The sequence below is a fragment of the Acipenser ruthenus genome, chromosome 9, assembly GCF_902713425.1.
Source record: "Acipenser ruthenus chromosome 9, fAciRut3.2 maternal haplotype, whole genome shotgun sequence".
Taxonomy (NCBI): Eukaryota; Metazoa; Chordata; class Actinopteri; order Acipenseriformes; family Acipenseridae; genus Acipenser; species Acipenser ruthenus.
Genome location: NC_081197.1, coordinates 30368770 through 30885100, shown reverse-complemented (window position 1 = coordinate 30885100; position 516331 = coordinate 30368770). Strand labels below are relative to the sequence as shown.

The following is a 516331-nucleotide window of genomic DNA, read 5'->3' as shown; positions in this document are numbered from 1 at the left end:
AGAAACATTAATAATTTGTGGCCCTGATTTGCAAATATGAATGGTTTTGGAATAAAGGAAAATTGGTGCTTTAACATGGTAAAATGCATATAGATATTGTGTTTTGTGAAGCAGCACATAGACAGCAAGTTTAAACCTACCCGCACTTCTTTTTCCTGTGGGCTGAGGATGGTTGTTAGGAGGCGCCATGTTGGTAAGGGCGTCTGGGCCGACTGTACCTCAGCCTTATAGGTAACAGAAAAGGGAGTGGACCATAGAGTATGTGGAACAGTGGGTTTATAAAAGGAAAGCTATACAAGTCATTTTATTGTTTGGTTTGTATGATTAATGTATTTAATATATTTATATTGTAGTATTTAAAATTAACTATTTATATATTTATGAAATGATAGTTGTTTTGTAGCCACATGGGTTATTTAAATTATATCTATATGTATTGTTGTGTTCTAGGGGAGGAGCTACCTGTTACAGAGTTCTAAAAGGAAGATGGAATGATCATTTAAGAGGTTGGGGGTTAGAGGTTTGCTGAGGGCACTGTATATTGGTGATATTATATGGAAAGAAATCGGTTACCTGATTTGAATGAAGTTCACTGTAAATAGTTGTTTTATTTGTTTGCACCGAAGTTCTGCTGTTTAAAAATAAACTAAAAACCCTTTTGCTACTACATTACTGTCTGCTGCCTGCTTCCTGCACATCCAGACCACACCGGACACTTTACACGTAAATAAAGAAAATAAATATTCAGTCTTAAAAAATCCATCATGCAAGGACAGCAACCTTGTCTATGGTAGAGTTTGCATAAAATGTAATCAAATAAAATATGTAGGAGAGACAGGTATATCATTATATAAAAGAATACAGACCCACCTATCAAATATAAGAAATAAAAAAAATAAATGAACCAGTAGTTTTATTCCCAGCACATCTCCACTCTGGCACGCACCTGCCGATTCTTTCTGAGCAACATCCGAAGAATCCGACCCTTCCTCACCAACTACGCTACCCAGCTCCTGGTCCAGGCCCTGGTACTCTCCCGCCTAGACTACTGCAACTCCCTCCTGGCTGGCCTCCCTGCGTCCGCCACCCGTCCGCTCCAGCTCATCCAGAACTCTGCTGCCCGCCTGGTGTTCTCTCTGCCTCGCTTCGCCCACGCTACTCCACTACTCCGCTCACTCCACTGGCTCCCGATCACCGCTCGCATCCAGTTCAAGACTCTTGTACTAGCCTACAGATGCCTTGACCAGACTGCACCCAGCTACCTCCAGACCCTCATCTCTCCCTACACCCCCACTCGACCTCTCTGCTCCGCCTGCACTAGAAGACTGGCTCTACCTCCACTACGCTCCCCTGCCTCCCGAGCCCGCTCCTTCTCCACCCTTGCTCCGCAGTGGTGGAATGACCTTCCTACAGATGTCAGGACTGCCCAGTCCCTGACCACATTCCGGCGCCTCCTTAAGACTCACCTCTTGAGACAGCACCTGTAGAACTCCTCTGTTGTATCCTGGGACACTATCACCCTTCATGTAAATGTGCTTCATTTTGCTCTTATCTGCCCCCTATTTTACTGCATTTAATCCTGTACTTCAGAATATTGTAATCTGCCAAGTGTTTAACCTGTAGTATTTTGTACTTAATCATATCCTGATGTAACTATCACTATTTAATCATATCCTGATGTAACTATCACTATTATCTGCTGTATTATTGAATTGTGGTTTGTCACACTTGAACAAAAATTATTGTATTTCTTGCTCTTATTGTATTACTTGTATTGTAATACTTGAATGTATTTGTATTTGCTTGCGATTGTAAGTCGCCCTGGATAAGGGCGTCTGCTAAGAAATAAATAATAATAATAATAATAATAATAATAATAATAATAAATAAATAAATGTGTGGTTACCATGGCATCAAAAGCATATAAATACATCCAATGTTTGTTTTCAAACACACTTTCCCTTGACAAAGGCATGTTAAACATACCGAAACGTTGGAAAATTGGCTCTTTGAACAAAAACGTATGCATATTATTTTTTATTTATTTATTTTTTAAAATAAGACATCACTCTGGTTAAAGTAATACTGTATGTAGAGTTTGGTTTCCTTGAAACAAAGAAGAGATGCTATATATTGGTTCTTATTTTTAATGCATTTATTATCATGAATGTCTTTTTACATTTTTACTACAAAGTAATGCATTGTTTTTTATTTTGTATTATTCTTAATGAATTTGTGTGAAGCTCGTTGAATTGTGGAAGTTGTAGTGTCGCATGAGTGTTCTGTAACAAAAGCTGCATGTCTGTGTTGTCATTGTTTCATCAGATACTGAATCAATGCCCATGTCTTTTTTTCGGATAAGTGTTTTTCTGAAAACATGTTGTCAACCATCAAATTAAATATAATGTAGCAGTGCCTTCATAAAACAATGCATTACATGTATCCCTTCTGTTCTGAATAAGCATCAAGTCTGACAGGATATCTGTCATAAAAATTCAATTTTACAGCTAAACATGTATTTATTGCATCTGTCTAGCTAAGCTACATCTGCTAGGACAGTACAGTTTAATACAATTACTGCCCTGTGAAGAATAACTAATTTACACTACAGTACATAACGTGTCTTATATTTTTATTTATAGTATCAAAAACATTAGTTTCAACAAACAGATTTAGTCAAATCCTTATAAAATATCCTCATATCCAGAGGTAGTTCCACTTAAAAGGACAAATTTATGAAAGCCATATTTAATTCTGGTCCTTGGGACATAAAGATTTACTGCTCCATTGTAAAGCGTAGGGGAAATTATAATGCGCCTTGTGATAGCATTTGTGAAAAGCAATCATCACCTTTGATAACTAAGTGACACCATCATCACTTGTTATAAAGCAGCAATAATGCGTGTAGGTTTTACAGTAAAGATTCAGGGGGAGAATGGAGAACAACGTGAACATCATCAAAATATGGCAAAATTATACTTGTTTACAACAAAAAACGATCTAAAGCCTAGAAAACTTTGAACGCGAATACCCCAAGCCTACTACTGTATTTAAAGATCATTTTAAATAGTCTTTGAAAAATTGTTTGATGTTTAATTGAAGTTTGTCCACAGTCAATCCAAATATTTAAATGATTAAACTTTTTAAATTGGATCATTAGTATAAGGAGATAATAATATACACCCTGCTATCTCCTTTTCACTTGCTTTTCAGTGTTTATTCGCTATTTGTCTATTATCACGTTAACACTCAAACAGAAAAGCTTGTGGTTGTGTTTAGACCACAAGCATGCTTTCGTACTTCAAATGATGTTTAATCTGATTGCGACACTTCAAAAATGTGGTAATTCAGTCTAAAATGATTTCAGTTTCATCTCATGGCAGATCTATATATATATATATATATATATATATATATATATATATATATATCCTCTATACTTGAGAAATCACAGGGTCTACTCAATTAATATAAACAATGGCATATCTACATACCATTACGTCTGTATATATAATCCCTTGGACATTTTGAAATCCACAATATCAAAAGAAGTGAAGGTTTTGTTGCTAGTTTGCAAATTAACAGTAAAAATGTAACCTGTTGAAATGTTTGTCTACCACTAATGTAATGTTTCCAACTGCACCATGAAACCAGTCTCATCTTGTTACGATAAGAAACTGGGACTGTCACTGATCTACAGTTTACAATCCAGTCTGCAACTGGATGTTTAACAAAGGTCAAAGATGGCACTCTATGCACATCTCATTTGTATAATTAGTATTTGTAAATACATGTACCATACTTATCTCTAGTATTTTCCGGAAAGTTGGTTTATTTAAAAGGTTTAAAACAAGCCTAGCACCCTCATAATTGCATCCTCAGACCAATTGGGTCACATACTGTGTGTCCCAGTTCAACTCGTGCTGATATTGATGGAAACAAACAGGATTGATTTCAAATCACTTTCAACTCAATCCCAGTGGCAGATGGAAACAATGGCTTAAAAATCTGGCAATTCTTAAAAAAACTAGAAATTTCTATTTTCTTGTTACAGTGAAGGTAATACATACATTACATTAAAGATTTCCTTTATTGTGATAATGATACAGTGAGAGCTAAAAAAACATGTATGACTTATGATTCATTGGTTGAAAAGACCTACCACAGAGGGTAGAAAATGCAGTTTCACAGGCGCTTGCAAGGGCTGAGGGGCTTTTATTAGGGAGTGTTAGGAGACGGGACAGATACGATAGGACAGACCATCACTCTCGGAGGACCAGAGAAGCGTTCTCAGTCAGTCACAGGATACGGAAGAGTCCCCTCCGCTCGGCATTGGGGACGGAAAGGCTCTTGAGTATGGTTGGAGAACCTGGAAAAGAAAAAGGGTAGTCAGGTGCCTGTCACCAGGAGTTGCCCTCATGGTAGAGGTGAAGCTCGGCTTCTAAGGCACAGAGTACAGAGAGATACTTGGTGGGAAAAGGGAAATGTTTAGAAGGCCGGAGCGAGGTGAGGAACCGAGCCCAGGCAGAGTAAGAGTAGGATTAGGATAGAGCCAGCAGGCGAGGCAAAGCGAATGAGCTGCGAAAGAACAGTTGTGGCCGGGGGTCCCCTCTGACTCCGCGGGAGAACTTGAGATGCATTGGCAGAGGGCGTTGAGTCCAGCCCTGAGGCCGGGGGAGTGAGCCTCACTTCCCCCCCAAAGATAGGACTCCCGGCTCCCCACAAAACCGCACTGTGACTAGAAAAGGGGCCGCATGCTAGCACACATATATACACAAGCTAGGAAAAGGAAGACAACAGATGGGAGGATTAGTAAGGACAGGCTATAGATAGGAGGCCATCCGCACTGTGGAGAGGAACCCCCCCCTTAATGGAAGGAAACCTCTGGTGGACCTGGCGGATGAGCTGCTGTGATGTCAGAAGGGGAGGATCGAACGTAGGACTCCACTGCAGACGAGGTCCAGCGCCCCAGAGTCTTAATTAGATGCTGGTTGACTCCTGCGCGTGCTGCTGAAGTGGCGGCTCTGATCCAGAAGGAGTGGGGAGTGTAGAACCGGGCAGGGAGGCTGGCTCTGGAGATTAGAGTAGTGAGGTGTGAAGAAAACCAGTGTCTGGTGACAACGGTCCTGGAGGAGTCAGTGAAGAGCAGGTCTGCTAGGAGAGAAGGATTCTTGGCAGTGAGATATCTTAGGGGCAGATGGCAGAATTGGTTTTTGAGATCTGAACGCACTGACCTTGACGAAGTTGGTCGGTTTTAGATGTCCTGATGACAAGGACGAAGTTGTTGTCGGGGACTAGGGGCAAGTCATTGCGACGCAGGCTGATGGCTGGGAAGCTTATCTGCTGAAGGAACCGTAAACTTGGAGCATCACAGGATTCCGAGTAAGGTAGTCAGGCACATGGCCTCCATGGAGAGGTCGTCAGATGGAGTGAAGCAGCTGTTGAACTGAGGCACTTGAAGAGGAGTGGGGCCGGCCATGAAATCCTTGTTGATCTCGGCCTGGATGAGAGAAGAGACGGCTTGAGTGTCTGAGATGGCGGAACATAGGTTTTCGCAGACGAGGGACGAGGATGGAAGGCTGGCCAGGCCGGTGGAGAAGCCGCCTTGAAGGCCGTTTATTAGGTAGTCGACAAACTGCTGATCAGGGTGGAGATGGATAGCTTCGATGAAGGCTGGGATCTTTATTGGCGTGAAGACTGAAAGGGCTGTTAAATGTAATTTCTTCCATTGGATAGGGCAGATGATCTGGGAGTGAGCATTGCCGCAGAAAGAGCAGACGTGGAGGTAGCGGCAAGGCGCGGAAGAGCAGGTGGCCAGGTTGAAGTTATTGCAGATTTGCTTAGATCCGATGAACTTGATGGCGCGACCATATCTGTCTTTAGAGAAGGAGGAAGATGGAGGCACTGACGAATGTATTGGGGCCGTTTGTGTTGAAAGCCTACCGCTGAAGTGGGGAGACGTTCCAGGAGACTGCGTGGTGCGGGAGCTGCTGGCAGAGGCAGTTTTGGGGGAGTTCGGTGGCGTGCCCAGTGGAGGCGCAGACCCTGCAAGCGTTAGCCCGGAGACCACCGAAGACCCGGTTGAAAAGGTCGTTGTCAGGGGTAGCCCAATTGACTATGATGTTGTCAGTTGCGAGGACTGCTGCAGCCTTAGCAGAGAAGCTCTTGTGGTACTCGAAGAACATCATACCGCCATATCGCACAGACAAGTTGACAACGTATGCTAGGTAGAAATCCAGTTCCTCGCGTCAATGAGGTTAAGCAGTGCAAAGGACATAGAGGAAGATGGGGAAGGCCAGGACAAACTCTCCCAAGGTGAGGTTCTTGAGCAAGCGGGGGTCACTGGACTTCAGTGTGACAGACACATCTCTGCAATGAACTACTCGATAGTCTATTAACTCCGCCGTGGCAATAAGAATAGAGATAAGATTTACGTCCTTACCCTCAATGATTTTCTGGCGCAGAGCAGGAGAGATAGTGTAGCACCAGGTGGCGTGAGCTAGGTGAAGACCTGAGACCGATGCTGAAGCCAGACTGAAAACGGGAGAAGGGTCAGGATCGGTGGCGGTGGTAGTGGTGGCGCTTGCAGGTGGAAGAGGGGTGGAAGAGCGGACTTCAAAGATGTCGAGGCGGGAGATGATGGCCGATATAGAATCGGCAAAAGGCTGCATGAACTCCTTGATCTCAAAGATACCCTGGTGCAGCGACTGGAAGCTTGTGGCACTGACGGTGGCTGGAGGCTGAGGAGGAGACCTAGGAACTGTGGGATGGAAGAATTGCCTGCTGGGGCTGGTTGGATGCTGGGTGACTGTGGCGGTAGCAGGCAGCAAATCGGAGGCTGGAGAGCCGTTGGCCATGCTCCTGCTGGGGGGGAGGTATGCTGCACCAGAGATGAACAGACACCAGTGGAAGTGGAAAGCGCGGCTGGAAGCAGCTCAGGGGAGCTGGGAGGTGCAGAAGCTGGAGCAACGCTGGACTGGTGGCCTCCAGTCGCGACGTGTCGGCATTTCAGTGGCGAGAAGACGGGCTCTGCTGTGGCTGAGCTATAGTAGAGCAGGAAGAGAGCTTTGCGGATGGAAGAATCTGAATGCCCGAGTCGAAGAGGGCTTTGAGGAGCCGGACGAGAGGCCAATCCTTATAGAACAGGCGTGATGGTGGCAGCTGCAGGCGCGGACATTTTGGGCTCTGGCACTGCACGAAAATAATGGTTTACAAATTTTGTACATTTGTAAACCATTTGTAAACCTTAGGTTTGCAGGGGTTTACAATGTCACGGTAAACCATTTTGTAAACTTTATGTTTACATTTAGTTTACACATGCCTATGTGAGTAAACGTTATGTACACCATACATGTAAATGACACACAACAAACCTTAGGTTTACAAAAGGTTTGCAGGTGTATAGGAAACCACTTGTAAAATGTAGGTTTGCATAATATTTACAAGAAACTTATGTAGAATAGTAGAGTAAACCTGATTTGTACCTAGTATACACTGCAACTGCATGAAACATAAGGTTTACTAAGTTTAGCAAAATTGTAAACCATTTTAAACCTTAGGTTAAAAATAAGGTCTATTAACCCTTTGCGGTCCATTTATTAAACGCGCATCATGCACGCCTGGTCTAATTAATTTTCACACGCGCAGTTAATTTTAGACGCGCTGTTTAAAAGTATTTTTTTCACAGTCAAACAGGTTTAAATGGCTCTGCATATCAACAAAGCACTCACTAGGCATCTCCAGCCCCGCCCCACCCTTTCGTTCGCTATCGCTTTCAAATATGCTAAGAAATAAATAATAATAATAGTCGTACATACCCATCGATCATCTCCTGATCACTCGTTTTATCACCAAACTCCTCAATAATGCGATCCAAGTCATTATTTTATTACTATAACATCTCAAAAAAGCTCTGCAAATGTCTGTGTTCTCTGTGCGCTGATTCACAGGCAGCCAGCTTGTTTACTTACGACCGCCCCGTTATCTGATACCAGGGCCATGTATGACTATTCATGAGATACGTCTTTTATTTTATTTTTGTCTCGTTTTTTGCGTTTCTATAATGATGTCGGACAGGGTCCGACAATGGACCTGATAGGAATAATTGCAATGTCGGACCAGGTCCGACAATGGACCGCAAAGGGTTAAATGGTTTACTCACAATCTTTCTGGTATAAAATAGTATTGAAGGGATAATGCAGTGGCCATACAGTTTATATTGTTTTCTGATTTCCCCAATCTTTTTAATTGAGTTTTGTAAGGATGCTTTAGGAGAAAGCTTCATTGTATTTTTTTTTTTTAATTGTCAGAGCTCTCCTGGGTTTTTCATTGCCCCACATTCTCTGAAAACAAATATATACAACTGGTTACATTGTGAAATCTTATTATCATTACAATTTTTGTGGTTTGGCTTTACTATTTACATATTTAATTTACAGCAATTCATTGTGACAATTTTTTATCACTATACCATAAAAAAGTGTTAATCGACATTACATGCATTTGCCCATGGTATGTTCAGCAAAATCAACTAGTCATGGAAGGCATGACCAGTCCATCATGCTGAACGCTCTATGGGCAAATGCATGCAATGTTCTACGGCCTGGGCTCACTCCTCATCTCTTGTCCCTCGTTTACGATATCATCTGCCCATAAGCATCAGGATAATGTCATGTTTCACCACCTTCCAGTGTCTCCTCAATACCTACCTTGGATAGTTAACTTCTCTTCCATTACCTTAACTCATTTTACTTGGCTCTTTACTTTGTTTAGCTGATGGTAAATAGAATTGAATATATACTGTATATTTATATGTTAAAAAGTAATGTTTATTTATAATATAAATATCAAATTAGGGTAGCAAACAACATCAACTTAATTCTGATAAGTCTCTTTCTCAACTCCAGTTATAGATAAGAAATACATATTTTATTATAATTAATGATTAAAAAAATTATGATACACAGAAAAAAAGGAACATGAACAAATCTCTTGCATAGTGTGACAGACCGCTCAAAGGCGAGCGCCAACACATGCTCCTGATTCACAGAAAAATAATGAATCTCTTGCATAGTGTGACAGACCACTCAAAGACGTGTGTCAACACATGCTCCTGATTCACAGAAAAGGAACGAATCTCTTGCATAGTGTGACAGACCGCTCAAAGATGTGCATCGACACATGCTCCTGATTGACAGAAAAGAAAACAAAATGTGTATAGAAGGTGAGTCACAAATGTGGTTGGTAGACTGACCAGAGATACTTACAATATTTGCTAAAAATTGATAACATAACCATAAAATGTTTATAAAGTCTCAAACTTGTAGTGCGAGGAAAACAGTAATCTAATAAATTAGTCTTTTGTAATTAGTGCAGTATATACATACAAATTAATAATGCATGACACAATGCTAAGCTTTTTCAGCTTAACAGTTACATCACTTTTTTCCATTATCCAGTGTTTCACCTGGTTTGTAAGCATTAAACTTATTTTACTACAATTTTTCATTAATATTCAGTGAAATGATCTCTCATAACAGTAATATAGGATATTCAACTAGTTACTGACATGTTAATCTTCTCTTTTTTACCCACGAACCCTGTTGAACAAAAAGAAAAAAGATATTTAAATGCCCAAGAGTAAAAAAATAAAACACAACCAGTGCCATACTCAATCTAAGATCCATCTGATAAACACAGGTATATTTTACAAGTACATACCAAATACCTGATCTGTTTATGTAATACTTGAGTTATGTAACACAGGGATGAAAATAACATTCCTAATGCATAGCAGTGTGGTCCATTTTAGGTTTTACTAACTTCAGGCCCTTGTATAAGCTGTATTGAAGAAGCTGAAAAAAAAAAACGTTCAGAAAACCTGAAATGGCTCCAACAGCTATGCAATGGGAGTCTTATATTCATCCCTGCATGTATATTTCTCTTAAAGGTTTTGATTGGATTGCCAATACTGCTTCCACCAATCGGTGTTGCATACACTGCTCCTAACAGAGCAATCCCGCCCTCTGCCTGCATGGCGTAGAGGAAAGGTGAATGTTCTTAATGTGATTCAAGCCAGTCAGTGCTCGCTGGATTGTGAAAGTGTATGGAAACATTAAAAGCAGACCTGACATTTCCATCAATGGATTAAAAAAAATCTGGAATTTATGATGCTGTCAGAAATGCACAGGCAGCGTAAACTGCCCATGTTACTGTTGTAGGACTGTTCTTTTTTATGTTAAGCATGTTTGTGTTATTTATTATTTTGTTTACAATGGGTTAAACCAAATACATTTATTTTTCATTTTTAAAAGTAACAACCAGACTTGTTAGTGGTCTGTAACAAAATGGGGGAAATTTGCTTTGGGTTCATATTGTCTATACAGTAGCCTATGTATGAGGCTACGTACTACCAGCAATTTATTTACTTGTGTTGCAAAGTAAATACATCGGAGCTAACTTGCCAGTGCGCTAGTAACCAGTAAGCATTTTTGGTTTGTGTGTTTCAGCTTTAATGACAATGTTTTCACACGTGGCAATGTTGTGATCATCCCCACTGTGTTGCTGTGTTAGTGAATATAGCTAACTAAGAGTTATACAATGTGTATTGTTAAAGTAGTTTACTGCAGTTAAGGGCTATATAAGAATGATAGTACATACTGTAAAGTTTTTTTTAGAAGGCCTTCTTTGTTGTTGTTCAAGTTGCTGCAGTGATGGTAGGTGCAATGACAGAGTTACAGTAAATATGTTACTGGTACTGTTTTATCAGACAGATTTAATGAGTAAAACATGTTTGAAGTGTTTTTTTGTGTTTATAAACAAGAGTGGAAAACCTGCAAAAGTGTTTTTTTTTTTTTAGCTTTAATGAAAAACAGCAAATTCAAAAAAAAAAACCTCAATATCCCCCAATGTAGCAAATCCGCCAAATCTGATACCAGCCAAAACTAACCGTTATACGGTATATATATATATATATATATATATATATATATATATATATATATATATATGAAAGAGAGTTCTCAGTTACTTAATCAAACCCTTAATTGAACTAACCATGTGCTTAATTAGACCTTTTTAATTGTTCTCAGCTGCGAACAACTTCCCGATTTCAAGTTCCTGTATAGTTAACTTGAAATCTCCAACTGTTTAAAGCTGAAAACAATTAAATAGGTCTAATTAAGCTAATGAATAGTTCAATTAAGGGTTTGATTAAGTAATTGAGAACTCAGTTGGAATAAAAACCAGCAGACACAGGGGTCCCCCAGGACCAGGATTGGGAAACCCTCAGCTAAATTAATTGCGTATTTCATTATTGTTTAGTTTGTTTCTTTCCATGCTACCTGCCTTTAATTAAGCTATAATTAGCAATTTTAAACCATGGCTGTTTCTTAATTGAATTATATTTTCTGGCGATGAAGAAATTAGCTCAAAACTATTTTTCTAGCTATACAACCCTTACAGGAAATTGATCACTTTACTGTGTAAAGGATGTAGTCACTACACTACACAGCGTTGGTTTCATAAAAACATTCTGTCTGGAGACACGCCTCTTGTTAAATCTTGCAAATAACACTGCAGAATTAGGAAAGAAACAATTGAGAGGACTTTCACATGACATTGCTGGTCTGTTAATAAACTGTTTCATATTTGTTATTGTTATTGTTATTGTAAATGCCAGCAATAAGCTAAACAGTGTTAGTGAAAGACTGTAAATATGATTCTCGCAACTGTGCTGGACATTTGGTTTTCTGAACTGTTGTTATATTATTCTTAGGTTTTCCTGCTTATTTTAATGCCAGCAATGAGCCAAGTGATGTCTATAAACATTATGACAACTTTGAAGTGTCTTCAGGTGCTTTAGTTACTATTACAGCAACAGTCTGATTGAAAAAAAAAAATGAATTGTGGTAATATTTATTAATTTACTTACAGGCACACTTTACCAGGCTCACAACCTGGTCACCCTAATTTTATAAGTACTATTGAATAACAGTTAACATAATGCATATTTAAACATTACTTACAAATACTAACAAAAAACCCATAATAGTATTTATATCAGCTGATCCTAATAATCAGCGTAGCAGCATTCCAGACAGATAGTCCTGAGACGTGGGCATTGATCATAGAGAATAATCCACTGCTGAAGCGACAAAGCAATACATTCCCATTGATGTGAAAATCATACTTGCCAAACCACTCAGAACTGTGTTTTTTGTGTGTTGTTCTACAGCAAACTGACTCCTAGGATACCTTCTGATGAGAAATCTGCCCCTGAAGTTTCTAACAGTTTGACACAATTTTGTCTTCCTTTGAAGGTAATTGTGACTATTAATTTAGAATTTTAATGAAAGTACACTTTAATAGTTGTGCAGGTATGGATCTGACTTTTTTTTTTTTTTACAGTGAAGATGACTTCAACACCACTGGAACCATCAACGCTCAGTGTGGATACAGCCAGTGGCTCGGATGCTTATGGGTAGGTATTGAGAGATTTGTGGTTGCATAGTTGTATAGTGCAGCATGTAGTTTATTCCTGATTAAACTGGTTTTAGTCAAAATACACAATTTAATTATATTTTGTTCCCTCTACCATATTTGTTTCATGGTGTGTTTTTCTAATTATGATATACTTTCAATGAGTGATACTGCTTCCTTTTCTGTACTTATATAAGGATTATAGTGTCCCAGAATACTTTTAACACCTCAACAATTATGGACTAGGGGGTAAATATTGCATTGCTCTTTCTTTCTCTCTCCGACCTCAGCCATTGACCGCAGAAGACAACCTGGTCATCAATGTCTTTAGCATGTTTTAGTATGGTTTTGTTTTAGTGTAGACATCGGCATATTTTTCAGTTTCAGATCAGCAAGTTTACTCCCCTTTCATACTGGCACACTTTACCATGGTCACAACCTGGTTACATGCCAGTGGGCTCAGCCATTTTACGCTGCTTTTAGAAGAAACAGATAGGGTGACAGCAGCAAGTACACTATTATTGTGAACGGGTTAATTTGTGCCTGGCTTGCAAGGATTCTGCTCCATTGTCATGGCAAATGCCATTCCCCCTACCATGCCTTATAAAAGTAAATGAACACTATTGTAAATGTTATTTAATACACAAATCATTACTAAGATGTGTACTCAATTGATTGTGTTTCATTTTTATTTTTTTTAAGAAATGCCATACAAGGGATCTCTCGCGTCTTGTTGTCAGAGGAGGTCTTCGAGTTCTTCCTATGGAAGTGACGAGCACTGCAGAGTCTCGGGAGCTGTGTGTGTGTGTGTGTATGTGTGTAAGCTATTTAATTCTTACATGTTTTTGACTTCCATTTTGTGAAAAGAAATATATGTGGAAAAAATACAGTGGCTCATTGAGGACATGGGGGGGAAGGCCTATGTTATTTCAATGCTTCTGTTTTCCTTTTATTTTCTCAAGATCCTGAGATAAATTATCTTGTGATCTCGACATTACACTGCTTTTTTTTCAATGTCCTCAATGAACCACTATAAAAAAAAAATAAAAAAAAACTGGAAAACAAAATATGTTATATGCTCTTCTGTTGTCTATTGCATCCATTGCTTCCTTAATGAAATCAAACATTTTTTAGACAGGATTCTTTTCTAAAATTGTTCAATCTCCCTTGATATTGTTATGATACAGATCAGCATCAATCTAGCTCTTATTCCATAAGCTTACATGTTAACTACTGTTAATTAAATGTTTTCTGTTGTTAATGGGTCTGCCAACTGCATTTTTTTTTTTACCAAATATACTTTCTGTCTTTTTAAACCATTTGTAAAAATAAACTTGAGGTTTGTATATTTTTTACAATATGTTTACACAATTAGTAAACTGTATTTTTTGTGCAGTGCAGGCTGCAGGGTCCTGCTGGTGAGGAGATGCTGGGGTGGCCTGGCGGGAGGTCGAGGCGGTCCGAGGGACCGATGGAAAGGACCGCCTGGGTTGCAGATCCTCAAACTCGTCTGAGGATAACGGCAGAAGCAGATCCATGCCTCCTCTTTTTTTATTTTTATTTTTTAAAAGGTTTAAACAAAGGATTTGTAAAACGAAAGGTTCAAACAAACTGATTTATTTTTTAAACAAAGGGTTTTTAAATAAAGAATTTCAAAATGAAAGATTAAATAAAGGATTTTTTTAAAAAGATTAAAGCTCGAAGGCCAGTTGAGGATACTGTAGAAACAAATGCAAGACAAAGGCAGGAAGTCGTGCTCGTGCATATATAGAGTAGGGAATGATTGACAGATGGCACAGTGAATAGGGGAGCCCCGTCCCACCCCGCTCTGATCCGGAGCATGCAAGGTGCAAGACTATTGGAGAGATGGCAAAAGAGAGCGAGAGCGTCGATCCGGAACTATTTTTTACTGGTTTCCGTGGCGGCGCGCAGGTAGAGCTGGAAGTAAACAGAGAGAGAGATGGAGAGCCCTCTCCAGCGCCCCCAAACTACGGCTAAAGGCTAACATTTGTTTAATTGACTTTCATTCAAGTATTTAACCAGTAACTACTATTGACTAACGAAAGTTAATTGAGTACTATCTAGTGGACCTATCGTTTATTTGGTCTAAGAAACAGAAAATGAAATCCATTTTACAAAAATGACACCTTAGCAAAAGAAACCAACACTATTCAAACATTTTAGAGCAGTTTAATTGCTCAGATGCAGTTTGGACACATGTGAAGGGACAGACACAGTGAAGAGACAGGTAGGATTTTTGCACGAGGCGCAGGAGACGTTTGTCTGTGCTTTATGGAGGCTAGGAGGAGGTGAGAGGGTGTCAGGCAATGCATGATGCAGAACATTAAGTTCATGTACATGATGAGATGCACCCTCTGCTGTCCAAGTGAGTGAAAATGAAGATAGTGGGTTCCTTTATACTGTTATTGTAACAAATATGTTAATCAAGACAACATGCCTTTCAAGTATCAGTATACTATTTCAATCACAGCTGAACTTAAGACAAGTAAAATGCAAATATAAAGGGCCTTTTTTCTTTGAAAAGAGATGCTTGTTACCCTCAAAGATCTAAGAACAGCGGATATTGTTCCCTACACATTATGTCCTGTGGCAGAATAAACTACCGGTAAACCTGTTTAGCCTAGAGTGGAAATAGATTCCACTTATCTGGATTTATCTGGTACAGCATTAGGCTTTGTTTCTACTTTTCTACTTCTTCAATAGCGTGTGCATCCCTCCAAGACTTATTTCTTAGATTTTTAAAAAAACACTTTAACTCTTTACAGAGTTAACATCATATTTTACACACTGAATATTATATGAAGACCTACAGACCACTCTTTGTAAGGTTTCCAGCAGTATTGCAATTTCATATACTAAATGAGTTCAATCTGTTAAAGGCTCTGGCAGAACTAAATGTTGGAACAAGCAGATCCAAGTGGAATTTAAGCACCACACAGATTTCACAATATTACCCTCAACTGGTATTCCAGAATGCTTCTTTATCTCTTATATTTTAATATGTGAGAGTTTTCTTGCGATTTGTTACATGCATCATGTTCCATTATTCATGTATTTGCCTTGAAAAGATAAAGTATGTTATTTAATAAAGCAGCTGACTGCTGAATCCTAATCATATGATTTCCATGTAAAGTATCAACTTATTATCTCACTACAATAAGAGGGGGTTAAGCAAGGAAATGACATATCTTCGAAATGAAATAAATAAGGAAAAACTAATTAAGAAACAAAATCAAGTAGACAATACATCTGGGCTTGTGTTATTGTACTAGTGGCATCCGCATTGTACTGATGAAGGCACTACCTGATGAGTTGATTAGTTTTACCAGAAAATATATCTCTCTGTTAATGGAGGATTAAAGTCTTCATTCAGATTTCTTTTCACTGCACTTTTTATACAGTTATGAGAATCATGTGACAGACTGTACAGTCAAATTTACATAGGCTTTAGACAGACAAGACTTCGGATTGTAGTTTCATTTCAAAAGGGATTTGTTTGGGACCCCACAATGATGCCAATACAGAATGCCGGTATGTAGAGGGGCAGGATTAGACATGTTTTACTGTGTATTTAATTTCTGTCTCTTTAAATAAGTAAAACACAATAAAAAGTACAGAATATATGTATTTTCTAAACACGTTTGTGCCACTTACACTTGTACAGTCTATAGTTGTGTTTGGTGTACTTTGGCAAGATATGACGCCCATTTTATATTTCATTTATATGTTGTGTTATTGTTTTTTAATCATGAATCTTCAAGTACGCTGTATAAGAGCAACTCTGCACCATTACCTAATGCAGGTTCTACAACGTGTCAATGAATGTGTTTTTGTACCACGTTAAAATGACACACCCCCTACAAGGTGGCATGTTAGAGAAGCCGCAGAATCCTCTTTGTGCTTGTGACAACTGCGAGTGGTGTGGTGAACAAAGTGAAGGTCCAAACACTATTATACTCCCAAAACGTCAGTGTTTTATTAAAAGAAACAGAAAAGTGCCGCCCCTCTACCAACGATGGTATCGGGGGGAACACGGCTGGCTTGCAGGCCACAAACAAAAACAGCAGGTAATCCCCAGTCCCACGCACGAAAGTGTGCTTTCCAGTCAGCGGGGTGGTGAGTGCTGGTGTCGTGAGGTGAGGGTAGTGCTCTGTTTATGTGGGCTGGTTTCGTGGCTGCAGCCCCTGGCTCTTCACTCCTCCTCTACAAAACACAAAAACAAACAGCACGTAACAAAACAAACAAACACTCCGGCCAGAGGTTACGTTCTCAGCGCAAGGGGCCGTTGCTGCATCCCCTTTGTACTACCGCAGCTGATCGCATTTGAGTCGTTTCGTGTACTGACAGCTACGTGCCCCCACCAAGATGGCCGACTTCCCGTTACCACCCACCCATCAAGTCGGCCCGTCTATGGGGAAGCGTACCACCAACCTTACACAGCGTCCTTTCCGATCGGGAGAGAGATTTACAATATTGATTCTTTCTCTCTTTATCATAGTGCTGCACCTTGAATTTTTGTTTTAATACAAACATTTTTATCACCTTAACTTAGCTAAGGCAGCACACAGAATTTAGACTGAATCTGCCCCCTGGACTCTACTTTGACATACATGTATTTGGCAAATCAAGGAAGATTAGATTATATATATATATATATATATATATATATATATATATATATATATATATATATATATATATATATATATATGAGGTCATCATCATCAACATCATCAACATTCTGGAATTTTGTTTAAAAGACTACTTGTTTGTTTTTTATCAACTTCTTAAAGCACTGTTTTTTTGTATTCAGCCGATGAAGGACTTGTAGTCCGAAACGTCCTGATAATTGGTACACAGCAGTTTTTCTTTTTCTCAAACTTTACATATATTTTTACTGCTACTTAAGAACTATGACTTCTATACGAAAAATAACATTCCAAGAACTAACAAGATTTACCAGTTTTTTTAACCCAAGAATATCTCCAACTTATATCAAACTTGCAAGATCAACATGGAGCAAGACAAGATTTACCAACCTGTGGCAGGATGGCTTGCAGTGGTGAGGTGTGGTGACATCACAGACCAGGAAGTAACTGAACCAAAACAATGGATGGGCGGGTGAAGCTGAATGCTACGGCACTCAGCTGGATTTATTAACCAAATAAACAAAACAAAAGATTTAAACAAACAACAAAACACAAAACAAAAAGGCGCGATGGCCAAACAAATAGAAACAAGTATATTTTTAAATATAGCAATTGTTTGTTTATATTCTCCTTGCTCTCTCTCCGCTCTCCCGTACTCTCTACACTCAACAACCAACCCCGCAGCACGGACAGCTGCAGGTTCTTATACTCTGGCCGAGGGGTTAACTAGCTGTTAATTATCTTATTACCCCTCGGCCACAGTCTGTACGCGTTTGGTAAGGATGCGTGACTGTCAGCTAGTTAAATAATCAGTAGCTGATCAGCCATGCATCCCCACAGGTTTCAAATTATAAAAACAATAACAAAAGACGCAGCGTTTTTGACTGCGCCGCAAACAAAAATACAAATAATAATAAATAGGGGCAGGACACTCCGCCACACAACCATATTAATTTCATTAAGAACTATTTGAAAGTAAACCTCATTCCTAAAGGCTTCAGAATGAATTTCCTTCCAAGCGACAACCATAGAGGATATTACAGGCAAGTGCAATCTACTTTATTTAAATGTAGTAAAAGTATCATGAGGCATTGTGGCAATGTGCCCTCTCCCTGTGTGCATTTCTGTGTTATTTGTTGCGTGTGGTGTGTTAATGTTGGTGTATTGTAGTTGGCTGCACGGGATATAAATGGGTGCGTGCAGCACGAGTTATTTAAAATGTATAATTGTATTTAAGTGCACGGGATTGCACTTCACTTCACGTGCATTTAAAGTATTTAATATGCGAGCACAAGGTTGCACATAATTAATTCACGTGCTGGGATTCAAGTGAATAATTAATTAGTAATTGAATCCCGGCACAACAGTATATATAGATGCACGTTTTACTCACTCGGGGTTGTGTGTTCGGTGAGTGGAGAACGGGTGTGGAGAGGAGGTAAAATAAACGAGAATAAAAAGAATAATAATAATAATAACTGTTTAGACTCACTGTGTTTGTGTGTCTGTCCGTCCACTGTTTGTTTAGTGTTAATCTGTTTTGTTTGTCTATTTACTTTGGCCAACGCACCGTTTTGTTTGTTCAGTCTGTGTTTTCTGTTTTGTACAACCTTTTTATTTACAATAAACCGGCGCAAGCAAGCGCCTTCATCATTTCACCGTCCTGTGTGTGTTTCCTTTCCTGGGTCTGACGTAATCACTCAGCCAGCCGTGTGACAGGCATACTATCAAAAATGCACAAAATAAAATACAAAAACTTGACCTGATATGATAAATTCCAAGGCATGCTTAAAAGATATGTTAAATAATAATGCTTTATACTACCAAGCTTGTCGCCTTATTCACAATTTAAATGCAGATATATATGATTTCATGAAAATAAATAAAGTAAAAAAATTGATTAAACTCAAGGAAGACTATAAGACATTAAAGACTACCATTAATTATCAAAATATAATACAGCAAAGACCACATACAACTGTTGTTACAATCCCAGAAAATTTGGCACTTACTACTGCTGAACACTCCGTTTTATCCAAAGGTCTCACATTTGTACCTATAAAGAAATCCACTGACACATTTGCAGTCCTCAATGACACACAGCATTTCTTTCGCCGCATGCGTTTACATGCCCATTTTCATGCAGACACAGATACAAATGAATTAGGTCTTCACAATCCTCCAACACAGCTTCTGATTCCTTAGATATTTTCCATCAATACAAACAAAAGCACTCTACTTGGACACCAGCCTCCGGAGTATTTCAAGCCTTAAATTTTTTTATTGATAAATGTGAATGAGAAATAAGTAATTAATTTTTAACAACACACTAATCGTTTAAACTTGACAACAGATGAACATCACGCCTTACAGAATATACAGAAACATAATGACATCATAATAAAACCTGCTGACAAAGGAGGAGCTGTAGTAGTTTGGAAAAAGGATCTATATATAGAAGAAGCATCTAAATAACTTTCTGACACTAACTTCTACACAAATGTCCCAAATGATCTTACCCAACTGTTACAAACTACAGTCACATCTACTATCCATTCTGCCATCCAGAATAACTTATTACCAAAATCTGCGTCTAATCTTATTGTTGAAAACCCTCGCTGTAGCCGTTTTTATTTACTTCCTAAAATTCATAAGCCTACCAACCCAAGCCATCCTATTCTATCAGCATGTTCCTGCCCCTCTGAAATAATTTCCAAGTTTCTTGATGATGTCTTCAGACCCATTGTGGAATCTCTACCTTCATACATTAAAGACTCTAACCATGTTTTGCAAATAATGGATAATTTTTCTTTAAATGGTAACAGTGAAAATATAACTCTCTTCTCAATGCATGTCAAAAGCCTCTACACAGTTATCCCCAACAGTGACGGTTTACAAGCACTAAAATACTTCCTTTATAAACGGACAGTAAAAGAACCTGCAACCGATATTCTTTTGCAACTAGCCCAACTCGTCCTTTCTTTGAATTGCTTCTACTTTAATGGAGACTTTTATAAACAAGTTAGAGGTGTCAGTATGGGAACAAAAATTGGGCCCTCATGTCTTTTTATGGGATGGATTGAAAATAAAGTTTTTCAAAAGTACAAGGGACATACACCAATTTTATATCTTAGATACATTATACTGGAAGTTTTTAACCTCCCTTGAACCTAAGTATGGTAGGGGGTTGTTCTTCCAGGTTCTTTATCCCAGCCTGCGTGTTGACTCAATGAGGAGACCGTGAAGTTCTTATTCAAAACAGCTTTAATAAGTTTGCAAACTGGAGCGTTCAACAGAGTGACACAGATTCTGTTAGCAATCGCAGAATCGCACATCGAGCTAAGTTTTTATGCAGCTTATATAGTTTTCTGGATCATCATACAAAGAAGGAAATTAAACAGTGTAACCATATAAGGATTGGTTATAGAACTTAAAGGAAGTGGAGACCATATAGGGTCACAGTCAGGTTATAGAACAAGAAATGATCTCCATTTCGGAGAATCATAAACAGTCATAAGACAAGTTCATGCTAGACATGACAGCTAAAATTAGTTTAGACTGGTTGCTCCTTGTTACCTGCAAAGTTTGTTTACTTTAGATCCTCATTGGTTCGTCCGAATAGGAGATTAATAGTAAGTCTCTGATTGGCTGTCGGTGGGGGATGGTCCTAATCCCCCCCCCCCCCCCCGAGTTCCAAGGAACAGTCAGTTCAGTATACTGCAAATCATACTTTTTTATACTTAATAAACATAAAGATATTATTTCTTATAGCTCGTGTTCTATTCGTCCTATTGACTCGGGACAGGTCTCTACTTAAACTTAACGTTACAACCTATATTGTTATCTTAAAACCTATTTGTTTGCTATTGAGCAAACTAAGCAATTGCAATGTTATAAAAATTCCGTTACAACATTGACGACATATTTGGCATCTCAGATAACACTAATGAAGATTTAATGGATTTCATACATTTTATTGACCAGTCATCCAGCTCTAAAGTACACATGGAACATTTCTAAACAAATTTATTTCCTAGACATTACCATCACAGTTTCTAATTGTACCATCAATACTACAATTTTCTACAAAGAAACAGACTCTCATTCATATCTAAGATACGACTCCTCACATCCCAAAGCTTGTCGCAACTCCATTCCATACTCCCAATTACTAAGACTGAGACGCATTTGCAGTGATGATTGTGATTTTTTTTAATAAAACAAATGACATGTGTGCATTTTTCAGAAACTGTGGTTTTCCAGACACTATACTTAGAGAAGCTCAGTAAACAATAAACAGAAAGGATGCCTTGTACAAAACCAAAACACAGAATACCAACAATCGTATTCCCCTTGTTTACTTATCATCCTATGACCAAAAAAGTACAACACATCATACAAAGAAATTTTAGCATTCTTCAAGATGATCCTTCCATAGCTCCTATTTTCAATAACCCTCTTCTAAAGTCATACAGAAGAGACAAAAATCTTAGAGAGCATCTGGTCCACAGTAACATTAGACCCAATCTGGACAGTCTTAAGAGTATGTTTCCATGCAATAGGTCACGCTGTGCTACTTGTAAATACATTCACAGCAACACGGTAGTTAAGGGAGCAAAATCCTCATTTACTATCCATGATACTTTTACTTGCATTAGTAAAGGAATAGTATATTGCATTGGCTGCATCAAATGTAACAAGCTATATATTGGTGAAACAAAACGACGCTTGGCTGATCGCTTCGTGGAACATCTGAGAAGTATACGAATTAACACCTCTACCTTTCCTGTCGCCAGTCATTTTAACAGAAATGACCACACTATAGCAGACATCACAATTTGTGGGATGGTTCAATGCTATGGAACTAATGCTGTCAGGAAACAAAAGGAATGTGAACTAATTTTCAAACTAGGCACTTTGGAGCCATTTGGAATGAACATTCTATTCTGAGGTCATCATCATCATCATCATCATCATCATCAACATTCTGGAATTTTGTTTAAGAGACTACTTGTTTTTTTTTTATCAACTTCTTAAAGCACTGTTTTTTGTTTTTTTGTATTCAGGTTGTAGTCCGAAACGTCCTGATAATTGATTTGTAAACAATTATTCTACCTTTTTATGTACCTGAAATATCCTTTTCTCTTTTTTCTTATTGATCATTTTGGTACACAGCAGTTTTCCTTTTTCTCAAACGATATCAATTTCCAGGCTGTGTAACAGGAATAACAATGTGCTTTTTGCCTGTTTTCATTTTTGGTGTTTTTTGAATATTGATAAGAAACACATATAAAACTGCCGTGCTACATATTTTCAACATGGGCCTGTGGTAAACCTCCTTGAATATGTAAATATCATTTGTTGCTGGGGAAGGATTGCATTGCCATGCAGTATGTCTCTATAGTTATTTTAAAAATATAATATAAAGCTCTTAGTAACAACATACCCTTTAAAAATATGTCTTCCCGCTGAAATTGCAGATCCTTCTTCACCAGAAAATGTGTTTCAGTGATTCATTTTCAGACTAACTGTAATTGCTGTGTGACTTTCACAGTTTACATCATCAGTACCTGGGAGGTTTTTTAACTTTATTAGATCAGCAATCCCTATATATTGGCTAATGAAATCCATAAATAAGTGGATAAGGGAGTCTCATACTATCAGGTTTCCCATTGGGAGGGTATGTTCTATATTCCAAAGACGATATTTAAATGAGATCTGTCACAACAAAGGGGCTAATATGGAAACTTGATCAAGTTTCATCATGGGTCAGTTCTTAGCTATGTCTTCTTTTTTTAGAATCTGTGAATTTAAAATAGCTTGAGAAAATGTAATGCAATAAGACACAACACATTTAATTGTTTCCCCATGTCCTATAACATGTTTTTAAAAAGACCCCCTATTTAATTACTATATGCAGTAAGTTAATACCAAGATTTAAGGGTCCAGGTTACATAAAAGGACAATTCAATAACAGGTCAAGAGCAAAATTCAAGCGTATCACGACATCACCGCGAATATAAGACCGCGCAGACATCACCGCGATGGACATTACAGCGCAGACCATTATAGCGACTGCACATAACAGCGCTATGACATCACCGTGACGGACATAACAGCGCTACGACATCACTGCGCCGAACTACAATTCAATTCCCAGAAGACTCTGCGAAGTTCACAAACATGTCACTTACCAGGAACTCCCCCCGCCCCCTCAACATGCAGGTTTTAATATGACTTAGAAGTGTCAGTGAGACTCGTATTGCACAATTGTAAAACAGTTGCATACCAGGTTTGAGGAAGATCGCTTGCATATCGAAACGTTGATCTTGGGTATAATAATAAAATACAAACACTTTGGCGCATAATATATAAGTGTGCGGGTACTATGTTTATTTAACTTTAAAATCTTTCTACCATGCACCTTGAAAGACTTTGGATGTGCGTATGTTTTCTCTTTGTTTACTAGCAGCCCCCCATCCCATTTCTCAGAGCGCCATTTCTCAAGGAAGAAATAAATAGTGGTTGTTGTTACCGCTATTTTGGCCCCAAAAGTGCTTTTGTTGTGTTTCTTTTGTCTGCCGCCGCCACAATATGTAGAAACGTTCGTTTGCCCGTTTGGCAGTGCACCAAAAAAAGGTAATCCTGTATGTAAACTGCTAGGAGAACAGATTTATACTGTGTGTGTGTGTGTGTGTGTGTGTATACAGTGGTCGTCCAAAGTTTACAAACCCTAATTTATGGAAGTGTAACACATTACAATTAATGTTGAATACATGTATATAGTACATTCCTATAAACACCCCTATTTATTTATGGTAAATATATGTAGATGGTACATTCCTAAAATCCCCCTATTCTTGTTTTCTAATATAAAAAAAAGTTCCAAAACAAAAAACTGTCAGTTCAGCTTGTTACAGTTACGTACTGCTTTGGTTGTGTTGTGCTCTTGTAGCCCTGAATAAATATATTTTCAAAGAAACAAGAAATCACCATTTAATATGTGCAAAAGAAGCATACATTGGGATACCTTTGACAAACAACTGGATATCGGCCAATTGCAATATACGCTGAGACCTTGAGGGTGGAAGACTCACTCAAATAAAGATATGAAAACACAATTAAATACGACTACTACGACTAATAATAATACATGCCAAGCAAGGGGAATTATATGACTACAACATTTTAATTTCAAACAACAAAAGCGAACTCGCTCTGGATAAAAGCGATACGACTGGGCAGAGAAGCAAGGACAACATAAGTTAAACTCTTTATTTAAAAAAACAAATCTGTACAAAATATACATTTAAAAAAAAAAAATCTAAACATGTCATGTCCGTGTATCGGTCCCCAATACTAGGACTATATAAAGAAGGCTAGGAAAATTTTGTCACAAGTGGGCGAAGTTAGTAAACAGTGGAGCATTTCTGGAGCCCGTAGAGCACTTCAGTGCACTCGCAATGTTTTTAACGTATTCGCGCTTGCCCTGGCAAAATGTTTCTTGAAATAATCAAGCATTAATTTGCATAAATAACAGTCAGTCACTTTATATTAACGATATTTTGTATTGTTATTAAAAAAATACCGGTATATCCTGGTGCTGCAACACCTAATTGCCGCAATGTATTCAGTACTGCGTGGGCTCCACAAATGGCACCTGTAATTGAGTACCGAATTGCATCACAGGATTGACTGTCCTATCCTACTTTATATAGTCCTAGCCCAATCCAGGATGTCCTGTGGAGGAGTAATCATATACAAATATATATCTCAAAACAAAACAAAAAAAAATCGACATGCAGCCCAACTACATAAAAAATGCTTGTGGAAACACGTTTTTATTGCATGGAGGTTTTACTTAACGTATTTACCAACCGGGTTATGATGGCGCTCTATGGGAACAGTGAAAAAAAAAAACTATAGTCTTCTGCAAACAGAAAATCTGTGTTGAACCGCGCTCTGACTGCGTCGTGTCCGAGTTCCTGGTAAGTGACGCTTTTGTGAATTTCGCAGTCTTATGGGAATTGTAGTTCGGCATGGTGATGTTGTAGTGTTGTTATGTGCCGTCGCTGTAATGGTCAGTGATGTAATGTCCTTCGCGGTGATGTCGGTGCAGTTTTGGACTCGCTGTTATGTCATATAACCAAATTCTAGGTCATTATAAATATTTTGCCCTTTAAACATGGGAATGCAAAAAAGCGTTTTGACTCGAAACACAGCATTACTTTGATTACTCATGGCCAGGCTGTTCCAAATGAACGGTTGTGACAGAAATACAATGAATCTTGGTTGTAAATCTCCCTCCCGACCTGTGAGGGTGCTAAGCAGCAAGGACAGAGTTCTTTGGATGGGCTGGTCTGACAGTTCTTTCCCCGGGTCAGGAAGTCGGTCAGTCTGGAAGAAGGCGAGACTCCGTTGCAAGAACATATTGACCCGGAAGGGAAACAATGTAGCAGCCGCAGATTATAAAGGCAGCTGCATTCGTTTACCAAGGGGTCATGTGTGACAGCATATAAGGGGGACGGAGAATCGGAATCTGTTCCTTCGCAGTGGTTTGTAGTGAGTAAAAGCCAGAAGGACGGTACACAGTGTATTTAAACTAAAATTGTGAGTGTTGTGTTTTGGTTTGTTTGTAATTGTCTCGTCTTGTATGTTACCAGACAGTTAACACAGTTCCGGAACTGTCGCCAGGGGCCAGCACAAAACCGGACAACACAGCACCTTTGTCACAAATATAAACCTGTATCACCCACCACAAGCACTACTGCACGCACCCAGGACTGGTGACCATGTAGGTATTATTGTGGGACGGATATTGTTTATTATTTGGGACTGTCTGTTCTTGTTATATACACCGGGCTGTACACATTGGTGTGTACTGCCAGGGGAACTATTGTTTGGTCGCCAGACCTAGAAATAAAATAAAAACATTTCTAAAAACTGGATTACAATTATCTCTGTCTGCTTCTTTCACACACTGCATCACCCCTGCTCCTGTCTACAATAAACCACTTTGCCACAACGGTGTATGCTGATGTTATTTCTTCTGCCGCACACACATGTCGATGTAAAACATGTCACAGTGTATACACATGCAATAATAAAGGAAATTAGCTTATAAATCTTGGGTGAAAAGTATATTTAAAAAGACACTTAAATGTTACAACAAACTGTTTGATAAAGGGCCAGTCTAAATCAAAGTTATCACTTAGCAGGATCGGATTTCAGTCAACTTCGAACTTATCGAAAGCTATTGCGTATTAAGCAAATAGTGAAAAAAAAAAAAAAAACACTAAACATGCTGATCCTAAGAAATAAATATTAAAAAAAACAAAACAAACAAAAAAAAAACAGTACAGTATCAACAGTATCAAATATTAGTATATGTATTATTCCTATTATTATCATAATATATGTTGTGTTTGTTGCACCCTTAAACGAAACATGCACAAAACTTCTTTAGCCTACTTTTTTCTTTTTTTTCTTTGTCACATTTCGAGTTAAATGTTTAATAAAAGCAATATTATTTGTTGCTAAAATTCAATATTCGATACTTGCTTAAATTTAACATTTAATGAATTGTCATTCATTATTTAATTTTTGTTACTTTCACCTCTCATATTTCTGGACCAGCAGTAGCATTGTATTCAATAGAATTGTAATCCAAAGCGAGCAAAACAATCTAGTTTAACAAAAAAGGGAATACATTTTCTGATAGTCCCTTACTTCTTTTTTGTTTTAAGCTTTTGGTTAGCTAAAAAAGGGAAAAAGGGACGGAAATAACCCCGCTATGAACTTAAACCCTTCTTGCCAGCTGCAGACATACACATTTGAATTTCCTTCAGCTTTGCACACATTTACCATAACCTGCCTTTTTTTATCTAAAATTCCAACTACTTAAAGAGAAATGTTCTAAAATGTAAAAAGGCACACAGTGCACATTTGAGACAGGACAGGTTTTTAAATGTGCCCCTTTGTTTGCCTTGCAGCTACTTTATGTACCAATCCTACTTTTTCTCAGAATTGTACATTCAGCCCCTCCACAATGGTAGTTTTCTAGTTGTAATATATATATATATATATATATATATATATATATATATATGTTCTTGGGTGGTAACCTTAATATGTGAAAGATATATAATAACAATAGGTTGTTCAAATGAAACCATAGGATAATAAATATGACACCAATTACATTTTCAGTCATGGCTGCTCTTAATCTCTCTTCACACCGGATGCGTGAAGAGCAAAAAATTGTACATTATATTAATATCAATGGGAATAGTCACACCAGTTGTCATGTGATGCAAGCAAGGTGAGTGAGCAAATTTAGAAGTGGATTGGTTTTTTTTACTTTTTGTCTCACTTGCCCCAGTCACTTTGATACTGCCCAGTCAGGAACCAGGAGTGTGTGTCTTTCATTCAATAATAGTTGTTATGTTTGAAGGAAATCCACATCTGGTTTAAAGAGGGCTTTAGGGATTAAATCACTGAATTCCAGTACATAAAATATATTCCCATTACCAAGCAAGGGTGTTTACCTAATATAGTTCACACACTGTAAATATGCTATAGAAATAAGCAAAGGCCCATTCGTTGAGTACGATTAATTTGAAAGTCTATGTGAATCATTGAACTGACCTGCAACCACGTTTTTGGTTTATGAACAACCAAACAAAGTTAAATTACAAGTGAACTGAATTATTTTGCACTGGAGTGTAATGTGAATTAGAAACTAAGCTGTTGTTATTATTATTATTATTATTATTATTATTATTTGAAGAAACAATATGTAAAAAGATCCACCAAAAACCATTATTCCAGTGGAGGAACTACTAGCAGCCATTTTTTAATCCACATGGACATCTTGCTGCCATGTGTACTCTCCCTCTACATATATTGTAGTGGCTCCAAGCTTTCATTTCTGTTTGACTTTTTATATTTATATTATGTTTATATTATCAGCATTCTGAACTAGAAATGGCTCGTTTCCGTATCTCCCTTTAGCACATCACAAGGTTAAAGTTGTTTTATAACAAGGTTAGTTTTTATCTTTCAGAGATAAAGAACAGAATTTTACTAAACATACTTCACTGCTAACTGCATGGGTGGCAGAGATTACCCTCCAGGAACTGTGTCTCACAGCACAGATTGCAGTGAAGGAGAGTCAGAGTATGGTAGAGGGATTGGGGATTATGTGTGATGCAACAAAAATAAACACACTATAGCAGAGGTGTCCAATTTATGGCTTGTGGGCCATTTCTGGCCTGCCATTGTACCTGTACTTTCAATTTAGCTGTGAATCAAAAGCACAATGTGTATTTGTATGTACTATCAGTACACACTAATCAAAAGAATTATCTGTTAAAGGGTTATAATTCCTATGTAATGTATACTCACTATATATACTCATGAAGACGTGTCACATGGGTTCCCCAATGAATTTAGATGACAGTATTTAAAGAACATACAAAGCACTGGGATAAGAAAGCATTGGTCTTTTAATGACATAATATTTATCATGTCACTGTTCTTTAGTCAGAAATGCAAGAATGCTGAGAGGCGGTAATTGCGCTTGTTTTCGAATTAAATAATTATTGAAACACCGTTTTCTCAGAAATTTTAAATTGTGCCTCAGCAAGTGATTGGAACGCTACTGAGAGAATGTTAAACAGAACCAGATTTTTGGAAAATAAAATACTTGTGCTCACTGCTTAACATTGGCTGCCTGTCACCCACAGGAAGGCCTCACATGGTCAAGCTCTTGATTACCTCTCCACTTTCCAACTTTGATCTGCTTCGATTCCCTGTGACTAAGCATTACACTCAGGGCAAGGGAGCTTTTAGTACTGGAAATCTCTGACTTCTGCTATTAGGGAGTAAAACAAGTTACTTGGTTTTAAATTAAAACTGAAAACTTACCTGTTTAGTCTAGTCTTTTCCTTAGCAGCATGTAAATCTCCTTGAATGGCCAAGGTTGTTATGGGGATATATAAATATAGCTGGCAAAGTCAATACAAAGGGTTGTTAAAGGGGTTAGTGCTAATACAATATAGGGGCTGTACAGTAGATATAAACTAATTCCATAAACCAGGGCTATTTGTACTGTAGAAGATACAGCAGTGAAGATATTTGTATTTTCATTCAAAATTATATCTGGTATACTTTTACATATCTGTTATACTTGCTTTTATTTGATAATTTCATCCTGGGAGTGAAATTCTTTACATGAAATATTTTCTGTCAATAAATAAACTGAGGGCTTTCTTTAATGTTGTACCAGTGCATGCCAGGTAACATGTATGTGTTTCATCAGCAAACAACATAGATTGGCACCCAACAAATCAATCTGAGAAAGTAAATACAGGCTTTTGATTGTAATTTCAAGAAGTCTGACACGTAAAATGTAAACAGGCAACAAATCAGATAGCTCACATTACCAATTGCATACCACGGCAATACAAGATGTTGATATCAAAGCAAACTCTACATTGGACAACAAACAAAGAAGAGAGACTTGTTAACAATGTCAGGCAACAAGGCAGACCTACTGTGTGAGGGACTTTCAATTTAATTAAAAAATAAACATCAGGGAATAATAGAACATCTATGAGTTTACAGCCATAAAATACCATGGCTCATTGCAGTCTCAAGTAAATTGAAGAAGTCAGAGCATTGAACTTAGCAGGGTGTTTCCAAAAAGCTGCTTGATAGACAGGTGGATTGCAGCTTGAACTGTTCCATAATCAATTATAGAAGTATAGCATGTATTGCATGTGTTTGGATACACAGTGACTAGTGAAATGACCACATGCCACTTCTGGATAAAATATTGAGAAAAAACGGATTAGTAAAGATATACCAGGAACAGAGAACAATTTAAGTGTACCACTTTTTTTTAATTCAATATGTTGATATGTGTGTATTTTTATAGTTGTGTGGTAGGACACCATATTTACTAGAACGATGGGACAGAATATATCTGATTTAAATATCAACCAGAAAAATAATTCTCTAATACAAACCAATGAATATATAAATATCACACATACAATTCATCCCACAATTAAACTTACCCATTTGGTCCAAATATGAGTCACTCTCTCCTATGGTTGTAAAGATAGTCCAGTAGGCCTCCTACTAGGTATAGATATCAGCTACAATATTATAAACTGCAGGGACAAAGGCTGAGGGGTTATTTCTGAGGGGAAATAGGTATTGCTCTTGACAGCCCACTTCTACACAGGACAAGATAATGGGAGGAATGAATATGAACCTGTCCTAGGGGAATACAAGAACTAGCCTTCTTAGTAAATTGATTAGTCCACAAACACAATCTAGAAGAACTAAACATCGTTATGCTGTATTACAGTATCCATATGTTGGGAACAAAATAGCTGGTTTATAAGAAAAGGGAAACATCAATAAACTAATTCTGTATTTTGTAGTGCAATGGGCTATCTATGTCAAGGAGGTATACATGATAAGAGTAATGAGGAATGAGGGCCCCTAATGTGAAGCCACTCAATCAGGGGAACCATCCAATGGTGATTCACAGCTAGCCCTTGATAAGTCAAATCCATCTTGAAAGGACATCCCAGAATTAGTCCAATTACCAAGAGAATTCATTTTTCTATTTGGGTTAGCCGAGGATCCAATTATTCTTGGGCATTTTGTGTCTTCTGAGACCTCAAAAAATTAACTACATTTTGATTAGATAAGGGAATTGAATAATTATATTTGGCACAATACTGTAATCAAAATAATTAAAAACTGTTGCATAAACTATTAGATTTTAAATTGTACTGACCTCACTTAGAATATAAATTTGCTTATGTTATATCAATGTGAATAATCCTTATATTTAAAGTGAAACTGCCTTATAATTGATATATTTTAAGTTAAAATACATATCTGTTGAAATGTTGACGTGTTTCCAAAGATTCATTAATTCATTAAATAAAAATAAAAAAACATACATTGAAGCGCCGGGGGTGTATAACAATAAAGGTCAAGACCGCATCCCTATTACATTGACCTGAATTCAATTGAAGTTTATAGCACTGGTGGCAACAGCACCACACACAAAACAACCACAAGACACCCTGGATTTAAATAAGAACCCATTCTCTCAGTTGTTTCCTACCTGTTTCCTGTTTTATTATTTATTGTAAACCATCAGAAATTGAGACACACCAATGAGAAATTCCTGTTGCAGGGTCAGGAACATCACAGGCCAATGCAAGCGGCAAAGAGGAAACTCTGTAGGCTGAGGAACACAGAGGGTATAGTACATGTTTTTACTTTATCTCCCCCAGTAGTCTGTCTATGAACTTGAATGCCCTTCCTTTCTGCCTGGTTTCTATCAAACCATACTATTCTTTCATGCTTCTGTTTACTGACCTAAAGGTGTACTGTATTATACTATCATAAAGCAAAGTAAACTTTTCCCTTTCAAGATGAAGTGTGCTATGTGCTTTGCTTTTTTCTCTCAATGACAACCATTCAAGAACATAGTCCCAACTGTGTAGTACATATTTGTTGAAAATGTGCTTTTACTCTGTATTCAGACTGTGCTGCCTCTATTGACAACCCCTGATATAAACCATCTGTCACATATTTCCACACACAGACACATGAAACCTTTGGAGAAGATTCAAAAAAATAAAGTGATGTCATAAATCATAATAAATAGATTATATCATTGATTGGGTCTGGAAAGATGTGTTAGGAATTATTCAGGGATTTATCTATAAATGATCCTTCAGGTACCTTTTAGACAATATACTGAAGTGAAATGGAAATCACTGATAATTTGGGGGTCACTGGATTCAAATATTGGTACCACCCAAGCACTCTTCCAGGAAAGGGAGCAATACTGTACCCCTGAGCAAAGGGAAAACAATTCTATAAACAGAACAGTAGGGTAATAACAGCAGTCTTGCATGCATATGAGCAGAGCTGTTACTTGGTGCATTTGCTAACCTAGTACTTACATGTCATTGTACCTTTTTTGATGTGCATGCAATTTTAAATAAATGGGTAAAGAGCTAATAGTTCCAAATTAGATTGAGACTGGCAGTCAAAGAAAGAAGCTGATTCATAGAACGCATTACCAATTCCAGACGAAGCTATCGAATGACAGAATCTCATTTGAGTTTTAACTAAAAAGAGAAGATTTGTGATAATGTAACTTTACTGCTGAACAAAACCTTTTTGGCTGAGTATTGCTGCTAGCTAATTTGATCATAGCAGAGACTGCGGCAGGTAGAGATGTTTGCTCCACTGACTATTTTGTTCTGTTCATTTCACATTTAATTTACTTAACTTGATTAGAATCTATCCAGTTTACCCTCTGATGATACTTCCACATACGCTCAAAAAAAAGTTAAAAACAAACCCCACACTAATTAAGATTGCAAAAAAAATGATATGTTGGATGCATCCAAACTCTATAGAAGTGGCAAGCTCTATAATTTTATTGCTGTATCACTGTTCTTTTTGCTACAACTGATGCCCAGTTGGGTAATGTATTGCTTTTTAAGTGGACCTTTGGCTCAGTTTACTAACACTGTATGACACTGTGCAGCATGTGGGAGTACAGCAATCAGAGCTTTGCTGGTTTGAGTCAAAAAGCAGTTCATTGCACATTAATAACTTAAAAGATAAAATGAAACAATGGGTTCAGAAATGTAATTCAGGAACGTATATTTAAGATTATACTTGTGCACGATGTATGAAATGAGCTGTTATATCTAATGTGCCAATTAATAAAGCCTCAATATTTACAGCTGCTTCAGTTTTTTTATATGATAAACAGCATATGCAATTATTTAGAATAGTTCAGAGCAATATTGCTGTCAAGTTTTATTTATTTTGACTTGACAGCAAGTGACTCCATGACTATCATTAGAATCCCCATAGATATACAAACACAACTCTATAGGTACTATGTAATGTATATTATTATTTTATTATTCATTTCTTAGCAGACACCCTTATCCAGGGCGACTTACAATTGTTACAAGATACCACATTATTTTTACATACAATTACCCATTTATACAGTTGGGTTTTTACTGGAGCAATCTAGGTAAAGTACCTTGCTCAAGGGTACAGCAGCAGTGTCCTCCACCTGGGAATGATCCCACAACCCTCCGGTCAAGAGTCCAGAGCCCTAACCACTACTCCACACTGCTGCCCTATATCTAATTAGCACCACAATAGTTTGACTCCGCAATTATGTTGCTTTGTTTTTCAAAAAGCCTGGTGTTTATTCAAATGTATATAACACTCAAGGTTGTTTCTGCCTTTGGAGCACAAAGCTGTTTATTTAAAGTAATACACATTAGAACCACAAAACCATGAGTACATATCCCTCAGACATGTAGTTATACTGGTAAACGTGCCCTGGATGAAACTTGCATCACAATTGATTTAGACAAAACGTATGTGCCGTAGTTCAGTTGAAACACACTATAAAGTATGTATACGTATGTAATGTATTTAGTGTTGTCATAACACTACAGTGTTGTATAATGCTCCATGGGCTCCATTGCAGTGTGTGGTACAGAGGACAAAAAAAGGTAATCAAAACATTTTTTTATGGCCAACAAAGAAAAAAATATGTATTTGCAGGTTGCCATGGCAACTCACTCAATGCCCCCCCAATGGAATTATATCTAAAATTCCTTAAAAAATGCCTGCAAATCCCCTTTTTATAGGCTCGGCATTCCAGACCCTCCCACTTATTTCTGAAGCCACCCCCCCTTTTATATATCAACCTAATCAAAAGCCAGTAAAAAACAACAAAAACTAAACAGTGGTTGAATATAGTGAAGGACTGGCACAACACCAGCTATCAGCAGCATAGAACCACCCCCCGGTGGAAAGCCATGCACATTACAGTATGTTTACACCACCACATTTTACTGTAAAATTATAGTTTAATTGCCAGATCATAAACAGGATTACTGAATCTGATTGCTTTGGATTATTATTATTTCTTTTTTCCGACGTCCATGCGAAAACCCTCTTAGGGGTCCAACTAAAGAGACAACAGTGATATTCATGGAGACTGTCAATGCATTTTCCCACAGTGCCATCACAGGTAGAGTTAAATTCAGTATAATAAAATGGTACTGGTAAGGGCAATTTACAAAAAAAAAAAAAGAGGGAAGAAAAATGTGTTTAGAACAGTTCACTTGCGCACCAAAAACTGTATCACACCTCATTACTTCAGTAAGAAATCACAATATAAAATACAATATTACATTAACATGATGGAAATAAGGTTGCAGTTTTTTAAAGGGGAAACTATATAATGTATGTACACAATGAATACCAGTTTTTTCTTTTATTTTTAAAGAGCCAGCATCACGCCTTATGTATTAGACTTTGCTGTTGTTATCCCGTGCTCCCGGTTCACCAGAAATTATTCCAGAATTATTAAATTATTGAAATGAAATTATAAAAAGCTTTGTGTAACTGCTGATCTCTTCCAAATCATATTGGCTGTGTTTACATGTTGGCTGCAATCCTGAAATTAGAATTAGCAGCAAGGTGAACCTAAGAAATTCGGAGGATTTGCCAATTTATTTTCACCCGAGAGACCATGGTGGAGTTAAAGTTCCCTCTTTGGATAACATCTGCCAGACACCACCTGAAGCAGCGAGCCAAACAACCTGCTGCACGGCACTGTCTGCTTCTGTGTTTGCTATCGCATATGTTCACATCAGTGCAGCTGCCATTATATTTCCATCACATTTGCAATTTTTTTTACCAGTTGAAAGGATGTTTTTCACCATCTGCATGTCACACTTACATTTTTGCATACCTGGATGCATACCTGGATGAAACTCGGTATGTACATCTGTCCATCTGTATGCTACACTTACATGTGTACATGTATCTTGAGAACACAAGAAGTTCTTCTACATATTATGAATCAGTAACTTTAAGATACTTTCCCATGCTACTAACACCTCACTGCTTACCTGAGGACATCTGGGTCTCTAAATCTAATAAGACCAACATGCTGTAAACCTCCAAACCCCCTGAAAACTACTGGAATGCAACATGATGTGACTCATTTTCACATTTGATTCATTTTTTATTTTTTTTAAAATGACTAGCACGTTTTTCATAGGAACTAAAATAAATTATTTGACAAATGTTTTGACTACAGTATGTAATGTACCTTCACTCATAAGTCCACATTTTGTTGGCTCCACTGAATGGCCTTATTAGCCAGATTTCACTTTATTTTGAAGCAGCTAGTATTCTGATTGAACAGTGACCAGACAGACCGGGATTCTACTTGCATACTTGGTTAATCACATCCTAAGTTAAAACAGCTGCATGGGTTAATTAATAAAAACAGAAATACATGTTCTCTTCCAGTCTGTAACATAACACAATATACAGTAAGTGATTTCATAAGCACAAGTCACTAGTGTCACATCTGATGCATTGCGCTGAGCCCATTATGCTCCATCATTCATACTCTCAGTAATTTACCGGTTTATATTAAAAGGTTGAGGTAATTTCAATGTTTAGAATGAAGTTCAGATAAAAGTTCAGAAGATGTATAAATAATTCATTTTTTGGATAATAATATAGTACCTGTAACCTTGTTCCATCCATCAAACACAGCCTGGATGTTTAGCAGAAAATATTCACATAGAAATTCCAAACTATCAGTTCAACAAAGAGGATCAGTGACCCATAATCCAGTTTGATTGAAATAAAAGCACTCAACACACTGTTAGGGAACAAAAAAAATAGAAAATTGGCAATGTCACAGGATTACACAAGTGGAAGGGCTGTCAGGCGGCAATGTAGAGAGACTCAGAGACAGACAGCAGGTGAAAGCGCTATGGCGTGTATTTATTAAACAAAACAAACACAACAAAATAAATAGTTTTAACAAAAACAGATCTCACATACACTTTAACAGAATCAGCGATCTACACTCTCCAGAATCCTAACACCAACAAAACCAGTGCTCTCAGTGCTCCCTTATATATACACCTGTGCAGCAATTTACACCCTCTTAATCAATTAAACCCTCCACCACATTCTCACATGTTTTTAAAGTGCCAGTGAATTAACCCTTTAATTACCCACCACCACTACAAAACACACATACACACACTATAAACATAGGGCAGTACCCTCATTCTGCCACATTCCTCCCCCCTTATGTGCGTAGCACATAAGGGCCCTCAACGGGCCACCTCCCCCCCCCCCCCCATTCCACAAGATTTGGGAGGGAGGGTGGGAGGAAATGTTGGGGACCAGCCAACCCCTGTCAAACACCAGACGGGCAGGGCCAGTCCTCCCCACTTGTGCACCCTGCCGTCTGGAGCCCGCTGGCCCCAACACTCCCCAGCACTCCTTCACCTCCATGGGGCTTTTGTAAGGGGGCGCCCGTTTAACCCCCGTGACTACCCCTGGACTTCTGTAAGGGGGTGCCAGTTTAACCCCCAGCCTACCCCATAAACCCAGTGTCCTTATTGTCCCTTTTCGGGTCCCTCCTGGATACCCGTCAGGTGGCCCAGGCAGCTTGACCGCCCCTAGCGACACAGGCACTAGCTTGGGTCCCTCCGCTGGCGCTGGAACTACTGGCGCTGGAACTACTGGCGCTGGCGCTGGACCCTCCGGAACCACTGGCGCTGGACTCTCCGGAACCACTGGTGCTGACGCTGGACCCTCCGGAATCACTGGCGCTGACGCTGGACCCTCCGGAACCACTGGCGCTGACGCTGGACCCTCCGGAACCATTGGCGCTGGCGCTGACGCTGGACCCTCCGGAACCACTGGCACTGACGCTGGACCCTCCGGAACCACTGGCGCTGGAGCTGGACCCTCCGGAACCACTGGCGCTGGCGCTGGACCCTCCGGAACCACTGGCACTGGACTCTCCGGAACCACTGGCCCTGACACTGGACCCTCCGGAACCACTGGCACTGGTGCTGATGCTGGACCCTCCTGAACCACTGGCACTGGACTCTCCGGAACCACTGGCACTGGACTCTCCGGAACCACTGGCGCTGACACTGGACCCTCCGGAACCACTGGCACTGGACTCTCCGGAACCACTGGTGCTGACACTGGACCCTCCGGAACCACTGGCGCTGACGCTGGAGCCTCCGGAACCACTGGCGCTGGCGCTGGACCCTCCGGAACCACTGCCGCTGGACTCTCCGGAACCACTGGCGCTGACGCTGGACCCTCCGGAACCACTGGCGCTGGAGCTGGACCCTCCGGAACCACTGGCGCTGACGCTGGACCCTCCGGAACCACTGGCGCGGGACCCTCAGGAACCGCTGGCGCTGGCGTTGACGCTGGACCCTCCGGAACCACTGGCGCTGGACTCTCCGGAACCACTGGCGCTGACGCTGGACCCTCCGGAACCACTGGCGCTGGAGCTGGACCCTCCGGAACCACTGGCGCTGACGCTGGACCCTCCGGAACCACTGGCGCTGACGCTGGACCATCCGGAACCGCTGGCGCTGGACCCTCTGGAACCATTGGCGCTGAAGCCATCGGAACAACTGGCGCTGGAGTCTCCGGCACGGCAGGCAACTGCACGGGACCCTCCGGCGTGGCAGGCAATGGCATGGGACCCTCCGGCATGGCAGGCAAGAGCACAGGGACCTCAGGTGGAGCAGCAGACAGGAGCACAGGAACCTCAGGTGGCGCAGCAGATAGGAGCATAGGAACCTCAGGTGGAGCAGCAGACAGGAGCATAGAAACCTCAGGTGGAGCAGCAGACAACACAGCAACCTCAGGTGGAGCAGCAGACAGCACATCAACCTCAGGTGGAGCAGCAGACAGGAGCACAGGAACCTCAGGTTGTGCAGCCAGCGACACTGGTGATGTTGGCCATTTCTCCTGGGACAGCACTTTCTCTCCGCCGTGCCCTCCTCAGCAACATGAACAATGGTTGCTGGGGAATCCCAACATCACACCCCTGCTCCCCCAAAAAAATTTCGGGGGGGGGTGTGTGGCTTCAGCTCCTCCCATATCTTCTCTTCCAGCAACGGTCCCTGGTTTTGCAACAACTCCACCCCCTCTGGCTCTTGGGCTGGCAACGGCTCCACCCCCTCTATCTCTCGGGATGGCAACGGCTCTGCCCCCTCTGGCTCTCAGGATGGCAATGGCTCTGCCCCTTCTGACTAATTTGCTGGTAATAGCTCTGCCTCTTCTGGCTTATGTGCTGGCAATGGCTCCGCCTCTTCTGGCTTACATGCTGGCAACGGCTCGGCCTCTTCTGGCTCATGTGTAGGCAACGGCACAGCCCCCTCTGACTCTCGAAACTGGCAGCGGGGCGTTGGGTGGTCGCCCTCCCCACAATCTAGGCACCACCACTTCTGTTTCTGTTTCTGCTCCACCTCCTCTGGCTCTCGAACTGAACGGCGGCAGCTCTTGTCTTGCTTGTTGGGTGTCTTGCTCTGATGTGCCTGGGCAGCCACTACCTCCTCCCAGCATGGGAAAATGAAGGGCCACCCAGACCCCAGCTCACCAGCCGCATGACACCACTCCTCCCCCTCAGATTCTTCCTCTTCCTTGTGGGGGCATCGCGTGCTGCAGTGCCCGTACTCCCCGCAGGAAAAGCACCCTCCTGGGTCCCCCACGGCCTCAAAGAAATTTTCCAAGGCGTTATCCCAGAAGGTCTGAGCTGCGATGGGGTCCAGCCATATTGTGCTAGCTGTTGCCGTTGCTCTCTTTCGCCGTTGTCGTTGTCTTTTTCCCATTTATTTATTTATTTATTTACACCTACTCTGCTCCGAGTCTCCAGGAGGCACTTTAATCACACCGCTGCCACCACAATGTCACAGGATGACATGAGCGGAAGGGCTGTCAGGTGGCAATGTAAGGAGACTCGGGAGACAGACGGCAGGTGAAAACGCTACGGCGTGTATTTATTAAACAAAACAAACACAACAAAGTACCCTCATTCTGCCACAGGCAACTACCCATAATTGAATGAAAGCTATTCCGATTTTCGCTTAAGACTGGCACATTTACATTATTACCTGTCCTGTACCATACATGGAATATATACCATATTTATACATTATAATGTATAATGTTTGAGAGTTTGTTTCAGAGTTCACATCATTCCTTTGTTGAATGTCCATGTTTATTTTTTTTTTATATATAGTGCGCTTCTATTGGGAGCGGAAAAAAATGGCCTTGGTTTGTTTCTAAAAGCTATGTCATAAAGAAACTCTTATGACATAGGAAGGCATATATTATATTAGAATTATATTTTTGCACATATCCATGCATGAACATGAAGAATACAAGGATATATTCATTGCAACAATATACTGTGACTTACTGTTGCATGATATATATATAAACCAAGGGGAACAGTAAGGAATGGAAGGTATCTGAGGGCGGACGTTTTGAATGGAGGTTACCCTCACACAAAATGGCCGACAACTTCACCCGAAATGGCCGAACGACACACAAACGCCAATGGTGAAATCTGCCCAGAAACAGGACCCAGAATGAGGCTCAGGGGTGGGTTGGGAACACCTGCAGAGGGTGTGGCCAGCCCACATAAATAGGACTGGTTTGACAGAGAAAGAGAGAGAAGTAGGGAGAGACACCTGTGTGGTGTCTGTGAGCAAGAGAACAAAGAATTCTAAACCATTTGACAACCTGTGTCTGACTTGGACTAGATTATCTGCTTTACCTGAGAACCTGTGTTGTTGTATTGTTATTCGACGATCCCTCTGCCTGAACCTTGGAAGACAATAAAAGTGCAGGTACAGTCCTGTTTAACCCTGAACTGCTGTTTAGTGTGGTTGGTGTGGTATCTCAAGCCGATTTGTGTACAAGTTTGACTTGCGGACCTCACTTTGTCACAATATATATATATATATATATATATATATATATATATATATATATATATATATATATATATATATATATACATATACAGTACTGTGCAAAAGTTTAAGGCAGGTGTGAAAAAATGCTGTAAAGTAAGAATGCTTTCAAAAATAGACATGTTAATAGTTTATATTTATCAATTAACTAAATGCAAAGTGAGTGAACAGAAAAAAAATCTAAATCAAATGCATATTTGGTGTGACCACCCTTTGCCTTCAAAACAGCATCAATTCTTCTAGGTACACTTGCACAAAGTCAGGGATTTTGTAGGCATATAGTCAGGTGTATGATTAAACAATTATACCAAACAGGTGCTAATGATCATCAATTCAATATGTAGGTTGAAACACAATCATTAACTGAAACAGAAACAGCTGTGTAGGAGGAATAAAACTGGGTGAGGAACAGCCAAACTCAGCTAACAAGGTGAGGTTGCTGAAGACAGTTTACTGTCAAAAGTCATACACCATGGCAAGACTGAGCACAGCAACAAGACACAAGGTAGTTATACTGCATCAGCAAGGTCTCTCCCACGCAGAAATTTCAAGGTAGACAGGGGGTTCCAGATGTGCTGTCCAAGCTCTTTTGAAGAAGCACAAAGAAACGGGCAACGTTGAGGACCGTAGACACAGTGGTCAGCCAAGGAAACTTATTGCAGCAGATGAAAGACACATCATGCTTACTTCCCTTCGCAATCTGAAGATGTCCAGCAGTGCCAGCAGCTCAGAATTGGCAGAAAACAGTGGGACCCTGGTACACCCATCTACTGTCCGGAGAAGTCTGGTCGGAAGTGGCCTTCATGGAAGACTTGCGGCCAAAAAGCCATACCTCCGACGTGGAAACAAGGCCAAGCGACTCAACTATGCACGAAAACACAGGAACTGGGGTGCAGAAAAATGGCATCAGGTGCTCTGGACTGATGAGTCAAAATTTGAAATATTTGGCTGTAGCAGAAGGCAGTTTGTTCGCCGAAGGGCTGGAAGCGGTACACGAATGAGTGTCTGCAGGCAACAGTGAAGCATGGTGGAGGTTCCTTGCAAGTCTGTGGCTGCATTTCTGCAAATGGAGTTGGGGATTTGGTCAGAATTAATGGTCTCCTCAATGCTGAGAAGTACAGGCAGATACTTATCCATCATGCAATACCATCAGGGAGGCATCTGATTGGCCCCAAATTTATTCTGCAGCATGACAACGACCCCAAACATACAGCGAAAGTCATTAAGAACCATCTTCAGCGTAAAGAAGAACAAGGAGTCCTGGAAGTGATGGTATGGCCCCCACAGAGCCCTGATCTCAACATCATCGAGTCTGTCTGGGATTACATGAAGAGAGAGAAGCAACTGAGGCTGCCTAAATCCACAGAAGAACTGTGGTTAGTTCTCCAAGATGTTTGGGCCAACCTACCTGCCGAGTTTCTTCAAAAAACTGTGTGCAAGTGTACCTAGAAGAATTGATGCTGTTTTGAATGCAAAGGGTGGTCACACCAAATATTGATTTGATGTAGATTTTTCTTCTGTTCACTCACTTTGCATTTTGTTAATTGATAAATATAAACTATTAACATGTCTATTTTTGAAAGCATTCTTACTTTACAGCATTTTTTCACACCTGCCTAAAACTTTTGCACAGTACTGTATATATATATATATATATATATATATATATATATATATATATATATATATATATATATATATATACACACACACACAAATTACACTGTTGCTAAGCATATTCGTGGCTTCAACTAGACAAACAATTCTTCAAATTCAGCTGTTCAATATAAAACATATAGTTAAACATATTTTCTTTTCCATACATTATACTTGTTAAATAAACAGAATACTCCATGAACGCTCACAGACTGCTATGGTTATTTCACTCATGAGGATAGCCGTAAACAACCCACTCAACCACTTCAGGGTCATGTGGATTATTTGTCTATCCTCATTCGTGGAATAATTGATGAGGATATCCGAAAAAGCCACTTTCTTAAAATGTAAATGAAATAAATTACATATAAACATTTTTAAATATAAATACTGTATTATTTCCTGAAAACAAACACTTCTTTCCTTGTTTGTAAATCTGGCACTAAATTTCACGTTCTGTATACCATAATGAGCAAAAAAAATACAGCCTATATACCAGATAAAGCAAGTAGATGGCATGACACAGTCATGGGCAAGTGGAAACTGCTCATAAAATGTATGCTATTACATTGTTTTTATTATCTAGCAAATTATATATTAGGATTGCTTCATGAAGTAATAAATTAAGCAAAAGGTCTAACTAATTAAGGGGCAGTATATCTTTATTACAGCTTCAGTAGTGGTTGACAGGGTGAGAAACAGTGCTTAGTTCTAGTTATCAAGTCTAATAATAATTTAAAATAGTATATTTTCACAAATATTTTAATTGCATTCTGTAACAAAAGCATAAAACATGTCTTAAAATGTTAAACTGAGTGAAACCCAGAATAATTAAAACCGCTAAGCATGTTCTGTTATAGCAGACTTTTGTATTTTTCTGTTAATTTTCAAGTATCCTAAAGGAAAAGTGGTGTCTGAATTTTCTGCATACGGTACCCCATGTCTTAAGGCTGGTATGCACAAGTGCATTAGGCATGGGAGCGCCAGAACCACAGCCACAGAGCCACTGTTCAAAACATGTGAATGCAGGGGACCTTCACAGGAAGTGCTGTTAGTTATAGCTCAAAAACATTTACTACAGAACTATAGAACTCACAGCTGAATTGTGGGCAATTTGAGCCTCTTTGCTCCACAGGAATTATAGCAGGTGGACTTAAAATGGAATGATCAGATTTCTGACTTGGCAGACCTCAAACTACACCAAAGACTCTGGGTCAACATATTGTATGGGATTACAACAATCATTTCATTGATAAAAACAAAACATATTGTACATTTAACAAAAGTTATTTATTTATCGATTAAGTAATTATTATTGTATACATTTATATCCAGTGTCCTGGGAGGAAGATTAGACAAAAGTATACTTTTTTTCCCCTCATAGCATTAGAACAAATAACACATATTCATATTTACCCATTTTTTGATAATTTCATGTAACAAAGTTTTTAGACATCTTAAATAAGACAATGTAATGCATACTAATTAAAGTTAGTACTTTACATTTTTGGAAGTGTGAGCGTCTTTTAATTGTACATATGTTTTGTTCTATTCTAATATACTCTTGTATTATTTTGTGAAAATAAATAATTTGTTTTTACTAGCAGAACAAAAATAAAATCTCTGCCTCTATATTTCGAGATCGTAAGTACAAATGCAATAGATCTTTTGAGCACAAATGCGACAGGTCCTCAATCAGTTTTCACCTGTTTCTATATTCCAGTTGAATCGTAATTTGGAGTCTTGTTTCAAAACGACAGGTAGACAAAAGCTACCCCCATTCTACATGCACTATATCTAAAAATACAAGAGCAGATGGGAAACATGTATTTAGAATGGTCATGGAAATCACTTGTTAGGAACCATAAATACAGTATTGTGTTAAATAGGTTAATAAAGGCTAATTTAATATTTAAATAAAGAATTATCAGTTGGAACACATAAAACACATTTATGAACAATAAGCCTAATTATTAAATGGGGATTGTGGGTTATGTTAAGAGACAAAGCAGACAAGAAAATCAATAAAGACATCTGACCCAACCTCAACAAAAAGAAAGCATTAGAGCAGAGCTTGCTTATAGACACTGCTAGAAGAAGGACGTTTTATTGAGAAGCGGAAATTGAAAATAAAATGAGTGCTGCATGCAAAAATAAATAAATAAAAGGGAACTCACTCAGCAGCTTGAACTGTAAAAACACCTGTGTCTTAAATATACAGTGTGAATTAGGGCAGCCATGTTTATCAGAATTCAATTGGGGAAAACAGAGCAGGCAATAGCAGAGGTAAAGTAAGTAGGTGTCAGTGGAATATGACAGGTACAGGTAAACTTTAAATAGAATGCTACTTTTATTATATGATCTGCTTTAGACATCGTACTTGTCTCATATGAAAACATAATGATATACAGAAATGATTCCCAGGACTGGAATATATTGAGTCACAAGTGGTTTGGTTAAATACATATTAAGCAAGAAATAACAAAGCTGTACATACTATATCAACACATTGAATTATTCAGACTATTACAGTATATGCAACATGGAAACTTTGGTCAACTGGTTATTTATACATATATTACAGTATGTGATATAATGTGTATAACATGACAAAACATGATTCAGTGTATATAGTGGGCTTAAGACATTTTAGAAACAAACAAAAAAATCTTTATTGCAACATTTGCATGTGTCTAAGTTATTTTATGCATTTTATAATTAGGGTTTCAATGTTTTCAGCAATTCTTATTTCGATGTTCAGCAAATTCTTCAAAAACAACAATTCGTTTCATATTTAATTTGAAAGTAAATTTAGAATACAGTGTTGACAGCAACCCTGTACCATCATAAATTCTATTTTCATCAGGTCTGTATTGTCAGAACTACAGTTCCTCCTCCAGGAGCACCACTGTACCTTCTGCTATTCAGTTATGAGGTCCTTTCCATGAAACTGTGATTTTAAACTTGATGTCCCTGCTAAATTTAAATAGAAGTACAAGTGTCGGACTTTGTTGAATTCATAGAACACGGAAACACATCAAACGACACTGTGTTACATTAACATACAAAGTGCAATGTTCAGCTTAAATCTGGAGCAGTGCATTTCTTGTTCATTTTAGAATAAACTCCATAATATCTATGGTTTGATTATTAACACTGAGTTGCTATATGTATTCAATATAATATATGCACTGTAACTTGTTCTTTTTTGGTTTAATATTATTGTATAAACAGACATGAAAAGTGGCATGGTCAAGGCCATATAATGCAATCTTTTTTATTTACATTTTTAACAGACTTCTGTTTCAGTTTTCATACTGTAAAATAATCAGATATCTCAGTATGTCTTTAGTGAGTCTTTAACTAGAAAAAATAGCTGGACATTTCAAATATGGTGTGTTAAGTGCATTCATCAAATAAGTGCATACGTTATATAAGGGAAGCTTTAGGTCCTAACAGAAATACTGAGGATATTTTAAGACGTACAAAAATAAGTATATTTTAGATTCAGACTAGAAGTAGTCTTGGGAGAGGTAACAGTTAGACACATTTCCTTTCACACCACAGTTGCCAGTAGTGTGAGGAGAAACCCTGCTTCCAAGATGTGAAAACGGCAGTACAAGAACCTGGGAAAAAATAAATCCTTGTATAAAAAACTATCCAAGCAAACCAAAAAATAATAAAAGCTAGCAAGCCCCTCAGACGACGTCAAAGAAAAAAAAAGGAGTAAATATATATCATCTATTCTGGCTCAGTACAACTAACGCACAAATTATGGAATGATGTTAAACCTTTCTAACTTCAACAGACATTAGTCACCAGGGTCATGGAATTGAATATGAAGTCTTAAATTAGCTAGCCATTTGAACAAATGCAATCCAGCATCCTCGCAGTTCTGTCTGGAGCCACAGCACAACGCAACAATCATTAGCAAACATCGTACCATAGTGATACATCATCACCTGCAATGTGACATTCTCCAGAGACACTCTGGTCTAAAGATGGTACGTTCCCATTCCTGTAATAGTGGTGTTAATGTACTGTCTATTGCATAGATCATTCTCACGCAAGCACACAAACCCACAGTACACATTCGACAAACAATAACATTTTAGAAATGAAGATAAATCCATTTTTAAATCTAACAGGCAAATAAGGGGAATACACCATTTGAAAAAATACTATGATTTCTTAATGTCAATAACTTTTAATTAGGCAATACTTACAAATGAGTTTCAATAAAGGACATATACAGGGTTAGTAAAGATTAATGCATAGTACAAGTGTTTGGTGTCAGCACCTTTCTGGAAATGTATTTCAGTGTATGGTATCTAGAGATGTACTGTAATTGAAAACTGAGAACTGCAGTTAGGAAGCTACAGTAGTGGACTTGAAACGCTATTTCAATGAGCTGCATAGTGTACCATGTTTGTGTTAAATGAACACTGTTCAGGTCAGTGCTTTATTGCTCTTTGTGTTATTTTTGTTTGAGTTTGTCTCATGGAGAGAGAAACTGACAAGCATGGCAAGGGGAGTGAGTCCTGGGGATTAAGCTATAAATCTCTGCATTATGGGTAAGTTATCTCATTTGATTCTTGAAATTTAGTTTTAAATTAGGTAAAACTGCACATTATGGACAGGGCTTCTGATTTTCGGTTTTAACCGATAAAACTTGATTAAACACCCCCAATACAAAAAAAATGAAATCGGTGGGTAGCCAATAAACACCGAAAAACACCGGAAAAACTGTGGAAATGGTTAATCAATTCACGTTGACTTTACCCTTTTCCCACTAAAAAATAACACCTACTACAAAAATAATAATAAATACATTTCCCAGTGCTGCTGGGCAATGTCCCGCCTTCCTGACTTGCATCTATCATTGATTCGTTCTGAATACTTTAAACCCGCCCCAACCATTGAGTGACAGCACATTCCTACATTTCTATTGGCGACTCTGCTTGCATGATTTAAAACGAGATTACAATCAGGATAGAGGCTTGTTTCAAGCTGTATTACAGTTAAGAAGATGCAAAAAATGCCTCCAGACAAAAACCCCAGAAGAATGTGCACATGACCGTAGGGATTTCGTTGTGGAAGACAGCAATGGAAAGAAGGTACAACTTAAGTGTGCAAGTACTGTCGAGTTACTACTATACATATTTTGACAGAAAAAAAAATGCTCAAGCATTTTGGAAAGTAACTGAAAACACTAATTTCATACAGTCTATCAAAAAACAAAAGCCCTGAAAAAAAACGATTTACATAAAACTCGAAAATAGCTAAAAAATAAGCACCAAAAAATACAATTAATAAAACCCGAAAAACAGAAGCCCTAATTATGGATAATCCCATTTTAATGTTGCATAATTAAAACCTGCTGTAATAACACCACTTTAATTAAGTTCAGAAGGATGTGGCAAAACATAATAATCCATGATATATTGACTAATTTAATAAAATAAATAAGCTAGGCTTATTAGTTCTATTACCAGAACAGTTCCAAAAAATAAATTATAGTTGAATTCAGTTGGGAAATGCATACTGTTCCTTCAAAACATTCTTCTCTGCACCACAAATCCCTGCTTTCTTAAAGATTTAATTAATTCCAATCATTCCGGAATACCAACTATTTGGTCAATTACACCGGCTTTGTTTTGATGGAAATTAATTTCTAATAACAATTGGCTTATTAGTTTCTAATGTGTATATGCAATGTGTATATTTATAAATTATATTTAAAGAATCCATTAAAGGACTGGGTTTATACTGTATGGTATAAAATATAAATTTTTAAATTAGATGGTCCAGATAGCATATTTTATATCAGTGAAATTATAAAAAACAAAACAAAACATATATATATATATATATATATATATATATATATATATATATATATATATATATATATATATATATATATGTAGCCTGTTCCTTTTTCAATACATTAGTATTTATTAGTTAAATAGTTAATAATGTATTTATTAAAATAGCTTGATGTTATAGTAGAATTAACCTTGCATCAGAAATCAATCTGTTTAGTTGATTAAATGTGCAGTGAGTAGTTCAAGGGCTGTATTGACATGTAATAGTCTCCAGACCAGTTCAAATGTGGATTATAATGTCAAAATGGAAGAAACACAGTGTGCTCACAGTGCTTTGCTGGTTTGGACAACCAGGATTTTTTTTTGTGGCCATCAATTAAGTTAAGTCGAAAAAAATATAACATATTTGTAAACAGTGGCCATGGAGTCACATGTAAAGTGTTGCACAGATACAATGCACTAAAAGGCCTCAGCTTAGACATACTATAAAATAGTATTTAAACAAGATGTTGTTTATGGAAAGCAGGGGTGAGTGCCTTGGAAAGAGAGGACTGAATAACTGAAGCCCTGGGAAGAGATGGCTGAATGACTGAAGCCCTGGGAAGAGATGGCTGAATGACTGAAGCCCTGGGAAGAGATGGCTGAATGACTGAAGCCCTGGGAAGAGATGGCTGAATGACTGAAGCCCTGGGAAGAGATGGCTGAATGTCTGAAGCCCTGGGAAGAGATGGCTGAATGACTGAAGCCCTGGGAAGAGATGGCTGAATGACTGAAGCCCTGGGATGAGATGGCTGAATGACTGAAGCCCTGGGAAGAGATGGCTGAATGACTGAAGCCCTGGGAAGAGATGGCTGAATGACTGAAGCCCTGGGAAGAGAAGGCTGAATGACTGAAGCCCTGGGAAGAGATAGCTGAATGACTGAAGCCCTGGGAAGAGATGGCTGAATGACTGAAGCCCTGGGAAGAGATGGCTGAATGACTGATGTCATGTAAATGAATGTGCTGGTACGAAACTCAAGTTCAGTGATGGTATCGTGGCTGTTGTATTGGAAAGCTAAGGATTTCAAAAAATAAAATAATTAGTAATTAGTAATTTTAAAAAAATGTAATAAAATAAAAACTAAAATCGTTAGCAAAGCTAGGTATGTCGATGCTGCAACCCGTCACTGTTATCGTACCCATGTTACCTACAAGAGGTAAAAATTCCTAGCTTCTTGTTATTTCTCTTTAACATCACTTAAAAACCACTTGCAGGTTAGATAATGAAACCACTGTGCATGGAGGTGATCTTAACAATGAATTGAAATACAGGAGACAAAAAAAGAAGAGAGCTTTACCTGCTTCAGATACCCTAGGAAAACCTGACACCTTGTTTCAGTAGATCCAAACCAAGGTCCTGGAAGCTTTGCAAAAGCTTTGTTCACAAGGCTTAAATTTGAGCAAAATATACATAGATCCCAAATTATTTACTCACAAGTTACGTAAGACTGAACACATAGCATTGTTTGGTTTAGTGTTAAGAGGCTATGAAATCCGTTAGCTGGAAAGACATAATGTATGTTAAAGCATATGAATAGCACTTATTTAGAAGCTCATTAAATAAAAGAAACTAACTGGAATGAAACGATCGGTTCTAAAATATCAGCAGCATCGTTCACTATTACAAATGTGTTCATTTTTAGTGTGATCAAAGAGCAACATGCTGCTCAAACAGCTTTCTTTCAAGGTAAAGAAAATTGAATCTAAGGCATTCTATAAATGAATAATAAAGTCATGCTGTTACTTTTGAAAATGCCCATATGATACTTGATAGGACAAACACACTGGATAACATTTGTATCTCTGCACCACTAGCTGAAACATGCCAGGTTTTGTTTTCTGCTTACAGAAAGGCATTTACATTATATGAGTGATATTACCATACACTGAGAAGCAGTGTTGCCACATTAATCAAATTCAAGGTCACAAGGTTAGTCTTCACTGTAATTTCAGTGCCAGATGTGTCCAAAGTCTCCCCATCTTCAGTCTGTTGAGTTCGCTTTATATCGACATTCATCTTGTCTGGAATCCCTGCAGAGGCAAATAAGAACAGTGAAATAAGTGATTCCCCATTTCTGGCAGCAACAGAGCAAAGAGGCATTCAAATATGCAGAACACATGGATCACATCTTGGCTTCCCATTCTCACTGGACATGGAACAAGCAACAGGAAATATTTAATAGCATTGTTTAAAACTTGGGGGAAAAGTTTCAAGTTTTATAAAATGTTAAACAGGATTAATTGAAGGATGAAAAGCCCCTTCCCACGATATATTTTCCCAAGCAAGTTTGTTTTGCATTTGTAGTCTTGCTTTCTTCCCAACAGCTAACTAGACACTTGGGTGGGTGGTTGCAGTAGTGCATGCATTGTGCTAAACATGCTGTACTGAATTTAAAACATTGTGAACTGTAAGTGCATTCTGGCAACTCTTCCCTCCCTTTTCGTTATATCTATTTTTATATTTTTCCTCATTTTTCATTTTAGCTTTGTTTTGTAATAAGTTCATCTTTTTTGTAATATTTTCAAATCATAATACTTCCAATATGCCTGTAATGTTTCTGCACTTAATGCATTACAATGTTGTGTTACAGCTTGTGCATAAAAAGAGCAATTGCACAAGTGGAAGGAGATACATTGTATGAATTTCAGTATTCTGTGGTTGAGACTTAACATTGACATTTTAAGCCATTCTAAATGAATCTTTATGTGGACACTTTCCAGCACATGCATCAATCTTGTCGTACCCTCTGCTTGCCTACTTTATGTCAGTGTTATGTCACCAGCTAAACATACAATGCTTTTTAGTTAGGAAACATTACACAGTTTAACTTTAACTGTCAAAGCTGTTGACAAGCTTGTATGCATTTCCTGTATAGACTCCACTGAGTCTAAACCTAAAAGAAGCCATTGGAAATAAGTAACAGGCAATGTTTAATATTCGCCAGAGACATGTATGAGATGCATGTATGGATCAGCCAAATATTGCAGGCACTGCTGCTGCTTATTATGAAATTCCAAGCAAAACTGCAAAACAAATATATTTAATTTAAAGCTAAAACGTGCCAGTCTTACCAAATGTGCAAATGATGTTGTTAATTAGTTGACTGACTACTGACTTGAATTTAAGGATTGGGGTTCATAATGGCAATTTGACCTTTAAGAGAGCAGACATCATTAGATAGTAATGTACATATTATATTCATAAAGAGATAATTTAATGGCTGCTATTCATTGTATTTAGCATTTGGTAAAATCTATCAGACAGGTAATGGAGCGAGTATGGACTTTCCTGTTGGGAGCTTGCCTGTACAATATTTTGCCCATTAGAAGGTGCAATAACTGAGGCTGCTGTTAAGAATCCTTGATATCTGAAACACTGATACAGTAAACTTACAGTTGAATTTATCACTAAAATAACCAATCCCCAAGACAACAAGGTGTTCAGTTTCACCTGTATGAATGAATGTAATGCACTGTGAAATGTATATAAATGCATGCTCCACCAACCAAGAAAGTAGACATTGTGGATGTATGGCAAGATATTGCATTTTAAGATATCTTGAAATATTTAGAGATAGCTGTAAAATGTTTTGAGATATCTTAAATTAAATTTCTGATATCTTTAAATGATTTAAAGATATCTCAAAATGTATTTTAGATATTCTGTTTTAAGCTCCATTTAGAGATATCTGTAAATCATTTTCAGGTATATCTAAATATATTTTAGATATCTTAAAATTATTTAGAGATAACTCTAAATATATTTGAGATTTCGCTAAATGATAATTTGGCTTGCCATATTGCAGGAGTTATCTCACTACAGTTCATTACAAATGATGATGAGGAACATCATCATGCACAATCTTTTTCTTCTTCGTGTTATTTGCTATGCCACAATTTGTCTTGCTTTACAGCTTCAAATAGGATATGGTTATTCAATTATATCTAAACATTGACAAAGCAATTACATTAAGCAAGAAAAGGACAGACTATTAGCAAGAAGTCAATACATATAAAAATAGATCAAAACACTTGTAAATCGAATAAGTCATTTGGAGTTCTGCCAAGAAAACTTGGCATGCTGATAGATTTATTCACCTAGATTTACATTTTTAAGTACTGATATTTTTAAAATGCTGTACATTTTTATATAATTGTTTTTGGTAGTGTAAAATGAGACAGATCTCAAATGTGTAGGTCACATTTCATTATTAAGCATTATTATCTTCCAAAAATGGTCAGATGTTGAATATGCAATGCAAACAGTTGTAAACTTTTATTATTTATTTCTTAGCAGACGCCCTTATCCAGGGCGACTTACAATTGTTACAAGATATCACATTATTTTTTACATACAATTACCCATTTATACAGTTGGGTTTTTACTGGAGCAATCTAGGTAAAGTACCTTGCTCAAAGGTACAGCAGCAGTGTTCTCCACCTGGGATTGAACCCACAACCCCCCTGTCAAGAGACCAAAGCCCTAACCACTACTCCACACTTTTCTTGAACAAGGACCACAATCAAACCTGAATACAGTCGTCTGAAAAAAGTAATGAGACCACACTATAACTGTCACTGTAGTTCACAAATTAAAGTGAAGGGCAATGTTATATTCTCCTTTGGGATTCCACAACACTGAAAATATGAAGCTTGTGTGTCTGTCATAGTTTATGAGCAATTGCTCCAATAAATGGGCAGTTCATTCAGGGGGTGGATAAAGATTTTTTTCTCTTGAAAAATGACCTTTAAAATAAAATGGAGGAGAAAAAAACATCCGTAAGGTACTTTCCCTTTTATATTTGTGAATTGAGCACTCTGTTTTCACAGCACTGTCCTCAGCAGTCAGTTGAGTGAATAGTAATGGTCTGCACCTATGAATCTACTAGAGAATGCTGATTGCTTTTCAACGTGTACTTCTTCCAAGTAATACATTATGCACAGACAGGGTGGCACCACTTAAAGTAAACCTTGTTTGGAGCGTTTAATTTAGCCTCATCACTTCAGAAGTTAGCACGATTAGTCACCACAGAAGAAACTGAACATATCAAGATATTTTGAAAAGTAGTAATTTATCTTGGCTAATTGTTAGATTTAAGGAATGTTGAGTAAAAAAAAAAAAAAAAAGCGCCTAGATCGGAAGTGACAGTTAGGACTTTAGTATTATGCATTCCACTAATTTAATTAAACAAAAGTCATACACAGATATATATGTTGAAGCCACTTACTGAGTGCCATAACATCACAACAGTTTAATATGTGACAGGTGTCTTACATTGTATAGAAATTTAGTGTCATTATCTCTTGCGTATAGTATGAGCGCCACAGATGTATGTAATATACAATAAGGCTGCTTACTTTAGGGTTTTACTGAACCACCTCCAGTGTTTGCAAGGCTTCGTAAAAAGAAAATTTAGACCTGGTTTGTTGTGTGATGAATTACTCATAAATTTACAATTAGAGGGCAAACTTTGTTTTGAACACAATAAAATACACTAAGACTCAAGTTTGATCCTCAGCCTGACTACAGTTGCAACACCACATTCATTGTATTCTATTTTTTGGAGAAGAATTCCAAAGTGTAGGAATCACTAACTGCAAAATAAATATCACTACTATAGTAATCATGAAACAATTACCCTGGCCTATTAGCGGTAAATATCTACTGTAAATACATGTTTTTACAAGTTCAGCACAGAGAGAAAGCTCTAATATAAAAATAATTAAACTTGTTCAGCCCACATAAAAATATATATAAAAACACATTTATACAAATTCAGTGCAGAAAAAAAGTAATGTACTGCTATACAATTGGATCAATTTAAAAAAAAACCCCAAAAAACCATTAAATAAAACCATTAAGCTGGGGGGAACACAAAGCCACTGTGGCTTGGAACTTGGCTTCAGGTCACTGCATGTCACATCAGGGGAGACCTGGGATTTAATACAGCAAAGTTGCCTCAAACTAGGTCTCCCGGACTCCTGAAGCCAGGTTTCAAGTCACTGTTCCTGATAAAAGTGGCTATGTGTTCGGATAAACATGGAAAAAGTTAATTTTGTGTTGAAATGTCACCTGCAATTTACTGTATTTTATGTATGTATTTATTTTTGCTTTTGAAACCGGAACATGTAACTTTTATAGCTCTGAATTTAGGGTAACATACCTGGGTCATAAATTATTATTATTATTTATTTCTTAGCAGACGCCCTTATCCAGGGCGACTTACAATTGTTACAAGATATCACATTATACAGATATCACATTATTTTACATACAATTACCCATTTTTACAGTTGGGTTTTTACTGGAGCAATCTAGGTAAAGTACCTTGCTCAAGGGTACAACAGCATTGTCCCCCACTGGGGATTGAACCCACAACCCTCCGGTCAAGAGTCCAGAGCCCTAACCACTACTCCACACTGCTGCCAAATCAACAAAGGGATAAGGACACTCTGAAATAGGAAAGAAGATAGCAATGTAGACTTTTAGTTGTGACTGAATGAGAAATTAAAGTACAAAATTAATATGATTGCTGGGTATTAGGTGGACAATGAAGTTGATTTGAAATCAATGGGAGTTCAGTCTTAAACGTAGTGATCTGATTAAGCATTCAAAATCCTAAAAGGTATAGACAATGTCGACCCAGGGGACTTTTTTGACCTGAAAAAAGAAACAAGGACCAGGGGTCACAAATGGAGATTAGATAAAGGGGCATTCAGAACACAAAATAGGAGGCACTTTTTTACACAGAGAATTGTGAGGGTCTGGAACCAACTCCCCAGTAATGTTGTTGAAGCTGACACCCTGGGATCATTCAAGAAGCTGCTTGATGAGATTCTGGGATCAATAAGCTACTAACAACCAAACAAGCAAGATGGGCTGAATGGCCTCCTCTCATTTGTAAACTTTCTTATGTTCTTATGTTCTTATGAGCCTCTGGGAAACAATGCTTGATAGAACTTCAATACAATTCAGCAGCAACATTTCAAAGACAGGCAAACGAAAAAGTCAACAAATAAATAACAAGATATACTGTATAAGTCTATGCAGGCACTGTTACTTTGGTCTCATTTCTAAAGCTCCTGGTCAAAACTAACTAGTACTGGAAAGGATAAAGGAAATCAATGGAAACAATTGTATATGGTCATTATTTATTAATATAAAATGGCAATATGTGCAAAACTGCATCTATATATAACAGTATGCAAATAGAGCAGGAACACTGGGCATGATCTGCTTCTTAACTTCACTGGCTCTGCTGCGGACAACAAGACAAATGCTAATACAATTGTAACATAAATTCTAAACTGCCATTTGTAACAAACAGTTATAAAGTGTAATTTACTGATCCTGATGTGTGTCAATTATTTTGTGACACTGATTTTCCTTTAGACAGGACTAAAGACCTATTTTTTTTTTCAATTGTTGGAAAGGACTTTATGCAAGTATTTTATATAAATATTTATATTTAACAATCCAGTAACAGACGTCAATGGCTAAAAGGTCCACTTCAAGAATTGCTGTTCACATTCTGACAAACCACAACAATGTGTAGAGCAATAAAAAGATTTTTAGGTAGCTTGCTGATACTTTGAAAATTTTGTTTTTCTTTGGAAACCCATAATATGTTTTAAATATGTGAATATTTTTTTTTTTTTAGTCGCTTAATGGTGACATTTAAAATCACCAGTTATGGCGCATGATGGATTGAATCACAGTCAGTGTCAGTGAAGTCCAGTGAAGGGAATTAAAAATGACAGCACTCTTTCTATAGCTGTGTTGTGATGCTGCACATGTGCTATAGGGCCTATGATTGATGAATTCAAGGTTTGGATTCCCCTGATGTAAGTGACTTCCAGTAAGTAAAGAGCACATAGAGAAAGTGCACATGTAAAAGTACCAAAAATTAAAAAAATAAACTGGCATAGTACCATTACAGTACAAGCCATTAAAGGTATGGAGACAGTAGGTCTCTGGATAAAAGCTAACGCAATCATACTGTATGTTGTCCTGAAAGTGAGCACTTAAAGGATAGAAAGCTCAGCAGATGAAAGGATCTAATGCAATACAGTAATACAAGCCACAGTAATTTCAAAATGTGATATGTACTTCCCTTAGCTATCTCCTATTTCCTCATTAAAAAATAACTAGAAAATGGGATGATCTTAATGAGAACAGACATTATAATCATTTTTGTTTTTAAATTCTAGTATTAATTACCCTCTATTATGACAGCCACTTTCATACTGGCACACTTGATCTAGCCAATATCTTTCTCTTCCCCACTGTTAATTGTTCATTGATCTCCTGTTTGTCTTGGTTTTTCTTATTTTATATCAGTATAACACATTTTGGTTTGGGTTTATAATTAAGGCCTTACACTATCTTAGGATCTGTGTAATTTCCAAATATGTTCTCCAATTTAACTGATCTTCAGAATAAAGAAGTTATTAGCATGTTAACTATTGCCTAATTAGGCAATGCAAAAATAAAAGGACTTGATAAACAGAGGGGGTAACATTAGGTAACGTAGAATAACTGCTATAGTAGTTGGGCTCTGTGAATCCTAAGGATAGTGTGCAATGTAGGCACTATGTGGGGATTAAAAATGTCAATATTTGAGTAATCTGGTTTGATGTTTTATATATTAATTATTGCGAAGTACAAATACTGCCTATGTTGAGTCTAATCTGGCATTTGTTTGCTGTATGACTAAATTACAGACGAGCACAAGTAAACATGTCTAATTTATAACTAGAATTTTGTATATTTTAATTCGGATATTGCCATTTGAATACAAAGCACCCTTCACTCGGCAGCAAGGATACACAGTACTTCAAGCGCCCGAGAGAACAAAACCTAAAGCAAAATCAATGTATGATGTCTGCAGGTCTCAGATAAGACGCAGGAGGCGAGTTACCTGGTGGCTGAGCTTGTAGAGAAATTGAAGAAGCTGCATACCATTGCCGAGACCCTAATTCTGACGGCATGCAAAAGTATTGTGAGAGTAATGTTGTGAGCTGATGCCACCAAAGAAATCGACAAAGTTCCTCTTTCTGATAATACAATCAAACGGCGTATTGACGACATGTCAATTGATATTGAACAGGTGCTTCAAGAGAAATAAGAAAGAAGTGTAAAGTTTGCCCTGCAGATTGATGATTCCAGATATTACGGGACACTGCCAGCTCATAGCCAATGTTAGGTATGTTGATGGGGATTCCATTAAGGAGAATTTCTTCTTCTGCAAAGAATTGCCCAGTCACACGACCGGAGAGGAAATCTTTAGTGTCACAAATGCTTATCTGGAGGAAAACAATCTTTACTGGACCAAGTGCCACAGCATCTGCACTGACGGAGCAGCTTCTATGACGGGAAAAGTCAAAGGATTTGTGAGTAAGGTGAAAGAACAGAATCCTGACATCCAGGTCAGCCACTGTATCCTGCACCGTGAAGCCTGTCGCCAAAACAATCCCGCCTGAGTTAACTGCAGAGCACAGGATGGATCGCACACTGAAACTGAAGTTTGCAGAGATGCCTCTGGACACATTTTGGTTGCTTGCGGGATAAGAGTATTTCAGACCACGCTATTGAAATAATATTACAGTTTCCCACAACCTACTTGTGCGAGTTGGCCTTCTCAACACTGGCTTACGTGAAAAATAACAGGAGGGCGCGCCTGTCAGTGGAGCAACCTGCGAGTTGCCCTATCATCAGTTCCTCCCCGGATCAAGGTGTCACACTAACATTGCCGGTAAGATGCTGATCACAGTATTACTTTCATTTGCGTTTTGCTCTGGCCCATATACTCTTAATTTCAAGTAGTATTCAAGTAGTATTGTTCCAATGATTAAGAAGAAACATAACTTTTTTTTTTATTATTGTGTTACGAATATGAACTTTCACATTGAGAAATGCAGACATTTTTTTTAAATCTCAAAACAACTGAAAACAATTAACCCGGGACACACTTATAAACTGTGTACATTAAAAGACTTTCATTGTAAACTGCTTAAACTAACGAGAAATTGTATTAGATGGTGGCTTGAATTGTTTGTAGGGGGTTTTAGATATAAAAGGCTTTTGTGAGAGGGCAATTCAGTTGGATAAAATAGGAAGTGTGCCTCAAAAAAATGTTATCGTATAAAGGTGTGCCGTGACATACAAAAGGTTGGGAACCACTGCTCTAAGACATTAACCCCTTGGATAAAATACCTGCTTAAGCTTTCAATGCTGAAAAACAATGCAGAGATATTTACAAAAAAAGACAACCTGCCAAATACAGGACACCTTAATATGATCTGAATAAAGATCTATAACAAATTATATATACCACCGAGCAATAGTCTCCATCTGTCATGTGATTGGTTCACATCAATGTCAGTCCCGTCCCGTTTCAAAGGAATGCCCTTCTCCCCTGCACTCCTCACAACAAGAGAAAATGGCTGAATGGGAAAAAATGCTCAATAGCGATTCTGTGACTAAACAGAAAATGAATTATAAAGCATACTAGAAAAGAAAAAAAAAAAAAAACTTTGATAACTATACAGTATGAACTCCAAAAAACATTTTCTGTTATTTATTTCTGTTATTTATTTATGTATTTATTTACTTATGCTGTATTTAAACAAAATACTGTCAAGCCATAAATATTTGGCAAATCACACCCCTAAAACTTATTTTGCTCCAGAAATCTTGACGACCTGTTGCACTGGTAGTAGTATATTTCTTCATTATATGTACAGCAATAAGATAGTCGTGCCAAAAATGCTCATGTTTTTTTCATACGTGAAAAATGCATAATAAAAGGATTACAAATATTTATGGCTTTACAGTATATAAAGTCATATTAACCTTCCCTCACTTATTATTTTGACTGACTTATATTAAATATGTACTGCAGACTCAGCTCATAGTGGAAAATTCCCTTGGGAAGACTAACTTTCCACTATGGACCTCCTCCCCAGTCCATATTTATTATATATATATATATATATATATATATATAGTACACACACAATGTACAATAAGCAGTAATACCAGCTGAATGTTAACGGAGGAAATACGGCAACATCTGAAAAATGAGATCATTGTTTTGTCTCCATTTTCATTTAATTATGGTAACCAGAAAGACCGTAATTAGCAACGCAAACAAAGCCATTTTATACTACAATAGCTAAAGAAATGGATTTAAACACATGATTATGGTTATGATTAGCAGTGTGAGGAATAAATTATTATAAAGGAATGATTGACAAAAACAAAATGGTTTATCAATGTGGATGTACTGTATTTATCATATGAGTTTATAAAACAACATCATTTCCCCATGTTAAACTTTCTTTCTGTAAGTCATAATATCTCTTTATATCTCAAGTCTGGATACAATAGCAAAAGGAAAACCACATTTGAGCAACAGATAGAACCATAATGACTGGAGATATCTTAAAAAGACAGATGTGCTTGCATGGGGGTGAAAGTGTGGGTATGCTCAGTGTTTTAAGAATGAAAATGATGACTTGGTGAAAGTAGTCAATCACAACTGTACAGTTCAGTGCAGTGGTTAGTAAAGATGTGACCCTTTTGATGAATGTCTTCTTAACATACATAGGGGGAGCATATTTCTTCAGGTAAGTGTGACTCTTGCTGTCTGTTATAGAGGTCATTAATGAATATTCATGCCCGCAGAACTCATGAATCACTCCTAAAGTGTTCATTTGGCTCCAACAGTGACATGAATGTCCTTATAGGTGTTGAAAGACACATCTGTTTATGTGAACATTACAACTATGTTTTTGTTTTGGTTCACATGTGTTCATTTAGTGAAATGGTTTTTGAAGTACAAATTGTAGGTGTCAATTTAGTTGCCTAGATACTTTAGTAAATTACCAAGAACTATTAAGAAATTAAGTCACCGATTGCCTTTTCTGTATAGTTGACAGTATGCTCACAGTATGTTATTGTAAACATTTCCAAACAAGTTAACAGCACTGCACAAATGTACAGCACATTCCACGTGAAACACTGTAGTGCATATTTATGAAGATATAACCTTAATACCTCAATAGCCTAGGCCACCCGCCGCTATGTTGGTTATATATACAAACATATTAGTTAATATTCATTTTTAAAATACAGGATGACACCTCCACTATATGATTAATATTTAAATATAAAAATAGGGTTTTAGTCCTTCACAAATTTCACTTATCTTATAAAATGATTTTCCCCATTCCGTTATTCAATATTTTCAAATATATCAAAAGAACCATGAACAAAATAGAAAAGAAATATGAAAAATATACTTTTCAGCTTCAGTATAAAGTGAACCCTCATTATAAGGCTCTCGGTTATAAAGTGCCTCGGATATAATGCTCCTACAGCATGTGCCCCAATTCCCTATACTAGTGATTCCCTATACTAGTACCGGTGTTGTTCAAACTGTAAACAACTTCTCAGTCTAACTTCTGATTCTGTCTCTCCCTTTTGATATGGTATCTGAATGAAAGAAAAGCTGCACTTGCACTTTATAACACAACATCTTATTCAGCATTCACTTTAAAACTAAATAAATATTAGGCCTATTACGTGGTTATTTTTCCTAATGTATTTATTTTTTTGCTGCGAGAGGAGCTGCAGCTTTCTCCGGGAGGCGAGATGCTTCAGCCCCGCTCCGGCAGCCGAACCTGGGGCGAGCCCATTCTCTCTGTTACCTTTTTTATTTATTTATTTATTTTTTGTAAAAAATATAGCGTTGATTACATGGTGCTTTATGCACGGTTAATTCATGGAAAGTTACATTTTTGCTTCTTAAATGGAACCCCATTACAAGCGAAGGCTCAGTGGTTAGTTCATGGTGAGATGAAAGTCCGGATCCATGAGAACGAGTTCATGCTTGTTTTGCTTTAAATACAGCACCCAAAGAGGAGTTTACTTCAGTAATCCAATCACTTCTGGGTAAAACAGGAAGTTAATCCCTAACCGAAATCAGTCCTTTCATTGGTTTACAGAATTTGAATGACACTTCCTTTTACACAAGCAATGTGTGTCATTAACACAGGTGACGACCACTCCTCCATGGAGAGAGAGATTCATTTTGTTCTAACTTTAGTTATATTGATCATAGTAGGATAAACATTTCAGTTTCATTGAAACTAAATACCGTTACAAGCACGTCAAACACATTATACAATAAATAAAGTAAAATCAGCAAGATTAAAATGATTCTAAAACCAATTTAAATCAGTTGTTACTCGTCAAACTAAGTTTGATTCTCATAGTTTTAGTAAATCTAAAATCCTGACATTGTTAAACAAGTCAACATTATACCCTCTTAAAGGTTTGTTTTTCAATTCACTTTTAGAATAAGGAAATTAAGAATGTATATTATCTTAAACGTTCCATGTTTCATGGTAACAATTCATTTAATGGGGGAAAGTCATGGCACCCGGTATCCACCAGGTGTCGAACTTCTTAACCCTTTGTAGGAAGAAAATTGTATATTGTCTTTCAGACAGACATTCTTAATTATCAGATAAGAATCAACTGTATTTGTTTAGACCAGACTGGCAGGTGAGCACAGCAGGTAATCTAAACTATTCACCAATTTAAATATTTACCCTTTGTTACTAATATCTAGTCTTTCTAAAGTAGATCTAGAGAATGTTATGGGGGGAAGGAAGGGGGAAGACACACTTAATTAACATCACAGTATATGTCACATAGTTTGATTCAGGCTCCCTGATTCAATTAATTCTCAGAGACCTGCTTAAGAGATCATTAATCTTCAAGCAAGTCAAATAAAATGCTTCTTTGTAAAATAATACTGTTTCATAATGTCTGAGCACTTACGTGGAGCTTTTTGAGCACAGCAGCACAGTTTGACTTTATTATACTATCATTTCCCATAGCCTTTATTAGACAACTGCTCATCAGCATTCTAGTTATACCCATGCATAATACAACTGGCTTCAAGGGACACATAAACATACCACTTTTATTAGTGTATCATAATATATGATGTAGACTAAATGATAATGATGTCTGTCTGAATTAAGAAAACATTGAATACTAAATAATGAACTGCTATGTATATCCAAGAGATTCAGAAAACTACATGTAACTGTGGACTAATATTTTAAAATCCATTACCGAGGGATGTGCCAAATTACATTAATTAAATAATAAAACAATATACTGTAGGTCTCACTCTAGTGCACAACAAAGACATTATTGCAGACTAATTTAGTCAACCAAAATAAGCACACACAGAAATATGTGAATTATATTAAATATACAAATCTATAACTTGCACCAAACCAAAAAGTTAATCAAAACATACACCACATATTTACACATTTAACTGCACCTACATTTCATTTAAAGATTCTTCGAAAATACTGGAATCTAACTTCAAATGTAAAATGTACAAAAAAGGCAGGTACTATTGAATTTCTATTAACATGACAGATACACAAACTTGGCATTCTATGCCTCCTCTACATAATGGCTGTCATGCAAAGAAGACCTCCATATTGTGTGGCCTATCATGGGAGAAATTCTGTTTTGAGCCAAATGTGTTGAATATGTTTGCCAGCTCACACAGTAGCTTTGCATAACAGAAGAGGGGAAACCCTGTACTCTTTACTATTATTATTATTATTATTATTTATTTCTTAGCCGATGCCCATATCCAGGGTGACTTACAATTGTTACAAGATATAACATTATTTTTTACATACAATTACATTATTTTTTATACATTATTTTTACATACAATTACCCATTTATACAGTTGGGTTTTTACTGGAGCAATCTAGGTAAAATACCTTGCTCAAGGGTACAGCAGCAGTGTCCCCCACCTGGGATTGAACCCACAACCCTCCGGTCAAGAGTCCAGAGCCCTAACCACTACTCCACACTGCTGCACATTTTTTAATGGAAAAAAGGTAAAGTCAACGTGAATTGATTAACCATTTCTAGTTTTTCCGGTGTTTATTGGCTATCCAGCTAGTTCATTTTTTTTGTATCGGGTGTTTTATCGGGTATCAGAAGCCCTAATTATAATTAGTTAATCAATTCACGGTGACTTTACCCTTTTTCCATTAAAAAATAAAACGTACTACAAAAAATAATAAATACATTTCCCAGTGCTGCTGGGCAATGTCCCGCCTTCCTGACTTGCATCTATCATTGATTCATTCTGAATACTTTAAACCCGCCCCAACTACTGATTGAAAGCATATTCCTACATTTCTATGAGAGACTCCGCTTGCGAGATTTAAAATGAGATTACAATCAGAATGGAGGCTTGTTAGCGGGATTTAAAGCTATATTACAGTTAAGATACAGAGGATTTAAAACAGAATTGTGGCGAAATGTACAAAAATGCCTACACACAAAAACCCCAGAAGAATGTGCCCGTGACCATTGGGATTTCGTTGTAGAAGACAGCAAAGGAAAGAAGGTACAACTTAAGTGTGCAAGTACTGTCGAGTTACTACTATACATATTTTGGCAGAAAAAGGATGCTCAAGCATTTTGGAAAGTAACCAAAAACACTAATTTCATACAGTATATAAAAAATGAAAGCCCCCAAAAAACTGGTTTACCTAAAAATAAGCACCGATGTGTATGTACCAAACATTAATTTGGAGGCTTTAGGACCTTGGTAATAGTCACATACTCTGCATCACAGCAAAGGAAACAATTGCTTAATGGAATAATTAATGGATAAATGCTGATCAGATGCAACTGATCAAGTTGGGGAATAAAAAGGTCACATCTTTGTGTGTTGGGGGTGTGGGTTGAAGTGGAGAAAGACGAGAAAACTGAACAGTGGAAAAGTGTGTTTGGCAAAGAAGGATTTTCTGATAACGAAACAAAGGTACAGGTTTTGACAATGAAAGTGCTGGATGCTGATTTGGATTAGCTTGTATTAGTTTATTTGAGTTGGTTTAACACTGGGGAACAGGCTTACCCTGCCCTGCATTAGATGAGAGTACAACTAACCTGTTTAGTTAGTGCCCAAAGAAGGGCTAGGTTTTGTTTTGTTTTGTGTTTTGTTTGTTTCTGCACTCAGTTTGTTAATAAACTTACGCCACAGCCTTTAAAGAGCACTTCCAGTGTACCATGTGTAATTAAAGGGACAGACATCTGAAGAACAACAAAGACTCCAGCTGAAAAGGTCTATACATATATATATATATATAAACAGTTTGTTAAACTCAATCTCATCTTGTTCCAAAAGCATGCTTGCTGGCAGTCCGTCTGACACTGCGAGGAATCATCAAGAGCCCTTATAGCTCCATGTCTACCTTGCACGTATGTTGCCTGCTGTTCGTGGATTCTTCCCGTACAGTCATATTGAGACATTGGTTCTCTTCCCACCTGGCCTGTCTGATCTCCATGGCAGGCCTCCCGCCCCAGTTCTACACCCCTCACTCCTTTAGGATCCGGGCAGCAACATTGGCAGCCAAGGCTAGAATCAACCAGCATCTCATTAAGAGTCTGGGGTGCTGGTCTTCTTTAGCAGTTGACTTGTACACTCACTCTTCCATTTCTGACATTTCCACAGCCCAACAAAGTATCGCTAGCTTGCCCGGAGTGGGGGCTATTTCTTTGCTGTGACGAACCCCCTCGTGGTTTCCTCCTACGAGGGTTTTTTTCCTCTCCACTGAGCAAGAGATATAGGTATAGTTATACATACACATAATCCATACATCTATCTAACCTCCTTTTACTGTTGTCTCGTGTGTTTTTCCTATACGTTGGCATGTGGTCTTTTTTCTTGTTTGTCGCATGGTTTTGGGGAACTTCTATGGAGCCGGGACTCCTTCTTACTGCCCCGACCTCGGTTCAGGCTACACCACCTCTGCCTTCGGATAAGGGGGGTTCTCATCGTGCGAGTCAGTGGGGACCCCTGGCCACACCTATCCTTTTGCAGCTCATGCACTATTACCTCAAAATCAGAGGCTCAGTTCTCTCTCTTCCTATTTCCGCTCTGGTCTTAGCCTGCTATGTGTTTAGTGCTCAGTGTCCTAACTAACCTTCTACTTTTTTTTTCAGATTCCCTGAGGGAGGCTCTCTGCTCCCACTGCGAGTGGCTCTTCAATAGCCAGGGAAACTACTTTTCTGTCCTTTCATTTTCAGTTTTGCATCCGTGACCTATTCCATCCCTGAAGGATTCAGGTTTGCATCCGCTCCCCGACCTATCCTCAGGGATGCTGTGCACGGTCTTGGAGGCCAAGCCTCTCCTCATCAAGCAAGACAACCCTTTTATATGTTTTCTCTAGAGGTCTCCCCTCTGCCAACCCAATCTAAGATCTAACAAGCTATTATTATAGCCTGGGCTCCGGTCCCTTGAATTGTCGGGTGGGCAAGTTCCTTGAACTCATTGTAACCGGCCATAGCAAAAGACAACCGAATTGTATGTTTTATCCTAAAATAGAATACTGAAGATCAAGAAGATGATTTGTTTATGTATTTTCTTTTCTTACAAACAGACAATTCTGAGTCACCTCTGTATCCACTGTTCACTAACACTACTTTTTTGATAAGAACATGAAACAATAAGTGCGTCTTGACAGTAACGTTTATGATGTCACAGAACCCCTTGCTGAAATACAGCCCAAAGTAGACCAAAGCACACTAAAAAGCTCTGCCATTTGTACTGCAAAGGTAAATGTATGAGTGGATAACCCCCCCACACCACCAAAAAAAATTGTACAGCACAATTAAACAAATCTTTTCTGTTGAGGGTGTCTCATTTATCCTTATATTCAAACAGAAGCAGCAGCTGGATCAATACAGGTTAATTAAAACCAACTGCATCATTTGAATCACGCAAGATATGCATTTTTATCCATTTCAAACAGAGGACGGTGTAAGTCACGTCAGCTGCAGATGTTCTGTTCTCAGTGAAAAGTCACACTGTGACTTGGGTGAGCACAGCATGAATGCTAACAACTGGTCTGTTATAAAACCCAATCAATTAATCTATAACTGGTCGTCAGGTCACAGACAACAGCGGAAAAGAAAGCTCCCAGATTGGAATATAAGTATTGAATTCACAATGGGACTGTCTACAACCCTGTGTCATTTGACTGCTTTAATTTCAAACATATTGATAAGCCCCAGGATTAATGACCCAGGAGTGAACAGGAAGATCAGTAAATAACATTAAGGGGATGTGAGTAGTCAAAGCAGTGCTTTAATCCACCTCAGCAGTCCTGCACTGGAATCCAGCGTGGGTCAGAAGTATAATAATAAGATGCATGGTACAGAGCTTCAAATGTCAAAGAAATCAAAGGGGAAACTACTTAAAATCCAGAGGTATTGGGGAGAAAAACAAAAATGTAATGTCACAAAACATTAATATATATGTGCGTGTGTGTAACATACATTCCCTTCTGCCACACCATTACTTGGCTCTACCCAATAATGTGATGCTTTATTTTAAGTACAAGATGCATTGTGGTTTTATGAAATGAAGTCAGCCTCTGAAATTATTGGTCAGCTTCTCTTGAAGACTGCAACACTTGAGTAAGATCATTTCCTACACAAAAAAAAAAAACACTCTGAAGTTCCTCCCTTGATGTCAAGTTCTAGTGCAGCGTTTGGCTGTTCCGTGAATCCTCCCTCAGATGTGGCGAATCAGTCAGCTTTCAATTCCCAAATTCCATTTTATCGCGAAGATTTTACTATAAATGGGAATGTTCAATGTAATGTTTATAGCAAATAGAAAAGTACAAAATATATGTATTCAGGGACTATTTCTTTTTTAGTGGAAGTATACATGATACATTTCTAATTTTTTCCTTAAAAAAGCTAGTTTGTGTAATTATTTTCAAAAAGAAATGTAGCCATTTTATAAGTGAAATAACTCACTCAAAATGAAGTAACATCTCCAAGTCCCCTTCTTATTGACTTAAAACTGCACACACAAGAAAACCACTCTGTGCGCATCAGGTAATTTGACTGTGACTTTGCAAATGTTATTCTTATGAGTGATGTGTTTATGGTAATGCTCTCGAACAACATCTTGCTCTTTAATACCAGGAAACGATTTGCTGTACAAATGATGGAAAAGGTCATGCTGGTTCTGTGCCTACAAGTTTTGAAAATTAATGAATGCCTCTAATTTGAAAACCCTAAAGCCCTAATTTTAGTGTTTCAGTTTCATTTAGGTGATAAGTAAAATCTCCTGGGTATGTGAACATATTTCAGCTGATTTGTTCAAGTTTTGAAAATGTAAAGTACTTAACTTTACCAATTATGTTAACGCCTGTGTAATTGCATAGCTGTACCTGACATTTTGCCTCCGAAATATAGGAATTATTGAAATAGAATTTCTTTCTTTATAACATTGCTCTTCCTTGATACAATCTGAGCATCTACAATAAATAGAGTATATACTATATGGTCAAATGCACCTAATCATTCACACAGAAACAGATCAAACATTAAATTAGAAGATTTTATTAATCAAATTAGCTGAACATGTTTAAATACTTGCCTACTTCTTTTGCAAAGCACCCTCTTTATTTTTATGAAACAAGTATTCATGTTGTTCAAAAAACGTAACAGAACTAGAAAGTTTATTGTGCAACAGAAACAGAAAACTACAACATGATTATTCTCATCCCTGCAGGTCAAAACAGACCATCAGGTAACATAATGTGATGCTGGCAGAGTGATAAGGACTATTTATACCACAATACCACATAATTTGCTACCCTATTTTCTTTCTTGATATAGCAGGTCATTGTAACTATTTATTAAAATACTGCACACAGCAAAGAAATATTCTATATTTTAAACCAAATGTCTTTTTAAATATATATATATATATATAAAAATCTGCTAGTAACTTGCATGAAGACTTGGGGATTAGCATATTTCCATGTTCACATTGCATATGTTTTAGTGAAAGCAAAATGTAAGGTTTGCATTTAATCATTTACATATCAATAAAACACAGTGAGCAGAAGTCTGAAACTTCTTTCTTTACTATCTAGATAGTTCCTGTCTATGAAGGCTGTACCGTGTGGTAAATGATTGCGACGGAGTTATTCGACCACAGTCAAAGGCGAGGCTCTAACGAAAGTCAAGGTCAACTACCACACAGCAGAGACTTCATCAAAAGGTCCCTGTCTCATTTTGTTGTTGTTGAAAGATCCTAAGCTACAGTAGAGGTGATAGGCAGTGATTGGCTTATTCTTCAGTTGCGGGTACAGGATTGGTTGCTTTCGTCAGTGTAAAGTATTGATTGGCTGGTTTTGGTGGATCATAAAATAAATTTGGACCAATTGTGTCTTTGTTTAGTATTTGCTATCCAATAAATGTGAACTGAGCTTTCATTAAGGTAAGTCAAAATGAAAAAGCCGGCACTTGTGCGGATTGATTTTTTATTTGATTCACAGGAGATGCGGTGACATGGCAGTAGGCATCTACAATCCGATTGGCTGATGCTATTGAATTGTTTTATAATATCATATTAAAGCACGGAAGAGTAGGGCCTCATTTAATGCAACACAAATTGTTTTGACAATTTCGAAATAATGTGGTTTATAATAGCGTTTAAAATCCATGCCAGATATTGTGGCTTTGTGCCAAGCCACCCCTGCAGGTCAATATAGCTGCTAGTTAAGAACCTCCACAATGGTCATTAACTGTTAAAGAAATCTTGAGTGTTATTTTTAATACTTGTATGTTCTCTCTTTTTTAGAAGGGTAATTTGCCATTACCCTTCTTTGATTGGTAACATCTCTGAAACAGACTTTTAAACAATATATACATCTTTCATTCAGCATTATGGATGTACAATGTACAGAAAGAAATCCCTGTTTTGCTACATCTATGGAATACTCTCCTGGGCAGCTGGGGGTTGTTCATCAAGAGAACAGGATAATGAAGAACCAGTCAGCAAAGCTGATTTCTCAATTATCCTGTTACCAAAAGTGGAACAGAAAAAAAAAAAATCATACAAGGACACCCTTAGCAATAGCCCATTTCTAATTACATTTTTCCAGTTTTTGATTTGAAAAGGTAGTGGATAAAACTGTTATAATAGCCTAATTTAACACATGTTCTACCACAATAGTAAAACAGAAATATCATCAAACAATTTAATGTATACTCGGATGGCAGATTAGGTTAACAACCATAGGTTCCACAGAACTGAAAACTGCCAGTTATATCTGAAATTAGTGTTTATGCAAATCTTTACTTGGGGATATAAATATAATAATTGCTTTTCCACACTTTCCCTGTGTTTTTGTGCCCTTGTCTTAACCTTATGTATTCCACTGGGTCACAAAGAAACCTTTCCTTCTACAAACTTTAAATTGAGTTCCCTAATCTACTGAATGCATTGCTTTGTAGAAGAAAGGCATGACACCTGTGGTGTGTGGGGCTGTGATATCTCTAATAGGTCACTGGTTGCTGGGGAAACCCAGAGGAAAACAACAAGTGTTGGTTGACATGTGAATGAGATTGGTTTCATTTCTTGGACTCTGTTCACCCATCTGAAACAAACCAGGGATGTGTGAATTACTCAGAAGAGATACAAATGTGTCATGTTTATATGAGTGATATACAGTATTACAGTGGGAAGTGCTATATTTTAAAGCAATCTGTCAGTGCTTCAAAGTACACTTCTGAACTGTACATGAAAACAAAGCATCCAAAGGAGTGACATATTCCTGAAGTCAATGATAACAATATATGCAGTATATGTAGGGTGACCATAAGACCACATTGAATGGGACAGTATGTTCATTCATTTACTCCTACTCTATCTCAATATCTCAAAAGATCTAAGACCCCATCACCAGCAGGTCTGATTTGAAACACTTGATTTGAGGGTTAGTCTGGACGGTCAGATTGGTCTGGAATCAGTCTCAGATGGGGTTTTAGCCTATGTTGACATACACATAGTGTGTATGCTGAAAACTATTATAAGAAGGGCGAAATGTCTGGAGAAATTATAACACTGCAATGAAGGCTCGAAAAAGATCAAGCAGAACAATCTAGACGGCTTCACCAACTCACTAATGTACCTGAAGATGAACATACAATATATATATATATACTGTATATCACCTCCACAGTGAAGCACGTGCTGTGTAACTGTGCTTCCGAAATGAAAATCATTTTATGATGCAACAAAGCTGGAAACTATATTTATTGTTTGAAAAAAGCAGTAATGTAGGCATAGCTCTGTTGTGAATATAGGTTGTTAAAAATCACTCTGTTTTTTGGCTTGTTCAGCAACCATTCGGCAAAGTAAAATTGATTAAAGAAAAAACAACAACAAAAACAAAAATGATTAACTTCTCATGTCAAACTCTTCATTGCCAGGTTGATTTTGAATAAAAGTTTAGTTTGCGATTCTAAGATTTAGTGCACTTTGAAACAATTCATGTCAGATTGAAAGCTTCAATTCAGGATTTTTGCTTTTGTACTGCGTTTTAATTCTTTATCGTATAGGATAAAGCAAATGCAGAATACTGCATACATGAGACGAACAGGTAGATGTAATTCTTCTTTTATTCAAAATCTCATTTCATTAACTTATTCCAAGAGTTTATCGTTCATTTTGATTGTCCTTTCGCTATAGCAAACCCCTCAATATAACGAACAAAACGAAAAAGCTCATTATAGCGAGGGTGTACTGTATATACATGTAGAACACATTCTTACTATTATTATTAATCATTTTTTTAAGGGCTTTTACAAGACATGTATTTTGCTACTATATCATGTATTATGCACTTTTCAGTGTATTTAATGTATTATGCTTTTTTTTTTACTGTATAGCATTATTATGCATTTCTCTGTATTTAAAGTATTATGGATTTTCTTGTTGTTACTGCATCTTGTAAAGCGCTTTTTGATGGTGGGCCACTATGAAAGGTGCTATATAAAATAAAGATTGACTGATCGATAGTCGAGAGGTACAGTAAGTACCTGTCTTATGTTGATGTCAGTATTATTAACTCATCAGCCAGCAGGAGGGGATCCATTACATTCTCCCTGTGCTTAATCAAAGCTTGCACTTGAGTGTAAACTCAATCAAATCAAAGTTTATTTATATAGCACTCGTCATACAGGACAAAATAGTCAATTTTATAAAAACAAAACAAACAAACAAACAAACATGTCAGATGAAAAAAGTTTAAAGAAATATAAAATGTAAACACCAGTAACTGCATTTAATATATATATATATATATATATATATATATATATATATATATATATATATATATATATATATATATATATATAGTAAGACAGCAGGGAGGGGGTTAAATCCTCCCTGCAGAAAAACATGTGCGTAGGCACCTTGTGGGATTGTTTTTGTTAATTGTTTTATTGTTAATTATCACCTGCACCTGGCTATGATTGTAAATTAGAGCCAGGTGCAGGGTTTATAAGGAGAGCAGTCAGTCTGCTCCTGGTGTGTGGAAGCCCGACTGTGCTGGTGTGGGTACAGCCATAAAAGAAAGGAAAAAGGTAGAGCGAAGCCTTTTTTGTGTGTGCTGTTTTGTTTGTTCTTTGTTACAGGTAAACAGCTTAGCTGTCCTGTCTTTAGTTTAGGTTCCTGATTTGTGTTTTAGTTATTGCTCAAAGAAGAGCTAGGTGTTTGGTTTGTTTATTTTGCTTTTGTGTTTTCATTAAAAATAGCGCAACCGTGCTTTGAAAATCCATTTCTGTGCCTGGGTCAGTGTTTTTAAGGGGGCAACGAACTGCGATGAGGGGTGATTCTTTTACTATATATATATATTGTGATGAGGTGTGGGGCACTGTGGTCGAGGGCCGGTATTTTGGGCCTCGGATTTTGCGCAGTCTGTACCCTTTTTAAGGAAATGTAGTCCTGTTGGTCTGGCGCAACAGGACTTCAATTCCCAGGAGGCCATGGGACTGATGGGCAGCCATTTTAGATGGCCCAATTATAATAGGTGATTGGGTAATTGATTCAACAGCTGCCTTCAATTTAACAATTGGGAACCTTTTAAAAAGGGCAGGGTCAACCTGTTGAAAAAGGGAGAGAAGGAGAGTTGAAGGATGAGCTGTGAGCTGTTTTGAAAAGGGGAACAAGAACCAAATCTTTTGTGAAAAGGGGGACTTAAAAGTCCTGGTGTTTTGGGGCCGGTAAGCAGCTTAGCTGCCCGGACTGTTAGATAGGGATACTTGCTGTTGAGTTAGAAATCCATAAAGGAGTTAGGCTTTTGTTTGTTTTGGATATTTTGTTTTATTAAGCACTGTAAATAATAAACGCACAGGTGCCGACCTGTTTGAACCACATTCCTGGAAGTTTGACTTTCTTTAATGCTAGAGGACAGTGTAAAAGGTCCGGAGGAAGTGACAACCATAACACACATTTCCAGAGTTGTCACGCATTGGTGGAGAATGCGGGCAACACCTTAACTTGTCTGTGCATAAAAGAAAAACTTTCGGAATATGGAGGAGTGCCTCAAGGCCCTGCTGCAAGGCACGGCAGCGCTGCAACAAATGGCTGCAGCACAACAAGATGCAAACCGATTACTTCGGGAGGAGCAGCAACGTACTGCACTTCAGACCCAACAGGAACTACAAATGCTGACCCAGAAGCTGGATGAGATGACCAGGGAGGCGCCGCGTCCCTCTGCATCTATCAGGGCCAGTCATTATATACAGAAAATGACTAACACTGATGATGTGGAGGCATTTTTAAGGGCTTTTGAGCGGACGGCAGAGAGGGAACGATGGCCGGCAGGACAGTGGGCTGGATTGCTGGCCCCATTTCTGAGTGGGGAGTCTCAGAAGGCGTATTACGACCTAGACCAAGCCCAAGCTAATGACTACAGTAAACTCAAGGCAGAGATACTGGCTCGGTTAGGAGTTACCACTGCTGTCCGAGCTCAACGGTTCCATGACTGGGCATATCAACCAGAGAAACCTACAAGGTCACAGATGTTTGATCTAATACATTTGGCAAAAAAATGGCTACAACCCGAGGTCCGCACTGCTGCAGAAATCGTCGAAAGGATCGTGATGGATCACTTCCTGAGAGGTCTACCACCACCTTTGCGAAGGTGGGTTGGACAAGGGGACCCCTCAACTGCTGAGCAGCTGGTTGCACTTGTAGAGCGATACACTGCAACGGGCGAACTACTCCGAACCACCGGACCAGAGCGACCCCAGAACCCGAAGGCCCGGAGTGTCAACAAGTCCGGTAAGACTGTTCTTGGGTCAGGGGGAGCCGAAGAGCAGCCCAGGGCTGTGAAGGGACTTGGGGACTATGGGGAAATGAACCAGGGGAACTGGTATAAATATGATAAACCCGACCGGGTTAAACCGTGGTTTGTTGGAAAACATGTGAAATGTTTTAGATGCCAGGAAATAGGGCATATAGCCAGTAATTGTCCATTAGCGGATGAGCCCATGCAATGTAATATGGGGAAAAGGGAGCGGAAGTATTCTTTGTTGACTTGCACAGATGTTACTGTTTTAATGGGGGTACAGTATGGTACTAAATATCTCTGTCAGATAACTGTGGAAGGAAACACGGCCAGGGCTCTACTTGATTCGGGAAGCATGGTAACATTGGTGGCCGAACATTTGGTAGACCACACTAAATTGGATCAGTCCCGTAAACTCAGCATTACGTGTGTGCATGGTGATACCCGCCCATATCCGACTGCTGTAGTCCACATACAAACCAACGCCGGGTCGGTAGATTATCGAGTGGGCGTGGTACCAACTTTACCCTATCACGTAATACTGGGGCGGGATTTCCCCAACTTTTTGGAGTTATGGGACAAAAAGGGTGAATTGGAACCGCCCAATGTAAATGACGTGGCCGAGTTGGAGCTACAGAGAGGTGAGCTAGGGGAGTTGTTTCCTTTTGATGTGTTTGAGAAAACCCAGCTAGTGAAGGTTTTAGTAGGAGAAGAACATGGTCAAGAGGTCCCAGGTACCTCCCATGATAATGACACTGACAGTGTCGCTGAAATAGTCTTACCAGAGGTTAACTCAGAGAATTTTGCTACTGCCCAGTTAAGGGACCCCACTTTGAACAGTGCAAGGAAAGGTGTAAGCATAATAAACGGAACTCCTGTTAACCCGGAGATTCCCTTGACCTACCCTCATTTTATACAAAAAAATGATTTGTTATATCGTGTAGAAAAAACCGGGCAAGATATAACAGAACAGTTACTGGTGCCGCTTTCATATAAACGTACAGTACTGGATCTTGCCCATGGTCATGTTCTTGGAGGTCATTTGGGTATCAAGAAAACAAAGGACAGAATTCTGAGAAGGTTTTATTGGATAGGCGTACACGCCGATATAGAACGACACTGCACGTCTTGCCCTGAATGTCAACAGACAGCCCCGTTTAAAGCTTTCCGAAGTCCTTTAGTGCCACTGCCAATAATTGAGGTGCCGTTTGAGCGAATAGCAATGGATTTCATAGGACCCCTGGGGAAATCCGCTAGGGGCCACCAACACATTTTAGTCATTTTAGACTATGCCACTCGGTATCCCGAAGCAATACCTCTTCGCAACACTAGTGCTAAGACGGTTGCTAAAGAGCTCATGCTCATGTTTAGCCGTGTCGGTATCCCGAAGGAAATACTGACTGACCAGGGGACCCCATTCATGTCCAAGGTCACGAGTGAGTTGTGCAAGTTGTTAAAAATTAAACACTTAAAAACTTCTGTTTACCATCCCCAGAGTGACGGTCTTGTGGAGAGGTTCAACAAGACTTTAAAATCTATGCTACGTAAAGTAATAGATAAAGACGGGAAAAACTGGGATTTTTTGTTACCCTACTTAATGTTCGCTGTCCGAGAGGTACCGCAAGCTTCGACCGGGTTTTCTCCCTTTGAGCTTTTATATGGGAGACATCCCAGAGGTCTCTTGGATATTGCCAAGGAGACATGGGAACGTGAGCCTACCCCCTTACGTAGTGTAATAGAGCATGTGTCGCAAATGCAGGATCGCATTGCCACAGTGATGCCCATTGTACGTGACCATATGCGTCAAGCACAGGAGGCCCAGAGAAGTGCGTACAATCGCACCGCTCAAGTACGGGTTTTTCAACCAGGGGACAAGGTCTTAGTTTTGGTGCCCACTGTAGAAAGCAAGTTTTTGGCCACCTGGAGGGGTCCGTATGAAGTTATTGAGCGTGTCGGTGAAGTCAATTATAAAGTACGGCAGCCAGGCAGAAGGAAGCCGGAACAGATATATCACGTAAACCTTTTAAAGGCGTGGAAAGACAGAGAGGTACTGGTTGCAGTTAATGATAACTTACCTCCCAAACCTAAGAACCCTGAACCCACGGTAAGGATTGCAGAAGGTTTGTCTAGTTCTCAGAAGCAGGAAGTTAGGGCCCTAGTTCTGAGAAATAGTGATATATTTTCAACTAAGCCGGGCAAAACAGATGTTATTCAACATGATATTGTAACAGAGCCCGGGAAAAGGGTAACCCTAAAACCCTACCGTGTCCCAGAAGCCCGTAGGAAGGCCATAGGGGAGGAAGTAAAAAAAAATGCTAGATTTGAGGGTAATTGAAGAATCGGACAGTGAGTGGGCCAGTCCCATTGTGTTGGTGCCAAAACCAGATGGGTCGCTCAGGTTTTGCAATGATTATCGGGCTCTAAATAAGGTTTCAAAGTTTGATGCTTACCCTATGCCCAGGGTTGATGAGTTATTAGACCGGTTAGGAAATGCACGGTATCTCACCACTTTAGATTTAACTAAAGGCTACTGGCAAGTACCACTTACTGAACAGGCCAAAGCCAAAACGGCATTCTCCACTCCTGAGGGCCTATTCCAGTATAATGTACTACCCTTCGGTCTTCATGGGGCTCCCGCAACGTTCCAGCGTTTAATGGATAAGATTTTAAAACCTCATAGGGAGTATGCCGCCGCCTATATAGATGATGTGGTAGTGCATAGTACTAGTTGGGACACACATTTAGAGAAGGTTCAGGCTGTTTTAAACTCCATAAGAGTGGCTGGGCTAACTGCGAATCCAACCAAATGTGTCATTGGTCTGGAGGAGGCAAAGTATTTGGGGTACACAATTGGACGTGGGGTCATAAAACCCCAAATAGACAAGCTGGAGGCCATTAGGAATTGGCCCAGACCTGTCAATAAAAAACAGGTGAGGGCCTTCCTCGGTTTGGCTGGGTATTACAGGCGATTCATCGCAGGGTTTGCCACAATTGCTGCTCCCCTTACAGATCTGACCAAAGCAAAAGGGCCATTAATGGTAAAGTGGAGTGCGGAGGCTGAATCCGCATTCCAAATTCTTAAAAATGCTCTGTGTGCACAGCCCGTGTTAATCACACCTGATTTTAACAAACGGTTTATTGTGCAAACTGATGCCTCTGAGGTTGGGCTAGGGGCAGTATTATCACAAGAGGTGGAAGGCGAAGAACACCCTGTTATGTTCTTGAGCAGGAAACTTAATCCACAGGAACGAAACTATGCAGTGGTAGAAAAAGAATGCCTAGCCATTAAGTGGGCACTGGAAACGTTAAGATACTATCTCTTAGGGAGGCAGTTTACATTGATTACTGACCATGCCCCTCTTACTTGGATGCACCAAAGCAAGGAAAAGAATGCAAGGGTCACAAGGTGGTTCTTGAGTTTACAGACATTCAACTTTGTAATTGAGCATAGAGCTGGGGCAAAACAGGGGAATGCAGACGGGTTATCCAGAGTTCATTGTTTGTTGTCCGGTGTCGCTCAACCCCTCGAGTCTGAGCTGGGGAGGGGGATGTGTGATGAGGTGTGGGGCACTGTGGTCGAGGGCCGGTATTTTGGGCCTCGGATTTTGCGCAGTCTGTACCCTTTTTAAGGAAATGTAGTCCTGTTGGTCTGGCGCAACAGGACTTCAATTCCCAGGAGGCCATGGGACTGATGGGCAGCCATTTTAGATGGCCCAATTATAATAGGTGATTGGGTAATTGATTCAACAGCTGCCTTCAATTTAACAATTGGGAACCTTTTAAAAAGGGCAGGGTCAACCTGTTGAAAAAGGGAGAGAAGGAGAGTTGAAGGATGAGCTGTGAGCTGTTTTGAAAAGGGGAACAAGAACCAAATCTTTTGTGAAAAGGGGGACTTAAAAGTCCTGGTGTTTTGGGGCCGGTAAGCAGCTTAGCTGCCCGGACTGTTAGATAGGGATACTTGCTGTTGAGTTAGAAATCCATAAAGGAGTTAGGCTTTTGTTTGTTTTGGATATTTTGTTTTATTAAGCACTGTAAATAATAAACGCACAGGTGCCGACCTGTTTGAACCACATTCCTGGAAGTTTGACTTTCTTTAATGCTAGAGGACAGTGTAAAAGGTCCGGAGGAAGTGACAACCATAACACACATTTCCAGAGTTGTCACAATATATATATATATATATATAATGCAGAAAAAATACAAACAGATACAACAATAACTAAAACGGATATATACATATTATAAAAATGCCAGCTCAAACAAATATGTTTTGAGTCTGTATTCTCAGCTTCCCTCACATGTGTTGATGGCTCATTCCAAAGTTTGGAGGCTCTATAACAAAAAGCCTTTCTTCCCCATTTAACATACTTTATTTTAGGGATTACTAGCAATCCCATATTCAGGGATCTAAGGTTACAATTGGGGATATATGAAAATAACGCACTATTTACATGTAGCTTAGTACCTCTCCATTTACATTCTAATTTTCAACCACCCCGTTTAAGTTTTCGAGTGGCATCATTAAACCATGGCGAGTATTTTTTTAGCAAAACATTTCGAACCTTAGCTGGAGCAATAGCATCAAGGGTACTAGATAGAAAGCTATTATAATTATCAACAAGCTCATCCATAGTTTCAGAGTGCCTCTGGAAACTTTAAAGTAGCTGATGGGTTATGTTCCTGAGTGTATCACTTTATTTATAAGTACTGGCACATTAACCTCAAAAATAACAGCAAAATGGTTTGAAATAGTAAGATCAGTAATTATAAAGTCCATAACGTTTAGGCCATGAGAAATTACGAAATCTAACATGTGTCCATGATTATGAGTAGGACCTGTAATATGCTGGACATAGTCTAAAGAATCAAATAAATTAAAAAAAATGTGTTGAGTACTTGTCTGATTCGATATCTACATGAATGTTAAAATCACCCAACAGAAGAATTCTATCATAGTTGGAAGATAGGAAAGATAGAAAATCACCATATTCAGATAAAAATGAAGCATGTGGCTTTGGTGCACGATATACAATACCAATGTACACAGGTACTTCATTATGTAAAATTAATGATAATAGCTCAAACGATGAATAATTGTCCATAGTTCCTTGTTTAATATTAAGATCAGAATTATAAATTGTAGCAAGTCCACCTCCTCTCCCACTGGTACAAGCCTTCTGGATAAAGGTGTAGTCTGGAGGGGAAGCCTCAATCAATGAGACATTATCATCTACCCCAAGCCAGGCTTCGGTGAGAGAAAACATATTAAGCTTTTGATCTACAATAAAATCAAGAATTGAAGGTGCTTTATTGGACAGTGATATAAGATTAATAATGCCAAATGAAGATTATTAGACTGATGTAGTTTTATTTGTGTGCATCCAGTTATGCTCAGGGAGTTTCAACGTCAAGCTTGTAACCACAACTGCTCACCCTGCCCCATGATCCAGAATCTCACAGGCCAGAATGCATGCTCTAGCCATCATGCAAAGAACAAAGATATTTAATCATATGTTTCAGTTCGGTTCAAAGACAAATGTTTTACCATTCGACAAGAGCAAGCTCTGCAGTTGAGAGGTAAATACATGTCTTATGCTGATATTAATATTATTAACTCATCAGCCTCCAGGAGGAGACTATTACAATAACTAAAAACCTTGGCTGAAAAAGCTGTTTCTAAATTACAAGATGTTATTTAGAGCAAACTATTTCCCAGCACAATCAATGTTCAGTGCATGCCACGCTGTCTGGAAAGCTTATGAGACAATACCTAAACCATATTAATAGATTGAAATCTTTCAAAAGAGAAACACTCCCTTATACTGTAACTATTTACTGAATGCTTTTTTTTGTAACAAGGTCACGCATTAACTGTTGACAGGTATGGTAACATAGTGCTGTAATATGCAAGTTGACTATGAGATATTAAATATCAAATTCTCTAGGCAGCAAGTTTCTGATTATTATTCATTTATTTAGCAGATGTCTTTATCCAAGGCAACTTACAGAGACTACGGTGTGTGAACAATGCATCAGCTGCAGAGTCACTTGCAACGTCTCACCCAAAAGACGGAGCACAAGAACTACCACTGACACTGATGTAACTACCACTAACACTTATCTGCTCCGATATTGAATCGTATTTTGTCATATACTTCTACTTACTAGAACTGAAGTTATTGTATTTTATCTTGCTCTTAATTGTATTAATACTTGTACTGTGATTCTTGAAATGTTTTTTTTTGTTCACGACTGTAAGTCGCCCTGGGTAAGGGCATCTGCTAAGAACTAAATAATAATAATAACAAGAAGGATATTCACTTATCGCCAACAGTGTTCTTAATATTGCAGCATGCTCATTTACTGTATTAGAAATATAATAAAAGTGGCATTAGCACTGAGTTTTCTTTTAAGAAAACTGAGTATGCCAGAGGCATAATCTAAGGGGACTGTGATACCAGACTGAATGGTTTATAAACATGTTTTACTGTGCATTTTATTATGACATCTCACGGTTTCAAACATTGGGTAATCAGTGAAATGGATCCTTTTCATTTTCAAGCCCACCTAAGAAGGGGTTGGAATTTCCTGAAGCATGAAGATGTTGCTCTAAAGGATCTGCTCTGAAGGGCTTTTCTTCACTTTGGGTTGATTAACTTTGAAATCTTTTAACTGACTGCAAAACATTGTTCTCTACTCCAGGGAAATGTGCCCTGTACAGTGGACGAGAATGGGCTATGAGGACTCTTGGAAAAAAATCATTAAGGGGACTTCAGTCAAGCCTTCCCTCGAGATGGGACCGATGTACCTCCATGTGGTCTTTGTGGATGTTTTGGACTTCTGATTCTGCGGGGGTGGCTCACAGAAACTTTATGTTGGCTTGAAGGTTAAAAGACTCCCCACACTTGTCACATCAAACATAAACAGATAAAACTTCAGCTGGGGCCAACTGTTTAGTATCACCTAGAATTTTAGGACTGAGACATAATTAATTAAAAAAATGATATGAACATAATTTAGATATTTTATTTAACATCACGTAATCAAAGAAACTACAAAATTATATAGCAAAAGTCTACCGGAGGCCATAAAAGTAGTACAGTATTTCATGTTAGATTTCGAAATGTCACATTTTTTAATTTGTCAGTTTTTCGTTAAATATGGAAAACTACAAAGCGGTATGTAATTAAATATGTTAATGTAACATTACTCAGCAGGTTTCATTTGACTTTATGAAGCAAAATATGTTGATTCTATAGGGTGATGCAAAACCTTTGGCCATAGCTGTAGTATTGCCTTTATTAGATGCAAGTAGGGCAATTAGTCAAACAAGTGTGATAACCGAATATTTAATTTACAGAAATGTTTGAAGTGTCTAGTATAACTTGAATTAATTTATGTTGATTTGATTTAAAAAAGTCATAATTTATATAAAATGTAATCAACCTGCCCTATTACTGTAAACAGTCATAATAATTCAATTCTGAATCACCATAACATATGTCAAATAAAGACGTTTTATAAATAGGTACATAGCACCTTATTGATCTTGTTCATCTACAGGACACTACTAGATATTTGCTAATTATAAAGCACAGCTAGTTTTAGCCAATCAGATTTCACATTCAATCCATTTAGAATCTGGAATCTCTCAAAGTAACAGGTGGTTACTTTAAGAATGTGACTGTCACCAACCCCCTCACCCCCCTATACTGCCACACACACACAATCTTTTTCAGGGCTCTTAACTGTCACTGCGGTCAAGTATGTACAGTACTGAAGCAGGCAAAGAAACGCCAGTAAATCTGTTAGATTCCTTCCTTTGGGTTGCACCTGCCCTTTACTCTGGTGGGGAAATTAATGTTATTCAACCCTACATTACATTTAATGGCTATCCAAGAACCAGATTAATCATAGTAAATGTGCACTCCAAATCAAAATAAAAACCAGCAGTCTGAGTGTGGGTGAGTCCTGTTCCTTGGAAGTAAAGTAATCCAAGTGCTTAAACAGATGAATAGACTCAGATAAGCAATTAATCAGCACTGGGACAACTACCAGAATCTATGTAAAATATTTTTTCTTTAAACTTTGGAAGTCATGTTTTACTAACGAAAAGTTATTGCTTAGAAAAATAAGTATTACATTTATCCAAAAGTAACATAAAATGTATAATTAGTTCAGCAAGGCTGCCAAATGGCATCAAAGTAAAACAGAAAGAAAATGGCGACCAAACTGGGATCCAAAAATCAAAAATGCAAAAGCAGGTCGACTTGATCTAGATTATAATGTATGCACATTTAAATGAGGGATTCCCAAGCTATAAGTATAGTACTGTACGTTAGCAATGCAATACATGCAGGCACCTTCTCATATAGCCTTCTCACCAGGGATAAGAAAGCTTGCTCCTCAGTTCACAACTACAAATTTAAAAGTATATGCAAATGAAAACTGGTCTCAAATATAAAATCTACAAATAAAGATGTTTCATTTTAGTGGACTCAGCCACAAATCAGAAGTTCTTTAAACACAGACCAATATTGTTTTCTGAATTAATGATGGTGAAATGTTTTTTTTTTATTTGATGAAAGCTTACAATGACATATAATATTACAAACTAAGATGATTATTACAATTACTTTGATAAACCAATGTGAGTTTGCACTTGACAATCCCATTAGTAGCACAGTAATGGCCCGCAGTACATTTTCAAAAGGCTCTACATTAAATGGATACAACTGTATAAGATGTATTTCTCTTTTCAGCATTTCAACTTTATCATAATTCTTAAACTAAACCATTTAACAGGCAGAACAAATGACTGAAGCTGAACTTCAATTTCAAACCAAAGGTCATAAGACCCATTGGTTTGAATATGCCTCATAAAACATTTGAATTTATCAAGGCTTACCCAGTATTTCCTTAAGAAAATAAATAATGATACATCACCAAACACATTTTTTCTGTCAAATGACCAAACACATTATAAATGAAGCTGTATTCCATACATAAATGTTATCTCCAGAGAAATCGTCCTTAATATGAGGTCATTTCCTCAAGGTGGGGACTGTCATTTCAACATTAAGTAGATGTCGTACGTATCAAAAACAGTTGTGCTTCATTTATTTGAGTGCTAACCCCAAGTGAAATGCTTCGGTATGGCACTAGATTTCGTACCATCTGTATTGGTTATTTCTGGGACTATATCCCAGTACATTACCCTATTTTGTGATGTCCCTTGGCTTTAACGTTAAAAGCACCTTCATTAAAACAGTGAATACACGGCTATGTAAACTGTATTGCTGTCTGTAAATCATACGAATGAAAGCAAAAGCATTCAAAAGAAACCAATAACAACATTAATGTTATGTTCATAGGGAGACATTGTGTTACCATTTCTATCTGTTTTTATTGATCTATATATCTACCTATCTTTGTACACAGCACATTTCCATATTATTTTCTTTGGTGCATGCTTGTAATTTCACCAATACCTTTTTTTAGCTTATTATTTTATTACTGTATATTTAATTGTTTCACTGCTAGTAGGCTGTAATGACTGACAGCTAGGTTCATTATCCCCAGCACTTACTGTACCAATGTCACACTTATATTTTTGCATATCCTGTACCTTTAATGGCACTTAATTATTAGTATTTATTTATTTGACAGATGTCTTTATCCAAGGTGAGTTACAGGTGTTATAGGGCAGTGTAGGGTTACAATGCAAGCTTAATAGCATTATAACTGTAATGATACCACCCACACACACAACACCTCCGCCCCCTCCCTCCTTTATTTTTTTCTGCACGAGTGGTTTGGGTCTTTGTAAATAGATGAGGAAAAATCTATTTACCTAGTAACTGGTTGTCCATTTTGATTTGTTTGGCTTTTCTAGCTCAAATATTTAATTTCTCCTTAAATAAATCTTCAGTTCAGATTGGTTATTTCCTTTTCGTCCAATTGGCAATCCATCTGTTTATTTGGTCTAATTGGATAATGTTATGGTTGTTGATCTAAGTCTTTTATTATATATTACTGTGCTTTCATGAATTGGTTACTAACATTATATTGAATCCCAGCCCTACAACTGATTTTGTTTGGGTGGCAATACACTACTGTGCACTAGACAGCACTGGTGCTTACTAATATAAAGACATTTGAAGTGATCTTGTTTATATTACATATGTCTATGACATGGATCTACAACTTGGGATCTGCTTCTTAATAAAGCAGTGTAACAAAGTGCAGGGAAAAGTATTGGATGGAGTATATATTCAACCACAATTTATACACAATAGCTGTGTGTTGTAAAGGAAAGTGTAGTTCAGCTGTCAAAGAATCCTAAACTACATTTCCCATGGTAACATACGTGTCAAAACAGGTACTTACCTGGGGTTAATTAGAAACACCTGCGATCAATTAAGGCAGGTATTTAAGCAGGGCTGAAACAACAGGCTGGATTTTTGACAAGGTTCAGTCCTGACCACAGACCCTGTGTGTTGCATCCAACTCTAAGTTATTGTCTCTACTCTTTATTAAGAGATATACCAAGTGTTTTGATCCGTAAAACGGCTTAGCCGTCCGATACCACAGTTTACTTTGGTGTTTAGTTTAGTTCTCCAGTGTGGAGATAGGCCTTTGTTTAGTTTTTTTTGTTTGAAAAACAGTGTTGTATATTTGTCATTTACAACATACTTCAAAACAAAGAAGAAAATAAATATACGAGTACCAGATTCCTGTTGTTGTGCGTCTCACTTGTTTACACTAGAAGACCGTGGAAAAGAACCGACAACTGTGACTAAAAGCACCCCACTTTGTCACAGCAGATTAAAAATTATTTTAAATAATTGCAAAAAGAACCACTTTGAAATATAAATATTACAAAATATATATATATATATACAATTATTTTTTTTTTCTTAAGAACGACCATGCCCCAAAGGCAAGAGAAGGTGACATTTCAAAATAACAGAACTGTTAATTAAAACAAAGCATCTGCTTCTGGGATCTAGTGCCATGTTTTGTGAAGGAACGCATGCTGTATTTCTGTTCTTTTATTTAATCTCCATGCGGTACATGTTTTCACAAGCAGGACAGGGGAGTCTAAAACCCAGCGAGTTTTCACGAGCAGAACAGGGGAGTCTGAAATCCGAGTGACCTTGTCATACTGTACTTTGGTTTTAAGATGACAGGGTGTTTATCCAATGTTTTCCTATTTTAAAATTGTATTATTCAATGTTCCTTATATTTCACTTAATAAATGAATGGCCTATTTAATCAAATACTAAATAAGGTGTGTTCTCTATTAATCTGTTTTGTTGTTTCTGCTTATATCATTATTTATCAGGCTTCTCTTTTGTCCCCTCTGAAACTCTGACTTTGTATAGAGATAGTTTACTTACTCACAGCTGCCTCAGTGGCAGAAGGGGCAGATACATTTTTAAACATATTCTTAGCTTTATGCAGCTTAGGAGGAAAGCTATACAGGAATCAATGAAAAGAAAGAGAGTACCACACACAGTGAGAACAGATCGACTCTTTGGCTCATCTAGCCTATCTTATACCCTGTTTCCACTACCCTAAAAAAGGGTGTTTCCAGTGCTAGTCACATCAGCCCTGGTCAGCTGCGGGTACGTTTCCTGGCCTGGTTTACTATATCGTACCCGATGTGGCCAGACCTGCCACAAAGGAACTACGTCATCACGTAGCAGGGAGGCATGTGCTGGATAAGAAACTGACAGGGGAACAGAGCTACACATTTCAAGCTTTTTTCACTACTACAATGGCTGTCGGGAAGAATCTCTCCAAAAAAGATAATTGTGGCTGCATGTCGGAGAGCGAAGAAATGAAAATTCTTTTAACAATCTGGGCTGATTGAAATCCAGAAACAGTTAATGGACGCTGTGCAGAATATACCAAGAAAATAGCCAAAGTCCTTGGCGAACATGGAGAAGGCTGTCTAAAATTGCATGTAGTGCGAAAATAAAAACAGTGACGAGCACTCTTTCAATTGTAGCATCCATTGCTCAAACAGTTTCTAGGGGTTCTTTAAATCACAGCACAATACTATCCCATAATTCCCAAGTGACCTTTTGACGCAGGACAAGAACCACCGAGGTTGGTCACGCATAGAAACACGCTTTTTTCTTTGGCCAAGGCTGACCAGGGTCAGCCGCGGCCATTCCTGACCTGCAGTGGAAATTAGGCTTTACAGATATAGTTTCTGTGGCTGACAATCCCTGCATTTAACACTAGAACCGCCATGGCAGTCATTTTGACGGTTTGAGGTTTTCAAATTTAAATGACTCTGCGTGTCTGAAAGTTATGCGGTTGTCTGTTCATGACTTTTTAAATACCCTGATACTGTTTGAAAGGCAGGATCACGAAAATAAGGAAGTTATACTCCCGCCCACCTAGAACCGCTAAAGCAGTCATATTGACTGCCTTTTACAATACATGTTTTTATTTTGAATATAAACAAGCCTGTTGTTATCGCTACTGGACCTGCCAGGCATCAATTCCTTCGTTTTGTACAAGGAATGCACCAGGGAAAATATTAGTAAGAGAGATTTCATCTTGAAGCTAGCCACAGCGCTTCGGCAGAAACATTTCAATCAGATAACTGCAAAGCTGCAGACTGCAGCAGCTCAAACTGGATTCAGTTCTGTACCGAGTGACACACGCAAGAGAAACCATATGTTACTTTCGTTTTAAATTAAAAATAATTTATTTTTACAGTTCTGTATGTACATATACCTGTTTACACAGTAGTTTCTTTTGAAATGTTTATTTTATTAAAGTTATTCTTTTTTTGAAGTAGTGCTTTATATGTGGTAAGTTAGAAAAAAAAAACTTATTTTTAATTGTTCATTTAAATACAGCGTTTCGGCTGTACAGATGTTTGATATGATGTGCTTGAATAAGACTTTTGAGTTGTATCTGATAGTTTGTCTTTCATTTTAATATTGAGGTTCTTTAAAATGTTATAATGACTGCCTGCGGCAGTTCTAGTGTTAATTTATCCCAGACATTTTATAAAATACAACAAATGATGTCAACCAAAATACACTGTAAATAAAAGCTAGTCTTCCAGACAGCAGCATTAATTGTTGCTTTGAAAAAAATCAGAAAAATGTACTGGTAGTGTTTGAAAGACTAATCTAATGGATATGTCACATCAAATCGAATGGTCTGTAAACATGAAGTAAAATGAAAATGTGAAAAAGTTCTTTAAAAGACACATGACCTCAATAAGGCAGCCATATTAGACCAGAGGTCAATGGCATAATCACCAGCACATTTAACTTGCAGGGTTTATATGAAGTCACTACCTCAAATAGTTTCTAAGGTACAAGGCTGTGACACTGTGGCAGCAGCAGATTTGGTTAAAAAAAAAAAAAAAAAAAGAAGAATACATGTACCAGATATGAAGCCAGTTTTAGGTATTTAAACCAAAATGTCACATGACCCCAGTCATCGTAGGTCACAGGTCAAAGTAAAGTGTGCCATTGCATTTTGCTCAAGTAGTGTCCATAAGACTAAAAACATGAAGTTGCCAGCTGAAGTGGTTTGTGAGATGTCAGCAGTAGTGGTTGAGGGTTTTAAAAGTTCCCCTCATGGGGATTCTTATACATAAATAATGATTTTAAATGATTTTCTTAACTTTAACAAAAAAGTACACTTTTACTGAGAAGCACTTATATATAATCAATATGTTTTCTTGTGTCTAAGTATATAAAACTGATTATATTTAACAGCATGGTTTGAAAGTACACAAGGGTCTGATTCAATATTTTACCTGCAATTCTATTACAGTGAGTCTCAACAGCAAAAGTAAACAATCACTAAAGATAAAAGGCCTTGGAAAAAATAAATCTTCAGTGACCGTCAAATGGAAGAATTCTGATTTTACTGAACAAGTGCTTCTCTAAATCCAGTTACTGTTAACCTACAATCATTAAGGCTCTTGAAAAGAAGTGCAATAAAAGGTGCTAACATTTTGCCAGCCAATATACTATAGATTATTTAACCCTTAAAGTATGTAAAAATAACAGAATATTTATAGTAATCCAACATTTTTCTATGTAACAGACACACACATTATGGTAATTGTGTACTGTATTGGATTTGTTAAGTTTTTTTTTTTTTTTCCTCAGAAGATACCAGTGAACTACAGATCGCTCCTTTCAGATATTTCAATGCTGCACTTCAGTTGGTCAAATTGTTTATAAGTACTCAAACTCGCAGAAGACTCACACTTCGGTTCCCCTTCTCAGTAACCAATCACTCTCACGTTTCTTTGTTAGTTCCTGTGTCCTTGGAGTAGACTAAAGAGGGGAAGTACAGTATTGGAATATCTGGAAGGACTCATCTTTCTGTTAGAATATCTGGAAGCAGTCATCTCAAGATTAATTCAGGTATAGCTTTGAACACAATACCCTTCAAAAACCAATACACATTTTACATACTGTAAGTGTTTCACTGGGAAAAAGGAGAAACCTAATTTATATATAGTGTAAACCTATATTATATATAGTGTAATTATTTTATTAGCTCTGTGTAAATGAAATGCTTGGGCTGGTTTGAGTATTTTCCCTGCAGTTAAAACAAGTTGTTACTTTATAACAACTTCTACTGTATATTCTCTATTATAGAACAGAGGGACATTTTTCTTATATTGATTTTGCTTACTCTTCCAAAGACATCAGCTACTCCATTATTATATGATACTGAATACAAAAAGCAGATCACGGATGAGATTTACAAGTGTTAAAAACATCCCTCATAAAAGTTTACTGTGGTATACCAAAAATATAGATAGGCACGGTTAAGAACAGAGGTGACGTCATGGCATGGCAGTTGTTTAGTATTTGCATGCAGATACAGTGAACTCAACTGCATATTGAACATGCACATTTACAATTTATGCTGGTTTTGTTCAAGTTACTTCTGGTTCCAGACGTACAGCTGGGGTTGCATGTACAGAGCAAAATTCAAATTCAAATTCTATGCAGAGGTTTAAGCAAGACCCTAGTTTCATTACAACACAGTCATGCTTTTTTTGGCAGTTGGTATTTTAACGGAAAGAAATGACTGATCTGGAGAGGCAAGGAAAGGATAAACAAATTCATTTTTATTGCATTGCAGCAATGTTATGAGACTGGGGGGATACCGATACTTTGATCTTTCTGTGACTGCCCTTATAAATGTTTACCGTAGTAAAAGCATAGCAAAGCGTTAATACAGCATAGTGAAAGCATGGTAAAGAATAGGAAAGCATTATAAAGAACAGTGAGGTATGGTAAAGCATATTAATAAACATGGTAAACCAGGGAAATTATGGTAAATGCACGTTATTACCATGGGAAAAACATGGAAAAAGTGCAAACATACCTGTACTTTTATTATTTTTATTATTTAAAATCAATTTGAACATTTTGCACTACACTTAACCTCCCGTTATCAATTTGTGTCCTTTAGAGGATCAAAATCGGCTAATTCTCTTATGGTTTCTGGGGTTCCACAGGGCTCTGTTCTTGGTCCTTTACTTTTTAATTTGTATAAGCTACCGCTGGGTAATGTGATCAGACAAAATGGTTTTAATTTCCACTCTTATGCCGACTACACCCAGATTTATTTCAAAATGAGTTCTGATGATAAAATAGGGGATTGGATGTCAAAAATGTATTGCAGCTAAATGCAAATAAAACATATATTTTTTTTAATTGGCTCTAAAACAGCATTAAATAAAATCCCACATTCATTGACCCTTGGCAGCCCCCCATCAGCTCTTCGAGATGTGAAAGTCTTGGAGTCTTATTTGATTCTATTCTTAGTTTTCAGCATCACGTTTCAGCTGTAGTGAAGTCTGCTTATTATCATTTGCGGATAATAAGCAGACTGCTCAAGTCTGTTTGTATCTTGCAGAATCTGATATAGAAATTTTAATTCATGCGTTTGTTTCATCCCGTCTGGACTGTTGTAACGCCCTATTGTCTGGTCTACCTTGTAAACTAATCAATCGCTTACAGCAGGTTCAGCATACATCTGCACGAATTCTGACAGGTACAAAAAGATCTTAACATATTTAACCTGTTCTTGCACACTTGCATTGGCTTCCGGTGAAGTACAGAGTTATTTTTAAAATGTTGTTAATGACATTTAAGGTTGTCTCTGGAAATGGCCCTGCTTACATTAATGATAGGCTTTTGCCTTATGTCCCTGGACGCCAGTTGAGATCTACTGATGCTGTGCACCTGGTGACTACAATGATAAAGCACAGTTCTTGTGGTGGAAGAGCTTTTAGTCATTATGCACCTGTATTATGGAACAATCCCATTTAAATCCGTAGAACTGACTCAATAAATGCATTTAAATCAAAGCTTAGAAGACATCTTTATGCAGAGGCCTTTTGTAGATTGGGATGGCCTATTTTAGAGTTTTTTTTTTCTCATTTTGTTTTTGGATGTTTTTGATATTTTATTGTATATTATACTGTATTATTGTATAGTGTGTTTATTTGTAATGTAAAGCGCTTTGGGATGCCTTGGCATGAAAGGCGCTATACAAAATAAATTTGATTGATTGATTGACTACACACACAGTAGTGCTTATCATTTGTATCAAGTGGTATAAACATGTGATATTGATAAACATAATAATGAATGTAAAATGTATAATGCTAAATTCTAATGACTTTAAATATTCTACGCTTAAGCAATCTCCCTCTGAATGAGGCGACTACAAGATAATGCAGAAGGTCAGGTACAGTAGCTGTCCACTTGTCAATGTGAAGTTAAAAAAAAAATGTCTTGACAGTTTCCTGTTACAAGGACTTACACCAACCTCCTACTTTTACAAGTAAACTAGAAAATCCAGTTCAGACCTCTCATAGCTGCTGAACTTGAACTACAAACTAAAATAAAACATGTATGTTACAGAAAAATATTGTAAACAACACTGTAATGTAATGGCATGGTACCGGTATGGTACAACCGAGCTATCCAGATGGGTGGATTTACAACGGTTCACCCCAGTGGACTTCAAATATCTTCTTTGTCTCGGCTTTGATCTGCAGATTAACACTGTATCGTGCTGCATACTGTTAGTCCTTGCCCATGCTGCTGGTTCTACTCATATCATCTGGCTCCCTTCATAGGCCACTGCCCTCTCAGTAGCTTGGCTCCTGGGTGCTTTTCCAGACTCTTGTGTCTCAGGCATTGAATAGGACTTGCTCTCTGTCATAGTGGTGATGTATACAAGTTGGAATATGTACTATATTTGTTTAGTATGATATAATTAGGTATACTTCATTATTATTATTATTATTATTATTATTATTATTATTAGTAGTAGTAGTCGTAGTAGTAGTATTAGTATTAGTAGTCGTCATAGTAGTAGTGAAGCTAAATACCAGTCATTTCAATGACACAAAGACATGCCAGAGCTGATATCTACACAGTATGGCACTGAGGAATCACCACTCCAATGAATGTACTTCAGAAAAGCAATTGATCACCATAAGCAACCAAAATGTGAAAAACACATTGCATGAGTCTTGTTTGAGGTCAAGGTACAGCTCCTCAATACACAGCTACAGCTTCTCAATTGACCCCAAACCACAGAAAGACCCTTGATTACTGCCTTGATCACCAGAACTGGCAGCTCTATCATTGGGCACCTGTTTTGTTCACTCTTATCAGGGCCTTTGATAAGAGGTCTTGTCATTGTACCTCATATTTTGATGTACCCCAATGACAAGAGGTATCTTCATAAATATACTGTGCAACATAAAGTTACTAACACAATGCAACCAAAATGTGTGGTCTCTTTAAAAAAATACCCTGTGGGGCTTTGTTTTGGATTAATGGAAGAAGGTCTAAAATACAGATACCCAAAAAAACTTCCCAGCTATATACAATGTATACAAAAACCTATTAGAATGTTATATAGGCTGGACAGGTTCCTCAGCAGACAGCAGGAGGCATCATGAGTAGTGGTTCAGCAGCATGTTCAGCACTGCAGCTTTCCCTGCACTAAGCTATTACTGTCAGCAGCCATACACAAGGATGCCAGGATGATACAGGCTTTGAAGCAACTTAAAAGGATTCAGTCAAGAGCCTGAATATATATGCAAGATCACAAGAGTAGCTCAAGTCTATCTACTGAGCTGAAACCAGTGCCAGCCAGCACAATAGTTGCTACTGAACGAAAACTGAACCAAATCAAAATGAAGCTGCTGAACAATGAGTCAGCTAGTACTCACTATTCGTAGTTGCTGCTTATGCAAATATAAAGGAGCTTCTACAGTTATTAGTTCTACAGTTCTACAGTAATGTATAGATATCAACCTCAATATGAGCCAGTTACCTGTAACCAGACACTTGACACATAAAAGAATACTTAAAAGCAAATAATTACTATTCACAGAATCAATTATCAGTATTTGCCATATTAAAAGTAACACATTTTCATTATTGCCCAGTACAAAGCTAAGTTTTCTTTAAAAAAAGCTTTTCCATACACAATATGGACTAACTGCAGCAGCACCGGCATAGCAATTAATGTTGGATACACTTGCATATCATCAAAAAGAAAAGCATCCCTCTGACTGCTTGAATATTCTTTCTACAAAATGTTTCCTTTTTTCTTTGCTTACAAGCTCCAGAATAATCACATTGCGTTTGAAGCTGGCCCTCTAAAGCATGACCAACAACCTACTTGAAATACATTTGAAGTGACTTGGTAGTCACCACCCACATATCCTGCTGTAAAAAGCCTGCAGTAGGTTCTCGTTTTTACTGTCTTATTAAAGAATTTCAGACGACTACCATGGGGGCCAATATGAGGCTGCATGGTTTTGATGCACTTCAGATCAGAAACCTATGAAGGCATCTGTCCAGCTGTGATCAGCAATTTAGAACAAGAATGATTGGCAGTCAATTAACACATCTTGTAAAAAGAAAGAGAGAGCATTTAACAAATTGAAATATGTGATGTAATGTGATATTAATGTATAAAGCTGACTTAGCAATTTGTGAGCTCATTTGCTGTACAAATTATTCAATATGAATTATATTGAAATGGGCTAATTCTCCCTGCTTTATACAGAAGTAGACTGAAAAAGGAGGTATAAGTAACTGCTAAATTGAACCCATTAGAAGCTGTAAATTGTTAGCCTGACTAAAGTTTACATTAAATATGTCAAAATAGTTCTCAAGTAGCACTCTAAATTAGCTCCAAGCAAAATATACTCCTTGTGAAAATAAAGATTAGGGTGAAATGGTCAATCAAAATGCAGTCAATAGTAAATCGCACATCACCATCTCTGCTTAAGCTTTCATGCCATGTCCCATAGGCAAATATAAATTAAAAAAAAATATTGAAGGAGCACGAAGAATCATTTAAAAAATCAGGTTCTTTATTATTTAAAATCCATGATGTCAAATCTGAGACCCATAGAGACCTCAGAAAAATATATCAACGTTTTGCGTTTAACCTTTATCAAGACAATTAAAGTGATTCAAAACATAATTGCATTTTATACTATAAATGGTAATTGGGACACTCCCCAATTGACCATTAAATATAAGTAAGTCAAGTTTTCTTTTATAAATGCAAAATAATTCAAATCAATACAAAAAAATACCCAAAAATGTATTCAATTAAAAAAACACTTCATTCACAGAAGTCAAGATATTTCATTTTCAAATTAATCAATAGATCTGCACAATTAAACAATTATCAATTTAATTATATTGTATACATTTTCTTTTGTACAGAATTTTTATTTTAAGTGAAAATTCAAAACAACAGTATTGTAAGACAGGGATAGAAAAAACATCATCATATTTCAAATAACTATAAAAAAGGCTTAAAATCTTATTCATCATTTAAGCCTTTTGGTTTCAAAGTCTCCAAAGTGTAAATCCAATATGTCTCTCTTTTTAGTATTTTTTTTTTATCCAGATTACCTCCCCTTACCTTCTCTATTCCCATAAATTGTAATGCGGAGACGGGATGGGCAGATTTGGCAACATGTAAAGCTACAGGATCATCTGGATCTTTCCTTCTGATGGAACTCTTATGTTCTGACATTCTCGTGCGGAGTTGCAGAGTTGTTTTTCCAACATACATTAAACCGCACAGGCATTTCAGAATATAGATTACATGGGTGGTACTACAATTGATAAATTGACAAATGGGGTATTTCTTTCCTGTGTATGGGAGATGAAAATAATCTTTCCCTTATGGAAAAAACATATATTTTTAATATATGGTAGAAAAGTATGATCCTTATATTTTTCATATATAGAAATTGGCCCCCTTTATATAGATTTAAATATATTTTAGTCTGTAATCCATATATTTATTTTATATGTTGAAAATATATGGGGCACCGTATATTTTCATTAGTCTGTAATCCATATAAAATAAATATGGATTACAGACTAAAATATATTTTAAATATATCCCATATATTTAAATATATAAAAAGGGGTCAATTTCTATATATGAAAAGTATAAGGATCATACTTTTCTGCCATATATTAAAAATATATGTTTGTTCCATAAGGGATTTTATGCGTATTATTACATTGAGCACACCTTCCACATCTATAGTTACCAACTGGGGGAGAGGGCAGTGTAAAAGACAACACCAATTCCTTTTCTACAGTATGCATACTATGTACTACGTTATCCTTAATGTTTTGCCCTCGTCTAAAGGAGACAATGTTTTTTTTTGAAAAAAATCTTAGAGTTTTGAGTATCATTACAAACTATGACCATTTCTTCAAAATTATGTTTTTGATTTCCATAGGTCCCGCTGCAAATTTAGTTGAAAAGATTAAGGGAGATTCTGATTTGTTCTTACATTTTTGTTGTAATAAGTCATCCCTATTTGTAGAATCTGCCCGATTCCATGCTCTTTGGACTACCTGTCGTGTATAACCCCTTGCCATAAAATTACAGGAAATCTAAATCAATAGTTTCATAAATACTGCATCCTTATGGTTTTTGACATTACATGACAGTTATAGAGGTTTCTCTCAAAGTGGGTTACCAAAGAAAATATAAAATTACCAAAGAAATACTACAGTCTAAGAACATTGAAAACACCAGGAAACCTCGCATTCCTTCAATGTGGCACAGTGTGTAATCTGTTAATACTGTACATATGTGTTTAAGTCTTAAGCTCATTTGCTATTATAAGAATTGTCATAATATGTGTAGCGTTTTTTTTAAATTGGTATTCTTACACAGGTATATCAGAGAATATTGATGTATTTCTATTAATATTTGCAATGTAAATGTGGGTTTAAAATAGCCATTTACTGGGTTTTTACTGAAATATACTTTGTTTGTCCTAGAAATGTCCTAGTTTCTGCAAATGTTTTCCCCATCAATCACTGCTTTCCTTGCCTTCCTTATCGTCTGAAATTGTGAAAGGTGCAGGGTTGAATAAGACGTATTCTGTCAATAATGTATAGGCTGCAGTGGCCACATCAGGAACATTGAAAACGCACCTCTTAGGGGTTAAAAGGGGATTTACATCATTATGAACAATCAAGAAGATTGAAGCCCCTGCATGCCAATCTTATTTCAAATCCATGATGCATGAAATGCAACAATTGCTCCAGGAAATTAAATCAAACGGTAAAAAAAACAATCCCAGATGAACTATGAGGGATTGTAGTTGTTTCAATAATGGCAGGTAATATATTAAATCACACTGTCAGATTGTTATTGAGGGAATGGGAGGGAAGCTTTGTTTTGTGTTTTTAAGGGGATTTATTTCATTTTAATTAATACCTAACTTAAAACACGTTTAAGAGAAGTACCCAGATTGTTCTGGTATCTACACACCCCTTATAAAATAAAATTAAGAACCTGAATCTCAGTATCATACAAAAATCCAAACAAATGTGTCTTGTACACCTAAATAATAAAATAATGTGCCCTGTTTATAAAGGATTAACTTTCAACCATTGGCTACTATTAGACAACACTAATAAGGCTATTTCCAGACGACTGTGTAAATCACCAGCATATAAAGTAACAATAACGGCCATCTGAAGCCATCGTTGCAAGTACATGCCATTTCAGAAGTAAGTAGCTTAAACGGTGTGCACAGAAGTTTTCAAACATAAAGGTACACTATGTGCTGTATTTAAGGTACTGTATCTCATCAGTGTAAGTATCTCCTATTCTTTACTTAGCCTGCCATAAACTTCAAACACCCCTTTTCAGCGTATAAAAAGTGCAATAGAATATACAGTACTACTAGAGGAAGTACTAAGCTTTCATTATGTAGTTAACTGTACATTAAAAGAAGAACAACATTGCCACAAGGTTACCTTTTTCTCAAACTAAATAATTCAAGGTCGGTGGAGAATACAGTGCAGTACTGTATAAGAAAATATCTGAAGCACCAGTGCTTTAATTAAGAATACTTCAAAAGGAAAATCAATAGGGCATTTTCATGAATAAGTTTGTTTAAATAAAAAAATAACCATTTAGATGATTCTGTATGCTATACATTGAGAACATTTTTGTTTCATGTACCCTTAGTTCTACATGTATTTTATTGAATTTTGCAGCTCTATGCCTTGCATTTTGTAGCAGACGTCTGTGAATATAGTTTTGGACCCTGATAAGAAAATTGTGCAGTGGAATGTGTTGCTGCAGTAATTTTATTATTAATGTCTGCAGAGAATATCTGTTGCCAAAGGAGATCAAATATCAAAGGTTTAGATAAAACGGCCCGAGCGATCCTTTTCAAGTTAAACAATAAAGGGCTGGGAACAGGCACATTTCTAAAAACAAAAATCAAGTTAAAAACACCTTTGGTGATAGCTGGCAAATATATATATATAACATATTTTTAAAACAATGACCTGTATTTGAGGTCTTGCACACCGGTTGTGGGGGAATGGTTACAGCATGCATGGTGGTTCTTCTTTGTATTAATTATGGTTTTCAAGGATATGTGTTGAATGAATTTCAGGCAATTCTGTATACAGTATCTTTGTCTCTTTTTTTTTTTTTTTTAATTGGATATATCCAACCATTCCTCTCACTAAAACCATGTGGATACTGCTTAGCATGCATTGTACTGGAAACTATTTATTTTTGTATAGCTTGCCAAAAGAAGGATTTGTTAGATTTGATGACATGCCTGACCAAAAATATTTTCTTTTGTTGCAGAAATACCAAAAACTCCCAAGTCCATCAGCTGAAATATTATTCCAAGCTGTCTGCTTATATTGCCTTTTGTCAGTTCCTTTGTTTTATACATTATATATTTATGTATAAAAGCATTCACTTTAGTGTTTCTGACATAATTAAGCATGCTTATTCAAACATTTCCATACTTAATTAATGCATGTGACATATCCTCCTCTAATGCTGTTCACAGTGTTCCATCACGTATGAGCTATTACTTGTTACTTAGGTAGTACTACAGAACTCTGGGATAAAAAACCGAGGGCTCCAGGCTGGATCTGTTATGAGATTTATTGTTTTCTCACAGAACACAATGTGAAATTGGATCCCTTGCAGTAGGTTTTCATTGTACCAAATTCAATGTTTCGTCATACTAAAAACTCTTGCCAAGAACAATCAGGTAATTATTAGATATTACAGTATGATGCCTAAAACTTCAGATCATGTACATACTGTTAGCACATTGTGGGTCAACATGCAGAAGCAAAATGGACAGTACTTGGGTAGCTTGGTATTTTTTTTTTTAATATAATATAGAAGCCAGGAAAAGTTCAAAAGTACAGAATAGACTGAAAATTAGAGTACAAGTATAACTGCTTATACTGTATAAGATGTTTTTTTAACAAAGTCAGTTGCAAGAACAGAACAAATGCCTTGAACATATCTATAAGCTTCGTGAATTCTTCCAATGCACAAATCATAGCAAATCTGTTATAACAGGGTCAGAAAACCATGGCTAATTTCAGCAAGCTGAGAAAAACAGCCCAGTTCCGTACTATCTCATTCACATCCTGAATTGTTCATCAATTATTAGATTGACAGAGGAAATTACATTCTCAATCTGAATAGTTTTATACTTATTATTTCATGTATGATTTGGGGAGGAATTAAGGATTCAAATTGTGTGAGTCGTCCTGGATTTTGGCAAGTAATTGAGTGCAGACTTGTAGAGTTGTTCTTGAATAACAATTCTGTAATGATTACTTTTTTGGGTGAATGACCTGCAATGACATAGAAAACATTTTTCCATGCAGGAGAGGCAGTAGTTATGCTTAGATGGTTTCTACAGAACTGTTGATGACACTGGCATGCAAAGCAAACTCAAGATTGATGGGGAAAGTGGGTCTGTTGCGAGGGAAAATAATAAAATTAAATGCTTTTTTTCATTTTTAATTGTCAAATACAAAATGTAGCTCCACCACTGCACATAATTAGACTATACCCACTCCTGTGTGACTGCCCACAATAGTAGCAATAAACCGAAAATGGCTGAATTAATAACACCTCACTAGGCATTTTATTAATTACCATTCCTCGCTTCTTTCCAGATGGTCCTTTTCTGTCATTTTAGCTGTTTCTTGGTGGAAAAGATTAACAAAGATTTCTTTATTTTTCTAACTAATGTTACATTTGGAATGTAAGTTATGAGACAACATCTATACTGTGACTTTAATTGATCTATTGCCCAAACAACATTTTAGAAATGCATTAAATGTGGAATTTAGCAACATCTTGCAGAGCACCTCTTGACACTCAAACTATGGCAAAAATGTTCCCAGTAGCTGGCACCCAACTTTACCAGAGACTGTTGCCAGTATAATCTGAAAGAGTGAACGAGTATGGAAAGAGGAAGGGGTCCAGATCTGTCAAGCAGGATCAGGAAACAAACAGTGTTTATTCTGCAAATTGTTTGCATAACTTAACCTTTTTAGAATATTGACTGGGAACTTGCTGTAAATTATTCTGGGGGCTCTGTGAGCACATACAGTATGTATGCATACAGATTTGTAGCCAATAATATCAGCCGTCTCCCTGCTGAACTTAGGCACCCGTAGATGGGCTAAATGGCCTCCTATCGTTCGTACATTTTCTTAGTTCTTTTGTTCTAACACTCAGCTCATCAGCAGGCTCTTAGCAGCTCTTGTTCACAGCACACATGGCAGACTTATTTTAATGTATCTGCTTCCTTGTGCTGTGAAAGTTCTCAGCAGGCAGTATCCAAGAAATGTAATAGAAACTTTTGAAACGCAGCTTCACTTGTAATACTCAAAAGCTGTGCTTTGTGTGAATAAAAAAAAAAAAAAAAAAAAATTGGGAGTTGTGCGGGTAAGTATATATTTAACAAGTCAACTGAATTTCAATTCTGCTTCTCTAAAGAAGTGACTTGTGAAAAAAATATCCAATTAAAATGACTGACTTTATTCTATTTGTGTTTGCCAACCGAAAACTTGACCACAGTCAGCATGAATATGCATATTTTCATGCAAAAAATATCTTGTTATCTTGGGTTTATGATTGCCTTAGTTTATTGCTTACCTTTGAAATGTCATGTTATTATGTTATGTCAGCCTCTACACATACAGTAGAAGCCTCTACATTTATTCTGATCTGTACTATTGAGCAGGAAAGGCACCACAGTTGAAAGCTCACAGCATTACTACATTCTAAAGTAAGAAATAATGAAAGGGCAAACTTTATTGTGAACAACATAAAAGGGGAATGTCTTCAGTTAAATTATATCTAAGAAATTAAGTCTACTTCGCTATAAATGCCTTTGCATATGCATAGTTTCCTACAATCATTTCACTTGCATCTCTGCATTTTTTATTTGATGTTTTCATAGATGAGAATGTTAAGCTCATTTCCCATACATCACTGTTTATTTTTCATGCAGTAGTACTATATATTTTTCAGGATTCCCCTGAGTCAGTAGGCAACTGCTACAACCCATTCATTATATGCAAGTAAACATGTTGTAGCTTGTAGGTGAAATGTGACCAGAATACAGTATATTTCTATGCTGTATACCTGCCCAGCCTAATCTCACTAAAGGAGTACTACCTATATAAAGAACCTTTATGTAAGGCCTACACTACCCTCATGTTTTCCAGTCATTACTTTAAATCAGCTGAAATCAAACATCAGCTGCGATGTACTGATTCTGCACAACAACACCATTACCCTTGTAGTGAGGGCATGACTTCTGAATATTTCCTCTCACTAAACTTTCTTTCATGAGCGAAATGGCAGTGTGACATCTCACATCAATCTGTTATGGTATAATTATAAATATGCTTTATTATTGGTAATCAAGGTAATAATGTCACATTAGTTATTTACATAAGTGTTACCTGAGTATAGCTCACTGGAACTAGAAACACTGCAGACAGTTACAAGTACAGCAAATTACAAATACAAAAAACAAAACATAAAATTCCCAGAATAGGGAATTGAGAGCATTTTTACAATTTATTTTTATTACCACCTTGAACTCCCTCTTTGTTACCTGGTCAGAGATGAGCTACAGGGATTGCTTCAATGACAGCCGCATGGATGGATATATTATAATCTAAGTAAAGTCATTTATTAAACTGCGGTCAATACAAATTCTGAAGACGGGTATGCTGCCAGGATCAATGCTAGGCTAACCTGAGAAGCGGATGGAGTAGAATAGAGAAACGCATCAGATCGATAGCTATTAATTTAGAAGCAACACATTTCCTCAAATGAGACACTTTATGTTGTGATATAAAATCATTGCAATTCTCAATTAAGTGACAGATCACATAACTGGAGGTGAACAAGGGAACAGCTCTCAGTCACTAATGGAAGGGTGGCTGTTAACCGGGCTTTAAGTCAATAACTATAAACTGTGAAGAGAAATGTCACACCCAGTCATTCTGCATTGGGATACCACAGCACTTGTGGGAGAGACTGTTCATTAAAATCCCTTGTATATTTAAGTAATTAAATGATATGAGTAATATGATATGAGTGAGGCAATACAATCCCCAACCCTAGTCTTGCTGTAAATCATTTTTTGTTGCATATTTTTTTTTTTTATCATATTATTCATCACGTATCTTGTATAAACATATCTCTTTAAATCGTTTGGATCATTTAGAAGATTTTACATAAATCAATAAAACCACCAGAATCTATGATTATCCTACCGCCTTCCTACAATAGTCAATCCTTAAGGTTTGTTCTTTCAGTTTTGACAGCGGATATGAGATACTGAAAAACAATGCGCTTACATTTTTTCTTCAATGTTGCATGGCCATTACAAAATATATCCCAGGATTCATTCTTTACCCTGAATCAGTTCAGGTTTTATTACAGTCTGGAAAAGTTTAAGATTGGTTGTAAATGTCAAAGTAGCCAAGCATATTTATGGATAAGGCTTAAACAGTAATAGGTAATAGCTGTGAAAAAAGTAGAAGCAGTAGAATTATTATTATTATTATTATTTATTTCTTAGCAGACGCCCTTATCCAGGGCGACTTACAATCGCAAGCAAATACAAATACATTCAAGTGTTACAATATAAGTCATACAATAAGAACAAGAAATACAATAATTCTCAAGTGTGACAAACCACAATTCAATAATACAGCAGATAATAGTGAAAGTTACATCAGGATATGATTAATTGCATTTTTAATAGTTTTGTTAACCTTTGTTTCAGTACTTAGTAGGAAACCCCATGCATCAATATAGCAAGAGAATACTTCACTTACAGTACCAATGCTTTTAAATGAAGATTACAAATCCATTAGCAGGAACATTGTGTAAAGAGAATGGCACTGCTAGCAGAATGTATTGTAAACATGGGACTTGATAGGTGGAAACATTAGTAGTGTTGTAAAGTTGGGAGAAATATAAATAAAGCATTTATTGCTAATGGTTTCTGAAATAAGGGTGGAGGTTGAAAACAAATGTGGTCATGCAATGATAATTCAGTCAAGGGGGACTGGGAGAATTATATGAAGCATCTGAGTACCACAATAGAAAGCAAAAGCTCTTCACAAAGCTTTTATTTTCATTAAATAGTTCCATTGTTGATTTCTTTGCCTTGAGCAGCTACACAGATATCAACATTTAATTCATAGCATATATTATTTAAAGCAGTCATGAGTTAAAGCATTTTGGAATAGGGCCAAATACCTCAAAGCACAGCTGACTCTATTATTGATATGACCAGATATTAATTTATTATTTATTATTGTCAAATAAATGTACTGTACCTGCAAAAAAAGCATTTTTTTACTGAACTTGACAGAGAGAATCATAACATGCAGCATGTATAATACAGCAGTCATATGAGGAAAAGTCATTTGACACATTTTTCTTTAATATAACATGTATGAAGTCTGAATCTCAGAAGAAGTTATGGCTTCATCAAACATGGCTGTTTTAACTTCAGACTTTGACATCTAACAATGAATTAGCTGCAAACACTTGTTTTTAATCATTTAACCCACAAAAATGTGTATACAGTATAGTCCTGCAACCAGGTCAATATTCATAGCTTAGGCCTAATTGTAAATAATGCAACACAATTCAATCAGTTGCACATCTACGACTAGCACTGCAATCAGGGTGGTGTCTCGTCCATAGGTTTAATGATGCCCTTGTTGCTCATCTTCTTCTTGAAGCCTGGTATTTGGCAGTCAAGGATAGGGTGTAATTTTCAATTCATGACCTTCCAACTGCTGCAGTGTAATAGGATTATTCCAAAAGAATCTTATGGAGATGTGCACTAACAATAGTATCTGCATATATGCTTGATTTGACCTTTCAGTCTGTTATATCACTATGACATACATACGTTTTTGTCATGAGAGACCTTGAGTGCGGTAGTTTACTAAAAGTATTTTAAACAGCAGTAAACTGTAATGTTACACTCAGGGGTCCTTATTTTTGCCTGAAAAACAGAACCACTCCTTAGCTACTGTACATATTCATTCTGGTCACTAACCACATAAAAGGAAATGGTAAAAAACAACCACCAAAACAAGTAAAGAAAGGGGACAGTAGGAATGTGTATAATTATAGTTTACAGAAAATAAACATTACTGCAAAAACAAATCAGATTCCTTCCATTAAGTCCAGTAACGGCTGGAGTGACCACCTGTCTTAAACTCAAACAGATATTTCAGCTGTGCTTTGTTGTTAACTAGGTGGGGTTCTACAGCAAGATCAATGTTAAACTAATGTAGTTAGCAAAACTAACTATTTTTTAATCACAAATGCACATACAGCACTTCTTTTTTTCATAACAGTTGAACATGTGGTCACTCAGATAGAATTCCTGCTTTATTAATTATATTTCACAGTATTTCTGTTCTTTGAATTGATAGCAGCTTAGGAAATTGAAGCAAAGAAAATCCTTGGAAAGTAAACCCTCCCAATATACTATGATTTCTATTTTTTTTTTTTAATCTTTGAGACACATACACCCTTGTTGAATGACTTCAAATCAGGCCACATAATGGTTTTGTATTGCTTCATTTTTCATTCAAACAAGTGATTAATTGCTTTGTGTTTTCTGAATTTAGAATGTTAACTGCACTAAAGCCTGAAAGTCTCATGTTCCCTATCTCATTAGCAATATCCACCAGAACAAAAAGTCCCTCCAGTAATTGACTGCTGGCCAAGTGTACACTTTTTTTTTAATAAAATTAATAAATGGCATTAATAGATGATATTTAAAGTAATGTTTAATTAGAACAGTTCAGTGATAATGACCCTAATTCATAAAAAGCAGAAACATATTCTTGACTTATTAAGGCTGCATCATTAAATTCTGGGAGAGATTAATTATTTTTGTAAGACAAATGTTGCAACATAATTAGTCATTCAGTTTTGAAAGAATGCATCCACATTTACGTGATGTTCTGTAAAACGCAATTGAGAAATTGTAATTGGGGTCTTTGACTCAAGAACCACATGCTGAACTATACACCCTTGTTCAGCTTAAGCATGGTTGTGCGTCTGTAAATCATTATACATCGTTGATTTTGCCATGTTCATTAAAGGGTTACTGTACTGTGGTACACTTTACTAATCCATTATTCTCAGTGTGTAGATACAATAGGATGTTACATAATATCAATACAGGCAGCAAAATGACATAACCTTCTGAAAGAAGTGTTAAGATTTAGGCAACGAACGCACTGTTAACAGCAAATACATCCCTTCTACCAGTGCCATTAAAATGACCATCTATACATCAATTTCAATTAGCAGAAGCCATTCTGGTATACAAAAGAAAAGTACAACAATGTTTTTTTGATTTTTTTGTTATACCCTTTAATAGGTTCAGCTGAATGTAATGCAGCAGATTATAACACAATGGTTTGTTCTTCCTGTTATAGAGGTTTTGGCAAAACATTTTATGTAAAATACAATGTCAACTAGCTTCTAAACATGAGGTAGCGTTTACAGTATGTTGCTTGTCATGTTAGTAACTGCCTTAAGCTCTTTTGTAATGAGTTATGAAGTTTGGATCTTGCTCCTACTTTAAGAATTGAAAATTAGAAGAAGATGTAAGTAACACAATTGAGTTCAATGCATACAGCATGTTAAAGGGGCAGTGCCCCATACGAGCGCAAAAATAGTTGGTTTAGATGGTTAATGCTACAGTATATGAACTTAAAGGTGACTGTTACCTGAATTCTGTTCCATTTAAAAGTTTTTTTGTCTTTATATATTCACACCTAACTTATGTTTGAAAAAGAAACTGTACTATAATCAATATGCAATATGCTGCCCTTCATCCTAAACTCCAATACCGAATCAGTATTGTTGCATAGTATTACTTGCAATTGACTGACTGACATGTCATTGGATCCAAATGTAAATTCACCTTTCACTCAGTTGTGCAATCACACCAGACAGACGGTTGGGTTCAGAGCAGAAGGAATAGTCTAATGAATTTTAGTTTTTTGTCACAACAATGCATATCAATGGAGAATGGTCTTGGATCACTGCATTGAAGAAAAAATGAAGAATAAGGAATGAACCACTGTATTGACACAGCACCATTAATTTAAAACTAACTTGGTATGCAATCTAAACCTCATTGCTAGAATATAAATGAGAGGCTTCCAAGGCATATGTAACATACAGTAGGCTAGACAAAGTTTCTTATAGAGGTAAGAGCCAGCGCCATCTAGTGAACAGCTCCTTTGGATTCCATTTACAGTATATTACAGGCATACAGTATGTCAGTGACAGATATCTAGAACTGAAGAGCAGCTCCCTAACCAGGTGAATGCATCTTATCACAGATATCATAAAGTTAAAAAATAAAAAATAAAAGTACAACAACAATCACTCAGAATCATTGCAAACTTGATAAAAAAGAAAACAAGAGAGCCAGTGTTCTTAACAACGTTTCCATCTTGTTTCAACAAGCCCCAAAATGGGAGCAAAGTTATGGAAGTTCTTTCCATTTCATGAAGGGTTCCCCTTCCTTCCTAAATACATCCATTCAGCACTTCTTTCGAGGGGTCATTGGTCATTGCCCATGCTCATTTAACCCAGTGCCCCAGTCAGCACAGGCTACACATTGTTCTAGCCTCTGTGGTGTGTTGTAAATTAAGGCCATAACATTTCACTTGTGTCCCAAAGTCTCCTAGAGGAGAAAACTGTGCTTAAAACTGCTGCACTGCTCTGTCACTGCATACAAGTTTTGAATTAATCCTTTAAAAGTCTAAAAAATGTATAACGTTAAATATATATTGACACCATCATTCTAGTAAACAATTATATGTAATATGCATATTTTCAAAAGTGGCTGCATTCTCCTCATCCCAGCCTTTACTTGTATCTCCATCTCGATAAGCAAGATGTACCAGTCCTGTCAATGCAGCAGCATGTAACAGCACATCTACACCAACATCTGTCGAACTCCTAGTTATCTTGTCATTTTGTCATTTACACTCTTCTCACATATAGCTGCCTTAATTGTCAGTATAAACTTAACACATGCTCCAGCTCTAGATGGAAATATTACCTTAAGAACTTGTTTAGCTTGGGTCTCTGGAATGTTTTTTTTTTTTTTTTTTTTTTTACAGATTATTTCACACATAATTTGGCTTTCAGTTTTAGCAAATTCCATACTCTGGAAAAAAGTTCATAATGTTCTTTTACTGTAATGTAGTTCCATGGGAAAAACAGACATCTGCTATTGTTAAAGGGTTTATGTTTCTTAAACTGTATGCTATACATAACAGGTTATTCAATGGTCCACTAAGGTTTTCCAGCCCCTGTGTAAAAAAAAATCTATTAAAAAAGAATGCTTCCCAAGAGTCAGTAATTGTTACTATTTGGCAGGTAGGAATTTGGCCGGCAATGTAGTTCTTCATGTCAGAGCCATTAAAGGGCGATTGTCAGTTTTATGGTCAGTGAATGTAATGCAAGATGTTTGTCTTACACCCAAGAAAAGCTCTTGAGGTAGATAAAATTGTTTTGTTTAGCATTGTTGAGCAGTGAGCCCTTGAGCCTTAGGTTTTCAGGCTATTAAACAATGTTGGTCTTTAACCCTTCTTATTCTTGAGTCTCAGGAAAACATATTCCTGTATTGGTTAAGCAGGCCTTGTTGAGAGAATTATTGAATGAAACCACACTGCTAATATGGATTTCATCTGAAGAACGCATTGGGAGGACAGCATGTCTATTATATATCTAATGTCACAGAGTATTAAGAGAGCTGCTTATGTATTTAAGAGGATGGACCATTGAGATCCCACATTATTACTACCATATAATACACTGATGCCTCATGAGAAGCATCTGAAGTGCAGTGACATTTGTTGTGTAATTTAAATGATTTCATGTACTTTTGTGTTTGTAATATCAAACCTCAGACCAAGACTGATCTTAATACTGCATTCACAGATCTTTACTGACGTATTCAGACATGATTATTATTAATTAGTCATTTAGCAGACGCTTTTATCCAAAGCGACTTACAGAGACTAGGGGGTGAACAATGCACCACAACTGCTGCAGCAGAGTCACTTACAATAGGACCTTGGTTTTACATCTCTTTCGAAGGATGTGCATGAAATCATTTCAATTACCCAAGTAATGTCACTGCCCTCGATGCTTCTCATGAGGCATCAGTGTATTATATAGGACAGACTGACCCTTTCACACATAATGGTATCATCATATCTCTATGGAAGGTCGGCATTTCGGTTGTACATACTGTATGAACTTACTTCTCACTTGAAGTTCCCCTTTTTTCCATTTAAGTAACATGATAATAGAATAGCCAGATACAAATCTAAATACATACCTACTCAAGATCAAATTCAGATTCAAAACCGTGCTTCAAATTACTTTAAATAATATAGGAATAGTATCACCACCTTTACGTCTACGTTTCCTCTTGTTTAAATGTAATCCACAATCTGTGTATAATCTTGTTAATCTTGCACTGTATGTCATAAGCACCATCTTCCTCCATCCATTACTATAAAGGAGCGGTTCCAACCCCCACTCATGACTGGCATTTTTTCAAGAAGAATTATAAACAGAATTTCATGTTTTAGCCTCAGCTGTGTTATTTAATTTTAACAGAATGTTTCATGTTTTTATGAACTACTTGATTGATATTGTCTATGCAATATGCAGCATCATTTCCTTTTTGGTTTTGCCAATTCCACATGGGCAGTTAAAATCATTAACTTCCATGTACAAAAACAACCTTGGTATCCCAATAGATTGCAATAAAGCACAATGTAATAGAAACAAACCATTTTACATTACATAAATCTATCCTGTTTAATGGGCCTAAAATAGTCAAAGAAAATAAAGGTCTATTATCTTAACTTAAGCAATTGCAATAAAAAAAAATACTTTGGGCTTTGAAAAAAATCATACTACACCTTTAAGTGCCTAAAAAAATGTATTAATGAAAAATGATCTAAGATTGAAATCCTTTAAGAATAGGATCACAAGGCTATCTGCTACCAATTACATTTTCCAGTACTTGACCAAGTGCTTAAACAGTAACCTGAGAAAGATGGTTAATGAGGAAGTGATGTATGTGTATGAACTCCATTGGGGACTGAAATAAGATGGTAAAACCTTCATCTGTAACCTTTAACAGCCGTTATGAGACAATGATATTATTCTAGCACATAACAAACACATTTACTGAATTATGTTGACAACTTGGCCATTTCATAGCCAGCTGATCCATATTATCTGTGTTTGTTATCTATGTTAAAGTGCACTTACCTAATATGCATTACATTCACTTTGTAGATCTCATATTTATCTAAATGAAAGATACACACATTATGTTAGATGTGTATTTCAGGGTTTTTCACAGCTATTTGATTAAAAAAATGATATAAAGAAAAGGATAAGAAGCTGACACTGAAAATCAAGGAGAAGCTGTTTTCTCAGTCCCACAGAGAAGCGACACCCTGGGCACTTTTATTACAGAAACACATATTGCACGGCTGATGTTCCCGACAGCCAGCTCTGCTGTAATATCTCTCAGACCTGCTCACCTGGCCCCTGTACTTACTGTATGATTTCCTAACTTCCATCCCCTTTGACCAACATCACGGTCCAGCCATCAGTGGCGCTGGGTTCTAAACCCATCTGACGTTTGCTCCACATTAGATACCCAAAGTACCCTATAGCATAAAGCAATCCACAGGTCCCCTGCCTCAATTATGGTTCCAACCAACACCCCCTGCTTGCCGTTGGAACCAGCGTGACTAATCCACAATCAGTTACTCACTGTATTAACTGTTTGGCAGTCAGTTTACGATTATTGCAATGAAGTGTGGACAGTACACTATAATTGTAAAAAACATTAAAACAAAAACTGGTTTGCTGGGAAAAAAGTGCTTACCGACAACTCATCAACTCATTCTTCATGTCTACACCCTCATATCAACACCTTGAATATAAAGGAATCTAGTTAACTAGATATTATTATTTTGCATTAATGCATGCTTGGACAAATTCACAAGAAAACTAGTGGCCAGCTGGCTTTAAACCATTCAGGCAGCTTCAAAGTTCAAACAGCACTAAATAAGGGCATTTCTGCAATTACCTGAACTAAATGGGAAATATACGCATTTGCCGCATCATTAAAAGGTTAAAAATATCCCATATGAGCTGTGTCTTATGCAATCTCATGAAACACTGAATTAACAAACACAGCTATGCCATGGATGTAGACGCTACTTACACCATTAATGTGCCATTATGTGTAATATTACTGACTAAAATGTATTACTACTGTACACTATGTGCTTAGTAAAGGCCTATATGCTGTGCATTTTATATTTTCTTATACTCTTATAATTATTTTCCTTCTACATGCCATGTACTTTACACCAAATGATCTGCCTTTGACTAGTGTAGCTATACAAAAAAAAAAAAAAAAAAACAATACTGTTGTTTTTGTGGAGGCACAGTATTTCTATTATCCGGCATCTTTATCATAATTTACACCCACTTCCTCCCACACCTCCAAAGATGGAGTGGTCAAAGTCATTTCACGGTAGGAGTGAATGAAGAAATCTGTATCTCAGCTGAACACAGTTCTGCACAGAGGCATTTTCTTCATTCTGAGGGCTTTACAATTCCAAACCACCCTGACCACAAACATAAAATTGCCTCGGAAATCATGTGCCTTCTCCAAAGCCACGGCAGCACAGAAGACAGCATACAGGCCTACCCAGGAAATCAGTTATCAGAAGAGGCTGTTTATGTGGGTTGTATACACACCACCTGATTAGGACAACACAAGCAATATCTTGATTTACTAAATGCTCCCCATAGCAGAAATGTAGCCTATACTAAGTAAAAGAATTGTATTCAACTAGCATGTAGTCTACATTCCGTTGGAAAAAATGGGTATTTAAATCTTTCTAAAGTTGGAAAGGGTTAAGCTTCAATTGGGTGTATTTTCAAATCTAGATCACACTCTTATGTGATCTGACAGCTTTAAAAGGTCACATATGGAAGGAACTAAGATAGTTATTTTCCCAGGGGAGCAAAGGTAAGCTTCACATAACCATCCAGAAACAGCTACCTTTCAATAGTTTGGGTCCAGTGGCAGGGTGACATTTTTAAAGAAATTAAATGATATTGAAAGTGTCTTCACAGTAAGGCATTTAAAATGTACCTTGTGTTATTCCATTCCTTGTTTCTCTCTATACCTGACCCATAGCCTACAGCAATTACGTATGTTAGTTTATTTTCTGTGTTTCCAATCCCTGGCACCCACAGAAGCAAACTGTGATGAAAGTGGAATGGCTTGTAGGTTGAAGTAAAATTAATATTTGAAAAAGTGGTTAATGAAATGGTTTTCAATGTGAAGTGGTTAATTATTTCAATTAATTTGGAATAAACTGCTGTGATTTGGTACCCATGTGATCATTTCAGATGAAATAGAAACACTAGCAAGTCCTAATCTAATGTGAATTTCACCAACAGCATTGCATCGACTTCAACAGTGTTGAAAAACTACTGTCAGCAGCTGGCATGATACGAGCGGCTGTGGTACTGATCAGACACATTGTGGTAGATAGCTCCAGTATGGATGCCACTGGGCTGATTAAAAAAATGGGTTTTTGTTCTTGTGCTCATCATGAAGTATTATTAAAATGAGGCTTCCTGCGGCATACAAACTGGAACTCATTGGAAGTCCAATACAATCGTTTCTGGGAAGCAAAAAAACAGCCATTATCACTTTCTACTTCACACCAAAAATAAAACTGGAGAGTATAGAGACCGATAGAGTTTAAACAAAAAGTTAAACAAAACACACAGAGGCAAACTTGGCCCTCATATAGTTCTTAGTGCAATAAAGAAAACATCTTGCTCCAATTGTCTTGACTCTGTTGTACGGTGTGACAGAAATACGAGTATAAGAAAATTTGATAGTCCATATTAATATTTGGGATGTATGGTACTTTCAATGGAGAGATTTCCATTACACGAGAGTAGATGTTAAAACTTCATGCTGATGTGAACTCGGCTCTCGCCAAGATAAGCACCAACTAAGACGTAGCTTTACAGTAAACTAATGTGATCCATCTGTGTCTCCATCCATTTGCGCTTCCTTCCACATGATGATGTAGATATCCTTCTGTCTGATGTTGATGGATGAAGTGTAATGCTGGCTCCAGGGATCAGCCTATTGCCTCCCTAGCGCATCAGCACACACAACGGCTGCGATGCTGGCTCCGGGGATCAACCACAGTGCGGTCTCCCCAGCGCATCAGCATGACAATGTCTGGATTGAGCTAAGTAGGGTACATCTCTGGGGTCTTCAAGTGGGCACCTTCCATCCTTGGTGTTTCGTCGATTAGCCCACGACACCTCAAGAGGGCTCGACGGTGATTCTGGCATCCCAGCATCACCCCCCTCCGTCCCCTGCTCAAATCAGCCCAGCATACTTACTCGTACATCAGCGTTTCTTTCTTTCTATTGTGCTTGAGAATCTTTCCGTCTCAACCACAGCCAGTTGTTGCTCCTCTCTGCTGCTTCAGATAAGTTCTTCACTGTGCGACGCAACTCTTGGCCACTGAATCCGACGTCTCTGAGAAACCGGGTTGTAGAGTGTACCACAAATCCTCGACAACCCACCTCCACTGGGTAAACCCGGACTCTCCATCCTCGCTGTTCCGCTTCAGTGGCTAGTTGAGCATACCGCAGTTTCTTCCTCTCATACACCTACAGCATCCTCCCATGGCACTGTTAACTCTACCAGGTGAACAAGGCGTGCTGATCCAGACCACAAGACAATATCTGGTCGAAGGTTAGTGGTGGCAATCTCAGGTCTAAAAATAAGCCGTTGACCAACATCTGCCAGCATTTTCCAGTCTCTAGCAGCTTCCAGTTGTCCTCGGCGAGGATTGGTTTTAACACCTTTTCTTGGTGGTTGCTCTCCTGGGTGGAGGAATGTTGTCTTTTGTGTGTAATGTTTTGATGGAACAGGTGGCAACTTATTGGTCATTTTACGCATGTCTTCCAATGCTAAGGCCAAACATCGCAGCACCTGGTCATGGCTGCAAGTAAACCGTCCTTGGCTAAGAGCAACCTTACATCCTGTCAAAATGTGCCTTAATGTTGCAGGTGATGAACACAAAGGACATGAGGGATCCTCTCCTACCCAGAGGTTTAGGTTCTGTGGTGATGGGAGAACATCATATGTTGACCTGATGAGGAAACTGATCCTGCTCTGTTCCACTGACCATAGGTCTTGACAGCCAATCTTGTGTTGTTCTGCACTCTCCCATCTCATCCATTCTCCCTGCTTGGCCTGGGAAATGACCTTTATGCACTTCATCCTCTCCTCCTGCTTTAGCACCTCGTTGACTACCAGCTTCCTCCGTTGAGCTGGGGCTGCCTTGTGCCATGTAGGAGGAGCTGAACTGAGACCAAGACCCCCTCTTCCATGCTGAACTTGCCCCATGATATCACCAATTTGAAGGGCAGCCTTTGCATCCACCACAGCTTTCTTTGCCGCCCACTTTCTTCCAGTTTTCAACACAGGTGCTGCCTCCCTTACGCATTTGTCGCTTGACTCTACTAATGTCATTTCCAGTCTGACCTTGGCGCACTTAAACTCCTCAGTTAAAACGGAGACTGGTAGCTGCAGTATTCCTTTACCATAAAGTCCCACTCTGCTGAGGCAGCGTGGAACTCCCAACCATTTCCTGATGTATGAACTGATTAAAGCTTCCAGCTTCTCTACTGTTGTCAAAGAATACTCGTACACAGTCAGTGGCCACAGCAACCTCGGCAGTAGACCAAACTGAAAGCACAAGAGTTTTAGTTTGCCTGGTAAAGCGCTGCTGTCTATGCTCTTCAACCCTTGCACTGCTTGTTATCTAACTTCTCCCACACAAACTGTGTCCTTTAGATCCCCGTCGTACCATCTCCCAAGACTCTTCACTGGCTTCTCAGACACTGTTGGTATTGCCTCACCATTAATGAAGAACGTTTTATCTACTACTTTACCTTTAATTATAGAGATACTCCTTGATTTACTGGGCTTGAATTGCATTCATGCCCATTCAATGTTATTGGTTAATTTGCCCAATAACCGATTAGTGCAGGCTACTGTTGTAGTCATGGTAGTCATGTCATCCATGTATGCTCGAATTGGTGGTAGTCGCATTCCAGAAGCCAAGCGTTCTCCTCCCATTACCCATTTTGATGCCCTAATGATTACTACCATTGCCATGGTAAAAGCCAGTGGAGAAATGGTGCATCCTGCCATTATTCCAACTTCTAGGCATTGCCATGTAGTGCTGAATTCTGAAGTTGAAAAACTAAATTGCAAATCTCCAAAATAGGCTTTCACTAAATTTGTTATTGTCATCGGTACACTGAAAAAATCAAATGCTGCCCAAAGAAGTTCATGTGGCACTGAACCATATTAGAGATATTGAGCACAGACTTTAGTTTGGCTATAGAGACAGCAAATATGACCATTTATGGAAAGGGTCTCTGTTCTGCTCTGCTTGATTGCATGGGGGGGATGGGAGAATCTCAGAGAATCTACAGATGCAAAGGAATGTGGGTGAGGCTTGGGGACTGGCCACGTATACAGGTTTAGGTAGGGAGTGTTCTATGTTATTAAAAAGTGATTGCAGCCATTGTCTGTTGCACAGATTCCATCCGCTGTGGCACAGAGAATTTGTCTCTGCTTTCTTCAAATAGTTCTATTCTTGTATTACACCAATAAACATATTTTTGGCTTCACTAATATTGTTTTTCAGGTTTCATCAATTTTTCCCTACATGAGTTTTGGTTGTAAATCTCCCTCCTGAACCGTGAGGGCGCTTAGCAGCGAAAGGAGAAGTCTTTGGACGGGCTGGCCGGACAGTTCTTTCCCGGGCCGGGAAGTCGGTCAGTCTGGAAGAAGGCGAGACTCTGTTGCAGGAACGTATTGACCCGGAAGATAAACAACGTAGCAGCTGCAGATAGTAGAGCTGCACTCGTTTACCAAGGGGTCATGCGTGATAGCATAAAGGGGATGGAGAATCGCAAATCTTTTCCTTCGCTTGGTTCAGAAAACAAGGAACTGGAAGGACCGGGAGAAACCCCTTTAAAAACTAAAAAGAGTTTGTGAGTATTTTGTTTGTTTTGTCTTTTGTTTTTGTGAATTCACAAACCGCTAACACGTCTTCGGAGCTGTCGCCTTGGGCCAGCACTACCCTGAACAACACTACACCACAGTCACTGTTTAATTGTTGTTACCCACCACGAGCACTACTGCTCGCACCTGGACTGGTGACCGTGTTTTGTATTATTGTGGGGCGGATAACATGTCTTTATTATTTGGACTGTAATCCATTTATTATTGTTTCCTCCGTGCTTTACACATTGGTGTGTATTGCCGGAGGTTTAATTGTTTGGTCGCCAGCCCGGGAGTTATAAATAAAAGACCCCTTTCCAAACGGATTACAGTTTCCTGGCTTGTGACTATTTCTGCACTGCATCACCTCTACACTTGTTTTCAATCAGCAGCCACTTTGTCACATACGGCAAAAGTGTTAGAGATGGCTTTCTAGCTATTCTGTTTTTATCTTTTTGAATGTCTTAAAATAAACACTTTTTTTTTTGCAGTTTACGTTTACATTCTACTTTACAAAGGACTATTTTGTTCCCTTCTGCATGAAACTAGAACTACTTTCAGATGTTAGTTTTTTTATGTTGTCCTCTGTACCTTTTGCTACAATAATTTGATGATACTGAACTTTGTAATATAATTCCCTAGCATACAGTACCGTAAAAAAGTATTTGCCCCATGTCTGATTTTCAGCATTTTTGCACATTTTTAGGATTCCAAGCCGTAGGCTGGGGAAGCCTTTTGTTTTTGTTAGGATTATTAGGCTTCCAAGACGTAGGCTGGGGAAGCCTATTGTTTTTGTTAGGATTATTAGGCTTCCAGACGTAGGCTGGGGAAGCCTATTGTTTTTGTTAGGATTATTATTATTATTTTTTTTTCTGCCAAAATATGCTCAAAAACTCGGAAATTCGGTACACTGGTAGATGCCTATGGATGATAGTCGGTGATATTCAGCAAATTTGTGCAAGTCACATGGTACGGCAGCCATATTGGATTTTGCAGAATTTGTTAAAACGCCTATGTATCGGAAACCGCTTACTGCAGTTCTGAAAATTGCTATACATGTTGAGGGACAGTCCATGATTAACTGTTGTTAATATGAAGCTGATTGGTTATGTGGTTTGGCAACCACATTGATTAATGACATAAAATTACCATAAAAATATAAAATCATCAAAATTCAAACATCTTCTTCTCTGAAACCACTTATCCGATTGAAACAAAAATTGGAATAAAACATCTCAGTATGGTCATCTGTTACGCTTGTTCAAGGGAAGTTGCTACTGTGAAAATCATGGCGTCCACTCTGCATGACATCATCAACATACGCATCTGGCTATAAAACTGCGTATAACTTCTTATCGGCTACACCAAAACGCACAAAATTTGACATGGATGTTGAGGACTGTGTGATGTTGTGTCGTGGTCAATATGGTGGCCTTTGGTCACGTAGTGTGGCAGCCATCTTGGATTTAATGAAAAGTTTGGATAATAATCAAAAGTCGTCTTCTCATGAACGGTAAATAGTACAGCTGTGAAACATTTTGTACATAGTGCGCTCATGTTCACAATTGATTCTACTTAAGGAAAAATGGATCGGTCACATGGTGTGGCAGCTATGTTGGATTTTGCGTGAAATGCTTAAACAACAACTCCTCACGAGCCCTTTGGCCGATTGACGTGAATCTGCGTTATACGTTATCTTTGTACTGTCCTCTAAAAAAACTAGTCAGGAAAAAGTTCCTACATCAACAAACATGACCGCAATGAGCCAATCAATATGGGTGACATGTCACTTTTGCCCAAATTTACCCTGAAATGATACATTCACACCACTAGGGGCAGCTGTTGTCATAGAAACGTGAGTACAGTCTGGTGCGAGAACAGTTTTACTAACTCGTAACTTAAAACACAGTAATTACAGTGGAAAGGATTATATTAATTTAGACGTACACAGTACATTATACAAAGATACATACTGTAAACTAAGAAAACATTATTTTAAGAACTGTTGCAGCTGCATAAACGCGAAAACAAAAACCTATTGGCAATATTCAAAGTCTCGAGACAAAAGTTATACACGGTTTGTAATACTTATGAACAAATTTGTTTTATTAAAGCTACCATGAGTATAATTTGGTGAGAATGTTAATATATGGCAGATGTCAATTACGTTCTACCATTTACTTTAATTATATTAACCTGTATTTATAGGGCTGTGTTTAGAGATAAATCAGGTCAGATTCAGTTGCAATTCAACAGTACCCACTGAAAAAAAACCAAAAAAAAAACAACAACTGCGTAATGTTGTTTGCTTACGTATAATAACCTCGTGGATATGCTGGCTTCACACAACTAGTTATTGGGTTCCTGTTGCAAAGAAGATGGGAGGTTGTGAGTACTGTATAACCATTCCTTTTCGTGGAGGAGATACTAGAACGCTGCTTTTTTTTATAGCTGGATGTACCGCGTTGTTTTGGTTAAATTTATTTTTTAGCCCTGGATGTAGGATGAAGCAGCATTTTCCAGCCTCTACACTCCCTAGCCACGTACAGGCCTGACACATTGTTACTGAACTCAAGTAACGCAAGTACTTTAGTTACGTACAAATACACATGTTAGATATATACCAGTATATAAATCTATAACAAGTACTGTTTTGTTTATTTCAGGTGCCGTTTGACTTACAGCTGTACTATAACAATGTATATTTAACTTGTATTATTTTTGCCTTTGAAATATTTATATTGGGGAAATTAACCCTTTTGCAAGTGTAACAAAAAGGGCAAACAATAACAATTATTTTTCAGTTGTCAGCATAAGTTTCCTTTTCTATTGTATTGCATAAACTAGTTTAATTTTGTTTATTTTACTTTAGACTTTGGGAGCATGTTATATAATTTGTTTATATTTGCAAGTCATAAAGTGTATGGTATTTAATTTGAGCAGTGCACTTTAAAGTGGTGGGAGTTCCCTATCTAGTGAAATACTCACTATTTATATAAAGTGCTTACGTTTTATTATTTAATGTAGGATGTGTGTTGATATGAACTGGTTTTGATTTGTTGTGGAGTGAATATAATTGCAAGTTTTGTAGTTTGTAATTTATGAGATGTGACTTTCGTTGTTTTACAAAAACTGGTGTGTTTATATGAGCATTATAGGTAATGCAAATAGTGGAATGTGTAATGCATAAATAGGTTTATATAGTATGGTTAAGAAGTTCTGGTCTGAATAATTGAAGAATACACAGACTGATAGTTAAGTGCTGTATTTATAGTAGTTAGATGTCTCTTAGTGTAGATGTGATGTGTTGCTACAGTACAAAACATGGCTGCTGTGGGCCAATGACATTTCAGCATTGATCATCTAACCAGTGATTCCCATATTTTTGCCAAAATTGACAGTCAGCTGTGTCCAAAATGATATGTGATGATAACATTTCATCTATAACAACCAATGCGCTTAAATTTCACGCTAACTGCTTGGAAGCCGTAAAGTTGCTTGCAACTCTAGTTCACATTGTATTTGGTCAGATTTTTTTGTGAGTTGTAGTAGTATATAGAGGGAGTCAGAGAAAAAATGACACCAAAGTTTGGTGCTTCTTTCATTTGTTTGGTGTGCAAGGTAATCAAACATGTAATCTAAAGGTGTGAAAAAGTTATTGCCCCCCCCTAGTTAACTCAACCCAATTAAAGGGATAATTAGGGTCAGCTGTTTGAGTACTTTGGTTAACAACCAGGCCTGATTTGGGACAGCCCTGCCCAAAATAATCTGACTAACTTTGGCCCTTACCGTCAGAGTGAAGTTGTCAGCACACAGGTTCTAGAGGCACATCATGCCACGAACAAAAGAAATTCCTGAAGACCTCCAGAAAAAAGTTGTTGATGCCTATCAGTCTGGAAAGGGTTACAAAGCCATTTCTTAGCCTCTGGGGCTCCACCGAACCACAGTCAGAGCCGTATTGTCCAAATAGAGAAAGTTTGGGACAGTAGTGAATCTTCCCAGGAGTGGCCGTCCTGCCAAAATCTCTCCAAGAGCAAGGCGTAAAATCGTCCAGGAAGTCATAAAGAACCCTAGAACAACATCCAGGGATCTGCAGGCCTCTCTCGCCTCGGCTAAGGTCAGTGTTCATGACTCCACCATCAGAAAGACACTGAGCAAAAATAAAATGGGATTCATGGCAGAGTAACAAGGCGGAAACCATTGCTCACTAAGAAGAACATGAATGTTAGTCTCAAGTTTGCCAAAAAGCACCTGGATGATCAAGAGTTCTGGAACAATGTTCTATGGACAGATGAGTCAAAAGTGGAACTTTTTGGCCGACATGGGCCCCGTTATATCTGGCGAAAACCAAACACTGCATTCCACAGTAAGAACCTCATACCAATGGTCAAGCATCTTGGTAGTAGTAGCATGGTTTGGGGATGCTTTGCTGCATCAGGACCTGGACGCCTTGCCATCATTGAAGGAACCATGAATTCTGCTCTGTATCAGAGAATTCTACATGAGAATGTCAGGCCATCCGTCCGTGAGCTGAAGCTGAAGAGCAGCTGGGTCATGCAGCAAAACAATGATCCGAAACACACAAGCAAGCCTACATCAGAATGGTTGAAGAACAAGAAATTTAAAGTTTTGGAATGGCCTAGTCAAAGTCCTTACCTAAACCCCATTGAGATGTTGTGGCAGGACCTGAAACAGGCAGTTCATGCTCGAAAACTCACAAATCTGAGTTGAAGCAGTTCTGCATGGAGCGGGCAAAAATTCCTCCACGGCGCTGGGAGAGACTAATCAATAACTAAAGGAAGCGTTTGGTTGCAGTTATTGCTGCTAAAGGTGGCATAACCAGTTATTGAGTCTAATGGGGCGATTACTTTTTCACATGGGGGCATTGGGTGTTGCATAACTTTCTTTAATAAATAAATGAAATATGTATTACATTTTTGTGTTATTTGTTCACTCAGGGTCCCTTTTATCTAATATTAGGTTTTGGTTGAAGATCTGATAATATTCCGTGTCAAAAATATGCAAAAATGCAGAAAATCAGACAGGGGGCAAATACTTTTTCACGGCACTGTAGGTAAACTGTGTTATCTATAGAAAATTATCAAAAATGATATACAAACTGAAACAAGAATTTGGACAGCTCTATAGTATTAGCAGCACAGTTTCTTTTTTTTTTTTTAAATTTAGTCGTTGCCAATTTTTTACCCCGGTTTTCTCCCCAATTTAGTATGCCCAATTATTATCTGTATCCTTGGCTCACCGCTCGCAACCCCCCCGCCGACTCGGGAAACGGCGGCTGGAACACGCGTCCTCCGAAACGTGCTCCTGCCAAGCCGTCATTTTTCGCACTGCAGATCCACAGCAATGCCACCAGACCTATAGTGCCGGAGAACAACACAGATCTGGCGGCTCCACTGCAGAACCACAGGCACCCTATCGGCCACAGGGGTCGCTGATGCGCGGTGAGCCGTGGATTCCCCTGCCGACCTAAGCCCTCCCTACTCGGGCAGCGCTCAGCCAATTGTGCGCCGCCCCCTAGGAACTCCCGGTCACGGTCTGCTGTGATATAGCCTGGATCCGAACCTGCGATCTCCAGGCTATAGGGCACATCCTGCGCGGAGCGCCTTTACTGGATGCGCCACTCGGGAGCCCCCAGGAGCACAGTATCTACACAGCAGCTCCTATGCTGGTTATCTTTTGCAAATTAAAGATGTATACGCACTTGTTGAACCAGTTAATGCACTGTACTTAAAATGAATCAGAGAAAAAACTCAACTTTAATGAACACAATGCTTGCATCTCAACTGACCTATACAAAAATAATAATAAAAAAAAAACATAATAAGCTTTGGAAACTATTACAATGCTGCCAATACATACACCACTGCAATAACACACTGCAAAATCATCAGTTATTTTTTTTTTTTTAAATGATAAAAAGCATAAAAAAACATGCCTAGTCCTTCCTTAATTACATTAACATGATGCCCGGTAGAACGTTACACTGAAGTTTGCTGTAAACCAATGTCTGATAGTCCATGTCATGAAACTACATGCTATATGCAAAAGCAGGGGGTAGTAAGTTTAATATAAGGAAGAACAAAGTTTTGACATGCATTGCGTCTTTCCTGCCAGGGAGTCAGAGTAGGTAACCTTGAAAACAATCTTCACACAGGCTGCCCCTATCCACTCTGACGGATGTCACCCCCATGGATCCATTTCTCCTTTTCTTTTTCCAGTCAAGCTGACAGCAATTCTTAGTTCATTTTCCAAAACACCTGTTATTAACCTCTACACAGCTCAAAGAGCTCCTGTGAGCTAAAGTCAGGCGACACTTGTAAGCAGCACATGTCAGTTTGAAATAGAAAATGTCATCGTTACAGAGAGCATTGGTTATAATGTAATAGCTTGGGATTTAGCTTTTCCAGCTATTAAAACTGAGATATAATTAAAAGGATAAGCAACTAGCTTCCATCAGTTGAAATTGTATTGTCATGAGTAGACATACTGTGCTAGTGTGCCAGTAATTTCTAAATGCCTGTATGACAAGACGGCTTGATGGGTGACATGAGAACAGGAAATACACAGGCTCAGTACTGCGGGGTGAGTCGCCAATGCACTGGTATTTGTTTAAACAATAATAATACAAAAATTCAAATAAAAATAGGGGCGGGGCGTACCCCGTCACAGCCTATCACATTAGAACATTTTCCAGAATGTGATACTTTTAACACTAGAGCCGCCACGGTTATAATGCCTAGAACTGCCGCGGTTATGCTCATACCTAGAACTGCCGCGGTTATATTCATACCTAGAACCGCTGCAGTTATGCTCATACCTAGAACCGCTGCAGTTATGCTCATACCTAGAACCGCTGCGGTTATGCTCATACCTAGAACCGCCGCCAGAGGTCATTATACAATTACATTTTAAACAACATTAATTGGCAAACAGACCACAACACGGTCTCGTATGAAGTGTTTTTTAAAACCCCAAAAGTAATGACTAAAGCTAAGGTTTACAATTTTATTAAAGCAAACTATGAAGGTATGAAACAGAGACTAAAAGAAGTAGATTGGAGTAAAATAGAGAAAACATCCACAGAAAAAGGATGGCTGTTTTTTAAAAAATGTAGTACTAGAGGCACAAAACAATTACATCCCAAAAGTAGACAAATCTAAATCTAAAACAAAATGGCCAAAATGGTTTAAAAGATCAATTAAAAAAAATATTCAGCGAGAAAAGACACTTTTACAGAGCGTTTAATAGGGACCAAAAACATAGTACACAGAAAGAGTACTTGGAACTGCAAACACAAGTCAAAAAGGAAGTTAGAAAGGCCAAGAGAGAGATAGAAATTAACATTGCTAAGGGGGCTAAAACCAATTCCAAAATGTTTTTCCAATATTATAACAGCAAGAGAACATTCAAAAGAGGAGGTTAAGTGTCTAAGAGATACAAATGGCAAAATCATAGACGAAGAAAAAAAATAGCAAATATATTAAATGATTACTTTTCACAGATTTTTACAAAGGAGGACACGGACAACATGCCCCACATGTCGACCTGTTCCTATCCAGTTTTAAATAACTTTAGCATAACAGAGGCAGAAATGTTAAAGGGACTTGGAGCTCTTAAAATAAACAAATCCCCTGGGCCGGATGAGATCCTCCCAATAGTTCTCAAAGAAATGAAGGAAGTTATATACAAACCCCTAACCAAGATAATGCAACAGTCTCTTGACACAGGGGTTGTACCGACAAACTGGAAAATTGCAAATGTAATACCAATCCACAAAAAAGGAGACAAAACCGAACTAGGTAACTACAGACCAATAAGCCTGACTTCTATTATATGTAAACTTATGGAAACTATAATAAGATCCAAAATGGAAAATTACCTATATGGTAACAATATCCTGGGAGACAGTCAGCATGGTTTTAGGAAAGGGAGATCGTGTTTGACTAACCTGCTTGATTTTTTTGAGGATGCAACATCGACAATGGATAATTGCAAAGCATACGACGTGGTTTATTTAGATTTCCAGAACGCTTTTGACAAAGTCCCGCATAAAAGATTAATTCTCAAACTGAACGCAGTAGGGATTCAAGGAAATGCATGCACATGGATTAGGGAGTGGTTAACATGTAGAAAACAGAAAGTACTGATTAGAGGAGAAACCTCAAAATGGAGCGATGTAACTAGTGGTGTACCACAGGGATCAGTATTAGGTCCTCTGCTATTCCTAATCTACATTAATAATTTAGATTCTGGTATAGTAAGCAAACTTGTTAAATTTGCAGACGACACAAAAATAGGAGGAGTAGCAAACACTTGCAGCAGCAAAGGTCATTCAAAATGATCTAGACAGCATTTAGAACTGGGCAGACACATGGCAAATGACATTTAATAGAGAAAAGTGTAAGGTACTGCATGCAGGCAATAAAAATGTGCATTATAAATATCACATGGGAGATAATGAAATTGAAGAAGGAATCTATGAAAAAGACCTAGGAGTTTATGTTGACTCAGAAATGTCTTCATCTAGACAATGTGGGGAAGCTATAAAAAAGGCTAACAAGATGCTCGGATATATTGTGAGAAGTGTTGAATTTAAATCAAGGGAAGTAATGTTAAAACTTTACAATGCATTAGTAGGACCTCACCTAGAATATTGTGTTCAGTTCTGGTCACCTCGTTACAAAAAGGATATTGCTGCTTTAGAAAGAGTGCAAAGAAGAGCAACCAGAATTATCCTGGTTATAAAAGGCGTGTTATATGCAGACAGGCTAAAAGAATTGAATCTATTCAGTCTTGAGCAAAGAAGACTACGCGGTGATCTGATTCAAACATTCAAAATCCTAAAAGGTATAGACAATGTCAACCCAGTGGACTTTTTTGACCTGAAAAAAGAAACAAGGACCAGGGGTCACAAATGGAGATTAGATAAAGGGACATTCAGAACAGAAAACAGGGGGCACTTTTTTACACAGAGAATTGTGAGGGTCTGGAACCAACTCCCCAGTAATGTTGTTGAAGCTGACAACCTGGGATCCTTCAAGAAGCTGCTTGATGAGATTCTGGGATCAATAAGCTACTAACAACCAAACGAGCAAGATGGGCTGAACAACCTCCACTCGTTTGTAAACTTTCTTATGTTCTTAATATTAAAATGAAAGACAAACTATGGGATACAACTCAAAAGTTTTATTCAAGCACATCTGTGGCAAAGTGGGTAAGTGTGTGCAGGTGAACATAATACAGCAGTGCAGAAGAAACAGACAGACAACAATATCCAGGTGCAATGGTGTTTGTTGATTGTAATATGTCCAGAGCCTGACAGCAAACAACAGTAAACAATAATGAATTAAAGTGATACAGCGGCGTGTATCACTTTATTTGTAATCCCCAGGTTTGACCCGTAACCAAAAGTCCCGTCCTTTGTACACCCACATGTAACACAAAACACATACACAGGTACTTTAGCGAGTGAATTAGTGCTCGTGGTGCAAATACAGTTCTCCGTGAAACAATAAAAGACAATGTAACACAATACAAACAAACACAACACTCATGTTTTTCACAGGTTCTCCTTTTAGGTTGTCTCCAACCATTTACAAAGGAACAGATCACTTTACTACGTCCCCTTTTATACCCTCACTCACGCTCCTCCAATCCGCGGATGCCACGCCGTTTCCCATCTGGGTCATTCAGTTTGTGTACCGTAGCTCCGCCCCCTTTCTAGATGGCTGACTTACATCTAACCCTGGGAATAAACTGCCATGCCATTTAGTCCAGGGTACTATGTTCCCTTTACACAGCACCCTTGCAGGTCAGGAGGAAGATCTAACACCAAGAATCATTCGATCTCTGTCACAACATCATATCAAACATCTGCACAGCAGAAACACTGTATTTAAATGAACAAATAAACATAAAAGGGTTTATTTTCTAACTTACCACATATAAAGCACTACTTTAAAAAATAAAAAAAATAAAATAAAATAAACATTTCAAAAGAAACTAGTGTGTAAACAGGTGTACACAGGTATATGTGCATACAGAACTGTAAAAACCTTTTTTTTAAGTAACATAAAAAAATAAACTAACTCAATTGCCATTATGTGACATCAATGCGCTTTCAGGGAAACTGACTTCAAAGTAGCACCCTAAGCAGCACAATCCACAAAGATGTAACGCTTCTAAACTTTTCCTGTGCATTTACCACATACTTCTCTTTCACACTGGGCACAGATATCAGAATTTTTTTTGTTGCATTTAGCTCACCTGACATTGTTTTCTCTTGCGTATGTCATTGGGTGCAGCAACTAAATCCAGGTTGAGCTGCATTTGCCTGCTGCTTTGCAGTTTTCTGATGGAAATGTTTCTTGTGAAGCGCTGTGGCTAGCTTCAAGATTAAATCTTTCCTACTGATATTTTCCCCGGTGCATTTCTTGTATAAAACAAAATAATTGATGTCTGCCAGGTCCAGTAGAGACAACAACAGGTTTGTATATAAAACCAAATAGAATATTGTACGTTATATTCAAAATAAAAACATGTAGTGTAAAAGTCAAAATGACTGCTTTGGCGGTCCTAGGTGGGCAGGATTATAACTTCCTTATTTTCGCGATCCTGCCATTCAAAAGGCGTCAGGGTATTTAATACATGTATTTAGGAAAAGTCATAAACGGATATAACTGCATAACTTTCAGACACGCAGAGTAAATTTAAATTTGAAAACCTCAAACCATCAAAATGAGTGCCATGGAGGTTCTAGTGTTTTAATCTTGACATTTTCTATTGATTGATTAATCATCCGATCGATTAATCAGTTAATCACATGTTTGCTAGTGATATAACATTGTATTGAAAAGACAATTACAGTACAAAATATTAACATAATGTTATTGAAGCCTTCTGATCAATGAACGAAAACCACTCCTACTTGTGGTCTTTTTTCTTTTTTGCAATCTTCTTCACTGAGATATTGTGAAATATTTGGTATACCTTCCAGTATGTACCTTCCACCATTTTTCAAGATTTATTTTTCGCTCACCCTCTTTGATACTGGACTGAGGTAGACAAAATTCATCAGTCAATCATTTTGGTGTGATTAATCTATTGTATTATTACTTGTCCAGGGCGACTGTAAGTCGCCCTGGATAAGGGCATCTGCTAAGAAATAAATAATAATAATAATAATAATAATAATAATAATAATAATAATAATAATAATAATAAATTAAAACCACAAGTAAAATATTCAGAGCTTTTTTTTTTTTTAATGGAATCCAGATAATGCATTTTAAAAAAAATACATGCTTCAAAACCTGAAGCATCAGAACAAGAAGCAGAAGACATGTTGCTTTCTTTCTCCTTCTACATCTAGCCAATTAGGCTCATGCTGTGTAGTCAGGAAATGAAACACTTCAATTCAAAGCTGTGTGCAAGAACAGACCAGTTTAAACTGAACATTTCTTAAGAAGACATTGCATGCTTCTAATATTGTATAAAATAATTATTACAGTTTCTGTTTCACACTCAATCCTTCATACAGGTGCTTAAAATGAAAAACATAAAATGGCTTATCCTGTCTCCCAGTACATGTATAACACATGAGCACAGGTCCCAGATAAATTAAGAACCAATGTTAGTTCCACCTCCCTGCCGTGTAGAGCAGTACAATGTATACATAGGGCAGCAGTGTGGAGTAATGGTTAGAGCTCTGGACTCTTGACCGGAGGGTTGTGGGTTCAATCCCCAGTGGGGGACACTGCTGTTGTACCCTTGAGCAAGGTACTTTACCTAGATTGCTCCAGTAAAAACCCAACTGTATAAATGGGTAATTGTATGTAAAAATAATGTGATATCTGTAGAATGTGATATGTTGTAACAATTGTAAGTCGCCCTGGATAAGGGCGTCTGCTAAGAAATAAATAATAATAATAATAATGTGGGTAGAGAGAAAGCTATATAGACGACTGGGGCCGGCAGGGCAAAATGAGCGTAAAGGCTTAAGACAGTTTGTCAAGGGTTTTGATTTATTTCCACTTGCGTAAGTATATGTACCGTAGGTTGGTTAATATAGGTAGTTGTAAGGATTGAATATGGTCCTTAGCATTTAATTGAATAAATGAATTACAAAAAACCTTTTCCAGCATCTACTGATCATCCACTCAGTTACACTATAGCAATGCAGATAGCTAGACTTTTTTATGTGAGAACCTCATCGACTCAATCCATTAAGGATGTCAAAACACCAGTATGTTTTCATTTAAATCTGTTTATATTTGACTATTTACCTAGCACATAATACCTTCAACACCTTTAACACAGACATGTTAACTAAACAAAACAATGGCTTGGCTTACATGCAATTCAGAAACTTCAGATTCTCTCTCCATTGTCGTGAGAATATGATGAAGCACGAACATACCACGCATATTCCTAACTTTGAAGAGAGCATGTTGTTTTTTTCATGTGATGCCATTTATATAACATTTCAAATTACTGCCATTTGCAGGTGACTCCTAAAATAAAAAAACAGAGCTCTTTGCAAAATATCATGCAAGACTTTTGGAATACCTGGACAGAATTTTATCCTTTACAGTTTTGTCATTTTCAGGTTTGTTGTTCGGATAGCTGATTGCTTTAAAATAGATTTTTCAGTCCTTCAACAATAAACTAAGATGCAATGCATGTTACACTAGTCTGAAGCAGCACATATCATGTGTACCAAAAACATTTGTACCCACACATAAATTAATCAAATTAGCTTAGCAGAATGGGGCTCCCGAGTGGCGCATCCAGTAAAAGCACTTGCGTAGAGTGCAGGATGCGCCCTATAGTCTCGACGTCGCGAGTTCGAGTCCAGGCTATTCTTTTGCTGACCGAGGATGGGAGCTCCCAGGGGGCGGCGCTCAATTGGCCGAGCGTCGCCCGGGGGGAGGGAGGGTTAGGTCGGCCGGGGTGTCCTCAGCTCACCGCGCACCAGCGACCCCTGTAGTCTGGCAGGGCGCCTGCGGGCTTGCCTGTAAGCTGCCCGAGAGCTGCGTTGTCCTCCAACGCTGTAGCTCTTGGGTGGCTGCATGGTGAGTCCGCAGTGTAAAAAAAAGCGGTCGGCTGACGGCACACGCTTCGGAGGACAGCGTGTGTTCATCTTCGCCCTCCTGAGTCAGCGCAGGGGTTGTAGCGGTGAGCTGAGCACAATAATTGGCCATTCCAAATTGGGAGAATATAATAAAAATAATTGGCAACGACTAAATTTATAAAAAAAAATTAGCTTAGCAGGAATTCTTGCAAGTAATCTATATTGCTGTGGGCTACCAACCTCAGCACCAGACTAGACAAGCGACCAAGTATAGTTGAAATGAAGGAAAATCTCCTAAACCTAATCCATCAGGCAAGATTTGTTTTAAAAGACAAGCAATAACTGTTGGTTCCACAAATTTCTTCAGAGAGAAATGCAGGGCTTAATGTAAGCTTGCTGAAAGACTTACAAAATGAAGCTACTGAAAATGCCCAGGATGGCTTAAACATTTACTGAGGAATTTGTTGAACTTGTGCAACAGTATACCCAATAACAAAAAATATAACAATATTCAACCTTGCACGGGCCCTGCAGAATTTGGATTCAGGTATTATTAATACCATTACTATTATTATTATAAAAACATTGTGGAGCAGAAAATGTGAGCAAGCAGGGTAGTATACTGTAGATTTATTTGCAGTATTTCAAAAAAGTCCTCTGCTAAACATTTTGAGTGCATGTTTTTTATATTATTATGTTCTGGATTTTAGCACCTTTCATAGACTACCATAAGGATCAGGTCTTGGGTCCATATAGGAGAGACGAAGGAAGAGAACCCCCCCCCCCCCCCCCCCCCCCACTTCCTGCATGGGGCCCAACTCGGTGGGGGGGGGACTCGGCCTGCCTCAGAGGGGGCAAGAAAGGTGCTCGGACCTAGAAAAGAAACTAGGGATAGTGATAGCAGGTTGTGGCCTCCATGAGGCTACCGCATAAACTGCGAAAGTATAGATGTGGCCAGGGGTCCCCTCTGACCGGCGAGGAACCGCCATGGACGACAGTGACGTGGGCAGGAGGCCGACCCGGTTGGTCGGGGGAGTGAGACTCACTTCCCCCCAGAGGGATCCCTGTGCGGACGGTGCAGTACTAGAAAAGGAGTGGAGGAGGAAGGAGGAGGAGGACAAAAAACAAACACAAGCCAAAGAAAGGAAGTAGTGCTGGGTTAATATAGAAAAAAGGGGGAGATTGACGGGCGGAGCTGCCAAACGGAACTCCCGGCGCTGCCCTGGCCACGCCCCTTGACTGACATGGCGAGCACTGCACAAGGCTATTTAGAGATGACTAGAAGTGTACATTGTTTTGCACATCTTGTAATACGATCGATCACTATTTAGCTTCAGAATCACATATTAAATGAAAGGCTACTACAGAGGCTGCTAAACAGAACGCAAAACAAATAACATCTTTCAGAAAACAAACTTGAATGTCAGTGCAGATCTAATACAACCACCTTGCTTCAAACAACCTGCTGCTTACCTTTTAAATGCAGTTAGAATTTTAGACCCAAATAGGCACATTTTCTTTCTTTTGACTCATAAAATAAATTCCTGGGCGGGACAAACAACATGACAATGAAAGTGTTGCATATATGGCCTTTATTAAAGAATGCCAGATGCCCTTGGGTAACCGAGTTTTGGGACTGTTTCTAATCGATTTCCAGATCTGTATAACTTGGCAAAGCGTTGCCTTACACTTCCAACCAATTCAGTGGATGCAGAACGTGCAGTCTCAATGAATGGGCAACACAGAGACAGAGAATGTGGTAGCAACTGCTGGGGGATGTTGCATGTTTGCCTTTAACAAATGACAACACTCCACTTTAGTGAGGAAGCAAGTACCATTATTTTTAGGCTTTTATAGTGCTCTGAAATATTATCTACTTGGGTTTATTTAATGTTTAAACAGGTCTGCGAAATGTCTGTGAAATCCTAATTTTATTCCGTAACCTACCCAGAAAAGATTTAAGTAGTTATCATGAAAACTGGTCCACTAACATGAGTCCCCTGAATAAAAAGAGTATTGGTTTACAAGTACGAGTACTGGGTTCTCTACACACCCCTACTATCTATACCATATAGTTAAGAACATTATCTATTGAAAAAAGGCAAATCCTTTTCTCCTGGATATGCTTTCTGCAAAAGAGATCTTGAAAGGATTTATAGCTTTCAGTAATTGTTCCAGGATCTAATCCATTTCAGATTTAGCAGATTACACGTCCAAGCACATTCGATGCGTTGGAGAAATGAAGTGTTACTTTCTAAGCATGCTAAACAGAGCCACTGGCCATGGCAACACATCAGTCTAGTTATTAGCTTCTCCTTTGGACAACAGCAATAACTGTAAATGGGAAGCACATTACTTAGGCTTCACACTTTCATGTGTAAAACTCGGGAAAGACTTAGCTCTGTATGTGCCATAATATTCTTTATGAAGTGTTTCAATATGTACCCAAACACCACCTGTAGCAATTCTGCCTTAGTTTGAAAGAATGAAGAGAATGGACTTCATGTGCAAAAAACCTCAAGCATTCCAAAGGTACTTTTCCAAGCATAGCAATACATTTTGCTAAAGTAAACACCTTTCACAGCTGCAGCAAAAAAAAAAAAAAAACCTTTTCTTTCATATGCCTATATATACAGCTCTGGAAAAAATTAACAGACCACTGCAAAATTATCAGTTTCTCTGGTTTTACTATTTATAGGTATGTGTTTGGGTAAAATGAACATTTTTGTTTTATTCTATAAACTACTGACAACATTTCTCCCAAATTCCAAATAAAAATATTGTCATTTAGAGCATTTATTTGCAGAAAATGACAACTGGTCAAAATAACAAAAAGATGCAGTGTTGTCAGACCTCGAATAATGCAAAGAAAATAAGTTCATATTCATTTTTAAACAACACAATACTAATGTTTTAACTTAGGAAGAGTTCAGAAATCAATATTTGGTGGAATAACCCTGATTTTCAAGCACAGCTTTCATGCGTCTTGGCATGCTCTCCACCAGTCTTTCACATTGATGTTGGGTGACTTTATGCCACTCCTGGCGCAAAAATTCAAGCAGCTCGGCTTTGTTTGATGCCTTGTGACCATCCATCTTCCTCTTGATCACATTCCAGAGGTTTTCAATGGGGTTCAGGTCTGGAGATTGGGCTGGCCATGACAGGGTCTTGATCTGGTGGTCCTCCATCCACACCTTGATTGACCTGGCTGTGTGGCATAGAGCATTGTCCTGCTGGAAAAACCAATCCTCAGAGTTGGGGAACATTGTCAGAGCAGAAGGAAGCAAGTTTTCTTCCAGGACAACCTTGTACTTGGCTTGATTCATGCCAAAGCTGCCCAATTCCATCTGCCCAATTTTATATATATATATAAAATATGTACTTTATATGTGATTCAGTAAGAAATGACATGCAGTCTGTGGAAGAAAAAACTGATGATGTCATCTCATACAGTATAAAAGGGCCGACATTTCAGATACTATCATTATAGACCCACATTTCAATAACATTTTAATAACATACCCTTGGATTTATAAGAGCTTGTTTAAAGTGGACTCTAACTGGCCCAACCCAAAATCAATTTTTGTTCAAATTCTTTGAAATGACATTACTGTTCGTCAGAAAGGTTTCTGATATATACATACATATGTTGCCAACATGTTATCCAAACATGGGGTTCCTTACAGAAATAACTCAAATTTGCTGAACTTTCTGTAACTCCTGCCTTATGATTGCATTGGCACATAAACCTTTAAAGCGACAAGAAACAAACCCAAAAGAAACACCTTCCTTACACAGTAGAAACACAGACAGTGCAATGTCTATTTCAGATTCCGAAACAGCAGACTGCACTTAATGAACAAAGTAATTAAATGGAACCAAAAACACCCAGAATCATTTTTAAATATCAGAACATGCTATCAATTGTATGTTACTTACTTTGTAAACAGCAAAGTTAAATACAGATTGCAAGCCAAAATAAGAACAAGCCCATAATCAATCATTTGAAATGTATGACCCATAACAATGTACATCATCAGTAGTTATCGTGACAGGTGGTCCACTAAAATGCTTCTATGCCGTAACCACACACCTCCTAATCTTCTGGATACTGTGAATGGAGTTTGAGGCAAACAAAAGAAGAAAAATACAACAACTATTATATACAGTATAATATAAAAAAATATCTATGACATATATTTCAGTTTACAGATTGTTTTTTTTTTTTTTTCCTGAAAAGTCCCAGGTATATCAAATTCAGGTTTGATTGTCACCCATGTTCTTTGTTTCTAAACACACATATAAATTATACATACATTTCTTTGATGTTTTATTTGTTTACAATGGTTTTTGGAACAGCTGTTTGGTAGTCAGAATGCATTAGACTATGGAATACTTGTGCTTGCTTTGAAATTAGTGCAGGATATATGAAAATCAGACATCTGCCAAATACCAACAGGCTGCAAAAACAATGACAATGTCAAAGTATGCTGAAAATCCTCATTCAAATGTAAAACAAGTCTACAGAAGTTATGTAAGATAAGGAGAGCAGATAACAATAAATGCAAATATGCATTTCTTACATCACAGCCAAGCCATGCAGTGAGAAGACTCCAGAGAGACTCTAGTGCTATTTATCTCAGGAGGAGAACCTCCTATTCATATCAATAATAATGAACACAGAAAGCAAGTGCAATTTTTGTGGTCACTACCCCTATGTTGGTCACTTAAATCCTAGTCGTAGTGTTAAGAGTACTGTCCAACAGTCATTACCTGCTGGATGACTGACAACGGCGACAGTTAGCTGTCCCAAGTCTTTACAGGTAATGACCGCTGAGAAGGATAACACTCATTCTTTTTTACTTTATATTTTGATGTGGATTGCATTAGGCTGTGTGAAATTGAAGTTAGTAAGTCCTTTTAGCTATTATGGATGGGCATGTGTAATCGATTATTCAAATAAAGTTACTAATCGCATAATCTATCTTGTATTGCTACAAATATAAATGGTCTGAACAGACCCATTAACCACGCTAGACCTGTCGCTGCAGCCCATCATGTTATTAAGAGTGCAGCATGATATTAAAACTATATTTAATTTTTCAGGTGAATTCATACAAAAGACTACAAAATATATGTCGGCGGTCATGGTATAATTATTTATACTTAACCACTGTTATTTTGTTACGTATTACTTGAATTGTGGCATTATGAAAGCAATATTTTTAGCCAGTGGCATGTTGATGTAGAGTATAATAGTGTAATTGTTTAATCATTTAGTAAATTATGTGTATTTGATTATTAAAATATACAGAAATGCCCATCCCTATTAGCTATAAACACTATAGGCTAGTGGGATAATGGCTGTAACAAATAATCACAAACCATGTCTGTAAAATGACCCCAAAACATCCTAAAGTTTAACATTTCAAAGAGAATGATTTGTAAAGAGCTTCTCATCTAAAAGATCATAAACTAGCTGACAATACTCCAGTGAAAGACCATTGAAATTAGTAGACCATTATGATATTAGAATAATGTACAGTTCAGTTTAAACATATAGAAGCTGCTATCTAGACACAAATGCCAGGGTTCCTCCCAGACCCCAATATCTATAATGGATTGTAAGGCTTTGATTAAAATGTTATCATATTGCTAAGATTTATTTGCCTAGGCAGGATAAGGGGTCCCTGATGCTTCTGGTGCTCAAACAACACGCATTAAATATACTTGACTGCTGTTATAGGAAAAAGATACCCCATACTGGGCAGCAGCTTAACATGTGCACTGGATAGCCAACTGAAGATAAGTCACATGCTCTTAGGAAGTGAGGTTTAAGGGTCCTCAGGGAGCAAAACTGCAATGGCATTTATGATGAGTCAAATCCACACTGACATTCTGTCTATAAATGACCTGAAATAATCTCAGTTATATTGGCTTTTGATTTATTCAAGCTAGCATGGCTGAATTTCAAACTAACACAAAATCTAAAAACATAAAAACAAAATTACCATCAACCTATCTGTGTTTGTATTATACCATTACAATCAATATGAAAAGTACTAGACAACAGAAAGCACAGGATATGATAAAGTGCCTGTAGCAGGGCAGGGCCCTGTCTGTAAATAATAATATTGTGTGGTGATTGGGTGGTGGTTGGCAGGGATGGGGTTAATTTCCTATCCCTGCCAAAGTACATGTGAGAATGTGGCTGGAGCTAACTGAATCATTGATAATTAGGCTCCAGCCACATGGTATAAAAAAGGGTAAATTCTTTTGTTTGGTGGAGGTGTGTGAGTGAGTGAGTGAGTGAGTGAGTGAGTGAGTGAGTGAGTGAGTGAGTGAGTGAGTGAGTGAGTGAGTGAGTGAGTGAGTGAGTGAGTGAGTGAGTGAGTGAGTGAGTGAGTGAGTGAGTGAGTGAGTGAGTGAGTGAGTGAGTGAGTGAGTGAGTCCTGTGTATATTTTTGAAAAAGAAGTGTAGTGAAGGATAATGCCCAGCCTACCTCTTTGTATTTTGTTTAAACTTTTTGTTTTGGCCCTTGCGCCAGTTATTTTATTATTTGTTTTACTGTGAAAGTTCTGTTTTGTTTAACTGTTTTATTTTTGCTCTGTGAGCAGTGTTGTGTTTGACATTTTGATTTCCTTTTGTTTATTAAACTGTGCAGAAGCGCATTAACTACAGTTTCCTTGCCTCTGAGTCTCTTTTGCCTGCCAATTACATCTGGGCCCACGACGCTACCCTGTCACAGTGCCTTTTTCAGAATAGGTTGTCAATTGGAAACAAGGCACTGTTAAACTGAAGCAGAGGCATTTTCAGAGCAATTACATTTTTTACTTGAAAATATTTAAGCAAACTAGTAATTCCCAATCAAGGTAAAAGCTATTTTAAAAGTTGCATAAAAAAAGGAACTCCCATTGCGCATGTACATAAGCTATACTGCATATAAGAACACAAACTACTGTCCTTTCGCCACAAGTTGCTTTTTTTCTTTCCAGTTCCAGTGTGCTTTTCTGCATGTGTTCAGGTTGAAATGTTTACAAGTCAACCAATTTAACCTGATCACATTCCGCACATGGGTCAGGCCTCCCACTGGAACAGCACATTTTCACATGCATGGTTAGCCTGCCCAGTTGTGTTTTTTTTTTGTTGTTTTTTTTTTTTTTTTAATGTTTGCAATGTTTTACTAGGCATACTTATTCATGATGCATCACATATACAGTAGATGTAGTGCAAATCTATGCTGCTGTTTTTTGTTTGCTTCTTTGTTATTTAATTAATGTAAAACTGCATCGCAAAGAGAAAATGTGTTTTTATTTAATGGAGGTTAATAACAACTAGCACGTCAATGCCTTTAGGAATAAAAACGACATGCTGTTCTACTAACTAAAAGGGTTAAACCATTAATTAATCAAAGTTCTGATGGTGACAGATTCCTGCTTGCAGCTCCTCTTTTAGCTTTCAAAGACCAAGGCTTAACTTTGATATTATAATTAATACTCCTTAAACTAGGGACATCAAGTACTCTGATTCTAATCTCTGTATCATTGCTCAGGGGGATATAATGACGGCAGTACTATTCTTATTCATGCTGGTTTGTGTTGAAAAACTATACCGGTTTGCTTGCTTAAATGTACAAATCATATATTATTCCTTTCTGCTAAACATTTTTGACAGGAACAACATTGATATTTGTGAAATATCAAGACCATTAGTCCTAATCATATAGGTAATTTCTTTCTGGCAGTGTTTGCAATAAAAAAAAATGTAAAAAAAATAAATAAATAAAACCATGCACTAGGATTTTGTTATGTTAAAATATACTTAGATTGCTATGGTAAAACTACACTAAGGGCATTAGCTGAAACATTTGTCTGCAGGACTACATAAACTATACTTGCAAAGCATCTACTCCAGTTTCTAATGAAAGTCTGTGTTTTAAAAGAGAAGTCAAGAAAATCAAAACTAAAACCAAACAGTTATATAATACATGTTGTTTGTTTCTCTTTTTGTAACATTAAAATGGATTGTGTTTCTTTCAACAATTGGATAAAAGTACAGAGGTTGCAACCAGTTCAGTTTTCTTAATAAACTGGTATTTTTTTAAGTAAAATAATATCCCCAAATTCTACAGACAATTTAAAATCTTAGGTCTTAGTTTTTGGGGTTTTTTTCTAAATCAATTTTGTTTTCATAAAAGCTATGGAATCAGAAAGATACAAATGCACCAACTAACTGAACTTTTCAGTTTTCTTATGAGTTTCCTGGGATCCTGAATTCATATTTATTGTGAACTTCTTAGAACTGAAAAGTTATCCTGGGTAATGGTATAATGAGTTAATGCAGATGGGCATACTTCTAGATTTTACTGACCTATCATAATGTTTCCATGCCATGACCTGCAGAACAGTTTTAATGATGATTGTTATGATTAATTCACATCATTTTGTGAATGTGAATGTGTTACTAAGGCTTTCATTGTCTGAGCATCTAATATGGGACTATTAGTTAAAAAAGCATGGGCATGATCCTTTTATCAGGGTGGCATTTGATTGCAGCATGTAGACATGGGGCTGAATATTTACAAATTGTTTGACTCTCAATAAGTCATTTGTGGACTATAACCCCACCGGGCACCAGTACAACTCCTTGCACTTAAATCATAGTTGGAGATTCATTACCAGGGACTGAAATTGGAGACATATGCTACATTTATTTTTCCAAACAGATTAGTCTGCACTTCAACCTGTCAGTGTGTGTGTGTGTGTGAAACATTAATTGTACCCTTTGCAATACAGTTGGAAAGCATTGACTGCCAGTTTACACATCTCAATTGATCCGTCTGTAGCAATGCCATTAGGAGGGTAATCTCTGGCACAGAATTTAGTTAGCAGGTCTGTTCTTAATCAGCTTACTATTTCTTTTTTAGCATGTTCCTTGCCTGTTCTGAAATCATTTCCTTACTTTGCAACACAGTAGCAGTTATATAATTGTTATATAATCAGACAATATCTGTAAGAACATAAGAACATAAGAAAATTTACAAACGAGAGGAGGCCATTCGGCCCATCTTGCTCGTTTGGTTGTTAGTAGCTTATTGATCCCAGAATCTCATCAAGCAGCTTCTTGAAGGATCCCAGGGTGTCGGCTTCAACAACATTACTGGGGAGTTGCTTTCAGACCCTCACAATTCTCTGTGTAAAAAAGTGCCTCCTATTTTCTGTTCTGAATGCCCCTTTATCTAATCTCCATTTGTGACCCATGGTCCTTGTTTCTTTTTTCAGGTTGAAAAAGTCCCCTGGGTCGACATTGTCAATACCTTTTAGAATTTTGAATGCTTGAATCAGATCACCGCATAGTCTTCTTTGTTCAAGACTGAATATATTCAATTATTTTAGCCTGTCTGCATACAACATGCCTTGTAAACCCATGATCATTCTGGTTGCTCTTCTTTGCACTCTTTCTAAAGCAGCAATATCCTTTTTGTAACGAGGTGACCAGAACTGAACACAATATTCTAGGTGAGGTTTTACTAATCCATTGTAAAGTTTTAACATTACTTCCCTTGATTTAAATTCAACACTTTTCACAATATATCCAAGCATCTTGTTGGCCTTTTTTATAGCTTCCCCACATTGTCTAGATGAAGACATTTCTGAGTCAACATAAACTCCTAGGTCTTTTTCATAGATTCCTTCTTCAATTTCAGTATCTCCCATATGATATTTATAATGCACATTTTTATTGCCTGCGTGCAGTACCTTACTTTTCTCTATTAAATGTCATTTGCCATGTGTCTGCCCAGTTCTGAATGCTGTCTAGATCATTTTGAATGACCTTTGCTGCTGCAACAGTGTTTGCTACTCCTCCTATTTTTGTGTCGTCTGCAAATTTAACAAATTTGCTTACTATACCAGAATCTAAACCATTAATGTAGATTAGGAAGAGCAGAGGACCTAATACTGATCCCTGTGGTACACCACTGGTTACCTCGCTCCATTTTGAGGTTTCTCCTCTAATCAGTACTTTCTGTTTTCTACATGTTAATCACTCCCTAATCCATGTGCATGCATTTCCTTGAATCCCTACTGCATTCAGTTTGAGAATTAATCTTTTATGCAGGACTCTGTGAAAAGCTTTCTGGAAATCTAAATAAACCATGTTGTATGCTTTGCAATTATCCATTGTTTGATGTTGGATCCTCAAAAAAATCAAGCAGATTAGTTAGACCTGCTCTCCCTTTCCTAAAACCATGCTGACTGTCTCCCAGGATACTGTTACCATATAGGTAATTTTCCATTTTGGATCTTATTATAGTTTCCATAAGGTTACATATAATAGAAGCTGGCTTATTGGTCTGTAGTTACCTGGTCTCCCTTTTTGTACCTCCACCCTAATAGTATACAGTCAGTTATTACTGGGTCACACAGGCAGGAAAACAAATTACCATGTCGAAAAGTGTCCCAGCCAAAATACAACTCTATGCCTAGTTTAGGGTTACCAATAATGCTATGCTGCTTCATTACAGCTCTTGTGAGAAAGCTCACCTTCAGCACTCATTACTGTGCTCATCGGAGGTGAATTATCGGGATTCATATCACTGTATCTCATCTGAGACTGTCAGTTAATTAATGAAGACATTTCTAAAAAGGGCTTAATCTATTTCCTCCCATTGTATGTCTTTGCAGGAAATCAATTTGTGTCCTTTTAGCTGTCAATAATGTCTGACACATGCCTTTAATCAAACTGCCTATGAGACACCGTTATTGCTCCAGGGTGCAGTGCCTAAATTGCTCTGAGAAGAAGAGTCTTGCTGCCTGTTCTGTGTGTGTGGGTTTTTTCTAACACCAGTTTAAAATGGTGCTAGTTTAATATGGGGACATACTGAAACCTGTTCCCTTCTATGGCAATGTGGCAGACTGATAATATTCCACCACTGTGGCAGCAGATTTAATGAAAATGAATAGCTTTATCCCTCTTTTTATATCCAAGATCACTGCAAAAAAAGCCCCCTTGCCCTCTTGTAAAAGTTTATGTCATTGTTCACTAATAATTCTGCACTTTTTGAGGATCAATGTCCGACACAGTGGTCATTACCTTCTCTATAACTGACTGTGCCTGGTGTTTGGTGTCCTGGAGGTCAGTTATTTACAGGTAATTACTGCTGTTAAGGATATAATGCCATTATAAAACCAAAAAATGCATGAATACATTAGTATTTGTTTTTAAGGTAGATTTTGGACTGGACAGCTTAAGCTGCTTAAAATGTATGTTACCATTCAAAGTGAGTCACAAGATTCTAAAGGGGGCATAATGACTGCTCTGCTTAAAACCGGATTGGCAGTCCAGGAAATGTATAATATTGTAGCGTGCACGGCGGAAGGCAGCAGCAGGGCTGGTAGGTGACGTAATCACACACAAAGACATAAGCCCGATATACGCTCCATGCAAACGAACCGGCTCTTTTGTACTGCGGTATCAACGCTTTTCTTTAGTGCGAGAGGGCCCGGGTTCGTGCTGCCCCCCGCCTATGTGTGGATTGCCTCGCCCTGTGTGATGCGCCTGCCTGCGTTAATCTATTTCACTACAGTATGTATAATATGTATAATGTTGCGTATGAGACACTGCTACTAAAACATGTTTATATGTAAGTACTTTATCGTAATGCAATCAAAATGTATTTATTTATTTATTTATTTATTTAACAGATTTTTCAGCTGTTTTAAATACAATTCCATATTTAAATATCTTGCCAAACTAGATAAAGTACACCCTCACTATAATGCCCTTCATTATAACAAACATTCAGCTACAACGAACCTGGCCCCTGGACCCCAAATAAAAAATAAAGATAATATAAAGACATACTGTCAACGTCCCGGTCTGTACGCATGGGATGTCACTTCCGCAGTGAAGTAAACTTTTGTCTTAATAAAAAGCATGTGCTGTGTAACTGCCTTCGAAACGAAAAACATTTTATGTTGCATCTAAGCTGGAAACAAAACTGATCGTTTGAAAAAAGGAGTAATGCAGGCATAGCTCTGTCGTGAATATAGGTTGTCAAAAAGCACTCTGTTTTTTGGCTTGTTCAGCAACCATGCGGTAAAGCAAAATTGATTAAAGAAAAAAAAAAGAAAAAACTTGAGGATCTGATTAACTTTTCATGTCAAACTTTTTATGTGCAAACCACATTAAAACAGATTCAGTTGTTGCTGTTTATTTGGAAAAGTTTATTGTTTTTGTTGTATAGACCAAGAATGTCACCCGGGTTTACAGCATCTGGGGCTCGATTCTGATGAAACGAGTGCAATCGCAGAGCAGTGGTTAAAGTCAAACGCGTCTGCCCCGTAGGGCGTGGCTTCTGCAAAAGAGCGATTGATTAAAATAAAAACCCAGCCAAAAGCAAATCAATGCTGAGTAGGTTGGGGAATCTGCTATCTAATCAGGGCCAGGCAACAATCCCTTTAAGACAGAATGCGCTTGCATCACCACAAGGCTCCATTTTGAATGTATAAGTGGTGATCATGTCGAGCGGCAGTAGCAAAGAGCAAGAAAAATCAGCGCAAGTCAGAACAGCAATTGGTAGGTCACTTTCCAAGAGAATACATAAACCATGCTTCACGACACAGGAGATTGCTATATTAACAGAAGAGGTAGAGGCACATATGGCAGTCATTTATTATTTATAATAATTATACAAGGTACATTATTTCATGGCATTGACATTACTACATGTAAAGTGTAAAATACTTACTACCCTCCCTAATATTCTAGCGGGACATGAAGCTCCGCATCACATTCCCTCTGAGCTTGTAATGTACTAGAGTTTCAATATAACCAGGGCTTTAATTCTCATTGGATATTTTGTCATTCTTTACTGCAGTTTAAAACAACTAATGTATTTCTCCTCTATGACAACACAGAAAGGAGTGCCCTTTCAGGTGTAAAAAGAAGAGACAAGATTGTGTGTGCTTTTTTTTTTCTTCTTTGTGTGAAAGTTCACAGTGAGCCGCCTTCTTTGAAATGTTGTCTTTGGGTTATATTTTTTAGATATGCTTCAGATATAATTATTTCATTAAGTCAAGTAGCTGTCTTAGAAAGATCCACTAACTACGACAAGCATGTAGTATACCCACTCAAGTCTACTAATATTTCAATCTGACCTAACCTGACTGCACAGGAGGGTGCATGCTTATAAAGCCTTTTAGGTTCCAACCATGGAACAGCTACTGAGCTATATTTTGAAACAGCTGGAATATAAAGCAAAACCATTATCAGCAAAGACAACATTGAAAGACTGTAATGGATAGAACTGGTCATCTTGATCTTATGAGGATGCATTACACAACCTTTACACCGCTCTTCAAGGCATACCTATCCTTCACATATTTTTAGTTCCAAAAATAGTATTCTATTAGTATGATTTTTTTTTGTTGTAATTAATATTTGTGAGCTTACCTCAAGCACACTTAATTCTTAATTATTTATTGTCATAAAGATGCGTTCACCATCTGTAACCATCTCACAGGTTTGAAGGTTGCAGCCTACTGTTCCTCTCTCTCGCTGTCTCTGTAAATCTTTCACTCTTATTGTAAATGACTTTCAAACCTCTCTAGTATCAATCTCCTTCCAAATGAATCTGCACGCAGGACAACAGGGAGGTGAGGGTGGTCTTGATTTCAGGCTTTATAAAGTACCACTGTTTGTCTATTAAAAAATTCAAGCCTCCACAAGATTTCACTGACCCAGAGGTGTTTGTTCAGGTTGTTATTGGTACACCTGGGTTGATAATAACAGTAATGACATGTCTGCTTACAATTAGGTATTTCTAATCACCCAGCTGTTGGCTGTGAAATCTTTAAAACAATGTGATGAAGGACATGTGACCTGATAGTGTGTAGGCAGATCCTATGGGCTCAAATGACCATCAGTACCTAAGTCATTAAGCCAACCTACCTGTATGTATGCAGGGATCTAGAAATGTTTTGGGGCATCACATTCTGTGTATTTGACTTATACTAGGTGTGACAGGGCTAGGAGCCCTGCACATGAAAAGGGGGCAGGGCAAAGCTCTGCAGTAAAATGTATTTGTTTTGTATTATTTAAAAATGTATTGTTTGTTTATTTTAGAACAGGGTACCCCTCCACCCCTGTGTTTTAGTGTGTTATTTTGTATCTGTTTTGTTTATTACAATTTATGTATTTTTAAATAATGACAGCGTAGCTGTGTTATTATTTGTGTTGGTAGTTAGTTTAAATATATATATATATATATATATATATATGACGGCGAAAGCCGTGTGTTTTTGTATTGTTTTGCAGCATGGATGGGAAGCCCCATCCACATTAAAAACCTTGTGCAGAAGGTGACCATCTCCCTAGTTAATTAATTGTTGCATATAAGCCTGCAGCTCTCTGCACTCTGGGTGGGTGTTCGGAGAAGTGAACAGGAGTGAGAGAGGCGAGGAGAGTTTAAAAGTAGAACTAAAAATAAGTAGGATCAGTGAAGGCTACTGCCCAGCCTCATCATATTGTTTAGTGTTTGTGATTTGTTTTGGTTACATCTTTTGTTTCGCTCTGTGAGCAGTGTGTTTTGTGTTTTAAATATTGATTTTATTTTAGTTTAAATAAACGGTGCACGCCGCGTCTTTTGCCCTACAGTACTGCATTTGTTTTTGTTCCTGCATCTGGCCTGACGTCACCATCTCGGCTACCCTGTCACACTAGGAATAATAACAAAGCCAGTATCTCCCTGGCCTTGCATACATGTCATTCTTGACCCAAGCTCCGAGATGGGTCAACATATTTTAATCATACTCATTAGAAAGTTTATTCATCAGGTTGTTTTTTGGTAGCCTCTATTTTTGAATAGTTTCAAATAAAACACCAGTCTCATTAAACCCTGCTGTTAACTAGTTTTCTCCCTTGTTTCTCGGGCACCATATTAAATACGGAATTTCAGACTCACACTTGGAGATCTTGGTCTCTTTCTTTACTTCTCCACTTCCTGATCCAGCACAGCCATCTTCATCATCACAGTCTCCACTGACCTGGTCTAGAAGATCCCCACTGCCAGTCTCTATCATGTCCAAACTGCCATACTTTGGAATCGATTTCCCCTGTAACAACTGAGACAGGATACTCCTTAGTGGGACATCATAAAAGTTATCGAATGTACATTTATATATCTTTTATAAAATAATATTTATATACAGTGCCTTGCAAAAGTATTCGGCCCCCTTGAACTTTGCGACCTTTTGCCACATTTCAGGCTTCAAACATAAAGATATGAAACTGTAATTGTTTGTGAAGAATCAACAACAAGTGGGACACAATCATGAAGTGGAACGAAATTTATTGGATATTTCAAACTTTTTTAACAAATAAAAAACTGAAAAATTGGGCGTGCAAAATTATTCAGCCCCCTTAAGTTAATACTTTGTAGCGCCACCTTTTGCTGCGATTACAGCTGTAAGTCGCTTGGGGTATGTCTCTATCAGTTTTGCACATCGAGAGACTGAAATTTTTGCCCATTCCTCCTTGCAAAACAGCTCGAGCTCAGTGAGGTTGGATGGAGAGCATTTGTGAACAGCAGTTTTCAGTTCTTTCCACAGATTCTCGATTGGATTCAGGTCTGGACTTTGACTTGGCCATTCTAACACCTGGATGTGTTCATTTGTGAACCATTCCATTGTAGATTTTGCTTTATGTTTTGGATCATTGTCTTGTTGGAAGACAAATCTCCGTCCCAGTCTCAGGTCTTTTGCAGACTCCATCAGGTTTTCTTCCAGAATGGTCCTGTATTTGGCTCCATCCATCTTCCCATCAATTTTAACCATCTTCCCTGTCCCTGCTGAAGAAAAGCAGGCCCAAACCATGATGCTGCCACCACCATGTTTGACAGTGGGGATGGTGTGTTCAGGGTGATGAGCTGTGTTGCTTTTACGGCAAACATAACGTTTTGCATTGTTGCCAAAAAGTTCGATTTTGGTTTCATCTGACCAGAGCACCTTCTTCCACATGTTTGGTGTGTCTCCCAGGTGGCTTGTGGCAAACTGTAAACAACACTTTTTATGGATATCTTTAAGAAATGGCTTTCTTCTTGCCACTCTTCCATAAAGGCCAGATTTGTGCAGTATACGACTGATTGTTGTCCTATGGACAGAGTCTCCCACCTCAGCTGTAGATCTCTGCAGTTCATCCAGAGTGATCATGGGCCTCTTGGCTGCATCTCTGATCAGTCTTCTCCTTGTATGAGCTGAAAGTTTAGAGGGACGGCCAGGTCTTGGTAGATTTGCAGTGGTCTGATACTCCTTCCATTTCAATATTATCGCTTGCACAGTGCTCCTTGGGATGTTTAAAGCTTGGGAAATCTTTTTGTATCCAAATCCGGCTTTAAACTTCTCCACAACAGTATCTCGGACCTGCCTGGTGTGTTCCTTGTTCTTCATGATGCTCTCTGCACTTTAAACGGACCTCTGAGACTATCACAGTGCAGGTGCATTTATACGGAGACTTGATTACACACAGGTGGATTCTATTTATCATCATTAGTCATTTAGGTCAACATTGGATCATTCAGAGATCCTCACTGAACTTCTGGAGAGAGTTTGCTGCACTGAAAGTAAAGGGGCTGAATAATTTTGCACGCCCAATTTTTCAGTTTTTTATTTGTTAAAAAAGTTTGAAATATCCAATAAATTTCATTTCACTTCATGATTGTGTCCCACTTGTTGTTGATTCTTCACAAAAAATTACAGTTTCATATCTTTATGTTTGAAGCCTGAAATGTGGCAAAAGGTCGCAAAGTTCAAGGGGGCCGAATACTTTCGCAAGGCACTGTAATTAAAAAAAATAAAAATAATTGGACATTTGCTGCAGGAGTTCTATAAAACAGCCTATTCAAATGATATAAACAGCTCCATTATGTTGGTTTAAAGGCATTACTGCTGTTAATGTTGCAGTGATAATGTTACACCATCTATTATTTTCCCCTCTTAGCTGGGATTTACATCCCAAGTTGCTATTCAAATGATCTAACTGTAATATTACTCTGCATGAGAGCGGCATTTCATGAACCACAAAAAAAGGTTAAACACGCTGTCAGCATTATAACATGCTGCACATATGGAAACCATGTAAGAAATCTCAATAACACCACAATATTTGTATTAGACAAGATATCATACAGAAAACTGTAGCTATACAGTAGCGTAATGTTTCATTTCGGTGTTATTTGTTTTCATTTCTTTGCAGCTTTTTTTGTGATGCAACAAAATACATACAGTCTCAATTGCACAAATGAAAACTAAATTGTATAATAGTGCGACCACCCTACTGTCGAGCCCCTTTGATGGCTCCTGTGTTTCAACCTCCTGCTGAAGCTTCCTGGTGAGAAACCAGTTCACTAATGTGTGGAACAAGCTGGGAGGTGAGCCACATCGACCGGGACTGCCCCGCTATGGGATGTGACCTCATTCGACCAGGTAAGGCTGTTCCATTCCATCAGTCACTCTAGCAGTTGGGTTTTGTTATTCTTGTGTCAGTGGATGATACACAAGCCCAGGCTCTCTTAGAATCAGGGTGTACTCAGTCCCTGATGCAAGAGAGCTTAATCTCACCGGGGCAAAAACATATAACGGGACAGGTGCATATAAAATGTATTCATGGGCATGTGCACACTTATCCCAAAACGTTTGTGAATTTGAAAATTGGACAGCAGGTGGCGCAAGTGCAATTGGGTTTGTGTCCTCGATTGCCAGTGCCTGTAGTTCTGGGACGGGACTGCGAGCAGTTTAAAGATTGGTTGGCTGCTGTGACGGCCGCAGGGCAGCAGTGCAGCAGTGTGGAGTAGTGGTTAGGGCTCGGGACTCTTGACCGGAGGGTCGTGGGTTCAATCCCTGGTGGGGGACACTGCTGCTGTACCCTTGAGCAAGGTATTTTACCTAGCTTGCTCCAGTAATGTGATGGCTGTATAATGTGAAATAATGTATAATGTGATATCTTGTAACAATTGTAAGTCGCCCTGGATAAGGGCGTCTGCTAAGAAATAAATAATAATAATAATAATAATAATAATAATAATAATAATAATAATAATATTGGCTAAGACAGAGGAAGTAATTGGCGAGATCTTTCCCTTTCGTGACCCGAACTGCTAATGCCATAGATTTAGACCCCGCAAAACTAAACGTGAACGCCGGGCCGCTAGGAATGAGGGCTGGCAATGGAGGTAGTCTGCGAAGTTTCAGGTGGGGGCGATTGGTGAAGAGCCTGGGGGGGAGGCCGCGGAGCCAGCGCAGGGGTCTGGCTCGGCTGCCTCCGCTCAGGACCGAGCTGGAAACCATGGGAGCTGATTTTTTAGCTCGTTCCCATGACTTCCGACTTGAGCAAGGGTGTGATGATGTGCTGGGCAGTCTTTTTGACCAAGCAGCTGTGGTTAATGGTCGGGTGGTCGAGCCAGACGCGCTGCCACGTACCCTCACTTTGAAATTAATCGAGACCTGTTGTACCGTGTTGAAAAATTACCCCAGACAGAGGAAGTGCGTCACCAGTTGCTCATTCCTCAGCCCTTTAAGGAGGATTTGTTACAGCTTGCTCACGCTATTCCCCTGTCTGGTCATTTGTGAAGGGACAAGACCAAAGCGATGTTTGTGACATGGTTCTATTTGCTGGGGCTGGATGGTAACATCAGGCGTTTTCGTGAATGCTGTGGGGAATGTCAGAAAGCTAGCCCTAGCGCCGTCCCACGAGCTCCACTGGTGCCATTGCCCCTAGAGGAAGCTCCGTTTGAGTGTATTGAAGTAGATGCAGTGGGACCGCTAGAAAAGAGTGCGGCAGGATACACACACCTACTGGTCATTTTGGATTATGCTACGCGTTATCCAGAGGCCATTCCCCTCCGATCTGCGTCTGCTAAGTCTGTTGCCAACAAGCTTGTGAAGGTTTTCTCCCGGGTGGGGATCCCCAAAGAAATACTGACCGACCAAGGCACCAACTTTATGTCCCGGCTCAAAAACATGTTGCGCAGATTCATTGCGCAGAAGTACCACAGGCTTCTACGAGCTTTTCACCATTCGAGCTGTTGTATGGGCGGAGACCCCGGGGTGTGCTTGACCTGGTCAGAGAGATGTGGGAGGAGCAGCAGGTCAATTTGACTAATACTGTCCGGTATGTGTTGGAACTGCACAAACATCTTGAGTCTGTGGGAAAATGGGCGCATGTCAATTTGCTGCACGCTCAGCACAGACAGGAGACCCAATATAACAGGGGGGCCCGGATGCGCACGTTTCAGCCGGGGGATAAGGTGCTTCTATTGTTACCCAGCTCTGAGTCCAAACTTCTGGCGAAGTGGCATGGACCATTTGAGGTTACACGCCAGGTTGGGAAAGTGGATTATGAGATATGCCAGCCGGAGCGACAGAGAGAAAAGCACATTTATCATGTAAATCTCTTGAAGCCCTGGTTGCAACAGGAGGCTTTGTTAGTGGCACAAGCAGATTATGTCACAGACCTGGGACCTGATCTTTCTGTGTTGGGGGGTAAAAAGGGTTCGGTACAGATTGCAGATAATCTGACACCAACACAGAAATGTCAGGCTTGGGCGTTGGTGGCAGATCCCAGGGCAGACTCGAGTAGCCCACCATCACATTGAGATTGAGCCGGGGGTGCCAGTTCGCCAGAGGTCGTACCGCATACCTGAGCACAAAAGGCAGGTAATAAAGGTGGAGATTGATGAGATGCTTGACTGGGTGTAATAGAGGAGTTCCAAAGTGACTGGAACAGTCCGATTTGTTTTAGTGGATAAGCCAGATGGGTCAACTTGATTTTGCATTGACTTCAGGCATTTTGTGGCCCCATCAGCAGTACGCTGCTGCTTAGATGACGTGGTTATCCACAGTGAGGACTGGCCGGGTCATCTGTGTAAGGTAGTAGCAGTGCTGCAATCCTTGAGGGAGGCTGGGCTCACTGCTAACCCAAAGAAATGTGCCACTGGAAAGAGTGAGTCTGAGTATTTGGGGTATCGAGTAGGGAGCGGCCAGATCAGACCGCTGATTGCTAAGGTGAAAGCCTTGGCTGACTGGCCGGTCCCTACGACCAAAAACCAGGTGCGCTCTTTCTTGGGACTAGCGGGCTATTATAGGAAGTTCATCCCGAGCTTTGACACGCTTGCTGCTCCCTTGAGAGACCTCACCCGGAAGGCTGCCCCAAATACGGTTCAGTGGATGGAGCCGTGCCAGACAGCCTTTCTCACTTTGAAGCAAAGGCTGCGTAGCAAGCCAGTGCTATGCAGTCCTGATTTCAGTAGGAGGTTTACCCTGCAGAAGGATGCGTCAGAGACAGGTCTCGGGGCAGTGTTGTCTCGGGAGGTGTGGGGAAGCGAGCACCCGGTCCTGTATATCAGCAGGAAGCTCCTTCTCCGCGAGAAAAACTATAGTACCATCGAGGAGTCTCTCGCAGTAAAATGGGCGTTCGAGTCACTCCAGTACTATCTCCTGGGGCGACACTTCACAGTGGTTACAGATCATGCCCCCTTAGCATGGCTTCACCGAATGAAGGATAACAATGCCAGAATCACGCGGTGGTATTTGGCCCTGCAGCCCTATGTCTTCAGGGTTGTCCACCGAGCAGGAAAGCTGCATCAAAACGCAGATTTTTTTCTCTCAGAAAGGCGTAGGGGTGTAGGATTTTCAAATGGACCGGTGGTGCCATTCTGAGGGGGAGGATATGTAACGGGGGGAGATCTGTACTGACTATCTGGCACATACGTGGTACTGCAGGTAGAGGGCAGCAATCTCGTAAGATCCGCCTGTCAGTCATGGCGATGACACAGAGAGGGTGTGTTGGCTTTCCCTCTCTGAGTGGCTGAGAGGAGGGCCTTGGGAGATTGCTCGGCCCATAAGAACTGCGCTTGGTTGTGCATTCAGGTGGCTGTGTTTGGAAATATACAGTGATGCTGGCAGAAGACGCCAGTATAAAACAAGGACCAGACAAGCCCGGTTGAGGGAGACAGACTGCCTTAAAATAATTTACAAAGTAAAATAAATAATTACGTACTTGAGGGGACGTGTGTAGGTATACAGGGAACTGGCCACCCCAGTGTTTAGAAATAGCTGAGCATATGTCGGAGGCCCGTACTGACCGGCTTAGCGGCAGTGGGGACACTGCGTAAGCAGAACCTTTATTTCGTAGTTTTATTACTGTGTTTTATTTTTCCTTTTCATTTTGCCTTTTGTTTTCATTATTATTTTGAGCACCTGTGCGCGAGTGTTACTATTGTTACCAGTATTGGTATTCCTGTGGTCCTGTGTACCGTTGTCGGTACCCAGGTCATAGACAACAGCGTCCTCTGCGGGCTAAAAGGCAAAATAGCCAAAATAATAAAACTGGGCACCAGTGTGGTGTTTCAAAATAAAACTTCTGTCTCCTGTGTGTGTCAGTGAATTGCCCACCACCCTTCCACACAGTCCCTTCCAGTTTTGGCTCCCTAACCTGTGGGAGTGCCAGAGGCAATCCGATGCTCCCTCTGGAATCCCCAGCAAAGACCGGCAACTTTGCACAGCCAAGAGGCGAACCAGTGCTCCCCTGACTGTATAACTCACTTTGGACACCATGTGACCATGCTTTTACCAGGTGGGCCACCCAGGGACCACTTTATCATTTATTAGCATGAATGTAAATTTCCTCTTTACAGTATAACTAGGGCTTCTGATTTTCAGTTTTAACTGATAAAACCTGACATTGGTGGACAGCCAATAAACACCGGAAAACACTGGAAATACTGTGGAAGTGGTTAATCAATTCACGTTGACTTTACCCTTTTTCCTTAAAAAATAAAACCTACTACCAAAATAATAATAAACCGCGCCAGTGCTGCTCGGCAATGTCCCGCCTTCCTGACTTGCATCTATCATTGATTCATTCTGAATACTTTAAACCTGCCCCAACTACTGAGTGACAGCATATTGCTACATTTCTATTGGAGACTCTGCTTGTGAGATTTAAAACGAGATTACAATCAGGATGGAGGCTTGTTAGCGGGATTTAAAGCTGTATTACAGTTAAGATACGGAGGAATTAAAATAGAATTGTGGCAAAATGTACAAATATGCCTACACACAAAAACCCCAGAAGAATGTGCCCGTGACCATGGGGATTTCGTTGTGGAAGACAGCAAAGGAAAGAAGGTAGAACTTAAGTGTGCAAGTACTGTCGAGTTACTATACATATTTTGACACACACACACAAAAACAACGCTTAAGCATTTTGGAAAGTAACCAAAAAACACTAATTTCATACAGTATATAAAAAACGAAAGCCCCCCAAAAAAACGATTTACTTAAAACTTGAAAATAGCTAAAAATAAGCACCAAAAAACACAATTAATAAAACCTGAAAAACAGAAGCCCTAAGAATAACTGTGAACAACTATAATATAATGATTTCCATTACACAAGAGTAGATGTTAAAACTTCATGCTGATTTGAACTCTCGCCAAGATAAGCACCAACTAAGACGTAGCTTTACAGTAAACTAATGTGATCCATCTGCGTCTCCATCCATTTGCGCTTCCTTCCACATGATGATGTAGATATCCTTCTGCCTGGTGTTGATGGCTGAAGTGTAATGCTGGCTCCAGGGATCAGCTTATTTGCCTCCCTGGCGCATCAGCACACACAATGGCTGCGATGCTGGCTCCGGGGATCAACCACAGTGCGGCCTCCCCAGCGCATCAGCGGACTCTCCATCTTCACTGTTCCGCTTCAGAGGCTAGTTGAGCATACCGCAGTTTCTTCCTCTCATACGCCTCATCTACAGCATCCTCCCATGGCACTGTCAACTCTACCAGGTGAACAAGGCGTGCTGATCAAGACCACAAGACAATATCTGGTCGAAGGTTAGTGGTGGCAATCTCAGGTGGAAAAATAAGCCATTGACCAATAGTACACAGAAATAAACACTAGCTGACAAAAAACGGATTTTCCAGTTTCACTAAATCATTAATTGGTATTGAACGATGCACTGTTTTATAATCTACTTTCATTTCAATTCTTAATCTGTGATAACATATCCTTTAGTTCATATGCAGTGAAACAGAAGAAACATAAAGTCAAGCAGAGCTTCTGTCTGTTTAAATAGGTGGTCAGCCCTGCCTACAATAGAGGCACAGAGCTCCCTCATTGGAGGCTACTCATGTAGCAATCCACTGGATATTGTATATACAGTATTGACAGTGCTTTAACTGATGTGCCCCTGTGTGACAGAGAGCAAATGAATCTGAATCAACAATCTCCCTCTTGACCTATGAGAGCACTGTACAACAGGAACTGTGTGCCTTGTACTGAATGGTTGGGCAGTTCATTCCGGGGGCAGTCGGAAGCCGACCATTCAGAAAGGGTGTGGTGTCATGGTACCAAGAGTCATCGCCCTAGTACGATGAGCGAAGTTTCAGTCATGAATTGGAGGAGACGTGATTGAACTAGCTATCGGAGGGGGCGGGGCTTAGGGTACTTTAGGGGGGGTGACGTCGTAATCGGTTTCTTTGTTGTGGTTAATGAGAGGAAACAAGGACTGTGGAAAAGTGAGTGGAGTGTTTTGTTTATTTGTAACCTGTGGGTATTTGTCTTTGTCAGACGGCTAATACGAAGATGGGAGCTGCAGCACGGAGCCAGCGCTAAGCCCGGACACACACTTGTAAATACACCACTATGGCTGAAAGCACCGCACCTGCACTAAGAGCACACAGAATCTGGAGACGTGTTTGTGTCTGTGTTAAGTGTCTGTGTTTTGTCTTATTATTTTGGGACTGCAAACCCTTTTGTTATATGGTGGCAATACCCATTGTTGGGTAGAGCCAGCCTTATTATCAAATGGTCTCAAACAAAGGAGGAGACTGAATTAAAGAACTGTTTGAACTGTTTGTAACTTTGTGTCTGTCGTTGTCTGGAGCACCTGCATCACCCCTACACCTATACACTGCAACGCACATGTTCAGATCCTGCCACACCTGGGAGTTTGTAGTGCCATGTACTGCTGCTCTACTTGCTTTGTGCTAGTGCAACAATCACTGTAATCACAGCAGTACAATGAGTAGGTGATTATGTTCAATGTATTCTCAGTAGGAAGGTTTGTTTACAAAGGCTCCATGCATTTGTAACTACTAAAGATTTGTCGGAAAGATTTCACATGGCAATGATGCAGGTTGACTCAGGTCAGATATGGTCCATTCAGCAACTAATATAATAATATTTCATTTGATTTTTTTACACTTATCTATAGGGGACTAAAGCTGGCCTTCTGAATGTCCTTATATCTTAGTGCTGGGATGAACATGGGATTTTCGTGTTCGGATATTCACTCATAATTTAAATATTCGTTTGGATATTCGTTCGTTTTCAAAAAGTAATAAAAGCCATCATATTGCTCAGAACGCAGGCAGAGACAGCATAGCAGTGGGGGCAGGGGCGCGTGCCTTTGATTTACAGCAAGACGCTACACTATGTAACACGTTAAAGTAGAAAAATATCCCAGGAGTAAAGAATATGTTGTGTAGGCCTTACTTTACCCCAGTGAATTAACTACAAAACAAAGGATGCCAAATAGCAGTTCAAGTTAAACGTTGTTTTGTTTATTCCTGAAATAAAAAGTACATAAAGTTGACACCGATGATTTATTTGATTTATTTTTTACTTTTTTCATTCCTTGCCTTTGACGTTTCTTCACAGTAAACAATGGCCATAGACATTTTTTAATAAAGTAATAACATGAGGTTTACTTGTGCCTTTTTGTAGTTGAACAAGGAAACGAAAACAGAAATTTAACTTTTATCGTTTCAAATAAAAAAAAAAAACGTGGAAATGTCGTTGTAAAATGAAGAGGAAAAAAAACTCACTGTTGCGGTTCTTGTTTATTACATTCCACATAACAAAAATATATAACATGTACAATCTATATAAAAATCACTATACAACATTTCCAGCAAGTTGGGCACTGTTTAAGCGAGGCATGACGTGCTTGCCTTTTTTCTGTCCCATGAGATTCTGACTCACTCTAAAGCAGTACAATGCTTTTTTGACTGAGACGGCTTTCCCTAGAGATCACTATGCGTGCAAGTGCATAATCTGACTTGTTTACTTTTTGCTGTTTAAAACTTTTAAATAGAGGCTCGAGCTGCTGTGTTGATCCTGTGTTTTTATATATATATATATTAATCTCTCATATCACACAGAGCTCTTTTTCATTTGCCATTTTTTAAACGGTCGTGTAATTTCTGGTGAGTCCGTAAATAAGTGCAAAGGTATTTTTCTCATTTCTAGCGAATACGAACATCTAGGCTAATTTTTGTATCCAAATACATGTCAAAAAATATTCGTTTGAATATTCAGATATTTGTCCCAGCACTAATATATCTACCAGCTGGTCATTTAAAAAGTCAGTGGGCAATAACATACCAGGTAGCCATTCAGCTTTTCAAGAGAAAACCGCTGCTGAATGGCCAATGGCAGCATGTTGGGCATTGGCCATTCAAATGGATAATTAGCTATTTCTAATTGAAAAGCTGGCCCAGCCAACATTCAGCCTTCACATGATATATATAGAGAAGCACTTATTAAACTAAGTTGGAACATAAAACAGCTCATGAATCTCCTTGACAGATGAATGTCAGTGCTGGACAACCTACAATCAAACTAGCAAGCAACTAAATAGGTATTGTTTGTGGCTCTGCAGTTTAAAATAGCACCATTTCCAATATTAATTGAAAATATTTCAAGTCAAGTCATACCATGATGAAGAACATTAGGCTGCATGCCCACATGCAAGTAAAAGCAGTTTAACTTTGTATTTAATTTAAATGTGTAGTACAGCAGTATTATATATAATAATGAAAACGTATGTCTCGTTCCCCCAAATAGTATTTAAAATAATTGCTCTCTGTTACACAAAAAACATTTTGCAAGCAAATGTTTTCATTAGTAATATTTCTATGACTTCATAACAGAAAATCCAGCTCGGCTTTTTTTTGTTTTCTTAACCCAGTGTCTCATCAATAAGTAAGACATGGAAAACACGTATGCAATCTGTGATTGCTAGTATAGCACGGAATAGTCTAAAAAGAAGATGCAAGTTAGTATTGTACGCTGTTGGTAACTATGTTCAGCATCTCTACTGAGTTCAGTTATCCAGAGAGCTGATCTCATTTATAGCAACAGTTGGGTATCTTTCAAGCAAGAATGGCAGGCAATCACACTGGTCTGGGTAAATGTGAGCTCCGACCATGTATGACCAATGACAGTGCAATAATCTATGGTGACACTAAACATTCCCACTTCTTGAAAATTGAACTGTTACTGTGATTTAATTCCAGACCTATCAAAGCATGATCATACTGTATTTTGACCTTGGTATTAAACAAAATCACTCTATTGTCCAGACAATGTACAGAAAAAAACTAAATCTATAACAAGGACATTCGTAATCCATGTCTTTTTACTGGAGTGTTTGGTTTGGTTTAAAAAAAAAAAAAAAGAAAACAATATTCAATCTCAAAAACAAAACCTTCCGAAAGAGAACTTTCACCTTACAGCTGTGTTTGGAAAACACAATTAAAAAGGAATGTTTCTCTAAATTCTACATGTTACAAAAACCACACTGAACTTGCAATAAAAAAGTGCAAGGAACTTGTATCTGTTACACTACAAATAAAAAAAAAAACCCCAGATGAGATCGGTTTTATCTTGTATACAGTACAGTTAAGAAAATCAGTTAAAATGAGTGATTTATAAGTAATTAAACAATTCAGAGGTCTTTCCCATTTACATGTTATGTCAGAATGAATTCAGTGTGATGGCCTGTTATCTATCTCCACATTAGCAGGTTAAAAGTTGCTGTCACTTTGTGAATGTTTGATTTATTGTATGCTTACATGTATTGTCTGATAAAGATGCACAACACAAGATAGATCTGTGGGTAGCTGGTTTTCATACCGGTACTAACTAGGCATGTGAACTTAAAAGGAGGTTGTTTTGCTCTGCCAGACTCGATGAAATTAGACAATGTTGTTATTCTGTTCAGTAGTGAATCAGTTGGTTGTCCCTTGAAAGGAATGGAAAACTTTTAAAAGTTGTGCTCTTGCCTTATAAGAAGAATGGTGGGTACCTGCAGCTATGCCAGCGTGTGTTTAAAAGGCAAACCGATGCTGTAATGCTGTAGTGTTCTTGGGGGATAACCCCTACAGATCTACGTGACTAATTAAGTATTATTAAGTCATGATAATTAGCATTAAAATCTCTGATTTATAATGGCTACAAGATATTACTGTAACACTGGTCCTTATATTTCTGGGGGAGTTTGCTGGAATTGCATAATTAGGAAGGGGTGCTTTTTAAATTAATCCCCCTGGTTTGCTGTGTTTTTGTGGATTGTTTTATTTAACTTTGGTCTGGTCAAAAACAAAAACATATTATTATATTATATTTAGTATATTTCTCACATTATGCACTGATTAGGATCCTTGTTCAAAATGTAAACCCTTTTTCAACCGCAGTGTTATGCTGTCTGTCAGTCCACTGTCATATATCTGTCTAAAGATTTTAAAAAAAATAATAATAATAATAATTGTTCCAAATGTGGCTGAAATACCATGCAAGCACAGTGAAAATATATGTGAGCAAAAGAAAGTTCGCTGTTACTTGAAAAAGTTGTGGAAAGGCTATGAAAACTGTCAGTGGTGGGAAATAGTGCCGATACATTTATCCCAGGAGGCCTAATCACAAATCAGGAGTAAAGCGGAGAAATCACAAATGAAAAACAAATCTCATTGTCTGCTTTAAGGTTAGGCTTCAGCCAATCCTCTCACTATAGTTAATATATATCTACAGTCATATTTATATTTAAAAAACGCACTCAAAGCATAGGCAAACAGCCAAAAATACTGAACACCCGAGCAGTAAACACCAGTCTTAAAACACTGTTTAGTATTTACCATCTGAACCATGAAGTTTATCCTGGCAGACCAGTTGCTGGGCAAGCAGTAATGTCTGCCAAGAGTACATGAAAAGGAGGGTGTTACCAGTTCTGTTAACACCGTCATAATGAACATGGAGGAGGCAAAAATGAAAGTTATTGCCAACTACTTTAAGCTACAAAGAGTTTAAATAGACTCTCCAGAGTCAATCAAGTTTAACTTTAAATCATATGCAGGCATTGGAAACAAATATCTGGACAGAGTGTAAAAGCTTCACTGCTAGGTGATTTGTGGTTCAGAACTGTACATTTACTGGGATTTAGGAACTGCCATGTGGTGATTTCTTCATTCTTCTTCTTCTTATTATTCAGCTTGGGGTGTTTGTTGGCTCATTGTATCCCTGTGGGTTGCTGTGTTTTATTGGTGTCCATTATAAACAGAGAATGAGCGTAGAGTAGATGTGACTGGGCTTCTAACATCAGTATCAATAGGAGAGTGTTAAAAGGGAAGGGAGCTTAGAATTGAATTTATACTAGAGTGAGGTGTTGGGTGAGACAGTCAAGTGAGAAACATCTAGGCGTGGTGTTGGACTAATAATGTAGCTCTGCCTCAGTTATCCTGCCATGCAGCTTACGAGGAAGGTGTAGGGAATTAGCCTTGTTTTCTGGTTGTTGACTATCAACAGTATTTAACATGTCCTATATAAAACCTGTTTTAGCAGCATTTTCAAGTTCCTGTATGTATACATCTCAGATCTCTCTTAAAAAAAAAAAAAGATGAATGAATGATTAGGGAAGATTGTATTTAAAATCAACAGTTACATTTGATGGCAATATTTTTTAAAGCATTAACATCCTGATGCATTGCAGTTCTGAAATCACTTATTTGTTTACCACACTTGAATGACATTTAATTTCACCAAGCTCTCCACCTTGTACTTCAACTGAGCTCAATAATTTTAGCAAGCTTACTGTTTTCAAAATGTCAAGGGGCCAAAAGCTACTTGGAGATTTGCAGTACATTAACCTTTTTGTCATCTCTTTGAAATCCATCTGGAATCAAAACCCCAAACAACACACCATTTGGAGTAGACCATGTAGGTGATATTAGGATCATGACAAGCATTAGACAGACAGCTGCCAAATATTTAAATATGACTGTGACAGTAAGTAATTACTTCAAACATGTTTGACGGCAATATGGTGTAACATGGTTATCGTAAAGTCATCTGAATTGTCCCATGTTTACTGATGTTAGAGCAGATCACGTCACATAAGCAAATCCATAAATATGTCACTTTCATACTATTTAATCGGATGCTAGTTGTACATTTATAGTTTATTTACTTCATTTAAATTATTACTGATCCTCCTTTTATTGTGCCAATAATTGTTTAGGTTTAGCTAAAGAGAATATATGTACAAGAAAAAAGTTAAGCTACTAAAACATAATGTAAAACTAAGTTCCATTTACCAGTAAGTGTTTATGAAGATGTTTTGAGTGTTTAAAGTAATGCAATGAATAGTAGATGAAAACCCAAATCGGCATGTGATATTTTCTATGCAGTTCAGAAAAAAATATAATTATCTTACCAATGGAGACAAGTCTATGTAGACTACATTTAATAAGTACATTTATGTGGGCTGAAATCAGGTTTTAGTAATAGATTATAAACTCATCTCATCATAATTTAAAGACTGAAGGATATATACAATTAAATTGTGGTACTGAGATATTTGAAACTAAGAAAAATTTAAGTCAGGACTATTTTAATATTTTAAACATATTTTAAACAGGTGCTTCCTCACCATCAACATAAAGTGAAAAAAAGGGCCTATGTTGAAACTTCATGTACATTTAGATCTGTCACTGCGCAGATAAAGCAGGTGCTTCATTTTTTTATGTCTAACAAGGTAATTGTCTTGGTATACAGTAAGGATAGGGTGCTTAATACTGAACCAGTTAATATTATGTTTAAATTACGTGTATTCTACATAAAATTTAAAGAAATTGAATTTTCCAATATACAATATCACACTTTCCTGCATGTCATTACTACGTAATGTCATTTATATATGAATACATACAATCTAGTAGGGAAGACACCAAATGTACTGTCCTTAACCACTTCTCTCACAACACCTGCTTATTGTATTGTGACATTAGAAATGAAGTGAAACAAGTGCTGCGTTATTCAAAATGTAAAAATCCTTCACATAAATGTTAAACTTCATTAGATTATACATGGTTTTAGTATTAATTAAAACTGAAAGGTCTTTTCATTAAATCTTACAGGCTCCATCTAACTATAGATTAAGATGCACTACCTGTGAACATTTGCAGTTGCCTGCTTTTATGCTCTGTTTACACTGTTAAATTGCCCAACAAACATTTATAATGCTGCACAGATGAAAACAAAAAACAAGTGCCTTGAAAACAAGTGCCTTTACCAGATGCGTCACTCGGGACCCCCTAAAACATGTATTTTTTTATACAAGATGTTCACACTGCCTGCGATGTGACGGGCGACACTGAAGCGATGCGAAAAAAATAGGATTGGTGTCCAAGTTTGCTATTTTGTCGTGTGACAGCTAGGGAACTGACCAATGAGGAACAGCTTCCCTTGCGCGCCTTGAAGGCTTCAGTAAACAATGGTGAAGAAAACATTTTCTTGCAGTATCAAAATACCCGAAGCTGTACAATAAAGGGCACACAAATTATAAAGACAGAGGGAGAACATCTGGGGGTCAATTTCCAGGGAACTGGATATAGCTGGTGTGTATGATTTGTTTACCTTGACTGAAGCATTCTGAAAAGCTATTATGTATTGTGATAGAGAGGAAAAGGATCAATGTTGTAAATCTCCCTCCCAATGAGAAAGGGCGCCGTGTGGTATGCTGCCTCCTAGATGGACCGTCTTGATGGTAGGTGGAAACCAGAAGGTGACCATATTAAGAGGGGCACGTAGTTGCAGGTGCCCAGAATGACTCCATTGCAAGCAGCTGCGAGACGGCCCTCTATTGGAGAAACCATGGCAACGGGTTGTTTGCAGGGGGGAGTGTCTGGGTACAAAGGGGAAGCAGCTACGTGAGTACGGAGCCTTGCGCTGAAAAGTACACTGACGGCCGGAGCTGCATTTTGTTGTTTTGTATTACGTGTCTGTTTGTTGTTACAGAGAAGTGAGAGCAAGGGGCTGCAGCCACAGAGCCAGTCCACACCACACTGAGCACTTCCCTCACCACACAACATCAGCACGCACCACGGACCTGACACTGTTGTTTTTGTTTTGAGTTTGAACACTCGCCGTGTACCCCCTGATACCATCGCTGGTAGAGGGGTGGCTCTTTTTGTTTGTTTATTAAAACATGGATGTTTCTGGGAATAATTCACTGTGTGGACTGTCTTTGTATACACTACACCACTCGCACCTATCACATGTATACATTTCTATTAGCTGTATAACAGGACTAACAATAAAAATGTCTGTGTGTTTTTTTTTTTTCTAAGGATGCTTTACATTACGTTGATCTGTGTGTGATTAAATACATAACCCTTACAGTAAAACAAACAAATAAATATGGTTCAATTACTATATATCATAAATAAACCATAGATATGTGTGTGTGTATGTTCACTATTTACTAGTAACTTACAAGTTATTATTTGTAATATTATATTGAAAAACCCAAACCAAATTTGAATACATTTTAACCAATTGTGCTGGTTGTTTTGTTGTTTTGACAGAGATTAAACATAGTTTGAACGATAATATTCAAGGTCTGTTATCAGAGATTAGGGACCTTATATTGAACAATCAGGTTAAAGAAAATCTTATTATTAATTACAATGATCTAAAACTGATATTTCGGCCTAAATAGTTCTAAGCAAGACAGCAAGTGGTTGTTTGTTTGTACAATGTTGAGATTTTATCAAACAAATACCTCTACATAGTTCTTCGAACAAGGAAACTGTATTGCACTGTGTTTCACCACAAACAGCAGCAGAACATCAACGATGTGATTTAAAGTACACATCAGTTTAGACAGATCATATGTTGTAAACGGATTTGTTATTGAGGCCATAACAGAAAAACAAACTTTTATTTTTTTCTGCAAACTGGCAGTAGCAGTTGAATGACACATTGTTTCATAACATAACAGGTGTGAGGTTAACAATGATGTATGGGGGATTCATGGCACGGCCAGCTGTACTCATTTGTGGTTTAATTGTTGCCTGAGAAAGGACCTACATTTTCTGGAATTACCACTTGTTAATTAATGCTTACGCACATTGCTACCAATTATTATTTTATTGTTTTTATGCAGCTAAATTGATATTGATTGAAGTTTGATACTAAGAACATTTATTTAATTATTTAAATCAATCCTGTTGTTATTGTGTAAGTAAATTAGTCCCTACCAGTATGGAGTAGGTTATCCATAATGTTAAGTCTTGCATATGGGAAAACCTGTCCTTGAACACCTATTAACACCCACTGAAACTATCCTGCAACAGGATTGAATAAGGGGCAGTATTGTTAAACAAAAGTGTGTTCTACATATTGCAGATGTTTCTATTCTGTGGTCCAATTTCAAGAAACAGAGACTTTTTTTTCTAATAATGACCCTAATATGCAGAAATAGGGATGTGACATAACTGTTGTACTCTGCTTTATACTGACCATTTCGACTTGTGTGTGTGTATGTGTGTATATATTATATATATATATATATATATATATATATATATATATATATACACACACACACACACACACACACACACACATATATATATATATATATATATATATATATATATATATATATATATATATATATATATATACACACAGTATATATATAACCACACAGAAACAGCTTTTACCCTTTTTTCCATTGAGCAGCACAGTTCACTGCCACATTCAGCCTGCCACATTCAAAAGTGATTTATTACATTTCCTGCAAAACCTATTCGCTTTAATCCAGTAAATGCAATATGACTTTGCCAAATTGGTGATCATTATACAGCTTACAGGTGCATTATGTTGTTCTAGATTTTGTATAACTGTGATTTATTTACTTTTGTCATGAAATATCACACCCCACAAGCCATGAAAACCACAATTTTCTATTGGCCCACATTATATTAGTGTTATAATTCCAGAAATAGGGCAAGCTGGTATGAAACAGCACTCAAAAAAACAACTTGTCCTGCTGTGTCAAGAGATACCACTTCAGTGGAAAAGTAAATTGGAATACAATGTAAAAACATGGCCATCTGACACATTTTTAAGAATCAATTTTTACGTGCTGCCACTGCCAGAGGTCTCAACCCACTAGGTCATGTGTGTTACTTGCCCTAACCTTGCCCAAAGCTTGAAAAGCAATTCAGAGCCAAATCAATCTAATAATGGTTGCATTTGCGCGGTGATCCCAGAACCATGATTAAAGTTCACTTGTCAGTTGATGACCAGTTCTTTAAATAACAGATGTTGTGACCTCACCATCACGCTATGTGACCCCCTCCAATTCATTTCATGGGCACCAAAACATGTCTGTGTGCTTGTGCATCAATGTCTTTGTTCTGAATAGAGCTGTATAGACCAAGTACATGCATCAAGAAAAGGACTATGATGATCAACATAGGACTATGATGATCTAGCAATGTACAACATGGGAACATGTTTCATAGTTTGACAGCACCCTGTTAACTGTGTTTGATCTGGCTTTAGCCATTGTATGTTTTGTAAATCATAGACTATTGAGTTTAGGTCTCCTCTTCAGGTTTTCATAGATGTTTTAGTCTATACTTTTTCCTTGTCAAGACATGCACAGCTCTCCCAGCACAGATTACAAATTCCATTATTCTAGATGCCATCACCAGAATCATGTTTATAAAAGGTCCATGTTCAATGCCTTTCATAGAGTTTTTTCTGCCTTCTCAGTAAAAAGTGCCTGGCAGTTTTTTATGCTTTGCCTGATGGGACTTTGTCCGGTCAACAGCTGCCAGAAAGTTTTGCAAAGACAGAATATAGGCACACAGATCAAAAGGAAGATCTTTGTCGGCAGGGTTTTGCTATAGCAGGGCTGCAGCCAATAAAGGGGCAACAGCACAGAAAATGATAGCCCTGACCAGACATACAGTACAAAAGGCAACCCTTAATTGGGAGGTCTATACAAGAAATTGCATCATGAAGCAGTGTCTCTTGCTGAACAGCGGCGTGTTCACCAGATCATTCAGCACAAGTGGTATGCATTCAGTTTTAATAACCACTGAATAAAGCAGGCCTTTCTATTTATCTACAGAGTACTGAGAAGCCATAAACTGTTCATCAAAATAGGATGATGTCAACAACCTAAGTCACATTAACAGCTAACCTAAACTTTGAGAGGAGGTTGGTGCCTAGTAACAAGTACTGTAATAACATTAAAAAATAATAATAATCTAAAATTTAAAAATGTGCTGCATTTCTTTCTGAAGCCCCACAAATTACAGAGATAGAAAATTATTGTAGTAATGTAAGAGGTGAAAACCTCCAAAAGCAAATACAAACATAGTGATTAAGGGTGTGTGACAGAAATAGAATTCTCTTTGGTGGTAAATCTCCCTCCCAACCTGTGAGGGCGCTAAGTAACGGGAACAGAGTACCCTGGACTGTTTGGCCGGACAATTCATTCCCAGGGTTAAAAGGAAGTCGGTCATCTGAAAAGGGGGCAGAGCTTCGGTGCACTAACTCATCGACGCGGAAGGGAAACAATGTGGCAGCCGCGCATTGGAGGAGCGGTTGCAATCATTTACCAAGGGGCCATGAGTGATGGCACAAGAAGGGGACGAAGCGACGTAGTCTGTTCCTTCATTAATGGTTAAGGAAATGACCGAAAGGACCTGTGTTGTATTGTGTGTGAGTGTTCTGTTTGTTTTGTCTTGTCACTAACTGTTGATTGTTATTTAGTAGACGACTAAACACGTCTGGAGCTGTCTGCCAGAGGCCAGCACAAACCCGGACTTCACTTCACTTGTTGCCACGATAAATTGTATTTGCACAAAGAGCACTACAGTACACACCCAGGACTGGTGACCGTGTTTGTGTATTGTGTTATTGAAAACTGACTGTTTATTATTTGGAAGTGCAATTTACAGTTGCCAGACCAGGATTATAAATAAAACCACTTGCACTTGGAATACCGTTGTCTGCTTTTCATTTAATCACTGCATCACTCCTGCACCTGTACACTGCAAGCCACTTTGCCTCAGGGTGACAATAGGATTTTGAATGATGACAAATGGCAGTTTCTGCTAGAAGCAACAGGCTTAGGTGAACATTTTCTTAGAAAGTTACAAAAATTATGCTTTTAGAGCAATTGTGCTTTCAAGTAAGAACCGTTTTCAAATCAAGCAAAAAACCTGAAGTATGCCACATGAAATATAAATACTTCCACTTAACACCATGTTTGTTTGTTGCTCTTTTTTCTCATCAGTATTTTTTTTCTTAAAATATTAGCAGCATTTGACCATGCCATCAGTTTAATTGAAGTTTAAATCGATCTTGGCCTTAGCCCCAGGCCTGTGCGTGTGTCAGCTTTTGCCCTTTCAAACGGCATTTGGTATTGTGTGGATCCAGCCACATTGAGCTTCACCTCATCCTATTCAACAGGAAAGTTGAAACAATTGATTATGATGATCTAGCTGTGTACACTGAGTTCACAGAATGGTGACTGGGTAAAACTCCTAGCCACTATTAACTAAGCTAGGTTTGATTGACTGACTGGGTCTTTGTTAATTCATGTTATCAAACAAAGTAGACTGTTTTTTTTTTATGACACTAGATTTGGGGAATTGAAGAGAAATGAGAACTTAAAGTGGAGTGCAGGCTAGTTTATTTGTATACATTTTCTTTTAAACCACCAGCCAAAAACTGTATTTAAGATGTCATGCAAAAGCTATTGAGGCTGTCAGCATGAAGTTAACAAGCTGCTTTTCAACACTGCTTCACATGATCATGTTGCCAGTTACTGTATATGTCGGTTAACAGATTCCATCCACCACAGCTTGTACAAAGGTTACTGAGGCTCTAACGCTTGGAGCCGCCTGACAACTTCAAACAAAAGAAAGCAGACCTCAGAATAATCATGCTCTCATTTATTCAAGAGAGATGTTCCATAGCAGATTTACATCAGATTGTTGAAATCAATAAATCTGACAAAAACATAATGTCATCTGTCCTTAAAGCATATGCATGCTGTGATTGCATATTCCTGGGGATAGGGATAGAGTGGAAGGGTTTGTACATCTTATACAGTATACAGAGAATCTCTTCTGCAACACTGGTGAAAATTGGTTATTGAGAATATCAGAATCATGGGATTTATGGTGGAATCTGACTAACTTTGGAAATAAACAATAGATGAAGTGAGTTATTATCTGGTACATTTATGTGTTAAGCTTTCTTAAATGACACACCTGTTCAAGGAATCCCTTAAGATCGCTATTATCAAAAAGTAGAAAATATTATGAAGTGTTTGTACAACCCATGTTTCAGATAACTATCTTTAAAGAGGCACGCGCTCCTAGTTTCTCTTGGGAAATTAATCAATCTAAATGTATTTCAGTTCTGACACAGCACACTTTGAGCAGGTCTTTTTTTTTAGCGTACAGTACTATTGCAAATGTCAGAATGATCAATAACCCTATTAAGAGATGTAAAGAAAACCACATTGATAGTAATCCTTCTCGTGTTCAAAATTTAACATTTGAAAAATAAAATGATAGTAAGCGTGCATATATCAAGGATTGAGGATTTGACAAAGAAAATAAATAAATAAATAAATAAATAAATAAATAAATACATAAATACATAGTAAATATGGACTGGAGAGGAGGGCTATAGTAGAAAATGATTGACCCGAGGGAAGACTATTGTTACCGACAGGGGGATATAATGCCCAAAGCTGCAGGGACATTTAATTTTCCACTATGGCTGAGTCTGCAGTACATATTTAATACATGAATCAGTCAAGAAAATTAGCGAGGCACGGTTGGATATTAAATACGACTTTACATATTTTGTTTAAATATAGCTGATACAGCATAAGTAAATACATAAATAAATAACAGAAATAAATAACAGAAACTGTTTTTGAAGTTCATACCGTATAGTTAGCCAACTGCTGCATAATCCAGTTTATATCCCGCCCGTCACATTTGTTCACATTGTCAAGATAAATTTGTTTGAATTTCAGAAAGTCAGAAAAGTGACAGTGACATTGTAATCACCATTTTAATGTTTGGAGCATCTTTCTTTTGTATGTTTTGTAATTCATTATCTGTTAACTCACAGAATTGGTATTCAGCCATTTTTTCTTGTGAAGAGTGCAGGGGAAAAAGGCGTTCCTTTGAAAAGGGGCGGGACTGACAATGATGTGAACCAATCACATGACAGACAGAGACTATGGTGGTGTAAGGATGTTAGGGCAATTTTTCTCCTATGATGAGTTTTTAACCAATCACAGGCCAGGCTTTCCAATCGCTGTATATACAGGTGCACTCCACTTACAACAGACTCCAAGGGACAATGGAAATCAGTACTTTATAAACAAAGTATGTTGTAAACACAATTTGAAATGCTGTATGTAACTGCAAACATAAGTACCTTAAATATTTACTCTCTGTAGAATATTTAAAAAAATATATTTGTTGTCCCTGTCAAATAAATACATAAATACCAGTAAATATCAACAATACAACAAAGCTTAACTGCCAAAGAACGGGAGGAGTTTTTTTTTTTTGTTTTTTTTTTTTACAAAACACTCCCCTGTGGGCCATACAGTGTAATAAGTAGTACCGTTTTACAAATTTATATTTTTGCTAAATGTAATTAAAATTGTATATGTTATACATTTCAACTGTACAACGACTGACAACAAAAACATAGAAGAATAAAAGTGAACAGCAATTGTTTTCCTGCCTGACGTCACAAACGCATAAGAAGAAAATGAAGAAGGGTATTACGATTATAGCAGAAAAACTAAATGAGAGTGTGTACCTACCTCAAGTGTTGGAAGTACTGATATGTGGTCAAACAATTTAACTTTGCATGGTATCTCCTCCCTCGTACTGTTGCTTTGATAACTGTAGGCCATGTATGATAGAAACTATAACTATTCAAGTGTCACATGACATTGGAATACCTACATTTGCCAATAAAAAAGAAAAGGCTTATAATATTTACTGTAGTCAGACTGTATTATTCCACCATTTATATATTGGTACATACTAAGTAGAGATTACATTGAGATTGTACTCTGTTTACATTGTGTTGTGATTAACCACTAAAACAGGGGGTTTTAGAGGTTATTAATGACATAATTAGTGGACTAATACCGGAATAGAGGTTAATGTGTTCAATTACTGTAAGTAATTAAGGGTATGGTTGTGACAAATATCTAGGGTAGAATGACCCTCACTGTGCACCACTGCGCTAAAGCATGTATTGAAGAAAAGCAGCACCTAACGTGCTCACTGAAATGGGCTGTGGGTGTCCAAGGGAGTCAGAGATTCAGAGAATAATCATAAGAAATGGGGGATGGTCATGTGAGGCGTGGATTATGTATGCACTGCACAAACTTCAGATAACAATTCTGCTCGAAGTTAACCGGTGTGTTCTAAGAGGGTGGTAGAGCCAACCTTCCGTCTGCACACTGTTATTAATCTCAGCCTTCTTTAATTATTTGCAACTGCTCTGGGCTTGACCCATGTTTCTACTGATATGAAATACATGTCACTTTCAGAATTGCAAAGAACAGGAAAAAAAAAACAAAAAAAACTTGCTTTTGATGAGAAAGGTGTCAAACTACTGTAGCCTTTGCTAGGGACAGTGCTTAACCTAATAACAGGATTTCAGTTGGAAGTATAACTGCAACCATGGCTGCTGAGGTAAAGCTAAGTCACTGCTTAAATACAATAATGCATTGCACATTCCATTTTAAAAACTTTACATTGAATATTTATTTTCGAAATATATATATATAGAATATATCTAAAAATATATATGTGGTTGTGGCAAAGTGCCCCGCCCCTGTGTGCATTTGTGTGTTCTATGTGTATGTATGCGTGCGTGTGTTAATGTTGGTGTATAGTCATTGGTACACGGGATATAAACGGGTCTGTGTTTCACGTGTATTTAATAAATTGTATATTTGTATTTAGGCACGGGATTGCACATCACGCACGTGCATTTAAAATATAATATGTGAACACGGGGTTTCACGTAATGAATTCACGTGCTGGGATTCAAGTGAGTAATTAATTAGTAATTGAATCCCAGCACAACAGTATATATAGATGCACGTTTCTGTCACTCGTGGTTGGGTGTTCGGAAGAGGAGAACGGGTGAGAGAGAGAGGAGAGTTAAAATAAGTAAATCAGTAAAAACGTAAATATAATAGTTGTTTGTACTCACCGTGTTTGTTTGTCTCCGTGCACCGTTTGTTAAGTGTTTAGTCCGTTTTGTTTATATGTTTCTATTGGCTACCAGTGCCGTGTCCTGTTTTGTGTACTGTTTAAAACCTTTTATTTGTTATTAAACGCTGAGTGCAGCCATTGCACTCAGCTCATCACCATCACCGTCTCTGTGTATTCCTTTTCTGGTCTGACGCCACCCACTCTGGCCGTCTTTGTGACACGTGGTGTCTTCGTGGGATAGCCGCGCCTCCAAGCGTCAGACCAGGAGGGGTCTGGATTACAAAAAAAAAAAAAAAAAAGTAAGAGCAAGAAGAGGGATGGGGAGAAAGAGCTGCAGGAAGCAGCAGAAGCAGCGGTCACCCCAACCAGCAGTAGCCACCCCACTGCCACCGGGTTCCCCACCGTCCCGAGAAATATGGGACTGGTTGGTGCACCCCGAGGGGAAAATGGAAGGCTGGAGAGACGGCTGCCGGGACCTGGAGGACCTCCTCGGGGGTCTCGAGGACCAAGGCTGGTGCATGGCCTGTGGGGTCCAAGGACACACGGTGGCGATCTGCCCCTTCCAAGGTGAGGAGGAGGAGGAACAGCAGCCCGGGTGTTACTGCTGTGCTGAGCCTGGGCATTCCCGCACCAACTGCCCCTGGTACCCCCTCGGACAGCTACCCCAACGATGCCCCATCTGCGGAGGTGAGCACTTCGTGGCCCACTGCCCTGTCCATCAGGAGAGGGAGGAGCAGGGGTCGCCTCAGTCTCCACCACCAGCAGGGGGAGGTAGACTGCTGCTCCCACCGCCCCAACCACAAGTGCAACAGCGACCAGAGGAGCCAGAGAACCTGTTCCCCTGGTGCACCTGGTGCGGAGAGGTGGATCACCGCTGGAGGGACTGCTCCGAGGTTCCACCGAGCTGGTGCGGGCGGTGTGAGGAAGGGGGACATGACTGGTCAGGATGCCCCTATGCCAGCTCGCCGGTGCCCAAGCGGGAGGAGCCTGAGCGTCCACAGCCCAAGCGGGAGGAGCCTGAGCGTCCACAGCCCAAGCGGGAGGAGCCTGAGCGTCCTACGCCTGAGTGGGAGGAGCCCGAACATCCTACGCCTGAGTGGGAGGAGCCCGAACGTCCTACGCCTGAGTGGGAGGAGCCCGAACGTCCTACGCCTGAGTGGGAGGAGCCCGAACGTCCTACGCCTGAGTGGGAGGAGCCCGAACGTCCTACGCCTGAGTGGGGGGAGCCCGAACGTCCACAGCCCAAGAGGGGGGAGTCGGTGCGTCCACAGCACAAAAGGGAGGAGTCGGTGCGTCCACAGCCCAAAAGGGAGGAGTCGGTGCGTCCACAGCCCAAAAGGGAGGAGTCGGTGCGTCCACAGCCCAAAGGGAGGCAAGTCGGGGCTTCCACAGCTCTGGGACCCAAGCCACCAGCAGAGGGAAAATGCCTGCTGGTTCAGCCCCAAGAGCCGGAAGGGGAGGAGTTACAGGCCCAACCCCCTGGAAAATTTTGGGGGGGGAGAGGGGCAGGAGGCTGGTGTCCCCCAGCAGCCTCTATTCATGCTGCTGAAGGCAGCACGGCGCGCACCAGCCCAGCCGCCACAGCGGAGGGAGCCAGCGCCGCCAGGAGCAGAGGAGCTGCCTCTGCCTCCGCCACCTCCACCGACAGGAACAGAGCAGCAGGAGCTGCCTCTGTCTCCGCCATCTCCACCGGAAGGAGCAGAGGAGCAGGAGCTGCCTCTGCCTCCGCCACCTCCACCGCTTCCTCCACTAGGAGCAGAGGAGCAGGAGCTGCCTCTGCCTCCACCGCCACCAGGAGCAGAGGAGCTGGAGCTGCCTCTGCCTCCGCCACCTCCACCGCTTCCTCCACTAGGAGCAGAGGAGCAGGAGCTGCCTCTGCCTCCACCACCACCAGGAGCAGAGGAGCTGGAGCTGCCTCTGCCTCCACCACCGCCAGGAGCAGAGGAGCTGGAGCTGCCTCTGCCTCCGCCACCGCCAGGAGCAGAGGAGCTGGAGCTGCCTCTGCCTCCGCCACCGCCAGGAGCAGAGGAGCTGGAGCTGCCTCTGCCTCCGCCAGGAGCAGAGGAGCTGGAGCTGCCTCTGCCTCCACCACCGCCAGGAGCAGAGGAGCTGGAGCTACCTCTGCCTCCACCACCGCCAGGAGCAGAGGAGCAGGAGCTGCCTCTGCCACCGCCCGGAGCAGAGGAGCAGGAGCTGCCTCTGCTGCCCGTACCTCCGCAGGGAGTACGGTGGCCGGAGCCCCAGAAAGGGGAGCTGCCGGCCACGAAGAAGGGGGAGGAGGTCTGGAGACCACTTTCCCCAGCAGCAGTTTCGCTGCAGGAGTTCTTGTGGCCGGAGCCCCACAGGAGGGAGCTGCCGGCTACGAAGAAGGGGGAGGTCGGGGGACCACCCGCCCCCGCAGCTTTTTCGCTGCAGGACGGGACCAGCATGTTGTCAGCCGTGCCACTACCGGCAGGGGAGCTGACAGCATGGCCAGCCATGGGCCTACTGAAGCCTCCCTTCCCAGCCCGAGACTTTGTCCTGGACTGCTGGATTTTTAAGGGGGGAGGTGGCCGTTGAGGCCATGTGTGCTGCGCACAAGGGGGGGTATATGTGGCAAAGTGCCCCGCCCCTGTGTGCATTTGTGTGTTCTATGTGTATGTATGCGTGCGTGTGTTAATGTTGGTGTATAGTCATTGGTACACGGGATATAAACGGGTCTGTGTTTCACGTGTATTTAATAAATTGTATATTTGTATTTAGGCACGGGATTGCACATCACGCACGTGCATTTAAAATATAATATGTGAACACGGGGTTTCACGTAATGAATTCACGTGCTGGGATTCAAGTGAGTAATTAATTAGTAATTGAATCCCAGCACAACAGTATATATAGATGCACGTTTCTGTCACTCGTGGTTGGGTGTTCGGAAGAGGAGAACGGGTGAGAGAGAGAGGAGAGTTAAAATAAGTAAATCAGTAAAAACGTAAATATAATAGTTGTTTGTACTCACCGTGTTTGTTTGTCTCCGTGCACCGTTTGTTAAGTGTTTAGTCCGTTTTGTTTATATGTTTCTTTTGGCTACCAGTGCCGTGTCCTGTTTTGTGCTGTTTACAACCCTTTTATTTGTTAAATAAACGCTGAGTGCAGCCATTGCACTCAGCTCATCATCACCACCGTCTCTGTCTGTGTATTCCTTTTCTGGTCTGACGCCACCCACTCTGGCCGTCTTTGTGACAGTGGTACAGAAAACTGTGTATAAACAGGAATATGAATCTGAAGCAGGATATATAAAGTCATTGTGTAGTCATTATAAAGTCACTGTTTAAAAAAAAAAAAAAATGAAATTCATATTTTCAAAATCAAGCGAACAACTGTGGCATGACTTGATTCCAGTAAAAGAAGATAAAACTAATCAAGGAATATTTAAAGATAAATTCAATAGAAGTGTCTGAAGGGAATTAAACTTTCAACCGACATTTTATTAACATACAACCAGAAATTTAAAAGACATATATTGTGGCATATGCAACTAATGATTCTTTTACCCAACGGAACACTTTTTTGTTATTTACCCTACAATTCTATAACGATTACAATTGTTAAAGATTTGATACAATGCTGAATACAAATTAAACTTAATTTTATTTTATTTTGTTGATAAAATGAAAGATCCCCCATGAAACCTTACTGGTGCCTTTCGATTTTTCCTGAGAAGTTCACATAGTGCTGAAAATATGAAATTGCCATAAGGGAAGTTAACTAATGAACATTCAGAAAAAGCACTTGTTGAAAAAGGTTAGAAACTGGTAAAATAATTTATTTGCTTTAACTCATCTTCTATGCATCTTTAGTTGGTGGTAAGATTGATCGAATATGGCCAGATAAAAGCAGCTGGAGCTGGAGCAGCAATGTGGAGCTGCATTGGAACCTGCAGCAGGGGCTGCTTTTGTCAGCCTGGAGCTGGAGCAGGGGGTCCCCATCAGCTCTGGAACCAGCCTTGAGCTGGAGCTGAGCTACCACAGCCACTCTGGAGCCGGAGTTAGCAAAGTCGGAACGGCCAACCCTACTAAACTAATACCTGGTTTACTGGTATTGTTTTGTTGAATTCCCTTACAATTTAAAGTAGCTTACCTGTACGCGAGAACAAAAAATACTACACATTCATGATTCCTGAGGTGTCCTGCATTCTCATGTTTATTAACCCCCAGACAACTTCCTGTTCATAGCAAGTTTTCTTCTTCTTGTTATATTTCCTCAGGGTTTTTTAATAATTTTACATCCCCTGACTGGATTTCCCTATTTATTGCCATCCTTACCAACTTATTAAGGTAACATTATCATCATCCTGTTTCCATCTACTATATAACTGTATGAAAATGACCCTGAATAGTATGGTCGAATCTGGATCCAAATAGATCTGTGCAATAGTCAGTGCAATAACACTGCACATATGTTTGTTTAACAGCTTGACAGCACACTATTATTCAACCAGCATAAAATACATTTTAGGAGTTGTGCTTAAACATATGTTTACAGCTGAGAAGATGTACTGATGCATGCCCATTATAACATTTGATAAATCACCAGACGTCAGCTATAGGACTAATTGAGATTCTCCATTTAAAAAAAAGGATATAAATATTTTGGGAGAATTATATATTTTAAATCATTTTACTGTTGCGTTGTTTTTTTAGTGTCTGGATGTGTTTTATAACTGATTATATGACAACTGGAGACACTCTGCCATTCCCATGCACTGACATTAACACAACCGCAAAATGGCAGACATATTAAGTCATAGGCCAATGTCATGGTCAACAACACATTTAGAATACAGGGATTATCTAAGCCTTTAACTATGAAGTCTCTAATCAAATGGTTTCTGAGATATGAGGCTGTGACACTGGCAGTGACAGCTGTGCACCAAATATGAAGTGAATATCGCAAACTGTCCGGTCTTTATCATCTGGAACCAAAAAGTCCAGTCACAAAGTAGCAGCAGTGTTATTTCCAAAATAATACCAGATCCTCCGTGGGGAGGCAACATAAATAAATACATAAATGTCACAAAGGCTCAAATTTACAGCACAGCTTTCTGAAAGACTGAAGTCACACTCAGAGAAGAAAGGCAATGAGGCTTTTGTATTATTGCAATTAAAGCCAGATGTTCAATAACACAAAAATATTACATGTGTATTAAATACAGTACGAACAACTACATAAATACAAAAATGGCATATAGATTAGTTTAGGTCATCATGACCATGCAGAACTTGGTAATTTTTTTTTATGACGTTGTGGCAAAGTGGTAAGTGAATACAGGTGAGTGCAGTGCAGAGCGGATACAAAACAGACAATGACTTCCAGGTGCAAGGGTGTTTATTGATAAATTAACAATGTCCAGAGCCTTATGGCAAACACCTGTAAATAATAATGATGGAGTGATACAGCGGCATGTATCACTCGGTATTTGTAATTCCCCGGGTTTGACCCGTAACCAAAAGTCCAGTTTTACACACCAACACTAAACACAAACCACAAACACAGCTCTTAGTGATAGTGAATATGTGCAAGTGGTGTAATACAGTTCTCCGTGAAATGCAGGGGTGAAAGTGATGTCCGGGTTTATGCTGGCTTTCGCTACAGCTCCGGATCGTGCAACTGGTAGTCTATTAAAAAACAGACGACAGTTAACAAAACACTAACAAACACAAGACAAAACTCACGGTTCACAAAACAGCACACAGACTCCTTGTAGGTTTTCAAGACTAACCATTTACTAAGGAACAGATCACATCAGCTATGACCCCTATTTATATCCTCGCACATGACCCCTAGGTTAACGAGCGCATCTGCTCCTCCAATCCTCAGATGCCACACCGTTTACCGTCTGGGTCATTGAGTTTGGATACCGTAGCTGCGCCCCTTTCCTAAATGACCTAAACCTCCACCTACCCTACGGAATAAATTGTCATGCCATTTAGTTAAGGGTACTCTGTTCCCATTACACAGTGCCCTCACAGGTCGAGAGGGAGATCTAACACCAAGCACCATTCGATCTCTGTCACAGACGTAAAAAAAAAAAGTTTTGTTTTCGGCGCTCTTCAAATTTGAAAGATCACCAAGCAAACACAAAAAACATAAGTGGTTTTTTGACAAAACTTTGCTCTTAATCATATTGGAATTAAAATGGATTAAACATACAGTACTAGGGTGAATTATTGATAAAGTGCCTCTAAAACCTGTCAGCAGTGGTTACAACGGTAAACAAGAGACACAAATGTAGGCTGTAATGCTTTCAGCTGTAGAAATGGGACTTCACAACTGGGCTATTTAAGAGATGATGATTTTGTTTTGCAGGATAGGACAGATCTAAAAGAATTTAGACCCCAGTGATTTGAGACTATGATTTATTTATTCAGTGGCAATTCCTTTATGTTTAAACCAAATGTCGTTTTTACTCTTGTTTTGCAAGGTTTGAGATAAGTGATTCACTTGTTGTGGTATAATTCTCTTAACATTACTGTAGTCTAAAATGCTTGACATCTTTAAAGTAGCCAGTGTTTTAATCCAGTATATAACTGATCTTGTATATATATTTGTCATCAAATTTTGCATGTCTAGAGAAAATACCTGCATGTCACATGAATATAATTCACGGGACGGAAGCCAGGGCTGCGTAAGGGTTAGGTAGAGGCTTGGCCTCGGGTGCATTGAGGTTGAGGCGTGGCTTCAGGGATAAAAGTTCTTAGGAACGTGTAAGGGAGAGATGCTGAAGAGGAGAGAAAAGGACAGGCCCGGACCCACCCGGGAGAGCCTTCTTGAAGGGTTTGAGACCAGACGTTTTTGTCTACCGGGCCCCTGAAATGACAGAAACTCTGACTCTCGAGAGCTATTAATAGGCGTTGCCCTGCAGCTGAGTACTCGAGAGCTGTTAACAGGCGTTGCCCCACAGCTGGACTTCCCTCAGAGGATGTAACGGTCTCAGAACCTTGGAAAAAAACAGAAAAGAGTCTGAAAACATAGAAGACTGTTAGTTGTGGGACTCGAGCACTAAGTTAAGAAGGCCACATCCCAGGAAGATAGAGAAGAGCCTTGTTGTCTTGAGGCAAGATATAGCACATGAACTGTGAAAGAATAGTTTGGCCGGTGGTCCCCTCTGACCATTCGAAGAACTTGCGTTTTACTGACTCCAGGCCGGGGAAGTGAGACTCAATATTCCCTCCGAGGGGACCGACACAGAGGCACATGGCATATGAAGAACATAGGAGGAGGAGGAAAAAGCTAACGCAAGAGAGAGATCATAGGCTGTGAGGGGTTTAAATAGGGAGCCTAGATTGTTTGATAGGAGGATTGGAGAAGGTGGGGCCCTGGTTACCGTCCCCCGAATTACACCCAAGGGTTAACATAATATATATTTTTCTGTCAATACCAATAGGTTTCTATTGCCATCATTAAAGGGTAATTCACACCAAGGGGATTTCAATTTTAGTATATGGCAATGGTTTCCATGCTGGTTGATTTTATCTAAAAAAAGAAGAGATATGTAAAAAGAAAGCCAGGTTAACACGACCCAATTGGAGTTAACTTTGCTTCCATAAGTTTAAAAAATGTATTTATTTTCTAAAGATATACAAGAGAAAGAGAGTTGCTACACTATGGATATAACAGTTGAATATCCGATTCAAATACTCCAGTTATAAAAGCTCTTCCAGAGCATGTGTTCTATTGAGTTTTCAACTTCTGTTCATGTTTAAAATATGTATGGGTTTGTTTGCCCTGTAGTGCCGATGGTCATTAAGTACATAAAACAATGTTACCATGTTACAAAAGCATGCAGCCATGAAACCATGCACAATCTGAAACGTAACACTTTATAGTTTGTGAGAAGTGACACATGTTTTAAAGCCTAGCATTTTCATTAGAAAATTGACATTTATGGCTGTTTCAAAGTTGTAGGAAGTTGTAGAATTTAAAACAGGAAGTTGTAGAGGAATAAAACAGAATACTGGTATGTTGCAGAGTTAAACATAGGGGGCTTTGAGAGCAGTTTAAAACGACATAGGCTGTTTGGGTTCATGGGATTAGTTGAACACTGCCAGATGAGAAAACTCTGCTGCATTTTTAAATAAATATATGATTTGTTAAAAAAAATAGGACACTTTATATTCCCACTGTTAAATGCTTTCTTGCATGCATTTCCCCAGTTTTCCGTATTCCCAGTTTTATTAGTCTGTAACTTGAACATGTCAGAAGGAAACAGCCCTCAACAGAGAACACCTGTTTACTGCTATTGCTTTTTATTGCAGTAGAGAGGTTAGAGTCAGTCTTCTGAGCCATGATAAGGTTTTACTTCAACATTGACTTCCACACATTCAACAAACAAGACCATTTTTTATTAGCTAATCCTCATTTAATAATTTCAGATCCTTGTTTTTTCTATATTACATGTTAACGAGATTAGCAGGAATTTTTTCTTAGAATTTAAAAACAACAGCTGTACATTCTGCTTACCCTATCTTGTGGAGATGTGCTATGGAACTCTGTAAATTAACTGTGAACTATGAAAGCTGCATACTTTATTGCAAGGCAAAAATTCCATATGTCCTTTTTCCAAACTAACTTTGCATGTATTAATGAAATATGATTTACTCATTACGACTATTTGGAATGTATATTTTTTTCTTGACAAAACCCTAGATATAATGTTTAGACTTTTATTAGGAGACAGGTTCCTTTATTGTAATACCCCTTCACTAACCAAAAAGGGGGAAAATACAAACTGGAACTTTGTAAATACCCTAGCTGTACTGGAAACCCAACTTCTCTATTATATATCATATGTCTGTGTTGTACTGATACAAAAATAGAATTCCTTCATTTTATTTTTAAAAAGGCACATTTTTTTAAAGCAACGCAACACAGAGTTATATAATTATTATAACTACTAAAATAACACAGCATATAATTTGTCATCCCAGGTATAATGTATCCAGTTAACCAGGTGCCCATAGCATATATTTGATCCAATACCATATTCCTTAAACACTCTGCGAATTTAACAATAAAAAAGTGTAGAATGAAGCAAAAATAGAAAAAAGAGATCAAGATAAAGGGGATACAAAGGAGAAAAAAAACAGAACCATCTGAACAGTGACCTCAAGAAAGATACCCAGAAAAATGTTAAGCAGGGATATTTAATATTAGTATTGCTTCAGGTTCTATGCATGTACACAGCATACACGCTCTATCTCAATTAAGAAATGGCAGTGTCCATCAATTCTGTTTTAAAATGTAGATACATTAGCTCCTTTAAAAATGCATGAGAATGTGCCCTAGAAGCAAGTTTCCCAGAAACTATGTTTTTTTTTCAGGCCTATTAGAAAAGTGATATACTTAAACTTACAAAGGACAAGTTATTATTACTATTTGGGGTTGTTTGCTTCTAGTTTTGCAGAAACCACATCTTTCAGAACAGAAAAAAATACCACTGCAAGTGTACTGTATGATTATTCATTTTTTATTCTGCAATAATAGTAGGTAATGTGTTTTTTATTTTCACCTTTCCCTTTACCAGAAGCACTAGTTGCATCAGCATTGGACTTTCTAGGAAAAGATGTTTGCTGCCAGCCATAACCGTGACATACATCTTAATCATCAAGCTTCAAGAGACAAGATGACCACGGCTAAGAACTTGGGAGAACATCTGCTTCAGTGGTTTGCAAGTCCATTAGGAAACCATTTGTTGTACCTTACCTGTAATTTTGCTTTATTTTATTATAGACACTGTTGTTAAACAATGACTCTGTTGAAATGGACAACACAGCACAGTACACTGCAGTACAGCACAGTATCCAATACCCACTGAATTCTAAACAGCAATCATCGCCTATAAGCTACAGTACAGAGCACAAAATCTTAAGACTCTCTACAGCATCCATAAAATTACATTCCTGTGTTTCACAGTAAGCCAAGGACCTGTCATACGTTCATTCCGTTTATAACATCTGCTGCACTGCTATTCTTGCTATTGGCAGTTTAAAAGAGAAATAAAGCAAAAACTGGCTTCTGTACTGTATCTTTTCTGACTTTATTTTAAGCATGTAAAAGACTACACAATAGAAATGAATGCTCTACTCAAACTATTTAATCAGCATTTCAAAAGGCTCTGTATAATGAAAAAAAAAAAAAAAAACTAAAATATATTCATCCTGATCTTAAGGACTGGACAGTCACTAAATATTAGCTCCATAAATCCTATAATTAGATAAAGTACTGTTTAAGAGAGAGAGAGAGAGAGAGAGAGAGAGAGAGAGAGAGAGAGAGAGAGAGAGAGAGAGAGTGAGAGTTAGAGAGTCCATGCCTGTTTGATCCTCTTCCCGTAACAAATCCTTACTTTCACAGTGAACACAGTGACCTCTGCTGGGAGTAGTAATGATCTGGTAACTAAACCCCCTGAAAAAGTGCTTGCTAATTCCCATTCCTCATCAGCAGCTAGCAGTGAGATTAAGGGCATTCATTTCCTAGATGCTCTTGAAGGACAAATATCCACCACTTAAGAAAGTGACAAAAACATGTGCCTTGTGTGATTGTTGTTTGGAACGGCGCCACACATTAAGTTCAGGCCACAGACAAGCTTGTGGATCTGATGTTTGAACCCACTGCCTTTAATTCACTGCCCTGAAGGCAAACAGTAAAAGTGCATTGAGCCAGTTGAAAAGTTTAATCTTGGTTTAAGGTTAGCATCCTGGATTTACTAGCAGTGTGTTTTTTTTTTTTTCCCCAGAACTCACAGCCCTAACCATGTTGAAGCCTGATCCTGAAAAATGTATTTATTTACAAATAAATGTGTTTGGACACAGTATATATTTTAGCAATATTTGTTATTATAAATGTTTATAAAAAAAAATGTTTTTAAAAAAAAAACACCTGCTTGTCTTTTAGTGGCAATAAGGTCCAGAACTGCGTAAAAACAGCGTAAAAGAATACAGGATCCAAAAAGCCACCTTCCTAGCATTTCCATGCCTCTCACAGACAGCACCTGCTGCTGAATCTAAATCAACCCAGGAGCTAGCTCAAGGCCTATTCCTTTCCACAATAAACAGTGTTTACCACAAAACCAGAGACAAGGAAGCAGGCCCGGTCACAATGACACTCGTCAAAGTATTGATGTGTGAGATTCAATTGTGCTTCCTAACCCTGTATATGCTATATATTTTTTTTCTTAAAGCTCAGAATTTACAAACATAGATTTAAAAAGCTATGCTATTAACATAAAAACAGAAATATGTATGCATATGACAACAATCCAGGATTCTTATTTTCATTTTACTGGTGCAATAACCGGATAAAATTAATTAGAGCCCTACATTAGCGTGAGTAAAATTATAAACAACTCCGGTGTAATTCACTATAATATCAGGCATGTTTACATGCCTGATATTATAGTGAATTACACCTCTCATCTGACATTTGAGGTCATGTATTTGTATACCAAACACTGCAATAAATATACTCAGTATATTCAGCAAGCAACAGCATTATTTTTAGTTGAAAGGGAGACAGTGCTTTACACTACTGATGCAGGTAGCTTATAAAAACGGTTCAATATAACGTGTTTAATATCATTTGTGGTGGAACTACTTCTGTAACTGTACCAATGATTCCCTTTGTTAACCCCTAGCACCATGTAAACAACAAATCACAATGTACTGCAGCAACGGTCAAAAGAGAACAAAAATGATAGCACATTAAAAAAAAAAAGTTCTACATTGGTTTCCTCTTGATTTCCGTTTTTTTAATTTCTAGGTTTCTGACAAAGAATAGCAATATACACAGCATCATGTGAATGTTTTTTCTGGAAATGGAACATCTACATGCAATTTAAGCCAATTTACAGTAAGACACACCTGCAGTACTGTTATACAAGTGGACATTTTACATTTACAGACAGTCTGTAAATGCTGCACTCTAGTGGCCATTTTGTGTTCGTATATTTTGGGTGCAATGCTGATTCATTTTTATTCAATGTGCGAGAGAAAATAAATAAATTAAGTTGTTGATATACAATTGACATAACTCAAAGGTACTAAACTGTTACTCTGTTAGAAGCTGACTGCAAGCGAACAGTGTCATTCGGTGAAGTAGCAAGGCGGGCACAAGAAAACTATTACAACTGTGCCTGACAACAACTCAGACGTGCCCCGGGCACAAGATCTCTGTAGCATTGAAATCATATGTTTATTTAATAACTTGGATTTTCAATTTAATCCAGTTCCTGACATCTAAAACCACTGCTGTGATTGGCAAATCTATTGTCCTTCGAAGGATAACATTGTCTGTGACTGAAACTCCTGCGGAAAAAACTCATTTGGTGAACTCTGACCTCAGCGTGGCATTTGCAGCTGAGCTGACGGCTGGGAATCTAAGAAGAAGAGTAAGAAGAATTGCAGGGTAGATATTGCTAAAAGAGTTTGAATTTGCTACGTCACATTTTGCCTCATGTGGCAATGAATGTCAAGTCCTGCAAATTGACAATGTTTTACACAAAACAAAAAAAAAGTAATTTGTGTAAGTTAGCAGAAATCAGTAAGCAACACAAAACGATTATAATGTAGGATTCTAACCAATGAATTCAATCTGTCAACTGGCATTTGTTTTGGGAGAGCTGTGACATCTGGCGGAGAGGTCTCTGAGCCCTGACAAAGTATAAGAGAAGAGGTGCTGTGTAAAAGCCAGAGATCAAGGTTATGTTAGGAAACTATACTGTCTTAAAAGTGTACACTGATATAAGAACCGCACACTCAGTTAAGGTAAGGCAGGGAGTTTTGCCCTTCTATGTGAAAGTGATGCTGTACATCATTTAAAACAAGAACAGCACAGTTCATTAAGGGAAGCCATAGGGTACTGAACATTTGTTCTCCTGGTCAGTTGCCATGAAAATAAAAAATAAATAAAACATTTGACAGTGTTTGTTTTGCCAGTTTTACAATCTCCACAGACCATAACAGTGAGCAACTGGATCAAAAATGTTTTTTGAGAGCTTTCCCAACAGCAAGCAAACAGTATCTCAGTCCTGACATGAAAACTCAGGGCACTCAAACACTGCCAATTTTGCAAAGCTGTTTTTAATGGAATGGAGGCTACGGTAAGACCTCCAAACTACTGTAATTTCACTTATGACTTAAAAGCCATATTAAAACCTAAGTCTCCAGAGGTGAAATGCATGAGAGGGTGGTAATGTATCCTGCTGAAGCAGTAGTGAGGTGAAATGCATGAGAGGGTGGTAATGTATCCTGCTGAAGCAGTAGTGAGGTGAAATGCATGAGAGGGTGGTAATGTATCCTGCTGAAGCAGTAGTGAGGTGAAATGCATGAGAGGGTGGTAATGTATCCTGCTGAAGCAGTAGTGAGGTGAAATGCATGAGAGGGTGGTAATGTATCCTGCTGAAGCAGTAGTGAGGTGAAATGCATGAGAGGGTGGTAATGTATCCTGCTGAAGCAGTAGTCCCAGCCTGTAAGACGTTAAGCTTTGGCCCAGCCAAGAAATCTCTGAACCATATAGGCCATCACTGCAAAGATTCAATGAACAAGTCCAAAGTGGCTGTTAGGATGCATGGATTACCCTCTAAGCAGCAACATAACAGTTATTTTGTTTTCTTCAGTATTCTAATTAATAAGAAAAAAAAAAAAAGAATAGAATCGGTCAGTAAAATATTTTTTCAGCAAACTGCCAAAATAACAAAGTTCCCAGTGGAATCTCCCACATCTAGTTTAAATGCATTTAATAAAAAACACATTAAAATTGCAAAAAAGCAGCAGGTGGAAATTATACTGGGTTATACAATTAATCTTTAAAAAATACTTTTATTGAATTTGAAAGACACGCTTGCAAAGCAAGATAATAGATTTTGTATTGATTCAGTTAGCTTGTGCACGGAACGTAAATAATTGAACAGCAGGTGTTGCTATGGGATTTTTGTTAGAATATGTATTTCCATTTTTGTTTCATTGTTCCATTGTTAAAGTAGAAACAGGCTTGTTATTGACAATTTTTTAAGCTTTGATAGTCACAAAATTCACTAACGCAGTATTAACTGATGGAGACTTACTAAAATGACCCTGCTTAATTGGCATGGTAACCAATAGTATGTCACATTTTCATTTTAGACCTGCCATATTTCCAATCTACCCCCCAAGCACTTAACACTTCGTATGGCTCAGTGATAGAAACAAAAGTAAACATGTTCTTACTTTGCAGCCTATGAAACGGGTGGGTTTGTAAAAGTGTGTGTTGTACTGCTTGATGGGAGGAATTCTGAATACTAATACATACAATGTAGACGGACATGAAACAAACAATCAAAAACTATAAATTAAACTGACTCATGTCCTCATATTTAACCAAAAATGTGACATAGAAAAAAAATGGCAAGTGTAAAAAATGATTAGTAAGTATTCAGCTATACGTTGAGATGGAAATCATATCATAAGGATGCCAAATGATATATTGTGTTGTTCTGGTTCACTATCCATGTCAGCAAGTAAAAGCTGGCAGAGTAGCATATTGTTTTTTGGACATTTATATTACTAAAAATAGAAAAAAAAACTAAATACAACAGGAAGGAAGAACTTCAAAACATTTAAAAGTAGACCGCACTGACAGCCGCTAACTACACTGACAGCGTGATCGTGTTTTCTTCAGTGAAAATATTTTTGTTTGAATACAAAAAACAGTAATCCAACAGACAGTTATTATAGGTTTTTGACAGCATATATAACAATAATAATAATAATAATAATAATAATAATAATAATAATACATTTCACAAAGCATGTGAAATTTTTGACTAATTAAATTTAGTATTCAGTATAAATAAAATCCTATTAATTTACAAGCTGCCTCAAGCACTGAACACAGCTTATTTTCCTGCACTGATAATAGTTATGTTTATTCAATATAGACCTAAACTTAATTAAATGCATATTAGCAATGATAAACCACCACCTGGCTCCCTGTAACAACCAAAAATGATTACATTATAGGGCAGAAAATGTTATTACATTATTGGTTAAGTTATTACATTATCCGGTGAATATTACATTATAGGCAAAAAATTATTACATTGTAGACTCTACAATGTAGAGTATTATTACATTATTGGTTAGTTATTACATTAATGGCTGTTACACTCCAGGTTTCCCAGGATGCTTAGAACACATCAATGTGATCTGGCAACAAATTCAATCAGCTAAAAAGGAGAGGAAGGAGCTCCATGTGACATTCCTGGATTTGGCTAATGCATATGGTTCAGTGCCACATGAACTTCTTTGGGCAGCACTTGATTTTTTCAGTGTACTGATGACATTAACAAATTTAGTGAAAGCCTACTTTGGAGATTTCAATTTCGATTTTCAACTTCAGAATTCAGCACTACATGACAATGCCTAGAAGTTGGAATAATGACAGAATGCACCATTTCTTCACTGGCTTTTACCATGGCAATGGAAGTAATTATTAGGGCATCAAAATGGGTAGTGGGAGGAGAGCGCTTGGCTTCTGGAATGCAACTACCACCAATTCGAGCATACATGGATGACATGACAAACATGACTACAACAGTAGCCTGTACTTATCGATTATTGGGCAAATTAACCAATAACATTGAATGGCACGAATGCAATTCAAGCCAACTAAATCAAGGAGCACCTCTATAATTAAAGGTAAAGTAGTAGATAAAAGGTTCTACATTAATGGTGAGGCAATACCAACAGTGTCTGAGAAGCCAGTGAAAAGTCTTGGGAGATGGTACGATTATTATTTGTTTATTTAGCAGACGCCTTTATCCAAGGCGACGTACAGAGACTAGGGTGTGTGAACTATGCATCAGCTGCAGAGTCACTTACAACTACGTCTCACCCGAAAGACGGAGCACAAGGAGATTAAGTGACTTGCTCAGGGTCACACAATGAGTCAGTGCCTGAGGTGGGATTTGAACCAGGGACCTCCTGGTTACAAGCCCGTTTCTTTAACCACCGGACCACACAGCCTCTCATGTGGGAGAAGTTAGACAACAAGTAGTAGAAGGGTTGAAGAGCGTAGACAGCAGCGCTTTACCGGACTAACTAAAACTCTGGTGCTTTCAGTTTGGTCTACTGCCGAGGCTTCTGTGGCCACTGACTGTGTATGAGGTTTCTTTGACAACAGTAGAGAAGCTGGAAGCTTTAATCAGTTCATACATCAGGAAATGGTTGGGAGTTCCACGCTGCCTCAGCAGAGTGGGACTTTATAGTAAAGGAATACTGCAGCTACCAGTCTCCGTTTTAACCGAGGAGTTTGAGTGCGCCAAGGTCCAACTGGAAATTACATTAGTAGAGTCACGCAACAAATGCGTAAGGGAGGCAGCACCTGTGTTGAAAACTGGAAGTGGGCAGCAAAGAAAGCCGTGGAAGATGCAAAGGCTGCCCTTCGAATCGGTGACATCATGAGGCAAGTTCAGCATGGAAGAGGGGGTCTTGGTCTCAGTTCAGTTCCTCCTACATGGCACAAGGCAGCCCCAGCTCAATGGAGGAAGCTGGTAGTCAACGAGGTGCAAAAGCAGGAGGAGAGGATGAGGTGCGTAAAGGTCGTTTCCCAGGCCAAGCAGGAAGAATGGAAGAGATGGGAGAGTGTGGAACAACGCAAGATTGGCTGGCAAGACCTATGATCAATGGAAGAGAGCAGGATCAGTTTCCTCATCAGGTCAACATATGATGTTCTCCCATCACCACAGAACCTAAACCTCTGGGTAGGAGAGGATCCCTCATGTCCTTTGTGTTCATCACCTGCAACATTAAGGTACATTTTGACAGGATGTAAGGTGGCTCTTAGCCAAGAACGGTTTACTTGGCGCCATGACCAGGTGCTGCGATGTTTGGCCTTAGCATTGGAAGACAAGTGTAACATGACCAATAAGTTGCCACCTGTTCCATCAAAACACTACACACAAAAGACAACATTCCTCAGCCCAGGAGAGCAACCGCCAAGAAAAGGTGTTAAAACCAAGCCTCGCCCAGAACAACTGGAAGCTGCTACAGACTGGAAAATGCTGGCAGATTTTAGTTATTTTTAGACCTGAGATTGCCACCACTAACCTTCGACCAGATATTGTCTTGTGGTCAGGATCAGTCTTTTTCACCTGGTAGAGTTAACAGTGCCATGGGAGGATGCTGTGGATGAGGCGTATGAGAGGAAGAAACTTTGGTTTGCTCAACTAGCCGCTGAAGCGGAACAGCGAGGATGGAGAGTCCGGGTTTACCGAGTGGGAGGTGGGTTGTCGAGGATTTGTGGCACACTCTACAACCCGGTTTCTCAGAGAAGTCGGATTCAGTGGCCAAGAGTTGCATCGCACAGTGAACTTATCTGAAGCAGCAGAGAGGAGCAGCAACTGGCTGTGGTTGAGACAGAAAGATTCTGTTTGGGGATCTCAAGCACAATAAAAAGAAAGAAACTCTGATGTACAGGTAAGTAATCTGGGTTGAGGTGAGTGGGGGATGGAGGGGGGTGATGCTGGGATGCCAGAATCACCATCGAGTCGTCTTGAGGTGTCGTGGGCTAGGCGACGAAACACAGGGGATGGAAGGTGCCCACTTGAAGACCCAGAGATGTACCCTACTTAGCTCAATCCAGATGGTTGTCATGCTGATGCACTGGGGAGACCGCACTGTGGTTGATCCCCGGAGCCAGCATTGCAGCCGTTGTGTGTGCTGATGCGCTGGGGAGGCAAAATAAGCTGATCCCTGGAGCCAGCATTACACTTCAGCCATCAACACCAGGCAGAAGGATATCTACATCATGAGATGGAAGGAAACACAAATGGATGGAGACGCAGATGGATCACATTAGTTTACTGTAAAGCTACGTCTTAGCTGGTGTTTATCTTGGCGAGAGCCGAGTTCAAATCAGCATGAAGTTTTAACATCTACTCTCATGTAATGGAAATCACAGTTGAAGTGGAGACCACTTTGAGCAAATATGCAAATCAGCAAGAAGTATTTACTTATTATAATTTATTTACCAATTATTTTAGGGATTATTGTGATGGGAGGGGGGGGGGGGCTTGTGTATAGTACATAGTAAAGTAGGAGGCGATAAATCAGAGAAACCCACAAATATGTAAGGCATGCTATTTAATATTTGAGTGTTATTGTGATGGGGGTGGGGGGGGTGCTTGTGTAAAAGATGTGTGTGTGGGGGGCCTTGTGTACAAGGCTGCTAGCAACATCTTTACAGCGATTTTTAATGCTGAATTTACAATATGTCTTTTCAACATTTATAAATTATATCTGAAAGCACAATTTTGAAAACTTGTAACAATGTGTTTGTTGATATTTATATATTTAGCTAAATCTGGACTTTTTGTGGTTAAATCTAGGAAAAAATATGCGATTTACATTAAATCCGGAAAACCCTGTTAAAATATAGTGTCAGCAGGGGGAAGCGCAAGACAATGTATTCTAAGTAACAGGGACGGCATATAAAATGTTTGCACACCACTGCTCAAGCTCTCTAAACATGCAATGCCCGTTTAAACAAATTGCAGATCGCACCAACCTCCGGTGCAAATTCTGACGGAAGATTTGTCGACACTGTGGTTAGAACATGCTGTTCCCACTGTACACAAAAAGTGTTTACTATTCATGAAGCAAAGTGTCAATAATTTGTTGTAGAAACTGAAAATGGAGTAAATACTAATCTAACTTCAGCATTTAGTGAATAACAAAGTTTAAAGTAATTTACCAATTATGGTCACGGTCATGCTTTTATTCCACAATCAATAATATCAATTTATCTTCTATAGACTCACTCAGTTTTTCTCAAATAAATCACAAACCAGACAGGAACAAACTGTTTATGTCTATAACCTATTGTACCTGTCTGAATGGTTTAAAATTGTATGGTTTTTTAGTTTTTTTTTTTAAACTAGAAGAGGACTAATAAGTTTACAGACTCTTTGCAAGTGCTCATTAAAAACAACTTAAACCAAATCTCGCATATCCAATACTACACCAGTATAGTCTAAGAACTGTTCATGCTGCAATTAAGTACCTGGGCTTCAGATATTAAAATGTGAGCTGGGCCAGCACTGGGAAAGTACAGTATATAATCTTAGTTCTTGTGTGTATTCTTTTTATTCTTTATCAGACAGGGGCTGCTTACATCTCTCCACGTTTCTGTATCCAAACCTAAACTAGAATATGGGTCCAGAAGAAAGCAGACAGCTCACAGTGACAAACTGACATTTAACTCAGAATGCTGCTCGCAAGAGATCCAATACCTTTAAAGTGCATTGATTTCTACTAATGAAATTAAATAACCATCGATTCTGCTTCAAAAAAGACCATAAAACTGGTTTTCAGTAAAAAAAAACAAACGAGGCACAATGCATTATTAAAAAACTTAACATTGATTTTTCCCCTCTAAAACATCAAGCTTTACGTTTTAATCTGCATCATTTAACTCCTGTATTGCCTCCTAATTTATAACCCCCTTTTCCCCCACTTTTACACCGGATTTAATCCGTAATGTACCTTATTTACGTACAGAAAACCATCAAGATTAAACTGTTTCTTACCTGATTGACGTGCTTCAATTTATCAATGATCTGATTTATCATTGGGTCTGTTCCTTTCACTTTTACCTCTGGGTTTCCAGATTGAGCTTTAATTCCATTTCCAACCACTCGAAGAGTATAACTGAAAAATAAATTAGATGTAACTGAAAATGGGTTACTTTTTGTATTCCAGTAACTTTAGATTCTGAAATGATGGCCAATAAAATAAACACTACTGGACATGGTTATACCTCCAATACAAATGAGCTTCCATTTTAATGTTGATGGTACCACCCTACTTCAATCACAATAATTTAAAAAATCTAGTGAATATGTAGTTATAAAAGCAATAATAGGTAGTCTTTGAAACCATAGGGCCATGGTCACATCCATATAAAATGCACTTTATTGCCAGGAACTATTAATGCATGTTTAATAGATTTGCAAATAAAGGACTAGATAAGTTGATTACAACATTTATCATGAAAGCTAAACTGTTCTAAAGTTGATTTAATGTGCATATTGTTAGTACTACCTTGTAATGAAGTAATCTGTCTCTTTTTGTACTTGCACTGTCTGGGTAAAAATTACACAAAGACACGTCAAATAGCCAACAGGGATGTAGAAAGGAGAAACACCAGTGGGTCTCACTGCTAATTTTCTTAGTCTGAGTCCAGAATGATGAATTTGATGTTGGAGCAATAATAGACCCACCATCTGTGCTAATCTTTCCAGGAAACTGGTGTAATGCATCATGTTAGTTTCTAAGGAAGCCTGTTTTCTGCAGAACAATTTGTTTTCATGAAAGTAAAAATGCTAAATCACAAAACTGATAAGTGTAAATTATCCAGAAGCATTAGATTCACAAGGTCAATCCTGTTTAAACTATAAATATTCCAAAATGCGCTATAGAGAACTTTGAAAAATATAGCACAGACAGCTAATATCTGGAAATTAATATTTATAAAATATCATCGACAGTACACCCACAATTCTCTTGGTCTGATGAATTCAGAACAAGACTTTGATCGAACATAATTTTCAATCTACAGGACTTTCTGTGCTCAGCACAGGATAAAATGATTATACCTTCAAGATCTAAGATCTAAGATCTAAGGGAGTTTTGACTGACCCATCTGGGTTCAAGTCATAGATATTATTGCATTGGAGAATTGTTTTAAATGAACTCTGAACAATACTACTACGTGAAGTTACATGTACTGAAACAAGTGGCAACACAATACAACATTATGGCTCAGTATTTTTGATTATGCTTTTAGTTAAATTGGAATATAAATATGTTTTAAGACTGAAAAAAAAAAAATAATGAAGCATGTGTTGCAGGTCATTACTGCCATGCAAGAGGACCAATGCTGACATTTCAGTATGGATCTACATCTCATAAATGTCATCAGAATCCTCCTAGGAAATCATTCAGTTTCTTGTGGAATAAACAGAATTTTTAAAATGGACAAACATCAAGAATGCAAAAAAGTTGATTATTAGTTTTGCTTACATACATAGGGTTTCCATGCGGGTCAGTTTACACGTGAAATGGCAATGCGTGCACGTTTGGGAGAATTACTCGGGTAAATCAGGTTTGTGGCCGAAAAAAAACTGCCAAAGAGAGTGATAGGGTAAATCTCATTTAAACACACAAGAAAACCATGCCCAGTTTTGCACGGAAACCCGCATTTCATGTGTAAATGTTAATGAGCGTGTTTATTCTTAACTATAAATATTGCAAGGGATCAGGTCAGTTGTTACTGTGGATTCCAAGACGGCAGAAAATAGTGGCTGATGGGTGATTTTATGGTTAGCAGTGGAGTAGTGCACCTTAATGCTAATGCAGGGTGGCCTTTTTCCATTATTGTTTTTTACTGTGTCTGGTCTGTCCTGTTGTATATATATTGTGGGTTTACAGTTCTGTATAAAACCAATTACCATGAACTGTGTTATGCATTTGTTATAGTATTAAAGCAGCTGTTTGAGAATACTCTTGCTGTAAAAACTATGCTAAAGTTAAACACGAAGAGCAAGTGAGCTGCTTAACTGAATTCATTCCTGTCTTTTTTTGATCCCAGCTATGTCCAAAGACAACGCGCGTCTGCCCTCCACGTTAATAAATATAGTTTGTGAACTGGATGTCATGAGCCAGCTCGATCGCCCAAAACAGCGCAACAACATCCAAGTTGTTGATGCTCTCTCAGAACTGACCAAATAAAATTGCAAATGAATGTATTGATTGTGTTTTATTTGTTTGCATCATTAGTATTTAACACAGCAGTAAATCCAACACAACTTAAAAGAAAGGAGAGCATCTCTGACAGTACAAGCCTCCTCAGATCGCTGCTGTCCAATTGAACTGGCAGCTGAGGTTACCTTCACAGTTGCCAAGTCTGCTTATAATCAATTTTTAGAGTCACGGGTTGTAATTTGCATAACCACTCATACTCTAACATGGGTTGCACTTGTTTTGGGCTTGTTGTGAAAGGCAGTGCTGCTTTTTTTTCTCGTGAGACTGTAACCTTCCCCGTCTGTCTCACTGGTAGCCACTGATTCCTGAACACCTAATTTTGTTGTTGCCAAGAGTTTGTACAGGCAGCAGGCAGTGGCAATTTTGGGAACAAATTAATGCACTTCAGTCTGTTAGTTTTAGTTATTGCTCAAGAAAGAGCTAGGTGTTTGTTTTGTTTATTTTGTTTTTGTTTTGTGTTTATTAAAAGTAGCGCGTCTGCGCTTAAAAAAATCAATTTCTGTGTCCTGGGTCGGTTGGGTCGGGGAAACGAACCGCGAGTGGTGCAAGTTTTGTTACATATGGTGGCAGCGAGTGTGGGCGCCCCTAAAGACCCAGAAATTTAAAATGGACACCGATTTAAAAGCGTTGATCGAGCAGATCAACAGGAACACCGCTGCTCAGAAGGAGCAGAGCAGGAGATGGAGACAGGAGAGGGGGCTACCGGATCCAGAGCCAACCGAGCTGGAGCTGCTGCTCCAAAAGTGGGAGCAGGCAAGAGAGGCACCGCTGGCTGCAGCCCCAGAGGGGGTGGAGCTGCCGTCCCGAGAGCCAGAGGGGGTGGAGCTGCCGTCCCGAGAGCCAGAGGGGGTGGAGCTGCTGTCCCGAGAGCAGAGGGGGTGGAGCTGCCGTCCCGAGAGCCAGAGGGGGTGGAGCTGCCGTCCCGAGAGCCAGAGGGGGTGGAGCTGCCGTCCCGAGAGCCAGAGGGGGTGGAGCTGCCGTCCCGAGAGACAGAGGGGGTGGAGCTGCCGTCCCGAGAGACAGAGGGGGTGGAGCTGCCGTCCCGAGAGACAGAGGGGGTGGAGCTGCCGTCCCGAGAGCCAGAGGGGGTGGAGCTGCCATCCCGAGAGCCAGAGGGGGTAGAGCTGCCATCCCGAGAGCCAGAGGAGGAGGTACTGCTTCTTGAGCAGGACAAGGAGCTGTTCCTGTCACCGGAGCCACCGGCTGAAGTCAAGGGGGAGAAGGTGAGCAACTCCCCTCCAACAGAGCCTCAGCAACAGGCTGGGGGAGGCACTCCGGCGCTGTCAAGTGTGGTCCCGTGCTCCAGCTACATGGACACCAGTCTGGAATGCCTCTACCTCCCTCCACTCGACCTTGTGCCCAGGTCGCAGGTCGGCCAAGCACAGTCGCTTACCTGGTCCCACACTCCACTTTCCCTTGCAACCCAGACGTCGCTGAGCAGGAGGAAAACGTCACTGCGCAAAAGGCAGATGTCACTGGCGCTCCCCCTGCTGGTTGCTCCGTTCCCCCTACGTACTGCTCCACTCCCCCTGAGATCCAAGACGTTGCTGCGCCGGTCCACAGCCGCACGCCTCTGCCTGCCAGTCCTTGCTCCCAGTCACCGGCCTGCGCTACAGTCGCCCAGGGCAAGTCGTCCGGGTCCCTTCTTGCTGGTGTGTGGTCCCTTCCTGAGTGCGCCGGAGGAAGGACCGACCCACACTCAAGCCCACCCGTGGAAGAGGGCGAAGATTAAAAAGATGGGACTTGAGGGTGGGTGGTCTTTTAAGGGTGGAGGGAAGTGGCCGTCGAATGGCCGGTGTCTTGTAAAGACAAGGGGGAAGATGTGTGAGAGTGTAGTCCTGGGGGAAAAAAAGGACTACATCTCCCAGAAGGTCACAGGCTGAAAAGCCTTCATTCGTTTAATTTCATTTTCTTAATTGTGTAATTAGTAATGATCTCCTGCACTTGGCTATCACTGTAAATTAGAGCTAGGTGCAGGGTATTTAACCCTTTGCGGTCCTATGTCGGACCTGGTCCGACATTGCAATTATTCCTATCAGGTCCAATGTCGGACCCAAAAACGGGTTTTTAGTCGTTTTTTCTCCAGAAAAAGCCAAGAAAACCATTCAATGGCCGAGTGGGAGCGACAGGAGCTGAGACAAGCCGAAAAAAAAAAGGGCGTATCTCATGAATAGTCATACTTGCCCCTGGCATCTGATAATGGAGGCCATAAGGAAACAAGCTGGCTGTGACTGCATCAGCGCTCAGAGAATATCACAGACATTTGCAGAGCTTTTTTCAAATGTTATAGTAATAAAATAATGACTTGGATCACATTATTGAGGTGTTTGGTGATAAAACGAGTGATCAGGAGATGATTGATCGGTATGTACGACTATTATTATTATTATTTATTTCTTAGCATATGTGAAAGCTATAGCGAACGAAAGGGTGGGGCGGGGCTGGAGCTGCCTAGTGAGTGCTTTGTTGATATGCAGGGCCTTTTAAACCCGTTTGACTGTGGAAAAAAAATACTTTTAAACAGCGCGTCTAAAATTAACTGCGCGTGTGAAAATAAATTGGACCTGACGTGCCTGACGCGCACTTAATAAATTGACTGCAAAGGGTTAAAGAAGTCTGTTTGAGGCTGCTGCGGTGTGGAGAGCCCGTTTGTTTGTGTGCACAAGCGTAGCAAAAGAAAAGGTAGTGTAAACCTGTGTGGTTTTGTTTGAATGTTTTGTTTTGTGTTACAGGTAAACAGCTTAGTTGTCCTGTTTTATAGGTAGGTTCCAGTGTTGTGTTTTAGTTATTGCTCAAGAAAGAGCTAGGTGTCTGTTTTGTTTATTTTGTTTTTGCTTTGTGTTTATTAAAAATAGCATGTCTGTGCTTAAAAAATTCAATTTCTGTGTCCTGGGTCAGTTTTTAAAGGGGCAACAAACCGCGAGTGGTGCAATACCTGTGTTGGTCAGATTCATTTTATATCTCCAAGTTCATTTTTAATTAATGAGTTGTCAGATAAATGAGTTGAAACTAACGACCCACCTGATATTTGAAAAACAATTTGGTCAAGAGCAGTAAAACACATTATTAACCAAGCAGGCACAGGTTATTTTGCGTTATACAGCAGCTTAGATTCACTCGTGTACCAGTTCTCTGTGCATGGAAACCACATTTTCACGAAATGTCACTAGTAATCTTCAAAAACAGCACAAGTACTTTACATAAGCTAATTTACATATCAACCCCCACCTTTCCCATTCATTTGCATGACGTCGGGTGAAAAGCCCGGTTTACTCGAGTAAAATAAACTGAGAGAACGGAAACCCGAAAAAGCATTTTACATGAGACATTTTTCTTGTGTAAATGTCTCGAGTTAAAAAAAAAACTTGCATGGAAATCCCATGATTGTCACATTACGTGGCCTGGATACAGTTGTGTTCACAATCATATGAGAAATTGGCTTCTACTGCTTAATACTGAACACTTCAGTATAATTGCTCTAAAGGAATGCAATAAAAGGACAGGAACTCTAACAGCATCCTAAGCAGGTATGACTGAGGATGCTTGAACTTAATTTCATGATATTCAAATTCCACCTTTTTAAAAACGCCAGCATCACATCCATATAAGTTATAACAATACCTGTAAGATGTTTTGTACTTTGCTGTGCTATTTCTAAATTTCCGGATCACTTGAAATAACTTTCACTACTGTTTTGGCATTAAGAAGTTCTTCAGGGAAGCTAGGTGGTATGTTTGCATTTTTGGCTGCAGTCCGGGAATTATAATTTTCATTCTTTCTGGTCAACTGGTAGCAGATGCACAATGATAAAAGTTGCTTTGACTAGCCCATGTGTAGACTAAACATTTTATTTATAATGTTTAAAACATTTCAGGACCATGTGTCTAGAAAATGCATCTTTTAATAAATAATTTGTAAATGTTTATAACAAACATGATTTTATAACATGACAGTAAATAAAATATTTCAATTATGTTTATTAAGTTTTGTTTTTAAAATTATGTCTCAATCCTAAAATTCTAGGTGATGGCTGTAGACAATGACAGTTTTTGATGGGATGTAAGTATAAAATATATATTTCATATATATATTTCAAAGAAAGTTTCTAAATGTTTAAGGGGCATGCTTTAAATGTAGATATGTTGTATTTGGATCTAGTATGAATCATGTGCTATTCTCTCAGCAATTATGTCAGATAATAAATGTAACAAAATGATCTGGTACATCATTCCAGAAAAAAGGAGGTGTTTACTTCCATACCCCCAAAACAAAGAATCGTTACTGCATTTTAAGGCATGCTTTAGTTCTAAGAGCTAATCGCTCATTTGAACCTGGTATTCCAGCTCCCTAATTATCCCATTCTTATTGTTTAGTTAATTGTTAATTAGACTGAAGATGTTTTTGATGTGTGTTTTTACTTTTCAGTGATTTAAATGTTATAAATATATATATATATATATATATATATATATATATATATATATATATTTTTTTTTTTTATTAATCAATGCATTTAAATAATCCAATCTCAAATAAAAAATACTATAATATTAAAATAGATCTGCTAAACCTTTATAAGCTTTATTTTCTTGCTACTCTCTAATCTGTGGTGTATTGATCTAAACATGGCATTTTTATAAACCACTAAAAAAAAATCTAAATAGAAGCCTCAAAACCAAAACTGAAAGACCTGTATTACCTCCTAACTGTAAATGTTCAGCTGGGTATATTGTAAAAGACAAATGCATTTTCTACATTTAAAGGAATCCTTAGTGTTTTCGTACTGTACTGTTGCACGTACATTTTGACAACACACTTCTTATAGTTAAGTGACAGAAAAACATGCATCTTTGCACAGTTTAAAGTGTGTTTTCTGCACTGTATTTATTTAGAATGTTTCTCACCAGCAGAACAAGGGCAAGCTATCCTGTATCCAGTGATTGCCAATTCCTCCTTTTCATCAGTGCATTGCTGGCAAATTATCTCATTTAGTCTCTTTGAATAACATGTAAGCATTATGGCTAAGGCTATGAAGCTGGGATCAGTATTAATTGTCTAATTTTTTCGTATAGGACTGCACCAAAAAGGTATGTCAGTACCATGGATGCCGCCTCCATTCAAATCCCTCATGACTATTATTTCATGGCAACAACACTTGTAACCAGGGCTGGTTTTAGGTATCCTGGGCCCCGGATATCAGACCAGAAAGGACCCTCCACCGCAGTGACATAAATACAATGCAGGTTTCCTTCTCTCTAAAGAGTATTTGGTGACACTTTATATTAAGGTGCTGCTTATTAATGTTTTATAAATGTATAATAATATGCATAATAACTATATTTTAGAGTGTTAATAAAGCATTTAGATGGTTTATAACCATGCAATAGCCATAGATGGAATTACGTTTAAACATTCCAAAGTACAATAGGTGGCTAAAAACTGACCCCTTTATAAAAACGTAATTCTGTTTATGGCTATTGCATGGTTAAACATCCCAAAGTACAATAGGTGGCTAAAAACTGCCCCCCTTTATAAAACTGTAATTCCGTCTAGGGCTATTGCATGGTTATACACCATCTATGATGTTTTATTAACACCTTATAACATAGTTATTAAGCATCTATTATACATTTATAAAACATCAATAAGCTGCACCTTAATATAAAGTGCTACCAAGTATTTTTATTTGAACGGATGCTTGCAGTGCAAAAACATCAAACAATACTATATACAGCAATAGGCCTTCATCATGTTAATAATTAAAGTGCAGTATCCAGTTGGATTATAAGCTGTGTGAACATGAGGCATGAAACCCCCCTCCCAGTGTGACAAATGAATTTCACACTTGTAGAAGAACTTGTAAAATTATTCACAACTCCTCCTCCAAAGTTGAGGAAAAAACATTTTCTCAAGGCAGAATTGAGGTGGAAAAAATCCCCACAACTGCTCTTGTGAAACTCATCTCTTCCGAACATATAGCCCATTGTACCAATATTGTACTGATTTGCTCTATGGCTGAATTCAACAATACTGGGCATGCTGTTATCCAGGTTTACAGTACGCTACCGGTATATAGTATGCCTACGTGTAATGTATTAATACTGTACAAGCTTTAACATGATTGTAATTTCCAGGCATTTTATTAAATATTACCGTTCATGTTGAAGCTGCACAGTACACTATCTTCACTGTGTTACTGTACTGAATATGATATATGTATAAAATACAACTTGTTAAATGTAGTGAATTCTAAATGCATGAAGCAAATTATCTGATTGCACAGTGCTGTTAGCGGGATTGTGGGATTTAAGGTGTTTGCAGGTGGGAACAGGACAAAAATCCAAGAAAAAATGTGGGAGCAGGTGGGAGAGGGAGTGAGTTTTGCGAGGCAGGACAGGAGCGGGATTTTAAAAATATTCCCGCGCAGGGCTCTGCTAGACACATATATTCGGCTGTTATGTTTGCATTTCATCAGTGGCTTCCTCCTCAGTAGAGTGCTTTGCTTTCTGTAATTATTTCTCTTCATGCTGTTTTTCCATCACTCATCGTGTACTACAAAATGAAACTGCATGATATTAATTATAATAAACAAGCACATCACTAACCATGGACAGCTAGACAAACAAATGTATGTAGCCAAGGGAAAACAAAAGAAAGCATTTGATAATATAAAACTGCCAGAACTAATTAGACTCCAACACATACGGATGGGTTACTAAATATTTTGCTTTAAAAAGACCAAAGGCTATTGAAGTAATGCTAATTCATTAGACAGCTATTTAGTGTACAATGCCTCAGGGACAGGCATCTGACATTGCATATTCTTTCCATTGCAGTAACTCATTGGCAAACAAAAGCAGTCCAAAGAGAGAGCGAGATTTCCTTATAATTTTACTACAGATATTTGACACAATGCTGACACATCCATTATGCCACTCTGGGACTCCTGTAAGAACTAAAATGCAAACAAATTGTGTGTCCTTCTGGTACATCCTCTAAATCAATTCTGTATGATCTGATGCATTGTAATTTATGGAAAATTAGCAGCAAATGACAGCTAAGCTATGTGTGCAGCATTGGAATCAGGAAATAAACTTGCAAGCCATGAGCAAGAAGGCCACTGCACACAAAGGTCAAATGAAGGAATTGACCTAATCTGCTGTGTTATGCCAAGTACAACCTGCAATATCAGCATATGTACGGACAGAAGCAACCTTTCTCTGCCTGCTATCGGCTTTAAAAAGCCCAAAGGGATAGAACATTAACAGAAAGGGCTAAGCTCTTATTGGCCACTTTTACAAAAGGAAAAAAACAGTAATGTCAAAGCAATAGGAGTTACCTGTGTAGAGCCCATAATTTAACTTCAAACTCAGTTTGAAGTTAAATTAATCTTATTTGGGAAAATTAGTGGATTAGTTCATTATTAGTTTTTGTTATTATTTTTTATAATAGTATGTATGTTTACACACAAAGGACATGACATTCCAACGTTTGCCGCTAATTTTGATGAAAAAACTTTGGAGCAAATGGGAGCAAACTGCCTTTGCCCTGTAATGAGATTTTGGTGACACGCTTTGCCCAGTCCTTTTACATCTGCATTAATGCCAGATTGGCATAACTTTTGAGTTGTGGCATCACTTGCATGTTAGCATTGAGCGATTTCGATAAAGGTGCAGACAGGGGCGACTGCGTTTATTTGAAATGCAGCGCTGTCGATCCCATTACAGCAAGTGGTGAAGGAGTGAGGGAGAGAGTGAGAGAGAACCCTTTTCCATACAATTGTCTATGTTTATATATACAGTATATCATTTCTTATGCTTTAAAATAAACAAATAATATACTGTAGCTGTGGACCTGTGATGTGGAACATGCCTTAATTATCTTTAGGGCTGCTCTGAACAATATAGATGGATGGAAACACATAAATGAATACAAAGCTATTTATTCCAGTGTTTCACATTTGAATAGGCACCTCATCATTGGTTGTGTGGGGTCTTTCGGAATTTGCCTATGTCTCAAACTCCACACAAGAAGAAAGTATTCTCTTAAAACATACATGACCTGAAATACATTATTTCACACAGGTATGAAGTATGGGCTTTATATTATTTAGGTAAACATTTTTTTTTTCAGAGCAGCATTAAAATGCATGGTAGTCACTTTGGAGACGTCCTAAAATCTGTTTCAAAGACATGATTGATACCTAAACTTAAGACATACTGTGAAAAGTTCATCCTTTTGAATGACGGATGAGCACATCACTGAATTTGTACACAAAGTTATGCAACTTTATTAAATTCCTCCATGCATTTGATCAATTATTGTATCACCTAACTTGCTATGTCAAAAACAATGTTATATGTACCTCCAAATGAGTGTAAATGACTGCTTGGACTCACAGGATGAGCAGGAGACATGGCCCTGCTGGATAGCACAGGCACCAGGGGTGCAGTGGGCCAGAGCAGACCGGGGTGGCAGTAGTTTTATTTATTACCTAAAGTCCACACTTTATTTTGGTATTTGTATTTCATTGATACAGACAATTTTCATGGATCCTGGTCGCAATTCACATTTGTCAAGGGTGCATTGCCTGTACTGCTGTCACTCTGTGTCATACAGATCACTGTGTCTATGCCTCAGTGACACTGCACTGGCTAGAGGACAAGGTTATTTATCTTTTTATATGCCTTTCATAGAAATGCTCTGAAAAATAAATTAATCCATCACACAGCTTTGTTTTTGTTATCCAATGATATGAAAAGTGTTAAGTGTTAAGTTGCTGGAATAAAGGAAAAAGCAATTCAGTTTTTATAGGAGTAAGGCTGCCACAATCTTTTTGACCATTATATAATACACTCTTCCAATAAGGTAGAACACATAAATCACGTACATAAGCACAGGTTATTTGCTTCTAAGGTGGAGTAAGGAACATAGCAGTGCATCTCTAATAGCAGGACCCTCTTCATATCGATGTCGTGCAATTCTTGCTGGAGGCTGAGGTTGCTTTTCCACCTCTTTGCTCACCGTCAGCAGACACTGCGGGCAGTAATATTTTGGAGAGCACACTTCAGTATGCTTCAGTAGTATCTGCGACCTCCCTGTCAATAGCCCAAATGCCTGTTCAACCACCACTCGGATTTGGCCCAGTTTATTATAATAAAGATATAAAACCCCCACCCACAAATGATGTGGAAAGTAGTGAAAGTGGTGTGAAAAGTAGTTGGCTGCAACACTAAAACAAAGTATTAAAAAATGGAAGCTATACTTTGGGAAAGAATTTCCAGAATGAAATCAAACCACATGGAAAGTTCTGGAATGGCCTGGTCTACATTTTGCTATCATAGACTGGGTCCCACCCTGAAGTGTGTGGAGAAAACCTCACCTGGAAATTGTGGCATACCCTGGCCCAACCTGTGAGGTACCATTACTGCCCTTCTAGATATTTATAGTTCTTGATGGCAACGATCCCACGCAGACCACAAAAACTGCAGACATATGAAAATCCTGAAGCAGATTTTATTTATACCTCCATGTCTGCCAAGTCAACATACACTGCTTGGCATTAGGACCTCTCAAACATATTGTTAATCAAGCTATGAATTATAGACAACCTTTATAAGAGGGCAGGAGCTGAAAATGCCTAAAATTAATTGTTTATTATAATTATAATAAATTTGAAACTTAACATGCCGACAGCTTTGGGAAGAATAAGATTCTGTGTTAAAATGAATATTGTAAGATAAAACCTGGTACATGCTGTGTGATGTGCTGATGGAATGTGCAGAATGTGAAAAACTAGAGCAAAGCCCAAACACAAGCTGTGCCTCCCTGAGCTTTCATGTGTGTCTAAAAAAAAAGAAATGTAAAAATGTCAGAGGATTTATTTGAACACTTATAACTGTACAGCTCTGTGTGCTTGTCAAAATGTACTGTGTGTGTGTGTGTGTATGTATGTATGTATGTATGTATGTATGTATGTAAGTAAGTAGGTTGTTAAATTAAATAATATGTTTACATAGCCTAGACAGAGCAACAGAAAAGTTCGAGAAGAGGCTGCCCAGTCCATCAAGGCTCTTTCCAGGTTGCAGGGTTTACTGCATACAAGTCAAGAAAAAAAGCCTGGTTGGTAAACTTTGTGCTGGGTTAACTACAAATTATTCAGCTACCAGTATGTTCCAATCAATGAGAACCTCTAAGGCATGAACACTTATTGATTTGTAAGTGTCAGGTTGCAGTCAAGTTGCATTCCAGCTGGTATGAAGTGCTGGCCAAGGAATAATTGGAAGGTGCTAGGGAAAACCACAATTCTAATATAACTACGATAAGATATATCAGAATGCATATTATATTTCATTCTATTGTTAAATGAATGTATAATATGTGTTGGTTTCCATTCTGTTTCCTTTTCATTTCACTGCAGTACGGTCTTTGGGGTCAAAGCATGGCCCTGGCTGCAAAGCATGGTAGTCATTAGCTGAATGCAGCTGATTGATAATTACACTCTCCTGATGCAATGACCTGGGATTTGAAAGTGCAACAGAATAGACTATCTGGAAGTACTTACTATAGTACAAAATGTATGTCTTACTTCCAGGTAGTGTATATTGTTATAATGAAAATTCATATTTGCTATAACATTATAGCAAAATTGCACAAGTGAGTCATATGTTTGCATACGCATTTTTTTTTTTGTTCTATAGGTTGATTCAGGGGGGGAAAAAAATACATATTTAACTAAAAGTATAGATACATTGAACATGAATAACAAAGTACAGTTTTGGAAGCAATACTTGCAGCCACTAGACTACACAAAATGTGAAACAAAGATATAGGCCAGCTGATTTAATTCAAAGAATGTAATCCACATACTGCCAGTTTACAGTCAGATCTTGCTTACAAAGCGTATAGATTAGTAATTAGATAACAACAGTATCTGCTTTACTTCCTATTGTTTGATATGCAAACTACATTTTCTTTGAAAGAAAAATAAGTTATAGCTTAGCAAACTGACAATCAAAGCCATACTGATGCCAGGCAGGAAACTTCTCATGCAAATATCTAAGTATTCACTGAATTTAAATTTACATATTACAGGTTTGCAAAGTATGATTCTCAGCCAGATATGATTTTCTTTTTATAAGAACAGCTCAAATTCTAAATATTATTGTCAGATGGGAATTACCTTCTAAGCTTTCTTTCAGATCTAATAAAGAGTAATTAAAACAAGAAAAATAAACTAGATGAAAAAAGGTATATTTTGATGTTAGTATTTTTATAGCATTTTTTGTATAGTATTTTGGTGTAGTATTTTGGAAAAAACTTTATAATAGGGCAATTAAATGGTTAGGCTGCAGTAGCAGCTGTTATCTAATAATTAAAATCAGGGCTTTTTCTCTCTTCTTTTGCTTATCGGTATATTTGTTCTGCCGCAAAACAATAGCTGCAACAACAGAACCCCTTACCTAATTTATACAGTCCTAGACTATGCAAATAGCTGCTTATGTCACTTAGAAGAAGAAAAAAAGATTTTTAGGACAGAAGGGATTGTCTGCTAAAACATACAGTAGAAATCATTCACTAATGATGCTGTTTGAATTATCTTCCTCCACATGGTGCATATCTCTGCATTTAGTTATGTGTACAAAAAACTTCCAGTGGGACTTTTTTGTGATCAGGGTACACAGATAAATCATTCTGCCATTAAAGGGGACAACCAGCAAAATCCGTTTGGCTCCTTTCCACCAATTAAAACAACAGGCTACACTGCAGAAAAAAAAACTGTTTTCCATAATCAGTCAAATATTTAATGCTTTAAAACTACAAACCTTACACTACACTTTCAAATAACCCTATACATTCCTTCTACATTTAAAATGTAATTTTTTTAGTAAATTTATAATATTATTATTATTATTATTATTTATTTATTTATTTAGCAGACACCTTTATCCAAGGCGACTTACAGAGACTAGGGTGTGTGAACTATGCATCAGCTGCAGAGTCACTTACAATTACGTCTCACCCGAAAGACGGAGCACAAGGAGGTTAAGTGACTTGCTCAAGGTCACACAATGAGTCAGTGGCTGAGGTGGGATTTGAACCGGGGCCCCCCTGATTACAAGCCCTTTTCTTTAACCACTGGGCAATTTTCTCCCCAGTTTAGAACCAATGGGAGCACCAGAGCCAATGTGACACTCCCTCAGGAATCCAGTCGACTCAGCACAGTCCAGACCTTATAACCACCAAAATCTATTTCAAAGCCCTTTTAAAAAAAGTTGTAAGTGTAAAAAGTTGTCAGGATGTTAAAAATGAAAAGGTAAATTAGTGTTATGTTATTTAAGCAGTTGTAGCAGCACATGGGCACGTGTAACATGATATTTATCAGAACCCCGCTACTTACTCTAAAGTGTTAAAATGGTGACGTTTGTTGACATGAAAGAACTGTTAAAACAAATCCCACTCTGAGCATTGCAGTACTTACAATGCGATTGTCCAGCGCTGTTTTCGTGTTGTTAAAAGGATCAAAGCAAAACAAAATGCTGCTTTCATTACAGTATAATATACAGCATGCTATACAGTCTCCAACGTCTCTTTACTTGTAGGCAGGGAAATAAGAACGATGTTTGCCCTGACTGTCAATGAGCAATGTGAAGGATCACATTCCAAGTTTCCCCTCAACCATTAGGCCAATGTGTACTTTTTATGTAGCCAAGGTGTCTCTTACAAATGCTGTCTTTAAAAAAAAAAATCTGCTTGAAATCATCTGTTTCTTTGCACTTAAAAGATCTTTGAAACAAGCTGATAAAATGTGCAGTTTCTCAATCTAAAATCTTTGCAATCAAAAGGAAATGTTCACACTGCAGTTGTGTTTACTTTATTTTGAAAAGAGGTTTCAATTACCATACAAATTGTACCATGACCACTGTGTTTATGTGGAATTTTTTATGTTATGAAACAAATCAAAAATGTCCATTTATCTGTTAAAACAAGTATGTGTAGACATGCTGAATCCATCAGAGTGGTATTGTTTTTGTTTTGTTTTAGGTTTTGTTTCTAAATGTGCTCTCATCCTGTGTTTCACACAAGTATAAATTATTTTAAGTAGTTGTAACCATCAATGTGCAGTGTTGACAGAAGCACATGCTTCTGCAAACACATATTTTCATTTTGAATACATGATATCATATAATACTGTTTGTAAGTCTTGCTGTCAGGTAGTTGGAAAGTGAAATTGCCCCCCTCCCTTTCAAAGTCTTCTTTTCTCATTAACCAACCTGCTGCTTCCCCTATTGACTGACATGCTTTGCAGCCAGTATCCTTGGAAGTACAACAGTAACCTACTTCCATAGAGTAAGGCAAGTACACTTAGAACCTTCCTTTACCATTTTAGTACCAGATATCACATTCAAAATTAAAAATACAAGTTTGCTATAACATGTGTTTATGGAAATATGTTGTCAGCTAAACATACTTAAAGGTAAAAGTTAGGAAAAGGTTTGTTTGGGTGAAAGGTTCAAAGGCCACACTGACATCCACCCATTGTCCTCCATTCTCTGGACCAAAAATGTTGGGGAAATATATACGGTAAGCAAATTGTGGGGAAACACTTTTTTTTTTTTTTTTTTTAGTATACAGTTTATTTAAGTTAAATATTCTTGAATCGGATGTCATCGAGTGTGTCAGTGAAGACATAAGTGAAAAATATTTACCATCAACATCAAGCGACAGCAAAGAGGCGGCACCAAGCTCTGTGCGTTGCTCCATGCTTCAAGGAGTATCATATGCTGAAGCATTAGACACTCTCACTCCCACCACCCCCACCTCCTGTTTACCCGGATATGATTTATTCGTGTCTCTCTCTCTCTCGCTCGCACTCTCCCTCCCTCTAGTTCAGCATTTTTTTTTGTTTTTCTTAGGACGTGCTGTTGTGGCTGTTCCACCCCATTGTTTATTGTTTACTGTCTACCTGTTATTTTTCCATCAGAACCTTTCCCTATGACAAAATAAAACAATATATTTATTTGTTTTATTTATTTACGTTAATGTATTTGTCTGTATTTCGTCAGTGTTCACTACATACATACATATATTTCAGCTTGTTCGCAAGCTGTACTCGTAATAATCAAGCGCATGCAGTAGACAGAAAAAAAAAAAAACTCACTCCCGTAGGACTGGCAGTGCATATTAGAACTAATTACTCAAAGGGTTAAAGCCTACATCTCCGGAATTCAGTATTTCTGCCCCCCACCCCGCCCCCCCGGCTCCTATATCAATACATATCCTTCACTCTTTAATCTCTACCCTCAGAAAAGGCTGCTCTTGTCCATGCAATGACCTGACCATGGAAGTACTATGTCTAACTGCTTTTTCAGATTCCTCAGATGCTCAGAGTTTACCATCCCATCATATTCCACCTTCCCTGCGGCAAGATGGGTCATCACATTCAGAGCATGTCTTTCACCTTGATTTTATACCCCTCATTCGTTTAGGATAGGAGCAGCAACCTCAGCAGCTGGCGCTGACATCAATCTCCACCTAATCAAGAGTATGGGGCGCTGGACTTCATCAGCAGTAGATACATGCATTCACCCATCTCCCACCGACATTGCCACAACCCATAAGAAAATTGTTAGCATGCCTGGAGTAGGGGCTACCGGACCACCGGGGCTACCAGAGGTGTTTTCCCTTTTAGAAGGGTTTTTTTTCCTCTCCACTGAGCAGGAGGTAAACACATAAACCATTACACACTAACCCTTCTAACCCCTCTCTGTTTGTCTCGTATGTCATTTCATCCTTGAATTTATGTTATGCATTGGCACGTGCTCTGTTGTCTGTTTCACGGTCAGGTTCTGTGGGGAGCCGGGGGTCCATTCTTTGGGGGGTAAGTGAGCCTCACTTCTTCGACCTTAGGCAAGCTGCGCTTCCTCAACCTTATTTAAGGGAGGTTCTCACCGCATGAGTCAGAGGGGACCCCCGGCCACACTATCCTTTCACAACTAATGCGCTTATCTTACCTCATCACAGTGAGGCTCTATTCTATATTAAACATTTCAAGACGTGGCCCACTTTAATCTCTCAGTGCTCGAATCCCAACTAACCCATCTATTCTTGTTCTTTACAGGTTCCCTGCGGGACGTTCCTCTGCTCCCGGCTTCGGAGACCGCAGTCTCACCTCATTCGAGGGCAGCACCACATCGGTCAAGGAACCCTTTTACTATTATTTCCTTTCAGGTCTCCGCGTGATGGTTTTGATTATGTTTTTCAGATCCCGGGCCTGCAGCCTTGAAGACCAAGCCCTCTCCTCCGCAGAGGACGGCTCTCTGGTGGGGGATCTTCTTTCTATCCAGACCGCAATCTGTTCAGAAGTTCGGGCCGCAGTCCACTTTGTCCATTGCTGTCTCACTAACACCACCTTTCTGTCTTCTATGTACTACGCTATAGTCCTGGCAGACGGCCCGTGAAATATATATATATGTTCTCTGAGATACAGAAAGATCCACAAGTTGTGGGCCTGTATGCTAAATAAATGGCCTGTATTGCTTATGAAAAGCTCACACTCTTGAATATTCTTGTAGCTGTCTTGTCTGCTATGGTGTGGCTTAATTCCCTTTTCCATTTCTCGCAGATTCACAGGGTTCTGGATCTTGATTTAGCATTTTCTAAAATTTCTTCATTCCTGAAGCAGAAAGGCATACAGTGACATATATAGAGGCTGCACTTCTCAGTAGAATTCATCTGGTTATGGTATTCTACAAATTCTGAGACATGAAATGACCTAAATTTGCACAGATAACCCTACTCTGTGCTACTTTGTATGGCTTTGTTCTTTACAAAATAGTTTCCTTAACATATTTGTTCTATAATAATACTTCGAAATGCTAAAGAGACCTTAAATCCTAAAGAGACCTTAAATTTTGCTACTTAAGGAATATACTATGCAGGATATGCATGGTTGTCACATAATCCCGAGCCTAGGGTGTGTTTGCAATGCAAAAGCAGAGTGCCTTCAGCCATCCAAGAAGCATGTTTCTTTTTTATAACTAGGGTTTTTTTGTTTGTTACATTTTTTTGTGTCAATTGTGTATTATTATTCTGTAGGAAAAACACACAAATACAAAATACTGCTTTATTTATGTGTTTAATACACATTGTTCTTTCAAGTTTGATAATGGATACTGGTCCCGCAAATGCAATCAAAGTGTGTACCTTGCAATGCCAGAAAGATAACAGAAGTGTCTGTACACCCACCTTTGTGTCCCTATGTGGCGAAACCTAGCTTGTGGTATTCTAGAGGGCCTGTTTCATCTCTGATTTCAGATCCCTGGATTTAAGAGCACTGCCACAGTAATCTGGGTCTGCTAAACAAGGTAGAAATGCAAAAATATTTCAAGATAATCTGGAATTTATCAATTCTGACGCCAAGTGATGATTGACACGATTTCAGATGCTGAAGATGATGATAAAGATTTTGAAATGCCAGCCTCCCTTGCAAAAATGTATCTTGGTAGAATAAGGGAGCCAATGTAGAAAATGTTAGGTTACCTACCATAACACTGGTTCCCTGAAAGAGAAGACGACCACCAACATTACTTATGACAGTGAGGCCCCTCTGAAGAGGGCACAGTGGAATGTGCGACTACACTCTCAGGCTGGGACAAGCCAGCACCATCATACACAGTCAAGACTGTGTCCGCAATCCAATGCGACAGCCGCTGCTTTTAGAGGGGCTGTCCTAGGGTCCGTATCCCATAACAGATAAAAAGAGCTGGTTAGAATGACGCAGACCTCTTGTCTTACCCATGTAGCATCAATGCCCGCACTGGGCAGAGGAAATTCAATCTCTTATCCTCCTCTGAAGAAAACAGTGGTGGATGGAAGGATGCCAGTTCCACAGACTGCTTCATGTGGAAGGCTGTGCTCACCTTGGGGAGGAAGGCAGGGTTTGTACGCAGTGACACCCTGCTGCCACTGTCCCAAATACGCATGCAGGAGCTGTGCACAGACAGCGCCAGCAGCTCACTGACCCGCTTAACAGAGGTGATAGCCAAGAGGAAGGCTGTCTCCATAGACAGGTACTTCAACTCTATGGAGTGCATGGGCTCAAACGGGGCCTTCGTGAGAGCCTCCAGTACCATATCAAGGCTCCATTTCGGGAGAACAGTCCTCCTGGGAGGACGCCTTGAAACTGGGTAGCCAAAAATGCGCACCCGGAGATACCGAATCTACAGGGCATGACATGCAGAAATAGCCGCTAAATACACCTTCAACGTGGAAGGCAACCTACCAGCATTAAGCAGTTCTTGTGGAAACTGTAAGATAATTGGCATGGGGCAAGAGACTGGGTCATGAATCTCAGTCAGACACCAATTCTGGAATTACTTGCACCTGTAGGCATACAACGACCTAGTGGAATCTGCCCTAGCGTTCTGCAATGTACCCACAACCGCGTCTGATAGCCCTAGAGCTAACCAGCAGTCCCTTTCAGGGGCAAGACCCATAGCTGGAACCTGCCCAGTTCCAGGTGCCAAAGAGTGCCTCTCATCTGACTGACCGATTGCACCGTATGTTTTGTGCATAGTGTGCACCGAACGGCGAGTGCACCGTGTGCACCGAGCGCTGTGCGTATCAGGCACTGATTGCACCGTGTATCGTGTGCACCGAGCGCCAGCCAAACAAACAAGGCCCAATCCAGCTGGTGTAATCACTCGACAGCGGGGATGCGGCAAGGCCTAGCCCCATGGAGGAACTGTATTCTCCCAAGACTGTAGTTTTTAGAGAGAAAACACACTCCTTATAATACTGCACAGGCAGTCGCTCACATAAGTCAGACAGTACACAAAAAAGGCAGCCTGCAACGCAAGCGAGCAGGCTGCTGGAAGTGAGGAGACACAAAAAGAAACTTCAGTTAGGAGTCACTGATTCCGGGAAAGCGGCAAGCCAGCTTTCAGCACTAATGCAGGGGAACTGCAGTTGACTCAGGAAGCTCTTTTTACAGACAACGCTCAGTTTAACATAGTCTCATATACTATAAGTTACTTTAAGTAGAGTTTCTGTACCACCAACAGAGCAAACAATACTTAGTCTGGTTGGATGGTAAAGATTAAACCACTATTAAAACACACATCTTCCAAAACACACAAGGACTGCACATCATATGTGATTCCAGTGAGCAACTACATTAAATTGTTCAAGATAACTCACAAACACAATAAAACGATCACTCTTTGGAATCTACAGTGAAATACACTGGGGGAGGCAACATTGGCTATTCTTGTCCATTTATTTGCAGGAATTTTTCCAACCAGTACTTAATTATGCATTGTACCCTAATGAAGATTATTAACTAAATGATTACGGATTTGGTTGTAACACAGTATTGCAATAGAATGGAATGGAACGAAAGAGCCAAGGTTGTCTAGCCCAGTATTGTCATAATGTGAAGTACTGATTCCATATTGTGGCTGTTTATCTTTCCAGATGTTGGAGAGGATAGTGAGGGAAAAAACATTTAAGAAATCAAGTAAAAAACTTTTATTGTTCAGCCAAACATTTTGTCAATGTTCATTATTTAAACCCACACTAAAATGCATTACACACTGAACTATATTTAACTTTTTTAATCTTTAGAGAAGTATAAAAGAGAATTTGGACTGATTATACATAAATAAATACAACATTGCAATAATACTTCTAAATAAAACAATGACAGTCAGTGCTTGATAGCAAAGACAATCCTTTAGTATAGCTAATGGAGTGTTTAGGGAAAACGAACAATTGACAGTACTTCAAGCTGTACATAAACTGTACTATAAGCATAGGATACATTTGTGACCATTTGTGGCTGAGGGTAACTTAATCATTTTCAATTAACATGGTCAGCAGACAGATCATGTTTTGAATCTGTTTGATCTGGGTAAAAGGCTTGTTCACTTCTCAAAGGTAAAAGGTCAGTGCATTGAGATATGACTTTAATCCACTGAACCATACACCATCTGTGTCAAATTCAAGATTAATTGAACCACACACAGTAGATTCATGGTGCTCCTTGTAGAATACCTTTTATTTATTTTTTTTAACTCTGACAATGATTTATGGTGATAAATAACAACAGTCTACCTGTGCCTTTGTATCATTTATCACTATCACTGTCTATTCAATACTGTATAAAAAAATGTGCATTTCCCCTTATTCTTTGTGGCCCAGGTTCAATTTATTTCTATTTGATTATTTGTTTAAGCAAATTGAAATATTTGTTAAATCCCCATCCTGATAAAACCCGTGGGACTGTGGCTGGAGCCTTAATAAGGTCATTGTTTAATGGGTAATTAAGGCTCCAGCCACAGATATAAAAGACCCACTCTGGGCTCACTCAGGAGGAGAGAGTTTAGAGGAGTTAAGAGCGAAGGCTAATTCTTTGAGTGTTTTTGTAACAGTGTTTAATAAATATACTGCTGCGGCAGTTTCAGCCCCGTACGCTGCTGTTTTATTGTTGCTTCTGTAACTATCACTGAAGCACAATATCAAAGCTGGACGTACCTGAACAGCTTCTCATTTTTTCCCTGTCACTGGCTAGGGCATGTGCAGAGAAGAGTGTGGGAAGTGATACTGATCCTTTTTAGATAACCAAGGTTACAATAGGATGAGATGTCACTTATGCAGGGACCATCAGCCTGTAGAACCTGGTGAAGGTGTGTGGCGATGACCAGACAGCTGCATGGCAGATTTCATCAAGTGAGATAGAATAAATCAACCAGAAACATGAAAAAAAGAACCTGCCACTTTGAAACTGAGCTGTGGATACCAATATTAACATCTTAACATGAAAAACATGTTGGTATGAAAACATATCCCATTACTGTCCTTCAGTGGCTGAATTATGTGATGTTGACTAGGACTTGGAGATAGAGCGTTTGTTTTTTCAGGGGAATTAGGCTTACTCTTGTATTTAGCCAATCAGTGTATGGAATGGCTGCATTATGGTTATTGGAGGTTAAAGTAAATATACATTTCTGTAAGCAATCAGAAGAACCTGACAATCAGAAACACACATGTGTGTACATGTCCTTTCTGGATAACACTCATTTATCTTGTTGTCAGGTAAAGGGCAGAGCTGTGGAAGGTGAAACTTTTCTAAATAGGTCAGCTGTGTCACCATGGAAACAGCCAACAATGCTTTAAAATCATGATCAGAATCAGAACATCCTTGCTATTTTAAGAATAGAAGCTAAGACAGATTTCCCTTTACTGTGCTGCTGTCCTACCTGGTGACTGAAAATAAAGTTTTGTTGAGATATGTTTTTAAAGCCCATTTTTATTCATTAAAATCAAGTTTGCATTTCATGAAACATTCAACTGTTTTGTTTAACTGTTCAGAACACCTGTTGGAACAGTACTTAAAGTTTCACATCTCTCATTTAATAAATAAAGATCATCTGGCTGTACTATGCTTGTCAAATAATTGATATATTTAAATGAAAAACAAGAAAATCTATCTAACATCACACCATCAGCACAATTATCTCCTACCCTGTAGCATTAGTAATTAATTACATGCTTTGCAGAAATAGTCAAATACTATACCACTTGTATCATTTGATTAATCTGTTCATTAGAGTCTCTCATTGAATAATGAATAAAGCTGTATCTATTTTAAGTGATAAAAAATATGTAAGTTTACACTATACTTTCAGAAAGGGGAATTTTCAGGGGATACACATTTCACAGCAATGGTTTAATTTTACGGAAATCAGCTTTACCAATAATTATTGAATTATTACTAGATAACATCTGTGGCGCGAATGATCATCCGTACATTCCGTACATATTAATTAAATGCAGTCTGAAATTTGTACTACAGAGTTGATTAAGAGCATGACCCTTAGATTGTCTTTTTACTAGGGATCATATAATAACCACCAATGACCTGGGTTCCTGAATCAGACTTCAAATACAGAATACTTCTTTAAGATAAATAGCATGAGCAATCACAAGGTTTGTACAGAAACAAAACTAGATTTCAATGCAACTCTTTTACTAGGAATACAACATGCTGGGGAATCATGTTTTATGTAATACGTTTCTCAACTGTGTAAGAACATAAGAAAAGGCATAAACAAGAGGAGGCCAATCAGCCCATTTAAGCTCATGCGGTTCCCAGTAGCTGAATGATCTCAAAACTCTCTCCAGGGCCACAATGTCCCTTTGGTATTGTGGTGACCAGAACTGGCCCTTTTCGGTTAAATGAACACATTTTCTCTTTTGGTTCAATTACCACGATACTAAACCCTGAAGGAGTGGCCTGGCCAGTGAAGTCTGCCTTGCCTCACTGGCCACCTGACCAGGAGGGGTTAGTGAAGTGTGAGTGAGGTGAACAATCAACAGCAGAATTGCAAAAGCTAATTCAGAGCTACCTGTGGGGCCACAGCCAAAATCAGCAACTTAGCAGAAACAGGATTCAAACCTCACGTGCACGACTAACCCTGCACTCCAAGCAGTGGGCCTTTACGAGGTCAGTCACTAGGGACCCTGTTTTTTTTATGTTTTGTTTTTATTAAAGGTTAAACACAAGGGTGGATAATGCAACATCCATAAGCAGCACCACATTATGTGAAATGCAACAGGCAAACAGAAACCGAGGTATACAATTTCAAAAGGAGCTCTTAATTTATTATTATTATTTTTAAGAATTGATGGTTAATGGTTTAATGTGCATATAATGATTCTGACGAATTGCTCAGGTCACAAACAAACCTACACACATATATATATATATATATATATATATATATATATATAGAGAGAGAGAGAGAGAGAGAGAGAGAGAGAGAGAGAGAGAGAGAGAGAGAGGAGAGAGAGAGAGAGAGAGAGAGAGAGAGAGATGAGAGAGAGAGAAGAGAGAGAGAGAGAGAGAGAGAGAGAGAGAGAGAGAGAGAGAGAGAGAGAGAGAGAGGGAGGAGAGAGAGTTTCAACTCAATCAATAATTGTACACATCTCACTATGTGCAAGTTTTTCATTGAACATCTAACCACCTGTTGCTGTTTATTTCACATGCTTGTTAGGCATGGTGTAAAAACGAAAAAATCAATAATTTTATTCAAAACCATTTAAAATTTTTTATTTTTTTTATTATTTTGTAAATTAAAACCTTTACTTGGATAAAACTTGTTCTTAGGTAACACTTATACTACTGTAAGTCAAGCAGGCGTACTTACTCTGTAGCTGCTGCTAATCAGTTTCTGTAGCTGATGCATGCATAAAGATTATTCTACCTGAAATAATGAAAAAGTGAGGGGAACATGTCCCCTGTGTAAATTACGCCTATGGTTGACACGTTTGTCTGAACTGATAGAGAAACTACATTGAAATCCCAATAACAATTCCCAATAAACTGCATCACCACCATTCGAAAGGTAGTACAAGGATGTTTTTTTTTTTGTGCAACACATTTTTTGTAAATCAAAGATAAACATTTAACTAAAGGCATACAGCTCCCCTGCTGTCGAAAGACAGGCACTGAGTTGGAAATATGCAATGTTTTTTTTTTGTTATTTTTTTCCCCCCCCCCAAGTTATACCGTAAACATCAAATCACTGAGAGGATATGAGAAAATGCTTGGAATCATCCTCTTCCCCTTCACACTTGTTATAAAATGTTTCAGCCCTGTTAATAATATTCATTCTAGTACCTGCAGTAATGTGCTTCCTTCTACTGTACAGTATGTATGTATGTCAGGGATAAATACACTTTCTGAACACATTACTAGGACCTGTCTACCTGACTGAGTTCAGCTTTGCTCTGTATTTGAGAGGCACATTAGGTTGATTATATGATGTGACATGAAATCCCTGCAGCACTATAAAATAGTTTACTCCAACATTGTTCAAAAAGTTCATTCTGTCAGAATTGTGCACAAGTGGTTTGTATAGGTGGTCAAGCATATGATCTTGTCCTATACATTTCAGTCGGAGTCTGCTAATGTTTTGCTCCACTGTCGTTCATGCATAGTGAAAACAGGTTCTTACTTTTTTTTTTTTTTTTTTTATCGAGCAGAGCTTTAAATAATTAATTCACCAGATGGAAATGTCAATAGAGGACTGAATCAAACACTCGCTTAATGAGGAATGATTTCATATGAGAAAAGATGACCGCAAGGAGGAAATTAACCTGTTAATGTTTTTCATAGATTCCCATTATTACCATTGAATAGCTGTCAGCTATGTTAAGTCTTAGCAAGCAGTAAGTAGATGCTTTTGTAACAGCTACCTGAATCTAGAGTGTATGACAGGCAAAAACATACAGTGGTTTGCAAAAGTATTCACCCCCCTGCAAAGTTTTCACATTTTGTTGGCACCTGAGCGTACTCCACAACGCTTTCCATGTAGAATCTACACAAACTACTCCACATTGATAAAGTTAAAAAATGCATATAGAATATAAATAAATAAGATTTACAGAGAAAAACAGATTCATCTCAGTTGCATAAGTATTCAACTCCTTTGTTTTTGCAGCCCTAAATCAGCTCAGGTGCAAATTATTTGTTTGAAAGGTCACAGAATTAGTGAAATGGTTTCAGTGTGTGTGTACTCAAAGTGGTTTAACTTGTAGATAATTTCCCTCAGGTATATAAAGACTTTCAAGCTGCAACTCACATAGTGATCCAACAAAGCAACCATGAAGACCAAGGAGCTTTCGAAACAAGTCAGGAATAAAGTGGTAGAGAGGCACAAAGCAGGAGAAGGGTACAAGAACTTTTCAAAGGCGCTGATTATCCCTCTCAGCACAGTGAAGTCCATCATTAAGAAGTGGAAGATGCATCATACCACCCAGACACTACCCAGATCAGGTCGCCCTCCCAAACCGAGCAGCTGGGCAAGCAGGAAACTAGTTCGGGATGTCACTCTGAAGCCAACAATGACCTTGAGAGATCTGCAAAGTTTTGAAGTCATAGGAGACTTCAAAATGGTGGCATTCCTGATGGGTCTCCAAGGCGGTTTTACCAAGTTTCCCTGCTATCTTTGCCTTTGGGACAGCAGGGACACAAAGGCGCACTACCACAGGCGGGACTGGCCACAGCGGACCGAGTTCTCTGTGGGGAGGAACAACGTCAAGTGGGAGCCACTGGTGGACCTCCGGAAGGTGCTGATGCCACCACTGCACATCAAATTGGGCCTTATGAAACAATTTGTCAGAGCTCTTGATAAGGAGTCGGCAGCCTTCAAGTACCTTCAAGACTTCTTCCCTAAGATGTCTGAGGCAAAGGTCAAAGCCGGTGTCTTCGTCGGACCACAGATAAAGAAGATCCTGGAGTGCAATGAATTCCCCAAGAAGCTCACTAGTAAGGAGAAAGCGGCTTGGAACAGCTTTGTCGCAGTGGTTCAGGGCTTCCTGGGCAATCACAAGGCCGAAAACTATGTGGAGCTGGTTGAGACTCTGGTGAAGAACTACAGCACAGTGGGCTGTAGGATGTCCCTCAAAGTCCATATCCTTGATGCTCATCTTGATAAATTCAAGGAGAACATGGGAGCGTACTCGGAGGAGCAAGGCGAGCGCTTCCACCAGGATATACTGGACTTTGAACGCCGCTACCAAGGACAGTATAACGAGAACATGAAGGGAGAATACATTTGGGGGCTGATTTGTGAAAGTGATTTACAGTATAATTGTAAATCTCAAAAAACTACTCACTTCTAAATCTTTTGTAGTCATTTTTGTATTACTTTAGTATAAATACATGTTAATTTGGATTCATATGTTGTTTTTTTCTGACTATGTGAACGAAATGACACAAATTCGCCCGTTTTCTCATTGGAAATAGGTAAATTTCAAAATATCACTGTCCTGGTCACAAAAGCAAAGTTTGTGGGGAATAATAGCCATTTTCTATACTTTTGAGGCATAAGCAATTAGGAAATAACACTTACTACCCAGGAACAAAAATCGTGTTACATAGTGTTATGTATTTAATTAATAAGTAACAGTACATCACACAGCTAAATGTATAATTTATAATCTGCAACAATTTCTAAAATACAGTATATGGCAAATATAATACAATCTATTTTAATAACCATGAATTTTTCATAACTTTTTTTCAGCTACAGTAATCCGTCGTGTATCCGCCCATCACATATTGGCTCTAATCGTTTATCCACCATGATCAAGCTCTTCAGCAACATCACCCACGTGTACAGAGCTAATGCAAAATGGCTACAGGAAAGCGAAAGCGAGTTGTGCTTACAATAAAAAAAAAGTTGGAAATACTTTAACTTCTGGAAAAGGGAGTTACCAGGGATGAGCAAATGACACTATTTGCAGTTTTATTTTTTCGTAAACTTATGCATTTTGCTACTGTGTAAATTACCAGACACTAATGTAAGTGTATACAGAACTAATACCCTGTATCTTTCTAAACAAGGGATTTAGAGGAGCGCCCAAATACAAGCTGAATCTCAAAACAATAACTGTGTTAATATAGTAATTGTTAAAACAGGATTCATTTATCCCACTTTTTACATATCCATCCTGACTGGTCCCACTGCAGTCAGACATGCGACGGACTACTGTACTACTTCTCCAACATGGGCATTTTTTATTATTTCCAGTGTTGCATAAACCAAGCTCTCTGGTTGATTGAATGCCATCACATGGCCATGTAAAAATGTGACATCATTACTGTGACAAAGAGAGTGAACTCTTGTTTTAGATCTCCCTTCCGACCGGTGAGGGCACTGGGGAGGAGGAGCAGGCAGAGCCGTGGTGCGCAACGTCACAGACCCGGTCGGGAAGCGCAGTGGCAATCACGCATTGGCTGACGGCGTTTGCCCTCGCTGACCAATGGGGATGGGACGGGGCGTACAAAAAGGGGCGTGGCCCGGGGTTCTGTTCCTTCTGGCAAGGTACTGTGTGTGTGTGAGAGATAGAGAGACAGACAGAGAGAAAGACAGAGAAACGAGCAGGGAATTAAAGAGGGAGATGGGGAACAAGGAAGCGGGTTGTTGTGGTCGTGGATACCTGCTAACCCCCTTTGTCTTTTGTGTATTTTCTAGAGCACTAACGGGACGCTCCGGGAATACGCCGGAGGAGCAAGAACCCAGAAGTACTGGATTTATTACCCCGTTGTTTTCCCTTCCCGTATCAGAGACGGATTGTTTTTATTTTTGTTTCACCTTGTTTGGGACTGCAACCCCTCGTTCTTGTTATTTTTTGTCGGGTGTACCCCGGCTCCCCTTTATTTTGTTTATTGTCCTTAACTGTTTGGTGCCCATCTGGATTTTTTGGGGTTTTTTGTTCGTGAAATAAAGCCGGGGCTTGTTAAGGAAAACCTGGTTCTGGTCATTCTTTTACACCACATTCCGCCATCCTGGTCACACGTGGTGTCATCGTGGGATGGACCCAACCACTTTGTCGGCGATCCTGGAGGCGTTGGACAGCCGGAGGGAGGCTGAGGAACGGAGGAGGGAGGAGCGATACACGGCTCTTATCGAGAGGGTCGGGATGGGGATGATGTCAGCGGCGACGGGGCCCGTGCTGGTTGCCCCAAAGGCCTGGGCCCAGAAAATGACGGCAGAGGATGACCCGGAGGCCTACCTTGTAGCCTTTGAACGGTTGGCTACCACCACAGCATGGACCCGGGAGTACTGGGCGAGCCAACTTGGCCCCTGCTTGATTGGGGAAGCACAAGCAGCGTACCGGGCCATGACTGACGAAGATGCCGCCCAGTATGACCTCGTTAAGCAGGCTATCCTCCGCCGTCTCAATATCACGGGGGAGACTCACCGCGTCAGATTCCGGGAGTTCCGGCGACCTCCAAACACCCGGCCCAGGGTGGTAGCCTAGCGATTATGCAACCACATGGCGCAATGGCTGAACCCCAGTCAGAAAACCGGGATTCAGATGGGGGAGGCCATTGTGATGGAACAATTCTGCCATGTGGTTGGGGCTGAGACGCAGGCGTGGGTACGCCGGCATAACCCCACGACGCTGGAGCAGGCCGTGGCGTTAGCCGGAAATTTCGAAGACTCCCTGGTGTCCGCTCGAACCACCCTGCTGGACTGCCCCCCTCCCTCCGCTGCCAAAGGACCGCCATCGAACCCTTCCACCGGACCCAGGCCCGTCAGATCACCGGCCCCCTTACAATGGAGGCAGAGGTTGGCCCCCAGCTGGGGTAGAATGGTTCCCCCTGCCCCGCTGTCATACCAGCAGCGGGACAAATATGTACCGCCCCTACCCTCTGCCCCACCCATCTGTTTTAGGTGCCAGCAGCCGGGACACATTGCCAGATACTGCCCGGCGGCCATGGAGTGCGACGTGGCTGCGTGTCACCTGGCGTCTGAGACAGGTAGGAAATGGGGAAATGGTCGGGAGGGCCAGTGTGTGGTTGATGTTGTATTGGGGAATGTGAACACCCACGCGTTAGTGGACACAGGGTGTGAGCAAACTTTAATTCGAACAGCTCTCCTTGGCGGTATGTCGTGGCAGCCACAAGGCCAGGTGGCAATCTCCTGTATCCATGGGGATACGGCGACATACCCAACTCTAAAATTATATTTATCGGTAGGCCCGATAAAGCGCCACCTAGTAGTGGGGGTGGCCGAAAAGTTGCCACATCCAGTTATTCTGGGTCGAGACTGGCCGCAATATAAAGATTTAATAAAAATATTGGCAGTCTCGACCACACGTGTAGACACGGCAGACCCCCGGGGAAGGGAAGTAACTGGTACTGTTTTTCCCTTCCATACAGAGCTGTTTTCTCCACTTTTTCGTCCTAGAAAAACACGTAAGGAGAGACGGAAGGAAAAGTGGGAAGGCGTATCGATAAGACACGGTTGGGGTCTGGCGGGAGAAGGTGCTGATGGTCCCAAACATCAATCGAAGGGATTCGGAACGCAGTGTGACCGGGCAAGCGAGGTTACTGGACCCTCGAGGGTAGAGACTGCTCCAGCCCCTGTCAATATCCTGGGCGTGTGGGCCTCAAGCGCGGACCTAGTGTGGGAGCAGAACAATGACCCCACACTGGCGCATGCTTGGGAACAGGTCCGGTCTATTGAGGGTAAGGATGTTGACGGCATTGGGACGCTGGTATATCCCCATTTCGTGGTAGAGGGGCACTTGCTTTATAGAGTAAACCCTGCCCCGGGCACAGGACAGCCTGTCAAACAGTTGATGGTTCCCCCGTCCTGTCGACCAGAGGTCATGAGGCTGGCGCATGACGTCCCCTTTGCAGGACATCTTGGCGTGGACAAGACGAGGGACCGAATACTGGCTCGATTTTACTGGGCAGGGCTCTACACCAAAGTGGCGAAATATGTAGCTAGCTGCCCAGAATGTCTGAGAGTAGCACCGGGTCGAGTGCGCCCCGCTCCTCTGGTCCTACTGTCTATTGTCTCCACTCCCTTTGAACTCGTTGCAATGAACATAGTTGGGCCAGTGCTGCCTTCTGATTCCGGGTACACGCACATATTAGTGATGGTGGATTATGCAACGCGGTACCCGGAAGCAGTTCCGTTGCGGTCCACTAGTGCCACTGCAATTGCGAAAGAGTTAAGTCAGATTATGGCTAGGGTAGGGATCCCAAAAGAAATATTGACCGATCATGGAACGAACTTCTTGTCGAAAACGCTACAGCAGGTGTACAAAATTCTAAAAATACGTCCCATTAGGACGTCCGTTTATCATCCTCAAACGGATGGGCTGGTGGAATGTTTTAACCAAACATTGAAACAGATGATGAAACGGTTTGTGAGTCAGGAGCAGAAACATTGGGCTACCCTTCTTCCTTACCTACTATTTGCAGTGAGAGAGGTGCCTCAGAGTTCAACGGGATTTTCCCCCTTTGAGCTGCTGTATGGCCGGCAGCCACGGGGCATCCTCGACTTGTTGAGAGAAGGTTGGGAAGAACACAAGGGCTCCTCTAAAAATGTAGTGCAGCATGTACTCCTACTGCGTGATCGCCTTGATTTAATTGGTCGACTGGCTCAGGACAATCTCAGATCGGCTCAACATCGGCAACAGCGGCATTACAATACCAATGCACGAATTCGAACCTTTCGGCCAGGAGATAAAGTAATGCTGCTTTTTCCATCATTGGAATCGAAACTGTGTGCTAAATGGCAGGGGCCATATGAGGTGATATGGGCCATAGGATTAGTGAATTATGAAATTAGACAGCCCGATCGCTGAAATAAAACAGAAATCTATCATGTCAATTTGTTAAAGCCCTGGAATGCAAGGGAGGTCTTATTCATAGCCCCAGGCGAGATGGAGGATGACTTAGGACCCTGTATAGAGACCCCTAGCCCCAGCCAGATTTCAATGGGGAAACAGTTACTTTCGGATCAGCAAGTAGAATTGCGTAAGTTGATTGGGAAATTTGGGGATGTGTTTTCTGACGTGCCCGGCAGGACTAACCTTACCAAATATGCTGTTATTACTCCGCCAGGTGTCACTGTTCAGGAGGCCCTACCGGATCCCAGAAAGCCGGCGGAGTGGTGTCTAGAACGAGGCGAGTGCGATGCTTGAACTTGGGGTCATTGAGCCTTCCAGAAGCGAGTGGTGCAGTCCTATTGTTATAGTGGCCAAGAAGGACGGCACTAATCGCTTATGTGTCGATTTTCGAAAGGTCAATGCTATCGCCAAGTTCGACGCCTACCCCATGCCTCGGATTGACGAACTCCTCAACAAACCTGGGGACGGCCAGGTTTATCTCAACTCTGGACCTGACGAAGGGATATTGGCAGATCCCTTTAACCCGCGATTCATGTGAAAAAACAGCATTTTCAACTCCGGATGGTCTGTTCCATTTTAAAACCATGTCATTTGGGCTACATGGTGAGTCCGCCGCCTTTCAGAGACTGATGGACGAGGTGTTACATCCCCATCGTGAGTATGCAGCAGCTTATATTGACGATGTGGTGATTTATGGCTCCACCTGGAGAGAGCATGTAATTCGACTTACAGCTGTCCTTCAGTCTCTAAGGGCTGCCCGGCTGACAGCCAACCTAAAAAAATGTGCGTTTGCTAAATCTGAAACTCAGTACTTAGGATTTATCATGGGAAACAGACAGGTGAAACCCGTAGCCACCAAAGTCCAGGCTTTGGTGGACGCGGCGGTCCCCAAAACTAAATCCCAGGTGAGGTCACTGTTAGGATTGGCCGCTTTATCCCCGAGTATGCCACCGTGGTCGATCCTCTGGTGAACCTCACTAAGAAAAGTGCGCCAAATGTAGTCAAGTGGTCAGAAGAGTGTCAGGGGGCGTTTGAGACCATTAAGCGCAAACTGTGCCAGGCTCCTGCGCTAATATTACCAGATTTTAGCAGGAGATTCCTCCTCCATACCGACGCGTCAGAGGTTGGTTTGGGGGCGGTCTTGTCCCAGAGGGTTAACAGGGTGGAGCACCCCATTCTTTACATCAGTAAAAAAATGCTTCCTCGGGAGCGCAATTACTCGGTTGTGGAGAAAGAGTGCCTGGCCATTAAATGGGCTACCCACTCCCTCAGGTATTACTTACTGGGACATTCATTTGATCTAATCACGGACCACGCCCCACTCAGATGGTTAAGCACCATGAAGGATAGCAATGCCTGAATAACTCGGTGGTATTTGGCATTGCAGCCTTATATGTATCGTATGGTACATCGTGCAGGGAAAGATCATCAAAATGCGGATTATTTTTCCCAGGAGGGGGGAGTAATGGGAATGGTAGATTTGGCCGAGTGTTCCTTTGGCTCCACTCTGAGCGGTGGGATATGTGACAAAGGGAGACCGGTGAGGGCACGGGGGAGGAGGAGCAGGCGGAGCCGCGGTGCAATGTCACAGACCCGGTCGGGAAGCGCAGTGGCAATCACGCATTGGCTGACGGCGGTTGCCCTCACTGACCAATGGGGACTGGACGGGGCGTACAAAAGGGGGCGTGGGTTCTGTTCCTTCTGGCAAGGTACTGTGTGTGTGTGAGAGATAGAGAGAGAGAAAGACAGACAGAGAGAAAGACAGAGAAACAAGCAGGGAATTAAAGAGGGAGACGGGGAACAAGGAAGCGGGTTGTTGTGGTCGTGGATACCTGCTAACCCCCTTTGTCTTTTGTGTATTTTCTAGAGCACTAACGGGACGCTCCGGGAATACGCCGGAGGAGCGAGAACCCAGACGTGCTGGATTTATTACCCTGTTGTTTTCCCTTCCCGTATCAAAGAGACGTATTGTTTTTATTTTTGTTTCTCCTTGTTTGGGACTGCAACCCCTCGTTCTTGTTATTTTTTTGTCGGGTTACACATTGCTGTGTACCCCGGCTCCCCTTTATTTTGTTTATTGTCTTTAACTGTTTGGTGCCCATCTGGTTTTTTTGGGGGGTTTTTTGTTCGTGAAATAAAGCCGGGGCTTGTTAAGGAAAACCTGGTTCTGGTCATTCTTTTACACCACATTCCGCCATCCTGGTCACAATTACCCACACCCATTGCTCAATTTGCTTCTCCTGAGCATTCTCGGTTACAGTAACTGTGACAGGGTGAAGGAAGATGGAGAGTGGAACACGGAGCCCAGTCTACAAACAGGCACAAGGGAACCCGAAGGCTTACTGCGGGGCAGTCATTGTTATTCCTGTATGCACCAAATCCGTGGCACCACTGCAGAGACTCACTGTACTGTAAATACCATCAACATCCTTACACTCTCCTCTGACACTCTCTTCCCTGAGTGCAGACAGCAGCAGGTTTTTATATTCTGGCCGAGGGGTTAACTTGCTATTAATTAATGATCTTATTACCCCTCAGCCACAGTCTGCACGAGTTTAATAAGGATGCATGACTGTCCGCTAGTTAAATAATCAGTAGCTGACAGTCACGCATCCTCACAAGGTTTTAAAATAAAATAATGACAGCGGCTTTTGTCCGCTCCACAAACAATAATAATAAAAATACAGTGCGCCCCAATCCCTACAAGCATTCTGCAAACATTTATAATATGTAAGACACTTTTTTTGTAAATTGATTTTCCCATGTGTGACATTGTTTTTGTGCAAATTGCATACTGTATAAAAGTTCTTCACAATCCTCAGTTAATTTATATTCGGTAAAATCTAATTCATATTTGAGATACTAAGATTTGACTACAATGATTCAGGGTTTTGTAAATGACTGTGTACTAAAAGCTACAAAGGTCTAGGCACAATTAATTCAACCTCACTGTACTGTCTTCTAATGCTTCCAGATGTAAGGAAGCAGACAAGTCAAGACAGCGGTTAGATAGTTGAATTTGCCAATGCAATCAGTGTTGTAGAACACATATGTAACAAAATGCAGTGTCCAGGATGCATTTCATTTTTGACCCCAATTCAAACTTATTCAAGATCACATTGAACCTAGAAAACAACAAGTGCAGCATCACTTTATTTGTCTGCAACAGGCAAGGCAAATGTATGCAGGAACAGAAAGTGCCAGACTAGAAAGGTTGAACTGTTTAAAGTATATTTAAATGCAGACTAACACACACCTCGCATTTTAGCAAATGCAGAGCATCCTGATGACAGCTACTTACAAACACATGATTTTACAGCACTTGCAGGTGAACTCCAAAGGAAGTGGTGTTAGTTGCTTAATAGCGTGCACTCTGAGCCAAAAACACATCATTCGGTTGAAGAATGTAACTACCGTCCTGTTACGCCATGGCATGTGTTTTGTTACAGCATTTTTGTTTTGTACGAACTTGGAAGCTAAGTTGTTCTTGAATATGAAATGATCACGTACCTCAATTTGACCTCACTTTATATATGATAATAAAGTAAGCTGGTGTATAATGAACCTCTTATTGCTGTTTATATACAGTTTATTGTATGAATCCCTTCAAATAAATAAAAAAAGAAACCTACCTATAGTGCAATGCAACTGGAAATCTGAATTGAGTGTGAGTTAATATTTTCAAAGGGCTTGAAGATAAAAGAGTTGACCCATGAGATGCATGTATTTGTCACCTGTGCTTCCTGACACTATGTTAAACCACTGTGTGAGAGGGGAGGGAGTCTGTAGGGGGTCCGTACTCTCCGTGTATTCCCACGCTGTCAGGCAATGTCTTGTTGACAGGACTCAGCTGTGAAGAAATCGGCTGACGCTCTGTCATTGGCTGGGCAGTGGGACTACACGGGGTGAATGAATGAATACAAAAGCACTGTTTTGTATCCTCTCTGGCTCATACAGGAAGTATAGTGGAACGTGAATTCACGGCAGAATCCTGAGAATCGGAGGCTCTGGAGCAGCGACTCGGAGAGACGGAGGGGCAATTCCAGCGCGAGGCTTACAGACCCGGGGTGCAAGCAAGCCACACAGGTTATTTATTGTACTACTATTTTAGATAGTGAGTTTAGCGGGACTGAGCTGTCCCACAGTGTTTACGAGAGGGTATAGAACAGTGCCTGTTTCTCGGGGCTCCCACCGCTAGAGGGAGCAACGAGCAGCGGTAAAAACCTGCACACTTTCCTTTTTCCTTTCGCCTTTTCACTTATTTTGCTTTTGGATTACACATCTGTGTGTGTTGTATGAAGACGGGGCACAATACCATTGTTGGTAGAGTGCCCCAAACTATAACAGAAACACCTGCCAATTGAGCTCACCCTAATAAATCTGGGTGCCTGTGTCTGCGTTTCATATTTGAACTTGGTGCCTGTCCTGTGTTTTCCCACACCCTACCACACATTGTAAATGTCACAGCAGTCTAGCGAGATGAAAAGGCTGTTTGTGAGTCTTGCAGATTACAACACTTGCATCTGACATTTTGTCTAGTGCATACAGATAAAAAAGAAAGATGTTTAAAAAAAGCAATAATGTACACTGTAAGTCACTTTTTTTCTGTGGTAAAATATAAAGTCAAAGATGTGGTGGCTGGTTTATCAATACTAGTGATGGCAATTCAACATTATTATTTTAGAAACAAACCTACCTTTTAACTACATCTGCTCCATTCCAACATAAGCCATCAGCAGCAGCCAATTCACTTACACACAGCTGATCAGCCAGCCCACCATAGAATGTCCTGTAGAGCTTCAGACTGTTGATGAACTCTCTGCAAGGAATAAAACAATCTAGTTAAAGCAAAAGTGTTAACTGCATCTATCGCAACATGTGTAGTCTGATTGTACACTGTAAATTCTAGCAGTGATTTTGAAAAACCGTACTATGTAAACGTAAATGTTAATGATGTAGTCGTGAGAATGGAAATAGACACAGGAGCTGCTGTAACTTTGATTTCGGAAAAAGTGTACAAACAAAAGTTTCCTAAGGTTAAGCTCCAGCCAACTGATTGTGTGTTAAAGACATATACAAATGAAACGCTTGATGTGTTGGGTAAACTAAATGTAAGTGTAACATACCGAGAAGAAATCTTTGATTTGGCTCTTGTAGTTACTAAGGGAAATGGCCCTGCATTGTTGGGCAGAGATTGGCTCAGCAAGCTGAAACTAGACTGGAGAAAGATATTTCGAGTTACTGATGCAGTAGGAGCTCTGTGTAATATGTACCAGTCTGTTTTCAGCCCTGAAATTGGTTGTGTGACTGGAGTTAAGGCTAGTCTGAGGGTGGCTAAAGACCCCCACACCAAAATTCTATAAAGCAAGACCAGTACCTTATGCTTTGAAACCAGCTGTAGAAAGCCAGTTAAAAGAGCTGGAAAAACAGCGTATAATTTCAAAGGTTGACTTTAGTGAATGGGCTGCTCCTTTAGTATGTGTGCCAAAACAGGATGGTAGTGTACGCATTTGCAGGGTACAAGGTTACCATAAATCCGTGGTTAGAGGTGGACCAATACCCAATTCCGAGAACCAGAGATCTGTTTGCGAATTTGGCAGGGGGAACTAAATTCTCAAAGTTAGACCTCTCCCAAGCTTACCAGCAGGTGGAGCTGAACGAAAACTAAAAGAAATACTTAACAGTAAACACACCACTGGGATTGTTTAAGTATAACCGACTACCGTATGGACTACCGTATGGAGTTTGCTGTTTTTCAGCAAATTGTGAACCAGATCTTGCAGGGTCTGAAAGGGGTCATCTGTTATTTGGACGACATACTGATAACAGGGAAAAATGAAAAGGAACACATGGTAAACCTGGAAATGGTGCTGTCTAGGCTAGAAAGTCATGGCATACGGCTTAAAGAAGCCAAATGTAGTTTCTTCCAGGATTCAGTAAAATATCTTGGGCACGAAATAAATGTGCAGGGAATTAGTCCCATCACTGAGAAAACACAAGCTATTTTTGGAAAACCTGTTCCCAAGAATGTGCCAGAACTTATATCGTTCTTGGGCCTTCTAAATTACTACGGGAAGTTTTTTCCGAATTTGTCCACACTGATTAGCCCCATGACTGAAAAATGTAAAATGGAAATGGTCTGAGGGTTGTTATCAGGCATTCTGTGAAGCTAAAACCAAACTAACTTCTTCTAAAGTGTTAGTGCATTATGACCCGACGCTGCCAGTAGTGCTGGCATGCAATGCATCTCCTGTAGGAATTGGAGCAGTTATTTCACACATGTGTGGGGATGGCTCAGAGCGCCCCATAGCGTTTTCCTCACGTACACTGACTAAAGCAGAGAGGTATTACTCACAAATTGAGAAAGAGGCATTGGGTATAATTTTCGGAATTATGCAATTCAAGAATATTTGTGGGGAAGAAAGTTTACTCTCGTGACGGACCATAAGCCCTTAGTTACGATTCTGGGTCCTAAAACAGGAGTACCGTCATTGGCGGCTGCCCGTATACAAAGGTGGGCATTGATGCTATCTGCTTATCAATATGACATCAGGTACAAATGTTCTGAAGACAATGCTAATGCGGACACATTATCTAGGTTGCCGTTAGATGTAGAAAACCCTCCACAGCTGACAATTACAGCTAAATAGATAGCAGCAGAGACGGATAAAGATCATGCGTTGAGTAAAGTGAGGTACTATACACTCACAGGCTGGCCAAATACTGTAGATGAGGATGGTCTTCCGCCTTATGTAAATCGGAAAACAGAGCTAACTGTAGAGAACGGCTGTGTTTTGTGGGGTTTTCGAGTGGTAATTCTGGAAATCAATAATGTTAATAGAATTACACGAACACCACCAAGGCATTGTAAAAATGAAAATGTCGCAGTTTATTTTGATGGACAGGCTTAGATGCTGCTATAGAAACCGAATGTAAGGAATGTGAAATGTGCACGGGTAGCAGGAACTTACCTGCTGTAGTGCCTTGCCACCCATGGAAGTGGGCTAGTAGACCGTGGCAAAGGCTACATATTGATTACGCAGAGAAAGACAAACATGCCTTTCTGGTGGTTATCGATGCGTATTCTAGATGGCCTGAAGTAGTGCCTGTACCAAATGCCACTTCAGCAAAAACAATTGAGATATTAAGGGAGTTATGTGCTGCCTATGGGTTACCAGAGGAGATCGTCTCTGACAATGGGCCTCAGTTTACTTCTGAGGAGTTTCAACAATTCCTCAGGCTAAATGGTATTAGACATACTCGATCGACTCCCTACCATCCAGCTTCCAGCGGTGCTGTGGAACGATTGGTGCAGACATTTAAACAAGCTTTTGAGAAAAGTAACAAACCCGGCTTATCGGTACAGCATCGAGTTGCACATTTTCTGTTAGCTTACAGATCGACTCCGCAGTCGACAACAATGAAAACCCGTGCAGAGCTGTTTTTAAAGAGACAGCTTTGCACACGTTTCTCATTGCTGAGACCGGACACATCACAACACATGCAGCTTAAACAATAAAAATGAATGCAGGGGCGGAATGCAAATTCTAGATCTACACTCAGGTCTCTGCTTCCTGAACAACGTGTACTGGTAAAAGATAACGGGAGGAGGAAACAAATAGCAAAACAGGATAATTAAGAAGGTACTAGGTCCAATAATGTACATGGTTTTGGTCGCGGGTAAACTTGTAAAGAGACACATTAATCAAATGTGGGCTGTGAAAGAGAATGATGTATCCGAGATTGAAACAAATGAAAGAAATACTGCGTGGTATGATGATGATGTTGTTTCTGTATCCACTGAATCAATTGGATGTAACAATGAAAATGTTGGAAATGCTTAAAAGTGTATGTCTGTAACTGTTTCAAATGGGGAAAATGTAAATGCCGAGTCATGTGCAACAAGCTCTGTTTTAACTCGTCCCAGACGTAACCATAAGCCTCCAAATAGATTGAGTTTGTGCCTGCTGGTAGCTGTCAACTGACTCTTTAACGAATAAGTTAAATATGGATTTAGGGGTCACAAGCTGTGACCCCCAAAAACTGTAATGGCTATAATCTGTCGTTCATGGTCAAACTGGACAATTCAAGGTTTTGGCAGTATATAGCTCCTTACACACTGCATATAGAGTGATGTTTACTACATACCTGTATAGGAAACCAAGTATGCCTTATCCAGAAATGACCTTGATCATGACAGCTGACCTGTCGCGTTTTACAACTCAGACAAAGTTTCTCCAGAAACTTCAATTCTAGTTATTATTATTCTCGTTTTGGACCTTTTTTTGACAACGTATCTCCTGCTCCAGCTTTGCACTGATCAACTCAACGCATTGCACAGTTATTACCCTCTACCTGTAGATTTATGCTATTGTTTTTATTGCCAGTTGGACTCATGGATCTTATTAAATTGCCAGAAGATCCTCCAAAGTCAAAACTTTGACGGCCTATAACTCCTTACAGAGTGCAGATAGATCCATAGTTAGTACTGAACACTTATAGGAACCACTGTGTGCTCTATAAAAATCCTGTACTTTGACCTTTCCAGAGCTGGATAATGAATCTTGGCAATTTGTCAATTCTTTTTTTTGTACTGCTTATAACTCCTTACAGAGTGCTTATTGGGTCATAATCAATATTGAACACATATAGAAAACCAATAAAGCTGTATCCAATAAGCAACTTCTGTTTGACCTTTGACCTCAGAGAATGTTTATATCTCCTTACAGACTGCACATTGAGTCATATTTACTATAGAACTCGTATATGAAACCAACTAAAACCTTTCCAAAAACGTCTCTCCTGAAAGGTCAGACTATTGTTTACAGCTTAAAAGGCATTTAAAAGGCATGTCGTACCAGGTTTAAAAGGCATGTCGTATGCAGACAGGCTAAAAGAATTGAATCTAAGAAGACTACGCGGCGATCGGATTCAAACATTCAAAATCCTAAAAGGTATAGACAATGTCGAACCAAGGGACTTTTTTGACCTGAAAAAAGAAACAAGGACCAGGGGTCACAAATGGAGATTAGATAAAGGGGCATTCAGAAAAGAAAATAGGAGGCACTTTTTTACACAGAGAATTGTGAGGGACTGGAACCAACTCCCCAGTAATGTTGTTGAAGCTGACACCCTGGTATCCTTCAAGAAGCTGCTTGATGAGATTCTGGGATCAATAAGCTACTAACAACCAAACAAGCAAGATGGGCTGAATGGCCTCCTCTCGTTTGTAAACTTTCTTATGTTCTTCTTATGTTCTTAAAACTTCTTACATAGTGCAGAATAGAGATTAATTCTGCACTATGTAGAAGTCTTTGCACCATCACAACTACATCTAAAAGTTACACATTTGACCAACGTATACACAGGCACTATACAACAGACAAAGTTTCTCCAGAAACTTCCATTCCAGTTACATACTGCATTTACATACCGCATTTCCCTTCATACTTTTTGTGATTGGTGTTTGTTCCAAACTACTGGAATTTATAAAAAAAAAAAAAGGTGTGTTGGATATTCAAGTTGTAAGATAAAGAATTGTATTTTGACTATATGTTTGATTAATTTGGGGATGTTTTACTGTGCAGTTTTGGAATCAAAGAACTTTAAATGCACCACATTGAATCATTTGTCAGAATGGGAAAATGCAATATGGAGCGTTTTGAAACACTTTTATCTCAAGTGTATTCAAAAGTGCATTGGATATTCAAGTTGTGTGATAAGGCATTATATTTTTACTATATGTTTGGTTCATTTTGGGATGTTTTACTGTGTAGTTTTGGAATTAAACATATTTAATAGCACCAAATTGCATCATTTGACACATAGACACATGGAACGTTTTATATCAAGTTTGTTTAAAAATGCGTGGAATATTCAAGTAGTATGATAATCGTATTTTTACCATACGTATAGTATACAAAAAAAATCTTAAAACACTTTGAAAAGAACTACCCCACCCAATGTCTCCCCACGGAACAGTCTTTAATTTTATGACACCAAAAGAAATATTCAAGTGAATCCTCAGGGTAAGTTGCAGCAGCTGTAGTGTGTGATACCTGAGAAAAAGCAACAAGCCGATGTACCAAGTGCGTGAAATAGCAGCCTACACAATAGCTAACAAATATTCCCTAGAAACAAAACAATAAAAACATTAGACATCAGTGAAGAAAAAAATAAAAAATAAACATACGCAATCAGTGCAGAAAACATATAATACTTGTTCATAATCTTATTGTAAAATTTTATCGTAATTTATCTTGCGTGTGATCATGCCGCAATCCAAATAAATGAAAAGTATTTCAACCCAAAATTAGAACAGCGTGCTCACTTTACCGCAACAACTGCTAAACGTGTTGGTTAATAAACCAGCACAATACTTGTTACTGTTTATTATTTGTTTGTTTGTTTGTTTGGCCAACGTGCCCATTTCTTTTGTGTAGATTTGTTTAAATATTTTGGTTTACTATTTTATAAAATAACTGAACGCCGTAGCGTTTCAGTTTTGCCCCGCTACTTCCTGGAGTTGAGTCTGTGTTTCTGGTCTGACGCCACTACTGCAGCCATCCTGTTCACACAGTATATAAAAAGTGAAAGCCCTGAAAAAAACGATTTACATAAAACTCAAAAATTGCTAAAACTATTTTTATAAAAACCGAACTGTTATAATACTGTATATATAGGCATTGTTGTCAACTAATTGCATTGCAAAGATACTCTTGTGGTATCAGTAAGCTCTGGAAATTGATTAAGAATATTATCCTTTTAACTTTTTTATTTTTTTTATTTAGGGTCCAGCTGCCAAGTTCGTTATATTTATAACAAAGGGCGTTAAAGCGACAGTGTACTGTAGCTTCTTGTGGCCACTGCTTCTTGTAACCTGCGCAGGCACATTCAGAGGTCCTCATAATCGCAAAGGTAAGAATGTGAAAATATAGGTTAAAAAATCGGATTACAGCCAAACTGGTGAAGATTGGTGCAGAAGCAGGCCAGTTAACGTGTTCACTATGTGGAGTGTGACAGGAGGGTGATGCATTACCATTGTAATGTTCAACTGCAGCCAGAAAGCAAAGCAATACATCGGAATAAGGGAAAGTTGCATGCAATTTTCTTTTTTTTTTTTTTTGTAAAAACTTTAAAACATATAAATATTCCCTTTAAAGCAGTGCAGATTTCTGGTTCTTTTTTCACACACGCCTCCTGTGCAGCAAGTAAATTCAGATCATTTACTGGGAATTTGTCTGATAACAGGGTACTTGCCTTATAACAAGACATACTGTAATGAGGGGGGAAAAATGGTCTCCTATGTTTTTTATATTTGTTCCGAGTGTTTTCAAGTGATTGAAAATATTTCTTACTTTCTTCTGCTGGCTAATGTCTCTTCACTCTCTCGCTGCGGTGCCTTAAGGGTGAGATAATGTTCGTTGTCCTCCAGCTGATCACCTGAAGAGTGTCCTGGTTTTCTACTTGGAAGTCCACATGCTTTATTCACCTGAAACCAGAAGGAGCAATAACAAACAAATATCCATTCAGTGATCAGCGCAGCTGCAGATTCATTTTCACAAAAAACACATCATTAATATCAACAGCAATACCAATGTCAGTCTATATCTGTGCGTTTCTGATATGGATCCATAACGGAGGGTTGCAGGACAGAAATGCATAATCTATTATAAAGTTCATCCCTGGTTCATGGAACTGTGTGTTTCAAACCTGTCATTGACGGTTTAGATTAAGATTAAAAAAAAGCATTACCATCTTGATCCTTGTCAGGTCAGGAAATAAATGATTTACTGTCAGAGGAACTGCTCTACCATGATCTTTGAGTATGACTGTGATGTGACCTTTCACAGCTGGCAGTAGACACTCCATGAGGTACCTTCCTTTCACCAAACCCACACATTCCCATCACTGGATTAGCGTGACCCAACAACTGCAGCTGATGGATTTAATTTGCTGATCTTGCAACGTTGTGGTGAATGACAACAGTAACAGGTTTGTTTGAAAAACAACACATAAATAACCTTATTTTTTACTCTGTACTGAATCTTAATTGTGCATCAGAGATACACTCTGAGGGAAAAAACATTCCTAGACCAAAAGGGCCCAATTTTGATGAACGCTAAAAAGAAATGGTAGGCAATGTGCAAACTGTGCCTGTGTGGCGTCCTGCCAGATCCCCCATGTTGTGGTTTTGAACAGAGCAAAAGCTGGACACTGGTGTGATTTGGTTAGTACTGGCCAATCCATGGAAGGTAGGAGGCAGAAAGAGTTAGCAAGTCTAGAGAAACTGACTTCCCCTTTAAGGTGAAATGCTCCTGACTCTCTCTGCATGTGTTTTCTGAGATTTTTGATAATAATAATGATAAAAAAAAAAAACATGAATTATTTCCATTATAGTAAACATCCCACCACAAGAGCTTATATTGGGTATAGTGCTGAAACTATATTGATTTATAGGAAATATATCTAAATATAAATTTGTAGGAAAACATTTTTTTAAATACACTTTATAAGAACTATAAGTTATTTATTGTTAAGTGTTTTAATTGTGTTAATACAGTTCATATTTGAATATCCTATTTTTCTGAATGTCTGCCCATATTAAATCCTACATGAATTGGATAACACTAAATTCACGGGGCGGGAACTAGGGCTGCGAGACGAAGGGAGCGTTTTGCAACTTAGGATTCGAGTCTCGGCCTCTAGAGCAGGAGAGAGAGAGAGAAAAGGACTGGCTGGACTCCAATCGAGAGAGCCTTCCCTATGGAGTCGAGGCTGGCCCTATAGGTCTCCGGGCCCCTGAAAACAGTCCTCTGACTTCTTGGAGTCGTTATAGGCTCTACCTCGCAACTGGGTCCCAGTTAGTGACCGGGTTCGACCTTCAGAGGACGGAACGGCTCATACGAAGCCTTGACGTAAGGAAGAAAAGAGAATCTGAAAGAACACAAATAATTGTTAGTTTTGGGACTCGAGCACTAAGAGTATGAGGGCCACATCCCAGGAGGATAAAGGAGGAAGTAAGACAGAGCCTTCTTTCATGAGGCAAGATAAAGCACACGAGCTGTGAAAGGATAGTGTGGCCGGTGGTCCCCTCTGACCGCACGAAGAACCTGTGGAGTTATTGGAACTCTAGGTCGGGGAAGTGAGAATCACTAGGGGACCGACAGAGAGGCACACGGAATATGAAAAAAGTGAGGAGGAGGAGGGAAAAGCAAAATGCAAGAAAAAGAGTTGTGCTGTGACTGGGTTTAAATAGGGAGTTTACAAGAAGGCTAATGCTGGATAAAATTTGAAAACTACAAACAATCTAAACAGAGAAAAAAAACAAAACAAAAACAGGGTATCTTTCTTCTATTTAATATTATTGTTGTTACAATTTCCAGAAAACCACCGGGGGGCGTGTTTGAGTCATCATTTTCAAGCTACAAGCAAGCAAGTAAAGATGCGTTCATTTTCATATCTCACTTTCATACATTTTCCTTATGCTTCAGAATATTTCCAAAAACTCTCAAAATCAATACATAACATATCTGTTAATTACGTTTGATGTATTTATTCTACATCACAGTGTATGCAAACTAAAATCTAGTTCTGAATGGTAAAACCGGACACTGTACTGTAGTTGTGTGTTGTCTCAGGAATATGTTGATTGTTAGTTTTCTCTATATTGTCTTCTTAATTGTATCCCTCAAAAGCAGCTTATTTATTGTGTGTTCAGCAGTTTCTGTGTGATAGTATTACAGTGTGGCTCTTTGAAAATACCTGCTTTGAGGAAGTTTATTTGAATCGCAAAAGAAAACCTTTGCCCCATGTTCAAAATCGTTTAGTTGACAATGATACTGACAATTTAAAATTATATTATTTTGAACTATTTATTTTAACTATTTATCTGATATTACATATTTTTTGTCTGTGTTGCTTTGTACTACTGTCTCCCAACCACCACACCAGTATGTTCGCACAGTTTCTTTTTTCTCTTCATAACTATAAAACTTAGAAATACTATAAGAAATTAGTAAATTCAAACGATTTGACTAAGTTTTGAGGAAATCTAATTTGTCATTGGTATTTATTTCTTTTTTTTGTAGGAGCAATACAAAAATATATATATTATTTTGACTTGTTACTGTCAGATTTATTATCACGTTTTCAGTTTTCAGGTGGAAATCTTTCCTCAGCTATCCTTGACTAAACAGCCTAATCTCAAACTTTTGTCTTTGTAATTGGCTTCAGAGCAGACAAGCACATCTTTTCATGTTTACAAGTTACTGAATTAAGAAAGATTGTACTTTATAAATACACCTTGGAGCACATCCATAGTGTGTTAGTGTACAATGAGAAATCGATATTTTGGGAAAAGTAATTGCTCTGTGCTTGTGGACAAAGTACACTATTTCCTAAACTAACAGCTGTGCATTAGCTAAATGGAATTTACTATCCCAAATTACACATTGTCACTGATAACATTTGTCAGCAGTGTTGCGGTGGAATATCTTAAAGTATTGCAGTTGATCCAGCAGATGGTGCAATTGTGTTCCATAAAAATAGTGGAAGAGTGAAAAATGTTACTTTAACTGAGTGAGCATAAATGCATTAATTTAAAGGCTACAAGCAGACCTAAAGATTAGGGCCCTGGGTTTTTACAACTTGTTTTTTAACCTGGCATTTTTTAGAGAATTTTCTTAAAGTAATAATGCATTACAATTGGCAATCTAAATTATCGTCAGTTTCCCAACGAAATTGGGAGACTTGGCAGGTATACAGTAAGCATCAAACCTTGGCATAGAATCTAACTGGAGAGTTTCTTTATCCAAACTACAAACTTATTTGTGGGTCAAAAATCCTTAATGCCTTCAGAAGCGTGTGAGCTGGTTTACTAAAACGTGGTTTCATTCTGCATTGATCAGGGTTGTAGTAGCTCATCAATTTTTCATAAACTTTGTTTATACTGGCATCTGTGCTGTGCATACTGGTATTTTCTAATTATCCAGAATTTAATGTGTTGATTCCTTTATTATTCTTTAGATCATTTTAGCTGTGGCTACACAGACATCTGGAGGTTTAGGTCTGAATTGCAGGTTAGCCCTGTCGTTTTAATTCTCCTGTGCATTTCGCAGGGCCCTACTAATGATGTACCTGAAGAAATTACAGGTGGCACTGTAGTCACAACAGGAGTTGGTATTTTAAACTCAAATTGAAAATCAAATGCAGAAAGAAATCAAGTAAAAATACAGTCCAGTTTTGTACTGTATGTTTTTAACCGTCTTATTCAGTTTGCCCATGCAGTTACTCTCCATAACAACATGATAATTAAACCTTAGACGCAGGTATCACCAAAGTATATTGACAATTTAAGAGCATCCAAAGCTATAAACATCTTTCATTTTGATTAAAACTTAATTTGAAAACAAGCCTGCCCTGTTGACCAAAACATTAGTACTTTGTACTAAGATACAATTCAAGAATGACTCATTCCTAACTACACAACGTTAAATTACCTCTCCCTTCTTGCTTCTATAAATATCCTGTGCCGGATTAACTCAATTTAACATACTGCACTGCCACACCATTATTGATATCTCTTCTTTGAAGAGACATTTAGTCTTATCAATTACCCTTCTGTCTAAATGAAAAGAAAATGAGACTGTTTAATAAAATGTGTGCAGTCACAGATTAACATGCATTTGTTTAGCCTTGCTAGCTAGGAAACTGTTTTAGATGTTTGACTATTAGGAGTTAGTAAAGCCAACAGTAATTGGTCGTTAATAAAAACAGATTTGAAATGGCTTTTCTAATTATAATGCATTCGCCTGTATCTAGAGCAGTCTGTCAAATATCATTATATTGGAAAAAAATACAAAAATCTCACAGGTCTGGAAAATACTATAGCTATTACAGCGTTTTCTCCAGATCTGCTAAAAAATAGTACATTATAATTTGTATTGTACAATGTTTTTTTACGTTTTTACCACCGTTTTATCTTTTGAAATACTAATCCTATTGAAAAAATGTTTACAGATTTAAAGAGACAATGTCACAAAGTGTTTATGTTCCAAAGGATATCACTCTACTCCCTAGCATTGCTGAGATATTATTGGCTGAACATGGAAACATTACATCAGAATTAACTAAACCTCAGAATTAGAATTGTTGTTCAATAAATAAAGCAATTTTCTTTTCTTAAATATTTACTTGAGAGCCACACATTCATGTTAACCTGCACAAAACAAACGATTTTTAACAGTGTACTGTACCTTCAATGTGTATCCTGGGCATTAGTTACCTTTTATAATACTGTAGCTCCAAAACATGTTGAAATCATAATCCCTATTCAAAGCTTGAATTTAAAGTCTATGTTCATCCAGAGGAAATACTGGAATATGCTGCATGGTAGTTGGATAGCAAAGGTTTATTTCAGTCTCCTTTATTATTTTAATTCAGTGCTTGGCCCCATTAGGGTGATCAGCACCTCCAAAACTTGACAAAAACACCAGTGCCCTTTCCCAGCAGCATGGTACCTTCCCCAGGGTTATCACTAAACTGACACACACCATAACTTCAAAATAGCGTAAAACATGACTTGTCTAACCACATGATCCATTACTATAAAGATAATACAATTTTTACACCAAGAAGTGAATCTTCAGTTTGTCCAGTGGCACAGGACACAGGCAATGTTAACTTCTACAATGATAGTCAACACTATATACTCACTGGTGATCAGATACATTGTGTCATGTGAAAGTGATCAGTGGCTGACGGTCCAGGTGACTCTAATGCTAAGAGTATATTCAAGTTTGGAATCGTTTTTTTTTTTTTGTTTTTTTTTTATCATCTGCCATAATTAACATAATAGGTTGGTTTTGGAAGGATTGCATTGCACTTTCTTGATTTACATTCTTGGCATTCTGCCTGTGTGTGTTCCAGGATTGGAGTCAACCCTATAAAAAAAGAACCTGATATGTCATTGATGTAGTTCCCACAATAAAGAAGTCTGCAACAAAGAACAACCCATGAAGTCATCACAAATAAAACTTCCTTGAAAATCAACAGCACCTCCAAACAACCCTCTTTCATGATTTCATCAGATGACATTTAGTCAGTTACAGTATACAGAATCTAACAGTCTTGGATATATTGGCAATCATATTTTCAGTTCATTCCATTGCAGTGGTGTCAAATTATTAGGAAACTCTTTGGAACAAATTCCTGCAATATTCCTTCAACGGAATGGGCTGATAAGCCTAGGTTGTGTACCCCTGCTGCAGTGCAAATGTCTGTATGTTGCACGCATGGCCAAAGATTGCCCTTCCAATCCGACTTCTGTTCAATTTGTTGTAAAGAATTCAAAACTCTTGTATTCGCTTATTGCTGTCTCAACCTTTCTGCTTCCTCCTATCTCCAGACTATCATTTCTCCCTATACCCCCTCCGCTCCTCCACCAACAGCAGATTAGCTGTACCCACCCCCTCCGCTCCCCTGCTTCCAGAGCCCGCTCCTTATCCACCCTTGCCCCTCAGTGGTGGAATGCCCTACCCACTGATATCAGGACTGCTCAGTCCCTGACCACCTTCCGGCACCTCCTCAAGACACACCTGTTCAGACAGCATCTGTAAACCTCATAACTCTCGACCATACTGGACTATATGGCACCCAATTGTACCAGTACTTGCATCAGCTTGCACTTGCACTGAACTGTTCCATACCTTGCCATATTCTACTACTGCTCTTAATTATAACTATTTCCTGTATCTTGTACTTTATTTTACTCTTATAGGTATCAGTATTCACGTTTTTTGTAATCACTCTTATTTGAAATTGTTCTTATCCATCTATCGTACTTACTATGTGCTCTTAATGGACTTCACTCGTATAAGCAAATATTTTTACTATAAGTTAACTGCTCTCAGTCAAACTCGCTCTTAAATGTAATTATTTACTGTATTCCTTATTTTTCTACTGATTTTACAGTACTTTATAACTGCTTATCTGTAATGTGATATTCTATAATGTGATATTTTGTAATGTGATACACTGTACTGTGATATTTTGTAACAAGTCGCCCTGGATAAGGGCGTCTGCCAAGAAATACATGAATAAATAAATAAACATAGTTGGAATGAAGACCTGGAATGCCCACCCCTAGCATAAAGTATAAAATAGGATTGAATAGCAATTGGAATATTCTTACCTGTACTGAAAGCTTTGGTCCAATTATTTGAGCATACATAACAGCATCATTTACAAGCGAATGAAGGTTGAGCAGCACTTGCTCAATGTCATGGGTTCCATGCATCCCATTTGACAGCTCTTCCAAAGACTTTATATACTCCCTCCAGTGAGCGTCAATTTCTGCCATGCTGGCCAAGCAGCCTCTTACCACATTGAGACAGTACCCCATACACGGTTTACTCTGAGTTATGCCTTGGCAATGTGGACAGTACTGCATCTTGAGTAAGGCTCTGTTGCATTCTTTTGTATACTGCAAATGGTCTGTTGTATTAATGACTTCAATCCCCAAGTTCAAAGCCTGCAAAAAAACACGACTGGGCAGCAGTGATCTTCCTATTTGTCCAGCTACTAATTTGGGAATGTTTCCAAACGGGTTCAGGTCCCTTCTTGCCATCCGTGTGCACTCCGCATAGTCCAGTGCTATATCTGTCAAGCCAGGGTTTATGAGGTAATTGTAAACCAAAGGGAACAGGCTGTCAAAAAACCTGTTCATAAACTCCTCAATGCTGACCTCAGAGCCCAACACAAAAAGTCCAATGTCAGTGAAGAGCTCTCTCACTGATGCAGCCGCTTCTGCAGCCATGTTTCTGTAAGTGGTGTGAAATAACGTATTTGTGTAGTTCTCAGCTTGCCGGATGAGGGTTTCAAATGTTTCTGCAAGAAAGAATGTTTTGTATTAGTTCAAGAGAATGTGTGGGAATTGCATTAAAAGAATGCCCATTAAAGTACTACAAAGGATGTTTTTGGAGAATAAATACCACAGTTAAAAAGTAGAAAAGATTGTTAAGTTTTTGAGAAAAAACAAAAAAGAGTATTATGGCTCTCAATCAAGTATAAAAAAATGGTGCTTTGTAATGATATATGAAGTGAAACAGTAACGGCCTACCACTGACATGAAAACAGATAGCTTTTATGGAACCTATATAGTATATAGTCATAGTTTATATGAGAATACATGTTTTCATACATCAAAACTGCACCTACTTTATGAGATCTACATTGCGAATGGAAGTGGATTAATGGAAAAACTGAATAAGCTACAACCATTTTATAGAAGTATAGAACAAAAAGTGACCATGATCTTCAGCTAGTGCCTTGCCAGCAACAGAGAGCATAGACACCTACAGAGTGAAGTTATCCATTTCTTACCTTCCAGAGCAAGAGAGTACGTACAGTATGTATTATCATGGAGACAGATCCTTGCTGTGGCAGCTTACTGCTGGAGACAAATGCAAACCTAAGCAGAGCCAAAATCTCAACCTGCTGGGGGCCTTTGAACACTGCCTTTCATTCCTGCTACAATATTGTTCGATTTAAAAATATAACTGCCAGTCAAATAGACATTTATTTAGTAAGTATTTTGTTGTGTATTTGTTTTTAAATTTCAGGGATATTAAAGGCTACAATAACACATGGATGTTTTAGCTCTAGTTATATTTCACTGACTAAATAAATCTACATTCCAGTATAATTCTTAGTGACTCCCTCCCTAAATCCTCTCCAAACGGTGGCAGCCGTCCTACTGGATCCAGCTATAGCCGTGTACAGTATTTTACTTAGCTCACTGAAGCAGTTTACATTATTCCTACTCAATATAACAAATATAAAAAAGTGAGTTTAAAAAGCACAACATTAACATCATGCATCAATTACTAGCATCCAGTCTTGCTGAATGCAAGACGTTATACACATTTTAGTTCCATGTCATAGTAAAAAGGGTCACAGCAAGATTATTTGTAACAGTGCCATACCTGCAGGGTTGTGGCTCCTCTTTTTTCTTAGAGAAACAATACTTACAATAATAACAATACTGTTTGCACTTAAAGACTGTAATGCCCAATACAGTTTCAAAAGTAAGTATTTAAACATTTAGAATGGTTGTTATTATTCCATGCTGAAAACAACAGCTGTCAGTGGCAGAATAAAGCAAGTCCATTCTACACATGCGCACTCCATTGTCAACCTACTGCATTTAAATAATTCTTAGGAATATCGCCCGACTACGCCCTATTCTCTCTAGGTCTGCTGCGGAGAAAATGGTCCATGCCTTTGTCTCGTCCAGACTTCACTACTGCAATGCCCTGCTTGCTGGGGTTATCAAGAACAGCCTAAACAAATTTCAGTATGATCAAAACTCAGCAGCCAAGGTTTTGGCTAGGTCCCGATCTGGTGATCATATTACCCCTGATCTGGAATCCTTACATTGGCTTCCTGTTAAGTTTCGCATTGATTTTAAAATCTGGCTTTTGACTTTTAAGGCTTTGAAGGGTGTGTCTTCCCCTTACATAACTGACCTTTTGTCTATTTATACCCCTAGACGCAATTTGTGGTCCACCGATATTGGACTCTTATGTGTCCCCATAACCAGATTACGAACTGTGGGTGATCAGGCCTTCTGTTCCTATGCTTCTAGGTTGTGGAATGCCCTCCCCAAAGAAATTAGGTACTCTTAATCCTTGGGTGTTTTTAAATCTCACCTTAAAACTTATTTGTTTAAACTGTTTTTTTTGTTTGTTTTTTTAGATTTAATGTTTTGATATTTTTCTTATTGTTTATTTCTATTTTGTGTTCTTATGTACAGCGCTTTATGATGATTTGTCATGAAAGGAGCTTTATAAAAGCTAAGATCATCATCATCATCATCATCATCATCATCATCATTATTATTATTATTCATTAGCATGGCTAGTGTTTTCATTCATAGTGCCCTTGGAAAACACTAAGAACAAATACCTGAACTTTAACTCAAATAAAAATAATGATTGAGTAATATTTATTAGGAAGCTCTCAAACCTGGAACTTTACATCCACTGACTGGACTATTCCCAGTTGGATTTCATTAGGACCTTAATGTAATGTTTTAAAAACTTTATATCATTAAAATTGAGTTCTTTACTATAAATACTGTATTGTAATGATCTGAAATGTTTGATAAAAAACGTTACCCTGCTTATTTACCTAAAGCAACTATTAAAAACATTATATATTGTAAATATTTACAAATCTTGAAGATTAAAGTACAATTTAGTCTAGACTGTTTCCTTCATTCTGACCCAGAAGAAGTTATCGCTTTCTTCACAAAACAGGCACCAGACACAAAAATCCTTCATAAACAACTGCTTTGTAGCTTTCAACGGCTTACTGATAATGAAGAAATTTACTCTAAAAAGGTGAAATTACTTTGGCTGCCATGCAGAAGGAAAAAAGGAACTGAATTCAAAATGGGACTCTTGGACAGGACATCCAGTTACTGAACACAAAGAACTACAGTCAGAATACAATGTCAAAAATACATAACTGAAAGGACTGTGTTTTAAAATAAGTAGGCTTCCATTTAGATGTACTGTAGTTGGTTTTGTTGGTACAGTACTATATTTCAAACAAAGAAATATTTTAATTCAGAAGGATATGATTCTGAAAATGTGGACATGTGGACTGTCGTTACAGTACATACTTTTAAATCCGATAAGCATTGTAGCAATATGTAAATTCCCCATTAAATGACCAAACAGCAAAATGAAGTCAAAATATTACCCATGCACAGAACTCCATAAAGTGTAAAAGGCAATGCAGTTTAGCAAAAGATTAAAAAAAAACAACACCAGTTTCCAGAATTAAAACAGTATTCAACGTCGGTAATCAAGATTTAAAAAAAAAAAAAAGCACCACGGTATCTAAAACTGTTTAATGATCAACTTTACATTCCTGTAGCTTGTCTCGTTTGCTTTGTTTTGGCTGCATTTCCGTCATGTGAAAGTGGAGGAAGCGCTGTGTTACTGCACAATAAAGACAGACTGATTTGGCTTGCAAAAAAAAAAAAAACAAACAGCGGGCTGTGACAGATAAACAAGTACATTGTAACATTGAAGAGATGGGCTTTGTATCAGAAAACTGGTGACGCAGTCGGAAGGTGCATGTGACAGGTAAGTGCATTAATTTGTTATATACAGTGCCTTGCATAAGTATTCACCCCCCTTGGACTTTTCCACATTTTGTAGTGTTACTACCTGGAATTAAAATGGATTTAATTGGGATTTTTACCATTTGATTTACACAATATACTTAACACTTTGAAGGTGCAAGATATATTTTATTGTGACACAAAAGTTAATTAAACAAAAAAAAAAAGACATTTGTTGGTTGCATAAGTATTCACCCCCTGAGTCAATACTTGGTAGAAGCACCTTTGGCAGCTGTGAGTCTTTTTGGGTAAGTCTCTACCAGCTTTGCACATCTGGATCCTGCAATTTTGCCTATTCTTCTTGGCAAAATTGCTCAAGCTCTGTCAAGTTGGATGGGGACCGTTGGTGAACAGCAATTTTCAAGTCTTGCCACAGATTCTCAATCGGATTGAGGTCTGGGCTTTGACTGGGCCATTCTAAGACATTCAGGTTCTTGTTTTTAAACCACTCCAGTGTAGCTTTGGCTGTGTGTTTAGGGTCAAGGTCCTGCTGGAAGGTGAACCTCTGCCCCAGTCCCAGGTCTCTTGCAGACTGAAACAGGTTTTCCTCTAGAATTTCCCTGTATTTGGCTGCATCCATCTTGCCCTCAATCCTGACCAGTTTCCCAGTCCCTGCCGATGAAAAGCATCCCCATAACATGATGCTGCCACCAGCATGCTTCACCGTGGGGATGGTGTTCTCAGGGTGATGAGCAGTGTTGGCTTTGTGCCACACATAGCGTTTTGCGCCAAGGCCAAAAAGTTCAATTTTGGTCTCATCAGACCAGAGAACCTTTTTCCACATGTATGCTGCGTCTCCCACATGCCTTTTGGCAAAATCCAAATGGGATTTGATATGGGTTTTTTTCAGCAATGGCTTTCTTCTCGCCACTCTTCCATAAAGCCCAGCTTTGTGGAACGTCCGGGTTATAGTTTTCCCATGGACGGTTTCTCCCATCTCAGCTGTGGATCTCTCCAGATCCTTCAGAGTTACCATTGGCCTCTTGGTTGCTTCTCTGACTAATGCCCTCCTTACCTGGTCACTGAGTTTTGGTGGATGGCCTTCTCTACGCAGAGTCGCGGTTGTGCCATATTCTTTCCATTTTTTAATAATGGATTTAACAGTGCTCCGGGGGATATTCAAAGTTTGGGATATTTTTTTATAACCCAACCTTGATTGGTGCTTCTCCAGAACTTTACCCCGGACTTGTTTTGATAGCTCCTTGGTCTTCATGATGCTGTTTGTTTAGATATGCTCTCTAACAAACTCTGGGGCCTTCCAGAAACAGGTGTATTTAATCTGAGATCATGTGGCACTTTAATTGCACACAGGACACCATTCAACTAATTATGTGACTTCTGAAGGCAATTGGTTGCACCAGAGCTTATTTAGGGGTGTCACAGCAAAGGGGGTGAATACTTATGCAGTCAAGACTTTTCAGTTTTTTATTTGTAAATAATTTTGAAAAATATGTAGATTTTTTCCCCCACTTCAACATTATGGACTTTTTTGTGTCATGTGGGAGATTGATTTTATTCTTAATACATGGGCGGTAAAACGCGACTGACGTGTATCTGGGTAACGGATATCCGAGTGCTAAATGTATTTCATTTTAGATTAAAATAATAACAATAAGTCAGAAAGTAAATTTCATAGTCTCTAAGCACAAAACACAATTCAAAAATCTCACTGCACTCATGCTGGCTAGTAGGCAATTGAAATATGACACCGCCTATCTTCTAACACACCAAGCAGCTACTTCAACAGCCAAGCAGGCTGTGACGTAGCTAGTAGCTTGCTCACATACACACACGCCCACATACAATCACAGCCTCAACTGAAATAATGCAGACAACCTTAAAATATATCACATCAAGCTTATTAATGGTATATAGATTAAGGATACAGCAAGTTTACTTTTAAAGAGATTCTTCATACAACAATGAAGTAGATTACTTATAGTTACTTCATCAAGATTCACTAAAAGTTATTTCACACGCAAAGTGTGCAAACTAAATAATTAACAGTTAAATTCTATGGGAATGTGTTACAATTAATTAATTTAGTTCCATGAAAGGAAAATGCAACTGGAATAATACTCAACAGTTCCTTGAAGCTTGGACTTTTGGTCCGCTGGTTTGGAAACTCAATCTGTTGAGGTGTTCAGAACAAAAGGCTCTCCTCTCAGCAACAAAGTCTTCAATCCCACTTTGGATCAAACTCGGCAACAAAGCTTTCAATTCTCGATAGAATCAACAAACAGATGCAACAAAGTCTACAGTCCTTGGTATAGGATCCACAACAGTGCCCATCCACTCTGTCCTCTTTTAGCTATGCAGGTAGCAGGGCACAGTTTCTTTTGGATACTGTCTTAGGTGTACAGCAGTCCTAGACTGGTTTGTCTGATAACAGTCTCTGTAAGTTTTACGGCAATCCTCCAGCCAGGCCTCAGTCTCATTGTTTGTGGTCGTTGACTCGCGGCTTGCTTCCTCGGGTCTGTTTCAGGTAGAGTCCCGTCTTGGGTCAGTTTTTAGGCAGAGTCCTGGAGTTGCAGCTTTGTTTAGCAGAGTGACAGCACTTTTTTTAGCATTCGATGTGGAGCGCAAAATGTTTAGTTTTGCTTGTTTTGATGTTTTAATGTCCTTTTCCACTGGGACATCACTAGCTTATGTCTTCCTTGCGTCAAAACGATTGTTGTTGCATGTGTGAATTATCTGTACATAATTCAACTGTCCTTTCAGCCTAATCCAGTTCATACACCTCCTAGCCACCACCTAGCCCTGGTCACCTTGTTAAGTGGGTCACAAAGTTCAGTATGTCTGCAAGAAAGATGCCCTCTTCTCAAGACACAGCAGTTGGCCCTATTTCTCAAGACACACAGTTTCATTAACTAATCCAGTTACATTTCCAATACATGTTCATGTATTAATATCATATTTAGGGTATATGTCCCACATCATCACCCCTTTCGTTTGGGAACTTATTTCTGAAGTTCAGGAACGACAACATAAACCCCACATGGACTTGTATTATAACACATTCAAACCACATTAACCCTTTTTAATGAAATTTGATAAATGTATGTGTATATCACACTAAGGTTATATATCCTTAAAGGGATAGAAAGATAGAAGTAGAAAGACAGCACACACTGGGCTTATATCTGCTTTCATGCTTGTTACTGTGACTTTTTTCTTTACACTGTTGCCTCAGCATTTTCACTCTGACCTGCTGCAACTGCAGGACAACTATTCTCTTCCTGCTCATTACTCTCAGACTTTTCCTTTTTCATTATATGAATTGTTTTAGATCTCCAGTTAACATCCACTAGAGGCAAAACCAGAAATATCACATCCATGGCTCTCCTTACCACCAGGTATTTTTGGACAATTAACCCCACTGCTATGACCAAGGCAGTCACTAACCCAGACAATAGGATCAGAGTGAATATAACTCCAAACTCTGTCCTATGGATAACTAAGTTGTCTCTGGGTCCCAGTCTCAAATCCGAGACTTCAGTTGGAGTGACGGTAATTTCCACTATGTGGAGCTCCTTTTGATTCAGGAGCCACTCTATAGCAGGATCCATTTGAAACTCGTGTCCTCTAAAGACATCTAATATTTCAACTTCTGCCTTGTGAAAATCTGTCTCAAAGTAATAAAGGGCTAAATCTCCAATATGGGCAATTGTCCCCCTCAGAACAGTGAGTAACACAGGGTCTGCTGGTAGCTAAATAACCTTAACGGTATTGTGCTGGTCATGTGACAGTGTAAATTCTTGTTGTGGGGTGCTCACAAGCCACTGAGCATTAGCTATTTCGAATCAGGCTTTTGCCTGCCCCCCCGGCATTGTCACAGTAACTTTGCATTTCTCAGCAGCAGCATCTTTCCTCAAACCACACAATATCTGAGCCGTATCCCTAATAAAGGGTTTGCTAGGGCAGAGCCAATGAATGTCCCAAAGAGTGCTTCACATTTCTAAGTTAGGCACCAGATAGAGATTAGGACTGCTATTTTAATACACAACCACAGGTGGTGTGACTAACTGCACATGCTTATCGCCCTGTCAGAACCTGATGTTCAAGACAGCTTTCAAATCGACAGACATTCATGGATTCCACCACCAGCAAATTAACCAAAAAGGTGACTTCTCTTGCACTTGTATCCACATATATTGGGACGGCACTTGCTAAACTGTATGCTAAATGCACTTGCAAGGGCTGTACAATTTCTTGTGTTGCTTGCTGTATGGCTGTGAGAGTCATCACGGCATACCGTTCTATGGGGGAGAGAACAGGACCTGGCTTTGACTTATTCTCGCTAATATACTGTACTTGAATCCATTGACTGGGTTTAGAATAACTAACCTTTTCATCCCCTTTCCAAGTATTCAGGACAAGGTCCCACAATGGGAAGGGTCAATTCAAAATCATAAAATGACTCACCCACTAACATGCTTACGTCCGTGTCATGTGTGTCTCTAACCCTTGCATGCAGTATGCCTAGTCTAAAGTCAATCTGCGCCCCTATTCTTACAAGATAGTCGGCTCCGACCACACAGTTTACTGGCAAGCCTCTGACCACAGGCACGTAATGCGTAAACATCCTATCTCCAATCCCAACACTGATAGCACTAATACCTATGCTGAGGACGGGGTGCTTACTGTAGGAGACGTCATTTAACATCTCTCTTTTGTTTCCCTGTACCAGCTGTGGGTTACTGTCCTGAATCTGATCAAACAGGCACTCACTGACCAAAGTGTTCTCATAATGTGCAGTTACAACAGCATCAGCCACTTCAGTGGTTTCTACTTTCACACACGCACACATCGTGTCGGCTCTGAGATCAAGAGGGACATGCATCTGCACCGCGCCTCCTTCGGTACCTCGACTGCCTTCAGTCCTGTCTGCTACGGATACTGGACACATTAATTGCCACTGCCGGGTCTTACTGTTTGTTTTGTTTTTTGGGGGGGGGTCAGCGTGAGCTGCGTTTCTATCAGGTCCCCGGACTCCGCTTGTATTGAAAACGAGGGCTGTAGGGGACCATCATAAACTACATTCAACATGGGCCCTTCTCTTTCAACACGCCGTTTTTTGTTTTTTTTTCAAACTCCCTACTTCACTTGCCGAACTCAGTTTCTTGTAGGATACTGGTTTCTTTACACCGGCCCACTGCACCTTATCGCTGCAATCAATCATGGGTCGGAGTCTCATCAATAGATCAGCCCCAATCAACAAGTTTTCTGCAGCTGCGCTTGTAATATACACAGGATGGGTAACTCTGAGTTTCCCAAACTCAAAACAGACCCAGCTAATTCCAAGGGGGTGGATACAATCATTGGTATAGCTATGAAACTCCTTCTTGCTGGGTGTCAGTCTCACCTGTCTATCTGAGTCTCCTATTACCTGATTCAAATAATCAAACATCTCTTTAATCATTAGTGTAGCATCCGCACCTAAATCCAGTAACGCCTCCCAAGTTACAGCTCCCTGCATCATAACTGAAAAATATGGTCAATTACCTTTGATTATGATATCGCCCAACTTTTTATTGGCGGTATTGTAACACCATCCAGGTCTGACACAATATGCATTTCCGTGCTTCCCACTTCACTTTCTGTTTCAGTGGCTCCTCTCTGCCCGACTGTATTAATCTGGGGAAGCTGTATTTGTTCCCCGTCCAGTCATGTGGAGGTAGCTGTTGGTGTGGTAGCCTGTGTGTTCTGCCTTTGGGTAGTGCAGACACCCGTGTCACTTGAGGGCTGCATAGTAGTCAGCTGCTTCAAAGTTTCCTGTATCTGCTTTAGCGATTCCCTGAGTTCTTTAATCTCTGCTTTAGCCTGGGGGTTCTCTTCCTGATACGAAGTGTTTTTAAACTTACCCCATTTATTTCTATTCTTAAGGCGTTCTCTGTTACTACCCCAGCGCTGGCCAGCTTGGTTCCTGCCGGCTGAAATGTTACTGTAATTATTCTTGGACTGCTGAGGTCTCTTGTTTATTTGTTTTATTGGCCGGCAGTTCTGATCCCTCTATCTGCATGGATGGCGCCTCACTTGCGACTGCATAAATCATATCTGCAGCCAGATTTCTCGTGCCTTATCCACTATCACATCCATTGGGGATGCAGAGTTCACAACCAAATTTGCTAACTCTCCTATCCCTGGATGTAAGCTATTCAAATACAATTGTCTAAACTGTACCATTTTATCAGGATCCTCATCTGGACCACAACCTGCTTGGTATGTGCGCCTAAGCTCATCAAAAAAATCACGAGGATCATCCTTTTCCCTACATCTCATGTTGTAAGCCCTAGTTAGAGCTACACCTGGGTTGGAAAAAGGGGAGTATTACTTTATTAACTCCTGACATAATTTCTCAAAGTTAATTTGTGTTTCCTCTGGTAAATTATTTACCCAAGCAGAATGCAGTAACCTTTGTTTAAGGAAAAATGACTTTTGCTCCTCTTCTACGATTCCAGGTGATTTAATATAACCTCTAGTTGTAGCGTTGAAGTCTTCTATATGATTTCCCTTTTTCATCGGGTCAAACTGTGGAACTTTTACAGTCATGCTTAACAGTTTACTGAATGTCATTTTAGACCCTAACTGTGTTCTGTGTGTGTCTCTCGTGTTCGGAAAGCCGGGTGTATTCGGGTGCTGGTCTCGTGGAGACAGCACTGACAACTCAGGCTCCTCTGCGTGTGTATTGTGGGTATCTCTGGGATATTGAAAACTCAGGGTGCTAGCCTGTGGGTTTCGGGGAGGCAGGACTGAAAACTCAGCCTCCTCGGCTTATTTCTATCCCAAGTTACCATTGCTCTTTCATGTTCAAACTCATCAATTCTATATTTTAATGCAGCCTTCTCACTGATCAAAACTCCATTCACCTCATTATTCCTGCGCATTGCTTCGTTAAGCTCTGTGAAAAGCAGTTGACACCTATCCAGGCTGATCCTCAGATCTTGGATTTCGGCTGCTGTTTCGTCTCTAAGCTTAGCATGCTCTCGCCTCAAAGCCCGATTTTCTCCAGTTACAGCCTGAAGCTCTCCAATTAAATCCTGATTTTTGCTCCTTAAAATCTGGCATCTCTCCTGCACTACCTGACATTTGTCCTGTGCCACGTCCAACCTCTTAACAGGCATACTATAGTAACAATTGCGCTGATATGTCTCACTGCCTTAACTTTAAGTTGCTGAAACATATTTTCCTGAGCCCTCCTGAGATTCAACTCTGTGGGAGAAACGACAAGATCCCCTGGATCAGGAGCACCCAGTGTATCCTGTTGAATCACCTCTACCAAATATTCATATAACCCCTGCTCGGAAGCAACTTCCAATCTAGGCATCTCCACCATGGCATCAGTGTCTGAATCTGAACCTACAGACATGGCTATACTTTCTAACTTGGTTTTAAGTCAAAATTATACAGCCCGCGGTTATACACCGTTAAAACAAACAAGAAACCGTACAACACTGCGGCAATCCATATTTGATAAATGTGATGACTTTACTGCTCTGTAATTTTCTGTATTAACAACATTTTTATACGCTGTTAGAAGGGAAAAACAACTACTTTACAGCACTCTGGTTTTCGATTCCAACCCTGTTTGTTATACGCAATTGGAAGGGAAAAACAACTACTACAAATTAAATTCCAAGTTTAATTCTTTGTGTTTGTATGTTCATAAACCCAGCACTTACTGTGCTAAATCAATCAGGTTCACCAATTAATGTAGAAACAATTCAATAATTGATCATTTAATGTTTATCTGGGTTGATTAGTTATCTTATTAATAACATTTAATTGACGTGTTACAAAGATCAAGGATTTACCATGAACACACATACATGCGCAGACACAAGGAATGTTTAATCCATAGTAGTATTTTATTAAGTACACAAATAATAAACAGAAATCAGAAAGTCTCTAAACACAAAACACAATTCAAAACTCTCACTGCAGTCATGCTGGCTAGCAGGTAATTGAAATATGACACCGCCTTTCTCCTCACACACAAGCTGCAGCTCGAGCAAGCTGTGACATAGCTAGTAGCTTGCTCACACACACACGCCCACATACAATCACAGCCTCAACTGAAATGATGCAGATACCTTAAAATACATCACATCAAGCTTATTAATAGTATATAGATAAAGATAAAGAGATTCTTCATACAACAATGAGGTATATAGTTAACTTATAGTTACTTCATCAAGTTTCACTAAAAGTTCTTTCACACGCAAAGTGTGCAAACTAAATAATTAACAGTTCAATTCTATGTGAATGTGTTACAATTAATTAATTTAGTTCCATGAAAGGAAAATGCAACTGGAATTAACTCAACGGTTCCTTGAAGCTTAGACTTTTGGTCCGCTGGTTTGGAAACTCAATCGGTTGAAGTGTCCAGTACAAAAGGCTCTACTCTCAGCAATGAAGTCTTCAATCCCACGTTGTATCAAACTCAGTAACAAAGCTTTCAATTCTCGATAGAATCAACAAACAGCTGCAACAAACTCTTCAGTCCTTGGTATAGGATCCACAACAGCGCTCGTCCACTCTGTCCTCTTCGCTGAATCTTTTAGCTACGCAGGTAGCAGGGCAGTTTCTTTTGGATACTGTGGTTTTAGGTGTACAGCAGACCTAGACCGGTTTGTCTGATAACAGCCTCTGTAAGTTTTCTGGCAGTCCTCCAGCCGGGCCTCAGTCTTGTTGCTTGTAGTCGTTGACTCGCTTGCAGCTTGCTTCTTCGTCTTGGGTGCGTTTCAGGCCCATCTAGGCAGAGTCCCAGAGTTGCAGCTTTGCATAGCAGAGTGACAGCACCTTGTTTAGCATTCGTTGTGGAGCACAAAATGTTTAGTTTTGCTTGGATATTTATAGTCTTCTCACTCTGCTGAGTAGCCACTTTCATTAGATCATTTGTGTATCTTGCCTTTTGTTAAACTCACAGTCCTTTGATGTTTTAATGTCCTTTTCCACCAGGACATCACTAGTTTATATCTTCCTTGTGTGAATTATCTGTACATAATTCAACTGTCCTTTCAGCCTAATCCAGTTCAGACGCCACCTAGCCCCGGTCCCCTTGTTCAGTAGGTCACATAGTTCAGTATGTCTGCAAGAAAGAGGCCTTCTTCTCAAGACACAGCAGTTTGCCCTGTTTCTCAAGACACACAGTTTTATTAACTAATCCAGTTACATCTCCAATACACGTTAATATCATATTCAGGGAATATGTCCCACAGTTTAGACAAATCATTCATGTGTGCAGCAGAAGGCCTCTGACTGAGATCATACCTGTACTGGAGTTCTAATTATATGGCCTAAATCCTAACCTTGGGACATGGCACAGAAGCCTTCAGCATTCACTCTGTCAATTCAGACAGCAAGTAGCTGAGGTGCATTGTTACCATTTAAAATGCAAGCTCTTAGAGTGATATACAAAACCAGGATCACACAGTGACTCCTAATGCAAGGTTAACTTTCACCTTCTGAAATGTGGAATTATTGGTGATCTTGAAGTGTCAGTATCATTAATCATCAAGCTTAATGACTGACAAACGGTCTATGACATTAGCAATTAGCATTGTAGGGGGTCCTAATGGTTAGTTTGGAGGTTGTGTCCACAAAAGCATTACAGCCTGGCATTAGTGAGGATAGATTGAATATGTAACCTAGAGCTAGTAAACATATTGATTTTATAAAAGGATCACAGTTATCTGATACATCTGGTGATGCAGTGCTACTAAGACTCTCCTAGGCATTAGCCATATTGCTTAGATGATTTCCCACACATTACATTGTAAATGTAACAACTTTGAGTTAAATTGAGCACAAAACAAACACAATGTATGGATCAAATAAAGTGTGTATCTTCAGGGAACAAAAGCCAAATGTTACACAATTGTACACTGTACAAAATGAAGACAAAAACTGATGTAATCCATAGCATTACAGGATGGAGCTAATTTTGGAGGTAAAATCTGATACTTGTTTTTATAATCCCCAAACATTGTCTTACCTGCCGGTTAACACAAGCTTGAGGGAAGCCTGCAATGAGCTGCCTTATCCTCTAAAATGTAAAATGTTGGCATTGCTGCCTAATTACTGTCAACTGTGTGAGTGTAACAGTAATTGAGACATATTAAAAAGGTTCTCTGTCGCAGCGGTACAGTGCTGACTCACAACAAAGAACCAAAGTGTTACAGTACAGTAGGACAGACCTGTGACTCTTGTCTTACTGCAAGAAAGCTTGCAGCCATTGACTAGCTTTCTTGCTCTTACACAGAACAGTTTACTTACTTCAGCTGTGTTGTGGAAGAAAAAATAAATGTACACAAAATTGCTTAAAACACACCTCTGTTAATTCATTTGTACTGGGAACATTCTCAGACAAACAAGCTAAGGTATGTTCATGATTACAGACAGGGAAGGTTAGGACATTACATTTATGAAAAACATATGACCTCCTGTTCCATAGCAGCTGCTTACATTTGAACAGGATGAATGTCATGCCCACGGAGGGGTTCCTACTGTGCTGAATCTGCTTGCAGATTAGACTTCACACAAAGGTGTAGGATGCAACACACTAGATCTGTCATCAACTGTACTCAGGAACCTCTGCTTCAAAATAATAAACATGAAATACAAATGTTTACTTACCTACAGTATTATATACTGTATAGCATGACCCAGACTTTTTTTTTTTTTTTTTTTTTTTTTATCTGACTAGACATTACTTGTGAAAAGACCTCTAAGAAACTAAAGATCTGGAATCAAAAGCGTGAATATGTTGTTTGCTGCATCCTTTCCAACACCAATACTTGTAGTTTTAGTTTTAAAAGAAGATTCACTGTGGCTGCTCAAAAACTGCAGCACAAGTGTTTCTGATATATTCACTTTCCATGCTATCTTACTCTCCGTATTACGATTAAACTATTACTGCTTAGGAATAAGTATAGACCTACAAAGACTGAGGGCGTAGATTCTTTGAAGTAAAATATAGTACAATACTGCAAGCAGATTTATTTTAGATGCCAAGTAAAAACAATAGACAATAGATGTAGTGTCTGTTTGAAATATTTATTATCAATTTTTATTACATAGAACATAGAAGAGTTAGCCGTCTAAGACATGCCTTTCACCTCTGGGAACCGTTTCAATTAATAATGGGTCGAAATGACAAAAGATAAATGTAACTTCTAGGCTGCGATATACTTTTCATAGATTTAAAAATCCTTCTGTTATTATGCCCAGATTGAATTATCTGCCTGAAGCTATTGTGCAAGGGATCCTTCTAGGATTTAGGTCAGTCTTTTTGCATGCAAGTACAGTTAAGATCTGCAAAAATTCAGTTATTTGTTGTCTAAAATAACAGAACAACCACAGCAGTATAATACTATCAATTACATATATTTTTTTATATCTAAATGTTTCTGTAGTCTATAGAGCAAATAGGGTTATGTACACCTAGAGGGCACCATTTAATTAATTACTTAACATTCATTTTGAAATGGGGACCTTTGCAAAAGGTCTAAAAATAAGGCCATGCACCATTTATTTTTAAAAAAAAGTAAGAAGAAATTACATTAGGATGCATAAGCAGTTTAATTATTTTATAATATATAGTTATATATAGTCCATATATGCTAGTTTTATATCCTTAAAAATGTTGTATTCCTTTTTTTTATTTTGCCTCAGAACTTAATTCAAAATAGGGTCCTATGTATTCTAGATATTGAGAACAAATTAAGAAAAAATACAAGCAAGACTAGGCCATCACTGATCCACTGGTTCCAAATAGCTGACTGAATCCAGCACTTTGTATTTGGTTCCTAAAGGATCACAGTGATTCATCAGGAACAACATGGCTGAATAACCCAACCTATACACACAACACGATTCATGTAAAAAAAGTGCTACCTTCTGTGCTAGGTCTCTCCAATCAATTTCTAACTGTATCCTCTGGACATGGTCTCTTAGCCGTGTTTAAAATAGTGAGAAGGGTTCACTTTATCAATTACTTATAGGAATATTAAAGGCTTCAATCAAGTCACCCCCACCCCTTCTTTGATATAGAACAGGTTAAATAGATTATTTAATTTATTATCTCTTGTTGCTCATAGTTGGATTCTCTTCAAAGCTACTGTACAATGCAAGCATTTTGTTTGTTTTTTAAACGCTTCATCACACGGTCTTTTTGCTGATAGTGTGGAGTCAACTAAAACAGTATCTCCTATTTGGTATTGGAGTCATGTATTTTATTAACATTACATTTCCTATGCCGTTTTTCTACCCAATTCTGAATGCGGTCTGAAGTACTCTTGCATAGATATTGGCCAGACCAGGTCTTGAGATCCCCCAGTCCTTTTTGCACTTACGATTCTCACTAAATGGATCCATGTCTGCAACTCAGGGCTTGTTATTACAGTCCTCACTAGTAAGCCCTGTATAAAGTATTAATTTAATACAGCTGTAATTGCCTTGTTCTGCTGTCCCTTAAATTCTTTTTCTTAATATGTTCTTTTAATACTATGGTATTGGAAGAGGTTTTGTTCGATGTCTGTAGCAATATTTCTCTAAAATACACCACCCACTCGATATATCACGGGTGTCGGGGTCCATTATAAATCTGCTATACATCGAGGGCCGCGATATAGCGAGAGACCCATAGAAAAACAAATATGCTAACATTAATACTGTACAATCACTCCCTTGTTTTATAGGGGGCTTCAGGGTCCAATATAAATCCTCTATAGAGCCTACTTTTTCTCATTTTTCGTATAAAAAGCAGCACACTGTTTTAATTCGTACAGAGGAGGGTAATTGCTTCTCATCAACTTCAGTCTCCAATTAATTTCATAAGTCTTACTTCCTTGAAATAATCGATTCCCAACAACAACATAGGAGGGTTGTTGCCAGGGAGCTGATGTCACTGCCTTGTTCCTTTTGCTAGTGCTTTGCTGCCACACGTGAACACCTCGTTGGCTAAAATAAAAACTGTTTCAGCAAGTAGATATTTAATTTGCTTTGTGCTACTGTGCAATATGTCTGTATATGATATTAATGCTTTGTTTTTAATTGTTTTGTAAATTGTTGTTTGTGATGTGCAGTACGAAATAAAACTAACAGTAATTCTAAGTGCCTATGTATATTGCAACTAAGGCATACGTAGTTAGTCAAAATGGGGAGCCAACTCCAGGACTGCAATATATCCGAATACGCAGTATAGCGAGGGGCGACATAACGAGGGGTGGGTGTATATATTTTTTTTTACTTGTGCAAACATTTCCCTATAGTATAACATTTCCCTGACGGCTTTCTTGATTAACCACTGTGGCCATTTCTTATCTAGTTTGGACTTTTAAAAGTTGATCCTGCACATTCAGCATTTCATGAACTGTATAGCCCTGGTTCTTGGGTTAAAGCTTCGGCCCCAATGCTTTTAATTATAATTTAATAAACATGAACTCTTCAGATAATGTATCTTTATATGGCTGATACCTTTTTTTTTTAGCATATAAAAGGTTTTGGTCAGATACCAAAATACATGATTCTAGTGTGTAATAAACAAAAATGCATGGTATTTAATTAATGATAATGAATATTAAAAAAAAACCCACACTATTAGGCTCTACAGCTGCTCTAACCTGTTTTAATTTACATTCGTACTGCTGAAATCCAGTTGCATTCGTCAATAACTGATCCAGTCCACTTACGTTGTTACAGATGGCCCGGGGCATATGGGAATCCATACAGTTAAGAAAATCAGTACAGAATTGCTGCATGGTGGTTTCCTTTGTATTCATTGCCTATACTTACTCACTTGAGGTTTGAAAGCAACTACACACATATCCAAGACCATTTGGCTAGCCTAATAAGCAGAGACATTTGCCATCTGCACCAGGGGCGTAGCTAGGAATGTATATTTGGGTGGGCCACAACTTCGGGTGGACGGGCAAGCACCAAAGGTCTGACGTCACAGGAAATAGTTTACTTTACAAACATGATTTAAATCAATTAAAACTCTGAATCAAATATCTCCCCGGGGTTTGAGCAGAGCAAAGTAGCCAAGACTGAAAATGTATGGTGCCGAGTGAAGCAAGGCGAACATTTTTTGCAGTTTAAAACAGTAGTTGCACGTATTGCATTACAAATACAAAGCACATATGCATACAACCTACAGAAACAAACACACTGTGAACAATAATTGCAAAAACCATTTCATTTGACAAAAATGTGCAAACAGCAACTAAAGAAATCCCCAACAAAAAAGCTGTATTGTTTTGTGTCTTCGTTGTATTGTAATCTCTTAGCTATATTTTAATAACTTGTTACCTCTGTAAGTCACCCTGGCGTCTGTCAGGCAAAAATTAAAAATTAGGCTAAGCTCTTGCTGCCTTCAAACCAAAACTGAAATCTTAGCTGGGCTGAGAATACCTCGTTTACAGCTAAATATGGCTGCTTTCGTTTTCACTGCATTTTCTCAGGTACAGCTAAAGAAAGTTATTGTGTTGGCTGAAAAAACATAACAAGCAGACAAAAATAGATTTTTTAAAACAACCTTGAGTGACACATTGAGCAACATGTTCAAGTTTTGTAAACCTTTTAAAATTATGTTGAAACACTAATGAAAAGGGATGTGCAAATTCCATATTTTGCTGCCTTTAAAATAAATCTTATACACTTGGGAGAAAAGTTAACGGCAAACCTTAAATGACAAGACCCAAGTTTTTGTATTTCTTTACATTTCTAATCCTACGTAGAAATAATTATGAAGTTTTAAAACCACAGATACCTTCAAATTATTAATTATATATAACCATTACATCATGTAAGAATAAATCATGAATTTGAATGTAAACAATAACAAGTAGTTGTCATGCCGTCAAAAACCTATAAATACCTCCAATGTTTGGATTCAAACACAGGCTCCCTTGAGAAAGATATGTACAACATATCGAAACGTTTTAGGGCAGCTGGCTCTTTGAGCTAAAATATATATTATATATATATATATATATATATATATATATATAAATATATAGAACACCATTACATCATGTAAGAATATATATTATATATATATATATATATATATATATATATATATATATATATACACACACACACATACATATATATATATATATATATATATATATATATATATATATATATATATATATATATATAACAAAGAAATAGTAATACTACAAAAGAAGAAAAAAATCAACAAAAAAGCTAGGGGTGTAAAGTAAACATCTTATAATATTTTATTGTAACAGACTTTCAGTTTTTTGTTTGTAGAAACTAAATAATATTTAAATTATTCTAAAAAACTGGTAATAGAATTTGAAATCTTAGATTTGTGTATTTGAAAATCGGCACGCATTAAAAAGTGATTTACAATGAAAGCAAGACCCTTGTTAGCTGTTAATGTAATGTGAAGACCTGTTCCATCATAGATAAATTGTAACATCATACATGCCACTGACTCGTTAGGTCATTGTAGTATGACTGGAACACCAATCATGAAGTCAGTATTTGTTTGACCTCGTTGCCATAGTAATCAAATGCACGCTGATAAAAACATGAATTCACTGTGTGAGATACTGTAAGGAAAATAAATGCCTATTTTTTTCACGGTAAATTGCAAGAAGTTCAAAGCAACTTTTATTTTTTGGTTACGAAATAAGCTCTCGATTCGCCAATGCCCGCCATTGCTACACTACACATTCCAAACACACACTCGTTTTTCACGGTTTCCAAAATATTTTAAAGTCGGAAAACTGTCTATAGACCGAACACTCCCAACCACTATATTTCCCATATAAACTATTTAAAATGTTTGAAGCAGACAAAAAATAAATGTACTTACATATACTCGCAGTGAATGCACTTTAAAAAGCCAAGCAAGCAGCGTCCCCAAACCAGCGAGAACACAGTATTACATTTGAAGCAATTATTAAATACAATGAAAGTCAGTCAATTACTTACCATTGCCTAGTTAGTATCCTCTCGTCTCCGCTCCACCTCCACAGCAATTTTAAGCTATTTGTCAGCATTCGGCCAGCTGTCTTAATCCTGTTCACTCGAGCCCTTCTACTAAACTAAACTCTTAAAAGTTTGTGCATATCTGTTTTGCGATGTTGACCGCCGCACTACTACAAACTTACTTTAAAAATACACCTTAAAATAAACGTCTGGGACTTTTCAACAGAATTTCAACAGATCCGCGCCAACTGCCTTGCAAGCTGTCAATAAAACGTGGCTTGCACATGATTCGTTGTGTGAGAGGAAGATCCGACCCAAATATTACATCACAATTACTACTTTGATTTGATTGGCTAAAGCATGCGGCATTTAAAAACGATTGTCTATTTGATCTAAACTTAAACACTCACCTTTGGGGTGCACAGTTGACGTTTATTATTATTTTTTTATATAAATGTACTTAAGCTTGGCATTCACATAGGTGTAGATTTGGGTGGGCCTGTGTGCAAACTGGGTGGTTATATTGTCTGTATAAAGTCAGTTTTCATGCTCAAATAAATAACCAGGCAATCATTTGAGCTAAAATAACCTACAGATGAACTTCGTATGGAGAAATGGCATGTGAAATCAAGCAAAGGGATTGCAGCACAATCTTAGAATGATCTCTAAAATATACTATATATTTGGCTCTTTGCTTTTCAGCAGTAAATTACTTAATTAAATCACTGCATCAACCACAATGCACACCCTATTAGGTGCAGGCCTGGTGGGTAAGTGAAGTTTGCGCCTTTTGAAAAGTAGCACTGTAATCCAGAATCCAATGAGAATAGAATTGGAGATATATATATATATATATATATATATATATATATATATATATATATATATATATATATATATATACACACTAGCTGAAGTACCCAGCGTTGCCTGGGGAAATTCAATATTTCATGCATGACAAATTGGGGAACGGTAGCCTTATGGTTTCCTGTAAGTTACCAATCTTAGGTGTTGCACAATGAGCTCGGACCCCTTTCCCTTTTTTGAACTTTTTTTTGGGGGGGGTTTGCCGTTTTTGGTTTTTTCTTAATTGTTCTTTTTAATTTATTTATTTTTTTTGCTTTTGTGGGTTTCTTTAATTTGAGATACATGACTACTGTAGTGATCCAGCAATGGGGTTACTAAATAAAGTACCCCGGGGGTCAAAATTTTGGATCCAAACATAGCCCTCGACCTTCCCCTGGATGAAAGAGGAGGCCATGCAAAGTTTGGTTGCACTGGCTCCTGCGGGGTCCAGATGCATAAAGGAACAGACAGACACAAAAACGTTCTTCTTTATATATTAAGATTATTATTGTTACTGTTTCATTATGTTGTTTTAATGTTTGTTGTTTTTATTATTATTACTATTTAAAATGTCTGTATCATTTATTAAAACTGGTAATCCATCTATAGGTGAAAAGTTGTACATATTCTGAACGTAGTCAGGCTCTTAATATTTGAATCTAGGTTCCTTTGAATTAGCCAATACTGACATATCATCATAAGATACATGAGCAATCACAAATGTAACACAAAATGAGTCTATTTGTATGATACGGAGAAAAGGAAGTGTTTTAAAAAAAAGTGTGTAGAATACAACAGGGGTCTTGGCTCACCAGGCAAATCTAACCTTTTCAAAATAACTATTTAACTGTAATTGTATCCTACTAAATAATAAAGTAGCCACAGTTACCACTGTTTGTTTCAGTGTTTTAGCTTCAGCAAATGTATGGAGTCATCCTTTTTAAGGCTTGATTAAATAACAATCAACTAATGTTTTCCAATATGCTTATTGTAAAATAATGACCAGCAATACACTGAACCAGACTTTTAAGGCAGGATACATACTCTGAACATCAAGATACAGACCCAAAGGTATACACGGCTTCATCTTAACACACAGTAAGGGTTTAGAAAGCTGCCAAATGCAAGATTACAACTTTTTACAGATTTTTCCACTATGCTTTAGGCCACTGCAGCACATCTGCTGGCTGTTATAACACATTGTACACGTCCGGAGTTGTGCTTTCTGGTGGGGATTTTCTGCAAAGTGCATTCCAGGAAGAACTAGTGAGCATCTTGATTGAGTCATTGGTCAATCTAGCCAGTGCATTGAGGGATAAGCCAGTTGCGTTGATAAACCGTCTGTATATGGGTTATCAACACCTGTACCCTGACAACAGGTTTACTTCAGGTAACAACAAATTATTCATTAACACAGTAAGCCTTCTTGTCTGGCAAAAGCCAAAAGCATAAATATGGGCCAATGAAAATAATTTTTGGTAATTCCTGGAACCGAGGTATGGATTTATAATGACGATATTTGATGCCCATGACTGTTAACTAACTGCACCAAAGAAACTAAAATATGTAATGGAATTCTGGCACAGTTTGTCATTACAGGAGAATTAAGGTGTTATATGTTGCAGTGGAACTGTTACTTGTTTTTTTTTTCCCAATGTGGTTTCAGGCCAGGTTGCTTAATTCTCTCAGTTACAATTACAGCATTTTGGTTCTTTTGAAACTATGGCAGTAGTTCAGTACAAATGCCTCTTTGTGAGCCAACATTTCATGTGAAAGGTTAATCAATATGCACTAAATACATCACTTCAGCCAGCATTCTGTATTTTTTTATGAGCTCATTTGAACATCTTGACAGACAACATTTGGGCCGCAAAAACATATTCATTAAGGACTAAGACAAACCAGTTTTCTGGCAGCTGTTTCTACAATAAATCACATTTTGAAATCTTGGCCAACATTACCTAAAGATGGCTTTTGTTACAAAGTTGCTAGTATTTTTTTTTTTTTTTTTAATGAAGTACACTGCTTAAACCAACTTGCTTAGAATCAAATGTTTTATAATGTTTTCTAAAACAAATGCTTTATGTTAGAAATAAGGTCTACAAAAATTATTTAGGCAAAACATTTGTGAGGAGTAAGGAGTTTTCTTCTGTAAAGGTGTGAAGGAATCATAGACAATGAGTCATATGCAAAAAAAACACTATGGGACGTCCTGTTCATGTTGTGATTTTGAAGGGAGTTTGAAGTGGGTGCTACAGGAATTCCATTAGCAATGAGCAATGAAAAATAATTGGGAGGCAAAAGCTGCTAAGAAATCAGGAGCAACTGACATGCAGCATTTAGAAATATTAGTGTTTCTGTATATTGATAAACATTATTTTTTCTAATACATACTTCCATCCTTTTCCAATACCAAGCTTTATATGGGAACTGTGATTTGGCACATGGCTTTGCTTTTATAAAATCATTTTTATACATAAGCATACACATCATACTTCATCATTTCTGTAAGTACACGAAAAACATATTTAACGGTTCTATAAAAAGGGTGCCTGTGTTAAAAAAAATTAAAATGTTTTGCATAGCATGCTGACATGTTAGCTAGGTCATAAAACAGTTTTGTAACTTTGTGTGCTGCATACATCGTTATAAATTCTGTTATATGCTAATCCAACAGGCTGACACACTCTTCTCCAGCGGCCTGACTATGTCTAATCCAATATGACCGATCGAGCGGCTGGTGACACACTTCCCCAGTCTACAGGAGTAGACCACTTGACCACTGCATGGTCTATGAGCCGCCCCACCGTGTTGCTCAATCGTCCCCCATGGCTAAGATCAGGGTTGTTGGGGGCCCACGCATATCCAGAAGGACCGGTTTCGACTGTTGGTTCCCATGGGTCCGCCCTGGAACCCTCGCCAACAGCACCCAGTTCCACTGGCTCGGACTGTCCCGTTGCCCGGCCTTCATTCTTGGCGACCCAGCACACCTTCGGCTGAGGGTCTGACTCTTTCCAGCTGACTCGTGAAGCCAGTGATGGTATGCTGTCCCTGGAAACATACTATGTTCTGTGGCATTACACACTGCAGCATTTCTCAAATGTGGCATCATGGCTGCTTGCAGCCACCAGGGGCATTTTGTTCCCTAAGCCATGTTATATTAAGAGTTTTAAATCACTATTATAAAATTCATTAAAAAATAAAATACATTTGCTAAACTTGGCAGCTCACATGCTTTTTCCAAAAAAGACCTTGTGAACCTAACATACATTCTGTATTGCCTAACATTTATTAAGCTATTGCTGTAGGTTAAGTGACTAATTATGTAAATGCTATCAAACTGATATTTGTTCTACGCTGTAGTCCTGACATGTACAGCACTCTACATCAAAAATATAGATTTATGCACAATGCATGAGTGTTTTCACTTGTGGGAAATGGGAAATATAGATATACACAGATAAAGACTTTTCGCAGTATTCATGGCAGTCTAATTTATACCAAATGTTATGCAATAGTGAGCTGTGAGAAAATGCCAGATGCTTTTTTTAATAAAATATTAACGGTCCTACAGAGTGTAATCATATTAATGGCAATATTTTTTCAAATAATTGTGACAAGGTGAGCCCTGTCGCTGGTTCTTGAGTGCATGTGTGCCTTTATGGAAGCAGCTGGGACGCGCAACAGGAGATGGGTTGCTAAGCAACTAATTGAGCAGGTAGGCTCGTCCGTTGATCGGGAGAGCCCGATTGGCTGGTGGGCGTGACCGGGGAGCCTGGCCTGCGCACAGCGCAAAAAGTGTCTGTGCCACAGCTCGAGGCTACTGCACGGCCATATCCATACAGACGGATGCTGAGTGAAAGCTTGCTTGTTGACATTGAGGAGGAGAGTGTCCACTCCATGGAGAGAACTACTACACGAAACCCTTCCACTCCAAGACGGTGCTCGTGAAGGCATTGCCCAGCTGAGGCTGTTTGAAGAGGCCGGAGTCGCCATGAGGATGCCGGGACTCCGGAAGCCCAGAAGTAGGTCAGTTTAGGGGATGTTGATCCCAAACAGTATAGAGAGGGTTTGCGTAGTGTAGTGTAGTAGGTTCCTGGAGCAGGACGTTCCTTGTAGTGGGACTAGTGCTCGCCTTTTGTGCCAGACTTTTATTTTAGCTTTGCTTTGTTTTGTTTTCTTTATTAAATCCAGTGCTAGGCTTACCATTGCTGGTACCCTAGCGTCAGGATCTGTGTTGTTATTAAATCTGCGTGTCAACACCCAGTGCTCTGTGTCTGACTCAGTATTATTCAGTGACAACCCACGTATGTAATGTCGCCGTGTTACAGCAGTACAAAGGTATTATCATTTCCACTCCTCACAAATGTAGTTGCTTTAGATTTAGTTTTAGTCTTCCAGTCTTAACAGCCACAATTCATGGTCAAGTTCAAAACAGATAATTTTTCCACATTATTTGTAGAATAGAAACTCACAGAAAATGTACGTGTACTGTAACGTTTTACATATTTAAACTGGCCACATGCTTCCTTACATAAGCTAGAGTTTGATACAGGAGTTATCTTGCCATACAACATAATGTACAGCAGACTGCCAACACAATCATGGATCTGCTGAGAATCCTGCTCCTGAATGGAGACAGGAAATAAGATAATGACTTAATTGATGAAATACTGTAACTTTAAACAGGTTCTCCCCAAAGTCAAACCAGGCATTCATAATTAGTGTTATTAGCAGTCAACTCAATGGTAGTTTTTTGATTAGTTGGTAAAAGGGCAAGTTTCAAGTAACAGCACAGGTCTTCAAGTAAGTCTTATAAGCAATGGTGAGTATGGTGACACAGGCTTCTGTTAATCTCAATGAAACCCAAACGGAGGTGGAGACCCAGTACATTTATTATGGTACCTAATAAATCCAACACAGTTAGCACAGGTGGCACTTTAAAAAAAGGTAAATGCATGCAATACTTTCCCTAGTCAAGACTGGCAATCAACTTTGTTAATTTCTCTGAACAAAATTCTGTAAAATCAGAATACTTCAGTATTCCAAATGAGTATTCTTGCATAAGATCCTACTGTAGGATCCTAAAGGATCCTTCAGGATCTTCCACAGGATCCTGTTCAAGAATTCTACCAGGGTACATCTTCTTATTCAGAATATGACTCATCTTTTTTTGAATATGATGTTTACACATGAGTGGAATACTTATGAATGCCTGCATGGAAATGTGCTGGATGTTGGATTTGCATAAGGTGAAAAAAGAGGAAGCTATTCGATTTTTTTTATTCTTTTGGTATATAATTTATCAATACAATGACTTGTTTAGAGCTGTGTTTTTCTTTCTTCATTTTTTTCTAAATATATTCTTTTAGACTTGTATTATGACACATTTCTAACTTAATAACATATAACAATCATAATACATTCAGTATAAGCATTTTGATACTGGGGTAAAATACAATAAAGTAAAACAAACAGAAGCTTGCTCAATCAGGGTTGGGCAACAACCTCTTCTGTATAATGATACATCCCTGCACTACCTAAACCCACCTGTATTTACCTGTGCTGCTGCTCTTGCTTGTGAGCCCCCTCCTTATCCCGATCTGTCCTGAGTTACACAGCTTCTCATCTTTGTCACCTAGCAGATGAGGCCTTGATGTTCTTTTTTCTAATCTCAGCTGATGGCTATGCAATCATGCATACCCCAAGACACCAAAACATCACCTCAAACCATCACCAGTGTTAGGCTAGAGATATCCCCGGCTGTATGTATGTATATATGTATGCATTATGTATGCTTTCTCATTATTGTTCTGCAACCTATTGATGCTTAGTACAGACGTGCTCAAATTTGTTGGTACCCCTCCACAAAAAACAAAGAATGCACAATTTTCTCTGAAATAACTTGAAACTGACAAAAGTAATTGGCATCCACCATTGTTTATTCCATATTTAATAGAAATCAGACTTTGCTTTTGATTTTTTATTCAACATAATATTGTAAATAAGAAAACAAATGAAAATGGCATGGACAAAAATGATGGGACCGCTAACCTAATATTTTGTTGCACAACCTTTAGAGGCAATCACTGCAATCAAACGTTTTCTGTAGCTCTCAATGAGACTTCTGCACCTGTTAACAGGTAGTTTGGCCCACTCTTCCTGAGCAAACTGCTCCAGCTGTCTCAGGTTTGATGGGTGCCTTCTCCAGACTGCAAGTTTCAGCTCTTTCCATAGATGTTCGATAGGATTCAGATCAGGACTCATAGAAGGCCATTTCAGAATAGTCCAATGTTTTGTTCTTATCCATTCTTGGGTGCTTTTAGCTGTGTGTTTTGGGTCATTATCCTGTTGGAGGACCCATGACCTGTGACTGAGACAGAGCTTTCTGACACTGGGCAGTACTTTTCACTCCAGAATGCCTTGATAGTCCTGAGATTTCATTGTGCCCTGCACAGATTCAAGGGACCCTGTGCCAGGCACAGCAAAGCAGCCCCAAAACATAACCGAGCCTCCTCCATGTTTCACTGTAGGTATGGTGTTCTTTTCTTTGAAAGCTTCATTTTTTCGTCTGTGAACATAGAGCTGATGTGACTTGCCAAAAAGCTCCAGTTTTGACTCATCTGTCCAAAGGACATTCTCCCAGAAGGATTGTGGCTTGTCAATATGCATTTTAGCAAATTCCAGTCTGGCTTTTTTATGTTTTTCTTTCAAAAGTGGAGTCCTCCTGGGTCTTCTTCCATGGAGCCCACTTTTGCTCAAAAAGCGACGGATGGTGCGATCAGAAACTGACATACATTCACCTTGGAGTTCAGCTTGTATCTCTTTGGCAGTTATCCTTGGTTCTTTTCTACCATTCGCACTATCCTTCTGTTCAATCTGGAGTCGATTTTCCTCTTGCAGCCGCGCCCAGGGAGGTTGGCTACAGTTCCATGGACCTTAAACTTCTTAATAATCTTTGCAACTGTTGTCACAGGAACATCAAGCTGCTTGGAGATGGTCTTGTAGCCTTTACCTTTACCATGCTTGTCTATTATTTTCTTTCTGATCTCCTCAGACAACTCTCGCTTTTGCTTTCTCTGGTCCATGTTCAGTGTGGTGCACACAATGATACCAAACAGCACAGTGACTACTTTTCTCCATTTAAATAGGCTGAATGACTGATTACAAGATTGGAGACATGTGTGATACTAATTAAAGAAACTAATTAGTTTGAAATATCACTATAATCCAGTTATTTATTATCTTTTCTAAAGGGTACCAACAAATGTGTCCAGGCCATTTCAGAATATCTTTGTAGAATAAGCAATAATTCATCTCTTTTCACAGCTTCTTTGCTTTATTCTATGACATACCAAAGGCATGCAAGTATACATGATAAAATACCTTTTAATTTCATCACTTTTCAGGAGGAATGAAGCATTATTTCAATGAGCTGTAAGGGTACCAACAAATTTGAGCACGTCTGTATGTATGCATTATGTATGCTTTCTCATTATTGTTCTGCAACCTATTGATGCTTAGTACAGACGTGCTCAAATTTGTTGGTACCCCGCCACAAAAAACGAAGAATGCACAATTTTCTCTGAAATAACTTGAAACTGACAAAAGTAATTGGCATCCACCATTGTTTATTCCATATTTAATAGAAATCAGACTTTGCTTTTGATTTTTTATTCAACATAATATTGTAAATAAGAAAACAAATGAAAATGGCATGGACAAAAATGATGGGGCCGCTAACCTAATATTTTGTTGCACAACCTTTTGAGGCAATCACTGCAATCAAACGTTTTCTGTAGCTCTCAATGAGACTTCTGCACCTGTTAACAGGTAGTTTGGCCCACTCTTCCTGAGCAAACTGCTCCAGCTGTCTCAGGTTTGATGGGTGCCTTCTCCAGACTGCAAGTTTCAGCTCTTTCCATAGATGTTCGATAGGATTCAGATCAGGACTCATAGAAGGCCATTTCAGAATAGTCCAATGTTTTGTTCTTATCCATTCTTGGGTGCTTTTAGCTGTGTGTTTTGGGTCATTATCCTGTTGGAGGACCCATGACCTGTGACTGAGACAGAGCTTTCTGACACTGGGCAGTACTTTTCGCTCCAGAATGCCTTGATAGTCTTGAGATTTCATTGTGCCCTGCACAGATTCAAGGGACCCTGTGCCAGGCACAGCAAAGCAGCCCCAAAACATAACCGAGCCTCCTCCATGTTTCACTGTAGGTATGGTGTTCTTTTCTTTGAAAGCTTCATTTTTTCGTCTGTGAACATAGAGCTGATGTGACTTGCCAAAAAGCTCCAGTTTTGACTCATCTGTCCAAAGGACATTCTCCCAGAAGGATTGTGGCTTGTCAATATGCATTTTAGCAAATTCCAGTCTGGCTTTTTTATGTTTTTCTTTCAAAAGTGGAGTCCTCCTGGGTCTTCTTCCATGGAGCCCACTTTCGCTCAAAAAGCGACGGATGGTGCGATCAGAAACTGACATACCTTCACCTTGGAGTTCAGCTTGTATCTCTTTGGCAGTTATCCTTGGTTCTTTTCTACCATTCGCACTATCCTTCTGTTCAATCTGGAGTCGATTTTCCTCTTGCAGCCGCGCCCAGGGAGGTTGGCTACAGTTCCATGGACCTTAAACTTCTTAATAATCTTTGCAACTGTTGTCACAGGAACATCAAGCTGCTTGGAGATGGTCTTGTAGCCTTTACCTTTACCATGCTTGTCTATTATTTTCTTTCTGATCTCCTCAGACAACTCTCGCTTTTGCTTTCTCTGGTCCATGTTCAGTGTGGTGCACACAATGATACCAAACAGCACAGTGACTACTTTTCTCCATTTAAATAGGCTGAATGACTGATTACAAGATTGGAGACATGTGTGATACTAATTAAATAAACTAAACTAAACTAAACTAAGCATTATTTCAACGAGCTGTAAGGGTACCAACAAATTTGAGCACGTCTGTAATAAACTCTATTTGCTACAATATTTGTCCTGCCTCTGACTGAATGTAAACAAATGCTCTGACAAGGAGTCTTTGGTGGCTTTAAGAAGTAGCCTATCTTTATTCATTTTACCACTAAAGACAGTGATACAGAACCCTTGTCCTACTTAGATTAGATACAACAAAGTATGAGGAAATTGTTTATACCCTATACCTGCAGACTCCAATAAACACACTACCACAGTTCAGAAAACAGTTTAACTGAGATAAAAATGCTACGTGCACTATCAACAACCATTAGTAGCTGCTGACAAGTAACACCTGAGTGACTGTGAAGATAAGCACATGATTTTCCAAGCTCATCCCCACAATAAAAACTGTCAATATTTAGACAGCTGTCCCAGATGAACATGCTCGGACATAAGCACATTCCTCAAAGTTTTTTTGTTTGGAACTTTTCCAACAATTCTTATGTTCAGTTTAATTACTGGGATTGGCAAATGAACACTCAAGGTACAGCGTACAAAACAATAGGCCTATATTTTATTTAAGCAGTATTTTAAGTACACAAAATAAACTGTACAAAAAAAACTCACAACTGCTATTGAAAAATAAATATGGCAACGAGAAACTTCCATACAGTAACAACCTTTATGAGCTTTTTTTAAACTGTGACCTCTTGTACATTTCAAGCTTGGTGCCCTCAATGCAATATCTCATTTTACTAGTCACCTTTGTAACTTTTTTGATAAGCTAACTGTTCTCTCTTTTTATCTTGTCAAGACATTCAAGCAATCAGCAAATTGTAAGAAACATGCAAGGCCACTACTTGTATACAGATTAAGAAGCACAAGTTAATTATGGCAAAGCACTGTTAATGCATAACACATCCATTAACATCCAACTAAACCACAACCCACTGTGCAAATTTACAATGGTAATGTGTAAACCATAGGAATTAACCTTGAATTACTGGGAAGTAAACATGCCTTACAGTGTTTACACAGTGTATAGATAACCAATGTCTCAAGCATACTGTATTTGTATATTCTCGCAAATGGGTAAATAAAAACAGCAGTTAAATAATGATTATTTAATATGGGACTGCATTATTCAGTTAGGATACAGCAAGCAAAACATTGTGCCATGTAGGTCTAATGGGCAGTGTTGTGTGATACATCACCATTACGGATTCTGTCCCCAGTCACATATGAGATGAGATTAAAAGCTCTAAAACCATGAATGCTGACGGCTCTTTTGCATTGTGGTTAAGACACGCTTGCAGTGCACAGGGTCGCCACGGTTACATTGGTCTGATTTAGATAAGCAAGGTAATAAGGCCATGTATTATATAGACTTGAGAACAGAAAGAGATTATTAAAGAAATCTTATCATCCCCCTGTGATGGGGTGCAGCCTATTTTGTGGTGGTTCTGTGTTTTTTGTATTGTTTAGAGTGGATGTGAGTGAGTTTGGGGTGTGGTTCAGTGAATTTATGTGTGAGGAATGTGTGGAATGTGCCTGGGCTAATGAGGTGCGAATTGCCCAATTAGCCCAGGCACCTGTATAAAAGGGAGTGGTTGGGTATGTTAGGAGGTGAGTGTTTGTTAGGAGGTGAGTGTTTGGAACAGTGAAAAGATGTGTGTGAGAGAGTGAGTGATTCTTTCTGTATAGTTTATGTTTAAAGCCTGTTTTTGTGTTCGTCTTTTTGGTTGGCCACCGTGCCTTTTTATTTGTGTTTTGTTAATTAAAATATTTTGGTTTCACTGCACTTTCTGTCTCTGAGTCTTCCCTCTGCTGCTATCCTGCCACACCCCCCTTTCAGGAAACATGTTTGAATGGGCTCTATACCTAACATAAACCAAAGTTAATCTGTTAAGAGGATCAGCAACATTTTCTAAGAAATATAGACTATAGTCGGTACCATGATGAAGCATCACAACATAATTTTACAACTACATTTTAAAACCAGTATCAAAATAGATCACAATATTGTAAACTTGAAAAAGGTGTGCATGTCTTATTAGAGTCAGCGGCAACAAAGGTGACATGATTTAAGTGTTTTGCCAAACCAGGTCTGCCACATTCTGAAAGTTTTGCTTTCAATAAAATCAATTCATGTAGTTAAGTCTGCAGTGTAAATATATACACTACACCTCATTATAGTTTATTATTAACAAAGGCAGTTAAAAATCAAAAGCTTGTAAATTACATTTTGAAACATAGTAAACAATGTCATATAATTTATCGTGCTATTTACCAATGGAAGGTTAATTTAGTTCAGTGTTATTTGTGGTGATTTCATACAATATTATCAGGGAGTGGAACTTGCTGTCAAAGCCAATTAATGATAATTTTAAGTTCAAATTCAAAAGCTTTCTGAACCATGTCACAGCATGTTATTAACAAAAGACAAATTAAGTGCAATATGGACCAGACTGCATTGTAGTTTTACTCACTATTACAAAAGAGGAAATCATTTTTGTCACACAGCTGGCAACAACAAGACATTTGAGAATGGATAAACTGGTAACCCTTCCTACCTTGTTAAAGTGCCTCCATTATGAACCCTTAAGGTTTTCTGTACTTGGGAAGCTTTGCGAAACATCAACAATTCATTCATAACTGATATTTAAGGAATTGGGATAATCAGACATTTGGTAACCCTGTGTACAATGGTGCACGTGACTGTTCCATGGTACATGAGTTATTTACAATTCCAACTCCATGAACAGGATTTTGCTTTGGTGCTACATACAGTACAGTAGAGACAAAATGCATGATACCGAATGAAATAACAAACAGCCATGCCTGTGTGAAGATTTCACTTCCTCAAGGAACTTTTTTGTTTATTCTGTTTTGCCATATTTTTGTTGCTTGAGACACACCATGAGCCAGATTGCAGCAGGGATGAAGAAACGTTTGCTCTAATCAACATTTGGGCCGGCGGTTCAATCCAGAGACGCTTGGATGGAACTGTTTGTAACAAGCTGCTTCCGGGGCATTGATACGCGCATTGTTTACCAGGTCAACCCGGCTTTATCAAAAGCAGTGTGAAATCGCGTAGCCAACTCGCGTGACACCGGGTCCTGACCCGGGTAGGTTCCGACCCCGTTAGAGCATGCCAGTGTGAAAGGGCTTTAGCTGCAAACAAACAGCAATATAATTGGCCATTGAAGTACATAACTGAATGATGAAAATCCACCTCTTTCATAAACATCAATACTTCTTAACCCTGCTACAGTATTGTCTGAGATATTTTAGATATTCTCAGAATTTTCAATCCAGGTTCCCTGAGGTACCTAGCCATTAAATCAGGGAAAAAAATCTAATAAAGCATTGCATGCACTCCAGCCCTGTGAAGAACAAACACATAAATTCAATGGAATATTTCTTTACCATACAGTCTAATAACTGTTTTCTTTCTTTCTTTGTTCTTTTATTAAATGATGTAAATAACACCCTTGGAAGTTTTTTAATCTGAAACCGATGTAATCATTTTGGACCTGTAATTAGCTGATGCTTAACGAGGCTCATATGTATTAAACAATACTTAGGAAACCTAATTATACAGCTATTGTATTCCAATTACCCAATGTGTTAATTAGATTTTACAAGGTTTACTCTAATTCACTATGACAAGTGTACTGCTTCTAGGCTCAATCTGCAGAAGGCTGCAGTAATGAGAAGATGGTGGTAAACAGCAGTAAAAGAGATACAAATTCACTGAAAGGCCTGTCTAGTGTTTCTTCTTGTCCTGTTGTCTGCCATGGCGTGTAACATCCCAAATGAACTAGTTCTGAAAGATGCAAACTAATAGTATCTACTGTACAGCTAGGGACAAAAGTTTAGCATCACCTACAATTTTTGGATTGCGACATAATAAAACCAACAAAAAAAAACATAATTTAGATATTTTATTTAACATCATGTAATCAAAGAAACTACAAAATGATATTGCAAAAAGTCTAGCAGAAGCCATGTTAGTTTTTCAATTGTTGGCAGTTTCTTGTAAACTACAAAGCGGTATGTAATTCATTATGTAAATGTAACATTATTCAGCAGGTTTCACTCTACTTACGAAGCAAAATTAGTTATTTCTTTAGGGTGAACACTTTTGGCCCTAGCTTTAGATAGTAGTATGCAGCCTTCATGATCATGAAGCTGCTGCACATGCAACAGAAGGTTAAAGGTCATGTTAAACCGCATACAATTGCACAAATGTACCATCATATATCTCACAGCCTAAGCATTTTGGATTTAGACTGTATAAGCGTCACTTGTTTATGTATAACTTGCATGCATCCAACCCCATCTAACTCACGAAAGCTCAAACTACTATCTATTTTTTTTTTATTCAGGGAACACCCTGAGCCAGTAATCTCTGCTTATTATGTCCATTACCAATTTATAAAACAAATTATATCCATAAATAGAGGCAAATTATATCCATAAATACACATTTGATCGCAAAAATAAGGTAGTGTACTGTACCATATAAAAATAATCAAAACTTGTAGTATTTCAACAGCTGATATTTTATTGTGTATGAAAATGCTGCATTTTAAAATCTGCTTTTAAAGCAAATACATTTACTGGCAATGAATATTGGTCGTTAATATTTTTATGTTTGATTCTCAGCTCTATTTTTAAGTCAGAAGTGCAAAGGTGTTACTTCTTTGAAACTTGGTCTTGGTGTGCAATAAGCTATCCAGTTCCAGGCTAACAGACCTGTACTGTAGATACATTCCCTCTGTGTGGTCAAGGGTCACTGTCAGCAAACTGTTTTCCCTGTTAAGTACATGCTGCTTTAGAAGCACACTGGCATTAAGCCCAGACTTCTCACAGTACTTTACATCAAGCTAGAAACTATTTGTGGTTGGTTCAGTTTATTGCAAATAAAAGCCTTCAAGTTTTTTTTTTGGTTTTCTTTGCCAAAACCAGCATTTGTTTTAAAAGAGAAAAAACAGAAACCATAAGCCAAACAAATATAAGATAGATTTTTTTTTTATTGATTTTTTTAAAGTTTTGCAATTGCATGTTAGCCAATTCATTTTTGTTTGTTAAGTTTATCTTTTTTTTATGAAACCTAAATAGTTAGAACCAGATATTCAAAACAGAGTTTTCTTAATAAAGGTGTGTGAACAGGTTGGCTGTAGGGGTGACGTCAAGCAAGAAAGGAACACAGACAGACAGTACTGGCAGGTGAAACTAGAGACGCTGAGGCGCTCAGTGCGTTTAATTAAATGAAACAAATAAAAGATTTACACAAAAACAGCACACAGCACTTGAGGCCAAAATAAATAGACAAACAAAACAGACAGTGGACGAACACTAAACAAACAAGTACCGTGCTGGTCCTCCAGTACGACGTAGCAATTGCTTTTTATTTCTTAATTTTAATTTCTCCTTCTCTCCACACATGTTCTCCACTCATCGAACACACAACCCACAGTGAGTAAAACGTGCATCTATATATACTGTTGTGCCAGGATTCAATTACCAATTAATTATTCACTTGAATCCCAGCACGTGAACTTATTTGTGCAATCCTGTGCTCACATACTTTATCTGCATGTGAAGTGATTGTGCAATCCCTGTGCCTAAATACAACTATATATTTTAAATCACTCGTGCTACACAGACCGATTTATATCCCGTGCACCAATACCTATACACCAACATTAACACACCACACGCAACACATAACACATAAACACACACATGGGCGGGGTACACTGCCACAAGGTGTTATTTAACTTTAAAGTCTGTTTCAAAGCTCTTTTCAAAATGTCTGCTCTATAGCACTGGGGTTTGAGACCTGTCCTATAAATCACTGCAGGAAGAGCAATTAAAAAAAAAAACAAAAACATAATAAGTGCTCTGGCTTTTCTGTTCTGTTCCATACCATGGATCGCTATTGCTGTTTTACCTGTTTGACAATGTGGGCAATAATCCTTACACTAACAGTGCACTAGAGCGGACATTTTGAAAAGAGCTTTGAAACAGACTTTAAAGTTGTAAGTGTAAAAAGTTGTCAGGATGTTAACAATGAAATACAAATGAAAGGTACATGATTAAAAACAGCTGTAGCAACACGTGGGGACATGTAACGCTATATTTTTTGGAATCCCGCTATTTACTCTTTAAACTGCTTACCAAGAGTAAAAGTTTAAGTGATGAAAATAGCCTCCCCTTGAGAGGAAAGCAAAATGAAATTGGGATCCTGATATACAGTCGTTGTTTTGTCTACTGCTATACAATACAATATATACAATACAATACAATTTCCTTTTATATAGTGCTCTTCATGTGGAGCATCCCAGGGCGCTTTACAGTAAAAACTCTAAAATAAAAAAAAAATAAAAAGTCATTGGCCAAGCAATCCAGCTCAAGAATAAGCTAATGCAAACAAATATGTTTTTAAATTGTATTTAAAAAAATTGACCGTGCCAGCATCCCTGATACGACGTGGGATGGAGTTCCATAGACAAGGAGCATAGCAACTAAAGATGGAGCATAGCAACTGAAGATGGAGCATAGCAACTGAAGATGGAGCATAGCAACTAAAGGCCCTTGCCCCTCTTGATTTTATACAACTTCTAGGAACTACCGATACCAAAAGTTCAGCATTCGCTGATCTCAAGGTACGACTAGAAGCATAAGGTACCAACATTTCCTGTAAATATGAAGGCCCAAAATCATGAAGGGCCTTATATGTAGTAAGCAGGATTTTAATATCAATCCTGAATTTAATTGAAAGCCAGTGCAGTGACTTAGTAATATGTTGTGACTGACGTGTGCGAGTAAGCACTCTGGCTGCAGCATTTTGAAGCAGTTGGAACCAATGTAATTTAGAATCGACGGGCCAGCAAACAAAACATTACAATAATCTAACCGAGAAAAAACAAAAGCATGAACCACCATCTCAGCATCTTCACTTGATAGAATGGATCTCAATTTGGCAATGTTCCTCAAATGATAAAATGAGGCCTTTTTAACAGAGCTAATGTGGGTATCCAAACACAATTCTAAATCCATAGTGATTCCCATGTTTTTCACAGTATTAGATGGAGTCAAAAGATTACCATCAAAGGAGATTTTAATATGGGGTGATTCAGCCAAACTGTGTCTGGAGCCCACCAATAGCACCTCTGTCTTATTGGGATTTATTTTTAGACAATTTACAGCCATCTGCGATTGAACTGCGCTCGGGCACTGAGATAACACATCTCCATCTGCAGATTAGTAGAAAAAGAACACTACATTTGAGTCTCATCTGCATAACAGTGAAATCCAAGGTTATGTTTGGTAATAATTTATCCAAGGGGGAGCCGGGGACCAAGGATTGTGCCCCGAGGAATTCTATACTTCATGTCAGAAGAATACTGACTCAAAGAGACAAATTGGCATCAATGTAATAAATAGGAGCGGAACCACTCCAAAGCAATGCCTGTAATGCCAATACCAGTATGTAATCTCTCTAATAAGATCCCGTGGTCCACAGTGTCAAAAGCAGCAGAAAAATCAAGCAACACTAAAATAGGCAATTGTCCAGTATCAGCAAACTGAAGGAGGTCATTACATACCCTCAATAAGGCTGCCTCAGTACTATGACCTGAGCGGAAATCTTATTTTTTTTTTTCCAGTATTCCTACAAAAGTGATCCTGAAGCCACAACTTTTTCCAATCAATTATTTGAAATAGGCCTGTAATTTCCAAGATAATGTTTCTTCAGAAGTGACCAAATTCCTTAAAACTGGCAGTTGGACTAACCTCAGTGTAGCAATCTGGAGAAGAATGAACAGTGGCAATAACTGGGCCTTAATCACTTCAATTTTATCAGAGACAAATGTTACACATTTCTCACAAATATCAGTTTGATCCCCACACACTGCTGCACCAAGAGCTATTGTACTGTAGGTACCAAGGGAACTTACAGATGGCATATGTCTCTGAGCCTTCATTTACACAGAAGAACATATGGGATGAATGAACCTTAAAAAAAAATAACACCTTGAAACTGCTGAAGTAAAAGACAGCTTAATGCAAGTCTAAGACCTCTGTGTGAACTGTGAAATCCAAAGACTAAACTAACAGTACCGTACAAAATCAGTATGAATTATAAACTTGGGACAAAGTGGCGTTACATCTATGCAGTATCACATATCTTCACTGTTTCCCAAGTATCTATTACGTTTTACTAAATACGTGCCAAAAACATCAACCTAGATGCCACAATTCTGAATGCTTTCAATAAGTGTAGATTTTCTGTATTTTATGGAAAAGAATATTCATGGTTTAATGTTATGAAACATAACTTTTTAATATGTTGTTAAAATGTAGTCTACCTTTTTTCAACTTAAAAAAACCCCTCACTTGTTATCCATGCCAATGCTTTATGCACATTTAAATATTTAAGTAAAATCCAATAAAAAAAATCACAGCTGGATAAATTACAGAAAGTTGTCACTGATGGGCAAAATGCAGAAATCAATGTACATACCTTGCTCCTACCTAACAATAGCTAACTAAGCCCTGGGAAAACGTAAAATTTTCTCTCAAGTCCTAAAGGTTTTTTAATCAATATTTGAGAAGCCTACACTGCACTGGACTACACTGGTTTAGCACTTCAAAGTGTTCAGGTCCTATGTGTAAAGATTGAACAAAGTCTTTAATATGCTGCTCAGGAGTTGAAAGATATAACAGTATGCTTTAAAATATTCACCAGGAGGCAAAGCCAAACAAATGTAGATTATTGATACATATTTTATAAAACAAAAACAATTCTATAAAAATTAACCATTGTTTTTTAACACAGTTTACTAATTATTTAAATCGAAGAATTATCATTTTATCTAGAAGCAACATCTTTACACTATTTCTTAGAGCCTTTAGTGGAGTCAGAATATGAAAGCAATAGCACACAATAGGGTGTTCAAATATGATCCAATTGGACTTGTCATTGTGCTGCTAAGTGAATCAGGCAGCGGTTCCAAAACTCCCTAGCTCTGCTGGTATGGTGACATATTTGCTCAGGTTGGAACACTTGTGATCACTCCCTCTATTCTTACCATTTTATAAATTTAAAGAAATAACGTCTCGAGCTGGTTTTGGGCAGTAATGTATAAGTGAATTACCAGCCCAAAACCAACAACAGACATATACAAATATTTTTTTAACCATATGCTATTTTGTATACACTATTTTAACTTAAAATATATGTCAAGTGTATTTGAAGTGTTTTGTTCTATTGTTTTGCTTGCACCAGTGCAGGGAAAATGTTTGGGCTTTGATTGTAAAAGTTTTAGGAGAGCACTGTGACACAGGAAGACATATATATATATATATATATATATATATATATATATATATATATATATATATATATATATATCTTGCAATAAAGCATTCTATTACCATGGTAACATACTGTATAATATATATATATAAGGAACAAAGTTTACGCCCTACTCAGTAACTGTACAAATGTTTGTCCGTAAAAAGGCAATTGGTCTGGTGAGCAGTGACTGACATCAAAGGTTATTTAGGGGTTAAAGGTTTCCCATATTCAGTGTCACTTAGTCTGTGCATTTGACAATGACCTCCGTGGCCTACCTGATTTGTTAGATAAGGAGCATAAAGGATGGACAATATAAAAGTAGAATTCAAGAACTGTATTAAAAATAGCCCTTGAGTACTGTAGTCATTTAGGTAGATTAGACACAGCTGTGATTGCATACTACAGTAGCACCAGATAGGCTATACATTAAAGCACTGCATTTTTTTGGCAACCAAACCATACCCTTACACAATAATACATTACTTAAATAATTATAATTGCTGTCATCTTATACAAAATACTCAAGACACACAAAAGCAATAACATATTCTGATAGAACAAAATTAGTTACAAATTACTGCAGCAGCTAAACAGCTAAAAATCATTTCAACTTAACTGCTAAATTGATAATGTATGTGAAAATCATACAATATTAAAATAATGTAATACTGCATTTTATGCTGAAATAAATCATTTCACAAAGTTATCACAGTCGTTGTGATTTTGTACTTTTAAGGGCCACTATAAAGATATCTATAATTAAAATGAATACTAGGGTAAATAATTGCAGGAAATTCCATCACAGATGAAGATATGGATCCTGCAGGCTGATATACTGTATCATATTTGACATTCAAAATTCAAATTGTATCATATAATGCTTACCACCTAGAAGTCAGTAAACACAGTCTCTTTATTTAAAAATAAATAAATAAATAAATCTCTGATATATTGCTATTAAAAGACGTCATAATGTGGATACATTTCAGGCACGCAACAAAGAAATTGAATACAAAATAATTGTCCAACTTTTATCTAGTTTAAATCATAAGGACCTCACTGGTGCATAATGTGCATACTGCATTCCATTAATTCCTAATCAGACCTTCAGTGCAACAAAATGATCAGAGTCTGCTTTCAATCGGCTGTACTTGAAAGGAAACCTACAAGGAGCCAAGAGGAAATTACATCTCACATTAACAGAATGAATATCAATACAGATACATTGCAGGATCCAAAAGAAATGCACAATGAATTAGAGGTTATGACAATGGATATATTACCAATGTAAAACACTTCATGAATACGGACATATTAAGTAAATTGACCATAAAATAACATTTTACATCTTAATTATCACAAGCATCTAATCCAAAAAAAAAAAAAAAAGCATACACATTTTAGATAACATTTACTGATGAAACATTAAAAACCCTGTATGACAAAACCAAAACATAAAAGACATGCACAAAGAACTGGAGATCATGACAATGGACAGTCAGACTACGACTTTCAGCCAAGTATTTTGCCTGCCGACACATCACTAAGAAACACTATTCATGACACTGGTCACACCATAGGTTCTTCCATGCTGTCTTCACTGGTATGGTTGACATTCCCTGCTTTGAAATATTACAGCCTTCAACTGCAAAGTCCATTCAAAATGATGACATTACAGCCAGCAGATAGTGTGCTTCCAAAAACTAAACCTACAACAGGTTCAGTTTTCCATTAACGGTAATTCTTTTTGAACATGAATATATGTACAAAAACTTTTTGAAAAGACTGGGCTTGTTATCCATGACTTCAGCCCTGGGTAAATTCTGTTTGAAACTATGAGCCTGCCTGGAGTTTCTCCAATAGTGCATTTGCCTACAAGACCATATGACTATGTGACAGCAATCACCTAATTAAATGTCTCCCTGTTCCCATTATGTAGGAAAGATAAGAAGAGGTGAAGCATGGCTGTTGTTGGTGTTTGAGAGTGTGTGTGTGTGTGTGTATGTGTGTGTGCGTGCGTGCGTGTGTGTTTGAGTGTGTGTGTCTCTGGGTATGTATCTGTGTGTGTGTGTGTGTGTGTCTCTGGATATGTATCTGTATGTGTATGTGTGTGTGTCAGTGTGTGTGTGTGTGTGTGTGTGTGTGAGTGTGTGTGTGTAAGAGGTGAAGCATGGCTGTGGTTGGTGTTTGAGGGTGTTCATGTGGGGGATGAATACACAATGCATCCTGGAGGGGTTGTTGTCTCCTGGATGAATGTGAAGATATCAATTTATCAAAAATAAACCACATTGATTTACCCTCCAGTTGAAATATTCTTTATCCTCCCACTGGAGATTTCTGCGAAATATCAATGGGAGTCTACTTTCTACTGCTCAAATCAGATACAATCTTCAAACAACCAGATTTAAAAGATGGAGTCTATTTCACAAAAATAGTACGTTCTATTTTGATTGATCTCTTCAAACTCAAGTTTTACTTTATATTTACTCTAATGATAAAAACACTTTTTCAGGATGTGATGACGAGAAAAGTACTGTATCCCAAACATCCTCCTCGTAATACAATTTGAGGAAAGATTAAAAAGCATAAGAAATGCATTATTTATTGTACCTGTTATTATGTTTGGAAGGCCAATTATTTTTTAAGCACTAGTGCCGATTGATGAAGGCTGCGACAAGAGTCCCGGGCCCCACAGTAGAGCCTTCATCGTGAGGGCGCGATTGCTATTAGAAAAAATAATCCATCGAATACCTTCCCGCTGAGAAACGTTTTAGGAAAATAGTCCCAAAAATGTTCATAAAGGATGACATACATAATTAGAGAAAAAAAAAGAATAACTTTAATAAACTAATAACTTTTTATTTGTCAGTTACTTCTAGTTTATCTGGACAGTGCCAGTTATCTGAAAGGAGCAATATTACTGAACTTTCCGTGTCTCGGTTTGTCGTTGTTGTTGTTGAAAGATGCTGAGCTCCAGTCGAGCTGACTGGCTGTGATTGGCTGACTCGGCAGTTGCGGGTACAGGACTGGTTGCTTTCGTCAGTGCAAAGTATTGATTTGCTGGTTTTGGTGGATAATCAAATACATTTGGGCCAGTGGTGTCTTTGTTTAGTATTTGCTGTTCAATTAATGTGAAATTAGCTTTCATTACAGCAAGTCAAAATGAAAAAGCCGGCACTTATGCAGATTGTGGAATGTCACAGTTAACGCTGTGACATTCCAGCAGGCATCTACTGCCTGATGGAATCCCGCTACAGCTGAAAGCTGATTGGCTAATGGTACTGAATGATTTTCTGACTGTTGTTGTCAGATGAATATGCTATGTAGCGTAGTGCAGATTTTGCTAGTTTCGAGGTAAGTGATCAAGGTCCAGTTCAATCCACAGAACAAGAAATGAAATCAGTGTATTGGCAGCATGACTAGTTTTTCATTCAGAATAAATTCAGTACAGAACGTATCTTTGGCAGGTTAACATCTTTGCTGCAGCTGGTATTGGCATAGAGCAATCAACTATACTTCAATTCAGGACAGTTTAGCACTGGCATATAAAATCAATTCTATTTTTCAACACGCTGCTCTGGTTTTGTCTGTCTAACTGTATGTATGTATGTTTGAAAGTACAGTAGGCACAATAAAAAAATATATATATACTGTATTCTTATTTAAGATACATTTTTAACCGTTAAGTTCATTTCCCAAAGAAAATAAATATTTATTCCACATGCATCCTCTGACACTTCAAACAGTGGTGCTGTTATAGCTTTGAAAAGTAAAGCTAGCAGCTTCCCAAGGCTCTTTCTTTGAATCAACTGCATGCATTCTAAGCACCAAACCGAGCACTTATACTCCTGGGTTTTCACAGTTTCTGATCACATGGCATGTTCTCATGTGGGAACGAAACAGAGCTGTCTGTTTTCTGTGTTTAAGATACACAAAAATAAAAACTTCCTTTTTATTACTCTTTTTATTTTTTAACATTATGCCAGGGTGCCTTATGAGCATATGCCACTGTCAAAGGTGATTTTAATCCAGTCACGCATTCAAGACTGATCTGAAGAGTTCCTGTAGTTCAATCTGTTGAAAAGCAGTGTAAAGAAAGGAATTCAGAAAGCATAAGACCTAGTATAAGTCTGTGTTTCACTTATTTCCCCACTTGTGAATTGTTATTGAACAAATTACATCAGTACCGTGTGGCCATACCAATGGATTTTAGCAATCCAATCCAATATCATAACTTTTTTTATTAGAGAACAAAACATTTTATTCTAAATCTTATTAATACTTTGCACTGACATTTCTACATGTATATTAAAAATGGAAAATTTGATCTTCCCCTCCATGTATTAGAATAATGCACTACTTCTGAACATGGATTTTGTTCTGAAGTGAAGAATATAAGCCAAGTTTGGTATATAATTACCATTTGCTACATTCTCCCCTGAGGACATTAGTGCTTGTTTGAAGCATTTCACCCACAAGCAATTTGTAGAACAAAAACATATTACACATTACACAGTAGATGAAAACAGTGGGCTCTATTTCCAAAGCTTTAACATATGAGTTACTGTATTTAAAAACTTTGATATTTGAAAAGCTGTTCTGGACTATCAAAGGTTTCATCTTCGATACTTTGCTGATAAAAAACAGACTTTGACATTTATTTTTTTAAAGAAGTCACGAATTATCGAAAAGAGTCCAGTAATTAAATAAACTACTGTATATGGATTGAAAATAAAACATATAAAAATGTCAATAACATCGTGGGAGGGTGTGGGATTTCACTGAACACACGGGAGACAGAAAGTTTCGTTGAGACCAATTTTTATTTAAGGCACAAGGGGGCACCGTTGTACCACGGACGAACAATACCAACAATGGTAAGGTTCGTTTCCACGGCAGCTTGCTGAAAAATACCAACAAGGGTACGTTTCTTTTGTCAGACAATTTATTGTGCACACACAGGTGCTAAAAATAATACTCAAAACAGAAGGGAAAAGAAAAAGGAAAATAAAACACAATAACAAAACTACAAACAAAAGGTGCTGCTTTTTGCAGTGTCCCGCAGCCTCTGTTATCCTGTGTGGCTCGGGTTTCAGTTATGCTTTGCTGTTCCCACACTATCACTCACAGGGTTGCCCAGACTTCCCCAACTAAACTGCCAACGTCCCACTCGGGTACGTAAATAATTATTTGCGGCGGCTGCCTTCCTCCGCCGGGCTTGCTTGGCCCTTTTCTCGTTCCAGACACTGGTGTTCCTGTTCTGTTTACTCCAGGGTTACGAATCAAGCTCCTGCTGTCATTTCTCCTACAAGGGCCAGACCGAAGGAACAGCAAAGAGTCATTTTTATTGGTCGATCGACCCCTCCCCCACCACCACTCAGAGAGAGGGAGACGCGACACACCCTCACCCAACCTCTCTCATTACCATGATTGGCATTCGGATCCCACAGGGCTCCCGACTACCCCCTTCAAGATCATGCATGCGCCTGATAGCCAGCTCAGGTCTCCCCTATCACAAACATATATAGTATGTTATCATGAAAAGGAAGATTATGTTTGGTTGTGTGATGAGCTGTTTTAGTAAGAGCTGCTGTACATTCATCTCATTATTATGTACAAGTTGAAGTGATGTCTATATCTTTGGGGATAATAAAACAAATGCACTTCAAGCAAAACAACAGAGCACTCAGACAGAAAATGACAGAACATATGCTATTACTGTAGCATTCTGAATGACTAAAGCCGCCAAAGACAGCATTATGTAGCAAATAATGGATGCAAATTGTTCCTACAACCACTATATCACGTCTTTTCATGATACTGATTGTTAATTTTGAATTCACTGCATGGTGGCTGTGGTGGTGGGGGGCGTGCACCATTTTTTTATGTACCACAAAAACAAAACAAAAGACAGTTTTTCATGGTTAAAAGATATTTGTGTTGCGTCTCAAAACAAAGTACTGTGTAATCTTTTATGTAGTACTACGTTCTATCAATGGTATTAAGATCAACTTTTGGTCTCTTTCATAAGCTTCTTAAAGTATTTCCAGTTCAGGGTATAATTCCGCATTAGAAGGGATACATTCATCTAGCGCTGGATAAGCTTTAAAAATCATAAGCATATGATTTTTATATATACTTATAAATGGTAACTAGGACAGACCATTGGAAATGTATAATCTAATTTAAAGTAGCCATGCCTAACTTATATTTATCAACAAACAATCAGCCTATTTTAATAATAATAATAATAATAATAATAATAATAATAATAATAATAATAATAATAATAATAATACAATCTTTACATTTTAAAATTTGAGGTACAGACAAGCTTTCAAACAACAAATAACCTATTTACACAAGGACTAACTACAGTGGGACAACTGAAGCATGCATTACAAGAACAGTTACTTTTTTTTTTTTTTTTATCTTTCACCAAAGGTGAAAATTACAAGGCAAAGCATGCCAGCCACAAGTTTAGCAACACAGGAATGCAAGATGTTTACATTCTAATTAAGACACTTACTTGCCAAAGCACAAAACCCACTGCAGTTTTCAGACATTAAAAGCTGCCATTCAGTCATTTTAGGGAACATTAAGTTAATTACAAACATTACACTGCAATAAAAGTACCTGAAGGCATAAGCTGAAACTAAGGGATTGATTTGATCAACCACATCTTGATCACTTAGTTTAGCTAAAGGTGATGAACTCAGTGACATATTTCTTTACATTAAAGTTAGAATGGACAGACAGAATGTAATATGCTCTGCTCCTCATAGTATGTGGTTGCAGATGATATTGACACTTTATGTTCCATTCCAATTTTTTTCCATTGCTTTATATGGGGAAAAAAGTGGCGTCCTCGTATGAGGACATAATGGATTTGCATCATACATGTGTCCCAATATAAAGAGGAGATAAGAGTTGTTGTATCCATCCCTATATGAGGTTGCCATGTATGAAAGGGTGAAGAGAAAAAGGTAGTACGTATTTTGATGAACTAATAATAAAAAGAATGACTGTAAGTGAACTGGGCTCTTACTCTGTTAGAAACAGGAGCAAATGTGGGTGAGCCCTGAGAATTTCTGTTGGTTGAAGATCATTCAGTGTGTATCATTTACCAGTACTCGGTTTCTAAGAAGTGAAGTCACATTATGTTTTGGATTAATCTGCAGTGGTGATAAGGCATAGCTAGGTACACTTGATTTGGGCTTCCTTGTGCTATAATTGCTTCCTTTAATTATACCATCAACCAAACAAGGCACAGAATGTAATTAGTTAAATAGATAATAGGGATGTGCTTTAGGTACATTTTTATGAACGTTTAAACGCTTTGCAATTTCAGCGTTTAAACCGTATCTACACACACACACTCTCTTTATATTACATTCTGAGATTGACAGCCCTGGTTAGTATTTTTTAAGCAAATAAACCCTAAATAAGCAAATAACATTTAACATCGCAAAGACTTAACTACAAAGTAAAAAAAAAAAAAAAAAAAAAAAATTCTATATTTTGAAATGTTTATATGTATGGCTGTAATTGTTGCTAGTGGAGATATAACTATTGTGACAAAGCACAACTCACTCGGGTTCGTTGCCCCTTTAAAAATATGACCCAGAACAATGAAATGGATTTTTAAGCGCTGGTGCGCTATTTTTAATAAACACAAAAATCAAACACACAAAACCAAATAAACACCTAGCTCTTATCGAGCACTAACTACACACACAGGAACCTAACTAACACAGGACGGCTAAGCCGTTTCCCTGCCCCAAAACTTAATTAAACCACACAGGTTTGACACAGCACTTACTTCTGTCTGACTGCTTGGAGACAGAGCACACTATCTGCCTCCTTCTATACAACAGCCTAGAACAGACTGGCTGCTCTCTTTAAATACCCTGCACCTGGCTCTGATTTACAATGATCACCAGGTGCAGGGGATAATTAAATAATAAAACAAAACAATTACATCAACCAATGTGCATTTGCACATGTTTTCTGCAGGGAGGATTTAACCCCCTACCTGCTGTCTCACACTATATATACATACATATTATTGAACACATTTTTGGATAGTATAATGTTTTTTAGAATACGGTGTTTCTTAATGGTTCACTTAACTTTTTTTTTTTTTTCTAAGTAACTTTGCCCAAAATTATATGGTTTTAAAAAAAAATTTAAAAATTAAAAAAAGAGACGAACATCACCCACTGTACAGCGCTAATGAAAAATGGCTACAGGAAAGTGAAAGCGAGCTGTGCTTACAATTGAAAAAAAGTTGGAAATACTTTCACAAGTGATAAAATAGCACAATATTTTGGAATTTTATAGAGCACTGTGACTGATATTAAAAAGTCTGCCTAAGAGATTTAAAAGTTTGCGGTCTTTGATAGTAGGGGTGGGAGTTTTGAGATCTATTGTTGCTCGAGACGAGTACTTGAGCATTACAATTTCTGTGTACTCGAATCAAACGGCACTCTCCTCTACATACTGTACTATTGTACATAAACCTCCCAAACATTGCCACAAGTCATATTTTAAATGTCAAACCAACACACAATCAAGTAATATATTAAGTAATTAATATAATGTTTGCCTTCTTGTGCAGTTAATTGTATATGGTCAAGTAATACAAAATAACACAGTATTCAAATTCACGTATCCACACAACTTTACATTAAATTATAAAAAGAGATGGCTGGCCTATCTGTTTGACATGTGTCTTAGAGACGAGGCTGTGGTTGGCTTCTTATTCGACTGTTTCTTATTCGCTTGTTTCTTACTCAGACTTTGATCTGCTCCAAACTAAATGATTGGCTTTGTATTTAAGGGGTTAAATCACGCTGGGCTGAAAATTTCTCTGTGGATATTTATAGAGCTTGCTCTTATTGTATTACTTGTATTGTGACACTTGAAATGTATTTGCTTACAATTGTAAGTCGCCCTGGATAAGGGCGTCTGCTAAGAAATAAATAATAATAATAATAGAGGGGCAGCTCCTAAACAATATTAATTTCTTTTTTGCTCAGACCAACACTGATTTCAGGGTCAAAACAGCTGGCACACATGCCAATGTATGTATTATAATTGAAAAAGTAACAGTGTATTTAAGGGGTTAAATCACGCTGGGCTGAAAATTTCTCTGTGGATATTTATAGAGGGGCAGCTCCTAAACAATATTCATTTCTTTTTTGCTCAGACCAACACTGATTTCAGGGTCAAAGCAATTGACAAACATGGCACAGATAGCTCTGGGCCACTTATTTCAAAGTTGATTCTCACAGAGGGAGAACTTCTCTATGTCATTGTAGCAAAGTGGTAAGTGGTACGTGCAGGTGCAGGGGTGATGCAGTGCAGTAATGATACACAGAGAGTTATAATCCAGTTTGGAACAGTTTTTAATTGTATCCAGGTCTGGTGACTAAATAATAATCCCCAGCAATACACAGCAATGTGTAGTGCACAGAGTAAATAACAACAGGGTTACAGTCCCAAATAATAAACACGAATATCCGTCCCACAATATACTAACACGGTCACCAGTCCTGGGTGCGTGCAGTAGTGCTCGTGGTGGGTGATAACAATTACAGTGACTGTGGTGTAGTGTTGGTCCGGGTAGTGCTGGCCCAAGGCGACAGCTCCGGATACGTGTTAGCTGTCTAGTGATTTACAAAAACAAAAGACAATTACTAACAGCGACAAAACAAACAAAACAAAACACTCACAAACTCTTTTTAGTTTTTAGGAGTTTTTCTCCCGGTCCTTCCAGTTCTTGGTTCGAGAGACAAAGCGAAGGAAAAGATTTGCGATTCTCTGTCCCCTTTATGCTATCACACATGAGGGGTGGTAAACGAGTGCCGCTGTCTCTACTCTCTGCAGCTGCTACGTCTTTTCCCTTCTGGGCCAATACGTTCCTGCAACGGAGTCTCACCTTCTTCCAGACTGACCGACTTCCCGACCCAGGAAATGAACTGTCAGGCCAGCCCGTCCAAAGACTTCCCCTTTTGCTGCTTAGTGCCCTCACAGGTCAGGAGGGAGATTTACAACCAAAACTCATTGTATTTCTGTCACAGTCATCCATGGGTATTTATCCCGGTCCAAAATGGATTTTGATCCGAAAACTGCGGGCAAACATGGCACATATAGCGCATTTCAGCTTCTTATTCTCATACATTCTCACAAATTGAATAAGTAACTGGGGTACTTTGGGAGATAAATCGCTCTGGGCCACTGATTGCAAAGTTGATTCCCACAGAGGGGGAGCCCCTCTATGTCACCAAACAAATGAATATTGTTTAGGAGCTGCCCCTCTATAAATATCCACAGAGAATTTAGCAGCCCATCGTGATTTAACCCCTTAAATACGCTGTTACTTATACAACTATAATACATACACTGGCATGTGTGCCATGAGTGCCAGCTGTTTTGACCCTGAAATCAGTGTTGGGCTGAGCAAAAAATAAATGAACATTGTTGAGGAGCTGCCACTGGTAATTGCAGCTTCTTCTCCTTTTGAAGGTTTTGAATGAACAGCTGCAGCACGATTTTCCAGCTTCGTTGTTATTGTTTGATGGGTCGGCACAGTAGTGGGATAATCTTACATCGATTTCAAAACTGCAGAATTCACGATTCACACGCACTGTCCTCAGAGAGGAGAACGTGATCACGCCCTGTTCGGCCAAAACTATACCAGATGTTGTTATGGATGTTTGCTTTTTATTGCCATCAGTAGCTCCATCCACAATAATTCTGAATGTTTTCATTTCAAATTGTGAAGTATTGAACTTGTGTTTTTGTGGTACAGCAATTTTGTTTGGCATAATTATTTACATACCACGGTTTTCTCGTTCCACATCACAGTTTGTATAGGTACAATATGTATTTAGTTTAGTCTTATTTTTTTAATTAATCTTGTATTCATTTAAATTACGCTGCATTTCTAAAGTATAAATTGGATTTGCAAGATTTTGAGAAAATGCCAAATGAAAGCATGTTGGTACAAAACTTGTACTGACAACGGTAACCTGTGGGTGAGTCAAATTCAACAGATCCCAGGGACACCTGCTTTACCATCACACTGTGGTCTCACAGCAACACAAGTGTTACCAAAAACACCAACATCATTCGCTTGTTCATTTGTTGCATAAATACAAACTTGTTTTGTAGTAACTGTTGTTCAGTAACTATATTGGGTTACATTTTGTTCTTTGACAAAGTAATGTAAATGATGAGAATGTAGCTCAGTGCACTGTCCTTCTCACTCTACTAGCTATAAAGATTTACTTTATAAAATGAGAAGCGACTCACAAGCCCACCAGAAAAAATGGCTTCTAAGTTGTAGTTATACTCTTCTGCCCATCTTGGGAAAGGGCATCAGATTTGAACAATGGTTGCCAACTGATCAATACATTCTGATGGGACTCTGGTCTTGTGCAAGCTACACTGTAATTAGCCTACTACATTTAGTGACCCCTGAATTGCCACTAGGGTATTTCCACAACTATTCCAGTTGGATTTTGAAATTTAAAAATAAATAAATAAATAAATAAATATTTGAATAAGTTATATTTGAATAAAGTGTTCAGATAAATACTGCTGTTTCAACACAGCTGAATTAACCCCCTGAATAGTGTATGGTAGATCACTGGGAACCCACTTGGAATTGTCTAGTAAAACTAGAGTTCTGCTGAAGGTATGTTATACAATACGCTCTCCTGCGGGTGTTTGCTGTCGGAAAAGAAACAGAGCTTGTCGTGGTGCAACAAAAACAGGATTTAGATTTTACTAAAGCAGATGACTGTCCTTGTGAGCAAATAATAGAAAGGTAACAAGGGTCTGTTCACCTTAACTTTGTGGTCACAACGAAAACAATGAAAGGACTCAATTCCAGGGAAACTATTCAACTAACAAATTACTTAAAAAGCCGAAATACAGGTCTTTAAATGTGTGTAATGCAGTATACCGTTAGAGGTGTGTGAAAAGTCTTTAAACCAAGCGCTTAATGCTGCTGGACTGACCTTGAAACAAACAATAAAATGCAATTAGCGCAGTCAAAGTCCAAGGATCAAACAGTAATTGCTGTAATTTAGAAAATGTAATTTAATTTAAAAAAAGTTACAACCAATATGATGTCTTCATCTTCAAAGTATGTTACTTTATACTACATTCACTGTCATATGGAAAAATGTAGGATATATTCTGCTACTTTATCATTTTGCATTTATATCTTACTTGCATATTAACAACCACCAGGCATTAAAATTTTTGAACCCGATGACTTGATCATGCAATTAAACCCCTGTTACATATGTATTTTCCCAAGTAAAAGATAAACAGTAAATCAAAATGTCTGTAGAATCACTACCTGACTGCACTACTGAAAAGTAATTTCTATTTTTTCCATGTTGGAATGAACAGATATAAATTGAAGGAGGCATGACACTACTGTCAGGCCAGTAGTGTCAATGAAAGAACGTAAATCAGCAACAGGCCTTGTTTACTTTTAGCAACCAACGCAATATACAGATCTACTGATGTCTACATCAGAACACAAATCTCCTTTCATTTCTGGCAATCACCTAACCTTGCAATTGTATCTGCAGGGGTTTGTTCAGATAGCTGTACTCATTATAACCATACATTCATATGCGAGAAGTGCAGCACATAATCTTGTATTTGATTATACAATCATAACACAGTGCAAAACAACTGACTCATGAAAATCTCCTGATTCACTAGATAACACAACCAAAATCAATTGGAACACTGGCTTTAATGAAATCAAGGAACTCATTAATATTAAAAACCATAACATCTAATATGAGCTGAAGGTATAAGCTAGCATGTGTATGTATAGGTTTATTCTCATGTGTGTTTAAAGGTCAAAACACACAAATACTCCTCTACTACAAAGAGAAAAGAATACAAATAGATTATGGGGTACATTTTGAAGAGATGAACTGGAATTCAAAAACATAACCATCTACTGAAATGAGCTGAACCATAAAACAAACACCTACCCATTCTTATTTTAAACTCCTGGTTCCTAACTCCTCAGTACTTGGATATTGTCTTTATTTTTACCATTTGACGTTCTATAGAACAGCAGGTTCTATTTAAGTGAGGTAAATACATTTCAAATCCTGTGCTTTCTTTCTCCTGTAGCTATAGCAACTCATTAAGATTTTTTTCCTATTTAATGAATGCAAAAAAAAAAAAGAAATTCATGAATCAGTGTGGTGCCATAGGTTTCCCTTTTTAAGTAAGGAATCAAAAACATAAATTACTCTTTTTTTTTTAACTGTACAACCAAAAAGGCTTTTTATTTTATTTTTTTAAAGATAACTTGGTCATGAAACCCAGTAATTAAATAATAACATAATTACATACTTCAAATATTTGAGGCAACATTAAAAGACCTTCAGACCACTTGGAAGTTCTATAGTGGATTCTGACAATACGTAATATCTGTTAGAATGTGTTGATCATTTTTAGGAATGCACAGTACTGAAAAAATTGCTAAAGTGAGACTGTGCCTGCATAACATTTTCAGCAAGGTACAATAAACTGAGCTATAAAATACAATTAAACCTACACATGACTCATATAAAAGGACACATGACTGATAAAAGTATTTTTGACAGGAATACATTTGGTATAGGCAGGTGATAAATACAATCATGTTATGAGTCTGTACATTGAAAATAGGCTTCATTGAACATCCATGGAAAACCTTATTTTTTTGTTTTACTTTTTGGTTTTATTAGCTTTCTGTCTTTAACAAAGCATTGTATTCATTCTTCATAGCTCACAGTAAAACAAACTGGTACTGAATGGTATTTGGCATTCAAAAATATTTGGTGGTATTTCTTAATTCTATGTTTCAGTTGTATGTTGCTTGTTTGTATCTGGGAGGCGAACCTCTGAGGGGAAAAGCCGCCTATATATAAACATACTGCCACAGACAGGCAATGTGGACCATATATCAGCATTTATTTTTTATGACAGGGATACACAGTAACTGTATCCTGCACAGCTAACCATTTGATCCAGTGGTACAATCATTTCATATAGCAGCAAAATGAAATCGACTATCAAACTAACAAATAAACACATAACCCTTTTATTTAAAATGTGGCTGTCATGCAGTCTGATGTCTATGGCCCCCCGCCAGTTCAATCTGCATCTGTTGCTGCACAGGTCCAAATACAGATGATTTCCATGTGAACTACTGCATTTTGTTTTTCACATTCAATTCTGAGAAAAATAAATATGTAAAAATGTCATAAATCTGAGAGTAAACTAAACAGGTAATTATTTGTATTACAGTTATTATTAGGTGTATTAAGTATCAAACTGCATGCTTTCAGATTCATAAAAATAGTTCAAATTGAAGGAATCAGCTGTTGAAAAAATAGACTTCAGAATTATGGAATATAATATAATGTCTTGAGGGGGCTCAGGGACCCCGCGAGGAACAGATGTTCCAGTAGTGGGGTGACACCAGGAGAGCGCCCCTATTGGCAAAGGGGGGCGGGGCCTACAAGGTGATAAAAGGGGGCTCTGCATCGTCGCGGGTGTGGCAGTTGGATGAGAGTAGAAAGAAACAACATGACAAAAATAAACAAACATTAAAACATCATTAGTTGGAGGGGAAAACAACCTGGAGGTTACAAGTGGTAACGGACGAGAGGGAAGAATAGGGAAGGGACGCGACTGGCACAGAAGAGTGAGAGGGGCAGTGAGACCACTGCCGGAGCAGACCAGAGAGAGAGAGAGAGAGAAGAGGGGAAAGGCCGGAGGCTGGAGAGTCATCAGAGTAGACCGAGAGGAACTGGCCTCAGTCTTGTGTCTGTGAGGGGTGTTCTCCAACCTCCCTCACCTGACCACTTTCCTGTCGCCTTATTTACTTCTAAATAAATACGGGTCTTGACCCGCCCCGAAAATTGATTATTTTCCCTTCGCTTGATTCCACCATCTCGCTAGGACCGAAAACGATACACTGGTGTCGGAAGTGAGTGGGATTATGGAGTCAAGGGAGAAACCAGGTACATTGTCGGGGGTGATCAGTAGTGAGGGAAAGGGGACTGCTGAGACCAGGATCGCAGTGAAACAATGGCTCGAGACATGGGAGACGAGAGTGGCTAAGGGGAGCCGCGCGCAGCCAGGTACACCTAAAATGGCCGGAGCGGGAAAGGCACACCCAAAATGGCTGCGTCCCTACCTGGGATGTCCGCACTTCTAACCAAGATGGCGGCACACATGCAACCTGTTGCAGACAGGCTAGGAGGGTACATCCCCACCAGCGAGAGTGAGAGTGAGGATAGCGGAGCCAGCCGGGGAGTCCAAAGGTCCCAGCGGAGGGAGGTAAGGCAGGCAGTGCGCCTGCAATAGGAAGAGGCCCGGCAGGAAATTAATGTGATGATGAGGGCTCTGGCGGTAAGAGAGGCCAAGCTCAGAGAGGCCAGAAGAGGAGGGAATGGGAAACCGGGGAGGCGAGTTGGGGACGGGTTATGGGAGACCACGGCAGTAAGAAAAGCCGGGCGCGGGGGGTCTGGCCTAGAGGTAAATGAGGATGTCGCAGCGAGAGGTGAAACAATGCCATGGTTTTGGGCGGCTGGGGAAACCGATTCAGAGAACATCAACACCGACATGGCCTTCGACGAGAAGCCGGGAATGCGACTGGCTGCGGAAGAGGCCGCAGGCCCTATCTTCTCAAGGCCGGGCCTGAAAGTCGGAACACAACCACGGGCTCACGTAACTGGCGATGTCGGCCCTGGGGATGTCAACACGGGCAGGACCTCCGAAACAATGGCGAGGCCTATCCAGACTGGGAGCAGGCTGTCAGGGACAGGGCGGGAAGAGACGCGTTCCTCCAGGCCGTCACGCCACCTGATTTACAGCAGCAGCTGCTATTGAGGGAACCTGGGACGCTGCAACAGGCTATCACTGAGAACCGTCGCTTGGAGCAAATCCTGTCACGGAACCAGGCTCCAAGCCGGGTGCGGAGCGCAGTGGGACCCACTGAGCTCCCAGAGGGACCACGTCCTGAAGTACCGTCCAGGGCCCGCCGACCGGGCTGTGGACAGGAGACTGTGCTGGGAATGCGGTCAGCCAGACCACTTAAGAGCCCGATGTCCCCAATTAGTCCAGAAGGGGGTCCAAGCATTAAAAGACACCGGCCATATCTGGGCAGGTTGCCCCCATGGTGGGACAGCAAGTCCTCAATGTGGAGCTGGGGGACGGTCAGTCCCAACACTGAGTGTGGTTGGCAGAGATTGGGGAGCAGTGCATACTGCGGGCCGACCTGTTGAGCACCATGGGGGTCACTCTGGACCTGGAGCAAGGACTGTTGCACCTACTGGGGGGTCCACACCACTCTGGTTACGTACCAGAGAGAGTGACAAGGCTGCCGAGGGAAACCTGACCAGCCCAACCGCCTGCCAGCCAACGTACCAGCCTGTCAGCTACCATGCCAGCCAGCAAGCCTACCCGCCAGTCAGCCCAGTCACCTGCCAGTCAGCATACCAGCCTGCCAGCTACTATGCCAGTCCACAAGCCTGCCCGTCAGCCAGCCCAGACACCTGCCAGCAAGCATACCAGCCTGTCAGCTACCATGACAGCCAGCAAGCCTTCCCGCCAGTCAGCCCAGCAGCCTGCCAGCCAGCATACTAGTCTGCCAGCAAGCCTGCCTGCCAGCCAGCCCAGACACCTGCCAGCAAGCATACCAGCCTGCAAGCCTGCCCGTCAGACAGCCCAGACACCTGCCAGCAAGCATACCAGCCTGTCAGCTACCATGACAACCAGCAAGCCTGCCCGCCAGTCAGCCCAGCCGCCTGCCAGCCAGCATACTAGTCTGCCAGCAAGCCTGCCCTCCAGTCAGCCCAGCCGCTTGCCAGCTAGCCTACCAGCCTGTCAGCTACCAAGCAATCCGGTCCCAGCCCTCTGCCGCACTAGTACCAAGTCTGGAGGGGGAGGGGTGGGGGAGGGTTGGGAAGGGCCTGAGAAGGGCCTTTGTTTTGTCGCAAAGCCTAAGAACTGCAGCCGCACCAGCCTGGTCCAGCACCAGATCGACACCAGGAACTCCCGACCCAGTCGTGAGCGCGCCCACCGACTGCTCCTAGCCAAGAGAGGGCCGGCGGAGGCCATTATACAGGAGATGGCAGCTGATGGAGTGATTGAACCTTCTGACAGCCTCTAGGCCACTCCAGTGGTCCTCACTGAGAAGAAGGACAGCAGCTTGCGGTTCTGTGTGGACTATCGCCGGCTCAACGCGGTCACCCGGAAGGACGCGTACCCCCTCCCTTGAATCGACGAAGCGTTGAATGAGATCGCCGGGTCGTGGTGGTTCAGCTACCTCGACCTACGGAGCGGCTACTGGCAGGTAGAACTCGCTCCCGACGCCCGACCGAAGACTGCATTCACCACCGGACACGGACTGTGGCAATTCCGGGTCATGCCTTTCGGTCTGTGCAACGCGCCGGCCACCTTCGAGCGATTCATGGAGCAGGTACTGACTGGCGTACCACGCTCGGCTTGTGTTGTGTACTTGGGCGACTTGCTGGTCCGTGCCACCACCTTCAAAGAGGCTCTGGAGAACCTGCGGGAGGTACTGGACTGGGTTCGGGCTGCTGGCCTGAAGCTGCATCCAGGGAAATGCCATTTGATGCGACAGTAGGTGAAGCTCCTCGGCCACGTGGTGGGCTCCGAAGGGGTGGCCACCGACCCGGCGAAGGTGGAGGCCGTTCATAACTGGCCCACCCCCACCTCGGTGCAGATCCTCTTGGGAGGAGGTGTCCCCCCTTCCGCCGAGGTGAAAGGGCTCATCGGTCAGTATGACAATCTCCGGCTGTGGGGGGGTCCTGTACCGGGTGTGGTGCCACCTCGCTACCCAAGCTGATCGCTGGCAGGAGTCGACTGGGTGTACCCCGGCACTACTACTGTTCGGGAGGGAGCTGCACACCCCCGTTGACCTCGTGTTTGGCCAGCCGCCCGAAGGAGTTCCAACCCGGGGAGCAGGTGTGGGTGCACTGCCCTCGGCGAAAGAAGGGGAGGAGCCCGAAGCTGGACAGCCACTGGGTGGGGCCCTGTCGGGTGATAGCAAAGTTCTCCAAGGTGGTCTACCAAGTCCAGCTTCGGCACCAGGGACGACGCGTCGGGTGAGACACAACCGGAGGGCCACGGGGGAGAGGCCAACACTGACGCTGCCAGACCAGACGGCAGCCCAGAGGGGAACAGGACCCCAGTGGAGACAGGGGAAGGTTGGTCAAGGCCTCCTGGTGGGAGACGGAGGGAGCCCCGGCGAAGGCCCCCTCGGGTCATGCAGGATAACACCAAAGACGGATGCGGAAAAGGGGGCTCCAGCGAGGCCCAGAGGAATCCGTATTCCCCCAACCAGGACCGACATTCTACGGGCCAGCTGTCTTCGGAGGCTGCTCCCCATTATCCAGGCAGCCCCGTCTCCGGTGACCTAACTGTGGTTTCCCGAAGGAGCCAGCTGGTCCGCCGGGCCCCTAAATGGCTGCAGGAATGAGTCGCGAGTAGGGCAGTGACCGGGAAGCTTCAATGTTTTGAGGGGGCAGTGTAACGTCTCGAGGGGGCTCGTGGACCCTGTAAGGAACAGACGTTCCAGTAGTGGGGTGACACCAGGAGAGCGTCCCTATTGGCGAAGGGGACAACTGGGGGCGGGGACTACGAGGTGATAAAAGGGGGCTCCGCATCATCGCGGGTGTGACAGTTGGACAAGAGTAGAAAGAAATAACACGACAAAAATAAACAATCATTAAAACATTATTAATTGGAGGGGAAAACAACCTGGAGGTTACAAGTGGTAACGGACGAGAGGGAAGAATAGGGAAGGGACATGACTGGAAGAGAAGAGTGAGAGGGGCAGCGAGACCACTGCCGGAGCAGACCAGAGAGAGAGAGAGAGAGAGAGAGAGAGAGAGAGAGAGAGAGAAGAGGGGAGAGGCCGGAGGCTAGAGAGTCATCAGAGTAGACCGAGAGGAACTGGCCTCAGTCTTGTGTCTGTGTGTTCTCCAACCTCCCTCACCTGACCACTTTCCTGTCGCCTTATTTACTTCTAAATAAATACGGGTCTTGACCCGCCCCGAAAATTGATTATTTTCCCTTTGCTTGATTCCACCATCTCGCTAGGACCGAAAACGCTACAATATTGTATAGTACAGTATACCATATGGGGGGTCTGAGGATATTGAATTTGATCAAAGTACAATTTAAAACTGTGTTTGAATTCCATTGCAAGAAGGACTTTCTGATAAAATATGCTTGGCTGAACATCGCAAAGAAAACATTACAGTGAGAAAAGTAGCCTGTGTGCTAATTAGAAGAGAAAGGAGGAAGAAAAGAAAGAATTTTTGGCATGCATTTACAAACTTTCAACATCTTCACAAGCTCTGCCATGAAATCCTCATTCAAGGCTTTTTTTTTTAAATAACATACTTGCTTCAGATAAGAATCCACTCTCCAAAAGCTGCCCCCAATTGGGTGTGCACACAGAATTCTAAGGTACAGACTGTCAAAAGAATGCCAATCTCACAGCATAATCTGCTGCCTAACAACCTTAAAGCCGCATCAAGCCCCTACTATCAGCAGCACAACAAAGCTGTCCATTCAGTGGCAGTCAATACATTGTTTCTGTTTGTTACTGTGATTTGTTTAACAAACTCTTAACATCCAATAACCATGGGACACATTAAATGATTAATTAGCCAACAACAGTGCTTCATAAACCTTTTTAGAAATGTGATACTTAAATGCAACTCAATTGTGAGAAACGCTTTAATAAAAGTGTGCTCCGGCGCATAAACTGCAGCCATCATGTTTTTGAGTCTCTTTCCTGAGGGTAACAAGCCCTGACCACCACGCTATCCTTTCACAGGTACCAAAATCAGCGACCCACAATCAGGCTCTAACAACTGTTGAGTTAGCGATAGTGCCTTGCCCTGTGATCAAAATTGGGCCCCAAGTCTTAGCAGTGTGACATGCCACTCAATCAAACCTGCATCCAGTAATCAATTAATAACCACAGCTCTACTGTTTAGGCTCGATACCACAGCAATATACTGGTTTTAAAGTAAATGGGATGCTTCTGGGCTACTGGCTATTACAACTGATGGGCTGTTTTTTTTAATGTAAAACTTTAGTGCACACAGACATACGGTTTCATGGATTAGACTTTAGGTTACAGGATCTAAAATACAGAACAATGTACAAAAATCCAGTCGCAGAAAAAAAAAATCTGTGGCTACTTTTCTTGATTTGTTACTGATGCAGATAAGTGTGTACCAAATTTGAAACTGGAGAATGCAGTGCTAATATAAGCAAGGATAGCAAAATAAACAAACAATGTTTTTTGTGGCTGCAAGCACAACTCCTTTGGCAGAAAAGAGGAATGAAAGAAGGAACACTATGCCGTCTTAAATTTTACAGTTATTAACAGGGGCAGTAATTGGACATTGCCCTTCATTACTTGCAATCTACTGTACTTGAAACCACAAGTTGTTAGAACAACTGGTAACCCTTCAGTATAAAAAGTACCAAAGGAAAAGCTTTTGTGTGCAGCTTTCTGATGATCTGCTGCATGCACAGCAGTTACTGACCAAGCGACTGCTGTTTTTTTAGCTTGTTTTTATGCAAAAATCCATGGCAACCAGCCTGGAATCGATCTGCATCCCACTGATTTTAAATCTGAACCCCCCCCCCAGCCACAGGCAAAATATAAATTATCAGCCAGCAGACATCCTAGAAATTATCCTGAAATGTCACTGATCAAGGCATGAGATCCATGGTGTTTATCAGTAAATCCATGCAGGTTGCACCAGCCCAAATGGATAAGAACAAATTATAAATTGGATGCCCTGAAGCTGTTACATTTTTTGAATGAATCCACTGCTTTAAGAGTGTTATATACTTGAAGGTATATCTTCCCTTAGCACTTGAAAACTTTAATATAAAATAATTTACCCACGCAATTGCCAGGGTGACAAAGGTAATAAATGAAGCAACTCAGGGGCTTTTCTGATAAATATTTAACATTTTAACAATAAATAACTGGGAAGCATACTTTGCTGAGTAGGACAGTACTGGTGATTCACACACGTTTTTATTCATCACGCCTCTAACTAATCATACAAATGCAAAGTCTGTTAGTTAATGCGGAATATTAAGAGATTGTATGTGTCCCTGTGAAAAATCTGACCTTTGTTGTTTTACTAGTATACAGCAACCATGTGCCTCCTCATCGAGATGAATTGTAGCTATATTAAGGGGTTATGCAGTGACAGTTATTGATGTCAGCTGAGCTATGCATAATAATCTTTTTGACCAGCAGTAGTCCTGGAATCTTACTGCACATGATGTAGTGCTTCCACTTGCCAAGATTCAGTGCTCTGTGGGGATGCAGCTAACTGAATCTATTAAACTAATCACAGGAAAATGATTATTTAAGGATTATTCTTGTTTGTATGCATTGAATTTTATTTTCCTTTTTTAAATCAACTTACAAGAAAGTTAACTGCAGACCGCCTCTAACATTTTTTGTGTGTAAATATGTAGGTGTGGCAAAGTGGCTGAGTGGAAACAGGTGCAGGGGTGATGCAGTGCGGTAATGAAACAGACTTGTAATTCTGTTTGGAAAGGCTTGTATTTTAATCCAGGTCTGGTGATTTGAAACAATAATCCCCCGGCAATACACAACAACACGGTCACCAATCCTGGGTGAGTGCAGTAGTGTTCATGGTGGGTAATACAGTTTATTTTGTGACAGTAGTGCAGTGCTGTTCCGGCTTAGTGCTGGCCCTTAGCGACAGCTCCGGAATCGTGTTAGCGGTCTAGTAATTTACAAACAAGACAAATTACACACAAACAAACAAACAAAACACTCACGATACTGGTCTCACTATACGGGGTCTCTCACAGTCCTTCTAGGTTCAAAACACAAACCAAGCGAAGGAACAGATTGCGATTCTCTGTCCCTTTTTATGCCGCCACACATGACCCCTTGGTAAACGAGTGCAGCCACCCCTCCAATCTACAGCTGCCACATTGTTTCCCTTCTGGGTCAGTGCGTTATTGCAATGGAGTCCCACCCCCTTTCTAGTTGGCCGACTTCTCTTGAACCCTGGGAAAGAACTGTCAGGCCAGCCCATCCAGGGAACTCTGTTCTCACTGCTTAGCGCCCTCATAGGTCAGGAGGGAGACTTACAACCAACAATCATTGTATTTCTGTCACAGTAGGACATTTAAGCAATATGTGAACAACAGAGAACAATAAACAAGAATGACTGCTGCCTAAAAGAAAATTTTTTTATAAGGGTTACACAGGTTTTGTATATAAAGATGCCATCATGACTGAAATCCTAGTTATTTTCTGGTTATGTGGAGGTGTGGCAAAGTGCCCCGCCCCTGTGTGCATTTGTGTGTTCTGTGTTGTATGTATGCGTGCGTATGTTAATGTTGGTGTACAGAGATTGGTACACGGGATATAAACGGGTCTGTGTTTCACGTATATTAAAAAAGTGTAGATTTGTATTTAGGCACGAGGAGAGCACAAATCACACAGGGGCGGGGCACTTTGCCACAGGAGGGTACTGTATTGTAGTGTTTGAGGGAGATAAGGAGACATGGGACAATAGCATAAGAAAAGAAAAAGCATATATTAACACTGACCAAAAACAAAATGGTCAAACCAAGCCTCCCCGGCATAACTTCAGAAAATTAAACAATAGTCATAGTCTTGTGTAATTGTGATTTTTTTAAGGGGTAATTTATCCTCTGGATAAAAATTCCCATTTCTATGTCTCATGCAGGTTATTAAACATAATAAAACATGCTGAAAAATCACTATCTACCATAAAACTTCAATTAAACGCCTTCTGAGTTTATTTACAATATTTTCCAGCAGACCTGGCACGTATTGGAGACTGGCGATTATTGGAGACCACTGTTTATATTAGATCTCTAGCTTCACATGCTTCATGCGGTCATTGAGAAACCGCTAACACACAACCTTGTGCAACATCGTAACTCAATTTAAACATTCCAGCAACTTTGTTAAAAGGTTGTGTGTCAGTGGGAACTAAGTAACAGTTTTGTTTTATAACAAAATTACATTATTGTACACCCTCAAGTATAAAGCGAACGTATTATTACAACCTTTTTATATACAGTGGTTATCAAGGATACGGTATGCAAAACGTTGGAAAATGAACAAGCAGAAGTACGAATTTGTATTTAAAAATGGAATTAGAGCTACCATTATTATTATTATTATTATTATTATTATTATTATTATTATTAATAATAATAATAATAATAATAATAATAATAATAATAGTTAAATCCACTAAAAGACAGCCCAGTAGATGTCAGAACACAGGTGTGTAGGCTACGCTTACAGCACAATAATAATAATAATAATAATAATAATCCAAACTTCTAAAATGTTTTTAAAAATGAGCAATAAAAGCAATAAGTATCATTATCAAAAATAATGTATTGTTTAATCTCAAACTTGCACATTGTTAATACAACAAATAAGCCGAGAGGTTTGTATCTGGCCTACTCTCAGAACGCTTAAAATTATCAAAACTTTTAATAACGTAATAACTGCATCAAACAAATATGCATTACATATAGGCCTACCTTAAATTACGTTTTGTATTATTAGTATGTATTAATCTTGAGAGTCACTTTCATCGCTGTCACTATGATGCTGATGTCACTAGCAGTTCATTACACTCAAGCTCCTCCTCATCTTCCTCAGCTTCAATGGCAATGACAGAGACCCGGCATTTACTAGAGACCCGGCGTTTATTTACAATATTTGCCAGCAGACCCGACACATATTTCACACAGGAGATTATTTGAGACTCGGAAATTATTTGAAGTTTTACGGTATATGGGTTTTAAATAGCTAGCATTCTGCAGTTAACACTCTGCAATGATAAAATATACTGTTCTAAGTTAAAACATGTAAGTGATATATTTTTCTTGCATTATTAAAATAAAAAAACTGTAAGATGGCCACCCTCCACCGATTTGTATAATTTCCTTGCCCTTACATGGGTAATGCTTGTCCTTAAGCCATACTAACAGATGACAAGTTGTATATTAAAGTTTTCAAGAAAAAGAAAAAGCTTCACTTAAGTGATCTTGTGCAAAAACACTAGCATATCAAGAGACTAGTGTATACAACTGTCAGCAACATCAGTACATTATAATAAATGTCACTGCAACAACAGACCACAGTACTAATGCTGTAAATGTAGGGCTACTAATGCCAAATAAGAAAACCTTTAAGTGAAATTCTCTAGTATAACAATTCACCTGTGCATATTCTTTAGGAACTGCAAAGGGTTGTAGACTCTGTGGTTTTTACATTGCACTGTTACTTTGAGGTGTCTTTTGTGTTGTGTGCATCACTGTAAAATACTTTTCAACACAATTATTTTATTCACATATCCTGGGTCATAAATTGTACTGCAAAATCTACAATTGTTTTAAATACACTAAACTCCAAATGCACAATTTCTTAGATGTTCAATTAAAGAAAACAGTAGGTACCAGGCAATGATTACACCATGAACAACGAAGAAGTCATTTAGGGTCACCGTTTTCTTTGGCCCACTGACAATCCCTTATATTAAAATCAAAATGAGAAGCTGTCAGAGGGCTAAACTGAAGTGATATTAGATAGATTCTGATTTGTCGAAAATCCTTGCCATGCAATACACAGTAAATTATAGCTAGGCACGAATTTAACAGTATCCAATTTTAACTGTACTGCTTCAATTTATTTAGGGAACAGAAATACACTGAGTTTTTGCTGCTAATAGTTAATCTTGAATGCAGTTCAATGACAGCTTCAATTGCCAAGCCAAGATGAGACACTTTGTTAATGCATCACATTGGCCATGTTATTGCTCTAATGTTTTCTAGTATTGGAGATATAGGTGGTTTAGTGTAGCTTGAACAACACATTTTCTACCATTAATTGGATAGAGCTTGAAAAATATACATAAATTAAAATACAACACATTCAAGTTACAGTTGTCTGGTTTCTTTTCCATTTAATATAACTGTTAAGAAAATAGTTGTCAGGATATTTGCTTGTAGCAATATTGTATATGCTCGTGCACTCACTAACTGAACGACTCTTTTGTTCAGAGGCTCCTAAGACCTAACAAAAGAACAGCTTACTTGAAAGGTCACCAGTAATTTATTTAGTTGAGCTGACAATCTTGACACAGTTGCACATACTCCTCAGAGGTTATTAAAGAATACAATAGCATACTGTTTCAAACATTTACCCTTCCTGGCAACACCACCTTAAATGAAACTTAAAATGAATACTGTTACATAAATAAAAGTTCATTTGACACCCCACTAATGGCTTTCACTGTAGAATAAACGTTCAATAAAAATGGTTTTAAAAAAAAGAATGGCATTTTTTAATTGCTTTGGGTAAAACCCCTCTCCAATTACTGTTAAACATTAAGAGCAGTTTAAATGCAAACAAGGCAGGATCTAAAGGATCAACTTGCTGTTATTCTGTATTAATTTTATATTGCATTCTTGTTTTAAATATCTAAAGAACGTTTAATTATTCTTTGCCCTGTCCACTTTAATAACCTTATTTTCAAAATGAAACTCAAACATAGTGTAAACCAAAATATATGAATTTCCCATCTGGAAGATTTTTAAGGCAATTCTAGATATCTGTCCCATGCCATATTCTTTTCTGGATATCTATTATACAATAACATTATCTTTGAGTTTTTACAGTACCCTGAAAGGAATAGCTTGCTTATATTTATAGAAAGGACTATTAGAACTGTCGTGTTATTACCGGTACTATTCTAGCACAAGTCAGTCAGCATTCCTTTCATTCCAGGCTTTGGAAAGCGTGTATTGTGTCACACAGCAAAGAATTTTGGAAGTGTACACATTTTTATAGTAGTGAGAAACTTGCCATGCTTCAGCCACAGGGATTAAATAAATAGGATGCACTAAAATATGCTACTACAGATAACAAAATGCTCATTATCTTGCCCAGTCATTGTTACATTAGGAATCATAGAAAGAGGTTGAAAAGGATGCCTTAACGAAAACCAGTTATTGTCAAACTGCAGGCTGCTTCACAAGATGCAGAACCATTTTGATTAGTGGACACAATGAAATTGCATTTTACTGCATGCCCACTTTGCCTGGAAAGCTGCAAGGTGTTGAAACTGTTATCCAGGCATCCCAGTGTCAGTAATGTAGAAAAGAGTTTGTTTTACAACAAGAAGATCTCTTGCAAACACCAGGCTAGAACAAATACTTAAGCATCCCTGGGGACCGGCGCCTCTAAAGGAATATTTTGTAAACATATATTAAACTGAATGTGAAAAAAGTATGAATGAGAACATCTTAGAATACAGATTTTCTGTCTCTATACCTCAGGAATGTAAAAGTTGTTTCTTAATATGACAACCAAATTATGTGCTGCTTCCACTCTGAGTCTGACTTTAAAAGAATCATTCATTTATCATCAACTGCTGTCACTTTGCTCTCAATGGAACCCCTCTGTTTATTTAAACTGTACAGTGTCAAGTTATCGCAAGGTAACAGGGTTTGAAATCCCAATGTATGTGACTGACAGAGGGAAAACGCTTTTTATTTATACCTAGTTTACTGCTCACAGAGGCACATTGTGAGCAAAGCCCCCATTGACAGCTTCACACAGACGTTACCTTGGGAACAAGAAGCTACAGCAGCAGTCAATCAAAGTTAGTATTGCTGCAGGAATGATACCAGAGAGTTCAGATGTGGATTTGTATTATTATTATTATTATTATTATTATTATTATTATTATTATATTTTCTTGTCAGTTTTACTTGTGCACAGGATCCTGAACGATTACATTGGTAACTGCAAACAAGAGGCTACGATGTTACTACTAACGCAAACACAATTTATGTAGTTACCATTTATGTTTTGCTGATACTCCATAGCCATTAAGGTAAAGAAATGGACAAAGAAATGTTTTTCTTTGTCCTTAATATACAGATAGAATGTGTACTCCTGCATGTTTTCTTTAACTAGACAAGGCATTCTGTAATAATTTCTAAACACAGAGAACAAATACCAGCTCTTCTAATTAACTTTGCTTCCACTGTGACTTGCAAGTGTAAATGTAGTAATAATGTATCATAAATCTGATATGAAAAAAAACATCTCTTCCATTATGAATACATGGTAAAGGTATTAATATACACCTCTCCCCCAACAGATGATTGGTTATCACAGCATCACAATTGTTACTTATTGTGAATGAGAAATGTATATTGTGGGCTATAAATTCACTATCATTATAGTGGCACTATTCCTCTGTGTTTAGTGCAAAACTGCATTTCCTTAGACTTTTCTTAGACATTTCCAAATGACCTACAATTGTGTTTGCTTTTGGAGTGAAGAGAGATAATTAAAAGTATTGGTGAAGTTGGTTTGGTTCCAGGCCCCAACATTTGTTTTCAATTAGGAACACTATCATAGAAAACAAAAGGCCAGCAATGTCTTGTCCCTTTTCTTTCTTTTCCCCTTCTTTTTGGCACACACAATTTATTACACTAAAATATATAATATAATAATGGCAGGAGGCAACATTTTCATATATCAAAAGTGTGTCGATATGCTTCCTTCTAAAGACCATTAAAGATTAAGTGTTAAAATGAAATTTAGAATGATTATGTTTAGGCACCTTCAACACATGTACAAGCTTCCCTGCTTACAATTGTGTTGTGGTGGGTTAGTTGAGTTAATTGTTGCTGCTAACATAACAAGATGATAGAAGGTATATATATATATATATATATATATATATATAGTACCAGTCAAAAGTTTGAGTACACCTGCTTGGAACCAGGTTTTTCATGATTATCTATGCTTTTAACTGTATAAACTTGTCTATAAACAGTTAATATTTCATTATATGATACGTGTACTTATATAAGCTGATAATCATAAGTGAATTGCATTAAAAAATTGTACTTTTTAAATGAAAATATAAATCTTGTCAATTTCAATGAAATGGTCACCCAAAGCAAGGGGATTTCAGTCTGAAATGTGTATAACACAGTGTTAGAACACTGGCCTAAGTATAAAAGTGTCTTTGTTAGATGTTCTCCGAGTTAACTAGCATGTTACCTAATTAACTTTTTGTCACCAATTATTGTTAACAGCTGAGGATCCATGATTACTATAAAATATAGGTAGCATAGGCACAAGTTTGTCATTCCTGAATGCAAGGGAGCAGAAAATGGCAAAATACGCTCAGTTAAGCAAAGAAAAAAGTCTGTAATTACTTTAAGAAATGAAGGTCAATCTTTAAGACAAATCGCAAGAACTTTGCAAGTGTCTGTAACTGCTGTGGCCAAGACCATCAAACAATTTGAAGAAACTGGCACTCATGAGGACCGAACAAGGTCAGGCAGGCCAAGAGTGACCTCAGAATCAGAGAACAAGTTCATTCGAGTCACAAGCCTGCGAAACCGGCAATTAACTGCCCCTGAAATACAAGCTCAGCTAAATGCTACTAGAAGTACAGATGTTTCAACATCAACTGTTCAGAGGAGATTACGTGAAGCTGGCCTAACTGGAAGAATTGCTGCAAAGAAACCATTGTTAAGAGTGCAGAATAAGAGGAAGAGACTTGCCTGGGCCAAAAAACACAGAAACTGGACGTTTGAGGAGTGGAAGTCGGTCTTATGGACCGATGAGTCAAAATCTGAAATATGTGGGTCCAACCGCTGAGTATTTGTAAGACGCAGAGAGGGTGAGCGCGTGAGTTCTGCATGTGTGGTTCCCACTGTCAAGCATGGAGGAGGCAGTGTCGTGGTCTGGGGTTGCTTTGCTGGTGACAGAGTTGGTGATCTTTACCAAGTCCATGGCAAGCTCAACCAGCATGGCTATCATAGCATACTTCACAGGCATTCCATTCCATCAGGATTACGGCTAGTTGGGCAGTCCTTCATTCTTCAGCAAGATAATGACCCGAAACACACCTCAAAGTTGTGAAAGAACTATCTGGCGAAGAAGGAAAGTGAAGGACAACTCAATCTAATGACCTGGTCTGCCCAGTCTCGACCTTAATCCCATAGAACTTGTATGGGACGAACTGGACAGAAGAGTCAAAGCAAAGCTTCCCATAAGTGCCCTACATCTCTGGGAATTGCTGCAGAAGAGCTGGGAAGACATGTCGGGTGATTTCCTGCTGAAACTTGTTAACCGAATGCCTCGTGTTTGTGAGGCTGTTATTAAAGCAAAGGGTGGCTATTTTGAGGAATCCAAGATTTAGAGACAATTTTCTCCTTATGTTTTGTTTTGTATATTGTAACATGTGTTTTCATTTTCAAGTATTTACAGAAACGTATACGACGTAAAACATTGTCAATTATGAAAAAACCTAGTTTCCAGCAAGTGTACTCAAACTTTTGACTGGTACTGTATATATATATATATATATATATATATATATATATATATATATATATATATTTACGGGGAAGCTCGCACAAGTGTTGAAGGTGATTTTCAAACTCTCACAAAGATACTTAACATTCTGACAACCTTATAACTTTAAAGTCTGTTTCAAAGCTTTTTTCAAAGTGTCCCCTCTAGTGCACTGCGGTTTGAGATCTGTCCTCTAAACCACTGCAGGAAGAGCGATTAAAAAAAATAAAATAAAATAAAAATTAAAACATAAAAAGCTCTCTGGCTGGTTATTGATGGGTTACCTGTTTGACAATGTGGGCAATAATCCTTACACTCTCAGTGCACTAGAGCGGGCATTTTGAAAAGAGCTTTGAAACAGAAGTTATAAGTAGTGCTGGGACAAATGTCCGAATATTCCAACGAATATTTTATGACATGTATTTGGATACAAAAATCAGATGTTTGCATTCACTAGAAATGACAAAAATACCTGACATTTACTGCAGAAATTGCACGACAGTAGCAATGCCAAATGAAAAAGAGCTCAGCGTGCTATGTGAGATTAATATATAAACAAAAAAACCACTAGATCAACACAGGAAAAAGGAAACAAACCAGATTATGCAAGCGCATGCATAGTGTTCTCTATGGCCATCTGGGTCAAAAACTCTTTTTGCTGCTTTAGAACGAGTCAGAATCTCATGGGACAAAAAAACAAAAAAAGGCAAGCACGTCATTTTGAAATGCTTCACTTAAACAGTGCCCAACTTGCTGGAAATGTTGTGTAGTGATTTTAATATTTAAATAATACATTTTGATATTTAAAAAATAAATAAAATGCGTTGTCAACTTTATGTACTATTTATTTCGGGAATAAATAAAACAATGTTAACTTGAACTTCTATTTGGCATCCTTTGTTTTGTAGTTAATTCACTGGGGTAAATGAAGGCCTACACAACGTATTCTTTACTCCTGGGATATTTTGTTACATATTGTAACATCTTGCTGTAAAATGAGGGCACACACAGGGGCCACGCACCCTACCCCTGCTGCTATGCTGTCTCTGCTTGCGTTCTGAGCAATATAATGGCTTTTATTACTTTTTGAAAACGAACGAATATTGAAATTATATCCGAACACGAAAATCCTGTGTTTGTCCCAGCACTAGTTATAGGTGTAAAATGTTGTTTTACACTTCAAAAGAATAATTTTAGGTAGGTTATTTAAACAACATGTGGGTGACATGTAACGCTATATTTTCTTAAATCCGACTTTAGACAAGATTTAAATAATGCAATTTCTTTACAAATCAGTATTCCTACTCATAAAAAAGACACCAAGCTTACCTTGAAATGCAGCTACATTTCGTGAAATTAAAAACTTTAAACTTGAGCTTGATGTTTGGAGTAAATGTTGAATGTCATTTCGTGCAGCTACTTGATATCTCTCCTCCATCTTCTTGGTACAGCACGTCAGGCTTTTAGAACTGCATACCTGAAGATCAGAACCTTAAGACAAGCAAAGAAACAGTTGGAACAGTTCACTGTTAGCTACAACTTCATTAACCCTCAACAAAAACATACTGCCTGCCCAAACATAATTATTGTAATTTCATTAACCAGAAACAACTCAGCATTATTTCTGCCTTTCTAAGTGGTTCCATGTTATCAGAATACACTCATTATCAGCTAATTTCATGTTATCATATTTCTTTCTGCTGTGCAGAAGTTCAGAACTGTTTCTTTACATTTTATTACATAATTTCAGAAAAGCAATACATTACAGTAAAGGTAACACTGTATATACATTATCCTGGCTCCTCGCTTGTCAAAGTGAGGATCCAGTATAATCATTACAAATGTAGGAGACTCTCCACTGTATTCCCTTTCACCAGTGATATGCAGGATATATCAATCCTCATTCTTTTCTTCCCCAGTTTTGAGTTCTACTTTTTATTTCCTATGACAATAAACTGTATTGAAATGTATTGAAATTCATAGTATACCCCTTGTAAAGACAAGTCACATTACCTCAAAATAGAGGCCATATTCAGTCAATGTCATAGTTACATTTAGAATAATAATACCTTTATTTTTATATAGCGCCTTTCATAGTGGGCCACCATTAGGTAGGCTGTGAACTGTGCATTATATCAGAGTCACTTACAATAGGGCATTGATTTAACATCTCATCTGCAGAATGGAGCACAATCAGGGTCACACAGTGAGTCAGTCAATGGCAGAGGTGGGATTTGAACCGGTGACCTCCTGGTTACATGCCCTGGACTTTAACCACTGGACTATACTGCCACCTTGAATTTAGTGTGCAGTATATAACCCTATCTATGAATATGAATATTACACTGGTTGTAGCAGATATATATATAGACTGTGACGAAAGGGTTCATTTGACCTAGGGAGTCACTGAGTAAAGCTGCGTACCAAGTATGAAGTGAATGTCTTAGGCCTTTATCATAGATTTTGCCGGAGGAGTTTTCACAACACTTAAAATATTAAGTTTCCAGCTGAAATGGAAATGAGATACAGTATTAGCAGTATGAGCATGCTTAACTAGTTAAGACTAGAAGCCTTTATCAATGTAAAGAAACTTGGTTGTCAAATCTGGCAAACAAATCTGTCATATTTAAAAACAATAATAGATTAAAGCATATTTTCTTGTTAGTACTACTGTAACAGGATGGTTATATGTTATTTTCTTAAAAACAAGATGTTGTGCACGTTGGTGTTAAATGGGACTAAAGTCTATGATGACTGTACTCAACTCTACCAGAGTGAACAGATTTTAACGATGAATTAATAATAAATTCCCCAATAGTTGCCAAGCAACCACTGTACAGTACATCCTACAAGAGGCAGTGTGGTCTAGTGGTTAAAGTTCAGGGATTGTAACCAGAAGGTCACTGGTTCAATTATTATTATTATTATTTATTTATTAGCAGACGCCCTTATCCAGTGCGACTTACAGTCGTAGACAAAAATACATTTCAAGAATCACAGTACAAGTAATAATACAATTAAGAGCAAGATAAATTCAATCCCACCTCTGCCACTGACTGACACACTGTGTGACCCTGAGCAAGTCACTTAACCTCCTTGTGCTCCATCCTGCAGATGAGATGTTAAATCAATGTTCTATTGTAAGTGACAATTGTAATATACACAGTTCACAGTCTACCTCTGTAAAGCACTTTGTGATGGTGGTCCACTATGAAAGGCGCTATATAAAAAATATTATATTCTTATTGTTATATCCCCCAAAAGTTCTGTCCAGGATCCTGAAACTGAACCTCAAAGACGGCTACATTATGTTTTTATATTCTCCTTTCCTTTTTTTATTACACATCAGTAATAAAGGTTGAGGGTGCTTTAACGGCATCCATTTATAACACAGTATAGTGTCAAGCTTGATATTATCCATATTGTCACATTTTAAAACACCCTTCCTCGTGGCCACAAACTTCTTAACTCCAATTTAATATTATTTTCGACTATACACTATGGAGGATAATGTGTGCCAAAATTTTAAATAAATAAATTAAAAAAAACGAAATAAATAAAGATTGAAAATAAATAAATAAATAAATAATGAAATAAATAAATAAAAATCAAACCATTACATAGAAACATTTGTTTATTTATTTATTTCATTGATATTTTGGCACAATCTTTTCAATATAGTATTTCTCATTAGCGTGACTCAAACTGGAAGGGCGGGACAATACCGTTGGTGTGTTCGATTATCTTCTAGCTGGTCTGCCAGGTTTGAGTAGAATCGAGAAGAAGCAGTAGTAATTTATCCACGGTGGTGTTGATTGTGCAGCTTATCTGTCTATGAAAGCACAATCTGATAAAAACAACCACTGTAGGCCTAAACGTGTGGTTGAGAAAATACGTGTAACTCAAGTCACATTATAAACAGTAAACCATATGCTTATGAGTACAACTCAAAAAAGTTGAACTGTACATGTTAGCATTGATTAGGATTCACAGAAATAAATATACCTTGCAAACATGGCATGCCAAGATGGCACTTGTGCCATAAATTCCGTTCACAGTGCAGTTAAGGAGAGCCTGGGTTGTTTTTCCACTGCAGAGCCGAGCTGTGCTACTGACGTCACACACAACAAAAGACCGTTATTAATTCATGTTATTAATTAACTCAGTTTGCCAAAAGATGCGCAAAAAAATTTTAATTACTTCTGTTGAAGAGGAAAAAAGAAGGTTTTAAAAATATGATTTGCCAAAGATATCCCGTTTAAGGATAGCTATTGTTTTTTGTTTGGGTGCGAGAGCGCAACGAGAGTCATAGTTGGATGCATGGTACAGCTGTACAGTATTTTGCTTGACTATATTTTTGAAAATAAGTTTAGGAATTGTTTTATTTTCTGCATTTTTTTCTTTATATTTAATATAATAAAGGTCAAATATAGACCTTCCTGAACACTTCTATTTGCCCACAGAGAAACTAGAACCTGCACTTCCTCAGCGTCCCAAGGCTGAACTTGAACTACGGCCTGGGCAGCTAAGCTAGCCCCACTTTCATTTAAATTTGACCTCAATGAGTTACAGATGATGGACTATTGCTGGAAACAGGAGCAGGATTTGGAAGACCACTGAGTTCCCGTTCCAGGCAGTCAGCAGCTTCTTTTAGCAGTTGTGGAATTGGTTTAGCCATTTTTGAGAATATTATTACTCCTGCTTCTTCTCGATTCTACACTAACTCAAACCTGGCAGACCAGCTAGCAGATAATCGAACGCTCCTACGCGCTTCCAGTGTGATTGACACTAATGAGAAATACTAGAGCGAAAAGATTGTGCCAAAATGAAAAACAAAATAAATAAATAAATACATGTTTTATGTATTGTATTTCGATTTTTATTTATTTATTTTGTTTATGTATTTATTTATTTAGTTTTTTATGTATGTATGTATGTATGTATTTATTTCTATTTTTATTTATTTATGTATTTATTTAGTTAATGTATTTTTATTTCGATATTTATGTATTTATGTATATTTATTTATTTCGATTTGCATTTATTTCATTTTTTATGTATTTATGTATTTATTTATTTATTTATTTTGGCAGAAATTATCCTCCACAGTATACAACTGGTCTCTGAACTGAGACTCCGCTTTCGTTATAGGGAAACTGAATTTAAAGAAACATAAAAATAAGAAGTGGGAAGGAATAAAACCAACCCAATATGGGTTTGGGTTCTTCTATACAGTGTATGCTGCACTATTCAATATTTATTCAGAATATGTAACATTTAACTTATAGTAGAGTTAAGACTTTAAGTGTTTATATTTCACTACCACTGCACTATTACAGCTTACTAGTGATGGAAATAATAGCTCCAAATTAAATGTGGAGAATGGTGTAAGTAAACATCATCCAAAATGTATGCCAACAGGGAGGGAGAATTCATGAAAACAAAAAAGAACTTTCAAGAATTTGTTTGCTTTGACCCACTTTGATTCAAAACAACAATTATACCTCAAAAATATAGTTATGTGCCCAGTTGACTGCATGTACTACAAAAACAATTGCTTAGTAAGTTTAAAATAATGCATTCACCCAAAAAATTCCTGGATCCTGAATAGCGAATGCAGAAATATATATTTTTTATTTATGTTATATTGTTTAGCAGACAATGCAATGTAGGTAACAAGGAAGAAAGCAGATGCTGTGTGAGATTCCCTTGCTGTGTGGTTCACGTGGCATCTGCTTACGGGAAGAGTGGTCAAACAAAGCCCATATCTCAGCTATATTTATAGTGTGGTCTCGTCTCAGCCCAGCAGCAATAAACACATAATTACATGGAAGGTTTAAATTAAGTTGCAGATGTTTTCAGAGTTTCCATTTTGGATTCCTTGTAAAAAAAACAAAGCAAAGCTGCTACACAAACCAAATAAAAGTTGGAGAAAAGTATGACTGTAGGATCTGTTTCTTCCTTTCACATTAAACTATTAAACTAAATATTTGTATCAGACTACAGTTTGTCCAATGTCATTAGGCCTCACTGATGTAAGATTTGAGTACCATAATACAGCTTTTTACTTTTATTTGTTTCACTAGAATTTGCTTTACTTGATGTTTAATTATTATGTTGTGCTATATTGTGTAAGAAGTTGTACTATGGATGAAAAGTCCTTAAAATATATGTAAAAATTTGAGTGTGACATTTTTCCCAGTCCCAGTTGCCCGGCTGATATTTCCGGAGTACAAAGCAATGCGTTCATCCCAGCCAAACAACCATGTACTTTCACACAAATCAGGCGGCTGCACAGAGATCTTTTTAGTCCTTGGAAACTTTAGAAAACCATTTCTCACACGGCACTGTAATGAAGTATTTTTAGAGTATTAATCGTCTTCTGTCCTTGGTCACTTATACTCTTCTGCCTGGATTATTTTGAGTTATAATGACTGGCTCATGCTTCCTTTACCTTCCCAAGTATTGTAGGTGTTCTTTCAGTTACTGAGGCACACATTACTGCATAAGATAATTCCTTTTGGCAATGTGGCTAGGTCTGTTGACTAAACATAAAAGCTGGCTAGGTTTTATTTTAGGTTCAGCTCTAGCAACTTCTATGGTGCGTTTACACTGGCTGTTTTTAGGATGGCTTTGGGCCGTCTCAGGTCTTTTTTTCTGCAGTGTAAACGCACCCGGCCGACTCTCAGCTGTCCTAAAAACGGCCAGCTAAAGACGTGGCTCAGCACCAGCTTAGGTCCGTCCAAAAGGCAGTGTAAACTCACCCGACTTTAGGACGGCTCACGCACGATGTGAGTGCCGCTCGGCTCCTCCCCCACGGAATCTAAACAGGAAGAAGCTGCAGTGCTGTTGCAGCGTCACAAAAAGAGAAGAACGACTTGAGACACAATCTGTTAACTGTTTGTATTAGTTAGTATTCGTAAATATCTACATTTTATTTGTAAGTTGTCGTCAAAAGTGTACATACCCCAAATATCCATACATTGGGCTATGTAAACTTTTGACGATAACTTTTTTGTTTTGTTAAACAGGTGTAGACGCCAGTGCACATCAAAGAAACAAAAGCGTAATATTTGAGTATATTGGAGGCAGTGTGCTCCAGTGGTTAAAGTCCAGCGCTTGTAACTAGATGGTCACTGGTTCAAATCCCACCTCTGCCACTGACTGACTCACTGTGTGACCCTGAGCAAGTCACTTAACATCCTTGTGCTCCGTCCTGCGGATGAGATGTTAAATAAATGTCCTATTGTAAGTGACTCTGCATATCATGCACAGTTCACAGCCTACCTCTTATTATTATTATTATTATTATTATTATTATTATTATTATTTGTTTATTTAGCAGACGCCTTTATCCAAGGCGACTTACAGAGACTAGGGTGTGTGAACTATGCATCAGCTGCAGAGTCACTTACAATTACGTCTCACCCGAAAGATGGAGCACAAGGAGGTTAAGTGACTTGCTCAGGATCACACAATGAGTCAGTGGTTGAGGTGGGATTTGAACCGGGGACCGCCTGGTTACAAGCTCTTTTCTTTAACCACTGGACCACACAGCCTCCTGAAAAGCACTGTAAAGCACTTTGTAATGGTGGTGCACTATGAAAGGTGCTATATAAAAATAAAGATATTATATTAGAATGATTCTTTAAAAAAAATGCTATATAAATAATTTTATACAAAAACTATCCTGGACTGTGTTTTTCCCAAACATTATTGTTAAACCACTTAGTTATCGGTTTATAAACATGCTTTAACACAGTCTTTTTGTTGTTTGTTTTTATTATTTAAATAAATATTTTGATTGTACCCATGATTAGCTTAAAAACACAGTATATATATATATATATATATATATATATATATATATATATATATATATATATATATATTAGCTCAAAGAGCCAGCTGCCCAACGTTTCGATATGTTGTACATATCTTTCTCAAGGGAGCCTGTGTTTGAATCAAAACATTGGAGGTATTTATAGGTTTTTGACGGCATGACAACTATTTGTTATTGTTTACATTCAAATCCATGATTTATTCTTACATGATGTAATGGTGTTCTATATATTGTGACATCATTTTTACTTCTATCTTTGAATCTGTATTAATTCTAATTAACACTACTTTACATAAACTTATATTTTTATTATATCATGCAATGCTGGCTCTGAGGATCAGTCTAGATTTGGCCTCCTCAGCGCATCAGTATGCACAGCTTTTGAATGAATTTTGTTTATTTATTTAAATGTTATATATTTATTGAAGTTAATTAGTTCATTCTTTTCTGTTGAGTCCCGCTGTAATATATATATATGTATATATATATATATATATATATATATATATATATATATATATATATATATTTTACAAATGTTTTTTGTTTGTTTGTTTCTGACAACCGCGGCGTGAACTTGGGAGAGCAAGAAAGCAGAGCTGTCATAGCGTTGTGGGACTGAACTCAAATCCAGAGAGCACTAAGCGGAAAAACAAAATAAATACATATACCGAGAAATAGCGGCAGGTTTGGCGAACCAAGATCTGTTCAATCCCCATCTAGGCAGCAACCAGGACCATTCATCACCAACCACTACCCATCACAGGAATTTACCCAGAACAATGAACGTACACCTGCCCCAGTGCCAGCCTCACCTCACACCTGGCATTGTCTGTGAAAATTTTCTCTCAAGCACTGTAGAAAAGAGAGATCTGTGCAACCTCGTCTGCACTTTATTATAGTTGATCTGTTACACAACTGCATTTTACATGTTATGTTCTAAGTTTAAATAAAGATTGTTTTAATTATTTGCGGTACCTGTCATTTCGTTTTTTTAAAAAGGAACAACATTTTTGAATAATTACAAACAATTTAGACAGTGTACTTATATAACACATTATTATTATTATTATTTATTCATTTGCAGTAATAGTATTTGTATCAAGGCTAATACGAAAAAATAAAATGTGTTAATTGCAATTTTATACAGTAAATGTTTTTTTCTCCAGTATTCCTGTGGCTGCTTAGCCTATTTTAACTAAAAATAAAGGACTTCATACAATTATGTATATATACAAGGTGAGATAATATTGGTGAAGAAACAGAATAGAATTTGTTTGAAAACATAAGGGTCTTTATTATAACAGTAATAAAACAGAAAATGTACTTATCTTACTCAAGGAGAAATCGTTTACAAAACAAATGGGTCAGGAATCGCTATGTTGTGTCAAACACTGTCTAAACAAATAACCACTTTTCTCTTAGACTGCAAGATAAGCATATATTTAAGATGAGTCCCCACAATATGAACACGACTGTATTGTTTGTATGTAATACCACTCTGCCTCTTCAGCCTTTGTGGTTTGGGGAGGGGAAAACTTGTCATCCCCTCAGTGGTCGTTATGACGTCACCGAGCACGTATTGTAATTTGGACCTAAGCCGCCTCAGGGCACAACCGCAGTGTAAACTCTACATGAAAAATAATAAGAATCTCCGCGATCAGTCAGACCTGAGTAGGCTTAGGTCCGAGGTGGCAGTGTAAATGCAGCATAGGTTGGCAGAGCCTTGATAAAGCTTCCTTTCATTCTTGTTCCATATAATACATATAATACAAATCCTTCACATCAGTTATCAGTTACAGTTAATGTGCTTTTCAAAGATTTGTAAGAACATAAGAACCTTTACAAATGAGAGGAGGCCATTTGGCCCATCTTGCTCGTTTGGTTGTTAGTAGCTTATTGATCCCAGAATCTCGTCAAGCAGCTTCTTGAAGGATCCCAGGGTGTCAGCTTCAACAACACTACTGGGTAGTTGGTTCCAGACCCTCACAACTCTCTGTGTAAAAAAGTGCCTCCTATTTTCTGTTCTGAATGCCCCTTTATCTAATCTCCATTTGTGACCCCTGGTCCTTATTTCTTTTTTCAGGTCAAAAAAGTCCCCTGGGTCGACACTGTCTATACCTTTTAGAATTTTGAATGCTTGACTACTGTGTAGTCTTCTTTGTTCAAGACTGAATAGATTCAATTATTTTAGCCTGTCTGCATACAACATGCCTTTTAAACCCGGGATAATTCTGTTCGCTCTTCTATGCACTCTTTCTAGAGCAGCAATATCCTTTTTGTAACAAGGTGACCAGAACTGAACACAAGATTCTAGATGAGGTCTTACTAATGCATTGTAAAGTTTCAACATTACTTCCCTTGATTTAAATTCGACACTTTTCACAATATATCCAAGCATCTTGTTGGCCTTTTTTATAGCTTCCCTACATTATCTAGATGAAGACATTTCTGAGTCAACATAAACTCCTAGGTCTTTTTCATAGATTCCTTCTTCAATGTATCTCCCATATAATATTTATAATGCTCATTTTTATTGCCTGCGTGCAGTACCTTACACTTTTTTGGCTACTGACATTCTAGAAGGGGTGGGCCATTGGCTGCCACCTCATCACACAAACGTAACACATGGCTCTGCACGAATATTTGATGCAATTGTAAGTTTAACATGTTGGTGCTGCAAACCATCGTTTTCTGGTCTTCTGAAATGTTTCTAAATAAAATAATATTGAAGATGACATTCACCTTTAGTCAAGGCCGAATTAAACACAGCAGCGCTGGGGAAATTGACACAGGACAGGAGTCCTTGTCATCTGTAAAAACGTGCTGTGTGACTACGAGTCAGAGCTCCATTCAGACTACTGCATTACACTTGTCATATATATTTCTATATCATGCTCATGTACAGTACAGTATGAAAATAATGTTAAATGAAGTTTGGTATTCCGTAGCAAAGCTATTAGCTCTTTCATGCATGAAATATTAAAAATGGCTGGAAAAAACATTTTAAGTAGTTCTGGCCGTAAATACATACATTTTTCATTGACATTTTGTTTTCATTTTTTTTTTTTTCCATTGCTTGTATGGGAAAAAAATTGCATCCCTATATGAGGTCATCATGCAACAAAGGTAACACAGTACTTCCTAGCCTTATGAGACGATCATGCATTTGCATCTTCCATCTGTTCCATCAGTTGATTTTTTATCCCTCCCCATGAGGTGCCATGCATGAAATGGTTAAAGGGAATGGGACTGTTCAAAATGATCAAGCCCTCATCATTGATTCTGCTGTTCATAGTACATGTTCAGACACATTTAGATCACAAAGCCTCAGCATATACATTGCATTGCATCAAGCTTGTGTAGCTTTTTGTAGTTCGTGAACAAACTTCAACAACTGGCAATAGTAACACCCAACCCAGTAAAACCTGTGAAAACACTGCTGGCTATTATCTCAGAATTACACTTTTCATATGTCAAACCATGTAACACATGTACGCTGTGGATATGTATTCCAAGGATAGAAAAGCAAGCTGAAACCAACAAAACTATTTATATTAGTGTCGCTTCCCCCTGCTGGAGAATACTCTGGATTGAATTTTATTAAATACCATTACTCAAAATGTTTTGAATAGACAGCAACATGTTACAGACTATCTTTTACTAACTATATCCTACATTACAAAGCATCTCAAATGGCTGGTTTCAGACGCTGATTAGCACCAATCTTGAGCTACCTAATTTTAACTTAGGTAAAGTAAGCAAAATCTTGAATGTGTAAATGAATCTGTAAGAATCTGTACAACTTCAAAGCATATTACAGTAATGAGAATGTATATTGCAATTGATCATATTTAAAATAAATCAAAGAACTTCAGCTACGGTATGAGACATTATTTGACTGAGACAGGATTCTGCTGTATAAAGAGACAGACGAAACTCATTTGAGTACTACTTCCATCAGGAATTTAAAAATGATGAATTTAAACAAAGGCTATGCACAGTTAAACTCATTGAAATTGAGCTGTTTCACCTTGTTTGCAAGTTTTGGCATCTTAGTGTTTCTAGGCAACAATAATAATGTTAAAGTAATATCAGCAACTTTGCTGGAATTCGCACAGCAACCACATAGTGAAGGTTATTCTTGGCACTTGCTGGAAAGAAGGCCCATTTGTATTCAAATCTCAGTAAATAATGATGATATGTTTTATTTCCCAGAGTTACTGGCGCTATTGACTGCATATGGGAATTGCAAGCCCGGGTGTTAATGGAACCGTTTCTTTTAGATTCAGAAAAGGCTATGACTCAGTTAATTTACAGACAGTCAATGCACTGGCAACATGATACATAGTTGTCACTGGCAGGGATCAGCACACAACCAACAATTTTTGAAAACAGTAAGCTATTGCAAATCCTTTGGAAAGGAGTACAAATTCCTGCTGAGCTGGTAGTCTGGCTGCCTTCGGGGGTGTTTATGTATTGGTAGTGTTATGTGCCAGGTAAGTTATGGGGACAGGGGATCAGCAGACATTTTGAGCTATTGATTCATGTAATCAGTGTTTATTACAACTCAGAATTGATAGTATTGCCACTAGCTCACATCGTCATCATAATCATAATCTTGTTTTACATTGCTTTGCTGATTTATGTACATGGGTGAAACTGTCTGAACAGGTTCTTTCTTTGACTGTAATAAAAAAAATGCACATACTGTAAAATGCACAAAAAATATCTGGGTAGAGGTTAAAATAATGGGTGGAGCAGTTTACAGCAAATTAACCTATTTTTTTTATTATGGCCTAATGATGTCTGTTCTGTACCAGTGTCATTCTTCTGGTCTTCAGTTGGAAATAGGCAATTATTTTTATGCTTTATTTGAGATATGCAAATGTTTCAAAGACAACACTACAGATAAAAGCTGTTGCTCCCTAAATCCTAATAACTTCTTGTGTCAGGGTCGTGTCACACTTGGCATTAGATCCAGCAATACGTGCAGCCAATTAATTGGCAACAATTCTATTCTACACATGGTTGGCAACTTTTAATGGCAACATCACCACCAGTGTCATGTGAAATCCACATGGTGCCATCCAAGATTTCTGCTGCTTTAGTGATGCTACTCTATTGATGAGAGTGGCATGAAACAGAAAAAAACGAATAAAAAGCTTTTAAGGATGTGTATAGTATGTGTCTTTCCAGAGTGACTGCAAAAAAACGTCCATAGTATTTATGAACTACACAATAGCACCTGTAGAGTACTTCCAGCATTACTGTGGGGTACAATACAATTATGCGATTCAAAAACTGATATGACCAAATCAACTTTAAAGCTATACATTAATGCTTTTCATGGAAATGGGGTGAGGGTGACCTTAAGAGTGCTGGAGGTGGTTCATTATTCGTTTGCAAAACATTTTAGGAGCTCTCTTGCACCAAATTATATCAATAAAATACTTCAATTTAAACCCAAAGCGTCAGACATTGCGCTATTAAAACACATTATTTAATCATATATTTTAGCATATACACGAGAAAAGAAACCAATTTTTCATATTGTATATATATATTTAAAAAAATCACTTCCCTATCCATACGAATACGTTAAAACCAAACATTTTAACAGGTAATGCAACGTAGCCCTGCCCTCAAACCCAAAAATGAATCTACACGGTTCTATTGTACATTCTATTTTTACACGTTCCGCTGCTCAAATAATTATGCACATGCACCATCTGTTCTTAGAACGTTTACATGCACTGTGCTACTGTAAGAAAGCCGTCAAGGATATTTTGAGTGTTAACTATATTTTCAGTGAATAAGTGACAGACTTCCAGTTTTGACTAACTGCTTAGTTGTGCAATACTACATGCAAACCATGAAAATATGGATGCACGGCAAACGGTTTGATGGCTAAATAGGTCGGGGGGAAATGCCAAGATAAAATAAAAAAAGACATACAGATCGCATGCCAATTATGTCTCAATAGACAGTAGGAAAGCCTGAGGCTAGTTTCCTAATTTGAACAATTTATTAAGCTTGACAAGTAACCACTACAGTATTTCTGGGCTAGAAAATCACTTTATCTTGCAGAATGATGTATGGCACTGACATTTCATAAATATGTATTATTTTTAAATCTATATATTTACCTGCTCTGGGGATTTCTGTCAACGACTTTACAGGTCCTATCTGCCTGAGCTGGAAAACTTTACGAACTTCATCACAGTTCGGTGCGCTTTCCACACTGAAACCAATGATAACAGCAAAAACTACACTTAACAACAACCGTCCCGAATCCATTTCGAGAAAAAAAAAAAACACCTTCCTGGGGTGGCTGCAGAACAACCAAGTCTTATTCCAGTGCACAAAACAACAAAAAAATGAATCCCACAGCAGCAAACTTCGTATCCAGGTACCCCCACAAACTCCACTGCTGTTACTGGCGCTTTGTAATTCCAATAGAAATACAGCACAGGGTCCCAGAAGCCGCCCCAGGAGGTACTGTAGTTATATGTCAATTGTTTATCTAATTCGGTTGAAAGAAAGTGTGAAAAGCCTGAGTTAGCGAGTGTACTTCCAAATGCAGCATGTTTGCTCCCGCTGCTGTAACCAGTGACTGCGCGCGTCTGTGGAGAAGGGGCGGAATCTTCACTCGGTGGCTGTACAACCAAGCACATATTGCTACTTCTTGGTACCCAGAGCCACCAAGTGGAGGCAAAGAGGACAAGTTAGATATACTGTATATCCCCGAAGGCAAGCGGTCAACGCTGGTTCTATCGACTTTAATGGACTATATAGGTACCCAATACTGTACCACAGTACTTGCATCTTGTCCAGTAGTAATACCGTGATACCCAACTAAATTACTGTACCATTGTATTACCAGGAAAATATGTACTACAATTGTCATGCTTTGGTACCTTAAAGGCATAGTGCACGTACTGTATTTGTAGCATATAGTTATTGTAGCATAGGCGTAGGAAGATGTTTGACATTGGGGTGGGGGTGGGGGTAGGGGGCAGATTTCACAATTATTTAAAAAAAAAAAAATCAAAATGAACCAAAAAAGTTGCGTCTCCTCTCATTTACACTGACATAACACACTGGCAATATCTGTCAGGCACACACGGTCAGTTCTCTATTTAAATATATACAACTGCATACAGTGGTTCAGAATGTTAAAATTAAACATTCTCAGAGCTATTTACTATTCGTCTGCAAGGGGCTTACATGTAGGCTAATGCGCGTTAGTAGTCTAAATATTCTCCTCTTAAGAAAAATAGTAAAATCTCTTAGCTCTTCATTGAACTGTTGCAAGTGAAAAAAAGGCGTGTTGTGATTTCTGGTTTCGTTACACCTCTCTTATTGGTTGTTCTTAAGTTGTGCCCGGGAGTAGCAAAATGTTAAAAAATAAATACATAAATAAATAAAAATAATTGTGAGGCCAATGTCTGTGGCGCCCAAAGGATTTCGTTTCCTGTGATTATTGAAGCGGCCAAAAGATATTCTGGCCCCCCAAAACAAAATATTGGTGGGGCCTGGCCCCCTTGTTCCTACACTTATGTGTAGTAGTTCATACATTATACCTCAGTCTCCTTGGAATTGCTAATATTCCCCCCCACCGAGAACTATCAGACTAGATAAACAACAAATGCATTTAAAAGCTGCATTGTTACACCATCTGACAAATGTTATCCTAGAAGATGTGCGACTGTTTCAGTATTTTGCCTTATACCGTTTTGTGTGCTAAGGGAGTTATTTATTTGAAACCTGTTAACATCAGCATTTATTTTTCTTTTTAGAACAGTAACTAGTCTTTAGCAGTGGTGAATGAAACCCTGTCAACTAAATGCTGATCATCTGTAAAACAACACTAATGGTTACCAAAACCACCCAAGACATTCATGCTAAAATCACTATAATAAATACTAATTTAGAAAATGATAAACTATACCGTAAATTTAAGAAAATGTGCTTTGCTACTACAGTATTACATTAGCCATTGTATCTCATTGCATTTTCTCTCTGCAATGTCTGTAGTCAAAGCGTGTCAGTTATCTGAATGGCACAATTACATTTGTACATTTCTGTTAAAACGCTAACTGTTTAAGGATGTTAACAGTGTATTTCTATATTTATTAAACCTGAAATGTAGTCAGTCACCTCCTGGTAAAATACGAAGCTAGTTTTTCTCGATTTATTTTTTCTTTTGTGAAGCATATTGACAGTAAGTTTTAAACCACTTTATTTATATATAAGGGCTTGGTGGACAATATTTAGTTGACTATATATATTGACTCCTCCTTTCCTCCGTGAATGACTTTGCTGCAATATCATAACCAGTCAACAAGCTAATTAAATAAGTCACCATCTAAAGTTACATACCAGTGAAATACGAATGTCTACACAGCTGTTTTAAAAAGCAAGTGTTCATAGCTGTGGCATCTGCAAGAGGGGTCAGAATGAAAACTGCTTTGCAGTAGTGGATCTGCTCCCACTACAGTTCTCTGTCCAGATTGTTTGGCCACCCGTCTGTTGGCTTTTGCAGTGGTAACTGCCAAGACTTATACGCCTTATAATTTTTTAAGTTGATTATCCATTGTTAAATATAGATAGACAGAGGGTAGGGTAATGTTCAATAAATGCCCCCGTTTCTCTCTTCTTTTTCAATACAGTGGCAATTTAAAATCGTGCTGTAAAGCTACCGTGTCTTTATACTGGTCCAACACGGATGAAGAGCAGGGGATTACCAAAACTATTGCAATTCTTTTGATGTCATTCTACCATTTTTGTACTGAACTAGACACAAGCATATCAATATTTTACCTGTTAAGAGCGGTCAAAGTGTTTCTTACTAGTTTTATACCATCTCAGGTAAGCTGCACAGAAATGCAAAGGAGCAATATCGGAACACTAAATACTTACGTTATTTTCATACATTTTCTAGTCCTGAAGATTTTTTAAATGGCCACAAATTCACAATGAATTCAAGTGGAACATCATAGAAATAGCAGTTTACATCTTGCCCTTCACAGGAATTTGCAGCCATCACTTAAGTGTAAACATGTATGTAAATCAGGTAATTCAGATCTCAAGGGAGTGGAGGGAATTCTACTATAGATATTTCCGATACGTATATATTAATTCAGTCTACAGTACATCAAATTAATTGTTTAGATGCAATAATGAAACTAACAGCATTCAGTCACATCTTGTCTGTGAAATTAAATTTTTATATATATATATATATATATATATATATATATATATATATATATATATATATATATATATTAGAGGCATAACCATTTATCTATCAATCATGTATGCAAGTTAATGGTTCCTTCTTAGCTCAAAAGTTTGATATCCAAACATTTCTACTATTAAAGAATCCTACCATTTAAGAAGTTTTGTGGATACCAAACTAATTTATAAAACAGACATACACATTGCAAAACTATCACAAAACATTGTGGACAACAAAGAAAGGTACACACAATAAACCTATTTATTAAAGGTTCACACAACAAACCTATTTATTAAAGAAAGGTTCACACAACAAACCTCTTTATTGGCAGCGGAACTGGAACAAATGTGTATAGAAGCAACATGTGGCAGGGGGATCCTATTGGAAGACAGCATGGGTAGCAAATTACTTCTAACATTTAGAGCAACTAAAAATAATGAATAATTCAAATTAGCTTTTTTGGAAATTACTTTATTGTAAAAATGGCAGGATGTAGACACAGATTTCATTGAATTTAAATTGCTGGCTGGCCGACTCTAAAACAAAGCTACGACTCAAAGGAAGCAAGAGAATGTTCTTTCCGTAATGTCTTTTTATGCATGGGACAAGTCTTTCTCCTGCATTTTCTCACAATGCGATGCCGGTCGACACATATATGCAACTATTAGGTTTCCATGAAATCTTTTCCCAATAATAAATCTACATACCCACTGCAAGAAAGAGACTTTGGTGTAACTGCCAGTCCTTTTTTGTAAACTCTCATAACATCCACTCAATGTATAACGGTCCCAAATCTATGCATAATAGTGATTCCACCACCTTTGGATCCCTACTTCATGACAACGGCTTCAGAAGCATATCTTCAGCTTCAGGATCAGGATCAAGACAGTAGAATCTCTAAAATGCTAAACTGGAGACACCAGCTCTCCCCAACTGCCACATAACAGAAGTGCACATCAAGCGCTACCAAGTCGAGATTAACCAAATATCTGCCGTTCTCCTGCTTGGTGTGTGCAGCTCCTGCCAAAAAAGTTCTATAGTATACTGTAGTATTACTAAAGCAATTTTTAGCAGGGGCATAGTTCTCATGGATTTTTTTTTATTATTATTTAGAAATTTACAAACACTAGTGAAAAGATGTGGGCAGAGTTAATCTCATACCCAGAAGAGGTTTTAACAATTACTAAATATGATGGTCAGCTGGGAAATGCACAAGTTATGAGGTGCAGCTTCCAAATAATGTAATTATGAATACTTTCATTAAAAAAAAAATAAAATAAAAAAAAATCTATAAAAGCCATATCCCCATTTTAAGGATCACTGTTCATGAAGTGCACATTATCCATCTATAAACAAGCCTAGATTACCAGACACAGCACCTCTACTATCCACTAATTGAGTCGAGGGTGTTCATAAAATTCCACTTACTATTATACAGTAAAATTGTAAATAGGCCATTCCCAACAGTAAACCTCCTGAAATTATGACAATACTTATTTACCATGAAACACCTCTGGCGTTTACAATATTTGCCAGCAGACCCTGCAATTATTATTTATTTTACGGTACATCATTTGTGGTTCCTTATTCCTCTGCAAGAAACAATAAATCTTAAAATGATTAATAAAGCAATAAAACATAACCATCAATATTGATTTAACATTTACTGTAAGTAATGCCCCGATACAAGTTATAATTTAATCTCTACAACCCCTTTTTTTGTCAGTTCCTATAAGTTTAAACTAAATGCACCAACTTGTAGCTACTCTCTCTCATGGACAGCCTATCATTGCAAACACCAGAGAATTCACCTTATGTTACTGTATTGTAGAAAGATATTAACTTTGATTTATATAAGCACGGATTGTAGGCATTAATAAATGTACTAACTGGTAAAGACTACATTCCAGATATACAATAACTGTATGGTTTCTCACCATTCGGTCATTTATATACAACACAACAAACAATTATAAATAATTTATGTACGATGCTTTTTAAATTGGGCCACAGGGTATCTGCTATTGGGCACGTCGCTCCATTTTTGTAAAAGCAATATAAAAACTTTACTAATGTTAACAATGTGAAATGCAACAACTTGGCTGCATCTGTGATCTGTACAATAGCTGCCTGTTTTTCTTGATTTTAAATATTCAGACACACACCCAAAATGCTGTGGCTAGTATAGCCTTTTTATAAACTACACACCAGGGGCGCGTTCAACTAAGAGAATGTTTAACTGTTCACACTGAATAATGCTAGTTGATCACTTCTGGGCTCCAGACATTTATTTTTCATATATAGTGTAGCGCAACAAATAAACCTTTTAAAAAAACATATGCAAACAATATGTGCGAACTGCGATACTCGGACACTAACGATAATACTACTTTAATATTTTACTTAGGACATTTTATAAAACATACCTGATATAACTCATTGAGCTTCCTCTGGGTCCATGTAAGTCGAAAAAACGTGTGTCGCCCAGAGCCAAACTAATCTCCTCGTAGACATTTTTGTTCCACTGCAAACAACCTCTTAAGATCGTTCGCTTATGTTAACCACGAACAGAAAAAAAGTTAAAAAATGTTTGAGAACGTTTGCTTAGTTGAACGCACCTCATGAAACTTCAACTACGCAGGAATGACTCCACCCCAGCACTGGAAAGTGGCTACCCGACTACCCCTGTTCATGTGCATCTAATGAGATAGTATGCTGGACCCAATTAAAGACTGGGACCAAACAGACCATGCATTAACCCTTTGCGGTCCATTGTCGGACTGGGTCCGACATTGCAATTATTCCTCTTAGGTCCTTTGTCGGACTGGGTCCGACATCATTATAGCAAAGCAAAAAACGTGTTTCTAGTCTTTTTTTCTCCGGAAAAAGCCGAGAAAACCATTCAATTGCCGAGTGGGAGCGACAGGAGCCGAGACAAGTCGGGGGGGAAAAAAAAAAAAAAGGCATAGCTCATGAATAGTCATACATGGCCCTGGTATCAGATAACGGGGAGGTCGTAAGTAAACAAGCTGGCTGCCTATGAATCAGTGCACAGAGAACACGGACATTTGCAGAGCTTTTTTGAGATGTTATAGTAATAAAATAATGACTTGGATCGCATTATTGAGGAGTTTGGTGATAAAACGAGTGATCAGGAGATGCCTGATCGGTATGTACGACTTTTTTTTATTATTATTTATTTCTTACATAGGTGAAAGATATAGCGAACGAAAGGGTGGGGCGGGGCTGGAGATGCCTAGCGAGTGCTTTGTTGATATGCAGGGCCATTTAAACCCGTTTGACTGTGGAAAAAAATACTTTTAAACAGCGCGTCTAAAATTAACTGCGCGTGTGAAAATTAATTAGACCTGACGTGCCTGACGCGCAATTAATAAATGTACTGCAAAGGGTTAAAGAACTACAGTTTTGTACTGCAGCTAAAGTTATATATAATTTCCTTTTATTAAAAAAAGTTACTATTAAAATACACAGGTCTAGACATTTAAAAAAAACAAAAAAAACAACAGTATTTAAATGTGTTTACTGGCATGGCAATAAATAAAAAAAATAAATGCACCACAAGCACAACATGACTACTCATTTGAAACTAAGCCAACCAGCAGCATTCTTTACTAGCTAAAATTATCTTTGTTCAACAACTACACAGCCAGTGCGGTGTGCACAATTGCATCACTAAAATAAGTAACTTGCTCCCAAAGTCACCGATGGTTCAATTCCCTGTCCTCAACAGGCCGGGACAAGTGCAATACCTTACAAGCAAACAGCATTGCAACCAATCCCAACCTGCACAGAAAGGGGTTCCTCGGTACGCAAGGTTAGTTGTGCATTTTCACTGCTATAGTCAGTTTTGCATGGATTTGCACAGCAACAGTACAGTTAAAGCTGGATGCAAACCAGCAAAACTAACCAGAGATCAGGGGTAGGTAAAAATGAATACCAGTTGTGCTTTCAGTCCGTAGCATTTAGCAAGAAGTACTTCAAGTGCTCATACTGCAGTAGATCTCTAAACACTACCTGCACTATAAGCACTTTAATACTGCTGAAACCCAGGAAGAGAAACGCCATCTCAATCGCGGAACTTAAATGCTTTTCTAATGTTTTCAACAACTTCTTTCTGGTCAACTTGTCTGGGTTAAATAAAAAGCCTTCTGTTGTCTTAAGGGATACTTGAAGAGCCGGTTGTTAAAGCAGAGCACCATCAGTTTTGCATAGATTTGCACAACTCAATTTTTCTTGTAGTGCAACTATGCAAAACTAGCAGAGAACTGCAAGTAGCCATCTTTAATAGTCTTCTGTGGGGACAACAGATGCAGAGCATACATTTCCTTATGCCAGAAGGAGCATTTAGGGCAGTAGGTGCTAGTCTACTTCACTATCTGCACTAGATGCACCTTAGCACAAGCAGTGCAAGAAGCAGCATATATTAATTGACCGTGTTGAGTTTGTCAATGTAATGCTATAAGTGCCTTCACTGCAGTAGGTAAATATTACTACCTGCACTGTAAGCACTTTGGCATTACTGTGACACCATGAGCATCTTCTGCTTTACATCAAATTCAATCTCCACCTGTTGGGCCAAACAAAAGACAATGGGTTAGGGCATAGGCAGACATCAACTTATACATCTTATTTTAAATGTTATTTACCATATATGGAAGCGTTTGAAAACGGTCAAATTCAGAATTCATATACTTTCTATTGCAATCACAAATATTTCAAGTCCTTTATTCCAGAGTTTGTTCTACTGTATCCTAGTCCACGACTGAAAACAAAATAGCAAAGTTGTATTCTTATACTGTTAGACACAAATTAGACCCCCCCCCCCCCCCAAATATTAAAATGTACCAATTTCCACAAAGTAGTCTTCTTTAGAGCAACGTTCTGATTAAAAGTGGATTTTAAAAAAGCCATTCAAACATTTCCGTAGTTTAATTTCAAAGGAAGTTCCTTGTTGTGGCTACAGAAAACTATGCACGCTTTCCCCAAGTTTTGTGACGTCTTCTTGATGTAGTTTTGTGATCAACTGTCCAGAATGAAATTTAGAATAATATTTACATAGTGGATTTGTAAAGTGCACCCCAATATATGAAAACCAGTAACTAGAGCTTGATTCCCTCCAAAAATGGAGTCAATACAAAACAAATCACTGGAAATCTACAGCCACTTGTACAACATTACAATGTACTTAACATGTTCTATCCAAACCAGCTCTGTGGCATTTAACACAATTTTGCGTTGCTCCTTCAACACTAATATTCCCTCCAAGTAAACCCTACTTGGGTTCTATGTTAATCCCGTTATTAGAAACAAAACAGTTTATATGCAGTACATGGTGTACTTTAAAACCACACCAGACACCCTGAACGCTGTTGCAAGAACTGTCAGGATGCATGCAAATAAAACCCAAACGAGTTTTGTAACATTTCCCCAGGAACGTGCCCTGTAGACTACACTAAAAACATTGGCGACAAACATTAGCTCCAATAAATAAATAAATAAATAAAAATACAGAAACGCATTTTATTCTTACTAAATAAAATACAAAATAAATAAATGCTGCCCAACAAATTTAAAATCTACTACCGTCTGAAAGCATGCATGGTCACAAAGTGTCTGAGATGACACAGCAGTTTCTCTCTTACAATGAAGTTACTAAAATAGTGACATTTTTACCTAATTTGGACTTCAAATAAGCAGAAGCAATTAACAGGCTGATCTGTGTACCCAATTAGTGAAAAACAATGCTCTTTGTGAAAGTATTTAGGATAAAGAGCCGAGACCGAGCGCCTCATGGTGTAGCACATGCTGTTCGGGAGGGTCGCCCTGAATAAACACTAGGGGCGCACGAAGCTTCCTATCTCAGCGGGTCACTGCCCGGTCAAAACGTGACGCACTCGTAAGATTTCTTGTGTAACTATGCAAACAATAAATCAACTTTAACACCATTCACTAAAATGTTTAAGAATATGCAATCAATACAGAGGCACGATAACGGGCAGTGATGTTCACTTTTAAAACCAGAATTGAATTCGCAGCTTGCGGGCCGCGTTGCCTCAGTGCGAGCTATGCGCATGCGTTGTACTCGGAAACATTCTCTGCACACCCCTCCCCCCGGTCCGCACTAACATGGCGCCGCCGAGTCCGCAAACCTTAACATTTTGTAACAAAACACATTTCACGCTGTAGAAGCTGAACTGGAACCATCTTAACACATATTATGAATATAATATATGTGCGCGTTCTATTTTCGATATTACATGTCTTGAAACGGTGATTAACCGCGCACACTGTTTACTCCCTTTTCATACAAAAGCATGCATACTCAACCTTGCTCCTCGTGAGTACAGATTGAGTCTATAAAAATCCACACAGCAGTTTGTAATACTTAAAATAAAGCACCGTTTACTTAAAAATAGACGTGCATTTTACCTTAATATTGTTACCTGTAAAAGCAAAAAGCTATTCGGCCTTCTCTTTGCGCATTGTCCGTATTTAATCAATTTGTGCAACTTTATTTATAAATGGCAACAAAGAAAATCCGATTCATTCTAAATTGTGTTATTCATTTTAAATTACGTTCTAATGCTTTTTTATATTATTGTTCAGCATTTGCTTAAACAGCGTTGATAAATTCCACAGCGTGTCAATGTTGTACAGCGCGGCCTGCAGCTGCCCCATGTGCTGCTGCTTTGTTCTGGAGGCACTTTAACACACACACCACTGCACACAGAGCACAGCAAAGAAAACAAACTTTTATTTTTAAAACTTAAAAAGGTGAAAAATGCAAAACAAAAAACACACAAAAAAAACACAAACCTGATTTCAAGAACTACCAACGTCTGCCGTTTTCAAGCAACGGCGATTTAGAACTCGTATTTGCAAATACTAGGCTGATTTGAGGAGGGATACTGCAGAGAAACAGCAGCACGCTTTTCAAATCTCCCTCATTCTCTAACTATGGAGGAGGACGGAGCTACCATGCGTCTCTTACGACACTGTTTTTTATTACTAGACAGAACATAATCATCGGTTGTCTCCAAAACTGTGCGTGTTAAAAATGTCATATAACTTTTGAGAGAAATAATGTTCTATTTCCATTCTTCCATCCCACCGAAAGGCGAACAACAGGTCCCTTGCCAATAACATGCGCGTAGTAAAGACACTCACCAGTGAAATCCACCATCTTCACTCACTTGCACACGGACTTACCGTTTACTGTCAGCGCTCCAGGCAGATCTGCAAAACTAAACACCCAACTTTAACACGGATTACAGCTAAACTACACCACCATGCTTTTCTTAATCATGTGCTAGCAGGAGTTTGTAGTAAAATTGTGAAAGTGGCGCGAATGCTCCCTAGTTGTAACCATGTGGTGAATGAAGGGCGGCTCCCGCTCAACGTAAATATCTACAACCCCACTCCTTCATTAGCATAAATAAACTACTTCCGATCTTAAGTCCCTCCGCCAATCCAAAAAAAGAAGTGGTATGTAAAGAAACACCATTTAGATGCCAATTTCTATTTTTTATTTTGTAGGTGTCAATAGATTACTGTGTTAGGTTTGATTGATAGATTCTAAAACCTACTATCTGTAAATTAAATATAGTGAAATCTGTGTAGGCATCCACACCACACCTAGATACGTATCCATATATATATATATATATATATATATATATATATATATATATATATATATATATATATATATATATATATATACGTTCTCTCTCTCTCTCTCTCCCTCTCTCTCTCTATACGTTGTCAAATCGTGAATTAAATAATAATAATAATAATAATAATAATAATAATAATAATAATAATCGTGTGTGTATGCGTGATTACAGCACCTACATCTACAGATATGCTATGTTTTCAGATTCAGAAAATTACAAATTAATTGCTGAAATCAAATTAAATAACTACAAAAAAAAGGTACTTAGCCAAAACACCTGAGCCTTATTCAGTGGAATTAAACATACTGTAGGAACTTAGCAGTTTTGCTCCTAAAAAGAAAGCAATGACCATGGGTGTGATGCAGCACTTAAGCAACCTTTTCAAATCGCACTGATTTTACCGTCTCTGTACACTAATTGGGTGAGCCTGATTAATTAAAACTGATAATTATAATGTGTTTGAATATGTGAGGAAAAATTGCATGTATGCAGTAATTATATTCCTGAAAACATTTAAAAAAATGTTTACAGTTGTATTAAAATATTCACTTGTGAGTCTAACTGTATTAATTAAAAAGTACCAGTTGGTGAAAGTGAAATAAAACTATAGGATAATGTTACAAAGAAAGACAGGCACTTTTGAGTTCTTTACCTTCTATATTGCTTTTTACTTTATTTTCACAAAAACAGTGCAAAATACTTTATCCAGCTTGACTGGATCCAACACTCCATGATATAAACAAACACACAAAGCTTATTATTTTCCTAAAATGACTGGAATCTAAACATTATTATGCTATTAATGTAATTGTTTGTGACATTTGGAAAGCACACAACCCTACACATTCTCTCTCTCTCTCTCTCTCTCTCTCTCTCTCTCTAGTATGCACTATACAGGGGTGCATAATTATTTAGAAGGCTATCCCTATAGCAAACCTCCAAATTATCTTATTAAATTGCTAATTACCACTAGTGCTACTTATAATCTTAAATCTCACTGTTCTACATATTTCAGCTCCTAAAGTTTGTACAGAATTTGGAAAAAAAGGCATTACATTTTCTAGTTACATGGTCTTAGAGTAAACTTCAGCAGAAACTCAAAAACTCACTGTCTCGAGTTCAAAGAAAAAACTGTAGCCAAGACTTTAGCTGGTGCTCCTAAATTGTTTCTTGTAATTTGATTAACTTGCTTGCATTGGTCATGCTCATTTTAATTAGTTTTGTTTAATTTTTTGTATTATATGCCACCTTCTTGACGAGGTCTCTCTTGAAAAAAATGTTTTAATCTCAACAGGACTTTCCTGGTTAAATAAAGGTTAAATAAATAATATATATATAAAGAAAGATACATTTTACTATTTTTTAAATCAGGGACTCCTATATACCATTAGTTACAGTTCAGTCTTAAGATCGATGTGCAAATTGATAGGATATCCTTCACCGGCATGTTCCACAGTTGTTGAGGATTATATATATATAATTAATTGCTGCTTTTTACATGCCAAAACGAATTATGCTTTATTTTGTAATTGTAAAGTAACAGACATCAAAATACAAATATGTGTATATTTGTATTTTGATGCCTGTTACTTTACCATTACAAAATAAAGCATAATTCGTTTTGGCATGTAAAAAGCAGTAATTATTTAATGAAAAGCATTTTTATTTTACCTTGTTTTTAATGACATGTGAATATATTAAACTGGAATTTACAAATGCATGTGGATGCAGATCTGTGATAGTAACTACAGTTAATATTTGTATATTACTTGTTTTCTAATTGTTCAATTTTAGACAACACTGCCATCAAACTAATGGTACACAGTTTGTAATTGAATCTATCTTGAATTTAAGAGAAACTCCCTTGAAAAAAAGGCAGTAGACACAATTAGTATTATTTCAGAATTGATTACAACAAAACCCAACTGTTAGAGTAAAGTATTTTAATGTTTCATATAGCAACCTTGACTTAAATATTATTTTAAGAGCAAATGGCTTCATATGTAATTGACATTGCTTTATTTACACCTCCAGCTTTTTGTATGGAGTGCCTAAAGGTTGATAGCAGCAATAAGCATCAAGGACATTTATTTACAAATTAGATTTCTTTGGAAAAAAATGGTGCTTTTAAAAAAAATAATGTGCGTGTGTTTAATAAACACATGTTACACGTTACATAGATACGCCAAGGCATATAAAGTGTTTGATCCATATCTTTTATCATATACTGCATGTTTTATAGTAGCAATCCACAGCACACCGTTGTTTCTCAGCCATTCAGAGACAACCATGTGGTTTTGTCCTTTGTGTCAAAGTGGAAGGTTATGAATACCAAAGGTCATCTGGTCAGAGTTGCCCTTGTAAAACTGAAAGTAATTCACGATAACATCTTAGTTTTGTTTATTGCATTTTCCAACCAGCAGAGTCTGATAAAACCAATAGAAACTTAGGGGTCTGTGTGAAACAAATACAAACTGCATTTATCAAACACAATATATTGCCTCCTATCGATATTGGAACAAGAGTTAGAATGTTGTTTATTTATTGGAAAAATAGTATTATGTATCATATAAAATATAATGAACAATTATATATAATCAAAACTAGTAGGACCTTAAAGTAAAACACGATCCAAATAGTTATATTATTTAGAAATATTATTTATATTTTGATTTATATTCAGACAGGCAGCTGAATAACTTAATTGAATGTAACTCTAAAAGATTAATTTAATATATTTTCTAGTTGAAAACATGCGCTCAATTGATTTTTACAACATTTTAAGACCACTAATGATGCAGTATGGAGAACACAATAACCAATTTAATGTGGTGCTTGATAGGTTTTTTTGACACTCAGAAGAACTGTAGCATAGTGTTAGGGGAGAAATAGTGTTTTTTTTTTGACATGTATATATTTTAATATCTTCGTAACTGTTTTAAATTTTGTTTTGGATGCAAAAGTGGTAGCCTTCAAAATCTGAATCCTTCACAGAAGGCATCTACTGCAGCTCCTCCCACAATGGGGGCCAGAAGACCTTTTTTTTTTTTAAACCAAGGCCTTCAATTGTCTTGCATGTGACCTTGGGGCAGGTCATTCCAGCTCTTTCTGCGTTAGTCTACCCATCTGTAAAATTAGACACAAGAAAAAAGGCCACTAGTAGCAAGATATTTGAGCAGATTTTTTTTTTACTTTCTGATAAATGTTTAAATGATATCTAAATAAAACACAGATGATTTTTTTAAAAAGTTAGGGTGACCAGATTTTCAAACCTCAAAACCGGGACACATTGTTCAATAATTGATAAGACTAATTAAACCATTTAAATATAGTCTGTTTCAATGGTTATTTAAATATTTAAATATTTTAAATCTCACTCTAAGTATTATCTTTTTTATTTTAGTAAAAAAGTAGTAGTAGTCGTAGTAATAATAATAATAATAATAATAATAATAATAATAATAATAAATTAAATCATTAAAAATACATTAAGTTTTGGCATTTTTATTTTTTTTTACTCCCTGCACCAGGCTCTATTTATTGATATTGTTTTGTTGATGTGCTTGCAACCTCTCGCTGCTCTGCATAGTGTCTGGGCTAAATCCATCCAAAACTGAACAGCTACAAAATTACCATATTACACATAATTTTAGATTCATATTGAATAAATAAACTAGATGAAAACACATGGCGCACTGAGGAATAAGCACATATGTCTGTGTTAATCCCTTTATAAAAAGTAAGTTCTTGATTACCCTAGTACCTTCATTTTATTTTATTTTGTTTTCACTGCAGATGCCATAAACTAAAAGCGGTTGTTTACGTTATTTTGACAAAAGGCATTTAGAATGTGTCATGCTACAGGAAGTGGCTGAAAACCATGACATGGGACCTCTGATGGAAAACCGGGACTGTCCTGGCAAAACCGGGACGTCTGGCCACCCTATCATAGAAACATATTGCTTACTAGTACACAGTATTGGGAGAGTGTTACTGTAATTCACCAGAAAAATGAAGTATGAATATAAAGCTGAGATCCAGTCTATATTGTTTAGCTGTTTTTTCTATATTGTTTAGCTACATTATTTTAGCTGTTTTTTGGTTAATATGTTCTTAAATTTAAAAAATGCTGGTGGCATAAATTTGACAAAAAAAAGAAAAAAAAAGTAATTAAAAATTAAAAATTGCTCCTTGCTGGCTCCACATGATATCAGTTGCATATATCTATAGCATTTCACTTTGCTATTTCTTAACTACCCAGTGAAGACAAACGTTGTTTGAAGGCAACATTTCACAGCATAGGGTTGAGAACAAGGTATTTTTTACAGGCTAAAAATCTGGAAATTGTGGGAAATTGAATTATGGTGACACTGTCCTTACAGCGGCTTTTAAAAATTACCAAATGACAAAACAAACAACAGTGATAAAATAATTGATGGTTTTTGGAATTAAATAACACCATTATCATAATGTTTCTTATTTGGTACTTTTTATATAATACTAGAAGGGTAGCATCATCATATTTCTATTTCATACCAGGGTTAGGGTACAATAAGGTACAGTCCAATAACAATATACTAATAGCATGTAATGCAGTGGTTTGACTTTAATGATATTCAGTGCTAATAGATTTAATTAAATTCATTTAAATTATTCGTTTAATTAACTATGTGTTATCATGTCACCAGAACCTTTGTGCAAAATTTCAGTGTGGATAAATTCTATTTCAATGTATTACAATTTCAGTGTATTTTATTTATATATGGCTATCTGAAATCGATTTAGCATCTGAAATCGATTCACATGTTGGTTAAAACAGAAAGAGGTATGCAATATCAGGTAGTAGTAAAAATTACAAAGTAACAATAATAATAATAATAATAATAATAATAATAAGAAGAAGAAGAAGAAGAAGAAGAAGAAGAAGAAGAAGAAGAAGAAGAATGAAAAACAATAACAATTAAACAATTCTATATAATAAAACATTTGTCATAAAATAATATTTTCATTGTATACTGAGAAAAAAGATCCACAAAAACATGACTACAGCTGTTCTATCACAGTATGTGCCTCATGGAATAGTCTTTCAAACAGGAACAATAATACTAATGAACATGTTCATGTAGAGCAGAGCAATACGCAGGTTTGTTGTCAGGTTTGTTTTTGTTTTAATTTTAAGAACATAAGAACATAAGAAAGTTTACCAACGAGAGGAGGCCATTCAGCCCATCTTGCTCGTTTGGTTGTTAGTAGCTTATTGATCCCAGAATCTTATCAAGCAGCATCTTGAAGGATCCCAGGGTGTCAGCTTCAACAACATTACTGGGGAGTTGGTTCCAGACCCTCACAATTCTCTGTGTAAAAAAGTGCCTCCTATTTTGTGTTCTGAATGCCCCCTCTAATCTCCATTTGTGACCCCTGGTCCTTGTTTCTTTTTTCAGGTCAAAAAAGTCCCCTGGGTCGACATTGTCTATACCTTTTAGGATTTTGAATGTTTGAATCAGATCGCCGCGTAGTCCTCTTTGTTCAAGACTGAATAGATTCAATTCTTTTAGCCTGTCTGCATACGACATGCCTTTTAAACCCGGGATAATTCTGGTTGCTCTTCTTTGCACTCTTTCTAGAGCAGCAATATCCTTTTTGTAACGAGGTGACCAGAACCGAACACAATATTCTAGGTGAGGTCTTACTAATGCATTGTAGAGTTTTAACATTACTTCCCTTGATTTAAATTCAACACTTCTCACAATATAGTCAACATAAACTAGGTCTTTTTCATAGTTCCCTTCTTCAATTTCACTATCTCCCATATGATATTTATAATGCACATTTTTATTGCCCACATGCAATACTTTATACTTTTCTCTATTAAATTTCATTTGCCATGTGTCTGCCCAATTCTGAATGCTGTCTAGATCATTTTGAATGACCGTTGCTGCTTCAACAGTGTTTGCCACTCCTCCTATTTTTGTGTCGTCTGCAAATTTAACGAGTTTGCTTACTATACCAGAATCTAAACCATTAATGTAGATTAGGAATAGCAAAGGACCTAATACTGATCCCTCCTCTAATCAGTACTTTCTGTTTTCTACCTGTTAACCACTCCCTAATCCATGTGCATGCATTTCCTTGAATCCCTACTGCGTTCAGTTTGAGAATTTAATCTATTATGCGGGACTTTGTCAAAAGCTTTCTGGAAATCTAAATAAACCATGTTGTATGCTTTGCAGTTATCCATTTTCAATGTTGCATCCTCAAAAAAGTCAAGTAGGTTAATTAGACACGATCTCCCTTTCCTAAAACCATGCTGACTGTCTCCCAGGATATTGTTACCATATAGGTAATTTTCCATTTTGGATCTTATTATAGTTTCCATAAGTTTACATACAGACGTGCTCAAATTTGTTGGTACCCTTACAGCTCATTGAAATAATGCTTCACTCCTCCTGAAAAGTGATGAAATTAAAAGCTATTTTACCATGTATACTTGCATGCCTTTGGTATGTCATAGAATAAAGCAAAGAAGCTGTGAAAAGAGATGAATTATTGCTTATTCTACAAAGATATTCTAAAATGGCCTGGACACATTTGTTGGTACCCCTTAGAAAAGGTAATAAATAATTGGATTATAGTGATATTGCAAACAAATTAGTTTCTTTAATTAGTATCACACATGTCTCCAATCTTGTAATCAGTCATTCAGCCTATTTAAATGGAGAAAAGTAGTCACTGTGCTGCTTGGTATCATTGTGTGCACCACACTGAAAAAGGACCAGAGAAAGCAAAGGAGAGAGTTGTCTGAGGAGATCAGAAAGAAAATAATAGACAAGCATGGTAAAGGTAAAGGCTACAAGACCATCTCCAAGCAGCTTGATGTTCCTGTGACAACAGTTGCAAATATTATTAAGAAGTTTAAGGTCCTTGGAACTGTAGCCAACCTCCCTGGGTGCGGCCGCAAGAGGAAAATCGACCCCAGAGTGAACAGAAGGATAGTGCGAATGGTAAAAAAAGAACCAAGGATAACTGCCAAAGAGATACAAGCTGAACTCCAAGGTGAAGGTACGTCAGTTTCTGATCGTACCATCCGTCGCTTTTTGAGCGAAAGTGGGCTCCATTGGAAGAAGACCCAGGAGGACTCCACTTTTGAAAGAAAAACATAAAAAAGCCAGACTGGAATTTGCTAAAATGCATATTGACAAGCCACAATCCTTCTGGGAGAATGTCCTTTGGACAGATGAGTCAAAACTGGAGCTTTTTGGCAAGTCACATCAGCTCTATGTTCACAGATGAAAAAATGAAGCTTTCAAAGAAAAGAACACCATACCTACAGTGAAACATGGAGGAGGCTCGGTTATGTTTTGGGGCTGCTTTGCTGCACCTGGCACAGGGTGCCTTGAATCTGTGCAGGGCACAATGAAATCTCAAGACTATTAAGGCATTCTGGAGCTAAACATACTGCCCAGTGTCAGAAAGCTCTGTCTCAGTCGCAGGTCATGGGTCCTCCAACAGGATAATGACCCAAAACACACAGCTAAAAGCACCCAAGAATGGATAAGAACAAAACATTGGACTATTCTGAAGTGGCCTTCTATGAGTCCTGATCTGAATCCTATCGAACATCTATGGAAAGAGCTGAAACTTGCAGTCTGGAGAAGGCACCCATCAAACCTGAGACAGCTGGAGCAGTTTGCTCAGGAAGAGTGGGCCAAACTACCTGTTAACAGGTGCTGAAGTCTCATTGAGAGCTACAGAAAACGTTTGATTGCAGTGATTGCCTCTAAAGGTTGTGCAACAAAATATTAGGTTAGCGGTCCCATCATTTTTGTCCATGCCATTTTCATTTGTTTTCTTATTTACAATATTATGTTGAATAAAAAATCAAAAGCAAAGTCTGATTTCTATTAAATATGGAATAAACAATGGTGGATGCCAATTACTTTTGTCAGTTTCAAGTTATTTCAGAGAAAATTGTGCATTCTTTGTTTTTTGTGGAGGGGTACCAACAAATTTGAGCACGTCTGTATAATAGAAGTCAGGCTTATTGTTCTGTAGTTACCTGGTTCGGTTTTGTCTCCCTTTTTGTGGATCGGTATTACATTTGAAATTTTCCAGTTTGTCGGTACAACCCCTGTGTCAAGAGACTGTTGCATTATCTTGGTTAGGGGTTTGTATATAACTTCCTTAATTTCTTTGAGAACTATTGGGAGGATCTCATCCGGCCCAGGGGATTTGTTTATTTTAAGAGCTCCAAGTCCCTTTAACACTTCTGCCTCTGTTATGCTAAAGTTATTTAAAACTGGATAGGAACAGGTCGACATGTGGGGCATGTTGTCCGTGTCCTCCTTTGTAAAAACCTGTGAAAAGTAATCATTTAATATATTTGTTATTTTTTTTTCTTCGTCTATGATTTTGCCATTTGTATCTCTTAGACACTTAACCTCCTCTTTTGAATGTTCTCTTGCTGTTATATTATTGGAAAAACATTTTGGAATTGGTTTTAGCCCCCTTAGCAATGTTAATTTCTATCTCTCTCTTGGCCTTTCTAACTTTTTGACTTGTGTTTGCAGTTCCAATTACTCTTTCTGTGTACTTTGTTTTTGGTCCCTTTTAAACGCTCTGTAAAAGTGTCTTTTTTCACTGAATATTTTTTTTAATTGATCTTTTAAACCATTTTGGCCATTTTGTTTTAGATTTAGATTTGTCTACTTTTGGGATGTAATTGTTTTGTGCCTCTAGTACTACATTTTTAAAAAACAGCCATCCATTTTCTGTGGATGTTTTCTCAATTTTACTCCAATCTACTTCTGTTAGTCTCATACCTTCATAGTTTGCTTTTCTAAAATTGTAAACCTTAGCTTTAGTCATTACTTTTGGGGTTTTAAAAAATATTTCAAATGAGACCATGTTGTGGTCTGAGTTTGCCAATGGCTCTCTGACCTCTGTTTTAGTTATTCTGTCTTCATTATTTGAAAAGACTAAATCAAGGCATGCCTCCCCTCTAGTTGGTGCCTTGACAAATTGCGTTAGGAAGCAGTCATTTGTCATTTCCACCATTTCAATTCCGTCCGTCGTGCTCCCCACCAGGTTCTCCCATTTTATACGGGGGAAGTTGAAATCCCCCATTAGTACGGCTTCTCCTTTTCTACACGCATTTCGAATGTCATTGCACAACAGATTATTTTGCTCAGCGTCTGAATTTGGCGGTCTATCAGCGTCTGAATTTGGCGGTCTACAGCGTCTGATTTCATGTGCTCATTTACTAAATAAAGCTTCTTAAGTAAGAACTGAATCAGATTTTCACTATGAAATTATTGAAGTGTTTGTTTGACTCTGGCATGACTGTGTTATCATGTCACCAGATCCTTTGTGCAAAATTCCAGTTTGGATCAATTCATATATAAATAAAACATTTGTTATAAAAGAACAATTTCTTAATGTGCAATAATTATTAATACTTGACTAAATAACGATCATCATGTACTGAAACAAAAAATCCACAAAAATATTACCACAGCAGTTTTAGCACAGGATTTTTTTTTATTATTTCTTAGCAGACGCCCTTATCCAGGGCGACTTACAATTGTTACAAGATATCACATTATTTTTACATACAATTACATTATTTTTTACACATTATTTTTACATACAATTACCCATTTATAAAGTTGGGTTTTTACTGGCGCAATCTAGGTAAAGTACCTTGCTCAAGGGTACAGCAGCAGTGTCCCCCACCTGGGATTTAACCCACGACCCTCCGGTCAGGAGTCCAGAGCCCTAACCACTACTCCACACTGCTGCCCAGGATGTGGTTTTAGCCTTGGCTGTGTTATACAACAGCATTTTGTGTCTCGTGGAATAGAACCTGGCTTTCAAACAGGGAGGATAATACTGATGAACAAGCTTATCTACAGCAGAGCAATGCTCATGCTGGGGGAATGTCAGCTAACATCTTATTTGCCATCTTTTTAGACATTTTTATTTTTGACCACTGCAACTTAATTCTTTTTTCTTTTACTTTTACTGATTGTATGTGCTCATTTAGCAAATAAAACTTCTTAAATGAGAATTGAATCAGAGTCAGCTATACTATTCAGATTTTGTATGTGACATGCCAATCATTTAGACAAGTCTGTTGATAATTACATTTAAAATATTAATATTAAAGTCACATGGACTTGGTGTGGAAGGTGAATCACACAGTCGGCGCAGGCTTGTGTCCAGGATGTACGATTCCACAAGGAGAGTTGCATTCGATTTGGCGCTCCTGCAGGTTCAGGAACTATCTCCTCATAATGTCCACATAATTGGACATTCTAGATGTGGATTAAGTAATCAGGCACAATAAACTGGTAGGTATTATTTTAAGTTGTGATCCATATATATATATATATGTTACATCTCTACCCAATACTACCACTGCTCAACACACAATTCCAAATGCACATTTACAGTATCTTGAGACTTCTACATTACTGTATTTTAGGATATAAACTCACCATATTTGAGCAAATATTTATGGCATAACCCTTTTCTTAGTGTTTATACTATTTCTGTGAGCTGCATCATTGTGTATGTTCTGTTTAAATACAGTATTTAGAAAGCCAAAGAAAGTTGCATTTAAGCATACTGATTATGTGACTTATTCAAACAGTCTAAGACAGCGTAAGATATTTCTGATTGATACACTGCAAACTCTCTCTTCCTTTGATATAGTTTAATAAAATCAAGATATGTAAATTATTAGCCTACCACCTATATACATAAAGAACAGATAACACATTATGTTATATACAAAATAAAAAAAGTACACTGTTAAGGATACTTTTAATTAAGAACACTAGGTGGAGGGATCAACGTAGGATTTGTTTGTTATATAACGTATGAACCAAGTACTTTTAACTTTCATTCTGAACACACTAATGTGGCAGTTACTCATGTGGAATTCCTTCTGTTTAGGTTTAGTATCCAAATTATGACATATATAAATGACAGCAGTTTATTATTATATACATACTGTATGTTGCAGTTTGTTAAGGGAATTTGAGGAGAGGCAAATATAGAAAACACATATTGATCTTAAACAAACTATAATTTAAAGACTTGCTAAAGCAGCTTTTAGCCACACTAACAAGAAAGGCCATGATAGTGTAGACAGGTACATTGTACCAATACCAATCCGTGTTAAAAGCTCTGACAAATCATTTAAAGTAAGTATTTTTACTTTGTCTAGGGCTGGATTCAATCAAAATTATGGTGGTATCATAGCTTTTGTAAAGTGCTATGTTGGCACCATAGACTTTAATTCAGGCCAAAGTAAGAATTTTTTGTAATTGTCAATACTGTGGATCCTCTAGCCAGAGTTTGGTGATTGAAAATTCCCATACAGATGCTCGTTGTCATATTTACAGAGAGCTGGTAGGCACCAGGCTTTATCATTCAGTATTTGAAACAGTGTACTGATCTATATCGATTCAACATTTTCCACCTTTTTAATGTATCCCAGTTGTAGTCTGCATGGTTATGTGCACCCAGATTAAAAGCATTTAGTGTAAGGATCTGTCAAAATGGTGTTGTTTTTATCACTTTTAAATGTGCATTTATTTCTGGTCACACTCATTTAAATATTGTGCCAGGATCCCAACAGACAGATCTGAAAGATGGGTTAAAACACTTATTTTATTTTAACTTGGAAAATGGAATTAAGCAAGGATGCATAGTATTTCTGGAAGACCTTTTAAAATATAAACCAATTCTCTTGATGGTTTTTATAGGTTCGAAGGTTTGTATATTTATGTATATAAAAGCGAACTAACCTTCTAATAACGTATAAAGTCATTGTGAGTAGTTCCAATTTTGATTTTTAAAAATAGCATTGTTTTTTGTAATTATTATGTTCCATGAGGTGTTCTGTTGAAGGTTATATATTTGTTCTTTTCTTCACACATCATTGTCATGAATTGCATTCCTATGTTATCTTTACAGTTGATAAATATTTCTGTTTTTGCTCCCTAAAGGCATAGCTTTGCAGACCCCTGAGCGATCTGTGCCCAGCGTCTTCTACAGTCCACTAATTACTGCACAAGCACAATATTGTATAGGTCTTTATTTTGTGTCATTGTTTCAATACTCTGTGTAGTTCAACAGTATCTATCTGCAAAAGTTGTGTTACTCTTATGATCTTGTTATAAGGAGTTTTGATCTAAGATTCTGTTTACAAAATATTAAAGGTTTACGTAGAATAATTTCAATACACCTATATTCAGGGGTGAAATACTGTACATACATAGTATTTTATATATATATATATATATATATATATATATATATATATATATATATATATATATATATAGATATATATATAGATATAGTGATCGAGCTGCACTCTCCCATGTTCGTTGCCCCATTTAAGTATGACCCAGAACAGAGAGAAATTGAGTTTTCACACTTTCGTGCAATTTTAATATTTACAAAAAGAAATAAAACAAAAATAAACACCCAGGTATTTTTCAAGCAATAACTAAACACAACAGGAACCTAACTATATAACAGGACAGCTAAGATGTTTACCTGTTAAAACAAAAATCAAACCAAAACAAAACACACTGTTTTTAAGCAAATAACACAAAAAGGCTTTACACTGCCTTTCTTCTATAATTACAGCGGTGTGTACATGCACGCCCGCCCGCCCGCCCGCACGCCCGCCCGCACGCACGCCCGCACGCACGCACGCACGCACGCACACACGCACACACGCACGCACACACACACACACACACACACACAATAGCCAGGTGCAGGGGATAATTACTAATAGCACAATTAACAAATGTAATTAAACAATTAAATAAATTAAGGCTTTTCAGCCTGTGACCTACTGGGAGATGTAGTCCTTTGCTCCCCAGGACTACACTTTCTCACTATATTTATAAAGAAGAAAGACTTGTAGTCCTAAATGTCCTGATATAATTTATTTTTTATTCACATTTTTGTGTACCTACTTTTATTTTTTATTTTGCATATTTTGGTACACAGCAAATGGTTTGGTGTGTGTGTGTATATATATTATATATATATATATATATATATATATATATATATATATATATATATATATATATATATATATATTTAAAGTTAGTGGGCTATCCTAGTAGTTTTTAGGTTTTCCTTTCATAGGATGCAAATTACCATTATTCCATTATTCCAACAATTTCTGACTTGATTAACCTGTTAAATTAAGGAAATCTTGTTATTTTTAGTGCCATCTAGTGGTTAAACAGAAAAGTATTTTAGCAAACTAAAGTCTAAAAGGTCTAAAAAATAAGTTCCTTTGTAAGCTCCAGTGTCACTTTACTGCACATTTTTCTTTAATGAGCAATTTAAGTTTATTTAAAATGTATTTTTTCCAACAGATTTTAAATAAATAATAACACAAAACGTACTCCTTCCTCCCTGTGCTGCAGATCAGGCCCATTGCCTGGCTTCACAAGGAGGTCATAGGGTACCGCCTATCTTAATTTACAGTGTAGTGCATAAAACATATACACACCCCAAATGAAAGTAAAAAAGGAGGAATTAACTATTTCTTATTGCTCCAGAACTATTGGTTCAATTAAACAAAACCGTGGCACATTCACATAGTCTTTATAAACTGCTATTGTTTTAAGTCTATAAAACAAAATAAACAGGTCTATTTTTAAAATAGCATGGCAGAAATGGTAGTTAATTTTGATTTTAATGTTTATTTCTGACGACATACACATCCTATGTCATTATTTCTTATTCACTGAGTTTTATGGATGCATTTTTGCATCATTTTCATTGCTACAAGACACCTTCCTCTGTGATGAAGTGATATACCTTAATATTTGATAAATGAAAGAATAGTTAACCATTTAATAATGGCACAGAACAGTATTGATGACTAATGACTTGGCATGGCATTAACTTTGTATAATATGGATAACACACAATTGGATGTAGCTCATAAAGACAAAGTTTACTATAATAGAAAATGTTTGCTATTTAAATATCTCCTTATTTCTTAAAGAGGCATAATAGATTCAGTGTAGAAAAAAGAAAAGTAAAACATGGTGCACCACCTCGTGACTGAAATACAGTAATTATTTCTATTCCAAAAAGGAAAATGTTCAAAAGAATTTCTTACTGATGAGATCAAGCTTTGCTGTTACATGAAGAAGTGATCCTAATTTCTACTGTACTCTGCCTTACTGATTAACAGAAACATGAGTTTGATTGCAGCTTTTATTCTGCATTGATACATGTACAGCTATGGCCAAACGTTTTGCATCACCTAGAATTTTAGGATTGAGACATCATTAAAATATATGAACATCATTTTGATCTTTTATTTAACATCATGTAATTCAAGAAACTACAAAATGATATCACAAATGTCTACCTAAAACCGTAACAGTTGTACAGTATTTCATGTTAGATTTCAAAATGTCACATTTTCTAATATTTGTCAGTTTTTCATTACGTATATGGAAAACTCCCAAGCAGTATGTAAGTCAATATGTTAACATAACATCATTTGACTTTATAAAGCAAAATGAGTTAACTCTATAGACTGGGTGATGCAAAACTTCTGGCCATAGCTATAGTATGGTTTTGACAGAAGTGTACTATTACAACTATTTTACTATGAGCTATGAACATGTCAGTTGATGAAATGTAATATCCTTTCTAAACTTGAATTTTAGGGGTAGGGTTCACCTGAATCTGATTTGCACATCCATGTGATGTATGAGTAAAGTATTTACCTTCCGCATTTCCATTCCTTTGAAATTCACATGTAAACTAATTGACAATAAAATATTTATAGAGAACTGAGTTCAAAGGTAAAGGCACAATTTCAGAGAGGAATAAAATAAACAACAGTATAAAACTACAGGTATAAATGTCTACTTAGAACAATAATTTATCTGCCCCTTCCTACAACTAAATGTAGGATTATATTTTAATTATGGCACCACTATTGCAGCTTGTAAAAAGTACCAAATAACAAAAACAATAAAAACAGTGCAACTATTAAATGCTAATACTACGACTACTACAAAAGAATCCCTCAAAACATCAGTGGATAATGGTCATGGTGACTTGTACATACTTATTGATTATGATTATAGTGTCAGAAATACACCCAAATAATACTGTATATCAGTGGTGGCTGGTCATTAAGGGCTGAAAGCCTCTCCAGGGACATATTCCAACATACTCTTAATTTTCATTGTTAGTTTCTCTTATCAGTTCATTTCATTCAGTCCCTTGTTTAAATTCACAGCGAAGGTGCACCCTCTTGTGTTCGCACGTTGTTGACATTCCATGGTCTGTGTCGTAATCGACTGTGGCCCAGTAGTGCAAAGAGGTAGCAAATCTGCACAGAGCTGCAACCAGGGGACTGAAATGGGGTGGTAACATGTGGTGACATCTAAAAAACTGCAGCCGCATCCACAAACTGCAGCCGCATCATTTAGAAAGCATCCACCGAAAGTAGAATTTTGTATGAACGTTCCATTTTAGGCCATAAATCACTTTTTTTTTTTTTTTGGTAAAGCAAGGTTCTGGTGAATATTTGCGAGTCAGCAACACTTATTTGCAAAGATAATGTTAAAAATAGGCAGAAAAGCTATATTTCTGTGTTATATTCCTACAGATGTCAGGACTGCCCAGTCCCTGACCACATTCCGGCGCCTCCTTAAGACTCACCTCTTCAAAGAGCACCTGTAGAACTCCTCTGTTTGTATCCTGGGACACTATCACCCTTCATGTAAATGTGCTTTATTTTGCTCTTATCAGCCCCCTATTTTACTGCATTTAATCCTGTACTTCAGAATACTGTAATCTGCCAAGTTTTTAACCTGTAGTACTTTGTATTTAATCACATCCTGATGTAACTATCACTATTTAATCACATCCTGATGTAACTATCACTATTTAATCATATCCTGATGTAACTATCACTATTACCTGCTGTATTATTGAATTGTGGTTTGTCAAACTTGTACTTTGCTTGAACAAAAGTTATTGTATTTCTTGCTCTTATTGTATTACTTGTATTGTAACGCTTGAAATGTTTTTGCTTACGATTGTAAGTCGCCCTGGATAAGGGCATCTGCTAAGAAATAAATAATAATAATTAAATAATAATAATATTGCAGCGTTATTCAAAGTCCTTTATTATTTCATTAAACGGATTGCAGGTTTAGTCAAGAAGGCCATATTAGTTACAGATTCCATTCCATACATATAAATGGATGAATACTAAGATAAAACAGAAATGTTGCCTTTCTGCCTATTTTTTATATTTTCTTTGCAATTATGTGGAGTTCATGACCGCAAAGGCACCAATTAGAGTTTATTTTTAATTGCACTACTATATACCACAGCCACAGAACAGCCCCCCCCCACACTTTTAAAACCAATGTTATGCCACTGTATGTACTGTAGGAAGAAAAAACAGAGCTTGAAGAGTAAGTAGCAGGGTTCTGAAAATTATAGCGTTACATGTACCCACGTGTTACTGTTTAATTTCCTGACAGCTTTTTACACTTATAACTTTAGTTTGTTTCAAAGCTCTTTTCAAAATGTCCGCTCTAGTGCACTGACAGTGTAAGGATTTGTGCCCACATTTTCAAAGAGATAACACAGCAATAATGATCCACGATCTGGTACGGAACAGAAAAGCAGGAGTACTTGTTGTTATGCTTATTTTGCCATTTAAATCACTGCTTTTCCTGCAGTGATTTAGATGGCAGATCTCAAACCCCAGTGCTATAGAGCAGATATTTTGAAAAAAAGCTTTGAAACAGACTTTAAAGTTGTGTGTAAAATGTTGTCAGGATGTTATCAATGAAAAGAAAAAGGTACATTATTTAAGCAGTTGTAGCAACACGTGAACCCCGCTACTTACTCTTTATGGTCAGTTTGACTGCGGTGCACTGATAGCCGTGCAGCTCACAGAACCTGGGGAATCTGGTTCAAATCGACAGAGATTAATTTAGAACTATTATACCATATTTAATCAACAAACACAAGCAGGAACAGATCCTGGACACTGCTCATCCACAATGTCGATTCTGTGGCACTTCATATGGAAGATATCTGTCAACGCATGGGGTTTCTGGTGTGTAATCTAAATATTGTAATGCTTTTAAAAAGAAGAGCCGGATTCCTTCCATGTACCTCAGTGATCGGGGGCATGTTACCGATCCATTGGACTACTGACGATGGTTGGAAGTCAAGATATTGTATTATTGGAAAGCACCCTGTTCATGTTGCGTTGTGGTATGTTTTTTTTCTTGTTTCTTTATTTGTATATCCAGATGAATATAAATAAATATGTGATTTATTTGCAACATGGATCAATAGGACATTCTTTAATTAGTGACAATGTTTTAATGATAAATGCTAATATAAAAGTATACCACGTTGTCCCCACCAAAATGTCTTTTCCAAAGAGCCATGGATACATTTTGGTATTCTTTTCTAATAGATAGGAATGGTATGATTCAAGTGCTTCACACAATCTAGTGCATATCAACTGAGTAACACTGCTGTGATGTCTGTCAGATTAAGACTCTGCAGGCAAACAGCTTGTGTTAGTGTTAAAGAAGAAAGGAAGTGGCTGAGCAGGAAGCTGCATCTAATCGTGCCAGCTGGGGTTGTGAGAAACAGTCAGTGTAGATTTTGTGGGAATGGAATCCAGTTGTGCAAGAAAAGAAGATCTCAAAACAAGCTGCAGCTAAAAGGATACTGAAGTTACCAGAGCCACAAATATAGCACTTGTACCTGCTAAAGATAAAGGCATGTTTTGAAAAGCATGAGCCCCCCTGCCCTGAACCAGTGGTACTGTATTGTTTTCCTAACAATTTAATGAATTGCAGGATGTATTAGAGGTGGTGGATGGTAAAGTTTGATGTCACTTGTTTTATTTACTTGGGTGGAGATGCATTGCTTTCATTTAGTATTTATTTACAATTTCTAGAAGGACAATCCCATTCTTTTTTAGATTTAATAATGATCAGAACTAAAGTAAAAGGGTAAAAGTTTGCACTAGACCCAGATTTCCTCTGACTGTTCATATTCATTTGTGCTTTTGTTATGCCTTCTGCTTAAAGTTAGTTAATTATAACTACCGTAGTTTCTGATGTTCACTTTATTGTACAGTATTCTTGTTTCTTTATTCATTGTTAATCTTGAGGAGGCATATTAACCACTACCCGTTTAAATAACCGTTTGCTGTCACATTCATCTTGGGAACTGCTTTCTGAGGCCATAAGAGCTTGCCAACTTGTGAAGCTTTTCAAATTCACCTGCAGATTGATGATTTAAAAAAAAAAAAAAAAACTTCATGAACCAAAAATGTAAGATACACAACAAGAGGAATAACTCAAGTGTAAGCTTTACCATGGTTTGTGCTTTATACCAGGGGGTTAAATGATTAAGCCAATAAGGGATGAAAAAAAAACATCTTACTGCTTTTTTACCTTGATTTGTTTTTAATGAACATATGAATAATTGAGAGACATGGTTGGGACTTTTATTTGCGGTGGTGGCAACATCTAAGAAGTGGTTATATATATATATATATATATATATATATATATATATATATATATATATATATATATATATATATATATATAATGTGTGTGTGTGTGTATTTATTTTTGTCAATATTGTGACGTTTCAACAAGTTGCTGAAGGTTAGATTTTGTCTTCAGCCACTGAGAGAAGTGTCGATTTTTTTTTCTTTTTTTTTTGTAAGAGTGCAAAATATGTGTGTGTGTGTGGCAGGGGGGGGCAGGGGGGGGGGTTGTTGTTTGTTGCCCCCAAAATACATTTTCCATATTACTGCAACACAAACATAATGTAAAATAGATCTATAAAGTCTTTTTTTTTTAAATAATTTATCTGTAAAAAAAAAAACAAATGTCACATTTTTGGATCAGGTGTCCAGATGAAATAACAAGGCTAATTTGAAAAGAAACATATTTAAAGTAATTGTATCTAAAGAGGGATGCTTACCATCTGAAGACCCCAGTGGAATTGTCATGCACGACCTGCCCATTCAGTTCTACCTACCTCTGCAATGTAACTGACTGCACAATTCTCATCAGACCAGGCTGGAAACTAGTGCCCATAATACAGGGGTGTGACAGAGATCAAATGATTCTTGGTGTTAGATCTCTCTCCCGACCTGTGAGGTTGCTGTGTAAAAGGAACAGAGTACCCTTAACTAAATGGCACGACAATATATTCCTTGGGGTAGGTGGAAGTCCGTCATTTAGGAAAGGGGCAAAGCTATGGTACCCAAACTCAATGACTCAGACGGGAAACGGCATGACATCCAAGGATTGGAGGAGTGGATGCGCTTGTTAACCTAGGGGTCATGAGCAGGGTATAAATAGGGGTGGCTATTCCTTTGTAAATGGTTAGAACAACCTAGAAGGAGACCTCTGTGATAAAAAAGTGAGTGTTGTGTTTGTTTGTTTGTCTAGTAAAAACTGTTTGTTTTGTTTCTAAAGACTACTAACACTATCTGGAGCTGCAGCCGCAGGCCAGCAACAAACCCGGACACCAGCACTTCCCTGTTTCACCACGAGCACTAGTTTCACGCACTAAATAAACACTGTGTTTTGTGTTCTGTGTTACGTGTGGGTGAAGAAAGAACCTGGACTTTGTTATTGGTTTCGAGTCAAACCCAAGGATTACAAACGAAGTGATACACGCCGTTGTATCACTTCCATCATTTATTATTTACAGGTGTTCGCCCTAAGGCTCTGGACATTGTCTAATAAATCAATGAACACCCTTGCACCTGGAAATCATTATCTGTCTGTTTTTGTATCTGCTCTGCACTGCACACACCTGTAACCACTCACCACATTGCCTAGGCTCAGCTCACCGCTACCACCCCCGTGGTGCGGCGAAGACGAACATATGCTGTCCTCCGAAGCATGTGCCGTCAGCCAGCCGCTTCTTTTCACACTGCAGACTCACCATGCAGCCACCGGAGGACAACGTAGCTCGGCACTCGGACAATTGTGCACCGTGGGAGCTCCCGTCGACGGTCGGCAGTGGAATAGCCTGGACTCAAACCGGCGATGTCCAGGCTATAGGGCGCATCCTACACTCCACGTAGAGCGCCTTTACTGGATATGCCACTCGGGAGCCCCCTGAGACCTTTAATCTTAAGATATGACATCCACATCCAAAAGAAAATAATGATTCACATTAATTTTCTATTTTTTTAATTTTATTTTATGTAAGAATAAAAAAGTATTTTGTGGTTGTTATATGATTAAATGGCATTTATTCAAAATAAATCTTTATTGAAAATAAAGAGGTACAGCATATATTTTGCAGCTACAAAACACATCATTTGACCAGAAGAGGGAGACTAAAGCACATGCTTTAAACAAAATGACAACAAGAAATAGTGCTGCAAGCCATAAACATGATGTAATCCTAACAGCTCTGTTCCATAATTGAGCTACTGAAGTGTAAAATTAATGTAACTGAAGTAAATACGTATAAAAGTTAAATAAGACTAAATGAAGGTCATACTCTTGAACAGCAGTAATGATACAATGCAATTCATTATTGGGCAACATTAACCATGTTACAGTATATGCACAAACATTGGTCTTTGGTTGGTGCTGTGGTACTGCAGCATCATTTTGTGGTAGGACTGAGCCAGGATCCCAACAGTGTGTTTAGGTAATTCAAATAAATTGTGCAATTAAAGGCATAATTAGATGATTAAAATAAATTGCTTTATAAAAGCTTTTTACCAGGACATCTAGCGGGCTATGACTGTCCAGTCACCTTTATTCATATGCATATTATTTAATATGTCCCAGAAGGTTGGCTACATTTTAGACTTTTATTTTATGAGAATTTATGGTTGTCCATGGATCCTACCCTACTGGCTGCACTACCCCACTAAGTGGTTCCTAGTGATATGCTTCTCACCAAGTTAAAATGTTATGACAGTTAGTGAAAATAAAATACAGTATTTACACAGACTGATTGTCCTTTGTAGCAGATATCAGTCAGCTTAAATTCCCATCCCTCCCTTACTTATTATTATAATTATTATTTATTTCTTAGCAGACGCCCTTATCCAGGGCGACTTACAATTGTCACAAGATATCACATTATTTTTACATACAATTACCCATTTATACAGTTGGGTTTTTACTGGAGCAATCTAGGTAAAGTACCTTGCTCAAGGGTACAGCAGCAGTGTCCCCACCTGGGATTGAACCCATGACCCGCTGGTCAAGAGTCCAGAGCCCTAACCACTGCTCCACACTGCTGCCCAGTTATCAGTTATCTTCCATCAGTTTGAGAAGTTTCCCATCAATAAATGCTTCGGCTCCCTTGAAGTACGCAACAGTACGCAGAAGTTCCTTTCTCGCTTTCTCCACAAATGGCCATAGTTTTGCTCTTCTTTCTCGATCCTCTTTTGTCATATCTTGCAGTATTCGTATACCGTTTTTTTTTAGTCATCCGATTTCCTTGCTGCCTCCAAAACCATGTCTTGATGGGATCGGCTGATATACTGCACTATAACTAGTCTGGGCTGTCTTGCTGATTTCTTGCCTAATCTGTGAACTATGTCAACCGAGTTGGAGAAAGAATCTGCCTCTTCAGGTATTAATTTCTGAAAGATGTTAATGCTTCTAACTTTAGTATCGTCAGGATCTTTCTCAGAAAGCCCTTGAATACATACATTCCAGCGACAACTATACCGTTCAGCAGCTAATGCTCTCTGGGTGAGATTGCGTACTGGAGGTTGCTAGAATTGTTACCTTGTTTTCCAAGACAGCAATCTTCGATTTCGATGCAGAAATCTCATCCTTCGTTTTTATGTTCTCCTTTTCCAGCTCTCCAATTCACAGTAGTGATTTTTTAACAACGTTTTGGATTTGACTTAAAGTTGCCTTCAGTCCTTGAACAGTATTGGCTGCCTTTCTGCTGCTTACATCAGCATTCTCTGAATTTTTTTTAATTTCTTTCATTTCCATTGACAGCTTTTCTAGCCTTTCCAAGACGACGTCTTCCATTGTCGAACGCTTACTTCTTTTGTTTGGCAGCTGAAGTTGCGCAGCACTATTCAAACTTTCATACCTGTTTGATGTTTGAGGAGAGTTGTTTTCAACTTCTGTTTCTGCTCCAATAGCAAAGCTACTGAATCTGACATGAGAATCGTTCTGAGGAGCACAAACTGCATGCGCCATGTCAGAGCAGCCAGGCCGTGCAGTGGGATTTGGCCTGTCTTTTTCAGGACTATGGTTTTTCTTTCCCATTTCTTAATTCAACATATTAATTCTTGTCCATAGAGTGTGTCTTTCATATACATTAAAAGTGGGCACAAAAGTAAATACAAATAATTTAACGAGCAGCACTACTTATTAAGGTTAACTATTTTTTTTCTCCAAGCTGCAATAGCGTTTGTCCTACTCTGTCGCCATCTTGAGTTGACACCGCCGCCTCAGCACTTGCGCAGCCAACTTCTGTGTTGTTGTTGCTGGAGTGATTTTCTCACACCGCATGCAGTCTGTCAATGGTTGCTAGGCAACAGTTCCAAGGCACACAGCCAACGTCATGTGGAAGTATGTAATCAATGCTTATGCAGTAACCGTATGCGAAGTGCTGAGCCAGCGGAACGACAGAGGTGTAGTTGACCAAATTAAATCAATTGTTTGTTGTAATTTGTTAAGAGAAATGTTTTTTTCCCTTGCTGAGAGCAAAATGTACAATTTAATAACCACATGTAATGTTAAATGGAAATAGATTAAACCTGCATTTGTGTTATGGCTGCTTTTGGTGGGAATCCACGTACCTTCAAAATACTATTTGCGCACTTATTTTTAATTGGAGTTTTTTTTTTTCTTTGAGAAAGACAGAAGTAATAGGCAGCTAGTAAAAGTAAATGAAACACATTTAAATAGTTATTTATCTTTGCTGTTTATGACGGAAATATAATATAATAGTTCTTGTTGTAAATCTCCCTGTGCCCTCGACCTGTGAGGGCACTAAGTAGCGAAAGGGAAAGGCTTTGGACAGGTTGGCCTGACAGTTCATTCCCTGGGTCGGGAAGTCAGTCAGCCTGGAAAAAGGCAACACTCCAGTGCAGGAACGTATTGACCTGGAAGGTAAACGAGGTAGCAGCTGCAGGCAATAGAGTCAGCTGCAATCGTTTACCAAGGGGTCATGCATAATCGCATAAAAGGGGCCGGAGAATTGTAAATCTTTTCCGTTTTCCGTTGGGTTTCAGAGATACGAGGAGACTGGAAGGACTGGGAGATATCCCCAAAATAAAATAAAGAGATTGTGAGTGTTTTGTTGGTATTTTCTGTTTAGTAACTGTCTGTGTTTTTTGTTAAATAGCACTAGACAGCTAAACACAAATCCGGAGCTGTTGCCAGGGGCCAGCACAAAGCCGGATCACCACAGCACTTGTTTTTCACCAATAGCACGTAATATATTGTACTTCACCACAAGCACTGAGAGCACTCACTTTGGACCTGTGATTGTGTGTGTATAATTGTGTGTTTTGTACCGTGTTTATTGTTTGCGGGACTGCAGCCCTTTTTCATTACTGTGCAATATACATTGCTGTGTATTGCCAGCTCATTATTGTTTTCTGGCTGGTCATCAGACAATTGGATTTCTAATCATTAAAACCCTCATTTCACCCGTACTTTGTTGTCTGTTTGTTCTTGGAATTACTGCATTCGCACTGCACCTGCTATACACCTGCTACCAACTACCACTTTGGCACACTGTTGCACAGATTAGTGTTAAGCACTGTTTGAATTCTGTGTGGTTTTACATTGCGAATTCTGTTGTGGTTTAGTATTGTTGACTAAAAAGACGATAGCAGCGGTATAGCAGTCCTTGTTCAAAGATTTCCATTTTTTTTTAAAATAAATACAGCATAATTGTACTCCATGCTTTGTCCAGCGTGTTTCTGTAAGTTTGTTGGTATTGTGTAGAAATTACAACCTGATAATTGAGTTAAAAATTGTTCAGTTTTGTCGGTGGGCTGCGACACAGCGGCCCCTGATTACGTTGAGGTTGCCGACCCTTGCACTAAGGAGACCTTGGTCCGTGCAATCTGGGATTTAGAAAACCTGAAATTGATAGATGTTTACCTGGCTTCATACTACAGGGAGTACAACATAGAAATACAACATTTATTAAAAGAATACTGCATCAACATTTTAAAAATAATGTTCCGACTGTAAAGAATAATGCTATATTCATAGTGTTGTGATCTTCTACATGCAGCAATAGGTGTTTGAATGAAATATTCTACTTCTCTCTGAGCAACAACTCTTTTCTCCTATCCAGTAACCTGTACTGCTTGGTAGCATTAATATTCTCTTCTGATAAAGAGCATGGTCAATATTTAGAAGAATAAAAGATAACAGCCCCAGATGTTAGAGATTGATTAACAGTGAACATAGTTTATAGAGGTTAGAATATCTGATGAAATAGGTAGATAAGACTGTGTTTAGTTTTCTGTTTTTCTTTATTATCTGTGCACATGTGCAAAAATAAAGCCCAAATAACCATGATCATTTAAAAGATAACACGATGTTTCACCTAAAAATACTAAATTTAAATAAAAAAACGAGACCAAACACATAATAGCTATGTCTGCAACTATGTTTAGCAAGCTAGAATCGTACATTATATTGTACAGTGTATTGTACAATTGTACAATTCTTTCCATTATAAGCTAGGGACTACTTGAAAACAAAGAAATCTCATTCCTAATTCCTAACTTGTTTTAAAGGCACAGATATAACTCAAGTATGGTTGCCATATTGGGTACACATTGGGACACATTTAGCAAGCAGTAGTTATTTCAAAACATCAGTTTCTCAAATTGTCTCTGAGATCCAGACCTTTAATAGCACTAAGGAGACATTGATAATTATAATATACAAAAGCAATTGGTCTTTATCATTCGGAAACTAAAGTATGTGAGAGATGCAGATTATTGGTCTCTGGAATGTGTCTCTGGGACTTTAGAAGAAAGTCACTAGAATGTAGCTTTCTGTTTGCACAAGATTATCAATAAAACTACCTAACTGGAAACAGCTGTAGGGCTGGGAAGATAAACATACATCTCAGTGTGCTTCCAAAAACAGTTTATTGATTCAATGTATCTATTTTAGACTGGATAATAGCGAAAATTAAGCATGGATTACTGCATTTAAAATGCAGCAAAAGATTCAGTCCTTATCTTACCTGAAGCTCCTTAATCTAAATGGTTGCCAATGAGTCATTTTATTTGCTGCCTCCTTTATTTAATTTGGTATGCAAATATAATTAATTTAGAATATGAAAACTGAAAGCTGAGGGTTTCTAGTGAATTGTTTATAGAAACTAAAATAACAAAGTTATTGACAATAATTGACCAAGTTGGGTACCGGTCACTGTAAAAACACCCCATAGTAGTTGTCCTAGATTTTTTTTTTTATTAGTCTCAACTAATAGCATGTCCATTGCATCCCTCATCTATCTTCCTCTTTAATTCCCATCAACTAGCCCAGGGCTTACTGTGATTGGAAAATATAGCTCTCACAAAGAAGCGCTTATATCAAACTGATGAAAGTGAGCCATTAAATCTTAACCCTTATCATTAGAACTATAATGGGTCCCGTTCTGTCAGCCACTGTGAACAGGATGTGAATGGTGATAATAAAGGCAATGTCCAGACCAGAGTTCTCCCAAAAACGTCTGTGTTTTTAATTTCAATAATTACAATAAGTAATAATAATAAACCCCACTTTTGCCAGCGATGGTATCGGTGGGAACACGGCAGGTTTACAGTACTTAATAACAAAAGAATGACACTCCTGAACCACAATCCTCCGTGCACGAAACTGTACTCTTTCTCCGGGGTCGTGGTGAGTGCTGGTGCTGTGCTGTGTTGTGCTGTGAGGGACGTGCTCCGGGTCTAATGCTGGCTCCGCGGCTGCAGCTCCCGACTCTCACTCCTCCTCTGATAACGACACAAAACAAAACAATAACAAACGCACAGGCTCCGGCTGAATATAGTCATCAGCAGTCTAGGGACTAAAACTTTTGCTCGAGAGCAGATTTAAACCACTTTAATCCATCTTTTAACCTTGTATTGAAAACAATATGGAATGTTTAAACAGATATTCAGAGCCATTGTCTGGGTTAGGGTTAGAGTGAGGGTTAGGGTTGTCAACAAGTGGCCACATGTGGTGATATCTTAACCTAATTTCTACTGATTTTCCATGGATGTTTCCAAACCTATAACACAAATATGAACATACTGTACATCGGACACAAACATTAGGTTTTATATCCCTGTAGCTAGTAGCTATGACTACCAGGACATGACATACATAGTGACAATCAAATTGCACAAAACATGCTGAAATGTATGGTGATGCACATGTTTTAAACCAAGAAGAAACAGATGTTAAGAAAAAAACATGAAACACGGTTGCATTCTTTAATGAAAGTTCTTGAAATAAGGTATACCCTCTATTTGTACTGCAAGGTAGACTGGGCCTCTAAACAAAGAAGATAAATGCGACATAAACCCAAGCTGTAATTACAGAAGGCTCCCAGGGTGCACCATACCTACGCTCCGGACTTATGACTTCTGGCAGCTTAGTGATGAACTAAAAAAAGAAGTCAACCCCATTCCTGGCATGGCTGATATTCATCTATTACAGTAATATAATCATGCCTTCTGTTTGGAAAGCAGGAAAAGAGAGCTTGTTAGTCCCTTTGTGGTTGACAAATGTTCCCAATGTGTGCAAACTAGAATTCAAAAAGTAATGAAAAGGCTATGCAATGAGCAACCACTGAGAAGAAATTGTGTTAGAAAATATAATGAGAAATAAAAAAACCTTAGTGAAGTCAGAAAAGCTGTAAACATTGAAACAGTCCATCGGGAAAACCAAAATTTTAAATGTACAATATGTAAAAGAGTTGCTTTGTATACCATCTCATATACTGTATGAGGTACAGATGCCTGTTCCATATGGGATCATCGTGACAAGCAGCTTCAAAATGGAAAAAATGCTGATTAAACTAATATACCAAGACACGGAACAGTATACCTCATCGTCCAAACTGAAACTTAAAAGGTAACCCTTCCAGGATTAATGATCCGTATATAAATGCTTATGTAATTATAATATAAAAACTGTCCTGTTATATGTATTGTTTTATTAGTTTCAGACATTGTATCTCCTGGAACTTCATGATGACAGCATTTGGTTTAGATTTTTTAGACTTCTTCAGACTTCAGACTCAGATCTTAAAAATGTTAGCTTAGATTTATCTTTGCTTGAGGAAATGTTTACCGGTAGATTTTCTTTTTTTTTTAAACACTTTGCTGCTTGTATATATACAAAGTGCCAGATAATTAGTTAATGGAATCGTTCATTATTAGAAATGTTATTAATAATAATAATAATAATAATAATAATAATAATAATAATAATAATAATAATTTACAGAGAAAATTTAGCAAAATATGCATCTGCCCTGTACAAAATATGTACTTTAATGCCCTTCCCAGTGCTTTGGTGCAATACTGACACTTTTTTTTTATAGGCTACCTACTTTACACAATCCTGTGTGCTGTATTAACCACGATACACCACTGGGGGCAACCAAGTGTTTCTTTGGCAATTTGCTCTGCTGTTACAAACTGATTTCAGGGATGGAAATAAAACTACTATTGCATAGCAGTATCATCCATTCCAGGTTTTACTATGAACTTGATTAGCCACTATGAACTGGGTTAGCCACAGCCACAGTAGGTAACAAACTCAGGTGTGTTCTATTAAACTCACAGAAAAGCCAGGAATTGATCAAACTGCTATGCAATTCAGTCAAATAAAATAATCTTTAATATACTGAACATTGTATACAAATAGGCTTCCTTCAATTCATAATGATTTATTAAGATAAAGCAAGCCTTTATATATATATATACACACACACACACAATTTGTGCATTTCAATCTCGCACCACCACTTTGGACCGGATCAACATGTGCTACTAGTAGGTTCCTAAAACAAACAAACAAATGGAGTGCACATAGTTGATTCCTTTAAAACTATTTTATTGATGCAAAACACTGAGACACAACGTGGCGTTAAGAATTAAATGGTTTCCAATCACTTTAGACTTAAAAATAAGCAAAAATATTGAATATTGTAACTCAGTTTAGAAACAAATTAAAACGTATTCAAAACACAATAAATATATCCAATGTGAATTTAAACGTAATCCAAGGACCAATAAGATCCAATTGTGCATGTTGAAATATATGGCGGTGAATGACCAGTAAGACCAGTTGTGCAAGTTTAAATGTATCCCAAAGGATGTTACAAATCCATCAATTCTATTACCTCAGACAGTAGGCTGTTATTATTAAACAAATAGCACCCTTAAAACGTATCTTAATAATTAATATATTAAATCAAGTTTGCATGCCCTCTAGAAACATACACTGTAGCGTTTGTGGTGCGCATTCTTTAAAAATACATATAACCCAGTATCAAACTATATAATAGTTGCAATACACTCACATTTATTTGCACAACAATATGTAAACAAGTTAAATATTACGCATGATACTTAAAACAGTGAATCAGATAAACAGATACCACCATGTCCACATTGATTTTCATACCATTTACTGTGAATAACTACAACAACAAAAAGAAAACACTTACAATAAAGAAAATCAGAATGCTCATACCCAGGGATCCCCTGACATTCACTCCTGCAGACAAATAATTAAACATCTTTAAATATGCGATAAAAACCATTAGCTATAAAATTTAGACTCTGAGAAGGAAGATGATATAATCTGAACCGTAGCAGCTCTCCGGGTTTGGCTCTTTTGTCTACAGGTAGCACAAAAAACTAAAAAGGGGCGGGTCTATGAAAAGTTAAGAGGATCAAAGTGCCTTTGATCCTCAACAGTTCCATTCCTTACAGCAATGACATGAAGAGTGTCACTTAAACACTGATTGACATTATATCCAGCCATTAATTACTCAGGGCTATGCATCTTTAAGGAACCAGATTTTTGTAATCAAGATATTGAATGATAAATTCATGCTTGGAGTGTGGTGAAGGATACAATACTCACTCCTTAAACTGTGGCAGAGCAGCCCTAGCGGTCCCTTAAACGAGCAGGCCTATCTAGCAGTGGTGCTGGAGTGCTAGTTTTGGCCAATATTGCCCAAGCCCAAGCACTACTCTTTTAAAAACAACCCTGTGCTCAACATAAAACAGGGACTAAGTTAGCAGGGGGCCTGTCACAATTAAATAGTGTGTCATTGTGAGTCAAACTGAGATCTAGCTGCAGTCACGTTGTGCGAACAGTATGAATATCAACATAAATAAGTACAGAATTACATTTATAACTCAGATTTAATATATATATATATATATATATATATATATATATATATATATATATATATATATATATATTCTGATGTACTCACCTGCTTCCACAGTGAATGAAGCTGAAGTAAGTTGAAGACTGTTAAATTGTTGACAGTTTTAGGATGATGTCATTAGGTTTGGGATTTGAATTTATGGAAGAGGTTATTGATTTCTACACACAGCTTTGCTTCTGGTGGAACACAATTGATTGAAAGATGTTGAGATAAAAATATATTTGCAGTAACTTCAGGCTGGTTTGCCTCCAGGGCTGATGAATTATTTCCACCTTCCTTTCTTGCGCATCCCAGCACGTTACTAATATTGATAGAAAAACACCAGAAAACACCATGTTATCAATCTTCACAGTGTCATGTATTTCACTTATTATTTTCAACATTTTAATTTTTAGTGCAGTTAATCAACAAGAACTCAACAGTATCAGTAGCGAGTAATAGTGCAGACAGTATTTTAGGTTATTATTCAGTATTAAAAGTTATATTATTACTACTGTATATACATTACATTAGGGTTTTAAGATGACAGTTTTCACTTTTCCCATTACCGGTATATGATTGAACTATATTATTATGTTTGGTTTGAGGTACCACTCTCATTGACTGATACTGCATCTCTACTGATGTCTTATTTGTTTGTACATTGTAACATTTAGGCCCATCACACCACTGATTCCTGATTTTACAATTTTTTTTAATAAATAAAATTATATTGCAGTTGCATATATTACTACCTGGAAGGATGCACTGCCATCGAGACAGAACAGAAACTACACTGACAGCAGCCAAATAGTCCACAACAACAATAAAAGGTACAAATAAACCTATTTGAAATACAGATTTAAATTAGGGGAAAAACTAGCTCACAAATCTGTTATGCTGGTTTGATTTCTAATCATTACTCTTACAAACACTACAGCTAATATAGTCATTATTCACTAAGCATGGCGTATAAACATCAACTTTTTTTATCTTGCACGTCGTGACTAAACAGGTAGTTAAAAAAATTAAACATCAATAATAATAATAATAATAATAATAATAATAATAATAATAATAATACTTGGCAATTATGTTCTAATGATTAGTAAATGTATTACACCGTGTAACAATTTTTTTTTTTTTTTTACTTCCTGGGTAGTAAGTGTTATTTCCTAATTGCTTATGCCTCAAAAGTATAGAAAATGGCTATTATTCCCCACAAACTTTCCTTTTGTGACCAGGACAGTGATATTTTGAAATTTACCAATTTTCCAGAACATTCCAGATAGATTCAGTGCTGAGTAAACTTGGAGTAACTTCTAGAACTTTCCAGTAATATACATAGTAGTATAAATACAGGGGCCTTAAGCCCACCAGTTCAGTTTAGTTCCAGCTGCCTAAGTGGATACATATCTGCATTTTTCTGAGATGGCATCAAGATCATAGGAGACTTCAAAATGGTGGCATTCCTGATGGGTCTCCAAGGCGGTTTTACCAAGTTTCCCTGCTATCTTTGCCTTTGGGACAGCAGGGACACCAAGGCGCACTACCACAGGCGGGACTGGCCACAGCGGACCAAGTTCTCTGTGGGGAGGAACAACGTCAAGTGGGAGCCACTGGTGGACCCCCGGAAGGTGCTGATGCCACCACCATATCAAATTGGGCCTTATGAAACAATTTGTCAGAGGTCTAGATAAGGAGTCGGCAGCCTTCAAGTACCTTCAAGACTTCTTCCCTAAGCTGTCTGAGGCAAAGGTCAAAGCCGGTGTCTTCGTCGGACCACAGAAAGAAGATCCTGAAGTGCAATTAATTCCCCAAGAAGCTCACTAGTAAGGAGAAAGCGGCTTGGAACAGCTTTGTCGCAGTGGTTCGGGGCTTCCTGGTCAATCACAAGGCCGAAAACTATGTGGAGCTGGTTGAGACTCTGGTGAAGAACTACGGCACAATAGGCTGTAGGATGTCCCTCAAAGTCCATATCCTTGATGCTCATCTTGATAAATTCAAGGAGAACATGGGAGCGTACTCGGAGGAGCAAGGCGAGCGCTTCCACCAGGATATACTGGACTTTGAACGCCGCTACCAAGGACAGTATAACGAGAACATGATGGGAGACTACATTTGGGGGCTGATTCGTGAAAGTGATTTACAGTATAATCGTAAATCTCGAAAAACTACTCACTTCTAAATCTTTTGTAGTCATTTTTGTATTACTTTAGTATAAATACATGTTAATTTGGATTCATATGTTGTTTTTTTCTGACTTTATGTGAACGAAAAGACACAAATTCGCCCGTTTTCTCATTGGAAATAGGTAAATTTCAAAATATCACTGTCCTGGTCACAAAAGCAAAGTTTGTGGGGAATAATAGCCATTTTCTATACTTTTGAGGCATAAGCAATTAGGAAATAACACTTACTACCCAGGAACAAAAATTGTGTTACATAATGTTATTTGTTCTAATATAAGACGCTGATAAAACTAAAATACAAATGAAATCTGTATAAATGTGCACTTACTCTGCTCAATCCTGGAAGAGCAGCAGAATTCAGATAATGCAGTACTAACATACAATGCAAGGAACGTATTTTCGGCGCATAAAACTCCAGAAACACAGTTCGGTGCTTTTACTGATTTTTTTCCCTCTGACATCTGGCTCATCAGAAGATTTTCGCTATTCTTTCAAGGCTTCAACCAAACTTATCTGCTTCTGTTTGCTAATTACTACCAATAAATATAAAATGTCTGTCGCTTCAACCAATCGCACAAGATTAAATGCGTGTCCAAACTTATAAAGCCAAAATTTTGCAAACCAGTGGTACACACAGTGCGTAACGTGTGTATGGCTGCGAGCACCAATGATTCTGTTGACCATATTAAAGCCTAGACAACAACAAAACACATATTGAAATGCTGCAAAATGGCTGTGATCATGCTTTGTCTTTGTTAAACTAACAATCTGGGTTGCTGATTTGTTCCACATGAGAAACAGTAGGTGTGTAGTGAGCCATTGTGGCGTCCTAGCTCTGTAAACCAGATCTGCTGTTCTAAGTTGGGATCACTAGCCAGAAGTCAAAATCACACATTTTGTAATTTTGGACTGTAGGGCTGCATTGCCACTCTTACTGAGCCATGAATTGCTTAAAAATGCAAACAATGCCAACAAAAGGCAGACCTTTGGGCTGGAGGATGCCAAGCCAAGAATTGAAGAATGCAGGCAGCAACAATAGCAACAAAAGTAATTTGCAATAGAATGAACTAGCAGTAATGGCTTACATTGCTTCCACTTTCAGAAATATTGCATTCAAGCTCATCTTGCGAGCAATCCATATTTCTAATTTGGTTCAGTCTATTTTTTATAGAGGGCATCCTTTAGCTGTCAACTAGATTGGCAGGTGCGCTATTCGGTTTTATTAATGTTTACTGTTCAAAAAGAGTATTTGATGTTCTACTCGATCCCACTTTTTAAAGAAGGACCCCATCTTGACAAGATGAAGAGACAACTATTGAATCTTGACATTTTTGTGAAATTGTGTAAATCTGATGTGCACGCTGGACGCTGCAGCAATATACAGAATAAATATATATAGCAAGAGGGTGTAGTATACAATTACCACGTGGCGGGTAGAACGCGCCGCTGTGGGGAAGGAAGACTGCAGAGCAGACTACACGCACACACACGGTCTAGCCTAAGCGAGACCGAGGATGCAGATATGCACGTGGCCTAAGGCCAACACAACACGCGTCCTAAACAAAAAATATATACAATATATATAAACAATATATATAAACAATATATCTTTAGACCTGCATTACATTACAATAAAAACAAAACAATATCCATCCTAACAGCTAACTAAGGAGAATCTCTGATAATAATAATAATAATAATAATAATAATAATAATAATAATAATAATAATAATAATAATAAATGGAGGGACAGTTGCATTTACTTTTGCACATTTGTTTGCAAGCAGGTCACATCATGTTTTGTGGCTTTAGATCTAAGCTCTGGAGAAACCAGCACAACAGATGGTCTCTTGGCTGTAATCTTCTTCCTGGTTGCTTCATACACAAACTGAGCTTGATGACATGTCTATTTCTGATCCCTATATTGCTTCAGATAAGTGCCTATCATCAATTTAGCTTTTACACTGCAACATTTTTGCTATCTGATAACTCTAGTTGTTGCTGATCTGGTGCAAATACTGTATGCATACATACATAGGCATACAGGTATTGTAGGCTCAATGGGTGAAACATGAATTTGATTGAGAGTTAATACTTGCACTTTTTGTTTTATTAACAGAAATGAACAGCTGTGATGCAGTTTCATCCAGCTGGTCTAGTCACATATTGTAATTGTTGCTAGCCCAGCACCTGTCTTCTGTTTTGTAATACAAGAAGACCTAATTTTCTATACACAATTTACTTCACTTGTAATAAAAACTATCCCCTTTTTCTTAATGTACTCTTGCATGGTTTATTACAGTTATTAATTGGGTTCTCTTTTAGACGTGGAAATATGGAGGACATAAATTGTCCAAGTAATAGAAGATGTATTGCAGCTACAGTGTGACTAGGTTAATGACAGTCAGTAGTCGCTTCCTGCTGACAAACGAGGACGTAACTTGGTTCATGAAGTATGTGAAGAACATTTAAATCCTCATTATAAATCCTAATTTCCTAGGACTACATCCCAGTACATTGAACAATGCAATTGCTATAAGATTGAAAGTAGAAACTATTTAAATCTGGAAGTTGTTAATAAAAATGCACATAAGTAAGACACTGTGACAGGGTAGTGTCACTGGCAAGGCTGTTTCTGTCAGGGAGAGAGACTGAGACACAAGAAGCTGCAGTTTAAGAGCTATTGTGCACATTTATTACAAAAACTAGACAAACAAACACCAACAAACAAAACATATAGGCATGTCACAAAGACGGCCGGAGTGGGTGGCGTCAGACCAGATGCAGGAAATAAATAAACAGAGAGATGTGGTTTGGTATAAGCTGGGTGCGTGATCGCGCTCAGCATTTAATAAACAGAAAATAAAAGGTTTTAACAGACAAAAACACGGGACACGGCACTACACGCCAAAATAAAGAGACAAACAAAACGACTAAACACTAAACAGACGGTGCAGGACAGACGAACAAACACGGTGAGCAGATTTAACTATTACTTTTACTATTATTATTATTACTTTACTTCACCTCCGTCTCCAATCCCGTTCTCCACTCACCGAACACCCAACCACGAGTGACTAAAAATGTGCCTATTTATACTGTTGTGCTGGGATTCAATTACTAATTAATTATTCCCTTGAATCCCAGCACGTGAATTAATTCTGTGCAACCCCGTGCTCACATATTACATTTAACCAGCACGTGAAGTGATTTGTGCCCTCCTCGTGCCTAAATATAAATCTACACTTTTTAAATACACGTGAAACACAGACCCGTTTATATCCCGTGTACCAATGACTATACACCAACATTTACACACGCAACATACAACACATAACACGCAAAATACACACAGGGGCGGGCACTTTGCCACAAGGCACAAGGGCCAAAATAAAAGGTTTAAACAAAACACATATACATCACAGCACACATCTCACACACCTTCACCAACCTTAACACCAATATTAAATCTCCTATTACACCTGTGTGATTCCCTTTTTATACACCTGTGGCTGGAGCCTCATTAATCATCATTTATTCCATTATGGCCCCATCCACATGTTCTGGCAAGGATGAATTTAACCCCTGCCCTGCCCCAGACACTTAATAAAGTAGAAGCAGAATTTTTCTTTACATTAGACTTGGTAACTATTTGGCCAAACGACAGAAAAAAAAACAGAACTAATAATCCAAACGACATCTGAAGGTGACATGTGAAAAGTAGGTTGATGCTATTCAATATATTAGTGTCTAATTGTTTATAGGAAACAAAATGTGTTATTGAGACCTTAGGGTGGTTGCATTAACCTAAAGGCACACCGAGAAATAAAGCAACACAGACAAATAAAATAACATTAACAAGATATTTTGCATAAAAAAACATACTAAATCTTCCATCTGTAATGTGGTTTTGAGACATAAATAAAAGGCACTTTCCTTTTTTTAATTTATCATATCTAGTAATAGAATCATATTATGCTCTGCTCAGATTTTAAAGCGCTGAATTATTAACCGCACAGAGAAACATAAAGGCTTTTTTTTTTTATAATCGAAACAGTGGCAGACCTAAATGCAGCTACCTGAAATCTCCAAATCGTGTTAGCACAGACTTCTTTCCACTTTAAAAATGATCCTATATGATTTCTCAACGTGCATACTCATTTTTAAACTCCCCATTTATTCCAGGACCCCCACTGATTGTCCTGTCTCTTTAAAAATGAATGCATAAAGCTTATAAATTCTATAACATAACCTTGAATGATACATAACTTTATACATACATTTAAAAACACTCATTTGATCACTTATAATTAATCACTTATAATTCATTTCTTTACTGTAAAAAGAAAGTGTCCTCCCATTTGTCACCGATTGATTTCCAACTGTGTGTTAAAATATTTACTAGTGAAATGATTTTAGGATTTTAAAAACTTCAGTAAAGTCTCCCATAACAACCTTCTTTATTCAAGGCTACATAAATACAGTTCCCTCAACCTAACATCATAACTCATACCTTTTAGCCCTGAGATTAGTCTGGCGCTTTGCTGGACTCTTTCCAAAGTTGCAATGTACTTTCTGTTATTTGGGGACCAGAACTGAACACAATATTCTAAGTGCAGTCTCACCACTGTGTGATATAACCTCATCATAACCTCCCTTGATTTGTACTCTCCACTCTTGACTATAAAACCAGAGCATTCTGTTTGACTTTTTACTTCTCCCCTCTATTGCCAGGTTGCTGACAGTGACAAGTCTAATACATTGGCATGGTCCTTCTCATGACAGGTCTGTTCTAGTTATGTTCCTCTCATTAGGTATTTGAATCCTGTCACAAGCTACACAATCATAGATATCTACAGGTGAATCCAGCACAGTATAAGTAAGTTGTGTTTTTCTAGAAAAGAAAGAAAAACAAAACCATTTACCTTGGCCTAAATAAACCATACATTTGAGTACCAACAGAACCAATGCAATAAGCTGCTCAGAAGGCTGAGAACCCTGCTGCTACAGGTGGAGAGGTACAGCAAATCAATCATTACTTTCACAATTGAAATAATAATAATAATAATAATAATAATAATAAAGCAAACCTTTATAAAATTGGGGTGAACTTTCAATTACCCTGGACTCATCCTTGATATTAAAAATTAATATCACACTGATACATTATGTAAACTGCCTTAACCAAGTTTTATTTATATAAACTGCCACCTACTGATAATTGTTACTTCAAATACTAACTACAGTATATTGTCTACCCTTCCACTGGAAGATAGAAAATCTAAAAACAATTTTTCTAAGAATAAAAAAGAACTTGTCTCCCAACCTTACTACCTCTTTGCGGTACTGTACACAATCTTCTTCACATGTTTCAGTGTCTTCAATGACGTACCACTGAGTAAAGGAGCTGGTGTAAAAGCTCCCTGCTTCATGTTCAAATAATGATGTTGCAGGAGCCACTTTGCTACTTCCTGTCTTGTGGGACATCATTTTGCATCAAATAACACAGAGAGGATTTCTCAATTTTAGCAATGCTCCAAGACCATCATCAATAATATTATGACATGGGAGCACTAACAATATTTATAGCTGCCCGTTGAGCATTACATGGCATTTAGCAATGCTCCTGGAGAATCACATTTAACATTCCACTGAACCACCCACACTATCCAGAGCTTCAGGGACATGACAATGTGAGAGGATGTTAACACAGTGTTCTGGTCTGCACTGGAAAAAAAATGAATACCTTAAAAAACCTGTTTTTTTTCTGGAAGAAATGTCACCATATCTTATAAATGATCTGCATGGCTGTTGATAAGGTACTGTTGCCTAACTGCTGAATTCAGCATCCTCTGCCTGTGGTAAAAAACAAGCCTATTTATGAAGCTTGTGAGCGCATACTCACCGATTGCAACTTGCAGTTACTATAACCACTTTGGAATTAGCATCTTTGTAATTAGGAAGCTTCTATGATACATGTACAGTGTGTGTTTGATTACTTTAGGTGAACACAGTGTGATGACGTGAAGCTACTTCTACACAGTATACACCATTCAATGTGACAGACTATTCTGAGTTCTACACTTTAAAATGTATTTTTTATTTCCTCAATATCAGATACTGTTGGGGGGGTTTAAATGTATTTTTAAAACTAGAGATTCTATAAAAATGTACTCTATTATTTATTTCTCAGAAGATGCACTTATCCAGGTTTAGGTTTATATCAGGTAGGTTTATATCAGTGCTTTATATCTGTATGGAATTATGAGTTTTAACTAGAGGCTGTGAAACAGAGGACCTGCAATACACGGTATAAGACTAGGAAAGAAGCTATATTAAATGTGTTTGCTAGTTTTCAGGTTCTCAACACAATACTTCTATTTCTGGTTCCTGTTACATCTTGATGCTGTTGCAATTCACAACTTTAAAATTGATTTGGGGCAGAGGCTTGCTGACAATAGAAAAACAGTAACTTGAGTCACAGACTAAACAGCATTGCTTCTTAACCCGTTAAATAGCATATTTTCTAGTGATAGATAAGAAAATAAACATTGTCATTTTAACCATATATGATGTGCTTTAAATAACAACACCATTGTAAGGCACTGGTTTGCTTTTTTGTTTTATTTATAAATCTGCAACCTAAATCAGACGACAACACATTTGCAGTGTGTGACAGAAGGACAGCAAGTAAACCACAATATGCTTCCTGATAAATGCTATTGATTGTATACTTTGTTTTTTCAAGCTATATCTTCTTGTAGGTTAGCCCTCATTTTAAGGGGCATTATCAACTGCAGCAGAGACATAATAAACACCACAGCAAAGCTGCAGGGACAGTCAGACACAGTTTTTCAAAGTACGATTGTTATGATCATAATGTAATCTCATTCAGCGAGGAGTGATGTGATATATTGGCCAAGAGAATCACAATATACTGCAGTACAAAAAACTGTAGTGTTATATTTCAGCTCACACTAGATGGCAGTCTTACACACTAAACATGTTTCTTGGATGCTGATTAAAAATGCTGAACTTAATACAGCAGAAAATCAAAATTGTATTTTTAAAATTCATATGAAATGCTTGAAAAATCCAATGTTTCCAAAGGACTGAATAACCATTTGTTTTATGGTTCCCACTGTTTTCTTATGTTACTAGAACAGATTCGTCGAGCTGAGCTTTGAATAGCTGTCAATAGAAACACACCATAGGTGTTATAGTCTACTAATTTCAGATTGTATCATACTGTACTAGAAAAGCATGTATGGGTTCTTCACGCAACCTAAAAACTTAGTGGAAACCCAGTTTAAGAAAGCTGCACAATAGGCTATTAGTAGTCATGCAAGGCCAAATTGGAATGCAGACAGAAACACTTAAATATACCCTCCTGTGTTTTAATATTAATTAGGTCATTTGCATTTGGAAGGGGAATTACTCTCCTACTACACGGAAACCCAAATTACCCGAAAGGTACTCCCAAAATACCATAAGAAAAAAAGTTAGATTTATTTTTATTTTTTCATGGAAACCCTGCCAATGACACATGGTTCAAATAAGCAAAGATTTTTTTGTTATTGAATATGTACACTGTATGATTTTCACTATCTGTAATGAAGACAATCTTGACCAATCCACTGACAACAATTAAAACACATTTAAAAATAGGTTGGTTTCTTCATAATATCAGATCTCCCCAAAGTAATCAAAACAAGTGATAGTAATATGCTCAATGGAATGGCAGTTCATAGTTCAGCGTCTGCATCTTTTGTAAAACTGAAGGCTTCATTTTTCTTTTCTTATTTTATTCTCAATGGGATTAAATAAAAGGTGGTTGACAAACCTATCGACAATGGTCTTTCAAATCTTCTGCTCTTTGGTGCTTCCATCCTTTCATTATATGTACAGTGAAAGAATCTCAGCTGGATAATCCTGGTCATTAAAATAAGATACATGGGCCACTTGGACTTGAAAACAATATCCTGTTTCAAGGTCTACCTTCATCTTTTTAATATCTCGTGAAATTTCTTTCTTGTTTAAATGACCCCAAACAGAATTGCACTCGTAACTGCTGACATAAATCCTCGCCAAGATACTGATCTTTTTAGTGCCTCTTAGGCAGCCAGTAACAAACCAATCATCTGCATTTTTAGAAATGTCTTTTCTTTCATTTTACATCTTAAGAACACTGGGTCAACACATTCTTTAGCATTTTCCATTGTAATAATTAACAGGACATATTTCTTATGTTTCTAATATCTACATCTAACTGCCAATTAATATGGTTTCTTATGATGAAGTTGTGAAAGGGTAGCTCGTTGGCAAGGCTTGTTATGGGAGAGAGACTCAGACACAAGAAGCTGCAGTTTAAGCACTATTGCGCACTTTTAATTAAACACAAATAACAAACAAATTACACTAACAAACAAATAGGCGCAGTGGCCAAAATAAAGGTCTTTTCCCTTCCTCATTTCTCCCATGCTACACCGCTGCTCCAGTCTCTGCACTGGCTTCCCTATCGCTGCTCGCATCCTAGTCAAAACTCTTGTACTCACCTATCGCTGTCTTGACTTTTTTGCTCCCTCTTATCTCCAGACTATCATTTCTCCCTACGCCCCCTCCGCTCCACCACTACCGGCAAATTAGCTGTACCACCCCTCTGCTCCCACGCTTCCAGAGCCCGCTCATTCTCCACCCTTGCCCTTCAGTGATGGAACGACCTACCCATGGATATCAGGACTGCTTAGTCCCTGACCACCTTCCGGCGCCTCCTCAAGACACACCTGTTCAGACAACATCTGTAAACCTCACAACTCTCGACTATACTGGACTGTAGTGAAGAAATTCAGCTGACAAATGGTTTTTGATTCAAAAACACTTTTATGTACAAAAGTATACCTCCAATACAATCATATAAGCACAAGATTTAAACTGACTTTGGACAAGGCCTCGGTACAGCTCAGTGCATATGTTTGTATTAGAAAGCACTGATATCCATGGAGTCAATTCGAAAGAGATGAAAAGACTGACGAAACTTTACAATGTTAGGCATTTATACCTTTGTAAACACTTGATGACTCCACTCCCATTTGTCTTACTTCTGTCCAATGATAGGGGTTACCACTCTATCATTGCACATTCCTGCTGCGGGGGAAAAAGGGGGGTTGAATATCACATTGTACCTAGCAGGGCGCATCCCTCTTGTCTTTCAGTTCCCCTCCCCCCATCTCACACTATCTCTGCTAATATCCTGCCTTTTGGTGTTTAGCTCCGACACTTATCTGTGACTTCCAGTCGTGTTAGGCTATGCCAAACTGATAGTAGCTGGTTTTGCAGACTGGAAATGAAAGAACTCGAAACTTACACAATACTGCATATTAAAACAAGAAACAAAACACATACACACTCAATTTAAACATAATGATTAAAAACAACTCAACTATATAAGAAAAACACACACATAATGTAAAACTTATAATTAATAACATAATTAATACCTCATGCAGAAAGCCATCACTACAGTCCACCCTTTTTGTACTGAATTGTACAACTACAATCAAGTACAACCAAATTATTATGTATCTTTTTAGTTATTCCTTAGATTAATAAAGCTATTAAGCAAAATTATGCTTTGTAATGAGTCAGAAACTGTTGTAGAATTAATGAGGTTGCTATGGCATTCTTAATAACATATTGCTTACAGGATTTTGTTCCCCTGTTGCAGCCTCTCACCATTTGTCACCCTTGAAAATCAGGATCAGGATTCTCACTTGCTATGCAATCTGAGTTCCATTAATCCTTTCCTTGAAAGTGGGCTACTGCTCCATTGGGTTGTGCTTCACTACATGCTTTTTGCAATCGGATTTCCGCTGACCCTTTATTGGCAGTGAGCCTTCTCTCTTGTTCTTAGCTTGGGGGGGATTCCTTCCCCCACCTCCTCGTATTGGGGTGTGATGCTTTCCACCTATAGTCTGTTGAAACAGGATTTTCAAAATCATGTGCAATATTTCTATTTTGTCTGCCAATCATAGCTTAAGTGATGCTCTTTAATGTCGTGACCACAGCACTGTTTGATCACTACGGCATTGGATTAAGTCAATCAAATGATAGACAGTTATTAATGAACTGCAAACATTTCACATACTAGCTAAGTGGTTATGTTTGTGTTAATTGGGGTGACTGCAGGACGTTGCCATACCACATGTGTATTAGTTTCATAACAGCATGCTTTGTGCCCCATATCGCTATCCTTTCTTTGTAACCACTGTCTGAGATTAAACATAACATATGTCAATACCACATTTACATTATTCAAAACACTTTTACACTCTGGACCAATAATGATGTCTTCCTCCATTAGGGGGGTGCCTTTTTTTGTTGGGCACTCCCTTGGTTGGTCATTTTTGCAAGAGGTCAGAGTTATATTTTGAATTGATTTCCAAATACGATTTTGACTGCTCATGTTATAGTTATTCATCAAGAAATAGGTGTTATCCAGCTATTCTTTTGGTGGCTGGCACACAGTCTGTGATCAGAGTTCATGCTTGATTCGTTTAGTATAAGATGCTATTGTTCTCCTTTTCTCCATTGAAAGATGTGCTCAGGTTTTCATGTGGGTCTTCACGACTCCAGCTGCAGGATGTAAGTTCAAAGCCTTTTGGCCATGCCTGTGGTCTCAGTGCACGTTTGAACTGCAATCGTACACGCTGTCCTTGTTTAATGCACTGTGTCTTCTTCACCATGGTCGCAGGAGGGTCCCATCTGGCTTCCGTTATTCATTGGATTAGGATATTTTGGTAGCCTCATTATTCTCCCTGCCATCATTTCATGCGGGCTGGTCCTCATTATTCTCCCTGCCATCATTTCATGCGGGCTGGTCCTCATTATTCTCCCTGCCATCATTTCATGCGGGCTGGTCCCTGTTGATCTGGAGGGTGTGGCCCCTATTTTGGCCAAAATTACTGAAATGGTTTGAGGCCAACTGATTCCTTCTTTTTGAAACATTCTACCTCTTTTTAATGCAACCTTAAAAATTAATGTAGCTTGTTCTGTCACTCCTAAGCTCTGAAAATGATAGTGTTATATGAAGTTGATGCTGGATTTACAATAGTTAATTTCTGATATTATTCTTATAAAAATGACAACCTTTTATCGATTTCTATATTTACAGGTATCTCCAACCTGTATCAAATTAATCCCCATAATATTCTTGCTCAGTTCTAAATCAGAAAAAAAACATCCAGCATCATCAACACACACCCATCACTTTCCTTGAGCATACTGGCAAGAACCTTGCATAATTAATCTACATTAACCCAGAGGCAGTCTGCAAAACAGACCACTCACAATTTAGCTTTGTTTCGCAGGATAGTGGTTAATTTAAGTACATCGTCATTGTTACAGTACTTACCCTATCACTGCCCATTTGAATCAATTTCATTTTATTTTACATTCGATATGTATATTCCCCTTTAATTGTGGACCTGATATAAAATATAATTCCGCAGCTCGCTCTCTCTGTTTATCTGCCTATAGCAAATATGTTGTCCGTTTTTAAATCAAGTTCTAAAACCTTTTTAAAAACATGTTAGTATGATTAACTATTACTGCATTTTGAAATGTTAACAAATTAATGTGTTAATTGGTGAAAAAATAGAAAGTTTCTAAAACTTTACTGCTCCGTTTATTTCATACAAATAAAAGAAAGATAGTTTTGGGTTTCAATTTAAATTTTACTTTAACCACGGTGGAATTTAACCGTCAGAATAATCAAATTCATAAAATAATAGCTTTAATTAAATTTATGAACAGTACTCCAAAGCCTTATTAATGTTACTTGCCATAATCCAAACCACGTCTGGTTTGCACCATAGCAACAACACAATAACACTTGAATATAAAGTCTTATTTATGCTATTTGCAATGCATTAAACCACGTCTGGTTTACAATATTGCCACAACACAATAATACTTGTACGTAGAGTTTAACAACTAGTAATCACGAGAATATTTCTTTTAATAAAAATACTCCCGGTAACTTCGTTTGTGACAGATTTAACAATCTCCAAGAGTTGTTTCCCCCTCTAAGTTATCCACAAGCAGTTTTAAAACCACTCGCTCTCACTCACTTTTTATTTTTCATACAACCTGCACTTTCTAATTTGTAAACACAGTTTACGCATTCACGCACACACATAGGCCTACTCAAGATTCGCACACAGTTAAACACACAAAGACAAACAAACAAAACAACGTACTTCAACATAAAGGCAGTTCGATGCTAGTAACATAACTGTACTTTGTAGTACTGATTTTCTGTTTCATTATTCTTTTTTATTATTTGTTTTCATTCAAAGAAAATGTTATCTCCCTGCTCAGCTCAGGCATGAACTAAACAATCATAAATAAACAAATTCTCTAAATTCCTCCCTTTTTCCTAAAGTGTTGCTTTCTCTCCTTGCTTAAGCAAAACCAGTCTAACCCAAACAATCATTAATAAACAACTTCTTAATTACCATTACTCTACTTTTGAAACTACCTATTATAGCTCTTATCTATTCTATGTTTTGTCATCATTCTTTTTACTGCCAGATTCCTTTTTACACTTGAATGGATACAATTTTGTCTTTTAGTGTTTGATTCACTTTGATTAGCGCTTGTTCTACATATGATATATCCTTGACCTTTTTAATTTGATTATTTTCCCTGTTGTATATAATACTCGGACGTGCCACAACAGGGCCTCTCAGCGACCGAATCTTATATATCAATCTGGGAAATATAGTCTGGGGAGGTGATTGAAAGGCCTACCTGCCCGTAGGTCTCACCCACCAGGATTTTAAATTTATGTACCTCTTGTTTGCCACAGCGGGACTTATGATAATTAGTTCTGGTACATGTCTTCAGACAAACTACAAAACCTAAATGTGGGTTCTGCGTGGTTCACAAACTCTCAACATTCTGGATGTTATTAAAAGTAAAAGTAGAGATATGTGAGATCTGTAAAGATTTTTTGAAGGACATTATTAACGGTAGGGGTGTGCAGTGGATGTTGTCCAACTCTCAGTAACACAAGGAGCTGTACTCTGTCTATAAGGGATTTCACAAGATATCTCTCAGCAGCTATGTCTTAGGGGACTGGCTAAGTATTTTCTGCTAAATCTTCTTGCATGTAGAAGCAATCAGTATCGCACAGAAGAAACACAGCTACTTTCTTCAGGATAATCAGCATCAATAGGTCATACAAATTGAGCTATCATTGGATTGAAGGGCTTGCATCCCAAATCAAATTGTGAAGAGTGATGACTGGCAGACTGGCATTTCACAGGTGTAGTGTACTGTCAGATTATGTAGTTTCACAATCTGCTGGGCTTGCTGGTATATTTGCTGAACTAGTTTGTGTTTATAAACTTTGCTTTTGTTTTGGATGTATATCTCTTTTTGCTAAATGTTACTCAGTCCTCAATGAAAGCAATGTCTGCGAAAATTGTTTTAACTGCTGTATTTCATATTTTGTGAGGTTTAGTAAAATGTCTATGAGCTAACAAATGAAAGGCATGCAATCTCTGTCCAGTACATAAGCATTGCAAGTTGTTGCATTGCTTTAAAATACATACGCACTTTTATATATTCTAAACCAGTAATGTTCACAATCTGCACTTAATATCTTAGCAAATATTAGAAATGGACTTTTGTACAACACAAATAGTTTCAGTATTTGTGGTAGACGTCAGTTTCTTCTGTATGTCGGAATCTGCAATTTTAACCTTCACAAGTCTTTATTTTTATTTTTGTTTTGTAGATGGGTATAAACCACTAGTGGGTGGAACCTGACCGTTACCTAGTCCAGAGTCAAACTGTAACCCAGAGGGATGTTTATTAACAAATGCAGCATAGACATAAACAGCCACATAGAAGATTCTTTAGTCTACCAATAACTAACAATGAGTATTTTGTATTTTACATAACTTTGCTTATAATGATATAACAGTATGACTAGCCACAAACTAGTTGCATACATGTGTCATATACAGTATATGAACAGACCTATCACTACAGCAATTAAAGTAACAGTGGAGTACTTTTTTGAGGGTAAAACAAAAATAGTTTTTGTGTGGGTGCATTTCTAGTGTATTGTTATAGTTACTGTATGGCTATTATTCTTGCTAGCTTCTTTTGCTTTGCCATTGGACTGTGTCATGTAAAAATTCAGATTCCCCAAAAAACTGTAAATTCCTGTGAACGGGAAAGAATGAATCTGAGCTGCAAATCTACCTCCCGACCAGGAAGGATGCTAAATAAGGTTGGTGGTACGCCTTCATAGGATGGTAGGATGGAACCGGAAGTCGGCCATCTTTGGGAAAGCTGTAAGACTGCTAAATGACTCTATTGTGATCAGATGAGTTGTGTGCAGCGATTGGATAGAGCGTGGCACCGCACTGATCACAGGGAGGAGTTTAGCAGTACAAAGGGGACGCAGCTACGGGAGTACGGCCCCTTTCACTGAAACGTAAACAAGCCGGAGTGCTGCATGCTGAAACTAATGAGCCAGCACGACCCCCGGAGCATCTGCACTGCCACAGCACAGCACTTGGACTTTCCCCTGGAGCACTTGCACTTCCCTGCCACCTCATGCCGTGCCTGCACTTATGGAATGTACACTGCAATTACTGTTTATTATTTGAGAACCTTTTCTTTTGTTTGGGACTGCAACCCGGTGTCTGTCTTCCTCCAATACCATTGTGGGTAGCTGGGGTAACCTTTATAAATAAAAAGACGGTCATTTTGGAAATACACCGGCTGTTTGGACATTCTATTCTTCCCCACACCACACAATTCCCTATTGTTGTTGTGACTCAGCAGCTGATGCATAGTTCACACACCCTTGTCTCTGTAAGTCACCTTAGTAAACGTCCATAAGGGAATTGTTTAATACTGGTAATATTCTTCTCAATGAATGGTTCCATAATCAGGCACCATTTTCACAGGGACACACAACACTTACTGACAGATTGTGCAATGGTGCACACCTTGTAAGTAAGTCATTGTATAAAAATGTCCTTCAAATAGTTTAATTTGCTGAAGGGAAAAGGTTGTTTAAGTACTCTACAGAAATATATTACCAATTTGACAGCTAATATAGTTGATTTTTTTCTGGCATTTTTAAATTAAAAAGGGGTTTGCGGATGAGTGAATAGTAACAAAATCATCTTCCAGCTGTAGCGTCATTCTGTCACACAGTACAGTGCATCAGCTGTAAATCAAATTTAGAATCAATGCAGAGAGTGACAGCTTTTTCATTTTGGCTTTCCTGCTTAGTAAGCCAACAGGAGAAACAATCTCTGTGTTTTCATATTTACAGTAATTTAAGTATTAATAGACAGCTATTTAATACAATAGTATAGTAGGCGAATGGTTTGAATGTGTATTTGTGTTATGTGATGTCTCAAGAAACTGCTAGTGGCGTCTCAGAAATAGTTCAATCCTATGTCATGTTTAAATCAGTAAATAGTGTAGTTTCAATTAGTGTTGCTCATGTTTCTATAAAAACTGTAAGAGTATTTGAGTCTGATGTGACATTACTAGTGCTGTAAGTGTACTGTAGTTGAATGGGATAATGCTGGATAATCTTTTTTTTATTTTTTATCTTTTAACCAAACAAATGTTTGCTGCCTCCTCTTCATTATTACCATTGCATGAAGTATAAGCACAGCGTCTAAGATATAGTCAAACTTAAATTGTTAGGGTTAGGGTTAGGGTTAGGGTTAGGGTTGGTATTTAAATAAAATAGCCACTGTGGTCAGCTTTTTGTGCAGTTGAGTCACTGGGTCTGAAGACATATTAAAAGTATGTCATATTTTTTTTGAATTAACAATCTTAAAAATCTCAATTGTGTGTATACTGGTAGTCTATTTTTATTCTGCAGTTTAGCTGGATAATGTAAGAGTGTAGTTTAAATGACTCAACCACAAAAAAAAAAATCTTTATGCATCATTATGTTAAGAAAATAGTGAGTAGTCAGTGTAAAATAATTAAAACAATTATTGTATTAATTATACAGCTAAAAGTTTTGCATCACCTAGAATTTTAGGATTGAGACATAATAAATATATATATATATATATATATATATATATATATATATATATATATATATATATATATATATATATATATATATTAACATAATTTTGATAGTTTATTTAACATAATGTAATCAAATTAACTAATAGTAGTACAGTATTCATGTTAGATTTTGAAATGTCACGTTTTTCAATTTGTCGGTTTTTATATGGAAAACTACAAATCAGTGTGTAATTCAATATGTTAAGTAACTTTATTCAGCAAGTTTCATTTGACTTTATGAAGCAAAATTAGTTTTTTTCTATAGGGTGATGCAAACCTTTGGCCATAGCTGTATATCATGACCACCGATAATAAAATAACTAACAAACCACATTCACAACAGTGCCTTTAATAGCATGCAATAGACTTAAATTCACCAATGTTGGTAATTGATCTTAATTGTTCTAGCATTTTCTTCCAGTTTTGTGATGCCTTTGTAAGAGAAAGTTGATCTTTGCACATAAGCTTTGGAAGCTTATAATTCTCAAAGGCTGTTAATCCTAACAGTGCAATACACACAAGTAACACTTATCAGAAATTAAAAAGCAAGATCAAACACACAGGTTTTATACAAAAAGTGTTTAATGGGTAAACTGCATGTGTTTTAAGAATGTAGTTGTATATAATATGTGAAACATACAAATACTAATGCAAGCCCTATTCTAAATGTAAAAGCACACCTGTGTTAAATTAAAGAGGACTGATTTCTTTGAAAATCACTTGCTACTAAAGCTACACAAGCTACAATAACACTGTTTTTTCCCTGTGTTTCTTGATGATAAAACATGCTGTAGTCATTTCATGCAATCCGAGAAAGAAAGAAAGAAAGAAAGAAAGAAAGAAAGAAAGAAAGAAAGAAGCACTTCCAAAGTTGTATTCAGTAGCCTTTGACATTTGAAAAACAGTTGTCAGTATAATATAGCTCTTTAGACCTAGGCTACTAAAACTGAATCTAAATTATTTTAAAAGGCAATATGATCTTGTGAGTAATTTAGTTGTCACCAATGTCACTCTGAGAATATATAAGTTTCATTGACTTATTTTTGTCCACCAATATTTTAAATGTCCAGCAGTAGGGTTACCATATGGCTCCAGATTAACCGGACGCTTTGAGACAGACCGGGATTTCAAAATTCCCCCTAAATTGAAAGTAATTCACGTATAAATGAGCTCCACCTTTGCTGAGATTAATCCTGCTGTGGTGGAATTGCTTGGGCGCAGCAAACAATTCACACTGATCAGCTGCTTTCTGATCAGATCTTAATGGACGAATAACTAATTTATCGATAGAGCAACGAGATGATGATGAAATTGTATTTGCAGAATAATATGGCCGATTGATTTTTAACAAACAGAAAAAATAGCGACTGGCTGCAATTCATTCTTAGTATTATACAATTATTTGATGCGCATGCGGGTATTTAAGCACCATTATTAATTGTAGCTAAGGATGGTTCATTTACACCTTCATTTATTTCAATTTAGAGGCAAGTTTGAAATCCCGTTCTGTCTCACAGCGTCCGGTTAATCTGGAGCCACATGGTAACCCTATCCAGCAGTGAGTTATTTTCATTTGTAATGCATCAGGGTACACAATAATTCGGAAATCTGCATGGTGAGGTATCAGATACTAGGATGTTTCAGGGTTCTGAGATTTTATTAATAAAAACAAATACAATACAAAAAAGAAAAAGAAACAATAGTTACAAAATATTTCTTGTTACCATATGTTTAAGATAAAAAAAGTGATATGCACTTTCAAAACTAGATTGCAAATGTTGGGATAGAATATGCTATGTAGGCTGCCAAGGTTCCGTCCTTAAAGATCAGAAGGGTTAATGGACTGGAACATCTCTAACATCAGTTATACCACCAAATAAATTATTTTGAGAGGTTATTCAGCGTTGTCAGTTGGTATTTGAAGCGTTCTACATCTGTCATGCAATTTTAACAAATACAGTTCCAAGATCTATATGCATAGGAGGTGAATTGACCATTTCGAATCATTTGGTTAAGTTAATCTATAAATGAGCTCCAAACAAGGCAATTTGCAAGTAATAAGGCAGGGACTCTTCACAACCCTGGCGTGTTCTAATGCCTGCTTACACTGACACTTTTTAAAGTTGTTGTTTTTTCTCAGTAAGGAGCTTCAAAATAAGTCAAAGAATATTCTGAAAACACTTGTCAAGTCAAAGTTAAAGCATAATGACTATGATAAACAGGTGAGTAGCTCCTTCTGGGCATCCCAAGATAAAACACGGTGAGCATATTCCTGGGGGTGGAAGAATACAAAAGTATTTTAGGAATCAAGGTCATGGTTCACAGCGTAATATCATGACCTGAGAGGGATATATAATAATAAAAAAAAATGTTTAAGGTTGTATTTTTGGCTAAAGAGATGAGACTTCATATTTAACAATTTATTGGTTTCAGGGTTTAATAAAAGGTTACGTTTGAGGTCTAATACCATCAAAACTGACTTTCCTATACATTGACTTTGCTGTAATTCTGAAGAGGTGTAGTTTCAACCTGTATTGATTTAACATAGAATGGCCCATCTATTTTACTACATGCAACACATTCTTATCACATTAGGCTTGCTATTTCAGACCCATGTGTCTTGTTACATATCAGAGCTTCAATCACATGTTTTCTACAAACAGAGGTAAGATTTCCTTCAGCCATAGCTATGACTGAAAGGCCTTGAGGTGACTTTGTTTCTTCAGAATGGGCTGAAAAACACTTTAAGGACCTGAACATGAACACTATTGAAATTGTTTGTCTGATCTTTTGCCAAAGCGTGTGCAATATACTTTAGCGTGCACGGGGGAAGGCAACAGCAGAGCTGGTAGGTGACGTAAACACACACAAAGACATAAGCCCGATATACGCTTCTTGCAAAGGAGTCGGCTTTTTTGTATAGCAGTATCGGTGCTATGCTTTAGCGCGAGAGGTTCCGGGTTTGCGCCCACCCTCCGCCTGTGTGTGGATTTCCTCGCCCTGTGTGATGCGCCTGCCTGTGTTAACCGAGATCACTACATTGTTGTCAGAGGTGGACGCAGATACCCCAGCACGCACTCGTCAGACTGTAGCCTGGTGAGCAAGTCCGGGGTGGACTTGAGGCTGGCAGGGGAGAGTGTGTGCGGATTGCCTCGCCCTGCATTAACTGAGATCGCTACAATATAAAGGCCGATGCACTAAATATCAAAATACCAGCTAGGAAGATTATTATGCAATAGAAAAAGAAGATCCATGCACCATTCAGTACCACCATTTTGTAAAAATTACTTGAAGTAATGGAAGAATATCAGCCCCAACTTATTTTAATGCATTTGAATGAATGTTCTGCAACTACATGGACATAAAATGCAATATAGCTCAGTAACAGAGGGTCCTATTCACAAATATATTAATATTCTTCAAATTGTTCTTGATGCATCATCCTGCACTTAAATAAATGCTTGAATTTTGCACTTGACTGATTCATTTCTTATTTAGTTTCATCTGGTTTTGTTGGATAAATACAGTTGTTAAAAATATTTGGATAAATAAACTCAGATTATTGGCTTTTGTGTATAATCATCCTATTTTGCAAACATAAATATATAGTTGTGTTGACATATCACCACTAACACAACTGTTTTATATAGTTATTGTAACACAAAACAGAGCCTTCTACTTTTCAAAACAGGAAACTCAGACACATCAAACAAAATGTGTAGGAGTAATTACAGTATTGGTAATGATAGTGCCTGCATGGGAAGGTGTAACCATCCCACATGTACAGCGAGTAACCTTTAGATCTTTACATTAGAAGCAGCTGAACCCTGTTTCTTTATATTTTCATTTGATCAGTGCAAATTTAACAAGCTAAAAATTACCTGAATCAAATATTCTCTTGATGCTGGTTGAGAAATTGTTAAAAATCACCACACCATGAAATTCAGATTATAACAAAAATATGCAGTGCTAGTGGAACCTAATTGCTCATTTTAATAAATCTAGACAGGGAAAATGCCTGCTTCATAAATTGAATATTTAATAAGCCAAGTGGCACAAGTTTTATTTAAAATGCTGAATTCTTTAGACAAACACAAATCATTGTAACAAGAGTTAATTTATTTGAGATGTGTAACACCACAGAAATGTTCCCTTTCTGTTGTTTTCAACATTTATACATATATATATATATATATTCTTTTAATCACTCTTGGCCATCTGGTGCATTCTGACCTTCATGATAACATATTAAAATAGCTTCCGATTCTATCACTTATCTTCTAACTGTTGGGAAGATCTAAATTGCTCAGTTACATGGATATAGAATAGTGGTATTTTCTACCTACATTCATTAACAATCCAGGTATTAATCCTAAAATGTTTCCATGGCACCAAATCCTACTTCTGGATGCAGTGACCATTGAGGCAAACCAGCAGCCTATATAGTCTGCCCTTCAATTACAAGAGCATGTTAATAACTCCTTTGTACAGAAGACATCTTTTCAAATATCAGCCTTTTAACTTCTCAGTTGTGTTCATTTTAAAGCACTTAGAGGGAGTAAAATGTTTTTTAAAAGATTATTTACGGATAAAAGCAAATAAAAATTTTAATATGGCATTGTCAAAACCTGGAAGAAAGCATTACAAAGTCAAGTGAGAGAGATGTGGCACTTTTCTCATAAAAAATAAATACAATCAAGCTACACCTATGATATTAAGTTTTAATTGACTGACACAAAGTTCTGCACATCTCCTGGTTAACAAGCTATAGTTGTTTTATTGGATTGTTACAGGGATATATGTCAGAGGTTATGATTGGGGCAAATTAAGTCATTCATTACTTCAATCCTAAAGACAAGCAAGCAAGCATCTCTGTTAATAAACATAATTTTTGGTGAAAATGTACACCTGTCCATGGTAACTGTGCTTATTCAAAGGCTTTCCCAACATGACAGTACTAGCACCTGGTGCTTCAATATATACCGTGCCACAGTCATATGAGGTCAACGTAAAGTAAAAAATGAATATCCTCAGCGGAGTGAATAAAGTTGCCAAACTATGTTAAAAGCTGAAAAAAACTTGTGTATATGCAGTTGAATCATTCATTACCTGTCGCTTTTCAGACTGATGATGAGATTGTCTTTGAGTGTAATGTTGTTTTTAGGGATTTGAAGTTACTGATGTCTGTTTCTGGTCATCTTGCCAGGACACTCTTGTGAAAGAGGCCTCGGTCTTAGTGTTTTTTTTTCCTGGTAAAGAATGAATAAATACAATAAATAAATCAACTACTTGGATGAGACCGAGCAAGTCTAGAAAGCTGCTGATCTTTGTGTTTTGGATTCTGCAATTCATACCCACTCAGCACAGTTGTTACAAGAGCTAAAGTGGCTTTTACTTGATAGCTACAATGACCATAAAATACTGGTTTATATGCCAATTTAATGACATTTTCATGCCTTTTTTGCATCAAATGTCATTAAGTTAGAAGTAACTGCCAGTTGTGAATGTCAGACTCATGAAGTGTTACTTTGTATGTAAAGTAAAGTGTTTAGAAGCATCAAACCCTTTCTTTCAGATAGAGAATAGCCCTATTATCCATGTTTTCCTTTCTTATTTGCATGCCTCCTTCTGTTTTACAGTGTTAACAGTATCCTTTCTGTTTTTTTCCCATTTCCCTAAAATGACAATTTGTTTATCTTAGCAATGTTAAAGCTTGCCCTATCAAGACACATTTTTCAGTAATATCTCCTACTGCAGTATTTCAGACCCAAATGGAACCTTATTTATTTATCCCAAATGGTTATTCTTGACCCTCAGTTTCGTGTGCTAATATATATTTCCTCATTTTATATAATTTCTTTCATTAAAACTGTGTCTGGGGCATGTTTCCTGCTGTGAATTCATCATCGCTACCACTGATGGAAACAGCTGGGTTCTATTTGAATAAAATGTAAATTTAAAAGCATGTTGGTCACACAATCCAAAACAAAAATGTCTTACCCCATTGCCATTTGAAGAACACTTAAATCACATTGTAATAGGTATAGATTTTGTGTATTATTATTTAAATAACAGTGACTTATAAATCTGTTCATAGGCCAGGCACATATGCTTACACCTATTATCACCTATTATCAGCTATATTATCGGAGGCTGTGTGGTCCAGTGGTTAAAGAAACGGGCTTGTAACCAGGAGGTCCCCGGTTCAAATCCCACCCTGCCACTGACTCATTGTGTGACCCTGAGCAAGTCGCTTAACCTCCTTGTGCTCCGTCTTTCGGGTGAGACGTAATTGTAAGTGACTCTGCAGCTGATGCATAGTTCACACACCCTAGTCTCTGTAAGTCGCCTTGGGTAAAGGCGTCTGCTAAATAAACAAATAATAATAATACATAAGTAACAAATAACAAACTAACAAACATGCAAACAAATAAAAAAGCCTGGGGTTGACATACAAGAATTTCATAGACACATTTGCTAATTAATTCACAGTACGGTATGTTCTACTCCCCTGTTTTGCTCGCAGACAGCATTTGAACTATGAACATTTATGAATTCATAGTTCAAAATTGTCAATGCAGCCATGCCTTAAGTGTTATAGCAGAAACAAGGCATTAGTAATTGAGATCATGTGTCAATGTTCTTTTGATTCCTCTCTTATCTCCTAATTGCATTAAGTGTATGACTCAGGACCTCATAGGACCGTCTTAGGCTCAGTTCAGATAAGCTTTGGTCTCAGTTATTTATGGTCAGAATGGAACCTTTATTAATGGATTCTTATTGCAATGAACGTGAGCCCAGATGTGTGTAAAATTCCACGTTCACTGTCAGTGGACTAAAACTTATTTTAAAAATACATCTTCAGGCATATATCTTTAGTGAGCTGAATATTAAAAATCATTTTAACTTCTTCCTTGTTTCTCTGTGGTGTGCTGCGCTGAATATAAATTTGCCAGGTGGATAAAAGATCTGCATTGATGCTGGCAGGGCTGTTAATTAAAAAAAAAAAATACATTGATTGAATGACAAGAATGACAGTGACTTAAACACCCATAATTATTTCAACATCATGTTAAACTTTTCCCTAAAAATAATTCCTTTTATTGAATATTTCCATAGATTCAGAAAGCTAATGTTGACTACCAATGTACCAGTGTAATATCTCTGTTATAGCTTGCATTGATTACCAATGTACCAATGCAATATCTCTGTTATAGCTTGCATTGATTACCAATGTAATACCACTGTTATAGCTTGCATTGATTACTAATGTACCAATGCAATATCTCTGTTATAGCTTACATTGAGTTTAAATCAAGTGAAATCAAGGGGCAATTGTCTCTCAATGTGTTCTTATTTCTGCATCATGGTGGGTTTTATTTTATAGATTATTGAAGCACTGGGAGGTGCCAAATTATTTCATTACAAATTCTTCTCAGCCAAAAGCCAATTGCTCTATGATTGCATTATGGGCTTTTAAATTGCCACTTGAGGCCTATACATTAGCTAGAGCATTCCAAGTTGGCAAGATTAATCAAACCACATTGTATAATTCATAATTGAGGATATATACAGTGCCTATAGAAAGTCTACACCCCCTTTCAAATTTTTCACTTTTTGTTGCCTTTAAAATGCATTAAAATAGTTTTTTTTTTAATTTATCTACACATCCTACCCCACAACTTGAAGTGAAAAAAATATTCTAGACATTTGTAGAAAATTAATAAAAAATAAAAACTGAAATAGCTTGGTTGGATAAGTGTCCACCCCCCTTGTAATAGCAGTCCTAAATTAGCTCAGGTGCAACCAATCGCCTTCAAAATCACACACCAAGTTAAGTGGCCTCCACCTGTGTTAAATTGTAGTGATTCACATGATTTCAGGATAAATTCAGCAGTTTCTGTAGGTTCCCTCTGCTGGGTAGTGCATTTCAAAGCAAAGACTCAACCATGAGCACCAAGGCGCTTTCAAAAGAACTCCGGGACAAAGTTGTTGAAAGGCACAAATCAGGGGATGGGTATAAAAAAATATCAAAAGTCTTGAATATCCCTTGGAGCACGGTCAAGACGATTATTAAGAAGTGGATGGTGTGTGGCACCACCAAGACCTTGCCTAGATCAGGCCGTCCCTCCAAACTGGATGACCGAGCAAGAAGGAGACTGATCAGAGAGGCTACCAAGAGGCCAATGGCAACTTTGCAAGAGCTACAGACTTTTATGGCCAAGACTGGTCAAAGTGTGCATGTGACAACAATATCCCAAGCACTCCACAAATCTGGCCTGTATGGTAGGGTGGCAAGAAGGAAACCATTACTCAAGAAAGCCCACCTTGAAGTATGCAAAAAAACACTCAGGAGATTCTATAGCCATGTGGCAAAAAGTCTTGTGGTCTGATGAAACTAAAATTGAACACAAAGAACACCATCCCTACTGTGAAGCATGGTGGTGGCAGCATCATGTTATGGGGATGTTTCTCATCGGCAGGGACTGGGACACTTGTCAGGATAGAAGGGAAAATGAATGGAGCAAAGTACAGAGAAGTCCTTGAGGAAAACCTACTGCCCTCTGCAAGAAAGCTGAAACTGGGATGGAAGTTCACCTTTCAGCATGAAAATGACCCAAAGTACACAGTCAAAGCTAAACTGGAGTGGCTAAGGAACAAAAAGGTAAATGTCCTTGAGTGGCCCAGTCAGAGCCCTGACCTAAATCCAATCGAAAATTTATGGCATGACTTGAAGATTGCTGTCCATCAACGCTGCCCAAGGAACTTGACATGGCTTGAACAGGTTTGTAAAGAAGAATGGTCAAATATTGCCAAATCTAGGTGTGCAAAGTTGGTAGAGACCTATCCCAACAGACTCACAGCTGTAATTGCTGCCAAAGGTGCTTCCACCAAGTATTAACTCAGGGGAGTTGAGACTTATCCAATTATGATCTTTCAGTTTTGTATTTTTAATATATAATTTTTTTTTCAATAAAAACTTATTTCCCCTTAACAGTGTGGAGTATGGTGTGTAGATTAGTGGAAAAAAAATTTAAATGCATGAAACTCTGAGGCACTGACACAACAAAATGTGAAAAAAGTTCAAGGGGGTGTAGACTTTCTATAGGCACTGTAGATAGATAGATAGATAGTGACAAAGCGTGCTTCCTCCTTGCAACTTTGATCACTCTTCCCAGAATCTTTGACACTGTGTTTCATTTAAACAGCACTTCGGGCAACAGTAAGTTGGGTTAAACAGGGCGGTACCTGTATGTTTATTTTTCTAGTGGTGCCCAGACGTCCCGGTTTTCCATCAAAGGGCCCGGTGTCCTGACAGTTTTGCTCAAATTCTTCAAAAAGTCCCGGTTTTCAGCCACTTCATGTAGTAACGTAAACAACCGCTTTTAGTTTATGGCATCTGCAGTGAAAACAAAGTAAAATAAAATGAAGGTACTAGGGTAATCAAGAACATTATTTTTATAAAGTAATTAACAAAGATGTATTGTCTTATTTCTCAGTGCATCTTGTGATTTCATTTAGTTTATATTCAATATGAATTTACAATTGTGTGTAATACAGTAATTTCATAGCTGTTCAGTTATGGCGGGATTTAGCCAAAATACTAGGCAGAGCAGCGAGAGGTTGCAAGCACCCGAATACACCAGTAAATAAATATACGTCTGTAACAGGGGGAGACCTGTGCTGACTCTTCTGACGTGTTCATAGTGCTGCAGGGGGAGGGCAGCAGCTCGTCAATATCTGCCTGTCAGTCATGGCAGTGACACGGAGAGGGGGAAGAGTGGGTGTGCGGACTTTCCTTCTCTCTGAGTGGCTGGGAGGCAGGTCTTGGGGGAATTGCTGACCCTATAAGTTTCATTCTGCTGTTCCCTCAGGTCTGCCCACGGAGACGTAAAACGGCGTGCGGAAGCGCTGGAGGAAAATCAGCCGGGAAAGAAAGATTTAGCAGTAGCGGGGAAAAACAAAAAAACTCTTGGGCAGCCCCGATAAAGTGGATAGCAGGCTGAGGGAGCCGCTAGAGTAGGACGGAGACCCGGGCCGTACGAGTAGCGACGGTTGGGGAGAAGCTGCCGAGTGCAGCACTTTTTATTTTGTAGTTTTGTTTACTGTGTTTTGTTTTCTCTGTTTCTTTTGCCTTTTGATTAGTATTTTTTTGTTCTAACCTCTGTACCCTGTACCGCTCCGGTATAGTTGTGGCTCTGTCGCTACCATAGCTGGTACGGCAGGCCACAGACAACAGCGCCCTCTGCGGGCTGAAGTTTCTAATAAAACTGGGCACCTGTGCGGTGTTTTCAGCCTCATTTCTGTCTCCTGTGTCAGTGAATTACCCACCACCCTTCCACACGTGGTGTCAGAAGTGGGATTCATTGGCACTGCCCCCTTCAAGCAGTGCACACCAGCATGGATGCTTCCCAGTTTGCGGAGATGATGAATCTCCTGCGCCAGACCCTAACGGCAGCGGTGCAAGGGGCGGCTAGACCGGCGGGACCTGACCCCCGGTTGATGAGACCAACCAAGATGACGGCAGAGGATCGACCCTAAGCCTACCTGGAGGTGTTCGAGGCGCTGGCGACCTCTGCCGGGTGGGATCAGGCCCAATGGGCCAGTTACCTCTTGCCCCAGTTAACGGGGGAGGCGCAAGCAGCAGCGAGGACGCTGTCTCCCGACCGGATGATGGACTACCCCACGCTAAAAGCTACCATCCTGAATCGCGTGGGGGCCACACCGGAGGGCTATCGGAGGAGGTTTCGGGAGGAACGCTTCCCGCCCGAGGAGCACCCTAGAACCATCGCTCATCGCTTAAATGAGTATGCCATGGGGTGGTTGCGGCCGGATGCGACCACGAAAGCGAGGCTGGTGGAGGTGATTGTGGTGGAGCGCTTTCTGGAGTGTCTAGCTCCGGAACCACGGCTGTGGGTACAGCGGCAGGCACCCGCCACCATGGATCAGGCGGTCGCACTGGCAGAGCAGTACCGGGCAGCCGAACCAACGTCAGCCAGGCTGCCGGGGAGAAGCACTGCGGCATCATCGGCCCCACCGGCCCCGGATAGGGCGAAGGGACTGGGGGGAAGGGGTGTACAAGGTTTTGGGCGGGGGGGGGCTGTGCGAGCTCCCGGCCCGGGGACCGGGGCAGCGTGGTTTCCTTACCGTCGAGCCCCTTTGATGGCTCCGGTGTTTCCACCTCTTGCCGAGGCTCCAGGGCGAGAAACTAGCCCACTGCGGTGTTGGACGTGCCGGGAGGTGGGACACCTCGCGCGGGATTGCCCCGTGATGGAGTGTGACCTCAGCCGACCAGGTAAGCCTGTTCAATTACCTCAGTCACTTCAGCAGACGGGTTTTGTTATTCCTGTGACAGTGGATGGTACAAAAACCCAGGCGCTCCTGGATTCAGGGTGTGGTCAGTCCCTAATACAGGATAGCCTAATCTCACTGGGGCATAAACGGTTATTGGGACAGGTGCATATTAAATGTATTCATGGGGATGTACGCTCCTACCCTAAGATAAGTGTGAATATAACGATTGGCCAGCAGGGGACGCAGGTGCATGTAGGGTTATGTCCTCGATTGCCAGTACCAGTAGTTCTGGGGCGGGACTGTGGGCAGTTTAAGGATTGGTTAGCTGCTCTGACAGCCCCGCCCACCCTATTGGCCAAGAAGGAGGAAGTAATTGGAGAGATCTTCCCCTTCTGTGACCCGAATTGGTTTTGCCATAGATTTAGACCCCGAAAATCTAAACGGGAACGTCGGGCCGCTAAGAATGAGGGCCGGCGATGGAAGGAGTCCAAGAGGTTTCAGGTGGGGGCGGTTGGTGAAGAGTCGGGGGGGGAGGCTGCGGAGCCGGCACAGGCGTCCGGCTCGGCTGCCTCCGTTCCGGACCGACCCGACCCAGAGCTGGAAGCCATGGGAGCTGATTTTTTAGCTCGTTCCCGTGACTTCCGACTCGAGCAAGGGCGTGACGACGTGCTGGGCAGGCTCTTTGACCAAGCAGCGGTGGTTAATGGTCGGGTGGTCGAGCCCAGACGCGCCGCCACGTACCCTCACTTTGAGATTAATCGAGACCTGCTGTATCGTGTTGACAAATTACCCCAGACGGGGGAGGTGCGTCATCAGTTGCTCATCCCTCAGCCCTTTAAGGAGGATTTGCTGCAGCTTGCTCACGCTATTCCCCTGTCTGGTCACTTAGGAAGGGACAAAACCAAAGCGAGGCTTGTGACACGGTTCTATTGGCTGGGGTTGGATGGTGACGTCAGACGGTTTTGTGAACGGTGTGGGGAGTGTCAGAAAGCTAGCCCTAGAGCCGTCCCACGAGCACCACTGGTGCCGTTGCCCCTAGTGGAAGCTCCGTTTGAGCGTATTGGGATGGACATAATCGGGCCATTGGAAAGGAGTGCGGCGGGATACACACACCTATTAGTCATTTTGGATTACGCGACGCGTTATCCAGAGGCTATACCCCTCCGATCTATGTCCGCTAAGTCTGTTGCCGACGAGCTCGTGAAGGTTTTCTCCCGGGTGGGGATCCCCAGGGAGATACTGACCGACCAAGGCACCAACTTTATGTCTCGGCTAATCCGCGGAACATGTAAACTTTTGGGGATTAAGACCATTAGGACATCGGTGTTTCATCCTCAGACCGATGGTCTTGTGGAGCGCTTTAATAAGACCCTTAAGAGCATGTTGCGCAGATTTATTAGTAGTGATGTGCGTTACTGGGACCAGCTGATTCCTCCTCTTCTCTTTGCGATCAGAGAGGTACCCCAGGCTTCCACGGGGTTTTCTCCATTCGAGCTGCTGTATGGGCGAAGACCCCGGGGTGTGCTCGATCTGGTCAGAGAGATGTGGGAGGAACAGCAGGATAATTCGACTAATGCAGTCCGGTATGTGTTGGACCTGCGCAAACGTCTGGAGTCTGTTGGAAAATGGGCGCAGGATAATTTGCAGCAGGCACAACACAGACAGGAGACCCAATACAATAGAGGAGCCCGGTTGCGCACATTTCAGCCGGGGGATAAAGTGCTTCTATTATTACCCAGTTCTGAGTCAAAACTCCTGGCTAAGTGGCAAGGACCCTTCGAGGTTACACGCCGGGTTGGGGCGGTGGATTATGAGATCTGCCAGCCGGAGCGACGGAGAGAGAAACACATTTATCATGTTAACCTCCTGAAGCCCTGGCTGCAACCGGAGGCATTGGTAGTGGCGCAGGCAGATGACGTCACCGACCTGGGACCTGATCTTTCTGTGTTGGCGAAAACAGGGTCGGTACAGATTGCAGAGAATCTGACACCAACACAGAAATGTCAGGCTCGGGCGCTGGTGACGAAATTTCCTGATGTGTTTTCTCCCGTCCCGGGGCGGACTCGAGTAGCCCATCATCACATTGAAGTTGAGCCGGGGGCGCTAGTTCGCCAGAGGCCATACCGTGTACCTGAACGTAAAAGACAGGTAATAAAAACGGAAATTGATGAAATGCTGAGACTGGGGGTAATAGAAGAGTCCCAAAGTGACTGGAATAGTCCAATTGTTTTAGTGGATAAGCCGGACGGGTCAACTCGATTTTGCATTGACTTCAGGCGAGTTAATGAAAAATCGAAGTTTGACGCTTACCCCATGCCCCGGGTAGATGAATTGCTGGAGCGTCTTGGCACGGCTCATTTTATGACGACACTGGATTTAACGAAGGGGTACTGGCAGATACCCCTGACCCCGGAATCCAGAGAGAGGACGGCGTTTTCGACTCCCTTCGGATTATACCAATTTAGGACCATGCCCTTTGGGTTGCACGGAGCACCAGCCACTTTCCAGCGGATGATGGATCGCATTTTGCGGCCCCATCAGCAGTACGCCGCTGCTTACATAGATGACGTGGTTATCCACAGTGAGGATTGGCCGAGTCATCTGTGTAAGGTAGCGGCGGTATTGCAATCCTTGCGGGAGGCTGGGCTCACTGCTAACCCAAAGAAATGTGCCATTGGGAAGAGTGAGTCGGAGTATTTGGGGTATCGAGTAGGGGGTGGCCAGATCAGACCGCTGATTGCTAAGGTGAAAGCCTTGGCTGACTGGCCGGTCCCTACAACCAAAACCCAGGTGCGCTCTTTCTTGGGACTAGCGGGCTATTACAGGAAGTTCATTCCGGACTTCGCCACGCTTGCTGCTCCCTTGACAGACCTCACCCGGAAGGCTGCCCCAAATACGGTTCAGTGGACGGAGCCGTGCCAGAGGGCCTTTCTCGCTTTGAAGCGGAGATTGTGTAGTAAGCCAGTGCTATGCAGTCTGGATTTCGGTAAGAGGTTCACCCTGCAGACGGATGCGTCAGAGACAGGTCTCGGGGCAGTGTTGTCTCAGGAGGTGCGGGGAAGCGAGCACCCGGTCCTGTACATCAGCAGGAAGCTCCTTCCCCGCGAGAAGAACTATAGTACCATCGAGGAGTGTCTCGCAGTAAAATGGGCAGTCGAGTCACTCCGGTACTACCTCCTGGGGCGACACTTCACCCTGGTTACAGATCATGCCCCCTTGGCATGGCTTCACCGGATGAAGGATAACAACGCCAGAATCACGCGATGGTACTTGGCCCTGCAGCCCTATGCCTTCAGGGTAGTCCACCGAGCAGGGAAACTGCATCAAAACGCAGATTTTTTCTCTTGGGAAGGCATGGGGTTGTAGGATTTTCGAATGGACCGGTGGTGCCATTCTGAGGGGGAGGATATGTAACAGGGGGAGACCTGTGCTGACTCTTCTGACGTGTTCATAGTGCTGCAGGGAGAGGGCAGCAGCTCGTCAATATCTGCCTGTCAGTCATGGCAGTGACACGGAGAGGGGGAAGAGTGGGTGTGCAGACTTTCCTTCTCTCTGAGTGGCTGGGAGGCGGGTCTTGGGGGAATTGCTGACCCTATAAGTTTCATTCTGCTGTTCCCTCAGGTCTGCCCACGGAGACGTAAAACGGCGTGCGGAAGCGCTGGAGGAAAATCAGCCGGGAAAGAAAGATTTAGCAGTAGTGGGGAAAAACAAAAAAACTCTTGGGCAGTCCCGATAAAGTGGATAGCAGGCTGAGGGAGCCGCTAGAGTAGGACGGAGACCCGGGCCGTACGAGTAGCGACGGTTGGGGAGAAGCTGCCGAGTGCAGCACTTTTTATTTTGTAGTTTTGTTTACTGTGTTTTGTTTTCTCTGTTTCTTTTGCCTTTTGATTAGTATTTTTTTGTTCTAACCTCTGTACCCTGTACCGCTCCGGTATAGTTGTGGCTCTGTCGCTACCATAGCTGGTACGGCAGGCCACAGACAACAGCGCCCTCTGCGGGCTGAACCCAAAATAAGTTTCTAATAAAACTGGGCACCTGTGCGGTGTTTTCAGCCTCATTTCTGTCTCCTGTGTCAGTGAATTACCCACCACCCTTCCACAACGTCAATAAATAGAGAAAGCTGCTTAAAAAAAGATAATACTAAGTGAATGGATGGCTATTTAAATAACCATTAAAATAGCCTATATTTAAATGATTTAATGAGTCTTATCAATCATTTAACAAGATGTCCTGGTTTAAAAATCTGGTCACCCTATCCTTTGCAGAAGTTTAGCCAAATACAAAACAAAAACAAACAAACCAAAAACCTAACTCCATGCTGGAGCGCTAACTAAACTTTAAACAATCCCTAGCTATCAATCAGACGGCTAACCGTTTACTGATTCAACAAAAACAATGACCAGAAAAGATATACATTCTCCCTCTCCCTATTTAAACGACCAAGACTACATTTTCCTCTTTTCAGTTATTTCCAAGCCCACCTCGCTCTAAAGGGTATAGACCAAGGGTGTCGGGGGGGGGGGGGGGGGGGGGGGCAGGATAAATGTATCTAGGAGGCTGGGTGGTCCAGTGGTTAAAGAAAAGGGCTTGTAACCAGGAGGTCCTCGGTTCAAATCCCACCTCAGCCACTGACTCATTGTGTGACCCTGAGCAAATCACTTAACCTCCTTGTGCTCCGTCTTTCGGGTGAGACGTAGTTGTAAGTGACTCTGCAGCTGATGCATAGTTCACACACCCTAGTCTCTGCAATGGCATTGGATAAAGGCGTCTGTTAAATAAACAAATAATAACTGAAAGTGCGGAGCCACGGATAAAAAAAAAAGCAGCGCCAGGGAAATCTCCCCAATCCGAACCCATCAAATCACACCCTGTATATATATATATATATATATATATATATACATTATTATTATTATTATTATAGTATCATTGTAAAAATATTTGCTTATACGAGTTAAGTCCAGTAAGAGCACATAGTAAGTATGATGAATGGATGAGAATGATTTCAATAAAAGCAATTACAAAAAATGTGAATACGGATACCTAGAAGAGTAAAATCAAGCACCAGATACAGGAAGTAGTTATAATTAAGAGCAGTAGTAGGGTATGGCAAGGTATATAGCAGTTCAGTGCAAGTACAAGTACTTTTTCTCACGTGTCTTTTTTTCTTTAATTGTATTACAAATTGATAACACACTATTTTAGAATTATCCTAGCTATTTTTCCTTAATTTATTCTCAGCATGTGTGCATGAACAAGTGCAAACCAATCATTCAAACAGACAGGGTACATAGGTAAGTTGATGAACCCACATATTTATTCAAGCAGCTCACTAGCTCATTAACTCTGCCAGACCTCAACGTTTCTGCACGGTTAATGTATGAGCCAATGATCTCTATGATACGTGAGCTCGTGTATGGCCCCCACCACAAAATCATTTCTGTGAGAAAGCTATTAACAGTCAATAAGGGGTCAATTCACACCTGAACCTTGTATCCTCCCTGTTGTAATAAAACACATCAGAACAAAGTGTCATGGTAATCCAGAGCCTGTATTTACATTTTGCTGGTGAGAGTTACTTAAAATCATTGTAATACCAACATTGCATCAACAAGCCTAAAATGCACCCACGTAAAGAGGGAATATTAAACACAACAAAGGTAAGCTTTGTTTAGTTAAACCTCCACACCTATAAAACCTCATTTTAAAGATGCATAGGTGAACCGAAACCCATTTTCAGGAACAACATTTAACTTAGAATACCATATAACTGTCACTGTGGATCTGGTAAAGACTATGTGCTCCGTCTTTCGGGTGAGATGTAGTTGTAAGTGACTCTGCAGCTGATGCATAGTTCACACATCTTAGTCTCTGTAAGTCGCCTTGGATAAAGGCATCTGCTAAATAAACAAATAATAACTGTGGGCGAAATATTCAAACACCTTGCATGTGTCGCAAGGGCAGTTGCAGAGATTTTTTCCCACAATTCCTTTTTGCGAAAAAAGTTGTGCTTTTGAATGAGATTCAAAATAGATGCTGTTTTGGAAAAAATGGGGTTGCTTGTTGTTCTCTCGCAAGTGATTTTCCCTCAAATTTGGGGGAGGTGTCATGAATAATCCCACAAGTTCACCACCACAAGCTAAATTCAAAAGTTAATTTGCTTGCAAATCACTATGTTGCATGGAAATCACTAAAGACTGGTTACACTCCTCTTAATTATTTCACAGGAAGTATCTCAGGACAATCTCTGTTTCTAGTTAGAGTGAACATGGCTTTCAGACAGCTATATTTGCAAATGCTAGCAGAGCAACAGAAAAAGAGGAAATATCATGCAGGCAGAATATACAGACAACGTATAACATTCCTTGACTTCTCTACTGAAGAAATTCTTAGCAATTTATACTTTGATTAAACATAATAACATTTTGGTTTATTTCCAACTCAAACATTTAATTTATTTGTGGTTTATTTTAAACAATACTAATTACCAGTGCTTAATTTGTAAAGAAAGAGGTGCCGGGGCGCAAGCAATGACAATAATACCGTTCTAGTGTTAGATTTTATAATCACGTATTCTACATCATATATGCAAAGCAGTAGTATGTGCAGAAAAATAAATTAAAGGCAAATGCAGGACACAACTATGTATTTTGCCCGTCCACTTTTTTTGCTCTGTGTATCTGCACTATTATTCTATGTTTTGTTATGGATTGGCATTTAAACGGTTTAAAATAAAATAAATAGTGGAAAGGCATTCAGATGACTCCAGAAGGCCGACATGATTAAAAAAAAAAAAAAAAAAACGATACACACACCCTACACAAACATTGGTTTGACCCATGGTCTGCGCTGTTGTAATATCTAGCTATATATGTTAACTTTAGTGGAGTTCGTGGGGTGTGAGCCAGGGCTTCGCCCCTTCCTAATTTCAGCTGCCTATCATCATTGACTAATTTCACCTATCACTCATCATTGACTCCCTATTTAAACACAGTCACAGCTCAGCTCTTTCTCTTGCGTTTTATTTTCTCACATAGGCTGTGACCTGTTCCCATTCTCCTCAAAATATCCCATTAATTTCTCTGTCTCATCATTTCTCCGATGGAAGCTCAGTACCATCTACTTCTAATACAGACCTGCTGCCCCGGCACTAAGGAGATGAAAACACCCCCACCAGCAGGCTCAGCCTCCAGAGCAGCTATTTTATAGGAATATTTTAAAAACCCTGCACAACGATAATATCAACATCCCGGCTGGAAAACGAGCGTATGGCATTGTTCAGTAATCATTGTACCTTTATATCTGCTACAACCACGTTGCCTTCTTCTCACAAGCGCGCTTCCACAAACTCGCTCCCCCAGAGTCCCAGGACAGGCCGCAGCAGCCCCTCTTTTCCATGTTCGTCCCCTCCTCTCCAGCGCAGCACAGCCGAACAGATCCCTTCAGATTCATAACATTTTCGAGGACATGAAGTCCCTCATTCACCCCATTGCCGTCTCAATTGCTTAAATGAATACACGGCTCAACGATATGGACAAATGGGTTGCTTCCAACACTGCAGCAATCTCCATTACTTCAAACCCAGTATTCACCACTTCAGTCATGGCTGTCGTCTGTCTTGATTATGAGTTAAGGAGTTCCACTATTAGGAGAATGACTGGAGTTGTGAAACCCAAATCTCTGAATGTGAGTTCACCTTTTCCATTCCAAGCAGACATGATAGTAGCAATCCGCTGATCGATCCTGTATTACCTAACACATAGGATGGTCGGAAATCTCATCTCTCTAGACATCAGAATGTGGTACACCTTGCTGCAACACTGGAACAATCAACGAATGAAGTAAATTGGATATCAGTTTCCCACAATTTCATCATCCAAGCTCGCCGTCTTCCAAGCACCTACTATAGTGCAGCCATTCCAGCAGTACGTCTGACACGCAGAGAATCACCACGAACACCCCCCCTGCATCTCCTTCCAGACTTCTTATAATTGCTCCAAATCCATCATTACCAGACACTGGTTCTCTTCCCACCTGGTTCTCTTCCCACCTCTCAGCTCTCGTCACCAGAGCAGGTCTTTCTGCCCTATTCTACACCACACACTTCTTCAGGATTGGTGCAGCCTCTTCAGCAGCCAGAGCCCGCATCAGCCATCACCTGATCAAGACCATGGGGCATTAGTCCTCTTCAGCAGTCAATACCTACATCCAATTACTGCCATCCAATATTACTGCAGCTCACCAGTCTATAGCTAGCATGCCCGGAGTAGGGGCGGCCTCTCCGTCAGGACTACCAGAGGTTTTTTTTTTTCCCTCTCCACCGAGTGGATGGCCAATACATAGCTTGTTCCACTAACCATCTATTTTTGTTATTTTGTATGTCATTGTTTGTCTCTTCTTGCTTTTATATTATACATTGGCATGTGGTCTTTGTTTGTCTTCACAGGTGTGGGTTCAGCAGGGAGCTGGTGGTCCATCTTTTGGGGGGATAGTGAGTCTCACTTCCCCGACCTAGAGTTCCAATAACTCTGCAGGTTCTTTGAGTGGTCAGAGGGGACCACCGACCACACTATTCTTTTGGAGCTCATGCGCTATATCTTGCCTCAAGAAAAAAGGCTCTGTCTTCCTTCTTTATCCTCCTGGGACGTGGCCCTCTTAATCTTAGTGCTTGAGTCCCAAAACTAACAATTATTTGTGTTCTTTCAGATTCTTTCTTCCTTACATCAAGGCTTCATATGAGCCGTTCCGTCCTCTGAGGGGCGAACCCGGTCGGTAACTGGGACCCAGTCGCAAGGCCGAGCCTATAACGACTCTCCGAGAAGTCAGAGAACCGGAGGCTAGCCTCGACTCCATAGGGAAGGCTCCCTCAGTTGTAACTTGACTCGGTTGGAGTCCGGCCTGTCGTTTTCTCTCTCCCTTGTCTAGAGGTCGAGCCTCCAATCCTAAGTTGCAAAAAACACTTCCTCTCACAGCCCTGGCTCCCACCCCGTGAACTAACATGATCAGTGCTGTGAATGCAATGTTCCTGCGTAGGGGTAGAGGTACAGGCAGGCATGAACGCGTTTAAGTTCAACACTAACCCAAAATAAAATGCTGTTCCTGTTATTAAGCAGTAGTATATTAGGAAGCAGTGGTATTTAAAAATAACAGAAGCCAGTTTTCACTTTAGTGAAGTAGGCTACGATATTTGTTTTCTAAAAAATTAATGTTCAGCTTTCATATTGAAGCTTGTTGTGTACTACTCATTCAGTCAAACCAAGCAGTGTAGGAATTTGCTTGTATCGTTCAAGACGTTTTTCAAATCAAGTAAGCTTTTTTCATTTGTGTATAAAAAACCACAATAGAGTCGCAGTCCTTCTTTCGCAGCCAGTGTCATCTTTATGGCATGTAAATGGTAAAGTAATTAAATGTCCCTGGCAGTGGAGTCTCTCTGTTTAGCGCATGCAAGAATGTTGAGATAAAACTGTGTTGAGAATTGTAAGAAAACGCATTTGATAGCAAAACATTTAATGACATTTTTAACTTCCATAGCTGAAGAGGTGCTGGGGCTATGTGTCGTTAAGCCCAAATAATGCGTCTTCATTTTGCAAAAAGTTGCGATGGTTATATACCTCGAGAGAGTTGCAGTTGATTTCCTGTGTTAATTCATGTTAATTTATTAATTTCCGCAGCGTTGCGATAATTACAGTTTCTCCGCAACTCTTTTAGATTTCACTCACTTGCGATTTTACACAAAACATTCGCAACGCAAGCAGAGTTGCGAGAAAGATGAGAACATTTGCAAGACCTTTGAATATTTGCCCCTATGTTTTTCAACAAAAACATCCTCAAGGAATAAAAAAAGAGGAAATCAGAATTACTGTCATGACACCAACATGAAATAAGCTGCTGACAGATGTAGCATAAGCCCACAATAATTGCTTTATCTAATGCCTGCATGAAAGCATTTTCAAAATCACTGCAGTCTTTCTACAGAGCAAAAAAAGGCAGATAAAAGTGTCATGCATCAAAATAATCATGCTGGCAAAATGCACACAGAAATGCTTCTGATGAAGATCAGGATGCCAGCCAGATTTGACCATTAATGACCTAGAGTTTGTTGATGACAGTATGCACCTGATATATAGCTTTAATGGTGTTCAAAATCTAGTCCTATCTGCTGCCACAACCATCAGTACAATGGGACTACAAATCAACCCCAAGCAACTAAAGTCACGGCAAATGCTACAATAGCATGATTAAAAGCTCTCACATCCCATGGACAAGTATTTTTAATAGGGTGAAGGTTTCCGTTTAAAGTGACAGAATAAGTCACAGCTCTCTTGCAGAGACACTAAAGACAGGGTCATAAGGTCAAAAACGGTTCCACTAATTCCGAAGATAAATCTTTCTTAACATCTTGTTAGTCTATCCATTTGCGCTGCTGTAAAATAGGCTTGATGGACATTTAAACAGTCATTTCATCAATTTCTAATGCACTGGGAACAGTAAAAAAATACATTGATATTTCTCAGCCAACCAGTCAGCCACAATTAGTTTTAATTTTACATCTTGAGGTGTAATGGCTCATTCAAGGGCTTTGTAAGAGAAATGGTAAATGTATTGTAGCAAACTGCTTTTGACTAGGGCTGTGACATATTATTATTTTGTACTCTAATATTCTGTCGATTCATTAATCTAATAAATCGATTAAACAAGTTCAGAGGCTTCTTTTTTTGCCTTTTTTGTAATATCAATGTACTAAACCAGCTATGTCAAACAGTAAAATGGCAAATATCCTTTTTATATACTTGTTTTTTGGTAGATATTAATGTGATTTGCATTTACCCAATGGTAACATGCTTCAAAAGCAAACCAACACTATAATATGCTCATTATATACTCATCAGTACATGTTTTTGCTCTTGGAACTTACAGTACAGCTACAGTAGCTGATAACAGCATGCAGCAAGTCCATCTGCTGATATACTGATGTCGTCCTCAAAGACTTTTTATTAAATATTTGCATTAAAAAAACAAAAAAAACACGTTTATTTCACTTTAACCAGCCAAAGACCTAAGAACGAGTATAAAATCTACAGCATTTCCTAGACTTGTCGAACACATTAGTCTTTCATATAATAAGACAATGAAATAAGACAAATTTAAGTAAGAACGTACTAACATGTTATGTTCTATTTCCTTTTAAATATTCAAAAATTTATTTTCTGGGTTAAGATCAACTGAATCCCACTGGAAATCAATCCCATTGTGGTTGAAATGATGAAGTTTTATTGTGGCAAATGACTTCCAGAACAGGCCTTGACTGTCTTTTCTTTCTTTGGCAATGCCACTAACTATGGAGGGATGGGCCAAACAAATACATGAAGTAAACTTTCACACTTGTGGTCTGCAAAAGCTGTGGGATGCCTTCTTTTAACGTGCTCCATCAAGGATGATGTGCTAAAGTATTTAAGCTGCATTTTGAAGACAGTGATTGTTACGAGTCCATTGTATAAAGGGTAAGTAAAATGATTCCCACAAGACTAATGATTTTGCTATTTTACTACCAGTGGCCATTGTAGAGTTTATTAAATGAATGCTTGATCGAGCTGTTCTGGTGTCCACGTGAAAGAGGTGTGCGCTGAAGAAAGAACCACTTACCATAACAGTAAGATGAGAAATAACATTGTATTTGAAATAATGAAATCAGTCTTTCTTAATAGGTTTTAGCAGCAGCTCAAGTTACATCTCTTCCTTTTATGTTATTTACAGGGTTTTATATAACTCAACAAAAGTTGACTCCGATTTGTTTTTTCTATTTTCAGTTTATTATTTAAATTTCCCTGTACAAATTAATATGTATGTATTTATGTATTTAATTCCTGTCATACTGGAATGCATTTAAATAGAATCCATAATGATAACAACAACAACAAACTAGCATTTCACATGTTCCTGTTTCCCCTTTTTATTTTGCTCTCTCATTCATAAATTGCATCACTCAGCCACGCTTTCAGATAGCAGTTCTAGCGTTTGATAACTCACCATTACTTGGAAGGCAGTTATTTGTAGGATTAAGGTTAATGTTAATATTAAGCAGTTTACAGCCCAAAATAATTTACGACAAACAACCTTCAGTTAATATGCGTTTAGTTTTGTGTGACAATGAGATGGAACACAGAATACTGTTAATAACATTCGATTCAAATTTCCAATCGAATATTCAATGAAAATCGATTGTTTGGCACAGCCCAAGATTTGACATTTACCTTTTTATTATAGTGAAGGTACAGTCTAAGGGTAAAACAGGAATAGGAGGAAGGCTTTTAGTTTTCATCAAAATCAAAAATACAGCATTCATATAAAAACCAAATTGTCACCAAATTGTCACCTAAGAAAGGCTTTAATTTGGCACAGGGACTCACCACCCTGGCCTATTTATTGCACAAAAGATGAATTGGTATAATAACCAATATTATAAACTCTCAGCCAATCAGAGTGCACCTTTTGCCAGAAATTATATGACCAATCCCTTAAAAGCACAGTAGAGAAATAGCAAACATTTATAAGAGAGACCCATTTGAACATGCAAGGCCATTCCATAGCAAACCTAATTAAAAGAGAGACCTATAAAGACAGCAAGCCCAGGGCTTACTAAAAACAACAATAGAAACCAATACTTTAAAAACTCCCCATCTCCAGCACTCCTCTAAAACCCCAATGCCTTTAAAATACTAATTTCTAAAACAGTTATAAACATACACATAGGGAGATAGGAAGCACAGCAGGAGCCTCGCTCTAAATGTCGACGGCTGTTTCTTTATATTTTATTATCTGATTAGCTTCAACCACATCTGAAAATGCATGCGGATACATTCAGTAAGTATCGGGAAGAATGCTGACAGCTTACAGTGACTAAAATAAAAGTGTTTTTACAGAAAGATTTTTTTAGATATTCTAGATTTACATTGTGATGGTGGATTTAGCCAATAATACTTTTAATAACAGTATGCATTAAGACTCTATCTTAGTCTGAGGCACGATATTAAACCGGACACTTGGGGATCCTGTTGTGATCTTACAATAATGAAAGCCTTCCAGAGGTGAAATGTCACTGTGACTAACATTTGATGATATACTAAAAAGGGGAGTGGAATGTAGGCACAAATACCGTTTTCTTCCTTTCTTTTTTTTATGACCATGTTGCAGTTATAGGTTAATGAGGGTTGGACAACAGTCAGTCGTATGTTAGGCAAATTTAATGGTTTCTCTGATTGGGATTTTGAGGTTCTTGTCATGTACAGCTTTGTAGTTTTATAGATATTTGTTTTATTACATTAAAACATAAACAGACAAGTGTGTCACAAAAGACCTAGAGCAGCTGTAAGCAATGACCCATGTAGAATGAGTCCCTCTTGACATACTTGGCCTAACTATACAGAAGGTCATGATTTTAGCTGTAAAGCAACCTTAAAATAAACTACTGATCCATTAAATTAAAGCTTTGATAACTGTAAGCAATACATCTCAGCTAGAAGTGTATTTAACTTAATAAAAATTGATATAAATGATGTGACAGAGCAGTTGGTAAATGTATGAATGGTAAGTGATTTTCCAATTAGCTATTTATGTTGATGTATTTACTGTTTTCTATTGATGACATTTTAGGTCAACCTTTTTAAAAACACCCATTAAGTACAGGGTAGAGTGTGGCTTCCTGTTGTGTCATACCTCAAGGTCAAGCAGCAGCAGTCTTTTTCAACATTTGTTTTTAAATATTTTGAAAAGGAAACTTTAACCTATTGTAAAATTACATGTTTAAATGAATAAGGATTCAGTTGTTTTTTTCATGTACCCTTCTAGACTACAGCAAACATTTTATTTAAACAATTGTTATGCTCTCATTAATGCCCTAAGTTATATGACTCACAATATGGACCCTCAAAGGTGCGCACCAAAAAGCGGCCTTGTGTCTGTTGCTGTACAAAAGAAAGTGTGTGCTAAACTCTTAATTCATTCATGCAAGACATCCATTACTGTCATACAGAAATAGAATTAATAGATACAAATGAAATCTCAAACTCACTTAACTAAGTTTTATTATGCGTAAGCAAGACGTAATTTACATTCCGATTAGTTTAGATTAATTGAAATGCTGAAGTCACACTGCTCACCATTTTTATTACTTGATAGGGGAATATATCACCAGTCTTATTACTGCTTTGGATAATTTCATTAAATATGAAAGCACATATATTACACTAAAGCACATTATTTAACATCTGCTATAACACGCAGTTGTGCAGGATTTGTTTTATCAATGTGTTCCTGGGATTGAAAATCAGGAAGTAAAACAAAAGTTGCTGTAGTTTCTGACCCCTGTTATTTGTAGCCAGCAAAGTTGAAGCCAGATACAGTACTCAGAAACAAATTAAGTTAGTACACTAAGTGCACCTTTACTTGGCTTCATGGTCCTGTAGAATCTCATTACAAAAACATGTTCTTGATCATTCTTCATTATAATCTGGTAGGTCTGGATCTCGTAGTACTGCAGATCCTTTTATTTTTTTGATTGTATAAAATGAGAAACCATCACATCTCTCAGTACATAAAAAAGACAACACATGTTAGTGCCCAAGCCTAGGTGCCAGATCAGAATTAAATCAATTGCAAAATATTTTCTCTACAGATTAACATAAAAACCAGTAACCCTAAAATGCTATAGCATACAGTTTGGCGGATTTGAAGCGTAGAGGAACAGCTGTAAATCAATTGGTCAATATGACTGCTTTCTGAAAACAGTAATTACCCACTGTAGCTATAAAAAATGTGTAGCAACCAACCTATCATTGCCATTGATAAATACATGGTTCTGACAGATATATAGATATCTCAATAAATACACATATTCTATAGGAAGTAGCTGCTAATGCTGTATATATGGAATGAGAGGTCTAACTGGCATGGTAGCATATATAGTTAATTGTTCTTTAAATAATCCTAACATCCTAATAATATTACAAAAAACTCACTTGAATTAATAATGTGCCTTGAAAACAACAGGATGTGTTCACTGTTAGTAATAATCTTAAAACTGGGTGCTTCAACATCATTTAATATTGCTGAGCAGCTTTATAACTTGGCACAAACAGGACCATTTTAAGCTCCACAAACCTGCTTACTGCACTAAAGTTCTGCTGAGCACCTACGGCCTGGTTAATGGATCATAAGCTTTGTGAATTTATAGGAATGTGTGACAGCTGTCAGTGTCCTCACCGAATCTGTCAGCAGGAGGCTCTGTTGATCTATATATCTCCATGCGACTATAACTCTAATTATTGAATAACAATATATTATATGGCAGCAACAACTGAACACTGACATGTTATTGATAGCCTGAAACAATCTGTTCACAAATACAAAACAGACATGGTGCTGTATTTCTATTAACCATTACAGTTGAGTAATTGGTGACATTCATTATTATCTAATTACTAGTAGCTACTAGTAGCTACTTGTATATAAGAAAAAACACGCAGTTCCCCTGTCACAAAGACGGCCGGAGTGGGTGGCGTCAGACCAGAAGCAGGGAGTAAACAGACAGAGACTTGGAGTTTGGTGGAGTTGAGCGAATGGTTTCGCTCAGCATTTAATAAAACAGCACAGAAAATAAAAGGTTTGAAACACAAAAACACGGGACACGGCACTACACGCCAAAATAAAAAGACAAACAAAACGGACTAGACAGTAAACACAGGTGCACAGACAGACAAACGAAACACGGTGAGTGAGACAGTTATTCACTTTTATATTTAGGTTCTTTCTTATTATTTAATTTCTCCTTCTCCACACTCGTTCTCCACTCACCGAACACCTAACCCTGACTGAATGAAATGTGCGTCTATATATACTATTGTGCTGGGATTCAATTACTAATTAATTATTCACTTGAATCCCAGCACGTGAATTAATTCTGTGCAACCCCGTGCTCACATATTACATTTAACCAGCACGTGAAGTGATTTGTGCTCTCCTCGTGCCTAAATACAAATCTACACTTTTTAAATACACGTGAAACACAGACCCGTTTATATCCCGTGTACCAATGACTATACACCAACATTTACACACGCAACATACAACACATAACACACAAATGCACACAGGGGCGGGGCACTTTGCCACATCCCCCTATTTGTGGGAACCACTGGAGAGATACTATTAATATGTAATTGTAAATTAAAGAAATCACATCTGATCTTACTTATTTATTTAATTAAACACACCCAAGATATATATATATATATATATATATATATATATATATATATATATATATATATATATATATATATATATTTACAATTGACATGTCCTCTAAAAAAATTGGACAATCATCTTGACAGTTACACCCTTTGCTTAAAACAATTGCCTTAATCTTATGGGATTTAAGGGTGCAAGGAAATCAGGTTGCAGCTCACAAGAAATCAGGTTTCAGCGCAAACAACCAGGCTGGCGAAGGACATAGAGAAATATAGAGAGCACTGCAGAAATGTTTCTATTGAGAATCAATGGAGCTGTGTCATTTTTCGCAGATGTTTGCAGATTTTTCGCTATGTTAAAAAAAAATAATAATAATAATTAATTAAACCTTTGAAGTAAATTTCACTTTTGCGGAAGGTCTCTTAAGAAAAAGGCAACATTGGCAAATAATGACAGCAAATCAGGAGCAAATGACTAAAAAAACCACAGCCCTAGCGATTTCCATGATGAAGAAAAAGCTGCTCTTTACTGTCATAGCGTCATTTGTTAATGCAGTATTTAAATAATTACATTAATTGAACTATTTTGACATACATGTCTGCAGGGTTACGTTATATTCATAAACATTAATTATTTTTTCTAATACTTCCGTCCAGCCTTTGCAATGTAAAGCTTATTTAGGATTGATATGGGAACTGTGATTTGGAATGGGGTTTCCTTAACTTCAGTGCTGCTATGAAATAAAGACTTTTATGAAACATTTTTAAATACATTGGCCTACACTTTATAGTCCATCATTTCTGGAAGTAATTTAGTCCAACGTGTTTTAAATTTGAATATGCACTTCATACTATGCTCTCGTCTTCTGAATATTGATGTATATGTAAAAAACCTGACATACAAAACAAAGGTATGTGTGACAGGGTGAGCCCTGTCGCTGGTTCATGAGTGCATGTGTGCCTTTATGGAAGCAGCTGGGACGCGCAACAGGAGACGTGTTGCTGAGCAACTAATTGAGCAGTTGTGCTGAGTTGATTGGGAGATCCTGATTGGCTGGGGGGCGTGCCCGGGGAGCCTGCACGCAGCTCAGAAAGTGTCTGCGCCACAGCTTGAGGCTACTGCACGGCCATAGCCATACAGACGGACGCCAAGCAAAGCCTTGCTGGGTTGACATCGAGGAGAGTGTCCGCTCCATGGAGAGAACTACTACACGAAACCCTTCCACTCCAAGACGATGCTCGTGAAGGCATTGCCAAGCTGAGGCTGTTTGAAGAGGCCAGTCGCCATGAGGATGCCGGGACTCCGGAAGCCCAGAATTAGGTCAGTTTAGGGGACGTTGATCCCAAACAGTATAGAGAGGGTTTGCGTAGTGTAGTGTAGGTTCCTGGAGCAGGACGTTCCTTTTAGTGGGACTAGCGCTCGCCTTGTGTGGCAAACTTTTATATTTTGCTTTGCATTGTTTTCTTTTCTTTATTAAATCTGACACTAGGACTACCGTTGATGGTACCCTAGTGGCAGCACTTGTGTTGTATTAAATCTGTCAACACCTACTGCTCTGTGCCCGATTCAGTATTGTTCAGTGATGATCCACACATAACGAATCCCACTGTCACGGTATGAAATATGGGTTTTACATACTTGCCAACATATGGAAACTGTTCAACGGGATCATACGCATCATGCACATTGGAGGGGTCATACGCAAAAAACACTCATTATCATATAATAGACGTATCCCCACAACTCAACACCATACTGTACGACCATCATCACAGTAAAAATAAACATAATGAAGCGCTCTTACTTAACTGTTCCAGACTGTTGCTGGCTTATTTTAACACCTGTCAAGAAGTTTTTGATTTAGTTAAAACAACACCGACTTTTTAAACTTGGTTAACATTTTGTGACCAAGAGAAATTAAAACAAGACACGAAGAATGTTTATAGCTGCAGATTGTTCATTGAAGGGGTTACACTTGCCAGCAGAAAATGTGGATAGAAAGAGAAGGGTACACAGAGTTATGGCATGCATGTTAAAATGAGCATCCTTGTATTCTATTTTCAAATCCTATTGGGCATAAAATAATTTACTGTGTAGTTTCAATGGCATGGAAACCAAAAACCGAAGAAAATGATAAAGAGCAGAATAAATTAATTACCCAAGTGTGAAATGATATGCAAACGTATTTTTATCACACGTAGCAGATTCACTACCACAGAGCATTTATGAGCACAATGAGAAAATTGCTGACAAGTGAAATATATCTATTTTGTTTAAGATAAGATTTTTTAAAAGACAAAACACAACTATTTTATCAATTAATGGTTGAGAGAATAATTAGTTGTTTTTGACCTGGCATAAATACAAAAACATCTATATATGTTTTTATTTTTATTTTACACACACATATATTATTTTGAGTATTATGGTTGTACTTTCAAATACGTTTTAGATTCAATTCTGAATTAACTGTTATGTTAATGTACTAGACTTTTTTTTTTTTTTTTTTTAGAGAGTAGAACGGCAGAATATATATCTCATAAAATATTCAGCTTTTCAGAAGGCTGCTGACTTCATTAAATGTAATCTGCTGAAGCTATTGTGCATGTGTCTGATGCATATTTATAAAAGTGGGTAGCTTTATTTCACTTTATGTACAGTAACTACACCAGTGAACTGTGAACTGGACACTAGGGATCTAAATACTGAGCACAAATATGTAATGTGTTTATGCCAGATGATATTATTCTTCCTAAGAGTCCTTGCACAATGTATAGAATGACCTCTTAGCAGCAACTCTCTTAATCAATGTTATTATTATCAAGCATCCCTGTGAATTTTAAATCGATTGCTGCTGCTGATATGACCTAAGCTGGCTGCCGTACTGGGGTCATGTGACTATTTGGTTTCCAGATGATGAAAGGTTCTGCGACTCTCAGTGAAGGTCATTCAAAAGTATCGTCCAAGAAAAAATAATGCTTTTTGCCAATTATTTTTCAAAGTTGCCTCAGAAACCATTTGTGGTGACTTTATAGTTGCCAGGCTATATTGTATGCTAAATGTCTTGTTGACCGTGATATTGACTTCTGCCACAGAGGTCATGTGACTTTAAGTTTCTGCTTTTTATTAGTTAAGTTCCATGACTGGTGTAAAAAAAAAAAAATCCTTTCACTGCCACGTTGTTTTAGCCTCAGGTCATATCACTTTTAAAGACCAAAAAGAAAAATAGTTCTGTACAGGTAGGCAATATTGGTTCTTGAGGTATTTTATATACTGTAGCATGTACTTTAATTAATGTATTCTGAAATGGTTACTTTTTGAAAGATGATATTCCTTGAATCCTGGATGAAGGCAAATGATAAAATATCTGACAGTAGATACCTGATAATCCCAACCGCTCAAATATAGACCATTATGCAGTTTGTTTTCAGTGAGTGTGGGGGCTCCTTAAAATTCTTTCTATGTATTTTATGTAGCATATGTGCTTCTCTTGAGCTTTATTTTTATTTTTGTATTTAATTTTCCCCACGTTCATCTATGATGACAAAACATGAGGCTTGCTGTTATTACTTCAAATCCTTTCCTGTGACACACACACCAACACGCACACACACAAACACACAAGCACGCAAACAAACAAAGAAACATAGTTGGAAGTATGCTGCAGATTTTTATATATGGGCCACTCAAAACTAAATATGAATTATATTCAAACCACAACATGAATATTTTAAAATGTATTTGAATTTCAAAATTAAACTCAGTATGCCTTGTGGTTACAGAAAATAAAATAGACATTAGCTTATGTATATATTAGCTATGTATATGGAATTGTTCTCCATCTTCAGGACAAAGCCAAGTTTCTGTGATTCCTACAACTTCATACCTTTCCATTGACATGTGCTTCTAGTTCTAACAATTTATTTCTGATGCTTCAGGTATTTCAACAGACATTTATTCTATGTGACTTACACCTTTAGCCCTAACTAAAACTGTTTGGGGTTCTCATGCACCCCCCTGTCTAGATTAAATCCTTTCTAATCTCCCTTAGGGTTCTTCCTATGCTCCATGCCAGAACAGCTGCGCCCCTATCATTAAGATGTAAGCCATCTTTCTTCTAAAACATGCTTTTTCCCCTAAAGGTGCTCCAGTTATCTATGAACCCAAATCCCTCCCTTCTGTATTTATTCTCTAACCATACATTTAAGCCAATTATTCTGCTAAACCTATCCTTCCCTGCTCAGCACTGGAAACACCCCAAAGAAGATCACTTTCAAGCCTGGCAGCGAGTTTCAGTACCTCCTCTCACGTGTGTTATTTGTCCCTAGATGGACAATCATGGCTGGCTTTGTATAAACCCAGTTAGTGACCTGATACATATCGGGCACTAGGGAGACAGACAGTGGCACAACTTTGAAAAGTGTGTGTGTGTGTGGGGGGGAGTTTCTGTAGCTGGGGCTACAAACAAGTATAACAAAACATTGCATCCCTTGTATGTCTAATTAAAAGATCCAAAGACATTCCTGCGGCAATCATTCAAAACAATAAATTGTTGGCACAATGTTTTCATGAGTGATGAGTGTGGCAAATAGCTATATTAGTCTCTTCAGTCGCTTCTGAGTCATGGAATTATGAAGCCATGACTTTAGTCTTTGAAGCTGAAGCTCCGCTCAGATGAGAGCCTGTAACCAGGATCAGCCCCTGAGGCAGCATTGAACACTAGAGTGAGTGTGGCATAATGCAGACTTAATGGAAGCTATGATAATTGTCCTTGAAATATATATCTAGAAATGTTGAGGTTTCCCCACAATTTAAATACTTAAGATAAATACAGTTTTGCTATTAAAATTATACTAGTAGTGTATTGGTATAAGAGGCTGTATTGGTATAAGAGGGTCCACTGATCCCAGATCCGATCCCATTTTTCTTTCCATTGACTTAAATATTGACTAGTGATTATACCAATAAATTATCATGAAATAAAAGTTTTAGTACTCCTGCAATGTGAGGGGGACATTTCCCCATCATTCAAAAAGTGAGGAGGAAATGTCCCCCGCATTCCCAGTGTAAATTACGCCTATGGAGACAGATACAGTAACACGCATATTAAATGGATCCCTTCTACAAAACACCCTGTCTACCTTATAATTGGTTCACCCACTATGGACTGTCTACCTCTGTTGATCCACAGACTTGCGAGTAACACCACTGTATTACTGTTCTGCACTGTATTACTAACCTGCTGCAACTCTTCACTTTTCCTCCCTCTGGTCGCTATCAGACTCCTGCTCCTGTGACCAAGGAGCTAGAAACCTGTTTGCAAGTTCTGGACTCCTCTCCTCCTGCTTGCCACTGAACTCTGTTTCACCCTATTCCCCCTTTTTCTTTTCTCTCTAACCACTGTCTGCTTCACCCTCCTCCCTATCAGATTTTTCTACTTGCTTTCTGCTCTGCTGTTCCTCTGTACAAATACCATCTCCCACCACATACTACACCTAGTGCACTGCACCAAGTTCACTCCTAATTCTTTAGCCAGGATCACAAAGTTTATTATGTTTTCTGCTAGACAGAAAATACCCCCGGTGGACATAGGTTTTTCAAAACGTATAAATAGGTTTAGTTGCCAAAAAGTAAAATGCGTTTAAAAATGTATTTAGCTGACACGGTCAGCACTGTGATTGCCAAAACAAACTACTGGTTCACAGGCAGTAGTACACACATATGTTATGCCTACCAGTTTGAACCCAAATGATGTTATTTAACGTGGTACAAAAATGGACGATATTCAAGTAGTATTTACAATGTTTGATTTTATCTTACCGCCTTTCAGAGTAGTTTATTTCACTCTGAGATTTTGTAGTGCCGCAGGTAAAAATTCACTTGAAAAATGTCTGAAAAATGCCTTGCTGTAATTAGTATTTTCCTATAGTGCCTTTATAGTTGGGACACAGCTGTATTCCATGATTCTTTCAATAAATGCTCCATCACAGATGTAGTCCAGTGAACATTAATAATTTCTTAATGATTAAAGATCTTTTTTTACTATACTATTTTACTTTTATGTTTAAACCATTCGATCTGATGTGACATTCTGTTCAGATTATGCCATTGTGATGCTTTGTTAGTTCACAGAAACTCAAATTTCTAGTTGTATAATTGTATTTTTATTATTTCTTCATCTTAATTTATTTACACAATTGCACTAACTTCCCTCATAAGTAAAAACAAGGGTCAGGTAGTGTATGAAGGTATAGATAAATAAAACATACTTGACATTTTTATAAGAATTTCCTATTGAAATTAACATATATTATGATCCTCCAGTAGCAATTGTGTATTGTATTTTTTTATTTTGGTAAAAAACATTTCTGCTATGATATTTGACCTTGATAATATGTTCATGGTCTATTACATTTTTCAGGTCTATATTTTTGTGACCATTAAAATGTAAAGTGGAAAGAATACATTTAAGCCTGACAATTAAACTTGAGAACACCAGCACAAAACATTACAGATGCAATTCAACTAGGGTTTTTTTTTGTGTCACTTCAGCATGAAGTCTTAATAATCAGTTCAGACGGATTCAAGAGTATTGTGGTGACGCCTAATCAAGGGCTGTCTTCACTTATAAAAAAAAAACAAAAAAAAAACACTTGATTTGATCTGAAGAAGAAAATATGAAATGTGTTATGCCCTTCTTTTTAAAAAATAAAGGCAGCACATTGACTTGGTTAAAGCCTTAAGCCTTTTGTAGGCTGAGAGCGTGGTTTAATGCTTTCTCGTAGCATTTTGTCAGTGACTCGCTTGACCTAAAGGAGCAGGATTGATGAGATAAGAGCTGTGTCATTGGGGTGGGGTGGTGATTTGAATGTAATAGATCCTGCAAGACCACTGAATTACCATGTGCTGCATTGTTCTATCACATTGTGCAATTATCTACATGGTACTGATAATCCAGAAATGGTGATTATGATGGATTACAGTGTTAAAAGTAGGATAAAGCATCCTACAGTGCTTCCAGGGGACTTGGTATTACTGGAGATTCAGCATGGTAATGAAAGAGCTGTTGGTTGGAATGGCACAGTAGTTACATTTATTGTTCTGACAGGAAGATGAAGGGATCACAAGAAAGAACTGTTAGTTTCATCATCTTGGAGATAATAGACCAGTAACCACCATTTTCTCATGTCTATGTGATTGTGTGGTGTATACAAGTCAGGAGCACTGTGATTAATGTTTAATTGTGTGCTATCTGTAAAAGGGTCCTGTGTTTTGTCCAGCTCAGCGTATTATAAATATCAATGTTTCTGTCTTGGTTTTTTTTGTGTTTGGATTACACCAGACATTATGTAGAATCAAGAATAAACCCATTGAGTCCAATGCCTCATTTACAAGAGTTTCCTGAAAAGTGTATTAACTGTGGGTGCAATGGGCACACAGATTACTTCTACATCCAGTTCTGCCTCAGGTGTGAATCAAGACATGTTTCCTTTCTTTTAAAAACATTTAGATTAAAGTGCGGTCTATTTTTTTTCCTACAGATTATCCCATTAAGTGATTTTATTTATTTCATTTTTTTTGTCTTAGCATTTACTTCGAAATAGGGCCCACAGACTTAGTGACAACTGCTGTCTTTATCTTGAAATGGTTGATCACTGCTGTCTATCTGGTTCATACTTGTGTATTAAGATTTGAGATGTGTATTGGGCTGCTGCCAAAATCTGCTTACAAAATCATTCATGCTTGCTCAGCTCTTCAATTATTGTCGTTATAAATTTGATCATATAATAGTTTTTCAGAGTTCCAACCAGTGATACAGTGGGAACATTAATATGAGGCAGACGTAGGTGACTATTCCATATCAATGAGCACAATAGCCATTTGAATAGATTTTATTTACATTATTTGAACAAATTCGAAGGCAGAATAGCGTTCCCTAAAATGTAAAGAGTACTGTAAGAAGCTACAAGACATTTTAAATTTTGAACTTGAACCAGAGATCTTACGTGTTAAAATATGTGACAATGACCTTTCAACTCTACCAGCTTAATCTGCTTTGTGTCTATGTAAATGTAAAGTAGGTGGTGGAGTTGAAAGGTCAAATTGTCATACGAATTGAATGGAATGACGAAGGCTGTTCAGTGTTGGCACTTAGAATGTATAGCTCAAGCTCAAGGCAGTTCAAAGTTAGACATTTAGAGAAAAACGACTCAATATAGGAAAAACAGAACCCAGTGGTTATATAATAATAAACTGGGCCAAATCCGAGTGGTGGTTGAACGGGCGTTTGGCTATTGCAAGGGAGATGGCGGATACTACTGAAGCGTACTGAAGTGAACCACGAGTCTGTTCCCCAAATTATTACAGCCTGCTGTATCCTGCACAATCTGTGCTAGGACCATAAGGAGGTGTTCAGGCAAGCAGAGGAAGAGCTACCTCAGCCTCCAGCAAGAATTGCACGACAGCGATATGAAGAGGGTGCTGCTTTTAGAGATGCACTGCTGTCTTTGTTTTTGTAACCCGACGGTGTACTTTTATTTTGTATCACATTTGTGTTTCATTAGCTTATTTTGTATCTCTTGATACCAAATATAGCATCCTCATTTGTCGTACTTGTATGACTGCTTCTGCTAAATAAAGAATTAGAATATTATTGTTGATTCCCAAGAAATAAGTCACGAAAATTCCACACCACATTTTATTTTGGGTTAAACAATGTTCATGTTGTGCATTGCATCAAGCTGCCACATCATATCCTTCCCTTATGGATATTAATGCAGAGTCTCTTCAACGGACGTAAATTATACACATTTAAACATAGTACTTATTAGTACTTTATAATAAAGTCATTTTGACAGATGTTTGGAAAGCTATTTGCAAGTGTATTCTGAAGTACTGTACAGTAGCTGTAACCACCTGAATTCACAAACCCACGATGCAGTTTATTAAACACTTTTAGTAATTGTTTTAAACAGAAACTTGGTAAATACAATCTGTATGATACTTTACAAACACATTTAGATCCGTGTATGATTAGCATTATGCAAAGTTCTAGGGAAGACAGAGAAAAAAGTGGGGTTAGCTGATAACCATCAATCTGATAAGGGAAATACTGCAAACAAAAAAATTGCTTTCTCGCTACCATCTTTGGACCATGGTAACTTATGTATTCCCATGTAACTTTTGTAGCAGCTTTAGGAAAGGATTTGAACGAGCTAATTAACATTTTCACGAGAAACTCATGTTACATGTGTAAGTGGGCGCTAATTTCACGTGCATTTGCTGGAATCTCACAAAAAATTTAGACTTTCATGGTAAAATATTGAAACCGTTTTTGGGACATTTTCACAAACTTTCCCTGACAAGTTTCACGCGCATTGTCCATTCACGTGAAACAAACCAGCAGGCCTAATGGCCTAAGGACACCTCCCATGGAGCTAGTAAAGATCAATGTAATTCAGACTTCAAAGGTAGCAATTTACAAAGGCTTGTATCATTAAGTAATAATGAGGTCAGCAGTTATAAATAATGTTCGAAGTATGTATGTGCAGAACAATTTCCCAAATCAGAGGTGACGGGCATTATTGAGCTCTTTAGGTCTCGAAATAAGGTATAATGATATAACTTTTTTAAGCACACTGTCGAGGATCTTTACATTTAAATGATTTCTATTATGGGATACTGGATTAACTGAATTGTTGTTGTTGATTAGCATGCAGTAATACAGGTTTTTAAAAGGGGCAAAACTAAGAGCTAGGGGCAGTATTTGCAGTATTTTTCTCCTAATTTAGACATGAGAAAATTATTTGTGTCTCCTCAACTCCGAAGGAGCTGGAGACCACTTTTTACTTCACATAACCAACTGGAAAATACAGTATAAAAGATGATTAATGTCAACAGGCATCGTTTTGGAGGATATCTGCAGTGTTTTGATGGTACCTAGGCAAAATAGTTTTTTTTTTTTTAAAGCAATATCGAACTAGCACATATTACAATACAGTACGTTTATAATGATTTGATGTAACTAACCTCTGAATTATGTCTTCAGAGACCACCTACTTTACACAGTCATTCACTACATGTGGACAGAATAATTAAAACAACCATTGACCGTTAGTCCCATGTTTGTACTTTACACACACTGTATAACTGTAAAGTAAACCACCAGATATACCAAACCAAGCACGACAAGCACAGGTGCAAGAAGCAAAGACCAATATGAAAAAGAATTGAAGCATTTGAAATAGAATTGCATGTGCTGAAATAACATCATGTATCACAGCCTTTAAAGTGAACAGACATGAACAGTGACATTAAAGTGAACAGTGCATGGAGTTGCCTGGCAGTGCATTCCAGATCAGGTCTCAGCTCCTTGCATCATTGCTTGATTTGTAGGGTAAAGTTTGCTCCCCTATCACAAACCTTGTTTCTTCATTTCTCATATGACCAGCTTTGGCCAAACTGGTTGATTCCCAAACTTGAGACTTTTTTTCTTTTCTGTAATCAGCAGCATGTTTAAGTCAGCAATAGCCAATTGTTTTATTTTGACAGAACATTTCATTCCCTTGTGTTGATTTTCATTTGTGTACATAAGGTCACCTGGCTGACCCAATTTGTACCTCATCACACTGAGAGTAAACTGAATGTCGGTGTTCTAAGCCATACTGTATCCTTATCTATCACCCACCTGGATGTGCATCTATTCTTCAAGGAATACACCTTACTTGCAGAGAATTGTGGTTTATGGTAACTACTTATTTATTTTTTTATAAATAGTTTACCAGTTTGCAGCATGCTGTTTGTTCTGGTTTCCTGTAACACCAGTCAACTAACTGTTCTTCTGATGTTAAAATGGAATATAAAATAATATTAATCTTATAAAGATTAACTGAATGACACATCATTTTTAAAACAGTTAAAAAGATGTAATGAATCAAAATAGGCTTTAAGAAACATTTGTTAAAATATTCTTTAAAGTTTTGTGAATAGTGAATTACAAAATAAAGAAAATTCTTGGGATAACCATTGGCAGGTTGGTAATGCATACCAGGACGATTCCCTAGTGGTTTGTAATGGTATAATATAAACCACCAATGGTTTATCCCAAAGGAGTATTGGTTGATCATATTATTCCTTTAGTGTTTTGGAACAAAGATGAAAATGAGTGTGGTTCTTCAGTGAAGTGGTTTGGAAAAGACACGGTCGCTGGGTTGTGCCCTGCCTCTGCCCAGTCATACAGAGTTGTACTGTTTTAGAATACTGCAAAAGAGAGATTGCATCTCTTTTTAATGTCACTATTCTAAGTTTATGTAATATGAAAAACATTTCTCACTATACATATTATTAGTGTATATATATATTTTTTGCCAGAACTGTATCATGAACAGCTTGGGGAAAAAACTCTTCTCAACCAAGGTTTACAAGATTACTCTGTATATTGTATTACTTACCTTATGGCATATAAAACTACGGTAAAAAATCAATTCAATTTAAAATTTGTTTATGTAGAAAGTTTTCTTTTTTCTGTGGATGGATTGATATGCTGTCACGTGATTATCCTCAATTGTTGTTTTTCTTGATTTACTGGTACTGTATATTGCTATAATAAAATGGAAAAGTAGATTTGTATTTTCTACAATATATATTGTAACTGTTGTTACAATGTACTCCATAGGGGGAGACAGTACTGTAAAAAATAAAATAAGAGGTAAAACAGCAAGTTACCATTCCACAAATATTCTCTCATATCACAACTAGCCCTGGTCTCCCCTGTGTTTAATTAATGTACAGCTCTGGAAAAAATTAAGAGACCACTGCAAAATTATTAGTTTCTCTGGTTTTACTATTTATAGGTATGTGTTTGGGTAAAATGAACATTTTTGTTTTATTCTATAAACTACTGACAACATTTCTCCCAAATTCCAAATAAAAATATTGTCATTTAGAGCATTTATTTGCAGAAAATGACAACTGGTCAAAATAACAAAAAGATGCAGTGTTGTCAGACCTCGAATAATGCATTGAAAATAAGTTCATATTCATTTTTAAACAACACAATACTAATGTTTTAACTTAGGAAGAGTTCAGAAATCAATATTTGGTGGAATAACCCTGATTTTCAAGCACAGCTTTCATGCGTCTTGGCATGCTCTCCACCAGTCTTTCACATTGATGTTGGGTGACTTTATGCCACTCCTGGCGCAAAAATTGAAAGCTAGGAACTTTACCAGTAAAAAACACCTATGATATAAACCTGTCTCTGGACAGCCTCCATTAATAATAAAGTTGTCTGTTTGTTTGTTTTTTCCACAGTGCTTTTTTATTACATTTTGTTGGTGACCAAATGAGGCAGGCTACACTTTCAGGGGTTGTACTAAAGTATTGCACCTGTCTCAATAGTTGCAAACCAGCTGCAAGTCTAGGATGAAATGTACTAAACAAGCTGTGATAGAGAGAGAAAGGATCAATGCTGCAAATCTCCCTCCCGATTAGAAAGGGCGCTGTGTAAGGGGGAAGGTATGCTGCCTCCTAGATCTGCCACCTCGGTGGTAGGTGGAAACCGGAAGATGACCATATTAGGAGGGGCGCGTAGCTGCAAGTACTCAGGACGATTCCATTGCAGTCAGCTGCGGGGCAGCCCTCTATTGGAGAAATCATGGCGATGCGTTGGCTGCAGGGAGGAGTTTGCTGGGTACAAAGGGGAAGCAGCTATGTCAAAACCTCTGCTTGCGCTGAGAATGAAACACAAACGGCCGGAGCCTGTATTGTTTTTATGATTGTGGATTACGTGTGTTTTGTGTTGCAGAGGAGGAGTGAGCCGCGGACCGGCAATTATAAAGAGCACGTCCCTGCACTGCACAGCACCGCACCACGCTTCTCTGGAGCGAGAGCACTGCGTGCACAGAGAACGTGGGGACGGACAAAGTCCCGTTTTTGTTTATTGTTTTAAGAGAGCTGCCGTGTACCCCCCCAATACCATCGCTGGTAAAGGGGTGGACTTATTTTGTGTTATTTGTTATTATTTTTATTATTATTAAAACCCACAGACTGTTTTGAGAGAAAGGATTGTGTGGACTTGATTTATTTACTGCACCACTGCACCTGACTACACAAGCACAATGCTATTAGAGATTTTTTTGGGAATGCTTTGCGGCAGCAGTTTTTCTTTGCTGTTCATCCTTAGATGAATATGCAATTATGGGCATTCCTGCATAAATTCACAAAAATGGGAGGAGACAGTGCAAATCAAGGTTCTCAAGTATTATAATGAGCTGTACTAAAGCTGCCGGCAATTGCGACACTTACAATTACACCAATTTGTTAAGAACTTTTGAAAGCACGTTTTAAACAGTTGCAATTGTTGCTGGCATTTCCCAGTCCACTTTTTCTCTTGAGTTGCCAGTTGTGCTCAATATATTTTTGAGGCAAACGCCCACGTAACTAATTTTCACTAAATGCAGGGTGTACTTACAAGCCTTGGAAACACATTTCTAGTTTCCCCAACTGGTGTTGGGAGCAATAGACTGCACACATGTGCCACTAACCTCTCTAGCGCATTCTGAGCATCTGAGGACCATGATCGATTTTGTTTTAATTGTTTAGGCTCCTAAGTAAGCCAAGTTATAACATTAAAAATAATTGTTTCAATTTAAAATAATATTTTATTCACATTGTACACCAATGTGTACAATAATAATAATAATACATTTTATTCATAAAGCACCTATCCAATCCCAAAGCACTTAACAGTTGATAGAAGACAAGATAACAAACAGGGCAAAATAAAATACAGTAATAAAAAACAATAAAAATACATTTAACAAAGTAAGAGACAGCATTAACACAGATCCTTGAAAGCTAGTTTAAAAAGATGTGTTTTGAGGTGGATTTTAAACATCAACAGTCTGAGTCTCTTATGGAGCTGGGTAGTGCATTCCATAGCTAAGGAGAGGTAAAGAAGGCTCTATCTTCCATGGACTGTAGCTTGGTAATTGGTGGTCAAAGATTACCGGAATTGGAAGACTGGAGAGCGAGAACAGGAGAGTAGACATGAAGCAGGTCTCCCAGGTATCCCGGAGTAGTGCCATGGAGCGACTTGTACGTGAGGAGCATGATCTTAAAGTCAACCCTGAATCGTATTGGGAGCCAGTGTAGTTTAAAAAGCACAGGTGTAATATGTTCCCAAGATGGTGTATGGGTTAAAACACGGGCGACAGAATTCTGCACATATTGCAACTTGTTTATAACTCTCGTACAGACTCCAGATAAAAGCGCACTACAATAATCATGCCTAGAAGTAATAAAAGCGTGAATCAGTTTTTCAGCATCAAAGATAAAAGGGGCCTTATCCGTGCAAAATATTGCAGAGATGGAAGGACACCCTAGTGACATTTTTAATATGGGCTTTGAAGGTCAAAGAAGAGTAAAAAATAACGCCCAGGTTACGTATTACAGTGGAAGCAGATACATTTACATTGTTAATATCCAAATTAAAATGACCAACTCTATGAACAAGAGACTGGGAACAGATTAAAATAATGTCTGGTTTGTCACAGTTTAGTTTAAGAAAACTGTTGCATCCAAATTTTTATATCACAAAGGCAACTGACTAGTATAGAGATATCAGCGCTTGTGTCAGGTTTCGTACACACATACAATTGTGTATCATCAGCATAAAACTGATACCTGAGGCCAAAGCATCTAATAATCAGGCCAAGTAAATACAAAAGAGTAAGGGGCCCAGAACAGAGCCCTGTGGGACACCCTGAGTAACTGGAGAAATATCTGATTTGAAGTTTTCAAGAGTTACAAAGTGTTGTCTGTCAGACAGATATGACTTAAACCAGCAGAGAACAGTATCAATAAGGCCAAGTAATTTTTCCATGCATTCAGTTAATATATTGTAATATGGTGCGGGGTAGGGAAACTTAGTGATTGCAATAGACAGGTGGTAAGATGCAAAACACCAGACACGGAGAGATTGTATGAGTTCAATGTTGAGTTGAGTTGTATGTTTAATTTTCCAATAAAGCAACAGTTTACACTTCTTAATCAAAAACAGAACGTAATAACTCTTCAATACGTAAATGTAACAAAACAAACAATCGCTGGCAGTCTCGTGATACAGGTACAAAAAGGGTCGTCTTTACCGGGTTCGGGTTCTCATTCAGTCCAATAATCCAGTCCACTAATCAGGGTCCAATTCCATTCCAAAGTCGTTGCCAAGTAATCCTTTATTTGTTTTGTTTATCTTTTTCTTGCTCGCTCGCTCGCTCTACACCCGCTGTCCTCAAGTAGTGGGTCTCATTTTACCGACAAGTTTAGAAACGTAGGCAACATCATCAGTAGAGAAGTGAGACAGCATAGACACCAGTGAAACAGGACTTGACACAACAGTATAGTCAGGACAGGGAGAAGAGAGTAGCTGATTATTGATATTATTAATCTTAACTGTAAATATATATTACATTGGTCAGTAGATGCTGAGGAAGCAGTATTATATAGAGGTTGTAACAGCTTATTAAAGGTGGTAAAAAAAGCTTTAAGGTTTCCGCTTCCTCTCTCAATAAGAGATGAATAGTATGGTGATCTGGTGGTATTAAGAGCAGCTCTATAGACACCTGGTGTTGTTCATAAATTGTACAGATGACGTTTACATTTAACAAAAACAGCAGTATGATTTATTTTGTGTTACTGGCAGCCTCCAGGCTAAAGTACAAATGTGTGCTATTTATTAATTTGATTTTACTACTGTACTGTATACTGTATAGGCCTACTGTACATATTTATATTTTTACATAATGTAATGTGTACCCTACCAAAAACACATTAGTGTTATATCAGCGCAATGATTTACATTTAAAATGCATTGAGCACTAGAAATGTATGTGTGTGCGATTTTACTGTATTGCTTTTAAACCTGACACCTCCTTATGTCGGACAAACATGTCCGGTTTAGCGAGGGGCTACTTACTGTATGATTATGAAAAGCTTTTTGGTGATGAAGGTGGGGCCCCCACTATAGAATCTGATGGGATTAAACGGCCTTTCATTATTTTCTTTTATATATAACAATATTAAAATAGGTCAAATAAAGACAAAACATAATGCATTGTACAGATGATGTTTACGTTTAACAAAAACATTGTTATTTTGATTCTTGCACCCTTGCATGTATAGACGTTATCCTTCGGGCGCCCTCTGCTGCAGCAAACCATAACTCAACTCAACTGCTATTTATTTGAATAATGTCGCACAACTCTCGCAATGCTAAAGATCTCGCTAAGAAGATTATTATTATTATTTATTTCTTAGCAAACGCCCTTATCCAGGGCGACTTACAATTGTTACAAGATATCACATTATTTTTACATACAATTACCCATTTATACAGTTAGGTTTTTACTGGAGCAATGTAGGTAAAGTACCTTGCTCAAGGGTACAGCAGCAGTGTCCCCCACTTGGGATTCAACCCACGACTCTCCGATCCAGAGTCCAGAGCCCTAACCACTACTCCACATTGCTGCCCGAAGATGCAACAAATATTTAAATGAGTATACTGTGGCTCTTTTCACTAACACATTTTCTATTAGTACACACGACAAAATGTATACTTTGCTAATTGTTGCAACAAAAATGCAAATTGCGGTATGTTTGCGCTGTGACTGGCCCATCTTAATACAACTACCCCTCAGTGCTTTAACACAACCTAGAAACTTTGTGGAAACCCAAAAATATACCCTCCCACATTTTAATATTCATTAGGTTATTTGCATTCAGAATGAGAATTTCTCTGAAAGCTACATGGAAACACACACAACCTGAAAGTACTACCAAAACAGTGAGAAACAGGTGAGACTTATTTTTCTTTTTACATGGACATTGCTCCATTGTCACCAGTACCTGTCATAAATTATTTTGTAGCCATGGGCATTCTTACTCATATTATATTTTTTCACCCAACAATGCATTTAAAAATGGGATTTGACAGCTCAGATAAAATAATGTGCTGTACACATACTAAAAAGCACATGATGATAACACATTTCTAAAATGGTCATTCTTAAATTTTGTATTAGCCGAATGGATTTCTCATGTCCACGTCCCTCTTGGGTAAACATGTATAGCTCAGCGCCACATTCAATAACTGTCCTCCTATAAATCCTTCTTTTGTTGTTAAAGCACTATCTTATACTATTTTAAGGTTAATATCCCCCCTTTAATGTTCATACAAATATACTAAAAAGCCTACCTACAGCTTGCTTTAAAGTAATTTGCTGAGGCATTCAAGAAGCGTAATGATACTGATAGCTCAGCTGCTGGTGTCATTAATAGGGAGGTGAAATGGTCACAGTCACACCTACACACAGATGTATGTTATCCACTAAAAGACAGATATGAGGACAAACACACTAAGCTTGGCCCTGAGTTGTCATGTAAATCTTAAGTCGCTGAGAGAAATTGATTTGAAAATGTAATACTGCAGTCTAAAGTTGCAAGATAACATACAGTGCCTATAGAAAATCTACACCCCCTTGAACTTTTTTTCACATTTTGTTGTGTCAGTGCCTCAGAGTTTCATGCATTTAAATTAGGATTTTTTTCCACTTATCTACACACCATACTCCACACTGATAAGGGGAAAAAAGTTTTTATTGAGAAAAAAATTATATATTAAAAATACACAACTGAAAGATCATAATTGGATAAGTCTCCACCCCCGAGTTAATACTTGGTGGAAGCACCTTTGGCAGCAATTACAGCTGTGAGTCTGTTGGGATAGGTCTCTACCAACTTTGCACACCTAGATTTGGCAATATGTGACCAATCTTCTTTACAAGACTGTTCAAGCTCTGTCAAGTTCCTTGGGGAGCGTTGATGGACAGCAATCTTCAAGTCATGCCACAAATTTGATTGGATTTGGGTCGGGGCTCTGACTGGGCCACTCAAGGACATTTACCTTTTTGTTCCTTAGCCACTCCAGTGTAGCTTTGGCTGTGTGCTTTGGGTCGTTGTCATGCTGAAAGGTGAACATCCGTCCCAGTTTCAGCTTTCTTGCAGAGGACAGTAGGTTTTCCTCAAGGACTTCTCTGTACTTTGCTCCATTCATTTTTCTGTCTATCCAGACAATGCCCCAGTCCCTGCCGATGAGAAACATCCCCATAATATGATGCTGCCACCACCATGCTTCACAGTAGGGATGGTGTTTTTTGGGTGATGCGCTGTGTTGGGTTTGTGCCAAACATAACGCTTTGCATTTATGCCAAAAAGTTCCATTTTAGTTTTGTCAGATCACAAAACTTTTTGCCACATGGCTACAGAATCTCCTGAGTGTTTTTTAGCATACTTCAAACGGGATTTAAGGTGGGCTTTCTTGAGTAATGGCTTCCTTCTTGCCACCCTACCATACAGGCCAGATTTGTGGAGTGCTTGGGATATTGTTGTCACATGTACACTTTGACCAGTCTTGGCCATAAACGTCTGTAGCTCTTGCAAAGTTGCCATTGGGCTCTTGGTAGCCTCTCTGATCAGTCTCCTTCTTGCTCGATCATCCAGTTTGGAGGGACGGCCTGATCTAGGCAGGGTCTTGGTGGTGCCATACACCTTCCACTTCTTAATAATCGTCTTGACCATGCTCCAAGGGATATTCAAGGCCTTTGATATTTTTTTATACCCATCCCCTGATCTGTTCCTTTCAACAACTTCTTTTTGTTCTTTTGAAAGCGCCTTGGTGCTCGTGGTTGAGTCTTTGCTTTGAAATGCACTACCCAGCAGAGGGAATCTACAGGAACTGCTGAATTTATCCTGAAATCATGTGAATCACTACAATTTAACACAGGGAGAGGCCACTTAACTTGGTGTGTGATTTTGAAGGCGATTGGTTACACCTGAGCTAATTTAGGACAGCTATTACAAGGGGGGTGGACACTTATCCAACCAAGCTATTTCAGTTTTTATTTTTAATTAATTTTCTACAAATTTATAGAATATTTTTTTCACTTGGAAGTTGTGGGGTAGGATGTGTAGATAAATAAAAAAAAAACTATTTTAATGCATTTTAATTCCAGGCTATAAGGCAACAAAAGGTGAAAATTTTGAAAGGGGGTGTAGACTTTCTATAGGCACTGTATATAGCAGTTGATAAAAAATAACAAAAAAAAATAGAAAAACCCCACACCACATTGTACAGTAGATATGTTGTAAACTGGCCAGGCAGTGTAGGTTGGTATCTCAAACTTGTGGAAAAATGGGTCAGGTCTGATACCGGGCTATCTTAACGAGGCTATTAATCTGAAACAAAATGCTAAAATAAGTTATTCCCCTAAATTTAATGTGCATTGGCTTTCTCACTACACTGTCTTGTGTGATGGGGTGTAACTGCGATACCGTAACCCAAGGGTTTTTAGGATCATGGTGAGTTGTTGCTGGTGGCCATTTTTTGACCCACATGGGAGGTCGGGAGCCAAAACAAGCCAAGACACAGGTGCAGCTGGTTAAGCTGCTAGCACATGGTATAAAAGGCAGAAGAAATGTTTGTTTAGAAATAGATAGTGTGGAGTAGAAATTACCAGGGAAAGAATGTATGAGTTGTCAAAAACAGAAACTTAAAAACAAACAAAGGTATTATTTAAAAATTATATGGTTTGGTTTTACAGGGTTTGTATAAACAACATTGTGTTACTAAGTGCTCCAAGGCAGCTAGGACTTTGTTTGTTGTTTTCTTCACTGCGTTCCAGTATAAATATATTTGTAAATAATAAGTGTGCAAACCGCGCTCATATGTATATACATTGAGTGTACAAAACATAGGAACACCTTCCTAATATTGAGTTGCACCCCCTTTTGCCCTCAGAACAGCCTCAATTCGTCGGGGAATGGACTCTGCTAGGTGTCGAAAGCGTTCCACAGGGATGCTGGCCGACGTTGACTCCAATGCTTCCCACAGTTATGTCAAGTTGGCTGGTAGTGGATCTTTACTCTGAATAGCTCGTTCCATCTCATCCCACAGATGCTTAATTGGATTGAGTTCTGGTGACTGGGCAGGCCACTGCAGTAAGCTGAATTCACTGTCATGTTCATGGAACCGTTCCTGGACAATCCTAGCCTTGTGGCATGGGGCATTATCCTGCTGAAAAAATCCATTAGGAGATGGATACACTGCTGCCATGAAGGGATGCACCTGATTGGCAATGATGTGTGCCATGAAAACACACCCCACACCATCACACCACCACCACCAGCCTGCAATGTTGACACGCGGCAAGATGGATGCATGTACTCATGTGGTTTTCTCCATACCCTAGTCCTCCAATCAGCGTGAAACAGCAGGAACCGGGATTCAACAGACCAGACAATGTTTTTCCAATCCTCCAGTGTCCAGTGTTTTCGTTCCTTAGCCCACTGCAACCACAGTTTCTTGTGTTTTGCTGAAAGAAGTGGAACTCTGTTAGGTCGTCGGCTGCCATACCCCATTCGTGTCAAGGTACGACGAGTTGTGCATTCTTTTATGGGTCTTCCGGCACCAATGTTGTACTGGACTGTCAGTTGACTAACTGTAGCCCGTCTGTTGCTCTGCACAATTCGTGTCAGCCTCCTTTGGCCTCTTTCATCAATGAGTCGTTTTCGACCACTGGCCTGCCGTTGGCTGGGTGTCCTTTGGGTGGTGGACCATCCTTGATACACACAGGAAACTGTTGAGCGTGAAAAACCCAGCAGCGTTGCAGTTCTTGACACACTCAAACCGACACGCCTGGCACCTACTACCATACCCCATTCAAAGGCACTTACTGTAAATCTTTTGTATTGTCCATTTACCCTCTGAATGGTACACATACACAATGCATGTCTCAATTGTGTCAAGGCTTGAAAATCCTTCTTTAACCTGTCTCCCCTTCATCTACACTAATTGAAGTGGATTTAACAGGTTACATCAATACGGGATCATAGCTTTCACCTGGATTCACTTCATCAGTCTATTTCATGGACAGGTGTTCTTAATGTTTTGTACACTCAGTGTGTATATATATATATATATATATATATATATATATATATATATATATATATATATATATATATTGTAAGACAGCAGGGAGGGGTTAAAATCTTCCTGCAGAAAAAACATATGCGGAATGCACATTTGTTTAATTGTTTAATTGTTTGTTAATTGTTTTATTGTTAATCATTACCTGCACCTGGCTACTATTGAACATTGGAGCCAGGTGCAGGGTATTTAAGGAGAGCAGTCAGTCTGCTCAGGGCTGCTGAAGAGTGTAGAAGCCCGACTGTGCTGGTGTGTGGGTACAGCTGTAAAATTAAGGGAAAAAAAGGTAGAGTGAAGCCTTTGTTTTGTGTGTGCTGTTCTGTTTATTTTTGTTACAGGTAAACAGCTTAGCTGTCCTGTCTTTAGTTTAGGTTCCTGTTCTGTTTAGTTATTGTTTGTTTTGTTTATTTTTGTTTTTTGTGTTGCATTAAAAATAGCGTAACCGTGCTTTAAAAAAAATCCATTCCTGTGTGTGTTGGGTCGTGTTTTAAAGGGGCAACGAACCGCGGAGAGGGCGAGTCTTTTACTATATATATATATATATATATATATATATATATATATACAGACGTGCTCAAATTTGTTGGTACCCCTCCACAAAAAACGAAGAATGCACAATTTTCTCTGAAATAACTTGAAACTGACAAAAGTAATTGGCATCCACCATTGTTTATTCCATATTTAATAGAAATCAGACTTTGCTTTTGATTTTTTTATTCAACATAATATTGTAAATAATAAAACAAATGAAAACGGCATGGACAAAAATGATGGGACCGCTAACCTAATATTTTGTTGCACAACCTTTAGAGGCAATCACTGCAATCAAACGTTTTCTGTAGCTCTCAATGAGACTTCTGCACCTGTTAACAGGTAGTTTGACCCACTCTTCCTGAGCAAACTGCTCCAGCTGTCTCAGGTTTGATGGGTGTCTTCTCCAGACTGCAAGTTTCAGCTCTTTCCATAGATGTTCGATAGGATTCAGATCAGGACTCATAGAAGGCCACTTCAGAATAGTCCAATGTTTTGTTCTTATCCATTCTTGGGTGCTTTTAGCTGTGTGTTTTGGATCATTATCCTGTTGGAGGACCCATGACCTGCGACTGAGACAGAGCTTTCTGACACTGGGCAGTACGTTTCGCTCCAGAATGCCTTGATAGTCTTGAGATTTCATTGTGCCCTGCACAGATTCAAGGCACCCTGTGCCAGGCGCAGCAAAGCAGCCCCAAAACATAACCGAGCCTCCTCCATGTTTCACTGTAGGTATGGTGTTCTTCTCTTTGAAAGCTTCATTTTTTCATCTGTGAACATAGAGCTGATGTGACTTGCCAAAAGGCTCCAGTTTTGACTCATCTGTCCAAAGGACATTCTCCCAGAAGGATTGCTGCTTGTCAATATGCATTTTAGCAAATTCCAGTCTGGCTTTTTTATGTTTTTCTTTCAAAAGTGGAGTCCTCCTGGGTCTTCTTCCATGGAGCCCACTTTCGCTCAAAAAGCGACGGATGGTGCAATCAGAAACTGACGTACCTTCACCTCGGAGTTCAGCTTGTATCTCTTTGGCAGTTATCCTTGGTTCTTTTTGTACCATTCGCACTATCCTTCTGTTCAATCTGGGGTCGATTTTCCTCTTGCGGCCGCACCCAGGGAGGTTGGCTACAGTTCCATGGACCTTAAACTTCTTAATAATATTTTCAACTGTTGTCACAGGAACATCAGGCTGCTTGGAGATGGTCTTGTAGCCTTTACCTTTACCATGCTTGTCTATTATTTTCTTTCTGATCTCCTCAGACAACTCTCTCCTTTGCTTTCTCTAGTCCATGTTCAGTGTGGTGCACACAATGATACCAAACAGCACAGTGACTACTTTTCTCCATTTAAATAGGCTGAATGACTGATTACAAGATTGGAGACATGTGTGATACTAATTAAAGAAACTAATTAGTTTGAAATATCACTATAATCCAATTATTTATTACCTTTTCTAAGGGGTACCAACAAATGTGTCCAGGCCATTTTAGAATATCTTTGTAGAATAAGCAATAATTCATCTCTTTTCACAGCTTCTTTGCTTTATTCCAAAGGCATGCAAGTATACATGATAAAATAGCTTTTAATTTCATCACTTTTCAGGAGGAATGAAGCATTATTTCAATGAGCTGTAAGGGTACCAACAAATTTGAGCACGTCTGTATATATATATATATATATATATATATATATATATATATATATATATATATATATATATATAGGAGGCTGTGTGGTCCAGTGGTTAAAGAAAAGGGCTTGTAACCAAGAGGTCCCCGGTCCAAATCCTGCCTCAGCCACTGACTCATTGTGTGACCCTGAGCAAGTCACTTAACCTCCTTGTGCTCTGTCTTTCGGGTGAGACGTAATTGTAAGTGACTCTGCAGCTGATGCAAAGCTCACACATCCTAGTCTCTGTAAGTCGCCTTGGGTAAAGGCATCTGCTAAATAAACAAAATAATAATAATAATAATAATAATAATAATAATAATAATAATAATAATAATAATAATAATAATAATATATGAGACTCTGAGACTTTCTTGGTCACACCCACACAAAAGTGGTGATAGAGCCCCAGGCCTGACAAGAGGGGTTTCAACACATGGCACACAACAAAATGAAAGGGTACATTTATAATCAGTCAGCATATGGAATACTCTGTAAAGCATAACCATTAAGACTTTGTAACCTCATAATTCATCATCTTTTAATGTTTACAATGAAATTAAATGTTAGCAATGATTCCCCCAAGTACACTGCACCCTGATTAAAAGTTCTCTTTTAGATGAAAATATCTCAAATACAAGCTGCCATAACAAAGGACTCTTTCTTTCAGAGAAACAGAATCAATTTTTTTTTAATGAGCGGAAGCTTTAAAAGCAACATGCCATCTGTCGGTGTTTTAATCTTCGGAAAAGGATTCTTCTTTCAGCTCTGTACACTCTGCATTGTATTAAAGCCTTTATCCTTTGTTGTACATCTCTTATATCTTTGCTTTATTATATTTGGGTGCAAGTACGCATTCAGTGTTACCACGGCCGGCCTTAAGGCAAGGCGAGCCAGGCAGCCGTCTAGGCCCCCACCCTTTAGGGAGCCCCACGCTCAACCGGGCTGCTCAGGGGTGCAAATTTGGCTCTATGGTGCTAGATTCTAGCGCTAGGGTACCTCATATAGTACCAGCAACATTAAATTCTGTCGCCAGTAGACACGTACATTTTTTTTTTATTGTTTTTTTTATTCTAGCAACCATAGATGACGATAGTTTCTCATTGGCTCTGGAAAGTGGCAGCAAACATGTTGCAACACATTTTTACATAGCTATCAATTAAATCTTTGTTCAGCAAGTCAAAAAGTGATATGAGCAATTAGTAGGATTAACAGGTAACAATACTTTGAAATAATATTTAGTTCGCAGGCCTCTTCATTTTGCTGCGAAAGTTCTGCTTTGTTAGTTTATAAACACATTTTGTTGATTAAAAAACAGTCATCTTTTGGTTAGATGCATATAATCACGGACTTATGTTAAATCTAAATCACTTGTTGCAGCTAATGTAAATCTAATCCATTAATGCAAAGCTGAATTCACAAGCTATTGTTTCATTAATACAGTTCCTTGCGAAAGTATTCGGCCCCCTTGAACTTTGCGACCTTTTGCCACATTTCAGGCTTCAAACATAAAGATATGAAACTGTAATTTTTTGTGAAGAATCAACAACAAGTGGGACACAATCATGAAGTGGAACGAAATTTATTGGATATTTCAAACTTTTTTAACAAATAAAAAACTGAAAAATTGGGCGTGCAAAATTATTCAGCCCCTTTACTTTCAGTGCAGCAAACTCTCTCCAGAAGTTCAGTGAGGATCTCTGAATGATCCAATGTTGACCTAAATGACTAATGATGATAAATAGAATCCACCTGTGTGTAATCAAGTCTCCGTATAAATGCACCTGCACTGTGATAGTCTCAGAGGTCTGTTTAAAGCGCAGAGAGCATCATGAAGAACAAGGAACACACCAGGCAGGTCCGAGATACTGTTGTGGAGAAGTTTAAAGCTGGATTTGGATACAAAAAGATTTCCCAAGCTTTAAACATCCCAAGGAGCACTGTGCAAGCGATAATATTGAAATGGAAGGAGTATCAGACCACTGCAAATCTACCAAGACCTGGCCATCCCTCTAAACTTTCAGCTCATACAAGGAGAAGACTGATCAGAGATGCAGCCAAGAGGCCCATGATCACTCTGGATGAACTGCAGAGATCTACAGCTGAGGTGGGAGACTCTGTCCATAGGACAACAATCAGTCGTATACTGCACAAATCTGGCCTTTATGGAAGAGTGGCAAGAAGAAAGCCATTTCTTAAAGATATCCATAAAAAGTGTCGTTTACAGTTTGCCACAAGCCACCTGGGAGACACACCAAACATGTGGAAGAAGGTGCTCTGGTCAGATGAAACCAAAATCGAACTTTTTGGCAACAATGCAAAACGTTATGTTTGGCGTAAAAGCAACACAGATCATCACCCTGAACACACCATCCCCACTGTCAAACATGGTGGTGGCAGCATCATGGTTTGGGCCTGCTTTTCTTCAGCAGGGACAGGGAAGATGGTTAAAATTGATGGGAAGATGGATGGAGCCAAATACAGGACCATTCTGGAAGAAAACCTGATGGAGTCTGCAAAAGACCTGAGACTGGGACGGAGATTTGTCTTCCAACAAGACAATGACCCAAAACATAAAGCAAAATCTACAATGGAATGGTTCACAAATAAACATATCCAGGTGTTAGAATGGCCAAGTCAAAGTCCAGACCTGAATCCAATCGAGAATCTGTGGAAAGAACTGAAAACTGCTGTTCACAAATGCTCTCCATCCAACCTCACTGAGCTCGAGTTGTTTTGCAAGGAGGAATGGGCAAAAATTTCAGTCTCTCGATGTGCAAAACTGATAGAGACATACCCCAAGCGACTTACAGCTGTAATCGCAGCAAAAGGTGGCGCTACAAAGTATTAACTTAAGGGGGCTGAATAATTTTGCACGCCCAATTTTTCAGTTTTTTATTTGTTAAAAACGTTTGAAATATCCAATAAATTTCGTTCCACTTCATGATTGTGTCCCACTTGTTGTTGATTCTTCACAAAAAATTACAGTTTCATATCTTTATGTTTGAAGCCTGAAATGTGGCAAAAGGTCGCAAAGTTCAAGGGGGCCGAATACTTTCGCAAGGCACTGTATGTTGAACATTTGAACACTCAGGCCTGCCATCTTAGGTTTCTTAGTATAGCAATTTGGTGTTAAGAGATTATGGGCCTCATTCACTAAACAGTGGTAATGTGTTTTGCATGCAGTAAGCCCCTTTATTGCATGCTTTGTACACCTGCTGTATTCACTAACCAATGGCAGGCAACCTAGCGCATGGAAAAAGTAGAGTTCGAGTCATTTAAATATAATGAATAATGTTAATGTGTGGAAATGTATGCAAATTACTTCACAAAATACCACAAGGGAGGTATTTGATATGCAAACCATATTCACTTAAGGGCGCTAACTTTACTAGATGCCTCAGCATGTCTTAAAAGTACCGCTTATTGAAACCAGGCGGTGTCACAGAACCAGCAGAAGAGCTGCACAGGAGAGCAAGAGGGAAAGAGTATTTCAGACCAGGCAGACATTACTAGGGCTGTATGAGGAAGACCGGCCCTGATTAACCAATGTGCGCTAGGTGCACTTGCACAGGGCCCCCTGTTCAAATGAGGCCCCGGTCGCCGAAAGGGGGCCCCGGTCGCTGATAATGAAAAAAAAACAAAAACGCAATAGGCTACGCATTCTAGCACCTTTCCGTTTATTCCTCAGGGGCTACCGTAATTTAATAAGAACACACATAAAAAAAAAAGAAAACAAAAGTGGAGGCATTTATCAGTACTACTACCGTATTTTATTTTACAATGTCTGTTTGAAAATACTGTACATAAACGCAATCCAGCGCTGCTTTGTTTCATGTTCTCACCTCTTCTTTCCTGTAGTCGTAGAACGTTGATCTGATTGGCCAGCTGTAGAAAAGATTGATCTTCTACTGGTTACAAGTAGCTGGACTTGAGCTTGATGCAAACAATGAGTTAAAGCAATGAGAATGTGTATTTATTTAATACTAGCAAGAGCACCTGAACACAACCCAGAAATGGCTGCAAAAAGTCCCTTGACTAGAGGTAAAGTCACAGATAAATATTAAACTTCTTTACGCCCTTAAGGTAATCTAAAAAGTCATATGAACCTGAAATGAAACCGTAAAAAATAAAAAGCGCTACTCGCTAATGTAGCTGAGACTACGATGAGAAACATCCCCATAACATGATGCTGCCACCACCATGCTTCACAGTAGGGATGGTGTTCTTTGTGTTCAATTTTAGTTTCATCAGACCACAAGACTTTTTGCCACATGGCTATAGAATCTCCTGAGTGTTTTTTTGCATACTTCAAGGTGAGCTTTCTTGAGTAATGGCTTCCTTCTTGCCACCCTACCATACAGGCCAGATTTGTGGAGTGCTTGGGATATTGTTGTCACATGCACACTTTGACCAGTCTTGGCCATAAACGTCTGTAGCTCTTGCAAAGTTGCCATTGGCCTCTTGGTAGCCTCTCTGATCAGTCTCCTTCTTGCTCGGTCATCCAGTTTGGATTTGATCTAGGCAGGGTCTTCTTAATAATCATCTTGACCGTGCTCCAAGGGATATTCTGATCTCTGCCTTTCAAGAACTTTGTCCCAGAGCACTACCCAGCAGAGGGAACCTACAGGAACTGCTGAATGTATCCTGAAATCATGTGAATCACTACAATTTAACACAGGTGGATGCCACTTAACTTGGTGTGTGATTTTGAAGGCAATTGGTTACACCTGAGCTAATTTTGGATTGCTATTACAAGTGGGGTGGACACTTATCCAACCAAGGTATTTCAGTTTTTATTTGTAATTAATTTTCTACAAATTTCTAGAATATTTTTTTAATTTGGAAGTTGTGAGGTAGGATGTGTAGATAAATTTAAAAAAAACCGATTTTAATGCATTTTAATTCCAGGCTATAAGGCAACAAAAGGTGAACATTTTGAAAGGGGATGTAGACTTTCTATAGGCACTGTATATAAAAATACAGTGCCTAATACTGTTCATCATTTTGTTAATTCATTTTTTTACCCAGTAAAATACTGTTTCTGAATATTACAATAATAATAATAATAATAATAATAATAATAATAATAATAATAATAATAATAATAATAATAATAATAATAATAAAACTACATCTACCCACACCTAAAATACCATCTTTTTAAGTACATATTTGTTTACAAATTATTTTTCTTAAAATGGTAATAATAATAATAATATTATTACAGGCTGCTGTGAGTCTTACCATGGATGACAGAGATGTGGCAGAATTTCCTTTTTTTTCTTTTTTCTTTTTTTTTTTTTTTTTTACAATATATTACAAATATGGGTGTGATTAGATATGGGGTACATTTTGTTGAAAATATTTAATATAACACAAAACACTAAAAACTACCTGAGGGGGGGGGGTGTTGGCATTGCACACAGAGTGTCAAACAGGGATTGTTTTGTTATTATTATTATTATTATTATTATTATTATTATTTCTGTCTGGTTATTCTTGCCGCTGACCTGTCAGAACCCACTCCTGTCGTGCATTACAGTATTTTTTAATAGGCCTACTGGGGAATGGTCATTTTAGAAAAAGTTAATATGTGATATGTTTGAAGTAGACTGGAATTCTGAGTGCTTTTAAGTTGTACATTATATAAAATGATAAAGTTTAACAAACAAGCTAAATGAAGTATTCATTCACATTTTTATATTATTTTACTGTATCTTAACGTAAAGCCCGCTGCACACAGCCCGACTCAAGCCGTCCCGACTCATCTCATCTCAACTGGCCGTACAGAGTCTGGATAAATCGTAGCAGTGTGCGTGCCCTTAAAACCAAGATTACCAAGATTTCAGTCGGGATGTCTTCAGATTTGAAGATTGAACATATTGAATCTTTTTCGTTCAGATGTGATCAGTCAGTCTGAGTGCGACGGTTACCAACCAAAACTGACTGAGATCGATTAGTCATAAGGGTGTCAACCAGTGGTGAAGCAGGTTTAAGTGAAGTGGCTTGTCATGGGACTTGTCATACAAGATGGCGGAATATTGACAGCTTTAGTTCCACAGGTACAAATACATTAGTCTTGAATTGCTCTGAGTGTCCCGAATTCAAAAATACCAGATATGTGCACATTTGAATAGTTTTTTAGGTGTTTACTAATCAAAGGTAAATTATCAGTTTACCTTTTTATTATTAATCTACTGGCAGCGTATATTTTCTTACTCTGCTAAAACAGAAGTAACCGGTGCGTCGATTTCCAATATGTCACAAATCACAAGCCCCTAGATCCACACACTGAGAAAAGAACTACAAAGTCAAATAAAAATTAACAGGCTGAATTTTATTTACCACAGGCTAGTGTAGTAGACAAACTATACAAAAAGTCAAACACTGCCTGAAACGTTTGCACGATGTAAATGGTTAATAGCTAAATTAATAGGCTAAGCGCTTCTCTTTGGTTACCTCGTGGTGCTGTCTCCTCCGTCTAATCAGTATACAATTCCATGCATAATATGAGGGTCGCTATGTTGGGCTAAGTTAATACAAAAATGTGTACAGGGCAGTATTAATTAAATCTGCATACATAGTAATCACCAGGATCTAGTTGTGGTCAGTCTATTTCAGTCTTAGCAGTTTGCGACACCCAGTCGGGTGTCAAACCAAAACTGAACACAACTGATCGCGGAATCTGTGCAAACTCAGATGAGATGAGTCGGGACGACTTGAGTCGGACTGTGTGCGGCAGGCTTTAGTATATGTAGGTGCATATGATTAAAGTCCTGTGTAAATTGCGATTTCACAGGCTGCACTAAAATCGTGAAATTAGTCCAATACTGCGATTTTTACAATATACTTAGGAAATAAAAATACATTTTCAAAATTATTATTTGTATTTCATACAAAAAAATAATCACATTAAAGAAAACTGTACAGCTGTGCTGTCTGCCTGCATGTACTATTTGCCACGCACATAGTGCTGTGCAGTGATTGTCATGTGACTATATGCAATCTAGGTGGGAAATTAAAATACTAAAAACTGTAAAAAGGAAATGGATGTCTCTAAAAAAGTAAAAAATGTGTCTGCAGCAGATCACGTAAAGCATAATCCAGCAGGAGTTTTACACAGCGATGGAGGTAAGCTCTTCTGTACGTCCTGCAACGTTACTATAGATCACTCCCGAGAATTGGCTGTTGGCAGGCATTTAGATTCAAGTATTCACCGAAAGAGAAAGGTGGAAATCCAGAGCAGTACTGTACCTGCTTTAATTGCAAAGAAACAAAAAACTGTGACTTCCATGTCCCAAAAGTCCACTGAAAACCGTGAAGCACAAAACGCATTACATTTTGACCTGACAGAGGCATTTGTTTGCACAAATATCCCTCTTGAAAAATTGGACAACCAAAAGTTACATAAATTCTTCAGACTGAGTGTAGCAAATTGTGGAGGGATTCCTTCATCAGCCCAGCTGAGACATGAATACTTGCCTAAAGTTGCAGAGTATCACAAGCAGTAGATTATTTAATTGGTAAAACAGTTAGGTTGCTTGTCAGTGGTCATGGACGAGTCGACTGATGCCCAAGGTCAGTATGGGTTACACATTGTATTTATTTTGCAAGACCTAAATGGTGAACATGCATCTGATGTACTAGAACTAAAGGCTGTCCTTGCAGATACACTTTACTTACAGGGTGGTAATTACAACACTGTTTCACAAGCTATTGTGCTTGAATAACTTGATTTTGAAGTTGATTTTGATGATGTCAGTGCATTTATATATTTGATGTTTAAAAAAATAATAATCTGTACACATAATTTATAAAATAGTTCTATGCACAGTCTGCGAAATACGATACTTTACCCGTGACACTGCTGTGAATTTTAAAGAAAATGTCCGCAATTTTCACAGGGCCTTACATATGATTACATGATGGACCTGTATACTAACTGTAAGATGTGGTTGCTACTGTAACAATCATATGATGTTCTGGACCCCGCGCTTAATCCTCACCATGTAGGGTCCAGCACATGCTAAGGCCGGCCCTTAGTGTTATCCTAGTGCACATTAAGTTTTGGCCCTCCATTTTTAAAGAATCGTTTTGAACCATGTCCTGTAATTAAATTTGCATCCAAGGCTGGATGTGCTGTCACATTGTCAATGAGTAAGTATCAATCTTTACTTAATCCAATTCTTCAGGTTTGTAAACTAGGTTTTGACAGCTGTTGCAGACAAGATGAAAAGTGTTTTTATCAACTCGCCTTACTTGAATGCATGCATCTAATCTTAGGATCTATTCCTGACAGTCTAGTTAATTTCTTTTAGAATCATTCTTGCAAAAAGAATGCATAGAAACATACAATTCTATTACAGTATAATAAAATTTATTTTTTATATTACAGATGTCATCATCATCACAGGCATAATACAAAAAAGTATAGCCAAAATTAAGAAAATGCACATAGTAATTATGTTATGAGTATGAAAGTATGAAAACAGTATATGACGTACGGTGAATGCTGTCAGCTTAATGTGTGTATATATATATATATATATATATATATATATATATATATATATATATATATATATATATATATAGTACTGTGCAAAAGTTTTAGGCAGGTGTGAAAAAATGCTGTAAAGTAAGAATGCTTTCAAAAATAGACATGTTAATAGTTTATATTTATCAATTAACAAAATGCAAAGTGAGTGAACAGAAGAAAAATCTACATCAAATCAATATTTGGTGTGACCACCCTTTGCCTTCAAAACAGCATCAATTCTTCTAGGTACACTTGCACACAGTTTTTGAAGGAACTCGGCGGGTAGGTTGGCCCAAACATCTTGGAGAACTAACCACAGTTCTTCTGTGGATTTAGGCAGCCTCAGTTGCTTCTCTCTCTTCATGTAATCCCAGACAGACTCGATGATGTTGAGATCAGGGCTCTGTGGGGGCCATACCATCACTTCCAGGACTCCTTGTTCTTCTTTACGCTGAAGATAGTTCTTAATGACTTTCGCTGTATGTTTGGGGTCGTTATCATGCTGCAGAATAAATTTGGGGCCAATCAGATGCCTCCCTGATGGTATTGCATGAAGGATAAGTATCTGCCTGTACTTCTCAGCATTGAGGAGACCATTAATTCTGACCAAATCCCCAACTCCATTTGCAGAAATGCAGCCCCAAACTTGCAAGGAACCTCCACCATGCTTCACTGTTGCCTGCAGACACTAATTCGTGTACCGCTCTCCAGCCCTTCGGCAAAACATACTGCCTTCTGCTACAGCCAAATATTTCAAATTTTGACTCATCAGTCCAGAGCACCTGCTGCCATTTTTCTGCACCCCAGTTCCTGTGTTTTCGTGCATAGTTGAGTCGCTTGGCCTTGTTTCCACGTCGGAGGTATGGCTTTTTGGCCGCAAGTCTTCCATGAAGGCCACTTCTGACCAGACTTCTCCGGACAGTAGATGGGTGTACCAGGGTCCCACTGTTTTCTGCCAATTCTGAGCTGATGGCACTGCTGGACATCTTCCGATTGCGAAGGGAAGTAAGCATGATGTGTCTTTCATCTGCTGCAGTAAGTTTCCTTGGCCGACCACTGTGTCTACGGTCCTCAACGTTGCCCGTTTCTTTGTGCTTCTTCAAAAGAGCTTGGACAGCACATCTGGAAACCCCTGTCTGCCTTGAAATTTCTGCCTGGGAGAGACCTTGCTGATTCAGTATAAATACCTTGTGTCTTCTTGCTGTGCTCAGTCTTGCCATGGTGTATGACTTTTGACAGTAAACTGTCTTCAGCAACCTCACCTTGTTGGCTGAGTTTGGCTGTTCCTCACCCAGTGTTATTCTTCCTACACAGCCGTTTCTGTTTCAGTTAATGATTGTGTTTCAACTTACATATTGAATTGATGATCATTAGCACCTGTTTGGTATAATTGTTTAATCATACACCTGACTATATGCCTACAAAATCCCTGACTTTGTGCAAGTGTACCTAGAAGAATTGATGCTGTTTTGAAGGCAAAGGGTGGTCACACCAAATATGGATCTGATTTAGATTTTTCTTCTGTTCACTCACTTTGCATTTAGTTAATTGATAAATATAATCTATTAACATGTCTATTTTTGAAAGCATTCTTACTTTACAGCATTTTTTCACACCTGCCTAAAACTTTTGCACAGTACTGTATATATATATAAACTTTATTATATCCATTTCTGTTTGTACCTGTTGTCCCCTAGGCTATAGGGTAACTAGTGATAGTAGAGGGAGGGGCCAGGTACAACATACACAACGTATTCTTTATTCCTGTGATATTTTTCTACTTTAAAATTTTACATATTGTAATGTCTTGCTCTAAAACACAGGCACACACAGGGGCCATGCCCCCTGCTGCTATGCGTCAACTCCCACTTTTGGTTTTAGAAGTTTTAGAATGATCATTCCTTTCATATTACACAATATGTGTTTCACCCTACCAATGTCCTATCTGCTTTAATTGATACTTATTTAAAAAGATACCATCATGAATTTAGATTTGGGATTAAAGTCGCATAGCAGCAGCCAGCACACTAACAGTTTTGGAATCTAAAGATAGAGTGCCAGCTCTTGTTGCCTGGTGACAAATAGACAATATGTTTTGGCGCATTTAGAATCCTTTAGGGTATATTTTGAAACCCTCAACAATTTTTGCTAAGGAATCAAGTTGATTGCAAAAAATATGTATAATTATAGGACTAGAACTAGCTGAAGTGGGGGGAATAAAATGCAATATTTGCTTATCACGTTTTGCTGTAGAAGCCCAGGATAGACCTCAGTGGTCATTTCAATATCAGAGTATGCCCTAGTATTTACATTAGAGAGGTTTGATTATCACTACAGAGCAAATAGTGAAGGTATGGATTTAAAATCATCCTATATTAGCACTCTTTTAAATGCCATCAGAAAACAATGTTAAGTCAGAAAATTCCAGTTGATGATTCATGCAGTTAAATGCTCCTGGAACAGTCCTTCTTTGAATTGCATCAAATGTGTAGAGAAAAGTACTGAATAGTACTTTAATTGTTCTGATGGTGGATAGACTTTTTGGCCCCAGGCAAATTGACATTGTGTGTAAAATATTCTGTACAGTGGATAAGAGGAATAGAATTATGGTGGTGTTGGAAAAAAGCTATTTTTTGGCATCTCAGATACAATGCAGTAATTATATTGTTTTGCATATACAGATAGAGCGCAGCATTTTGCACAGTTGTTATATGCAAAATGTTAGAATTATATATATATACAGACGTGCTCAAATTTGATGGTACCCCTCCACAAAAAACGAGGAATGCACAATTTTCTCTGAAATAAATTGAAACTGACAAAAGTAATTGGCATCCACCATTGTTTATTCCATATTTAATAGAAATCAGACTTTGCTTTTGATTTTTTATTCAACATAATATTGTAAATAAGAAAATAAATGAAAATGGCATGGACAAAAATGATGGGACCGCTAACCTAATATTTTGTTGCACAACCTTTAGAGGCAATCACTGCAATCAAACGTTTTCTGTAGCTCTCAATGAGACTTCTGCACCTGTTAACAGGTAGTTTGGCCCACTCTTCCTGAGCAAACTGCTCCAGCTGTCTCAGGTTTGATGGGTGCCTTCTCCAGACTGCAAGTTTCAGCTCTTTCCATAGATGTTTGATAGGATTCAGATCAGAACTCATAGAAGGCTACTTCAGAATAGTCCAATGTTTTGTTCTTATCCATTCTTGGGTGCTTTTAGATGTGTGTTTTGGGTCATTATCCTGTTGGAGGACCCATGACCTGCGACTGAGACAGAGCTTTCTGACATTGGGCAGTACGTTTCGCTCCAGAATGCCTTGATAGTCTTGAGATTTCATTGTGCCCTGCACAGATTCAAGGCACCCTGTGCCAGGCGCAGCAAAGCAGCCCCAAAACATAACCAAGCCTCCTCCATGTTTCACTGTAGGTATTATTTTCTTTTCTTTGAAAGCTTCATTTTTTCGTCTGTGAACATAGAGCTGATGTGACTTGCCAAAAAGCTCCAGTTTTGACTCATCTGTCCAAAGGACATTCTCCCAGAAGGATTGTGGCTTGTCAATATGCATTTTAGCAAATTCCAGTCTGGCTTTTTTATGTTTTTCTTTCAAAAGTGGAGTCCTCCTGGGTCTTCTTCCATGGAGCCCACTTTTGCTCAAAAAGCGATGGATGGTGCGATCAGAAACTGACGTACCTTCACCTTGGAGTTCAGCTTGTATCTCTTTGGCAGTTATCCTTGGTTCTTTTTCTACCATTCACAGTATCCTTCTGTTCACTCTGGGGTCGATTTTCCTCTTGCGGCCGCGCCCAGGGAGGTTGGCTACAGTTCCATGGACCTTAAACTTCTTAATAATATTTTCAACTGTTGTCACAGGAACATCAGGCTGCTTGGAGATGGTCTTGTAGCCTTTACCTTTACCATGCTTGTCTTTTATTTTCTTTCTGATCTCCTCAGACAACTCTCTCCTTTGCTTTCTCTAGTCCATGTTCAGTGTGGTGCACACAATGATACCAAACAGCACAGTGACTACTTTTCTCCATTTAAATAGGCTGAATGACTGATTACAAGATTGGAGACATGTGTAATACTAATTAAAGAAACTAATTAGTTTGAAATATCACTATAATCCAATTATTTATTATCTTTTCTAAGGGGTACCAACAAATGTGTCCAGGTCATTTTAGAATATCTGTAGAATAAGCAATAATTCATCTCTTTTCACAGCTTCTTTGCTTTATTCTATGACATACCAAAGGCATGCAAGTATACATGATAAAATAGCTTTTAATTTCATCACTTTTCAGGAGGAATGAAGCATTATTTCAAGGAGCTGTAAGGGTACCAAGAAATTTGAGCACGTCTGTATATATATAACATTTTAAAAAGAGACTTAAGCAAAAGATACAACTGTATTTGTGAACAAAGTTTCTTTTTTTAGAAACCTAATAGCACTATAAATGATGTAGGCTACAAGAACAAATCTGACAACCAGAAAAGCACTGCTGTTCTCATGCATTCATTTTAGGATAATGATTATGTCTCATGAATAGTGAAGCTTGTATTACATGGATTACTGTAGCATATGTATAGATCCAGAAAGAAAATCCATTCTGTATGTATATTTTAAAAGTTGGCAAAGAGGCAGATAATCATTGTTGGCACATCCTTCAGATGAGACGTAAAACCGAGGTCCTATGATAATTGACTCTGCAGCAGTTGTTGATGCATAGTTCACCCCCTGATCTCTGTAAATCGCCTCGGATAAAAGTGTCTGCTAAGTGACTAATTAATAATAATAAAAAACAATAATAATAATAATAATTACCTGCAGCTACGCAAAGCGAGCTGCAGTAAACTAAAACCATGCTTTCCGTCAATTTAATTGTCGAACTATTAATCTGCAGTAAAGTGACATCCAATGATTGCGAGAAGCCTTTGACTTATCAATTCCAGGTCAGGAAATTACAGTCCAGTCCTTTTTTGTATGTTGACCTACTCTATGTGGACATTGTCCTTTTCTATCCTGACATGAGCAGTCTGAGAAATAAAATTGAGAAATAAAAATAGACCCACGGGACCAATTATTTTAGAATTCCTCATTCGGTGTATTGCTTCTTCATCATTATTTCTGCTCTAGGGAAGAAGCTCCTTTTATGCTGAGCTGTTTGTTTATTAAAGCCTTGAGGTTTCCTCTTCCCCTTGTGTAGCTTTTTTTTTGTTTTTGTTTCTGAATTTACTTGTTTTTGCATTTACTTGATTCACATGGAAAATGCTGGACTAGCCATTGCTCTGTTTTATTTCTTGTTTATTTACTTCAAATATGATTATACACTTACAATTGTAAGGGTTTTTGCATGTTTGAAAACCTATAATTTCAGATGAAATTTATGAAAATATCACTTAAAAAAAAAAAAAAGGTAATAGTCATACTTACCTTAATGCATTATTCAATGCCCTTCTGTGTAATGGTTGGTGGACTTTCTAGGGGGAGCCCCTTGTTCTTGAGCGGGCAGAGATAGGCGTTGTCGGTTGTTGGTGTGTGTGCTGTGGCCCTAACCTTTATTCCTGGACACCCCATTAATTTTGATATGTAGCAGCAAGTGATTATGGATGCAACAGGTTCACTTTAAACAAGGAAGCAAACCAAAATGGTTGGACCATGAAGCTGGAATTTATACCCTTTGAGTCACAGTTCTAGCCGACATCTTATCTGTTTCATATTCCACACATTTGACCAACTGATACATAGGTCAACAGTTAGAGAATGGTGAACCCAACCCAAACCATAATAAAAATCAGCTTGGGGTAAAAAGAGAAACAACTTTGATGTTAGATTAAAAGAAATTAAATAAAGAGCTAGAATAATCTGCAACAGAAATTGAAATATGACATATGGACACATTTAGATAAATAGAATATGATAAGGCAACAGAATCCCATGGCTCCCATTTTAAATAGAGCAGATCTTGTGAGGCTGGGGACAGTCAAGGTTGAACTCAGATAAGTACTTGGATACAAGCCTATTTAAACTCTTTGAACTAAAATTAGTATTTGGTATTGTTTCTCAGAGGAATAAGTTAAAGCATTGTCTCATGCTTAAGGACAAAAAAAATGGCAACCAGAAAAGAGTAGATACTCTAGCTGTAATAAAAATCTGAATAACTAAATAGGAGCACACCAAGCAATATTTCTTTGGTAGTAGGTTGCTACAGAAAAATAGAGACAGTACTTGTATAAGAGCTCAGCACTGGACACAAATGTTCTTCATTGATGTTGACTCCTCCAACGAATCTTTACTGACACAAGGATCCAAACAGCATCCCCCGCATTGAAATAAAACACATTTCTGCTCATCCAAGCCTTGGACCTAACAGTCTTATCTGCTTGTAGTAGAGAGTGGTGAGTCATGGAAGTATGCTGCCACGAGAAATGACGGGTCAGGTGCTGCTTATTCATTATAATTCAGGGATGGCAATGGAACGTGAAACCAGCAATGTGATTGGTTGAGCAAGGTTCCAGCTGTTCGTATATTGGAAGGATACGTACAGTCGGAGTCTTATCACATAGAAATCACTGCGCTGCCTCATAGAATTTACAGAATTCACAGTACCAGTAGCCATCTTGTTTACAGCTACAGTTACGGAGTTACAATAACTCAAAAACTGAATGACCAACTACCAGAAAATATGGATATCTCTAAAGATACTGAACCACAAAAAAATTAAATAAATTGGAAGATAGCAAAATGGGAAAAAAAATACCCAAAAAATCTCTGTCTTTCAGGACTGGCTAAAACAAAACACATGGTCTCAACTGTGAAAAATGTACATCTTAAGAGCTTAATAAAATACTAAGGGATTTATATGGAAAGGTAATAAATGCCCAGGGAGAAGAATATAAAACTTCAAGCTACATTAGTCTCTGAGCTGGAATAAACCGCTATCTAAATGAAAACAAAATTGGGGAATCTGTCAATAAACGCACTCACTGTGACTTTGTCACTTTAGATAATGTATTTTTAGGGGTTTGTAAACGCTACAGAAAAACACAAAAAGAAACTTCTGCACATTATCCACCCCTCTTTGACACACACCTTGAAAAATTAATGAAATACGAGACTGCATTTTTTCCTCCCGTCCCTCCGTTCTGCTGAAACTACAGCGTCTTGCACTGAGAGAAATAAAATGAATTCACTGCCATTTCAACACCGCCGCCTGGTGGATATTTTCAATGGCAATGTACAATTCACCACATATCCATCCATTATCATTAACCGCTTACTCCTTTACAGGGTCGTGGTGAGCCGGAGCCTAACCTGGCATACACAGGGCGCAAGGCGAGACTACACCCTGGACGGGACGCCAGTCCATCGCAGGGCACCACACACACACTCACACACAGGGCAATGTAGAGTGACCAATCAACCTGGACAGCATGTCTTTGGACTGTGAGGAAACCGGAGTACCCGGAGAAAACCCACGCAAACACTGGGAAAACATGCAAACTCCACACAGACAGTACCCTAGGCCGGATTCAAACCCAGGACCCTGGCGCTGTGAGGCAGCAGCGCTAACCACTACGCCGCCCTCACCACATATCAAAAATAAATATTTACTTACTTCTGCATGTTTCAATTAAATGTATGTATTCAGCTTAACTTAGTGTGTAATTCAAAGTTATAAATAAGACTACATTTTTGGTCCCTTTATCGGTGCAAGGATAATTAATAAAAAAACAAAACATTTTTTGCCCTAAAAATGATTTTTATTTTCAAATCCACTGTTTGACCTGGATTATAAATACAACAAGGCCCTTCAGGGTGTCCGTATATGTCCAATATATGGACTTCTCGGGGGCTGCAGGCACTCGACTTCGCCTCGTGTCCATAAACCATTTCAACAAGTCTTGAGACTTTTAGCTTTGAACACATTTTAAAAAAGACATTATGAACATATATGGAATGCTGTGTTTATTTCACCCATGAGAACGTCCGAATACAACCAATCATATTTTATGTGTTTCAGTGCTGAATTTAATGCCACCTCACACACAAATTGGTTGAATATGAAAATATGGAATACATTCAAGTCCACAGCTTCAAGGCAACAGTAAATGAATTCATATACGACATGCTTCCAAGTTAAAAGTTCCCTCATGAAGTCACTGCATTAATATGAAACCTGAACCATGGTGATTAAAGTCTGAAAAATAATGAAAAGATAACAGAACATACATTTTGGTTTAATCTCCTGTTTTATATTAGCTAACTAGGCTGCACTCACAAAGTATATCTAAGTCAGAATGTTCTGTCTAGCACTTGTTTAACTTCATAGGTTAGTTGCACTGTTTATCAGCTTTGTGCTATAAACGTAAAAACATATGCTACTTAGGCTACCAGAAAGTTGTATATCTTTACAAAACAGTTTCTGTCTTTGAAATACAAAACAAAATTAACTGTAAGCATTGCTTTTTTGAATGTCTTTGTGATGTTTTGCAGTCGCATACAAAACACTGCAATATTCCTGCGGGCATTCAATAGAACTGCAATAAAAGTCAGCTGAGTAATAAATTCCAGAAGCTTACCCGGAGCTTTAGGTAAAAGATGTTCGCTGAAAAGCCACTGGCAAGCAATTCAGGAAAGGCATAAATATATTTTTTCATTATGTTAAAGCAGCCACTTCAAATAGGCAGCATATGGTTCTCTTTATGTTTCGCATAAGCCACCTTCAACCCAGTAAAACTGTACATGCAATTCAGTTCCTTGTCTTTTCAATAAGCACATTATTGATTCCAAGTATTCTTCAACACAATATATACTGGCATATAGTAATGCCTAAAGTACTGCTTGAGTTACACACTTTCTTGAGTGAATCACTTTAAAATGGAACATCTCTCATAAAAAATAGAAATAAATCTATCTTTGGGAATAATTCATTTTTATATAACCTTCAGCCTTGCCATTTGGCAAGTTCATTCAGTTTATTACTAAACGAGCTCACAATATTGAAGGGCAAAGACTGTCATAAAACCCAATGCAATTAGTCATACCAAGCTCTACTTTCATTATCATTCCATTCATAGAAAAGAAAAAAGATTAGTAATAAAAGTATAACTGGAGTGTTGCTGAATATACATATAATTGTCAGTTATTGGTACAAAACCACAGTATGTCTTATCCATCTTAATAAGGTGGGAGCTGGTTTACTTTATTTTGATAATATAGGTAATACAGTTCAGGTTAATATGACTGTAAATGTCCAGTTGTCTAACATCAGCTATTCAAAACTAATTTTGTTACTACCAAAACAATGGCCTGTAGATTTATCTGAATCGGTTTTATCTGTGGAAGAAGGATACATTTATGGAACAGCAGAATAAGGCAACTACTAAAAAATGTGTAAGAAATGACCTCAGAGAAGTCAGTTAGACTCACTTGACTCTTTTTAATTATGTCACCATGTAACCTAATGTAAAATACACCAAAACGTTAGGTTACTTACCGTAACCCTGGTTCCCTGAAAGAAAAGACGACCACCAACAACATTAGGTATGAGATATGCCTGCCTATTGGAAGGTATTTTCTGAGCCCCTTCCTGGGATGACGCCTTTGGTCCCGCCTACCGAGGGATTATAACCGTCATACTAAGGAAGCCATTTCTCTTATTGCATCGAACCCGTGAGGGCGACTGATGCGACCTTGCATCTTCTCTCATCTTCTCTTTCAGGGAATCAGGGTTAGAGTAAGTAACCTAACTTTCAATTCGAAGATGACCACCAACAACATTAGGTATGGGATAATGTATACCAGAGCCGTCACGAGGAAGAAGGAACGGCAGCATATGAGGGATGCATCAGAACCTTATAACCCAAGGTTAGCGGTTCAAGCGTGCAACCTCAAGGACCCTCGTGCCTATTGAAGGCAAGGAAGGATCTACCACATTCAAGCGGTAGAACCTGGAGAATGTGTGCAGCGTAGCCCAGCTAGCCACCGTACATACATCAGACAGTGAGGCCCCTCTGAAGAAGGCCCAAGATGTTGCCAACCCTCTAGTGGATTGCGCAGCTACTCCCCCAGGTGGGGGTAAGCCAGCACTGTCATACGCCGCAAACCAATGCGACAGTCGCTGCTTTGAGAGGGGCTGTCCTAGGGTCTGGTCAGAGGAAATTCAATCTCCAAATGGAGGTGGATGGAAAGACTCCAATTCCACAGACTGATTCATGTGGAAGGCTGTAATCACCTTGGGGAGCAAAGCAGGGTTTGTACGCAGTGACACCCTGCTGCCATCGTCCCAAATACGCATACAGGATCTGTGCACCGACAGTGCCTGCAGCTCACTGACCCGCTTTGTGGAAGTGATAGCCAAGAGGAAGGCTGTCTTCATAAACAGATGCTCCAACTCTATGGAGTGTATAGGCTCAAACGCAGTGGCATGCTGTTAGGACCTTCAAGGTATAGTCTGCTGACCAGACAGTGCCAAGTAAACCGTCAGTCAAATGGCCTCACTCACTTGCGTAGAGTGTGCTTGCTTATACAATGAAGCATACTACGACTACTACTAAACATACTACTAATTATTATTTGTTCATTTGTCTGACGCCTTTATCCAAATCGAGTCTAGGGGTTTCCTGAAAGGGATGTGATCAGTCAATAACAGATCTGCATTTCCCCCGCATAAGTAAAAAACAACGACTAGACGATAAAAAGAAAACAGTTGAGGGTATTCTCCGTTTCAGTTGAAGGTCTTGAGTGAGTTTAACCAATGGGCGAGTCAAAGAATGTCCTTTTTTTTAGACAGGCTACTACTCCTTCCTGCGACTGGGACAGATCAAGCAGTTATCCAGGTAGTTTATCACCCTGATTCTCACAGTCGCAAGGGAGCGAGGATGGCATCCATGCACTTTAAAAAATGTGCTGGGGCTAAGGAGAGGCCGAATGGCAGCATGGAAAACTGAAAGACGCTCCCTTGAAAGGCGAAGCGGGGATACTTCCTGTGCGCTGGACGAAAAGGGATGTGGAATACGCATCTTTTCGGTCCACTGTGATAAACCATTCGCCCGGGGAGAATTGAGGCTACCTGCTGAGATGCCTTGCGTTTTCAGTAAGAACGCTGCAGCAATTTCTCAACCGCTGGTCCAAAGGAATGTTCAGGGGAGGCAGGGGCTGCTTCTAAAGGAAGGAGCCACCTTCCCATGAGGCTGCGATCGAAATAGCATCATGGTCCTCCTCAGCAATGCTGACAACTGGTTCTGTAACATCCGGGGCGACCACCGGTGCAGGCGGGGTCAGCTCTGGGGTCGATGTTATCGGCTGAACTGGAGCCAGATCAAAGGCTAGAGCCTGCTGTCTGGCCAGGGGCTCTCAACGCCACGTACAGCTCAGCCGTGCTAGCAGGGGACATTGTTCAGGATGTGTAAGCATGGACCTTAACCATGCTTGATGTTTAAACAGCCCCAAGGGCGTTGTTTAAACACCGGCGGGTGTAGACCTGTGTATTGAAGCACTCAGGCACCAAGGGTGCAGAAGCACAGAGGACATTGAGTGAGGTAGAATACAGTACTGGTGCACCGAAGACATGCTGTGGCACTAAGCACAGAGGCATGGAGCATCTAAGCACTGAGGGCGGCGAAGCACCGAGATGCGCCTAGCCTTAACCGCGTGTAGCCAACACAACCCGGGGTAGCGCATAGCATACACCAGGGTGGATACACAGGCTCGAGTGGCTGCGGTAGGCAATCAGGAGAGCAGTACAGGGGAGTGCATGGTGCTGTACCACGGTGCAGCGTGGCAATAACCTGGTTCTGGACCGCGTGCAGTCACACAATGTGGCAGCACGTAGAGTATGCCAGAGTGGAGCACAGGCTCAAGGAGCTGCGGCGTGTTAGGCAGGAAGAAAAATGTACTGCTTTCTTTTTTCTTTTTTCTTTTTATTTTTTTAAACTGCAAGAGCAGTAATAGGAAAAAATAGAGACTTACACACACAGCAATTCAGCTATAGGAGAAACACATTCACCATGCCAGGCGGGTGACCAAGCACGCCAAGTAGGCGGGCTGAAACAAGCCAGCTGATTCCACTCAACAGTGGGACACAGCAGAGCTAGGTCTCTGTATATATCACACTGCTACTACTTTTTCTTTTTTAACTGCAAGGCAGTAAAGAAAAAACGGCTGAAACAAGCCGACGGATGCCACTCAACAGCGGGGCGCAGCAGAGCTGGGTCCCAGTGAAGAAGCCGTGCTTATTTTTTTTATTTTTTTTTTTTAACTGCAAGGCAGTAAAAAGAAAAAATACATACACCCACACACAACACGAAGATGGCAACGCAGGTAACTGTTCTTTTTTTTTTTTAACCAGCACGCTGAATAGGTGACTGAAACAAGCCGGTGGATTCCACTCAATAGTGGGGCACAGCAGAGCTGGGTCCCGGTGGAGGAATCTCGCTTGTATTTTTTTTTTTTTTTTTTAAATGCAAGGCAGTGAAATAAAACCACACATGCACGCACACAACAGCAAAGCTGTGAGGGCAAATAGAACAGACACCACGGCAACAGGGCTGAACTGAATTTTTAAGCGCACCGAGAGGGCGGGCCGAGACAATCCAGCGGAGTCAACTCTACAGCGAGGCGCGGCAGAGCCGGGGTCCGGTGGAGGATCATGCGTCTCTTTTTCTTTCTTTCTTTTTTTTTTTAACTGCAATAGCCTAGGAAAACACTAAACAGCGAGCACTGTAAGGTTAGAAAAGCAGACTACAATCGCAAAGCGATGTAGGCTGTTGAAAAGAAAAAAAGTAAACACAGCACAGTTGTGAAGCTTTTATAGCTGAGTTCACAGAAGCGGGGTTTCTGATTCCAGGGAAGTGGCAAGCCGGCAACAATATTAAAGGGGGAGCACACTGTTGTTGTTGATGTTTCGAAGGCCCAACGCAACCGACGAGGTCTACTCTACAGCGGGTCTGGAAAAATACAGCCCATGGAAGACAAGGCCTGCTGTTGTTTTTTCTAGCTGCTGCACAATACAGGCAAGCGGGACACTGTGTGGATGTCCTCCCACATGAGTGAAAGGCTGTAAAAGATGACAACACTCACTCCTTTAAATCAATACTGCACAGGCAGTCAACTTACGTACCACAGATAGGAAAGCAGCAGGTTGCTGAGGAAAAAAGAAAGAAAAAGGCTAAATCAGGAGTCAGTGATTCCGTGAAAGCAGCAAGACAGCTTTCAGCCTGAAAGGCAAGGGAACTGCAGTAGACTCAAAGCTCTTTTTCACAATATGCTCAGATACCAACACAGAGGGTCTTACCTTACCGTCTTGAGAGGCAAAAAGAGAAATATCTTCCTCAGTATGACAGTTTTAACCCCTCGGTAGGCGGGACTGAGGGCATCATCCCAGGAAGGGGCCTATCGGCAGCTCTGGTATAGGCAGGCATATCCCATACCTAATGTTGTTGGTGGTCTCTTTTGAATTGAAAGGGAACTGTACACACAAGTCTGTAATTCCATCTTAGGTCTCAAAGCCTTGAAGAAAATACAGCCTTAATATTTACAGTTGGGTGCTTTTATTACAATACTCCCACGTAATTTAATGATTCGATTAATTCACAGTTTTCAATATTTCAATATTGTGTGGATATGTAATGTTAGCAGCATATGTTTATTATTATTATAATTATTATTATGACACAATATCTGAAGATGATGGACAATTGGTATTCTTGTTTTTGTAATTATTATATTTGAGGACTGTTGAGCTACCGTTGTAATATCACACACATTTAATTCATTTTCACTTTCTTCTGGGCTGCTACAGATGACTCTTTATAACTATGTATCAGTTTAAAGGCTCCCCAATGTTCCACCTCTATCTCTGAGTCAACTGAGACAAACTTTAAAAAAAAAAATAATAATAATTTGTAAGATGTCAAAGCTATTGATAGAATGAGGCTGTCTGAGTCTAACCAGTTCTACAACTCTTTAGAAATGTTTTGTTTGCCTGTATGTTTGTTTGTTTGTTTGTTTTAGTAGAGTTTTTATATCACTTGGAGTTTATTGATCAGTCAGTGTAACAGTACAGTATTAATCATTGAGAGTGTTCAGGCCTGGCAGCAGCAGCAGCAGCTTGGAATGCAAACCCTGCTAGAATGCTAGTCTACTCCATAGAATTATAAGCATTCTCCCTATTGTAACCTATGAGCATTCAGATAACATCATTTTACTGACATTGGCCTTTATTACATATCTGAAACTTATATCTAGGAGTAAACATCAACATGTTGCTGTTTTCATCAGTGCTATATAAACAAAATGTTCTGTTGAAATGTAAATGCTGTGTCTTGGGTTATACAAACAATCAGTGTTGTGTCTGTGTAAAAGAAGCATGCCTTCACCTGTTAAGGTCACCCTGACTGCTTGCTTTCAGAAACAGGATATTTACACCGACAGCAGTTTATATAAAATCACTTTCATGAATCCCTTTTTGACCATGTTCCATGTTCCATGTTCCCAAGAATACTGATTTACAGTAGTTGCAGGTTTATTTTTTTGTGCCTTTTTAAAAAACAAAAGATTCGAACATGGGGTCCCTGAGTGGCTCATCCAGTTAAAGCGCTGTCGCTGGGAGTGCAGGATGAGTCACACAGCTTGGATGGCTCCAGTTCGCGTCCGGGCTGTGCAAAGAGGCTGAACTTTGCTGGGGACTCTGAAGGCGGCGTCACATTGGCTCTGACACTTCCGGGGTGGAGGATGGGAAACCGGCAGGGATTCCTTCTCATCATGCAACAGCGAACCCTACTGGCCAGACACCGAGCATATTCGGAGTGGATAAAAAGCAGGGTGGTGCTGGCGAACTGTTTCCGCATTTGGCAATTCGCTGGCACTGTCTTTACTTTCATCGTTCCATTTTCTGTCCGTGGCAACAACTTTTTTGTCTCTAGATTCACCTTCATATAAATTCTGCAGTAATTCTAAGCAGGGATTCGAACCAGATTTTTCCTGTTTTCAGATCCGGTTCCGAAAGGCTGATTTCGTTCTGTTCCGGTTTGAACGAAATGAAATACCTGTAAATACCGGTTCAATTTTTTCTAGCCAAGTAGCGTTCATAGGTCTTCATTTTCTCGAATTAAACAAAAAAGCATGAAATACAGTAAACTCCAGATAACTCTGCACTCAAACGGGAAACAGTGTGACAAGTTATCCATCTGTATCAATAAATACACTTTAGTTTCTGTCTATAGAAACAAACAACAATGCCTATGTTGCAGCCTTAAAAGAAAATGACAGCAGTTCGCTTCTTTTTTCTTTTCTCCGTTGCAACTTTCTTTTGCCTCAGTTCGAGTTTACCATTTTTTTAAAAAAAACAATTCAAAACAGAGGCATTTCCCAACAATCTTGATAGGTTAGCATCCTTACATTAATGCGATGTTTGTCTGAAATAAACTCTAATCGAGATCATGGCTCCATAAAATATACCATTTGCTTTTTTCTCCATTCTATTCCACCTTTCAACTTTGTACACACATGCAACTTTTCTACATACTTCCTTTGGATATAAACAATGAAAAAGAAACACAGAACAATTAAATCATGAATTGTTAAATGATTGAGAATATAATGAAATAAAATTGTTATACAATAACGTTGTTTTCTCAAGTCGATGGTAAAATGTCTTAACTCTTAATATCCAAGAATATAACTAGCAAAGCACTTCACTTGCCACACATACTTTTACAGCTTGTTTTCTGTGTACATAACTTATTAATAAGTTAATAACAGTACCTGTTTATTTTGAACGAATAGCCGCCCGCAAGGTGGAAGCCTGAACCGAAGGCATATATAGTGCCATTTGATTCGCTGGCTGCTCCGAAAATCAAGCTAAATGTAATTTTGAATTTCATTAGCAGGCTGTGATGTAATGCTTTATCGTTGACCACTGAGGTGTAAGACCCTGGGAAGAGACCTTTTTTCAAATTATTGTATGTTTGAAAACAATGGAAAGAGACAGAGAGAACAGGCTGAAAGGAACAAAAACAGAAAAAAAAACGTTTTGAGTAGTCTTTATTACAGTAAGGACAGCGGGAGTGTGGTGTGTAATGAAAGAAATTGTGGGTAGGAAGAATAAGTGGTTTGAAGCCCAATTCTGAACTGTTTTGAACCTCCAGCAAGAGAAAATAACCACGCTGGCACGAGGAATGCGTGCGACACGCCCCCTTGTCTGCAGGTCGGCAATTCTGAATGTTGTTCTTGTATACAGTTAACCCCGACTAGCAGTTCATTTATGGCAATAAAAAAAAAGTGTATTTCTATATTTGGTTTGTTGAACCATTTATATCTTGCAAATAGTGTTTACAGTTTCCCACCCACATCCCAGCACTGTTTATATTACAGGTCCGAGATGACTTGCATGGTCACGTACAGCTCTTCAACTTCATTCATGAAATACACACTTATGCTTTCCCTGATTTAGTGAAATTAAATAGGCCTAACATCCTTGTGAACTGCACGTAATTATTATTATTATTTCTTGGCAGACACCCTTACCCAGTAATGTGCATATTAACATTACCTTAAAGATAAAATTGAAAAAAGCTGGATGAGTGGATTCATTCGCATCAGAAATCTTGAGCACGCAATGTGTTTGTACTGGTTTATAGTACTCTGATGTTATTGTTTTTATTAAGTCAGCAATATAAAAGCTGTGCTCATGTTTATTTTCTTTGGGTAGTTTTGGGCCATGGATAATAATAATTATGATAATAATAATAATATCTGATGTCTGAAAAAACAAATCCAACACTTGCAGAGAACTGATTATGTACAATGGATAGCCTAGTAGTATTGAGCACTAGTGTACAGGCTAGGGAAAAAAAAATCTGTGGTAATCATTTTTATATTCTTATGAAAGCTATTTAAAAATGTATCTGTAGATGCAGCTATTTAAAAATGCATTGTAATGTATAATAAATGGTATGGAATTGTTTAATTAAGGCTGGTATTTTCGGTTTCTAAATGGTTCCGTTGTTGTCAGGGGAAAATAAATCAATGGTCACTTGATTGTCTTCGTGAACAGCTGTCTTTGTAAAGGTCTGTGTGTGTTTGTGAACTTGTGTACCAGTGTCTTACAAAAGAGAAAAAATTTAATTTGTCTTGTGAACATAAGCTACGGCTTTAAAAAAAAAAAGAAAATGTTTTTAGTCAATTTGCTTGTTTTTTTAGCGAGAAAAGTCAATTTACCCTCCCCTTTTAAGGTGTACCATGTTTTGGCCACGGACTTCCTGTAGCGTGAGGAATGTGGGTGATAACTGCGTGTAAACTAAGCCTATAAGGTCCCTAATCTCCAGCAAAGTAACTTGAATATTATCTTTCTTCCAAATCAAACCACCAGAACATATGTAAATGCACTATTCGTTTATGTAATTTAACTTTTTTCAGCTTCATGAAATCTCTGTTCAAGTACACACCCTCTGAATCTTGTCTTTCAGTGTAGACTATAGTCTGCTATCTGATACGTTTAATCTATCTTTTTAAATTTAGTATAGTAATAAAGAATAGCGTTGATTTCTGAATTTTTTTTTTTAGTATTAGGTTATTATTTAGGCCAGTGTTTCTCAAACTGGGGATCCCAAACAATACTGACATAACCTTAAGATTAGGGCTTCTGATTTTCGGTTTTAACGGATAAAACATGCAATACAAAAATGGAAACACTGGAAATCGTTATTCAATTCACGTGGACTTTACCCCTTTCCCATTTAAAAAAAAAAAAAACGTATACTTATACTACAAAAAACTAAAACAAAACCACCTTTCCCAGTGCAGCTGGGCAATGTACCACCTTCCTGACTTATAACTATCATTGATTCGTTCTGAATACTTTAAAGCCACCCAACTACTGAGTGGCAGCAAATTCTACATTTCTGTTGGAGACTCTGCAGACCTGTCAACTTTCCCTTATTTGCCGGGACCTCCTGTTTTTTGTACACTTCTCCCGGACAACTCCTGGGACAGATTTTCTCCCGTAATTTGCTCAAAACTACTGTTAAACCCCTTTGTCAGGAAACCTTTAATTTCTGCAGAAGTCGTCTATGGTCTGTGGTTACTGCAATCCCCGTCTGTACCTAGCAGGGTTTAGGACCCAGGGAGCCCTGTAGCAGGCATGCATTCAATGCATGAGGCAAGCTCTACATAATTGACATCTATGATGACTTTCCATGCGATAAAATATTGATGCAAATTGCAAGCTTCTTACACAACAATATATTCTCACATAATCCTAAGCAATGTTGGAAAAAAAATCATACTTTCTGTAAACTACCAAACTACATTTGGTGACATTGTAAGGTGGTGTTTGAATTGGCTGAGTTAGTGTGTGATTAGTACCAGGTGAGTGGCTAAACTGATTAGCAGTTGATTTTGCTATTTGATTGGTTTCCACACAGTTTAGTTGGTTCTTTTGCCAAGCAGGTGTAACATTTAATCAAGCAGCTTATTTCGGCACCAGCAAGAAGCGCCAGCAATCCGAAGAGCCTCAACAAAAGAGCCGGGAGTCTAGCTGTGGGAGTCCAGCAAGGGGAGGCCTGCGCTGAGACGCTGTTCGACTAGATCCGAACCTAACGGGCCTCTAGAAGAAGCTATCTACTAGTCAGGTCTGTCCCCTCCACCCTACTGCTCATACTGTGCCTTTTGTCTTGCTTGTCCTGCTATGACTGTCTCTCACATCCCTGTTCTGTCCTCCCGTCCTCGTCCTCTGCCCTCCCTCCGCTGCTGCTCCTCCAACCCCTCTAACCTCATTTCTCTGCCTCTCCCCCCCTACCGCACACTCTCTGGTGCACTCTGGAACTGTCACTCTTCTGCTAACAAAGCTGATTTCATATCTGCCTTTGCCTCCCACCTCTCGCTCGATTTCCTTGCTCTCACTGAAACCTGGCTGTCCCCTGATAACACTGTTACTCCTGCTGCCCTGTCCTCTCTCTACGTCCTGTCCCATACCCCGCGTCTCACTGGGCGGGGAGGTGGGACGGGTCTTCTCCTCTCTCCCTCCTTACTCTTTTCTGTCCCCTCCGATCTCACCTCACTCTCTGTCAATACCTTTGAATTTCATGCAGTCCAACTAACCTCTCCCTGTCAACTCCTGCTCATTGTTCTGTACCGCCCCCCTGGGCCTCTCACTCACTTTCTGGATGAACTCGACTATCTACTCTCCTCCCTCCCCTCTCTGTCTACCCCGACTGTCCTGTTGAGTGACTTCAACATCCATCTCTCCAACCCCAGCCACTCTGCTGGATTCCTCCCTCTCCTTCACTCCTTCGACTTCTGTCTCTCTCCGTCCCCTCCTACCCACAAAGCTGTCCGTCAACTGGACCTCACCTTCTCCAGGGCCTGCTGCCCCTCCACCCTCTCTGTCACCCCCCTGGACCTCTCTGATCACCATTTCATCTCTTTTTCTCTGTCTCTCCCCCCTCTCCCTGCTCCTCCTACCCCCACTGTCACCTCTCGCCGTAACCTCCGCTCTCTCTCCCCCTCTGTCCTTGCCTCCACTGCTCTCTCTCACCTCCCTCCTATCGACTCCTTTTCACAACTCTCCGTAGACTCTGCTACCTCCACCCTCTTCTCCTCACTCACCTCCTCCCTCGACTCCCTCTGTCCCCTCACCTCCCGACCTGCTCGCCCCTCCCCTCCCCATCTCTGGCTCTCCTCTGCGCTCCGCTCGGCAAGAATCACACTGCGATCTGCTGAAAAGAAATGGAAGAGAACCAAACTCCCTGCTGCCCTAGACCTTTACCGCACTCTCCTCTCCTCCTTCTCCTCTACTCTCTCCTCTGCTAAATGTGCTTATTTCCAATCTGTAATCCAAGCCTCCACTAACAACCAACGTAAACTATTCTCTACCTTCTCCTCCCTCCTAAACCCTCCTCCCCTCCTCCCTCCTCTATCTCCCCTGATGACTTTGCCTCCTTCTTCTCTTCTAAAATCTCAGATATCCGCAAACTCTTTAACACCTCTCCCTCCCCCGCATCCCCTCCTGCTCCAACCCCTACACCCACTACATCCCCTACTTACTTGCCCTCCTTCTCCACCTTCTTGCCCCTCTCAGACTCTGACCTCTCCTCCCTGCTCCAGGGTCACAAACCCACCACGTGTGCCTTGGACCCCCTCCCCACTCACCTCTCTGCTGCTGCTTCTGCTCTACTCCCCTTCATCTCCTCCCTCCTCAACACCTCTCTACTTTCTGGTATCTTTCCCTCTGCCTTCAAAAAAGCCTCTATCACTCCCCTCCTCAAAAAACCTACCCTCGACCCCACCTCCCTCCAGAGCTACCGTCCTGTCTCCCTCCTACCCTTCCTCTCCAAAATCCTCGAGCGGACTGTACACCGCCAGCTCTCTGCTTTCCTGTCCAACCACTCTCTGCTTGACCCTCCCCAATCTGGCTTCCGCTCTGCTCACTCCACTGAAACCGCCCTACTGTCTGTCACCAACTCACTTAAGTGTGCCCGAGCTGCCTCTCTCTCCTCTGTCCTAATTCTCCTCGACCTCTCTGCTGCCTTTGACACTTTTGATCATTCTATTCTACTATCATCTCTTGCTGACCTGGGGATCTCTGGCACTGCCCTGGCCTGGTTCTCCTCCTACCTCTCCAACTGCACTTACCAGGTAACCTGGCGTGGAGCAACCTCCACACCTCACCCTCTCTTAACTGGAGTACCCCAAGGGTCAGTCTTGGGTCCTCTCCTGTTCTCTCTCTACACCCGCTCCCTGGGCCCCCTCATCGCATCCTATGGTTTCTCATACCATTTCTATGCTGATGATGCTCAGATTTTCCTCTCCTTCCCCACCTCTGACTCCACCATCTCCTCCTGTATCTCTACCTGTCTGTCTGCTATTTCCTCCTGGATGCACTCGCATCACCTCAAACTCAACCTCTCTAAATCTGACCTCCTTTTCTTTCCCTCCTCCTCCCCCTCCTCTGATCTCTCTATCTTTGTTCCTCTGGAATCTACCACACTCTCTCCCTCTTCCTCGGCTAAGAACCTTGGAGTCACCCTGGACCCCTGCCTCTCTTATTCCCAGCACATCTCCACTCTGGCACGCACTTGCCGATTCTTCCTGAGCAACATCCGAAGAATCCGACCCTTCCTCACCAACTATGCTACCCAGCTCCTGGTCCAGGCCCTGGTACTCTCCCGCCTAGACTACTGCAACTCCCTCCTGGCTGGCCTCCCTGCGTCCGCCACCCGTCCGCTCCAGCTCATCCAGAACTCTGCTGCCCACCTGGTGTTCTCTCTGCCTCGCTTCGCCCATGCTACTCCACTACTCCGCTCGCTCCACTGGCTCCCGATCACCGCTCGCATCCAGTTCAAGACTCTTGTACTAGCCTACAGATGCCTTGACCAGACTGCACCCAGCTACCTCCAGACCCTCATCTCTCCCTACACCCCCACTCGACCTCTCCGCTCCGCCTGCACTAGAAGACTAGCTCTACCTCCGCTACGCTCCCCTGCCTCCAGAGCCCGCTCCTTCTCCACCCTTGCTCCGCAGTGGTGGAATGACCTTCCTACAGATGTCAGGACTGCCCAGTCCCTGACCACATTCCGGTGCCTCCTTAAGACTCACCTCTTCAAACAGCACCTGTAGAACTCCTCTGTTTGTATCCTGGGACACTATCACCCTTCATTTAAATGTGCTTTATTTTGCTCTTATCTGCCCCCTATTTTACTGCATTTAATCCTGTACTTCAGAATACTGTAATCTGCCAAGTGTTTAACCTGCAGTACTTTGTATTTAATCACATCCTGATGTAACTATCACTATTTAATCATATTCTGATGTAACTATCACTATTATCTGCTGTATTATTGAATTGTGGTTTGTCACACTTGTACTTTGCTTGAACAAAAGTTATTGTATTTCTTGCTCTTATTGTATTACTTGTATTGTAACACTTGAAATGTATTTGCTTACGATTGTAAGTCGCCCTGGATAAGGGCGTCTGCTAAGAAATAAATAATAATAATAATAATAATAATAAACTATGCAGGACTGATTATAATGGTGGGATAGCACAAAAACACCAAAACCCCAGTGACATTAAAATAAAACAGTGCTTCAATTATATCATCTTTCGTCGCCAAAGGAAAAACAGTGATCAAGAAAGTTACAAAGGCAGAGACCTTTACATGCTGTGACTAGTTCAGCACATCTGTAGTAGACATGTTCCCAGACCCTCATATTGCAAAGTATTCTGCAGGAAAGTCTAAAAGTCATACAAATATTGAAAGGTGATTCTACTACAATTTCAGCATCAACATTGCTTTAGAAATTCAGGTTGATTGATAACATATGTTTAGATTTGTTGTGTGATGAAAATAACAAACCAACTGTGTATGCTTTGCTGTCGTGCAAAATCAAGTACATTACAGTGGACCTGTTTAAAAAGTACTGGCTGCTGCCAAATCAGCCACCTACAATTACAGTACAATAAGGAGCACAGTCTGTCATTCTACCAAGTAATAAAGTGGAATAGTTGTATGCCTTTGTCTTAAGTAGGTATTCGATTTCAATTTACAAAAGCTCCCTTATTTTGAAAACTCAGTGTTGACAGGTATGGACATGTATGCTGGCAACTTTGCTCAATATTTTACACTAGGCAATTCCATGGCAGTTTGTATGCTGGCAATTACTGTAAAACAGTCAGAAGTAAATAGCCAGAGGGATCTTCCGAAACTCAAGTGTCATTTAGTATTTTAAAGTTCTTGTTTTAGCAAACAATAGCCATTTGGTTTAGTTTGTATTCTTCTACCGTAGTTACCCATGGAACATTTACACTATTTAGGTCAAATCTATTTGTAGATACTGTTTCAGAAACCATTCTGGAATAGGTATTCAGCTCTTTTGATTTCAATGTTTTTTTTTTATATTTGATTAAACATAGCATAATTTAATTATACGACATATCACTTAAATCCCATATTAAACCAAAACAATGTGTTGCCTAAACAAGTTGCAACAATTTAATATTCAAAGTTTGTATTAATACTGTCCTTTAGGGGTTCACGATCCTGTATATTTAATTGGAGCACAGATATGTGATGGTGTAATGAGCTAAGTTACTCAGTTGTTAACTTTATGCAGACATGATAGGTACACAACACACTAGGGAGTTCATTATTGCTCCACAATTTCAAGCAGTTATTCTGAATAATGAATTTATAAATGTTAATTTGAATGGTCTAGCACAAGTTGATGTTTTGAGATTCATTCATTATTTTACATTTTGATTGTAATTACAGTAAACACTGAAGGAACATGCTTCTATTCCGAGATGAATTTAAATACAACAAGGGGGACTGTGTGGTGTAGAGGATTATTAGCTTTTTCTTTTGGCTTTGCTTGTGTGACTGGTACTTGAATTCACAGTTGTGCTTAACTCAATTAAATGTCAAAAAACAATCATATTTTATTCTCATTATTCTCGTATTCTTTACCATAGTCTTTTTGGATGAATAGTTAATGTGTATAGACCAAAAAACGTAATGGATCTAATGTGTGATGACATTTAATTTAATATTGTATGCAATGATACTACTAGTAATTGTACTCAATACTGCCCTATATTGTAATTTCAATGACACATATCAATATTGAATTGTTTGTTTGATTTTTTACCAGTCTCACAGCAACAACCACAAGCTTTATTGAACATCCATCGCCACTGCTGTCTGCCATGTTTTTGGCATTTGTAGCAAACTTTAACTTATTTTTCTAGCAAAACTGTCACTCAAGTATTACACTGATATATTATTGTTATTGTAATTACTGTATACTGTATGTGAACTAAACCTGCATGCCCTGTAATTATTATTATTATTAGTGGGGCTTGCGAAGCAAGAGTCCCTACTTTAAATCTTCGACATACTTCTTCTTATTATTCTTTGGCACGCTACTCCTCTTACACCGTTTAAGCTAGAAATGCTGTTCAAACTTTAAAACGTGTAGACCGGTCTGGAATAGTGTGCTTGTATACAACTTTTTGATATCTTTTATAGTTTTTAAACTATTAAGCTTTTTGTCCTTTTTTGTCCATCTTCATTCACTTCAATGGGACTTTTATCAACATTCTAAAGCTCCCCATTGTTTAAAAAGTCCCAGACTTCCAACATTCTATTTACAGTAAACGATGTAACTTTTGACACAAATCAGCTACTTTGACCACTTTCCCAACAAGTAAGACAAAAAGTTAGAGTGTATGAAATATTTCTCTATTTCTCTGCTATTCAAATCTGAAATCAGTTCAAAAATATCTTCTATCAATCAAACGGTACATGTCTGATGAAATGTGTGATCTAACTGCCCCACAATCCAAAGTAATCCATCAAAGTAATCAGACCAATTATTTTACTAAATTTAACTTTGACTGTATGTAATTGCTTTGCTTTAAAAAGTAAAACTTTTAAACTTCCATTACCACAAAAATACTTTTAAAGAGCTAAAGCAAGCCCCACAACTTTACTTGTAAAGTTACCATCTAGTTATTATTATTATTATTATTATTAATAATAATAATAATAATAATAATAATAAATGTAATCCAACATAGTCTGCACTTTGTTTTTAGAGAGAACATTCTTTTTTTTTTCAACTCTGTTTATTGGGTTTTGAAAAGAGCAAAATTAAGCAATCAGTAATACTATATACACGATTTCCATTACACGAGAGTAGATGTTAAAACTTCATGCTGATTTGAACTCGGCTCTCGCCAAGATAAGCACCAACTAAGACGTAGCTTTACAGTAAACTAATGTGATCCATATGTGTCTCCATCCATTTACGTTTCCTTCCATATGATGATGTAGCTATCCTTCTGTCTGGTGTTAATGGCTGAAGTGTAATGCTGGCTCCAGGGATCAGCTTATTTTGCCTCCCTGGCGCATCAGCACACACAACGGCTGCGATGCTGGCTCCGGGGATCAACCACAGTGCGGCCTCCCCAGCGCATCAGCATGACAACCGTCTGGATTGAGCTAAGTAGGGTACATCTCTGGGGTCTTCAAGTGGGCACCTTCCATCCTCAGTGTTTCGTCGACTAGCCCACGACACCTCAAGAGGGCTCGACGGTGATTCTGGCATCCCAGCATCACCCCCCTCCGTCCCCCACTCAACTCAGCCCAGCTTACTTACCTGTACATCAGCGTTTCTTTCTTTCTATTGTGCTTGAGATCCAGCCAGAATCCTTCCGTCTCAACCACAGCCAGTTGCTGCTCCTCTCTGCTGCTTCAGATAAGTTCTTCACTGTGCGACGCAACTCTTGGCCACTGAATCCGACATCTCTGAGAAACCGGGTTGTAGAGTGTGCCACAAATCCTCGACAACCCACTTCCACTGGGTAAACCCGGACTCTCCATCCTCGCTGTTCCGCTTCAGTGGCTAGTTGAGCATACCGCAGTTTCTTCCTCTCATACGCCTCATCTACAGCATCCTCCCATGGCACTGTTAACTCTACCAGGTGAACAAGGCGTGCTGATCCAGACCACAAGACAGTATCTGGTCGAAGGTTAGTGGTGGCAATCTCAGGTGGAAAAATAAGCCATTGACCAACATCTGCCAGCATTTTCCAGTCTCTAGCAGCTTCCAGTTGTCCTGGGCGAGGATTGGTTTTAACTCCTTTTCTTGGTGGTTGCTCTCCTGGGCGGAGGAATGTTGTCTTTTGTGTGTAGTGTTTTGATGGAACAGGTGGCAACTTATTGGTCATGTTACGCTTGTCTTCCAATGCTAAGGCCAAACATCGCAGCACCTGGTCATGGCGCCAAGTAAACCGTCCTTGGCTAAGAGCCACCTTACATCCTGTCAAAATGTGCCTTAATGTTGCAGGTGATGAACACAAAGGACATGAGGGATCCTCTCCTATCCAGAGGTTTAGGTTATGTGGTGATGGGAGAACATCATATGTTGACCTGATGAGGAAACTGATCCTGCTCTGTTCTATTTAACATAGGTCTTGCCAGCCAATCTTGCGTTGTTCCACACTCTCCCATATCATCCATTCTCCCTGCTTGGCCTGGGAAATGGCCTTTATACACCTCATCCTCGCCTCCTGCTTTTGCACCTCGTTGACTACCAGCTTCCTCCTTTGAGCTGGGGCTGCCTTGTGCCATGTAGGAGGAGCTGAACTGAGACCAAGACCCCCTCTTCCATGCTGAACTTGCCCCATGATATCACTAATTCGAAGGGCAGCCTTTGCATCTTCCACAGCTTTCTTTGCCGCCCACTCTCTTCCAGTTTTTAACACAGGTGCTGCCTCCCTTACGCATTTGTCACGTGACTCTACTAATGTCATTTCCAATCTGACCTTGACTCAAGGTTAGAGCGGAGACTAGTAGCTGCAGTATTCCTTTACCATAAAGTCCCACTCTGCTGAGGCAGCGTGGAACTCCCAACCATTTCCTGATGTATGAACTGATTAAAGCTTCCAGCTTCTCTACTGTTGTCAAATAAACCTCGTACAGTCAGTGGCCACAGCAACCTCGGCAGTAGACCAAACTGAAAGCACCAGAGTTTTAGTTTGCCTGGTAGAGCGCAGCTGTCTATGCTCTTCAACCCTTCCACTGCTACAGATAACAGGAGAATTGGTAATCACCCACCGATCCACCCACTCGCAAGCCAACCCACCAACCAAAATTGAATTATAAACAGATGAAGAAATAATATTATAAACAGATGAAGAAATAATATTAAAAAAGGATAGTACAGTACAACCATGCCTAGATAGTACACAGCAGTCCAGCTAAGGTGGGGGCTGCGATTTCAGTTTTTTAAATTTAGATAGAGAGGTAGAGTTCAACATGCAAATATTACCACAGATCTGAGACATACTTCCTTTAGAATTAGGGCTTGACACTATAATAGAATCTAGAGGGGATTTAGGAGAGATTGTCGGGAAACCGTTGTTTTACAAACAAAGTGTCACACTTGAAGGTATTGAAAAAAGTATTTTCTCGCCAGACCAAATTTTTGGGAGAGCTGTCAAAGGAGGCAAAGATTCCCTGAATATATAAATCACTCAACATTTTAATACCATTACGGTGCCAAGTCAGAAATGCAGTGTCCAATAATTAAGCTGGGAATAAATGGTTAGCATCAACAGGAGCTAGGATTGAAGACAACTGCAGACCAAAATGATTTCTAAACTGAGACCAAATCCATAGAGAATGACGAATGACAGGGTTAGGGTTAGGGAGGGGTGGAGAGAGGAAGGGAGAAGTAAAGAAGTGCAGGAAGTGAAGATGTTTCAATGTGTAACCAAGCTGGGAGATCTTTTTGAAGGTGGGAGTGCGGCCAGAAAGACAGGGTGCGAATGTTAGCAGCCCAGTAATACACCCGAAAATTAGGCAAGGCCATATCTCCCAGTGATTTAGGCCTTTGAAGGAAATCTTTGTGAATGTGTGGTGTTTTGCCGTTCCAGATAAAGGAATATATTAGTCTATCTAAGGTGTTAAAGAAATATTTGGTTATAAAGATTGGGATACATTGAAAGAGATTTAGGAAGGATATTCATTTTCATAGAGTTTATCCGGCCAGCAAGAGTCAGTTGCAAATTAGACCATCTTAATAAGTCATTTTTTGTGTGTTCCAGAAAAGGTAACAGATTAGCTTTAAATAAGCTGTCAATAGAGTGAGTAATTAGAACACCCAAATATTTAAGTTTGGTCACAACTTTGAAAGGAAAATTATGAACAGAGAATTTGGAAAGGTCTGAATTGAACAGGAACAATTCACTATTGTGCAGGTTCAGTTTGTAACCTGAAAATCTAGTAAATTGCTCTAGAATGCACATCAGGTGGGGCAGGGAACTGCCAGGGTCAGTAATAAAGAAGGAGATCATCCGCATATAGGGATACTTTCTGTTCCTGCCCCCCACGAACTACTCCTTGAATAAGATGGTTACTGTGTAGAGAGAGACAACGGGTTCAACAGCAATAGCAAAGAGAAGGGGGAGAGGGGACAGCCCTTGTGCCACGGTGAAGTAAGAAATATTCAGCATGTGTGTTGTTAGTAATGACAGATGACTTTGGGGCAATATATAATATTTTTATCCAAAATAAAATTGGGGCCAAATCTTTGAAGGGTTTTAACCCTTTGCGGTCCATTGTCGGACCTGGTCCGACATTGCAATTATTCCTATCCGGTCCATTGTCGGACCCTGTCCGACATCATCAAAAAAACGCAAAAAACAGGTTTTTAGTCGTTTTTTCTTTGGAAAAAGCTGAGAAAACCATTCAATGGCCGAGAGGGAGCGACAGGAGCCGAGACAAGCCGATAAAAAAAAAAAAAGGCGTATCTCATGAATAGTCATACTTGCCCCTGGCATCACATAGGGGCGGTCATAAGGAAACAAGCTGGCTGTTACTGTATCAGCGCACAGAGACTATCACGGACATTTGCAGAGCTTTTTTGAGATGTTATATTAATAAAATAATGACTTGGATTGCATTATTGAGTTTGGTGATAAAACGAGTGATCAGGAGATGATTGATCGGTATGTATGACTGTTATTATTATTATTATTATTATTTATTTCTTAGCATATGTGAAAGCGATAGCGAACGAAAGGGTGGGGCGGGGCTGGAGATGCCTAGTGAGTGCTTTGTTGATATGCAGGGCCTTTTAAACCTGTTTGACTGTGGAAAAAAATACTTTTAAACAGCGCATCTAAAATTAACTGCGCGTGTGAAAATAAATTGGACCTGACGCGCCTGACGCGCACTTAATAAATGGACTGCAAAGGGTTAAAGAGTCCCATTCCACACGGTCAAAGGCCTTCATCTAGAGAAACCAGAACCTCTGGCACAGGGGATGCAGGAGGCGTGTATATGATATTGAAAAGCAGCCGTAAACTGGAAAACAAATGCCTGCCTTGAATGAAACCTGTTTGATCCAGAGATATTATAGAAGCAAGGACTGATTCTAAGCGAGATGCTAGGGCTTTAGCTAATATCTTCAGATCCACATTTAAAAGAGAGATAGGGCGATATGAGGATCAAGAAAGGGGGTTGCGAGCGGTGAGCCGGGGATACAGATAATAATTGGGCATACTAAATTGGGGAGAAAACCGGGGTAAAAAATTGGCGACGACTAAATTTTGAAAAAAAAAAAAAGAAAAGAAAGCAATATAGAATTAAAATGCCAAGGAGGGCAAGACATATAGGAGGCTGTGTGGTCCAGTGGTTAAAGAAAAGGGCTTGTAACCAGGAGGTCCCTGGTTCAAATCCCACCTCAGCCACTGACTCATTGTGTGACCCTGAGCAAGTCACTTAACCTCCTTGTACTCTGTCTTTCAGGTGAGACGTAGTTGTAAGTGACTCTGCAGCTGATGCGTAGTTCACACACCCTAGTCTCTGTAAGTCGCCTTGGATAAAGGCGTCTGCTAAATAATCAAATAATAATAATAATAAAGACATGGCTTCATTAAGAAAGGACAGCCCAAGAACCAAGGGAGCGTGGTCAGAAATCACTTTGCTACTATAAGTGGAGCTACAAACATAAGGAAGCAGTTTGCAATTAATTAAAAAATAATCAATGCGAGTATATGTATGATGTACAGAACAGAAGAAGGAATACTCTTTTGCAGTAGGATTTTGAAAACGCCATGTGCCGCATATTTTATATGTATCTAGGAAGGAGTTAATAGCTTGAGCAGTTTTAGAGAGTGAGAAGAGTTTAGTGGAAGAGCGGTCCAGAACAGGGTGTAAGACACAATTAAAGTCCCCCACTAAAAGCAGTTGGTGAGAATTTAGATCCCCACCCAGCTTTTCCGCATCCAGGAGTGGTCTGATATGCGAAGGTGGGTCTCCTGCAGAAAGGCAATTCTCTGGAGGTGCAGTAGAACTTTGTTACATTTTACTGCATGGTTTAACCCCCTGACACTCCAGCTAATTAAGTTTACTGGGTGATTGCTGCTAGGAGCCATAAGACCGGAGACAGTTCATATCAATTAAAGGGGTTACTGAAGCAATGTTATACTGATAGAAAACCAAAATTCCTACACCAGACCATACAACCACAAATGCACTACACAGGCGCACAGAAAGGAACAAGTCAGCAAAATAACAATGAAATCAAACTAAACAAAAACAAAAAGCAGGGAACAAAAACAAACCCTTTCCCACAGCGCCTCCCAAACTGAGGCGCATACATACCCGTACAAAAAACAGCAACACATGCATATGCATTGTAACCAACTGAAGTCGTTATTCGACCTGCAGCTCCATACGTCAACAAGAATGCAGACTAACCCAGTAAAAAAAAAAAAGTATATATATATATATATATATATACATATACATATACATATACATACACACACATACATATATACACATACATACACGCATACACACAAACACACACACAAATATTATTCATACATACTACATGCTGCATACCTGCATACATACACACACAGACATACATACATACATACATACATACATTCATACATACATACATACATACATACAAACAAACTATTACTGCATTTAATCCTGTACTTCAGAATACTGTAATCTGCCAAGTTTAACCTGTAGTACTTTGTATTTAATCACATCCTGATGTAACTATCACTATTTAATCATATCCTGATGTAACTATCACTATTACCTGCTGTATTATTGAATGGTGGTTTGTCAAACTTGTACTTGAACAAAAGTTATTGTATTTCTTGCTCTTATTGTATTACTTGTATTGTAACGCTTGAAATGTATTTGCTTACGATTGTAAGTCGCCCTGGATAAGGGCGTCTGCTAAGAAATAAATAATAATAATAATAATATTAGCAACAGAATTATGAATTCTTATTCTTAGCCTAACACATTCTTCAAAAATACCCAAGTGAGTCTATGTTCAACCTATTGTTGGAACCCAGTGCAAAGTAACCTACAAAAATAACAAAAATAAATAAGCAGTGTGTTGTGGATCCATAAGTAAATCACAGTAAATGCCTATATGCAAAGAAAGTATCGTCAGTGCAGCTAGACCAGGGGTGGGCAATTCCGGTCCTGGAGGGCTGGTGTCCCTCCTGGTGTTCATTCCAACTGACCAATTAAGCTTTAAATAAGCACTTAATTGGTGTGATTAAGTAATTTAGGGTACAGCTGGAACAAAATACCAGGAGGGACACCGGCCCTCCAGGACCGGAATTGCCCACCCCTGAGCTAGACAGTACACAAATAAAAAATAAAATAAAAAATACCACAAAAAAGAAACAAAAAATACCACAAAAAAAGAAAACACGTGATTGCTTGACTCCCTTTACCTTCATCTTGGATAAGGGCATCACTAAGTAATAATAATATTGAAAGAAAAAATAGTATTTCTGTTGCAACGCTAAACTACGCTAAAAAAAAAATGACAAGCTACATAACAGGATACTGTGGTGACAAACTAAAACAGATAAACAGATAAGTCATTCTTAATGCCTAATTCAATCTCTACTAAAAGATAATTGAATTCACATATAGATAATGTACACTGAACAAAAAGTCACAACATTGAAGTAACACTTATCTCTGGGTCCACCAGCTAATCCGAGTGAGTGAATTAAATGTCTGCTGTGAGCCATTGTGAGTGAATCTGAAACGGGCAGGGTGAAGGAGGCCAAATTGAATTCCAGCATTCCAAAAAAGATTTTTGACTGGAGTAAATGCCGCTCTGTGTTTAGCAAGATCCACGCTCAGGTCTGGGAATATATGGACACGGTTTCCTCTGAAACTTAGAGGACTCAGTTCTCTGCAAAGCCGGAGAATCTTTTCCTTGTCGCTGTAGTAATCGCTGTAGAGTCTAAAAATCACAGGATGCGGACTCTCTACCTGGCGTGGTTTATGTGCCAGGGATCTGTGTGTACAATCTACGAGTGGAGTTGAGTTAAACTTTTCGGATCCAAGCACATCGCCAAAGAATGATGACATGAACTCGGTAGGTCTAGGGCCTTCCAGGCCCTCACGGATGCTAATAATTTGCATGTTTTGGCGTCTGCTCCTATTTTCCAGGTCATCGTTTTTTGTTTCAGCAATTTTGTCTCTTCTGTAAGAGTAGTGCATATTTTCTCCAAGTCTTGGATGAGATCCCCCTGAATGTTAGCTGAGTGTTGAAGATCATTGAAGTGTTTGACAGAGTCCGAGATCCCACAGCGAAGAGATGTGATCTTGGCTGCCATCTCCTGTCACAATGCTGCAATCTCAAACATGGTCTCTTGACGAAATGTTGTTAGGCCAGTTGATATTTCTTGTTGAAATGATGACATTTCGGTCTTGATATCCTGGCAAAATGAGGAACGAGAGGCTGCCAGTTCTTCTCGCAACATCTGTAGAGTGAGGCCGCAGTTGTCTCCTTGGCGGAGGCAGGTTGATTGGCCCTCGCTGTATTAAATATATCATCTTCCATCTGTTGAGTCTTTTTTTCTCTTATGTTTAGACATTCTGACCTGTGTCACGTATGTTTTATAAACAAAATCTAAATCTTTAGCTAGTAAAAAAAAATAATAAAAAAAATACTGGTTCTGCTGTAAAAAATAACTTAAAAGTGGGAGCTACTACACCACGTGTCTAGCACATCTCTAACGGACAACGTTGAACATTCTGACTGAGATATTATAACACAGGTAGTACATTGACACAGTCGTCAACATCTCGTTTGTTGGTTTTGGTTTGATTTCTTTCTATAGATTTCCATCTGAAATATAATCAAGCCGTTTTCAAGCTGTGTCATGCATTGCTCTGTGCGTGGGTTGGAACATGCTGGCATGGTGTTTATAAATGTGTACATCCCTGTTTGGTTGTAAAACCGCTGAGGTATACAGTATTACCTGCACGGTATTAGTTTTCTGTACTCCCTCCTTTTGTGTTATTCTGTTAGGTTTTTAAATTGCACATAGTGATAGATCCAGAGAAGAAATACAGTGCCATACTTCTGTGATTTATCTGGCATAGGGAGACAACCCTTGACTTTCTTTTTATCCCACTAATAAATATTCTTGCCCAAATCCTTTGAACCGATATATTTCAAGTGTAAAACCTGTCACTTGAGGGTTGCAGAACGAGTTCAGTTACATTCCTCAACTGCAAATCTATAAAGAGAAAGAAGATGGTTTGCTAAATGATATTTTTATCAATATTATAGACACTGCCTCTGGCTACATAAAAGTGCTTCAACAATTATTTTAATAAATACAGCCAACCAGAAAGAGCAGTTTTAATTAAAAGGCCTGTTCAGTATTTTAAGCTCAGCCTGAATGGGTTTGAATGCTCTTAAATCCAAACAGTCCAAATGAGATGTACTATGGTGAAAAATACAAATTGTACTTATCATTTATATATTCCAAAGTATATTGGTATTATTTAACACATTAATTACATAGATTCTAATTAACATTGTAGGCACTTTCTAATTAAACTGTATGTACACAGGTGGACGTGTATTTAAAATGCAATTAAAATATAACCACATGTGTATTGTAATTAGAGATGCCTGATATGTCTCCATATTATTTTCACCAGTTTGGAACATGTTAAAGAGGATTAAAAGGCATGTTCTGAGTGCATTATAGAACAAGTTACACATGTTCTCTATATTGCAAGCTCTTGGCTTAAAGTCTAAGGGCTCTGTGTATCATAGTGTTTTCCTTCGTAGCTGGGTATTTTCATTTCATTTTCAACTTTCATAGCACAACCCGTGATGTATTATGTTATTTTAATTTAGTTTGCTTCTTTCGCTTGGTTGCCAAAGTTATAATTTTTCGATTCATTGCACTTAATTTACATGTTAAGTTTCGTTCACCTTATTTGCATATGGATTTTCGTTACTTACCTATGATGTATGATGTGTTCTTCTGTTGTAAATGTATTTTTGCTGAGGTAAAAACAGTAACTGGTCATGCTTCTCATTTAGTTGGAAATGTTTTTTTTTTTTTGTTCCAACACATACATAATTTATTTCCATTCAGATAGATAATAAATAAATAAATTAATTAATTAAACCACTATATATGTAGCCTAAAGCCTGTATTTACTCACTGCTCAAATTCAGATTGCAAATGCTGCATTAAAAAATGAACCTTGAGATTATCATCAGACCTTGGTTTAGATTAAATCCAAAACTAAGGCAGACGTGTATTCTGAGAAGCTACAAAAATGGTGCGGCTTTCAAGTTTGCGGTTTCTCTTACACAGCAAAAAATAAAACTATTCTTTAAATTTAAAGCGCCGCAAAATGGGAGGAGAGGTATAACGCTGGGATATTTGACCTTTGGGAGGGGGCTAAATCCGACTAACTTTAACTGAAAAAAGAAGGGTCTGAAACACCTGCGTTAGGAGCATAGAAACAACAGAAGGGAAGAAAACATGTATTTTCTATTGTATTAATTCAAGCATTACACGCGAGCATTTGTAAAACTGAAAACCAGAAATGTGTGCCTGATAATACAGTGTGCTGGTTTATATAGGTAGCTTCTGTAAAATCTAATACTATAATGCTTTAAAAAAGGTATAAATAACAAAGTATTTGAAAACTCTCAAAACTGTGTTACATACAGTACTCCATTATGTGAACAAGTATTTTACTGCAGATGCACCATAACCACAGGACATGTGCATATTTATGCACTATACTTGATTATAAACTGAGGGAAAAAATATTTTTAAATACTGGCAATTAAAATGCAAAACAAAAATACATGAATTTTATAAAAAAAAGTTTTGTGCTGTTTACACTTGGATAGTCTTTAGTTACGTTTGTTGTACTTTGGTATGATACAATGTCTATTTTATATTTTGATTATATGTTGTGTTATTGTTTTTAAACATGAATCTTGGGTAACACTTTACATTAAGTGTCTCTAATTACATTGGAGTTACTTAGTAAATACATGGGTACTTATACATAATTGCAATGTTATTATGCATAGTTACAATATACTTAATGATGTTTTTTTTATAACCCTAACTCTAAACCTAATCCTAACTCTTTTCTGATACAATTGTGTATTTACATTTATCATGCAAAAAGATTAAGTTAAGTACATTGTAACTATGCATAATAACATTGCAATTAGTGTAAGTCCACATGTATTTACTATGTAACTACTATGTAAATACACAGTTCTTAGAGACACTTAATGCAAAGTGTTACCCTACAACATTTGAGCACACAGCACATACAAGGCACTGTGTTAGAAAAGTCGCAAAATCCTCTTTGTGCAGCGCCTTAAATTTTAGTTAGGTAAGGCAGTGACAGAATTTAAATTTCATCTCCCCCAAGTGTGACATGATAACCTCCCTATGCTGTATGCAGAGTCTGAGAACAAAAAGATTGGAAGATAGGATATCAAACTGAGAAACAGACACAAATGTAAGAAAAAAAAGCAAACTATACTGATTTCATTTATGGCCATGATTTACCTTGCATATTTTAATCTAGGCTGGGACCAAATCAAAACTTTGAGAACCTGCTAATCACACTTAACAAAACTGTATTTATTAGCATTTTCTTTTTATGAGTAGAAGAAATAAGATACTCCCAAAAAAAAGAAAACGCTATTAAATACAGTTTTGTTAAGTGTGATTAGCGGGTTGTCAAAGTTTTAATTTGGTCCTAGCCCTAGTGTAATTATTTTATTATCTGTTGTTCAAATGCATTTTTCAAACAATTTTAGCTTGGGTTAATCAGTTTGTAAACACTGCTTGGTAATATACCACTTTTTTTCTATGAGAAATGTCATTTTCCATACTACACAAAGTATTTTTATATTTGGTATATTCTGCTTTAGTAAATTCATTAAAGTAGCTTAATAACCCCAACACTATTTAATGAATTAGGTATATTTTTTCGTTGCCCATCTGTATAAACCCTGAGAATATTATTTTAGTATTTGCTGCTCGCTACTTTCACCAGCAATATTGAATGATAATAATTCCATTCTGTTGGCAACATCGAACATGTGGGTCAGAAACAGACACAAAGAAACAAATCATAAATAATAAAATGAAATTGTAATTGTGGTTTGAAACTTTTACAAACGTAATAAATACACAAAGCAAAACTAAAATGAATCAGCATAGTTACAATAATCATACGGCACAGCAGGGTACTAAAAATAAAATAAATGCCAAGCACTCAAACACAAAGATCAGTTTTGCTAGAAGATTCTAAACAAGAGCTGAATACAAAAAAGGGAGCAATTCCAGGTCAAGTGTACCTTTTTTGTATTCAACTCTTGTTTTGAATCTTCAAACAAAACTCAACATTGTGTAGTAGATAGTAATAGTAATGTCAACCATGCTACAGTAATTACAATTATAACTCTACCTCTAATCCTAATCCCAACCCCAACTGTCACCAACCTTTGACCCCCAACCCCAACTTTACCCCCCAATCTATCCCTTCCCTAATCCCTAGCTCCAACTCCAATGCCCAATCAAATCCTCCGAACCTAGCCCCATCCCCCATCCCCGTCCCATCTCAACTTTATTCCAATTTATTATCTTTCCCCAACCCTTAATTTCAAGATTTGAAACTTTCTCTTAATTACTTTTGGTAGCAATTTTCTCTATACTCCATTTCTATCCTTCTTTTGCTTGAATAAAGGTGTCTGCCAAATAAACCACTAAAAATAATAATCAAGTAGTTTTGATACTGCAATTCGGTTTTAACTTTACCTCTGCTGGCCTTTATTCAAGTTATAAATACACTTTTTTTAAGCTCCAATTTTTTTTCAAACGTGTTAATTCTGTTAATTGACATGCATGTTAACTACTATATTTCAGCATTATCTGAAATCCTTTTACCATAAACACCAGAAGTAGGATAAAATATCAGTTCCTTCAGAATACATTCTTCTCATAATTCCACTATACTTACATATATTCTAATTACCCTTAGAAAAAAAGTATTACAGGATTCTCTCTCCTAAGAACCAGAAAGTGAATTCTACCACTGGGAAATGGTTTTCTAGGCTTCAAGTATTCTTAATTAGCAATTTCATAGAAGACTTGAAGGCAGTGCTTAAATCAGCCTAGAGCTCATGTATATCTTCAATTACATTACAATTTAGATTCCACCCCTTCACACTGTTACATTTAGATTCCACCCTTCACACTATTACACAGCCATTTACTCAATGTAGAGAGGAACACACTCTTCTGTTTTCATTTTTTTTTTTCAGAATAAAACTTTTCATGAGTTTAAAACAATTTAAAACAGGGATTTCATCTGGAACATAAATAAATAGAGATTATACATCAAAATATATGTTGATAATAATACATAACTCATCAGTCCATGGGAAAACAACTACTAGTATATTTTAAGATAGATTTCATACATGTTTAATGAAGAGAAAAAGATGGGATCTAAGATGTTTCGGTAGCACTTTAGATTACAGTGCACGAATAACCAGGTAATTACCATGTAATTTCATGGTAACGGCACAGATTTACTGAGTAATTACCAATTGTTGTCCCGTTCTTCCACGGTAACTACCATTGAAATAACTAGGTAATTACATAGAAATTAACACAGTTTCCAACCAAGATTACATAGTAACAATATGAGAACTACATGGTAACGTCACAGATTTACTGGGTAATTACCAATCGTTGTCCCCGTTCTTCCACCGTAACTACCATTGGAATAACTAGGTAATTACACAGAAATTGACATGGTTTTATACTAAGATTACATAGCAACAATTTGCCGTTACATGGTAAAACAGTTGGAATGTGGAAATTTGGAAACAGACAGAATGATGATCACTAAGGAGTTATTATAGGATAATACACAAATAATATGGTCAAACTAATCCGTTACCAGGTAACTACCCAATAATTACCAACTACCCTTTTTTTGATCCAACCAGCGGTTGTGGAGTTGTTACATGGAAATACATCACGGATAACTATGTATGTGGAAACTGCACTGTAAAATAAAGTAATGCTTGTTACCGGGGTACTACCCAATAATTACCAAGTTACCCTTTTGGTCCATCGCTCCATCTCATGTGGAGTTGTTACCTGGAAATACATCACGGATAGCTATGTAAGTATGTGGAAACGGAACTGTAAAATAAAGTAATGCTTGTTACGAGGTTACTACCCAACAAGTAACATTAAACAAAACAGTTAACTTTTAATGATGAAATACATTTTATAATTTTTACACATGTATCTATATATTTGACAACATCTGTCAGTTATAACATTCTTAGGCTAAATTCTACTCATAAGTGAGTTACAGATGAAAAATGGGTACCCTGTCATTAGAGAAAGTACTGAACAATATCAATCAAAGGAAAAAAACAAAACAAAAAGAAATGGTACTCTCATTCATTCAAAATTACTGAAAGAAATAAACACTCACTGGACTAATACTCAGCACTTAGTTATTAAACGGAAAAATACCTAATGCTGGCCTCTGAATTTATAGCTTATGGGAAGAAGCTCTGACTTATTCTTCATAGTATGAATTTTCTCATGAACATCTGTGTCCATAACTTGTTTGCATTTCAGTGCAAAATCTAACAGTGTATCTCTTTTGGGGTCGAACATCCCTATTTCCTGAATTTTCTCAGGGGCTACAATTTGGAATTCAGCAATAATGGCCATAAAAGCAATGGTGTTCCGATCTACATTGTGCTTTTCAACAGTCCTTGGAACGCTTTGGTTTTTTTTGTATGTCTTCAGCAGTGTTTGATAGCGGTGAAGCACATCCTGTGGTGTTCTCATTAAGAAATAAAAAAGAAAACAAAAGAAAGTCAAATTCAAGCAACATCAACCAATAACTTTTTTTTCTGTTAATCCAGGACCAGGATTTCCCACCACTGACCTAGACCATGTGATGTGTATCATTAACATGGCTACAGGTTAAAATTACCTGGCTAAACAATAAATAGTTCTCGTAATGGCACCTAATGAGAAGAAAAGAGAATACAGCTCTTCAAATTTGATGATAATAACCATACCAAATACAATTAAAGTCATGCTAGTAATATTACTTTAAAGGTCATGGTCACCAGCATAATTGTTGCAATACTTAGGCAGTAATACATGGTGGGGTATCATGCAATATCACCATGCTTTTGGAGCCAAGAAGTGGTGATACCCTGAAGTGTATTGCTATTATTAAATGGTTTAATGAATAGGTTGGTGTTGGCAAACAAACAAGACTAAACATAACAAAATTAATGAGAACAAAAAGCGATCACAGCATTTAACTTGAAATTTCTGCTGTGAAAATTTTGTTTCAAATAATTACAATGTCAGTGCACTTTTCTGGAAGCTAATTATGAGGCGGTGTGGGTGGGGGAGCAGTGATTCCCAACCCCAGTTTGGGTTTAAACTATGTTGTCGGTTACTACATTGGACACTTATCTGATCTATCTCCACCTGTTTCAGATCTAAAAACAATTGAAAAGGTCGAAATAAGCCAATTATTAGTTTTTAATGAATGTTTCAATTAAGTAATCAAGAGCTCAGCTGGAACAGAGACAGCAGACACAGTGGTCCTCCAGGACCAGAGTGGGGAACCACTGGTTTAGAGGAATATGACATTTTGACATCAATAGTATGCTATTGTGTAATATTTCCATATGGTCTAGGATATCTATATCTGCAGTATATATGTATTCTCGTGACCTGGGGAAGTGTGCCTGGGGAAGCTGGGTTGCAGGGCTTAGAGTGTGGCTATTGGTGGTAGGGCAACAGACAGTAGCAAGCTGCACGGTAGGAGAGACAGCTAAGACTTGCGGTTTGTTATTTTGCTGTGGGTCCCAGCCCACATGGACCCCTTTACTAGTTTGGAAAATGAAGATCTCTCCGAGCTGGGAAACAGTTCTCTGTCCATTATTGTTTTATTAGAAAAAGTTAAGACTGCCACTGGCCATAATATATATGCAAGCGTACAAGTTTGCTAAAAAATTCCCCTATGTACCACATACCTCTCATTCCAAATCTAGGACTCTTAGCAGCATTTCTGTGTGAAAGAGGCTTTGATGTTTAAAAGTACACAATACAAAAACAAACTCAAAACCTGTAATTAAACATTATAGTTAGTTTTAGAAAAGATGGACCTAAAAGAAGTCAGTGAGTATAAAGCCAACCTGTTTCTTGTTGTGGAAGTCTTAACATGGCTACTTCTAATTGCTGCTGCCTTAGGAAATCCCTCTCGTTTTTCACAGCCTCCAGTTCGGATTTCAGTGCTTTGTTCTGTTCTGTCAGCTTAGTGATTGTCACCTGGGCAGTTGGCAACATTTCTTGGCAAAGCACTACATCTCCATTCACATCTGTAAATTCAGAATTACAGTAAATATTCATCAACTGGAATTAATTCATAATTACTTAATTGATATATTATTATTTACTCAATTTCATATATTCCGTATTTTTGCGTTAGATTTTTTTTTTTAATTTTGCATTTTATTCAAGATTCAGTTGCCTATAAACATGTGTTGGGGTCTGGATATGTGTTAAATGTATCCAGCTAATTAAATAAATAGATATGTAATGAAAAACCGTGGTTTAGACATGGTTGAAAATGCCAAACTTATTTTAGTTTTTAATTAATTAAATATAATAAAACATAACTGTTCACAAGAATGACCTTTCTCTGTGTTATCCTCAATCAACACTTCCTCCTCTCCTTCTCTTGGTTTGTTCTTTCAGGGTAATGGCATGGTTGCTGTTGGAACAATCGTTATACTAAATTAATGACTAAATGTCAGAAAATGTAAGATCTAGGCCCTGTTTCCACTGGCCACCCTTAGGTGCACCTCAGCAAGTCTGACTGAGTCCAAGGCATTTCCACTGTGGCTCAGGTACACTGCCGCCTGTACCTAGTTTCAGGAGGTACAGTTTCGTATGTCTCACCCGCTGAGTCCCGAACTGGTCTAGGTTGAAGTACGCTTACGTTCTGTGAAGTAGCCAGACGCAATGTCACTGCATTTAGAAATTTTACCTACAACACTCGATGCGAGAGAAACTTCTTCTAAGAAAGAAAATGTGTTTTTTACCTTCAGAAGATTAAATTAGAACACTTATGAATGTATGGTCGGAAAGTGCCATACAGGATGAATTGCTTAGAGCAATAAACCATTTAAAAGTGATTTAAACGATCGCGAAAATCCTGCTGGAGAAAGGACTGCATCGGATTGCAATACAGTGCGGTGACAAAATAAAGACACTTATTCAAAATTCCATGTTTGTTTTTGTTTATTTTAAATACTATTTTAATAAAGTATTGGAGCTGTTTTGAAAACTTGTGCGCTCCCTTGTTTTTGTTTTTGATATATATTTTGCCCGCGGTGAACAAAATGCTGAACTATTTTGAAATACAAGAAGGTGCTGATTTACAACTGACTGTACTGAAAATAAAGAAACTTAAATTGAAAAAAAGAGCAGCACTGTTCCATGTTTAAAAACATTAGCTTTTAATTAATTACATTTTTTTTTAAATTAAATGATTGAGGTTTCAACCGGTGTTGTGCTGCTCTGATCTGATGAAGCCCGCAGCATCGGTCCCTTTTTCATTTTGTTTAAATGTGTAATTAATAAAAGTTATTGCTTTAAACATGGAAGAAGTGTTGCACTATTTTTGTTTTTCAATTTTTATAACTTATTTTTTGGCGCCACCTCAAATCCTTTTTTTTTTTTTTTTTTTGGTTGAGCACAATCCCATTTCTAATTGTAAAAATAAATAAACTAAAAATACATTACAAAAAGGTTAAAGACACCAACAGTACCAACTTCATGTGGCAGTGGTACCTAACAAAATTGCAATGGAAACGCGGGCAGCCATCTTTAGCTGTACCGCGACGGCATGGCCAAGCCGAGGTGCACTCAAGCGTGGCCAGTGGAAACGGAGCATTAACACACAGTACAAACAGTAAGGAATAACGAGAACTCATACTGCTATCTTGCATGCATAGCTTTTAAGTTGTATAAGTTTATGTTATACATTAAATTAAGTAAAGAACAAAGACAATATTATCCTGTCTGTGCCATAAATATTGTCATTTAGACATTTAGCAGACACCCTTATCTAAAGTTCTATATGCTAGTTTTTCGTGCAATATACATAAGTTGACTATTCCATTCCACACAGTTTTACACACCCTTTTTTTAAATAATGGACTCATCTGAGAAAGAAAAGAAAAAGCAAGCCAGAAATTCCTCTTCTTCTTAGTTTTAGAATCAACTTGCTGGCAGGATAGTTTCAGAAACTTCGTTGCTGTTAGCACGATATAATTGATTGCTGTCTACTTTTTTCCAGTTACAAATACTGTAGGTACAGTTGATAAGGAGCGTGCAATTTCCATGCTCAATGGGAGATAAAATGAGCGAAGCATGTAATATTAATAACTTTCATGATTATAGCTCGTTATTAAATCAATCGTATAAAAAAAAAAACGAGTAGAACATTGTTATAGTAATGAATTCAAAGTTTTATTTAAACAGATTATCTAACCTATAAAATAAGCAAAATGTATGCATATTGGCCAGGTAAAAAAAAAAAAAAGAAAAGAAAGCCAGGCTTTTCTAAATGACATGGTAGGAGCTGTAAACTGAAAAAAAATAACATAATACTTGATGCATAAAACTTGATGCATATTCATTTTACAATTGTAATGTATGTTTTATGATTATATTTTAAGAAGTGTTATCCTTGGAGTGAATTTGGTGCAAACACTTATTCGTAAGACTGACAGAGGAAACAAGAAAAAGATAATCAAATGGCTGCAACATGAAAAGTTGTTAGCACGTAAAAAAGTCTGTCCTTTGTGTCGTCGCAAAATGAAGTTGATGAAGCAGACCGCTACCAAAGAGAGATACAGATGGTAAGACATTTTCTTCAGTCTATGCATGAGGTTGTTTGTGTGTGTGTGTTTTTTCATTTTGCCGCTATTGCTTCTTATATATACAGATATAGATATATATATATATATGTATATACTGTAACGATAGTGTGTGTCTGCGTGAGTGTGTGTGTGTGTGTGTAGTGGGCAGTTCCCCCGGAGGCTATAAGTAGGAGGGGGGGAGCCGTGAGCGAGAGAATGCGTGTGGATGTCTGACTGGAGAGAGACTGTGAGAGACAGAGTATCGGCTGAGAGAGTGCTTGTCTGTGAAATAGTGTGTGAACCCCCAGTGAGTCTACAGTGTAATAGAGAGAGACAGATAGATAGAGTTTATTATTTTGGCGTGAACCCCGGCCCGAACAGAGAAAAGTACGTGGAACTTCTTCTGGTCTCCCCCGAGTCTGCCTCACCCCCATAGCACAGAATGCTACATTGGTGTCAAAGTGGGATGTTTGGGCGGGTGGGCCTCAATTACTTCACTAAGTGACCAGAGGCGTATGCTTTGCCAGACCAGGATGCAGAGACGGTCGCTGAAGCACTGCTGGAGGGGTTCTTCAGCTGGTTCGGGGTCCCTCAAGAGTTGCATTCCGACCAAGGACGCAACTTTGAGTCCCGGGTCTTTGCCGGGATGTGCCAGCACCTGGGCATCAAGAAGATACGGACCACCCCTCTGCACCCTCAGAGCGACGGACTGGTGGAGAGGTTCAACCGCATGCTGGCCGTGCAGCTGGCCGTCACCACCGCTGCCTACCAGCGGGACTGGGACACCCACCTGCCTGTCGTGTTGTTGGCCTGCCGCTCTGCTGTCCAGGACTCCACTGCTTGCACCCCTGCCCTGCTCATGCTGGGGCGTGAGTTGCGCACTCCTGCGGAGCTAGCTTTTGGTCGCCCCCCAGATGCCCCCAGTGTAACCCCGGGCCCTGAGTATGCCAGGAAACTACAGGACCGACTGGAATTAGCCCACAGCTGCGCCAGGGACCAGTTGCAGGCCGCTGTGACCTACGGGTACAGGGGCGCCACTTCACCGCCGGGGAGCTCGTGTGGGTCTTCAGCCCCAAGAGACAGCGGGGCCATTGCCCCAAATTGGATAGCCACTGGCTTGGTCCTTGCCATGTCCTGGAGAGGATCGGGGACGTGGCCTACAGGGTGCAGCTGCCTCACAGAGGATGCAAGGTAGTGCTGCACCGGGATCGGTTGGCCCCCTACCTGGGACGACACCCAGTACCGTCCGACCCAGCAGCTCCTGACAGTCCTCTCCTGCCCCCTCCTGATCCACACTGCACTAACAGTCCTCCCACCCCCAGGGCTGAGGGTTCCTCCTCCGACGGTTCAGTTTCCCTGTCCCCTGTGGCTGACAGGAGCCTGTCCTCCACACAGGGCTTCCGCCCACAAAGACATCATCGTCTCCCGGGTCGTTCCCGAGACTTTGTTCTTCCCTCGGGGACGAGGGACTAAAGGGGAGGGGTATGTAACGACCCGGGCGATAGCAGCATCCTGGACGTTGTGTTTGTCTTGTTTGTTACGTCCCGTGTAAGGTTTTGTGTTTTGTGATCCGTTGTGTTTATTATATATATATATATATATATATATATATATATATATATATATATATATATATATAATTTCTGCAGGTTTTCTACTTCATTACCTGTGAGTTATTATTACATTCAATTGATGAGTCCAGTTGAAATATTCACTGCAGTTCGACATGCCATTTACTAACTATATATATATATATATATATATATATATATATATATATATATATATATATATATATATATATATATATATAAGAAACAACAGAGTTAAAACGAAAGATAAAAAACGGTCATGTGTATGCCAAAAGCAGCTTTATTACCATTTTTAACAGTGCTTTAACCCGTGTTGGTGCAACAAGACGCTTGACATCCATATACTTCCTGGTTTAATTGTCTCATGATTTGTTCTATCTGTATGTAAACCAAGTTTTTGTCACTTTTCTGCGAAAACATGAGAACTCTGCGTATGGCTAATTTGCATATCAACCCCGTCCTTTCCCCTTCATTTGAATGTCGGGCGGACAGCTGCTTTTCTGATAAAAATAAACGTGCCTATGTAAACCCAAAGAGGGGAGGGTCATTCTTCATTTGGCTCGAGCAAAATGTCTCCAGTTTAATTTAAAACACATTTAAACTTAGCCAATGTCTATTTATTAAAAATACAATTATAGCTGTGGAAATACTGATTTAAAATGTATTTGTATAATTGGTTATGTTGGTAAAAACCTTGCCGTGTCCAGCAACATATATTTTTTTAAATTATTAATAACTTTACTTATGTTTTGCATGTACTGTCATAGCCTACAACACGTAAACATGATTTTCTGAATATATCAGAAAATAATTTTCATTGCAGAAGTAAAAGGGAGGAGCATTTCCAGATCAGTACGCGATGGTTCAATTTTCAGCAAATCTCATGGGACTTTTTGTTCATGGTTAAAATGTATTCACAGGTAAGTGCCAAATACTTAAAGAATAACCAAACGATTTTTTTCTTGTGTTTGTGTAACACATTCTATTTGAAAAGTAAAGTAAAACCATGGGAAAAGTGCAAAAACCCTATGATAAATTCAACATGGTAAACTTAAATAAGGGCAGCTATTGAGAAGGTTTCCTTTTTTTCTTTACTATAAATGTTCGAATTTTGGCTTTGACATATAACATTTTGCTTTCAGATTTACATAAGGCTTGAGACTACGACACGTGGATCTGATTGAGGATGGTGTTGCTGGAAGCAGTGCAACATTATCAAAAATGACAAAGAAGTTAAAAAAAGTATGTGTTGCAGCGATAAGAGACTTGTAAAGAGAAACGGGAATACAAATTGGTGGGTCAAGAAGCTTTGTTGTGATTGACGAAAGCAAATTTTCACATAAAAGAAAGGTAAAAAAGTTAGCAATATTAAACCATCCCAGAAAAAAAAAACGTCAGTGTTTTGCATACAAGTTACCTGCATTGTCATACTCCTATTTCCCATTTCTTCTATTGTGCTGTGGTGTTACCTGTTTAAAGTGGTATTCTGAAAGAGCCATTTTATCATCTCAATATGGCTTTCCAGACTACTTACTGTCTAGTCATCACACTTGCTGGTCAAAGGCAAACTGTACAACCAAAAGTGAAGTATTTTTTATTCAATGTGTCAATAATAATAATATAAAAAAAGCTTTGTTGGTAATTAAAGTGTGGATTCTTATTTTTTATTTTTTTAGTATGCTTGTAGACGTTTTGGAACACTTGGGTTTTTGGACTGCTGGAGGTGAAGCGAAAGGAAAGACCAATTCTAAAATTAGATCAAGAAGACAATTATTCCAATTATTCAGAGGGATGTGAGGCAAGGAAGTAAGATAATAAGTGATTCCTGGCATGCTTATCATGGAGTTCTGCATCAGGGAGGATTCATTCATTATCAGGTCAACCACAAATGGCATTTTGTTCACCCTGTGTCAGGGGCACATACACAACATATTGAGAGGGCGTGGAGAACATACAAAGGTGAGGTGTTCCGCTACAGAGGCAACTTGACAGAGAAGACCTTAAAGATGCACCTTTCTTTCATCGAGTGGAATTATTGGCTAGGCAGAAAGCACAGACGTGGTGTTCTTGGGTGGTTATTCAAAGACATCCGGGCTGCATAACACGTCTGAGGGTCTAGGGTTTCTTAAATCACAAATGCAAATATGGCGAAACAATTACATTGAGCAGCCTACATTGTTTCATAATTTACAGTTTGTGAACACTGTGTTGATGTATTCATGTGATGTTGAACCCCCACAACACTGGCTGAATCTTGAACTCGTTCTGTGCCATTCATTTTACGTTCAAGCAACAGGCAGATTGGTTTCAATTAATCTAGGACACGTCTAATAATAATGAATGTAAAACTACACACAAGGTTTTAATACTTTATTACATTTGTCAACTGAATAGAAATGCATATATACTTCATCATTAAAACCCCAATAAAGTTAACTGTTTGTTAATAACCTGGTATAATGCATTACTTTATTTAACAGTGCAGTTTCCACATTATTATTATTATTATTATTTATTTCTTAGCAGACGCCATTATCCAGGGCGACTTACAATTGTTACAAGATCTCACATTATACATTATTTCACATTATACAGATATCACATTATACATTATTTCACATTATATAGGTATCACATTATTTTTACATACAATTACCCATTTATACAGTTGGGTTTTTACTGGAGCAATCTAGGTAAAGGTCCTTGCTCAAGGGTACAACAGCAGTGTCCCCCACTGGGGATTGAACCCACAACCCTCCGGTCAAGAGTCCAGAGCAGTAACCACTACTCCACACTGCTGCCCATAGTTATCCGTGATGTATTTCCAGGTAACAACTCCACAGAAGATGTAGCGATGGACCAAAAGGGTAACTTGGTAATTATTGGGTAGTACCCCGGTAACAAGCATTATTTTATTTTACAGTGCAGTTTCCACATACATAGTTATCCGTGATGTATTTCCATGTAACAACTCCACAAGCACTGGTTGGATAAAAAAAAGGGTAGTTGGTAATTATTGGGTAGTTACCTGGTAACGGATTAGTTTGACCGTATTATTTGTGTATTATCCTATAATAACTCCTTAGTGATCATCATTATGTCTGTTTCCAAATCTCAACATTCCAACTGTTTTACCATGTAACGGCAAATTGTTGCTATGTAATCTTAGTATAAAACCATGTCAATTTCTGTGTAATTACCTAGTTATTTCAATGGTAGTTACGGTGGAAGAACGGGGACAACGATTGGTAATTACCCAGTAAATCTGTAACATTACCATGTAATCTTGGTTGGAAACCGTGTCAATTTCTATGCAATTACCTAGTTATTCCAATGGTAGTTACTGTGGAAGAACGGGACAACGATTGGTAATTACCCAGTAAATCTGTGCCGTTACCATGAAATTACGTGGTAATTACCTGGTTATTCGTGCACTGTAATCTAAAGTGCTACCGATGTTTCTATCAATAGGCTTAAAGCTTCGCTCCAAAATTTTAAGAATACATCAGATTTCTGTAATTTATAATAATAATTTCTCTCATATTCTAAATATTCTATAGAAGTCTGTCTCCAGAACTCAAATGAAGGTGGATTGATATCCTTCCAGTTTATTAGGATGCAGCGTTTAGCAGTGGTCAGTAAAGATGATAATTCCCCCAGAATAATTTGTTGAGGATCATTTCTTAAATGTAATCCCAGGATATCTGATATAGAGTGTTTTACTTTTGGCCAGAAACTTTGTAATTTTCTGCATTCCCAAAGCATATGTATTAATGTTCCATCTTCACTTTCACATCTCCAACAGTTTGAGTTCTGTTTTAGGTTTGATCTGTATAGTTTATATGGTGTATAATGGCAGCGATTTATAATTTTGAATTGAATGGAGCGAATCTTAGCATTGATTGAACAAATTTTAACATTAGAATTGATATGGTTCCAAGCTTCCTGAGAGATTTCAACCCTCATATCTTTCTCCCATTTATTTTTAATGGAGTAATTTTTTTATGTTAGTAAGAAGCAATATAAATGTATAAAATTTCTGAGATGACTTAATATTAAGAAGATAAGTTTCAGTTTGTGTTAATTTGGGTTCAATGAAGCTTGGACCCATACACTTCAATTGCTTGAGAGCAAGCTTAAGTTTACTAAAAATGTTCATATTTTCTTGTGTTAAACCCAAAATATTTTTGAACATTCTATAACTTATAAATTGTCCTTTATAAAATAAATCACCATAACAATTAATTCCTGCTTTAGCCCATGACTCTTCATAGAGCATTTTCTTATTATACTGTACTTTGTGGTTATACCATAAATCTGAATGGTAGTAGAATGGTTTTGAATCATTTAACAAACATGTTAAGATTGAGAAAATATAATGTCATAAAGGAGGGTTAGGAATGAAAGAAAACCAGAATCTTAATGATCTAAAGTGATATGCCACGTAATAATTTTTAGTATTGGGTAACAATACCCCCCATTAGTATGTGAAAGTATTAAAGCTGATATTTTAAAACAAGCCTTCTTACCATTCCATATAAAATTAGAGTATAACTTAGAAATATCCTTTATAAAGGAACCAGGTAGAATTATAGGCAACATAGACATTGTATATGCTATCAAAGGATGGACCATCATTTTGATTACTTCAATTTTACCCCAAAAAGATATTGGAAGTATTTTCCAATTATCTACTTTAAATTTAATTTTCTCTAAAAGTGGTTTACAATTTAAATCATACATTGTTTCATAAATTTGGTTAATTGTTAAGCCAAGGTATTTAATACCTTTTTGTGGCCATTGAAACTGATAATCTCTAAAAAAGAGATGGAAAACAATCTTTTGAGATTGGTAATGCTTGAGATTTGGACCAGTTAACCACGTAACCAGATATGTAGCCAAAATCTTCAATGGCTTTCATAAGGCTAGGAAGGGAATTTGTTGAGTTGTTTAGTGTAACTAATAAATCATCTGCATATAGCAGAACCTTTGACTTATTTTCTTTAATTGTTAAACCAGTTATAGACTCGTCATTTTGTATATATGCTGCCAGACATTCTATTACTAAATTAAATAATAATGGTGAATGTGGACATCCCTGACGCATTCCACATGAAATATTAAAGGGCTTTGATAAAACCGTACCAGTGTATACAGAAGCGATTGGACTTTTATATAATGTGGATATCCAATTTATAAAGTTGCCTTTAAAACCCATATGATCTAACACTGCATATAAGAAATTCCATTCCACCCTATTGAAGGCTTTATCCGCATCTAGAGGTATTACTAAAGCTTGTTGACCTTGATCTTTGAAAGCTTCTAAAACAGTTATAAGTTGTAAAACATTATCTGACGAAAATCTTTTTTTCATGAAGCCCTTTTGGTCCGGATGAATAATTTCTTCCATTACACTGGACAAACGTTGAGCTAGAATGAAGGGTAATATTTTACAATCGGTTTGGATTAGTGCTATTGGACGATAATTAGAGCAGCATAGGGGGTCCTTTTATTCCTTATGAATTAATGTAATATGAGATAAATTCATAGATTGTGGTAATTGCTGGGTAGCAAATGCATATTGAAAAACATTAACTAGTCCTTGTTAAGTTTATAAAATTCTGCTGATATCCCATCTGCTGCAGGAGTTTTATTGCATGGGAGTTTGTCAATAGCCCTCAACACGTCTTCCAAAGAAATTGGGTTTTCAAGACAATTAGCTTGGTCTTCTGTTAATTCTTTAAGTTTAGCTTTATTCAGAAATGAATCGATACACATTTTATCATTAATGTTATTTGCAGAATAGAGTTTCTTATAAAATAGTATAAATTCTTTATTAATTTCTTCAGGATTAGTAATTACTTGGTCATCTCGGTTTTTAATAGCTGCTATACATCTAGACTCACTAAGCTTTTTGAGTGAATTTGCCAGAACTTTGCCAGATTTGTCACCTTGTTCATAATATAGCCTTTTTATTCTATTCAAGTGAAAAACTGTTTTTTCTGTGAGTATGTTGTTTAGTTGAAATTTAAGTCGAATAAGTAAAGTGTCATTTGATGGTGTTGGATTATTATTATTATTTATTTATTAGCAGACGCCCTTATCCAGATCTATAATATATTTAGCCTCAGTTTCTTTGATACTTTTTTCAAGGATTAGCATAAGAAATTATTTTACCTCTGATATAAGCTTTAAAGGCGTCCCATACAACATTTGGATTTGTTTCACCATTACTGTTAATATAAAAATATTATTTAATCGCTGACTGAATGTAGTCTTTAAATTTTGTGTCTCTAATTAATGAATTATTAAACCTCCATGTTCTTTCTTTTTTAATAGGTATATTATCAAAATCAAGTAAGAGTGTGACGGGCGTGATCAGAAACTTGAATAGTATCAATAGCCGTATCTAGTGCATTTGCAACAATACATTTTGATATAAATATATAAACAATTCTGGAAAAAGTTTTTTGTGCATCTGAGAAAAAAGAATTGTCTTTTTCTGTGGGGTTTAATAACCTCCATATATCCGCTAAACCACATTCAGTAATTACATTATTTACAGTTGATGATACTCCCTTAAATCCACCTATATCTTTTGATGTACGGTCAAGAATGTCATCCATGGTAGCATTAAAGTCCGCTTCAACTATCTATGGGAGATCTCTACATGGATTTAGTTTTTGCATTAGAGATTTATAGAATTCTTGCTGGTTATAATTAGGGGCATATATACTTGATAAAATAAACATTTGGTTACCTAAATTTATTTTAGTTGTATCTTGCAACTTGTCAATACATGTAAAGTTTAGTTTTTTATTAATTAATATAGCAACTCCCCTGGATTTTGAGTTATATATGGAATAGAAAACATGGCCTACCCAACTCCTTTTTAGTTTCTTCATCTCAGCTTCTAACAAGTGAGTTTCCTGTAGCAATGCTACATCACATTTTAATATTTTTAAGCAGGACAATATTTCATGTCGTTTAATAGGGTGATTAAATCCCTTTACATTCCACGATACCACCTTTAGTCTGTGTTGATTTCCGTTAGGTAACATTTTCAAACAGCGTTTGAATATTACATAAACAAAGAACTAGTAAGAATAAAACAAAAAACGTTGAGAGAAAAAGTATCCACTGAGGGTGTTAACCAACATCTAAACACCCATCGAAAACAACTCATAACACACTCTGAGTCTTTCAGTCAGAAGAAAAACTCCTGCTCAGTAAAATAAATAATATATTAACTAAATACATTAGTTTGCAATAAAACATTCGGAGTGAAAGAGTGAGCTTAGTAATAATGTTAATCTTACAAGAATGTATTTAAATGTCTGTGTAGTTATAAATTCATAAACTGACGTAGGCCTACACAGATACACATGACACATTGATATAGCTACTAGTTATTAATGTTATTGTTTGTACACAACATACAAATACATACATACACGCATATATTTTCATTCATACAGCAGCTAAGTTAAATGAAGTCTCCCTAAAATTAAGTTACACACAAACAGGTTAATTTCATTACTATGCTTCTTTTTCCATCGTATTTTTGATAGTTGTCTATATGTGCATATCTATCGAAATAGTATACCTTGTGATAATGGGGGCGTTGAACTGTCCCGTCTCGTTTTTTAATGGTCCATTTTCTTCGTTGGTTCAACAAAATCTGGGAACTTGCTTTTCATGAAGGCTGACGTTTCATCCACAGAGCGAAATAAATATGTGGAGTTTTTAAAAGTAAGCTTGAAGGGTGCTGGATACACAGTTCCATACCGTATATTCTTGCCACGCAGATATTTTCGAATCAAATCATTTTTCCTTTTTTCCTGTAACTATGGTGAGAAGTCTGGATAAATGCTGATGCAATGCCCTTGATATTGCAGTTAATTTGCCACCAGTCTAGAAAGTTCCATCACTAGTTGTTTATCCTGGTACCTCAGAAACCGAATAATAAGTGCGCGGGGTCTCTCTCCTGGAGCAGGCCTTGGTTTCAGTGTACGATGTGCACGTTCAATTTCAAGTTGACGTTGTCTCTCAAGTTTATCCTTCCCACAAATTTCACAAAGTAGTTCATAAGCAAAGTCCACCAAATTTGCTGTCTCTGTTTTTTCAGGCACACCAATAATTATGATATTGTTTCTTCTATTACGGTTCTCTTGGTCTATTATTTTATCTCTCAGTCTCTGTATTTCTTTTGTATTTTCCGTGGTGTCATGCATTGTGGTGTTGTTAATGTCTTCTATGGAAGAAATACGAGTTTCCGTCTCAGTTATCCTCTCTTCCAGATTTGATATTTTCTCTTGTGTTTTTGTATTATTTTCAAGCAGGTTTTGAAGAAGTTCTTTGCTAGTCTGTAGTTCATTCAAAATAGTGGTTTGACTGATATCCTGTTCTGTGTAAGGCGCTTCCTCAGAGCTACTGGAGTTGTTCCTTTTTCTTTCTATTTGGTTGAAGCTGGTGTATTCATGTTCTATCGCACACAAAATGTACTTTTGACCAAGAAGTATTATATTATAAAATACTGAGCGGCGCGCTGTCGTCTCACGTCCGTCTGACTTTCTGCATCATGTGACTCCTTCTGTTTTCATTTTTCAAGGTAGAATTTGATGTGGAAATCCATCTCTCTCTCTCTCTCTCTTTATATATATATATATATATATATAGAGAGAGAGAGAGAGAGAAAGAGAGAGAGAGAGAGAGAGAGAGAGAGAGAGCATGAAAATTTGTGTGTGTGGTTGGATTGACAGGCTCAACAAACCCTGTGAACGGGGTATCATTTGGTGAAATACTTTTTGACATACAGCGTGGTGATAAAAACAGCTGTTTTTTTAAAAAAAGAAAAATTAAGACGCCTTTGTATACACCTGTATCTCAAAAACTACTGCTAATTAAGGAACCACACTTGGCATACACATAGTCCCGGGAGTGTAGATGTGCAACGGGGTATTTATAGTTAATCAAAACTGTCAGTGTTCCATTCCACACACACACACAGCGTCAGTGGTCAGAGAAACGAACAAGTGAAACACAGTATTACCCTGTTAGCTGGGTTATATTGTTGCTCACCGGGGGGGGGGGGGGGGGGACAACTTTCATAACTAAAGGGGGAAACCAAGAGGTGCCATGGCTCAGGCCTGGAGAGCCTTGGCACAAATTAAGCACTGGTTAAATAATAAATTGTAAGCCTCGGATAAAGGTGTCTACCAAATGGATCAAAAATAATAAAGACTACAATGTATTTGTTATGACACCTCCTACTTTAAACTCCAATTGCTTTTTGTTTATTGAAGATCGTTGTTATTGGGTTTGTGATTGTTTGTTTCTATCAAAGTTGTAATTTGCTTTGTTAAACTAATGATCTGACTGACAGCTTTACATGGCCCGGCTTGAACAAAACTCTTGTTCGTCGAGGAACACATTGATTCACATAAAATAAATACATACTGCCTGCTGGATACGAAAAAAGAAAGAAGTCTGTCAATACTTGTAAACGCAATACTGTAAATGGTTATGATCTTACATTACAATACAGTATATTATTAATAGTGACAATACAACGGTAGTAATATTCGTACTGTAATTGTTTATGTGTAAAACTCGTCAAGACAATACATTAAAGTATTTCAAGTAAACTTTTGGGCAATTCAATTTAGAAATGTATGTAACCTGTTATTGTTATTATTTCATTTTTAATAAATACTCTTAGTATATCACAGATTATTATATACATTTTCAGATATCCAAATCACTATACAGAATTCTATTTATTACATTTCAGAAACCTTTTTTCCATTGGTGGTTGATCCAAATATCTCCTATCTAATTCAGGTAAGACAAGACATGACAAGAAAAGATGCGCCTGACAGATAGAAGAGAGAAGAAGCAACGGCAAATCCAATATGGCATCAATACATTAAATTGCACACAACGCATCCTTCTGCCTAAAAACCTGCAGGATTCTTACAAGATCTTTCTAGAGAGAGTGGACAGAGCCACACAACATGAAGAACAAGAACTCCAGGGACAGACTTTGCTTTCCCCCCTCCTTTAGCCTCAGGGGCAGGGATTAACAACATTTGATTTTGCCTCAATAAACCTGGCTTTTAAAAAAAATCTTTACATACTTCTTGTTGGTTGTTTGATTTTCCAAGATACCTTCTGCAAAACTATGTAAATACAATGGCAAAAACTTTGTTAAAGTAACATTAAGGTTTGTTTGCAAATGTCCAAAAGGTTAGGAAATTGCAAGTTAAGGTAGCCATGCACCCTTAACTTTGCACTCTTATGTGTATGTTTCCTGTCACACTTGACATCACATATGACATCATCAATGATTCATGCAATATTTCTACAATAAATACAGTACCCGAACTGAAGTAAAGCCGCACTGGCACTTATAACACAGACATCTTATTCAGCATTTGTTTTATAAGTAAATAAAGTTATCTTTCCTAATATATTTACTTTTTTGCTGCGAGAGGAGCTTTGTCCGAGTGACGAGATGCTTCAGCTTCGCTTCTGCCCCGCTCCGGCATCTGAACCTGGGGTGAGCCCATTCCCTCCTCCCCTCTCCCGACCCGCTCTCCTTCTCCCACTTGGTGTGCTTGTCGCTTCGAACTGAACTTCCGAACGCCATTTAGCCAGGCTATTTACAGTTTAAAAACTGTCTTTTTTTGTAAAAAATATAACGCTGAATGCATGGAGCTTTATTCATGGTTAATTCACAGAAAGTTACATTTTTGCTTCACTATATGTGCATTATTGCCCAGAGATTGTCAATTTACCTATTAAAGAACTGCTAATATTCGTACTGTAATTGTTTATGTGTAAAACTCGTCAAGACAATACATTAAAGTATTTCAAGTAAACTTTTGGGCAATTCAATTTAGAAATGTATGTAACCTGTTATTGTTATTATTTCATTTTTAATAAATACTCTTAGTATATCACAGATTATTATATACATTTTCAGATATCCAAATCACTATACAGAATTCTATTTATTACATTTCAGAAACCTTTTTTCCATTGGTGGTTGATCCAAATATCTCCTATCTAATTCAGGTAAGACAAGACATGACAAGAAAAGATGCGCCTGACAGATAGAAGAGAGAAGAAGCAACGGCAAATCCAATATGGCATCAATACATTAAATTGCACACAACGCATCCTTCTGCCTAAAAACCTGCAGGATTCTTACAAGATCTTTCTAGAGAGAGTGGACAGAGCCACACAACATGAAGAATAACTGCTCCCCAGCAGTACTGTTCAAATAATGTCACCAGCTCTTCAGCCTCAGGTACAGCCCTTGCTTTCCCCTTTGCTTTCCCCATCTTTCCAGCCTCAGATAGAGCCGTTGCTGTCCCGACCTCTCCAACCTCAGGTACAGCCATTGCTGCTTCCACCTCTTCAGCCTCCAAGGCAGCCGTTGCTGTCCCCACCTCTCCAGCCTCAGGTACAGCCATTGCTGTTGCCACATCTGCAGCCTCAGGTACAGATGTTGCTTTCCCCACCTCTCCAGCCTCACGTACAGCCGTTGCTGCTTCCACCTCTTCAGCCTCCAAAGCAGCGGTTGCTGTCCCCACCTCTCCAGCCTCAGGCACAGTCCTTGCTGTCCCCACCAGGGCAGCCGTTGCTGGGGACTCCAGGGACAGACTTTGCTTTCCCCCCTCCTTTAGCCTCAGGGGCAGGGATTAACAACATTTGATTTTGCCTCAATAAACCTGGCTTTTAAAAAAAATCTTTACATACTTCTTGTTGGTTGTTTGATTTTCCAAGATACCTTCTGCAAAACTATGTAAATACAATGGCAAAAACTTTGTTAAAGTAACATTAAGGTTTGTTTGCAAATGTCCAAAAGGTTAGGAAATTGCAAGTTAAGGTAGCCATGCACCCTTAACTTTGCACTCTTATGTGTATGTTTCCTGTCACACTTGACATCACATATGACATCATCAATGATTCATGCAATATTTCTACAATAAATACAGTACCCGAACTGAAGTAAAGCCGCACTGGCACTTATAACACAGACATCTTATTCAGCATTTGTTTTATAAGTAAATAAAGTTATCTTTCCTAATATATTTACTTTTTTGCTGCGAGAGGAGCTTTGTCCGAGTGACGAGATGCTTCAGCTTCGCTTCTGCCCCGCTCCGGCATCTGAACCTGGGGTGAGCCCATTCCCTCCTCCCCTCTCCCGACCCGCTCTCCTTCTCCCACTTGGTGTGCTTGTCGCTTCGAACTGAACTTCCGAACGCCATTTAGCCAGGCTATTTACAGTTTAAAAACTGTCTTTTTTTGTAAAAAATATAACGCTGAATGCATGGAGCTTTATTCATGGTTAATTCACAGAAAGTTACATTTTTGCTTCACTATATGTGCATTATTGCCCAGAGATTGTCAATTTACCTATTAAAGAACTGCTTCATTGACACTTCAATACAAAAAGCGGGCATTCCAGGTTTCCCAGGATGCTTAGAACACATCAATGTGATCTGGCAACAAATTCAATCAGCTAAAAAGGAGAGGAAGGAGCTCCATGTGACATTCCTGGATTTGGCTAATGCATATGGTTCAGTGCCACATAAACTTCTTTGGGCAGCATTTGATTTTTTCAGTGTACCGATGACAATAACAAATTTAGTGAAAGCCTACTTTTGGAGATTTGCAATTTAGTTTTTCAACTTAAGAATTCAGCACTACATGGCAATGCCTAGAAGTTGGAATAATGGCAGGATGCACCATTTCTCCACTGGCTTTTACCATGGCAATGGAAGTAATATTTAGGGCATCAAAATGGGTAGTAGGAGGAGAGCGCTTGGCTTCTGGAATGCGACTACCACCAATTCGAGCATACATGGATGACATGACAATCAAGACTATAACAGTAGCCTGCACTAATCGGTTATTGGGCAAATTAACCAATAACATTGAATGGGCACGAATGCAATTCAAGCCCACTAAATCAAGGAGCATCTCTATAATTAAAGGCAAAGTAGTAGATAAAACATTCTTCATTAATGGTGAGGCAATACCAACAGTGTCTGAGAAGCCAGTGAAGAGTCTTGGGAGATGGTACGACGGAGATCTAAAGGACACAGTTCGTGTGGGAGAAGTTAGACAACAAGCAGTGGAAGGGTTGAAGAGCATAGACAGCTGTGCTCTACCAGGCAAACTAAAACTCTGGTGCTTTTAGTTTGGTCTACTGCCAAGGTTGCTGTGGCCACTGACTGTGTATGAGGTTTCTTTGACAACAGTAGAGAAGCTGGAAGCTTTAATCAGTTCATACATCAGGAAATGGTTGGGAGTTCCACGCTGCCTCAGCAGAGTGGGACTTTATGGTAAAGGAATACTGCAGCTACCAGTCTCCGCTCTAACCGAGGAGTTTAAGTGCGCCAAGGTCAGACTGGAAATGACATTAGTAGAGTCTCGCGGCAAATGCGTAAGGGAGGCAGCACCTGTGTTGAAAACTGGAAGAAAGTGGGCGGCAAAGAAAGCTGTGGAAGATGCAAAGGCTGCCCTTCGAATTGGTGATATCATGGGGCAAGTTCAGCATGGAAGAGGGGGTCTTGGTCTCAGTTCAGCTCCTCCTACATGGCACAAGGCAGCCCCAGCTCAAAGGAGGAAGCTGGTAGTCAACGAGGTGCAAAAGCAGGAGGCGAGGATGAGGTGTATAAAGGCCATTTCCCAGGCCAAGCAGGGAGAATGGATGAGATGGGAGAGTGTGGAACAACGCAAGATTGGCTGGCAAGACGTATGGTCAATGGGACAGAGCAGGATCAGTTTCCTCATCAGGTCAACATATGATGTTCTCCCATCACCACAGAACCTAAACCTCTGGGTAGGAGAGGATCACCTGCAACATTAAGGCACATTTTGACAGGATGTAAGGTGGCTCTTAGCCAAGGACGGTTTACTTGGCGCCATGACCATTGGACCATTGGCCTTAGCATTGGAAGACAAGTGTAACATGACCAATAAGTTGCCACCTGTTCCATCAAAACATTAACACAAAAGGACAACTGGAAGCTGCTAGAGACTGGAAAATGCTGGCAGATGTTGGTCAATGGCTTATTTTTCCACCTGAGATTGCCACCACTAACCTTCGACCAGATATTGTCTTGTGGTCTGGATCAGCACGCCTTGTTCACCTGGTAGAGTTAACAGTGCCATGGGAGGATGCTGTAGATGAGACGTATGAGAGGAAAAAACTGCGGTATGCTCAACTAGCCACTGAAGCGGAACAGCGAGGATGGAGAGTCCGGGTTTACCCAGTGGAAGTGGGTTGTCGAGGATTTGTGGCACACTCTACAACCCGGTTTCTCAGAGATGTCGGATTCAGTGGCCAAGAGTTGCGTCGCACAGTGAAGAACTTATCTGTAGCAGCAACTGGCTGTGGTTGAGACGGAAAGATTCTGGCTGGATCTCAAGCACAATAGAAAGAAAGAAACGCTGATGTACAGGTAAGTAAGCTGGGCTGAGTTGAGTAGGGGACGGAGGAGGGTGATGCTGGGACGCCAGAATCACCGTCGAGCCCTCTTGAGGTGTCGTGGGCTAGTCGACGAAACACTGAGGATGGAAGGTGCCCACTTGAAGACCCCAGAGATGTACCCTACTTAGCTCAATCCAGACAGTTGTCATGCTGATGTGCTGGGGAGGCTGCACTGTGGTTGATCCCCGGAGCCAGCATCGCAGCCGTTGTGTGTGCTGATGCGCCAGGGAGGCAAAATAAGCTGATCCTTGGAGCCAGCATTACACTTCAGCCATTAACACCAGACAGAAGGATAGCTACATCATCATATGGAAGGAAACGTAAATGGATGGAGACACATATGGATCACATTAGTTTACTGTAAAGCTACGTCTTAGTTGGTGCTTAGCTTAGTTATAACCATGGTCATTGATTTATTACCCCACCAAATACAATGCACAAAAAACACTGGTTATAAATGTATTCAAATATATTAAATTTGTAGTGTGATTATGTATCTTCTCAGTTAGAAACAACATGTTTTTTATTTTTATTTTTTATTTATGTATTTATTTGACAGGGACACCGTACAATTTTTAACATTTGTTTATGTATTTATTTATTTATTTATTGCATTTATATAGTGCTTTTTATACAAAAGTATCGCAAAGCACTGTACAGTACACAGCAGAAAAAAGAATAAACCACAATACATTTGTATAGCATGCCACACATACATCTGCTATAATCAGACCATTTAAACAACATATTTAAAAAAAAAAACAGTATACACATTACAAAAGCAGCAATTTTAAAGTTACATTAAAACCCACTAAGATAAGAAAGCCATTTTATAAAAGTGTGTAGCAGTCCCAGCTCCCCTGACAAACAAAGGCAGAGGATTCCATAATTTAGGAGCTCTACACGAAAAAGCCCTACCTCCAGTGTTTCTTTTGTTGACCCTATGAATAACCAGCAACCTCGCATCCTGTGATCTCAGAGTGTGGTTTGGAAGATACGGGGTCAGTAACTCCTGCAAATAACTAGGTGCTAATCCATTCAGGGCCTTGTAAGTTAACAGCAAAATCTTAAAATCATTTCATGTCATAAGATGCATTGTGCCCAGATTTAGCTATGAGCTCATTTTCATAGGCAGTCCCTGGACAAACACAAAAACAGAAAATAATACAAATAAAGTAATATTTACAGAAGAGAATTTGATCGAGCATCAGATAATTGTATAAGAAGAAAAAATAAGGATACAGAGAGAGAGAGATGGCACATAAAAAGATACGGCAGACATGTAAAAGCAAATGAAGAATTATAAACATTTAAAATACACAACTAACTAACTAATAAAATAACACAATACATAACAACACAAAAACATCCCAGAACTGCCCCAAAACAGATGTTTTTACACGACTGCCGTACATGCTGTTAGCCTCAGAGTAAATTTATAATTATACTGTTTAAATAGAGACTAAGGGCCCAAGTCACAAACAGTTTTTGCTGGAGTTGGTACCATTTCTGACTTAATATTAGTGTTAATATCCTTCTTCAGTAAATGATCTTACCCACGAAGGTCAGCCTGTGCGCTTGAATTAGTGCTGTTAACACATTTTCTTAGTAGTGCTTTATGAATGCAATTGGGACATTCCCCTGTTAATTATATAATCCTTGCAATCCACACAGTTGTAAGACATTTGTTAGCACCTTCTCAATGGAGCGTTATTAACCCCATTCTTATACACGGGAGCAGTAGGAAGATATACATAAGCGTCAGAGAGCAGGAATTAGGCAAGGGAAAGCCTTTCCACCCCATATCAGAATACATTTTGCCATTCCCAGATAAAATGTTAGTTCAAAGGTTTCACCTCACACTGCAGGCAATATCAGAATTATACAAGGAGCTTAGACCATAATTGGAATCTGCAATCAGGTGATCACATACAGTATCTTTTGAGGCTAAGGTTTTATCAGCAAATTTAAGTAGCTGTTACAGTGCTGCATTTTTCTGTGATTCCACACCATTTGTTTACAGTGTATGTTATTTCCATTACAATTATTATAAATATTAAGATACACTAAAATACTACACTATCGTATATAATAATATCTTATAGGAATCCAGATTGGCCTGTCACTTTTATTTCCAGAGGAGTTAAATCGGCATCCAGAGACACCCAAGCATATTTTTAAGCCAATGCTTATTTTTCTTTAGTTTTTTGCTTTAAGTCGGTGTATCTTTTTTAGTTTACTCGCAGTTCTCTCATGTGATTACCAATACATTTCCACTCTACAGATTGAAAGCAGATTTCCAGTAGTTTAGCGTGAAGTTATGGGATCTCTTTGATTTGTTTAGGCTGCCCTTATAAAACCATACATCCGAAGAGAAGGTGATTGATGGGGGGGGATATTTATAATGTATAAACCTTCGGGGAATAAAAGTTGTGTCAGTCTTGAGAGTGTGAGGTGAACCTTGTCAAAAGGCTTTGCAGCGCTAAGTGTATTTTGTAATGCATGGATGATGCGCATATTTATTACAAAAATGATTTTTGTGTTTTGACACAAAGTTCCATTTTTTAAATAATCATAAACAAACCATTTCTGGAATGTATTGTTGTTGTTGTTATTGTCACTTGATTGTAGGGTCTTTACCCATTAGCACTTTAGAATAAGCTTTAATAATTACATATAAATTAAGGTCATTTCAAAATACATTAAATGTGAATTTATAATGAATCAGCTTTCCTCAGATATAACAAAAAACATATGAAATGTAAAACAGATTATTATAATTAATATTTTATTAATGGAGTCATTAGTGTTCAGTTTAGCACAACATAATGAACTGTATTACACATGAATCATGCATTCTAATACAGTATATTACTGATGTGTTTTAAAGTGAAACTGATGAGCTCAGCTAATCAAATTGTTATAAGCCTGTACACCATATCAATGATTATTGTTCTATTTGTATGACCCAAGTAAGTACATACTTACCCACCAGCATTTGCAGTGGATTGTTATAAACAAGTAATATAGATAATCATTACTGTATTCAAAGTGCATACTTTTCCTAAAAGAAAAAGTTAAAAAGTTTTAAAAGCTCTAAACAACTGCAACCCCAAATGCATCCTACTGTACCTCCATTATACTTAATAATTCTCAACTCAGCGGAGCTCATCAGTAAAAAGAGCACATTTATACTTAATAAGATTATAGAATGTATGAAACCAAAGAAAATCATTACCTACAGTATAATCTTTTATTCACATACAATTTTAATAAAGTTGCACTTCAATGCATTTGCAGTTATCTCATCAAGTATCGGGTGTATACTGGTGTTTAGCAGTCAGTTCTGTAGAGATCTTAATCAACATGATTTACATTTTCATGTAGAACTGAAATGGTTGTCGGACCTTGATGCTTCAAAGTGACTTTACATCCTAGATGATGTCTTCTTTAAGTGTTACACATGGGAATTGATTTGGATTGGAAGGATCCTGATCCCATCCTTACAGTGTGATCAACCAATCAAACTAAGGTCTGGTTCTTCTAGCTTTCCAACACTAATGTATTTTTAGCCACATACATTATATTGTCAAAACTTGTGAGGCATATCTTCTGGGACCAGTTATTAGGTTAAAACGAATCAGCAAAGACTCTGTTCATCTCATCGTAAATGAGGCAGCAAAGATACTATATATCTAATCACTCATTTATGCTTTTATATTTCAGCACAACATTTTATTTAATATTATGTTATGTTACTTAGCTTATTAAAATTACTATTGTTTAGTCAGGAAATAAAATTACTATTGTTTAGTCAGGAAATAAACAATTTAATTGTTGTTGTTATGTGTTTTACTTTGTAAAAACTTAAAAACAGAGAGTAAGCGACTGTAAATGAACACATATTAACAAAATCTTCCTCCACGCAATATTATTACATGTATTCAACAAAATCCATTGCCAAATCTGTGTTACCAGTACAGATAAACCGCATTCATTGAATTGAATTTCTCTCTCTGTTATTGAGTTTACACAAACTGAACTTTTTACAGGATAAAAACATGGTGTATACAGCAACTTTAAATAATTACTTATGGGGGATCAAATCAAAAGTTCTAGAATGAAAACAAAAAAGACATAATAAAGAGGAAATAATTACACTTTTGGAACGTGTAGACTTTGCATGTTTTTTTTTTTTTTTTTTTTTTTTTTAATTAAATGAATGGAGAGAAGGCTTTATAGTCACGGATTACCTTTTCTGGATTACCAGTTTCTACAACACTTGAAAACATGTGTTTTTATACCACGTTAAATGGCACACCCCCCACAAGGTGAATTTGCTATTTTAACACCATATTTACCCCGTCTTAATTATTATGTAAAGTGATGACAACATGTGTATAACAAATGCATGTGTCAGTTTTGTTACTGTCAGTGCAGTTTCTGCATACACAATCTACAGTTCCAATTTAATACATGAGGGTTGTCATTTTAGTTTTTAAAAAAATAATTAGATGCTAAGAATGCTCACGTACACTGAAAACAATGGGAACAAATATCGGTGTATGAAAACATGAGCAACTGATGCACCAGTGCTTGACGTATGTCATATATCCAGTACAACTATGCCAAAAGACCTGTGGCTGGTTAGTCATGTTGTATCTCAGATCAATTTTATGCAAAAATCTTTCCAGAATTTCAAGGTAGATGTTGTTGAAACAGTAAGATAATGTATTTGCTTGATAACATTTGAGAGAACCATATGGGGAAGATAAAACTCATGACAAATCATCACTTACTTCTTCGACATCCTTAATTTGTGGGATCTGCTGAGTTAATATAAAACATCATGCAGCTACACCATTAATCATCATTCTAGATTAATGACACATCATATGGTTTTATGCAGGAGGTAGTCTTACAATTGTATTTCAATTGACTTCCCTATTGTGTTGGATGATTACCATATGAAAATATAAATGTTCATATATAATAACACCTAGGAGAGTTTAAAACTAAGAAAAAAGCATGCGCACAATAAATGTGGCTTGAGGCTGAGCTGTTAATTGAAGAACTATTGCAGACTGTGTTTAATGTAGAGCATCTCTCCCTTGAATGGGGAAACTATATTTCTAATAGATAAGTGCATTTGGGAAAACATGACATGTTTATGATGTCATTCTTATCTTATCTGAAACAGCACCAGTCAATGGAAGAGGTCACTGTGACAAGCAGGCTGTAGTGGTGACGTCAGACCCGGAAGAAACACACAGTACTGCGAGGTGAAATGTGAATTGCGCTGTTGCACGGTTTAATAATGAACAAAATAAAAGGTTTTAAACAAAAACAGCACACGGCACTTGAGGCCATAAATAGACAAACAAAACGGACTAACACTAAACAAATAGTGGACTAACAGACAAACAAACACGGTGAGTCAAAATAAACAAACAAGTATCGTGCTGGTTCTACCAGCACGCAATAGCAATTGTTGTTGTTGGTGTTTTTCTGCGATCCTGTGCTCACATACTATTACATACTTTAAATGCGCGTGAAGTGTTTGTGCAATCCCCGTGCCTAAATGCAACTATATATTTTATATCACTTGTGCTACACAGACCCATTTATATCCTGTGCAGCAATATCTATACACCAACATTAACACTCCACACGCAACACAGAACACATAAATACGCACAGTGGTGGGCACTTGGCCACAGACACATAGACTGTATTGTACTTTTTAGGATACTAAGTAAAGCCTTTGATTGCATGTAACATTACAAAAAATGTGCACAACAATAAACAAAGTTTAATCAACATTGTGGGTCCCCAAGTGGCTCACCTTGTAAAAGCACAGCTGTGTGCTGTGCAGTGTGAGTCATACAGCGCGTCCTGGCTTTGCGGAGTTGCCGGACTTCGCTGGGGATTTCGAAGAGAGAGTCGCACTGGCGCTACAGTAAACTTAGTGTGGACACTTGCAGGGCTGGCTTTTGTCCTCCAGAGGCCGGTAGCTCGCTGACATCCTCTCTCGAGTTCCTGGGTGTAAAAGATGAAGCTGGCTTGGTTGTGGGATCAGAGGACATCCACTGAACCTTCGGATCTCCTGAGCTGTGTGGGTAATTGCTGCGGTGAGGAGAAAAAACAATTGGACATTCCAAATTGGTGGAGAAAATCAGAGGTAAAATAAATTATTAATAATAATAATAATAATAATAATAATAATAATAATAATAATAATAATAATAATCAATATGGTCGATAGAAAAATATGACTAGCTATTGAAATTTACTTTTTAGTAGAATCTTTTTTGCTTGGTTGGTTTTTTGGGACACTCAACAACATTATATTCTAAAAAAAAAAAAAGTTTTCTGGAAGCAGTGCAACTTGATGTAAATTCAAAATGATTAAAAAAAAAAACAAGCCAAATGTTAATGCTTTCTATCACATTAGATATCTAGTTAGAAGATACTTTGTGGGCTGAAGACAAACAAAAAACAAAATAATGAGTTTTGCAATACAGACTTAATGGACAATCAATTTATATAATTTAAAAGATCTAGCATTGTGCTCTCTACTTGAGTGAACTGCTAATAAGCAGTCATTACTGCCAAGTGAGCTGGTTAGTTTATCTGTTTATGAGATTTTGCAGAAAAGCTAGTAAATATAAATATGTCACATGGAAATGTCTTTGCTGCAAAGAATGAATGAAAAGTTGTCAAAGGTAATGACTCTTTCATTTTGACTAAAATGCATGAACAGGTAAGTGAGGAGCTCAGCTAATTTCTAATGTCATACATATAGAACCAGCAAATGCTTTGATGCATTAATAATTCTTGGTCATATCTTTTCTTTAAAGGGAAAACTCGTGAGCTGCCCTGCCAGCTGCACTTTTAACAATATCCTCCAGGTACCGTATTACTTCAATTTGGCGCCGCGGCATTTATTTTAAAATGATCAAAATGACTGCTGCCCTTAAACGAGGGCGGTGATTATACGAGGGCGGCCTTTATTAATAATACTATGCTTTACAAACGCTGCAATATTTTATTAAATGATTAAAGGCATTTTAGAAACGGCGCCATGAGAGGCTCCGATCTGCAGCATTATACTCTTGTATGTTTTGGGGGCTTGAATACAGTACATTTACTGACAGTTAACGAGAGCCTATTAGGTGGGAGTTGGGAGGTCAGGGGAGTACTGTACTAACGAATCAGGAGTGTGTATAAGTTGCTATGGGGCAGGACAAGAAGAGGAGAGAGAACGGTATTTGAGTGTGATGCAGTTGTTTTTCTTAAGGAAAAATATTACCTCTTAATATCGGTTTTATTTCTGTTAAAACTAAAATATATCCTACTCGGTTATTTATTTATTTTTCTCACTGTAATTTACCTGCTTGTTTGTAATTTCTCTGTAAGAGAAACCAAAACTAAATCTTCTCATAGATAGTAAGCAAGTTTTTTTTTTAAATATATAATTGTACAGGACTGAGTAAAATTCCAATTGAATAAAAAACAAAACAACTAAACCCCCTACAAGAAGATATCTTCAGCCAGCTTTCGGATAGCGCTTAGAGTGACCAGCAAAGCTCTAAGTTCCTCTGAGTTTAAGTTTTCACCATCCAAGCTGACGAGGTAAACAGACAGCCCTTGTTTTATCCCCTGCTGCACTGAACTCTGCTGGAAAAAAAGGGACGTGAAGGACTGCTGTAAGTAGTTCATCTGGGGTTGTCTGTCGGGACTGTACTATAAAATAACATTTGCTTACTAAGGTGGGTGTACATTAGTTTGTATTACATGCTGGATTGAGGTTGCAGTCTCTTCGGGGGTGTCATGTACATAGGCAGAGTTGCGTGTTTCTTTATTTATTTTTTGAGCAGGGGTAGAAAAAAAATACCTTAACATTTCTTTATTGAGAGCGCTGTTTATTCTAGGGGGGGCATCTATTAAAAAGCTGATATCTGAGTGAGGCGTTAATTCGAGTGCGGCGTTAATTCGTACATGAAGTCCACTAGACAATTACATTGTTTTGTATATTTTTGATGTTGAATTAATTTCCTGTGTATGTATATCCTCCCCTTCTGGTTAAAATATACATTAGTCGTGCTTCATTTTATGTTAAACGTTTTTGAGGTACTCTTAACAACGGGCCCACTAACATAATAACAAAGGTTGATATTTTTTGTTAATCATTAGTTAAAATATAGTAACCTATATTACTAACCTACAAACTCATAAAGAGGTCAGCATCATAACCTGCTTATAGATTATGTACTCCAAGTTGTTCATATCATTGAAACGGGATTACATGAGTTTAAAGGCAAATCCGCAATGAATGAATGATTTACTGATTGCAATTGTAGATGATTTAATGAACTGTGATGGGTGCGCAGGGTCCGATGACTGTGATGGGCGCTCAGGGCCCGAGTGAAAGATAAATTTGGCTTGAGGCCTTGTCCGTGGGTGCTTGACGGCTACCTGCGCGAGGGAGACTGAACAGCTACATGCATCCCAGTGCTGCAGATAGGAAGTGGCTATGGGCCACCTCACCCCAAAAAGACGAGGCCGTCAAACCATGAATGGAAAATAATAATAAATGAATAACTCACACCTCAGTGGCGCGCTGCCACCTACCCCCCAAATATTGAAAAATGTATGAAAATGAGCAGCTGAGACATGGCCTGTCCCCCAGAGCATGAATGCACTGGCGGAAAGAGCTCAGCCTCGCCAGCCTGACCACGCACCCCGCAGGACTAAATAAAAACCGCTCAGCACTCAGGGTAAGGAAAAAAACCCTACTCACATATTTTTAATTTTTTAATTTTTTTAATTATGTAGGGGGAAACATCAGGGAATCTGTGGCTGAGGGCAGCCCTTCCTCCAGGCTCTAAGCGGTCAACTCCCGTTTCGGCCTCCCAGCACGTGACTGAGAGGCCAAAACAAAAGAAGCGACATGGGAGAATAACACACAGAGCCTTTATGTGCTTGCTGATGACGTATTGGTTAGGGGCGGATTCTCCTTCCAGAAAAGAAACCAAGTTTACAGTTCTAATGTTTTGCGGATTTTATATTATTATACGTATGTTTTTAAATTGGTTACTGTATATTAACTGTTAACACAAAATGAGAAACATTTCTTAACATGTTAGTACAGTACATTATAGTTCCTTAAAATGAAAACGTGACCTTTATTCTAATGTTTTTGAGGCTAAAATCTTAAAACCGACAGATCAAAAAAGAAACATTTACAATACCTCATCTGATTATTTAAATAGAATAGTCATTTTAATATGCATTCAATCTATCATTTGACACAATTACACATGTATTCTGACATGCACATCATCATACATATTCAGACATACCAATCGATTACTACTTTCCTCTAACAGCTTTTTAATAAGGGGAAAAAAGGAAAATGATTCTGTCATCCTCAGCAATAATAGCTTAAAATTCGAATTGTTTGAAAAGGTAATAATAATAGTGGAGGAGTCTCAGCTTTAGGATCTTGTATGTACTGTGAATGTTAATCTTGTGTCAAAGTGACACAGAACAATAAGTAGGGTTCACTGATTTCCAGCCCATTATATTTAAAGTATTCATGTTGGTAGTTTTGCTTGCATTCTTTCTGTCATCTCAAGGACTACAGTTCACAGTTATTAGAAATAAATTGGTGACAGACTAAGCTATACAAAAAGTCCTGCCAATCAAGCTCTGCAACCCATGTTCTAGGCCTATTGTCTCCTGGTTTTATTAGCCTTGGGCAAAGGTTACTGTAGTGCACCTTACTTTTAGATGTCAAAAAATGTGACTTGAATTCTATGCTAATTTTGAGATGGAGATAAAATGAGTGCTGTTCTTGGATTTCACTGATGCTGTACAAAGACTAGATTAGCATTTTAATGGTACTTTAACTTTTTTTTTATGGTTGGCATTCAATGTGTTGCATTGTAACATACTGTAGTTTATCATTAAATTGAAGCATTTTATTCTGCCAGTGTTTTTTTTTAGGCACATGTTACAAATCACTTATGTTTGTATTATACTACCCACACGTCTGTCTTAGTAAGGAATGTTGTAGCTTGCTTTAGCCCAGAGAGTAAACAGATTTATTGTTGTTCATACATGTGACAGGCAGAACCCTAATAAACTATTGATCGCACATGTTTTTATTTGCTTTTCTGTTTTTTGGCATCTTGATGTAATTCTCCACTATTTTTAAATAAGGTAAAGTTTGGTTTATATTTTAACCATTTCATTTTATGAATATGGTATTTCCCTAAAATAATCAAAAGATTAATCACATATGATTAATCCTGTTTCATGTCATGCGCCTTTGAAAACTAAAACAAAATATCAACACCATCAAATCTAATTTGTTTACCAAACATTCTTTCAAAATGATTTGCACTGCTGGATGTGTGCCTTTGTAAAAGCAGTTGGGAGATGTAACAGGAGACACGTTGCTAGGCAACCAATTGAGCAGGAAAGCACAACCGGTGCCCAGCTGATTGGCTAGGGGGTGTGCCCGGGGAGCCTGTGTGCAGCTTTATTTACATCGAGGAGGAGAGTGTCTGCTCCAGGAGGAAAGAACCAAGGATTACTACACTAAACCCTTCCACTGCCAGATGGATCCTTTAAAGGCTGTCACATTCGTGCACTTCTTTAATTCTCTAGTAGAATCACGGGAGGCAAATAGGAGGGCAAATAAGATTGAATAAACTCCTATAGTGCCTTGTTCATGTACTGGCTTACAGATTTTCACAAAGCCAGACAAGTTAATCAAGAATAATCACACAGACTCAGGTATTTCCCAAGCCTTATTATCATTTCCACCATCAGTGGGGAACCTCCTGAGAAATTAAGTTCGTTCAATCGAACGACCAATTACTTTGGCTCCATTCAAAAGGAAATAATAGCTTATACAAGAGAGAAGGGGTTTAAGGGTCACTTGCGACAAGGCATTGCCCAGCCAGGGCCGTCGGAAGGAGTCGGAGTCCCCAGGAGGATGCCGGGGCTCCGGCAGTAACATAACTAGGTTAGTTTAGGGGATTTTAATCCCATAACAGTAGAGAGAGGGTAATGTAGTGTAGTAGGTTCCTTGAGCAAGACGTCTCTTTTAATGAGGCTAGCGTTCGCCTTGTGTTGCAAACTTTTGTATTTATTAGCTTAGTTTTTTTTTTCTTTATTAAATCTGGCATTAGGATTACCACTGTTGGCATCAGGGCCTGTGTTGTTTATTAAATTTGAGCGTCTGTGCGGCATGTCAACACCCACTGCTCTGTGTCTGTTTATTCAGTGACGACCCACCAGGTAACATCCCCCCATTACAATACAGCACATACAGTATATAGCCTTAGAAGTCCTCTGTGTTCTGCAGTGAATATACAAATTGAACAAGCAACTGTTCTCCAAGGTGTAGTTTTCTATTGTACTAGAGCAGTGGTTTCCAACCTATGGTCTGCGGACCACATGGGTCCGTGAGTAAACTCCAGGTGGTCCGCAAAGAACTCTCAAAATTAGGTTACGCATTTCTAAGCAACACAACAAGCAGCTCGTGATTGTGTAAACACGATCATACTGAAGTGTCATTCTGGGCCCGTGATCGGGTGAATGCAATAAAAAACGTACTTTATTTCTTTGACTTGCTAGGCCACCATAATTTGCATAGCTTGTTCATGCATACCATGCTTGTTTGTTTTTTCATGTGATGTCACTGAGACGGTCATTTAATTTTTAAAGGATGGAGACATTTTCAGCAGCACAGAGAAACAAAACTAGAAAACACTGTAAATCTAATGTATTAAACTTATTGTTATATTCAAACATTTATTCTGTCTCGTGTTTTAATGTATATGTTTTTACAACATTTATAAATATCAAGAAACGACTTGATATAAGCTGATACTATTTTTTCTCATAATAATGATAATAATGGAACTATTATTTTATTTAAAAATATTTATTTTGAGGAAATTATCAAGTGTCCATTATTGCTTATAAAGACCCTGAGAATAAATGTGTATTATATAATTGCAATCACGCAGGTGAAACAATTATTATTATTTATTTCTTAGCAGATGCCCTTATCCAGGGCGACTTACAATTGTTACAAGATATCACATTATTTTTACATACAATTACCCATTTATACAGTTGGGTTTTTACTGGAGCAATCTAGGTAAAGTACCTTGCTCAAGGGTACAGCAGCAGTGTCCCCACCGGGATTTGAACCCACGACCCTCCGGTCCAGAGCCCTAACCACTACTCCACACTGCTGCCCGTAATTTGCCCGAACATCAATATTTTTCATATTTTTCAACACAACTTTCAGGAAATATTGTAAGGACACCAATTCCAAAATGCTACTGTATAAATTAGATTTTTAGTTAATGTTTATAAGAAGAGAGTCAACTACAGCCTAAAAAAAAACTGGTCCTGGGGGAGCATCCCATTGAAAAATGCTTGGTCCTTAAAGGGTTAACCACATTTTATGTAATTATAAGATATGTGTGTAGTCTGCATTTTTCCCCTTTAGCTGTTTTCTTTTATTACGGGTGTGCTTATAAATTAATATTACAGGTCCCTTTGATGGAATATCAACCATCACCTTCAAAGTCGCCATTAACTGAAATAGCTTTCTTATGTGAAACAAATACTAACTGTTACACGTTATATAAATACTTTACTTTCTACATGTACTTATACATATACACAGTGGTCCACATAAGATGCGTACCTGCTGTTTTTAAGCATTAAAAAATATGAAATACACACTAAATTTTAATTTAATGCGTAAAAATACGCATAACAATTTTCCTGCACAGCTTGTCTGCCTCCTGTCTCGCATCCCATAAAATGTCCACTAACAACTACATCTCCAGAATACAATGTCTTCAGTTACCAGGAAACTGTACACAAGAAAGACCAACCAAACAAACATTATCAAATCTCTGGCTAGCCCTGTTATCTTTGCAGCCATTCACAGTAAGAATAAAAAAAAATCAAAGCTACACAGGTTGAAGTGTAAACACCCAAGTTCAGCTAAAAATCCAAATGGAACCATCATCAGAGGCAACTGCTAAAAAAAGGTGCCTATAATATTAAACAAACTATTTCATAACTTATTAATGCATGTCCTTATTTTATTTATCTGTATGGCATTATAATGAAGTTTTAACATGTTCACTTAGTTTAAGAATTTCAAGTTAAAGTAGAACCATAATTAAATTGCAGTGTCCGTGTGATACCTTGAAAAATATGCACTGAGGCAATAAAGAACCTTGTAAACACACGTGTGGTTGTACAGTAGTTCAAAGTAACATTGCAGTTAAAATGGTTGCCTACCCCATTACCAGTAAAGATTGTACAGTATTACTCATGACTTCAAGGTAATGTAGCATTTTAACCCCTGAAAATACATTTGCTCTCTCAGTGTTAAAATTAAAGGTTAAATTACTCCCAGACCCAAAACCTTATCTGGAGCGCTGCATATACCCATACAAATTAGTTTCAAAATGCTGTTGTGATAAAATGCGAGTGGTTTGTGAGAAAAATCCAAGCACCAAGGTGGTCCCTATATTGAAAAAGGCTGGGAACCGCTGTGCTAGAGGCATTTACTGTAAATTCCTGATGGGTGTTTTTAAGGATATGTTTAATTAGTGTGTTAATTTTTTTCATTACAAGATGTGAAAGCTGTCAGAAATAGCTGTGCCAGAAGTCTCCCCTGCTGATGTCTTTTGATGTGTGAAGCAAGGACTTCTTCCCTACCCACACATAAGGTCACAGAATGAGATCATGCTATTATATTCATTTTTATTAGAAGCACCCCATACATCTCAACCAAACTATTTATACTGTATATTACAGTACTGTAAAATAATCAACTATTGTATTTAAGCATCCACAAGATGGGCGCTGACATGTTTTTTGTAAACCCTGTACACAGCTGAATTGGATTCTCTCAATAAATGTTCGTTATGGGGTTGTTCAAACTTTGGGCATATCATATCAAAATTTAAGGTTTAATGCACTTTTTTTTATTAAGTAATAACTTTAAATTATGTTGTTTTGAAAACATAACAATTCTGTAATTGTCAAATTGCTCCTTAATAAAAATAAATATTAAGTACCACATAACCACATGGGATATTTCTGAGGACTACAGGGTCAAATGTTTAATGTATGGGTGAAAAGAATTCTAATGTTGTTGCATAAATAGTTATTAAAATTGAAAACCAAATGGTTACTTTTGAAGTATATGCTAATCAAACACACTTCTTCCTTTCTGTAATTGTGTGCATTTTATTTTTAATTGTAAAATTAAATCAGAACTTTACTGATCACTGAAGTGAAAGCAGCAATACTGACTCTGTCTTTCTTAACTTATATCCAGATAATTAATCTGCCACAGGACTCCATAGTCTACACGAGGACCTGTAACATGTGCAAACTACAATTCAGTACATTGAGGGTTAATTTGGATTATTAATTTGACACCAGAATGATTCATTACAGTACCAGAATGATTCATTACAGGGTCCTACAAGTAGTTTCAATGTAATTAATTGTTCAGATTATTTCTGCTATCAACAAACACATGGAAATGTTTCCATATGAGAAGACATATTTATGTGAAAAGACATTGGCAGTATTGTTACATATTTATAAAAAAAATCAACAAAGAACATGCAATGAAACAGTATATTTAAAAAGTGTTTCACACACTGTATAGCATAAGTAAATGAAAAACAAAGTCTGGCTTTAGTCTGATTAACAGCACTGAGATGGGGAATTTGCCAGGTGTCTGATTTGACAATGAGCACCATTCACGAGAGAGAAGGCCATGTAAAATTGTTTGTATTGGTTCTGTAGTAGAATTCACCAGCTTTTAGATTTACTAATATATGTGTATGCTAGAAGTTATATCAAACATGTATTGTATTTTCATTATTTATTTATTTATTTATTTATAGTAGCACTTTATGTTACAAGACATAACTAGCCATGTAAATACATGGTATTATTAGGTTAATTACCGTTTCACAAGGAATTGGCCTGATGAACAACATTTGTTACCAGATGTAGTAGTCATTTGCATGTTATTGCAGTACTTACATAAGCAACACAAGTACATGATATAGTGTAATAAACATAACACTAGGGTTGTGGACTTACGCAGCTGTACTTGATTTCCTGGCAGTCACATTCTGGGATTTGATGCACTGATTAGTCACAATACACACAACCCATTTAACATTCAACAAACTTAACTATAAAGTGGCAATCATTCAGATAATAGAACTACCTAGATACATTTTTGATTGTTTGTCCTTTCAGGAAGAAGTGTTTGATGAATAAGCAAAGAGATTGTGACTCGTTTGAAGAGTTAAAAGAGATTCAGAGTGTCATGGAACACATTGCCACTGCCTTTGCCACAGCACGAGACAGCAGGCATGAGTCAGTTTGATGTTTGCCAAAGCTTGTTTGAGCTTATTGTTTCTTTTGTGAAGAGAAGCAAATCTCACCTCTTGCCTGCCTAGTCAAATAGGCCTAGGAGCCATGTTTTACAATTTAAAAAAAACTGATTTTATTTGGTACACAACCATTTCATGTTTTTACGGACTGGCTTTTGAGAATGTTGTATGCTTGTTTCAAAGGCGTCCATCATTTACCTCTGTCCCATATCAACTCGGATTGAAACACCTGTTTAATAATAATAATAATAATTTATTTCTTAGCAGACGCCCTTATCCAGGGCGACTTACAAGATATCACATTATTTTTACATACAATTACCCATTTATACAGTTGGGTTTTTACTGGAGCAATCTAGGTAAAGTACCTTGCTCAAGGGTACAGCAGCAGTGTCCCCACCGGGGATTGAACCCATGACCCTCCGGTCAAGAGTCCAGAGCCCTAACCACTGCTCCACACTGCTGCCTAAGTTTCTCCCTAAGTGTGTAATTTATCAAATTCTAAACAATTGCCCTTTACTACTACTATACTATCCAGATAGCTAGGCCTCTGTTAATTGTAAAATTATCCACAGAAAGTATTTATTATCTTAAAGCATTGACACTTTAAAAAAAAACATTCATCTGGTTTTAGAGACCCAGATTAGCACTAACCCCTTAACTTTTTTTCAGATAGTGAAAATCTAGGTCTGAAACAGCCAGCTGATTTGAATGCAATATCTGTCGCTGGGCTACTATGGAACAGCATGTAGTTTAGGATTTGTCTCTGTCACTATAACTTACTTTGACCTCAGTCTGACTAGTGATACAGTAAGTGAGCCTTGTACCCTGCTGACAAGCCTCTCCATGCCCACTTGGTGGGCAGGTACAACAGAAAATGTAATGCATTACCTGTCTGGAAAAAGAACCATTACAGTTACAAATTACTGAAAAATGTAGATCAAAATAATCTGTTACTCCACGACATTTTTCTAATTATATAACAAATTAGAATGTGTTTATATTGTGGAATGTCAATTTCCTTCCAAAACTGTGATGCTGAGGGAAGTAACTTAAAAAGACCAGTGTAAAAACAAAAATCTTGACTATATTGATGACAGTGAATAAATGCACTATTTTTTATTAAATGACCCCATGAGATAAACAGTACGGTACAGCATCTTGGTGTATACCGGTATGTTATTATTATTATTTTTTTTAAATTATGGCATATGGATGTCTGTACATGGTCATATTTTCATCATGTTGGTTTCTTTGATTCGTTTTGGAAGAAACAGGTTTATATTTATGCTGTAGGCTTATGTGTGGTTCCAAACCTGTCTTTGAACTCAGAAGCAGAAAACTACCAATTTCTTCCAGTGAACCATGAAAGAGAATAAATAGATTAAACAAGTTTCACATTCAATTGGAAGTTAAATATATGTACTGCTTGCAGAATGTGTGGTAGCTTGCAAAACATTGATAACAACAAGCTCCTGCAGGTACTCTTGGTGGCAGTGGGTGAAAGGGTTAATTTGTTGTTGAAGCTGGTCATCACTAGACAGTAAACTATGTGTGTGTCCTGAAATTAAAGATGATAACAAAATACATTTACTTGTGAACATAACATATTAAGAGTTTAGGGCTGCAATACTGTTTTATTAAGATGTTTGTAAAATATTGCAAAGACAATTTGGGTCGTATACACCAAGCCTTTACCACCGTTTTATATTAAGACCAGTTACAAATCTTCCAGTAAGTAACTTAGAAGATTAAATTGAGAGCTCCCAGCATGTACCTTTGTTGGCATTTCTTTTGATTTTTGTAACGTTATCAGTTTGTTTTGTGTTTTACAAACAAATAGTGCAGTCTTAGTACAATGGTAAAGGCTTTGTGAATATGATTCTGTTTCTATTGAAATACAGCACATCTTTATAATACTGTACTCCCACTCCTTTTTGCAAACTATTGTATACTTATGAATAAAATGGCACAGAATTGATTACCTATGTTTGAAGATATGAAAATAAACAAACCTAAGTTTAAAGCTGTTGTGCAAGAAAACAATGGTCATATCAAATATTGGTGTACAATTTGCAGCTTTGTTGTGCCCGGTGATTATGGCCTTTGGAGGTTAAGGAAAAAGGTTAAGAATGCAGTCATGTATTGCTCAGTTATTTCTGTATAACCATAAAGAATTATTAAAAGAAAATTCATAAAATCAAGAAGGATTGTAAAGAATATTAAAGATAAAAAGGATCAGAAGTAGAGGCTTCAAAACAGAATCTTGCCATCTGCCATCTCAATATTTTATTATAGTTGCCTATACATGTTGTACTTTGGATATTGGCTTTAACTGATCTAAACCAGCCCTGGCCCTGTTCCTTAACATTATTATTTTGTAAAACGGTCATGTGACAGAGCGAAATAAAAAGTTCAAACAAAAGCAAGTCCTACCCACAAAGCTGGCCGTCAACTGGACCTCACCTTCTCCAGGGCCTGCTGCCCCTCCAACCTCTCTGTCACCCCCCTGGACCTCTCTGATCACTATTTCATCTCTTTTTCTCTGTCTCTCCCCCCTCTCCCTGCTCCTCCTACCCCCACTGTCACCTCTCGCCGTAACCTCCGCTCTCTCTCCCCCTCTGTCCTTGCCTCCACTGCTCTCTCTCACCTCCCTCCTATCGACTCCTTTTCACAACTCTCCGTAGACTCTGCTACCTCCACCCTCTTCTCCTCACTCACCTCCTCCCTCGACTCCCTCTGTCCCCTCACCTCCCGACCCGCTCGCCCCTCCCCTCCCCATCCCTGGCTCTCCTCTGTGCTCCGCTCGGCAAGAATCACACTGCGATCTGCTGAAAAGAAATGGAAGAGAACCAAACTCCCTGCTGCCCTAGACCTTTACCGCACTCTTCTCTCCTCCTTCTCCTCTACTCTCTCCTCTGCTAAATGTGCTTATTTCCAATCTGTAATCCAAGCCTCCACTAACAACCCACGTAAACTATTCTCTACCTTCTCCTCCCTCCTAAACCCTCCCCCCCCTCCTCCTCCCTCCTCTATCTCCCCTGACGACTTTGCCTCCTTCTTCTCTTCTAAAATCTCAGATATCCGCAAACTCTTTAACACCTCTCCCTCCCCCGCACCCCCTCCTGCTCCAACCCCTACACCCACTACATCCCCTACTAACTCGCCCTCCCTCTCCACCTTCTTGCCCCTCTCAGACTCTGACCTCTCCTCCCTGCTCCAGGGTCACAAACCCACCACGTGTGCCTTGGACCCCCTCCCCACTCACCTCTTTCAAGCTGCTGCTCCTGCTCTACTCCCCTTCATCTCCTCCCTCCTCAACACCTCTCTACTTTCTGGCATCTTCCCCTCTGCCTTCAAAAAAGCCTCTATCACTCCCCTCCTCAAAAAACCTACCCTCGACCCCACCTCCCTCCAGAGCTACCGTCCTGTCTCCCTCCTACCCTTCCTCTCCAAAACCCTCGAGCGGACTGTACACCGCCAGCTCTCTGCTTTCCTGTCCAACCACTCTCTGCTTGACCCTCTCCAATCTGGCTTCCGCTCTGCTCACTCCACTGAAACCGCCCTTCTCTCTGTCACCAACTCACTTAAGTGTGCCCGAGCTGCCTCTCTCTCCTCTGTCCTAATTCTCCTCGACCTCTCTGCTGCCTTTGACACTGTTGATCACTCTATTCTACTATCATCTCTTGCTGACCTGGGGATCTCTGGCACTGCTCTGGCCTGGTTCTCCTCCTACCTCTCCAACCGCACTTACCAGGTAACCTGGCGTGGAGCAACCTCCACACCTCACCCTCTCTTGACTGGAGTCCCCCAAGGGTCAGTCTTGGGTCCTCTCCTGTTCTCTCTCTACACCCGCTCCCTGGGCCCCCTCATCGCATCCTATGGTTTCTCATACCATTTCTATGCTGATGATGCTCAGATTTTCCTCTCCTTCCCCACCTCTGACTCCACCATCTCCTCCCGTATCTCTACCTGTCTGTCTGCTATTTCCTCCTGGATGCACTCGCATCACCTCAAACTCAACCTCTCTAAATCTGACCTCCTTTTCTTTCCCTCCTCCTCCCCCTCCTCTGATCTCTTTATCTCTGTTCCTCTGGAATCTACCACACTCTCTCCCTCTTCCTCAGCTAAAAACCTTGGAGTCACCCTGGACCCCTGCCTCTCTTATTCCCAGCACATCTCCACTCTGGCACGCACTTGTAGATTCTTCCTGAGCAACATCCGAAGAATCCGACCCTTCCTCACCAACTATGCTACCCAGCTCCTGGTCCAGGCCCTGGTACTCTCCCGCCTAGACTACTGCAACTCCCTCCTGGCTGGCCTCCCTGCGTCCGCCACCCGTCCGCTCCAGCTCATCCAGAACTCTGCTGCTCGCCTGGTGTTCTCTCTACCTCGCTTCGCCCACGCTACTCCACTACTCCGCTCGCTCCACTGGCTCCCGATCACCGCTCGCATCCAGTTCAAGACTCTTGTACTAGCCTACAGATGCCTTGATCAGACTGCACCCAGCTACCTCCAGACCCTCATCTCTCCCTACACCCCCACTCGACCTCTCCGCTCCGCCTGCACTAGAAGACTGGCTCTACCTCCGCTACGCTCCCCTGCCTCCCGAGCCCGCTCCTTCTCCACCCTTGCTCCGCAGTGGTGGAACGACCTTCCTACAGATGTCAGGACTGCCCAGTCCCTGACCACATTCCGGCGCCTCCTTAAGACTCACCTCTTCAAACAGCACCTGTAGAACTCCTCTGTTGTATCCTGGGACACTATCACCCTTCATTTAAATATGCTTTATTTTGCTCTTATCTGCCCCCTATTTTACTGCATTTAATCCTGTACCTCAGAATATTGTAATCTGCCAAGTGTTTAATCTGTAGTATTTTGTACTTAATCATATCCTGATGTAACTATCACTACTTAATCATATCCTGATGTAACTTTCACTATTATCTGCTGTATTATTGAATTGTGGTTTGTCACACTTGAGAATTATTGTATTTCTTGTTCTTATTGTATGACTTATATTGTAACACTTGAATGTATTTGTATTTGCTTGCGATTGTAAGTCGCCCTGGATAAGGGCGTCTGCTAAGAAATAAATAATAATAATAATAATAAGTCAGGAACACAAAATACACTGCCGACCTCGCCTCTGCCAGAACACAAAATAAAAATAAAAAAACAAACGCACGACTACGCCGTCATTTAAAAATACATAAATACATATAAATAAATAAATAAATAAATAATAATAATAATAATAATAATAATAATAATAAAACAAAACAAATACAAAGTAATAAATTGCCCAGGGGCGGAGGAATACCCCGTTCTAAAAATAAACAAATAATCATGTACAGGGCTCCTCGTCCTGTTACAAGTCAACATTAATTTCAGCACACCAACCTTTACATTGAGATACTGTTTTCATGTAATGTATAGTATATTGCTCACAATATTTTAATGAACTCTACGATTTAAGTAAATACGGTTAGCGTCTACACTACGCAGCGTTTAATACTGTACTCAAGAACCGGACTCGAGACCATCTCAGGGGGTAGTCTCGAGTCCGGTTCAAAATTAGATCGCATCAGATCATCAGTGCGGTTTGTCAGAAGTGTGGACGATGTAATACCGAACTACATTTTTCTGTGTATCCTCCAATATCCCAAAATGCTTTCTGATATGTTTTGGCATGTGGACATTACAAATAAAGTACAGAACAGGCACCTGAAGGAGTTGAGCAAGACTATCAATACAATTGTACAGTATACAATTTCTGAAGCTTGTTGCAAAATGGTAGCTCATGGAATGACGTGATTAGATGCCGAAATCAAGGCACATTTATATCTGGAGTGATGAAATCGGTCAAGGAATTACTTCAGAGTTAAAAAAAGAAATGCACACATTATGAGAAAATGTACTTTGTGTTTTTAAGAAACAAAGCCATAACGTTCATGCTAAGACGCTTTATGTCTTTAGTGTGGACGCTTTTACCTGGATTAATGAAAACGTTTTTGATTACAGTTCTCGAGCGGTTATGTAGTGTGGACAGTGCCTTAATTTGCCGAAAAATTGCCCAAGCCTGTGGAATGTAGGGGATTACAGAATAACAGCTTTTAGAAAAAGAATACATAAATAATATGACAGATACCAGGAAGAAGAAATTACCCACCTCTGCACCTTCAACAGTTAAATAATGTAGCTTTAAAGAGATGACTAAATGTGAGCGTTATGTTCTAATTTGTGTATTGCAAAGGCACTTGGGTACTTTATTAAAGTGGGTTTTGATACTCAATTCTGTATTATTCTGCATGCTGTAATAGTAGTTGTTGTCTTTCCTCAGTCACTTGTCACAAGAGTATGATTGAACTTGGACAGCTCAGTAATTGTCTTCTGGGAAGTTTTCCATTTCTTAATCCATTTCCATTTCTTCTTTCTTTTTTGTTTAAAATTACAAACAACATATGTTTAACTGAATATATGCAGTACATGTTTCTGCAAGCCTTTCTGTTTTTTGTTTTCTTTAATCTTCATTTTGCAGGAGATTTCTTTTTTTATACCTAATGTGTAGACTTTATTTGAGCCCTGAAGATTAAATG

At 38.5% G+C, this 516331-nt stretch overlaps 1 protein-coding gene and 1 long non-coding RNA gene across 2 annotated transcripts; one reads left to right on the top strand and one right to left on the bottom strand.

Moving 5' to 3' along the window:
• Positions 1-12253: 12253 nt before the first annotated feature.
• LOC131737990 (uncharacterized) lies at positions 12254-13384 on the top strand. Its single transcript, XR_009329554.1, has 3 exons — positions 12254-12320; positions 12409-12481; positions 13183-13384. It is a non-coding gene; the product is annotated as an uncharacterized LOC131737990 (long non-coding RNA).
• A 34266-nt stretch (positions 13385-47650) lies between these two features.
• LOC117405486 (glypican-5-like) lies at positions 47651-317808 on the bottom strand. The gene is made up of 8 exons (XM_034008579.3): positions 317350-317808; positions 304687-304848; positions 234728-235422; positions 227892-228025; positions 221231-221353; positions 185076-185196; positions 141020-141179; positions 47651-49620 (listed from the first exon to the last, which is right to left on the bottom strand). The coding sequence occupies exons 1-8, from the start codon at positions 317498-317500 to the stop codon at positions 49466-49468; spliced, it is 1701 nt and encodes a 566-aa protein (XP_033864470.2). The 5' UTR covers positions 317501-317808; the 3' UTR covers positions 47651-49465.
• Between the last annotated feature and the right edge of the window lie 198523 nt (positions 317809-516331).

Coding starts and splice junctions, on each gene's coding strand:
- LOC117405486 (XM_034008579.3), bottom strand. CDS start 317,500: ATGGATTCGGGACGGTTGTTGTTAAGTGTAGTTTTTGCTGTTATCATT. Junction 235,423..304,686: donor AAATGTAGCTGCATTTCAAG/GTAAGCTTGGTG, acceptor TCTTTCTTGCAG/AAACATTTGAAACCCTCATC. Junction 221,354..227,891: donor ACATTAGCCAGCAGAAGAAA/GTAAGAAATATT, acceptor TATTCCTTGCAG/AGAGTTCATCAACAGTCTGA.